The sequence below is a fragment of the Aulonocara stuartgranti genome, assembly GCF_965226115.1.
Source record: "Aulonocara stuartgranti genome assembly, chromosome: 12".
Lineage (NCBI taxonomy): Eukaryota > Metazoa > Chordata > Actinopteri > Cichliformes > Cichlidae > Aulonocara > Aulonocara stuartgranti.
Window position 1 is genome coordinate 24250976 of NC_138948.1, and position 576716 is coordinate 24827691.

At 41.1% G+C, this 576716-nt stretch overlaps 25 protein-coding genes and 5 long non-coding RNA genes across 69 annotated transcripts in view; 17 read left to right on the plus strand and 13 right to left on the minus strand.

Annotated features, from left to right (window-relative positions):
* The window catches only part of stc1 (stanniocalcin 1), a 7189-nt gene extending 3313 nt beyond the window's left edge, over positions 1-3876 (minus strand). The window contains exons 1-4 of one of the 2 annotated variants that reach the window (XM_082555436.1): positions 3550-3876; positions 1706-1845; positions 1382-1593; positions 1-869 (exon numbers count right to left, since the gene is read on the minus strand). The exon at positions 1-869 is cut by the window's left edge and continues 3313 nt beyond it. In XM_082555436.1, the coding sequence (XP_082411562.1) occupies positions 569-869; positions 1382-1593; positions 1706-1845; positions 3550-3730 (834 nt within the window). In that variant the 5' untranslated portion in view covers positions 3731-3876 and the 3' untranslated portion in view covers positions 1-568. Of the gene's footprint in view, positions 870-1381; positions 1594-1705; positions 1849-3549 lie in introns of both variants that reach the window. The other variant, XM_082555435.1, reaches the window with a different exon arrangement.
* An 18568-nt stretch (positions 3877-22444) lies between these two features.
* On the plus strand, positions 22445-25560 carry LOC309718191 (E3 SUMO-protein ligase ZBED1-like; the record flags this gene model as incomplete). Its single annotated transcript, XM_082553217.1, has 2 exons — positions 22445-23288; positions 23840-25560. The coding sequence occupies 2 exons, from the start codon at positions 22445-22447 to the stop codon at positions 24868-24870; spliced, it is 1875 nt and encodes a 624-aa protein (XP_082409343.1). The 3' UTR covers positions 24871-25560.
* A 25141-nt stretch (positions 25561-50701) lies between these two features.
* On the minus strand, positions 50702-55554 carry ido1 (indoleamine 2,3-dioxygenase 1). The gene is made up of 10 exons (XM_082554050.1): positions 55056-55554; positions 54361-54456; positions 54171-54290; positions 53937-54055; positions 53823-53837; positions 53628-53727; positions 53390-53507; positions 52136-52187; positions 51886-52034; positions 50702-51798 (listed from the first exon to the last, which is right to left on the minus strand). Exons 1-10 carry the CDS (start codon positions 55149-55151, stop codon positions 51401-51403), a joined length of 1263 nt encoding a protein of 420 aa, XP_082410176.1. The 5' UTR covers positions 55152-55554; the 3' UTR covers positions 50702-51400.
* On the plus strand, positions 53426-54303 carry LOC309718621. Its single transcript, XR_014280037.1, has 3 exons — positions 53426-53549; positions 53639-53740; positions 54202-54303. It is a non-coding gene; the product is annotated as an uncharacterized lncRNA (long non-coding RNA).
* rhobtb2a (Rho related BTB domain containing 2a) lies at positions 55165-69811 on the plus strand. Of its 7 annotated transcripts, none has more exons than XM_082554046.1 (11): positions 55165-55244; positions 56498-56642; positions 62073-62274; positions 62371-62474; positions 62566-62751; positions 62854-63794; positions 63897-64015; positions 64627-64777; positions 64889-64977; positions 65852-65957; positions 66072-69811. In XM_082554046.1, the coding sequence occupies exons 2-11, from the start codon at positions 56623-56625 to the stop codon at positions 66275-66277; spliced, it is 2124 nt and encodes a 707-aa protein (XP_082410172.1). In that variant the 5' UTR covers positions 55165-55244; positions 56498-56622; the 3' UTR covers positions 66278-69811. The 7 variants fall into 7 exon arrangements, with proteins under 7 accessions (XP_082410172.1, XP_082410169.1, XP_082410170.1 ...); XM_082554043.1 differs by lacking the exon at positions 55165-55244 and adding an exon at positions 56188-56388; XM_082554044.1 differs by lacking the exon at positions 55165-55244 and adding an exon at positions 56188-56378.
* A 55-nt stretch (positions 69812-69866) lies between these two features.
* pebp4 (phosphatidylethanolamine binding protein 4) lies at positions 69867-123377 on the plus strand. Of its 2 annotated transcripts, XM_082554051.1 has the most exons (8): positions 69879-69975; positions 70884-70937; positions 71083-71180; positions 72837-72963; positions 93324-93422; positions 114838-114883; positions 115588-115704; positions 121923-123377. In XM_082554051.1, the coding sequence occupies exons 1-8, from the start codon at positions 69973-69975 to the stop codon at positions 122012-122014; spliced, it is 636 nt and encodes a 211-aa protein (XP_082410177.1). In that variant the 5' UTR covers positions 69879-69972; the 3' UTR covers positions 122015-123377. The 2 variants fall into 2 exon arrangements, with proteins under 2 accessions (XP_082410178.1, XP_082410177.1); XM_082554052.1 differs by lacking the exon at positions 70884-70937 and having other exon boundaries at positions 69867-69975; positions 121923-123352.
* A 4761-nt stretch (positions 123378-128138) lies between these two features.
* Positions 128139-137058, plus strand: egr3 (early growth response 3). 2 transcript variants are annotated; one of them, XM_082554658.1, is made up of 2 exons: positions 128139-128631; positions 131338-137058. In XM_082554658.1, the coding sequence occupies exons 1-2, from the start codon at positions 128478-128480 to the stop codon at positions 132414-132416; spliced, it is 1233 nt and encodes a 410-aa protein (XP_082410784.1). In that variant the 5' UTR covers positions 128139-128477; the 3' UTR covers positions 132417-137058. The 2 variants fall into 2 exon arrangements, with proteins under 2 accessions (XP_082410784.1, XP_082410785.1); XM_082554659.1 differs by lacking the exon at positions 128139-128631 and adding an exon at positions 128913-129185.
* A 124-nt stretch (positions 137059-137182) lies between these two features.
* On the plus strand, positions 137183-177637 carry bin3 (bridging integrator 3). The gene is made up of 9 exons (XM_082554660.1): positions 137183-137315; positions 154235-154283; positions 158025-158065; positions 162175-162236; positions 163812-163948; positions 168145-168185; positions 172626-172767; positions 173861-173995; positions 176100-177637. Exons 1-9 carry the CDS (start codon positions 137308-137310, stop codon positions 176244-176246), a joined length of 762 nt encoding a protein of 253 aa, XP_082410786.1. The 5' UTR covers positions 137183-137307; the 3' UTR covers positions 176247-177637.
* Positions 177638-177718: 81 nt separating this feature from the next.
* On the minus strand, positions 177719-197658 carry acsl2 (acyl-CoA synthetase long chain family member 2). 2 transcript variants are annotated; one of them, XM_082554657.1, is made up of 21 exons: positions 197546-197658; positions 185941-186004; positions 185078-185316; positions 184870-184984; positions 184649-184713; positions 184442-184543; positions 183809-183908; positions 182267-182445; positions 182126-182158; positions 181883-181934; positions 181652-181725; positions 181273-181350; positions 181047-181181; positions 180233-180367; positions 179512-179680; positions 179337-179425; positions 179138-179254; positions 178924-179067; positions 178734-178835; positions 178578-178649; positions 177719-178492 (listed from the first exon to the last, which is right to left on the minus strand). In XM_082554657.1, the coding sequence occupies exons 3-21, from the start codon at positions 185312-185314 to the stop codon at positions 178352-178354; spliced, it is 2139 nt and encodes a 712-aa protein (XP_082410783.1). In that variant the 5' UTR covers positions 185315-185316; positions 185941-186004; positions 197546-197658; the 3' UTR covers positions 177719-178351. The 2 variants fall into 2 exon arrangements, with proteins under 2 accessions (XP_082410783.1, XP_082410782.1); XM_082554656.1 differs by lacking the exon at positions 185941-186004 and having other exon boundaries at positions 197546-197657.
* A 1088-nt stretch (positions 197659-198746) lies between these two features.
* On the minus strand, positions 198747-205920 carry prkg1l (protein kinase cGMP-dependent 1, like). Of its 3 annotated transcripts, XM_082555704.1 has the most exons (20): positions 205582-205833; positions 204710-204902; positions 204484-204598; positions 204110-204276; positions 203624-203737; positions 202197-202302; positions 201973-202036; positions 201716-201793; positions 201443-201537; positions 201100-201165; positions 200910-200987; positions 200731-200830; positions 200514-200653; positions 200340-200429; positions 200077-200218; positions 199831-199994; positions 199607-199729; positions 199346-199408; positions 199186-199252; positions 198747-199107 (listed from the first exon to the last, which is right to left on the minus strand). In XM_082555704.1, the coding sequence occupies exons 1-20, from the start codon at positions 205819-205821 to the stop codon at positions 199024-199026; spliced, it is 2289 nt and encodes a 762-aa protein (XP_082411830.1). In that variant the 5' UTR covers positions 205822-205833; the 3' UTR covers positions 198747-199023. The 3 variants fall into 3 exon arrangements, with proteins under 3 accessions (XP_082411830.1, XP_082411831.1, XP_082411829.1); XM_082555705.1 differs by having other exon boundaries at positions 198747-199252; positions 200731-200827; positions 205582-205920; XM_082555703.1 differs by having other exon boundaries at positions 198747-199252; positions 200731-200827; positions 204710-204857.
* A 643-nt stretch (positions 205921-206563) lies between these two features.
* ubl4a (ubiquitin like 4A) lies at positions 206564-210672 on the plus strand. Its single transcript, XM_082554341.1, has 4 exons — positions 206564-206780; positions 208039-208144; positions 208252-208490; positions 210058-210672. Exons 1-4 carry the CDS (start codon positions 206733-206735, stop codon positions 210163-210165), a joined length of 501 nt encoding a protein of 166 aa, XP_082410467.1. The 5' UTR covers positions 206564-206732; the 3' UTR covers positions 210166-210672.
* A 167-nt stretch (positions 210673-210839) lies between these two features.
* LOC309719464 (dynamin-1-like protein) lies at positions 210840-224031 on the plus strand. Of its 5 annotated transcripts, XM_082555609.1 has the most exons (18): positions 210847-211000; positions 211423-211542; positions 212903-213044; positions 213283-213321; positions 213518-213564; positions 213664-213735; positions 213830-213916; positions 214024-214186; positions 214503-214623; positions 214717-215055; positions 216931-217051; positions 217163-217318; positions 217429-217518; positions 217614-217712; positions 217891-218007; positions 218097-218206; positions 220531-220690; positions 220865-224031. In XM_082555609.1, exons 2-18 carry the CDS (start codon positions 211441-211443, stop codon positions 220919-220921), a joined length of 2022 nt encoding a protein of 673 aa, XP_082411735.1. In that variant the 5' UTR covers positions 210847-211000; positions 211423-211440; the 3' UTR covers positions 220922-224031. The 5 variants fall into 5 exon arrangements, with proteins under 5 accessions (XP_082411734.1, XP_082411735.1, XP_082411732.1 ...); XM_082555608.1 differs by having other exon boundaries at positions 210840-210870; positions 214503-215055; XM_082555606.1 differs by having other exon boundaries at positions 214503-215055.
* A 956-nt stretch (positions 224032-224987) lies between these two features.
* Positions 224988-238472, plus strand: disp3 (dispatched RND transporter family member 3). 5 transcript variants are annotated; one of them, XM_082553671.1, is made up of 22 exons: positions 224988-225155; positions 225394-225483; positions 229464-230459; positions 230540-230759; positions 230842-230978; positions 231075-231209; positions 232720-232880; positions 233070-233209; positions 233315-233406; positions 233515-233679; positions 234021-234182; positions 234270-234416; positions 234516-234649; positions 234744-234913; positions 235016-235146; positions 235424-235608; positions 235724-235850; positions 236001-236146; positions 236250-236409; positions 236521-236634; positions 236724-236896; positions 236981-238472. In XM_082553671.1, the coding sequence occupies exons 3-22, from the start codon at positions 229472-229474 to the stop codon at positions 237335-237337; spliced, it is 4044 nt and encodes a 1347-aa protein (XP_082409797.1). In that variant the 5' UTR covers positions 224988-225155; positions 225394-225483; positions 229464-229471; the 3' UTR covers positions 237338-238472. The 5 variants fall into 5 exon arrangements, with proteins under 5 accessions (XP_082409797.1, XP_082409796.1, XP_082409799.1 ...); XM_082553670.1 differs by having other exon boundaries at positions 224988-225483; XM_082553673.1 differs by lacking the exons at positions 224988-225155; positions 225394-225483 and adding an exon at positions 227407-227475.
* Positions 238473-240041: 1569 nt separating this feature from the next.
* Positions 240042-269509, minus strand: bmp1a (bone morphogenetic protein 1a). 3 transcript variants are annotated; one of them, XM_082554655.1, is made up of 20 exons: positions 269132-269509; positions 259347-259460; positions 256399-256515; positions 255807-255924; positions 254284-254462; positions 253956-254061; positions 249452-249576; positions 247682-247797; positions 247408-247510; positions 247028-247144; positions 246526-246671; positions 246217-246412; positions 245845-245970; positions 244579-244772; positions 244275-244455; positions 244032-244157; positions 243712-243839; positions 243174-243387; positions 242625-242875; positions 240042-241321 (listed from the first exon to the last, which is right to left on the minus strand). In XM_082554655.1, exons 1-20 carry the CDS (start codon positions 269274-269276, stop codon positions 241187-241189), a joined length of 2937 nt encoding a protein of 978 aa, XP_082410781.1. In that variant the 5' UTR covers positions 269277-269509; the 3' UTR covers positions 240042-241186. The 3 variants fall into 3 exon arrangements, with proteins under 3 accessions (XP_082410781.1, XP_082410779.1, XP_082410780.1); XM_082554653.1 differs by having other exon boundaries at positions 244612-244772; positions 269132-269386; XM_082554654.1 differs by having other exon boundaries at positions 244032-244455; positions 244612-244772.
* A 2313-nt stretch (positions 269510-271822) lies between these two features.
* LOC309718253 lies at positions 271823-274575 on the minus strand. The gene is made up of 2 exons (XR_014279930.1): positions 274461-274575; positions 271823-272624 (listed from the first exon to the last, which is right to left on the minus strand). It is a non-coding gene; the product is annotated as an uncharacterized lncRNA (long non-coding RNA).
* Positions 274576-274848: 273 nt separating this feature from the next.
* On the minus strand, positions 274849-287041 carry kansl3 (KAT8 regulatory NSL complex subunit 3). Of its 5 annotated transcripts, none has more exons than XM_082553319.1 (20): positions 286800-287041; positions 285642-285916; positions 285356-285526; positions 285181-285271; positions 284049-284234; positions 283036-283164; positions 282810-282926; positions 282612-282710; positions 282293-282364; positions 282102-282176; positions 281770-281927; positions 281064-281127; positions 280785-280973; positions 280402-280558; positions 279954-280031; positions 279523-279702; positions 276942-277029; positions 276582-276709; positions 276106-276212; positions 274849-275644 (listed from the first exon to the last, which is right to left on the minus strand). In XM_082553319.1, the coding sequence occupies exons 2-20, from the start codon at positions 285851-285853 to the stop codon at positions 275429-275431; spliced, it is 2517 nt and encodes an 838-aa protein (XP_082409445.1). In that variant the 5' UTR covers positions 285854-285916; positions 286800-287041; the 3' UTR covers positions 274849-275428. The 5 variants fall into 5 exon arrangements, with proteins under 5 accessions (XP_082409445.1, XP_082409444.1, XP_082409446.1 ...); XM_082553318.1 differs by having other exon boundaries at positions 286793-287040; XM_082553321.1 differs by having other exon boundaries at positions 275533-275644; positions 276582-276668; positions 286793-287039.
* A 14841-nt stretch (positions 287042-301882) lies between these two features.
* Positions 301883-332355, plus strand: antxr1a (ANTXR cell adhesion molecule 1a). Its single transcript, XM_082556153.1, has 17 exons — positions 301883-302411; positions 304886-304957; positions 305051-305122; positions 305659-305740; positions 305908-305941; positions 306762-306841; positions 307471-307539; positions 308043-308123; positions 314412-314472; positions 315642-315740; positions 319602-319671; positions 319779-319857; positions 320009-320104; positions 321797-321841; positions 323864-324127; positions 325731-325811; positions 330848-332355. The coding sequence occupies exons 1-17, from the start codon at positions 302254-302256 to the stop codon at positions 331220-331222; spliced, it is 1818 nt and encodes a 605-aa protein (XP_082412279.1). The 5' UTR covers positions 301883-302253; the 3' UTR covers positions 331223-332355.
* A 2603-nt stretch (positions 332356-334958) lies between these two features.
* gfpt1 (glutamine--fructose-6-phosphate transaminase 1) lies at positions 334959-349382 on the minus strand. Its single transcript, XM_082556152.1, has 19 exons — positions 349288-349382; positions 347198-347305; positions 346383-346490; positions 346124-346249; positions 345982-346040; positions 345762-345896; positions 345613-345674; positions 345349-345428; positions 345155-345263; positions 344887-345050; positions 343079-343174; positions 342722-342819; positions 342400-342520; positions 341968-342125; positions 339075-339189; positions 338483-338610; positions 338215-338382; positions 337662-337823; positions 334959-336905 (listed from the first exon to the last, which is right to left on the minus strand). Exons 1-19 carry the CDS (start codon positions 349292-349294, stop codon positions 336861-336863), a joined length of 2049 nt encoding a protein of 682 aa, XP_082412278.1. The 5' UTR covers positions 349295-349382; the 3' UTR covers positions 334959-336860.
* Positions 349383-350092: 710 nt separating this feature from the next.
* On the minus strand, positions 350093-356209 carry nfu1 (NFU1 iron-sulfur cluster scaffold homolog). The gene is made up of 8 exons (XM_082556160.1): positions 356098-356209; positions 352734-352834; positions 352372-352507; positions 351227-351293; positions 351016-351133; positions 350842-350905; positions 350568-350742; positions 350093-350441 (listed from the first exon to the last, which is right to left on the minus strand). The coding sequence occupies exons 1-8, from the start codon at positions 356154-356156 to the stop codon at positions 350409-350411; spliced, it is 753 nt and encodes a 250-aa protein (XP_082412286.1). The 5' UTR covers positions 356157-356209; the 3' UTR covers positions 350093-350408.
* Positions 356210-356234: 25 nt separating this feature from the next.
* cUnh9orf78 (chromosome Un C9orf78 homolog) lies at positions 356235-359972 on the plus strand. The gene is made up of 9 exons (XM_082556159.1): positions 356235-356397; positions 356560-356619; positions 356738-356789; positions 356910-356980; positions 357062-357139; positions 357320-357517; positions 357682-357818; positions 357899-358003; positions 359567-359972. The coding sequence occupies exons 1-9, from the start codon at positions 356321-356323 to the stop codon at positions 359662-359664; spliced, it is 876 nt and encodes a 291-aa protein (XP_082412285.1). The 5' UTR covers positions 356235-356320; the 3' UTR covers positions 359665-359972.
* Positions 359973-360036: 64 nt separating this feature from the next.
* On the minus strand, positions 360037-365615 carry med22 (mediator complex subunit 22). 3 transcript variants are annotated; one of them, XM_082556161.1, is made up of 5 exons: positions 365507-365615; positions 365135-365288; positions 364391-364471; positions 363754-363962; positions 360037-360721 (listed from the first exon to the last, which is right to left on the minus strand). In XM_082556161.1, the coding sequence occupies exons 2-5, from the start codon at positions 365255-365257 to the stop codon at positions 360529-360531; spliced, it is 606 nt and encodes a 201-aa protein (XP_082412287.1). In that variant the 5' UTR covers positions 365258-365288; positions 365507-365615; the 3' UTR covers positions 360037-360528. The 3 variants fall into 3 exon arrangements, with proteins under 3 accessions (XP_082412287.1, XP_082412288.1, XP_082412289.1); XM_082556162.1 differs by having other exon boundaries at positions 365517-365602; XM_082556163.1 differs by lacking the exon at positions 360037-360721 and having other exon boundaries at positions 361092-363962.
* A 1050-nt stretch (positions 365616-366665) lies between these two features.
* Positions 366666-392044, minus strand: aak1a (AP2 associated kinase 1a). Of its 8 annotated transcripts, none has more exons than XM_082555437.1 (20): positions 391181-392044; positions 386282-386400; positions 385643-385751; positions 384971-385113; positions 384683-384804; positions 384503-384584; positions 384282-384414; positions 384066-384169; positions 383668-383747; positions 383408-383571; positions 382636-382808; positions 379861-380082; positions 378586-378773; positions 378105-378298; positions 377946-378014; positions 375340-375444; positions 375036-375137; positions 373742-373900; positions 373267-373356; positions 366666-369215 (listed from the first exon to the last, which is right to left on the minus strand). In XM_082555437.1, the coding sequence occupies exons 1-20, from the start codon at positions 391338-391340 to the stop codon at positions 368362-368364; spliced, it is 3372 nt and encodes a 1123-aa protein (XP_082411563.1). In that variant the 5' UTR covers positions 391341-392044; the 3' UTR covers positions 366666-368361. The 8 variants fall into 8 exon arrangements, with proteins under 8 accessions (XP_082411563.1, XP_082411566.1, XP_082411565.1 ...); XM_082555444.1 differs by lacking the exon at positions 366666-369215 and adding an exon at positions 370433-372741; XM_082555440.1 differs by lacking the exon at positions 375340-375444.
* Positions 392045-454220: 62176 nt separating this feature from the next.
* Positions 454221-464615, plus strand: adrb3a (adrenoceptor beta 3a). Its single transcript, XM_082554432.1, has 2 exons — positions 454221-456055; positions 463559-464615. Exons 1-2 carry the CDS (start codon positions 454761-454763, stop codon positions 463584-463586), a joined length of 1323 nt encoding a protein of 440 aa, XP_082410558.1. The 5' UTR covers positions 454221-454760; the 3' UTR covers positions 463587-464615.
* Positions 464616-467373: 2758 nt separating this feature from the next.
* Positions 467374-479650, plus strand: got1l1 (glutamic-oxaloacetic transaminase 1 like 1). Its single transcript, XM_082556154.1, has 8 exons — positions 467374-467555; positions 468937-469118; positions 469341-469464; positions 476220-476437; positions 476553-476703; positions 477861-478026; positions 478208-478350; positions 478861-479650. Exons 1-8 carry the CDS (start codon positions 467381-467383, stop codon positions 478998-479000), a joined length of 1299 nt encoding a protein of 432 aa, XP_082412280.1. The 5' UTR covers positions 467374-467380; the 3' UTR covers positions 479001-479650.
* LOC309719789 lies at positions 470285-474615 on the plus strand. Of its 3 annotated transcripts, none has more exons than XR_014280318.1 (4): positions 470285-470376; positions 472723-472878; positions 473076-473161; positions 474120-474615. It is a non-coding gene; the product is annotated as an uncharacterized lncRNA (long non-coding RNA). The 3 variants fall into 3 exon arrangements; XR_014280319.1 differs by lacking the exon at positions 470285-470376 and adding an exon at positions 471437-471486; XR_014280320.1 differs by lacking the exon at positions 470285-470376 and adding an exon at positions 471437-471482.
* A 5149-nt stretch (positions 479651-484799) lies between the features above and the next one.
* On the plus strand, positions 484800-487781 carry LOC309718641. The gene is made up of 3 exons (XR_014280044.1): positions 484800-485150; positions 485243-486450; positions 486878-487781. It is a non-coding gene; the product is annotated as an uncharacterized lncRNA (long non-coding RNA).
* A 7102-nt stretch (positions 487782-494883) lies between these two features.
* LOC309719434 lies at positions 494884-498294 on the plus strand. Of its 2 annotated transcripts, XR_014280240.1 has the most exons (4): positions 494884-495009; positions 496571-496687; positions 496804-496907; positions 497010-498294. It is a non-coding gene; the product is annotated as an uncharacterized lncRNA (long non-coding RNA). The 2 variants fall into 2 exon arrangements; XR_014280241.1 differs by lacking the exon at positions 494884-495009 and having other exon boundaries at positions 496484-496687.
* Positions 498295-513917: 15623 nt separating this feature from the next.
* prlhr2a (prolactin releasing hormone receptor 2a) lies at positions 513918-520508 on the plus strand. Its single transcript, XM_082556156.1, has 3 exons — positions 513918-514117; positions 515651-516131; positions 517896-520508. The coding sequence occupies exons 2-3, from the start codon at positions 515671-515673 to the stop codon at positions 518530-518532; spliced, it is 1098 nt and encodes a 365-aa protein (XP_082412282.1). The 5' UTR covers positions 513918-514117; positions 515651-515670; the 3' UTR covers positions 518533-520508.
* Positions 520509-520571: 63 nt separating this feature from the next.
* Positions 520572-534614, minus strand: rab11fip1a (RAB11 family interacting protein 1 (class I) a). 2 transcript variants are annotated; one of them, XM_082556150.1, is made up of 6 exons: positions 533845-534614; positions 526276-526712; positions 525265-526165; positions 522682-524334; positions 522203-522299; positions 520572-521791 (listed from the first exon to the last, which is right to left on the minus strand). In XM_082556150.1, exons 1-6 carry the CDS (start codon positions 534192-534194, stop codon positions 521588-521590), a joined length of 3642 nt encoding a protein of 1213 aa, XP_082412276.1. In that variant the 5' UTR covers positions 534195-534614; the 3' UTR covers positions 520572-521587. The 2 variants fall into 2 exon arrangements, with proteins under 2 accessions (XP_082412276.1, XP_082412277.1); XM_082556151.1 differs by lacking the exon at positions 522682-524334 and having other exon boundaries at positions 533845-534609.
* A 601-nt stretch (positions 534615-535215) lies between these two features.
* adgra2 (adhesion G protein-coupled receptor A2) lies at positions 535216-574920 on the minus strand. The gene is made up of 19 exons (XM_082554434.1): positions 573829-574920; positions 555857-555928; positions 544997-545068; positions 543982-544053; positions 543811-543882; positions 543002-543165; positions 542385-542598; positions 542048-542212; positions 541747-541945; positions 541493-541642; positions 541249-541410; positions 540793-540993; positions 540442-540631; positions 539574-539782; positions 539372-539496; positions 539165-539288; positions 538937-539085; positions 538344-538433; positions 535216-538207 (listed from the first exon to the last, which is right to left on the minus strand). The coding sequence occupies exons 1-19, from the start codon at positions 574116-574118 to the stop codon at positions 536794-536796; spliced, it is 4134 nt and encodes a 1377-aa protein (XP_082410560.1). The 5' UTR covers positions 574119-574920; the 3' UTR covers positions 535216-536793.
* Between the last annotated feature and the right edge of the window lie 1796 nt (positions 574921-576716).

Consider the following 576716-nt stretch of genomic DNA (forward strand, 5'->3'; position numbering starts at 1 on the left):
CAATTCGACTAATCTCAATGCAGAAATATTAGATAAGTCTACTAGTAATTACCCATTCCTACAAATAAACCAATAATAACCAAACTACTGATTTCCTATTCATGAACAAATATCAGGATTATGAAATTGTATTTTTTTTCTTTTTACTTTTAAAGTACTGGCTTGTGCTCTAGATTCATGAAACACTTTTTTTCTCTTTTTTTCTCTCCTTTTTTTTCCTTTTTAGCTTGTCGTCAAAAGACTTACGAATTAATCTCTGTTAAAGGACGATAAGAGGAGCGAACAGGAACACGTCGCACAATTGTAGCAGCCTCCTGTTCAACACTAACTGTGAGCGGGCACATTTGAAAACAGTCTATGGAAGATGGGGTTCTTTCGAGTCTAAAGTGTAGGATATATAATATAACAACAATCAAACTGATATCGACTCTATGGACTCTACGGGTGGTCCGGCATTCCCTAGAGGTGGGATTTCTGTAACTTCCAGTCTAGCAGAGGAAAAGATTGGTATCACCTCTAGGGAATAGAGGAGCTTTTGTGGTGTTTTGAGGGTGAGTGGAAGTGGAAGTTAGGAGCTGTCGCTGGCGGAGCGCTTTTTGCCAAAATGACTGGCAGAGTCTCTGTTTCGCAGATTAGGCTGGATCTTGTACACATGGGGACCCATGGACAGCCGCCAGCTCCCACGGCTCTCTGCTCCAGTTGGGATGACGGCAGCTGCAGCCACAGCGGTGGATGGGCAGGGCTTGTTCTGCAGCAGCTGAATAAGCATGGTCATCTCTGGGCCGAGCCGCGACACCATGCTGGTCCTAACGCGATCCACCGTGTCCTCATCACAGTCCATCAGGCTCTGTAACAGCTTACCATAAAACCTTGGACCACAAAGGCATCACAGAATGAATTTTTACATTTTTTTCAGGGGCTTAAAAGGGAAAAAGGACAAAATGTGCAGCACAGCAAGAAAGCATGTCGTCGTAATCTGTAATGGTTCAAAATTAGCATTTCTATGCACGCATTCTAGATGGCCTGATGTCATCTCTATGGGCGTAACCATCCCGGCTCCAGTCGCTGGCCTACTAAGCTTCATGCTCCACCCTTCTATCCTTTTGTATCCACTCCCAAACTGCAATTCTATATGTATTAGAACAACAATAGGAATGAAACCATCCAAAGTTGACATTCCTGTTTGATTTTCTTTTGTTGCATGAAAGAATGCAAAACGCTGATGCTAATCAAAACATGCAAATCAAGACAAGTGTAGTCATTGCTTATGCTGCTCATAAACAAGCTGCACTCTCTTATTTGCCTGAAATTCACAGAGGTTTTTTCCTCAACTTGGTTTTGGGAAAACTTGTAAAGCACATACAGCAGAGGACGATCTCACCTGTTGGGAAAGTGACTTGGCAGCTGTGCCACTTCACCAATAGCATCTGGATTTGATCGGGCAACCGTGCAGATATCCAGCTTGCTGTAACACTCCTCTTGGACTTCGGATATCATTCTTTGAAAGGCGGAGCAGCGGCGGATGGTGAGGAATGCCTTCGAGGTGATGCCATTGGCAATGCACTTAAGGCTCTCCTTCACAAACGCTTTACCCTGTAAGAAAAAACAAAACAGCAGTGCTTTACACACTCTTGTCCTGACACATACGCCCATATAATCCTCCACAGCTCATGTGCACATAGCAACAGAGAATGAAAGCATATACCTGAGTGTCAAATTTAGCAGCACTGTATAGGAAGGACTTGCAGATGTCATGCATGCCATCTGTGTCGCAAGTTGAGTTTTCCAGGCAGGCGAAGGCTCCGCACCCAACTTGGAGGGCACTGCTGAGACAGCGTGCCACATCTGCTGTGGGCACAGAGAATGAACCATCAGCAGGGGAGTCAACAGTGGGTTCACTGGGAAACATTGCACACTCACTAAGCTCATTACTGAAGGGTTGCCAGGGTTTCAGCTAAAAGAGAAAATGCAGCGAACAAAAGAGAATTTTCATACTTTGGTGCTTCACAAAACACAGACAGTCACTCGGGGCAAACAGTGACTTGACTGAAGATTGGACACCTTACAACTCAAAGAGTCTCAGACATTATTTGGCACCACTTCACTTTTCTTTTGGCAGGAACTTATATTCCAGTGTTTGGTTCTTTTCAGCAGCGCTTGGATGAACAGCGCCAGAAATACCAAAGAGTTTCCTGAAAATTGTTGGCATGCCTGTAGACACACATAAACATACAGTTGCACCCCTCAAACACACACACACACACACACACACACACACACACACACACACACACACACACACACACACACACTCTGTCACCAATCTTTGTCTTCAATTATTTTACACAAAATAGCTGTCAAGTTGATCTTGAGGACTCTGCCTCCAGAACCGATCCCGTGTACACCTACATAATGAATTAAATGTTCACAAAATGCTGCCATGCTCACATCATGATTAACCCACTAGCAACCCCCATCTCTATGACAGAGCTGTGACACAGCCATGCTGCACCAGCATTCGATTCACACAGCTGGCTTAAATCTTGACACTTCTAGACAGAGGTCTAAAACAATCCGTTTCTTTATCCTTGATCTCAGAGTCCGCTAAGATGGCAAAAAGCCTGGCTGAAGACCTTTGTAATAACCATTAAGACATGTCACAGAGGAGCCCAGAGCCTTCTTGGGCTTTGAATCTGGGCCCTTTTGTTGACCTGCACAGTCAGATTAAGTCTATCTGCCACCAGGGACTAGAGATTGCTCTGGAAACACAGAGAGTGAGCTGCAAATCTTATGATGATGATGAAGCAATTCCTGCAGATGGGGAAGAGCATCCCTGTTACCCACTGCCTTTTATCACTGAGCTGTGCCTTTGTAGTCAAAGAATATTAATATTTTTTAACACTCACCATTTGAATGAAGCCAAACAGATTTATGCTGTACAGCGGCGGATCTTTTTTTTCTTAGTGGTTATTAGAAAGATTTGGGCTTTTTCCCTTTACACATAAGGAAACGGAAAAAAAAGAGGTTGCATTTATTAATCCCAACGACACAACCCAGTGACAAGCAGTTTTGCTTTTTTCTGCTTCGTGCAACGGTGCACAATGCTGTGATCTACTTCTTCTAACTTCAAGGCTCCAGAATGCTCCGCGATATCCAGAAAACGCCGTGTTTAAAGCCTCTCAATCCGCTTTAGTGCTAAATAGTGGAACCGATGCAGCAGAAGGAGGAAGCCAAGAGAAAGACACTAACAGCATGACACAGCCTGCACTCTCAGGTGTCAGCACCAAGCTCCATGCTCATCTGTTGCCGGCAGGACACCGGCAAAAACCACAGCGTTAATCCCGCAGCCTTCTCCGCGAATCAACGCGCTCGTTAAGACAGAAACGGCTGCATAGGCCAACACATTTATGAGAAGGAAAGATCTCTATATAGATTAGGCTGAGCATTTGAAAAAATAAATAAATAAATAGATAGATAGAAGTAAATAAAAAAATAAGAAAGCAAGCAGTGCACTCTGAGATGTGCAGATGGAAGCAGCGTGTTACTTACTAGGGCTATTGGCAGAAAAGCGTGCTCTCCTGGGCGAATAGGACTCGTTTTGATCCACTTCATAGGCTGATGCATTCAGCACCAGCAGGAGAAAAAGTCCGGTTCTCAAAGGCATCATCCTGTCAACACAGATAACACAACTAAACGCAAAGAGACGCCTCCTGCTTTGTGTGTAATTCATAAGAAGAGCGCCCCGAAAAAAAAAAAGAAAAAAAAAACCTTCTGCAGCGCAAAAACAGAACAAATGAAGGCTACTGCGAGTAGGCTGTCAGCTGTGGCTCTACACTGGACTCCTCGCTATCCTTTTAACTTGCATGACAGATTGCACGTCAAGTCTGCACGGGTTTATATGGGAGCGCTGAATATTACGAGCTCTGCGGTTGGACCAATCAGATCGTATTCAAGACCTTGGGCTTAGTCCGTCCACTATTAATTGATGAAATGATTTAACAGCCGCCAGTTTTGTACATCATACAGCTCCATATTCAGGTTAGGAAATTTATTTGAGTACCGTAAGTGTTTTTGGTCATGTTTTTCAAATGAGATTCAGTTTTGGGGCTAATTAAGATTATCTATCACATGCTACAGGCATGTGGTCTTTTTCCGTCACCATTTTCATCAGTTTTCAGCTCTATGATCCGCTAATAGTCCCTAATTGCAGAAGATCAATGTATTCCTCATATGTAAGACACAGTTGATCTGCCATTAGATCAGCCATGTCTCGTATATGTGGAATAAATTGATTAAAGTGATTTGTATCCAATGGTAACTGAAAATGTCTTTTTCTGATTGGCTGTATAATCAAAGTGAAGGTAAGACGCTGTTGCAAAACGATTATTATTATTATATAAGAAGGAGGTAGCAGTTTATTCCTTCCCTTTTGTAATTTATTTTCCAAATGATATTTATTGGAAAATCCAGATAAATAGCTATGCATTTGTCATCTAGGTCAGCTTTAACATGTTCACAAATCTTGACTTGGTATCATGACTTTATTTTTTCCGTCACAATCAACAATTACATAGACAAATGTGTCAGCTAGCGGCGTCACATGATGCTAAATTTTATATTTTACTATGAATTCAACATTGTCTTAACATTTTTCCACTTTTATAATGTATTTCACCTTTCCAGTGAAATTTGAGGCAAAGCAAAAATATGGAAGCAGAAGATTGGATTGTAGTTCACATAGCCACACAACTATCACACATTTTCATCAGTACGGCCACGGACAATTGGCTCTAATCACGGGGTTGGAGGGGTTCGAGCCCTGGTCCCTAAACATGCTGAGGTGTTATTGAGCAGGAAACTGAACCAGACACTGCTCCTGTTGCCAGAACAATGCCTCGCATGGTGACTCACTGCCATTGGTGAGTGTTTGTGAATGGATGGCTTAGAAACACATTGTAAAACATTTTGTAGAGCTACTATACATCTGCCTGCATTTACCAAACTGATACTGGCAGACTTTGCAACTCTGCTTTATGCTGACTATCTGGTGCCTTGAGCTACTGTTAATGCCACAAATTTGCTCATAACCCCATTGCTTATTGGTGGTTCTTGTTATTTCTCTTGCTCTGACATTATGGAGATATTATTACATTTTATTACAATACCACTTCTTCTTTAAAATGCTTAAAATGCTTTTTGATCATTTTGGCTATAGGGTACTCTGAGATGCCAGGGTTTGGGCTACATTACAAGGAAACACTAATACCGCCGGGGCAAGTCTTGCTTGCCTTAAAAGGAAAACACGAGAATTAGCCCTCTTCTTAACCCTAAATTATTTTTCTAAAGCCCCTAAGCTCAACAAATGCAAATCCTTTTAACCGCTAATATAAGTGTATTTAACCACCTTCTTTTTTTTTCTTTAGTCAAATGTTCTGGGTACTTTGCCGGATTTAAACAGCTTTGTCCAAATATCAACCCAGAGCATTCAAATGACATGTCTTCTTTATCAGTCTGGCATTTTCCTGAACTGTGCTTAATGATGGCACCATTGTTGCTTTAGCCTGGGGAATTCATGTAACAGCGAGATAAACTACCTGTAGTGTTGATGTGAAGTGCGGATGATTGCTCTTAACTATTTTCCTCTTCCTAAAACTGGAAAATGTTCAGTCTTGCAGTGCACTTACTTGCAGTTGCACGTGCCGGCACACAGAGGATGATGTGTGGGACTCTAAGCTATCATTTATCATGGAAGCCTCACGCCTCTTCACCCACTGCAACGCTCAGCCAATTCAGGCCGAATCAGACATTGAGGAAGCTGAAATGTCCTGATAATCAGAGTGTGGAACATTTTAGACTTACACCAGAACCATGCTTTTCTTTCTCTCTCCTCCAATGTGGTTTTCTTCTCATCTGTCTTGTCACACGTGTAGTTCATTTACTAGGTTGCCTCTCTGTGCCAAGTGTAAGTGTTCACATTAGTGAGGGGATTTTAAATATTTTCCATGAAACTAGCGTAACTTTTCAGAGAGTACAGCTTCCCCTCGTCAAGCCCCTCTGCTGCATTCTGGTTATCTTTGGCAATAATTGCACTATAACCCTAATTTAGGGTTATAGTGGGGCAGGGATAGCTCAGTAGGTAAAGTGGTCGCCCCATGATCGGAAGGTCGGCGGTTCGAATCCACTTAACGGCTACCCTGAGGTACCCCTGAGCAAGGTACCGTCCCTACACACTGCTCCCCGGGCGCCTGCTTAGTGGGCTGCCCACTGCTTCACTGAGTGAATGGGTCAAATGCAGAGAAAAACAAGTAATTTCCCCATGGGGATCAATAAAGTATCCATTATTATTTTTCCCACAGTGCTGTAAGGAGACAGGCATGATGTAAAGCTGCTGGCACCTTATCTCTCGCTGGGGAATCCAAATATGGCCACATGCCGACTACACCAATAGCCTTTGTAATGAAAAGATAACATGAACTTAGCAGGCTAATGAATGAATCACAATAAATCATCTGCGAAGGGGCCTAAGTTGCATGTTGTACCTAGAAGGTCTATCATCTAATTCATTTTAATCCCCTTGCGGCTTCCCCTCTAGTAAAGAAAAAGACACATTTTTTATTTCGAGGTTAAAGTTTTGGTGTTTGATGCACATTTTTACTTTTGTATTTACAGTAAAGTGATTTTTTTTTTACTGCCTTTTCTCGATACAAAGTAAGTTTGGAAAACAGCGTGTCAAAGCTCATCCTGCATGCTTACTGGTTTTGTCAGCGCTCCCTGGAAAAAATATGTAACAAAGCAACAATGTGAACAATGTAAGATTTGAGTCAGATGTTGAGCTGATATCCATGCTTTCTGAATTTGTTGCTGCTCTTGCAACAAATTCAGAAAGCAAGCTTTGGTGTGCCTCAACTGAAACTGAAGACATGAAGTCTCATCCTTGTTAGCACATCACTGCACTCTCTTGCTTTTTTGGAACGTAGCCATGCCACAAACACATTTGAGAAGACCAATCCTGCGTCCTCTGGGAGGGGGAAAGGATAATGAATTCCTTTGTCAGGTAGAAGAAGGTGATTCATCTTGTTTTCAGAAAAATAACAGGCAACATCAGCATGGTGCTGGAGACAGAGGGCAGAGTTCACTGAAAGGGCAAATCTGTTACAGAGAATAAATGTACAGTAAAAACAGCCTACTGAAGCGTGAGGGTTTTGCATTCATTTCCATTCACGTGGACGGACTGATTCTCTGATTGGAGGTCACTTTGCATCTAAGTTGAATTTTGCCTGAAGCTTATTGCAGTTTGCCTGATTGAAACTTCCTCTATAGTTCTAAGATTGGTAATTGTGAGCAAGAAATTTGAAACTTGGGCAATGGACGGGAGTTTGATACTACTAATGCCTGTGCATAAAGCATTTTAGCAAGTTCTTGTAATCATTTTTAGCAAAGCAAAAGCAAGCTGAAAATCCTAGTCTGCCTGCATCCAAAAGAGGGACTTTGGTCAGATGCAATCAATTTTTGTAAACAGCAGCTGTGGTGCAGCATCTTCAAACTCCTGTAGATTTAGTTTGGGGTATATTGGAGGTGTAAAGAGAAAACACGATCCCCTTGTCAACACTGAGAACAGTGGAAACCGGGTCGGAAGCTACACGCACCAGTCAGCAATGATGTGTTTGCACCGACCGTTAGAAATGTGTGTGTGTTTTGATGTGTGATGTTTTGCCAAGGGGGGTAATGTGTTTTTCTTTCTAGCAGCTGATGCTATTGCTGTTCACATGAGAATAACACTTAATTTTTGGGGAAATATTTTGAGCAGGAGGTAAGCTGTGGGCAGCCTTCCATTAGACTCAGCACCCAGTGGTGGCCATCAGACGAGATCACCGACGGTAAAAGAAAATGTCGTTTTATATGTCGAGAAACACACTCAGCCCCCTGTTGATGAAAACACTGTGTTTTATTCATTATAACTGTTGCTACAGATCCACTGATCCCAGCCACTGCCTGCTAAAGCCACAGTCATAAGCATCTATTGTTAGAGGGACATCTACTGAAACAGCAGAAGTAGAGTAGCCAAACTGAGATTTGGTTTCTGTGGGTGCAGTGAACAGCTAAGCCCATTTACTATTGTGAGTGACATTCACCACTCAGAAAATCAAAAACACTGCTGTGTTCAGATCCCTCATTCTGTTCTGGGCTTGTGGAATTTATAATTGTTAGAAGAAATAAGATTTAATGGGATAAAACACTCATTTCTGCATCACCAGAATCGACGGTGTAACGTTTCTTGTCTTTATTAAGAGTCTTAAATTCTTTTTCTTCGCCTGCAGAACCTGAATGGGTTTTAGCATTCCTTGGGCAGATGCATGCATGACTACGTAATGCAAAAGCTCAGAGGATCTGCATTCCTGTATAATGCGAGTAGCATAGCGGAGCTGTGCATCTCGAAGCTGGAATGAAAACACGCTGCAGCTCGTGTACATGAAACGTTAGGCCCAGAACAATGCATAGCACAAAATAAATAAAAATGAATATTTTCAGGGGGATTTTCAGGTTTTTCAAGCACTACACAATTCACTCAAATCACAGGAAAGGCAACAAGAGCCATGAAAATGTGGAAACATACAATGGTCATATGGCGTAAACATATATCATATTTATATTATGAAAATGCATAAAGCGAGGGCAGTGTTCAAGAGCCTGGAAACCGACTATTGCTATCAAATCCAGGGGCTAAAGATTCAGCGAATAAAAGTACAACCTTGTAGTCAATCACATGAGCCGCATGCTCGTTGTGCTTGGAGTGAAAGCACTGCATTCTTCTGCAGATTGGTCTACCTTTTTATTGCTGCTCTCACCATCCCTTTGATAAAGGATTTCTGCTCAATATTTCATTAACACAAAAAACTCAATAGAAGTAACTAATTAACTTTGCTTTATATATGACACCAGGCAACAATGCTGTAATTCATAAAATACTCCTTAATTGAGTTAGACAGATTATTTATTTATTTATTCCCCCATTGAATTTTCATTGCTAGAGCTCGTTCACTGCTTCAGAGTTTCCACTTCGTCATTGTTAAGATGTGGAGTCACACATTGAAGCACCTGCGATGAGAAAGTGTCCTCGAGCAGTTTGCTGAGAATCTTACCTCCCCTACTGCTGGTGCTGTTCTGCAGCTGATCACAGTCGTTACCTCCTGAAGTGAAGAATTTAAAAAGGACACTGCTGTGCAGATTCGGGCCACACAACGATTTCAACAAAATATATTTATATATATACTGGATATATATTTTTTCCTTTGGATCGATGCCTGTGTGTCTGTTTCTCTTTTTGATGCAAGAAGCAGAATCTAAATTGGAAATATTTTAATGGGACTGCTTTTGGTGGTGGAAATAAGTACTGTCTACTTACAGTATGTGAGGAGTGCTTGGTGTTAAAAATACACTTGAGATGCATTGATTTATCAGTCCCACACTGTTTCCCAAAAGCCAAAGCCACTCACAGAGTTCTGTACAAATCTGTACAATATTATTCCCCGAGCTTCAACTCTCCCTTTGCTTTTTCAGCTCGAAACACCTGCTGTCTGCTAGAAGGTGTTTTTTGTTTTCTTGATGTCCTCTGGTGCACAGGTGTGTTTGCTGCAGCATAGGCTGTGATTTCAGTGCAGCAAACAGATCATCTGCATGGCTTCATCAAGTTTAACATCCGCTGCAAATTATATCCAAGGAGAGAATCACAGTATTGGAAAAGAAACGTGACCTCGAAAATGTGCACTTCAAGAAACACAGACTTGCATCTTTTTCTGTGTTGTTTTATTTGTGTCAGATTCCAGCGCCATGCCTGCTTACTCGAACATCTAATGACTTCAGTAAGTCCTGTTTTAATGTCATGGACTGTTGTGTTCCAGTAAAAAAAAAAAAAAAAAGAATACTTTAGTATATTCTTATATTCAGCTATGTTTACGAGGTCATTTAAAGAATAATTCTTCCTTTTTTTCTGTTCAAAAAGATCCTTTTATGGACTTTACATAATTAGTGAAAAGGCTTTTCACATTCCACTGCCCACGTGTGCTTTTGCGCATTAACACTTCAAACGCGTGCACACTCACGCAGGCCGATCAACCAAAAAACCAGGGTACCTGTACCATAAAAGGAGCCCGTCTATATGCAGCACGCAGTGGTTCTCTTCACCCAGCCATCTGGTTTCAGTTCAGACCCATCTGGATCTGACTCCAGCCCAGGCATCTCAGGAATACATTTTGGAGGGGTGCCCACATCCGTTCACACAGACAAGTGTTTTCACTTACTCAATTTTAAATGTCTCCAAAACCCAAGTGATTGAGCTCTTTTTTAAGGCAGCAGTGAGGTAAACACTGCTTTAAAAGTCTGCTTCAAAGGGAGATGGGTAAACAGTACGCAGCGTGTTGACTGAGTTATACCTTGGTGACTGGAAGGAGCATGTGACTGCTCAGCTCTTGCGAGCACAATTACAGCTTACACAGACTGCGGGGGACTGCAACACCACAAACTTTCCCAGAGTCTACGCGAAGAAACCAAAGATCCGCAAATTGATGTGAAGCATTGAAAGCATTATCTCATACTAAAACTGACATGATGATTACACCAGCTCACTCACCAAAGGGAACGAGTTATGTCTAGCTGAGGGTTGTATGATGAAGAGCAGAAGACAGTTTAGGTTTATAGCAGTATATCAAATTTATATTGGCTGTAGGATCATGTTATTTGATGCATTTGTGGAGGAGCAACATCAGTTTTTGATTTCAAATTTATTATGGGCTTGAATTTATTATCATCGGTCATCCCAACATGCTGCATCAACACTAGTCAGAAACCGGATAAAGAAAGCTTTTGCATCGCTTGAACTTTTGAGTGTTTTGCACAGTTTTGTCTGACACCAATCAATTTTCTGATTTTGTCTTTTGTTTTAAGTGGTGGTGTACGTGCACATTTGTACAGATGTGCATGTGTGTCACACATTAATCCATGCCAACGGTGTTGGATGGAGTGATGCTTGCACTCCTGTATACTCTAAATGGTTACCAGTAGGGACTCCTTTACTGAATTATTTAAGACCTTGCTAGAAAGCCCAGGGGCATTCACTCCTACGTAATAAGGTCTTAACAGTTAATAACAAGGAAAAACCACCATTGCTGATTTAAATTTCATATTAAAGCTTTTGATCCTTGGAAACAAAGAGAGTGTTAGCGTCCACCGTTCAAAGGTAAAGAAAAAAAAGAGAAATTTGAACTGTCATTGAGCTACCACAGATCTATGAGTAAATACTGTCTGTGAGATACTGGTGAGTAAAAAAAAAAAAGGGGGGGTGGGGGGGGGGAGCATGTAAATGGAACCAAGGGGCAATTCCTATGTTTGAAAAGAAAAGTCTGATTGTGTGGAAGTTTATGGAAAATGTCACTACTTCTCACTTAATTTATGACCTCAGTAAACAATTTCTTATATTGTTTACGGCCACAGTCACTATTTTCAACTGTTATTTACAACCATTTCAAAATAGTTGGGGTTCTGTGTAAAAATAAAAACAAAATTCAATCATCGGCAAATCTCATGTACCCGTATTTTATTCACAGAACACAGAAAACATGGAATAGCATAAAATCTACCATTTTAAGAAAATACAATCTCATTTTGAATTGATGGCAACAACAGTGCCATGTTTACTACTGTGTAGTGTCCCCTCTTCTTTTAACAACAGTCTGTAAACATCTGGGAACTGATGAGAGCAGCTTCTGGACTTCTGAGACAGGAATGTTGTCTGATATAGGATCGTAGCTGTGCAGCAGTCCTGGATCTTCACATGGTTCATGATGCTTCAAATGTTTTCATTCGGTGAAAGTTCAGCACCAGGACTCTTCTGCTATGAAGTTGTAATACACTGTTGTAATAGATGCAGATTGCTGTTTGGCATTGTTTTGCTGAAATATGCAAGGCCTTCCCTGAAAAAGACATCATCTGGATGTGAGTGTATGTTGCACACTGATGTGCCTTTTTAGATGGGAAAGTTCTCAAATCCACCGGTGCCACAAACTGGATGGTCCGTCTCCTCTTTTTGTAGAGGACAACATCCATATTTTCCACAAAGTATGTCTAATTTTGATTTGTCTGACCTCAGGATGTAATTATGTATCAGTCCATTCTGAATGAACTTTGACCCAGAGATTGTGCTCTGGATTCTGTTTCTGTATCGTGCTCACATGTCACTTCTTCTTTGCTTAAAGGAGCTTTCACTAGCTGGGCCCACGTCCTCATTTTAGGTTTGACAGAGTTTTAGTAGGTAAAGGTGAATGCTTGGACATGAACTGAGCATGAACTGGGTTTGGAGAAGGCCTCGAAGGGGACTCCCGGGCCTGGCAGATCCAAAAGTACTAAATAGAAGTGAAGAAGTTAAAGGAGGGTGGGACACGTAAACAAGAATGAACAGCTTGCAGAACTGCGGGAACCTAGATGAGAACCCGAAGGAGCGTTTTTGGAGGCATGGGCCTGCTCCTGAAATTCCGATCTCCAATTAACCCAACTTTATAGATGGTACAGTGAACTGTGTCTTTCTGGGAGTGTTCCCGAGTCTATGCAGTGTTTTTAATGCAGCGTTGCCTGACGACCCAAAGATCCCAGGTATCCAGTATTTATTTTCAGCCTTGTCCCTTGCACACAGAGATTTCTCCAGGTTGTCTGAATCCTTTGATGATATTATGTGCTCAAGCTGATGAGGTATAAAAAGTTAACATTGAACATCATTATTCTGAAATTCCTTTACAGTTTGTAGATGCAGATTGGTGAATCTCTGCACACCTATACTTCTGAGAAACTCTCGCTAACACGCTCTTTTTACATCCAATCAGCTGTCAGCTAACCTTATTGTTTCCAAAATGTTTTTCCAGCTGTTTGTTTTTAGTGCCACTTACTTTTCCAGCCTTTTGTTGCTCCTATGGGACATTTTGCTGCCATCCAATTTAAAACAAGTTTTACATGAAATAATAAAAAGTCTCAGTTCGAACATTTGATATGTTTTCTATGATCTATTGGGAATAAAATATGGGCTTCTGAGATCTGCAAATTCATTGCATTCTGTTTTTATTACGTTTTACCCAACATCCCAATTTGGGGGAGAATTATGGTTATAATAGCACGATGTTTACTTTGTAAACCGTAGTCTCATTTAGAGTGAAACAGATGATAAAGTTGGGTGTGACTGAATTAATCGAAACTTTCTTTTATAAGATATGTTTGTCTGTATCGTTGTTAATTGCTAGTATATTGTATTTCAGTAAAAACAGAACATGTTTTGCCCTGTTGTGGCATGTGTCTTGTTCTGTAATGGAAAAATATTTTTGTCTGTGTATATACACCAGATTTATTGTTGCACTGTGTACCCTGTGGTTAAATGGACACTATTAAGAACCAATAGTTTAGTGAAAAATAGTCAGTGAAAGTCATATAAAATTCTCTTGTCTGCTAATGTTTCTGTGTCTCTTTCTGAAAAAGTAAAGTCTCAAAGTAAATAAAGTCTTAAAAATCCACACAATCACTAACAATCTATAATTCTCGCCATCACACTAATTCCCATGTTGTTAAATGTGTTTTATATACAGCCTTTTTTGTAATGAAAGAACTGGAAAGAGGTTGAAATGCAGAGGATCGTTGCGCTTTTGATTTATGCTGGAGTGTTTCTCAATGGTTTTGCGGTATTCATTACATCTATGCATAATCCCTAATCAGGGTTATGTACATAGCACTCCATCAAGAGCTCTTCAGCATCACTTAGAGAATGTTGATTTTTTAATTGAATTTGAGAAAAGCTTATGATGGGAACATAAGCCAGATGCCAGAATGTTTATGGCGTTGTTGGTTTGTGGGCAACGAAGTACACAGCCTCTGTCTCTTGCTGCAGCCAAATTTTTCCATGCCATGCGCATCTTCATGGTCAAAAGCATCTCAAGTAATTTAAAGTAATAAAACTGGTGTTTGCACTGATATGCACATTGGATATAAATCACAGGAGTCAGTCAGATTCTGCTGAGGAAAATACAAGTGGATGCCACGTTTGTGTTCAAATGAGGGTCGCTGAACGGTTCGATGAGGATTAAAATGATATAGATTATATACTATGGTGTTAAAAGTCAGCAGGTTTTTATCTAAAATTCAGACAGGCTGTCCATAACCCAGCGAGGGCTGTTCTCCCTGCAGACTTGTGATAACATCAGCAATTCATGCCGTGGAAAACTGAAGCTTTTCAAGATATTCCTGGCTCCCTGGCAGCTTCCACAGATACTTAATTTGTGTCTCGGTGCTGTGTGAAGCTCTTTATTTCTTCTTTTCCTTTTTTTTATTTCCTTTTTTGTTTATACAAAATAGAACAAAAAACAACAACAAGAAACCCCAAAGAAAAACAAAACAAACAAAAAAAACCCAGACACAATAAGCAGTCTGAGACATGAAAACAGAGAACTAATACAGTATATATAAATCGGTCTACCACTCATTTACACATTTGTCCTGACAAACTCAACCCGCCATTGGAGTGGGGCTGTCCCTGTCACTATGGTTTTCTTCAGATCATCAGGTAAGTAATCAAATAGCGGGCGTCATATATCCAAAAAAATATCATCATTGCCACTTATTTTTGCACTCAGTCTTTCCATTTGTAAAACTCTAAAGATTTCTTTATACCACTTAGTTATTGTTGGTGGTTTTTCATTAATCAAAATGAAAAGAATGCATTTTCTTGCCAAAAACAATAATTTACATAGTAGAATATATTTGTTTTTATCTGGAAATTTGTTCAGAATTGGCAGCTCCAATAAATACTGAGCAGGAACTTTTTGTATTCTGCTTTTAAATATACCTTTTAATTCTTTTGTTACACAGAGCCAAAATTTTGAGATTTTTGAGCAAGTCCAAAGACAGTGCAAGTAGGACCCCGCCACAGATTTACATTTAATACATTGTGCAGACCTGCTCGGATCAATTTTATTCAGAAAAATAGTATACTGTCTATGGAAAATTTTATATTGTATTTCTTTAAATCTGTTACTAAGAAATAAAGAATGCACAAATTGTATGCACTCACTCCAGGCATGATCATCATAATGACACTGGAGGTCACCCTCCCAACTCCTAATCAGTTTTCCAATATTATATTTGTTATAACCTTGTAGTGTATTGTAAAACTGTCTTATAGTACTATTATCTGCATTTAAGTGTAAAAAATGTTTTTTCCATGGGTCCTAGTTGCATTGTATTATGCAAAGTATCAAAACGTGAAGTAATTAGGTGACGAGCCTGTAAAAATGCAAAAAAATGCATTTGATGTATTCCATATTTCTTTTGGACCTGCTCAAAAGACATACAAACATTCCCATTAAACAATTAAACGTATTCCTCCACCAAACCATCTCTGAAATATTACAATTTTCATTCCCGGTTAAAAGTGCCGATTATTTATAAAAGGTGTTAGATAACTCAGTATAGGATTACTTTCAGTGTATTTATTCATATCACGCCATGTTTTTAAGTAAGTATCAATCATTACTTTTTATGTTTTTTAATATATTTACTCACTAGTTCGCTTAGGAGATTAAAGGGCGAACATGTCCAGGCTTCAAGGGGATTCTCTGTCTCTTTTAGATATGCGTGGAGCCATTCATGTATAACTCTACTATGACATGACCAGTTATACAGCAAAATGTTAGGAAAGGCAAGACCCCCTTTATCTTTGGGCAGCTGTAATGTTTTCATACTTAATCTTTTTCGATTTCTTTTACAATTTTTTTGGTAAGAGTTATTGGGAGCATTTGTAAGGGATATAAAAGCCGTGGCATCACATTCATTTTAATTAAATTTATTCTTCCCATCCAGGGGTCCGGGAGATCCATCTATCTAGAAAGATCTTTTTTGACGCTTTTGTGAACTATGTCTATGTTCTGTTTCAATATACTCCTTATATTAGGTGAAATGTGTATCCCCAAGTACTCAAATCCCAAACCCGACCAGGTAAATGGGATATTGCATGTCATAGGCAGATATACCAGTGGCATAGCAATAGTTTTGTTCATATTAACCTAATACCCGGACAAATATCCAAAAGTTTCTATAATAGATAACACAGAGGGTATAGAATCCTGAGGATTGGTGACATAGCTGGACTGGCCATCGGTGGGCCGCTGGCGATTTTTTGTTTTTATGGGCCGATCAATTTTTTTTTTTTTTTTTGGAAGGGTATAAATAATGAAAGGTGTTGGATTGGCCAATTGGTCATGATCGACTCTGGGCTGGACCAATTACAGCCGAGGACGTCGGATGCACCCTCCCCCTTGTTTAGCAATCTTATAGACGAACTAAAGAAAATGGAGAACAAAAAAAGGAAAGGAGGTGCAGAAAAAATTAGGGCCAAAAAGAAACAAGCCCTTCAGGCAGACGCTGCCAAATGTGTAAAAATAACTGAATTGTTTGGCGGTAGCTATGGCATAGCTTCCACAGATTTAGCAACATCAGCAAGTGGTGGAGGCCAGCAGGTGGATAAGGGAAAGCGGAGGCAAGAGGAGGAGAGACCCGAGGCGGCCGCCGGTCATAGTGGCAGAGAAACTGAACTTCAGGTAAGAAGTTATGACCTGCTGTCTATCTGTGTCAGATATAAACCAAGTTTAGTTGTAGTTTGTTTAAGTTGTGCTGACTTTTTACAGTCGCTTAGAATAACTGGTACTGCGTACTAGCTAGCATGACGGAGTTTATATACTGCTGGGCGGGTGCTATGAAGTTACTGATAGTAAATTTTATTTTATGCTTAAGGTTAGTTTCTCAAACTCCTCAAAATCTTAACAAATTGTGCCAATCCTTACATGTTGCACCAGGCTGATTTATCATCAAAAGTGGAGAAGTCTGTGACAGAGGAGACAGAAGAGCAGCAGAGAGAGATGGAGCAAGAGAGAGAAATAAAAGAGCAGGAGAGAGAGATGGAGATGGAGAGATGGCTTTATGTCATCCATGAGGGATGCATTTGACATATGTTTCACATATTATAGCCCAACAAGTTACTTATAGCTAGGGCTGAACGATTATGGAAAATAATCTAATTGCAATTTTTTGCCCCAATATTGCGATTGCGATGCGATTATTTTTTAAGGTCTTTGTCTTCTGTATTATTAAACAAAGACAAGCAATACATCATATAGTATGGCCAATACTATATTACATTAATTTTAAACTGTTCTTTCCTGGAAGACAGACCTCTGTTATGATGACATGAGGTGATGCATGAATTGATGACTGACATTTTTATTTAACTTCTTCAATCACAACAGTATATTTGAACATACACAATAGTTTATTTTTAGCTTACAAACATCTGAGCATAAAGTGCTGACAAGGAACCCTGGTGTAAACATTAAAATGAAAGTCAGTACAATGTGCATATTGCAGAAATATACATAAAAAAAATCAGTGGCTTTACCACACTCAGTTTTTCGACATCTGTGAACTACTAGACAGTCATTCAATTAAAAAATAATATTAAATAAATAAAACTAATAAATAAAAAATACACACATCTTACTGATCTCTGCAGTCAGTAACATTACACATAAAGTGCAAACATAATAGCAATTGTATAAACACACACACAAACACGCCTTTAAAGTTTAAAGGCGTGAAATTGGACGGTCTAGCCTTCTGATTAGCTAATCAGAAGGCTAGTTCTGATTAGCGTCACCGCTGTCTCGGTGGAGTTTAATAAACTCGGCCGTCTGCTTCTTGCTATCTAAAATATAACCAGACACTGGTGTAAATTCTCGACTGTCTCATACTTCTGTTTAATAAGTTTTCTGTTTGACGTTTAGTCAGCTGTGTGAAAACCAAGGAGGAACCCACCCGGGGGATTAATAAAGTTTTATTTTATCTAATCTAATAACTTTAATCTCAGCCAAACCGATTTACTCACGAACAAACAAAACACTGAAAAAAGCCCAACAATAACATTTTTAGGTTGTCTAAGTGACTTATATATTACGTTTAACCCGAGCAGCGAAACTCCGCGGTGATCTGAAAATGATGTGCCGGGAGTTGTGCCGTTCTCGGCCGCATCAGTAACCCTCGAGCTCCCGGCTAGCTGTCGAGCTGGTGGGTAGCAGACGCCTCTGAAAACGTCGAAGCACTTTTGCAAATATGGGATATCTTGATAAACCGAGCAGGTATTTGATGTTTACACAACTACTTTCTCGCCGAAAATATGTTAAAAGTTTATTTTGTGACCCAGAAAGATTAGTATGAGTAATTTTAAAACTTAGTAGCGGCCGCCATTGCTGGAAACTGGAGTTTGGCTGGGTCGCGCTATGAATTCTGGGATATGGTAGTAATTTGGACAGCCTTCGGCGCGTCGCTGTGACGTAATCGGTCTACAAATGCGGCCTCAGGAGGATGCAGCCCATGAATTTGGACATGTCCAGAGTATAATCGCAGCCTTTGCGGTTAGAAAATTGCACTTGATCATGTCGCGATATTATCGCAAATGCGATATATCGTTCAGCCCTACTTATAGCAATTTAAATTTTTTGGGAAGTCTGACCACAACGGCATCTTTCTCATTCCCCAGTATAAACAAAACATACGGAGGGAAGACGTGACCACGAGGGAGGTAAAACGGTGGACTGCCCAATTAGAAGCTACGCTACAGGACGCACTCAACGACGTCGACTGGGACATGTTCAGAGCATGCGCAGTCAACATCAACGAGTTTACGGAAGTAGCAGTATGCTTCGTCAATATGCCAGTGGAGGAGATTATCCCCACTGTGAGAGTCACCACATTCCCAAACCAGAAACCATGGATGGACAGATCGATCCGCACTGCAGTAAATGCCAGGACCGCCTCCTACAACGCGGGTCTCGCCACTGGCGATATGAGCGCCTACAAAGCGGCCTCATACGGCGTGCGGCGTGCGGTGAGAGATGCCAAACGCAGGTACTGGGAACGTGTGGAGTCCCGCTTCCACCAGGGCGACACACGGAGTATGTGGCACGGACTACGCACCATTACGGACTACAAAGCCAGGGACACTTCGCCGATCAACGCCGACTCTGCATTCACCAACGAACTGAATCAGTTCTACGCCCATTTCGAGGTTAGCCAGGCGGCTAATGCTATCTACCGCCTGACTACCGAGGACAGTGACGTCATCAGCGAGAGACCGGTGACCAGCATCGCGGAGCATGATGTCCGAGCGGCATTGAGGAGAGTGAACACAAGGAAAGCGGCGGGGCCAGACGGCATCACCGGCCGTCTGCTGCGCTGCTGTGCTGACCAGCTAGCAGGTGTGTTCACTTACATCTTCAACGAGTCCCTGGCGAAGTCTGTGGTCCCCACATGCTTCAAAAGATCCACCATCATCCCTGTGCCCAAGAACAGCAAACCCTCATCCCTGAACGATTACCGGCCAGTTGCACTGACCTCGGTAGTAATGAAGGTGTTTGAGAGGCTGCTGAAGAACATCATCTCCTCCTCCATCACAGACACCACAGATCCGCTGCAGTTCGCCTACAGATCCAACAGATCCACAGAGGATGCCATCGCCCACGTCCTACACACCACTCTCAGCCACGTGGACAAGAAACAGGGTAACTATGTGCGAATGCTGTTTGTTGATAACAGTTCAGCGTTTAACACAATAGTGCCCTGCAGACTGTTCACAAAGCTCAGGGATCTGGGACTTAACAGCCGTCTGTGTGCATGGGTGTTGGACTTCCTCACTGGCAGAACTCAGGTGGTGAGGGTGGGCAGGTGCTTCTCCAACAGCATCACCATCAACACAGGAGCCCCTCAGGGATGTGTCCTCTCGCCACTGCTCTACTCCCTCTACACTTCAGACTGTGTGGCCACCCATGGCTCCAACACCATTGTGGAGTTTGCTGACGACACAGTGGTGTTGGGTGCCATCTCCAACAACGATGAGGCGGCCTACATGGATGAAGTGAAGAATCTGGCATCGTGGTGCCAGGACAACCACCTCCAGCTGAACGTCGGCAAGACCAAGGAGCTGGTGGTGGACTTCAGAAGGGGTCAGCACAGAGACTACAAGCCCATTATCATCAATGGAGCTCCAGTGGAGAGGGTGCAGTCCTTCAAGTATCTTGGTGTCCACATCTCCTCAGACCTGACATGGGCTGCCCACATTCAGGTCCAGACCAAAAAGGCTAGGCAGCGCCTGTATCACCTACGACAACTGAGGAAGTTCAGGGTCTCTCCAAAGATCCTCAGGATTTTCTATACAGGCGCTGTGGAGAGCATCTTCACACAGAACATGACATCGTGGTTTGGGAACAGCTGTGTGAAGGACCAAAAAGCTCTCCAGAGAGTGATCCGTACAGCAGAACGCTGCTGCAGGATTGCTCTCCCCCCGCTTCAGGACATCTACACCAGGAGATGCCGGACTAGAGCAGCGCAGATACTGAAGGACCCGTCCCATCCTGGTGTAACCCAGATCATTGTTTGAGTATGGGATTTCTGATTATTTGTGGTCACTGAACGCACCACTGTGCCGTGCGCATAGCCACTCTCTAGTCCAGCTACAGAGTTTTTCCTTCCGTTCGTCCGATGAGGCGCATGCTGCTCTCGTGCCCTCTACGAGCTGGAAATTCGGGTACAGTAGACATTTGAGTCGCTGTAAATAGTTTTAAAAACCTTTATATGTGAAGCTAATGATTTAATATGTTGTTAGGAAAAAGTCTTGTAGCAGTTACAAACGTGAAGCGGAGCTGAGTCCGACAGCATTCGCCATTACACGAACTCCTCTGGTGAGTTAGCGTGCAGCTCATGTTCGTATGAAATGTTTTGTGCCTTATTATACTGCAGCGAGGTATCAAATCTACCGCTGTCATGTTGTTAAGAAAGAGGCTAAATATTGTATAACGTGTGTTATTGGCTGACTGTTAGCAAGCTAGCCGTTAAGTGAGCCTAGCTAATGTCCTAAAATGGCGGCCGACACGAGGTCAGTTACAGTGTTATTATGTTATGCCTAAGAGAACAGCATTAATGAGCATTGTTAACAGCATTTATGTTCTGTTATATTTTTATTTTGACAAACCTGTATTATTATAATGGTAAGTCTGTTAAATAAGCCGTTAGTGACATGGACACTGAGTCAGTGGTACTGAGACTTATGAACATTTCAGTTAATTCTTCTGCACACTTGTGTGTAGGCTGGTTTGTTTGCCCTTTTGGTGCCCTGGATCCTACTGGATGAACTGCCTTGTGGAAGTCCTCATCTGATGACTCTGCCGAACCGTCCTGGCAAATAGATGGTCGTTGCTGCTTGCTGGATGCTATTATTGGATGCTACACCGTTCCAACAGAGCGGTAGGAACAATTCAAAGGGCCCCAACGATGCGCTTTATTTTTCCCTGAGCTCAGGTGATTTTCTTTTGGCCAAAGGACCTTAAAGGATACATATTTGTTTTTATTTATTTATTTTATTTTTCTTATGACACTGAGTGGAAAGACACTACAAAAAAAAAGGGGTTTATTATTTAAAATTGTGTCTAATAAATGTGTTTATGTTAAGTAAGTGTGGTGTCCATTGTGTGCTGGAAGCCTTATTGTTCCTGTGGTGGAGCAGCTACTACCAATCTCCTTTACGAAACTAGCTTCTGACAGGATATAGATATTTGGGATACATTTGATTTCTTGTAACCTATTTTTAGAGAAACTGTGATTCTGGGTTAAACATCGGGGTGAAATTGATGACACCGACACCTAGTGAACTGCCCAAGGTCAACAGTCCTGATTTCCACGCATTAAAGGTTTGGCGTAAGTACAGATTGCGTTACACTGGCAACAAACTGTTCCAACTTCTGCAATCTGGTAGAAGGTTCCGCATCTTCCGGGCAAGGACAGAGAGACTCAAGAGGAGCTTCTATCCCCAAGCCATCCGTGCCCTAAACACACACACCCGCCCTCTCACATCATCTATAATTGACTGAGACAGGACTCTTCCAGACACTAAACCAAGGCACAATGTACATTTCAATTCCTTTAATTTTGAATATGTTTACATTGTCTATCCTGTAAAATAGTCAGATGTCTATTCATATTAATGTACAGAATTCACCTGCTTGCTGCTACTACTGCACATTCACCCAATGTACACACTATATATATATATATATATATATATATATATATATATATATATATATATATATATTAGTGCTGGGCGATATATCGATTTTTTAAAAAATATCGATATATTTTTATACAAGACATAAGCTGTGACAATATCGTTTATATCGATATAGTCTATGTTGCGTTATAATTACACTTGTGGAGCCGCTATTTTGCCTCTCTCTCGTCTGGGTTTGTTTGCCCCGCCTCTCACCCTCACTGAACACAAACCCCCTCCCCCATCGCTAAACCTCCAGTTGGCAACAAGATGGACACAGGAGCTAGCGAAGAGGAGCTCGTCGGAAAAAAGAAAACCAATGGCTCAATTATTTGGAGATGGTTCGGGTTCAAAGTGTCAGATGAGCAGCAGAATAATGTATTCTGTAGAGAATGTCGAAAAAGCGTCGCAACGAAAGGTTCGAGCACCACTAATCTTTACCACCATTTACAACTGCGCCATAAAGTGCAGTATGAAGAGTGTGTGAAATTGCGTGCTGTAGCCCAGACCGCAAAGTCTTCCGAGGTTCCTGCCGTGAAACAGACCACCTTACAACACTCATATACTCGTGCTGTGCCATATGATACAAAAAGTGAGAAGTGGGGGGAAATTACTAAAGCAGTGGCCTATCATATTGCTAAAGACATGGTCCCCATCTCAACTGTGGAACAAGAGGGCTTTATACAGCTGCTAAAAACTCTTGACCGAAGATACCAGTTACCTAGCCGGAAATACTTCACCAGAGAAGCACTGCCAAAAATGTATACTGATGTTAGACAGAGTCTCGCTGCCCAGCTCACCAAAGTGTCTCACTTCGCACTGACAACCGACATGTGGTCCAGCAGGACATGCGAGCCATATATGAGTGTGACTATACATTTCATGGAAGACTGGGAACTGAAAACTGCCTGTCTCCAGACCAGCTACTTTCCTCAAGACCACACCGGAGAGCATATAGCTGAAGCCCTGCAGGATGTGCTCAAAACCTGGAAGCTCAACCCGACGGGACTGGTTGCTATAACAACTGACAACGGGGCTAATATTGTCAAGGCGGTTCAACTGAACAAGTGGTCGAGGATCCAGTGTTTTGGTCACAGGCTTCATCTGGCCATTGGTAAGTGCAATACTGAATTTTTTGATTTGGAAAAAAAAACGCTAATAAATGAAAAGTGTATAGAGTCTCTTGTAGAGCTAAACATGCCTATGGACCACAAGACAAATATTTTTATAAGTCATAGCCAGCATATACATCTATCACTTAGAAATCGAAAGTTAGTTGAACAAATAAATAAACTATCCCTATTAAATCCAATAAACGTATTGGGGTGTATTTGTCTTTGTATTAGATTGAGTTGTGACACTAAATGAGGACCACAGCTGAGACAAGACAGGGATACATTTTTAAATACATAGTGAGATTAAAAGGTGTAAAAAAAACGAAAAAAAAACATGTTCTAATCATTTGGTGATCTGGTGATTTTACCAAGATAGTTTAACTAGAACCATTTCTAGGTTATACAATACACGACACATTTTGCAAATATTGTTAAGTCTTATGCATCACATTCTATACAACTGAGATGGATGTTAATTTGCCTTTGAGTGATTTGCATCTTAACATAACAATTAAAGTGATTTTAAAAGTTTGTATTTTGTGTGTCACAGGACATGCTATGGATGATGCCCGCATTACCCGGGCTATTTCTCTGTGTAAGAAAGTCGTCAGCAGCTTCTCCTACAGCTGGAGGAAGAGAAGAGAGCTGGCTGAAGTGCAAATACAGCTGGGTCTTCCAAGTCACCAGCTACTCACAGAGGCAACAACTCGCTGGGGATCAAGGCTTCTCATGATAGAGAGAGTTCTGGAGCAGGAAAGAGCACTTTCTAAAGTCCTCTCTGTCGACATGAAAACCAGACCTCTAGTCCCTACTTGGCAGGACATAGAGGTCCTGGAAGCAGTTCAGAAAGCTCTCAAACCCTGTCAGGACTTCACTGATGCACTTTCAGGAGAGAAGTATGTGACCCTGTCCTATGTCAGACCTGTGCTACACCTGTTTAACACTAGTCTCCTGGCACCTGGAGAGGAGGATAGTGAGCTGTGTAAATCCATCAAGACCCGCATTGTGGATTACCTCAACAATAAATATGCAGATCCATCCACCAGTGACCTGTTGGACATGGCTTCTTTTGTGGATCCACGGTTCAGGGCGAAATACATCCCTAGTGAGAAGATTAATGCACTAAAACATAAACTCATCTTGGAGGCAGAGTCTCTGCTCAGCTATCAGGGTACGTGTTTGTCTGAGCTGACTGATCCAGCCGTGCCTGAGTCTGCAGACCAAGAAGAAGCAGCAGTAGGACACACAGCTAAAAAAAAGAGATCACTGGCAAGCTTCTTCCAGCACAGCACAGCCACCAACACTGGTTTCACAAAAAGGGAAGCAATCGAAAATGAATTTTCTAGCTACCTGTTGTCAGTTTGTGTAGAGAGTGATGCTGACCCTCTCAAATGGTGGAAGGAACATGAAGTTGCCTTTCCAGCACTGAGCCTCCTGGCCAAGAAATATCTTTGTGCGCCAGCTACCAGCTCCCCTTCTGAAAGGATTTTTAGTTGCAGTGGAAACATTGTAACCTGCCACAGGGCATCGTTGAAGCCTGATAATGTTGACAGATTAGTTTTCCTGGCACAAAATCTGTAAGCTGTACAGTTGTTGGCCTTGCTTGTTTGTGTTCTTTCTATATTGTTATTGTCATTGGAGATTTGCACAAAGACCCACTGACCAAAGAATGTAATTTTGTTAATTTCATTCAATCTGTTTACATGTTTGGTTTTTTGCACAAAGTACCAGATGATTGTTCAGCAATACACACAAAGAAGCACTTTAGAAAACTTTAATTCAGTGTAAGCACTTTTTAAAGAGCAAGATGCCTTTGTTATTTTAGATCTGCATCTTTTTAGTTTACATTTTACATTTAGTTTACAATTTTTAGCTTTTTGTTATGTATGAAAAGAAAAAAAATGGAGCATTATTATTTAATAAATGCTGACAATTTATTTTTGACAATTTTTTCGTGTACATCTACAGTTGTATCTTAATAAAAGTTACATGTGTGACATCTGGGACAAGTACCTTTGACCAAGAACTCTCTTTTTGTTCTTACTTTATGGGATTAAAAAAATATCGAGATATATATCTTATATCGCCATCCAGCTAAAAAATATCGAGATATGAATTTTGGTCCATATCGCCCAGCTCTAATATATATATATAATGTTCTTCCTCTACCCCCCCCCCATTTTTGCACATGTCGAGGAGCGTGTCAGGCTACATTTCACTGTGTGTTATACTTGTATAACTATGCATGTGACAAATAAAGAACCTTGAACTTGAACTTGAAATACGAGCAATCACTTTTTGGCAGACAATCACTTTTTGGCACAACACCGGCTATTGCAGTTAATAATACAACAGCTTCTTGCCATTTTTTGTGGGTTTTTTTATCGCTGTGTAACTGAGTTCAATTCAAAGCCTGCATGCGCTAGTACCTCTTGCCACAAGTTCCCAGAATCCCTTGCGGTTTTACCCCTGAATGACGTCACATTTTTGGTGGGCCGGTCTCTAGTCAAAATGCCCGGGCCGATTTTTTGTCCCAGTCCAGCCCTGATTGGTGACAAACAGCAGAACATTATCTGCGTATAGCAAAATTTTAAATTCAAATCCTTGAATTTGGTATCCAGATATACTTTGATTATTTCTAATGGCCTCTACCAGTGGTTCAATTACTAAAGCGAAAATTAATGGGGAAGTCGGGTCCCCCTGTCTTGTTGATCTCTGTAAACAGAATTCTGATGATTTAATACCATTTACTAAAACACTTGCTCTTGGTGTGACATATAACAGTCTGATCATGTCTATAAAGCCCAAGCCAAATTTCTCCATCACAGCAAACATATAAGTCCACTCAACGCAGTCAAAAGCCTTTTCCGCATCAAGTGATACAACAAGTCCTTGTGTTTTGGTTACATTGGAGTGTTCTATAATATTCAGTAATTTTCTCATGTTTGTAAATGATTCTCTATTCTTGATAAAGCTCGTCTGATCTGCCTTAATAAGTTTAGGTATATAGTTCTCTAGTCTACTAGACAGTATTTTGGACCAAATTTTGCTGTCAACATTTATTAAGCTAATTGGGCGATAGGAAGCACATTGATCAGCTGGTTTGTCCTTCTTATGGAATAGCGATATGTTCGCAGAGTACAATGTATTGGGAAGACTTCCCCTTTTAATAGAGTGCAGATACATATTTAAGAGGGGTATAACTATATACTGTAATACTGTAGCTGTAATCGGTAACAAGAAAACAAGGAGAAAACCCGTGCAAGCACAGAGAGAACATGACCAGCAGAACAGGAACCTTCCCACTGTGAGCGGACAGCACTAACCATTATACGCCAGCTTGCTACCTCTATAATCTTCTCCATTTTAGTGAAAAACATCTAGCAAAGCAAAATCCCCTGCACTCCTGTTGCTTGCAGTGACATTACTCTTTCACACAGTGAATGAATAAACATGCACAGCAGCTGTATGGTACTTGTCTTATACTCAGTAATGAGTCAAGACAAATGTGCTGACGAATTTCAGTCCCAAGCTTTGAAAAAATAATTCTTACACTTCTTAATGTGAGCTGTCCAGATTTATTTCTGACTCGTACATACAAAAAAACAATGTCACGGTCAAAAAACTGTTTGCTGCTACAGCACACAAAAATTTCCATTGCCATCCTGGCTCATTCTAACCTGCTACCACACATGCGCTGTGATGTTTTCTTACCTGACACAAATTAAACACGCAGCATATATTCTCTAACAACATATTATACAAAATCAAGCATGTAACATAATAACTGAAACAGTATCAAAAATATTTCTCTGTAGATTGGCTCTAACAACAAAATAGATGCTAACTTTATGTAATTCTAGTTGTACAAAGATACTGAACTTCAAAACTTCATTTGAATGCAAAATAACACATAGAGCCCGTTTTCCTAAATTTCCTAAATTTGATGAGGTTTAAGTGAAGATTATGTCTCACAGGTCGTTACTAAGACACAGTATTACCAGTTAGTAGCATTGTGGTATTAAATTAGTTTAGATCTTGTTTTATTAGACTGTAATAAGTGAAGTTGTGGTTATCAATATGCAAACAGTAGCAAAACCATTGGAGACTCACAAATACTGGAAGGTGCAATTGAGCTGGACACACAACACAAGACGCAGACATCTCTAATTCTGGATCAGCCAGTCTTGCATCCGCTGCAGCTAGCTTTGCACGCACCTCTGCATGCAGTTGGTAGTCTTTAACTTTTTCCTCCATCAACTATTTTTCATCATTCTGTTCCTATATCTCTGGTGCGCGAGCTACATGTGTGGGTTTCACTTTCCCAATGCTCAATTAAGACTGGTTACATAACTTACTTTGGATTATGCAAAGTGCCTCTGCAACAATGCAGGTAATTACAAAAGAATGACTGTTCTCTCATTGCCAACATAAGCCACTCTTCTATAAAGCCCTGTGATGTAGATCTGTGCGACACAGACGCAGTCTTTTTTCTACCTTTGCAACTGGATCCTTAGAAAACAGGGCCATGCATCCCTACTGAAACACAGCTTCCATGTCCTCCAGAGCCTCACCAGCTTGGCCAATTGCTATGAGTGAATGCAGATGGGAGAGATGCCCAGCAGTGGAAAACAGGGAATAAACTAGTTTAATGAAAGCATCATGGCACAGCGAAAAGCCAGTCTAAGCCATCAGTGAGAAAGCCCTGGGGGTAGGAAGATGGGCTGGTATGCGTGCTGGGGGCTGGAAGCTTGCCTAGATCCAGGAGCTGTGCTGGCCCTCTGTGGGCTCACAGCAGTCCACTCCCTCACCACTCGGGTCCTCCTGGGAGCAGCCAGAAGGCTGATTTACCATATTACTAGTTAGGCCTTGGTACTAAGTACCAGATCAGGCAAATTAGATGCTTAGTTGAAAAATGGCAATGGCCCAAGCTTGCCATCACCAACAGGCTGAAAAAATGTGGTAACTATTTTAGGAGCCAAGATCAGAGTTAAAGTTTAAAAGTTAAAGTTGGTAAAAGTCTCCATCTGTGTGATGTGTTAATAGACATCTCTAGACCAAGTTCACTATTTGTCTGTGTTGTTTAAAGGTTTTTTCAATTCAGTTCACAACAGCAGTCGTCTCAAGGTGCTTTATACTGTAAGGTAAAGACTATAGCTTTTATTTCTTTTGCCTCTAGTGACAAATGAATAAATAAAATGATCGTCCTGCAGGAATGACAGGCAGTTCTGCGGTGCTAGATGCTAACGGACATCCAGAGATGAGATTCAGTGTCGATGCCAAAACAGGTCATAACAATAAATTATTTTACAAGAACACACATAAAGTACTACAGGACGTACACAAGATTACAGTTTGCTCAAATACGCAGTATATACTAAAACAAGACACCGTCCAACGTAATCCACTGTTGTCTCCACAGTTCCCTCATGCGTATTTTATAAGAGTTATGTAATTTTCATTTACACTCCAAGATAAAGATGTTATTCATCAACCAGCTAGCTGTTTTAATTTAAATGCTAAAGGTTATTTTTTTTAAATTATTCCGTTCTCATGGACCTTCTTTTCTGCAACTGTGAATAAAGTCTGTTAATAAAAGCCATTTTTCTTCCTCTGCACTGTGAGAGCAACCTTCACGATGAAGTTATCTTCACCAAGGCTCTAGCTGTACAATACCACCTATTCACTGCTCGCTGCCGCTGTCTCACTTTGACAGATGTCAAAGCACAAGACTCTGTGGTGAAACTTAATTTTAAACTGGGATGCCTAGACAACACTGACAGCACTTATGAAATTGTGTTGCAAGTATTTTTATTACTTTATGTCAAAGCCTTGCGCGCTATTTAAATATCTGTTTGACATCGCGCTTTTTTCTGCAGCACCAGAGCACGAGTACTCGTGTCATGGAGACGGGCAGATTCTTATTCGGTGAAAGCAATGATCAACAACACATCTGTTCATTGTTAGCTTAATGGAAAGAAGACATCCACATATAGAGTAAAACAGGTGATGCTGAGTGACTTTTAAGACCGTCCAAAAATGTGCAGGCTGAATTCTGCAAAAGGCCAGCTATGTGTCTGCCACGTGTCCTGTCAAACTGTTCTTTAGAGCCAGACGGTACTGTTTCTATATAAACTAAGCCTAATAGCTGATGTATTTGAACAGTATGGGCAGCTTTCTCTCTCAGTCTATTCAGTGCAAAGTCTACTGACAGAAAGGCCATTCACAGCTTCCAAATATATCCTCCCGCATTGCTGTGCAACAGACTGAGATGGTGAAATTGCCATACATTTTCCACTGATCCATCAAGAAGCGAATCAAATTGGGAGTGCTGGGGAAGTGCAAACAAGGCAAGGCTGGGCCTCTTTGTGGCTGTTTGCAGAAGGATGGATATTAATACAGAAATAGAAGATGCGGCAGATAAATTAAAAGGTGACACGAAGAGAAAGGAAGACGCACCAAGGTATTTTTTTTCCTGTCACTCACTTCTAACAAAACAATTACGCTTAAAAAAGATTAATTACCATTAAGCCCTGCCATATTTTCCTGGGTGACAAAAGAAAACATCATCCCAAAAGTCATTATCATTGTCAGCAAGTGCAGTTCAAAGGGAATTGTTGGACGTCTTCCAAAAATACTATAAGGTCTTTACCTCACAGTGGAAAAGGTGCTGAGATGACTGCTGTGGTGATGTGGCACTGTAACAATGAAAACGGAACGTGGAAGAACATATCGCTGCTGCATTTGGTTTCAGCTTAGTCGGAGCTAAATAAGCCACACAAGCTGTGCACACTTTATTTAAAGCTGAGGTAGCAAAGAACATTAGAAAAAGTTGTCCACTGAAACACTCAGCAGGCACAGATAAACCTGGAAAAATATCTGCCTTTAAGTGTTCCTTGTCTATTGCCTGTGCGGTATTGTAACAGAAGCATACAGTGGGTTGATCACAGCTTAGACAGCTATATGCAAACCATAATAATGGTCTGAAAGATGCTAAAAACACTACGAGGGAGCCGCAGAGATAGGGTGTTTATTTATGGATCACTGCAAGCGACACTTGTCACTGTGCAGAAGTAACTTACTGGAGACTATACCTCAGACCAATGACCATACACTACAAATTAAAATTCTGCCCTTGTGATGGGTTACGCTCTTATTTCATCTTGCCTGGACTACCTGCCTCAGGCATCCTCCCTGGATCATCTGCAAGTTGTACAATATGAGGAAAGCTCTTGATCAGATCAGCCAAGTGTTGCTTATGATCTCACTGCACTGGCTCCACGTTAAATTCAATTTCTGGTTTTCACCTTCACTTTCCTGCATCACTGAACTTCTGCAGCCATCCGTCTCCAGCAGGATCTCTGATCAGAGCTGGTCATCCATTCCAAAAACATACATAACTAAAGGTGACAAAGGCTTTGCAGACTTTGACCTCTCTGCCCTCCAATCTATGATCTGTGAGCTCAGTGAACTCGTTCAAAGAGCAGATGAAGACTATTATTTTAATTGCGGCAGTGTACTATTTAGTGTTGTTTCTTTTTGTGGTTTTACTTATTGTGAAGCACCACATGTTTTGTATATTGAAAGGCGCTACATACATAAATCTTTTTTTATTTGCTAACTTACTCAATAACCTACTTATTTACTGTAATACAAATATTTCTGCCAAGTGCTGAGTCCATCCAAACTTTAAGTTAATGACAAGGACCAAGTGACTGATGCTGCCATCCTTAGAGAAGAATTATACCATTTTATATCTTGAAATGTGATGTGTAATATTTTATTTGCTTGTGTACTTACTGTAGTATGAATGCTTCTGACACATGTTCAGTCCACAGGAGCTTTCAAGTCCAAGAGTTAGCATTTAGACATTAAGCAACTTTCAGCGAAGATTACTCCAGGAAACAGCTTAACACACACGCAGGTACAGTGTCATGTCATGTTACAGCTGTAGCACATTGATTGAATATGGTTGATCAGTGACTTAAAACTTAAGTCTGCCGGCTCTTGGCACATATTCCCACCATCTCTCAGACTTTTCATTAAACCTGTTTTGGAAAGTTTGAGACCGGTTTACTCCTAGATGTCCGCAATCATTAGATGTAGAAGAAAGGGCACAAGAAAGTCTCGCTCAAGGTATTTTCTTGCACGGTTGGTGTATCTGTGTGAGTCAAAGGGAAAGTAAATGAGTGCTTTATGATTTCTTTTCTGCAGCACTTTGGTCCCGTGGGTTTATATAAGTTTGCAGAATAAACCACATCGAACACTCACAGTGAGTGGGACGAATAACGAAAACAAAAGGGATCTTTGCAACCTTTCATGTGAGCATTCTTGGCAAATCTATGTTGACTTCCCTGAGACATTTTAAATTTCAATTGCCCGGTTGGAGAGCTCATTAAAGGGCTGCAGTTATGGTGTATTAATTGGCACAGACATTATTACAGTTTTGGTAAGGTTATGTGTTTCTGAACTAGGAATAACGAACTGTCTCATTCCGTGGCCTCTGCATAGCAAAATAAGTTTCATCTACCTAACTTTGACCCAGCTCTCAGTGATTTCACTGACCACACCACCAATAAAGTCAGTGATGTACTCTCTGGTATTTGTTAGCGCATGTGTTTGGATTCTTATCCAGGATGACAAATGAACCAATCTCGCTTGCATGAACAGAACTGAAGATTGACTATGTGCACAGTGGGGAATGTGTAAACCACAGCATCTGCAAATGTCCTCACTGGACCCCAGTGAGTTCTGTTGGGGTCCCTGAAGTTTTAAGATGTAATAGTTTACATGCACAGCTGCCAGCGCAGCAGAACATCAGTCATAGTTATATTTGATTTGAAGCAAGTGGATTTTCTTCACATTATTTATGTATGGCTCTGCGGGGCTGAAAGGTTTGGTTTTTACGTCGTAATCTCCAATATTTTCCCACATTTTTTGACAGACCGCAGGAGTTTCACAGTGATCCCCTGCAGTATGTCAAGAAGACAAGACCAGAAATACATGTAAAACATTCATAAACATTCAAAAGCCTCAATATGTTGCAAAAATAGAGATGGATGTCTCCACCCATTGGTTTGTGCACATGTTAAAATTCAGCATTTTGGCCCTTTTACTTTTCTGGAGATAAATTTATCTAGAAAAATTAAAAGGAACAAAGACCCACCAAAAAAACATAATACCCAATATAGTAATAAATAAATAATAACATAGAATAAAATTGAATAAAGTCACTTGAGGCATCTGCAGTGTTTTATAAGAATATTCAACCATTTGGTGATTTTCTTTATTATGAAAGGCCACGGTAGTCATGGTGAAAGTCTTTAATATATATCTTTAAAAGAGTGTGATTTTTTTGTGTGTATTTAAAATGATTTTTCCTGTTTTCTCTCCACCTTTGCATGCAAACTGACTTCGAAGACGCGTGATCACTCTGAAAAAGCCTTAACTGAGCACGACACAATTTAAGAGTCAGCAGGTTTATGTGGAAAACGGGAGGCATGCACCTAGTAACACATCTAACAGTACTGGCGGTCACTTTGTTGGGGGCAAATACTTTCCATTAAGAAATTCATGAGCTTGTAAACAGCTCAGGTCCTGGGAAGCACAGTTACATCTGTGATGATAACCAGCCTGTTTGCAGAAATCGCGATCGCTTTGTTTTCGTGGATGCACGAGAAGAACTCAATCTGCGAGGCGGTGCGGGGCTAATCCTGTGACGTTAATCTGCTCAAACAATTTGCACATTTTTAATTTCCTTTTTTTTTTAGCATGTTAAACATTAAATGCTGTCTTTCTTTCAGCGCTTGGCAACCTTGGCCTGCATGCGAGCACGCAGGTGCACGCGGAGCGGTGTGCTGGTGAAGATGAGTCAGTACAAAGTCACTTGGCAGCTTTATAGAGGATGTTTGTAAACTTTAAAGGGCCACCTGTGAGCAGTCATAAAGCTGCCATTGTGCCAACCGTGTGTGAGCAGAGTAACATCGTTTTGCTCTGCTCTGTTCGCATTTCTCGTTTTTCTATTCTTAGGCTTGGGCTCTTTAAGGTGACTGTGCTCACTGTGACTGATGCTAAGGACACAGCATGGAATCCCTTCATCTGTGGATGATGTATCCCCAACTTGCGTGCAAAAAATAGAAAGAAAGAGACTAATTTCCAAAGTCAGTCATCATAAAACGGTACTCTATTAAAAAGCCTTTGCATTGCCTCTAGAATATTGCTCTATAAAAACACAAGGCCTTCCTCTGTATCCCAAACGAGTCTGCACTGCAGAGCAATCACTTGTTCTGGTGAATTCATTTTTTATGCTATATTTTTTTTTTCTAACTTTAACTATGTGCAAAAGTCTGGTATTCATTTGCGTTTCTCTGTCTCCCCGTGCTGCCAGAGTTTTCTAAATTAACCTTACTGGAAATAATAATGACTAGTCGGTTAAATATGAAGCCTGCTATTGCTCACTTTAGTGCATCTCGTATACTTTATTTGTGTTCTGTGTAACGTCAGGCTTTTATGATTGATAGTAAAGACTACTGCAAAAAAAACAAAAAACAAAAACCAATCCTGTGGCAGTAGAAGGAGCGCATTTGGGAAAATAAAAAAGTGGCAGTAACACAGCCTTTCTCATGTCAATAACATGACAAAGTATCACATTGTTATATCTGAGAGCACTACTGATAAATGTTGGCAAATACCAAGAAGCTGTGAATAACTGCCCTCGGAGCACTCACAATCATTAACACCAATTATGTGCATCTTGAACGGGAAGTCCGGCAGCTTCCTGTTCACTTGACTTCATTTCCTTCTGTTGCTGTTACTGTATTGTTTATCCTGTGTTTTTTTCCTCTGCACATTCTTTTCACACGTAGATTCATACAAGCGTCTGAGATGCACTGCCAGGATTGAGACTATCCATCACGAAATACTTCAAACGGCTTGCCCTTCAGTTCACACTAAATCGCCGTTCTCTTTCACACTTATGTTGGTTCCCATGTGTTTGGGGAGCAGTTCAATCCTCACTTCCTCATACTGGGACCCATCATCGTCACAGAGACTTTCCAGTCTTCACATAATGCGCAGCTGCTTTTTTTTTTTTTTTTTTTTGGTGCTCCACTTGCTGGAAAGTCTATCTTTGTGCACACAATATTAGCTGCATCTCCTGTTTACTCAGTGCTGAAAACCAAACCATTGTAGCCAGGGTCCCTGGTGGCTCAGTGTTACAGCTATTGACAGTGCAAAGGGCATAGGAATTATAGGGCATTTAAAGATGAGGGATAACACTTTCCTACGTACGCAGTGAGCAGACTATAGAGAATTGGAGGAAACTGAAAGGAGGTTTCTGTTAAAACCACAACTACTTCCAAGGTGCATGGAGAAGGAAAAGGATCTAAAGAGGCTGACAGTCCAGAAACGCTTGTGATATGACAAAACGATTTATTACTTGATTAGTGCTTGCAGAATTAATGACACCTTGGTTTTGAGGTTTTAAAATGACTATAGCATAAATATGGACCTTGGGAAAAGAAAAATTTCTTAATCATCAAGGTCATATCCATTTCAAAGGCAAGGTGAGGCTGGAGCATCATAAGGTTTCTTCCTGTTAAAAGGGACTTCTTCTTCTCTACTTTTTCCAAGTGCTTGTTCAAATGTAGGTCTCTTGATTGTTGCTGTATTCTTTTTATCATTGTAGAGTCTTTGCTTTTCAATATAAAGCACCTTGGGGTGACTGTTGTGGTTTGGGGCTATATAATAAAATTTAATTAAAAATTAAAAATCCACACCTACAGCCAACTAACGCTTAAATTTAGCCTAACATGTGTGCCTTTGGCTTGAGGGAGGACACTGGAGTACTAACCCACACAGGCACACGGACAACAATTCCACACTGAAAGGACCCAGCCAGACTTTTGCTGTGAGGAGCCATCGCTAGCTGTCACATCCCCAAGCCCACCGTGTGAAGGGGACACCTTTAAATTAAATACTGAATGCCAAAATGAAAAAAGTATGCTGCTTTTTTACCCCAATATTGGACCTAAGTTCATAGTAAAGTACAAACGTTTACCTTTGGCTGTTTACGCCATGAATTTACTGTTATCATCCACTCTTTCCTCCAATTTAACAATGAACAATTATTGTTCAAAAGTGGTGGTCCAGTGACTAAGTGGCTGCAGGCATCATTCCAGACCTACAGCAGCACAGAGCTTCAGTATATAAACATTGCATTGATGTGTTAGTGATACAGTGGGGCAAAAAAGTATTTAGTCAGCCACCGATTGTGCAAGTTCCCCCACTTAAAATGATGACAGAGGTCAGTAATTTGCACCAGAGGTACACTTCAACTGTGAGAGACAGAATGTGAAAAAAAAATCCATGAATCCACATGGTAGGATTTGTAAAGAATTTATTCGTAAATCAGGGTGGAAAATAAGTATTTGGTCAATAACAAAAATACAACTCAATACTTTGTAACATAACCTTTGTTGGCAATAACAGAGGTCAAACGTTTACTATAGGTCTTTACCAGGTTTGCACACACAGTAGCTGGTATTTTGGCCCATTCCTCCATGCAGATCTTCTCGAGAGCAGTGATGTTTTGGGGCTGTCGCCAAGCAACACGGACTTTCAACTCCCGCCACAGATTTTCTATGGGGTTGAGGTCTGGAGACTGGCTAGGCCACTCCAGGACTTTCAAATGCTTCTTACGGAGCCACTCCTTTGTTGCCCGGGCGGTGTGTTTTGGATCATTGTCATGTTGGAAGACCCAGCCTCGTTTCATCTTCAAAGTTCTCACTGATGGAAGGAGGTTTTGGCTCAAAATCTCACGATACATGGCCCCATTCATTCTGTCCTTAACACGGATCAGTCGTCCTGTCCCCTTGGCAGAAAAACAGCCCCATAGCATGATGTTTCCACCCCCATGCTTCACAGTAGGTATGGTGTTCTTGGGATGCAACTCAGTATTCTTCTTCCTCCAAACACGACGAGTTGAGTTTATACCAAAAAGTTCTACTTTGGTTTCATCTGACCACATGACATTCTCCCAATCCTCTGCTGTATCATCCATGTGCTCTCTGGCAAACTTCAGACGGGCCTGGACATGCACTGGCTTCAGCAGCGGAACACGTCTGGCACTGCGGGATTTGATTCCCTGCCGTTGTAGTGTGTTACTGATGGTGACCTTTGTTACTTTGGTCCCAGCTCTCTGCAGGTCATTCACCAGGTCCCCCTGTGTGGTTCTGGGATCTTTGCTCACCGTTCTCATGATCATTTTGACCCCACGGGATGAGATCTTGCGTGGAGCCCCAGATCGAGGGAGATTATCAGTGGTCTTGTATGTCTTCCATTTTCTGATGATTGCTCCCACAGTTGATTTTTTTCACACCAAGCTGCTTGCCTATTGTAGATTCACTCTTCGCAGTCTGGTGCAGGTCTACAATACTTTTCCTGGTGTCCTTCGAAAGCTCTTTGGTCTTGGCCATGGCGGAGTTTGGAGTCTGACTGTTTGAGGCTGTGGACAGGTGTCTTTTATACAGATGATGAGTTCAAACAGGTGCCATTCATACAGGTAACGAGTGGGGGACAGAAAAGCTTCTTACAGAAGACGTTACAGGTCTGTGAGAGCCAGAGATTTTCCTTGTTTGAGGTGACCGAATACTTATTTTCCACCCTAATTTACGAATAAATTCTTTACAAATCCTACCATGTGAATTCATGGATTTTTTTTCACATTCTGTCTCTCACAGTTGAAGTGTACCTCTGGTGCAAATTACTGACCTCTGTCATCATTTTAGGTGGGGGAACTTGCACAATCGGTGGCTGACTAAATACTTTTTTGCCCCACTGTATATGTTTCCACAGTGAGTCGATATCAGCAGAAATTCTGACCTGCTACACGTTCTTGTTTTTAACATTTGTGTGAAGTGCCTCTGTGGAGCCATTACATTAATCACTCACAAAGCTTGGCACCTGATATAGACAAAATATGGAAGTGATAAGTGTAAGTTTAAAGCTGATCTCATCTTGGTCTTTGCTGCTTCCAAGAAAACCTGAATGACTTATTTGTGAAGTGGGGGAAAAAATCCTTCCCTGTTTCTGCTTTGTGACTCAACATGAGTAAGGTGGAAATGTTACAAAGCAACAGGGAACGGTGCTTTCCTTTGGGTTATGAGTGCAAAAGTTTGATGTGTGTTTTTGTTGAGTCACAGATCGCTTTCCAAACCAAGCAGGATTGTGGCCACATCACAGCTTAAAACTTGCTATACAAGTGAGATTTAAAGCCCCGCTCTGGCCAAGGTTGCAGGTCTGTATCCCATTTAAATAATACAGATTCGGCACCAGTCTGAAATTAACTGGATACTGTTCCTTTACCACCTTCAGCGTACACAACATCCTCAACAACATCCTTTGTGATAGCTGAGGAACTGACTCCTTTCCTCGGCATCATATCAAACACAGTCAGGGAGATATTTTTAGACCGTCCTGTATGAATTAGGCTGTGTTCAGAGTTCTCTCTGTGGGGCAGTTCAGATCTACCTGACTCTAGGGTTGCTATTAGCCCTTGTAATAAAGGCCAGATTGTGGGAAAACTGGTAGTTAATGTGACCCGGCTGTGGCTTGCTGACAGACGTTCCCACCAGCGGTGTAGGACAGAGCCTGCTCCATTTTCCGATCCACAGGAAAAATGCTATCAGCTCCCTCGGTGCTGCAGACCCTTTATTTGCATTATTTTCCCTTGAGAGATTTAATAGCCCTCTATCTTACTCTCGTCATCAGCTGTGAGAGTCAATGACTCCATTTTCCATATGACTCTATTCAGCGCTTCAGTGGCAGGATGGCAAAAGCCAGCTAAACTTTTCAAACATGGATACAAAAACCCAGTCATACACCTGGACGCTACTGAAAGTAACTGTGACAAATGAGAAAGGTGTTTATATCCAGCGGATTATCTCCGAGGTCTCCAGGGCAGAGACATGTGCACACTCCTGCAGTTTTTCGGCATCCATTTATTTTTCTGTTTAATCTTTTAAAATAAATTGACAGAGTACAGTTACATGAAAAGTTAACAATCTCGAAGAAATTTATCACCACCACACACTCGCTCGGCTCTGCATGTTGGCACTCGTTTGACTTGTATATACCTGAACTGGCTCCTTGGGGTCTGGGTTTTATCTCGAACATCTATTATCTGATGTTCTCATAATTCACATTAGGTAGAAAAATAGTAATGTTGGAAATTATCCACAGAGAAGAAGGGGATAACCGCAGTTCTCGGCGGGATCGCTGCTTTTCTAACACAGTTGAGTACAAACTGTGAAACGCATTTTGTGGGATCTGATTATTGAGATTAATGGAGAAAATCAGGATTGGAATAGAAACATTTGTTGTCATTTGAATTAACAAAGGACTGTATCAAAAACTCCAATTCAGAGATTCAATGAAACAACTTTACAAGACATGCTAAAGAGTAAGCCAAAGTTTTAGCTTACTCTGTTAACTGTGTCTGTGTATTGTACCTGCACTCTTGTGAATGGTGTTCTTTTTGAAAATGAATCTAACCTCTCAATATTATCATTTTCATGTACTGTTTTAGAAATTAGCTCAGATTTTGAGGTACAATACTGTAAAAAACTAGGTGACACTTCATAATATGGCCCACGACTAATTCTCCTGTGATTAAATAGAATTTCAATGAATTTTGAAATTATGAAATTACATGTAATTATATTTACCTGCACGTACTTAACGGTAGGTACACTTGAATAAGTAATGAGTCAGGTTTTTGCAGGAAACAAAAAAGTAATTATACTGTAAGTAATTTCCTTTTGTGAGTAATTTTAAGTATTGCAAAACTTCATGTATTTTACAGGAAAGAAGAAATAATTACAGTGTAAGTAAATGTAAGTAGTGTATAAGTAATACTAAGTGGTGCATACATTCTGGGTATTTTACAGGACAGAAGACACACCTGGTTTTTAGTACTGCAGCATTTCTTGGTCATTTTGCAAAACTTCGACATTGCCCATCATCTTGTGAACTTCCATTTTGGAGACATCAAGCGTTTTGGCCATTGAAGTAATGGGTTATTGTAAGAGCAGATCCATGCATCTATTTATTTTCTTCCACTTCTCCAGGTCATGGTCATGGTGGGGCCTCTGGACGGTGGGAGGAAACCAGAGGGACAACAGGGAGAACATGCAACCTCTGCACAGAAGGGCACCAGCCAGTTTCAAACCAAGGACCTCCTTGCTGTAACAGTGCTAACCACCACACCACCGTGCTGCGATTGGATGGAAATCAAGGACACTACATGATCATTTGGTGGCGCCACTCCCTAAACCAAAGCATGGTTAATCATTCGTTTTACTCTAAATGGGCAATTCTGAGTTCAATGAGACTGGAAACTAGTGACTGAAACACTAAACCCTTTTGAGCTGTTTATTGAGATGATAAATAAAATCAGTAATTGTCTCATTCTTTCATAGATTTCTATACAACTCGAGGAGCTGCCTCCTGCTGGTCATTAGATAGAATGCAGGTTTAAGGCTGTACCTTGAGCATCTTTGACATAACCCTTTGTGCTTATATGCATCGTATATCTGCATTGTCTTTCTTAAGCTATGACTCACATTATTCTCCTGATGAACACATCATGTTCCAAGAGTTTTCCTTTTAAAGAAAGGTGTAATTGATGGTATAATAACGAAAAGAAACCAGTAAAAACATCTTTCTCCATCTTTTGCACTTTCACGCTGCTCTATAGAGCCCCACTCTCTCCATCACACACGCAGATCCTTTCCACCTAAATCATGCTACAAAACCTCTAATTGGCATCCAGCTTTGTAGCCTTAAACTTCAGACACAACAGGAGCACAGTGGAACATGCATGTCTACAAGGTACTGTTAATGAAACGAGCCTGTCTGCATTTTTCAGACTGGTGCATGATAATTTCTTCTGGGTCTGCTTGGTGCCAGGCCAGCAGGTGAGGACTACATAACCAGAGCATGCTACCTAATTATCCTACATTTTTGTGACGATAATTTGACGCGGTTCTCATAACCCTCCTCACACTCTCTCTCACACACACACTCTCGCACACATAGGGGTGGTAACATAAAGAGACATTTATCTTTTTTTTATGGAAATCTGGATTTTTTTTGGGCTGTGTGAATAGCACTTTAAAAAGAGCTGGTGACCTTGAAACATGAGGTCAAACCGTCCCTTGCGCTTTTGTTTTCACCTATGAAATCTATTCATCACGTTGCAGGAAAACCCACAGATTTTTAAACGAATAAACCCATGTCATGAGCTGATATTACCAATAACCAATTCGCCAGCAAAAAGAACAAAATGTACTGAGCTAAGATGAAGACACTAAGTCACTAAACCTCATAAAAGTCGCTGGGTGCACTGCAACACTGCCGATGGTTTTTAGCAGAGATGAGGCATTCTTCACAGCAGGACGAAGTGCTGAAGGATAATCAGCTCACTTAAAGTACATCTGTTTTTCGCACTGTTGTGCTGTATATTGGGTCTAATAAGGACTCAATGTTCTATTGCTTTTCAACCCTCGTGGCATGATGAACTTTTTGTAAGTGGTGATTTTTCCACTTTTAAAACAATTGAAGGGAAAACGCTGTCCAAGACTGAAATAGAAAAGCAGCTGTTTTCACGTTGCATCATGAAAACTTAATTTTACCTTGAATACTATGTGTACTGTCACTGAGTCCATGTTAGAATCATAATTTTTTATACAATTTAAGTGTTTCTCATAAGTCAGAGTATAGCACGGTGTTACTGCAGCGTTTTCAGGGTAATTACACTTTATAGACCTCTCTTGCTCAGAGACTGGTGTTGAAAAGTGAAATTTCGGCCCCTGCTGCCGCTGCTGAGGATTTGTTTCCTGCGTGTGTGTGTCTGTATGTGTGTGTGTGCATGTGTTTACATATGACCTTTTGCCAAAAAACACTTTTCTGTTTCATGTCTATTGGTGATTGCATGACCGATTTCAACACCGCACTTTGAAAAGGAAAAGATGAAAATGTCAAGCGCGGTAATTTCACTACTAATTTTTATGATCAAACGTGCTTAAAGTTATTGAATTAGCTTTGGCCAGACACACTGTCTTGACACAGGAGAGAATCATTGTGCGAGGGGTTATTCTTGGATAGGTGTTTCATTTAGTGAGGAGGATTAACTATCTGCATGCAGCGATGCACACAAGTGCTGGAAAGCCAGAAAATGGTGGAAAAAATGAAACCCCTGCACTCAAATCTCACAAGAATAAACTTTACTCAAAAAAATATATAAAAATCCCACAGTGGGTGCCACTTGGTGTTTTTAAAACTTTTTTTTTCTAACATTTACTGCGAGAAACTGAATTTGAAATGGTTTGGTCTCTTTATGCCATTCAATGGTCTGTGAGGTTAATACAAATATCTGAGTACAAAGGCTCTCTAAGTATATTTAAAACATCCTCAGTTTGCTTACCTAATGTGTATTTGAACTCCACATATATAATCCAGATGACACCACACACACGAGACTCCCAACTGCAGCAGCAGTCTCCAGATTTCTGTTATGAAAAGACATTTTAGCTCTCAAAAATTAATTTTATCCATGAAAATATTGAACAAGGCTGTAAAATAACAAGCAGGCTCCCCTCAGTTTGGTAAAATTACATGGTGTAACTGCAGTATCCTAAATCTAAATTTGGTTGTTTCTGGCTAAGGTGAACTTGTTTGGCAGAACAAATTGTAATAGTTCATTTTATGAGTTTTCAGGACAGTCCCTTGGGAACACAGACGAGCAAAATGTGTGGGAAGCAAGAGATGGAAAGGATAAAAGGTCAAAATGTACTCTTATTTGGATGCTTTTTGGTCCATATGAACAGCTAGGCTTGTGGAGTAATTGAACCAGTATTTCTGGTTAATTTGTGGTAATAGGTTTTCCTCAAAACAACCAAAATTGAAAACATTACGGGATCACACTCCACGTTATCAGACCAAAACCCTCTTCGAACTCATTGTGATGTCAGCTCCACACCTGCAAGGCTTCGTGACTGAATTCAAAACAGATGTGAAGCTATCGTGAATATACAAAAAAAAAAAAATCAGTGTTTATAGAAGGACGACCGGACAAAAAGACAGATAAACATATAACACCTGCTTTACCTGCTGCCGTGGGTGTAAGGGTAGCTCATGATAGTTCCAAGACTGCATTTTGTCTCTGTTGTTGATAATACACCAACGCACGCACAAACACACAAACACCAACAAATGCACCCAAGGTAAACTCAAAAGGCACAAACCACAAAAAGCACCCTGTTGTGGTCAGTAATTACTCTATATCTTTGCAAACAATGATGATATCAAGTGTTAGTTTCCACTGTAATATAATATAGACTAAATATAGTCACATAGTGTGGGCATGTTGGCTGACGTCAGCTTCATTCAGTAGAACCACTCAATGTTTTAAGCTTGAATAACCTTGAACAGTACAGTGTGTTAAAGCCTTCCTGAAACATGAATGAAGGAAACAGAAGCGGTTATGATGTAAACAGCACAGCCCAAAACAACTTTGAAATCCATTTATTAAAAAAGAGCATATCGCAACTTGATCTTTTTTGGTCTTGTCAAACTGCAAAAATCTTCTAAAGCCCGTATGATGCTTAAAAATATGCAAATAGTTATAACGGTTTGCTTCAGTCATAAAATCTAGTCCCAAATCTTATTTGGATTTTCATGTAGCCTGCATGTTTAATCAGTGAAAATGCTGATATGCCACGGTCAGGAGGAGCACAAAGAGGTGTTGGATCTGCTAAAATGCAGACTTTTTTTTTAATTGTTTTGAGTCACAAAAAAAGAGAAAGAAAAGGCTTTGTTTCAGTGCTGAAACAGTTCTGCATCTAAGCCCTGTGACGAGCACCTGACCATTCTTCCCACCTGCATGACCTTGTCCGTCTCCACCTTGTCCCCCGATTGGAGCTACCCACCCTCTCCCTGCCATGTATGCAAACAAGTCGGGATCTCGTTTGGAAGGAAGTGGAATGTTTTTCCAGGGAAGTTTGGAATTAGTCGACCATTGCGAGATTTTCATTCCATTTCTCAGCAGCTGCTTTCCAAAGGAAGTCCCAATTCTTTCTTGCGTAAGTAAGCCAGCACCAGTGTGGATTAATGAGCTTTAGCTCATGCAGAAAAAGCAAACCGGGATCTGTTTCCAACAACTGCAGTACAGAATGTCCATGACTGAATGGCAGGAGGGTTTGGGAGGAAAGACTTTCTTCTCCCGCTGCACAAACAGTTTTGTGGTGAATTATAGTATTTATCTTTTCACTGCTTGGAAGCCTTTACTGAGCAGTGAAATCTGATCTTCCAGTGTTTGTCTATTTTTGTCTATATAGCCATGTCACAGATTTGGCTTGTCACTCAACCTGTTGCAAAGCTCCTGTGGATGCCAGTGTTAAATGTGGAGGTGCGAACATCATTAGTGCAGATATCATCTTCATCTCCTGAGGTGACCAGTAGCTATGGTGTAGGTGTACCCTTGAGCCAGTTCATGGCCCCTTATCGCACATTGTGTCTTTTATCATGAAGTACACGAGTGTGCGACAGGGAGAGATGGACATTTCTTTTCCATGCAGGAGATCCCCAGGAAACTTCCTGTATTTTCATAACCCGGATGAGAAGCCGTTGATAAAAAGAGTGTGTGGGCGCCAGCAGGGAAGGTGACATTAGCGACAACTCAGAGGAAGAGGAAGTCAATCAGCAGAGCGAGAGAGAGAGGACAATAGTGTGGCATGAGAGGAAAGCCAAGCAGGGAAAGCAGGAGTAAAAACACACACACGCACGTTGTTTCTGTCAGCAGGTCATGACGGAGTGCAGGACTGCACAAGCATGCATCTGTCCTCACTTAGGGATGGCATGTGCCTGCTCATTAAAGTGCATTTGCATGTGTGTGTGCACTCACGTGTAGGAGTGTGTGTGTGGGATCAAAGGGCTGTCTTATTTGCACCTGGTAGGACCATGCAGCAGTGACTCAGCAATGACGAGTGGTTGTGGCTGTTCCCTGTCACACAGCTCAAAGTTGTGTTAACCTTTAAGACAAAAGGCTGTGACGCGTGTGGGCCTCTGCTAATCCGGTGAGGAAAACCATCTGAATGTCATGTATTCTTCCAGCAGCTATTGAAATCAGATTTAACACGTGCGGTTTAGGTCTCTCGGGAAACCATTCAGCAAGTCTAATCGAATTGTAGGGGAAATTTTGGTCACCGGGAGTTATCCAGCAATCAATTGCTAGAACAAAAGTAAGAAAACTCAAATTATAAATGCTGTAATTTTAACTGGCAATTTTCATGCAGACTGCAATTTAATTGGATAATGAAATCATCCACCTATCCAACTATTTTTCTTCATCCATCCAGCTGCTTATCCAGTTCACGGTCATGGGGTTCGGGGGGAGGAGGACTTGGGCATGTCACCAGTTTATGGTAGGGCTTTATATAATTATATTATTGAAAATTATTCACAGCTTAATGTGATTCTGACTTTAACTTCTCTTTAACTTCTTTGTTCATCACTTTCCTAAAGTCCCAGTGTGCCTGACATGTCCTCACTTTTTTTGAAAATATCCAATGGCCATGAATTCAATGTTCAGCCACTACAAAGCAAAGAGGAATGAATGCATCGCTCGGGTACCCGTTGTCCTAGAATTTTTTATTTCAGTTTACTGACCTTGTCAGAGCATATTTCTCTGAAATAGCTTTGTTTTTCTTGTTGCTGCATCGGTGCATTTATTTAAAGGAGGCCATCTTTCACACAAACATGGATGAAATGAGAGATAGGTCAATAAGCTAGCTGTGCTGAAGGTCACTACAATGGGAGTGTGTCGTAGTTCAGTATTTAAACCCTGCAAAACAAGATGGATTGCCATGAAATTTTCTTTTGACATTTATGATCCCCTGACAAATTATTTGAATGTCTTTAGTAATCCTCTCAATTTACCTCTAGCTCCAGCATTTGCCAAGAGAAACCACTCCGGTGGGAATGTTGTCAGAGATTCATCGATCATTTAGTTAAAATTTAAGTTCATCCATTACTTTGGTTTCTGACACATTATTTATTTGTTATTTATTTGTAACTTTATTTGCAAATAAAATGCTTTCTCATGTGATTCAGCTGTATTTTATGTTTAGCGGTATAGGCTAAATGTTAGCATGCTAACATGCTAAGTTAAAACTGATATGTTCACATGACATCTGCAAATCACAGTAAGCATGTAAACGTCTACGGGAAATCTACGTCCAAACGTAAAACGTAACCAGAAACTCCTCTTAACTCTACACCGCAACCTTCCACGCCATTCGGTTGCTGTAGGCTACATCAACCCGACATGCAGTTTTATTTCTCTAGAAGGGAATGTCAAGTTACGTAGAAGGTTACGGCAAAGGGTTAAAAGGAGTTGTAAGTTATGGATTAACTTACAACTTACGGATGTGGATTTCCCAATGAAGCATAATTCAGGCATAAAACAGATGATCTAACACTTAACTGCAATCTACATTCTGTATAGCTACATTCTTGTCCAGATTACACTTCCCAACTCCCACGCCTGGCAGGATGGAGCATAAAGGTGAGACAGTCCTCCTTCCAAGAAAATACTGCAGGAAGCAGTGTATCCATCACTTGTGGAGAAAATTTACAGGTTTTTCAGTGGAAGAGTTCAGGTTGCAAATGTGATGAGTGCTTTCCTTTTAAGTCAATGATGTCATCTGGATTGGATCATCAAATTGGGCAACAACTGTAATTTTACACCTGAAAAGCAGCCTTTCAAGATGACTGTGAACACGACAGCTCCTCTCTCTTTTTTAAAATCTTTTTTCATGTGGGCATGCTGCTCTAGTCTAGTCTGTGGGGAGGAAGAGATAAAGTTGTTGTTCAGTGACTACATCAAAAGCCTTTAACCTGCTCTTACAGACCGCACAAGTAGTTTTACAAATTATGTGAAAGACAGGCGAGGTGAAACATGAGTTTGATGTTTTATTTAACTGTGACTGGTAAGCATGAAAGTGCATTGGAAACCCACAACAGAGTGACTGTGACCTGCGTTTGGTTTACGAAAAACCTTCACAGGTACTGTAGGAAAGATGATTCACCAGTCAGAGAGCTGTTAGGACCACGGTATTTGAAGAACCCCGTACCCCTGGGGTAAACTGCATCATCTTTTTTCACATGTTTACTCAGACCACCCAAATGCTATCCAACTAGACTGCAAATTAGGATTCCTGATTCCCACCCTCAAACTAAAAGTGTTGCCTAACTTTCTTTAGAAAGAGGACACAGGGATAAACAAAAGTACATTTCAAACTGGCGGTGATGACAGCCTGTTATTAGGGTACTCAGAGCCATGGTTGGATTAACCACCTTGGAGGCCTTGGGATAAAGATTTCTTGTTGGGCCCTTGTTGACCTCTGCTGTACACTGTAACAAACTGTTACAAAGCTGCACTATACAAGAAGCAATTTACAGCACCGTCTCAACCAGAGACCATAGAACTGTGGGGGAGAGATATTTGAATGAAGTAACTTCCACCTGCACGGCATTGTTACTTCTGTAAATAGTTAACTTAGCTAACAGAGCAGCAGAGCGTGTCTGTTACGTGACCAAGTGCATCCATGCTTGGAGGGCTGATTAGAGCAGAGCATTAAATGAACTGACTGGGTTGGGGGACAACCAGGCTTTGGTTACCTAGGCAACCACAGCCTTGAACATTGGCTTAGTAACCAACTAGCTTCAAAGCAATGTGCAACAAGCAAATCGCTCCTTGTGCATTAGCTTAAGAAAACTGAAAGTCTGACAGAAAACCTTTCCCCATTAGGAACACTAATTGCTGTTTCCCATTAATTGTTCAATATAATGTGAATAGCGTTGCATGCTGGAGGTTAGTTACATTGGTAATGTTAAACACATTCTAAACCTATAACTTTTAACCAAACGGTGACTAATTAGTAACTTTGCATGTATTTTTGGGATGATGATTTAGCATTGGAAACACACAACAGATTGGCAGTTGATGTTTTCATGAAGTTTTGTAATGCTTTAATGTGCGCCGTGTTATGTGTGACAGAGAAACCGATGATAAGGACAGTTGTAACATTGCAACATGAGTCTAATGCGACTAAATTTAACAATAGCTTGCTGGAAACCCTGCTGAAAGTATATTACTATTAAGATCTGTATGTACAGATTTACAGCTGTCAGCATTTACTTTCTATACAACTCCTATGAAGTTGATTACTAACAGCGAGTCCTTTGTGCAAAAATGATTGCATTGCAGAGTGCTTGTGACTGTACCTTCTTTCACCAATCAAAATCAGGTTGGGACTGCCTTTAAGATGTCCACACTGTCAACAATGGTGAAGGAGAAAACTTTAAAGAAGACAGTTTCTGTAACCTAGCAACAATAAGCATTTGAGAGAGGTGCTTAAAGCCTTGTGTGATTCCAGCACACACAAAAAAGCTACGTGTGGACAAAAAAAACCTTCTAGAAGCAAGTCTTGTCAGTCATCTTCTGTAGCTCATAATCTGTGCTTATAACACTTTTTTCATATGCGATTTTTGTACAGTGTTCCTAGTCCATCTAAAGGTTCAATCTATGTTATGGTGAGAAATGGAAGACACCCTATTTATTCTGTCATTTATTTTCATAATTGACACATATATTTCATCAGACTTTAATTTCAATTCAGTTTTTCAATTCAACTTTACTTAAATAGTGCCAAACAACAACAGCAGTTGTCTTAAGGTGCTTTATTTTGTAAGGTAGATACCCTAGAATAAAACAGAGTAACCCCAACTGTCAAACAAGGAGGCAAGCAAGCACTTGGGGCCAGCAGAAAGGAAAAATTCCCTATTAACACCTGCCGTGACTGGTTGGGGTGTGAAGGGAGGAAAACGGGACAAAAAGCATAAACTGTGGAAGAAAGATTAAATATTAATGATAAGTAATGATTAAATGCAAAGTGAAGACAAAACACTCAGCATTCAGTGTCAGCCAATCTAGTCTAACTATAAGTTCTATCAAAAAAGGAAAGTTTTAAACTTAGTCTTAAAAGTAGAGACAGTGTCTGTCTCCCAAATCCAAACTGGGAGCTGGTTTCACAGAAGAGCAGCCTGAAAGCCTCCCATTCTACTTTTTAATACTCTAGGAACCACAAGTAAGGCAGCAGTATGAGAGCAAAGTGCTCTCTTGGGGTGATACGGTACTAGGAAATCTTTAAAATAAGATGAGGCCTGAATATTTAAGACCTTGTATGAGAGGAGTAATTTCAGTGGGAACCAGCATATAGAAGCTAATATGGGAGAAAATATGCTTTCAGACAGTCAATCTCAGTACAAATGAAAAATGAAATTAAAAAAAGAGTCTTATATTGTGGCTATGGCTTGTTGGACAGCCATGTGGCATTAGCCTTTCCCAGTGTGTCCCAAGTTAAAGTAGGTAATAAAAGTAGCACTGGGTCACCTTTCCTTGAGAGAATTTGGCCTGTTCTCATTATTGATCTTACTTATGTGACACTTTACTCTGTTTGTAATTTCCATAAGCAGTTTACCAAAACCAGAAATAACCAAACATGTAAGTACTTAAAATTATTTTCTTCACTTAGACCTCTTAGCCCGAGGAGGATGGTATTTAGACGTGAAAATTGGTTACAAATTTTCAATTATTCTACACAGACCAACATGATATGTAGTTGACCTTGCTTCGGGTGCCCCTGGGGGTCTCAGACTCTCTTTGCCCAGTTCATAAAATAGCTTTGAAAAGAGTTCAAATTCAGGGTGTTTCCCATCAGTAAATGATGAAGATGTCTCTGAACTCTGGGTGTGTGTAAATAGATGTTTGACAAAGATAATGAAGTCAAGATGAGTGGAAAGTTGAAACCCAACACCAAGTCACCTACTGTGCTGTATGTGTAGCCCATAATTCCAGACTACACCCGTCATGTGCACGCCAAAGACAATCAGTCCCTCCCTGCTGCCATCGAGGCTGCTCCCTCACAGGGTGAGAAAAGGTCCTGGCTTTGCTTGGCTTGAGGTAAGCAGCAGCATCATAAATTCAATTTTGAAATAACAGAATCCAGGATATCCCGTGGTTAACCACCAAGGCACAGATATCCGATTCTCTAACCAAAAGGACAACCCTTGTCTGTTATCCTGTCAGATAGCTGGAATATGGATGTCTTAGGAGATTTCTCAAAAAACAGAGACTCCTGATGCATGCGGCAGTGAAGAAATGTCACATATTTAACAATCACGACTAAACTTTTGCAGCCGATATGAACCTTTAAGGCAAAACTTGACACCTTTCACCCTATTATTTACATAATACATGTCACAACCTTGTTAGTACAGGTGTGTTCATGCACATGTGTCATTCCTATACTGAAACCAGCTGTGTGATGCAAGGTGAAACTATAGCGGCCATAGAGGCCCAGCCCCGACTACACAATGAAGACATCCTTAGAGATGGCCTGTGTTTACTGTAGGGTTGTCAGGGAGTCCTCCACCTACATGGCAATAAGGAAAGACATTATTTACTTTGGCTGGACAATGATGGCTCTAATCAGATCCCCATGATGTGAATACACTGTTCGGCCTATCACCACCCATTTCCAGTTTCTGTTCACCTTTCACCTCCTTGCCTAAGACCTCCCTGTCATCTTATAGAAACATTCTCTATGGCTGCCTGAGTGCCTCGGTTTAAGTACAAAACCCACAAATGACACCCAGCTTAATTTGAAATTTGTAGGTATTTGCTCTGAATTTGTCAGAGTAAACTGAAATTAAAATTGCTGTCTCCATATGCACAGACACATATCTCTCACGCTAAAACCTTTCACAGGCCGCGTGTGTAATTGTGTTCTCTCCATTTGCCTCTTCTATTGTCATTCCCGCTCACCAGCATGTGAAAAGAGTTCAAGATAAAGTAGGTCACTCAGGTTGGGGAAACTGTCATGTCTAATTGCCACACCATCTCTCTTATCTGATCTGGCGAGGCTGTTATTGTAATGAAATACCAGTGGAGATGAGCCAGGAAAGGAGAAGATTACACAGCATGAGCCATTCATGGCACAATCCATCCCTTCATTGCCCTGGGTTTTCCACACAGTGGGTTCAGGAAGTATGGTGGGGCATGTGAGGGCTGGATGTGGGCTGGAGGAAGAAGGCAGGATAGCTGAGGTAACCACTCTGATAAGTCGATGCGTCTCTGCTCTGCTTTGTGTTCTGACATGACAACCCTGTTTTGAATCAGTGCCACGAAGTTAAGACACAACAAAGGACGATTATTTTCTGAGATGGAAGAGTCAGGTTCCATCCTGGTACTTTAATGAGTGGATGTCAATTTCAATACATCATCACAAGACTGCAATTAATGAATAACACATTATCATCATGGGGTCAGTTTTGCTTGTCAAGGCCAAATCAGGCTTGCTTCTCTCATAGGCTGCCCACTCTGGTAGCTCATCGTAATGCTGCCCTTTAGTGCCCTACCATGGTTTCACACGGTACTGCAGTACTTTATTTTCCCTGATTATTTTACTTAAAAGCAGAAAGTCAGTTGTTTTTACTTCCATACCAGCGGTGGATGATTTAAGATAATCTTCAGGCTGGAGAAACCAAGAAATCTTTGTGATTTGAAAAATACACTTGATCTTGGTTTCTCAGTCTCATTTACCAAAATTACAGGAGTGTTAGTACTGATTTCAACTGTTTAATGTTTAAATGTCATCAAAATATTTGGATCTTGAAATGATGCTCTTTTTTTCACATTCCAGTTCAGATTAAAGACGCAATTAGTGGTTGCGTGTAATGGAAAGCAACAGTAGTGGTTTAAATCATGGTTTGGATCGATTGACGGGTATCACTCGTGTCTATTAGGCTGAGGTTTGTTTACAGACCCGCCAAAGCTACATGGAAGACAATCAAAAGAGGCCCCTCGCTTTCATTCTGCCAAAAGCTATCCTTTTAAAGACAAGTGAAATAGTGCGGAAAGTCATCAGAGTTGATTTTTCTGGTGGTTTTATTTGATTTGCATGACTCGCGGTTCCTCTGTGATGACAGTTCAGCTGTGATGTTTTATTTCTCTGCTCGCCTCGGGCAGCAACGTATCTTTTGTTTGATCCCTCACAGTTTTTAGGAAAGACATTATGCTTGAGCCTCCGGTGCCCCTCTCCTCAAGTGCTGTGGGTGCTCTGCTGATCATCTCGCCATCTGAGTTGTGGTTTTGGTCACGCAGTTGTCGAGCACGGGCAGCAGGTACTGTGATAAAGCGGCTGACGACATTGATGTGGTAGCTGCGCAAAGCCAGCAGCTTTTTAACACAGAGATCGAAGACATTGTTGAGGTCCTTGCGATCTTGCTGCTGGACAAAACTCCTCAGGGACGGCTGCAAGGAAATGTCGTTGATCAGTTTCTTGTGAAGGGGTGGCATGTAGTCCCTCATGTAGATTAGAAAGGAAGCTGGGGAAAAACAAAAGCAGTGAATTCTTTACATTCATCTCTGGCACAGTTGGGATCATGTTATTGACAATTCGTCAGCCTTTTTACCACTTTTTGGTTCATGTTTGACTCCCAGAAGCTCGTCAAAACAGTGCAGCAGACTGCTTTGTGCAGCACTCCCTCCTGAATACCTCATCGGCGCTGTCTGGACCCCTTCATAAACCAGCCCCTTTGGCATACACGGGTTGTCTTTCCATCTAAGTATGATTATGTGACATGGGCACGCACATAGGTCTCAAAAACATGTTTCACTTTGCAACTATGTGAATCGAGAGAAAACAGCAATAGATTTCTATACCCAGACAGGTAGATCCTCATAATGCCATAGAAGACTGAAGGGTCCACATGCACTTAGGGAAGAAAAGAAAACAGTTGTTAATGGGATTCATTTTACAATAATCACGAAAAAAAAGAAAAGAAAAAGGCAAGAATTGAATCATTTGCAATCATTAAAAAACGTTTTTCTTTCTTTATCAATGAACCTATCCCAGCTGGCTTTGGGCAAGAGGCAGGGTCATACATTTCAAGACAGCACAGGTAAACGTTTCAGTCATTTACAAATAACTCCCAATTTAAATTTAAAAAGATTCAGGGAAGGGAGTTTTCTACCCGTGTTAAACATCATTTAAAGCTCTGAGAAGTCTTTGTATGCTGAAAGCAAACAACAAACAGCTGTGATCTTTGGACCCTCGGCTGCCACTGCATTGCAAACTATGCTAAATTATTTAACTGCATAGGGATAAAAACACTTTTTGAAACACAGTTAACAACTCAACCAAAAAAAAACATACATACTGTTTAAACAAGATAGAGAACATCATTTCAGCAATCATACCGCATCATATTCCATACATATTAGAAAAGCAAGACCAAAGTTAAACAAGTCCATGTCCTGAACTAACCCTAACCCTGTCTACAGCATAATGTTTTGGGAGACCTGGGTCGTTGACCCAGAGTTTTGAGTTTTCATTATTATTGAACTTTGATTTTGCCATTATTTATCATTTCTAGTCTTTTGGTGTCTTTGTTAGAGTTCTCTGTCTTATGGTTTATGTTTCTGTGTTCTATAGTTGCGCTGTCTCCCCTGTCAGCTGTATCCCCTTGTCAAGTCCGTGTCTCTGTGTTATGTTTCCTGTTTTACTTTGAAAGTCCGTGTCTCATATTAATGTATCTGGTTTTGCTTCCCTTGTCTCGTTAGCCCTGATTTGTCCCAGCTGTGTTTCTCTCCTGTCTCTCATTCACTGATTGCTCCCTCTGTGTATTTAAGCCCTGTGTTTTCCTCTGTGTTGTGATCTACTGTCTACCATGCTGTGTGGTTTGCCTGTCAACTGGTTTGGTGCTTAGTTTATGTTCTTAGTTCAGTTAGGTTTCTGTTTTCTACCATCCAGCAATAAAGCTGAGTTTTTTGAATTAACGTTTGCCTCCAAGTGTCTGCACATTGGGTCCTCCTTACCACCACTCCTGCCTGCACATCAGCCTTCACATAACATAACGTGCAAACATTTTTGGAAAAAGGCTGTAACACATTTAGGTTTTACATCTGAATAAGTACCTTGCATCAGTTTGAGTGCGTCAGTCATGTCCTCAATAGACCGGCTGATGATCTCCAAGCCTCTGGCCACAGCCTCGGTGTCGCCACACCTCACACCATTGATCACCGTGGGAATATTCTACAAAGCAGTGGTTCGGTTAGAAATGTCCTCGCTTTAAGGGTGCCCTTATATTTGTCAGTTAACAACAATTATCAAGTGCACATTTTAGGATGTTTCCTGTTTTTAATGTATCTTCACCTTCACCGCAGGAACTCCAGCTAGCTCCACCAGCAGAGTGACCAAGAAGAAACCTCGGGCACTTTCTCCACCCGGGAGGCTGACCAACAACTCCAGGTTCCTGTTTGACAAATGTAAGCCATGAAACTTTGTGCATATTATAGTATGATAGCACATATTGTATTATACTGTGTGCAGAAACAGAATTTTACTCACTCCATGTTGAAAGGCCTGGCACAGCAGATATACAGATGGACATGAAAAACAGGACATATTTATACACATTTGCTGGGTTTACTCAAACTGCTGGCAGGAGATTAGCGGCCTTACCCGTCAGGATCTTTCCTCTTCCAGTTAGCCAATACTGCATCTGCATGTGTGATAATTGGGGGAAGCCCTAAGCGTTGTGACACCTCCCAGTATGGAACAGCCAGACTGCGTGGCAGTATCTTAAAAGAATATGAAAGAGAAATCAGTCATAATAACTGAATCACTTAAGGTAACATGTAGCATTCAGAAAACAGGAGGCAAAAGAAAAAGAAAAACTAACAGACAGTTAGTTACCTCAACTGTATCTTTCTCTCCCTCCTCCCAGACGTAGCCCATGGTCATCATGCTGAGAGCCAGGTGTGCCAGTCGTAACTCTTTGTGTTTCTGCAGAAAGTTGCTGCTCAGCAGTGGCATCTGGTCATAGACAACTGTACTGAGCAACTGCTTCACAGTCATCGTGAATGGTGCTTGTCATTATAAATACCTTGTTAATACGGGAGCGCAACTCGTGGGACTGCGCAAGCTCTGGGATTCTCAGGGCGATATCCATCCATGGCTGGTAATAAGGTGGAAGCTCTTCCTTTAAATGCACATCATGAGAAAATGTTAATGTTGGTCAGTACCATTTAACACAACTGTAGTTGGTGTAAAATGCAAACAAATCCAAGTTCATGTTGTCCTCAAATGGCAAAGCAACAAATTCACTAAAATCCAAATGGCTCAAGGGGCTCAAAATGAAATGTTCACAACTTGTGACCATCATGTGTGTTGTGTGCTTGTGTCCAAGCAGGACCTTAACTTACTAAGCTTCTTTTTTAGGAACCAGTTCTCCCATCCATCACTGTGCTTCATGTTTTATTTCTGACTACAGAAGTTATGAACATTATTGTTCTCTCCATTTTTGCTCTCTTCTATATGCAAAAATGTGATTTTGTAAACGTCTTCTAGGAATAATGCTCACTTCCTTCATCTTTGTTGGTCTCAATCAATACTAAAGTTAATATTTTTATAACAGCTTTTTTGGCGCTATAAGGATTAATGTAATTGGCAAATTCTTATTAAAGGTTTGGTTTTTAAGTAATACAATGTGAATAAAATGTAATAATGTTACATCACAAACTTGAAACAAGCAAAGCTAAAATAACACACACAGAACTTCAAAAGAGCTTTTCAACGTACCAAAGGATCTGGAAGGATGAAGCCGAGTTCTTCTGAGACATGGTAGGACTTCAGAGAGAAGAGAGCTTCGGTCTGGTCTGTTTCAGCAGAAGCCATAGAGAAAACAAAGCAAGCACCAAAAACTGCAATGATCCTCTGACAAGCTGAATGATCCCGGACACCCCAGTCTGGCTGGACTTGAGCACAAAGGTATTGCTTACACAACCTTTATACCTGAGTTCTGCTGTTGCACAATTCCAACTGTAGAAAATCAATACTTCACTTTGTGAATCATATAGTATGAAACAAATAATCGGTGTCACGCTTGGTTGATCTATAACCGTCCAAACTGTTAAAGTTATGCAAAGAAGAAACTAAAGCCAGTTGGGATGCTTTGCATGTTGTAAAAAAAAAAAACGCCTTGTTGTTTTCCCACATTTCCTACGGGTTATCAGGAACGTAACTGATAACAAATAAGGAACAGATATGTTACTTTTACAAAAGCACAATCATTTGTTTATCAGCCTTTTGTTTAAGAACTCTTTGACAGCAGATTCATCTGAAACAATAAATAAATACGCTAATAATGAGTTAATAACGTGCGTAGGCGTGTCTTTTTCAATTTGTATTCATATCCTGAAGATAACACGCTCTTTATGTTTTGACTGAGAGCTATAAAAGACTGCTACTTAAACAAAAGTGCTCCATATATCTGGAACAAACTCCCAGAAAGCCTCAGATCAGCTGAAACACTCAGTTTATTTAAATCCAGGTTGAAGACTCACCTATTCTCAGCTGCATTTGAATAAAGCACCAAATCCACACTTTTAAGCTTAAATTTCAAAACTTATATTTTAACTACTGATTTTATTTACTGTTTTTTTAATCAATTTTAAATCATGCTTTTTATTATTTTTGTTTTTTAATGTCTCTGTAAAGCACTTTGAATCACCTTGTTGAATTGTGCTATATAAATAAACTTGCCTTGCCTATAACATTTTATGCCGCGTGGCTTTTATTTTGAAGGGACTTTCTCTACCCTCTATATAAAAGAGGATTAAGTCAAATTTAGACTGTCAGCCTCACCTGCTGGAGGAGACTGAACACTGCAGTTTCCTTAAACCAAACCATGCACCGCACAGTGTATGTGCGTAAACAGTAAATGAATCAGGCCAGTAATACTCAGTGCTCCAGAGCGCCAACAAACCGGCATTTCACTTTGCGATTTGTCACGTGTTTTGGAAATACTGAATGAAATGAACCCGCACTAGGACATGAATCTGTTGGAGAAGTTTCTTTGTTAAAATCAGCTCAGCGGTCTGATTTCTTTTTGAGCAACTCCACGTAAGCTTCGGTATTGTAACATTTGCAAGTCGGTGTAAAGGTCAGCTGTAATTTGATCCTCTTGCTTCTGAAACATAGATAACAAACACCAGACTGCATTGTTGTGCTTTCTAACACAGATGACAAAATAACTGGAACACTGAGGCTGAGGACAACAGCGGTCTGCCAGGGAGCTGGACTTTAAGGAAGTGCTACTTCACTGACAGTGCAAACTCACTTTTAGTAGGCCTTAACTTTGGAAACCATGGCTGTCAGTACCCATGAGTGAGTTATTTTTTTTCTTTTGTGCGTGTGTGTTAAATCACTGAAGTTAAACAATAGCTAAACTTCCTGCCAATTAGATCCATTGATATGTTTTTGCAGTTAAATAGCTGACATTAGCTAGCTGCTGACACTGAAGGATGATGTATGGTGATTATGATAAATGTCAAGTAAATCCAGGAGAATCTGATTCACTGAACACAGTTGTTTTAATGCTGAAAATAAAAGCTTTAACACAAACTGATGAACGGCGGTGACCATAGCTGGACTGGCCATCGGGCATACCGGGCATTTGCCCGGTGGGCCGCTGGCGATTTTTTGTTTTTATGGGCCGATGGATTTTTTTTTTTTTTTTTTTTTTTTTTTTTAGGAAGGGTATATATAATGAAAGGTGTTGGATTGGCCAATTGGTCATGATCGACTCTGGGCTGGACCAATTACAGCCGAGGAGGCTGGATGCACCCTCCCCCTTGTTTAGCAATCACGTGATTTTCGCACATTGCATGCCGGGAACTCGTGGCAAAACAATCCAAATACCGCATCAAATGCAAACATTTGCAGCACCGCAAAACGTTCATTCTCCGGTTCCAATACCTTCTTTTTTTTCTTTGCCGCACAAAAAAGGAATGTACAAAACAAAAGGAGAACAATGCCGGTCCGTACAAAGACAGACTCGACGAAAAGACAAAGAAAAGATACAAGAAAAAAATCAAAGGAGTGAAAGAGTGGACAAAAGACGTCAGCGTGCTGCCCAACTTTCACCACGCTCAGATTTATAATTATACGCTTCTTGGAGTGAGTGCATACACTCATGAAGTTTAGTAACTTCAGGTCACTGCAACAAGCCCAGGTACAGTTTACCGACGGACAGGACCTTGAAACGCACCGTGTAGAACGAAAGACTATTGTACATATCATAAGTTTACCAGTCTCACAAATCGTCTTCATAAATACACATTCATTAACAGTTTATTAATAGGACCTTTGAGCTCAACGGTAATTAATTAGTAGTGGAAATAATTTCTGGTAGTGTAACAGTGTTTATGTGGTATTATTCCACTTGCCACAAATATCAGTGTAATGGGGAAACAGCGCCCCCCCCCCTCTCGGTGTGGCTGGCTGCAGTAATCGCTGCCAGTCTGCCGTAGCCATACGAGAGGTGAGTTGTATTGTTCCGCACACAATATAGCCAAGTAGTACAGACACATAAAACATGTTTGATTAGCTGACGAGCACCGAGTGTAATAAGTGCTTAGTGGACACATGTCCAACACCAGTTTTATGTACTTTTCATTTGTTTATTAATGTGTGAAACTGCATGCTAAAGCGGAATGCTAATGAGATGTTCTGCCGTAGTGTGCTGTGCGGAGTGGTGTGTGGCGAGCCTGTGCACTGATAATACACCGTTGTTTCCATTCAGGAAATAAAGTGGCAACGATCGATCAGAGACTCCTTGTCTTTTTAAAAACACAACACAACGCAGAGTCGAGGAGTCTGGGCCGAACTGTTGCAGCGGGATGAAGCAGAAACCGGTTACAGTAGCATTACAGAAATGTAGCAGTGACAATAATATTGTATGTTGTAATCGCAATGGACAATTAGTGATACAAAACAACTGTTTTATCTTGTGAATAAAAGTATATGGTTTTGTCAGTGTACCATGGTTATAACAGAAGCGAAACGCAATATTGTGTCAGGACAATTCACTATTTATGCACAATAAACAAAGGAGCATAGCGCGACAATTTCTGTTCAGCGCCAGACTTGCTTGTAACCTATATCACCAATTATGTTAAGAAAAATGACGCATTAACTACTACAAAACTCTGACCTTTGTGTAAATGCTTGGAGCAGACTAACCTGTGAGCTGGAGTGTTCTGAGATGTTATATTTGGTACATCCAGACCATCCGTCGGCTCTTACTTCGGAAACATGGCTTAAAAATTTTCACTTCAACGACGTAATCCGATAAAAAAAAAACACTCTCTTTACCCGTCGGCTTCCCGTGGCTGTCATGCGACCGGCTGTTGCAGTTAATAATACAACAGCTTCTTGCCATTTTTTGGGTTTCTTTTTATCGCTGTGTGACTGAGTTCAATTGAAAGCCTGCGTGCGCTAGTACCTCTTGCCACAAGTTCCCAGAATCCTTTGCGGTTTTATCCCTGAATGACGTCACATTTCAATCTTTATCCTGGTGGGCCGGTCTCTAGTCAAAATGCCCGGGCCGATTTTTTGTCCCAGTCCAGCCTTGGCGGTGACTTACAGATCTACGACTCTCGTAGGTCTCTTGGGTCTTTATTGCTAAGTAAGAAGCTCCAAACAGAATCATTTTGGTAATATGAAAGAAAAATAATTCAAATTTGGGAATTTAAAAGTCAAAGTACGTGCTTGCGACCAATGTTCCCTCTAATTTTTCATGTGTCTGAGCGAACACACAAACTCCCTGAGCGGTCCCTTGGACCACTGTGAGCAACATCAGTAGACGTGTCCACTGTGGTCACGCCAGCATCGAATCCATCCAAGTTACATGGTTTATTAATTAATTGGCTAATTATTAATTACAACATTTACATTTATGTTAGACTACTTTTAATTAACTGCTTTAGCCCACTGGCGCAGCCAGTCACTTACTGACTAACACTGCAAAACAGAATTGTTAAAGTTTCAATTTTAATTTCAAATCAGGTTAGATTTTTTTGTGCGCAACGCAGATTTTTTGTGCGCAGAGACCGTGCCAGCATTGCGCAATTGCGCACGCGCGCAGCTTAGAGGGAACATTGCGTGACACTGTAATGACGAGGCAAATGTTAACAGTTAACGTATTTGTAGTGATATTGTGAGTCATATCAAAATATAAAATGTGCACTTCATAACAACTTGTAAAAAAGGGACAGAGTCTCAAAAGTCTGCTAAAGTCTGTGTATTTCCTTTAATATATTTGTATTATTTCTTAATTTCTATTAGTGTTTAAGCGTTTTTTAGTTAGATTGTTATTATTTTTTTCTTATTGTTGTGGGTTTTTTTTATTAATTTATTTATTTACTTACTAATTGTATTGAGTACAATCTAACTTCGTTTTCATGGTGTGGTAGTGTCACAATTACAGTGAAGTCTCTTATGTCTTAAACAAACAGGAATTTATTCCGTTTTTGTCGTGTATCCGACATGCCTGCAAGTTGCTGCACGTGTAGGGTGTGTGAGTGTGTGTGTGTTTTAGTGTATACATGCATTCAAAAGTTAATCCCTGGTCTTTCTCCGCTGTAAATCCACCTGACACACCCCTTCTTACACCACTATGATTAGAAGGGAGCTGATCATTCATGCTTAAAGTGTCCGAGGTCTCGCGGGTTGCATGAATTAATCATAACCTGGGCTAAATAAAGTATAAAGTATGAGCGGATCAGTGTTTTGTAATAAATAGGTTTGGGGGTTTTCTTTTTTCTTTTTTTCCCGTCTGTGCGCCTGCCTATTATTAGCTACGCAGGCCATCCAGTAAGTGGAGGTGGGTCTATGACGGCCAGGGCTGCAGCTCTGCATCGCACCGTTAGACTTCACCTCAGCGTCCGCGTTTCTGCCAGTGCCATCGGGCTCGTCACACCGATCCAGAGCACCTTTCCTGAAACATCGGCTATTTCCAAGCCTCGTTCACCTCGCCTTGAAGATGAAGTTAAATACGAGCTGCCGTCAGGTGCAAGACGCATCCGATGGAGCCCTGCTTTTTATCTCGTTCATCGACCAACCCGATGCAGCACTTCCTTATGTTGCGGTAAGGATGGTCGGCAACCGTTATGACCACAGCGTCAGAGTGGTTTTAATTCGCTTATTTTATGGGGGGAGGCTGGTTTTTGCGATGAACTCGGAGCCGGATAAACAGGCTCAAGAGTCAGTGACGGGGCGTTACATAACGTGTAATGCAGCAGAGCCTCATGACTAGTGTCTCGGTGGTGGAGGGAGGCACTGTTCGGTCCTTCTGGTAGGGTATGCACGTTTTTATCATCCTTGTTATGGCAGATAACCGAGGCTCCTTAAAAAATGTGTTTTTAAGATGATCGACTTAAGGCACTGTGCGTTATATAGTATATCTCACCACATTTTAAAAAATCATTAATTAATTCGTGAGTTGCGCATTGTAGTCTGTAACAGGAAAGGGCATTTGAATGAGCAATTGTAGGGGCGGGGTATCTCTATAGTATCAGACAGGCCCAGCCTAAGGTCAGACTGCGAGTTGTTTTGAAAGGTGAGAGAAGCCTATGGTGATGCGGACTATGCAGTGAATGAAGAGCCCGATTTTTTTATGAATGGCTACAAAGTGACCATGAGGCAAAGAAATCATAGTAACCCTTGATAGTAATATTTAGAGCACTGTGTGAACCAAAGTAAGCAAATGATGCTGCAAAAGTGTTTTGGATAGAAAGTCCTTTTAGTATAAGAACAGCAGAAGTTATGCTTTAGAAAGGGAGCTGCTTTTTTGTTTTTTCCTGATAGTGGGCACTTGACTTCCAGGTAGGGGTAGCTGGCTTCATTCATAAGAAGGCAGCACTATCTGAGAATATAAATATGAATGGAGGCTATATTCCAGTCCGCTTACGCTTTCAAGAGGGGGGGGGGCTCGGATGGAGATTTCTTGTTTATTCGTGTAAGCTCTGGATGTGTAAATTAAACATGGCGTGACTTGGGTTTCAGATGGTTCAAAATCACGTTACGACACGTAACAGTGGTGTTGTCTCTATACATCAAATCAAAAAAGAGCATAATCACAGAGGCTTGTCTGATATAGGGTCTAACACACTGACACCAACCACAGTTCCCTTGGAAACTGGAACAGCGACCTAAATCGTCAGCAACCATTTTCAAGACACAGAAATAGTCTGTTTACCTATTCCTATTGTTTCATTTAGGTACATGCCGCATGCATGAGGGCTGTGATGACTTAAGTTATAAGCTCTGAGGTATAAGGTTGGGGTGCTATGCTTGAGATGTAATGACATGGGGAAAAAAGAAAGGGAATTTTAGGTTTGCTGATGGTTGGAAGAATTGCAGGGATGTGTCACACATGTAGCATTGCAGCAGCCTTTATTAAAAGAGGAGCAGTAGCATTTAAACTTATTTAACTCTTTTGAAACTAAGAGTGCCTTTTCTCTACCTTTTAATTAAGGTTGAATAAAACCAACCTATCGCCTAGCTCTGATTTGCTGTATATTTCCCGTTGTTGTTTGCTCAGTACTTTCATTCTTTTCTACATCAGGAACAATAAAAGGGAACCTGTGAGTAGACACAAGGAAGTCACGAGACCATCCCCTGATAGCTCTGCAGGCAGAATTAGCAGTGCAGATGAAGCCTTGTCAGTGTCTGTCCCTGTAGCGTTCATGGCAGGGTAGTATAGGACTGAAAGTGCTAATACACGACTTTCTGCACACCTTTATATTCTGACAGGCCCCAGCTGACGGATTCTGATATGGACTATGAGAGACCAAACGTTGAAACTATCAAGTGTGTGGTGGTAGGAGACAATGCAGTTGGGAAGACCCGCCTCATCTGCGCCCGGGCCTGCAATGCCACCCTGACTCAGTACCAGTTACTCGCCACACATGTACCCACGGTCTGGGCAATTGACCAATACAGAGTATGCCAGGAGGTGAGTAAGAAAGCTCAAATAGTTTGGGTTTTTTGTCCCTTGATATAGAGAAGCTGGTGGTTGTAGAAATACAAATATTTTTTTGGCATCTATCAGGTTTTGGAGCGCTCAAGAGATGTTGTGGATGATGTCAGTGTGTCACTCCGCCTTTGGGATACTTTTGGAGACCATCATAAGGACCGGCGTTTTGCATACGGCAGGTGGGAAAATGTGAAATTCTATGGTCTTTTTACCATCAGTTGCTTTCATCTTACCTGAAATAAGCAAGTTTGCCCTCTGGCTTCCCTTCAGGTCTGATGTTGTGGTCTTGTGCTTCTCAATCGCCAATCCCAACTCTCTGTACCATGTAAAGACTATGTGGTACCCTGAGATCAAACACTTCTGTCCCCGTGCTCCTGTCATCTTGGTAGGCTGTCAGCTGGACCTGCGCTATGCTGACCTGGAGGCAGTGAACAGGGCACGGAGGCCTTTAGCTAGGTACTCAGTTTTGCATTTATCTCTCTATATGCAAGAACCTTCAAGTTTCATGGACGAAAGGTTGATTTACTTCCGATTAACTTCTGATATGTTATTTTTCAGACCAATAAAATCCAGTGAGATTCTTCCCCCAGAAAGAGGCCGGGAGGTGGCCAAAGAGCTGGGAGTACCATACTATGAAACCAGTGTTGTTGCTCAGTTTGGAGTCAAGGACGTCTTTGATAACGCCATCCGAGCTGCGCTCATTTCACGCCGCCACCTGCAGTTTTGGAAATCTCACCTCAGAAATGTCCAGCGACCTCTCCTTCAGGCACCCTTCTTGCCACCAAAACCTCCCCCACCTATAATCACTGTGCCACCTCCCCCTACCACCACAGAGGAGCATCCAGCCGGTCTTCTCGAGGACCCACACTGTGCCGATGTCATCCTGGTCCTGCAGGAGCGACAAAAGATTTTCGCACACAAGATATACCTGGCGACATCCTCTTCAAAGTTCTACGACCTCTTTATTATGGACATGCAAAATGAGGAGACCGAAAAGCCCCCTCGGGGTCCGATCTCTGGGCGAGAGCTGCTGATGCGTGCCGCAAGCTTTGATGTTTGTGAGAGCAGCGATGATGGAGACAAGGCCAACCTGAGGGCCTGCACTAGTGATGGGACCTTGAAAGACTCCGAGGTCGCCCGGCGGGGCAGACTGCTCTCCTCGTGGAGCCGAGCCTTTGTCAGCATCCAGGAAGAGCTTGTGGACGACCCCATAACATACAGCCCCAGGCCTATGACTGTAGTCCACATGGACCAGTCCATGCAGCTCGGTCCTTTTCGAGCAGTTCTTCGCTACTTGTACACTGGCCAGCTAGACGAGAATGAAAAAGAGCTAATGCACATTGCTCACATCGCTGAGCTGCTGGAGGTCTTTGACCTGCGGATGATGGTGGCAAACATACTCAACAATGAAGCCTTCATGAACCAAGAAATCACCAAAGCCTTCCATGTGCGGCGGACAAACAGAGTCAAAGAGTGCTTGGCCAAAGGCACTTTTTCTGGTGAGAGCAAATCATTACATGTATTTGTTTGTCTGCCCAGCTTGAAGTAGAGTGGATGCCGGTGTAAGTGAGGTTTTACTAGCTCTCACTTCTGCGTTGCAGATGTAGTTTTCAAGCTAGATGATGGGACGATCATGGCCCACAAGCCTTTACTCATCTCTAGTTGTGACTGGATGGCAGCTATGTTTGGCGGGCCTTTTGTTGAGAGCTGCACCAAAGAGGTGAGTCGAGGACAGGCTAAAATCAGCCCTGTTTGAAACATGTAGTTCAGCATTTATAGTTACATACTCATTACCAGTCAAATAAAAGTGCATTTAATTAGCTTATAATTAAAGAAAGCACACTTGTGTAGCACATCTCAAATACACAAAGTGGCTCGTGTAGCACACCAATGGACTACGTGAAGTGTGTAAAAAGTATAATTAGAGGACTGCAAATCTGCTCTAATACAATTACACTGGCTTTGTGATCCAAGTGTACTGCAGTTCTCTGAGGCCTGCTAATTGTGCCTGATTCTACTATGAATTAAAAGTACTACAGATTCATAAAACGCCTGATAGGAGAAAAGGTTTTTAGATCGTTTGGAATTGAGATTGTGTCTTTTCAAATGATCCATAGTGTATCAGATAGCTCTGTAAAGCTATATTTAGATCACCTATGAAACTCACGATGTGTCCCTCTCTTGCTGCACAAAAAGTAAATATTTTTTGTAGTCTGATCGTGTAAAATGTTGTACAGGAGATTCCTTCTCGCTCTTCCTCTCTCTGTGCACACCTGCTGAATCCTTCAGGACCTGAATCATGTTATATTTTGTATGTTTTCTGCTCCTAAGGTGCTGTTCCCCAACACAACTCGCAGCTGTATGAGGGCTGTGCTAGAATATCTGTACACGGGCCGCTTTTGTTCTCGCTCGGATCTGGATGCAATGGAGCTCATTGTTCTTGCCAATCGACTTTGCCTCCCCCACCTGGTTGCACTTACAGGTATTACATTTGGTATCATTTTCCTGTAAAGTACAGGATTGTATGACATGCAGCCGCAGTGTGCCCTTCCAAGCTGTTGCCTACAGAGAGCAACTTTTATGTTTCTTTCAGAACTCTACACAGTAACAGTGCTGACGGAGGCGGCGATGATGGGGGCTGACATCGATGGAGATGTGCTGGTGTACTTGGATATGGCCCAGGTAGTGTGACCTGCCAATCATTCCGAGCAGGGATTGTTCTTAACGCACTTACACAACGCTGTGACAAAATAGATTTTCTTTTTATTATTAATGAGGGCATTTCTCAGAGGGGACTTCTCTTGAGGCTAAAATAGTTTTCACAGGCAGTAGGTGGGGCAAAAGACACATTAAATTAAACTGCCCTTACCTAGCTGAAGGATTTTTGGTGTAGTGAGCAACTGGGAGACAGGAATCATGCTCAGCACTGTACATCATCCTGTCATTAAGTTTCAAATGGGTATATTTTCCATTTACCCGGCAAGCTCATTTTGCTCATTTTTAATTTATTTGGTGCAATTCACCACTGAAACACAAACATTAAAATGAATTTTCATGTTTTTTTTTAAATTACTACACTGCCGCCTGCTTTGCCAGACCAGAATATAGCAAACAAATCAAACTGGCTAATGGCTGTTAGATTTTTTTTGTTTGTTTTCTGTGTGTTTGTGTTTTCGCTTGTTAGCAAGGAAAAGAAAAGGGGTAGATTTGTGGGAAATATATTGGAGAAAGACTGTTGATATATATTGGAATCCTTAGAATTTGTTACTTTCTGCTGTACTTTGTTAGTTGCCATGCTAACTGCAGCATGCTAAAATTAGCACAGTAATGCTACCATGACTAAGCTTCTAAGTGCAGTACAAATTTACTTAATGGCTCTGACAAAGAAGTGTAAACAAGATAGTCTAAATGTAAGGTCAACTCAAATGGCCTCTGTACTCCAAATATAGATTGTTTTTTTTAATATGTGCACTTCATGTCAGCAAACCCCAGCACTGCTTTTTATCTCCAAAACAAAACACACAGAGTGATGATATATGACTTTGTGTGCTGACAGTTCCACGGTGCCCAGCAGCTCACTGGCTGGTGTCTTCACCACATCTGTACCAACTACAACAGCATCTGCCGCAAGTTTCCCCGAGATATGAAGGCCAAGTCTGCAGGTAACAAACATCTGATTAATCTTTAATGCTCTCCTCTCATTAGTAGCGAACACCAGTGTGAGACAGAGAGTAACTAAAGAAAAGATTGTCTTGAAAATATTTATTGTGATTCAGAGAACCAAGAATACTTTGAGAAACATCGCTGGCCGCCGGTGTGGTACCTGAAAGAAGACGACCACTACCAAAGGGCACGCAAAGAGCGCGACAAGGAGGACTACCTGTACCAGAGGAGGCAGTGTAAACGCAAGTGGCTCTTCTGGAACCTTCCTTCTTCCCCTAACTCGAACTCTCCATCTTCTGGCTCATCTGCAGTCATCTGACGGAGTGGTAAGGAGAGGCCCACTCTGCAGCGCGTCAGTGTGGATGCAAGCTGTAAAAGCTCCAGTCAAACATAAGCGCTGCTGGCTAGATATGCCCCAATTATTCAGGCACACAGTTACATTTACTGTTTGCTTACCTCTGCAGTCAAACAGCACTCCAGGTTTCCAAGCTCAGCTCAGTCTAGCGGTCAAAGTAATGAGTTTTGTTTCTTAGATTTTTAGCTTGTTATACGCGAGACTCAAATCTCAGTGATATGAACCTTACTGACAAACGGTACAGTATATCTGGCGCAAATATCACCTCACGTGGATTGTTGTGCGTTCTGCCACCTGAGTTTTAAGTTTAAAAAACAGGACTCTGCTGGCACAGAACCTTTCACCCGTGGTGTCATCAGTTACATTGAACTGATAACCAAGTGCTGCTAATCAGCTGCAACAACCAGCAATTCAACACAGAATTTAAGTCTCAGAGATATAACACACAGGATGTAACAATAGCATGGCCTACCTGGAAACAGTTACTCCGATCATGCCTATTATTATCGTGGATGCATAAGTTATAAAATACTGGCAACTTCTACTCATGTATATTTTTGTACAGTCGTTCTATTTTTGAATGTGTACAGCTTGCATCACTGAAGGCGATGCAAGCCTGGACACAATCAACTTGTGATTTGTGTCCTCTTGTCACAAAAGGGCTGTCGTTTACATGAATTGATTCAGTGTCCGGAGACACAAGAGATCCCAAATCAGAGAAAGAATCAGTCTTTTCAGTAAAATGCCAGCAAAAACAAACCAGATCAATAATATTTACTACGTGTCATTCAATGAGGATTTTTATCAGTTCTTCACTGAAGGTTTCCGCTAGTTTCCCACAAAGCTGCATTTCTGGAGTTGAAGAGACCACGTGGACTCTGTGACAGCGATGTGTATCTCTCTCTCTCTCTGGTGATGATTTAGGCTTTAGCGATTGATCTTAGTTGATTAGAGGTTGCATTTGGATATGTAAGACTCGCGCATGCATGAGGCCTCCTCACGGCCCTTCATGTGAATTCATCAGTACATCTTCTACACACCCAGCACTTTCTGGACTCTTCTCTGCAGAGACAAACACACACACGAACTTCCAGTATTGGCATCCTTTTGAACAGCGTTAAGGACAGTTTGGCATCATGACACACTCAAACAGATCTTTATTATTTCTTTTAAAGGAACTGGGAACTGGCTGCATTGCTAAGATGTTCAAAATGTTTCCAAAACAGTTGTGAAAAGGTTTCAATCAAATCATTTTTCTTGATTTGTTTTGCACGCCTCACAGTATACGTTCAGAGCTGTCATCTACGGTTGTACTTGACTGTCAGAAGGGCTGCAGCATTTCGATCAGCAGTCACGGCGCTCAGTGAAGATGGGTGGTATTGTAAATTGTAAAAAAAATATATCAACTGCAAGTAACTTGCATCACTCTAATGTGCTGTTACCTAAAAATGTGCACTGCAGGCAGTGAGCAGAATTATACAGTATTACCGAGTAATACACACACACTGAATACAGACTTGACTCATCTGACTTGCATTTAGTTACTGTGCAGCTACAAACTTGTTTAATACTCATTGTGCTTACCTCCATTATATATCTTACTATACATACAATTTACAGGCAGTTCAAATATACAGTTGACTACTAGTAAAATAGGATAGTAAAGTAGACACATTGCATTATAAAGATCTACATTCATAAAACATGCTAATGCTATGTAAAAGAATCAGTTCCAGCATTTGCTTTTCAGGCTTGCTTTAATCCATTATGATAATTCTTTTCAACTGCATTTTAAGTAGACATAATTAGAGCCAAGAAAAGAGTTTAAAATAATTAAGTGGTATGAATTAATTCAGTGAAAAAGGCTAAATGTATTGCTTGTATTAATTCCTTGAGTAATAACTACACTGCATGAACAGAGCCCCGCCAAAATAGAAGACATTAATTTGCAGTCGTTTAAAAATGTAACGCATATCAGAGTGGTGGTCCTGGTGTTCGAAGCGGTATCTTTAAATTGCTGTCTTTTATATTAAATCATCTGTTGTTAAGCAAAGAAAAAATTGAGAACTTTCATTTTTAGGTATTTTAATCAGCAGCATAGATGACAGCAAACACCAGAAGGCTGATGACCCTCTGATTTTATTCTAATTCTGAATGTTTTTAAGTGCTCAATTATTTGAGTAATAGATAGTGTTTAGATAACTCAAAATACAGTTTGGTGTACTTTAGCAGCAGGAGGGTCTATATTGCTATAGCTTGCCTTGATGGTAGGACTGATGAAGTTCATCGTTCGTTAAGACATGGTTTCCATTCCTCAGTGCATCGCATTTCTCAGCGAATCTTCTGCTGTTTTGCATCAAGAACACCTCATGCCTTAATGTACAGTGTACTGTAGTGTGTGCTATTGAATGTAAAGTAGTGTTACTGTGGTCACTAGTTTGTTTGCTATATCGTAAGCTATAATGGTGCTCTCTAGGCTGTGTGTGTATCTATAAATGTACATAATCCATAATTTGGATATAAAGCAATCAGTCAGTGTGTGATTCGAAGAGTCCAGTGAGTGTGTGTCAGTTTGAACACTGCTAAAGGTTTATGATTTTGTTTGTTTGTTTAAAGCTGAACGACAAGATTAAAGACTCTGGCTATTAAGGCCACACTAGACTAATGAGAAACCATCAAATTTGTGACATTAACCATGAAATTAATGCAGGGATTTCAAAATTTTGTTTCATTATTTTAAAGTTTCTTTATGTACTCCACTGAGCTCCAATTTCTGAGACTGCATAGTAGCAAAATGCTAAGATAGTGTGGACACTGGAAGCTAGATGGTAACTCTAAATGTAAATACATATATATTTGACTTCTGCAAGTCGAACTCGACATAGCAATCGATACAAGCTATTGCATAGGTTAACATACATACTGTTTTGTACTATGCATAATGAAATGTCTGACTTTGAAAGTATAAACTTGCACTGCTTTGTAGCACCGGGTTCTCTTCAAATTGCATTAAAGGGTACTGCAACATCATTAGATGAAGAAGTAGACAACATCAGGTTAAAATAAAGAAGAAGAAAAATAAGATCATGAATTATAAATTAGTTACTACTGGGGCCCTTTTCCATTTGTTTGGGTGCTAATATCACAGCTGCAGAGAAGCACAAACCAAAGGGAGCTTTAGCAGCACCAGGAATATATATTATATGCTGCACAATCATTACTGCATAGTTTAAGAGGCCTTGATCAGAAATGGTTGAATATTAAATAAAATTAAAAAACAAAACAAAACAATAACAGAAAAGAAAAAAAACTTGAATGTTTTCTCAGTGTTCAAAACCTGGATGACACTTTGTTTAGTCACCAGGTTTTTATTTTCTTTGTCTTCGTTCTCAAGAGCTGTTTTTATTGTTTGGGAGCTATAAATATGAAATTCTGTAGCATGTGTTCTTGAAAACGTGTAAATAATATTTACTAAATAAACAAAGAGCAACACGTGGAGTCCGGTATGGTGGAGTCTGTTTATTTGGTCGTGTTACGTGAAATTTGTGCAGCCTCATCACACGTCAGAAGGACCGAGCCCTGCGCAGAGGCGGCAGCAGCAGCTGAAGCAGAAGGAGGAACCTGCAGCCAAACAAGCCCCAGCCGACAACTTTTGAGACATGGTAATGTTTATGACACATGCATGCTACTATTCTTAATGCTAGTTTAGATTCCTATTGCCTGTGTGTAGTTTTATTTCAGGTTAGCTGTGGACTTGCGCAGACACTCCGACGCTCAGTAATACACTGCATAAATATAAACAAGCTAAAATAAGTAAAGGCTAAACTTGCTAGTGTTAGTAACACATTAAAAGACATGGGGACTCGCTTTTAGTACAGCCTTGAGTTTACCAGTAGAAAACAAAATATAACGGAAAGCAATGACGTGAAACGGAGATGGGAGCCATTAAAAGTTAAATATAGCATCTAATGCATTAGCAATTCTTGCGGTGTAGCGCGCGACCGGCTCGGTTTAAGGACACACGTGACATAAATTAAAAATTTGTGATTGGACAATGACGTTGCCTACAGCCGTGAGGACCCAATTCCGCCTGTGCTTTTTATGCAAACTACGTTATTTTTCTCTTGGTGTGCAAACATGCGTAGTGATATGCTGCTGACGTGTCATCTAGTCGAACAGGTGTAGGTGAGTTTAGATTAAGCTCTGATTGGCTGAGTGTAGCAGTAGGCGACCTAATTGTAACCAAACCTGATCAAGCACAAAGGACCGGGGAGGGCGGAGGCATACTAGCTTTGCTAATCAGCTGACTTTTAAGTAAGTGAAGGGGAAAAAGTTCAACTGTCCAGGCTAACTGCAGGTGATTGATTTGTGCTTTTGTGTGTCTTTTATGAAGATACTTCTTTATGATTGGAGTTTCTGTTCACACTTAAGCATCAATGTATCAATATGTGTCTACATAACATTAAAAACTACAAAATCACTTACAGCTGTGGCTTTCCAAAGACATTTATCTCCATCAATGTCTGGCAAACATGACGCTCATCATTGATTTTCTTTTGCTTTTGTGGAGCCACACTGCATTGATGAACAAGCAGAGCAAATAGAGACTCTTCTACATCTGCCGGTATGCACAATCGTTTGTTGACCTGGACCTGGACTGCCACTCTGTAATTCAATGTTTCTGAGAGCCTGTTGCTGCAGAATAACACTGTTTGACTCAGAATATTTCCTAAATGATAGATGGCTGGCTAATCGCTGTTGTTCTGCAGGCCATACTGGCTCCTATTTTTGGGCTCATCCTTTTGGGGCTGTTCCACACGGAAGCAAAACAACACACCCTCAGCTCTCAGGATGCTTCTTTCTGTCAGTAAGTCACCAATGAGAGCTGTGATCATAGTGTGTTTGCAATGATACAGTTGTGTTCATATATTTAAAATTTCTTTGAACTGTTCTTTTTCCAGGGTGGAACAGTTGCGCAGCTTAGAGTTATAATATGACAAGAATTAGGTGCACTAGTGTGAGTTTATTTTGGATTTTCTCCAATCCACACAGGGTCAAAAGTATGCATGCACAGTCTTTTCATAAGTGGTGCTGAAGATGCTGCAGTGTCTTTTAACTTGACAAGTCCAAGGCCTATTAAGTTCTTGGTAGTGATCATGGTTGACTACAAGTGGTAGTTTGTCTGTCACTGTGAAAAGGATTTGTTTGACAGCATTGGATCGACCAGTACTCAGAAAAATGGGAAAGTCTGAGGAGCTCTGAGAAGGGGAATTGTAGATTTGCACAAGCTGGGAAGGGCTACTTTGGAGCAATTTCTAAACAACTGCATATTCCAAATTCAAAGAACTGTACTTAAGTACAAGTTATTCAGATGTGTCACCACTTTGCCGTGGTCTGAAACAGGCGCCTTGAGGCGACTATTGCTGTGATATGGCGCCATATAAATAAAATCTAACTTTGAATTGAATTTTAACTGGAAGAAGACCCAACCTGTCACTCTCACATGAGAAGTAATTGAACAACCCAGGAACCGCCAAGGCTCAAGCCTGCCATAAACTGGAAACTGATTGAAGCAAGTTTTACATGAGGGGGTGCCAAACAAGTAAAAGGCCCCTTTTTCAAAGTCACATAAACAAGCCAAATGACTGCTAGAGAAAAGGTTTATGGTCAAACAAGGATTGAGCTGTTTCGCCAGAATGACAGGAGGCGTGTTTGGTGGACTGAAAGTGAGGCTTTCAAGCCTAAGACCCATGTACCAGCTGTCAGACATGGTGGTAGCATCATGCTCTGGGGCTGTTTGGCTACCAGTGGTACATTGCACAAAGTAGATGAAATAATGAAGAAGGTGGATTACCTCTAAAATCTTCCAACAGCGAGACAGTTGAAATCTGGACACAATTGGGTTTTCCAATAGGACAATCATCCCAAATATACATCAAACTGAATATGGAGTGGCTAAAGCAGGCTAACCTTAACCCAAAGACATCACCTCAACCTGATTGAAAATTGGTTAACTATGCTTAAAAGCCCAGCCTATGCCCGAACACCAATCAGTTTAAATGAATTCTACCTATTCTGCTAAGAAAAGTGTTAAAATATCCAGGCAGAGTTATTCCAAAGTGTCTGCTACAGGTGCATCTTGCAAAGTGACATTGAAACGAATATTAGTGGGGTAGCATGTATATACTTTTGACCCTTTGTGGATTTGAGAAAATCCAAAATAAATTCAAACTTGTGCACCGATTCTTGTTTTTTAAAGTCATTAAAGATGAAAGCTGTGCAATCATTCTTACCTGGAAAAAGAACCGTTTAAAAAAAATCATTAAACCCCCCAAATTACCATGACATCTATGCCCACAATGAGTGGAGGTAAACATGTCACCACAGCTGTATGCAGGCTATATACACTTTGTTAAACTACCTGTGTTTATCTTACGATGTGCATCTGTTCACTTCATCCTTAATACAACATAATACAAACTATATAGAATTAGTTTAATTTTAATATGTCTCTTCAATAAAGTGGTGAACTAGAGGTGATCTACCCAGAGCTGGACATTTATGAATGCCTCATAATCCCAAAGAGCCTCAGAGAGCAAGTCAGCCAAGTTTGGAAAGCCCCACAGGTGTACTTCTCTACTGCGCAGAAGGTAAGACCTCATTTAAGGAATGTCAGAGCAATGAAATACCCCCTTCTAATCCTGTATTTGTGTCCACAGAATAATTATTCCACTGCTGAGGGTTGTTAAATATGAGCATTTTGTCTTATTAGTTAAAGTATTCTGCAGGGAAAATGGTCAGAATTATTCTAGCAGTTATAGTTTGGGGGCAAAGTTAAACATTATATTTTGTCTCTGTGAAGACAGCGTTAAGTGGGGAAATATGCACATGCTTGTTTCCAACACTAGGGGGCAGGAATGAATAAAAAAAGGTTTCATGTGTACCTAAGTGGGACAGCTCTAGCGTTACATTTCTGAGAGGCATAATTTAAATAACAGCTTTCTAAATCATAAGTTAAAATAAAGTGTTTTTTATATATGTATCACAGAACACTTTAACTTTTGAGTATCCCTGTCCTCTTCTGTTACCACAGCTGCACTCGTCATTGTTTCATTGCAGCAGCCTCTGTCACCAGAGGGGGGTGCAATTACCCCACACTTGTAAGTCTCTCAAGGAACAATTGTCTCAAACAAAGGTTATGTTGTATCTGCACTTATAGTTTGTACTATCAAATTGTAAAGTTGGTAATATTGCTTGGTGTCCTCATTTCTGGTCTTTGAATGACTAAATGTAAAAAAGAAAAAAAATACATAACTCATAAGCAACACACAATAAATCACCACCCTCAGTTAGGTGTTAGTGGCAGTTATTAAAATGAGCTGCAACAGACAGCAAACAAAGATGTGAATGCTTCTCAGTAATGAATCTCTGACATGATATCTTTCACGAGTTAATAAAGTTTAAGATGAAAACAGTTTTAACTCAAGTTTAAAACACACTAAACACAAGATGAGAAAGATTTTTATCAGTACAGCTGAGAAGGATCCAGCCTAAATCACAAGTATTTAATTGAAGCTACAGCTTTAAATTTCTTGTTAGCCTTAATATTTTGGATAAGTTTAATTTGAATATGAATCAGATGATGTTTACTGCTTGTAAGAAGAAAATGACATTAACAATCCATGCCTAAATACAATTTATATATAATAGACTGAAGCAAGAATGGAAAATGAGGTGACAGTGCACCTAGCTGAGGATGCTTTATTGTTCTCTCCAAATCCTTACATTCAGATGATCTGTGTAGTGAAATTCTCTATGCGATTACTTATCAGTGGATCATTTTCTGTGTAGTTGTGAGCAGCAGATTGAAAGAGACATGCGACCCATTCCACAGAAAGAGCGCTGAAAAATCCTACATCTGTAAATTGAAAACTTAAATTGAAAGCCACCTCGATTTAGGAGCTAGTTTATGAATTTCAGAGCTAAGCAGTCTAGCTTGAACATGATCTATTGCCCTTCTCTTGCCCAAACTCCATTTGATCTATGGTCGTATTATCTGTAATGCTGTCTTACATGATTCTCTTTTATTGCTTGAATCAGTGTCAGACAGCAAAACAGATTACATGTTAGATTAAATCAATACAAACTTTATTTGCTCAGCTTTGAAATTCTCAATTCTCCATTTCTCCTGACACTTATGTAAACACACGCTATTGAAGGCTGAGATTGTCGCCCGTGGTTCTGCGGTTGGTCTGCTGGTCCACCACGCTTTCTGTCACCGTGCCATGCTGCCAGCGCTGCTGCTATTCTCTGCCACACAGCCCTTGTACCCGGTAGCAAGAATACAGAATAGTGGCCGCTGAAATCCACCCACTGTAACACCCACTTCATTACTGGGACGGGATGCATGCCTGCTGAGTAATTGTAATAGAACACAATGGGCAGTAGTCCCATAAACCTCAATCTAAATATGTGCTCATGACCAAAAACAAAAGCAAAGGATCACAAAAACTGCGGATTTCTGTGTCCAAACTTCAGCGCTACTGTTCGCCACTTTGAACTTATGTGTTATGAAAACCTGGCGTGTGTGCTAATGGAGTGTTTTTAGAAATGCTGCTTACTCTCTGCATCTTCAGAAGCATCTACCGTGTGAAGTGAGTGGGATACGCATTGGTTCATGTGACTGAACTGAAAACACGGCTGAATTACGCACAGTCTCTTGAGTAAAGGTAAAATGCTAATCGGTGTAGGACAAATGGAGACATTTTAGAAAGAGCTCGGAGTACAGATTGCTGAAGGCCCCATGTTTGACATGAACGTAGTTTCATAAATATTTTAACCTCTGAACCTGTTGGTGGTCTAAAACACTCCTCTGTGACTGTAAATTCTTTGGAACACATATTTAGATTGCTTATTGCTACAATGAGTAGTAATAAGCAATTGGTCATTATAGTTTGGCTTTTCTCGACTGTACTCCAGTTGTAATATACAAAATACACAGTGCAGTCACCTTATGATTGGGATCAATTAGGAAAGAAGGTCATTACTTTACACTTATAACCTAATTCATTCCTCAAATTTAGCACATATTCCACATACGTGATTATATTGATATCTTTATTATCTTCACCCTTGAAAGTTGCCTGTATAAAGAGCATTTGAAGAAATAATTGGAACCTGTTACTTTTAGTATCAAGATAAACATGATGAGTTGGAATCAGTCAATTATATTTATGTACTGTGAGTCAGCTCTCTGTATGCACTGTATAACACGTTTTAAAGTAACATTTTGCTACCGTTGCTAAATATCAATGTGTATGCACTTTACCAGGTGGTCATTATGAAGAATTCAAGTTTATGCTTTAAAAAGTTTCCTAACCAAATTTCAGAAAAAGAAAATTCAAGTCGTCCTATTTCAAATCTAAACTGTTGTTGTTTCAGTCGATATTAATATCTGCTGCAAATGCCAAAATGCTTTTAGGAAGTTTTGATTCGCAGAAAGCAATAGTGAGTTCATCATGTAGATAAATGCTCTTTGGAGAACCAGCAAACTTGCCTGAGGACAGAAAACCTTTGAAATAGAGCTGTGCTTACAGGAAAGAGTAAAGCAAGAGTGAAAATGAAAGCATTTATTATATGAAAAGGATTTAAAACTGTGCATATTTTGCTGTGTTGCAGGTCACCCAGGCGTGCATTTTGGCACAACAAGAGAGCCTTTAAGTGAATTCTGTCCTGGTTTATTTCAGGCTTTATTGACCATTTGTAACAAGGCAGATTGGATTTATTGTAGTCGTTTTGTTTTTAATTATGGAAAGTTAAAAAAAAAAAGGTTTTTACATTTATACATGTCCTTACACGTGTTTTTAAAAAGCAGGTAAGAAGCCTTTCCCATGGGTCTTAATTCAGCCCTCGGATAAACTTCTGGTCTTCTGTTTTTACTTCCAGTGAAGTACCAAAGATTTATATGTGCACATGTCTACACCTATATCACTGGCTGCTATTAATTCAACTAACTAATGTAAGATCTAAAGGCACTAAGGAATAAGTGACATACAAAGCCTGCTCGCACTAATGTTACACAGTTTGACTATTTTGTTTTAATCTGAAGGACATGTTTGTCTTGTGTTTTTTTTTTTAATGAACCAATTAATTCAATTATTTATTTTAGATGCTCTTTTGTGCATCCGTAAGCCTTGTCATGCTTGTTATTACTGACGCTAATGTGTGGTACGTTTTATTTAAACGATTTTTTTTTTACTCTTATTTCGATGGTCATTTTTCATTGATGTAGTTTGTGTAAACAACACAGGCCACAGGACTGCTATCTTTACCACATAGTTACTCCAAAATTGGAGACAGTTTTAGAGTTGTTTTTCTTTTCTTTTTTTTTTTTTAGTAAGGACCATAGCCACAGGGCACATTCTTAGACATGGGGGATTTCAAAGCCTTGTTTTTGGGTAGACATTTCTTGCATCTGGTGGATGGAATGAGGGTTTAAACCATTACTGCGATTAGAGCTGCCTCACTATGATCTCTTGAGCTTGCTTACTGCTGCTAATAGCTGTTTCCTCTCTATTTCCCTCTATCTTTTTTCTTTTTCGCTTTCTCTCTTTCCGTGAATGATTTTTATGCTTTGCTAAAACATGTGGGGGCGTTGAGAGAGGATTTAAATGCAACGATCCCCCTCCTCTTTTTTTGGTGAATCTCAGTGTTCTTTTCTGCAAGCCTCTGATGACGACAGGGCAGCTTTAAGCCTGGCAGTGCCCACGGCAGGCTGCCGTCTCAGCGCTGCCCACTCTCCTCTGTGTTGGCATGCTGGAGAAAGCGAGGGTGGGGTTCCTCTCTAACAGACCCTGTCATTCCTAGGAAAGCCTACATGTCCACCCATGCAGGATTCCTGATAGGTCTTCATGTTGGGGATGTGATAGCGGCGAGATAAGGGTTTTTATTTTCCGTAGGTGATGGCCTTGATTCAGCAGAGAATCTAGAAGATGCACATCTAGCTGAACCAACATGGCACTTCCTGCACTTTTTATATGAAGTTGAGGGTCAGTTAGTGAAACATGTACCATCTAATTGCATATTCATTGTCATCGGGTGGGTGTTTTTGGCTCTGCTGGATTAAAATCAGCCTGTTTGGCTGGGATTCAGGGAGTTTATTTCCTTAACTAATGTTCCCCTTTGTCATCATAACACCCCGTTAAGCTGACCCGTATCCCGCTCCATTCAGACACAGCCCATTACTACACAACATGTATGATTCACACAAGCTTCTAAAGAGGGGAAGAATTCCAACCTTGTGCTACTAGGAGTACTGGATTGATGATGCATATTTATTGCGATGAAGCGAGGCAATAAACCTCCTCCTCGCACAGAAGAAAAATAATTTGCACCTCACGGAGCATGTGTGTGGCATGTGGACCGCTACAGGTGAAAACAGAGGTAGTTATACAGGAAGCCGCGAGGTTTAAGGTTTGCCCTCATTTGGCAAGTCTGAAGAACAAAGAACAGTTTATTTGAAATTATATGTAGACTGTACCTGACACCTGTATATCTCATTTTTACTTATTTTTATTTTTCATTTCTACCACCTTTTCCTTTGTTTTTCCATCCACTGTAATGATAGTATATTCGTTTTTTAACTACTCTTTGTACCCTGTTGTTGCAGTAGCGTGGCATTCCTTCACCTTACGTTTGCTCTAAGAGCGTAGGCAGCAGTACTTGTATATAGTGGCTGTGAGTAAAATATGATTTCAATTACCATGAAAATGTATTGTGTTATCAATGGGAGGATAAGAACAGATTAAAGAAGCTCTGGTATGCTCTTACCACTGACAATGGTCAGGCTTATAAGCAGGCAAGCTGAATTTGAGAAAATGATTCACGGTTTGACCAAAGCCCTAAAATCTAAAGCCAGCTCAACCTACCAACATACATTTAAGAGGAACTTTTCTTTTATATTGATTGGACTTTTTTTTTATTTGTTTGTTTTTAAAGGTCAATTTTTTTCTTGGCAGGAGAAATAAAGGCTGTCGTTCATTTTTAAAAACGTAACAACTGAAGACAATGGGCGACAGTTGTGAAATTCGTTAATTAGATTCAAACTTGCCTCAGCGCAAAGGTAATAGCGACGACTTAGCGAAGCAGCAGGTCTTTAATAAAAATACCACCTGAACCTGTGCTGCCTCATTATTATTCAATATTCACACAGAAACTCTCTCTCTCGCTCTCTTGTCGGTTCATATACATTGACTGCAAGATCTGTTCAGAGATTCATAATCCGCATGGGAAGTGTGTCTGCTGTGGATACTTAGACAAACATACAAGATTAAATTTCTATTTATATGAGCCACAGAAACCTAACATTTGCCAGAGAATCACTGTAAGATCTGCAGACGACTCGATTGTGCTTTGACACAGTGAGAAACTTGCACATTTTCCTTAATGTGTTCTGTCCAGCTGGGGGGGGGGAGCGGAGGTAGAATAAACTAGAAACTTTCCTTTGGATACTTAGTCGTAGAATATTGCGTCTTAAATATAAAAAGGGTGACTAGAGACTTGAAACTTTCCAGACAGATTTACTGAGGTGCCTATGTGTGAAACTGAGGTAATTGACTCCCCCCCCCTTTTCTTGGACAGCTTCTTTTGTTTTACGACTAAGTAATCGCAAAGTTATAAGTGATCAAGTGAAGTTTACTTAAGACCCAGAAGCTTGGCTTAGTGGCATTTTGCCCAAAATGTTTTGTGCTTCTCATTTGTGGTCCGGCACAGGGGTTTAGTTACAGTTGTGTCCCAATCCTCTGATTCACCTTCTTTAAGAACAGCTTCGGGGCTGCTCATAATGCTTAACTCTCCATAATGCCATCCCCTTCATCTCCCCAGTGGTCTTATTGTCTTAAACTCGAGATGGGGAGAAAGAGTGTAAGAAGAAAAAAAAACAGGTTAATACATGTTTGGCTCAGGCAAAGTATCTTTTCAAAGACAGACTCTATTTAAGTTTTTTGGAGAATGTTCTTCTAGTGTTTCTCGTTTCTCCCAACTTGTTTAGTTACACTTTCCTTTTTTTTCACTGCTTTTTGAGGTAAGTTAGGTTGCATTTGACATTAGAAGGCTGCTCGCTGTCGTTGCAGTCAGGTCCATTGGCGCGTCGATTGATCTGAGGGAATGATAAAACTGTCTTCCATGTCAATTTCCTTACCCTGTAGTTTGGAAGCAGAGAAAATGTTATGCAAATGATTTGTTAATCCCTTTACATTATTTGTTCCATTTCTCCCTTTCATTTTCACACTCAGTGTTTCTAACACAGCGAGCTGACAGGCGGACACCCTCAGACTGCTAATTCTTAAGATAGCAAAGAAAGTCAGTCATCCGTCCCACATTTAGTATGCACTCGCTTCAAATTAATCAATGTGACTTTAATGATTTACCTGAAAACCGATCCTGAAAAGGCCTTCAGCTGCCTACATTTTAAAGAACTTGAACTTTAACCTTTGTTTTTTCGGTTTTGTTGTGCATTTCTTTTTTTACATGCTATCAGCAGATTAACAGTCTCAAGGAAAACATTGACCTGCGCAATTAAAGCTATAAAATCAGCATAAGCAAGATAAGACGGCTGAGCCTAAGCCGAGAGAGCACATGAAACTGTGACCAGTGTTTTTTTTTGGTTTTTTTTTCCTCTCCCCCCTTTCCTAGTTTTGTTGTCCCAAAGGTTGGTGTTAAAAATAATAAGAAAGAGGTGGGATGGTCTTAGATTCAAGAAGCTTAAAATGCAAAATCTCAAATAAGCCCAATTTTTTCCACCCAATAGCGTTGCGTTTTGGTGGGTTTGTGTTGATCGTCTCAACTGACTCACATGCCGCCCCTCCCCAAATAAAAACACTAGAGATTTACGTGGCTTTTCAAAAAATGTATCTAGACATTTATCCAGCTTAATCTTCTTAACATATTAAAGTGATTTGCTTTACCCTGAAGTGGCTGAAGCTGCAAGCTCACCGCCCCTCATGGCACTAAGACCTCAGAAGCATTGTGGACACCTTCCGCTCCTCATAAAGAGGGAGGTGGGCAGAAGTCGACCTGCTTCTCATCTGTGGAGCTGTGGCTGTCCCCGCTGTGCGTCCATTTTACTTTTATTTTTTTGTTCTGTTATTAGTCCAACTGTTGCACTCAGTCAGTGTTCTTAGGCACATGGCTCTGCCAGCACTGCCCACACTGTGGTGTGGAGGTTTGGAGCTCTCAGCTTTTGAGCTGAACTGAAAGAGCTCTCTCACAGAGTAGGTGTTGGCAGGATGCTTTGTTTCTTTCTGTGAATGTCATAAGAGGTATGGATAATGAGAAAACCGAAGCGTAGTGATGGCATGATATATCTGGGTGCCAAGTTTATGCCTGACTGCAGATTTGGGCATTTTCAGATAGATGATGTGCTTAACCTTTTCTTCAGACGCGACACAAATCTGAGAATCAGTTGTGACAGTTAAAATGTGTTTTTTCCTTAAAACACCACTTAACAAGCCGGCCAACTAAAAGGTCCTGGTCAAACTTGAGTATTGCTAATGTCCTTACTTGGCATAATGCTCTATGGATGTGCCTGAGGGCATTAGTGTTGCCAGATCTCATCAGGAGAGCTAAGAGTTTACACTTGGAGATATTCATTGTAACTGAAGTCTTTGACCATCCATTGTCATCGTGGTATTTAGCTTAATGTGTGTCAAAGTTAAACGTGACATTGTGGTCAACATTTTTTTTAAAGATGTGGTTAAATTCAGACAGGACCGGATGGGTTTGAATAGGTTTTTTCCTTTAATGAATGAAATCATCATTTAAAAATGGCATTTTGTATTCACACGGGTTATCTTTGACCAATATTAAAATTTGTTTGATGATCTGAAACATTAAGTATGACTAATATGCAAAAACCAAGAAATCAGGAAGGGGCTTATATTTTCTCACGGTACTTGTACTATTTTTGAAGTGGGGCATTAGGAATGCAATTCAGTTGAATTTTATTTATATAGCACCAAATCACAACAACAGTCACCTCAAGGTGCTTTATATATAAGGCAAAAACCATACAATAATACAGAAAGAAAACCCAATAATAGGATGAGCCCTTATGAGCAAGCACTTGGTGACAGTGGGAAGGAAAAACTCCCTTTTAATGGGAAGAAACCTCCAGCAGAGGGAGAGCCCTCTGCCGCAACTGGGTGAGGGGAAGGGAAAAAATGAACGAATAAATGCGAAGCTTTGACCACAAAACCTTTAAGTGTTACTGCTGAGGGAATATTAAAGTTCTCCTTTATGGTGCAGTGTAGCTGACCTGATACCACATATCTGCATACGGGGTAAAAAAACAGGTCACTCATGGCCTGTGTGTGTGTGTGTGTGTGTGTCGTTTTAGAGTGATGACACATAAAAAAAAAAAAGGTGTTGTTTGTCACACATACATGGCACGAAATATTTTGTAACAAGAGCACTCAGAGAGCACAACTCCCTCCAAAGGGCGTGACCTTAACCATGACCCGATTGTCACCTAAATTAAATCAGCTCAAGCTGTTATTGGTGTCTACCATCTCACAAAATGTAAACATGGCATCTTGAAAACTGGACTGCTTGACTGCTGACAAACAGACAGACAAACTGTGTTATTTGGGTTATTTGGACATCACATAAATCAATGCGGCAAATACTTTCTCCTGAGAAACAGAATCTTGACTAGTTTGGGTAGATTAGCTTGAAAAATGACTCAAAGAACTAGGGCTGTGCGATATGACCAAAATTTCATATCCCGATATAAGAATTCTATTGTCTGATAACGATATAAATCACAAAAATGTAACATTTTTGTAAATTCTGTGACTCTCGGGCAGCTTGACTTGCGGGAAGTGTTTCCAGCTGCGCGTCATGTACCTGGAGTCGAGTGTTTTAACCGATGTATGAAACTATACATTTTTAGACATAAGTTGTAACAGCCGCCGTTTTCTTTGTGAGTATTTATTACACGGTGTGCTGCGGGGAAAAGCCTGTTCTAACGTTTGAGTCTAAGGTTTATTTTTTAGCACCTGGCGGCTCTCTTTTACTTCTCATCCGTAAATAATCTGCTCTTTCACGTGATTCAGTTTATTTTGAAAAGTCTCAACAGGATCCTGAGCTTTATTGTGAAAGGTTTATGTGGAACATAAACAAGCGGACACGCGATGGTTTTACCGTCGTTGTTGCTAACACAACGCATAAAAACAGGCGCTTGTCCGTCCTAAGAGAAAGAGAGAACTTTAAGAAATTAATATAGCCACTACAGTGACCATCAAAACAATGAAAAAATATTGCTGTAAAGAGTTTATTTTGCAACACCACGAAACAAACGATAGCGTAAAATGAAACGATAGACGTTTTTATATCGTCATCCGATACATATCGTTATATCAAACAGCCCTACAAATAACTTATTTATGAGACCAGTTGCCGACTTATTTGCGATAATGACACATCAGTTATGAGTATAGTAACTGTTATAACTCTAATCTCTTAAATTGTATGCATTTATGTAGAGATTTGATTGCAGAGCACAATTCCAGATCATATACAACACGGCATGAAAAGAGCGTAATAGTGTTGTTATGTCGCTGAACAATGGATCATTTACAATGAAACTAATGATCTAGATCAGCGGTCTCCAACCTTTTTTGTGCCACGGACCGGCCTTTAATGTGTCGCGGATAAATACAACAAAATAAAACTAGTACCGGTACCGAAAAAAAGAAGATTTATTCATAACGCACATGAAAAGACCCAGGAAAACAGAGTTAACGATCAAAACGATAACAAAATAACGCTGAAAACTTATAAAAACCCTGAAAACTGTACATTTCACACCTGAGCCTCAACTTTCGCGGCCTGGTACCAAACGACACACGGACCGGTACCGGTCCGAGGCCCGGGGGTTGGGGACCGCTGATCTAGATTGTAATAAAACACTGATGACTCATTATAAATGTTTTCTTTTCCCAAAAGAAGAAGAACTCTGAACTGTGTTGTTACATTTAACATGCAGATATAGGTTTCAGGAAATGCATTTGCTGCTTACGAAACAATATAATTTTTATGTAGGTTCCTGACAGATATTACTGGACAGGAAAGACACAACAGACAGTGATCATTGAGACTCTCACAGAGAACATGCTGTATGTTCCTGTCCTAATGACTTGACTGTGTTCCCGTGAATCTGTGCAGTAATTAGGATTGTGGCTTGTGGAATGGAATGTATTGTTTTGGTTTATCTCTTTTCATATTCAAACAGCTACTTGACCTCTTGTACTTGGACTAAATGTCTGACAGGTGTTAAAATCATGCGCTGAGGGTATCCAGATAAATGTTGTTGAATGTAGCAAAGCTCCACTTCAAACAAACTATGAGTGGTAGCTTCTTTTCATAGCACGCAGAATAGAAGAAATTGATTGGAACTGGGAGGCTTAGGACTGGATTTTCCGCAACCATAATATTTTTTTTTTAACAACTGCAGCTTAAATTTAGATATTTTTTTTTCCTGGCTTTGTTTTTTTTTATATTTCTTTGTCCAAATCCTATCGAGTGGTGCTTCAGGTTTTTCCTTGAGTAAAAAGTTGATATTGTTGTGAGGAGGGAGAAAGGACTTTTTTCATGTGTGCAGGAATGTAGATTTCTTCCCCCCGTGAAATCCTAATTGTGCCTTGGAGGGCTGGTAGGGTATCTCTGCTCAGCTCAGCTCAACAGGATTTGTGTCTGTGTATGTTAGAGTATGTCTCTTAGCTTGAATACGGATATAACCCTTTCATTGCACAAGCTGCTGATTTTTCATATTTGCCGATAGGCTGATCCTGTGTATCCGTAGCTTTTTTTGTGGAAGACATTGAAAGTTTTTGTTTGGGAAGCTTCCATATTTAATTTTTCTTTCCACTTTAAATATTTGATATTTGTTAAGAATTAATGCAGATAACGTGCGGACCTCTTTTTCTGGCCCAGCGGTTTCTTTCGAAACTCCCGAGAGCAGGTTCGGTCAATAGTGCATGGTCAGATGGATGACACATCGCAGGTCAAAACCATATCTGTCCCTGCACGAGTTATTGCTGTGCATTTATCTATGCAAATCCAGGATAAGATCCTATCTGCCTGCAGCGACATATCCCCCTGGATTTCGTCTATGTGAGCTAGGCAGGTTATGGTTGACAGTTAAAAAGGAATTGCAGGAACATATATGCGGAGATTATTGCTGCAGTCATTAATTGCTGCTTGAAAGGGGATTAGGATTACCAGTCCTATAGAACACTCTAACACCTGTCCTTCCTCACATCTAACAATGTTACTTCAGTTTTCCTTATTTCACTATCAGTTCAAGTTGGCAAAATAAAAAAGGCTGATTTATTCAAATGAATCATCAACGCTGGAAATGATTCAATATGTGCCACATTCAGATGGGTGATATATTATTCCCTTGGGGAGAGGCAAAGATGGAGCTGTGGAGCTGTTTTATTTGTGCTGTCTTTATCAGTGTGTCAGGCAGAGAGGCTGAGCTTGTTCTCTATGAATGGACGAGCCCTTGAACCATAAACCTGTACCTCCTCTGATAACAGTTTTTGCATTGTGATGTAAGTGCCATTCTCTGTGATGTCCTCTCTGACAGCACTAAATATATCAGCACGCACAAAATGATCTGTCAGACGAATTATTTTATTTCAACCAGTTCTCCAAAACTAGGATTTTCTGTGCTGGGTACGCAGGATATGTGTGTGTGTGTGTGTGTGTTTTTGAAGACTACATTGTGCATTTTCTTAAGGATTCAAAGCAAAGCACAGCATTGTGGTTGCATTTCACCAAGCTTTTGCTGTTCTGTGGTTTTAACGCTTTTGCCTGTAGGTGAACATTTTTACTGTACTTTACTGTCTTCCATACTTCGTGCTGAATATCATTCGGTGCTATTTCTGCCGCTGACTGCTCTGACGTCTGAAATCACCATATCTTCTAAGGTGATATGAGTGCTCCCTGAATTACTCAGAGCCCATGATGACATGGACCTGATTGTCAGACGGGTGGGCTGGTGACACTGGAACACAGACGGTGCTTGTCTGTTTGAAATATTCAGTTTCAAGCTTCCAAGCCCTGGGCAGTCCTCTCTCCCAGTCTCCCAACACCCAGCTTCGCCCACTGAAACAAGACTCTTCCATACTGGAAAATCCGGCCCTGTCAACTGGCAGTCTGGACTAGGTTCAGCCCACACGCCAAGCACCCCACCACCACCACTTCCACCCCTTAATAGGCACAAGAGTTTGCCACCCCATGTAGATGCCTTTTGGTCGCCATCCATGAATGGCGTCAATAGCATCTTCCTACACAACAGTGACTGAACGGAGGGCACAAGAAAATGTGGGAATAATTTACACTTTCTCACTGTACTACCATCAGAAACCATAATTAATCATGATAGAAAAAATGTGGAAGCCATCTTGGCTGGTGAAACATGCAGTGCCTGTGAACAGCCCTGACACCTTTAACAGCTCCGATGGCCAAATAGGAATGGGGTGTCAGAGTGCTTACAACTAGTCTCCCTTCAAGGCAGCATGTTTCCCAACATCTTCAGACTCTTGTCTGCTGCATGATGGTTCATCATGAAGTGTAACCGTTGTAATCTTACAATTTATTTTACCACCACGATGCGCAATTAATCGCCTGTCTTGAGAACTTGAACATGTGGCGTTAGATGACGGGAGACCAAAACAATTGTTCTGTTAAAACAAAAACAGTAATGTTAATTTTTTTTTCCTCATCTCCTCCCAAACATTAAAATAAATAAAATGTGCCTACCAGGATAAACTTGATTGTTAAAATAAAGATTAAATAAGAGCTTCAATTGTTTATAGAATTGAAATCTCACATCATGTGTGCAAACCTGCTGTTTTTGGGTTGCGTTTACACTATTAGCAAATCCAAAATAGATCTGCATTGTTTTACTTTTCATCCACCAATTACCTTAAAGTGCTTGATTTAGATTTCCAAATCCAGGAGAAATAATTACAGTGATCTCCCCTTTAACTTTCTCAGGCAGCACTTGCTGGTAAAATAGATCTGACTCTCAGCGTGCGACATGCTTGACAGATTAATTACGGATATGAGTCCAGTGAGGTAATTTGCCCCGTTTGACTGCGTGTTCTTGGCAGCCAAACTACATGACAGAAATATTTGCCTCATTTAGCACTAGTTGGATCTCATGCTCGCATCCAAGCACCTGGCCCCATGTTTCTTCAGAATACCTGTTAGTGGTTGTTGCTGTGTCTGAGCATGTGCATTTGCAGAAATGCTTTCATGACAGTGAGTAGGTGTATGTGTGTAAAACCACCAGTAGAAAGTGTTGAAAGCCTCAGCTAGCAAGATCGCATCCAGGGTGACTAATAAGCTTAACATGAGCACGGCTGTGTTCGCAAGCATGGTGCGGTGAAAGAAGTCTTCAGTGTTGAGAGAAATGCAGAAATGGTTCCCTAGGCTGCTACTAATTCCTTCACCCCCTCAAGCTTCAATCAGACTGTGAACTATCTTACTGTTAGCTATGGCTTCATAGTAGTTACAAAGTTCACACCAGAAGTGCAAGGCTTTATAAACAAAGTTCAGGCTAGGCTGAATTTAAAAATTTCCAGAGTTTATCCAAGAGCTGCTCATTTGTGGTTTTGGAGGCTGAAATAATGCACATTGTTCAGGACTCTTGAATAACACACACTGTAGTAACATTTATTAGGTGGACTATAGGCTATGAATGTAATTGCATTGTCTCGTATTGCCTTGCGCCATGTGCTAATTAGATTCAAATATACCATATTAGCATATTTTTATGCTCAAGCAGAAAACGTGATTATGCAATTATGTAAACTTGTGTTTCATATTCCACTCAGTCCCCTTGAACTGCAACCTCCTCATAGCTTGCTCACTCATCTGTTTAGCTACTTAGCGGCCATCTAGTAGCTATGTTGTCTTTAGGCCTAGAATCTGCGTTTGTAGCCACATGTGACTTTGCTTTGACCATGTGGCTCCTCGAAGTGTGGATTTATAAGCCACTTCACACTCCATTCCTGTGTGGGAGGAGGCTGAGTTAAAAATAGGAAGGTTTGGAGGTAGTGAGCAGCCCGCACTGTGTGAGGCGTTTAAGAACACACAGAGAACTATTGGTGTTCTCTTTGCATTCTTTATTTGTGCCAATAAACCATGTGAGTTTTAAACTATTACCAGTATCAGAGTTTATAATAGTGTCAGGACTCAGGTTACTTCTAAAAGCATTGACTTTATGTGTTGCTGACTTTGTCTACCTAAGATATCTGGTAGTTAAAGTTACTAACTTAAGACTTATTTAAACCCCACGTTCATGTGTGGGTTCATAATGTGAGCATTTACAGTGAGGCAAAAAAGAAACATTAAATTAAAGTGCAGCATGCTGAGACAATATTTTAGTTCTGTTCATACCCCTGTAAGGTATTTAGTCACAACCTTAAAATTTGCCTAACCTTAAACCAAGAACTTTCTGTGTCTAAACATGCAAAGGTCTTGTTTTTTTTAGGTTATGTTTAGATGTAATCTAAAAAGAACCTTGTGGGTTTTATGACCTCATGTAGAGATATAAAGCTGTATTTTAGGAAGTGGTTTTCTGTCTGTCTAGTTTCATCATGCTCTGGATTCTACGATCGAGACATTAGTGGAGGAGCCAAGGATTTTTTTAAATATCTTAAAGTGTAAATAATATCTTATAGTGCAAATGTTTTATAAAAAAAAACATGACCTGCGTCATGTTTCCATATAGTAAATATGTACTAAAGGTTATTAGAGCAAAATGACCAAATGTTTTTTAAATAGAAACTCTGACTTTAAAGGTCAGTTTCAAGTGTGAGTCAGAGAATTTATACTATTTATAACTGTTTGTAATAGTTTAAGGAGAAGATTCAAAGCACATGCAAAAAGCTAAGTGATGAACTTTGTTTGTGTTATAGTTATGTTTTTGTTTTTTTAACAACACTGTTTCTGTTATAATGTCAACACGTGTGATGTTGGTCACCTTAAAACCAGACCCAGTTCTGATTCTGAAAGTGGCATTTCACAACTTCTTCTCTGCTTTAATAAATCAGAAAAAGAGGTGAAGTGTTGATTTGACATGCTCATTATAGATAGGGCTGGATCAAGTGACCCTAAACCTTCCCTTAGTTACGCTGCAGACTTGCAATAGGGCTGGTGCACTGAGTATTTCTTCTTCACTCACCGTGTGTTTACACAACACTATGTATTTAATCATTAGTTCTTATTAAGCTCTGGCTCTCTTCTAAAGTGTGTCTTTTGTCCTGTCTTCCTCCCTCGGCCACCACCAGTCTGGGCAGATGGCTTCCCCTCATTGAGCCTATTTCTGGTGAAGGTTTCTTCCTGGTAAAAAGGAGTTTTTCTTTCCCGCTGTCGCCAAGTGCTTGCTCATAGGGGGTCATCTGATTATTGGGGTTTTTATTGGAGGTTTGTTCCTTTATAATATAAAGTACCTTAAGGGGACTGTTGTGATTTGGATTTAATTGGATGGATGAATGAAGAATCTTTTAAAGACTCAGACAGCTACAAACAGTTGCTGCAGTGGACACTTTTCATTTTTCTAACTTCGCTCCTCTCCGTGTCTGGCTGAAGTACCAAACCACGTATCACACACTTTGGACACTGCCTGGCAACAGGTACTCTTTGCAGGTAGACGGGCACATAGCTTCCTATGGTCTGGTACGGAGCTGCCATTGGAGAACCATGTTCAGTCCAGAGCTGGCAGACAGATATTTTAGGCCACATAAGGAAATATGTTGTCTGTATTTTAAAAAACAAACAAAAAAACACCCATTGGGATACTACATTACCCATAATTCAGCTCAACAACCTCATTCCCTTAAGTGAACTGTAAAAGTGGTCCTAGAGTCTTTGTAGACATGACAAGACCGTTTAATCGCTGCAAAAAAAGATATCGTTTGATGTTCTTTGTCTTTCACCCAATTCCTGTGGTGCAGATTACCAGCGTGCTCTCTATGGCTGACTATGAAGAGGGTTTTAAAACGCTGCTAGCAGTGAGGAAAATGAGGTTCCCAAGCTTCTGCCGATGAACATTGGGGGATGGGCTGCTATTAATGACGATGAGGGGCCTCCTTACCTGTAAGGTCAGCGACCTCTAGGTGAATGCTGCAGCGCTCCTTTTCCATCTAATCTTTGGCTGTATGTCCCACATATTTCTGGTAAGGATCCAATTACTTCTGCCTGGCTGACCTCTGACCTCTTCGTCACCAGTATGAACCTCATCTTCTGACCCCAACAGTCTTACCACTGTTAACCTTCCCCATCATTCACCCGTCTGTCCCTCTCCCTGCTATCATGATTCTATAAGGAGACCTTATCTCAGTGTCCCTAATGTAAAAGTCCACTCAACTTTTCTCTGTGACTTCACTTGATATGGTTTTATACACAGTAAGTAAAATGCCATTAATCTTGTTTGGTTGTACAAAGAACAGAACAGCTGATTAGGTGGAGACTCATTTTCTCTGCCCTCTGATAAATTTACTTCTGCAGTCGTGTTCTACAGTTCCTGTTTTTCTGTATTTACAGAATGATCTTTGAACCTCGTTATAAGCTGCAGTCGATGGTTGTTAAGCCATCGCCGTCTCTTAATCACAACACAGATACCTGTTAATTACCAAATGAGTTCAAGTGTTTTTGCTGCTTAAACAAGGATTTGGGATCGATGCATTGCTTTGCTCGGGGTCGAGCAGTGAGCACTGTTGACCATTTAATGAAACGTTACAGGTTCTGTGCGCAGAGGCTGACGGAAGTGAAGAGCTGGGAGGATAAAGCGAAGGATGTATTAATAGGCAGCTGCACGGACGACACAGTTTGGGATTGGGTCAGGGATAAAGCATGAACTTGTAAACTCACAGAGGGGCCTCTCCTTCCTCCCTCCCTCTCGCTAACTTACTCTCGCCCTCCGTGGTGTCATCAGTTAGCAGAAGTGGGCTCGATAGCCCAGGCAGGCTCTACGAGAGCAGCGATTACCCATCCTTTCTGATTCTCATCCCCAGCAGAGTTCACTCAAAGGTAATACAGTATGCATCCAGAGAGACACCAGATTTCCTCTGCCTTTGTTCTTTGACGTCTCCTGCTTTGCAAATACTATATCCATTCGATGCAATTGGCATACATGTAATTTAACAAATATCACCTTTACACTCCTATTACATAAAATCACAAAGAGGTATAGAATTTGTATATTATTCAGCCCCCCCCCCCCCCCCCCCCCCCTTTTTCCTTTCTGCAACTGACCAGTAGCCATTAACGAGGTGCCCAGTTGACTTCAGGGTCCGTTGCACCCCCCTGGCATCCAAGGTGTGGTCTCAATGGGCCGTTTTGCTGTGATCACAGCAGGCAGTGGGAGGTTAATCCCAAGAGAATGCAAGCTCAATCTTTTCCCGCCTCCAGCTTGCACCCGGGGCCCTCACATCTCCACTTGTATAATGGCCTGACGGAGCTCTGTGGTCTGTGGTCAACACCTCTTCAGATTTCACTTCTGCTTTCTTTAGCTCTGAGAATATTGTGACATTTTTCAAGGCCTGCACCCATTACAAAGAATAACCGAGTGGGTTGCTGACCTCTCACCTTTGTGCAAAGTCTAATTATAAGTATAAGCTAAGTATATGGAAGAAACTGAATACTTAAACACTATGTAAATTTTTGTGTTGTCCAAAATATAGAAAATGAACCGTCACCAGTCATAGATATCATAAGCAGCAGAAGTGAATTTTAAATTATCAGCATGGCTCAGATATTACTAATAATTAATACTAATGAGAAACTCTAGCATGTTTTTAAAAATGTGTGCCTCCCAGTGTACAGCTATGACAATTAGCCCCCCGTTAAAACATGTTTTGATATACGTTTAGTTTGTTCGAGCACCGCTAAATAATTTCAGATGGCAGAATATGCATCTGTTTTTCCCCGGAGTCTTTTGCACATATCTGCGCGTAATTAATGTGGATTTTGACAGATGGAGAAAAAAAAATGTCCTCGTAATAGAGAAGGGTACATGCCACAATGTGTGAAGTGCAAGCATGGAGGGAGCTTCTTGTATTATTTGCTGCCCATGCCAGCTGGACCCGACAGATTCTTACAGGTAGAAATTCGAGCAAGAAATATATGCAGGAATCATTTAAATTCAGTGCCCACCATAAATAGGCGGTGTTTTTGTTGTTACGGTTGGAAATTAATGTGAAATGTTCTCAGTGTTGTTCTAAATTTGGCATTCAGAAGACTAAACCTGTCCCGTTCGGTGTCTTTCCATCCATGGTAACCTTCGTGAAATATCCAATGAAGTGCAATTTCTTTCAATGGTAATTGTGACTGGAGGTCATTTTTAATTTAAATGCTTAAAATCCCCCCCCCCCCCCCCCTTTTAGTCATTGTGTGCACGCGTGTGTGTCTACGTGCACACGTGTGTGTGGTGTGTGCATCTGTTGTTAGAAACCATGTTATTTCTGAATGCATCAGGGTCTGACTTAAATATTAGTGTAACTACATTATCACAGTTTCTTTGCCTGGTAGCAAATATGTACAAATGAGGATTACAACTCTTGAGAAGGCAACAGGTCATGGTTGGTAAGCTGCCCGGGGGGGTCACTGATATAGAGTCACTTTTGACAGGCTGTGGAGGAGGCTCTATTGTTGCTGGTGTGTCTGGATGTTACCTGCAGGCACTATCACTGAGACTACAGTATTATCCTATTATTAGGCTTAGTTGTTTACGCTTATTACTGCTTGTCAGGTAGGCAGAGAATCCTTCTGAAAATGAGCATCTGCGGAAAAAATACACGACTACTTCTTTATCTCATTCAAGTACATCGGCTTAGGATAATTTTCACAGGCCTGCACGAATGTATTGATAGGACACAACAAACAGAAATGTAAGATTTATGTTTACATGGAAAATGTTTTCCTGCACCGACTTTCCCAACAGTGTTATTTGGCAGCCGACGTGAGAATGTAAGAAACGATGCATCTGTTCTCTGTGTATTAAAGCTGATAGCATTATGGTATTGCCTCTGTAGGAAGCACGATATACAGTAAGGGGGACAGCGAGGATTGAAACAGCCTTGATTAATGTCTCTGTTTGTAGAGGAAGTGAACAAAATAAAAAAAGCCCATCATATGGTCTGGCAGATTTTGGGCACTAGACCAGGGATGACAAATGTGCTCTCGCAATAATTCAATCTGCTCTCATAATTCTCTAACTTTTAGGGACAGACAGAATGAAGATTTTCCGGCAATTAAGCCGCCAAGTCAACGTCCAATAACTGTGATCAAGTGTTAGTTAAGATGCTTTTTCTCTCACTTTATCCATTGACAGATTGAGGGGTATAAAGATACTTGGTAAGTGGCAGAAAGTTACTGTGAATATGTTAACGAGAGGATTTGGTATCGGATCCAAAACGTTGTCATTTTGTTGATGTCACATTAATGATATGAAGTTTTAAGAATAACTGTGAAGGAACAGAGCTCACTTGTTGGAAGAATAAGTTTGTGATTAGCACAGCTACTGTATTCCAATGTGTATCATTGCCTTTTTAGGACAGCTTTCTTCATACTTTGAGCACTTTAACCTTGGCAGCTGAATTAAGACTGTTAACACAGAAGAAAACCCACCCTTCTGGCTTTGTTTGCTGTCTGCATACATTTTATAAATAGAATAAGAATTCACACAGCATTAAATAGGGTAACGTAAAGCTTAGAAAGTAAAGTGTGTGTTTTTGAGTATCTAAACCAACTCCAGTTGTCAAGCCTTGGGCGACGTAATGTGCAAACGGCACATGGCTGTTTAGAAAGCAGAAGGGATCAGGTACTGCTGTTGCTCAAAGTGCCTCTGGGCCAATCACAGTGTGCATGGCACTGCGGTAAACACTTTGTCTGTGTTAAATAAATCAATAACATATGAATCTCCTTCTGTTTGCAGAAAAAGACGTACGTCTTGGTGATGGTCGATCCTGATGCTCCAAACCGCAGCAAGCCAACATCTGCTTACTGGAGGCACTGGTTGGTCGTGGACATACAGGTACGCTAAGACTGAAAAACTGCGCCGCTTTAAGGAAAAACAAGACTTGTGTTTTGGTGATGGTGACACAGGCCGTGTTTGTTATTGGATTAGAAACTCATGGGGTACAAATTTATGATGTAGCGCGTGGCTGTTTAAAAAAAAAATTTCTTGAAAATTGTGCATTTTCATAATCTCGGGGTCTCACTTGGCATGTGTAGTGTTTACATCTGCACTGGGGCCGATCGTAAGGCTGAAAAATTATGAATGGTTTTTAAGCCTAACTTGGTTCAAAAAAAGGATGCCAAGTTTGAAAAATGTTAATTTTTCATATCATGTATCTTGTGCAATAAATGCCTGTGACAAAAGTGTGGGAGTAAGTCTTTCTAAATGGCTGTGAAAGTTTGCAAGGCCCTGTCAGCAGCAATTTCCCTCTGCTGCAGAGAGCCTGGGATGTGTCAATGCAGGCGTGTGAGACCAAGATTGAGGAGAGCAGCATGCGAGGCGCACACTCTTTTCTCCCATAGAGCTCCAGTCCCTCAGCTCCCCCTTCAGTGGAGAGATCTTGGCAGAATGTCCTCCCTTCATCTGTTCCCCCAGGCAGAGCAGCTCCCCCAATGATCCACACTTCTCCATATTTTACACCCCCGAAATGGGCACAGCTCCGATCCCCTTATTTCTCTTCATATTTCACTCCTTTTTATCCGTTCGTTTGTGTGTTTTCACATTCTTGCATTCTAACGCCAAATGCATGTTGAGTTGTTGATTGCCTCAAATATTTAGAGGTTTGCCGACATTTTATAATCCCCCGGTAACCGGGAGATCAACTCGGTAGATTAAGACTAGTGGTTTAAGAAACAAGCACACAAAGACACTTCAGCGATGTATCACTGCTGCCATTTCGTTTTTATAAGGCGTGGTCATACACGAAGTAAACGGCACATTGATTTAAAGAACCAAATGTGATGTATTTGGGATGTATATTCTGGAAAACCTGCAGTAGATGTAGACTGTGCGTTCTGTGATTGAGCTCATTGGTGAGAGTTGGTTTATTTAACCACACTTTGGCTTACTGTAAGGAATCTATGAATATTTACCTCACATTTCTCACATACATCAATGATATAAAAAAAGGGAGTGATTTGCACTTTGTAAAATTGTATTAGGCATCACCTTTGCTTCTTATTTTTAAGCCAATAAAGTCTGCCTGGCTGCACGACTAGCTGTGAATAAACAAATGTCTTTCAAGTGCTCAGACAGAGCACATTTTCTCTAGCAATTCAATTTCCTGTCACTTGTGTGGGTGTTGACCTGCGTTGCCCATGTAGGGATTGGCCAATGTGATGGGATGTTTTTCTGATTGTGACTGGTGGTTGGTCAGAAGGGTTAATGAGCCTTTTGAGTGATGCCAACTGTAGTGGGAGGTGTTTAATTGACCAGGGTGCCTAGGTGACATCATAAAATCTCAGTTTTGTTTGAAGTGCCGATGTGAATGTATTGGATTTTGATTTGGTTCAGCGGTTTTGACAGCAATGTCGGTCAATTTTTGAATGAATGCATAAGTATATGTAATTCAGAAAGAAAAGACTAGAGTCACAGTCAAATATGATTGAGGATTTTTTTTTTAAATTTATTCTTTGCATTATTGTTTCATGTGAATTTAAAATAAAAAGTTCTGTGTGCTAATATTTGACATTCACTAGTTATTTGTAACAATGTGTTTGATGGTAGATTACTCTGAAAGGAAAGTTTCTTTAGCTGAAGTCAGGGGTCATGCTTTCAAATGTCAAAGGGATCAGTGTTTTGATCCTCACTCGTCAGATGGTGTGAGCTGCAGCAGCCATAGTCTTTTCATATATATTCATTAGCACAAGGTCATGCAATCTTGCCCTAGATGAGGATGTTTCCATAATTAGTGTGGATTTTTTTTTTTTTTGTTGTTTTTGTTTTTTATCCATATCCGGAGTTATGAAGAAAAACATTTCTTTAATTTAACTGAGAATAAAGTGAGGTCAGGCTGGACTGAGCAGCACGGCGCTACAGATTTACACCGATATCTCCACCAAAGTCTCATTAGAGAATCAATGATAAGCACAGCAAAGACCTGCTAGAGTACCTTGTGTTTAGATAGGTTCCTCACCTTACCTTGCTCTGCATGTTCAGCTGTTCACCTATCAAAACATGCTGCTGAGGGTTTTTTTAATTACGTGACTGCTGTGTAAGACGCACTTGAGAAGGATACTTGTGAATCAGAGTGTGAACATTATCAGGCCGACCGGACCAACCAAGTAGCAGATGTCTTTCTTTTGGAATGATTATCAATAGTAATCTTAAGATAATGACATTGTGTTGTTGCGATTAACATATTTGCCTTGTGCATAAAAGGTCTCTGGTTTCAGACACAAAACCAGCTTCAGGGGTCACAAGCTGGTGTCGGTCCAAAGCCCTGCTGTAAAATCTGTGGCACATCCAAGTGTGGTTTACTCAAACCAGAAAATACAGCTCAGTCCTGATGTTGCTAAAGCTCAGTTCAATTCAAATTTATTTATATAGCACCAAATCACAACATCAGTTGCTTCAACAATCAGACAACTTCCTGTGAGCAAGCACTTGGAGACAGTGGGAAGGAAAAACTTCCTTTTAACAGGAAGAAACCTCCAGCAGACCAGACTCAGGGAGGGGCGGCCATCTGCTGCGACCAGTTGGGGGTGAGGGGGAGGGACAAAAGACACACTGTGGAAGAGAGCCAGAGATTAATAACAACTGTGGGCCAAGCTAGTTAAGTTAAATGGGGGGAAAAAATCCTGACAGCAGTTTTGATACGTTGATAAATGAGAGAACACATCCGTATAATTATGAGTCTGCCTGCTATCAAAGAACCAAGTGTGGGATAATAAACCAAATTACTAAAGTGTGGGTTTAGCTAAACTGAGATTTAGGAAAAGACTTGCTTCAACTATTTGGCTTGGATTGTAGCTGTGCTTTAAAGTCTGTGTTAAACAAACAGCATTAAGTCAGATTCTGGTTTTAACTACGCGTTAAGTAGTCCCTCCGTTTTAGCTCCTTTGTCATTTTTCAAAATAAACCCAACTGGGTCGAGCTGTTATTTGTGCCTGACACAGTAGGAAAAAATCCCAAAAATAAATGTAACTATATCCAACAGCATCAGCAAACATTTATAAACATGCCGAACAACTGTACAAATACAATTTGAAGACAATCATATTTTAATGTTTGTCAGGTGTTAAATCTTTTATTTAACTGTGTATCACATATCACATCTTTACTTTTGGCTGCCAAGAACAATTCACTCCAGCAATTAAGTGCAAACTGTGTGGCTGGGTGTCTTGTCTTCTCTCACCAGCTGTCCACTTTTCTGTGAGAGCTCGCATTATTAGATGCTCTATATGCATTTTTCATTGCGACTGCCCATTTTCCCTGACCCCCTGAACAACAGTAACAATCATTTAGAATCTTCTGCAGCACACGCTGGTTTTTTTTTTTTGTTTTGTTTTGTTTTTTGGGGTTTTTTTCATCAATTGTGGACAATTACCAAAATAACCATCAACAGATTGTTGTCTCGCTCTCGAAGTCGAATTCCAGATTGTGAGCCTCTCCCTCCCTCTCTTTGCTCTCCCAGAGACTAAATCAATACAGATGTTCGGGTACGGACTCGCAGCAATAATTACTATAACAAGCAAATCATTAGTACCTGAATAGAGTTAGCATATATATAAACTGCACTGGGTGTTACTTTAACTTTCTAATACTCTCATTATTTTGGTGCATGTTGAGTCAACATGATGCAATATGAAGTTGCAAAGCAGTGCTATAGTTAATGCACTTTTGCACTCACTGGTTAGAAAGAGATAAAAAAGCCTTAGGTTTTTATAGATAATTATAGCCAGACCAATATCATCAGCTGATATTCAGGGAGCAGATTGTCCGATATGGAATGATATTTAAAAAAATATTCTTATAAAACACGGTGCAGGAAAGATGATTTAAAATGTTCTCATCTAGTTCATTGTGCAGCAGAATGCCTGCAACTTTGTTTACAATGCTCCATACATGAAGACTGATGTCCAGGATGTCCCCTGCCCCTTGCACTTTGAGCTGGGATACACTCAGTATATTAAGTCAGTGTCAGTGACTTTGCAGTATTTTTAGCATGCAAAAGCAATACAGAGATGATTATTGGATTTTTCAGAGCTCCAACTTTTTTCTGCAGTTATTCTACAGTCTGTTTATAGCCACCAGAAGCAGAAACACTAAGGCTACCATGCAGCAGCCATCATCCGAGCTCAGATACATTTCTTTAAACAAGACATGAGATTTACGACCCCTCGTAGCCTGTTTGGACTCCGATCACTCTGTCCTGTTTTGAGGATTGGAAGCCATCACATATCAGCTTCCTCTTCATGACTAATCGAAGGCCAGTTGCATGCACATCCTTCGTGCATTCGCGATTATGGTGCATGAGGGACTTGCATGCTTTAACATCCATCTCTGTTGTAGCGGCTCCCAAAGCAGGACACTGCCTGCGTTCTGCTGCTGCTCAGGCAAATACAAACAGTGAAGTATTGTGACTGTGTCAGACCAGCTGGCTTTGTGTTTGTGAGTTCTGAGGCCTGCAGAGATCATCTGCTCCACACCTCAAGATGTCCTTTATCTGCAAACTATTAGACGTGCAATGCCTCGCAGCATTTCATTCACCATTTAGCTCTTGAAAGCATTAAAATTTTAGCATTTTCTTTCTTTCTTTTCTTTTTTTTTTTAAACTCTAAACACCTCATCTTAAAGGACCACAAAAACACAGAAAAGAGGACAAGAGTTGCATGTTGGCACAGACTGTTTTGAAACAACAACAACAGATTCTCGTTGTACTTATTTACCATTATTGTGAATATGTTTAGTGTGTGTCTTTTCAGGAGATATTGTGTGTTTTACATGCACTGAGACATTTCTGCCTGTGCACTCAGTGATGAGCCTTTATCCAAAGTTTATAGTTGATGTGAAGTTTTGCAAAAACTGTCAGTTTTGCAGATCATTACTCTCTAAGAAGCATTCAACAATAGCGTTGCAATTTTAACCTCTGCAATAGCCTCAGAGTTTGTTTTAGCAAAATACCTGTCCAATATTGCAAATAAACATACATAATTGTATTGTTCTTTATCCCGTAATTATCCCTACTGTGGCATGTTATGATTTAAGCGTTTATTTTTGACAGACAGCTGCCCCCATATGGAAGCCAAAAACAGTTTCCCAAAGGCCAGGCGAACCATAGCTAGCTTCATTGTGAGAACAAAGAACCATTGGTATTATTCATAATTAAACTCTTATTGTGTACTCTGCTGAATATTTCCATTCTTCTGCCTCTCTCCTGCTCACTCTCATTTCCCCTCTCGATACTTTGCACCTCGTGCTGGGAACATCTGTCTGGCGTCAGAGCGGAGCCTGGCTGTGCAGATTGGAGCAGGTAGAGGAGCACATTGTAGCCCAGCTAATGATGAGAGTGTCTGCCCTCTCTCTTGGAGGAGACGCAAGCTGCTGCTTCACGCTCGCTCATTCCACTCATACGCCCAGGGAAACAGATTTCCAAACATATGCAGTATGTTTTTAATCCAGTTGAGCACTTCATTTCCCAGCAAACACAAATAACCTTACGGGACATCCATATCTTATGACAAGGGGGTGGGCGCAAAGGAAGTGAACAATTTTCCTTTTTAATGTGATTTTTTTTTCTCCCTCCAAAGTTGCTAAACATGCTCATAACCCAGGTTAACAGTTTGCTTGTTTGTGGTTTCGCAAACTTTTACGCAGAAGTGCCTACTGACTCCGAGTCCTGTGAAGCAACTTTATCCAGTCTAAACTCCACTCGGTGCACCTGTTGTCATCCTTTGTTTAAACTTAAACTGACAGGATAAACACATGTTCTTTGTGGTAAGTGTCTTAAAGAATACGAACAGATTGTTGTCAGTAACATAAATATGTGAAGTAAAGCGGAGCACCTGTTTAAGTGATTGATGACGAGAGTTGTGCCAGAATTTAAAGAATATTTTCAAAAGTTTCAAGATATCGACATAAAATTGTGTATTAGATATCATATTTTGTATTTTAGCTCGAATTAGTTTAACCCTGATAAAGTTTTGCACGCAGGTCATTCATCCCCCCCCTTTTTTTTTTTTTCCCGTAACAAGCCAAAAGCCTCCCCTGGTTCAAGTCAACAATAGTCCTTAACAGTGAAGCACAGCTGGAGGTGCTTAAGCATTTAGAACATATGCTCATCCTGTCAACTAGAGCCAGGCTGAATGTCAGAGGTGGTATTACATGGAGTTCATCTTTTGGACTCTCTCCCTGCAAAAAAATATCAACTCCAGCAGCCTTTCCTCTTCGTCTCTGCCGTTTTAGGACGCTAGTCTTTGTTAGTTCTTGCTTTATTTTTCTTGCATTACTTTTTTCTTTCGCGCAGCCGTCATGTATGTCTCTGATGTCTGCATCCAGGGACGTGTGTGTATGTTTGAAAGAAGTTGGAGGAGTGCTAGCAGGACAAAAATCAATGCTTTGTGAAGCGACATGCCAACTTGCCTGGCGCTTTTTTGCATCTCGACAGCCCTTGTCTTGAGTACAAACACCATGTAATAATACATCAATGTTATCTTACTTGCAGTTTATTAACAAACAGGTTCTTCTTCAGTGTGGGCTGCTGCTCTCACTGTTCTCTGCCACCTAAAGGGAGAATTACATAAGAATCCTCCGCTCAGTTGTCAGCTCCATCCCCCGTCCACATACAATAAACACACACTCAAGTGCACGCACGCTTATACGCACACACAATACTGTAGCTGATAACAGACCAAGCCTCTTGCCATCTCTATAACAACTGACCTCCCCGCCACGGTTGCTGTGGTGAGATGATTGAGGAGGTTTCACTGCATGAAGAACGTGAGCTGCGATGGTTTCCTGTGAGCAATTGGAAAGGTTGTTTGGGCGCAGAGGGAATAATCAGCATTTACGCGTGGCCTAATAACAACCCAAATTCCTGTTTGTATTGTCATGTGAATTAAATTTCTCGGGGGGTGGGGGGGAGTTGAAGCATCCAAAATCGCATCTCTTGCACATTTATTTTTATTTAAGCAGATAGGTCTACTGTGTCAGCGTGCTGGATTAATTTCCAGCCTGAGCCCTGTCCTGGATATATCACGAATGCTCTCCAAGAAAACAAGGACAACCTGGAAAGCCCTCTTTGATCCAGTCTGTCACACTAGAGCCTTGTAGGGGGAAAAAAGAGCAGATTGGACCTTGTCCATGAGAATGCAGTTTAAGAAACCAGTAGCTATGCACACATTAAGGCACTTCTTTTAATATGTGCCCCCTTTCTTCACACCCACGACCATTGTGTATAAAATCCTGTTTTTCCTGAAAAGATTTCTCGTCGCAGCCGCAGACAATGTTCCCCCACACAAGCTGTCGTCTTTGTCATCCCCCCACCCTCCACACACCCCCCACCTTCCACTTCAGTCAGTAAAGCAGGATCTTTGGCAGTCGGCCCCGCGTGCGAATTTGTGCGTTTCAGGGTACAGGTGGGGGGGGGGGGGGGATTGACGGAGTCTGCCTACCTGTTCCCCCTGTAAAGTGGTCAATTTTTGACAGACGTGGAGAGGGGAGGAAAAAGCGGGCGCGGAAACCACAAAGAGAGGGGCGGGCAAATGAACAAATGTCAGGGTTAGCGGGGGGTTGCTCGGGCCGCAGCCGTGGAAAATGCTTCCTCTTAGGGGTGTCTCCTGGAGAAGGGGAGTGAGGCATGCTGATAAAAACAACTCACTAACAATTATGCTCACCTAAAATAGCCCTTACTTAAGTATATGGCATGCTTGCCAGTTAATTGTACACAAAAACAAAGACTTCACAAAGGACCTCCTGCAGCCAATGTATTTTCTTGTATTTTGGCATGATAATTAAGTGTGACAGCTATGAATGCAAAGTTGACAGATATTATAGGGGCCTGTCTAAATGTACGTACTGATTGTTTGGATTCCAAAAGTTATCCTAACTGTAAAAGTCGGAAAGTGGAGCAAAGATCTACAGTGTATTGTGTAATGGATAAATAATTACAACTGGTAAGAAAGCGCAGCACACGTGCCCAGAAAGCAGTGTGCACGGTATGTCAGAGTTACCGACGCTTGGTGGTGGAGTTTTGACAGTTATCTGTAGAGACGGATAGAAAAATAGAACCGAGTCTGGCTCGGTTTTACTGATATTAAATAAATATTGTGCCCGTTTCTGTGAATGTAACAATGCTTGACAATTACTAACATTGGATAATAAAGGAGCCCTTTCTCCGCAGATTACAGCCCATATCTGGTCTCAACCAAGCAGCTGACTGCAAGGGATTTTAATGACAGTGCTCCTAATATTCCCAGGAGATAATGCTTTTTGTAATGGCAACTGAAAATCGGCCGTCAATAGAAAGCATTCACTAGAATCCGGTATTTTATGCTTATTACACTTGAGTAATTTCAGTATGAATGCTGCATTTCTTCTGAGTTGCTCTCTGGATTTGTTCAAGTTGTTCTTATTGATATGCTGTAGGACTAACAAACATAAAATCTACTAAGACCTCTGATCTGTACCATTGACCATTATCATAGCCAAGAGGTTTGTTGCAATGTGGTATTTTTATGCTACACTTGGTGAGAAACCTGTTTACATTCCAGGGTGCTGTATAGTTCACTTCTCTCTGCAGCTCAGTCGGATTCCAAAGCACTGTATAGATTTGTTTCAGCTGATGAAATTAAAAAGACAGCAGTGTGTGTGTGGTGTGCCTTCCAGCAACGCGATTTGCCTGCGAGTTCACGATACGGGTTGAGAGGGGAGTTCCTTTGGGGGGGATTAAATAGCTCCCTCTCTTCCTTCCCTCCTCCCCTGCCCTCCATACTTGCAGAACACAAACAGCTTGCAGGGCTGTACAGTACTTGTACAACATGTTTGCCACAGTGCTGCTCACAGGTAACAATAAGCCAAGGTCAGAGGTTAAGAGGGATTGTGGAGCTCGGATTCTTGTGCGTTCCTCTGGCAAACATTGTGCACGCACAGGCACATGAATCAGTGCCCATAGTATAGCTGGGAGAAAGTGAGAGTGAGAGACAGAGAGGGTGAGCTGGCTCAGTAGAGAAGGGGGTATCAAGAAGAACGAGACCAGGGCTGGCTGCATGAAGACATGTGAGGCAGGTCTATAAGGTTAGGACGGTGATAGTTTGCAGTCTTTTAAGCTGCTCTGACGCCAGTTAGGCATCTGCGCAAAAATAAAACCTGATGTTAAAAAGAGAGAGCTTAAAAAGGAGCTGTGCTGATCATAGAAATTGCACCTGCTGAGAATGGGCACTGTCCTCTCCAAAAAGCTGACAGCCCTAGATGTTTGTTCAATCCGCTTAAAAGGACCCATGTTTGTGTAATCTTCTTATACGAAGAACAAAAAGGAAGTGTTCGAAAATGCTTGAATTTGTCTGCTCTTAATGTCCTCCTACAAACAGTCAACGTAGATTTCTTTTAACCTTAAAAACACTCTTCAGCTCCACCTGAATGAAAATGATAGGGGGCTTTTTAATCAGTGGCACAGAAAGTACTCAAACATTTTACTTGAGTAAAAGTAGCCATGCCACAGTGTTAGTTGTGCATTTAAACTGAAATAAATTCAGTACAATTTGGAAAATACAGGAAAGGAAAGAGATATGTTGCCATATTTTGATTATTATGTTCACATAAGAAAAACTCTAATGTAGATCGCTGGATTGCACTTGATTTAGAGTACTTGATTTCTTGACGTCTTTAACCGAAGGGGTAGAAGATCAGAGAACATTTATTGACACATTTTGTTATGAGGATTTCATGGTATCAGTGTCACCTGCTGGGGGGAAAACATGAGTTGTTGTATCTTCTTCGAATTAAATTGTTCCAGAAGGCTTTCTGTCCTTTTCTCTATTGATTTAAGCTCACCCCTTTTCTATAGGTTTGTTTTATGGGAGATCATAGAGGTGAGCAGCTGATGAACATGGATTTTGAATCTCTTGGGTTAGATTTAAAAACCAGAATGAAAGTCTGTGAAACCAGCTCTCTGCCTCCATCAATGTCTTTGAATGGGAAGGAGATTATCCATTTAATCTCTTAATCGTGCGTACTGTATACATAGCTGGTCCTGTGCCTAAAACCCCATCCTGATCAGATCACAGCCGCCGTTTGCGATGTTTCCATCTAGCCCACAGACTATTTCAGGTGAACACCAACTCTGTTTCACATGATCCTCTCCAACTGTCAGCATATTACACCCTTGGTGCCCTGTTAAAATGAAACCCAGACCAATGGTGCATAAAATGGAATGTGGAAATATGTAGATTTTAAAGTACAGCTTTTTAAAAATCCCTCATTCCCACAAATGTATTCAGAATAAAGGCAGCTGTTTCATAACATGAATTAGGTTACTGTACATTTTGCGCAGTATATTTTCCCCAAAAGTAGGAATTAATAATGAAGATGCTTTTTGGCCTGAAATTGCTATTCAAACAATTATGTACTTAGTTTCTTCCAACAAATGCATTCCACATTATTGTTTTGCCTCATAGCAAAGCACCTAAAAGACTAAAACCTTTCATTCCAGCAAAGGCCGCTATTGGTCACCGTCAATAAAAGCATAAAAGCATTTATTTCCCACGTTTGTCAAATTAACAGCATACTCCATCTCCCATAGGACTTGTAAGGTTCATTAACCTTTCTGTGAAGTGGGACAGGTTTCCAGCAGTTACCATAACCTCTGTCTCGCTCCTGCCTCAATTATAATAGAAGAATTAAACATCCAGCGATTCAAAACAGTAATGCTGCCTCTTAAATCCCTTTGTACCAGCTCTCAGTTGTTAATGACTAAAGACACTGAATGAACTGTGGAGTTATCAACAGATGTAACTGTGGACAGAAGCAAATCAAATGGCTACTCTGCACAGCGAGATTACTGAATATACATGTACAGTTTCTGTTTTGTGGCCAGAATGTACTTTTTCCAAAAACATTTATTGTGTTTTCTAATAGTATGTCGACTTTATGACTTTGGCTTTTTGTGAATAACGCATATTTGGCTTAATTTAATCGAAAGACTGTGTTACCACTGTGCGGAAACAATACGTGACGATTTAATTGTTGTAAATTGTAAGCTGCTTGCCCAAAGTTTTCCTACGAATCTAGACCTCGGCCAACCGCCCCTCCAAAGTCAAAAGAACAACCTGACCTTGAGCTAATTAAATGGTCAATTACACGCCTGTTGATCTCTTTTAATTTCTTAATAATTCCATTAACTGTGTGGGAAAGAGTTAGTTCTCTTGTCCACCTACTCCTCCTTCATCCTCCTCTCCCTCTGACTCCCTTCCTCCTACTTCATGTGCCAGCCCACAAGGTTTTTGATTCTCATTTATTTTGTGTCACTGTTCACAGCTAAAAAAAAAAAGATGATTTAATTCAGTGCCATGGACTCGTCAGTAAGCTCCAACCTCCTCCTCTGCCCCCCTTACATCTCCCCCGTGCTTTTATGTACTAATCAAATCCAGCACGTGTCTCGACGTATTTGTAGGCCTACCGCTCTATTGTAATTTCTTCATCTACAATCTCCATGGATTTCCAGTCTTGCCGGCAGAAACCAGCGAAGCCATGAAGCGCGGAGGCCTCGTGCTTGTGCGTGCATGTCCTCTGATGCTACTTGTAGGCAAGCTCAGGCTGGGATTTTCCAGTGCCACCCCCGTCAGTGGGAAGCCCTACATGGGGACATGTCAGCGCCTTGTTTGCTTGTTGTGCTGATGAAGCTGGGGGTGGGGCGAGTGGGCAGCCTTGTTCTGGTTCCAGGATTCCCTTCAAATGAGTCAGCCAGCCCCCACTCAAACCGACTGTTACCTTGGGAACTCAAGCTTGGGCTTCCCTCAACAGTACTAAAGTACAGACTCATCAGCACCCATACTTGCTAACACACACGCAGTAGGTGTAAGGGAAGCAGCACCCAGGTTGGATAAAATTAGCTTATTAAAGCTCTCTTTGGCCTGTACTCTGTCCTGTTAGGCCCAATCTGCTCACTGAGTTTGAGATGACCAGCCCAGCACAGCCACTTTGTAATGTGTGCAAATTAGACTGAATAGATGAGTGCGATAATGAGTTTGGGCGGCTAGTTTCTTAAGTCAGTGATTTGAGTAATAGCATCCCACCCTGCTAATGAGCATTACCAAAGGAGTGTAGGTTTAGCATGTCACAGTGTGTCAGGTGATTTCAGCGGTGGCTGGAGTTCACTTAATAACTGGACTGTTTATGTTTCCATCTCAGGTTCATTACCGAAGCCCAATGCGTTTCTTTACTGAAGCTATTAGTCCAGCAGGCTATTGTTAAGTGGCTTAATTTGTTCATGCACTGAAGCAGATCAAGGATGACGCCCCCAGTTCCTTTTACCCTCTCCTCCAAATTATATTTTTCTACTAACCATACACCCCAGATTCCATCCCATTCGGTTCAAAAGACACAGCCACAAATACCACTAAAAATGCTTTGACTTAGTACATGTTTTAAAGACATTGTAGCTGTGTGTGACTACTTGGATAACTCTTGATAATTCCATCACTGTAGTATATTTGAATGTATAAGATGAAGTTTACCACTTGTGCATTTTCCTGCATTTTGATGGTGTACAGCTGCCTCACTAACTGTACAAAAATGAGCATAACCCGTATGTTAAAAGTGTCAGCCTTTCAGTACCAGCTCAGCCAATAAGCAAAAGCTGTGCTTATTGGCTGAACATATTGGCAACTCCCAGGTCATGCAGTACTGTGCTTTGTCAAGGCCTGTTAGTGAGCCATCAGCAATATCAATGTATCCAGTCCTAGTTAATAGTGTAGTGTGCTGTTAGCTATGAAGCTACTCTTCAGCATTAGTTAATTTTTGTTATAATAGAAATCATGAAGCAAAAAGAAACTCTATATACCTGCTGTCTTGCAGCTAGCTCCACAAAGACACAAGCCACGCCAGAGAATATAGTAACCTTTTTTGTGTGCCCACTTTCCACCAGCAAGCTAAAGTTGTTTACCTGAGCTGCTAATGAAGCAATGCTATCCATGTGACAAACACTCTGCACTCACTAGGGCTTATTAAAATAATAGTATCTTGCTGGTTTGCCAGTGGAAAACCTTCAATGTGCAGAACTAGGAAAAGTTCACTGTGCATTATTAGTAACATAACACGTACATCCAGTGTAGCTAAAAACGAGTAGGTTCTGTTGGTTGGTAGAAAGGTGGCTCCTCGTGACGGCTGCGGGGGGAATTGCATGTAAAACACCAGAACACTACCACATGGTAATTAACAAATAATGCACCACACACAAGTGCAAATGCTGAAAACAGCATTAGTCACTCACGTAGTTTGCGTTGTAGGCTCTACAAAGATTCACCATAGAAGTCTAAATCAGACGTTAGGCGGCTTTCCTCCTAACCCTGAATAATCTTTAATGTGCAGTCGTGTTGAGGGATCCTTAAAGAGCAGTAATGAAATCTTAAGCTGTTATCTTAAGTTGCAGTTACTCTACTGGAAATACTCTGTGTATACAGAGCATGCAGGCAACGGAAAACATGAAGCCCACTCACTAGTGGGGAATGCACTAGACTGTCCATTAAGTCCAGGAAAATTTTAGGCATGCTTTGCTTATGTGATAACAGCTTAGTGATAGGTGCCTCAGGTGGGCTAAATAGTAGCAGGAGTTCACAGTTGAATCTGTAAATTCTTCTGGCCAATACCTGTTGTCTTTTAGGCCACCAGATTTACAGCAATATGTGAAATTGCTCAATTATATCAGCCTCCGACTTCTTCGGAGGCTCAGCAGTCACTGTTGTGCTGATTAGGAGGATTGGCACAGTCACAACACATGGGTGAGATGACAAACCAGTTACACGTCAGCCCGATTAAATCCTGAGTGGTACCCCAGACTGTAACACATAGTGGCTTTTAGTTTTCTCCGTTGTTAGCCAAAGTTTATGAAGCCAGATCAACCATAATCCCAAATGTGTGGCTGTAGAATACTTGCTTGGTGCCATCGTCCTAAAACTGAAGTAAAGACGAGGAAAAGCAAGAGTGTACCGCAAGTGTTCCTTCTTCTAGTTTAAAGTTTGGCATGGGGCCTGGACAGGTTTGGCAAGGATGAAGTAACCCATCTGAGATGAAGTAACAACCTTTAGAAAACTGGCAACTTTTTCCACAGTGCTCACAAACTGTTGGCTGGCTGTCAGTTTTTGCTAAGCTTTTGGTGCCCAGTATTGATCATATCTGAGCTTTTATGCAGGAGAATGACACTTACATGGCCATAAACATGGCGTCACAGTTGGTGGCCAAAGTTGGCGGCTGAAAGATTGTTTCCACATCCTATCTGAGGATCAGGTCATTAAAAGGTGTCATGCATGCAGCTGTTTATGTGTTGTAATCATCCAGTATCGCTGCTCAGGGCAAAAACTAAAACGGGGATTTCGAGGAAACCTTTTCAGCATGAGTAGAGATACCGGAGAAACCCCTGTGGTGTAAAAGAAGTGGCACACGCCACAAGTTTGAACTCGACTGATGGGAATGTCTGCTATGCTGATAAAGACAACAGCGTGCATAGGAGAGCCTGCCTTTGACTGGGTCACTGCTCCTATAGTTCCTGTGCATTTTGGGACATAAAAGAAAGGGGGTGGGGGCTGAATCCAGACTCACAAAATATTCTAATTTACTGCATAATTTTTTACTGTTTTGTAAGCAAAATGTTGTATACTTTGCCTAAACTCTGAATAATTTTGAACATAAATTTGGTGCTTTTTCCATTTATATCTGGATTACACGTTCTGTAGTTGAGCAATGATGCGATTTTTCTGTGTTTAACCTGTAAACCGTGAGGTTCCTTGTGAGGCAAGGACTTTTAATTCACAATAACCCTGCAAATGAATGGGCTGATTACTGAGGCGAAGATGAGGAGGTAGTCATAAGCACTTGGCTTGAGTGGAATCGGCAAGGGAGGGTGGAGGGGAGGGGTGGCGGTGGCAGTACAAGTCCAGCCTCAGAAATAGAGCTGTGAACACCATCTGTCATGCTCTCTCTCCCCGTCTGTTAGCCTGACTGCAAGTAAAAGGGAGAATGATGCTCTCAGAACTGCATTAGAAGGACGTGGGTGCTGATTGTCGTAGGTGTGGGTTTACAGGGTGTGCAAGGGAGGGGGAAGTGGTGGATATACAAGGAGGTGCATGAGTAACTCTTGCTGACAAAGGGAAGCACTCACCCACATAGAGAAGGAGAAGGGTTGTTGGGCAAGCGGGTATTCCTGCTGAAACCGCACCCCTGCACCCACCCACCGCCTCTTTGTGGACTCCTACCTATCGGCTCGTGTCGGAGGATTCCTAGCGGAAGTTATGTAGACACATTATACAAACACACTGCTCATCTACTGCCCTAAGATCAAGAGAAGTTAGAAATTCATGTATAGCATTAAGCTCACTTTCATAAAGTGACACATCTCACCTTGTTTCACCATTTTCAGACAAAGCGGAGATGCGCCTGGGGTCCCATCTACTATCTTTTTTAAGAATTTCATGATGGTAATAATACCGCTATCAAGTCTGAACTAATTCTGATTCATTTTATGGATTGAGATAAATTTGCTGGTTGGTGGTTAGCGTGTCAGGCTTTTACGTGACCCACAGAAAAAGCTCTGCCGCATGCCTTTTTCTAGATTATCAGAAATTATTCATTGCTCATAATGTGTAGGTTGTTTGGGATCCTTTCTGCCTTTGTTTGAGTCAGAGTGTGAAATAGTCAGTAAAACATGAAGGCAAGCAACGCCACGATGAATGTAACACCACAGCTGGGCGCACATAAGTTAGACGTGACTGGCTCCTACATTTAACGAGCCGAGACGAGTGACAAAACAAATATTTAGTAAATGCTGTTTCTTTAAGATCTGGAAACGAACTCTGGATTATAACTTAATGATATTTCATATGTGTTTAAACTGTGTAATGAATATAGATGTTGATATTTGTATGATTGGCCGTGATTGGCCTTCGCGGGTGGCTCAGAGGTCGGGGTCAGCTTTACAACAGCTTGCAGGGACACTGTCTTTTTAAGGGCAACCTCCAAGGGCGTGCGTTTCCTGCTCTAGTGTCTTGAACTCAGGCCTTCCATTTCAAAGGGGGTTCCCCCTGTTCACTGCGTGGCCTCGCTCTCACAAACATATCAAGAAACAAAAATACTTAGCTTAAATTAAGACAAGTGGTAAATTTCTTTTTTACCAGTGCACGTGCCACCAGCAGAATATTATGTTGTTTGGATTCACCTTTATGATAAGAGTGGCACAAAAGAGATCCACCTTGAACAACACAAAAACCAAATCTGCCCCATTTAGGCGTCAAATCTCCAATCCCACTGCTGCTCCTTGTTCACTGTTTTTAGTGCATACCAGGAGATATTTAGTTAGTCTCCCCTCGATAGACTTAAACACCCTCGTGCATCGGCATAAATCACATTGACACTTTCAGTTTTTATCTCTGTTAGTAGCTGGTGTTCCCACATTGCTCAGTGTGTGATTCACTATCACAGCTTAAATGGGTATTCCCCTCAAATGAGGATACGAGACATATGCATTGCTTATAATATCTCCCAAATAACTCGAGTCTTTTTACTGGTGAGTTAACTTAGTCTGGGTAATCCATGAAATGCTTTGTTTGTTTCATTATAGTTTCTAAAGAGAAGAACTTAAATTGTTTCTTGGTGAAAGAGTTTGGAGCATTAAAATTCAGGAATTCGTAATATTTGACTTTACAGTGATTATTTAAAAAATTCATAGCATAGATTAAACAAGAAACAAGAAATAATTGTTATTCTGCTGAGTACAGTTATCAGAAGTGGACTGTGGTCTTACATGGTCACCAACTATACTCAAGTCGACATTTTAAACACTCAAAGTGTGCCAATAACAATGTCCCTCACACCATTACACCATTACACCATTACACCACCAGCCCAAACCATTGATACATGCAGGATGGATCCATGCTTTCATGTTTACGCCAAATTCAAACCTTACTGAGTATGTCGCAGCAGAATCTAATCTTAGACCAGACAGTGGACAATTTTGGAAACAGAAGATTTAGGCAGTACCGTAGCTGCAGTTTCCTGCTCTTAACTGGCAGGAGATGCATTCATTGTGGTCATCTACCACTGTAGCCCATCTACTTCAAGGTTTGACGTGTTGTGTATTCAAAGATGCTCTTCTGCATACTTTGGTTGTAACCAGCGGGCATTTGAGTTACTATTACCTTCCAATCAGCTCAAAGCAGTCTGGCCATTCTCCTCTGACCTCCTGTACGAGCAACGCATTTTCACTCAGACAACTGCCGGCAGATATTCTCTGTAAACCCTAGAGATGGCTGTGTGGGAAAATCCCAGTATATCAGCAGTTTCTGAAATACTCAAACCATCCGGTCTGCCGCCAACAACTGTGACACATTTAAAGTCACTTAAGTCACCTTTCATCCCTTCTGTGATGCTCACTTTGAACTTCAGCAAGTCGTCTATTTCCTGACTTGATTGACTGATTAGATATTTACTTCAATGAGCATACAGTACTATGAATATATGTGTTGGTATGAAACTTTAATACCCATCACCATGTTTTTTATGCATGGTGAGCAGTGCATTACTGCATTATGAACAGAAAGCTTGGTGGTATCTGTGTTTTAAGTGCAGTGAATGAGCATAGAAGAATCTCACGAACACAGACATTTAAAATGTAAATGAGAAAATACTTACAGGGAAACAGTGGTAATGTTTGTCTTGCATAGAGAATGAAGCTGTTTCTAGTGTCTTTCAACTTTCAGCTGCTGAAATAGCACAACAGTTAAAACACTGACATATTAGCCGTGAGTACTCCATTAGGCTTTTTTTCTTTATTTTGTAAAGATCCTGATTTTAATGTTCTGCTGGTTTTCTACACAGCGCTTCAATCTGAGCTCATTTCTTACATGAACAGCTAATGATAGAAGATCTATGTTTGAATGTTTTCAATGAATAAGCTGCGTTTTTCACATTGGCTTTATGGTCGAGCATATAGAAAATAGCTGAAAACAACTGTTTTCTCTGACATCTGCATTATGCAATGTGTCTTTTATCTTCAGCTTGAGGTAAAAAAAAAAACAAGCCAAAAATACAACTGCTGGTGAACATAGATTTTGTACAGCAAAAGCGTTGCACTGTTTATTCCCTGGGCATGTTTTTGAGGAAACTGTATTTTTTAAGAGAAAGGAAGAAGTTTATAGTGTTAATATACAATTTATGTGTATATGTTAGAGTGGAAAATATATCATCAAGCCCTTTATTACACAGTCATTAAACCATTTCTTCTAATATCTATGTTTTACTTATAGATCTGTGTTATAGATCAAGTCACCTAGAGTCATTTACTCCATTTACCTTTCTAGAAATTACCTGACAAATTTAACCTGCTAGATCCCCGTAGTGCAAAGTCAGTGTGAAGTCCATGTGTTAATAGTGCAGGTAACAGCCTGGGGATCATGTGTCCTTGCAGTTAAATGCAGACAGCTCCCTCTTCTAAACGAACCGGAGCATTTCAAGTTGTGAGACTGCAGCTGAGGCAGACTATCTCCTGCTGCGTGCTACTGTTAGAAAGGGCAACTTCAAACGATGTCCCGACCTGACTCCTCTGACTTATTTCAGAGTTTAGGTGTGAAAACAGCTTCAGTGTATAAAGTCTTGGATATCGTGCCTCAGAGTATCTTGATGTCTTAGGTTATCTCGGTTAGTAAAGTAATATTATGCTTATTTTCACTACAGAAGGTTTTTTTTTCTATAAATGTTACAGATTTATAAGCAGCATTCAAATTCTCTTGGCATACTAGTGAATCTCAGTCTTGGATTCTTTCTTCATCAACAATCAGATGAATCACTCACAGATTTTTCATGGGTGGGGTTAATACGAAAATCATTTTATGCTTAAAGTTTTTAGTCTGATTAAACTGTTCCACGGTCCAGCCTGATGATTGTCTTTTGAATTTTCAGTATTTTTTTCCACAACTTCAAAAGATCCAAATGTTTTTTTGTTTTTATTATCATAAATACTGCAAGGATAACATGCTACACATACCCATACCTTAAAATGGGCATTTCTTCATAAAGGTTATTAACACAGATCGTGGCTGTCATTCAGCGATGCCAACTTGTCATGTTTGGCGTCACACCCCACAACCAAGTCCCTGAGGGAGGCCGCCCCCCATGTGAGATTGCCCTGTGGGTCACAGTGAGTAAGTGCGTCACTCCCCAGTGAACATTAGGATCAGCAACCCCAGCACGGCCCTGTTCGGTCACAGCGACTGTGATAGCAGCTCTGCTCCGTACAGATTAATCACTCCAACCCTTAAACTACTTTTGTGATTTTTTTTATTTTTTTTTTGATTTCTTGTGAATAATAATATATGTGATTGTGTGTTAGATCGGCATATTATTGACTCCGCATATTATTGACTTCTTTTATTATTTGGCTAAATTTCAATATTTTATTCATTTGCTGTTGTTTATACACTATGTATTATAATGAAATTAAAAGGGCACAGGGTGCCTGGGAGGATGAGCGAGAACTGAGCATTAAGATGTGGGAAAATGTTGCACGTTCAAATGTTGACTACCTGTTGCTATGGCAATGGGTTTGGATTCTGCAGGCTGCAGGACACTTGCTATTTCTAAATAAAGCTTTTTTTTTTCTCACCGATCGGTGGATGAAGATACTCACATTTGAAACTAATCTTCTGAATTTGATCAGTCTGTGTAAACACTCCAATGCTTGCTGTTATTTTTAAAGAGAGGTTACAGGATTATAGATAAGAGCATATGCACGATACAGAATGCATGCTTTAAATCTGCTGAAAGAGTGAATTACTATTTGAAACTGATAGTAATATGCTAAGGTCGTTTGTGCATCTCAGTCATTCTGACATAGACCTGCACACTCTGTGTGCTTATAACTGTAGTTTTAGCATTTTAATTGGCATTATGAACCGTTATCATCCTCAAAGTACATTTCATCTGCTGCGAGGTGACAGCTGCAGTCTTCAAGAAGCAAAGAGAGAAGTCAAACTATGGTTGGTCTGCTTTAAATAGTCCCCTGTCCCACGTATGAGTAAATAGCAAAATAAAGCTTTTAATTTACTTGTCAAGAAACCTGGATAGGCATTGAAAGTGTTTATTAGTGTCCTCGAAAAGATGTCGTTCCAACAGTTGGATGCATTTATCCTCTTCAAAACATATATCATAATCATAATCTGGATGCACCATTCCCAAGATGAAAATTAAAACATTATTTCTGTTTTTATCCTTCTGCTTTACCTTCTTCTGCTCTGGGCTGCTGTCCTACTACAGTTTTTATTCTCTGTGGATATGTGTTCTTATTAAACTGGAACTTGAATTTCAAGCTGAGATTGGGGGGGAAAAGCAGCTTGGTCCTGCCTGTCTTTTGTCCTTGGTGCTGCTTGTTAACGCAGTACCCCCGTCAGCCTGTAGGGGGAGCCTGTGCGTGGCAAAAAGAGGACAGAAATAGGTGCTGAGACCACATACTCCAGTCTGTGATGGGGACTTCCACGCTTACCTCAAGTGGGTTTTGGGCCATTTCACAGACAGCATATTTAGTCCTTTTCCACCCACTCAAGGATGCAGCCGTCTTGCAGTAAATAGCCAAGTATATTAAACAAACATGCCTGTGTGCAATTTGCAGTGTGAAGTGCCTGACTGTGTGCTTCCTGGGGCTGAGGGAGTTTAACCTGACAAATATACAGCAGAAAATGCTTATGAAAATATCTGCACTTCACATTGGGTTACATGATATCTGTTTCTAGGCAACAAGAAGTTAATATACAATTAATAATATGGGAAATTGGAAATCTTCTCAGTAGTTTAATTTGCTTGGGAACTGTCTTTTGTCTGAAAATTGTCTCTTGTATTCTGATATTAAAATACCTGGTCTTTTATATATTTAATTTTGACATACTTTAACCTGCAGTGTGGATGCAAGCTTGTACTGGAGCTTTTTTTCCCCCAATAATCGCCAAATATTTCACTGTTTATTGGATCTCGAGCTTGCTGTTACTTCAGCAGGATACAGTCTACTAGCATTGGCTTGAAATAAATTAAATGGCCAGCCTTTGTGGTTATAAAGACTGGACTAATTGAATGTAGAACATTTGCCTATGGGAGCATAAATCTGAAAGAAGAGCAGCCTGTGCTTGCTGTCTGTTTTGTCTTTCTTATCAAATCTTTGCTATCGCTGGGTTTGTCACAAAACAAACAGGCTGTGCTTCATAATTTGCCCGGCTAACTTTTGTGTTTTAAATTCCAGGGCAGTGCACTCAAGGAAGGACAAATAGAAGGAACATCCCTCACTGGTAAGTAAGATCTTCTATTGACTATTCGTTGTGTAACCTTGGCTTCATTACTCCCAGGTTTAGTTTAATTCCAGAAAGTTGATCTGACTCATTGATTGTGTGTAGGCTGTGCAATTTGCTCTGGTATATATTATATATAATTAGTTGGAATAATTCCATATTATTGTTTGGACTTGTAGATTTAAGTCTTACTATAATTTATGCTAAAGTATTTCAGTATTTTTGTATCACTTGGAGGAATTTAACATTTTTCCTGTATAACCTTTAAGTCACTCTTTCGTGACCCCTCTCCTCAGAGTAATTTTAATTCCTTCCCACTATTGTGAATTTAAAGGGCTTAAAAAGTGCACCAGTACTCGCATACACACACAGAGATGCACACGCCGCCATCATCCTCCCCCGTGGAGCTGGTTATGTTTACTGTCTTGCAGTGTTGGTGATGATTAAAGAGGATTTATCCAAAGAAAATCTGTAGCCAGTTTATTACCCACAACCCAGACTGACTAAAGAATTCTCAGAATTCAGAGTTAACGATTTTTATGGCCGTACAGCTCCCTTTGGTTTAAATAATCCACGTGGATTTTGCTGCACAACAAAAAGAATTGGGATGTCAAAGATTTAGCACACACTTACAGTCAATTGTTATAAAATGCCAGTCCCCACTCTCAGCTCTCCTGATTCTGATTCTTTGGTTTTTCGTACAGATTATAAGCCGCCAACCCCGCCATCGAACTCTGGTTTTCACCGCTACCAGTTCATGTTGTTCGAGCAGCCTCCAGACGCGTCTGTGTCACTCACGGAGCAGGAGGAGGCATCCCGGGGTAATAACTCCACTCACCAGCTTCTTCAGTCTGCTACATTGTTTTCCCACTGCAGTATCATCTATCATATACCAACAGTGGCTGGTTGCCAGCATCTATCTGTTGAATCAGCAATGAAAGTTTACAGCAAGGAATTGAAACCTAACAGTTCCTCTCACATTATAGGTTTTTGTGGTTTTTGGGAAAGTATTTTTGGAACAGACAATAAGAAGCCACGTCATTTTACAATATTCATTTCCTTTAGAGGGAGTACTCCTTAATTTAGGGTGTAATATTTCCACATTAGGCTCTGCAACTCCTGAAATATCTGTGTTGATTGAGTACGTTTTACTATAAACTTGATCTTTGTTAGTGTTGCGATTCACTGTGCTGCCTTTGTTTCATAAAGACCCATGTCATTCTGCATAATTCACAATTAAGATGCTTTAATCAAAGCATTCGGAGTTGCTTTAGGAAGATAATTTTCTCCAAATGCTTGAACTTAACAAGGGAAATGTTAATGAGGTTAGTGAGTAAGTCTGCTGCAGCGTTAATGCCTGCGGGATCAAGACAAGTATTATTGGCTCCCACGCACACCTGCACGAGTCTGCCTGACCACGTCTTGTTAACCTCCGCCAAACCTAAAAGGCCCATCAACTACGTCACATGCTTCCACGTGAAAGGTCGTTTTAGTTTGATGATATTATATCCATACATCCTTTGATTCAACCTTGTTTGTCTTGCAGAGGTATTGTTTTGTTTACGCTTTTGGATTTATTTCTTTTTTTTCGTACTTTTCCATCCCCCTGAAGTCTGTGTGGGAAGGTGGGCTGTAGCACTTGGATGCACAGTACAGCACCTCACAGGAGGCGTGTCTATCTGTCTATTCGAGTCAGGTCACAGCCGGTGATTTGAGGGGAGATCAGGGTGGTTTGAGACTTCAAGCGCTGCGGCCGTGAATAAGTGGAGCTGCCAGTCTCGGCTGTTTGAAGTTTTGACAGCTTTGTCAGCAAACAATCCGGGCACATTAGGCTGAGGTCTGTTTGATGTTGAAACCTTTGGAAAAAGAAGTGTCAAAAGAGATATAGTTTGTAGTATGTTACTTATTCGGCGCACTTTGGGGAGGTTGCGATGAACTCTTGCCGCATCGTTGGGGCATTCGCGATGTCACAGCTGGTTAAGCTGAAGTAATACTAGCATGAATAATAGTTTACTATTTAGAATATTTTTAATGTATTCTTGTGCAAAATAAACTGCTCTCACACAGAAGTTGCCCACTCGTTATGAAGCATTTGAACTGAGTGGATCCACCCATCCTTAATCGAGTGGATGAGCGTAACTCCCGCTGTAAGACTTCCTCTCTCCTGCTAGCTGCTCTGTCGATACAAGGGAAATGAAATTAAAAAAATTCTCCCGGATAATCACGCGCTTCATTTGATGGGTCAGTTCTGGACACAATAATATGTCAAGAGAATAGATAATTGACAATAGTGTTTTACACATTAAGAATGAAAGCCTAGTCGTGGTGTATGAGCAGAAACAAAACATGTGGGATATTTCAGGCCCTATTCTCTGGTTTACCTGCTTCCTTATTTTTGCCCAATTGTCCCGGAGCTCGTTAATCCCGCACGGAGAAGAGGAACGGAGGGAATCCCATGCCTCCCCACCTCCTCCGTTAAGTATGTTCACTTATTAGCGTCTGTCCTCCCTCCATGTGGTATGACACAGAGAGAATTTTTCATAGCCCATGACATTAATTGATGTGATTTGCGAAGGGAGAGCATTTAGCCGTGGGTGGAAGACTCCTAATGATCGTTTTCCACTTCCAGTAGTGCAGTCATTGACTCAATTTCATCTCAGATTTTTTCTCTGTTTTCTTTTCATCTCTGGCCATCACTTTACTAATAAAGGGGGTGAACAATTAGAGGTGGAGCAGGGCTGTTGCGAGGAGCCGTGGGAGTCGGCAGTGCCTCCTGCGTTAAGGTTATGAATGTGGGTCATTGAACTGATGGGGACAGCTGGTTTGTTACACAAGGAACTACAGGGGGGCTGCGCTCTTGGCATGGGGCACAGGGGCGTCATCGTAGGGAATCCCCATTGCTCTGGCTGTCCCTGACTGGAGGCTGCCCCCGTGCCAGGGTTGGGGAGGGGGGCAGCCGTGGGCACTCAGACCCTTGTGATACTTGTCAGCCACTTGGCAAGCCCTTAATATGTCCTGCTACTGTTTGGTGCCGACGAGTCAGTTTGTCAAGGGAAACAGTGTTACAATGCCGGGAGGGAAACCCCAAGGCCTCGAGAGAAGCCTTGGGGTGATGTTTCAGCCTACACGTTAGTTTGCACATACGCTGTTCGCGCGTCGAGCATTCCACGTCCTGACTTGAAGCTCAGCAGCTGGTATCGACTGATCAGAAGCAAAAACTATGATGAGTAAAAAAGAGAAGATAAGAATGAAAAAAAAAATTGGCCATGTGTTCTGTATTATTTTTTTTTTTGTCCCTGATAAATTGTTGGGAAGGCGACAGTCACGTCATGCGAATGAATGGCTCACAGTGGCGTTAGCTGCTGGATCGTACACATTGCCTATCTTGCTTCCTAGAGCCCCTACTGCCAGCTCAGCACACTCCACAGTAATTGAAGCCATTTGCAATGTTGCAGTGTGATAATGGGCAGATCCATGTCTACCACCCACCCACAGCCTCTACCATTAATCAGAGCTGCGTGGAGTCAAGAGAGCCAGGATTTGGTTGCTACAGCAGGCCTGAGTTTCAGCCAGGAGTCGGCTGCCTTAAAGGAACACTTTAACGTGTTGAATTTTGGCTGGTTGTGTTTTTTCTATGTGTCTTTTTTTTTTTTTTTACAGAGTCTTGACAGGCTCGGAGTAAAAGTTAAAGTGTCTTGACTTTTCCTCAACTTCCCTTATCCACAAATATCTTTATAGTATTTCTAAAATGGGTTACTTCCAGCTGACACAATATAAGTATAAGTGAAGTAATTTGTTAATGAGTCACTTAGTTGATAATTAAGAAACTCATGAAAATCAGAAAGATATCTGCTGCTTCCAGCTTCTCATAATTTCCTTTGGGATGAGTGAAGAAAACACAGCAATTGATAATGAAAATGAGAGTTGCACACTTTTTTTAAAAAAGTAATGAGGATTTTGGAGTAATTGAATAAAATCCAATAATGAAATGTAACAATAAAATACAATTTAACAATAAATCTGTGTTGACAGTGTTTCATATATGGACGTTGCCTCAAAGAAGCAGCGGCGTTTAAAGGTGGGAAGCAAAGATTAGTGTCACCAATTCTGCATCTGACCAAATATGAGATATGCTAAGAATCCCTGCTTATCTTCATGAGTTACGGTGTTGATGGACAGCCAGGAAAATGTTGCAGATCAATATGATGTGTCAGCGAAGTTGATCTTTCATTTAGTGGTTTGTATGGGAGTTTTTCAAAATGATCCTATGAATTCTTCAGTTGTGGCCAAAACATGTTTTGGTTGTTTTTTTTGCCAGGTCAAAAAGACCAAATTGTAATTATGAGTCAACATTTGTGCCAAATTTGAAGAAGCACCCTGAAGGTGTTCCAGAGATGATATATTCACGAGAATAGTTGATTATTCCGATAAACTGTTATGAAAAATAATTCTTTGAGTCATTTCTCGATGCTAGTCATTATCCGGTCCTGCCTCTCCAGTGTGATGAGCTCTCTCCTCTCCGTTTTATATAATTGGAAACTCAGTATTTCCAGCATAGAGAGAAACAGAGTGGCCAACTATAATTCAACAATTCCCCTCAAGATTGAAGCGCTTTAGCTACTGCTGTGTTTACGGTAAGCTCCGACACACTCACACTGACCCTGTTTAAGCATCCCCGAAGAACTGTTCTGTGTCCGACCCCTGACCTCTGACAGATACAAAGAAATTAAGGTTGCGTTTTGCTTTAGTTATAACTATGAATCCTGCGTGAAGAGCTCTTAGCCTGATATGATTCCTTCGACACTACCACAAAGCAGCATCACTTGGGTTTTTTTAGTATTTCTGAGACACTGTAAGAGGTTTAACAGGGACACCGCCCACACCACTAAATGTAGCAGTTCTGTGTCACCTCACAGCAGTCCTGATCTTTCTGCCATGCCCAGACGTGGAAGCAAGGTGGAAACAAAAGGAGAGGCAGGAAGACTTTAAGATCGCCCTCAGGTCCCACACTATCTGTCCTTTCCATGAACACGCAGATGGGAGAGGCGGAAACGCGTCTCGGCACTACAAACAGGCACCAGCCTATTTTAAGGTCACTTACGAGTCTAGGCGTTTGCGGGGTACCAGCCAGTGTGATAGCACTAGATATTCTGAATTTGCCTCATTTTGGATTTTGCCCAATGATTGCACAGCTTTAGATGGGATTATGTGGGTAAAGCCTTACAAGCAGCGCCTGGTTTCTACTCTCTGTTTGATCATCATGCTACAATAAAACAATCGCCAGTGTGACATGCTCTATTAGAGGAAATGTTTCCTTGTATTATGGTAGGTTTTTCCCTATGAGTAAGGGTAAGTGAAAGTTTGAATATTAAAGCATGACTGTCATGAGGTTCAACTCTGCCACATGACTCATCAACTATATCCCTATATTGAGGCAAAATAGGGATATAGCTGCCGTCTGTCCCCTCACCCCTTTTTTTTAATTTTTTTTTTTTAAGTGGTGTCTCTAAGGGTGTGAGGGACCTTATTGTGGACATGCAGGGGATCTGCAGAGGCGGTGCATTATCTGTGACTGAAGCACAGACCAGAAGGGGCACTGGAAGCATGCCCTATCATACAGATAGGTCACTTGACTCCATTGCCCTCACTTGATTATCAGAGACCTTTCTCCAGGCAGCTCTCATTCAAGGAGAGGACCTGGCAAGATTCGGGTACTCATCTGCTCATCTCCCAGTTATTATTCATCATTTTCCCCCCACCCGCCCCAGCTGAGCTCAGAACTTGACCCGAAGTTGCGAACACTCTGAGGTGTCAGTCTTAAAAGCTAAATCAAATTGGTGAGAATCGGGGGAAACGGTTGTGTAATTATTAAAACGTATATCAAATATATATACTCGACTTTAAAATTTGATAGGAGCTAGGTGCAGTAATGTCTGCTGGAAAAAGCGTGAAAATTATAACCATGTACAAGACATTTTGTGCTACATGTAAATGAACCCTTCTGATTTGTTTCTGCATTGATGGGGTAGGGGGTGGGTGAGTGCACTTGATGTCTGTGGCACTGGCAAAGCGTATTTCTTCTCCCATATCTCATTCAAAAATGCCGGAGGATACAAATGTGGCTCTCTGATGGTGAAAACAGCTACAGTGAGGGCCTGTAAAGCAGCTGCAGCGAGAGGTCAAAAGCAGTAATTTTTTTTTTTTTTTCTATCCAGGCATAGTCAGATTTGACCCCAAACTGTGAGGCCACTCTCTCTACAGATTTGGACTATTTCAATAGTTGGCTTTCTATTCAAAAGATGACTTTCCGACGCTATTCTTGAGCAGCTGTTAATGTAATTACTGCGCATACGGAAATACCAGGATGTCAGTGATTCCCTGGATTACAGAGCAAAGCAGCAAAGCATTGTCTTACGCGCACCCAAACATATGAAGACACAGATAGACAGACATTCGTTCTGCTGTTGAAGTTTGCAAGTTGAAAGCATGCAGGGTTTTCTTTCCCTGGAATGATAATTGTGATTTTTTTTTTTTCGTCCTTTTTTTGTGTGTTAAGGGAGAGGAAGCTGCAGGGAATCAGCGGTTGTCAAAATCTAAGAAGTGATATTGTCATACCAGCCGGATGGCCGTCTGGTGTTTGTTTAAAAGGGGAGGGAAGAAAAAAAACAGTCCAGGCGATTGAATCATATCTTCTTGCCAATACGTCCTTGCGTTCCCACCTCCATCATTACAGCAACATGTTTTATTTTCAGCAGTGCTGTTCTCAGTGACTCACATCCCAGAGCCATGTGCTGCTCAGTTAGGCCTCAGATGCCCTAAACACAGACCAAGTGGTCATAAGAAATGCTCTTGTAATCCACCGGAGACTAAAATGTACTTTATTTATATACAATATTGCTTATTATCTAACAGATAATAATAATTTATTGAAATCAATCTGAAAACGGTTTCAGATCAGAGTGAAAAGTGAGTACATTTCCCCTCCAAGTGTCTGTAAATACTTATAAATATCTTTGTGTTTGTCTCCCCGCTCCCACAGGTAAATGGGATTTTCAAGCCTTCATCACAAGTTTTGATCTGGGAGAGCCCGTGGCTACTCTTCAGTTTCTCACCCAGAACTACAAAGACTAGAGGATGCTCAGATGCCTGAAATGGAAGAAGAAGAATCTGTCAGTAGACAAATATGAAAGATTTCTCCTCACTTTTACTCTATCAGCAATTACTAAACAGCATACATTCTTCAAGCTTGCACAAGCGAGCCCTCTTTGCCTTTATCTTATCATTACGTTAGAGAGCGAGATTTCCTCTTTGTGTTACACCAGCTGCTTAGGGTTTTGATCTCGGCCCGTATCTCTTGTCACGTGGTACGGAGCAAAGGATTTGGGAGGTAGAATTTAGCTTTACCAGGGGGTTTCTTATTAGTTTCCGAACACTGTCGACAAGAGAAGGAAGACGGCCTGATATCACAACTCTGTGTGGAAAGAGTTGATTCTAATTCAGGGGCGGAAACACGTCAGGGCCAAAAAAAGGAAGTGGGAGGTGAAACCGAGACCGCAACACAGCCGGATGCCGCAGTGGAACTTGAACCAAAATACTCTAGTGACAGGGCAGGGGAGGAGCCACAGGGCCTGTCATGCTCCAAGTGAAAGGAACTTACTGTTTGTGTAATTGTTTATCATATTTCCATTGACCACTGGAAACAATGAGCTGCTTTCATGCGCTTGATTGATTTATCTGAAGTAAAGGCTGCTGTGATCTAAACGTGTCCTTGAGTGTAACTTTGGGACAGCAAAGCCAGTTTGAACTTTGCACAGTTGCGTAAGAGCCTCACCTGGCAAGTCTGTAGAGGATGATGCGGATAAACTTTTCAACCCTTTCGCGATGAGATACTTTTCAGACCTCGCAGGTCTTTGTAGAAGGTGGGTCAGAGGACCCCCCACGCCATGAGGAATATCGGTTTCTAACCAGCAACTCTCCTCTGGGAGAGGCTTGTATCAATACCCCAGATGTCTGAAAAAGGCTGGATTTACATCAGTGACTTTGATGTCCTGATGATCAATCTCTAGTTGGTGGTTTCATTGACCTTAATTTGGTGTCTCATCGGTGGGCTAGGCGGGAGTAGGTAATGGAGGTTTTTGTTCCTTTGGTGGTTAAGCCAGCCTTGGTTAAAACCCTTACGCGGCCCCTCCGTGAACTCTGGGAGATCATTGATCAACTTGTCCTGCGTTTGCTTTGTTTGCCTCCCCGACTTAGCATTCAAAGCAGCCAAGTCAACAAACAAAAACAACCATAAGCACACAGTTTGTCAGTGAATCCATTGCTTTTGAATAAATGTTAAGTATCTGTCGGTTTGAAAATTACTCTTGACCTTGATTTACCCATCTTATTTGACTTATGAAATCACATTTTTAACAATTGGCAAGTCGAGTATAATTCCACACTCATTGTGAAGCATGCCAAGTGGGAGAGCATTCTTCCAAAAAACCACCTACTTGAATCCATCAGTACACCACTGAAATGCCAAGATTTGTACTTCCAAATACACTGTGCATTTTTTTCCCTGCTTTATATCTTGGAGATATCCTGCCAAAACAGCTGGGTTTTGCCACTCAGCTTCCTTGAATGTGTTTATTTTTACTCCGAATGTCAGGAGAGTTGAAATATTATGATTAAGAAAAACTGACAGCTGTAGTTCATCGCTGCACAGTATATTGCACTTCTCTGAAAAAGCTTCTCACATCCCCTGATGATATGGGAAAGGCATTTAATATTTTTTTAATTTATTCAAACTTAGATTAATTAAAAGGAATTTGTATAATCAATTCAATTGCCTAACCACCGCTGAGTGATCTAATATGCATGTTTACTTGGAGTCTCCATTCTTCTTTTCTCTTCGCTGCAGAAGTAGATTTATTTCACTGAACTTCATCACTTACTGTGAGCAGTGGCAAAGTGAACTCGACGGCATGATCCGCTCACCATTTTGCACACGTGTTTCTGTGCGTTTAACCTCGACAGAGTGGCATTGTCTTTATATGAATCTCAGTGTGTGTTTTAGCCCACCTGGAAATTTGAGTCCCAATTCTAAAAACAAAAGTTCACGTGATTATCCAGGTTTTTAGGCACTATTGAACACTTGTTTACATTCAACAACAAGGAATCCAGAATTTTAAAATACACCTCTTGACCTCTAAAGATTTTTTGCTGAGGTATCTGTGCTGGCCCTGCTTTCTAAATGCACATTGGTATCCATATTAGTGAAGCTCTACTACAAATGGCAGACTCAATAGGGAGATAACTTAAATACCTTTATGGTTGCATGTCTTAAAAATAAAGCTAAAAGCTTATGTATTATATTTTACATTCTCCCCTCAAACTGTACAGAGTGTAACCATTAGACCATTAACCTTAGTGGTTTTACAAAGCCATTTACGATGTGTTTCTCATTCACACACAAGTCCCGAGTTACTGGCATACCATACGAAACAGCCTCAGGTTCAATTCAAGTACACTGGCTTGTGGATCACGCCGGCAACTCTATAATTACTGGAAAATCTTCTCTACAACTGGATCTACAGTACAAGAGAAGTTATGAGGTTAAAAGCAGGTGATTCCTTAATGTACTTTAATTTTACAGGTATGTGTGCAGGATAAAGTTAGCATCAATAAAAGGACTGTTTTAAAAGGACCCTTCGGAATATCAGGTAGTAATTGGACAATGATAGTATCAGGGGGGAAGGTAGAGTTTGTTCTTACTGGGCTATCCTCATCTGCTGCCTGGAAAACAATAATAAGGCACACTAAGGAGACGAGCCTTAAATCTGCATAGGAAGAATATTTCTCTCTAACTTGATTACACTTCTTCCACTGTCCTTTGTGCCAAATTTAAAATTTTACATAGATAGGGGATAATATCTTGATCCTTTTTACCATGTTAAATGTCTGAAACTTGGTATACACTGTTATCTCCAATAGTTTGAAGTTGGAGGCACCTTTATACTACAGACTGTATCTGAAGGATATTCAGATACAGATATGTTTCAGAAAAGCAAAACCACTTCAGCTGGCGGCTAAAATGAGCCCAGCTGCATAGTCAAGGTAACGTTATTTTACCCATAGGCAAGGTAAATTTGCTTTACAGAAAAACTGATAGCATTTGGCATCCCTTCAAAAACACGCATAGATGTCTCGGGTAAAAACAATCCTTTTGGCTTGATTGTGATCCCAGTAAAAAATGGCCTGATGAGTTTATGGACTCAAGCACTAGTTCAACATATTGTTGAATATAACACCATCTTTATTTTGTACTTCATTCAATTTGAAAAGAGGAGAGGTTTTAGGCATATAATGTCAGCTGCATGTCCCTTATTTTCTGTCAGGTCTCTGGGTTGTTTGTTGCAAATTCTTCTCAATTGGATGATGTACTAGTGTGACTATGATGTAAATTAATAAACCATATGCCCAATTTTAAAAAGTTAAGAAATTGGTGGATGAAGTTAACTTTAAAGTAATCAATAACCTGTCAGAATTGGCACTGAAACTTACAAACAGGAAGTGAGATCATATCTTACCAGTTGTTTCACGCAGCAAACATGGGACACTCTTTTTATTTCTTTGCAAAAGCATGATCATGATTGTGTTTAGCTGGTTGCAAAAGCTTAAAAAATGGAGGACTGAATAATCTGGCGTGTTAACTAAAGTTTCAACCGAGAGGAGTGGTTAATAATAGGGCGGCACTTCTGTTCTATTATTACATTATGGAGTGAAAAGGGACTTATTAGCACTGTTCCTCAGTATTACAAATCATCACAGAAAAATGTCACTCTGCCGGAAACCCATAGTAAAATGCCGTACGCTGTTTTCAGGTTTGGACATGCCCCAACTCAAGCCACCATGATGATTGTGCCCCCTCATCGATGCTTGCAGTAACCACAGGTTACACAAGAACAGCACAGGAAATAATAAAGAATGTAAATTTGCAGGCAGTGTAACTTTCCAACTCCTTTAATAGTAAGGAAAAAACACTTTAGCTATCCCCATGAAGCTTGGAAAAACAAAACTTATTTGCCTGCACATCCACACTGACTGGGAAGTTTCCTGCTTTATAGTAAGCATGTGCTTCCATGGAATCCCTGTATGCAAAAGAGCCCGGACACTGCAGTCAAAGAGATCTAACGCCGCAGGGCCATGGACAAACAACGCAGGCCTGCCTCATGTGCCCCGGCTCACAGTCGAGGAAATAAAACAGCAACAGGTACGGTAGGTGTTCCAGCTCGACTGTTCAACTTTCCAACCACAGAGCCACCACCCGGCACTTCCCTTTGGCGAGATACACTGCAGTACAGAAGGTCCTCAGTCATGCCGATGGGATTCTGATTGATTTGCATCTATAGACATAACAGTTGAGGAAGCCTTTTTCCATGGATCACTGCATTGATGAACTCATGCATTTTTGCAAGATGACAGTAATATAAGATGATAAATAGTGATTTTAGAAACATTATTATGAATAATCTCATCCTATCAGGTTTTCCTGCTACTAAAATACAAAACTTAATTGAAAACCTTCTGATAATGTTTAAAAGGCAAATTGATGTTCTGCAACTTTTACTTTCACCCCTGGCAAACAGAATCAAGACAAATTTAACTCGCGATGCCCTTTGACCTGGGCCAGTGTAAAAAAAGTTGATACAGTGAGCAAGCCGAGGGAATGAATCAGTATGACGTGATGAAGCCAAAACAGAAAATCTATATTCAGCCTGTTATAAGAATGTTGCAATTCGAATCAAGTTTACCGGGATAACTGCTGTCTGCTTAACCGATTTAAGGTATCCTACAAGAGCGGAGTGAAGACACCCTGAGGGGGACAGCCCACTGGTATGACTGACACTCATAAAACGCAGACACGAGCACATGGAGGACTCAGTAATGAGACATACGAGATCACTGGCTGATCTGTTTGTATAAGCCCCCTAAACACTGAGCATGATTCAGACTAATTCTCCCACACTGTTTACACTTCTGGTTCATTGAGGTACTATTAATTTCTCAGGTCTGAAATATTCAAGCTCTGACATTTCATTCAGTATTTTCTGAGAATGTTGCACAGGCCTGCGTGGCTTACATTGACACAGCAGCAGCAATGGAAAATCGATTTAAAGAAACCTTTCTTAAAATCATTAATTAGGAGTGAAACCATTCAAAGATCGTGAGTGGATGGTGACTCCAAAGCTTTTTATTTTTTATTATCTTTTCTCTCTTTGTTTTTAACTTTTAGTGTAATAAACCAAATTACATGGGTGTATTTAAAAATAAAAAAGAAGTTGGGGTTTTTTTCTGTTTTTTTCACAAGTTGGTGAAAAGCGAGCCATGACGCTTTGTCCACTGTCATCTCTTTAAACGTCTGTGGCTTCCGATCACTTTTCCACTACTACCACCCGGAACTCACATGTCCAAATACAGACATTTAGGGGCGGGGCCGGACACTGCCTTATTTGGAGTTTCCACTTAAGCGGTCACTGGGGCTCCAAGTCTAAGCAAGCCTGTGGATTTGCAAAGCCCTTGCAATATTTACAAACGATTAACTTCGCCATTTACTGCATTTCTGCGACAATGATGCTGCATGAAAAGGAGTCAGTGTTCTGCAACGAGCATGTAGGAAGGTACAAAGTGTGTTTGTGTGTGTGACAATGAAGAGCACTTACACTTTCAATATTCAAGTTTGTGGCTTTAGCTTTGAAAGGGAAAAAAACAGGCCTGGGAGTAAAGTCAACAAAAAAAAAATTCACTATTTGGTTAGTTTGGGCAGAATGTTAAGAAACAACTTGTGATAGTAAGCAGTGTACTGTCTCAGCAACAATCCCCAACGCCACAACACACTCTGTTACTGTCTCACACACACACACACACATGCATAACTAGCCGGCTGTGTGCCTGATAAATGCACATGAGGACTGACAATAAAGATAAGTGCTGCTGAATCATTGCAATGTTTCCACAAGGACGGGAACACATGAGAGCCGCGGGTCTTCCTGAAGAAGGACGCAGCTGGATGTGGCATGTGGATTTTGTAAACTTTGCAGCTATCTGTCTGTCGGAGCCTTTTTGCCTCCACTGTAGTTTCCACCGACTGACGCGTGGAGAGCCTGGCGCTAGGCGCCCATGTCCATATATGGTCATCTACGTCACACAAATGTTCCATCCCCCTATTTAATACGGGCAGACTGGAGTCCCCTATCCAGCTCCAATAGAGCAAGTAGAGCTGCTCTTGTGCAACCAACACCACCACCTCCTCCATTGATTCACAGACTTCAAATTCCCCCACAAGCAGCCCATCAGCTTCCACAGTGATCAGATTAATAACAACAATAGCCTGTGATCACACAGGGGGAGATAACCGGCGCTGCTCATCCTCCGCGGGATACTTGGATAGCTACAGCAACAGGATTCATTCCTGCTCCTCTCTCTTTTTTTCACGCCCGATCCACACCTGTGTTTTCCACTTTGAGAACACCCGGTGTTTTTTTCTTTTTCTGTAACTGTCTGGGATACCTGCGCGTTGCCCTTTATAAATGTCGGACTGAATATAACTGCTATGACAGGGAAACTAGCGGACAAGATCCCTCTTACCATGAGCAGTTTAATAAACACGATCCCTGACAGTCTCTACCCAGAAGAGGACATCCCGACGTCTATGAATATTTTCACCAGTACGGAATCCATTAATCACTATTCACAGATGAACACAGGTAAGACCTTGATCTACTTTTGAGAGAGTGTGTGTGTGTTTTAAGAAAAGTGGCTCAAACTGCGATGCGCGCGGACGGCAACAGTTGTCTCGGGGCTTTGGAGCACCTGTTTGCGCTTAGGCTGTTGCGCACAAAGGCACAATTCTAACCTGGACTTTTTTCTTTTCTTGTTTTTTTTGAGAGGGTTCAGGTGAACATCGCCCTCTTTACATTAGACAGACTACGCAAAAAATGCCACTCAGTTGATCGTGTGTGTTTTTACTGCTGTCGTTATCATAATTCCATTGTCCGTACAGCCGAGATGCCAGGATTTCAGCCCGAAAAAGCCAACTGCTGCCTACTCACGCGTAGAAAAAACTTTTAAAACATCGGCTCACGTGTTTCATTTAAGTAGCGATGCGTAGCTTAAAGTGGCTTTAATTCAACAAAGCTGAAGCGCGTTTGAGTAAATGTCTGGATGTGAAAGGTTGTGTGAGTGGAAAACGGCTAATTTGCGCAAAGTCCATTAAAAAAAAACCGCGCAGGGCTCCGTGGCTGAATCTGAGATCTTTACGGTGAGGGAAAATGTGTTTAATTAGGCCTATGTGGTCAAACTCCACTGTCACCGATTTGTTCATCTAATATCCCGCAAAGATGGGTCAACTACTTTAGACAATGACTCTCATTCACAACTCTATTAGCATGTCAGATTTTAGTAGGCGTGTGTGGCCGCTTTCCCCCCTATATGAAACACGTTTAGACGTCAGGGCCCTGAACCTGCTTATATTCAGTGAGTGGCAAGGCCGGATATATTAACTGATTTATCGCGTAGTCCAAATCGGGCTAACATATTTATATTTAATTCAGACGCCTACCTAAAGTCGACTTGTTGTTCGGCTCAGTGTCGTGGATTGGCATTAAATCAATCCCTCGCTGTACAGCTTTAACCCTCTGAGATGATGGGTCAGTGATCCACGAAAATATATCAAATATTTAACTTCACGTTTCCTTTAATTTAGTAACTGTGATTTACCTGCTCCGTGCACAACTTCATGCACGACCCTCTTTTCTTTTTATTTCCTCTTCAGGTGTTTTGTTCACAGATTAAAGCAGATCTTTAGATTCATTTTAAACTGAAATATTTCCCCCTCAATTATCTCAGAGGTGTGCCTTTGAATTATCCAAGCGCCAGGTGTTACACGTGACATTTTTGGGTTTTTTTTTTAAAATTTGGAATAAATACAAGTTTATGACATACGTGTGCCATATTATTATTATTATTATTATTATTATCATTTTGTTTTGACTCGGCAGTAGAATATATTTTGAGACCTTGGTTGGGACGTTTAAAAAAATGAATGAAACTTAATAAGGAAAAAAAAGATGTTGCGGGTTACAGGAGTGTGTGTTGCTACTTTAAACCTCTCCCCTTGCTGAAATTCTCTCAGTAAACTGTAAGCCATATATTTACAATAGGTCCGTCTGTTTTTGTCCTCCTGTTTCTTTATTATTTGGGGTAAAATACAAAATTTTTAAAAAGTACAATTTGAACGTATTATGCTGTGATTTTACAGGTGGAGCAGGTGTGTGCTATGCTCTTCAAATCTGACCCATAATAAAAGAGTGGTGATTTTAATTAATGTCCCTCATTCCATTAAAATATCATATTACACAAAATACCTCCAAAAGATTTAGATTATTAGATAATAATAATAACAATAACAATAATAATAATAATAATAATAATAATAATAATAATAAACATAAACTGAGACTTGTTTTATAAATGTCATAGAAAAATATAGCTTGCTCCAAGTCTCCATGTGTTAAATGGTATGGTGCACAATGCACAGAATTTTTTCTTTTCAGCCAAATTCCAGCAGGCTGTAATTACTGGGAAGGAAAATATAAATGAAAAGAGACGTCTTTTTTAACTGCTGGCGAAGAGAGCATTCCAATTTACAAAAAAAAAAAAAAAAAAAGAAAGTCTCATATTTAATTTTTTGAGTATATAACCAGCACATGTATATGTCACCCATTAAGTACATCTGTATTTGGTGGGTTTTAAGGCATCTTATGACAAAGTCAAATGTGCACGAGAGACTGTTCGTTCTTGGTTGAAGTGTGAGCGATAGAAAATATCAAGGAAATTTTGTGAAATGGGGTAGGAAACACGTAAAATTCCTCCCAGATGTTCTTTGTTGCGTATGTGTTTTGAATCCTTGAGCATGATGGATGTGGCGTCTGCCTTTATAATCCTCCCTGCTGTAAAGAAATCAAATCTTGCCATTCAGTTTGGCTGTCCTCCTGAGGGACACAATGACTGGATCAAAGGGGGTGTTTAGGTCTTGATTTATGAGAGCTTGTGGGATCTGAGAGAGAGAGGAGCGAGAGAGAGACACCCTTCTCTCAGATGCAGCAGTCAGTCACTTAACTTACAGGTCCGACAGCGTTCACATTTCTTTATGAACTCTATGGGACTTCTTTCCTTTTTCATCATTTGTTGTCTGTTGCACAGGTATGCATAACATCTGAATTCCGGACAAACCTTGAGGACTGCCGCTTAAAGTTCATGTAGCCAAGTTTTGTTTTTGTTTTTTTCTCCAGAGAGTACGCCATGTTATTACTTTCTTGGGCTTTTCTTATGAAATGATTACATTTCAAATTCACATATGAGCCATCACGTTGATGATTTATTCATGTGTGTTTTTATTTGCTTTCATCTAGATAATATCATGGATCTGGGCATGGGAAGCGAGAAAGCAACCTCGGAGATTCAGTATGGATCCAGCTTCCAGTCCAACCGCAGCGGGCAGACTGTCACCTACTTGGGGAAGTTTGCCTTTGACACTCCTCCTTCAGGTGGCATTGGTGGCTCTGGCTGGTGCTCTGATAACAATATCATCAGTCTTGTGAGCGCGGGGATCCTCGGTGTTTCTCCATCACCCAGCACAGTAACGACACAAACATCATCCTCCGCAGCAAGCATGGGCGGACAGACGTCAGACATGGAGCAGGTATATGGTCCACCACTGCCTGCTTATTCCACCTGTGGTGACCTGTACCAGGATCAGGTCTCCTTTCACCACAGCCCTGCCACCAGCACCCCTCTAGCCTACCCTGGCAATGACTATCACTCCACATCAAAAGCCTCCATGGATGGCAGTCTTTTCTCCATGATCCCCGACTACAACCTTTTCCACCATCAAGGGGAGGTCGGCGTGATGGAGCACAAGCCCTTTCAGACCATGGACCCCATCCGAGTCAACCCTCCACCCATCACGCCTCTGGAGACCATCAGAGCATTCAAAGACAAGCAGCAAATTCACCCAGGTTTCATCGGCGGGCAGCAGCACCCACCTCAGCACCACCCCCCACCACAGACACTCACCCTAAAACCCATCCGACCACGGAAGTACCCCAACCGTCCCAGCAAAACCCCGGTCCACGAGCGGCCGCACGCCTGTCCGGCAGAGAACTGTGACAGACGCTTCTCGCGCTCAGACGAGCTCACGCGTCACCTCCGCATCCACACGGGTCACAAACCCTTCCAGTGCCGAATATGCATGCGCTCCTTCAGCAGGAGCGACCATCTGACCACACACATTCGCACGCACACGGGTGAGAAACCCTTCTCCTGTGAGTTCTGTGGACGCAAGTTTGCCAGAAGCGACGAGCGAAAGAGACACGCAAAGGTGCACCTGAAACAGAAGGACAAGAAGCCAGCTGACAAGAGCAGTGGGGCAGCTGGGAGCCACAGCTCGCCGCCCAGCTCCTGCGGGGGGCCAACTGTGGGAACGTCATGACCATCACTACGTGCACTTGGACTGGACCCTCACCACACACAATAAAGAGACGTAGGAAGAAGGGATCACGTCTGCTATGAGATAAATAGGTGACTCTTTTCCTCTCTTTTACACCCCTGCTCTTTTCAGTTCCTTCTATTTTTGAGATGGATGCCTTTAGATTAAGTAAGAGGGGAAAGGCTGCTACGCCCTTCTCTTTCAAGCAACTCAGAGCCTCAGCTACTGTAACACAGTGCCAACACAAAGAAAGGGCACCGTGTGTATCTATAGGTTTTGGAGTGGATACACTTTTGTAAATTTGAATGAAATTTTCTAAATTGGAAGGAAGCCAGAATCCAGGATAAGGGTCGAAACAGACAGAATTATGAGGGAGATGAGGAACGAGTGGTCTGGGGATGTATGCATTAATTTTAGTAGGCTGTTTAAAAGTGCAATTGGTTACATTTGTGTACCGTCATGGAAACCTTATTAGTGGCACTTGACTGTCTTTTTGTTGTGTTCTGGGGTTGTTTTTTTTCCACCTCTTTTTGAATGTTGTTTTCTCAAAGGAATGTGCCAAATGTATTGTGATGATGCAGCCAACCTTGTTCTTTTTACTGTGCCTGACATTTGCCAAAACATAGCAGTGGTATCAGCTTAGCACAAACGTTGAGTTAAAGCAAAGCTCAGATTCATTAACCACACACCAGATTTAGATTTACCTGCACAAATGAGTCAGATCTAGAGAACGACTTGACTGGGTCACACAAAGCAAAACCGATGTCTTGTCCTGTTACATGTACACACACGCCTGCAGCAATCGATGCCTTTGCCAATACTTATTTATTTGTAGTCACTGTGATACACTGGTTTGGTTTTTTTTTTGGGTTGCCTTTTTATATGGTAGCTTCATGTGGCGTTACCAGATATAATTTCTGTTGCTTTCTTTTTCCTTTTTTTTTTTTTTTTTTTAGAAAAAGCTCACCAATACTGTTCATTTCTCAGTTTTCTTGAGTTCTGCAATTATATGCAATATAGTCATGACAAATGCCACCAACCCATAAATCAAATTAACTAAGAGCACAGTTAGACGAATTGAACTGTTTAAATAAGCACTGGGTTGCAAACCAGCAGTATATGAAAGTAAAGCTAAATAAGGGTAAAAAATGACAGGGGCCACTTCTGTGTGATTCTTGGAGTAAAAGGACTAAACTGCTTGGTTTTAAGTCATCGAATGAGGAGCAGTATCCCATAAGAGGAAAAGAGAAACATCCAAATCCATGTTTACATCTTTTTTTAATACAGAGAGACTGAGCTGTAAACTAACATGTTGGATTTTTTTTTTGTTGTGTTTTTTTTGTTGTTGTTGTTGTTGTACAGAATACAAATATGTATGCAGGTAGCTACAGTAGAAGTTTCACTTTTTGTACTCAAATGTCAAATGCACCATAATTCAGTATTAAATCGTGCATAAAATTTATGTGCATGCCTTCATGCACACTATGTAAATACAAATGTCTGCATAAACAAGAATTTTCAGTTGACTGAATGCTTGTGCAGAATGTGTCTTAAAGCTTTTAGTAATGTAGTTATAATACAGAATATTTTGTTGTCATAGGTGATTGCAAAAAAAAAAAACAACAACTTTTTTTGGAGCACTACAGTAGTGCCAAATATGGTGTGCTATCTCCCATTAAAAAAAAGAATAATAGCATCTGCACCATGTGTATGCTTTAAAGTGGAAACTGGTTTAAGGAAGCACTAATGTGTTCTCTGAATAAATGACAAGATTTCTTTTCTTTTTTTTACATATTGTGTATCTCCATTATAGCAATATCGGTTATTTTAATTAGCACATCTTCCCCACTGTATTTAAAATAAAAAAAGGCACTGGTTGCTCTAAGATAGATGTTCGCCCGAATGATTGGATCTTTTTTTTAATTTTTGAAGTTTATTACAGTGCAATGCTGATCATTTTCACAAATGACTCTTTAGTTAAATTGCTTAGATTTGTGCTTACAGAAGGAAACACCTTTTATGGTTTAAGGAAATATTTTGTAATATTTTCTGTGTTATAGTGATATTGACTGATATCATAACAATAACCACATTTGATAATAGTGCTTTGCTTTACTCATGGAAAGCAAGAAGGGTTTTCCCCCCTCCAAGGCTGTGTTATGGTTATGTGGTGCAAATGCAAAACATCCTAACTGACATACCAATATGACGTTTTTATCCAGTACGATAAATGTATTGTACTTTGGGGCAAAGCCAATGAAACATGTTAAAAAGAAAAATAAGACTAAGGAATAAATAAATTATTGTTGAGGCTAGCAAAAAAGACCAGATATCAAACATATCAGTAATGGATTCAGCAAACAAAACAAGAGTTAAAGAAATATTTGTGCAGTAATAACCTTGTCCATGTGATAGCATAATTCAGATTTTATATCATTTCTCAAACACCGGTCCTCTTTTTAAAAGAAACATGCTTCCTGTTATTCACCTTGACAACATTTCGAATTATTAGCTGTGCACTCTGGCTGATAATGAGTACGCTTTATGTGAGGCAAAGAATTTATATGAACAACGTTAGCAGCTGGGAAAAAAAAGAAATAAACATTTAAATGGTCAGCAAACACAGCAATCAGGCTGAAAGAGAATATGAAGAGACAAATGTAAAGGCCAACAGTAAAGTTCAGAAAAGCAATGCCACAGAGAGCACAGTGCACACAGAAATGAGCTTCCAAAGTCCATACTTTCCCTTTCCTGTTACAGTTTTCATTGCAGAGCTTCCTGGCAAGTGTCCACTTATTTTCCAATTAATTTGGCCTCAGAGAGCCTTTTCTCAGCTCATCGACGTGGTTACATGAACAGACCTCCTTGCACTTTTTGAGATAGTCTAAAAGTTAACACAGCCCTGTGCCATCTAACTGCAATTCAATGGTTTTGTATCACAGAGAGATAAATGATTCTACCGCATGGATGGACATCATCTAAAGATTTCTTTTGTGATCTAATATAATGTCACAAACAAACAAAGTCCTGAATACATTTTACTTTTGCAGACTGACACATTATGTAACCCCCTCCTTATCTGTATTGCCACATTATTGGCTTTGTAACAACGACTCATTTTCACACATTGCATTGGAGTTTGAGCGACTGCGTCTAACGTAGGTTGTATTGTCACATACATCCTCGTGGAGTCAGCACATAAGAATATATATACGGCACATGAACCAAAATGTTTTATCACTGATGCTCATCTAGATTCATTTGATGTTAGACTGTGGATTATTTTGAATTGATTTGACCCAAAGTTATGCTCTCCTCCAAGAGACAAACTGTGTTATGTTGCTTTCTGTTAAAGATTGATGTAGACTAAGGCATCTCCATGAAGCCATTTAATTACAGCTACAAACGTAATATTTATCAGTCTCACTGTTTCTGTCATTTATTGTTTTGTGGCTAAAAAAATGAGTAACCCCCCACCACCACTATCATCCCACTCCCTTAATGTAATATAGCGGCTGAACAATAGAGCCTGCTCCATGTTCTTCTGAACAACCATCTGAGTAAGGTGTGAATGGTACAGACATACATCAATCGACTGTTAAACTCAGAAACAAACCCACCACCTTTAATAATGCTTTTCCAATCATTTTTTCTTTCTTTCTTTCTTTTTTTTACGGGCTATTGTCCAATAGTGGGCAGCTGAAAGCTCTGAAATTGGAATTTGCTTCATCCCATGCTCCGTATTGGACTTGAGCCAATATCAGCGGCCATCTTTGTGCCAAACTGGGTTGCAGGGTTGGCTGATCAAAAACAATACATGATGAGAACTCCGCAGGAGCAACAAATCATAAATGTGACCTCCCTCTGCTTGCAACTGAAGGCAGCCTTGTGCTAATGTTTGTGTGCAACTGTTTGATTTGGTCTCCGTAAAGTTGGCCTAGGGCAAATCCCTAGGTTTGGGCTCATTCATGACATTTAATAACTGTAGGATTTTTTTTTAAAGAAAAGAAAAAAAAACAAACAAAAAAAAAAGATGTTTGAAGAGATCTCAATAATGTGTAGATATTATAGGTAACTCACGTCATCTTATGGACTACAGGGTGGCTTCAGGGATTTTGTGGTCTTCGGCAGTGACACTGGTGTTCAGATGGAGTCAATACTCCCTGTTTTCTGTTGTGTTGTGTTTCCTTTCATTACAAGTATCCTCATGTTTGCATGTGCACGGAAATGTTCCAAAGTGCTACCCTCAGACGCTGTAGTGGGTGGCGCTCATTTCTTTATTATGCATGAAAATAAAAAGTCTCATTGGGTGAAATGGGATAAACCTTACAACAATGCAAGACAGACAATTGGAAACACACACTGGGATAACTGTTCTGTTGGCTTTTTCTTTTTTTCTTTTTTTTTGTTCAAGAAAAACAAGGGGTCTTGTTTAAAATGTTGTGGATGTCTTTAGCCTATTTCATGTTTTTATTACCTTATAATAAGGTCCTTTTATGATGAGCTGAATATTGAAATGAATTTTACTATATCCTTGTGATGGGGAGGTGTGCTCCCCTGTTTACCTGGCACTTCAGTTTGTTGTAATGCAATTGTTTTGTTATTTCTATGTATAAGTACTTGAATAAAGAAAAATATAACTTGCCTTCAGTTTACTCGGGTGTCAAAAGAACAAAAAGGCGACGTTTCAGTCTGATATTACATTACATGTGCTTCCAAGTGACTTTTTTCCTGTCGCTGCTGTGTTCGTGTCCCACAAAACTTCCTTAGAGGAAGCAGACGCGGCTAAGCTCCGGACTTCCTGTTTTGAGCTCGACTGCTGACTGGTAGAAAGGAGTAATACTCGGAAGATAGTAAAACTACCCAATGAAACCGGAGTAAAAGTTCACTCAAAATGAGCTGGTATGTACCCTGACTACATTGTTATGAATAAAATATAACTGTAAACGATCCATTCAAGTTAATTTAGGACTGACTTGTTGACCGGGCTCGGGCTATAATCTGGAAGCGCTCACAGGCACCTATAGTGTAACTAGAGTTAGCTTTAGCGTGTCAAACCAAGTGTTTCACGAATAAAAACGTCTTCTAGTAACCTTTCCGTAAGACTAGGTTGCCCCAAAACTCTTTCTGTAAAACGTGGTCGCAAGGCTGTAGTTGTTACACACAGTTGGCACAGGATCGACAAAGTCGTTTACGAGCTACTTGTACAGTATATGTTAGCTAGCTGTTAGTTCGCCTAGTTGCTCTAAAATTAGGGAGGGAAAAATGACCTAACTGCTCTTTTAAGTTTAGGCTTCTTGTTTCTACTGTTTAATAAAATCTAGGGTTGTGGCTTTTGCTAAACGTGGAAACTTCGTGTCGTCAGTTGTCAGGTCGGACGGGTTTACGGTGAAGCAATTTAAAGGGATATAAACGTCGGTCGACAGTAATCAGCTGTGACTAGCTGGTATGTTGACACATGCTTTTGGGCTCTTTGTGAACTTTGATTTTCTAAGCAATGATAGCTGTGTGTCGTCTTCATTTGTGTGTCTCGCAGGAATCGTGCCAAAAAGTGATTTCCAATGTTTCTGTGTTTTGTTTTATATGTCTACCATATATGTCTACCATTATATGCCTGTGCTTATAATGGTAAATAGACTGCAGTCAAGCTGATTTAAAGGGGAGTTGTACATAAATTTAAAAAAGGGAGTTGTACATAAAATAAATAATCTGTTTTGCAACTGTCTTTATGACTGCATTATTGTACCTACTTAGTTCATACTCTACATTATACTCAATTCGGTTCTTTTTTGGCCATTTAAAATATCTTCATAGACCTGTTATGTTATATTTGTTCCCATTTCTTTTGGCCTCCGGGCCAGCTCTCTCTTGAAAAAGACATTTTTAATGTCAATGAGACTTTTTACATAGATAAATAAAGAATATAGAAAAATGACTTGATGTCATTCATGAGAGATATTGTTTGAGGAATTATTGGCCACCAAGTCATTTACAACAGTTCAGGTACTGGCAGTGATTTTTTGAGCGAACACCAGAAGTCATTTTTTGGTAGACAATCATTCTTTGGCACTGTATAAGAAGGGCGATTGTCAGTCTCAGTTTGAATTCTTTAAGCAGATGTGGATGCCAGGCCTTTTAGGTGATTTTTTTTTTTTTTTTTTACATTTTAGCATTCAATTAGCATTAGCCAAGAGGTAAGATAATGCTACAATCATCAGTAAATCAACATGAGTAACCTTACTTAAAAATATGTTTATTATCTTGTATAAAGTAATAAAGAGAACACTTAAAATGCTAACATTTGCTCCAGAAGCGAGCTTTATATAAACAAACTTTTTTTCCCCCACATTGGACAGCTGTGACATTACAACAGTGTAATTAGTCAATTGCTTTGTTGGTACTGGACAGGCATTAGTTTGATGACGCAGGAACACGCACCAACATGGGGATATCTATCCGGTCTTTAAGTGATGACTTGATGAATCCTGCTTCCAGGTCCAAACTACTCTGCGTTTAATAAGGCTTTTGTGTTTTTTACATGTTTTAATGCTTTGTATCTTGTTCTATTTAATCTCAACAAGCCCCTAAAAACATTCAGTAATCACTGTCGGCCTCTCTCGGTTTTTATTACCGCTAATCATTTTAAAGCTCAGTTTTTAAAACCTTAAGATGTAACTACAGCTCAGCCCATGCAGCAGTATATTAATAACTGACCTCGTATTGTGGATGGATTATCTCAGTTGTTCTCACGACTGAATTTCGGTCCGTTTACACCATCCTGCCATGCGATTGCATTTGTACCGAACCTTCGGGAACGCTCACATTAACTTTTATTGAGTGCGAGCTAACTTCCTGCTAACTTCAAACTCCGTTAAATTTCATAAATTCGGTTTTCATGGATGCCTGGATGTTGAACTTAATTGTTACACCTGGTAGAGCAGCAACGCTGATCATTTTATTACGGATGAAAGGATTTGGACAGTTTTTAACTCTCAGTCATGCCATAGTGATCGTTGGACTTAGGGACCTGCAGCGGAGTTTGGGCCCAGGCACGCCTAATGACGTCAGGCTTAAAGACCGGATTACACCATACACCTTTATCCTTCAGCTCTAAAAGGCTAATGGGGTATTGTCATCACCCTCCAGGTGCAGCTACTAAAAATCAGATGAGTTCAAATCTCAGCGACCTTGACCTCAAGGTCAGAGGCCAGGTTTTCTGAAAATTATGTGAATGCAATACAGGGTGGTGTAGGATTTTGCAATTAATAGCATAGGTTCAACTCCCAAAAATCTTGGATTAGTTCAAATCTCAGTGACCTTGACCTGAAGGTCAGAGGTCAGGTTTTCTCAAAATCTTGTGAACATGATAACAAGATCAAGGTGACTTGGGATTTTCAAATTCATACCATGGGTACATCTACTAAAATCTCAGAGAAGTTTGAATCCCAGTGTCCTCTGGGTCAAGGTCAGAGGTCAACTTTTCTGAAAATCACCTAGGATTTTCATATTCATGCCACACATGCTTCTAGTAGGAGGCTAAGGGGTTAGCATTGGCAGCTACCAGTGCTTTTTTTATATTGTGGTTTGTAAATCGATCATCACCCTGCCCCCATCACCCCACTCCATTTGTAGGTTTTCCTGTAGTTTAGGACTTCTTCCTTCTTCTTCTTCAGCATATATAGACTGATTAGAACAGGTGGAAATGCATGCTCCCCCTTTACTTCAGAAAGAATTACCCATGTGATACATATGCTACCAAAGAAAAACAAAACCTTTTGATATTGAATGGTACCAAGAGTATTGGTTCTGGTAATATCCCTACTGATTATATAGTTATGAAATCTCACATGAGAAGAGCTCCAAAGTGAGTCTCCTTCACACTGGAGTGATCTCAAGACTCCAGTTACTCTGCTTTCTTGGGTCTCCAGCAGCATGCGGTGTGTAAAAGTCGACTGGATGAATGTTCAGAAGAACTGTTGAAAGGCTGTTGCATTGCCCTTTACAATGACTGTAATCAGAGCCCATCTATGGAGAGCCCGTTCACTTATTGTTGGCTGTCTACCAAGTGGGTGCTCCTAAACAGTGAGTGTAGTTAATTGGCTAAAACCATTGTTTGAATTTGTTTACAGAAAACCCCCCACCAAAGTTTAGTTTCTTGTTGTGAATGTAGTGTCAATTATGTATATTCCAGAAATACTCGTATCTTTTAGTTATTTTCTTACAGGGATGGAAATAAATCACTAGCATTCTGCTTATATAAGCTTTTTTGTTGGTTAAGGGTTTTGCCAGGAACTTTAGACACACATGGTAAGAAGCTGTTTTATTTTCCACAGGTTATTTATTTGTATTGGGTGGAGTGGCTAAATTAAACTCCCTTAAAGCCTTAGATGCAAGCAGTTGATCATTGTGAATGTTACAGGTACCGGGTGGCAGCACCTGTAGACAGCTATATATGTGTCCTGTAAACAGGAAAGAAATGATCAGACAGGGAGACGTGGCTTGCCGTTTCCTGAATACGCCGCCATTATGAGAAAACAGCCCGGAGCATGCGCTTCAGGCTGCTAACAACAGGCCAAACCATGGTCTCACACTGCCACCTATTGGTATAAAAATGAAGCGTCCACTACAAATATCCCAGGGTAGTTACCAAGTTTCCTGTTACAATTACTGTAGTTATTTAGGGCATTTCCAAATGGAAATATCACTTACATTGAAAGTGAAATTACTTAAATTAATTCACATAAATGTGATCACACATTAGTGAGTATCACACACTCCCTGACAAAAATAAAATGGCTCCCAACATTCACAAAATCATGACATTTTGAACTTTTGCTTCTCAAATTCTTATTAACTCTTATCAGTCCAAGAACTAGTTATGAAACAAGCAGTGGGGGTGGTGTGTATGCAGATGGGGTCAGTGATGCGTGATACTGGTATGGTGAGTATGGTATTGGGGTGCAGTACATTGGTGACTGTGACATACACATGGGCGGCACAATTGCCAATGGTGGGTATGGAAATACAGTGTATGATGGTATGGTTGTGGCAGGTAACTGTGGTGCTGTGCGTTCCCCAACTAGATTAACTGCCGCATGTGACTGCACTGAGGGTTTACCCAGTGATTCATAAGTCAGAAACTGTCGTGGTTTCCTGTGACGGGTAGATCTTCTAATGTCCGTACAAGTATGTCCCGGTGGTTGAACCTGTACGTTAGACTGCGAATGAGTTTCACACTCCTCACCAGACCCTCTGGGTTCAGATAGGTTGTCACTACCCACTTCCATTTCTTCCATCTCCTCTCTCAGAGAACATGGCAGGTGTGAGCATTCTCTCCCAGTTTCCTCTTCGAATTGTTCAATGCTGACGGATGGTGAATGCTCAGGCATAGTCAGTATGTCTTCCATCGTCTGCACAGGTGAATGTCCATTTTTTGTGTTTGTTGTCACTCTAATAGGTTCTTTGGTCTGGTATGACTGAGATGCAGGGTGTTGCTCATGGTCCAGGTTCCTTCTCACGGTCCTTTCAACAGGTGCTCTTAGCCAGTACCCCGAGCAATCACTCTCAGAACCGCTGTCAGAGTTATCCCACATGTCTGTTTGTCTTTGTGCATCTGCAGATCTTTCCATCCTTCGTCTGTTGCGTGTTGTCTTTCCAATCGCAGGCTTTGCCAGGGGGGGAGTGACTTGAACAGGTAAGTCATTTACAAGTAACAGCAGATTGCGATGCAATGTTCGGGTTCTTTTTGGGTCTCCAGCTTCAGGATGGACTACGTAAACTGGGCTATCTGCTAGCTGCTCTTTTACTATATAAATAGTCCTCTCCCAATATGATCTCAACTTGCCAGGTCCTCCCCGCTCACTGAGGTTTCTGACCAGAACTCTGTCTCCTGGCTTAAGCATGACTCCTTTTGCCTTTTTATCATATGTTATTTTGCCTCTTGCACTAGACTTCTTGCTATTTTCACTAGCAATCCGATAAGCTTCCGACATTCGTTCGGCCCATTTCTTGGCATATCCTGTAGGTGAGTATGTTTCATTCTCCCCCTTCAATCCAAACAGCAGATCAACTGGTAGATGCGGGTGTCGTCCATAGAGGAGATAGAATGGTGAGTAGCCGGTGGACTCATGTCGAGTACAGTTGTACGCATGTACAAGATGTGGGAGGTGGTCTTTCCACTGTACTTTTTCCTTTTCGGTTAATGTTCTCAACATCTGGAGTATTGTCCTGTTGAGACGTTCTGAAGGGTTACTTTGAGGATGGTAAGGTGATGTTCTAGAATGTCCGACACCAGATAATTTCTGTAGTGTCCTGAACAGTTCATTCTCAAATTCACGACCCTGGTCGTGATGTAGTTTGGATGGGTATCCAAATCTGGGTATGAAATCCTGGAAAATCCGTTCAGCAGCTGTTTTCCCACTCTTGTTCCTTGTGGGGTATGCTTGAGCAAATCTAGTGAAATGGTCAATTACCACGAGAATATACTCATACCCTCCACGGCTGGCTTCCAAATGCAAAAAGTCAATACACACCAGTTCTAAAGGGTAGTCCGATCTTATACTACCCATGGGAGCCCTGACGTGTGTTACTGGTTTCTTGGACATGATACAGGGACACTTCTGGGTCACATAGGCTTCAATGTCCTTAGCCATAAAGGGCCAATAGAATCTGTCCCTTGCGAGATGTAGCACTCGGTCTGTCCCAACATGACCCATCGTGTCATGTAAATGTCTTAATGCTAAAGTCCTGTACTTGGCAGGAAGCACTAATTGTCTTCTGTCACTGGTACATCTATACAAGAGGTCATTTTCAAGATGTAATTTACCCCACTCGTGGAGGAGTTTATGGGCAGTTCCTCTTACCATCTTGCGTATTTCATCTGTCAGTTTTGCTCCATCTAGTTTCAGCTTGAGGATTTGGCCAATGGCTGGATCCTCTCTTTGAGCTTTAACTAGATCATCATGGCTGATGCTCAGCGAGTTGATATGAGGCTGCTGATGGGGGTCCAGAGAAGAGATATTGAGCATGGCTACCCAAGCAACATCTTTCTGTCTGGCCACCTGGCTTCCATCCCAGACTGCCTTCACTGCCTCATCTGGAAATCCCTCTGTACAAGCAGTTTCATATTTCTCTATATCCAAGGGGAGACGAGAAAGAGTGTCTGCGTCTACATTTGACTTTCCTGGCCTGTATCTGATGTCGAACCGGAAATCTGAGAGCTCTCCAACCCACCTATGTCCCACTGCGTTTAACTTTGCGGTACTCATTACATAGGTTAGGGGGTTGTTATCTGTATAAACTGTGAAGTGTGGGGCATAGTACAGGTAGTCACGGAATTTTTCACATACAGCCCATTTCAACGCAAGGAACTCTAATTTTCCACTATGCAGGTGGTAATTGCGTTCTGCTTGTGTCAGAGTCCTAGATCCATAGCCAATTACTCTCAATTTCCCATGTTGACGCTGATACAGGACAGCTCCTAAGCCCTGGTCAGATGCATCTGTATGCAATGTGAAAGGCAGGCTAAAATCAGGATATGTCAGAACAGGGGGGTTGGTGAGGAGGGTTACCAACTGTTCTAACGCTCTCTGGTGTTTTAGAGTCCACTCAACGTGCTCTCGAGAGGACAGCTGTGAGTGTTTGCTGTTTCTCACAGATTTTGGACACTGAGTTTTGCCTGGCTTGGTCTGAAGGAGTTCATAGATTGGTTTAGCTATCCGGGAAAAATCCTGGATATACGAGCGGTAGTAGCTTAGAAAGCCTGCCAGCTTCCTCACATCACCAACTGTTTGAGGTGTCTTAGATGTCAGGGTTTTGACAGCCTCCAGGTCTGCTGGGTCTATTCTGACTCCTTCAGCGGACACAAGCCGACCCACATATCTGACTTCTTGTTTGAAGAGGTCACATTTCTCCGGCCTCAATTTTACTCCATGTTCTTGGAGTGCCTGGAGAACCTTGCGGAGGGTCTCAACATGGTCGTCGAATGTTTTTGCATAGCAAAGTACATCGTCGAGGTATGGGATGCAACATTCATCTCTAAGAGAGCCAAGCATCTCTTCCATGCTCCGCTGAAAAGCAGCTGGGGCATTTGTGAGACCAAATGGGATGCGAACCCATTCATAAAGACCCCATGGTGTTATGAAGGCAGTGAGGTGGCGAGAGCCCTCAGCTACAAAACCCTGGTGGTAAGCTTTTCCTTGGTCTAAGATGCTAAACCACGAGTACCCACCCAGAGTATCAATCAGATCCTGTATCCTGGGCAGTGGGTGTCGATCAGGAACAGTCTTTTTGTTCAGAAGGCGATAGTCTATGCATAAGCGTAAACTGCCATCTTTCTTTCTGACACAGACGACTGGGGCGGCGTACGGGGACTGAGACTTTACTATCCAGCCTTTTACCAAAAGTTCTTGTATGTACTCCTTAACCTCTTTAAAAAGTGGCTTAGGGATGGATGAGTAGGTTTTCTGAACAGGGATATCATCTTTCAAGTTGATTGCCATTTGCAAACTGGGTATGCATCCTATATCACTACTGTCACGAGCAAAAGCCCCAGCTTCCTCGCAAAGCATTTTGTTAACTTTTGCCTGTTGTTCCTCATTAAGATGGCTGATGTCGACAGGAGGCTGCCATAGGGGTAAGTTGGTATGAGTAGATGTAGAGGTGGCACTATTGGCTGTCACTGTGGGCTTAGATTCTCCTAGTGAGTCCATTGTAATCACCTTCTCAACAGAATGAATACTGCCAAGGGCTGTTTTCCTTGGTAGTGTGATGTTATGTTTTGTGTTGTTGCCCACAGGTACCTCTACAAAGGGCCTCTTGGTGCTTTGCACTTCAAGCAGTCCTTCACAGACATCTAGCTCAGCAAACTGTGTGTTGTTATCATCAGGCTCAAAGAGGAAAACAGATTCGGACAGGTTCATGGCAGGTGAGACTGGACACTTAACCCAAATCACCTGACCCGCTGGAATAAGGGTGTCATACCTGCCAGTCCGCAGGCGTCCACATTGTGCAGGGGCTTCATCAGCCTTGATGAGGTTTACCAGGAGCTCTGCCTTTTCTGTTGGTATTGACATGGCATTGCAAAGCAGGGTGACGAGAGTTGGCATGAACCGTCCTGGTTGTTCCTGCACAAGTTCCTCCATCACATTGAAACCCAGCAGCGGTCTCTCCAAAACAAAACTGCTTACAAGAAAAGGCACAGTTATTGACAAATTAGGGTCTTCATTCCCTCTCAAATTAACTGTGATTGGCACCCAGCCATCAAATGGGAGAGTGTCACCATTCACAGCACGGACTTTTAACTCTTCTTCATTATCAATGACTTCATCAAGTGACCTTACAGGTGTATCTGGTAGATACTTATTTTTCCACTCTCTGTCAATCATGCTCACTTGAGCTCCCGTGTCCAACAAAGCACTAACTGCTAAACCATTTAGATGGCACTGGGTGAGTGCTTTTTTTCCAATTAGTTTGGCTAATTTTTCACTTTTACTGTTGGGTGAACTGCCAAGAAGTATAGCAGATTTATTTTCTTGGTTATTCTGTCTCTGGGTTGGCACTACATTATGTTTGGTGTCAGCGTCACACTTTGCCAAACTTACAGCAACAGTCTCACTAGTACTACATAGGTCAGATTGGGACGGAGAGTGGGACACGGTCACTGTTTGTCCCATGACAGGGACCGGCTCCCGTTTCCCTGACGTATTGTTTTCTTCATGCAGCCAACTGCGCGGTGGCCTTCCTCACCACAGTGAAAACAGTGGGGACAGTCGGGGCGGTCTTGTTCTATGCACTTTTCACAGCCATACTTTCTTTCTCTGTGGTGATCGGTTTTGATTTTCTTGTACTGGCTGCTCTGTTCAGCTGTTATTTGTAGTGACTGTGTCATTTGTTCAACAATGCTTGCAAGTTTTTCGACTTTCTCTGACAGCTGCTGGATCATATCCACCTTAGGTCTTTTTCCTGCATTTTCCTCTTTCAATACAGGACACTGCATACCGTTAATCTCAACTTGTGTGCTGTGCACATTGGTGTTTCTCTGACGGGTGACTGATCCTAGACGACGCTGTCTTTCACTTTCATCACTCATTACTTTCTTCATTTGTTTAAGGATAGTCTCATCTGTGACATTGGCATCTGCAAGGAGTGGCTTTAACTCTCTACGAATGTCACTATGTTTGTGGCCCAGTCCTTGATACACAGTATGAAGAAATACATCCTGAACTGTACTGGCTGAGTACTTTACATCTGAGTTGGTATGCTTCGAGGTGAGCAAGATCTTTTGTTTGAGACCTATGACTCGATACAGAAACTGTTGTGGTGTCTCACTGTCACTTTGTTTGGTGCACATGAGTTCCTGAAAGAGTTCTGTGTTGTTTTGCTCACCAAGGTGAGAATGGAGGAAGTCTTTAAGCTCCTCTACTGTCAGTTCATCCTTGTTCATTAGCATGTCTTTGAAATTACCAGGTTTGATAACTCTCATGACAGCCCTCACAATTTCGGCATCATTAAACTGTTCTTTGAGACCCTCTTCAATCTGGCGGCAGATGCTGTTATAACTGATGTCTGATCCCTGGTCTCCAATCTGGCCCCCGTGAATCTTAAACTCCCTGCGATGGAGGTAAGACAAGTCTCTTAGGGACACCACCTTGTCATGTCTCATGGGTGCTTGAGTTTCAACTAAGCTGTCATTGTGTGGTGTGCTTCTACAATGAGCCTGTGATGGTGTCTGAGAGGTGAGTTGAGAACCTGATGTGGGCATGTACTGCTTAATTTTCTTAGAGAGCTCTTCGTAACTGAAGAGTATTTTTTGTAGTTCTATATCACGTTGGGAAACAGCAGTAGAGCTGGTATTCTGGGTCACACTGTCAGTTACTTCTGTACCACTATTATGACCATCTTCTAAAAACATTGCATTAGTTGGACTCATTTCAACACTGACATCATGAGGCTGAGCATTTGGACATAGATCACATGAATCATTACCAGTGGCAGCCTGTATCTGCAAATCAGAAACATGACCCTGGGTAACAGCATCAACAACATCTTTCAGTGACAATAAGTGTGACATGCCCTGATCTTCTGACTCTAATAAAGCCTTACTGCACATGAAACCACTGATGTACTCGAAGCAGCTGTCTTCATCCCCTGACTTAAGGCAAGACTGATCCACTCCTGGCACTGGACCCAGAGACTTGGCAATCTGGAACAGTTCATCAGCAGAGAGGGTGAGAAGGTCTTTCTTGATGGCCCACACCAAGCTCCTCCTCTCACCTTCCGCCATGGTTGCTTCCCTATCCCTTGCAGTGGGTCACACAATGTCAGCTGTCGTACAGTTTTTGCCTTGATGGGCGATGGTCCGAGCACCAAGCAGCACCAAGCAGTCCTTATTTATCTTTTTTTCCTTACTACTTGTCCATTGCGCTAGTTGTGACACATGGCCAATGCATTTCCTGCACAATCAGTAGCATCTATTCTCCATCAGACAGCAGCAGGTGTAGGTAACAACCAGCAGACTGGACTTGTCGGTGTTTTCTTGCCACTCTTGGCCCAAAGTACCGGTATTACTGGATCAGCTCCCAGCCTCAAAGGCAGGACTGATCCCGGACGAGCCCCCAGAAAACTGTTACAGGTACCGGGTGGCAGCACCTGTAGACAGCTATATATGTGTCCTGTAAACAGGAAAGAAATGATCAGACAGGGAGACGTGGCTTGCCGTTTCCTGAATACGCCGCCATTATGAGAAAACAGCCCGGAGCATGCGCTTCAGGCTGCTAACAACAGGCCAAACCATGGTCTCACACTGCCACCTATTGGTATAAAAATGAAGCGTCCACTACAAATATCCCAGGGTAGTTACCAAGTTTCCTGTTACAATTACTGTAGTTATTTAGGGCATTTCCAAATGGAAATATCACTTACATTGAAAGTGAAATTACTTAAATTAATTCACATAAATGTGATCACACATTAGTGAGTATCACACGAAGGTATAACAGTAAACAGTTTGTAGGCAAGAAAAAAGAGAGAAATTTTGCATTATTTTAATGTTGTGGGTTTTTCCCCTAACACTCAACCATTATCTCATGATTTTTTTAAAGAAAGATGACAGCACTTATAGATGGTTAAAACTGGAGTTTTTTGACTAAGACATTTGAGCTTGATTTCCAAAATTCAAACCAAAATTCTAATCCGCAAAGCATATAAACCCTTTTTGAACCTACCACACGGTCACACTTAACACTCCGGTGCTCCCTTTTAAAACCATTTTCTCCATCCACTTAGAAAGTGCCAAGGCCCTAGTTACACAAGGCACTAGTTGGGAACCACCGGTCGCACGAGAAAAATGCGTATTCCCCAGCCAGTCGATGATTGGTTGTTGGAGGTTGCTGGGAGTCACTGTAAAATCAGCAGGCCTAGAGAGTGGTCAGTGACACCCTGCCAACCACAAGTTGCTAGGGACAAATGTGTTTTACCCAGTTGGTTGGTGAATAGTTGCTGGCAGGGAAATCAATTGCAAAGAGTTATATGGTGCTTCAGGCCATGTCCACACTAATACGTTTTTATTTGAAAACGCATCTTTTTCTCTTTCCGTTTTGACCTTCTGTCTACACTGAGACAGCTTTTTCGTTCAAGGAAACCGCAGCGTTTTGAAAACACTCTCCAAAGCAAATACATTTGAAAACGCCGTTTTCGCATCGCAGTGTGTACAGTGAACCCAGAGCCTTTTTGAAAATGCTGACACATTTTAGTCATGTGATGCAGTCATGTGACCAATTAAACTAAGATAGCGTTACACAGGAGTTGTTTTGTTTGCGCTCAATTTTGACAGCCCTATTAAAGATTAATAGCAGCTTCTACATGCTCCAGATAGCTTTTCTTCAAATTCTTTAACTCTCACTTGCTTTGTACTTTTTTGTACTTTAGTGGTACTCGCAGCAACAACTCCACCTCATTGTTAGTCCATTTAAAAAACTCTGCATTTCCTCGACATTTTGCTGTGACGTTTCAAAGAGCCAGAAAGTAAATAAATAACAGACAGAAATGAGGTGTGGACGTAGCCTTACTGAACCTCCTTGCAATTGCTTTGGCCAAAAGTAGGTTGCCAGTGTAGCATTGTAGTTTGCATTGATGACACCTGCTTGTCTGTAAACACTCACCAGCTATTGTCCAGGCTGAAGCTAGTGGCTACCCAGTATGCTTAGCTAGTGTTGCTCTCTTTTGACAATGGAAGTGGAAGATTACTACTGAAGCAAGGCACTCAGGAGCAAGCATAAACATCCCATACACTGGATTTTTGTACAGTATTTGCCCTGAGTTCTTTGTGTCAAAGTTACTCCAGAGACTGACAGGGAAAGACTACTGTTTATAAGTTACATTATAATCCAAACAGACATTAGTAATTAAGAACGTTAATATAAAGGCTTGATAATCCAGTCTGTGCAATATTGTGAGCAATACTTTGTGGCAAGAAGGATAGTTTCCCTTCATCCTCTAACCAGAGTGATAAACACTGACAAGAGATGTGGCATAAGGAAGAGGCAGGACTTTGTCTTCGTTTTAACATTTATTGTGAGATCCTTGTCTAAATGACATACATTTACCAGCACTCCACTAAAACACACATTTGATTGGTTTTTTGATTGTCATATTTGAAACATATTTATGTTCACAACTGTTGCATTCTCTCTTGTTTAGCATATTTTACATTTAGTTGAACTTATGACTAAATTATGACTATACAGTTTTTTATGTTGTTTTTTTTTTTTAAACAAATAACAGGGGTTGATCATAGCAGCCCCTAATTGCATGTGGCATTTTACACATTTAAAAGGAAATTTGCATAATTCATGTTTTGTCTCTCACAATTCATGACTGTAATTCTAGAGAAAATGCAAAGAAGATAACTTTTCAGTGCACTTATGACGCATATGTATATGAACTCACTTGTAATATATTTCAGGTTCTTAGTGTCATTCAGGCAAGACTGTAAGTAGTAACTATGATAGCGTCATTCAGTTCAGTCATTTGGTCAATAGCTGGCAAACGACACATCTACCAGTACGCACCGCCAACCGCAAGGTCAAGAGTGGGGTGCTCACCCAGTGAAAAGAGTCCTTCATGGGCTCTGCTGACTGATGCATTCCAGCAGGGCCTGCACACTTGGTTCTATGACGTGAGCGGTTTGACTTCAGGGTCATCATCAGAACAATTCCACTTCCCAGCATCTTCAACTAGCCTTCTGTGCTCCACGGAATATCTGAGGTCAAATGATGCACTATCTTCCTAATGGTGTACACATTTGCAGTTTTATTGAAAAGCCAATGGTTACTCCAGTTGGTGCATTATGTGTCCAGAATCAAGAAGACTGTTATGTCTTTGTTCTTGCCTACGTGCTTTGTTGATAGCAGTGACGTGTATTCTATTACAGCAAAGATTAGATAGCTCATTAAATGTGAGATGACCAACTTTTTGATAATGACTGCATGTGTAAAGAGCCAGTTTAAATGCGTCTTGGTCAAGGAACGGGCAGAATCATGATCCACTGCAGTTCTCCCCAGTTATTTGGTTAAATCCATGTTATTACATAGTTATATGTCTATATCTTTTGCATAGTTATAAAAGCTGTCACTTCAGACTGAGGCTAAAGACCGAGCTGACAAATCTCTGCATCTAATTTTATGTTCTTACCAGTAGTGGGATTTTTCATTTTTTATTGCTTTGATACTTCTTTAAAAACGACTTCTTGCTATGCTGGGTCTCTGGCTAAGTGAGAGAGAGAGTTATTGTAGGGTTTCAACCTAGCCAACAGGTTGGGTTCTGAAAAGCCAATCATACATGGTAATCTACTCTTAAGTCTAATGGTGATCGATTAAAACGTTGGATTAAATAGGAAAGACAGCAACAGTAGCTATTACCGACCGATAAGCATATTTTTAGTACTGCTGCTTTGTGAGAGTACACAGTTACAAGATGAAGATGTACGTCTGGAAGACTCATAGAAACTATGGACCTTTTAGATTTTAGTTCATATGTATTTTTGGGAAGTTTTGGCACTGTTATTTGTGACCTTAATCATGTGTCTTCATAGTTGTTTGAAAAATCCTTATTTATGCGTCTACTCATGCGTGTCATCACTTGGCTTAAATTTGGTTTCAGAAAATTGTGGATTTGAGTTGGTGTAATGCACATTTTCTCTTTGTTTTTAGCAGTCGTCTGACCAGTCCTCTGCCATGTCAGATTCTAGTTCTGAGTTCACAGGACTGGGCTTACCAATGTTTCTAAATGTGACAGCCCCTACAGAAATATTGCTGTGTGAAGAAACAGTAGCAATGATTCTCACAGTGACTACCATCCTCCCTCTTTCTCATTCTCTCCCTCTACTTGCAGTTGCCCTCCCCAAAGCACACTTCACCCGGTGTGTTTGCCAGTTCTCATGAGCAGCTGAAGAGAGTGACCACTTTTTTTTGGCTCTTTGCTGAAGTGCACATATTCTGAATCTATAATGTTACAAGCTTCCTTCATTTTTTTCCCCCCAAAGCAAGTGTGTCATTTGATACATTAAAGGGAAAATTCACACTAATATAGTGACAGTTTAACAGATCCTCTTGATGTAAGCACATTTGGATCCAAACTGCAGAGAAACTGAAAAACCCAAGAGCATTTAAAGCAAACATTTAAATATACGTACCTCTTTTCCTTTATAAAGCACTCTTGCATAATACCCTTCTGTTGTCTTTTTGCTGTGGATGTCATGATTTATAGCTTGACACACCCATTAAATAAGAACAAACTCAAAACCTGCTTCCAAATGTTGGGCAATCTTGGCAAAAAGTTTCCAATCAGTTCCCTGAACTTTTGGTTTAAGGACAACTATATTGATCTTGTAAGATCAGTCAGTCATTTCATGCACCGTACAAAAAACGTATAAACATAATTAAAAATGGCAACTCTCTCTGTTTAATTAATTAATTTCTTATTATTTCTATTACTTTTTCCTCTTCATTTTATACCAGTAGTTGGGCTTAATTGTTAAAACTGATTAGTATCTTTCATTTCTGTAGTGACTTACTTTTTTTAAATTGTAAGTTGTGCCTAAACTGTAGCTTAATTCTACACATAGACTTCAAAATAAAAGTGTTGCAGATCACCGGTTGTAAATGCATGTGCAGAACAAAAGATTGCGTTAACAAATAGAACCATCATCACAAAATGTATGTTCAGCTATATTAATAGATGGGATATGTAGTCAATGCTTAATGTGTGGTTTAAGTCATAAACTTTCTGCTGATTTCTTCTTATACTGTCTGACTGGGCTGAAGTGCTTCTTTTATGGTTGTTTTGTCTTAAATCTTAACTGATCTTACAAGAGGTAGTGTGGCAGTGTGGAGGCTGTTTCTTCTTGTTTTAACTTTGGGAGAACACCAATCTAAAACTCTCCGTGTTTAAATCTCCAGCTGTTGTGCTTTGGGTAAACAATCCCAAACAGTTTCAAAGACAGGTACGTGGGTATGTAATGCACGTAGTTTGACATTACAGTGTACCTATCACCTCATCGGAGAAAGGTGAGTCAGATGAAGCTGAGTAATTTCTGTGGGTTTTTTTCCATGTTGGCTCACCCAAGTAGTGACATAGTGGGTGAAACTAATCCCCGAGCGAAAGCAGCAAAATGTTTTCAGGGATTTGTAACTGGTTTTTATTCTTTTTATTATTATTATTTACCAAAAAAAGGTTGTCACCAGGTCAAAGTCCTTGTTATAATATCAAGTACCAGAAAGTCAAAATCAATGTAATTCCTAAGCCACCAGTGAAACTTGTTTTTTTTTATGTATTTTCCCCCCAGGCTTAATCATACTGTTTTTGTTTTTTTTGACCATGTTGAGTTTTGTGATTGAGCTGTAGTCAAAAGGATCTTCCTGACACATCTGTAGCTTTCCCTGGTTGCACAATAAGGTCCTACATCACACCCTCACTTTTCCATCTCATTAGTCTACACACCTTTCTTTTGACACAGCTGCTGCCTCACCCTGGCTGTCAGTAGCAACTGTCCATCATGTAGCTTAGATTTCAGACCATTAGTGCAACATCAATGACAACGTACAACATAGAGCAAATCACAATGATAAGGCAGTGTTTTCTGTCTCATGGATATCCAAGGCACTCTGATGCGCTGCAGCAACTTATTAAGGCATAGGCAAGGGTTTGAAATGGGGATAAAAGATTGTGTTTTAACTAAGACGAAACAAGTTTTTTTCTTTTTACTGAAAGTAGAATCTCTGTGTCTTTTGCTTCCCGAGTGAAGAAAAGTTGTACTTCATCCTGAAAATTATGTGAAACTATTGCAGATACAGTGAGCCTCGTAACATGTTTTGGTGTTGATTGTTGTCATGGCTTTGTCTTTTTGAGTCCTGGTATATGAAGGTGGTTTGGGGGGGGGGGAGGGTTGCTATTTTTTTGATGTTATAACATCTGCATTTGATTGCCAGTTGGGGTCATGTAAAATCACACAGATGAGGGGACAACCACTTCTGTTAAGTGACATCTGCTTGCAGTGGCAGCCAGATGTGATCAGTGATGACACAAAGTTAATGTACATGTCACTGACAACATGTGTGAGAGGAACAGGGATTGACAGCCTCAGATTGTCTGTGTCAGTGATCTAAAAGAGGCACTAATACACCGGTAGACCTGAGCTGTCCTTTAGTTCGTCATCATGCAACTGTTGACAATTTAAGCATTCATTAATCTCACCTTTTTGGTAATCATTTCCTGTTGCTTGTATCTGTCAGCACTCATTGCATGTTTTTTCGTGTTCATTTCAGGATCCCGTTCAAGATTGGACAACCAAAAAAACAGATTGTCTCTAAAACTGTAAGTCACAAGAACAAACTTTTACTCTATCCAGACATTCAGGTAAAACAGCAGTTTAAAAGCTGTAGTTGTTGAGCTTCACGAATGGCACAGACCACACGAATAGTAGTCTAAATACTGTCGTCCACAAAGATTTATTAGATGTCAATTTGTCTAAGTCTTTCAAGGGGGCTGAGGTGGTTACCTTGAAGTGACAGTGAGAGGGTGTTCTTCTTGCTGGAGAAAACCACTTCCACCATAATAGGTTTGTGGCCTGGCATTTAGACTGTGAGACAGGGATTCCAGCTTCCTGTGCCATCCTAGGCAAAAACCATGGAGTGGGAGAGATGGTGACAGCTGTGAGTAGGTCCAAACTCAGATTAACTCTGAGATTAAAGCAAAGTTTTACTGTGGGAGTCACAGACTAACAAACAGCTCAGTTTTATCACAATACCTACAAAGGCAATTGTATCATGATATAATTCTGCGGTACATGATGCATTATAGTACACCGCAATATCTATGTTTAAAAAAGACCTTAAAAAGTGAAAAACATTGTATACATTCAGTACAAGCGGTGTCACTGTTGTATGGATTATTAAGATTATTCTATAGTTTACGTTCCCTTGAGTGAGTGTGGAAGGGTCCTGATTTATTTATTACAATGGCTACCACACAACCAGAACAACCTGACACCAATCACTTTATCAGATCCAGTTTTCCTACCCAAGGAACACATTAAGGAGTGGTGGTGAATACGAGTGCATGGTTAGCACGTACAGTAATGCATGGTCAAACTGGTTTTTATCACCAAAAGTTGCTAGTAATATAACTGGTATACAGAAGAGTGCAATAAGTATCTGCCTCAGAATAGCAAATCTAGTCTTGTAGATAAATTCAATGGGAAAATCAGTTAATCTCAGAAGAATGAGTAAAAAAACTAAATGAACACCAGATCTCAACACAAGTGCCCAACACCACATAGCCTGCAGTTACACATGCACACCCCCACACAACAGTGCTCTGAAAAATTCCAGCCAAACAAACAACCAAAGCTGGAATTAAAGTATGAGCGTCAACCACAGTAGCACACCAAAATGTTACTCCAAACAGAAACGTCCACACTAACCAAAATGTCCAAGATGCCAACAAAGAGATAACCAAGCTACTGCAAAGCTCACAGCAATTCAAAATAGTTAATAGAGTCAAAGCTACCAGACAAAACTAACAAGTTAAATATTGTACGCCAGGTACAAATTAAGGAGTAGTGACACATAAGTGTTCTTGGTTAGCACATACAGTAATGCATGGCCAAACTGTTTTTTATCACTGGAAATTGCTACTAATATAATTCCCAAACAACACTCCTCTGAAAAACTTCTAGCATCAAACAACCAAAGCTGTAATTAAAGTATGAGCATCAACCACAGCAGCACACCAAAATGTTACCAAGTTACATATTTTACAACACTATTCAAGTTTAAGTCTACAAATAAACCACTTAAACCTACTTAACTGAGAGACTCATTTGGCTATATTCGCCAAAAAGGATATCTGAAACCCTAAATTCATGGACTTAACAGCTGAGCAAAATACTAGTGCTGCTCTCTTCCAACCGCAAAAACTCTAAATTGATGTACCCGATCCAAACTAATGTTATTTAGAACTGCAATACTAATGATCTGAACTTCTAGAACTTCCTAAGATGTTAGTCACAGTCTAAAATACCATAACAACTTTCGGCTGTACTCAAAAAGCAATTCAATTTAGATGACCATTTAGCAAACTGCAAACTAAGTTGATTAACAAGGGCCCAAACTTTAATCTTACCAGTAGGTCTAAAGATCCTGGACAAGGAAGGAAGGAGTCCACGCAAGAGGTTTAGTTAAATATAAAATAATTTATTAAACATAACCTAGTCATTTTACCTGCATTTCAGCTGCTCAAACCACTGTCCGTCAATCCTGGTGCATAATCCTACAGGTAAAGACCGTGAATACAGTGGGGCAAAAAAGTATTTAGTCAGCCACCGATTGTGCAAGTTCCCCCACTTAAAATGATGACAGAGGTCAGTAATTTGCACCAGAGGTACACTTCAACTGTGAGAGACAGAATGTGAAAAAAAAAAATCCATGAATTCACATGGTAGGATTTGTAAAGAATTTATTCGTAAATTAGGGTGGAAAATAAGTATTTGGTCACCTCAAACAAGGAAAATCTCTGGCTCTCACAGACCTGTAACGTCTTCTGTAAGAAGCTTTTCTGTCCCCCACTCGTTACCTGTATGAATGGCACCTGTTTGAACTCATCATCTGTATAAAAGACACCTGTCCACAGCCTCAAACAGTCAGACTCCAAACTCCGCCATGGCCAAGACCAAAGAGCTTTCGAAGGACACCAGGAAAAGTATTGTAGACCTGCACCAGACTGGGAAGAGTGAATCTACAATAGGCAAGCAGCTTGGTGTGAAAAAATCAACTGTGGGAGCAATCATCAGAAAATGGAAGACATACAAGACCACTGATAATCTCCCTCGATCTGGGGCTCCACGCAAGATCTCATCCCGTGGGGTCAAAATGATCATGAGAACGGTGAGCAAAGATCCCAGAACCACACGGGGGGACCTGGTGAATGACCTGCAGAGAGCTGGGACCAAAGTAACAAAGGTCGCCATCAGTAACACACTACAACGGCAGGGAATCAAATCCCGCAGTGCCAGACGTGTTCCGCTGCTGAAGCCAGTGCGTGTCCAGGCCCGTCTGAAGTTTGCCAGAGAGCACATGGATGATACAGCAGAGGATTGGGAGAATGTCATGTGGTCAAATGAAACCAAAGTAGAACTTTTTGGTATAAACTCAACTCGTCGTGTTTGGAGGAAGAAGAATACTGAGTTGCATCCCAAGAACACCATACCTACTGTGAAGCATGGGGGTGGAAACATCATGCTATGGGGCTGTTTTTCTGCCAAGGGGACAGGACGACTGATCCGTGTTAAGGACAGAATGAATGGGGCCATGTATCGTGAGATTTTGAGCCAAAACCTCCTTCCATCAGTGAGAACTTTGAAGACGAAACGAGGCTGTGTCTTCCAACATGACACTGATCCAAAACACACCGCCCGGGCAACAAAGGAGTGGCTCCGTAAGAAGCATTTGAAAGTCCTGGAGTGGCCTAGCCAGTCTCCAGACCTCAACCCCATAGAAAATCTGTGGCGGGAGTTGAAAGTCCGTGTTGCTCGGCGACAGCCCCAAAACATCACTGCTCTCGAGAAGATCTGCATGGAGGAATGGGCCAAAATACCAGCTACTGTGTGTGCAAACCTGGTAAAGACCTATAGTAAACGTTTGACCTCTGTTATTGCCAACAAAGGTTATGTTACAAAGTATTGAGTTGTATTTTTGTTATTGACCAAATACTTATTTTCCACCCTGATTTACGAATAAATTCTTTACAAATCCTACCATGTGGATTCATGGATTTTTTTTTCACATTCTGTCTCTCACAGTTGAAGTGTACCTCTGGTGCAAATTACTGACCTCTGTCATCATTTTAGGTGGGAGAACTTGCACAATCGGTGGCTGACTAAATACTTTTTTGCCCCACTGTATGTCCAAGTGGGAAAACAAATGCCTTCTGAAGTAATCATTGTTGCTGGAAACAATTATATTTCGCACATGTATTTATTGTCCGTTACAATTTTTGGAGTCATTATTTGTACTATGCCAAAATGCTAATATACCTGCAATGCATTCTTTATTTTAGGTTGAAAGAGACTTTGAGCGAGAATATGACAAACTCCAAAAGTAAGTTTCCATTATGCTTTATAAGACTAATGAGGTAGACAGTGACTAAAGTTTCTCTGTGTTATTCAGAGTTACATTGGTATTAAAATAAACATTTTATATTTTACAAAAATATGCATGTGTTACCAAGTGTTTTCATGTTCATGTATTGTTTGTTTTAGCTTGGTGCTTTGTATATATTCAATATCTTAATGTCTGTCATTAGTCCTTCTGCCAACAAAAAAAAATGTGTAATGTTTTTGTATTATTTATTTTATTCTCATGAAATGACTTAATTTACAATTACTAGTCAGGATTATAAAGTAAATAAGAAATCTGAAATAACTAACAGTTATTTTGACTGCATATTTACATTTTAAGTATTCCTTTTTGCACATGTAGTTTTTCTTTTTTCTTTTCCAGCTTTTGGTAGTTTTGGACACTGTTTTTTCTTGACATGAAATATTAAGACATTTCAAACTTGGCCACAGCTGAAATATCAAATTTTTACAATTTAATGTCATCATGGATATAGAAATTCTGTTAATGGTCTTTATTTCAGTTTCTCTGTGAAACAAAGGCAAGTAGGGATCACATAATTTAAAATTCAAAACTTGTAAGCTCAGTACATCAGGCCCAGTCTTACTGGGAGGCTGAGGTTACAAAAACTCCCTGAGGGCCCAGCAAAATGAGTGGGAGCATCATTTTCCTCTCAGGTTTTGTTGAGTAGGAGGGCCCTTTATCAGGAAGGTGTGGTGCCAATAGACCTTATAGATGAGTCAGAGCAGCAGGCATGTAGAGACATTTAGGTTCTCCACCCTAGAGATCCATATCAACACTTCATGGTGCTCCTGTGGTCTAAATGCAGTATACTTAGTAGTAACTGATACCTGTGTTTGCAGTTTGTCCATCTGACTGAAGACATTTAAATTCTTCTAGTACAAAAATAATCTGTACTTTAACACTCTCCCATATTGAAGTATAGACCAATTTCAACATCATTTTAATTTTAGTGTTTGAATAATCTCTATGATCTATAACATAGAAAGCTCTATTTTCTATTATCTGTAGTACCAGCAGTGTAAAACAGATTTCAATCTCATAGAACTAGCCTTGACGAGAAGAACAGGCAAAACCCAAATGAGATCTGAAAGGTTACATGCAGATGTATATAGTCTCTCTGTATGTGCACACTTTTCCTCTATAACCTGTTGCATCCTCCAAATTGATGATGGTCATATCTTGCCCTCATATCCTGTGTACATCCTGCTGGAAACATACCTGATAATTTCCTCTGAGCCTGAAATATCATTGCTTTGTTATCTGCATGTAGTGTAAAAGTGGCTTTAAAGTGCTAGCTGATAAAGCATTTAACACAAGATCATCTTATTCCTTCCGCTATATACGAAGCATATTTGTACTTCATATGTGTTAAGTATAAGTAGGTATTGACTTGTGGGTTCAGACAAAATTTAAACACTATTGTGGAACAGTAAGTGAAATTCCACAACTTAACCAATATGGATCACAGTGTTTTACTTTTTCTTTGTCGATGTTATTTGATCACTTTTTAAGATCAATATTTTGTAATAGCAGTATAGGAAATCCAAATGTCCTAATATACGGCTGTGCAAGTCTATGTGAAAAAAGTTAAACTATTTCAGTGACAAACTTAAATTAGTCATGTCTAGAGGTATTAAAATTTGATTTAGTCTGGTACAATTCTTGGTTTTAGAGTGATTTACATGGAATTGCAGTTTCTAACCTCAGTCTTGTGTGAAAAGCAATGAGCCGGAAAGCAAATCAGAGTAAAATGGTCATGTTGCAATGTATAAGTGATATATTCAGCAATTTTCTTTAAAAGTCTTGAATGCCTTTCGTTTTCACCACCCTGTGTGGCATGGTGGCTGTGGCTGCATGGGTAGAAGGTTTGGGGCATAGGTACAAGGAGCAGCAGCTGTTCCAGTAGGTTACTCTATTAGCACCTTTTGGGAAGAGACTCCACGCTGGCATGGCACTCATCCAGGATGGCTCTCTCTCACCATCAGTTCTGACAGAGAAGGGAAAATGCAGCAGTATTTTTAAGTAGGTGGTAGTGTCTGGAACATGACTTTCACATGCACAAATAACCATCACAAGAATATATTCTGAGTGTACTGGGCTCAGAGCGCACTGGTTTGTTTACATAGTAAGATACTTTCACCCACTATCTTACAAACTAATATGCATGACTGGCAGGATTATGTTTTTTTTTTTAAATTTTCCTGATATTATATTTTTGCTTGGTATTGCTTAGTCTAGTATTGCAGTCTAAACATTTAGTTTGAGTTGTCAAATATCTCTACTTTATGTAATCTCAGACAGAAATGCTAAGATTGACAACATATTACAATTTCAAAATGTTTATGACAATGTCAGAATCAGTTATCAAGTTGCGGCTCTAACAACAAAATGTTATCATATGAAGATTTTATGTCACCTCAGAGTTTAATTGATGCAAAAATGTTCTCAACAACAGAGGAAAACTGTGATGACCTGAACTTGTCACACTGACTCTCCTCGTCCAAATATGTGCTAAAAATTGACTTAATGTAGTGAGACGAACACAGGAAGAATCTCTCTTGATTACTAGATACTCTCCAAATCTTGCCTGAAGCATTGATGATAAATTTACTACAATTTGAAATGCCTGTTTCTGGATATTTGAAACATAAGCGTGCATTTTCATTAATTTAGAGAAAGCCTAATATAGCTTGTGAGACCTAGTTCTATCTAATTGGTGAGAGGGACACAAGAAGTTACTGTGGAGATTGTTCTGACAGACTGTTTTTTTCTTTCCCGTGGTGTGAACAGTATGGGATGAAATTACATCATTTACTGCAAATGACATTTTAGGAACAACCTCCATCTGGTCTGTGGTGATTTAGTATAAAATCCTTTAACGTCAAAAGAAACAAAAGCTTAAAGAGAACATGTTCTGTTTAAAAATATATATATATAAAAAAAGAATTTTACTATTTGTCCTTTCTTGGATAAACAAACAAAAGAATAAAAGAAAATCCATTTGCAGATGAAAATCTAAAACCAAAGTTGTCTGTATGTTGCATTTTGGGAGACTTGAACTTTTCTTTACGGTCCTGTAAATGCTGCTTTTTAAATCAGCAGTCATTTTCAAACCCTTCAGTTTAACAGTTTAGATTTGGTTAGTGTACCTGTGAGTATCCTCAATCGTTCTTTGTTTCCCAGCTGCTAAACCGAAAAAAAATCTAAAACGTTTAATTGGAGCCGCTTGACTTCCAGTTTTGGTTTGCAGCTCTGAAAGAGCTCTACTTGTTCTGCTAGTGTCTTTATATCTTGTGGACATGCACAAAAATGGGATTACCGTTACTGACTTCCTATTTAATATTGTTCTTGAAAAACAAGGATGGAAGCAAAACCTGACTGCACCACATTTTTCATCAAATAGGAGTAGTGTTATGAAGGTAGTCTCAGGGGAGATTCTAAACCCCTTGTTTGCCTTAATTGATATAATGAATGGCATGTGTTTTCAGCCTCCATAGTCTGGTAATTGCCATTTTTAACACACATCAATGGAATATGTGCAGTGGAATGATTGAAGACGTTAATGCTTTTGAGCGGAAATGTAGTTGACTGAAGGATTCACACTGTTGTTAATTAGCTAACAGATTTTATGTGGAATCAGTCGAATGTGTAATTCCTTCTTAATCCATATTGTTTTATGTCTTTTTTCGAGGTTTGTGTTTTCTTTATCCTTGTCAATGTTTTTGTCCAACTGAACGGGTTCAGAGGGATTCAGGGATGAATCGATTTGAAAGTATGCATTCCTACTTTTGTAACAGTGGAAAATTTTTAAAAGTTCAGGCCTTGATTTCAATTTTTTAGCATTTAAACAGCATATATCAATTGATAAACCTGAAGGTATCAGTAAAACCAGGCTCACATTAGCAGATACCAACGTTTGACTGATGTATTAATGCATGCCTACAGCTCATAAAGTAAATCTTGACTTCAGTATAGGTTATTAATTAATCCAAGTTAGGATAACTGATTCTTTACTGTACTACGAGACAAGAAGCGCTCTGATAATCAGTCTTCTGCTTGTCCCACAGGCTGGAGGATCAGACGAAAAAGCTTCACAAAGACATGAAGAAAAGCACAGAGGCAGATTTAGGTATGTTCTGTCACTTACTTGGCGTTGCCGCCTGGTGAGCCATTGATCAGCACTTGTTCACCAACATACTTGATGTTACTTGGCATGTTTTTCAGGGCCAGAAAGATGTTTGGGTGCCTGTGTTTTTCTTTTTTTTTTCCTGTGCTGTGTTCGATCTCCAAATGATATGACATGAAACAATTGTGTGTGAGTCTCTACCTTAATCATTTCCTTTTTTAGGCTTTTGTAGCTGTCATAGCAGGTGTGTTTTTTGTTTTTTGACCATGTGATCTATATTCAGTTGGGGATCCTGGTTTACCATCTCTGCCATCATTTATCCATGTATTTGTCTGCCACAAAACTCTTGTTTACTAAAGATTTATTTGCCGATTTGCTGGTTTTGTGTTTTTGTATTTGGGAAGTGGTAGTAGATATGGCCTGTGGTAAGTAGTCACTTGTGGGGGTGGAAGAGCGGGGACGGATGGAGCAGTGAGAGACTTCTTCATTTCCTCTCCTTTGTGCTCTGCAATATGAATGTCTGCATCATCAAAGTGTCATAGCTGTCAGGGCCTCATTATCGTTAATGGATTCCATCTGTTGCACAGGTCCCATCTCCACTAACTGCTACCAAACAAAGAACTGGACCTACTCTGCATGTCAGCACTGCATTTAATACACTTCTCTCTGTATCAAGCCAAATGTGTTTATATGCAGCACTCTAGCGAACGTGCTGACAGTCATCTGGTGAGGGCCAGTAATGTCTTTTTAAGGGATGCTCCTGTACACATGCCAAATTAGGCTAAATAACAGAAGGCAAATAAAATATGTTAACTTCTCTTGCCTCAGGAAATTGTAAAGGACATGAATTTCACCTTCTCCCTCACTGCTAATAACGAGCCCTCAGGTCACCTTTTGATTTTCACGACCCTGTAATTAAAATGTTTGTCAGATCAAGCAATGTATTACTTGTGCAAACTGAGAGAGATGCAGAAACGCTACACCGTGATAATTGATTGGTTGAAAATTGGTCCCAGGGGAGTGTGAAATGACCAATGACTGTTCCAAATCTCTGTAAAGCCCATATTCAGTGCAGCTCCTGTCGTCAGCTTGTGTCTCCTCAGTGCAGCTCATTTGTTTTGACAGTGAAGCCATATACTGATACATGCTCTGTGTCTAAACAAAGTGGCACGAGTGCAGATTAACGGTAATTGATGCTGTCAGTGTAGAAAAATGGCATAAATTCTCGTTGCACTGGTGAATATTCAGCGCGGCAGGCAGCCCCACCACCCCCTCAGATTTTTACAATGGGGGCAGCACTGTGCCATTCGAGTTGTGCACTTCCCGACAGGCTCACTTTTGAATACCCTACTTCATATAAAGTGATGAAACGCTTAAAGCTTCAGTTTAATCCACAAAAATTGCGTCCACAATTTCAGAACAATGTAAGAGTCTTACATGGAATTAGATTAAAATGTGTAGATGCAGACATCTTCAGTAACCATTTACAAAATCGGTATTTCTGTTTTCACGAAGTTAACTGTGTTTTAATAGTATTTTCTGCTTTGTGTGTTGCATGCATATTTGCATGGCTGACAGCCATGTCTAAGGCAGCAGTGAAGATTTCCGCAGACCTCTTGAGTAACCCGCTGTGTGAGCAGGATCAGGCCTTCCTGGACTCTATGACTGCTTTAGATACAGCCATGAGAAGGATGGATGCCTTCAACCAAGAAAAGGTAAGACTCTTTCCCACACTTGGCATCTTTATTATATTGCTCTTTTTCTGTTTTGGCTTTTTGACACAGTGATTTTCTTCAAATCGTTTGAAAAAATTCCGTTTCTAACAAGCAAAGTAGGACACTAAACAAGGGTTAGTTTTTTTGTTTTTGTTTTTTTGAAAATGCATGTTTTCATATTTGTCAATATTGTGCTGCCTGTGGACTAAAAACTATCCGTATGTCTTTCCTTCTGCTGTTTTTGAAAAGCATCTGTGGTATGATCCTCTATAAGCTCAAGCTACTGGTTATCAGCTGTGAAAATTGATGCATTTGTGACTCACTGGTGTCTAAAATAACTCATACAATGGATGGGCCTTCTCTGAAGAGGAAAACATGCCTTGCCACAAAATTCACAAGAGTAACTCACAGCTTATGTGCTGAGGTCTGTTGTATTTCTTGCATTACTTCCTAATACATTTGGCTTCAGGTAAAAACATTTTTTTTTTTTTTGCATTGGTAGGTCACCCAATATGTTCTTGATGGATTACAGGAACTTTATTCCTCCCTCGGGGTGGAGTACCTATGATCAGCTTGAACACTGTAAACCTCTCAGAGCCGTACTTCTGGCAAACCCAACCTGAAATCCTTCCAACACTTGTCCCGTCCTTCATGTACATTTCATATCATATTTTACATATTTTTCTTTCTGCTTAGATATTTGCAGCGCTTGCATTTGGGAAACCATTTCTTTTTTCTTATTATTCTTGTATGTTTTGTCCTAAGGGCCAGCAGCAGACAGACCGGCATGTCTGTCTTTCCAGAACTGTAAGCGGTACAGCGTATTCTTGCTCGCTCTTCCACAGCTGTACTCTGTGAAGATCTCTCTGGCTGTCAGGGCTCTTCATATTATTTGCTGGGCGCCCTTCACTTTTTGATTAGAATCATCGCCACAGGTAGTTATAATGTGAATCATAGTGGCACTGCATGTGTGGATCCTCAAGGCACTACGCTGTGGAGGGTTTGAAAAGAGGAAAAAAATACAGGAGAGAACATAGGAGATCACACTAAGGCATATACCGATTGACTTTTTTCCATCTGTGTTTTCTTGACTCATTGCCCCGCTAGTAGGTGTTCTAGGCTTTTCACATTTGCTGCCTTAAAAATATTCCCCTTTCTTTTCATATTTTGCTGTGAACCAAAATGATTTCATAACCTTTCCCACAACAATGATCCAACAAGGGGGAGAAAATGAATTCCTTTGCAAACGGTGGGTAATGTTGTTATTCCATGGTAAAGCTGTAGTATAAGTATTTCAGGCATAACAGGCCATCTGTCACCTGGAAATATACATATTGAGCATTGAAGAGTTGATTTCATATTTTCTGGGAAACCTCAGGGGCTGGACTCGGTTTCCATAGATAATCAAGCTGTAACCTTCCTCAGTGTATATAAGTGAAGCAATGTCCATGTTCCAGAAATTAAAGTGACGACTGACAAAAGTCCTCACTTTAAATGAGCATACTGTCTTGAGCTGGTAAATAAATGTCATCCTAATGTTCAGTGTTTGTATATGAGATTAAGTGTCGCTGGTCTTGTCTCCTGGCTTTACTTGTTAGGATATACTTCCGTGCTACTCAGGCAAACTCAGTATTATTGTTTTGAGAATAAAACATACTAAAAGCACAAGACAGCATCCAAGCAGATATTCTGCAGCTGTCATTTATTTTCCTTTCCTTTCCTTGATTCTTCAGCTTTTAAGTCTTTCAGACTTGCTTTGCTCACGGCTCATCAAATTTTACAGGAGCCATTTTGAGTGACTAGACAAAGTAAAATGTAGGTTGGACTGAGCGTGTGGGTTTGTGACCCAGGGTGCATATGTTCCAGGACTTGGCTTGGTTGAGTGTTCAGGAGAGCACTCCTGCTGTCAGGGTGAAGTACTTTTGCATTCTTTAGATTTTTTTTCAATATCAAATTTGAAAATTTTTTTCCCATTTTCACTCAGTTTATTTTTTCATTCTGAAGGGGAAAAAACCCTACGACACACACTTGAGTGTGAATGAATAAGAAACAGCCATTCTTCCTTTTAATCTGTTTTTTTTTAAAGAAGTCACTTGTAGTTAATGCCTTTATAATGTATAGTATTGTTCACTGTCTGTGTAGCCTTCCTATTTGTCTCTGTGACTGTCACTTGTTTGAAAAAGATTGATCCACTCACTTAGATCCAGACATTTTTTCGCTTGTAAAGGACAACAGTCACCAGCTGGATAGATTTTTCTTTGTGCTTGTTTGGTTGTTTTTTTTAAACACACTTTTATTCAGAGTGGCTTTTGACAGCTAGGTCACACCTGATAGTCTCTCCACTGCTCTCAGTCCTTCTAAATAAAATCTTTGCCTTAACACAATGTTCACTTCCAGCTTTGGGCTGAGCTGTGTGGCTTCCTTTGTAGAGTGGCTACAAGTGAGCTAGAGGCAAAATAGTGATTGTGAGTACTTTCTGGTCAGTCTGTTGTGTGCATCACCTCTAGGTTTTGCTAGGTGTTTAAAAATCCAGCACAGCACTAGAACACCACTCTTAACTTCTTCCTTTAAGCTGGCTGTTGATTCTGACGGCAACAGCAGCAAAACCTTATTGCTCCAGCAAAACAGACACAAAAGCATCCACCCTTTGCTCTTCTCCGTGTTGAGACGAGATGTTCTGCCGCAGGGCCCACAAGTGAGAGAGCCAGCAGATAAAACGTGCAGCGATAATGAAGGCAGCAGTGGCCCAGGTCTGTGTGTTTATTTCTGGGGCTGAGGAGGGCGCACAGCCCCGCCGGCACACTGCTGCCGAAGCTGAGCCCCAGTGTAGATGGCGGCAGCACAGTAGAGGATGCTCCGTTTGGAGGGATATTGATTTCCTCTGCGATCTGTGTGTATTTTTGGGAGGCCTGTGTGCCGGGATGGCCTCTGCTCCGTGACTCACTGATGGAGACTGCTGCTAGAGCGCCGGCCTCAGGCTCTGCGGGGCCTCCAAGGAATAGCTCTGCCCCCCCTCTCTGTGGGAAGGGGCAGAGGGTAGAGGGCACCAGCATGCTTAAGCAAATCTGCCGCTGTTCTTCTCCCTCCTCGCTGCATGCTCTCACCTTAGAAGCAGCGGCACCGCTCGAGCTGGGGAGGGGGAGATGGTGTGAATATGTAAAACAAAGACAATGTGAATTCCCATGTACTTATTTGTTATTGGTTCTGTGTTTTCCCTCAAACCACAATCAACCATTTTGTACTTGGAAATCTGCCTGTGTGAAGCAGCGAGTGTTGCTGTATGTTCTCGTAGATGGTCAGGGCATTTTTACAAAGCACAGCTGCGATCTTGCTTCCTTGTTGTTGTGTGATTGACTGTCCTTCCAATAGCAAGTGAGCATATGATTAGTGGAGCTGCTCACTGTTCTCATGCAGCTGTCACTTCACATCTCCCTGCTTTAAATTCTCCTTCTCTGTTCCAAGCGTGTTCTCTCCACTTGACTCGATTGCCTGGTTAACTTAGCCGTGTTACGCTTGCAGATCTAGTAGCAGCAGTCATTTTGAATCTGCAATGTAAATGACTCTAGAAACTTTATTAATTGTGCTCCAACTTCTCTCGACGAGACTTGGTTCTGAGGCTGGAGGCCTCGAGATGAGATGTTCGTTTACTTCCATTTAACACCCCCCCCCCCCCCCCCCCCCTTCCCCTCCTTCCTTCCCCTGTCGGTTCTGCCAAACAGAAGGAGAATGCAGGAAAATATAAACTGTTATTGTTAAAATGTTTGTTTGTAAAGAACTTTCATCTTGTATGGCAGCCCACCCTCCACAGGAAATCATTTGGGCTTTGCTTTCATGTCCGTCCCCTGACAGTTCCATCCTTTTGTATCGCAAGCTCAATGAATATTCAGGGGTTTCTCCTCGGGGCTTGTGTACAATAAAAGAGTCAACGTCATGAAAGTTTCTTTGCAAGCCCCCCCCCCCCTTCCCCTTCCCCTTTTTTCATATGTGCTCTGTTTGAAATATACACAATTGTTGGTGTTTGTGCTGCGACTTTACATTGCAGCTAATGAGCAAGAGATGTAGAAGCTATTTGGTTCCGACTTCACTTCTGATGTAACTCAATTTGACAGTGAATAACAATTTGTAATGTCTCTTCATTTGTTAGAAAGGTGAGCAGTGCTTGTGTTAACAGCTTTTTATTTTATTTACTTTTACAGGTGAACCAGATCCAGAAGACTGTTGTCGACCCTCTGAAAAAGTAAGTGTCAGTTTCTTGTGCTGCTTCTGTGTTAAATGTCCAGCTTTAAATCTGAATCTGCAACAGGCCGCGGTCAAATAGTTTTAGTCTGCAATATTTGCATTTTTAGGAGAGCCAGATCGTGAACTTTTCGTGTGAAGTATGGTAAAAGCGATTTAGCTCAGTTGTGTCTTAAATTCCATATGTGACTGTGGAGCGATAAAAGCCCAGTGCCCCGTGTCGTTTTTACTATTTAACCTTGCTCTGCATATCTCACTAACTGAGTGGAAAGAATAGCTGCAGTGCAGGACCTTAGCAAGGCCTCCAGTGTAGTAATACGCATTATAAAAATGAACTGGGAGTTAACAGGGCTGCTGTGCTGGTAGTGTCTGGAAGAAAGTTTATTTGGTCTTCGTTCCTAATACTCGCCCCCATTTGAGGAGGCAGTGAATGCTATTCCATTCCTTAAGCCTCACTTTGCACACACACGCACACACGCGCAAAGCAGAGGTACTGAAGGGAGTGGCTGGACAATCCCACCCGTCTTCCGGAGCGCTTGTTAAGGTTTTCTTCCTCCTCCTGGCTCCTCCCAGGAGATTAAATACTGTGAAAGAGAGCATGTGCATACTGCTTGTATAGATTTCTATAAATTTGTGTTCAACTTTCTCCCCTCGTGAGACACTCGTTTTGTAAAGTAACTAATGTGAAGAGAATACTCCATCAAAATATGGATAGGTCAGGTCAGCGTGCGTGTGTGTGTGTGTGTGTGTGTGTGTGTGTGTGTGTGTGTCAACCCCTCTCTTCCTCGTGCGCTCTGGTGGCGGAGCAATGACAGGATGGAATGGTTCTAATTTCCTCTTCCTGGTGGGCGGCAGGCGGACGTGTGGGCAGGCTCAGAATATGGCAAAGGGCCCAGCTTCCTGGGCCCAGAGCTGCGGATTGGTTCAGGAGGAGAAATGTCTCAGGACACTGCACGCTCTCACACAAACATACCGACGTACACAAACACCAGCTCCGATTTTAGAGGGGGCGCTGTCTCACAAAGATGGTATTTAAGATCATAAAGTTAGGCATTTACATGAGTCTAAAACAGAACAGAGGAAGTGAGTTCATAAACAAATTTTAATGCCAAACTAAACTGACCTTTCTGTTTACTTTTTCCTTCTTAAAAACGCAACGCTATTACTTATTAGTTTATCAAAGTGTTGTCTATAGAAAACCAAGACGCACAAGCTGCTATACTTTAAAGCTTCCATTAAGATTCCATTAGTCCTCTCACTAATGAATATTTGTAACTGTTTTTCTTGTCTCAAAATACTCTTCTGGTGAACTTGTGTCATTGTAAAGACAATTAGAGAAGAGTTGAAAAGGAGAACGTTATGTTAATGGAAGACTTTCAATGGAGTGTGTGTGTGTGTGTGTGTGTGTGTGTGTGTGTGTGTGTGTGTGTGTGTCAGCTACATGATTGTGTCCATGTGATTGCTATTTCAAATTTTGGCATCCATTCTTAATGCTTAGTGTGGTAAAACGCACAATAAACAAACGAAAAAGCAGCCCCCCTCTACTCTGCCCCCATCCTGCGTTCAGTGTCTCCTCTCTCTCAGGCCCAGACGTGCGTTTCATCCACTCTGCGGGGTCACTGAATGACATCACTATGTTTATGCGAGGGGAGGGGAGTGCGTGGGCATTGAGGCATGTGTGTTATCTGGGCCTTGTAACCTAGCCCTTTTTGCTCCGTTGCTCTTTTGGGTGAAATAGAAGTCAAGCCTGTTTTGAGACCTCTGCCCTGGGTTGAGCCAGGACTGGACAAACCACCTTCATCCCTCTCAATCAGAGGAACACGCTGCCCTCAGAGCAGGTTGTGGGGTTTGGAGCCAATGGGAGTTGTTGACCTTAGCTCTGGGGCTGATGCAGGCTTTTTATTTTTATTTTTTGAGGGGGGGATTGTTTTTTTGTAAAAAGGATGTTTGTTTTTTTACCATCTTATCTGGTGTATCGCGCACTGAGGCTGCGTGAGTTATGTGGGCTTTAAAGCACTAGGCAAGTCACAGCAGATCACACTCTTTCTTTGCACGCTTTTTGTTTTTTTTTGTTGGAGACTAAGGAGATGTTGCTAGCATTTACGTCACAGACATTCTCATGGTCTACTGCTTTTAAACCATTTATACAACAGGTGGTAGTTATTTCACTTTCACACCAAGCATATTTTAAATGAAGGTGCCACGTGATGTGACCCTAATTTTTCTTCTGAGACCACGACGAACAAAGGTGGTAATTTACACATAAACAGGTCCCTTTCCCATATTTTTAGTGGTGTGTTTTAAACTGATTTTTTTTTTCAGTAGTGAGTTATGTGATGGTCATAGTCAAAAGTGACAGCCAGCCTGCTAGACTGAGGGTGTCTAGACCAGACTTGGGCTTGGCTGCTGGGTCAGGCTGGCCTGTATGTGGATTGGCCTCGGCTCATAAACACACTCTCTGCTCCAGATGCTATTTCCATCCAGCCCTTTTTTTTTTTTTAACCACACCCTGACCTGTCACGTGGACAGTGGTGTATCCTTGGCCCCTTTGCAGCCCTCAACCATCTTAAGAAATCACCCAGACTAGGCTCACCGCAGGTACAGACCTCGCAGGCTGACCGGTAGTTATCCAACCAAGGCCAGGATATCGAGGGAAACATCCAGGGCCTGGACATTTCTTTTCTTTAAAAAAACCAAAAACTGTTATTACAGTGTATGCATAAGCACATTCAGGTTCTCATGTGGGGGAGGGTAGTGTACCGTTGAGTCACAGTAACCGAATGTAACACTGAAACTTCAGCGTTCAGTGTGGAAGTGACACTAATGGGTTAACAAGTAGTTGGCTTTGTGTCTAGCTCTTTTTCTCCTCCTCCAGCACAAGGATAGCATTGGCCCTGAAGTCTCCCTGTGCTCAAACATAGTAGTTGCAGACAGCGTTGTCCCCTTTTAGCGCGCAAACAGCAGGCCACCGTGGTGTGTCATGAGGAAATTGCACCATGCTGTCAGGTGAACTAGAATCCAGCCTTTGTGTTGTCTGAAAGCTGGTTTGCTGCTGTGTTGTCATCAGCCCGTAGGACTGCATTGGAAAGCAGTCATGCCTGGAGGGCAGTTGCATAATCCCTTGGCACTTCAAATATGCGTACACTGGAGCAGATAGTAGATTTGAGGATCGGCATCCACCCCTGCCGTAAACTGGGCCAGAGTGGTATTTTATAAATAGCGGTGGAGTGTGGGCTGCTGGGTTGGGCTGAGCTCGTTGATGTCACTGAAACACTACAAGACCACTCCTTGCTTAACTTCCTGTCGGAAACAATCTCTGCTTGTCTGACATGGAGTTCGCACCACTCCCCCATCTGGCCTGTAGTAAGGTGCACGTCGGGCAAACGCAGTTGTAATCCAGGATTTCATAACAAACTCTCGGGTTCTCTCATCCGCCACACAGAACAGGGCAAGGGTTGGCATGGAGAGGAACGTAAATCATGAAGCCCACACATTTTGTGGCTAATAACACTATGGGCCGAGGCACACACAATAAAGTATTGTGTGCCTACACACTTGATAAATTGCTTTAAATGAGTCATTCAGAAAAGGCTATATCTAATTCTTTATTACGATTGTTTTTATTGCTGACTCACATCTGGTATGCACCTGCGTGACTAATCTTGTGGCCTGTTTTTGAAAAACAAAGTCAGTGCTTTGTGTTTACATTTTAGAAAGTTGAAAAATGTTCCTTTTCTTATTCAGGCGTTCAATATTTTGGTTAAAGCTATACCATTTGTTATAAATCATTAGCCAGATCTAACCTGAGTTTAAAGAAATAATGTTAATGTTACAGTCTAACTTTCAGACATGTTAACTTGAAAATTTCTATAGTTTTATTATTAGGTTAGACATGTTCTGTATACAGTTTTCCCGTTCCCTATTAAAAACAGACACAAAAGCAGTGCAACAAGTCCCAGGATGAAGCTCCGATTCCTGTTGCTAAGTTACAGATGAATGTTTTCCTATTTTTAGTGCTGAAGACTTGGATTCTTGTTGCAAGAATATATTTTCATTTGGAATATGATAATTGTCACAAAATGAATTGTTTCATGCCATTCTGAACTACAGTAATTAGATAATAGATTAGAGGAAGCTTAATGCAGAGCTGTCCTCTGGGGTTTGAGAGTACCGCTACAATAAGATGTTGAGGAGCGGGATTTTATTAAATCATAATGACTTTTATTAAGATACGATGCAATGCACAGTGCATGTCTACAAATTACATGGAGACGGGAAAGTTGTTTCAGTATTTTTAGTAACTTCACTTTCTCTCAGGGAAAAAAGAGGAAAGTTTGATATGTATGTCTGGGATCTTTTTTTCTTTCGTTGCATGGATTCACACGGTGCGCATGCATGTTGTGTTCAGTAACCTGGTTTTCTGTGTGCTGGTGTTTTTCAGGTACAGTAGTGTCTTCCCCAGCCTTAACATGGCAGTGAAACGTAGGGAACAGACGCTGCAGGACTACAAGCGGTTGCAAGCCAAAGTGGAGAAATACGAAGAGAAAGAAAAAACGGGGCCCGTGATGGTCAAACTGCATCAGGTAGCGTCAGTTTTAAAGCTCGCGTCGGCGCACGTGTCGATCCACTCGAGCTCTCCCTCCAACTGCACAGGAGCAGAGTTCACTTGCTCTTACATGCTGTCCGTATTGTGAATAGAGCACAATAGGTGGAAAAAGACACAAATGCTGACTGGATATGAACAAAAATAGTTGAGCACATGCATACTGTACATGTGCGCTCCTTCACCCACGCAAGCTACCAGGCTCTCAAGTAGTGCCTTTTCAAAAAGGCACTGCTGCACATCTACAGGCACGTAATTGAGAATTGTAGACACACACATACACATATACACACACACGCACACACCATGAGGCCACTACAGAAGCACACATTCACAGATAGTGCTGCAGTGTTGCCTATGCTATTGCTTCTAACACATCCTCACATGGTGAGCCACCCACACACATTGAGAAAAGCACTGTCAGGGGAACAAAGCCTTGAAGAGGCCCCTACATCCATGCCCTCTGAGTCCCTGTGCACTTAAAGAAATGATCCTGACAAAACACTTGCACGCCATTTCAGTTACAGCTGGCATGTGTAAATAAAACTAAAGTGAAGAGAGCATATCATAATGCAGCTGAAAGACAATATGTTTCAGTTTGAATATAGCAACTCCCCCTTCCCCTTAATAAAAATTCTCACCCTCTCACACTTATTCATTGTGCATTCCATAACTCCATGCCTACAGTAGACTACCCACTAATACATTCACACACAGATCAGTGGTGCTGGAGTCCACTCACAGCCAAGTCTGCCCACATTACCCACTCCTCCTCACTTTGGTCGTGATTACAGCCTTTTTTTTGCACTGCTTCTCCGTGGGAATTAAGCAAATATCTTTCAGAACAATAAGAGAAGAAGACAAATGATGGCTCAAGAAGTGAATTCACTTCAGACTAACTTGTTTCGCTTTGTAGGTATTAATCTGTAGCTCCTTAAGCTTATTTTAGCGAACGAATCCTTAATGTGTAGTGTGTATTGCATCGCAGTGAAATGAAAGAATGTAACTCAAAGTCAGAACTGAACCCTCAGTGACCAGTTCTTTTGTTTTGCTCTCTCTCTCCGACATCACAGGCAAAAGAGGAACTCCGACCGGTCAAAGATGACTTCGAGGCCAAGAACAAGCAGCTCCTGGACGAGATGCCCAAGTTCTACCAAAGCCGCATCGACTACTTCCAGCCCAGCTTCGAGGCTCTCATCCGGGCACAGGTTGGTGACCTCCATCACCTTTAAGTGCACACCCAACGAACCTCTCACAGCTGCAGACAACCACCCTCCCTCCCACCCACCCACTGCTCCACTCTCTGAGCGTCGGTTAAACAGTGCATAAAATATCTGATGAAGGGTGTGTATAACCTAGGCAGTCTGTCTCCCTCAACGTTGCTCTAATGTGATTAACCCTCAGCGACGGCCCACGCTGCTGTGTTTAGCTGAGGAAGGCCTCATCTGTCTGGCTCCACTGCAGCCCTGCAAGCCTTCCTCTAACCTGAAGCTTCTCTTAAAGCAGCTGGGTGTCTCAAGTTAGCGCCACTATGTCCCCCTCACTAACCCCAGACCTGCCTGGCCATGTCATTTCCTCCTTGGGACAGCCACTGGCACAATCCTAATAAGTAAACTAGATTATCCCAGACCTAATGACAATTATGGAGTTCTGTGATGCACTTTGAACTTAGCAAATTAGCAGACATATAATATTTCCCCACATCTTTTATCTTGAAGCATTAAATAAATCTTACCTGTTTTTGTCTGGTGCAAGAGGTCCCATTAGGCACGCTAGCCATGTCATTCTTGCAGCTTTATATTTATTCATATAATTCACACACATGAATGAACGTTTTCACATTTGCACAGCCATGTGTGGGTGGTCAGCGGACCTCGTCCCCAGTGCTTGTTGCATGTGCTTGATTTGGTCCTCCACACCCTTTTCTCCCAGCCGCTTGTTGCTGCTCAGCGTCCAGCAGCAGAAAGAAAAAGAATAAAGGGAGTCTTTGTTGTGAGGCTTCAGTTTCACTATAACAAGTCCTGTCCAGCAACTGTCAGAGGGAGACACCACCTGACCTGTCAGTTTCTACAGATGATGATGAAGTGAGGCATTGTCTTCATTTATTCATCTTTTTTTTTTTTAGTTGCTTCTCTTACAGTGGATGCTGTGTTTACTGAATCGAATCCAACTTAAATTATTCATTTTGTTGTCAAAGGTCAAAGTGTGACCTCTCCATGTAAATATTAAGCAGCTGGGAGTATGGTATGTTAAAATGGCTCTGTTTTACCCCAAGCTGCTTCTTTTTTTTTGGGTAGGTGGTCAGCTGCGTGAGCCGGCGTTTACTCCTCGTGGTGACTTGACTAATTGTAATGGTAGTCTTTGCTACAGAGGGCGCCTAGACACTGATCTGGTGTACATTATCATCACAGTTCATATGGACATTTCCGATGGCCCTTTCAACAAGCCACTTTTGGGAAAAAAACATATCCGCTTTACCCCCACAAGCAGCAGTAACCCAATACTTATAGCCCACTCATGTGGTTTAGGTGGCACATATTGGTATAAACATGCAAAGGTCTTTCAGGCGGAGCACTTAAAAAGGCTTGTATAAGGTGGTTTAGAAGCAGTGTCTGGTCTGCTTATGGCAAAATTCTCGTTCTGTTGTGACCCTTTTAGTGAAACAGTAAACTTTTCCCACGGGTCTCTCAGTTGGTTTTGTTGCAAGGGAACACGTGCAATTTTAGAGAAGTCTGTGTCGTCCCCCCCTTAAAGAGCATGGCATCGTATGCATCGCTGCATGAATAAATATTGAGATGTGTGTGTGGGTTTCTAGGGGTTGTATTTCCCAGTACTTTCATTCTCTGCCCACTCTTCTGGAGTCTTGTAATGTGATTAAAGTCTATTAATCATCAAAGCAACTCTCTAGGGAGCCTGACTCATGAACTAAGGGGAAGAAGCAGGGGTGGGAAGTGTCAAGAAAGCTTTCAGTGAACACTCTCTATCTCTTGTTCAGATTGGGAGAGAAAAGCAGGGTCACTACCCACTGAAGTGCTGGGTTTTGGGGCTTTGTCAGAGTTGTTTGATATCTGTGGGCTCCCCATTCTCCTCTCAAGTCACTTCTCATTAGCAGGGTTGAAGTAGTATGAGAACAGCAGCTTCAGACTTGTAAGTAGAAACACGATTAGACTGTATTTGGTGTTCAGATTTTGGATTCTGGTGTTTCCTGAGAGGTCTGTGGATCGACCTGTTCCCATTTTCATCAGAGGACAGATATTCTTTTCCCCTGCCATCACAGACTTACGTTTTTATTTTTCCTTCTCTACCCACCAGGTGGTCTATTTCACCGAAATGTACAAGATTTTCAGCGAGTTAACAGACCAGATCGACCAGGCAGGGTTGACTGACGAGCAGAGGGAGAGGGAGACAGAGGCCAAGCTCACCGAGTTGCGTGCTCTGTCCATTGTCGCCGACGACTGAGTGAGGAAAATACAAAAACGGGCTCTTTTCATGCCTCTCTGAATGGATTGCGCTCTCTTCAAGCTCCTCCAGAGTTCAAACGGACAGCAGTGACCTAAACCTGATTATCCATTTGTTTCCTTGCGGCCTCATCCCCACCGCCAATTGCTCTTGCACTACACCCTAATCTTTCATCATCTCAGCAACTCAAAGCAGCTGAATGCCACATTAACTAAGCCATCAGCCAAGTGCAACATTATAAGCCAATATGTTGTCGTTTATTTTTCTTTTCTTTTAGTAAAGGAATCAGACAGATCTTGTCAGAACTAATTAACAAGGTTACGCTTCATGGTTTCAGAGGTATCTATAACCATTTGTTTCTAATGTGTAAAGTGAGCAAGGAAATGTTTCTATTAGTCACATCTGCCTTGTTGGCAGCAGCGTGTGAAATATAGTTTTATTATCCAACTTTGAAATTACACTGGAAGGTGTTATGTAATGTAGTGTAGGTTTAAAAAAAAAAATCTCTCAATTTTGGTCTTTTCTGGTAATCTGTGAGTTTAGCTCTGTGCCATTCTCTGTGAGGGCTTTTTATTGGGGTTCATCAGAACACATTAGCTCACCTGTGATAACATGTCTGACTTTGGATATAACATAAAAAAAACAAAAAACGGTGTAACACGGAGTGGTGTTGAAAGGTCGACTACTCAGGCTTCAGACATATCCAGGTTTGTTTTCTTTTTAAACCCCACAAGTAAGAAAGAAAAAAAAAATCAAAGGCTGGTGCGCCCTCTAGTGGAAATAAAGTGACCCATATTTTCCTTTTGTTCACACCATCCATCCTTTGTTCTATTGTTGGTTAGAGTGTGTGTTAGCAAAGAATCTCACACATTGTTGGCAGCCTTAAAAAAGTATTTTTCTCTGTATCATCTACATCAGGGTTGGAAGACAAATGTTTTATAGTCTTATTTTTGGACCAAATCATGCTCTCATCACATGCCTTTGTTTCCACTTTCCATCAGGTAGAGCCTTGGCATGATAACTACACTACATAGTAATGTAAACACACACTGAATGTTACTCATTAGTGAATTTGAAGTTACAAGTATGTTGACTATTTATTTTTTTTGTGGCTTTTTATTGTGTAATTACTGAAGGAAATGCTTAGCCGGTTGCTCGTCTTTGTGTTCTGCAATGCAGACTGTCTGATTACACGCCAATAACTGGATGAATGAAGGTGCTTTTCTAAGTTTAAGTTATAGTCATGGTTGATTTTTTTTAAATATACCAAAATGAATACTTTGTGATCAGATTGGGTTTTATGTAAGTTTTTAAATAACGTCGGATGATATTTTTGCTTCATTATTATCATCATGCAATAAACTAAATGCAAGAAAAGCAACCAGTGACTATTTTGCTGTTGTCTTCATGAGTTTGTGTGCGTGTGCTTCTGCACATGCCTGAGTTTTTATGAACTGAATGATGCAAACACGTCAATTACTAATCTTTATTTACTGGCATTAGTAAATTCCTGTTTACAAATCATTTTTCCTCCCCATTCACCGCTCATTCATATTAATTGTTTAACTTGAGGTGAAGTCAGTGGTTTGAAGTAGTCACTAAGATGAAACATATTCATCAGAAGCTTATGTGACAGTGATGCAAAGACCCAACAACCATAAAATACAAACCTACAGTTAATGCAACGTCTAGGAGGACCAATGCCATAAGTGCACATAAAGAGTCCCTTTCAAAATCTTTGCTTGGGAAAGCAACAGTGCAGTGTAAATAAAAGGATCAGCGTTAATATCAGTTCTTCCTAATATCGTCCGTGCTTCTCCTCTATGCAACTAAACAATGATAATGTCCATGTAAAATCTCATTAGTGACAATGACTGGAAGGCAAATATGGATCCACTCACTTAATTTCCTTGTTTGGAATTAAGAGTGAGATGTGGTCACAGGTGGATGACAAATTTCTGGAAAACAAAATAATATTCCAGATATAACGAAATGTAGGGTTTGAGATGAGGCACTGCAGGATATTCACTCCCAGGTCCCGTTTTTGTTCTTTTGTTGGACACCCCTGACCCACAGGTGTCGCGTCTGCGAGTTACTGAGTCGAGTTAGTATGCCGCCTTGCTGTACATGCTTGAAATCTGTTCCTGAAAGTGTCTGCGGATGTCTGCGCGCCTGCTTTTCAGGGTGGGCGTGAGAAGGCCGTTGGCGACACTAAACATCTCTGGATGCAGGTAAAGGTCCTTCACCTGAGACAGAAAGGTGAAGCATCGAAATCAGTTAAGTTCAGCCACTTTGTAACTTGTGCGTTTGAACCTCGATGAGTTTGCTCACTTGTTCAAACGAATTCAGCCGTGCTTCCCTCCCCACGGCGTTCATGTCCTCTAAAACTGCCTTCTTAACATCCTGTTGAAGACAGAACCAGTTTCCATTTAATCCTGCTGTGAGGACTTTAATCAGATGAAAGTTATATTCCAGAATTAGGCCTACAGGATTTTGGCACAGCTCCTCGTAGGACCCCACAAATCCCCGATCCTTGGCCCAGTCAACAAACACCTCTGGGTCAGGGACAACTATCCCTATTAAATAAGACTGATAAGAAATGCAAGACAAAATGAAACATCGAACCGTGCCTCTGAGAACACTTCGCTTTGGATAAGAAAGCTAAAATGTGCCGTACCTGTAAACTGTCTCCATGCACAAACACCTGGAGTACAGGGACACAACGCATGTAGACGTTTTCTATCTTCTCCGGAGCGATGTATTCTCCTTGTGCCAGCTTGAAGATGTGCTTTTTTCTATCAATGATGCGCAGGGTCCCATTCTGACAAAAACAAGTGTGGTAACACAAACTCACTTGACTCATACAGGCTAGTTAGTGTGTCTAATCTTACTGGAAGCCACTGGCCCACGTCCCCGCTGTGCAGCCAGCCGTCTCTGTCCAGGGCTTCAGCCGTCTTCTCTGGATCCCTCAGGTAGCCTCTGAACACGCTGGGGCCGCGAATACAAATCTTAACGGGACAAAGCATTGAGAAGTCACCACACAGCATCCGCTGATAGGTAAAAGTGTGTTCATATCTTTGCGTGGCTGACCTCTCCCGCTCCGTTCTTGGCATAGTAATTCATCTCTGGGATGTCCACCACCTTCACCATGGCGCAGGGCAAAGGAGCACCAACATGACCTGACACAAACATACCCCTGCTGTTAACAGGAGAAACCACAACAGCATCCATCCTGAACACCTGACAGTAGAAGAGCGTTTCCTACCTGTGCTACAGTCCCCTGGCATAGAGAATGTGCAGCCCGCTGTGCACTCAGTCTGTCCGTAACCCTCAAATATCAGACACCCCAGAGTGGCTCTGAGGAAGGACAGCACTGCTGGGGAGATCGGTGCCGAAGCGGTCAATGCAAACCTCAGATTACCCCCTAAACTCTCCTGAAAAAAATAAATAAATAAAAAATAAGAGTTCCTACGGTGAAGCATTTATGCAAAGCAGTTCAAACACAATCATATTGTGGATGCGAGCTCATTCCCATTTTAAATCATATTCAACCTTGGTCATATTTTCCCATCTGTATTGATCACACCAAGCCAAAATCTTTCAGTCCTTGTTTGCCTGCACGCGTGCTTCTCCAATACACTCCCACAGGGCCAATATGCTCCGGGTGATTTTGGCACCGATTGCTGGAATAGTTGTGCCTCTCTTGTAAAGTTTGGATACAAATTTGTTGATTATTTGCAGGGCTTCTTGTCTACATGTACCACCGTGTTAAGTGCTACAAAACACAGACGAGGACAACTGCAAAGTCAGGGATTTTCAGAAAATATGGCACTTAATAGTGAAGTTTAGAGAATAAAAGATGTTCTGTGGGCTGATTTCAGAGGAGGCCACTGCAGAGCCAAGCATATGGATGAGTAACCTACATATGAATGTAAACAGCAGCAACAGGCTGAGACAGTATATGATCCACACTGTCAGCCACTGACCTGGATCTTGTTGAACACCAGTTTGTCCCACAGGCTGTTGTTACGTACAACCCCGCTGCTGAGCTCCGCCTGCTTTCTTTTCACAGCGTAGTTGAGCAGAGCTCTTCGAAACGGTGAGGTCACCGAACCCAGGATCTATGTAAAAAATTGGCAAGAATGTACAAAAAACAGAAACACACCCAGGATTATGGCCGCCTTCTTAATACAAGGTAAAAAATATTGGATTGGCTATTTTTAGATAAGTCAGCAGAAGTCCTGTTTGGAGCGTTTTCCCCTTGTTACATATGCAAAGTGCTCAGTCTTAGTATTTCTGTCGTAGGGCCTTTGCCTTAAACTAAAAAGGGCTTTGACGTGACATCTATTGTGCTATATAAATAAAACAGAACTGAGGTGAATTCTCTGCGCAAATTTGAGGTATGTGCTGACATCACTGAGCACGCAAGTGTTGTGGGTTTAACGGGACTTCTAACCACACCAAGGCGTGATCTAAAAAAAGAACAAGTCACACTGGAGGACGTGCACGAGAACGTTACCTTAAAAGGAAGATCAATCTAGATTTAAATCAGTCTATTTTATGGGGTTTTTTGCTTTTCAGTTTTATTGCAATACAACAGTGGAGAGAGGACAGTGGGAAGGCAGGCAGAAAATAGCCTCATGACGGATTAAACCCAGGCCCATGCAATGGCCTTACGGCACCCGGGCTGCCTGCTGATGCCAGTGAGCTATACTGGTGCATGATTTTTACTAACGGGTGGATCTGCTGCACTTTGCACCTTGTAAAAGAAAATGAGGAGCGGGTAATGCGTTTGCTGACCTTGTCATAGATGCGATTGAGTAAACGAGGCACGACGGGAAAGAAGGTAGGCTTCAGAGTTTTAATGTCATCCATAAGAAGAGAAATGTCCCCCTGGTAAAATCCTACTCGGGCCCCGTAGCAGAACATAGAGACCTGCAATAGAAACGGATTTAATTTAGGGTTCATACACAAAAAAAAAGTAGGAAAGAAAGACAGAAAAGCATGTGAGAAGAGGATCAACTACCTGAATCATTCTCTCAAACATGTGGGCAAGCGGCAGGTAAGAGATCGACACGTCGTCTTGCTGGATCTCAAACGAGCCCTGAGAGAAAAACGAGAAATGAAATGAGCAAAAAAAGCACAGGGGACAGATTAGGTTGAGGCAGCGGCATACGGCGAAGCCTCGCAGGCAATCAAACATGTTGTATGGCAGAATCTTTATACAGGGGCAATTAGTTAAAGTACCTCGCAGCGACAGGAGCAATCAAACACCCAATTAATCATACCATTAGACACAGCGGGGAGGGGGACAGTTTGGAGACATGCAGACACAAGCAAATGGGAAGCGACGGTAGCTGTGAGGCTGTTCTCAATTAGACAACGAGGTGGAAGTGTAGACAGACCTCCAGGATCTTAATGACAGAGGAAGTGTTGGAGGCGATGTTGCCGTGGGTGATCATGGCTCCCTTGGGCTTCCCTGGGTAAATAAACAAAACATTATTGCAGTGCCCCTGCGCAGCAAAGGAAACTGCAGCGGTGCCATAAAGAGTGGTTGTTAGTGGGCACTGAAGGGCATTTCTCTAATGACGTGAGTGAAGGATAATTACGGAGAGGCTTATGAGATCAGACGGTACCTGTGGTTCCACTGGTGAAGCAAACCACGGCCAGATCCTGAGGCTGGGGCGGCTACAGAGGGCAGCAATAAAATATGAGAACATGACAACGGACTTCCTCCGCTCTTAATTTAAGCCCCTGCTTATGAGTGAGTGTTAATGATATCCTATTGGACAGGAGCGACGACAGAGCTGTCATGCCAGTGTTTAGGAAGGGGGAGATCAGCCTTTTACGTGAGCAGCTCTGAGAGATGACAAACTCACCACAGGATCTTTGAGGTTCCTCCTACCGATGTCCTAAGATGTGGACAAAGAGGAGTTGCTCGTATCAATTTGCACATCAGCAACGATGAGTCGATTAAAAGGGGCTACATTTAAATGGCTACGCCCCCCACCCCAACTCACCATGAGCTGCTCCAGCTTTAAAACCTCCACCTCACAGCTCTTCGCCCTCTCCACAAAGGCCTGGCTGAAGTCGTTAAAGAGAACGAGGCAGGACAGCTTCGGAGTCGTGCCGTTCTCCTTGTTCTCTAGCAGAGATGCCGCCTTCTCCTCCCGGTCACAGATCACCACAGAGATCTCCGCTAAAAAAGCACCGAGCACACACTTACACAGAAAGTTTGTGAAGAAATGTTCTCATCAAAGTGTGAAATCTGTGGGGTTTTTCCACTCGGCTCTTCTGCCCGTCTCAAAAGGACTACCGAACACAGTCTCACTTTGAACTAATGAAGCCAGGATGATCGCATTTTTCACATTCAAATATTTCTCCTGTCAGAACAAATCAAACCTCTTTGAACTCGCACGCATATACTGCTGCTCAGGAACAGCTAAAACTGAGCAGGCGGGTTTACTTTTACTTCAAGTGATCAGGTGTAGCCTAGCTTTGTTTAATCTTTATACACACTCAGCCACTTTATAAGGTACACCTGCTCATTTACACAAGCATCTATGGCAGCAGCTCAGTGTTTGTAGCCACGTAGACATTAAGGACTTTGCAGCATGGATGCTGGTGCCAGATGGGCTGGTCTGAGTGTTGATCTGCTGGAGTTTTCCCACACAAACATCTCTAAGGTTTACAGAAAATGGTCTGGAAAAGTGGAAAATATCCAGCGAGCAGCGGTTCTCTGGGTGAAAATGTTGATGTGAGAGGCAAGACTGCTTTGAGCCGACAGGAAACCAGGAGCAACTCCGATAACCACCTATTTCAACCGACGTATGTAGAAGAGATGCTCTGAACACGCTGTGCTGCACGTTCACACAGCCCACTTTAAAACAGGCCACACTGCATTTTACTCCTGTCAGCCAATAGCAGGAAAACTAGGGCTGCAGTTTCCATGAGCTCACCAAACTTTGATAAATAAGATCAGAAAAAAAACACTGCCTAATCTGAAGAGTCTCAGTTTCTGCTGCTACATTTAGGTTGTAGGTTCAGAATTTTACGATCCACCCACAGACTAACTTAGTATTGTAGTGACCACAGTGTACCAGTCTTCTGCTGGAAGAAATATTTTCTATGCATTTAGATAGAAATGCTTAATTTAGTTATTAGTTGGTTATTAGTTATTTACATAGGGGGGGGGGGGGGGGGGGAAGCGAAACAACAGGATCTACTGTGTCAGCATTTTGTAAATGTTCGGGAAGTTCTTCTTTGAGAGTTCAAATCTAGTTAAAAGCCTATAAGAGGTAGAATTATGCAGTTTTTCAGTAATAACAGTGACAATGATTAATGCAGGACTTTTATTAGTAAAGGGTATTTTTATGCCTGTAGTACTTCTGATATTTATAGCATATTCTGTACACGATGATCTTCTTCCTTCTCCAATATTTTCTTTATTCAAAGGGCAAAATATCCATATGCAGTTTGTATGTCTGATGTGATGAAGGCTTCACCTTTGACACCATGTGAAACGTTTTCATTTTCGTATTTTAATGTGAAGCTTTTCTCACCAAGGTTGAGGATATGCACCATCGCCTCCAGTCCCAGTGTGTCATAGAGAGGCACCACTGCCATGGAGTAGGTGTAGCAGGCCAGCTCTGAGATGATCCACTTTAACCAGCAGAGGGAGACAAAGCAGCACTGTTACACTGAAGTCATTACCTGGGAATGACTTGGGGACTGGTGCGTTTCATATTTATAAACCCATATACAACATAAACAACACTCAAGGTGTAGATCGGTCAAATGAGAGGGTTAGGGGCTCTAATAGAGCAGAAAATTGTCTTTTACAACGGCAATAATTGCCCAGTCCGACAAGTGTATTAAAATAAAATGAGACACTCTTCAATATTAGCTGCCCTGGAGACGCACATTCACCACTAGCACTGTGCTGGCAATATAAATAAAGCCAAACACAATTTCACAATAGATGGATTAAAAAAGAAAAAAAAGAAGAAAAAGGAAATCATAAATTCAATTTTCAAAATGTGTTTAAAAGGGCATGCTGAGCTCCGAGGGTAGAATCATCATCATCCACAAAACCTCCGCTGAGATGAGAGTTATTTAATAAATTTTTAAGATCAAAGGCAGCCAAACTAGAGTGGGATGAGCTGTCACACCACAGAGCAGTGGGAGGTCCATACCTCTGGCCTGTTTTGTGCATAGATCCCAACAAACTGCTCCGGATTCGGCTGGCAACCTTTAGCCAACAGGCCAGAGCCGAGCACCTGCGCCTGCTCAGCCACCTGAAGGATTAGAGGCTCTCAGTGAACAAACAGTAAAGATCAAACACATTACATGGAAGTGCTGAGATAACTGGGAGGAATCACAGAAGTAACGATATGCCAGACCTCAGCGTAGGAGATCCACTCGTAGGGCTGACCCGGCTTCCTGAAGCCAAGACACGGGCCACTTCCTGAAGGACACAACACCGCTCTGTCAGCTCAGAAAGTCTGCTGATAGTTCTGCTATCAATCCACTTTCCAGTTTTCCTCTACTCTGTCCGGTTCCATACCGACTTCTCCATCAAGAGGAGAGTGTTTAATGAAGTGTGTGTGAATGTGCGCATCACCTGAGATCATCAGGCCCCTCTGGAACATGTCATAGGCTGTCCTGGTGTCGTCATAGTAAAACTCCAGCAGAGTGTCATCTTTAAGGATCGCCGATCGCCTGCAGCTGGGATCTCCCTGCAATAAACACCACCCTGTCACCGACAGCCCTGCAGCAATGCAGAGCACGCTAACACACGCCTAAGCCAGCAACAGCCGTCCCTCACTCACGTTAACGGCCACAGACTGGGCTTTAAGATCGCAGGGAGGGCGCATGGGTCGAGGACGGGTCACCAGCCAGTACGCTGTGATGGAGGCCAAGGCTCCTAAACCGAGCACAGAGGAGGGCAACAGGGAGAAGGAGGAGGAGAGAGGCAGAGACGGCAGAAGACTCCACAAGTCCTCCGATTCGGAGCCTTTAAGTCCTGTGCTGGAGCGAAGCGACCGCAGCCACTCCTGGAAATGCATAGCTGAGGAGACAGGATGTAGAAAAGGGAAAATAAGCAGTCAAAAGGAAGAAAATTACATGGTGCATAGGGACAGATGTTAACTCTGCTGCTACTTTAAAACAACAACAAGCATATAGAGTAGCAGACTAACACTGAAGGGTTTTTTTATTGTTTTCTGTGTGCATTCTGCTTCTTTTTTTCTCTTTTTAAACTTGATGTGTATCTGATAAATTTGATGCAGAGCTTTGTTGTCTTTGCACGACTTTTATTTATATATTTATTTATTTATTAATCTGTGTTGCGGTGAAGTTTAGCACTAAAAGAAATGTCTACCTTGTTTGGGAGCTGGGGATTTTTTTTTTTACTAATGATTAATCTGTTTACATAAAGCTGCAAAAACAATTAAAAAAAAAAAAAAAAAAAAAAGAATTTAAAAATCCCAAGGCCAAAGTTAGCACCTCATTTTCTTCCTCACAGACCAGATTTTTTCCCAATTTGTTTGATTTATGGCTCCAAAGATTACCTGGCTTCCAGTGTCTGCTCAGAGTGTGCTCTTTTTTACAGTGCAGTATGAGACTGAATTCACCTCTAAAAAAAGAAAACGAAAAAAAGATAATAGTCATGATCGCCGCCATGTTCACTGACCTTTTGGCCTCTTCCAGAACGAGAGCTGCTCTCTCCCTCACCCTCTGCTCCAGGTCTTCCACACCTGAACAACACGCTGATCATCCACGATTTCGTTTTACATGTGAAATGACAATAAAAGGCTATTCTATTCTGCTCATTTGTGAAACTACACATGTCGCTCCAGCAGCAAGACCTCCATGCTGTTTGGCTGGTGAGCCCTGAGATGTGTGGTTGCTGGATTAAGCACAAAAAAAAAACACCAAAAAACACAGCACTACAGTGATCTTGGGAGCTGAAAGAGGCAAACTCGTGGGGCCTTTGTGTCTTTGCATATTAGTGGAAGCTTTTTAAGGGCTTTCTGCAATTTATGCACATTTTCTCCTGTTTTGTGGCCAGCCAGGGAGCTTAGGTGTTGTACTTTCATTCCAACTTAGAGCTTAGTGGGGTATTTCTTGCTTTCTATCAAGAGTGGGGGGGGGTTTGTTTTATTGTTTTTGTCCTTGAACACCCTGAGGTCAGTTTGCTTCCTTCCTTATTATTCCCTTTTATTTACTTTAATGCTTTAATTCTAAATACATTCTTATGATTGTAAAACCAACGTGGTTGGAGGCTCAGTTCATGGTCGGGTGGCACTTTGTGCTAAACTCCATGTGTCCCCGTAGACTTTTCAGGGCTTTCAAAATCACTTTAACCAAGAAAGAGGCAAACATTTTCCCTTCACTCCATTTGGCAAACAGCGTGCTGGATTTAATAAGAGATTTGGGTCACATCATCAAGAATGATCAGTGTGATGATGGCGATGTGCAGCAGCACTGCAGATGAATTCAAAAATGGCCCTCTTTAAAAGCCTGCTGCACTCTGAATTTATACAGCTCATTTGTGGTGCAATTACAGCCCAGCAAAAGTGGAAAAATCTTCAGGTGGTGCACTGACAAGACGTGCCAGTTGCATGTGAGACTAGTCATGCTTCTGAAGCTCTTGGTGTGATGGAGAACTGTAAGCACATCTTTATCTATGCTGACTAATTTTTGCGAATGTAGATGCAATAACAGGACTTTTCTGTATTGACCTGGACTTTGAACTTTATCCGTTTATCTGTTCAAACTAGAGGTAGAAAAATACCCCATCAATATTGCATAGTATTGCAATATTTTGCGAGGCAATATTGTATCGATATTTTATAAAATACTCAGACTACTACAAGTCTGTGGGCCAATCTGATGCACACTGGACGCACTTAGCTCGAGAACACCATCTCGTAATTCAGAGCAAACTAATAGCTGAGTGACAAGTAAAAAATAGGACAGCAGCCTCCAACATCTACAAAAACCTCAGTGGCTACCTGGGGACTGTACTGAAATTCATCACATTTGTGATTGATTGCAACTCGTGGTGGATAAATAGTTGTCTAGAGCTTGAAGTTGTTGTACGCTCACGACCAGTTTTGGGGCCAGATTCACTAAACGGGAAATAGCACATGAGTCCAATCCCTAAATAGTGCTCATATGTGTGGTTAGTTTTATGGGGGATTTATAAAAGTTACAATGTTTTCTAAACACAGTTCCTTTTTATATCTTAAACTGCATTATTTGGCGTGAGCCCTAGCACCATCTCCAAATTGAAGGCCAAGTTCCATATAAGGGATGTCAGATTCAGGCTAGGAAGTGGGCGTCCTAAGAGAAGATGACACAACAAGAGCGTTTCCTCACCCTGTCAGCACTTAGGAACTGAGGGCAGTCTTCTACAGATTTGCAGTCGAGGTTTGCAGGACAATATGGCCGACGGCTCACTACCCACACAATCTGGAACAAACTGCACACAGACAATCTCTGGTCTCATAGGGCTGCCAGAAGGCCTGCCATGACAGCCCCTCACCATCAGGCCAGTTTGCGCTGGTGACGGCAACATGTGGAGGAACGTTCTGTTCAGTGATGAGTCCAGATTCTGCCTATGCCATACGGATCATAGGTCCAAAGTGCGGATATGACACAGAGAACACTATTCCGATTGCTGCACCGATACCGTAACAGCTTTTGGTGGAGGCAGTGTGATGGTGTGGGGTGGCATCTGCCTCACTTGGGAAAAAAAACTAAGCAAGGCTTATCATCATTGGAGGCAATCTCAATGCAGAGAAATGAGGATGAGATTCTGCAACTAGTGGCATTCCCATATCTCCACACTCTTTGTCCAACCTGACAAGATGATAACGACATCTTCTAAGATGGTTTATCAGAGACTACCTCCAGAATTTGGAAGGGCTGCCTGCAGTCCTGATCTCAACCCCACTGAACACATTTGGGATCAGCGTGGGTCCGCTGTTCGTGCCAGACTGACCAACACAATCACACTGGCTAACTTGTGACAAACACTGGTTTAAGAATAGGATGCTGTCCCACAGGAGTATGTGACCAAGCTGGTGACCAGCATGAGGTGGTGGTGCCAGGTTATTCTGAGTGTGTATGAGTCTTCTACATGCTCTTCAGACTTTCATCATCCATCAATACCATCAAATAAGAAGGCATCAAACAAGCCTGAATAGGACAATAAGCCGTTTGGCAAAGAAGATTTAGCAAATTTTCATGGGCGCAAACCACATAGTCAACTCTGCTGCTCAACCCCCAAACACATTTTCCTTACAAACGTGGCACCATTTCAGGGAAATAAACAGGCTTTCCAAGGGTATAGGATTTATTGTAAAGGAGCATGGTTACAACAAAGAAATTACGAAAACACAAATTTCCTTAATTTTTGTGCTAGGTTTATGTTATTGCAATGCATATAGCAAAATCTTTAAAATTTCAACAATATCTTATCGTCCATTTTGAGACAGTATCATATCATGGGGTGTTTAGGGATTCCCACCTCTAGTAAAAACAAAAGCCAGATCTAGCTCTGCGTCCCTATGCTTTATATGGGAAGAATGCAATACAAGGAATGAATACATTCATTTACCTACAAGTTATTTAACTGCAGATGCATCCTTCTCATTTGCAACAGTACCAATGTAAACAGTGCCGACTTTGCCCTCCGTGGCTAAAACAACTTCACAGCACATGTGCAGTCAGACCGAGAGACACAGCTCCTCTCACTAACCGCTGAAGCAGTTCAGGTTTGCAACACTGAACAACATTTTAGGAGGAATTTCAGAGGTCGGTAAAGCTACTGTTTCAACAATGTTAACATTAGCTGTTTCGCTATCAGAAATGACTAGAAATTACCATTAGCCACCTGTTATCATTAACGTAGCAGCTAGCAGTCTGCAGTTAGATAAATATGAATCATTGTTGCAGGCTGAACAAATTGCAGATTGAATACTGAGCAGAACAGATTACGGACAAATGGACAACCAGGTGGGTTTCTGGCTGTGCAGAGCAGCGGGGGAAGGGTAGCTGAACCAAACAGAGTCCAGTGTGGAGAACTAATCCGAGCAAATACAGAGCGAAATCCAGAGCAGAGCAGCCGAATCAGACAGAAGACATGGTAAAGGGATGCAGTGGGAACGCTGTACAAGAGAGGCTGCCAGTGTTGGTCAAGTTACTTGAAAAAAGTAATCAGTAACTAATTACTTCCCCCCCCAACAGTAATCCCGTTACTTTACTGATTACTTATTTTCAAAAGTAATTAATTACTTACTTTTTAAAAACAATTTACAACCTGAATAGGTGATAAAGCGATAGATCTTTCAGCCCAATTCTACTTTTTCTGCATAATCCATCATACAAAATGTAATCAAATGGAAAAGTCTTTTTTTTAAACTTGTTTTATCAGTTTTAATCTTTTAACTTTATGCATCAAGTAAAAATTAATTTATATGAACCATTCTCTGACTTCAAGAAATTAGCTTAACATTTAAACCTATTTTCTGCACATTCCAGCACATAAAATAAAATATTTTTTGTGTTTACATTCAGTCTTTCAAATAGATGCAAGTTAAAATACAGCAGAAAATAAATAAAGTCAAAGACTAGCGGTCCTGTTGCTCTATTTTCACCTGTAAAGCAGGAGTACGGTAGGTGGAGGTTTGCCCTGGTGCAGGTGTGCCGCAGCGGTCAGTGGAAGAATCCGTGAGTTTCTCTGTGAATTTCCCATTACCTCTTTGCGCACTCGGTGCTTGTTTGGGGGGGGGGGGGGTTCCCACTGTAAAAAGAAGGTTTCTTCCCACGCACAACGGACACTAATGTTTTTGTCACTTTTTATGGAATCAAACTCAAAGTAAGGTCAGTACTTCCACGCTTTAAATGCTGCACGGTCATTCTCTCTCCCCACTCGATATATAATCCATTGTTGATCTGCACACACACACACACACACACACACACACACACCTTTTGTCACGAATGTCGCACTCGCTTACGTCACTGTCATGAGACATTCTCACAAAAAAATAAAAAAAATAAAAAAATAAAATCACGATTTTAGTAACGCAGCGTTCCTACAGGAAAGTAACAGTAATCTAATTACCGTTTTTGCGATAGTAATCCCTTACTTTACTCATTACTTTAAAAGAGTAATCAGATTACAGTAACACGTTACTGCCCATCTCTGGAGGCTGCAGGCAAATGTGGACAAGATGATAAATTTTAACTTTAAACTACCTTTACAATAATTTAGTAAAATGTGTTTCATATTTTGTGGTAGCTGTGACGTCATTTTAAAACGCAGGCAGTGATCGGTTCAGTCCGCTTCACAATATCTTTGTTTTAGCATAACTAATATTACACTTTATCCAAAGATCATTTATACTCCTCATATTAGTTTTCCGTAATGCTCTTCTTCTACAATAATTCAGTTACTTAGGTGTGTGTGTGTAGGTGTGTGTGTATGTATTTATTACCTTCACAATTTGTAATGAAATTATCTAAGTAATTTTAAAAATGGATAAAATCTCTACACTTAACCTTTATACTTAATATTGAATATTTATTTAGGGAAAAATTAATTGAATAAATCGAGTTTTTTTCCTGGGTGTGAGTATCAAGTCTAGTATCCTGACAACTCTAGTGGATGTTTACATATCTGTCCCCCTACACCCTGTTTATCCACATACTAAAGAAAAAAGAAAATACGAAAGAAAGAAAAAAATATATCATTCCACTTCTGAAACACAATAATCCAGCCTGAAGAGCCCGGTTTAAAAGGCCCAGCCACAGCGGACCACAGGTTTGGCACAGCTGAGAGAGAGAAGAGAAGAAAAGACTCTGGGTCTATACAGGAGAGAGAGTGGTGGGGGGGGGGGGGGGGGGGGGGGGGGTAGAGAGACACCAGGAAGTAATAACGATTGGCTTAAAAGAAACAGGCACCGAGGTTACTCTCAGTCATGTTCTGCCACCCTTTCATTCGCCAGAGAGAAAGAGAGACTCAGGGTGTGTACAGTAGCAACGGGGGCTGGTGGCGAGATGGGGTGAGGAGGGAGGACCGGCTGGGTCCACCCCTAATGGTTCTCTGCCAAAGACTTCATTGTTCATATCAGAACTGAATGAATCAGGGAGACACGGGGAGGGGAAAATGACACACACACACACACACACACACACACACACACACACACACACACACACACACCAAAGTGCAAGACCAGACTTCTCCCTGAAACTGCTAATTTCATCCCCTCAAGCAAACCACTTCATCTTCTACCGCACAAGGAATTCACCTCTCTGAATAAACCTCCCCTTTCCCACATTTGCTCCCCCCCTCCCTGAACGCTCCTCAACCTCTCACCCATTTTCTCCCCCAGTGCCCAATTGGAGAGGGTAGCTTCCCCTTCCCTCCTGTTTAACCGGAGCTGATGCTGCGCCGCTTCCCTAGCCTGCACGGGCAAAGCAATGCCACACTCGTCCTCAGGAGGATTTCTAATCTGCTTTAAGCATCAATTTATGTGAACTAAAGCTGTTCACTTCCCTCTTTACACCTGCTGAAGTCACAGAGCAGCTGGTGAGCCCCTCGAGTCCTTTCACTAGGTAAATAAATTGAAAACAAAGGGCTTTATGAAACGTGACATCAAAAAAAAGAAAAAAATGACAGTGTGGTGTGAAAAGAGCTTCCTGTGGCCCCTTTCTGTCTTTCTCTCTCCCTGGCCCTCCCTTCTCTCTCACTCCCATTCATTATGGCTATTGTCAAGTCCCAGACAAGAACCATTGTGCTTCCAGCTCTTACTCCCAAGAAGACAGGAGACAAAAGGAATGGCAAACACATGTGAAAATATACTGAAGGAAAACAAACGCACCTTCATTCTGTGCCAGTTCCTGCAGGGAGAGTGCGCTTTTGGCTACATTGTCATTCGGAGAGCTGCTATCGCAGCAGGGCACTCGTGACAGACGTGCACACAGTTCATACAGTAAGTGCTGTGATGTTTGAACAGTAACAGCGGATCGAAACTATATTTGGTGTAAGTAAAGGCATCCGTATGTGGAGTATATGCCAAAATGCAACACACACAAAAAAAAAAAAGGTTCAAGTGGAGACGACAGGCATGTCGCCATGTCCGTGCATGTTTACTCTCGCTCACAAGTGGAGACATAACCAAGAGCTATTCACTAACAGAAGTATGACAAACACATGAGTGGAACGCAGCATGTTGAAATTACAGACATAACCCCCCCAAAAAAACAACCAAAAACCGGTTTTGAGTCAAATCTGGCATGTAGTCAATAATTACAACCTCGTCAATGTTCCTTTATAACCGTCAAACATTTCAACTGCCATCAAACTAATGGGGTGTCATGGGAAAATGTTCCCGGGCAGGTGGTAAAAAAAAAAAAAAATTTAAAACGGCATGGTGGGGTTATGAATTATTGTAAGCTTGAAAGATCTAGGAGCCACAGCAGACACTGCTAAAGATTCATGTCACTGCTGAGATCAGAGGATAAGAAGAGAAGAAGAATAGACCCTGTACTGACTTGTAACATTTTCAGAGGCTGAACACTGCAATAGGACCCAAGTCTGCATGAGCCGTGGGACAGCGCAGCGTGCCCTGCACAGTCTGAAAACATTTCATTGTTGCTGCTATCACCTAATATAGCTCAGCCCTCCAACATCCTACAGCACCTGACTGCGGAGCTGGGCCAGACAAACATCTGGACTATGCAGCCACGACTGCAGGTCTAGAATGAGCACCAGCACTCTCCGGGGCAGTGTGTTTTATGCTGCACTGCAGCTGTAACATTAGGTTTCCAGATGACACCCTACTGGAGTCTCTAAATCAGCAGCAACAAAGAAACAACTTGCAGAGAGGCGATCGGGCTTGAAGCAACGTGATGTAAGACCAAAAGCTTTTCCCTGAACACAGTGAAACTGGAAGAGCTTCCCACTGACTTCAGCAAGATGCTCTCAAACACAACTGAGCCTCAATTAAACTTCTGTGATGAAAATTGTGTCGTTTTTCCTCCAGGAGTTTTTTTGTAGATGCATTTCCTGGTGTGCTTTCTTTGCAAGTCAAATTTGTGCATAAATTTTGACTCCAGTAACACATGTGGGTCCTGGGATGAAATAAAAGTAATAAAGAGGATCACAAGTTTAAAAAAAAATAAAATAAAAATTGAATAATCAAAGTCCATGTTTTACCAAGAAAACCAAATAACATGCATCTATTTTCTTCTGTTTATCCAATTCAATGTTGCGCAGGAGAGCCTGGACAGGTTGCTCACACCACTAACACACATTGACACCCAGATTCACACCTACAGCCAGTTTATAATCACCAGTTAACCTAACGCCATACATTGTGGGCTGTGGGAAAAAACTAAGTAATCATCCATCATTAAAGCTGACACAGGAAGAACACAGAAAGTCCGCAGAGAAAGGTGACAGACTAATTTCAGACCCAGGATCTTCTTGCTGTGCCGTCCCTCCACTGCACCATCCCCACAAAATCCCAGCAAAACTTTTATCTGTACAATTTATTTGTTAACAACAGTAAAAGTCTTACTCTTGGCAAAAGGGCGGAAATGTAAGCGTATGGAAGAGTGGTTTTTAGAGTTCAGGTGAACTACTGCAAAACCTGGCTTTATCACAAGCTTTTAATATGCTTTCAGTGTTGTAGGAAGCAGCCGTAAGCTGTCGGGATTCATGAATGTATTTTGGCAACATCACCGGCACAGTTAAGTAAAGCTCGCAAGTATAAACAAAGAGCTTGAAAGAGTGGAATTGAATTTGCTGCTGTTCAGATCGGTTGTGGTGGCTGTAAATGATTTTATAGAGCAGCCAAAGACTTATTTAACACACATGCACAGTTTCCTCTGCATTAGACAAGCAGGCAGAAATGCTTGAGATGCTTAAGCTGCCGTCTCCTTTCCTCGTTCGTGTTGTCACATGAAACATCGGATAACGATTTGGCTCTGTGCATCACACAGAATATAAAAAGAGCTCTGTATAGTAGCTTTAAGAACTTTTCTGTGGTGACGGGAGCAATGCTGGGGAATGCTCCCCCCTGACCCAGAAAACTACAGGAGGTGGCACAAAGCAAGAGGGGGAAGGTTTTTATAGCTGGGAGACAGGCCACAGCATTTTGTGCCAGCACCAGAAGACCGGTGTAGTCTGCACACGCTCCATGTGCCCAGGGAGGAGAGAGTTCTGGTTGGAGGGGACCCGAAGAGAGAGGACTGCAAGATGGACACGTGAGGCAAGCGTGGGGTGGGGGGGGGGGGGGGGGGTGGGGGGGGTGGGGGGGGAGAAAGAATGAAACGCACGGGTGTTTTCTGGCTGTGATTCCTAAACAAAGCGTGAAGAACACAGACACATGCACGCTCGATCCCAATGACGTTTCTCTTGTAGCAGGAAGCGAGAAAGACCACACATCCGGGATGCAGAAAACACCACTTTCCTCAAGGCGGTCAGGAGTCTCCCAGGGTCTCGAATTCACTTAAACCCAAGCGGAGATTCTCGAAAACAAAGCTACAGTTGTGCATTCTTTTGCAGACGTTTCTGGTTTCAGGTAACTAAGCAGCGCCAGGTTCAAACGTCAACATGCTGTCAAAGCTCACGTCTGACTGAGCCGGTGTATTTGTTCATTCTTAATGGTTGACTACAAACGTCAGGTGACACATTCAACACTGTAACTGTCAAATACACACAAAACAGATGGCAGGAGGCCATATGGACAACTCCAAACACGTTGCCTCCGAATATCTCAACACGCAAGTATTAGAAGTATGATTTAAAACAAAAGCAGATGTAACGTGTGGAAATGAACAGCGGCTGTGATTTTACACAACAAAAATGGCAGAAAACCTACAATTAGGGCTGAAACTCACTCCAACTGTAATTATCCTCAACTTGGACCACAGACAAAATTCACAGCAGCCCCCTTTTCTCTGTACCTCACTTACATTTTCCACATATAGCCTGTAAAGTTTGGGCAAGTTTAGCAGCAAAACAAACCCTCTACATATATACACGTTATCCCCAACACTGGCCTTTTAATACAGATCATGTAGATAAAATAAAGCAAAAAGGTTCATGTAAAGTGGCATGCAGAATGCAAGGACGAAGAAACTACTTAAAAAATAAAAGTGTCTGTACTAAATTGATTTATGCAAATGTAAGCAGCGTCTTTATTGAGTGCTCTTGTTCTAAAGAATATGGCACTTCCTGCTGACTCATTCAGGCTTCCTCATCTCTGACAGGTGACCTGTGCTTGATTACAGCAGTGTCTTCAACGACAATTGACTTTTCCTTCTGCGAGTTCCACTTCAATCTAGACTCTAAAGTTAGCAAGCGCGTCTTTTTTTTTTTCATGCGATTGCATTTGAGAGGTTTCTCTGACAGGCAGATGACCTTTCCTGCCTCTTACCCAGTGGGTGCTGCTGGGATAGGCTTCTGATAGTAAACAGATGTAAAATGTGATATAATGTTTGCTTTGTGGAAATCACAGCACTCTTAATATACCAGGACGTCGCTTTCAGGTTGTGCTGATCATTGAGTCCATTGATGAAAAATTATAAAAACTATTTTTATATTCCTTAGAGGAGCTTCACATTTTTCAGTGTGAGGGGGGGAAAAATAAAAATAAATAAAAAAATAAAAAAATAAATAAAAAAATAAAAAAAATCAGTTGTGGCAGTAAGACTGGATTTGGGGAATACAATGTTGAAAACATCTGGAATCATTAACTGATGGTACAGGAAAAAAAGAACATGCACGTCTTTAGAACATTATCCTACCACCACTGAAACGCACAGATAAACAGTGCCATGTTTCCCCCAATAAATGAGAAAGGGTTCCACGTGTGCGACTTTAAAATCTTATGTTAATGACTGAATGATGTGTTGATTTAGTTTCAGTTTTTGTTTTACCATCATGCTGGAAATATGTTAATTAATTTAAACACAAAACATAACATGCCAACATCTTCCACTTATCCAATTCTGGGCTGCAGATGGGACTGGAGTCTTTCCTGGCTGTCACAGGGCAGGGGGCAGGACACACCCTGGAGAGACTGTCAATCTACTGCAAGGCTAATTCAGAGACAGAAAACCGTTCACGCATACAGGTGACTTAGTAACCAAGTAAGCTGACATACACCTGTCTGGACTGTTTGGAGCAAGACTGAGGGTTGACTTGAAACCAAGACCTTGTTAGTGCTAACCGCCGCACCAACCCCAAAAACTGTCAAGTGAGTATCAATAATATATTTGGTGCTTTAAGTAAGCTATAAAGTGAAAATTAAAGAAGAAAAACAGCATAAAGCATCTTATTAAGGAGTTGGACCTCCATGCTCCTCGGCACTGATTCTCTAAGTATTTGAAAGTGTACTTGAGGGACACTTTCCTTCAACTGGTGTTTTGATAATAGTGGTGGTGAACACCAACACCTGGGTCCAACGGGTGTTGACTTCAGTTGCGATCTAGTGATTTGCAAAGGTCAGAGCATGTGACTGTAATCACATGCGTACTCAAAAGCATTCAGTGACCCCCTTATGAATGAAAAAGAAACCACGCCGATTGGGAGAAGCTTTTCATTACTGGGTGGAAGGAATCACTCAGAACAGCCCTGGTTTCATTTTCAGTCGACAAAAGGCCATGCCAATCGATTATTATTATTTTTCTGGTTTGTCACCATTTCATTTCACATAACCTGTGTATCTGAACTATGTTGGGAATGCATTAAGAGTAAACTGCTGGTGAATTTTTATGGGAGAAGATTATCTTGTTCTCACATCCACAATACATTCAAACAAACTCCCAATCAGCTCACAGCTTATATGCTATATTCAGTTATTAATATTTAACCCATGCAAAAAAAAACACAGGTGTTCAGTATTTAAATGCAACTTGATTTACGTACATAAATGTTTCATTTTTGCTTGTTTTTAACGGAGTACACAAAAGTTTAAGAAAAATGTTTTTACCAGATGCACATTTTTCCTGCTGCCTCGAATCACTTTCAAAGAAATCTTTCTTTGCTTGCGTAAAACTTTTCACAAGTTAACAGGTTGATTCCTGTTCACATTCCTCCAAAATCTGCAACTATCAGCTCGGCAGCATGGGAACTCGGCGTGCTGCAGCCAAACTTTGTTTCTTTCCTTTTTTCACAGTCTAAGCCTGCTCAGTTTAGCTTTGTGCTTCTTTATCGAGCTGAGACGTCTGAATACAAACTACCGAAGAAAGAGACTCTGACAGAGACTTACCAGAGTGAACGCAGGTTTCCAAACGGTCGTTGACTGAGAGCCTCACTTAATCCTGCCTCAGGTCCACAGAAATTTGCCCACCAGTCCAGCTAAACGCAATTAACCTGTGTTTCCGGTCCAAATCTTCAAAATAAAGGACTGCGCTCAAACACTGTATACAAACACACTGACTTTAAAGGAAAACAGTTGTACATGTACAATGATAATAAGGGCTAGTCTATTCTATTCTATTCTATTCTAAGAGAGGATGAGAAACACTGGGGGAAAAGACGTTATAATATGAAAAACACATTATATGTATAATTAAATAAATAACAAATAATTGTTATTTCAATAAAAAAAAAACACCCAGCGCGCCCCTGCGGGCGGTTTATCCTTCAAGCTCGGGTCCTCTACCAGAGGCCTGGGAGCTTGAGGGTCCTGCGCAGTATCTTAGCTGTTCCCAGGACTGCGCTCTTCTGGACAGAGATCTCCGATGTTATTCCCGGGATCTGCTGGAGCCACTCGCCTAGCTTGGGAGTCACCGCACCTAGTGCTCCGATTACCACGGGGACCACCGTTACCTTCACCCTCCACATCCTCTCGAGCTCTTCTCTGAGCCCTTGGTATTTCTCCAGCTTCTCGTGTTCCTTCTTCCTGATCAGGAAGAAGGAACAATATATATATATATATATATATATATATATATATATATATATATATATATATATATATATATATATATATATCAATTAGTTGATTCACTTTATTTTTAACCAAAGCAGGGTATATATAGATAGTTATTTCATCATCTTTGCACACTGCACCATTACACATATACATATGATATATGTTGCTATTGCCTGTGTCATGTTGCCACTGAGAACAAAAAACAAACCAAACAAATAGAGCCGGATTCCTTGTGTGCGAGCACTTATTAGGCCAATAAAGCCCATTCTGAATTTAAAGTTGTATTAAAGTTATACAACTTCCTGTGTGTTTGCCTTTCCTTCCGGACCTTGACGTTTTTCTGCAAGACTGGGCCCACACTGACGTAACTTCTTAATTGCATTCATGCATTTGAGGGAGGGATCAAAAGTGATTGTGCAGTCCCCCAGCCCCCCAGCCTACCATTGACAAAGTGAATCTCATGAATCAAAGTTTAAAAGGAAAGAATAGAAAGACACAGCTCATTTGATTAATGAATCTGTTTATTTATTGTTTATTGGATTCGATTTGACTCCAGTTATAGGCTATGTTTGGAAATGTGTAAAGGTTTTATGCAGATACACAGAAAAAACAGTCTTGGCTTAGCGCAGCAGGCAGTATGGATCACTTATCAAACAAAAGCTGCATCAAGTGTTACAGCGGAAAATATTTTTTGTCTTAAACTGTAATGAATTCGTAATGGCAGTAAGTCTGTGGGTAGTCAATTATTCATGGAGACAAAACCTGAAGTAGTGTCTGACAGGATTTTGTTTCCAGTTCACAGAAATCCCTCAGAAATCATCCCAGTCTGTGCACGGCTCCACCGAGTCCTCGGTATAAAGGCCAAATGAACCGCTTCCCAAAAAATGCTTGACCTGAAAAAGACAGAAATAAAAAAAATGACTAACATGAAAAGCTGTAAAGACCAACAGCCAGTATTGAATTTGCCTTACTTTGGGAATAACCGGGGCTGTTAATGTCCTTTCACAAAGTCCGTCCCAGTTGAATCCTTCAAACCATCTGAATAAAAACAGAACATCATAACAACATGTTTCCAAGCAGAGCCTCAATGTTTCTCTCCAGAGTACCCAAAACAAAAATCCATCATCTTACTTGTGTTTCTGAATGTCCCTGGCCCCATTTCTCTGACTGCCCAGTCTCTCTGAGGGATTGCTCCTTGAACAGACCAGCAAATAAGCTGAATTTATAATCAGTTTCTCATCTTTAGGAGGTGGTATTACAGCACACTTGCACTGTTTCTGTCTGGTTTTGTGTGTTGAGGGTGGAAAAAGTGTGAAAAAGCACTAAATAACAATAATTTTAAAAAAAATCTGTCCAAGCTTTCACACTGTGCTTAGTGGCTCATATTCACACCTGCACAGTTTCTTTATGAGACTGGAGGCACTTCTGCTGATGGTTTTTGGAAAGTCGACCTGATCGATGCCACGAATTGTTGCAGTGAGAATTTTCAGGGGGTCAGAGTGGCTGAATGGGAGCCTGGAGAGGAGAACAGGTGGCCGTCAAGATAACTTCAATCTGCAATTCGGAAAAATATGCTGGAAAAAAAGGAGGGTTGTCCAAAAATTTGAAAAGCTTACCTACCACTCAGAAGTTCAAACACAAAAACACCCAGCGACCACAAGTCTGCACACATGTTGTGGCCTTTGCTCGAGATGATTTCAGGTGCCATGTAGCCCAGCGTACCACAAAACGTCCACGTTTTCTTACCCACCTCAACCTTCTTTAGACACCTGGAGCCAACCTGCAAGAGACAGATATGAGTACATTTGCTCTCACCTCTGCTACATTTCATTTAACAAGACGTGACGTTAAGATTGTAGTACCAGCTTGGCATAACCATGCTCATCCAGAAGAACATGTTCAGGCTTGAGGTCCCTATAGATGACACCTTGACAGTGCAGAAAGGACAAGGCCTTTACAACACAAGCTGTGTAGAACCTGGTGCTCCATTCATCCAAATATCCTCTGAAACAGTTTGGAGAAGTGGCTGACATGAGGTGCAGGCCATTTAATATTTTACTGTGAGGAAACACAGTGGGACTACAAATACAGGCCTCAAATATTCCGTTTATTCTTAAGTACTTACTTGTCTTTGAGTAGATTAGATAAATCTCCACCAAGACAAGCTTCTGTCAAAACATACAGACGCTCTGCATCTTTAAAGGTGTTGTGCAGCCTGTGATCAATGAAAATAAAAATTACTTTAGATCTTTCTACTCAGCATCAACAATATTTTACTAGACCTAAGTATGGGACACACCTGACTATAAATGAACAGCAGGTCTCCATTAGGATGTGGCTTTCTCTCTGGATGTGCTCTCGTTGGCCACTGCTGACAATCAGCTTCTTCTTGAGGACCCTCATGGCAAAAGGACACTTTGTCTTGCTCTTCAGTTGCACCTTACAGAGAACAGAAGTAAATGCATTACATTATAGACACATCGCCGAGGGCGAGCTGCTTGCAGATTGACCCTCACCAGGTCTACGTGACCAAACTCTCCGACCCCCAAAGGGCAAATAATCTGGAAATCACTTAAGGTGGAAGTAGACAGGAGGGTAGGATCCGCATCTGAGCTGCTTACAAGGAAAACAGGGGTGAGCTTTTATTCTGGGTCTTCTGTATATAGAAATGAAACAGTGTTTTAACGCTCCTCACTAGACTTCAGGTTCATTGTTTTGTTGCTCCTCTTGACTGCAATCAGGTGTCAAGCCTTCAATGATGCCCTTAAAGGTGCTGTAGTACAGACAATTACGAATATTCACGTTAGATAAAGCACATTTTCAAATCAGAGAGTAATGTGACAGCTGAATCACTTACAGTTTGTGAACAAAAAATATCCACTTACTCTCTGTCTATTACCAGGCACGTAACTCCTCCAGCAGCTATCACACTCACAGTCCGAATGTCCTCTCTGAAGACAAGCAAGTATCACAAAAGTATCACAAAATAAAACACAAGACTATCAATGTATATATATATATATATATATATATATATATATATATATATATATATATATATATATACATATATATATATATATATATATATATATATATGTGTGTGTGTGTGTGTGTGTGTGTGTGTGTGTGTGTGTGTGTGTGTGTGTGTGTGTGTGTGTGCTTTTTCATTATATGTGCAGAAATTTCTTTATAGCATCATCTGAAGGAGCTTTTTTTCCTTCTTACCCCCACAGAGCCTTTTCTCCAAACCACTGTCTCTCAGAGAGCTTAGAAAGAACTACCTGTTCTTCCTGCTCTTGCCCCTTTTCTGTCACTTTCACCTGTCAAATGTAATGAAAAAAGAGGTAATGGTGATGAGCGCAACGCACCAAAGTAAATTATCACCATCATAAAGTCATTTCCGCCACTGCTTTGACATTTCTGTCATCCAGGCTGTAAATCTTTTCCTCAGAAAGCCCCCCTTGATCTGCGCAGCAGGATGAGAGCAGAACACTTTACCTGGCCTTTGCTGATGATATAAAAGGTGTCTCCTGTGGCCCCTTGTCGAATGATGTACTCGCCATCGGCGTAATGTGTCTGTGGAAGGCAAATGAAAACCGACAGCAGTGTGACCAGTGGAAAAATATCAATAAAACAAAGAAGGGTTCATCCAGAGAGCTTTCTTTGCACTTATAGAGGCACTGCATGTAAACATTCACCTCATCTATTAGCTGGATACACTAGTGTGCTTCACAGTTAAATAACTTCAAGTGTACCTCTTCCATGAGATCCGACATTTTCATGAGGACATCTGCTGGCAGCGACTGGAGGAAGGGAATGCTGCACACAGATACAAACAAAAAGCACTGGATATCATCCGCAATAGCTCATGTAGGTGCATGAGGACAATGAGCAGATACCGTGCTCAGAGGTAAAAGCCTACACGGCCCATCAAAGCAGCTTTTTGGAGCTGCTCCATGTGCATCAGTCTGATTTTCACCTGCTAAGAAGCTCCACTGAATGGGAAAGGCGCTTGAGACCACTCTGCATGATTATGGTCTGGTAGCTCTTGCGATCCACAACCCACAGCCTGCTGTCCGTTCGTGCTGCAGATCAAAACACAGAGGAAAACGCTGTGTCAGTGACAGATGAGTGAAAGCACTATCGAGACTCACGCTGCCTGTGATGGATGTGGACGTGCAGCCAGTAAGTAGGCCAGGATTTCATTAGAAATGCTTACCGTGTATCGTAAAAACTAAAAATACTTGTTTTCCTTGCAGAGGTCAGTTGATATCAATCAAATCTAATTTCCTTCAGCCATCATCACCATCTTTCTTTCTAATAGAGCTTGAAAGAGAGTGTCGTTAATTAATAATGACCAGTATTGATTGATTCACTGAACCTTCCTGCAAACGGAAGACGACGTCCCCACCAGACAGTCTAATAAGATCGAGCATCTGATTATTGTGGTGCAGTCCTTGTCTCAGTTCCCTGTTTTTGGATACAAACCAAACTTTGTCGCTTTACCTTTGTATGGCACACGGCGTGCAGCCATTAGTTTTTAATTTAATCTCTTGTACCAGATATGATGGGAAAAAAGGTAATTTCAGGTCAGGAAGGAGATAAATGCAACAGGCCTTAAATGGATTGAAAAAAAGAGGGTACATGGAACAAGGGGGAGCAGCGAGCAGACATCAAATGAGTTTTGTTACCAGAGAGCAGACAAATGTAGAACAGTGAATTGGAAAGGCTGCCTGGTTGCAGGACAAAGAAAGGAGTTTTTAAAAAAGGGGAGGAATGGGATGCTTTTGGGACCAAACAAGACAAAACAGACAGATTTTTCAATTTAAACTAATCCGGCCATTTTCACAGCCTATTTATTTGTGAAACCAGGTCAGACACACGCAGCCACGGCTGAAAAGGTTTTCCCACAGGACTCTGCGATCGGATCCTCAAAGGAAATGATAGCACAGTTTCTGCTTGTAAGAGGGGGAAAAAATCACCACAAAAGCACAGATGAGAGGTTGCAACGCAGCGGTCATTAAATCAAGATCGTTTACAAGAAGATTATTTTTAAATGTTTGCAAGATGCTGAGATGCTGGATTGCAGGGAGGAGATGTGGCGGTCCAGGCAGCCTTGTTAAGCGGCAAAAACCAAGGATGCTTTAAATTCCTCACATCTGATAGAAGGCCATGCAAAGCTGTTGTAAAATCTCAGAGGGTCTTTTGATTTCGAATTCAACAGGCGTCTTTTGTCCGAGGCCACAGCCAGAAATCTTACCGCTTGTGAAATTCGCTTAAACTAGAATTATTTATATTCTCGCCGAATCAGAGATAATCACAGAGAAATTCTTCAGGTTGACAGCTCTCCTGTGACATCTGCGCGCAATTATAAAATAAAGAAGCCGATGCAAAGCTTTGATATACCTGACACAGAGTAGGTGTGGGTGCAGTTGTAAAGGAGCGCTAGCTCTCCAAACATGTCTTCTGGTTCAACTGTGAGCAGCTTCAGTCCATCTTTCATCATTTCCAGCCTCCCTTCTGCGAATAAACAAACACTGGGTGAAGGACGACGCAGAGAAGTGGGTTTTATGTCAGATAATGTACAGACTGAGAGAGATATACAGCACAAACAACAGAAAGGCAAGGCAACCGGAGATAAACAGCCTCTCCGTCTCCTCAGGCTCAAGCTGATATTTCAACCCAAACTAGAAATGTGTTGCTCCACACGCTGTCACTTTGTTGCGTTTCTATTTGCTTCTGCTGATCAGTACAAGAATTTAAATATAAAGATATGATCAAGCTCATCATTTAATCAGTCTGTCCTTAAGCATCTGACATCTCAAGGAAGCCTTAATAAATATCCTCGTGTGTGATTAATGGCGGCCATTGTGAGAGGAAAAAAGGATTTACCTTCCAAAACGTAAGCCTGAGCCCCAGCGGTCCCCTCCTGAATAACATAGCAGCCTTGATTGATGGTGGTGGAATGCATGCAGGCGATGATGGCTCTGATTTCTCCTTCATCAAGGTGCTTCAGCAAGTCGTTTCTCAGAAATGATGCCCGAATCAGCCTCTGGGACCTGAGGACATGAGGAAACGATATCAAATTTGCAGGTGAGGATGAGTTATTAAACAGTGTCAATTGCTTGAGCGTCTGACAATGAATAAAAAAAGCATTGGTTCATCATGAGTCATGCAGTCAGCAGTCAGTGAGCCTTGAACATGCATGAATGTAATTTTTCAATCTGAGCAGGTGTAGCTCTGAAGGGAACACTGTGTCCTCTTACTCGTGGCTTTTGTCACAGCTTCTCTGTGAAACCAAGGCAAGAGTCACTGGGTCCAGAGTGAGGGGCTCACAAATCACCGTCTGCCTTCTGGGTCTCTTGTTGTCATCAGTTTGAGCTGAGGTAGAAGCAAAAAAATAAAGAATAAAAAAAGTCAGGGAAATTTAACAGAACTCTATATCAGTCCTAATAAGCCTTGCAATTATTAGAACAGCACAAAACTGCCTACATGCACTGACTGCAGAGGATCCTGGGAGGGAGACAGTGGTTCTGTAGCGGTCTAGTTCTTCCTGCAGCCGCCGGATGAGTTCATCCTTTGTGTCCAGCTCAAGCTCCAGCTCATCTATCAGCGTGTCCCTCTGGCGAAGCTCCTCAATCTTTAGTTGCAAAGCAAACTGAAGGTCCCGAAGTGTCCCCATCACCTGCAAACACTAGCAGACTTCATCTATGCTTTTTACAAAGAGCCATCCATAGAGTATATACATTCCTACAGCTCCTATGCAGTATGGATCTATCTATAACAAACTTGATCTCTGTCTGATTTTGATCTACACACCTCTTTATTATTTAGCTAATCCATTCAGGTGTAATGGCTTCTACCTGGATAAGAGCATAGATCCACCTGTTTTGGGCTTCTTCTACATTTCCACACCTATACGTGTGTTCATATGTTTATGAGCACATTAATGTTCACTGCAAATGAGTCACAGGTAAGGTATAGCTCCACATTGCAAGCATTAGCTCTAGTCTATTGTTCTGCATCTCTATACATAATTCAAGCCACATTAAGACAAAATAGAAAGAAAGTAGAAATGAAATGCTTGCACAGTAAATGTTAGTGCAAACTTCCTGCTGGGTCCCACACAAAAGTCTTAACAGGAATGAAAACATAAAAATAAGATTGGATTTTCCATGTGACTGTTAGGCGTGGCTGATGCTTTCACGATGATTTTTTCTTTTTTTTAAATCTTTGCTGCTTTTACGCTGTTATGTTTCTAATTGACTATCTGTTAGCACAGATGAGGCTGTGTCCGCAAACTGTATTAATGCTGTGCGATATTTCACACCATAAACAAACAAATGAACACAAACATCACTTACCACACGCAGCCTGTATGGCGTTATGGGGGTCTCTTTCACCGGCGTGTTTTGGCCTGGTTTGGTTGCAGACTGTTCACTCGACAGGTGCACATCCCGTCTGTAAGTGCCCAGCTGAAGGATGCTCTCCTCTCTTGCTCGCGGCTGGCCGGGGCTGGGCACAGACAGCAGGCAATCACATGACCCACACGGTGGAAACCATGCGGGGAGGGTGAGATGAGAAACGTGTGGACCGGATCCCATCTGGGTCACGGGGTCCTCAGGGTGTTCCTGAGCCTTGGGAGTAGGTGGGGATCCGGCAAAATGTGCAATGCATGTTAATGATTGTATGCCCAACCGATCATAAAGCAGGTTAAAGGCTGGCCGTGTGCACCGATCAAAGATTTATTCGTTTTCTCTCCATAGCAGATGTGCAGCCATCCTAATATAATTTTACCTTATATCATGTTTTTTATTTTCTCAGTAAAGGCTTGATATGTATTTGATGTAGGTGCATAAAGTAACAAAATAAATGTTACTCTGCAATTGGACGGCAAGTAGTTTTCCGATAACTACAGTTTCAAACTACATGTGATGATGAGTTATGGTAACAACGCTATAATGTTGCAATAATGTGAGGCATTAATAGGAAAATCAGTTATAAGTTACTGTGTTCACCACGATACTAGTAAAAACACGCTAGAGTCATGCAGCCTTAGTCCACTTTATTTAAACACAATTTCCCTGTGTGTTATTTAAACACACAAAAAGGAAAAAAATGTTTTAAAAACGTAATAAATTAGCCCTGGTGTAGCATTGTTGATAATATTACTAATAGCCGCGTTATAAGTCAAAGTTGTAAGCCTTTTTGAGTTTTCCCATCCTCTTTTTTTCTTTTTAATATTCAACTGCGGCATAATTAGGAGAAAATAAATGGATTATTGTTTGTTTTTGTTGTTATGACACTTTCCTCCGAAGGCTGGTGTAGCTGCCATGCCACACTCCGGCCAGCGCGCGGCGGTAGTGGGATGCGGGAGAAGAAAATGGGCCGTTGGCAAGCAAAGAATCGCGAGCTGATAAAGTAGCTGTACTCTGAAGCAGCACACTTCGGGAGGCTTTGTTACTTTATCTTTATTGTTGTGTAATTTTTTTGTTTTTTGAAAGCATATTCAAAAATGATCCTCACGGTGAAACCGCTTCAAGGAAAAGAGTGCAGCGTACAGGTGAGTGAAGTACCGCTGCGCTAGCTCACCGCCTCTTGCTAACTGCGATCGCAGCTAGCAGTTTAGCCGAGCCAGCATTGGCATGTCACATGCCGAGCTGCCTTTAGAAAAACGGCTACGCATATGTTTTTTGAAGTAATAAAATAGCCTGTCAGAAATACTGGGATTCAGTGCTACACACTGTAGCCTACACTAGCCGGTTGTATGGGCATTTCTCCTCAGAGTCATTGATGTTATAGTGGCTGGCGTGCTAGCCAAATCCTGGATAAGATGTTGCATACAATCTCGCCTGACAACAGCTGACTAGTAGCATTTGAAGCCGGTCTTTGTGATTTCGGGTAAAGAAAAAAAAGGGGAAGTCCTATCTTAGGAAAACACTTTTTCGTGCAGTAAGACCAATATAGCTGTCAGTTAGCTTTAGCCTCAGTCTGTCTCTCACAAAGCTAATTTTTAAAACATTATGAAGCACAAACTGGATTTTTTTTTCTAAAATTGTTTAAAAATTCTGTGTTCAGCAGAGAAGTGGTTCCATGCACAACATCTACGCTATTACAGTGATTACAGCCATTTCGTTTAAAATGTTAGCCAGAGTGCACTTTATTTATTTATTTTTTAGAGAAAGGGGCCTCTACAAAGGTCAGTACAAAGCGGGGATGTCACTTATTTATATCCCCTTTCTGTTTTTTGCTGCTGTGTTTTTGGTCACTATCCTGTTGCATAACCCAAAGGCGTTTGAGTGTTAGAGGACAAACTAATGACCGGACATTCTACCAGAAAATCCTGAAGGATAGAGCAGAATTCATGGTTCCATCAATTACACGAAGTCTTCCAGGTCTCGAAACAGCAAAGCAGCCCCACCATCACACTACCTCCACTGTGTTTTACACCAGATGTAACACAGAACTCAAACTCTTCAAAAAGTTCAGTTCTTTTCTCGTCAGTCTAAAGAATATTTCCCAAAAAGTTTTGGGGATCATCAAGATGCTTTTTGGCAAATGTGAGATAGGTGTGTGTGTGTGTGTGTGTGTGCGTGCGTGTGTGTGTGTGTGTGCGTGCGTGCGTGCGTGCGTGTGTGTTGTTTTGTTTTGTTTTGTTCGAAATATGCCAAAAAACAAGAAATCAAGAATGGGACAAATACTCTTTTACAGCACTGTGTGCTGTGTAATTTAAACGCTGTTCAGCTGCACAGAAAGAAAACAGCTAGCGTCATGCTCTTAAATTACACATGTACTACATGATTGGGTTGTTTATCTTCCAGGTGACTGAAGACGAAAAGGTCTCCACAGTGAAGGAGCTTGTATCTGAACGTCTCAACATACCAGCAAACCAACAACGGTTACTCTACAAAGGGAAAGCTCTAGCAGGTAGATGTGGCAACAGTGCCACATTTGATGGCAGCATTTGTTAATACTTTTCTGCATGCATCATATGTAAATTTTTAATGGCAATACATTATATCACTCTCCCTCAGATGAACACAGACTGAGTGATTACTCTATTGGTCCTGAAGCTAAATTGAATCTGGTAATCCGTCCCGTGGGAGAGAGGACTGCAGCTTCAGGGACAGCAGCACCAGGCGGCGGTGGTAGCTGTAGCAGCACCAGCAGCGGAAGCAGCACACAGGGAGGAGTATGGCAGACCATCTCCACTATACTTGCTAGACACTTTAGTCCGGCAGATGCAGCAAAGGTTCATGAACAGCTTATTAAGGTATATAAATGCAGCATCATCTATTTTTTTTCGTCACACAAGTTGACAGCTGTGCATATTTAATAAATGTAAAATATTAAAGTTGAAAGGGCCAGTTATGGATGATTTATGAACATGTAGTGGTAACAATGAGAAACTAATTTAATTTCTGGAAATCTATTATTAATAATTACTACAATATTTGTATAATGCTTTTATCTTTTAATGAGAACGGATTTTACTGTAGAAAGTCGGTGTACTGACAACTCTTGAGTAGGGCTGTGCGATATGACCAAAATCTCATATCCCGATATAAGACATTTATCGTCCGATAACGATATAAATCACAAAAATTTTACATTTTCTGTACATTCTGAGAATCGCGGGCAGCTCGACTTGCGTAAAGTGTTTCCAGCTGGGCGTCGTGTACCTGGAGTCGAGTGTTTTAACCGATGCATGAAACTACACATTTTTAGACATAAGTTGTAACGGCCGCTGTTTTCTTTGTGAGTATTTATTACACGGCGTGCTGCAGGGAAAAGCCTGTTCTAACGTTTGAGTCTAAGGTTTTGTTTTTTTTTTAGCACCTGTCAGCACTTTTTTGCTTCTCATCCTTAAGTACTCTGCATACTCTTTTACGTGATTAAGTTTATTTTGAAAAGTCTCAACAGGATCTTGAGCTTTATTGTGAAAGGTTTATGTGGAAGATAAACAAGCGGACACGAGATGGTTTTACTGTCGTTGTTGCTAACGACAACGCATAAAAACAGGCGCTTGTCTGTCCATAGTGTGGTTATATTAAATATAAGAGAAAGAGATAACTTTAAGAAATTAATATAGTGACCATCAAAACGATGAAAAAATATTGCCGTAAACAGTTTATTTTGCGACACCACGAAACAAATGATAGCGTAAAATGAAACGATAGATGTTTTTATATTGTCATCCGATATATATCCTTATATCGAACAGCCCTACTCTTGAGTTTGTTAGTTGATCAGCTCCTATCCATTCAACTGTGCTCACTAATTAGAAGCTACATTCAGCTGCTCCCTCATTCACGAGGCGTTGCCACAGCAGGTAGCTCTGCATGCCTTCCCAACGAAACCCCAAAGGGATTCATGTCTCCTCCTTTCGCTTGTTAGGCAAATATGTAAACCACTAAACTATGGAGCCACTAATTATGCTGGGCTAAATAATTAATTGAACAACTCAGACCAGTAGCAGCCAGACATGCGTGTGTGTTTGAAGGGGGGGGGGGATGAAGCAAAATCTAGTTTGGCCTTTTGCTGCCAAATTCTGTTGTTATCCTGAAATTGTTTAATTATTTGCGTGCAAATAATTTTAACATCATTACAAAACAAACAGTCAAAATTGCAAATTAGCTTACCTCCACTTGCGTCTACACTTTTTGGACTTAACAAACTCCTTTTAAGAGCAACAAAAATGTTTCTGAAGGTCATGCTTCCAGTCCTTCATGCATTATTTCTAAGCCAGAACATGTTGTAAATAAATGCACTGAAATGTTTTTAACCTGCTACTTTTCAATATGTTTTTATTTCTTTTTTACTTTCTTTCTTTTCTCAAGGACTATGAACGTTCCCTTCGACAGCTTAGCCTCGATGACATTGAGCGCTTAGCGGGGAGGTTGCTTCATCCGGAGGGCGAGGGCATGGACACCTCATACATGGACTAAGAATGCATAGCTTGAAGCTGTTTTTTTCCAATTGTTGTTTGAGAGACGCTCAGTGCTTTGACATGCATACGGTGTTCAGAGTGTTAGACTGTGAAAAATACAATGTCATTTTTCTTACAGAGAGCCCCAGGGTGAGCATGGATAACACTGATTGTTTATCTCAGCAATAGGGCTTTCTTATCTTGGATGAGAAAACTTGGCCTCTTGAAATTGGCCCTTGTCATTGGTGGCACAGTAACCTCGACCTGATCACATAATATCTGAATACAAAGGAGTCCATTTATGAAGCTGTCTTCACATGATCTCTGGCTGCTACAAATTCCAGGGGACACTAACTTCTAATGGAGGGTATTTATTAGTAATATTTGGGTTGCGTGATGACTGGGTGTTTCCTGTTATAACCATCTGTGCAAAGTTCATACATGTTTTATTCTGTAACTTACTGATGGCCATTGTATGTAAATAACATGTTTATATATACAGATATTAAAACACAGGGGGAAAAAAAGCCTATCTTTCCGCTTTTCTTGTGTGCTTTTTAAGTGTCAGAATATATAAATGTATAAGCAGTGTGGTTTGATTTGAGGTTTCACAAGGCGGGACTTTACATATCAGCCAATCAGATGCTAGGAAACCTCGTGACTCAAATTTTTGACCAATTGGATTGACTGAGTAATACGGTTCCGCCTATGTGATCAACTGACGGTCTGTATCTTTATGCTGCTAATTTTGGATGACATTTCGGGTAGAATGAAGGGTTAACGCGTTGTTTTAATACAAACTATGAAGAACAGGAAACTTGGATAGGAAGGAATATATCTTGAACATTGGTGAGGTCAGCATCGGGTACCGTTTCTTTAGCAGCTAAGCGAGTGTAAGCAGTTAGCTAGCTTATCCATTTCACTTCCTCCCTTTACCCAATAGATTTAGCAAGCTATAGTTGGCACATAACATCGAGTGTCTCGGTTTGTGCTGTCACCACCATTTGTTGCACTGTTAGTCAGACCTGGTTTCATCCCAGTAGTTGACAACTCGTAACCAGTGTTTATCTTAAAATGCCACTTCAAACTGGTGCTTAACCTGGGAGGATTGAGCGTGGTGTTACACCCCTCTCATCAGGACCACTTCTCCCTCTGACGAAGCTATACTGCTTTTGTTTTTTTTAACAATTTTGAAGTTTGTTTTATCTTTGCTCTGTGTGTGTGTGTTTGTGTTTTTAATTTATTCATTTAAAAAAAAAAACAAACCCCAATGTAGCAACCGTCTGTTGGAAGGATGGAAACTCTCATTCCCACCATCAACCGGTTGCAGGAGGTCTTTCTAACACTGGGGGCGGAGATCATACAGTTACCTCAGATAGTCGTGGTTGGATCTCAGGTAGGCTAGGACGCATCTAAAGTACTGTGCAAAAGTCTGAGCTACCCATGATTTCGTTATATTTTGTTTCCAAGCAGCCAGGCTGTCTTCTAATTAAAGTAGTCTTGAACAATAGTTCTTCAGGTTTTCTGAAGGTCTATCAAAGTTCTTCTTTGGAGACTGCCTACTTTTTTCACTCCTTTTCAGTCAAGTCCTTGTACCTGAGCATTTTTACAGAAATGTTTTGTTCATTAAGTTAATTTGTTTATTCCCTAACTCAAAGCCTGAGCAATATAGCAGACAACTAACTTACAGAACATGCTTTGAGTTGTATCTTTGGGCATCTTGTTAGTGAAAATATTTTATTCCCATTTCTTTATCTGTGAAAAAGATCCCAAAAGAGCTGAAAACTTTGTATACATAAAAAAAATATCTACAGCAGATGAACTGCATCTGAAAGTCATGTCCTTAAGAAATAGGGGAAAAAATCCATCAAAGACCTGACACAGAACCTGAGAGATGCATCTGGTCCTTCAGTTGACTATTCACTAAAGTCTCATCAGGGTTGTCAGTGGAAGAGTGGCTGTCAGGTAACCATTCCTAAGGAAAGGAAACCAGGAGAAAACACTGAGGTATCCCAGATTACAAACTGGACTGAAAATCAATGGCAGCAGGTTTTATCGTGTGATGAATCCGTATTTGAAATGTTTGGTTCAAATCATCTACAGAGATGTCAGGAGGGAGGCACTACAGTGAGTGTCTACTGTAAAACCGTGGAAGTTCTATCATGGTTTAGAACTGCATTTTCAGCCAGTGGTCTTATCAAAATTGATTAAATTATGAACACAGAAAAATGCAGTCAGATTTTGATCCTCTATGTAGTGCCATCTGAAAAGCATCTGATTTGCGGTGGCTTCATTTTTCAGGATGATAATGATCCCAGATACACTGCCAATGCAATAAAAGTTTACCTGGATATACAACACACACACAATGGAACACTATCAGGTATGGAGAGGCCAACCCTCAACATAATTGAAGCAGTGTGGTATCATCTTGACAAAACAAAAGGCAGACAACATCCGAAGAAGAGGTTTGAATGTCCTTCATGAAGCCTGGAGAACTAATTCTGAAGGCTGCTTAAAGAATTGACAAAAAAGTTTGCCCAAGAGAGCTTGAAGTAAAAAGCTCAATGGTGATGCAGTTTTCTCAAATTTTTATCTATAACATTCCATCATCTGTCATGTATGCTGTAGCTGAAGCTGTAAACTGGGTTCATGTTATTTTTTTTATTATATTCACAATGGCGTATCCACACTGCATGAAAACTTTGCAGATGACTGTATCAGGGTTAAACTGGTCTTATCATGTGTCATAACAGAGCAGTGGAAAGAGCTCTGTGTTGGAGAGCCTGGTTGGACGGGATTTCTTGCCTCGAGGATCAGGAATAGTCACAAGACGACCCCTGGTGTTGCAGCTTGTTAATGTCCCCCCATTGCAGGAGAGGCTGAAGATCGAGAACGGTAAACAAACACAAATCTGTCACTGTTATATTCCTTTAAAAAAAACAAAGTCAAGTTTAGGAAGTTAGGGTATGCAGAAGAATGAGGAGAATAGAGTAACAGAAGGTTGTTATTAAAGTGTATACTGCATGCAGTAGTTAACGTGCACCTTTTCTCACTGTTTTTAACTGCTATTCCTTTTATGGTCTTGCTTTGCTAACACTCTCTTTCTTCCTCTTCTCCTTCACTGGCTTTTCAGGAAATGGGATTAAGCAAAATGCCCAAAACAGCTACCCAGGTCTCTCTACACTTGATCTGCATGCACTTGTCTTTGTTTAACTTCTTCATTTCTTTTCTGACATTTTCTTCAGCCTGATCTTTCTGCGTCTAGTATGAACACAAGTGGCTTTGTCTTATATTCAAATTAGCATAATGTCTCTTCAAAGTCTTAGTTTTATCTGTGTTAAAATTCACACTTACTCCTATTTGTTCAGGTCTCAAAGCTGAAGAATGGGGTACATTTCTGCACTGCAAGAATCAGGTTTGTTTATCTTAGGCATTCAAATAATATGTACACTGCTTTGGTTCTGTATTGTGTGCTAGGATTATGTGATGTGTAATTTTCTCACTCTTTTAATAGATCTTCACAGATTTTCAGGAAATTCGTCGGGAAATTGAAGCAGAGACTGAACGAGGTTCAGGCGACAATAAAGTGAGAAGAACACTTTGATGTGCGCTCAGTAATGCTGCAGGTTCAGCTGTTTCCACTGGATTCATTATTTTCTTTCTCTGTTTTTCATATCCAGGGGATCAGTCCTGAGCCCATATATCTGAAGATTTTCTCTCCAAAAGTTCTTAATCTCACTCTGGTTGATTTACCTGGAATTACTAAGGTAGATTCAGCCTCTTGACGGGGATGCTGACTGGATATGATTTATGCAAACACAGTGACGTTAGATAATCATTAATAATGATCGAATGTGTGCTGTGGTTGTCTTAGGTTCCTGTTGGGGACCAGCCAAAGGACATCGAGGCTCAAGTGCAAGAGATGATCTTGTCCTTTATCTCCAATCCAAACTGCCTTATCCTCGCAGTGTCCCCTGCCAACTCTGACTTGGCCACATCTGATGCACTAAAATTGGCTCGTGAGGTTGATACAGATGGTAAGACATTATTTATACAGGGTTTTTTTTTTTCCTCAGAATTTATCTTAATTTTCTCTCTCTCTCTCTGTGTTTACTGCATGACGTGCTTCATTTTTAAATTGTTACATAACATGCTTTCATTTTTAAATTATCAAATGCGTCGAAAGAAGTAATTTCATGCTACTGATATAGCCTGTCTTTACAGTTTAAAAACCTTGCTGACAGGAAAATGAATGTTCATGTGCTCCCTTTGGCTGTGGTGATAAAGAGAATGATTAAATGGGGGAACAGTTCACCCTGAATGATCTGTGAATGTTGTGTTGGTGTCTGTCAGGCCGTCGAACACTGCTGGTGGTCAGTAAGCTGGACCTGATGGATGCAGGAACCGATGCGCTGGAGGTCCTTCTGGGTCGAGTCATTCCAGTCAGGCTTGGGATTATCGGGGTGGTTAACAGGTTTGGAAGAAACAAACTTGCTTGTTGGTCTATAATTAAAAGTATTAATATTCTGATTATCTTACTGAACTCGCTGTTTTCTTCTTGTTGTAGGAGCCAGCATGACATAAATACTCAGAAAAGCCTGGAGGACTCAATGAAGGATGAGCAGGCTTTCTTGCAGCGCCACTATCCCTCGCTAGTGTCTCGTGCTGGCTCTCGCTATCTGGCCAAAACTCTCAGCAGGCTGCTCATGCACCACATCCGGGACTGCTTGCCAGACCTCAAAACCCGAGTGACTGTCCTGAGTGCCCAGTACCAGGCAAGACTCAACAGCTACGGACAGCCCGTAGAGGATCACAGTGCCACCCTGCTACAGATAGTCACCAAGTTTGCCAGCGATTATTGCAACACCATAGAGGGAACAGCCAGGCACATACAAACCTCAGAGCTGTGAGTCTGACCACACTCTAGTGGCACCTGGTGGAGCTTTTGTTTTCTGATTTAGTGAAATGCCTTAACTCTTCTGCTCAACACAGCAGTTGTTGCACAAATCTGCATTTTAACTTACTTTGATGAGCGTCCCAAAAGGTTGATTCTGTTCATCTGGACGTTTTCAGTGAGAGAAACGTTTCGTCGCTCACTGAAGTGACTTCTTCAGTCTCAGCTGATTGCTGCAGGTTTCCCCAACCTTTTAAACAGGACATTTGCATAATGACTGAAGCTAGCCCACTAACGAACAATGGGTCTATGAGGTCAGTTTCTTGATCATTAATATGAAATTGTTATGAACATTGATCAACAGCCACTGATCAAAGACCATTGGTCAATGACAGCTGATCAATGGCCTTGAGTACTATTCACAGAGAGGTGGGGAATGGCTTCAATCACAGCACTGTAAGCTGGTGAAACGTGAAAAATATACCATTACGCCCCCTCCTCAGCCTTCTTGATATGATGTTCTTCTGCTTCCCTGGCCACTGCATCTGTGGCGATGCTGTTCGCTCTTTGTCGTAGCGTCCTTATGACACACAGTTTGTGCTCCAGTGGGTGATGAGGGTCAAACCTTAAATACTTTACGTTACCCATCAACTTTTAAATGTTCCCCCTTAATAATGGAAATCTCAAAGTCTAAGAAGGCGGTCTTTCTTCATAACCTCCATGGTGATCTTGATGTGTTTCTCCACCGAGTTATTGTGATCAGTGAATTGTGGTACGTCCTGAGATTTGATTTTCAACCAGGTGTCATCCACATACCTGTACCAACGACTTGGGGGTGTTCCAGGGTAGGATAACAGAGCCCCGTTTTCCACTTCTTCCATGTACAAGTTGCCCACAGTGGGTGAAACTGGGGAACCTACGGCACACCCATGTTTCTGCTTGTAGTACTGACACTTGTATTTGAAATAGGTGGAATGAAGACACAGTTCCACAAACAAACACACTTGGTCGGTGCTGAGAGTGGTCCTGCTGCTGAGGTTGGGGTCATCCTGTAATCTCTTATGAACTACCTTCACTGCTTCAGTGACTGGAACACAAGTGAAGAGAAACGTAACATCATATGAGACCATTGTTTCATCTGCCTCCATTATGACATCTCTAAGCTTCTCAACAAAATTCAAAGTGTTCTGGATATAGTGTTTAGAGCTGCCTATCAACGGGTTGAGGATCAAAGCCAGAAACTTTGAGATGTTATACGTGACTGAGCAGACAATTGGTCTTAAAGGTACACCCTGTTTTTGTATCTTAGGTAAACCATACAGACTTGGTGTAGTTTCCCCTGGGTGTAGCCTGTGGTATGAGGTCTGGTCAGCAGCATTGTCTTAATCTAAGTGCTTCAGACAATCTATCACCCTCTTCCTGTAACCACTACCTGGGTCTTGTTGTAGGGGTTCATAAGTATTTTTGTCAGTGAGCAGTGACAAAATTTTTCACGACAGTCCTTCTGGTTAAGTGAAACCGTGCACCTACCCTTGTCGACAGAAGGGTCGACAAGGGTAGGTGCACTACCCAGATGAACAGAATCCACTTTTTGGGATTTGCAAACCTGGATGATTGAGACTGCATCGAGACATTTGACGAGCGTCATGAGAGTAATGTCCTCGTGCTAATGTAGGTGTAAACTAAAGTGGTATCAGCATCTTCCGTTGGCACATTCCACTCTGCAGCTTTTACCATTTGATGATTAATTCATTAAAATACATGGGGAGCAAATATTGACCCTTTTTGGTTGACTGCATTTAAGCTTGGCACAGCTAGCATTGCTGACACGCAGGACTGAGACACAGCACTGATATCACAACTTTCACCTGTCTCTTCTTTCTGCAGCTGTGGAGGTGCTCGGATCTGTTACATATTCCACGAGACCTTTGGCCGGACCTTGCAGTCTATCGACCCCCTGGCGGGCCTGACTGATCTCGATATCCTCACTGCTATCCGTAATGCTACTGTAAGCTTCTTCTCGCTTCTGTTTGTGTAGCTCTACTAAATCCTAATTCTAGTCAAGTCTGGAGCTGGTGTGTATTTGTGTTTGTATGTATGTATGATATTTGCCCTGCAGGGCCCACGGCCAGCACTTTTTGTGCCCGAGGTGTCCTTTGAGCTGCTGGTGAAGCGGCAAATTAAGCGTCTAGAGGAGCCCAGTCTGCGCTGCGTGGAGCTGGTTCATGAAGAGCTGCAGCGGATCATCCAGCACTGTTCCTCCTTCAGTACACAGGTGGGACCACAGATCATATTGCACTTTACACATGGTTGAATAAAGAAAATAGTGCCGCAGTAATTATTACAGAACCGTGTTAAAAAACAGCGTGTCTTTGCATTTTTAAGGAGCTTCTTCGATTTCCCAAGCTGCACGATTCCATTGTGGAAGTAGTGACTGGATTATTGCGGAAACGCTTGCCGATTACTAATGAAATGGTAATCCACAGCTTAAGCAAGATCATCATTTTTATATTAATTATATTAGTCATCCCACTGGATGCTTTTTTTTTTGCTTTTTTTTTTACTTTCAGGTCCATCATTTAGTAGCAATAGAGCTTGCCTACATCAACACAAAGCATCCAGACTTCACGGATGCGGCGCAGGTCTCCGCATCTGTCAACAGTCAGCAGGTAGTAGTTTGTTTCTCACTGCAGGGACTTTTTTTCTGCTTGGCTAAACAGCAGACACTGTGCTCTTTAAAAGCTGAAGTGTAATTCATAATTAAATATTAAAACCACTTTCAGAGTTTTTAGTGGAATCCCAGCTTAAAAAAACCCGTCTTTTACCCTCTGAGTTGCTTGTTTTCAGGCAGAGGCTCTTGACGGAGGGAAGCGCTGGAAGAACGAGAAGGTCACGGAAGAAAAGGCTGCAGCTGCAGGCTTTGGGAGCCCCAGCAAAGGCCAGGCCATTAACCTCCTTGACACAGTGAGTAGCGGGATTAGCAGTATGACAAAGCACTGAAGTCATTGCAGATGGTCAGTATTAATATTTTGCTTGGCCCTTCTCTCTGTCAGGCTGTGCCAGTGTCCCGAAAGCTGAGCTCGAGGGAGCAGAGGGACTGTGAGGTCATCCAGCGTCTCATCAAGAGCTACTTCCTCATTGTCCGCAAGAGCATCCAAGACAGGTTTGACTGGCACAAATCCAGAGCACCTCAGGGGACCCTACTTCCCCTTTACATCACGTTCAAAGCTCAGTTGTTGCTATTGATTAGTTCAAATTTGGCACAAACATTCAGTTAGAATAAAGTTGGTCAAAAGTGACATGACCTTACTGAACTCGCAATAATTCATGTGGTAATTATGTTGTCTCTTATAGGACAAAATGATTAATTGAGATCAAAGTTCAGCTTTGCTGTGACAGCATTCTGTAAAACCACTTCTCTGGTTGTTATTCAGGAGCTTAAAGGCTTTTATAAACTGGACATGTATTTGTTCAAATGTTTTGAGCGTTAAAAATATTTTTTGGGCCGGCAGCATAACTTCGCTTACCAATCAGACCACTGCATTTTCCAGCAAGTGCGCTGTAGGTCCGTGAGTCGTTTGGTACCGGGCCGCGAGAGTTGAGGCTCGGGTGTAAAATTTATGGTTTTTATCGTTAACTCGGTTTCCCTGGGTCTTATGTTACTCTCAGTGTTGTTGGCGCATTTCAGAAGGACGCTGCTAATAAATTTACACAGCTACACAGTGGATTCGTGTTTATTATTATATTTGCAAAATACCACAGTTTTTGTCTTGGTCATTTTATTTTGTTGTATTTATCTGCAACACCTTAAAGGCTGGTCCGTGAAGATATTGTCTGAAATTAAATTGGTCTGTGGCGCAAAAATTGTTGGGGACCGCTGTGTTAGACGACAAGTTTGGATCCAAAAACTTTGGGAAATTCTTTGTGTTTTCCGAAAGCGCTCCGTGTGGCCTTAACTCTTAGATAAAAGAGTAGATCATATATCTTGGCCATTTCTGAATTGATGATACTGATCAGTGGTTAACCAAATATCATTAGAGACTTTTACATCAGTAACACAAAAATCTGAAGGCTGTCTGTCTATCTGACCCATTAAAACACTGAGCCTGAACTTTAAATAGTTAACACGCAGCCATGTCACTGTCCATTTCATACCATCAAACATGACATTGCTAAATCCTCCCTCAAGGTCTGAGAGTACTACTGTGACCACTGTGGTTCCCGCGGAGCTGTATTTTGGTGCAGAAGGAGCTCATGCTGATGGATTTTTGCCTGATGATGCTTAATGCGAGTGCTTGTACGATCTGTGTTCAGAGAGCAGTTTCTGATTTATTCCTTAGGGGAAATGTTCCCTGACTGAAAGTCTGGGTGAAGTGTTCGCTCGTATATAAAATGTTGTCTGCTCCGGTTATATTAAAGTAATGATGCAGTTTAAGTCCATTTACTTGCATTTGCCTGCATGGACTGGTTTTATCTATGGACAGGGGTGGGCTTGGCTCCAACAGGCAGCTTAGCCACTCAGTCAAAAGTTCAGAAAAGTGTGTTCAGGCTTCCTGAACGACAGGCGTACAAGTCTAAATGTCAGCTCAGGTGTAACATTTGTAGCTGTGTTTGTTCAGGTGAGACGTATCGTGATGCTCTTCTTCTCCCAACACTTTTAATGTTAGATCAGTGCTGATATGTATTGGTCAGATGAAAATGTTGTTTTTTAATGAAATCCATCAGATTTTTCCCTCATTTGCATCTTTTCTGCCTGGCCGCAGGGCAGCGAGAACAAGCGTGCCACTGCGTGCGTGTATTAACTTCACAATTAGATGTGCCTGATGGTGCTGTCAGTGTGGCTCAGGGTTAGCAGCTGTTAACCTTTTATCTTATCAGTTGTTACTTAGATAAAAGAGCTGCATTGAAAGAGCAGTCTAACTACATGAACAAAGGCTTCTTATATAATGAGAGCTTTTATTTTTCCTCTAAAAAAGATGCAGAGGTTATATTTACATGTAAACTAGAGGGTGACACATTTAGTGAGGATATTAGATTTAGTCTCTGTGGATATTAACTCATGCACTGTTTTCCCTACTTTTACTTCAATTACTGTAAGGGGATTAAATATATCAGCATTAGCAATAAGAGTTTTTGTTCTGGGTGTTTTTTTTTGTTTATTTTGTATGTGTCTGTCTTAACTGTGGTGCTCTGTTAGAGAATAAGTGTGCAGATGTTGATTCCTGCAGTGATGTCTGTTCTCATACAGCTGCTACATACATACAAATCAGTGTTTCTTAATATTAGTTTAGTGAAGTTGTTTCTTTTTTTAAATATGAGATTAAGCACAAAATAAATCAGCAGTAATGATCTGAACAGGGACTCAGCTCTAACTCTGGAGTCCCTCGCCCTAGTTTCTAGTCAGACTACAGCTTTCTTGGTTGGTGGAAGCATGCAAATTCAGAATAGTAGCCCTAGTGTAAATATCATCGATCTGTGTGTCTACAGTGTGCCCAAGACAGTGATGCATTTCCTGGTGAACTACGTGAAAGAACATCTGCAGAGTGAGCTGGTGGGTCAGCTTTACAAACAGCCACTGCTCCAGGAGCTGCTCATTGAGTCACAGGACACAGCACAGCAGCGGACTGAGGTTGCTCAAATGCTTGAGGTAAAATTGGATGATGCAATTTGTTCTCTGAATGGGTTCTGAACATCGTGGAACAGCTAGTTGTTTTTCTTTTTCTTTTTTTTCTTTTCTCTGCGGTCTTAATGCCAGCAATTTAACCAGCCTTTCTTTCTTTCTTTCTGTCTTTCTTTCTTTTTTTCTTTCTTTCTTTCTCAGGCGCTTAAAAAAGCCAATAACATCATCTCTGAGATCCGGGAGACTCATCTTTGGTAGCCAGAGGAATGCAACAACTTCTTTTGTGTCAAAGGAGAGCTCTGAGAGTTTGAGAGTGTATGTGAGTTTTCGGCAGTCTGTGTTAATGTGTGGCAGTACCACTGTTTTCTCACGGACCAGTGACCATAGCACATTCAGATCTACTTTTTTTCCTCTCTGGCGGTTGCACTGAACAGCATACCGGAGCTGTTGCTTTTCACTGTGAATGCTGAGAGAGAGAGAGATCAATCACACTCAGGCTGAAAGTGTTATTTAACAGGTAGAATGTGACAAGCATAGCCGCGAACAAAAATTTCCTGCAATACTTTGTGTGAAAACCTTTGATGGGTCATAAGTTTGTTTTCTTTTTTTGTAATGTATGTTGTGTATGGAGTATTTATTTTCTCTGTGTTTGTTTTTTTTTTATAAATTTGAAATGTGTTCACACTGCACAGCTCCATGCTTTCCAGGCACGGGCTTCCTCTGAGCCCACTTTAGCAGGTGCTAAAACTATGTTAGATTAGATTTCCTGACTTTAATCTCCTTTGTTGGAGTGCTCAGCAGATATAGAAATAAAGTGAAAATCAAATCAATGCAGACTGCAATGCAACACTAAAGACAGGCTGCAGTCATTTAAAGAAATCACAGGATGACTGCGGATTGTTTTTCCAGCTCCGATGCTAATCAATATCAGGTTTATTTTCCAGTCTCGTTTGCATATGAGCCTATTTTTACTGCCTGCTGTAAACATTCCAGTTTTAGGTGAGCAAACCAAACATGCCCAACATATCCTTCCCTCTGTTTGTGTACGATTTTAGAAGACTGCCACATTGAGCTGGACAGCTTAAGTATAAAGTGTGTATGCACCATAGTGTTAGTCAATTCTTACACTTGAAGTGTGTTTTTATTTTTATTTTATTAACCATTAAAAGAGTACGCTTATTATATTTCAGATCCACATGATAGCACTGAAATTTCCTGTAGCTTCGTTTCCTTCCCCACAAAACCAATTATCCACTTGTTTCCACTGTTAATGCTACAGAGATATAAGCTTGTTCGTATTACTGACCCTTTCCTGCCGCTCAGATAAACTGCCTCCAGGAAAGCGAGACAATTAGAAATGTAGATGAATCCTGCCTGCAGTTGTTTTTTTGTTACATTCCCAACCAGAAACCTCAGTCTTAATTTAACCTGACTCATTTGCCCCTGTGCCAGTCACTGTTTCATTATGTAATATTCATTAATATGTAAAATAATGCATCTCTTCCCGGCTTTCCTCCCCCATTCTCAGGCTCAGATAATAGCCAAAACTAATGTTATCCTAAGAATTAGACTTTTTCAGGAAGACCTGCTTTAAACAGAAAGTTCGCCCCTGATCAAATATACATGTTCTCCTCCTCGGCCTGCAGTGCTGTTTATCTACTGGATTGTTTTGGTATGAAAGAAGACGGCTCCTACATGACACAGGGCAACCAGAGGTAACTCGAGTCAGAGTTTTCAGGGTCCCCGAAGGTGCCTCTCTTCTTTACCTGGCTAAATTGCTACGGTAACTGATGCTGAACACATGACCCGGTCAGGAGCATGATCTGATCAGTTTCCTTTTAGGATCAGGTGGAAGCACAGTGTTTACACTATTTTATTTTCAGTTTGCTTTCAGTGAAAAAAGTTGTTCCTTGCTGAAGGAATATGTTTTGTATATGCAACTTTTTGAAGCCATACTTTACTAACGCACTGAAGCCCAGCTATAAAGCTGCAGCAGCACAAAGTGTATGTGGCATTGTGACAGGAATTTGCATACATTCGGTTGGTGATGCAGAACGTCTGTGGTCCTAATCTGCTGCTAAGTCTCTTTACACTGCTGGAAATACAGCTAATAGAGTACAAATTAGAAAATGAATTGGTTACATTTGTAGACTATATAATTAATAATTTCACTTTAAGCTGGCGACAAGTGATATCCACAGCTCTTTTATGTACACACCTGTGATGTTTAAGCATATCAGGTTTAAAGTTTATGAGCTCTAACATACAGCTGTCACATTAGAAATAAACAGCAGCACCGAGACCCACCAAATGATAAAATAAGTATATTGGAAGGTACTTCAGGCTGCTCCCTTATTTCCCGAGAGGTCGTCAGAGTGGATGAAACTGTGTGTTTGATTTGGCACCGGATGCCTTTCCTGACATGACCCTCACATTTTATCCAGGCTTGTGACCCTCGCAGGCTGGGTTCCCAGAATTGAACCGAGGATCTATAGGCGAGTGTGTTTACCACTCAGTGTGATTTTGATGATAATGAGTTCATATGATATATATATATCGTCATTACTTTCTCCTCTTATTTGCAACATCGTTACCATTATATTTTACTGCTGTATCTGTCTGTCTGTGTTAGGCATGTGACAGACTAGCTAGGGTGTACTCTCCCTCTCATTATATCACAGCTGAGATTGGCTCCAGTGCCCCTGCAAACCTGAACTGGATAAGTAGAAGAAGATGGATGGATGGATATATGTACTAGCACCACGTCAGATAATGTCACTGTCTGGAATATGAGGTGCTGAGTTTATGTATTTTAAGGAAAAAGAGTCAAATGATGCAGTCACTAACTGACACTGTGATACCCGTTATCACCAGCTGTTTTTAGGGTTTCTTTTTGTTTGCTTTTTAACCAGTTAATGCAAAGAAAGCTTGGCTGAGTTGAACTTGCTTGATTTTTAGGTACCTTCAGCACCGCAAAGTGAGAGCCATCTAGCCCACTTCTGTTCAAGAGATGGCATCAAATTTCTCCAAAACTGTGCAATTCACTCCAAAATAATCCAAACAGATACACTGTACTTGAGGCCAGAGGGAAACGTGTACACTTTGGGTGGGAAATTTCTCATTAAGGGTACTATTAAACAGTAATTCTGTCTTCACTGTGTTTTTCTGAAAGCCCTGTATACGGTTGCATGTATGGTTCAGTATGCATGTGTCAAGATATGAATGAATGTATATTTTGTATTATTTAAATGTATATTAAGATCATGTGTCAACTGCCTCATGAGTTCTTGCCTGCCAATATTTGTGATAAATGTTGACTAAATGTCATTTGGAGGGTCTCATTAAACCCTATCAAAGGATCCCATGCAGTGAAGTGTGTGTGTCTGGTGTCATAGACAACATGCAGCTCCAACAGTTTTCGTAAAATGTGTTTGTTTGTTTTTTGGTTGTTTGTCCCCCACAGAGCTCTAGCAGTAGATGTGATTGGACTCACTCTTCTTCACTATATTGATCTCGAGCGACTGAAAAAGTCTTTCTTACAGATGTCTCTGTTACAGTTACACCAGCATGATGAAAACAGTGCGCAGCTATGAAGTGTCCTCCAGGATTTCAGCACTCGCGCACTCTTTCCCATTTTTCAAACCTCTCTTCTCTGTTTGACTCCACGATGCCACAGAAAGAGTGAAATTTCACTACAGTTATCTGCTCTCATTTAGATGATGGATTGTCACCTTTTGATGTCAAGGCAATCCAAGTTAAACACGAACAGGGGTTGAGGAGCGAGGTGATGGATGAGTTGAACGTAGCGGTGTGAGGAGAGTGCTGGTCATTAATGTTGGATGAGAGCGAGCGAGGGCACTACAGTCCGGGAGAGTGCAGTACTGGCACAGCAAGGCAAACATGACAGTTGAGATCGGTGCTGAATTTACAGCCTCCACCAAATATTAGAGATGCTGTATAACACAGCAGTCAAACCATTTACAACAGAGGACAGCAGGCTGAGCAGCTTCATTCACTCGGTCGGCGCTGAAGAATGAAAATGAAGCAATAACTAATAAACCCTTTTTCTCAGGTGATTATTTTAAATTGCCTGCACTTTGTCTCCCACTGTAACCAGTTATTCTTATTGCCCTCTTATAGCACACCCCACCTCCCCACCAACTGAGACTAGACTAGACCATACCAACTCTGATGTGATGGGAGGGGGCTTGGCTGCGGTACCGTGACAACTGCATCCTTTGGGTCACCCGTAACTAGCTGACTGATGCTTGAATTTTTTTCCGGTGACATTTTTGTAGTGGTATAAAAATCCCCGCGGGCTCGCCAGCCTGTCGCGGGAGGTGCGGAGAGGTTTTCGAGCTGCGTTTCCCTCCTTGTGTCTCATACACTATTGAGCCAGTCAGCAGAGCAGGCTGAACAAAGCCATGGGAGAGAGAGAGAGGAGCTTCTGGGAAGAAATGTCTCTCACTGACTCTGTCGCCTCGACAACCGGGTAAGAAAGGAGGGGAGGGAGAGAAAGGACTGGGGAGCATAAAAGGAGAGGAAAACAACACATTATGAACTGCCGGGGTTAGAGGATTCTTGCAGAGTGAGGGGAGAATAGTGGATTTGTTTTTGTGTGGGTTTCTCTGCTGAGGGCTCCCTCAGTGTGCCTCTTGATGAGTTATTAACTATGACATTAAAACACTAACTGATCATTTCTCTCCCCCCCACATGAGTGCGTGGAGCAGATGAAATTACAGAGCACAAGTTCAGCACATTACAAGTGGACCAAACAGGCCTGATCGCCCCACCTGTAATTTTTGTTTCATCAGCCTCAGGTAAGTCTCTCCCCTGTGTTGCAGATTTCTTTTGCTTTGATGGGATCGCTTATTGTTTTTGTCTGATCTTTTCTTTTTTCTTTAAATTAAATGTGAATATGAGATGCTGATTGCTGAAGAAAAGCAGACCATTTAAGCTGTTCATCTAGAAAATAAAAGATAAAGTGCACTAATTGTTTTAGAAAGTTGTACGAAATTGGTTTCATACTGTTATCTATGTCCTCTTATGCTGCCAAGATAGAGGGAAAAAACTACCTCCAGTGTAGTATGAGGCTTTGGTGTTCAGTTTCATTCAGGGGAGGGAGAGAAACTGAATTTTAGATCCCCTGGATGCCTCACACTGTATGCACAGAGCTTTGCGCTTTGCCTTCAGTTTGAGCAGGAATTCAAAGACAATAAGAAAACGAACATCTCTGCTGGGTGCAGATGGACCTTGAGAGTTTGATTTGAAGCACAGATTGAGAGCGTGTATAGAATTGGAGGCACGTCTGCCATAAACACACTGCTGAATGCTCATGCATAAGGAATACATTCATAAAGCACTAGTGGTGAAATCAATGCCCCTTTAAATGAGGTGCTATGCTGGCTGAGCCTACACCAAGCTCAATGTGTGTGGGTCAGCAGGCAGCATGCGATATCCATATTGGATGAGATGAAGAGGAGATAAACTGAGGAAGGTGGAGGGATGTGTGTGTGTGCGTGTGCATGTGTGTGTGTGTGTGTGTGTGTGCGTGTGCGTGTGTGTGTGTGTGTGCTATCAGTATTGAAGGTTACAAATCTCTCACCTTTGTGGACAGGATAGGGACGTGAGGGTAAAAAAAAAAGGCAGCGAGACTGATGGGAAGAAAAGGGCAAGAGATTGAGGGCAAACAGAGTGCTGAGAGAGATGTTGAGAGTAATGATGATATGTGAAGGGTTCAGGCTCACAGCAAGCTGGGGATTGCTCGGAGCGTACACCTCGCCGGCTTCACATCACCCAGAGAGGTAAAGGAGGGTAATAACACCGACACTGAGCTTATCTGTGTTTTCACGGGAGAGGCCGTGCGTACATTAGGTTTCCAGTTCATCATCCTGGATGCCCTCATCTCGCTGAACACGACATACGAGACAGCTCTGTCCATCACCTACACCTGCTGTGCTTCCAACGAGCTGGCAGGTACAGCACAAACATCACTTGTTGGGAAAAAAAAATGTAAAAGCTACAAAGTTCCCACGTGAGCCTGAACGCAAGCGGGATGTCAAAGGCATCAAAAATTCATTTTCAGACAATTAACACAATTTTACACCTGAAAACCCAGCACGTGCAACTTCACTCCAGGCCTCCTGGTGCATTCACCTGTCTCATTTGTCACAATGTAACTGCATTACAGAAAACCACATCCTTTCCTTTAAGAGCGACGCAGCTTTAATATACACTCAGCCATATGGCAGACTGCTTTTACACCAACATACACTTAAAGCACGATGCCAGTTTATTCTTATTTTTTAATCCACACCTGCGCCGGTGTGGATTAAATCGGGTGCTCTCTCCTATTGATTTTTTTTTTAGAAGCGACGTTGAACAGTTCTGGCAGCTTGTAAACACATTAGTTATACCAGGCTGCGTACCGCTCGCAGTGCTTTGCAGATGTACTCCACTCATAATTATTGTACACGAGGCGCAATGTTCCTGGATGCGAAGGAGTGCCAGACTCATCACGAAGAGACGAAAGGATGCGTCCCCGAGGCCGTGGGTAGTTATCTCTCCCTCACTGTACCTGCACGCCGCTGCGAGGCACGTGTAGACAGTAGAGGGATCATAAAAAGCAGGCAGAGCTTGCACTGAGCCTGCCTCACTCTCCTAATTCATTCATACATCCTTAGTTTGAAATCTGCTCGGCTTGTGAGGCTTTTTTACGAAGCGGGCCCTAAGATGCACCTGTAGTGCTGCTTCCCCCCCATAATTATTAACCAGCAGAAATTTCTTTTTGACAGATTTTCAAGGAGCCCACGGTTTGTTTGATGTCTGATGGCTGCGCCGTCTCTTCACCCACTTCCCCGTTTTTCTCTTCTCTCTTCTCTCCCTTTCCCACTCTTCGCATGATATTTCTGCACTTCTCTGTGTGCCTCCTCTCATCTGCTGCTGAGAGCATCACGACCAAAACATGCTTGAGAGGAGAGGGCAGGGGGGCAGAGAGGATTACCAAAATCTAATTGCCAAAATTAGTAGCTGTATTCAATTTCATTTACCCCCCAAGTACAGAATCATATCGAGTTTAATTCTTCGTGTTTTTCAATGCAAAATAGTGACGCTTGGACCGAAAACGCATTTGACGAGGAAAAGTCAGCATTCGAGGAAAACAACATAATAGGACTCATTATGGAATAATAGCCCACGATGGCTGCAGATAACGAGTCATAATAAGTTGAAATTACACCAGCAATTTGGAACAAATTATTTTTCCTTGTTATATTAAAAATATATGTCTGTGTTGTTTAAGTCTATCCTGAAGCAGCTGGCGAGAAAGGCCGTCCACTGGTTGCTCGCATGGAGAAAATTGAGCGAGGGGGACCTTTTTCCCCCTTCTTGTTCTTCCCCTCAAGGGCTCGTAATAGAAAATGGCTGGCCGAGTCCTGCTTTAAGATGCTGATCACAAGAGCTTGGGGTGAGACGGGCTAAAAAGCTGTGATTTAATTCTTTTCTCTGCCAGCCCATGCAAGCCATTATCACCCGGAGAGCGTATACTAGTGGGGTTCTACATATGACCAGTCGATGCAGTTGTTTCCACCCTGCACCAAATTAAATCATCTCACTTGTCTAATTAGTGACAAGAAGAGTGAGCGGGGTATAAAGAGTTTATCTCCAGCGATGGGCAGCCTTCGACTAATCGTGTCAATAGGTGTCACTTTCCCCCCCACCCCACCCCTACGCTTCTTTTCTCTCAGGCAAGACATTACAGACAGTTTGCATTCAAGTGGCAGTGAGTCTGCTAACTGCAGCAATTTATCTATTCTCTTTAGAACGATGCTTTAAGGTCAGCCAGGTAAGACATTGAATCATAATTATGTGTAAAAGATAGCTGTAGTCAGCTTTCTAGCTAGAGTGAAAAATCCATCATAAAAGAGAGTAATTTACAAATGACACGGATTAATCAATATTTGCAAAAAAAGATTCCTCCCGTTGGAGAGCAGGGAAGAAAGACTGTTGAAAGGCAAACCCTTAAGATGCCAAATGAACTGTAGGCGTGCTGATTTATGGGACAGTTTGTGCTCTTACATCTAAACGTAGTTGATTTCACGGTGGCAATAAAGGGAGTGCTCCACTCGGAACAGCCAGCCTCCTTGTGCGGCCACCGTGCAACAGTCAGACTCCGGCTCACAGACTGGGGGATGTATTTAACGGGCACATCATTAAAATCCTTTACCCTCCAGTTCCTCGCCCTTTGAGAGAAACACTTTTGATGTTCTCAAACATCCACCATGGTTTCACGCTGGATTTTACATTCAATAGATCTTAAAACCTGCGGAGTTGAAAGCAAGAGCTCCGCCCTGCATTTCACGTTCTTAGAAAAAAAAGGCCAAATTTGGGACTTCTTTTAAAAATGGACAACACTTTGTTTTATTAAGCACCATGTCATCCAAGTGCACGAACAAGGGCACCGCTGCCCCTTTTAATGGGAGTGCAGATGGGGCGCGCGGTGTGAATGTGAGCTTCCCGCATTTTTAGAGGATAAACGCATTAATGGTGTTTGTTTGGTAGCTTTTTGTTTTTTAAGACAAAAGCTCAGGATGCATGACTAAACAAAAAGAAAACCATCTAATCATTCTTTTCAGTGACCTTTTTCTCTTAATTCGCTCGTGTCCTTGCTCTCTGAGCACAACTTTCAAAGTTGCCTTGTCCCCCATTCTGTCGCAGCTGTGCTCATGTTCACCTGACCAAGTGGACAACAGCCATAACGTTAAGTGAGTGATGATCAAGTGGTCTTATGTGTCCCTGACAGGTGCCGCAATGGATGTGGATGATGAGCCGTTGCTGTTTCACACCAGCTGGGGTGGTGGAGAAGAGGAGGAGGAGCTGGAGGAAGAGGATGGAGCAGCACACGCCGCGGAGCAGAGCTGGTCCTCGGGGGATGCTTGGGTTTGTGGACTGTGGAAGGCAGTGGGGTGGGTTTACACGCAACCCTGGGCCAGTGGGGCGGTTTTAGGGGCAGCTGTCCTGCTGCCATGTGCCCTCTTTGCCTACATGCTGCTCTACTGCCCTCCTCTGGACATAGACCTCTCCTACAGTGCCTTTGAGGTTCACAGCCACTTCTCAGCTGAACGTTTTGACGCCCTCGCCATCGCCGTAAAGACTCAGCTGGGGTCGTGGGACAGACGCAGACGAGACATAGATATCATGGAGTCTGAGGCGCTGCGAGAGCTTCTGCTTGAGAAGCTGGGCAGGAAGGAAGTGTTCAATAAGATGGATAATGAGGACACGGGGTCCTCCGCTCCTCAAGGGGACCCTTTACAAGCCAGCGATCATCAGAAGAGAGGAGCAGCAGCAAGCAGAGATGAAAGGACAGCGCCTCATCTGGGTCAGGGGGAAACGGGGACGCATGAAAGCATAAATCCAGGAAAAGGGGAAGAAGAGGCGAGATTAGGGGATGGAAATTCAACTTTTTCCCTCATTAGGAAGCGCAGATTTGTTCCCAATTACTACTTACAGAGCCAGGCTCTGTGGAGGATTGAGCTGGTGTTTGTGGCTCAAGGCAAAGGCGAGCGCAACATCTTCACTCCAGAGCGCCTGCAGACGATACACCAAGTTGAGCGGCTGCTCATGCAGCACCCACAGTTTCATCAGTTCTGCTGGAAGCCTCTGGAGTTACTGAGGGATCTGCCACTGGGGCCGTCCTACTGCTCCCCACCCAGCTCCCTCCTGTCATACCTCTACCCCAGTGAGAGAGGAGGCAAGATCTACTATGATGGCATGGGCCCAGACTTGGCTGATATTAAAGGCAGGTTGAAATTCCAGTTCAAGCTTGAATGACTCCTTGGGGTAGCCCAACTTAACTTTGCTGATTCTCCTCATGTGCAGGTTCTCTGGGCCTGGCCATTACCCACCCGCAGTTTTACTGGTACGTGGATGAGAGTCTGTCCCCGGAGCATCTGTTCTCATCCCTGTTACGCAGTGAAATCCACTTCGGAGCTCCTCTGCCGTCCTACTACTCCCTGCAGGACCGAGCGGATGAGCAGAGAGCACGCTTCAAAAACTTTGTGGTCCAATATGCAGACATCCTGGCCAACCAGTCTACCAGGTCAGTAAAAACTCTCGTATTCACAGGTACTGAATGCTATTGCAAACACTCAAAGTTGTTTTGTCTGTGTGACCTGTTCCAGTCAGGTAAAGGTGCTATATGGGGGAACAGAGCTGTTTGATGACGAGGTGAGACACACCTTCCACAATGACATGATGCTGGCTGTGGTCAGCGGAGCCTGTATTACTGTGCTTGTCTACGTCCTTACCTCCTTTTCTGGTACAGTATCCCCGTATTTCACTTACATCGATGTGTGTACATGTTTCTGTTTGAAGGCGCAGAAATATTTACAAGCTTCTTCTTGTCTCTGCGCAGTCTTTTTGACTTTCTTTGGACTTGCTAGCATCGGACTGAGCTGCCTGATGGCTCTTTTCTTATACCACGTCGTGTTTGGCGTGAGGTACCTGGGCATTCTCAACGGAGTTGCAGCGTTTGTTATTATCGGTATCGGTAAGTCGTTTAAGCAATAGTTTGACATTTTGTAAAACACTTTGTGTTTATGAAGATTGATGCCACTTTGGGGTTTGTAAAATACACTGAACAGCCTTATGACCACCTACCTAATAATGTGTTGGTCCCCCTTTTGATGCCAAAAAAGCCCTGACCCAGCGAGGCATGGATTCCTCTAGACCATGATGTTAGCAGCAAACTCTGTAAGTTGTGCTGTATAGCCTCCATGGATCGGACGTGTTTCACCAGCACATTGGACAGATGCTTGATTGGATTGAAATCTGGGGGCCTTGGAAGCCAGGTCAACACCACAAAATCATGTTTTTGTTCCTCAAACCATTCCTGATCTGTTTTTGCTTTGTGGCATGATGCATTATCCTGCTGAAAGAGGCCACGGCCATTAGGGAATACCGTTTCCATGAAAAGGATGTACATGGTCTGCAAGAGTCAGCATGGGCACCCTGACTGGTCTGTTGCTACGCAGCCCCATTTGCAACAAACTGCAATGCACCGTGTATTTTGACACCTTTCTATCAGAGCCACCATTAAGCTTTTAGAGCAATTTGAGCTGCAGTAGCTTCTCTGTTGGATCAGACCACACGGGCCAGTGTTCGCTTCTCATGTTCATCACTGAACCATGGCTGTCCATGACCCTGTTGCTGGTTCGCCACTGTTTCTTGGACCATTTTTGATAGATACTGAGCACTGCAGACCGGGAGCACCCCACGATAGCTGCTGTTTTGGAGATGCTCTGGCCAGTCATCTAGCCAGCACACTTTGAAACTCACTCAAATCCTTATGTTTCTTACACATCTACTTAAAGGACCAATGTTCACTTGCTCCCTAATATAACTCGTCCACTAACAGGTGCCATGATGAAGAGATGATCAGTGTTACCACCTGTCAGTGGTTATAATGTTATACGTAATCGTATGTGAAGCTCAAGGCAAGCTTGGCTTAGCTACACCTAAATACAGAATTGAAGAAGAAGCCACAAGCCTGGCTGGGTCTAAAGTTAAAAAAAAAACTGCCTCTCAGAACCACTAAATCTCATTAAAATGTAAAAGTGCCACCTTGTACTTTTACAGGGGATTTAATTACTACTGGTGACAAGTGGAGTCTTGTCACCAGTTAAGCAAATGGCACAATCCCCCATAAAACCATAATCCCCTCCATATAACATGCTGTAGTAAAGCTGTGTTGTGTGCAGAGTAATTATACAATGTATAAGTGTTAATGACTGACTTCACTGTGAAAATTCACTGTATTTCTCTGCGTCTCGTAGGTCCCCATCTAGCTCCCATTTCCAGGCTTTTCACGCTAAACTAACAAGCTGCAGGCTTTAGCTGATTTCGCGCACAAGATGCAAACATAATGACCTTTTTATTTTCTGACTCTCAGCTGTATGTGAATGCTACGTGGAGCTATTGCTCTGAAATGAGGAAAACTACAACTCTTTGTCATGAGTTGTGCTAAGAAGTCCTCCTTTTGTCTACCCTTCATCTCTCAGGGGTGGATGATGTGTTTGTGTTCATCAGCACTTTCAGACAGGCTTCTCATTTGCATCAGCCGCAGCAGCGAATGATCTACACAATTAAAACAGCTGGCCGAGCGACATTTCTGACCTCCTTCACGACTGCGGCCGCTTATGCCGCTAACACCTTCTCTCAGGTAATTATGAAACTGAGAAAGAAAAGAAAATAACAGCGCTTAATAGGACATGTACAGGGTGTATAAATGACTCTCCTACAGTGGGTGAATAGAAGTGCCTCTCTCAGCAGACAACCATTTTTCCCACGATAAGCACAAATTGAATGTTTCAAGGTCCTTTACACTGCGCTTTGTTCACCTGACACTCAGATCCCAGCCGTGCATGACTTCGGCCTATTCATGGCTCTCATCGTCAGCTGCTGCTGGCTTTGGGTGTCTGTCTTGATGCCTGCTGCCCTTTGTATCTGGACACAGTTTGTGGAGCCTCGTGAACATGCCTGGTTGAGCTGGTAAGCTTTTGCTTCCTTACTTTTTGTGCTGCGTGACACCCACCCAGATCTAATCCCCCTCAGCTGTCTCTCTCTCTCTCCCCCTAAACTCTCCACCCCGCGAAGCTGGAAGCTGTTTTCGGGCCTGTCGGCGAACCACAGCCCTTTGTCGGACGAGGATGATGATGTGGCTCTTCTGTCAGTGGAAATGGAGCCAGGTGAGATTATTATCTGCCTAGCATCGGAATGAAGGCTGGCAGGGGGATTGGTTGTAAGAATGTGTCTCGCGGGGCACCTCTGAGGATCTTTTCCTTCGTCTCTGCCAGGCTTCTGCGACACAGACGGCGATGCGGCCATCCTGTCCCTGTCGGTCGAGACACCTCTGTCCCCTCCGGGGCAGCGGCACGTGGGTGTGGTGAGCACCAATCTTCAGTGGGCCTTGAAGCACTTAGTGGCTAAGCCGGTTGTGGAGCGACGGAAAACTGTTCTAGGTGAGATTTAATCTTAACTCAGAACTTGCAAAGACAACATCAATTTATATCCCAAAACTCAGCGGTTGGGGCTTCTAAGATATTGTGTGCAGAGCTCTTAATGTTTGGTTTAGATGTGAGAGTCACCTCAGGCTTAAGTAAGAATTATTGTAGAAATTCTGTAATCTCTGTTTGCCCCGAGGGGATTCTGCCTGTCAGAGTGAGTGCAAAGCATTCTCATGAAGGATTCAACCACACTCTTTGGGAGTGACTGTAATTGATCCTCACTGCTGATCTGTCCCACAACTGTTCTATCAAACCCTCTTTTCTGTCGTTGTTTGTTCATCTCCCTTCTGGCCCAGGTGTCTTTCTCCTGGTTCTGGTCTTCTCAGCTGCCTTCTGTTGTCTCCTGAGGCCGGCCACTCACGCTCCCCTTCTTTTCCGCCAAGATACAAACCTCCAGAGTCTGCTGGCTCTGCGGAGCAACCTCAGCGGCCAAGGCATCTCCTGTCCCATGTGCTCAGGTAAGAGTGGAAGCACAACTCGGTTAACTTCTTAGATCTGGAACGAATATCAAAAGAAAAAAAAACAAAACATGTCGTGTCCTGCAGGTGTGTTCATGGAAAAACCCCACCCACTTCCCACCCATGCTCCCTCGTCTGCATTTTTGTATCCTACACATCAGCAGAGGCCGAGCAGGACAACTCCCACTGCTGCTCCGAGTGGAGTGAAACAGGACTCACTCACTAACCAAACAGGTAAAAACCCAGCACATAAAAAAAACCCAAACCCAGCCCTTTTCTCATTTAAGCCCTGTTTCCTGTCTTTAAAATCCTGACCTTTGTACCTTTTTCAAGGCCCTCTTGTGACAGTGTACGTATCAAAGTTAGACCACGGAGCCTCTACAACCATTTACCGCTTCTCCCTTAACGCCAGCATCCCGTCCCCGTGGAAGATGTGCAGCACAGAGCGTGAGGTGTCATCATTCCAGGTGTGAGAGCAGGAAAAAAGCCAACCTGATTATATTGGTAATAATTCGAGTCCCACTAAAGCAGCTTACAACTAATCTTGCTTTATTTGAATAGGCTTTTAATCAGCCCCATGGCAATTACACCGCCAGAATGACAGTGTGTGTTTCCCACGTATACCTCCCGTACGACAGCTGGATGATCACGTCCGGCTCGTGTGATCCTCGTCATGGCTGGACGCCAGATTTTTCCTTTTATGTAGCATCATCCCCACAGCAGCACAGCAGGTGAAGGCACAAAGGAAGAATGTAAAACAGAGACTGAGACAGGCTGTCAGGTTGTTTTAGTGGGGAAATCTGTCATTTTTCAGCTCTGCTTTTTCCCTTTAGGAAGTTGTACTTTGCTCAGTGCCGCCTGAGACCTCATCCCAGCCGCGTGTGTGTCAACCCGCCAGGCTGTGGCATTAGCTCTGGGCCTGATGGACCTTCACGGGGAAGCTTTTATACGTTTTTTCCCAGCGGTGAGCGAGCAAGCATCTCGTGATAAGCATAAAGACTGTTTGTTAGCATCAGGAAAACAGTTCTCACTCCGCATGAGTCACGCTGCACAAATGTCTTTTTCCTGTCATTTAGCTGAGTCTTAACTACAGAGAAAACGCACTGATGTGACTTCTCCTCTTAAAGTGAATCCTCTGGAGAGTTTTTTTTTTCTTTTCACAGTGCACCAGTTATGCAGATATTTTTGCCCCGTATAAATAAACGTGGTTGAAAGGGTTTTCTTTGCTTCTATTTTCAAAGATCCCTCATCTGCTGCCAAAACGAAACCATCCAAAACGTTTGGCTTCAATCCGTGCAGCGGCGGTGTGTGCGGCCAACCGGCGGTGCGTCCTCTGGTCGACACCGGAGCCATGGTTTTCCTTGTGTTTGGGATCCTGGGAGTGAACCGAACCGAACGCAGGGACAACCACGTGATTGGAGATATGGTGATGGTCACACCTGCGCCACATGCATCTTAAACTGTCGACTGGAGGAACGCTGCACCGGATTTTAAAAGGACTTTCTCACCGTTGTAAATTTGTTGTTTGATTCTCTCCAAAGGGCAGCATTATACTGGATCCAGACTTTGATATTTTCCAGGAGATGGGGCATCTTTGCAAAATCTGCAAAGCTGTTAGTGCAAACACACAGCTCGTAAAGCCGGGAGGAGCACAGTGCTTGCCGTCAGGTAACATTTGCTTATCTGATGGGAAGGGAAAGTAACTTTTCAAATGTGGGGTTTTTTTGTGGCACAAAAAAGTAGTATAAAGTCAAATCAGCAAGGTTAGGCCTTCTGATTTGACAGCACGCAGGCTAAAAAGTCTGCTGTTCCTCACAGGCAACAAGCTATCTTCCATTCTGCCTCTTCTTCATCCCGAGTGCCACTCTCTCCCTGAACCCAACCTGCTCCCAGGGCAGCTGTCCCATGGAGCGGTGGGAATGCATGGAGGGAAGGTCCGCTGGCTGTCCATGGCCTTCGAATCTGTAAGTCTCTTCATCTCCATGCGACAAACCGCCGTCGGTTTCAGAGTTGCCGCAACGCCTTAATTCTCTCTCTCTCTCTCTCTTCCTCCTCCTCCCTTGTAAGACCACATACAAGGGAAAATCCTCATTTCAGACGTATTCCGATTTCCTGCAGTGGGAGAACTTCATCCAGGAGCAGCTCGCAACTCTCCCGCAGACCTCTTCTCTGCAAAGAGGCTTCCAGACGTGTGAGCACTGGAAGCAGATCTTCATGGAAATCATAGGCAAGTGAGAGGTGGAGCAGATGTCAAAGAGATGCAGTGTTTGTTTTTTCCTTTTCTAAAACTGGAGACAGATAAAAATGCCGAAAGTGCTGCCCTCTGGTCCTGTTGTAGGTGTGGAGAGTGCCCTCTGGAGTCTGCTGCTGTCTCTGGCCATCTGCGTGGCAGCTGTTTCTGTGTTTACCGCACATCCTCTGCTGCTGCTGCCCGTGCTCGTGACCATTCTCGGTAAGAGCCGCACTAACATATTTACATTTGAAAGTGATGTTTTCAAATAACCAAGAGTGCATTTCCCTCATGTTTTTGGTCTTGAATAGGGGTGATCTGTCTGGTAGTGGCGCTCATGTATTGGCTGGGATGGGAGATGGGAGCAGTGGAGGCAATTTCTCTGTCAATACTTGTTGGATCCTCGGTGGATTACTGTCTACACCTGGTGGAGGGATACCTTCTGGCTGGGGAGACCACACCTTCTATGCCTTCTCATAACTTGGTACGCGACTATTCTAATTTCAAATTGACCACAGCGTGTTTTTTTTAAGAGTCTGCACTTTTTAAATCTCTGTTTTATTCGCAGGAGCCTCAGGCCGAGAGGCAGAGGCGGACTCTGGAGGCAGTGAACCATGTGGGTGTTGCCATAGTGTCCAGCGCTGTCACCACAGCGATCTCCACAGTCCCTCTCTTCTTTTGTGTCATTGTGCCTTTCGCCAAGTTCGGCCAGATTGTGGCCATTAACACGGCCGTCTCCATTTTGTACACCCTGACCGTGACTGTGGCCACGTTGGCCTGCGTGGCCCCGGCCCGCTTCAGCAGACACCCAGGCGCTGTACTCAAGGCCAGCCTGGCTGTGATGGCAGCCGCCTCTTTGGGAGCAGCTCTGTGGTGGGTCGGGGGACAGCTGGGTGCCATGGCCTGGCAGTCACTCACCACATAAACACTACTGATGTCACACAGAGGCGTTCCTCTGTATGCAACCTGTGAGAACTATTTTCTTTCTTCCATGTTTGTGGAACAACGGCTCAGTACACGGTTACATACTTTACAGCACAAAGATGTCAGAGTTATCACAGTTTTTTTTCTTTGTTCTCACTTGTATTGATCAGTGGATTGTTAAGTATAGAGGGGGGAAAAATCCCCACTCTGGGTGTCTCTTTTTAAAATCTAGTGTAACTGAATATGTGACTCATAATAGTAGGTTGATTTCTGATTCACACGAGCTGTTTTTGGTTTGTTTCCCCCCCTTCATCTTCAGCCCTAGATGATGGAGTAATTGTTGGGAAACACTGACTGAGTCACAATTTTCATCTGTGTTACTTATTGAGTTGTGAAGAGTTGCTGACTGTTCTGTGACCTGCTTTTGTGAACACTGACACAGCGCAGCGCTGCGATGTCCGTGAAGACCAGTGTTAATGGTTCACTTTGATACGTGGCCATGTTGTGAAGCATCAGAATGTTTCTTTGGGTTTTTTTTTTTTTTTTTATTCGTCGTTTTGTTTTCTTTGTCTCGATTTTGCACTGAATGTGATTTTTCAGCCACATTTGTATCAGAGCTTATGATGTCCCACTGTGGCTGGATTAAAAGTTCTATAAACCAAATTTATACTCTGTTTTTATGTTAAATGTAATGTAAGATGATGTAAATGTCTGCGTATGCTGCTCTTACTCATTCTGAACTGAGCTTTGGATGCTGCCAACACACACACGTTTAGAAGAACTCTCAAAGCCAATATTTAGCACAAGTCACTTTCCTCTTTTGTGACTTCGTTTTATCTCAGATCTTACAAAATGCTTCAAGGTGTCTATTTTTGTCATTGGGTTAAAAGAGACCTTTTATCAGCTCCTCAGGTGTACCCTCCACAAGCCCTCCGCCACACTCACAGCCTCTCACTGTAACCTGCTCGGTTCTCCCACAATTCAGAGCACCACTCAATAGCGTCTCCACTCTGCCCCACAGTGAAGGTGACGGCCATTTGTCAAACCGCACAACGTAACGGTCGGGGGAGAGGGGCCGACTGCAGCAGGAGCAGTAAATTCTGGTTTATGTGCGTGTTGTTACTCGTGGATGTCAAATAAAACAGGTGCAGAAAAGCTCGGGGTCTTTTCTTTTTGTTTTCCTTCCTCCTGCACGGTTATGTAACGGAGCGGCGGGATGACGGCCTGTCGCTGTTGGCTTATAATCACATAATTACCGGGAGAGCTACTGTAGATGCGTCGCGTCTCTGGGCGGCTGTTAATAACTCATATGAAAGAGGTCAGATGAAACAATGAATTGCATTAATGTTTCATGCTGGTTATTAAATAAAGGGACGCTGTTCTACACAAAGAGGTATTTTCTACTCAGCGTGATGGAAATGGATGTAGGAAGATGAGAACAAATAGGAGTAAAATTAGAAGGGAAAAAAACCCGTTGACTTTTGTTCTGGAGAGACTTTAATTTCCACTGTGAATGAAGGGGAGTGTTTGAATGTCTGCGTACCTTTCACATTCATTTCCTTCTTTTTTTTATTATCGCAGTGCTTCTTGTAGGGTACCTAGATGTATCGAGCTTGATATCGACATCTGTTATTTCTGTCTACCATCTATTGATATCTCTCTCGCTACCCCTTCATTTGTCGATAGCTCTTTCTCTCTCCAACCCATCTTTATAGAGATCTCTCTCAATACCCATCTAGCTATCTATCTAATGCTATTCTCAATCTCTTTCTACTTATTTCAATAACTCTTGAGATATAAAATAATGAGAAATATTGAGATGTATCTCTACTTATGTTTATTTATACCCACCTATAGCCATGTCTATTAATTTACATGGTACTTTTTTGTTTTGTTTGTAAAAAGATCTCTCCAAGCCTGCAGTCTTGTTACACATTTATGTATGTGCAGTACTTTTGTTAAGTAAAGGGCCTACTGTCAGGCACTCGAGCAGTTTTTTTTTTGTTCAGCAACATCGCTCTGCTCCTCATATTTTCATGGAAAGAAAAAAAAAACAATAGGAGAGTAATGGAATAATCAGAGGGAGAGTGATGTTACATGTAGAGGAATGAATATTTAGCAAAGTGGAAAAGCAAATGCTTTGCTACTGTCGTCTGGAATGAAAAAGCTCCCGTCTATAAATACTGAATAACAGATAATATGAATAAGAGATAGTCTGTTTATATTTGACTGTTCTTTTCCTGTGTTTGCAAAGGTTCTTCAACAAACTTACTTCAAACAGGGAGCATTCAAGTCCTCTGGTCTGTTACTCCGTCTTGCACGTCCTGGGTAATCTCTGCCAGAACACAATTTAACTACAGTGGCCTAAAAAACAGGTTTACAGAGCTGAGCTCAATTAGCAGTATGGATAAAAGGTCAGTCATCAAACAAGTGTGTCAGGCCACACAAGGCTCATGCAACATGGTGCTGAATAATAAATAAAGAGAAGGAAGGAAGTGAGCAACAAAGTATATTCAACACTGACCATTGGCTATACATTGGAAGGCAATTATAAGGCTAACTTCAGAAATACCTCCCCCCCATTACATTATATATGTAATCACTATGACAATAAATACCCAGGCTCATTTGGTTCTTGAGAAATACTTCATTGTAGCAAGAAAAAGGCATTTTCTCTGGAGAGAAATTATTTTACATCAGACGTGTAAATCAACACGGAAACATAAGTCATATCTTTATTACCCCATGTTACAGGGCACACACAATGTTCAAGTATGCCTGAGGAACTAAATGGAGCAATTACAAAAAAAAAATATATATAATAACAGAATAAGAGATAAAATGCATTTAAAAACAAGTGAACTGGCATTGCATTTCACAAAATTCCATAAGCTCATGATTTTGGAACAATTCACTGTAAAGTGCTAACTGGTTCGAGCTGAGAAAAGCACACGTTCCCTTTGAAAGATCAAACATTACTTTATACACGGAGGTACAGTAATAGCCAATCATCAGGCAAGCAATTACCAACCAGAAGATATGGACCACATTTCATTTATTAGTCCTTTGATAAGATAACAGATTCCTACATTTTCTTGTTAATGGTAACAACGAGAATCTTGCCGCTGGTTGTCAGGACAAAGCCAATTACAAATGCTGGTGTTGTCACGGTACCGTTTTCCTCCTTGCCTTGGAATTACATGCACTTGACTGACATACAGTATCGATATCTCAAGTCAAGTCCTTTTAATCCTCTTATGGATAGGAATCCTTGAATCAAAGGGATGAGAGGAGAGTGAGGTGAAGAGAGCCTTTACTGAGGAGTGCAGGAGATGTTCCCCATATGCCTCCTCCTCTTCTTCTCCTCCCCTTGCATGTGGCAGGCTGGCCTGACAAAAGCAGGGATCTGTCCAGCTGATGCCCGCCTTCCTACAGGTCCTGAGAATCCACTGTTTTCCTTTGTGCCTTTCTCGGCATGTATTTAAAAAAAGAAGAAAAAAAAAAAGAACAATAAAAAAAAACAAACAAACAAAAAAAAACATATCTGGTGGTATTGGGTCAATACATTTTCCCCTACTGTCCACCTAAAGCAGACATCCACCCTCCCACCCCAATCCTAACCATAGAAAGGTAAAAACAAGGTGTACTGCAGAATGGCTTTTACTCCTCACAGTCTGTGGGGGGAGCTAGAGCCCCTAGGAGCTGAGGTGCGGTTGGTGGTCTTGCGGCTGTTCTGTCGTGTCTGATTCATTTTGTTGGCCGAAGGGATCCGAGCGTCTGGCTGGCGCCTCCCTTGGGGGCCCCTCCGTTTGCCCCTTTGCCCTGCACGGCCCCTTCTGGCCTCCGCTGGTCACTTGCGTGAGTGCAGTGTGTCCTGGAACTTGGTGCTGGTGTAGCGGACGTGAAATCCCTTTTTGTTGATTGTGTCGTCGGAGTGGAACTTGATCACAATGGAGTCACCGGCCGAGTAGATCTCCTCTGGAGGCTGTCAGGAGGGACAAAACAACAGATTCGTTTGTGGCTTTCTGCTTCCCTGAACTTCAATTCAAACTAAAAGGACTTCACACATGCTGAAGTCCAATCAGTGAGTCTGACAGAGAGCTTCTTGACTGCTACTGCTGTAAAAGCCAGGGGCCATGTGAGGGTCTGGGTCCAAGACTAGCCTTCTGCAGCTTTCTCCTCTTCTTTTTTTTTTTTCCCCTTTTGTTTGTTTTTTGCTTGAGCTTCATATTGAAGTGCACCGCTGCAGAAAGCTTATTTCTTCCTTGAATAGAGCCATATAATGTGTTGCTACACACATGCTTCAAAAAGAGGTAATTGCATTACGTGAGCACAAAAATATGAAACATTTGACCTAAGTGTTTTTCAGAACACCATTATCATGTGAAAATTGATTTTAAAAAATTAATTCGAGCAATCATTAGTTAAGGCGCCGAATCAGCTGCCCTGTGGTTGTCACAAAGACGAGCGTTGCAGTGTCAGAGCAGTCAAAGCCCGCGCAACCAACTGTAAACACACCGGACTGCCGATTAAAGCCGCCGGTGAAAATTCGCCACAACATAACACCCTGTAAGTCTTGGTTTATTGGGAAAGGGATTTTAAACAAGAAGAAAGCGGCCCATTCTATTTTATTGTAGACCCAGAAACAATCTACTGTGTAACTGAGAAAAGCCTCGGGGCTGAAAGTAAACCTCCCCCACAACGTAATGAGTTTTTACTCTACTTTGGACTGAACTGTGTCAGTTTATTTCAACCTGTTTTATAAAAGGAAACTTGATTGAGGAGCTGCTCCCCGAGGAACCCGGGGTGTTACGTCCCCTACAGCGAATGACTCATAAGAATGTGCGTGAATAAGAGGCCAAAGCTTATTAGAAAATCTTGTAAATGAAATCAAGCTGTTCTCTAACCTGATGAAACTCGAGTTACTATTCCCCACAGGACTCATTGTTTCATAGACCAGCTGCAGCCTCCATCGGCTGATTATTTCACCGCTGGAAGTAAGTGCCAGAGAGTCCAGCGACACCCAGGGAGTGACCAGCTATGTTGACCTGTAGCCACCTCCCAAGCAGCACTCCTAAACTCAGGAGGAGCCCGCTGGCTTAAAGCCAGAATCAAAATCCCCAGGCCGGGTCAGAAAAGTCACCCCATTACAGGCGACAGGATCAGTTTTGACAGGATTAATAATTCCAACAACTCCCTGATAATTACATCCGGGCAGTCACGGTGCTTCTCTGCAGAAGGAGTTACCCAAAAAAGAATCTCAGAGAATTATTGGATAATGTTCTTACCCCTGAGCCACAGTAACGTCCCAGCCGTGGAGACTTTGTGTCAGGGCCATCGAAGAGCTCCATGTAATCGTAGCCGCAGTCCGCCTCTTCTTCGATCTCAAAGGTCTGGAAGATGAGCTCCACGCCGTAGCCTTTCTCCGCCGAAATCACCCACTCGCAGTCAGAGGCTCCGGGGTAGTTATTGTCTCCAAACTGGGCATGGGAGAACAGGTCCTTGGTTTTGACTTCCGCCTTTAGTTGACCTCCACACTCTGAACAGAAAAGTTGAGTTAAGCATTTTTGCAGAGAAAAAGAAGTGGGCTGATGGGAATCAGGGCCAGCTGTGCTTTTGTGTCTAGAGCCATCCTGTTACAAAAGGAGAACATGGTCTGAATCATCCCATTTTGAGACAGGGTGGTGAACATTGACCTACAAATCCTGGAAGAACATCTAAAGCCCTTCATGAGGTTTGATATGACTAATTGACTTAAAAATAACAAAAACCGATGAGAAACTGTACACTGTTTTTTTTAGGAGAAAAACCCCTGAATGCTGTAATATAACTCTCACCCGCAGTATGGGAAGCCTCAAAGCCTTTTTTCTGCACAGAGTTATCAGAGAAGAAGCGAATGAACAACTTGTTGCCGCTGGATGTGATGGGTGGAGGCTTCTTAGTCCCACAGAAACGACCCAGTTTCTGCGCTTTTCCATCGCGCCCGTCATAAATGTCAATGTGGTCATAGGCACACTCCAGGTGGGCCTCCATGTCAATCTCATTGAAGGCCTGTTAGAAATGAAGAGGAAGATCAACTCGAATGATAAGGCTTAGACATTAAAGCCCTTTGTCTTTTAGCGAGATAGTAAGGGAATATCAACGCACGACATTGTTTCAGCAAATAACAGACTCTATATCTGTGGCACAGTGGGCAAAAATGCAAAAATAATAACAGAAGGGGGAGCCACACATCATCATTAGGAAGGCCATAACAGTTTCTGACATGAGCACAGTAAACACAGATGTCCTCAGCGGATTTAGCAATTCAATTATGCAGATAAAGCTGCTAACAAATAAATAAATGACTGACAAGCAGGAGGTTGTGGCACGTACGATTTTGATGCGGTGACCTGGAGTGGTGGTGAGCACCCAGGTGCATGCCTTTTTGCTGGGGTATTTATCTGGCCAGTTGGGGCTGGTAATAATGCCGCTCACACTATTCACAGTGTGATCACAACCAGCTGCAAAAAAAAAAAAAAGAAAGAAAGAAAGAAAGAGATAAAATGTCGACACGGTGCTCTGCGTCAGGCTAATCTACAATGGGCTCAAGCACTGCACTCAGACTGTTTATCGCTCTCACCAAAATCTAAGAAGAAGACGAGTAGATAGATCTATTCAAAAAGACAAAAGACAAAAAATGTTATGTGCAATACCTTCTTTGCAGTCGTGTCTGTTCTCATGCAGCACAAAACCACTCCTACACTGACAGCTGTAGCTCCCAAAGGTGTTGACGCACTCATGCTGACAGCCACCGTTCTCCTTGGAGCACTCGTCCTTATCTGCAGGACCACAGAGGACACAACAACGCTGACGACTGCTCGCTTTGAAGACTTGACAGGTTGCAGATCTGAGTGAGTGAAAGCAGAGACCGTGCAGAACCCTGCCAGAAGACTTACCTGAGAAGAACTGCGCTTTAAATCCCTTTTTGGACACCGTGTTGTCGGATTTGAACTCGATGCGCATGTTGTTGTACTGCGAAGTGATAGCTTCTGGTTTCTCTGCCCCACAGAACTTCCCGTGTAGCTTCGAGTCGGCCGACAGCCCGCTGCGTACCTCCACGTAGTCGTACTTACAAACCTGCACAGGACGTGTTATTTGGTTTAAATTACAAAACTCAAGGAGGAGAGAAATGCTTCATTTGCTATGATTAAGGAGAGATGCGTCGCAGTGACAAGGAGCAAAAGTATAGAACAAACCCACCCATTGTTCATTTAACATAACCCCAAATCTCACATCATTGCCCTCAGTCTCGAAGACGTCAAAGAGCAGAGTGATACGGTACTGCGTGGGGGCAACCAGCTGCCAGATGCAGTTCTTGTTTGGGGGGTACTCTCGGGGCCAGCCTGGACTGGTTATCGAACCGTTCAGCTTGGTGATGAAACCTCCACAAGCAGCTGGACACAAAAGACAGAAAAATAAGCAGCTTGATATGCGTGCAGGTGTCCACACACAAAAATAAATAAATACATGATATCACTGTATATTTCTCAAGGATTGGTTCCAAATGTTACGCTGCCATCTGAGATTTCCTTTGAACATAACAACCCTCGGAAAAATGTGATTACTGCCTGACCTTTCTGCCAAAGCTTTGTAGTAGCAACGCAGGATATAACACAACAGCAGCAGCTGGTGATACTCATTAGATCACTTGGCTATTCTTAGTTAATTCCGTCAGTCATTAACTAAGTAAAATAAAAAGCTGTGCTGACACATGGACTGTGTCGAAATCCAGAAATAATAATAGTGCACAATATCTAACAGATATCTATATAAGCACAGGTTTTAGGGATCATTTTAACTCAATTTAAACGCAGGTTTAAAATATAAAAAATGTATTTTAACCATGTAAAGCCTGAACCCTGAAGTTTACTGAAGCAAGAAATTGAATATTTGCGTATACGAGTGCATCAGTCATCTAAAACATAACAGGGGGTTAGTGCTAAAAAAACAAAACAAAACAAAAAAAAACTGTCTGCAAGCTTCATGTGGAAATATTGCACGTACACCATGAATGTATATCCTTTCTAATATGCATTATTTTAATATTAACACATTAATAAGAGAACTACATTCAGTTATGTGCATTTTTAATTCATTTTAATGTGTCCGTCTTTAATTTCAGGCCCCGTTAATTCAACATCAGCGAAATATTTGTACACACAGCAAAGAGATGGGTAGCTGGCTGACTTCCTGTAGAGGCAGAAAGGGATTAAATGGTAATGTTGTGCAGCTGTGTGTGCTAGCAGTTGGGTCTTAAACAACAACATATAATTTGAGGTAAAATAAAGCTTTCATTGTTGTAACACAAATCAGAAAAGGCCGTGGCTGGCCAGCACCACTATTAATGCTGGCTGTTAGGAGCAGGACTGACTGTACTTATTGTATTTGGGTGGCTAACTGTGTAAAGTGCTTTAGCATGTAAATGACATGGTGAGCAGGGCTGGTGACTTTTCTCCCTGTACTTACCCTCACAGCTGCGCTTGTCAGCAGCCAGCTCATAGCCTGGGTCACAGGCACACTTGTAGCTGCCTAGTGTGTTGACACAGCGTTGCTCACAGCGACCGTTGTCCGGCTTGGAGCACTCATCCATCTCTGAACACACAAAGATATGGCCCTTTTAGCTGGCCCCCCTGGCTCAGTGGCTTACGAGAGAAAACCCTCCAAAACAACAGCAGAGTCGGGCAAAGAGGGTCGCACAGAACGCAAAGGTGCAAGAAGAACAAGGATATATGAAAGAAAATTTAAAAAGGTCATGACCTACAGAGTGAATGTTGGAACATGCTTTAATTCAGATGCTGACATTCTCTCCTAGATGTTGTCAGCACTTAAAAAGTTCACCTTTGAAGAAGTTTGCAGCAAAGCCGGCCTTGTTGACAGAGCCATCTGAGACAAATTTCATCCACAGATGGTTTGAGCTCGTTTTTATGTCATCTGGCTTGTCATAGCCGCAGAAGCGGCCCAGCAGAGGGCTGTTTTCAGAAATCCCATCGCGCACTTCTAGATAGTCATATGCACAGCTGTCGTGTCTCTCAATCTAAAGAAAAGCAGAAGATTTGGTGTCAAAAAGGGGAAAAATTAGTCATGAAATCCAGAAGAAAGCATGAACACTATTCTGTTAAAAACATTAAAAATGCATTGGTGTCTTACCTCAAAAGACTGGAAGGTGAGGCCTACGTGGAAGCCCTGAGCGACAGAAATCTTCCACACGCACACTTTGTTTGGCCTGTAGTCATCGGGGTAGTTGGGAGACTGGATCTGGCCATTGTCCTTCTTCACCTCCCCGCCACAGATGGCTGCATGTGACAGTAAAAACAACACTGAGCTATTTCATTGCTATATCATCAGTATTTTCATTTGGAAAAAAAATAAGGTGCTCACTGCTGATTCACTGATTTATGCATTGGGGATTAACTGAATGCCTTCACACTCACACACATACATCATCCCTTTGCACGGTCTGCAAACAATAGAGCTGAATGTGAAACCTGGCCAAGATCTGATTAATGCAGCATAAAATGCCTGACACATCAGCAGTAGGAGAGCCAAAAAGGGTTGTTTTGGGGGTTTTTTTGCTACAGCCTCTACACATATTGTTGGATGTGTGATCCGACCCTGCGTTCAGCATGCATGGAAGAAAATGAGTGCTCACCTTCATAAACAGCAGAGAAACCTTTTCCCACCCAGTTACTGCTGCTGCGGAACTCAATCCACAGGCGGCTGTCAATGGAGATGATCGGCTCGGGCAGCTTATCGCCACAGAAACGACCTGGGTCACAGGTGAAAACATAAAATCAAACATTTGAACCTCACAACATCCGCAGTACTGGCAGAAATCTGTCTCCAGAGCTCTACAGAACTTCACACGAAGCACACTGCATCCACCAAAGACTGCACCCAGCTTTCACTTGCAGCAGTTGTTTTCTGAAACTGAATGTCTTTAAATTTTTTTTCCCTTACACAAAAGTTGACCAGGAGACATCTGGAGGTTTGTTGTTCGTTAGCTGCTCTCTGAATTCATTTAAAACTGACCTTTAAGTGGTGCCTTCCTCCAGTATCCATCTCTGATCTCCACGTGGTCATACCAACACAAGTGACTCCTGTACAAATCCATGGAGGTGAAGTTCAAAATGATCTTAATAAAAAAATAAAAACCCATTATTGGGACAGCAGGGGGCAAAGGTCACATATTGCTAAATCTCAGATAAATATGATGAAACCAATAAACTGCATCAACATGAAGGAGCCAGAGATTTGATTTGAGGTGCCTTTAAGCAAAGATCAGACACTTTCCGTAAGCTCGTACCTTTTCCCCCGGTGTGACTGATATTCTCCAGATGCAGTGCATGTAGGCCGAGTATCCATTTGGGAATCCAGGAGAGGAAAAATTCCCGCTGCTGTCCTGCAGGCTGTCTCCACATCCTGTGCACAGAGACAAACGCACAACTGCACATCAGACCCGATGCTCTGCCAGTCAGTCTCTGTCTGAAATCACCTAAGCTACTAAAAAAAACACAACAGCTCTGAAGTAGATCCTCTGAAACTTGCGGCTGCGGAGACAGATGCTTGATGCTGGAATTATAACACTCAATGTGAAGAAAAGGGCAGTGCTTTCATGTTCAAAGGCACATCTGCTGATAATATTCAGCCACAACCCCTCATCTCACCCATCCCCTCCCCCACCTACTCCAGATGATGATCACACAAAGGAAACAAGAGAGTGTGAGACACTTTCTCTGAGCATCTTCTGAAAATAAACCTGGCCCACTATAAATAACCCGGCCCTCTGGAGGATGTGATGCATTATGTACGTGTTGCCAGTGAAAAAAAACAAAAAACAAAACAGAAACAACCTTTAGTTTGATTGGCAAAACTAAGTGTGCGATGACTGAGTCCAAAACAATATGCAGCCTAGAAGAATGAGTGCGTGAGGCTCCAGCCAACTGGGGGAAAGATGCCTTTGATTAAGGCACGAGGAAATAATAGAAGGCTAGATTGGCATCTTCAGCTGTCCGTCTTGGGTGGCGTGTAAGCATTTACAATCACCCTTGGGTTTTTGTTCTTTTACCTTGAACTTCATTTAGTAAGAGTTAAGAAAACACTCTCCTTGCCTGTTTGCGTTCAAAGCGAGAAACCGACGAGCCCCGAGCTTCAAGCTGTGTGAAATAACGCTTTGTGCGGAGCTCTGCCAATCCTGAGCCATTAACCAACACACATTTGGGATGACAAACACTCCTAGGAATGCTGCATGAATGGGAGATCCATGGCTCTTTAAGAATTTTTTGTTTTTTCCAAGAACACATGGAGAGACTCACTACCTCATCCCCCCACAGCACGTGCCACATCATCCAGTCTTCCTCAGGAGACAGCGATTGCCATGATGAAAGAGACAGAGCACTTGCAGTGATGCACGTAGATATATTTAAAACTTCCACCTCTGCCCTGAAACCACACTGGATGATCCACTGTGGTGACCAAGCACTATGTTTACTCATTGAAACTGACTGCTCAGCTGTCCCAGCTTTACCTGCAATTAACTGTCTGACACCAAATGCATTCAGCAGAAGGCTGCTCTTCAACGTACATCTGCTAATGCTATAAATTGTGTTTACTTCAACAGCATCAGATTCTCTCTCCTCTGGAAGCATAAACACACAGAGAGCTTCAGAAAAGTACCAGGATTACATAACTCTCCTTAGTGTATAGCCACGTGGTTTACATTGTTGGGAGTAAACACGCGTGTCTGCACATCACAGCTTGTACAGTCATTTCGGTTATTGTCTTTAGAAGAACAGCTGTTCTTTTGCATCTATCTGGGAAAACAGACTGACTAACTTCCTGTCCCTGGGTAGTGTTTACACTCCTCCCTGCTTGGGAGTCTGGTACGCTATAGCTAAGGAACCGCACCACATCAATCGCCGATGTGCACAGCGTAAGCTGCATCTGCGGAGGCCAGGAGAAGTTACAGACCTCTCTCTTCCTCTCTTTCCTTCTTTCTCAGGGTTGTGCTATGCATACGTTCAAAAATAGACAAGAAAAACCCCATAGCAGACAAGAGCTGTCATTTTGGCCTTACTGGAGCACTTGTAGAGTTTGCGTGCCTGTGCAATATCCCCTTTGCTAAGTCTGGTTCTTTGGCCAATGGGTGGTCGCACGCCGTTCACATCGTAGCGTGGCAGGATGGTGTCCAGGAAGATGCCTCTGTAATTCAGAGAGAGAAAGAGAGAGACTGATGTTAATGTTGCATAAAACCCCAACTGCATGCGCACCCTCCTGCAGTCTGCAGGATATCAGAAAAAAGTAAAAGGCTTGTAATGAGATGCCATCAGAATTTATTTGTCTTTAACCAGCTGTTGCTCACCCACACCCATGTGGACACAAGAGGGTTTTCATTAAGATAAAGACCCAGCTGCTTGTACAGTAAGAAACGACCTAATTAAGATGAACATCAAACCTCTTATCTATGAATATCCCCACTTTTGATAGCGTAACCAGTCAGTATATGCTTTGACATACTTTACTGTTTGACCCTTGCTCACTCTCTAATGAGGTTCATTAAAATTACGATACCATCTGAAAATGTTTCCTGCACTTTTACTCAGCATACTGAACGTTCAGTGTCCACATGTGTGCGCCTGGGCTTTGAATCTCCCTGCATCTGGTGCTACTCTGCAGTTCTTTCAGATCTACTCATCTCTTTGATATGGGACTGCTGTTGAATTTCAGTCTTTCTTTAAGGTTGAGGTCACACAGTCCATTTCAGAGGTTAATGCTCAGATATCATCCTTTGCACACACACACACACACACACACACACACACACACACACACACACACACACACACACACACACACACACACACACACACACACACACACACACACACACACACACACACACACACACACACACACACACAATAAACCCAAAACTAAGAGCTTAAGCCCTTCTCCAGAGTTACTGGGAGTTCAAAATAAATTCCATAAGCCGCGGAGGCAGGGAAATGAACATCAGCCACATTCTTGATAAACATCCAAAATGAAAACTATAAAGATAAATAAAATTAGATAAAACATCTGCAAATGTTAAAAATGAGACAGGACAGAACAGTTAGTCCAGAAAGACTCCTTTTTACAAAGCTGCCTCACTTGACACTTTGCTAGTTTATCATCTTCATTTTTCTGTAAGTATTGGCAAGAAATGGTCTGGCTCCCTGGCTGTTCCCATGGTGACATGCCTATCAACGCCAGGCATGTGCAAACAGAGCAGCCTGAGCTAACAGTTTAGGCTCTGCCTGTCTGCGAGCTTCCAGGAGCCCGTATGCTGGCTGCTGAAGAAAAAAAAAAAAATTAAAACAAAACAATGCCACTCCAGTCGGTGTCAGAAAAGACAAAAGGGGACACTGGCAGATCTCTATTTGAGCTGGCACTGCTCCACACACTCGTCCTAAAAAAAAAAAAAAAAAAAAAAATCTCTCGAGCAAAAGGAGGGGGAAGGCAGAGCCATGGGTCGGGTAACACACCCGAGACAAAAAGCAAGGGATCAGCCCTGCTTGTCCCCAGGAGACACGGCAAAACATCAAGACAGGCCATGAAATCTTCCGAACAACACCCGCGGCAAAGGCCCTGGCTTCCCACGGTGATTTACTGTAAAACACAGAGCAAACACACCGGCCAACAATGGACCGACAAAGAATGACACTGGCACAGGTAAATCAGCCAATCAGCGCTGAAGAGAAAGTGCTTGGAATGACTTGTGAAAAGCCAACAGGAGCCCCTCGTCTGCTAATACAGCTCTGTGAAACATTCCCCGGCAGTGACAGCCACCGCTTCTCATTTCTAAGCAGCCTTTTTGGATCAGAGGAGTTTGTATAGGAACAGAGTCAGAGTTGGACTGAAAACAGATCAGGGTGGATTACCTCACATAAATATACCCCATTGTGCAGCCAGCTGTAGAACATACTGCAAATTTATAAGATTAAGAGCCTAAGTCCAAATGATGACCTGGGAGTGACCACAGCTAAATGGACATGTGCTGACCTGACTGAAATCCAATACAAGATAAAAACCATTCCCTCTTTAAAACCTCAATTCCATGGAAGTAGTGGGCTTTGTTTCCTGTAAACCTGGAAGCTAAGACAAGACAAAAGTTTGTTGTTTGCATGGAGAAGGAGTACAAATGTCTCTCTTCCCCTTTGTCTCTGTTCTGCAGTCTTTTTCTGTACACTAACAAACACTGGAAAAGCAGCAGTAATTCATCTCCGCTCGGCGTGAAGTGCATTAACAACCTACAGTTTGGATGCACGGGGCCAGGCAGGAATTTCTGCATACTGGCCTACATCCAGCCTCAGCCTCTGTTTAGACAAAGATTTACTCCCCACTGTCTGTTTGTTGCGAGAGCATGGCAGCTATCTGGGAAGAGGCCACAACTCTTAGACTGTAACCTCGGGCATGGGAGAGCCAGTGGTGGGAAATATAAAAATATATGCATGTGCAAAGCTGAGGGAAGGGCTAACAGCTGGTTCTTATATCAGGCGGAGGTAGTAATGATTATAGTCTGCGCTTACTTGTTTTTTTTGCTTTAACTTTAGGTGCCCAGAGATCAATTTACACCCATACTGAGTGACTGAAGGCTGTCTGGTAGATGGAGGGACAGTTCTACACACTAAACTAGTATCATATCCCGCACATGACATTAGGAGATGGCCATGATATTCACATGCCTGCAAACCTGGGTTGTAACAGCTTTCAAAAATAATTTAACATATACTGCCAAGTTGTCTTGAAGCCACTTGCAGTGAGTGTAGTGCTGCTTTTGTAATTACAATAATGAATCAGCAGCTGAAAGAGTCAAATACTCCTAGTTCCTCTATTCTGGCTTTGTAGTCATCCAGATGGTAAAAATACTTGAAATTAACCACAGTCCCTGATGACTAGGTCAAGAAACCAGGCTGCCTTGTGTTAGTCATGTACCTTTTTTTCCCCCCACCCGCCTTAGATGGATCCTTCATCCAACACTGTAGCTAACCAGTGATGTGCTAAGCAACAGCACAACATCTGGCAGGCCTTCCCATAGAATACAACAGGGAGTGAAGAATGAGGTCAGCCGATGACAAATTTAAGTATCACTAAGAATACAAACAGTTCCTCTTTTACAAGCGCATGTTTTTCTAAGCAACAAGTTTCTGGAAGATTTAATGCCAAAATTTCAGCTGGTCCTCTGCAGTTCTTTGTACTGACGTTACTGTCCCAAGTCTATGACGCACAAATTTCAAATCATGTGACTATTTAGTTTGTAAAGCATTAAAAAGGAAAACATTTGCATTTTTTATCCTATGTAGATTATTTAGGGATTAAAAAAATGCTGCTAGGTGTGTGAAGACATTCAGTTTGGAGGTAGTCATAACACCAAAGTGCTGTGAAGATGCCAAAATGTTCCACTCCAGAATATAGGTCTCTGCAGTAACCTTGGGTGACATCATTTGTCCCACCATGAAAATCTTTTCAAAGAACTCTTAGGACCATAATGAGGTGGTTTATGGATGAAACCCTTTACGAGAAGCTTCACACAACCTTGAAGGTGGTGTCCATAAATGCTGTTGTGATGAGGCAGGGCTACTGTTGCTGAGCTAGCTGCTTTATTGGGGCTGCTACTGCAGGAAAAAACAGCAGGAACCAAACAAAGGAGCCTTAATTTAAAACAGGCAGTGTGAAAGAGCGAGTATATCCCAGACAAACACTTTTACTACGCCTGCAAAAATTCACATCTCACTTTTCTTATTTAGAGTTACAATGTGTCTATTGTCATACTGCTAATCCGGCAAATGCCAAAATTAAAGCGAGAAGTGTAAATGATACCGTTTACAGGTAAACCCTATAAACAAAGACCACAGACCAGTCCAAAGAGACCCAGTCACGGTCTGAAATGGAACCTGGCATCCAAGTTCTTCTTAGTTTCCTCCATTTACCTGATATATGACTCCCAGTACACCAGCAGGTAACCTAACCTTGTCCAAATATCACTTAAAAATCATAGTACTACTTCTCCAGTTGACTTTAGGCTCAATGCAATGTGAGGATTTATTAATTTATTTCTTTTAAAATGTCATGCCAAAAGATATCGGGTAGAAATCGGTTTATTTTTGCACTTAGTGACAAAAGACACTAAATCAACAGCAAGCTTTGAAATTTTTTAGCAATTTCTTGTTAAGAACAAATATGCCACTGCTGTAGATTTCTGTAGATCAGGTTGCATGTGCTGGTCTGGTGTGTACATTTAATATAGAGTTTAATATGATGAGCTTGTACAGCTGCACTGATCTCTACTGGACTTTCTAGTAAAGAAGTAAATACGTGTTTTTTTTTAATTTATTTCTTCCTACAAGAATTGGGATTTGTGCCACATTACTGAGCGGCTGCTCGCAGACACAAACCTGGAGCATTACACACCAGTGCAGTCATGAAACATGGAAATGGAAAACGAGATGAGACCAAAGTTGGAAATGGTTCAGTCTGACTCGCTCTTAGACTAGTTCTCATGTCTGGGGCTTATGGAGTTGAACTTTGGGTTTGGCTCCTACCTGGAGAATGTATTCCTGGCGTAATGCATGATACTGTCAAAGTCATAGACTTCTCCTAAAGAGTCCACCTCTCCTGGCTCCATCTTCAAAAAGTTATATTCCTGTCCTGTAAAAGAGAAAAATTCAGACCGAACCCTTACGTCAGGCGTAAATATAGACTCTCAGGATTAGGTTCATGAAAACACTTCTGCAAGTTTGTGGCGTTTTATTCTTAGCTCAGAGTGTGTGAATAAATGTGTGACTCTTAATATTTTATCTAACTCTCTGTCTCCGTCTTTCACTTACACACATTATTGCTGGGGGATCTCGGAGAAACCTGAGGTCTTACCTGGTTGAATGTTGTCCCTGATAATGCTGACGTGATCATCTCGGTCGGGTCGTGTGTGTTCGTGCCAGAACCCAATAACATGACCTAATTCGTGCACCACAATGCCAAACTTGTCACAGTTTTTCCCTATGGATATGGCCTGGGGGCCCCCTCCGCGGCGACCCACATAGGAGCAACACCTATGAATCAGCAGGCAGACACACATGGAAACACAGGCAGGCAGTGTGTAAGTCAAAACACAGAGACTAGACTTTATGCTTCACTTCATTTAAAAAAAAGAAAGAAAAAAAGTAGTGAGTGGAAAAAAACGAGGTTAGCAAAGAGAGAAAAAGGAATGCATCTCTGACTCTATCTATCTCAACATGCTGCTTATGTATATAATAAAACTAGAAAAGAAATCACCTCAGAATCTCTGCTCTGTTTTATAGTCGACACATACAGGAGTGACATTCATTCAGCTGTCTGCTAGTGGAAACGCTGAGAGTAACTGAGGAAGCTGGCTGCAGCGCTCCATCTCGATGTGACATGAAAGGTTGAGTGTGGGAGCCTGCAGGATGGGCACACACATAATGGCCCTGTGGGCCAGACAGCCGCTCTCTAATTACAGCGAGCCAAGTCAGGCTCTCCTGAGACACGCCTTGAACTTTGCACAGGACAGATGGGGGCCTGCTGAATATGCAGCAGAGTCAAGCGTTCCCACTGCTAACCGCTGCTGCCTGTGCGGATAATGTCATCGTTGTTGCTCCAGAGGCCAGCAACTGGGCTAAAAATGGCTTTTAACAGTTGGCTAGAAAAAGTTTCATGAGTTGCATCCTTTTTCCTGTTGGTACTGAATGATATAAATCAGCAGGAGGGGTACATTTGAGTAATGACATGATGGTATCCGGCTTGTGGACTAAATCTGAGAGGTTGATGTGTTCCCTGGAAACCTCTTTAACAACTCTGACTTCCTTTTCTCAAAATCCTAAATGGATTTGCATTCTTCAACACCAAATGTTTTAATGAAAAACTGTTTCACGACGGCTTACAAAGAAAGAGCCCTGCACATCCAAACAGGTTGTCAATAGTCGCTTAGCAACGAGAGCCACCACCAGCACTTCCCCTGCGTATCTGTTTAAAGAGAAATGCTGAGTGGACACCGAGCCCGACTTTCAGCAGAGTGCAGCAAACAGGCAAAGGAAGTCTCTCCCTCGTGCCCTGTCCTGCACACCGGGTATGATTTAAGCACTCAGTGACTGATGCAGTGTGATGATCAGGCACAGGAAATTCCTGCCCACCGAATGGTTTGCGCTTTAAGGGCTGGCAGGGGGGCAGAAAAACAAAACAAAACACCCAAACCCAAAACAATTCCTACTGACTGCAGAGAGACTGCAAGGAGAGGATGAACAATGGAGAAACTCTGCTGAGCAAGAAGCAAGGAAAAGCATTAGGGCGCTAAATAATTAGCTGCAGACACTGAACAGAAACAGGCCATTGTTCAGCTCCTACTGTACACGTGGGAGCTTAAAACCCCACTGACTCACCCACATGGTCGGTAGGTGAAAACAATATAGCTTTCCTCAGTCGTCTTCTCAATAAAGGTCACACAGGTGTGCTTCTCCCAGTGCCGCATGGCTTGGCGGAATATAGCCCGCTGGCTGCCTGAAAGGGAAGTCGGAGAGGGTGAGAAAACACACTCCAACAGCATTTCATGGAAGAATGGAGATGAATAGAAACACAGTGAACAGACGAGGCTTAAAAGTAAAGTCATACCAAGTTCAAAATGTGCCTTTCTCATCGTTAACCACCATCACACACACGCAATTTAAAGAGTCCCAAAATGTTATATTTATCATGTCAAGAATTCAATATTTGGTTTGCTTTTTAATAAATTGCACAACTACAAGCATACAATTTTTTAGGCGATGTAACAAGATCGCACAAGACCTCAGAAGTAAATACGGTTATTTCTAGAAGCAAAACACTATGAAGGGTACCACGTACTTTACTTTGCAGACATCTAGTATTGTTTTACAGATTATAGTTTACCGTGATTTGTGACTTTAAATGGGAATGAATGATGCTAATTATGTTTACCACATCTGGTCACACGTGAGCACATTACATGTTACTTACCACTAAAGTTTCCACTGATGACATAAGGGATGACGCCGTCGGGCCAAATGCGCTCCGGTCTGGATGTGGCAGCTCTTTTCCTGCGCCGTGCACCTTGCCTGCTTTGACTGTTTGAGCCTGAGGATTTGAACCAACCACGAGACAAAATAAAGATCACTCAGAGCATTCCTGGGTGAAAAAAACCCCCAGCCGTTCCTCCAACATTGGCACAAAGAGATAACAAGCTATGCTTCTACTTAATAGATTCCATTTTTTTATTTGCAAAAACCAAAGGGCTTTCTTCAAGGCTTGAAGCCGGTTATATTAATGTTGGCTGGTTATTAAAAAACTAATTTAAGTAATTACATTAATTCCATCAAAGAGACAGTTCAAATAACACTGTACTTCTCGTTGTGCGCTGAATGGATTTTTATTAAAGCCGAGTCTTTTCTTCTTTCAAATTAATTTTAATGTCACTCATCCTCACATAAATGCCACCATACAGACTAAGCCCCCACCTAAACCTGGTTATTATTATTATTATTAAAGAAACATCCTTATGCGAACCTCAACTTTGATAAACTTGCAGAACAAGCATGAGCTCAAAGTGCATGTGATGAATAAGCCACAAGTGGATGTAGGCTTAGTCAGTCGATCTATTAAATGATGCATATTTGCAGAAATACAGATGGAAATGATTTATCTGATGAAGCAGTTACTGCTGTGGTTTTAATTGGGATCTTGCATTCTACGTTAGGACACCAATTTAACTTGTAGAAACAACAAACAAAAGGTGCCAATGATTTATACGTAATTGAGCAAAAAAACAATTAAATTCCTGCGGCAAACACCATCAGGGGGTTTTTCTTGTATTTGTAACATCATCCAGAATTATTATTAATAATTCTGGATGATGTGACTCTCGATAATGTGGTGTGTTGCAACTTCACACAAAATCCCCTATAAAAAAAAGAAAAAAAAAAAAAAAAAAGGAGAAGTGACTCCAAACATGAGGAAATCTGTAGGAGTGAAAACTTCAGCAGTCTGATGACCTTAAACTTCTGAGAAAGCCCATTAAACATATGCACCAAGTGAATTTAGTGCGTGCGCTGGGATGAAGTCATTTTTCTTACACAATCATATGTTTGTAAAGCTTAACAAAGAACTGTTGTACTGTCACATTATTCTTTTATTTGGCCAAATCATTTAATGTATTACAGAGAGCTGGGACAACGTCTACAGTTCCCAGATAAAGGCTCCAAAGCTGATTTCACTTAGTTTTTCATTTTGCAGCAAAGATGTGTAAAATAAATGTGTCATCACTGTGAGTTCTATTAACAAAAACCAGCAGAATCCATTTGATATAAGGGTGCTTGTCTAAACTTTATTTTAAAAAAAATTGTGTAACACTTCTATTAGAAAACACCTATTAACACACTGACCTATGCGCTTTGTGGTTGAGGTACAAACAGACATCACCTTCTTCCAAGGTGTACAATTATTAGAAACTTTATTGGGAAACGTCACCTGGGTGACCCCGATGAAGGCCTGAAGCTGCAAAAACAAGCGCTGGTTGTTGTTTCATAGCTATACTTGAAACGGTGCGGCTCGGCTCATCTTCTCTTAGTATATTTGATTAACACGCATGACGTAGATTGCAGCACGCTTTTTAAATTTGCTGGAACAATGTGTTCTGTTGAATTTCAGTCCGCAGGACTAAATCTTAGCAGCCTGGCGAGATCAATTAGCACGTACACTTGTGCATGTGTTGTGGAAAAGGCTGATAACAGGCAAATCTGCTCAGCTAACTGATAAGAAGTCCTGGGGAGGCAAAAACTTGTGCGTGATGTGTTAATTAAAATAAAACGATTAAATCTTCCATGTTCGTCCGTATTTAGACGGGGAATGTTCTGGGTGGTGTTTTTTTTAGGTCAAGGCTTTAATCTGAAGATAAAGTACCCAAGACTTTTAACTTGACCTCTAAAGTGACATGATAATTGAGAAAAATGACATATCAAAGTTATCTTCACTGCCAATTAGGATCCACACCTGTGCAGGGTGAGCAGGTATTGATATGCGTGCAGCCCGAGGCGCCAAGCGTTTCTATGAATGAATGTTGATCAGGGTGGAAAACAGCCACCTTGTGCAATGCACAGTTATACCGGCTGTGTTTTCCTATTTTGAGCTATACCTTTCCACTGCTTAACACTCGAATTTGCTGTAACTAAACTGCTCAAGCACACAGATAATTATTCAAAAGGTGAGGATGAACTTGCAACCTGCTTCTGATTCACGAGTCTCATCTTAATTCCCCACCTTGGGTCAAAATTTATACTAAAACTACTAAATACTAAAAATCAAACCAACACGGTGAATACTTTAAGCTGCTGGAAATGTATTCATAATCCCCTCCCCCCCCGCAAAAAAAAAGTTTGCTTTTCTTGGCGCGCTTATTAACTCGAACAAACAGCACTGCTCAAGCACAGACAGATGTGGATATGCTTGTTGGTTCATGTTCGCTCAGAATTTACAGGATTGCGAAGTCCACTGGTCCCGGCTGACTCACAGCGGTTGATTAAATAGCACTTTTCACTGGAGAACATAAAACTGACAAAGCCCAGCAATCATTCTTAAACATGATGCTACAGGTGTAGCAACGTAATGATATCATCACAGTTGTAGGCATAAACATTTTGAAGAGGGCTCATTAAAAACACAAAGCTGCCTTCCGGCAGGTGCTGCTGGAGCCGACTCTCAGTTCGAGAGGTTGGAGCGGTTTTACGGCTGTAGTGTTGGGAGCACAACGTCTTTGTCTGCAATAATCACCCAACAATGTGGGAACCTTGTTCATTTCAGCTCTTTTGTTGCAAATTTAGACTAACAATATAATCTGCTTTGCCTTGGTGCTACAATAACTACATTTTACATCATACTGTAACCTCAGAGGTCTTTCTGTCTGTTGTTGTTACCTGTATTTGTGCGATTAACAACCTGGACGGTTCTCGCTGCCAGATCTATTATTCTGTCCACTTTAAAGAATCGCAGGTCTTCCTCATCCAGAGCAATGTCTCCCAGAAAGGCAGCTGAAAGAGACACACAGAGACAGCACATGTCAGACTATGTGTAAGGCGATCGCACAATATGAAGCATCCGTTTGCACAGTCCTGTAGCCTCAAGCTTTTCCTGCTGCTCAGACTGGGAAGTCCAGCAAAAACTCTTGAGCAAGTTTCTTAAGAAGACACACACACACTTCACTCCTTTCTGGACTCTGGCTCTGTTTACTCTCTTTATTGTGGAACCCAAGTAAAGTTGTGAAACAGAAGTGTGTCAGTTCAGATAACAGGAAGGCTGCCTTGTATTAACCCAGTTACAGGACAGAAAACAAAAACAACACACTGACTTGTGTAATGCATAGAGCATGAACTTGATAACCTACTGACATGATTTATGAAAACGAATCGAGTCCGGAAGGTAACATAACGTACTGTGCCGTGGCACACTTGGATAGTTAATGGAAGCTATCAAATATGCTACAATGAGACACCGACACTGCCTTGACCGAGTAATATGGGGCACCTTGAACACGTAATAGCTCTTTAATGGGGCCAAGGAGAGAGAGAAATAACTAAACAGTCCCACTTAATGAAGAATGTCCTTTATTAGATTTTTTTTTTTTTTAAACTAAAAATCTCCCGTTGCTAGAAGTCCACTCTGCAGAAACTGGGTGCTTGGTTTTACGGGCTTTTAACACCAGCACGTTTCCGGAATTTATAGCCAGGCCTGCATGCAGGACTTGGGAGGGGATGGGGAGTGGAGTGGGGCCATTTCTAGAGAAGGCAAAGAGGCTGCACTGTAATCCATCGCTAACCAGGACATGACAACTTGAGAAGGAAGAGAGGAAGGCGGCACAAGAACAGGGAAGGCAGCTGTGGAGCAGAAAGAAAATGACAGCCTTCTGCATGCTTGTTTGGTGGGTTAGTGTGATGGAGGTAGAGACTAAACCCTCAGGGGGCAAGAAACCCAGAGGACCTTTAAAATGCAGAGTACATGGGAGTGATTTATAGCGCGCGTGTTTGTCAGAAGTTTTAGTCTGTGATCTTAAATCTGACACCCCAATGCAAGGTGTCCTTACCGCAGAACACACAAGAAATTAATTTTGTTTCATTCTGAGCTCAGGATATTTTTGGTTTCTTTAAATGCAACACGTACATTTGGCCAGATATGACAGTTTTTTCCCAGTATGTGTATAAAAGTTTTACTGAGGTCTGAGACAAGAGAGAAAGGGATGGAAAGCACAATAGAGACACAAAAGAAAACCCCTACTTGGCTCTGGCATTCAAAGGAGTATTATTGAAACAATCTGGAGCTGGCTCTGGTAGATGCAGGCTGTTTTGTTTTTTGTTTTTTTCTTTCTTACCCTGAAGGTCCTACAAGGATGCACAGCTGAATGACTTAATTAGAGGCTAATGGCACAATAGGAAAAGGCGTTTGTGACAGCTGGCATGGCAGGACACGCAAAAAAAAAAATTCCAGAGGTCCTCTAATTTCTGCAAGTCAAAAAAAAAAACCCAAAAAAAAACCACAACAAAAAAAAGAAACTGTCCAAATCTGAGACAAAACAGACCTCTCACAATCAGCACTCACGCTGACAGCCACTGCCAAAAACACTACTGTTAAGGGACAGCAACCAGATGTTGAGCAGTGGAACAAAAGGACTTTTTTTCCCACTTTTATCTTCGGATTATTCGATTCCCTGAACTAACCGAGTGCTGAAAAGAACAGACAATACTTCCAAGTTACATAAGACAACACAGACAATGTATAAAACACTACTGAAGCAGAAAAACTGGACAACACGTCCTTTCACGTGTAACGTTTCGGTATCTAACGTGAAAAGCAGCGATTTAAAAAAAACAAACAAAAAATAAAAACGGGGTGCGGGCTTTCTCCCACCCCCTGCGCTCTCCGAGTCCCAATCATCCACAACTGTTCTGGAGACAGGCCGGTTAATCCGCAGTGTCATTGTTCTCAGACAACAGTGGAGAATGAAGTGAGCAAATGCACAGCCCGGTGGCATTATGAACTCATTTCCCCCAGGCGCAGCAGTCGTCCTGGAGACGCTGTTGCAGGTTTATGGAAAGACTCTCAGGGATTGTGAATTAATCCCCTTGTCTCCTGGCTTTAATTATCCACAGACACAGGGTTTTAGGATTCTTTTGTGTACAACTCTGGGCTGGGAATGAGGACAGGCTATGGAGAAAGGTGATAAACTTGCACGGAAACAGAGCGCTGACATGATGCAAAGTACAAACACAGTGAGATGGCAGGTTACAGCCAAATGAGTGCGGCAGATGGCAAGTGATCACCATGGAGTACAGTGCTGCATCTCTTTCCAAACATTTTTCATTACCTAATTGACAACAGCTGCAACTAGAATAATAATATTAATATCCATGCAGAATAGCTGGGTGAAGGCAGTGTGCTTTCTCTTCTCTTTTTGTGCAATAATCCATGCACCTTTTGCATAAGAATGCAACTTAAACACACATAAATACAGGACCGATCTTTAAATCAATGGACTGAAAAAAATAAATTGACATCTGATTAAGTCCAACCTCCCCCATCACTGTTTTTTTTTTTTTTTTAAGTTAATCTAAACCATCCTAATCCTTCTCATCTTGGACTGCCCATCAATCAGCATATCCAGTCAGATTACACATGAGACCTCAATCAAATTAATCCCATTGATTCGTGTAATGCCCTAGCCTCGACCTCTATGGTGTCAAATACTCCTGGACTATTCCCATAAATCTCCTTCCGTGAATACCAGACCACGACATCTGCCACTGAAACCTGCACAAACATCAATACTAAGCCTAAACAGACACTGAAATCAGCCTATATTTAGAAGGCCAGTTCCACTCGGGAGAACACGGTTTACAGCATCCCCCCAGTATGTGACCCAGTGATTACAGATGGGAAAAACTTGGCTAATATGCAAGCACGGAATGCATCACAATACCCGGCACCGCCTTTCACCACTGTGTTTGCTGACAAATGCTGCAATTTGAATTCCAATAGAGGTCAGTGGTATATTGAGGTAAGGCAATTACCATCTGATGAGTGTATCACTAAGTTTTCCCAGGTAGAAACCCCCCAACCCTCTCAAGAGGAGCTTTTGTTTCTTTAGCAGCTGTTTGAAACTGAAATACACACAAAAAAATAGTCAGGTAAAAAAAGTCTGTGCAACAAGAATAAGGAAACAAACTAAGGAATGAAGAGTGTGATGCCAGTTAGCTGTTCTTTGTGAAAACACCAGCTGTTATTTATGCTTACCTTGACATTTTCTAACACTGCAATTTGAGCACAGGGCAGGAGAAAGAAAGAAACTGCATATTTGCACTGCGCTCGCTTAAAACAAAAAAATGTAACAAATGTGTAATTAGAAGAAAGCTTCTGACAAAAGTAACAAACTACTGCTCGAGATTCAGGCAATTATTTTCCAATAAAAGCCTGACGTCTCGTCGCCCACAGCTGCGATCAAGCCCGAGCTGCTGTCATCGCCCTGCAGCGTCTATCGTATTGACAGAGGGGCTTCAGTTGCAAAGGGCACACAGCGAGAGACTGCCGCCCCTTTAACATTTCACACTCCATCAAGCCCATTAGCAGATTGGATTTCCCAGCTCATCCTCGCCACTGATTACTGATATACCCCGCTACCAGTCAAACTACCTCTAATGATTCACCAGCTCTCCAACCATTTGTCTCCCCCCCCCCCCCAATGCCAGCACTACACACTACTTGAGCTCCTTACACAGATGAATAATTCAGTGCCAGACCGTAAGGATTCTCACCTTTGACAAAACGTATTTTCACCATCCAGGCTTAATATTTCAGTTTAGACCACTCTTTGCATAACACATCGTTTCGTGTGAGTTTTTCTCAGAACAGATGTGCAAACAAAAGTTTAAATGAGCTTGTGGGTGAACTTAATCTGGGAGTAATCCTTAACTCATAGCTTTCCAATAAACAATAACCATCTGCAGTTAAAGAAAACACCTTTAGTATTCATTACAGGTGGGGGAAAGAGAGAAAACAATAACAATTCAACACAGCACAGATGAATCGTTCCGGGAAAACTAAACAATGAAGGAAAAACTGTTAGGTTGCTCATCATTCCAGACCAATTAGGCATCATTTGAGCCACTTGAGTGAGCATTGGCAAAGCATTCAGGCTCTGCACTCACCCTTGGCTTTTCTGTAATGCAAGATTAGTTATTACTTAGCTCTGACGACAAACATATTGTTCAAACTAAAGCCCTGAGATCACGCCTATAGATTGGCTCCCTAATCACTTGAACCCTGCGGAGAGAGAAGTGGCAGGGGCTCTTTAATGTAAAAACAAACACTCAGTGTGGGCTCGGCTATACGGCCTGCATTCCATGATAAAAGAAAAGCATCTGCTTAAGTGTTGCTTGAGGGCCTCATCTTGAAGTTCAACAAGGCAGCCCCATCACCCCAAAGCAGGAGCCGGAGATAGAGCTGGATAATGAGCGGCATCTGTTTTGAACTGCTGTTTTCCAGCCACTTGGATTTTTTAAAAGACACAATGTCCTTACACATGGGATGCCAGCATGTAGCTGATTTTACATCTACAGGATTGTTAATCTTTACAAAAATGCAAAAGCATCACAAACATACAGCTTAAGTCATTTCAAATGAATCACAGTCGGATACCAAAAGGTGAGGGGTGACACAACTCTCTGTTGATAGCGACAAATGCTTCATGAGCAGAAAGCAGACCGGGGTGAACGTACCAGGCCCCTTCATGAATGGGTCGCACTAACCTCACCTGGGATAGTGTGGCACGGTAAGACCGGCCTGCCCTAAATCTTGTTGCCGTGCTTTCTCTTGGCAAATGGTGAATGACCCCGTCTGTCTTGTTTTGGCCAGTCTGAGTGAAATGGAAGAAAACTACTTGCATAGGTGAGTGGATGAGAAGAGGTGCAGAGGTTGACCTGTCTGCAGATGAGGCCACAGCAGCAAAGAAGCCTTCTGAGGTAACCTATTTTCAGATCTTTGGGGAAATTATCCATAATAACTGGTGGTCTGAGAGGGAAACTGGACTCCTGCACTTCCTTCAAGTTGTAAAAAAACCCAGCTGGGGCAGCAGACTTTTGCCAATCACAGGTCGTTTAACACCTAAAGTCCAATTAATGTCCAAAGCAAAGGAGTCGAACAATCTAATCTCCTTAGAAAAAATAAATGTCTGCAGTGCACGTGTGAAAGCGGCTTTCATTTTAGACCCGTGCCATATGACGCGTGAGCATGTGCCAACGCTCTGAGCATAGCGGAGAGAGCTGCAGGAGAACTGTTGTCTGTTTTCAAAATTGCATTGTACATTTCTCCCTGCTGCAGTTTTAATGTGCACGACGGTCAGCCCACTCAGACTACGCTGTCACAGAGTATTTAATAGATTAAGATGTCTGCTTCATGAATGAATGCATGCATTCAGACAGTGACTACTTTTCCGATTATCATTTAAGCAGAGAAGACAACAAAAGCATGACTGATTCTCATCCATTTTTCATTTTGAAAACGAGTGGCGCTAATCTCAGTGGGTTGTTAGAGTCTTAAATGTTTTCCTGGGATGCTGCCAAGTTAGGAGTTCTGCAAACTAAGGAATTTTCCACTGGTTAACTCCTAAATAGAAGGCCTGATTTCAGTGTTATTGCACTGCTAGATTAAATCGGTATACTTTTTTTTTTTTTGCCTGGACTAAAGATGAATCATTTAAACCTTTGTTAGTGTAAAACTTAAAAAATAAAATAAAATGTTGACTTATTCAGGGAAGATAGTTAAATAGTCTCAGCTAACTAGCACTGCAAATAAGCAGAGCACAACAGCTAGAGAGTCCTCCTGCAATGATACACTGGTGCCAAATAACTTTTTAATTAAAACCCATTAAATTCATTTCCCAGACTTGACCAGGCTAACCACAGTCACTACTTTATGACTTCTCATGGTGGTACTTGGGTGTAAAGTGGGAGGGCCAAGTGAAAGGAAGAAAACTTGCTTTAAAGAGGAAACTCCCGGGGGGGACAAAAATGGCAGGCAGCATGGGAAAGCAGAGATAATTGAATTGACTAATTATAAAATTGAATGATAACACCCAGACACCACAGTGCAGTGAGCAGGTAAATCCCTGCCTCTGGCCTTTGAGCGCATTTCCTCTTCTTTGATGTTGTGAGCCATCGTAGAAGAACGCATCAAGCAGCTGTAGCGCGACACTATCATCAGGAGTCAAAGTACTGAGATGGCATCATATTGAGATGTGATTTCCAACCCCCGCTTACAAAAATCTGAATGGGAGTCATTCAATTTCATGTATCCGGCAGTAATTTGTGAAAATCCTTTCACTGTGTGGAAGCAAGGACAGCCCTACAGAGGACGAGCACACACACTCCTCACAGTAAGCGTTTTCCTGGGTGGAAGCAGCATAACATGAAAATGCTGACCTCCAGCCACAGAAAGAGATCAGATTGACTCATAGTGATGGGCTCAGGAAAAATAAGAGAAAAATCAATAATCCACAAAATCATTGCTGGTGCCTAAAGACAAGTCTGGTTTTATTTGTTTGGGGTTTTTTGCTAGAATGAATGTCTCCGTCTCTGATGTATTAAACTGAGTGAGGAGGAGTGAGGAGGAGATCTTGGACATTTTGCTGCTTAGTAGGAAGAAGAAAAGCAGGTGGGTGTTGAAAGAGCTGGAGACTGGGAGGGTTCGAAAGAGTGGGAGTTCATGCTTGTGACCATCTCCAAAGCGCATGTCTTCAGAGAGGACCGTAAACAAAACCGTGCTCACGACACCTTGGACAAACCACAGAACAAATAACGATAACATCCTGACCCAGATAAACATCAGTCAGGACTGAGGATTATTAAGCAATGAGACCTTTCTTTTCTGTATCAATATTTAACTAAAAAACAAAAAACTGCTTCTTCCTAGAACTGACATTGTCATTGTTTTGTCAGTTTACCGCTCAGCAACAAGAATCAACATTTACCAGTTAATCCATACTAGAGGTCCGGTACGAGCACTTGAATGACTCAGATAAGAGGACAGCGAAAACAGGAAGGAACATCTTCATCATTTGGACTTCACTCGCCTGTTTTTGTCATGTTTATGTACAACAACAACAACAACACTCTCAAAGCGCAGTCTTTAGATTATCCTTACTCCTCTTCTTTGGGTAGTTGGGTAACTAAAAGTAGGAGGACTGGACTCTGTTGTATAACTGTCTGACACATCAGAGACAGTCAAATGCTAAAAATCAGTAAGCACTTCCAGGACTTTAGAGGTCATTGTGACTGAAGCCAACTCTCTGTATCTGTAACCTGAATACTTTTACCAGATGGAAAAGGCAATCTGTTCAAACTTCCCCAAAGGGATTTGGCAAGACAGTGAGCTCACAGTACAAAGAAAGAAAAAAAGAAAAGACTACAATGACAACTCGGATAATCTTTGGCAAATATAGAGGGAAATTATGCAGGTCTCACCACAGGCAGAAGAAGCACATATATAAAGGATGAACCAGAAGTATGTACACCGCTGTGGAACATGACCAGTAAAGTATTTGCTTCATGATAAATTAAGAAATAGATAAATACTTAAATGTACTATTTTAAAAACAGGTCTCATTCTGCCTTTCTTTAGATATATTTCCAGCTCCGCTTTGATTGAGGTGTTTTTGTTGCTTCTCTTTAAAATTCCCCCGAAAAGGTGCTGCACTGGATTCAAGTCAAGTGACATACTTGGACAGGCCATCGTTTTTACTGTTTTTTCCCCCTTTCTTCTTTTTCTTCTCTAGAGACTTTCATTTTGGCAGAGGGTTTTGGATCATCATTTACTGGAATATTGGTCCGTTCCCAGGCTTCTGGAGAATGGGAGCATCCTCACGAGGCGGCTTTTTAGTCATTTTAGTGCCACCTTCCCCACTGTACGGCAGTCCATATTGGATGCACCCACTCTGAGCTGGACTAACAGATCTTGGTCTGACCAAAGAATAGGGTCCTAACATTAATCAGGCTTCTCTTTATCTCCTTAGCTAAGCTTAATCTTGTGATTTTTATCGTTGTTGTTGTCAGAGAGCAATTGAGAGTTAGAAATTACCATTGTGGAATACCCTTAGAGAGCTGTCACACAAACTGATCTCCGTGCCAACTCTGATGCACCCGTCCTTTTGTTTTTTCAGAGCCAAACTGTGCAAGCAGAGCACTGTGTGTTTACATGTGTGTGTGTGTGTGTGTGTGTGTGTCCGTGGGGTCATTTCAGGAGGACAGCCACTGCACCTCTGATTAGTGGCACCACGGCTAGTACCTCCTGATTTCTGCTGCGCCTGCGTTTCACTTGGTAACTGATCTTCCTGTAGGCTTTTCCATCTGTGCCAAGTCTCACAGTCACATTGTTCAAATTCACTGAGGACATGGGTCCAAAACAGGCACTTTTTCACAGCAGCCATTTTGACATGTAACCCAAAGTAAACACAGGTCTAATTGATAAAAAAAAAAGAAGTAAGTAATAATTAAGCTCAAATTTAGTGTGTCACAGCGATCCCAGTTCGCCCGTGCGAGCCAAAGCCAGGGGTTTTTTGCCCCCATCTGAATGGAACTGGTCTACATGGGCTTATATTAATTACACCTATGTTAACCCTGCAAGGACATGTCAAAATGGCTGCTGTGGAAAGTTATGCCACTCAGGTCATTTCATGAAATATTTGCAAGGAAATAAGGCCAACTTGAAATCACAGTCGTCCTGAATTTGCTCCAGCAATCCAAAGCTTTTTTAACTTTTGTGTCAGTGTTCCCAGATCTGAGATAGTCTGTTGAATTATTCAGCTTCCCCTTTGGAGCCTGTGTCTTCTTTACAGTTTAAATACTCACACTTAATGCAGTTACTGTACAGTACTGTAAATTTATGATTTGGGGTTTTTTTTTAGCTCTTACTGTGGAGGAGTGGAGGCTTACTTCTTCCCTGTACTGCAACAAATAAAGACAACCGCCAGCAGAAAAATATGTGCATAAATATCTAAACTCGACTGTACTCTACTTTCTCCCCTCCTCCACTTTGTTTTAAGTGGCCGTGCAAACAACCGGTAGGGAAAGAAAAAAAAACCGAGAGGAGATCTGTGCACTGACAAAAGCGGCCAGCAAAGGGAGAAGAAGTCTGCAAATCAAAGTGTAAAAATCCTTTGTTTCCCCAACAGCGCAGACTTTTATTTTATTTTTAAGTATATAACAGAGGAGACAGCCTGCAGGAGGGATTTGATCACATTTTTAAGCACGAGTGCAAACAGCAGGCTCCAACTTTTTCAACCGAAAACTAAACCCCCCCAGAAAACTTTTCATGTGTCGCGAAATGCACACAGAAAGCCTTCAATCGATGCGTTTTCATCCCTACGATCCGTGGAGCCGCTCTTTGAGCTGGGTTATACTGTGTACGCCTCGGATGGCTCAAACTGCAGAAACTATGTCACTTACTACAAAACAATTGCACACAATGTTCCCTCAAGCCTTTTAAAAACTACATCCACTACTGTCATCTCTCCAAAAGCGTTGCTCTGGCCGCTCTGTGCGAGCTCCACGTTGAGTCGTGGCATTTTTTTTTTACCTCCACATAAATATGTTTTTTTTTTTTTAAAGAAAATCATACACAGTACAAGAAAAAGAAAAAACGATGACAAATCAAATCTCACCAGCTTTGCAGGGATCCTTGTAGTCGATCGTCTCTGATGTGGCAGTGGGCTCCACATAGTAGCCTGGATCAATCGCGTCCAAATCGATCGCCAATATCACGCCAAGACATGATAGAAGAACCAAACACCTCGCCGAGAGATCCATGTTTGTGGAGGGGAAACGGCGAAAGGCGAGGGATAAAGGTAGAGGAGAAGAGAGGGACAGAGGGAAAGAGAGACAGAAGTGGGAAAGAGAAATAGAGTGAGAGAAAATGGGAGGTTTTTCTCTTTTCTTTTCTTTTTTCTTTTTTGGTCGGGGGGGACGAGATCCCTCTGGAGGGCGGGTTTTAAATCCAGCCTCTCTCCGGTGTTTTCTTGGCTCTGGGGGCAGTGATTTCTCTCATCCAGCCGGAGCTTAGGGATAGTGCGGAGGACTGCCCGAGAAACTTTGATGATATGGCAGCCCAGCAGGGGCGGAGAAAATCCCCAATTACCACAGATGCACGTGTGAATTTTTATTGTTACCTTGTCTGCGCGTGAACAGCGTGTGAGTGACGAGAAACCGGCCGACCGGGAATGTCTCTTTGTGGATAATTATTATAGTGACGGTAGTTTCCCCTCTGCTCTGCTATACACACGGTCAGAGACCCGAATGATCTCCCCGGAACCACCGCTTTGTAAACACCCCCCGGTTTATAAAAGTTCAGCCACACTCTGCGCGTAAATTCGTGATTTTTTCTTTGTTTTTACACTCCACGTTGTTTCCCCCTCTCCCTTTACTTCCACGAGCGCAATTATTCACACGCGCACACTACCGAACGGCCGCCCACTCGCATTATGACATGCACGCGCAAACAAACAAACAGACCCTTCTGAAGTAAAGGAGTCACGAGCGAAACAGAAGCGGTTAGTGCGCCACCTGTCGGTAATGTACGGAACACATTTAGACAGATTCACAAAGAGTTAAAATAAAAAAAGTAAAAATAAAAACAACAACAAAGAAGAGAAAACCACGGAGGATAGTCTGAGATGTGGGACGCTTGTTTCCGCTAGTGAGGGGGAAAAAAGACAATCATAAGTCAAAAATTTCGATGTTATCAAACTTCTGAGAAAATAACTTGAAATTTCAAGTTATTATTATTCTTATTTCCAGCAGAAGGTTTGTTAATCTTAGTAAAACGTGTGGCCCTGAACCCTGAAGGGTAGGCTGTACCTGACAGGTGCTCTAGGGTGGCTGTAAGTCAAAATGTGGAGCAGGTGATCTACTAACCCGCTGGTTGTTCGAGCCCTGGCTGCTCCTGTCTACATGCCAAAACATCCCTGGGGAAGATACTGAAGCTCAAGTTGATGCATCCATTGGAGTGTGAATGTCAGACAAAAAGCATGGACAGAAGTGTATGAATAGGTGAGGAAGGCATGTTTTCTGTAGTGCTTTGAGTGCTCGGATAGAGTAGAAAAGCACTATATAAGAACCAGCCCATTTATTTTATCCTACCAATGGAAATTTCATCCACTCTATAAGTCTGTTTATTCCTTGTGACTTCATACCTGTACAGGGTTTGGTTTATGGAAACTTGTTTGGGGTTTTTTTTGCCATAGAAAAAAAAATACAAAAATGTGTATTATTGCAATGTATTATTATGTTGTTTATTGTAGAATAATAGCCCAAAATTTTAAATGGTAATTTATTTATTTCAGTGGCAGAAAGAAGCTTCCACATGCAGTTTGTTATAATTATTATTATTATTTAATTACAAGCTACTAAAATGAAAAATGTATAAGCTTTCTTAATCCTAGAAAAAAGGGAGCCCTGAGACAGTGCATGGTAAGATGCCATGTGTCACAGCTTGCTTTATTCTATCTGTGTAAGTTGGATCAGTTTCTTCCTCATGAGATCATATCTCATTTGTGCTTCAAGCAGTGATAAAAAAACCCCAACAGATTCCAACTGAAGTCCTCCGATGAACCACTTTTCCACCTATCCAGTTTGTGTGGAGCATTTCTTGAGTTCGTGTTGGATATTAATAGTTTGTTCATTCTTTTATGTTATTTATGCTTGTAGCATGAGGGACCTAAAGCTTACACATATTAACCATTAAATTCATTCTGTTACCGCTTTTCATTCACATTCCATCTTTCCAATACTGCTGATTTCCCCCTGCGCTGTTCGGGCCTTGTACAAAAAATATGTTACATATTTGTACCTGTGAATATACACACATCCTGCTTCATTGTTTTGCCTGCTTTACTAACATGAAGTGTAAAGTGTAAGTAAAACACTTCTATTCTCACTGTACTTCACCTTCAATGTCTGCAGGACAGTAAAGCTGGCCTGCAGACGTGATTGGATGACTAAATCTCAGATGGATTGCTTCAAGAGGGGCTGGTGGCAATGATGTGAGGAAATACCAGCAGCTGCTGTTGTCTAAATGGGATCCTTCATGCTATCTAATGTATACAAAGGTTTACATACAGAGGAAGAGAGACACTCCTATCTATATCTTATCTGACTGCTGACAGGATGCCGTCTACAATAAGTGGGCTGTATTTATGCTGCGGCTGTAAACACAGCAGTGCGACTATCACGCATTGGAGCGAGCTCCTCCATAACATTTTGAACAAGAGCGGAGTTTCTCAGCTCGCTCAGTGCTACAAGTGTTTAGCACACAAGACTAAATGTTTACATTAGCCAAGTAAAGCAAAAGCATTGCATTCAGGTAAATATGTTTATTTCAAACATAAGCTCTGCGTGCAGTGAAGTCATGAGACGGTGCAGATGGGAAGCAGTACCCTGGTCCAGTGTTTGAGGCTATAGAAAAACAGGTTCAGGTGGAAACGAGTGCAACAAAAGCTTGGAGTTTTACAAGTGCAAATACCTCAAACTAAGCATCGCAATACGCGTCTCCCTTTCAGAAGCACATTACATCAAATTATATTATTATTAAAATTGCTACATAAAAAGAAACAATTATGACAGACACTTATTATATGGATTACTGTTATTGGATCTATATGGTCATATATGGATACAGCAATGATAGAACTCAATATATTCTGAGTACGCTAAGGACTTCAAACATTATCTTTGTTGAGATGCACAGCTGTCCTTTTGTAGGCTTTACCTGGGCTGCACCACCACACTCCAGGTAGTTTACAGTTTACCTTCAGCATATAATTTTCTCCCAAGAACATGTGATTATGCTGTCAGTTTAAAGTCAAAGGTGTAATAAAGGAGTGCAGGCTGTAGCACGACGACATCCCCTGAAGTTAGCAGTGCCTGTTCTATCCAGCACAGACTCGGACTTGTCCACAACTGAAAGCAACTGCCTGGCCTTTTCCCACCATCTCCACAGGGGAGCCCTCTGTGAGGCGTGGTCTTCTGCACACTGTGCGGCGGTGTGTTCGTCACTATGGGGAGGGAGCAGTCTCATCAGCAGGCTGTGGCTCCTAAGGTACTTTTGCACATCACCATCTTGCATCAGGGATTTGCCCACAGTGAGCCGAGATTTCAGTGCTGCAAAAGGGCACAGTGCAATTAATTAACTCTCAGTCCATTCTTGGTTTATATTAAATTCTTCGGGGCAATAACATGTTTGACATTTACTTTAAAGTCTGCTCGGAATCCTCAGATATAATATTGAGATATTTTCAGCTGCATCCAGTTTCAGAAGTGGAGCACACTGTGATCCACACTCTAATACTTATCTGAAAAAGACAAGGCATGGGAGGATTTTGTGTTTATTTCTACAGTGCTGTGCAAAGGTCTCGAGCCACCTCTCAGTGCTTTATGTTTTGCTATGGAAAATGGGGATTTAATGGATATGGTGATTTACTAAAACATGCAAACATATATGGAAATAAGGCAAAAAAGAAAAGAAAAGATTTTTGCACTGTTTTAACAAGCTTCAAAGTCAATATTTGGTGTGGCCACCTTTATTCTTGAGCAGTCTGAACTTCCTTAGGAAAGCATCCCTCTTATTTCTTTAACTAGTCTTCAGGAATAGTTATCCAGCTTTCTGTAAGCACATTCAAAGCTGCCTTTTGTTTTGGTCTCTGTCAAACTGATCCCACACCGCTTCAATAATGTTTAAGTGTGGGCTCTGGGGAAGCCAATCCATGATTAATAGTGATCAATTGTTTTTCTTTTACTTTATTAGAAGTGTGTATGAGATCATTGTCATGCTGAAAAATTCCCATGACAATCTAAACCAGAAATAAAAACAAACAAACATTTGTGTTCATTACTCCATGAGACCAGTTCTTGTGCACTTTGCCATATCTCAACCTTTCCTTTCCTTAAGAATGGCTTCTTGACAGCCACTGAGACCATTTCTGACGAGCTCATCCATCTGCTGTTCACTAAAGTCTCAAGGGCCAGATGTATCTCTCAGATCCTGTGTCAGTTCTTTGCTGAATTTTTTCCTATATCTAAAGAACATGACGTCCATAGGCTGCACATCATGATGAGTGATATATACATGTACATAATTACCCTGGTGGTGCAAAATAGTGTGCCTGTTAAACTATATTATTTTTGACATTTTTCATTGATTCAAACAAAGAAATGGGAACAAATGTGTTTTAACGACAAACTGCTAGTAACAGATTGCCTAAAGATATGATTTAGGAATAGATCTTTGCTAAGTTGTCTCTCATGCGTACACACAATGTTGGTTGAGCCCTTCATGTAGGTGCCTTTTTTGCCTGCATGCTTCGTATGTCAGTGTTAAGTGGCTTAACAAACGAACAACTTTCTCAGAAAATGGTCAGGTATAAGGACTGGACTCAAAATGAGTAAAAAGAAAGTCTGGCTATGTGAAGGCAAAATATTAAGAAAGTGAAAGAAATTCACTTGCTTTTTTTAACTTTTGCCCGTTTTCTCAAACGCTGTCATCTCTTCATGAAAAAGAAAAGCTGTAACTGACACTTTCACCTCAGTGTGTCATTTCTAACAAACACTTCAGTGTTTTTCTGTTAATGCACCTTCAGTCCTCAGTTTATGCCCCAGTGGCTGTATGTGACCTAAAATACACAAGGCTACAAGATACTGTGAACAACTGGGTCAAAGGCTATACAGTAAAGCCGGTAATTATTTTCTAGACTGCCTCCACAACAAATTATAGACTAGTGACAACAAAATCATTTTAAAAGTAGGCACTGGGGTGCCATGTCAGTGAGAACCATTACAAGCTATCAAACTGAAAATTTTAATGGGCTGCATGAACATTTGCAGTGATAACAGAAATCTGTCAAACTTTGTGTTAGTCAGAAAAACATGTAACCAAGAATAAGGGGGAGAAAAAAAGCTCCAAGTTAAGTGTGTCTGTTTAGGTGCTGAACTGAGGCGCACCTTGGGCTCATGGGTACGAGCTGAAGTCACAGCTTCACCACCAGCTTGGCTGACAGATCCCACTCTACTCGGATGTGCTCCTCGAAGGGTCACCGTTATAGAAGTGGGGGCTTTCTGCCCTCCTGACAACAAACACCAACATACACAGAAATAACAAGCTATAAATGATTTACGTCCAAATACACCAGATTAGACTAAATAATAATTTGCTGCAAACATGCTGTGATGCAAGTCATCTAAAGGATAGCTGTTGTTGTTGTTTTTTAAAGCACGTTCATGATATTAGATGACCATGAAAGGTAAAAGCAAATTTGGAGGTTCAGGTAAGTGAAAGGGGTGAGAAAGCCAACTGATTTACACTCAAAATAAAATGACAACAAGACGACAATGAAAACACAAGTTTGATTCCAGTCTTTATTACAACAGGAACAGCTTGGGTAATGCCATGTGCCAACGTTATTGCTTCTCAACACAACTCTCTAGGAGGTCAGCGTTAATATAAATGAATAATTGAAAGCAGGTGATTTAATGGGTTTACAAAATAGGCAAACAAAAAGAAACAAACATGAAATGATCGCTTGAACAAACAAAGCTGACGCAGAAAGCAGTTTTGACTGAAAAACAGGAGTCTTATTAAAATTTGGTCAACCCTCTTAACATTGATCTTAACTTAATTCACAATTATTCAGGATCAAACTGTTTCATGCCTTTGTGTGTCCGACATCAGATGGAAACTCTAAATTGTGACTTTCCATTCCGTGAACATGAAAACATGTACGCCACTAATCTGCCATTGGCTGCTGTACGTGTAAGCTGCACATTCCTCTGCAAACCTTACAACAGTTAGGCTCATTCCAGGCAAACCATCTCTGCAAGTATCAGAGATGTTCTCTACATTCCTCTACGTCCGGCCTACAGACCTCCTGCACTACTGTTTCCAAAACAAAGGATGAACAAACTCTGGGCATTCAACGTGGCCGTCGTGTCTTGGCAGCTCGAGACATACCGGTGGTCTGGTTGGTGATGTGCGCCAAGCCAGGCAAGCTGCTAGCAAGTTTGGCCAGCCCACCATTAGTGAGCAGCTGATGGATGGCGGTGGTTTTAGCCACTCCTCCTGTGGTGACCACAGGCACTGCCCGGAGCAGAGCACTGCTGCTGGTACCGGCGGAGCTCAGGACCGGACCCTGTGGAATGGCACAAACAGCATGAGGGAAGATGAGTGGACAGGAAAGATGATTTTATCATCTTTTATTCCATTAGGTCACTTAAAAGGAAAAAAAGCAAGAAAAAAAAAGCAGTTTGGTAGTATTGAAGCCGATTAGACGCGATGACGACGTCTATTAACAAAAAAAAAAAAAAAAAAGTTTTTCCTTGGCAATAAAACATATGCTCCAGTTTCTCTTTTATGTACCTAAACCATGGAAGTTCCACTAGATCTGTGTGTTTTCAGTTCTTTTAATCATTTGGGTAACCAATTACAAATGTGGCATATTCAAAAAAATAGATTAACACATAACTACACACTTTAAAAAAATAAAAATAAATAAAACCCTCTTTGAGTGTTATAAATAGTCTACATAATTTATCGCAAATGGATGGTTCAAAATCTGGTTTAGGAATCGAATACAACCACTCCAAGTGTTACCTGGGTGCCACCTGTGTTGGCTGCTGTTGAGGGAACGTTAGGAGCTTTGGTGACGATCTCCTGAAGACTGAAACTTAGGCCTTGTAGAAGACTGCTGGCGGAAGGTGCTGCACACACACAGATCAATCATTGATTGGGTTAAATCAATCCCAACGAAACATCACAGAAATTATTAAGGGAAAAAAACAAAACATTCCAAGGCCTAAACTAACAACACACACACACACACACACACACACACACACACGATAGCCAGGGCAAGGTTTGGGTCAGTGACTGACAGCGATGGTGCAAGAGGTGATCAATGATGATGTTTGCTAAAACATGTTGTCCAAATTCTCAGCTCAGCGATCAAACTGGATCCCACACAATAAAACCAAGCAGAACTGCACTTGTGTTTTGATGTCACTATGTTGAGATCAGCTGCACAATTAAGAGTGCAAACAAGCGTGCAAGGCAGGACAAGACGAAGATACCTTGGGCAGTGGCTGGAGCTTGCGCCTGGGCTGGTGTGGAAGGCCCCGACACCATGCAAGGCTGCACGCTGCTGAATGAGCTGGAGCCTGGGGACAGGGCACCAGACACCTCTGAGAGACTACCAGACCTGCAGTGACACACATAACCACCAGTCTACTCAGGAGCTACCCCAGCAAGTGCTGCTTTGGCCATCACTCAGCTCCCAAACTCCAAGTACACCTCTAACCAATCCCTCTGCACCAGACACCCCACCAAATGGGAGTGGATGTGGGTGTAGGGATAGTTAGGGTTTCAAGTGCTCCAACCTCAATGTGTCAGTGTGTGTGTGTGTGTGTGTGTTATGGCGCTGGCTTGCTTACCGTTGGCCTGTAAGAAGTCCAGACAGCTCCTTGGCACCAGCTACAGTTTGTCCCATTGTCACAGTTAAGGGCTTTCCTGAGACACCCACTGCAAGAAAAAAAAAAAAAAAAAGAAAATATGAAGGACAGTCAGTTATCTCGCTTTGGTAAAAACAAAAAAGGAACACAAAAACAAAAAACAACAAATAAATTATGATCATTTCTAGAAAAAGGGTGAATCTCAAAACAACCACCTGGTCATTAATGACAGGCAGAATGTTTGTTTTTTCAAAATAAAAGGCTTAGCAAAGCCCTAGTTTAAATTTAATAATGCATAATCAACAAAAAACACATTTTTCATCTGCACAGTTGAATGAACTCAACCTGCTCAAAGCATCTGTCTGCCCACAAGTGATTTTAATCAACGCATGAAAGAATGAACTATATCTTTTTATTCTGACAAAAACAAACAAAAAAGCCCAGACAAGTTCTCTCAGTGTTTAAAGATTCAAGTTTGTATGAAGCTATGTATGACATGAGAGGCAAATTACCCAACACCTTATAGTGGGTGACTGCAGGAATGTATTGCTGATTGGCTGAATCAGTCACTGCCTTCTTTTTGTGTGTGTCTGTGTGTTTTTTTGTTTTTTTTAAGGCTGTTTATTGGAATTTTATTTCACAAACTAAGTGGTTTGCCTCACTGACAATTCAACCAAGTAAATAATTAATCCATCTAGTGCAATTCAAAGCAGTTGGCATTTTTTGGCCATTTTGGGAATGTCCATGTTGCACTGATTTAAGCAGCAGATAAATAATTATTTTAGAGAAAAATAACAGTTTTTTACCATCTATAGAAACTTCACTTAAATTTATTTTTAACAAAAATGATGTTTTATAACTACAGACTGCTTTGGGCTATAAACTATCAGAACCTTTTCTGTAATTTTACATATTTATTGCACAGAAAAACTTAGATACACTGTTGAAGCTATACGTTTTTAAAAAATCTTATATTAACCCTCTGCGGTCCAGGGTATAATTGGCCGTTTTTGATTACTTTTGATTTCACCTCTACATTTCACATTTAAAAAACTGTTTATCTTGCCTTGTTTGGTATCATTATTTTCAGCACAACCTCGAATATCTGGCATTGGAGTCGTTTTTTCATTTTGACATACTATATTAGCACAATTGATCTAAACTCAGACAAAAATGTTTCATTTTAAATATTTAACGTGTTTAACGAATCATTTTCATAACTTGAAATCCAAATAGAAATTATACATTTCTAAAAATTGTGCACGTTTGGCAAACAAGAAAGGTATGGTACCATTTACCTAAATCTGGCCACAACCCTGGCCTAAACCCTGCAGGTCTGACAACAGGAGGTGTATCGGTCCAGTTTTCTATGTGGACACAGCGTTTACACTGGAATCTGCCCTTGGTGGCTTTTTTTGGAGGAAATGTGACATTCGCTAGTATACCTGACACACAAAACAAAAAGTACACAATACAGTAACTATAGCCTCCAAACACGCTAAATGTCACTAATGTCTCACATGTGAAAACTCGCCCTCTCTCTTTCTTTCAGTCGCCCGATTTCTCTCGCGGGCGTCACTCCTAAAACTTCCCCTTCTCCCTAAACAACCAAGTGCCACATGCTGCCATATCATTTTTTGATTGGCTCACATGGTACACTTTAACACCAATAGGGAACGGGTGTTTTTTATTTTTTCACTCGCAAGCGGAGAGTGTTTGCTAGCACTGTCCTTAGAAAACACCATTTTTACCGTTTCTTTCTGCCGTGCACACCGCTGTTTTGTTCAGAAAGAAACATCGCGTGTATTTTTTAATCATAACTCTGGTGTTACGTGGCCCATCGACACAATTTAAAAACTGGTATATAGTTTGAAGTCCAAATTGAATTGGAGACTCTGGGTCGCTGCATCTTGTAGCCGTGTTGTCTTAAATTGGTCATGTGATTTTGACGCGCCGGTGCGTCCGTCGACCCCAGAGGGTTAAGACATCTCAGAAATTAAATATGTAGCTAATCTTCTTTAAACTGACAGTAAGATGATTTACTGGTCAAGCCCACTTCAGATCAAAGTAACTTGATAGAAAGTGAGCTTGACCTCCCTCACTTAGACCAGAGGTTTTATATGCAGCTGTGGTCATTTAACAGTGAACGCTATTGCCAGCTGTTTGTTTACTTAGATGCTGCCAGTGGAGTAGTCCATCTGGTTGCTACATTTAGGCCTTCCTACTTGCTGGTTTCATCTGGTTTAAACTGCAATTATCCAAAGTTGGTCTATTGGACTGTGGATTTTTTTCCCCCGACAGTGAGTTTTTTCATGACTGCATATGCTAAAAGTGTTGTGTGGAGAGCAGGGCTGGGCTACGGGTGACATTCAGAAGTCGACCCTTGTGGTTGTTTAGTCTAGATACAACGCCGAGCAAGTGTCAGCTTGTTGTGTGTGAACCAGTTTAGTTTATCATCATCTTTAATATCAAGAATATCAAAATTTCATGATTTCATTTACACAATTTCTGATTACCAATACTCCTAAATCAAACCACTGTTAAAGGATCCCAGGTTTTGTACCTTCATGTGCAGCAGGACTGAGGCTGCCCCCTGCTGAATCGCTTTGGGAAACAATAGTAACCTTGATCTTTGCTCTCTTGGAGGCTTTGCTTGGAGTGGGACTAGGTGTCTGCCTCCTCTTGCCATGGGACCGCAGTTCATCTCTGTCCAGGCCCTCCATCTGATCAGAGGTCACCGGCACTGCACGGCACAGACAAACACACAGACGAACACACAACTATCAGTGAAGTACTGAAGTGACACGAACCTGTGGTATTTTATCCTTAACTAACCCCAAGCTTTGAAGTTAATATTTGCTCTCAAAAGCTTTATAAAGTTTTAATGCAGTAAAGTAGTCACATTAGTCTACAATTAAAGCAGCGGAAACAAAGGAAGGAGAGTGAAAGGGAAAGAGGAAAGAAAAAAAGGAAAGAAGAGGGATAGACACTTACCAAAAATACAAGGAGGAGTGCCAGGAGGAAGATTTTTCCTCACAAGCATGTTTTGTTTCATAAAAGCAGCAAACTGAGCTGGAATGAATTGGAAAAAAGAGCCGGAAAGGAAAGTTGTAGGAAGAGAAGAGACAAGAGGATGAGAGGAAAGTATTTCAGTCACGTTCCATCTTCCCCCATCAGATGTCGTGACTTGATAATCTCTTCAAAATCTTTGTTTTCTACCATCATTTTCACATCTTGCATTCTACCCTGTCTGGTTACCTTGTAACACCTCTGCAAAAATTCCACTGGAGTTAAGATCAATGGCTCGTTTTAACAAGTTCAAATAAACAAGTGGGGTGAACGGGACAACTGTGTACACACAGGTACCAAGGATCACAGTGCACAAGCGTATTTACAGAGCCCTTTTCAATGAATTCAGAGTTGAGTGAGTTGGTGCACTGACCTTGAGCCTGCTTGTGAGTGAGCACTGTGCCGGAGCGCTGCATGTGTGTCTTGAGCAACTGTGTAGCAGTGATAAGGCTGGACTTCTGTGCCGGAGAAAGACCAGATGTCTTGGGTTTGGGACTGGATGTGGGACTGCTGCAGACACTAGACAGATCCTGAGGATCGAGCGAACATGAGCACCTGGTGACTCATATGCAGACAGTGTAGCTTCTTACAATCATAAGACACGATGCTATGACTGCAATTCCACCATACAAGGTCTTATTATTAAAACTCAACAGCTACTGTTGAATGATAACAGTTATGATACACACCATTGTATAATTTACCATCATTTCATAAAACATTTTTTATTTCATAAAAATACAGAAGACTTCTTACCTCAGATCCTGACGGCGAGATAGGAACTCTCAGTGCAGGGGAGGATGGTCGTCCTCTCTCCATGTCAAAGGGAAGCTCCCGTCGAGGCCTTTTCTTCTTTTCTGTGTCCATGTCTCTCAGCTCACCTGAGCCATGACCGTGGCCCTCCGCCCGTGTAAGCACACCTGAAAGGAAGTCAGCGATCTCATCCTAAAGACCAGTGAGAGAAGAACAAAATATAAATATTCAAAATATAAAACTGCAGCAGATGAAAAATGCTTTCTAGCTATGAGGGCCCACCTGAATGCAGCGGTCCACCATGGTCTGCGTCAGTCCTTCTGATTTCATCTTTGCTGAATTGATTCTGTGGAGTGGTTTAGAGTCAGAAGTGGAAAAATATTAAGTGTCATACTTGACCATGTAGCCAATATATTGTTCAAACTATTAAAATGCGTTTTTGCATCACATATATGTGGTCTCAGAACATTTCATCAAGAAGTTCAGTGTCATATACGCTGCAAACAAAGTAGTTACACTTGAGCAAAGAAATGCCATATAACCCCCCATAAAAACTGTATTATTGCCCAGCAAACTTATCTCATTTATGTGCCATCTCTTGAGTTAAGTGCCTTCTTATCTTTGAACCATTCATAGATTTGTTTTGAAAGTGGTCAGGTACAAGCATCGGTCTGAAAATTTCAGTCAATTTGTTCTGAAAAAACTATGTGAGACCTTCAGAAAGCCTGGAGAACGATTGCTCATGAGCACTTTAAAAGCTAAATATATAGAAAAGAAGGACTTGTGCACAAAACTGTACATTAAGCTTTTGAGTAAATCTTTCTCATCCCAGTGATAAGTTCGATACAGGCATTTACTTGCTGTGACGCGAATATCTTCCAAGCTTCACTGACATAATGAGGAATCTACTTGCATTTGACTCGTTGAACATCATCTCTGGTCCCTGCTAAAATATTATGTTTTTCAGATCTTTAAGGCTGTGACTGACCTCAGATTGTCATCCGCGCCTCCAACCACCACCATGCTGTTGTCTGCCCTGAGCTTCTCTCTGAACTCCTCCATTCCTTCTGTGCTACACTGGAGCGCGTTCTGGCCGACCACAAACAACACTGGTGTCTTCATGTCCAGGAGCGGGTCATCCACATCCTGTAAACCACCAATATGTGAAAAACTGGCACAAGCAAAGTTTTGTTTTTCAGTTATATTTTAAAAAAAAAAAAAAAGAAAGAAGAAGAAGAAGACAGTATTTTTTTCTAACAGTTGAGTAAAACATCAAAGATAAAAACCAGTGCTGAAGCTAGATAATGCTTTAGGTCATACCCCACGTGGCCCATTGACTGTTAGCAGGGGGAAGCCAAGACAGACCACAGCCGTCAAATACTCCATCAGGGACACCTGGAGTCAAAGTTTATTATTAAAATGTATTCTATTGCACACTTTTGACAATAGTGCACTTTTATTAGTGCCATCACATTAAATCACTATGATAAATACATGGTAAAAAGTCTTACATGGCAAGCCATAAGAGCCCCAGCGTTCCAGCCGACCAGGATAATGGGTTTGTGAGGAAAGTGACTGTGAACCTGGTGGTTACATTTATAAAAAACATGCAATCAGTGCAGGTACAGACGCACAAACAAAAAAAATAAATAACCATTATATAGCATCTCTAGTTTGGACAGTGATCTGAGTCATTACCTAATAAATACAATTAGAAATGTGCATAATTAAAAATCTGCCACATTCATCTACATGAATTTAACAAAATAAAGATCACAATCACATCGCAGCTATAGTCACTAATGCATCAAATAAAAACCAACATCCTACCTCCATGACCTTGGCCCTGACAGTACCCAACATGTGCTCTAGGCACTGGGTGATGCCAATATTGGCCCCGCTGTTCACATGAGTGTGTATTGGGATGACCTAACACAAAAACAGCTGTTTTAGGCAGTTTTCTGTGACAAAACAGGGAAGAAAAATATTTCTGTAAACACAAAGATTTGATCTGATGGGACATCTGACCTTTCCAAAAAAGGAGAGCTGTGACTGCCAGAATCTCATTCTCCGTGAAGTGGAGAGGGCGGGATTGGTTGGGCTTGATGGTGCAATAAGGATGAGCGGGGATCCTGGAAGCTTGCTCTGCAAGGAGAAAAAAAAAAAAAAAAAAAAGGATTCAGGGGTCACATGTGCAAAAAGTTAAATGAAAACGTTTTCTGTTGAAAACTGAAAGCGACTGATTTAATTTTACCGGCTTGTTTTGAGACAGAACTCCAACAGCTGGGTCCCATGGCCGTTTCAGTAGCAGTGACAGCGCCTCTGCGCTTGGAGCGCCGGTCTTTGCCGATGACAGCAACATTCTGTCGATCAGCGAGGGCAACTAAGCAGACAGAGGAACGTAACAATGAATCAACAGTCTCATTAATTAATGGCGACCTGTGTTGAGCTTAAAGTCAGTTTTCTGTGTCATGAATGAGGCCCTCTGTTAACCCAAATCACCATAGTAATTTATGCTGAACACATAAAATGGAGCAGGTTATACGCCAAGTTTGGGTTGAAAAATGAAAATAAATGAATAAATAAATAAAAAAATAAAAATAAATCACTGCAGATTATCTTTTATACTGCTGGAACTGCAGCTATAAGAATTAACACCAGCAATAGCTCTTCATTCAATAAAATTTATTTCACTTCAATCTGCCTGCAAACGAAAGCAATTTCCAAACTTCCTTTATTAGTCTGTGGGACGGTAATACTTAACGTTTAAATGGATCCTGTTTAAAGTGTCAGCGCTCTAATGTGCAGCCGTCACCGTAGGGAAAAACTAAAAAACACAGCAGCACTGAGAGCTAAAACAATTACCTTGAATTAAAATCTTTATTGTACTGCTTTGAGCACTAAATCACCAAATTAAAAATTTTCTGCAGCATTAATCTTTTGTCTTATTTGCAATAGTGTAGCACTGAACTTTCTAATGTTCTTTATAGATTGTTAAATCACCATTTCACCATCATTATCATTTGAGAACATCTCAGAAGCAGGCTGGAATCATAGAAATTTTGTGCGAAAGAAGAGTAACATGATGCGTGAAACACCCCTTTTATGTGAGCATGTGCAGATCCTGAAGCAAGAAACCTGGCTGATACCCATTGAGCTAGCTAAGGCAAAGAAACCCTGGCTGGGTTGAACTTTGTAGCCTATCCCTCTGGCACAGGCCTAACAGAAAAATGTACATCAGTTCATACTCTTTATTCAATTACGTACCTTGCTTTTGAGAGTCTGCAGCACATCCAGGTATGCAGCAAGCATGGCTAGGCTTAAAGACTCAATTAGAGTGGTGTGTAACCACTGTGTCAGTTTGGTGTCCCAGTTCACACTGGCCAGCGCATGCCGCACCTTCCTCGCACACTTGTCCACAGCTATCCTTCGCAAAATTGGCTCATTGGAAGTCTGTGAGAAACAAGATCACAGAACAATTCAGTCATTTTTACGTCTGAAATATAACCTACAGAACCAGGGATCCCCACTATCACTCAGCCGGCGAGTTCAGATGGTAAGCCCTAAAATTAGTTGTCATATGGTAAAAAAACTTTTGTAAATTTCTCCTCTCATGCTTTCAGTTGCTTCTGTGTGAACAGATTATCCATCAGTGCATCACCCGGTAGCTTTCTTCATTTTTGTTTATTAAATTTATTAACCAAAGGAGCAATAGGGCATGAATTTCTCTGGGCAGAACTAGGGACTCAAAACCTAAATCACACACGGGCAAAACATGACCCGAGGGCCAGAGCGAGGCTGCACAACACTTTTAGACACCTGAAGCCCTGAAAGAAAAACTAAAATGAACCCCGCCAAAAAATAAGAATGAAAGGGAGGATTATGTTAACGAAGCTTGGGGAGAATAACTGCAGCAAGTCTGTCCTGCTATTTAGTAAGTCAAACAGGGGGTGCTTCACTACAAACTTTTTGTGATGAACTACAATGTATTACAGATCTTAGCATCCAACCCCCATTGGGCTTGAATGCATCTTTTGCAAATCTCAAACAGCAGTAACTTATCCTCATAACTTAGCTGCAGCCACATATGTAAAACTGAACAGATAATTAAATCAGACATTCATATACAAGTGTGTTTGTTTATGGGCTTCACAAACAGAACAGACTGCATTTAAAAATGTTCTTAATTTATTGATGCAGGAACATATTCTATTATTGCATCAGCTGTGTATATCCATATTTAGATATTAGGCAACAACATATTGGCACAAAGTGCCATTATTATATATAATATATCATTTCAACTGTTAAATCTTTTCCCACAGTCAAACAAAGAAGTTGTGAATAATTCTTAGTACCCTTTAGTACCCAAAACAAACAAACAACAAAAAAGACTTACATTTTCATTGGCCAGACGGGCTAGTCTTTCCGCTTGCAGAGCTTTAATGACCTTGTTGAACAATTTGTTCTGGGCCACTGTCCATCCAGTCCTGAAGCAGAATTATTTCAAAGAGATTTACTGCAAGTGGATAACGTTACATGATAAAAGGTGGAGCATTGAGGTGGTTGCTTACTTGTTTACATGTTCCTCCCAGTCATCAGGGGGCGGCGGACTCTCAGCAACTGTACGAGCAAACAGGACATGCCGCTCGCACTCCTTCATCACACTAAGGGCTTTGTGGTTATCATATAGAAGAACAGGTGTTGGCGTTACAGTTTCCACATCTATTAAAGAATCTGAATCTCTGCAGACAAAGAAAAAAAATACCACATCACTACAAGTGATTAAAAATGTGCATCAGATTACTAATTTTACCATGGCTAAAGAGAAGCAGCCTAATAGGAGCATTTTTAACTCACAAAACGGGTTCAGGCTGGCGACGTGGGGTAACAAACAGCGTCCTCGTGGGTCGAGCACTGCTGGCATCTGGGTGGGCATTCCATGGTTTGGCATAGCTGTGGTCCAGAAATACTAAATCTAACTCTCTTTCATGGGCTGAGAGCTGGAACAACAAGGATGTGCCCATCTTTCGAGCTGAGGTCTGGAAGTCTTTATCTCCACCACGATGCATCCTCTTCCTGGGCCCCAAAGGGCCCCGGGAAGACCTTAACAACTGGTGCTGATTCAGGACAAACTTGGGAAAGAAGGGAAGAATTGTTTTTGTATTTTATGCAAAATAATCGAAGAATATTATCAAATTTGTCTGCCAAAAAAATGACTTTATCTTAAAGTGGTATTGCTAATTTTACAGAAATATTAGTTGTGAAACATAGAAATCACACACACGCCCACGCACACATATGTGGGAGGAAAACTGTGTGTGTGTGTGTGTGTGTGTGTGTGTGAGAGAAGATTTGTATCAATTTTAATATTGAAACTCTTACATCATAAATCCATAAAGTTTGTGGTAGGGCAATAGCTCCAGACAAAGCCTTTAAAGCCCTCTAAGTGTTGACATATCAGAAAGACAACGGAATAACTGAACTACAGTCAGCTCTGTGGAAGCGAGCACATTCAAGGGTCTGCACTTACACAATTTCTAGTTTTTTTATGCATAGTGACAATGCGTTGAGCTCCAGGGCTTTACGCTATTTTCCAAATATAACTTATTTATAAGTTATTGATTTAAAAAAACCCAACAACAACAGCCTAAAAAGCCACAAAGCAACAATAAAAGCACTAACAACAACAGCACTACGAGCGATAGCGAAACAGTTTCAGTCCTGGTACTGAGTCAGACTGACGCTTAACACGTTTATACTCTTTAAGCACCACCTATTAGCTTCTACCATGTACTGGATATTATTTTGCCATTATAAACCACATATTGAGTCGCGTGTGGCAAATAACCAAAACATTCCACTTAATACGTGGGTTAAGTGTAATAGGTTCAATATTTATCACAAATACATTCGCAAATTCACCCGCGACTGAAAGCTGCGTAATGACCTAGCATGCTAGCATAATCATAGCGAGCTACAAGCTAAGCAAATGGTGTACCGCTCATTACCTCTTACTTTGATCACTCCATGTTGTCCGCGACGGCTTCAGCTCCTGCTTCGAGCAAAGCAAATATAAGAACGGCGTATTTACCGGGCAATGAAAGAGGTTATATTAAACATAAACATTTAGCTCGTAAAAGCCACTTCCTTTTGTTCGCTTCGTTGCCTTGTTAGGCTCCGCGCCCTCCCTTTCTAGGCCCTAAATTCAAGCGGCTCAGTCAGGCCTGCTGTTTCTACCAAACTGGCAACCCTGATCGTGGCGCGTCAGACAGAGAATGACGCAAAATATGGACTGGATTAATAAAAGTCTGGATTATTATCGGTCCCCCAGAAATAAAATACACGATTTAATGACATGAAATGTGCGTAACTGTAACTTGTTAAAAATGAATCCTACCATTTCCAAGATATATATATATATATATATATATATATATATATATATATATATATATATATATATATATATATATATATATATATATATATATATATATATATATATTTATTTATTTCATGACTTTCATTCTTCAAAGGTTGATTCTGTTCATCTGGACATAGCGTATTGAGTGGGAGAAACGTTTCGTCACTCATCCAAATGACTTCTTCAGTCTCAGCTGACTGCAGGTTTCTCCAATCTTATCGTACATTTGCATATTGACTGAAATCAGCACCACTGAATGAACAATGTGCTGGGAGGTCAGTTCCTTCATCATGATTATGCAAATTCTCATGACCATTGATCAACAACCACTGATCAATGGCCATGAGTACTATTCTCAGGGAGTTGGGGAATGGCTGCAATCACAGCATTGCAAGATGGTGAAAGATGTACCCGTAGGCCCCCTCCTCGATTCAGAGATGGTCTTTCCCTTTTCACGTAAACAGCCTCCTTGACTCCGCTCAAACCGGCGATCCCCCCTGTCCAGGATGTGTACATCCTCATCATTGAAAGAGGTAATGTAATGATGCGATTTGCTCTAAGGAATTTCCCTGCCACCCGTCTGCACACCCCCTATCCCTTGCTAAATTCTTTTTTTAAAAACTGTAAATAACAAGAAAAATACAATTAGTAACCGACTTTCACTTTCAGAACTCCAGATCGGTGAATGATGACAGTGACAGTAACACCGGATCCTGTTCCGTTTCAGCTTTTCATTAAACCAATAATAAAGCCACTGTTTCAGTGTAAAAACTACAATTAATTAAATACAAGAGAAATGAACCGGTTTCAGGGGAAGGAAAAAATCTATAAATGTTCCTATTGTGTGTTAAACAACTGACATGCTCCATGACCTCACAATTCCCTACAAAAGTGAGTTCTTCTTTTTACGTGTACACACGTCAGGTTTCAAATTGCAGCCATGCAGGCGGTTGTTGTCTTATAATGCTTTAATGCTCCTATAACACTGGGGCCACTTTGGACTTTACACATCTGCTCCAGACACATCCGCCACCAGACACAGCCTTGCAAGGCTGTCCTATGTTGGTAATAATTAATTAATAATTCTAATAAAAGTGAGCACAAAAGAGAGGAAAACACCCTGCAATGAGCTGAAACATTAACTTATTTGTTCCTGCTTAAAACAGATTATTATTATTATTATTATTTGGTTTTCATATGTACCTGTTTTCAGAGATATTAACTTTAATAAAAGGAAATTAACTAGACAGGGCAACACGGTGGCAAGGTGGTTAGCCTTGTTGAAGCAAGAAGGTCCTGAGTTCAGTTCCACCATCAGGGGTCTTTCTGTGTGGACTTCCCATAGTCCAAAGACCTGCAGTTAGTGGTTAATTGGAAACTCTAAATTGTCCATAGGTGTGAATGTGAGTGCGAATGGCTGTCTGTGTCCCTGCGACAGACTAGTGACCTGGCTAAGGTGTACCCTGCCTTTTGCCCTAAAACAGCTGGGATAGTGCGACCCTGAAAAAGGATAAGTGGAAGTGAATATATGGATATAATTCTTTTCTGTCTCTCTTTTTTGTCATATTTTTCAAGGAACCTATTTTTGAGAACAGCATAATAAAAATGAAAATTCTGTTTTTGGTGTGCCACTCCAATATTTTTAGTGTCCCCTATATGGCCACCGTGAAGCCAGTGTGAATGTGCATTAAACCTACATTCTTTTTAAAAGCCAAAATGGAGCAATAAGTTGCAAAAATACTAATAAGCCTACAAAAGTTTACAGAAAACGACCCTTGCTTTTTACCTCATTATAAATGTTCTCGATATGGTCTCAGTCACTAATTTTGAGTAACAAGTCTGTTTTATGACTTGTATTCAGTCTAAGTTACAGAAAGGACGGTTTGAGGCATAGATTATACAATAAAGGCATAGATCATATCACTAATAAAGGTATTCTCAAGGGTTGGATAACTGCCAAAAACAAGAGGCTCCTGGTGATTTTTAAAAAAAAAAATTTTGGGTTCAGATTAAGATTTGGGAAAACCAACAAATCAGAAAGGAAGGAAATCAATGAGGAAAATATGTTTTGGTAGCAGGCTGACTAGGGATGACAGCTTTCAATTAAAATCATGTGTAACATTTTACAAGACTGAAGTCACATGTCGTTAAATTTTCTGTTCTTTTCTAACAATAACCTGTCATAGCTTGGTTGTATTTGGAGCTGAAAGTGTGCTGCAGTGACATGCCTTTATAAAAACTGCCACAGCAATATTTATTTGTGTTGCAACTATAACGTTCATAATTGTAATTTGATTACTTAATCTATCCTCCTGTCCAGGTGAGATCGCGTTTAAAATATAAAAAGCTCAAAAGTATTTCATATAATATCAGTGTGCAGTGTCCAAAACCAATGGCTGACACCACTATGTCCATCTACTTGCTCTCTGACCATCACAACCAGCTTTACATAGTTTCTGTTGTAATTTAACTATTCTTCTAATAATGTTTTAATATTAAAACTTCACCACACACGCGCACAAGTTACGAGAACTACTGCTCCAAGCAACTTCATCCCCTCGATGCTGGAATTTCTTTTGCATCCGTAAAACACCCACCAAGTGTGAAGCAGCTTAGTCTACTATTATCTGATCCCTGCTGGGTTAGAGTTGGCAAAGGTACAGACATTCTTTTTTAAGTAGAAGTACAGCTACATAATTAAAAAATGCTCAAAAAGCTCAAATACTGATTCAACTTCTTACTCAAGTAAAACTGAAAAAGTACAGGCTCTGAAATCTCAAAATAATACATTAAAAGCAGCTCTTTGTTGGGCATTTCCATCTGTGCAAAGGACTTCATGCTATTCAATATAACACAATATTAGAATTGTATTAGAACTCTAGTTCAATTGAATTTCTAATTCTAATGCATTAAATCACCTTGAACACAAACAAAGAAAACTAAAAACTTAAAAAAAAAACCCCTCTATTTTAAGTTGCCTAAATTTTAGAAGGTGACTTTGCCTCCACACGTAAACAGAAAAGTGAGTATAGTCAGGGGTTAAAGTGGGATTCGGCAGATGGGGGTTTTAGTGATCATGCGTGGGGAAAAGAATCACAACTCACAATAATTTCCATGAACTCTAGTAGATTTTCTTTGTGAAAATCTACACTGATACACTGCTGAGGTTTACTCCTCTTTATGAATTTGCAGAGCTGAATTAAACAACATATTGCCAGGTGTGCTGTTTATACTTTTAAAAAAATCTTTAAACCAGAAAAAAACCCATAACTTCACATCATATACAGATACATATACAGCAATAGAAAGTAGAGATATTTGTGTAAAAATGTAGGGAATATAAGTGAAAAGTTTTCAGAATAAATAATAATACTATTAATACTCAGAAATATTAACTAATAAATACTCAAGTAAAGCAAAGGTACTTGAAAAGTCTCCCAAAGTATAATAATTATGTGTTTTTCCTTTAATAATTCCCACGTCTGTTATTTGGTGAGTGACAGATTGCCAGATCTCTGCCTGTGGAACTGAAGGTTGAGATGCCTGAGCTGAAAAAGTGACTGAGAGTTGGTTTCATATGAATTCTTGTTCAAGAATCTAAAACGACTAACAGGCATTTTGAAAAATGGCACGAAAGTGATATGAAAGGCATCATTTATATGAAACACCCATCTTCAGACTTCCAGAACGCCATAAAAAACAAATCACTTCAATACTGCACTAAAAACTGGACACCGTATTGTTGGTTCGTCTTTCTTATGCACTACATATTCACATGCCTCTGGGTCAAACACTGACACACAGTCATCAGGGAACCGTTGTGGGGTGGCACACCTGTGATAACGCAAAAGACACACAGTTAACAGTGCATCATGTAAAGTCAAATATAATTGATTTTTCCATCTATTTAAATACCAGTAATTTAATGTGAACACTCAGGCACGGCAACATGCAAGTACAGTCCCAACAATTAGCTCTCCATCTAGATCCCACTGCATGCCAATTGTTATTGTCATCCTTACAATGGGTTGATAGATAGATAGATATTATTCTGGCACAGTTCCTATTGAACTAAAAAAATGTGAGTGTATGTTTATCTCTGTCTGTTATTTCTGTTTTTTTCTTACCAGGTTCTAATTTTTTTGTTGATGCACTCACTATTTGTCAGTGACAGCAGAGCGCACAGCGGCAGAGCCAAATATTTCTTCAGAGGAAAGCAAACATTGCAGTTTGATTAGGCACCATCTAAGTAATTACTTCTGTACATTTAATTACCAGTAAACATTAAGTTTTATAAAATTGCTGCTTATTGCCATAATTTATATAATTTTAGCCTGTCAGAAATGTACAAAACAACTGTTAACTATAACAAAAATGAAACTCACCATCCTGGAAGTCAGATTTGATAGAGCTGAAAAGCAACAGTCTGAGCAACAATTGACTGTTCCTTTTAAACACCTTTGGATGTAGATGTAGATGGGAAGATTCGTTACATACATGTGGAAGAGGTCAAAATGTCTCAAAAAGCAAACAACCAAAATTGGTGCTCGAGAAAGTCGTTTTTCTATTAGTTTGTACTCATTTTAAGAATTAGTTAAACAGTCAAATCAACAAATATTCAGATCTTCTTTATTTCTTTTAAATCTGAGAAATAACTTGATATGCCAAGTTTAAACAAACACAGTTTGCATGCAAGCGTACAAGCTTACTGGAAGTTACGGGCAGTAGGATAGACCACCCCTCCCTTGTGTTTAATTTCAAAGGTCAGGCAGCATTGATTTAGTTCTTTCTTCAAGGTAAATAGATATTCAGTTCTGATATCACATGATGAGTTGTCACTGTGCTTTACTATTACAGGTATGTTTTGTTTCCAGTGAGGGACTATCAAAATAAGACAGGAAGTAATTAAAACATGAAAACACTGAACACTTAGACAGAGACTTCACCACGCAACACGGAGGAGGCAAGAAAAGTGATAATTGAAGAGACGCACAGACATCTGCATGAACACAATTACAATACATTAGCCTAGACAAGAAAGGATAAACACTGAGGGAGGAATAAACTAAAGGAAGAGAACTAAATACACTAAATGTAAAACCCCAACCAAACCACAAAACAAAGAGATAATACAAATAAATAAAGCCTCGAAGTCCAACAACCTCTCCACACAGGGTCAGAGACCCAGAACCATGACACTGAGTACTCAGATTGGGTGAAAATGTCTTAATCCCATTTTCCGCATTATAGCAAGCTGACAGTGTAGCTTAATATGTGTTTGAATAAACTAACTGGGACTGAAGATAAACACCAAGAACAAATAAATCAGAGCTTCATGAGACATCTCATCTCATAGCTGAAGGGATGGTGTATTTGGTGACAGAGTGAGAGATCTCTGTCTTGGACTTTGGAGCTGGGGTGGAAATGGAAGTTGGGATAGCTGAGTCAAAAAAAGTGTCAGAGAGTTGTTGAAGAAGTGGGTATAAGACAAACTCAGACAGGCGATAGCAGTCATGACTAAATAAAAAGAATCACCACCAACATTTTTCTTTTAATAATTTCATTTAGTTGTTTTTGCATTCAGTGGTACTCACCAAAGACATATTTATGGATTTTTATTCAAGACTCTAAATATTGATTGAATCACTTTCCCGTTGCAGCAAAAATTGGGCATAGTTCTGTTGGGTTATCTCTCTTGTGCACTACATATTCACATCTCTTTGAGTCAAACACTGACACACAGTCGTCGGGGAACTGTCGTGGGGTGGCATACCTGTGACAATAAAGTAAAGTTAACACAGTTAACAGTGTATTATGTAAAGTCGAGATGACTAATGTTTTCCTCCACTTAAATAACAGTAATAAATGTACTTACGCAGCACAGCATCCTTGGCAAGTACAGTCCCAGCATTTACTGTTTCTCCATTTAGATCCCACTGCATGCCATGTCTCATCCATATCATCCTTACAATGGGTCATACCTATGAGTGAAAAAAAGATCATGAACATTTTTCAATGTTTATGTGTGTGCACAAAGAATATACTTTATGTCTTTCAGTATGTATTATTCCTTTTTTCTCACCATATGTCTGAAGCTTAACAAAGCACTGACTATTTGTCAGTGACAGCAGAGCGCACAGCAGCAGAGCCAGAGCCAAGTATTTCTTTGGGGGGAAAATTGCAGTTTGATTAGGCACCATCAAAGTACTTATGTATATTTAATTACCAGTAAACATCACACTTGATAATAATGTTGTCATTACTTTAGCCTGTCAAAATCAGCCGTTAACTGAGTTTCTTCTGAACTGGCAAAAATAAAACTCACCATTGTGGAAGTCTGATTTGTCAGATCTGAAGAGTTTTGAAGAGTGAATATTGTGTTTCTAATGCAGGGCGCTTTCCTTTTAACAACTGCATGTACAATGACCTTTGGAAGTAAACAACTGGTGGTTTTGCCATATAAATGTGACGTAAAGACAGCTTCAACTCAAATGTCAGTATTCTCTAATGATAAGTGGCTGTAAGCCGGTTGAATTTAGAGATAAAAGTAAGTCATACCTGTTGCAGTGGAACAATGAGATGTAGTCTGCAACTGAATATGGTAGTATAGCAAAATACAACACAAACAAAACAATTGAGATTCAGGGGGAAAAATATGTAATTCACGGTCTGTGAAGCAAAGGTTTATATCTAGGCTGCATTGGATATAGTTTGTCAATATTTCTAATCAGATGAAAAAAAATGTTAAATGAGCTGAAATACACCAAATCATTGTCCTGAAAGCCAAAGTGGAGAACTGTTGAAAGCTGAAAAGAAGAAGTTTTAAAGTTGGAAATAGCTGAACATCTTTAAATGTACATAAGAAAAAGCTGATTAATGACAAAAGAAAATTTAAAGTAACAAAAAAAATTCTGGATGAATACTGAAAGCTCATATTCTTTAGATCACTTGAGTGGAATTATGGATTTCAAATGTCTAAACTCAAGAATCTCTGCCTGTGGAACTGAAGGTTGAGATGCCTGAGCTGAAAAAGTGACTGAGAGTTGGTTTCATATGAATTCTTGTTCAAGAATCTAAAACGACTAACAGGCATTTTGAAAAATGGCACGAAAGTGATATGAAAGGCATCATTTATATGAAACACCCATCTTCAGACTTCCAGAACGCCATAAAAAACAAATCACTTCAATACTGCACTAAAAACTGGACACCGTATTGTTGGTTCGTCTTTCTTATGCACTACATATTCACATGCCTCTGGGTCAAACACTGACACACAGTCATCAGGGAACCGTTGTGGGGTGGCACACCTGTGATAACGCAAAAGACACACAGTTAACAGTGCATCATGTAAAGTCAAATATAATTGATTTTTCCATCTATTTAAATACCAGTAATTTAATGTGAACACTCAGGCACGGCAACATGCAAGTACAGTCCCAACAATTAGCTCTCCATCTAGATCCCACTGCATGCCAATTGTTATTGTCATCCTTACAATGGGTTGATAGATAGATAGATATTATTCTGGCACAGTTCCTATTGAACTAAAAAAATGTGAGTGTATGTTTATCTCTGTCTGTTATTTCTGTTTTTTTCTTACCAGGTTCTAATTTTTTTGTTGATGCACTCACTATTTGTCAGTGACAGCAGAGCGCACAGCGGCAGAGCCAAATATTTCTTCAGAGGAAAGCAAACATTGCAGTTTGATTAGGCACCATCTAAGTAATTACTTCTGTACATTTAATTACCAGTAAACATTAAGTTTTATAAAATTGCTGCTTATTGCCATAATTTATATAATTTTAGCCTGTCAGAAATGTACAAAACAACTGTTAACTATAACAAAAATGAAACTCACCATCCTGGAAGTCAGATTTGATAGAGCTGAAAAGCAACAGTCTGAGCAACAATTGACTGTTCCTTTTAAACACCTTTGGATGTAGATGTAGATGGGAAGATTCGCTACATACATGTGGAAGAGGTCAAAATGTCTCAAAAAGCAAACAACCAAAATTGGTGCTCGAGAAAGTCGTTTTTCTATTAGTTTGTACTCATTTTAAGAATTAGTTAAACAGTCAAATCAACAAATATTCAGATCTTCTTTATTTCTTTTAAATCTGAGAAATAACTTGATATGCCAAGTTTAAACAAACACAGTTTGCATGCAAGCGTACAAGCTTACTGGAAGTTACGGGCAGTAGGATAGACCACCCCTCCCTTGTGTTTAATTTCAAAGGTCAGGCAGCATTTTTTGGAAAATGATTTAGTTCTTTCTTCAAGGTAAATAGATATTCAGTTCTGATATCACATGATGAGTTGTCACTGTGCTTTACTATTACAGGTATGTTTTGTTTCCAGTGAGGGACTATCAAAATAAGACAGGAAGTAATTAAAACATGAAAACACTGAACACTTAGACAGAGACTTCACCACGCAACACGGAGGAGGCAAGAAAAGTGATAATTGAAGAGACGCACAGACATCTGCATGAACACAATTACAATACATTAGCCTAGACAAGAAAGGATAAACACTGAGGGAGGAATAAACTAAAGGAAGAGAACTAAATACACTAAATGTAAAACCCCAACCAAACCACAAAACAAAGAGATAATACAAATAAATAAAGCCTCGAAGTCCAACAACCTCTCCACACAGGGTCAGAGACCCAGAACCATGACACCGAGTACTCAGATTGGGTGAAAATGTCTTAATCCCATTTTCCGCATTATAGCAAGCTGACAGTGTAGCTTAATATGTGTTTGAATAAACTAACTGGGACTGAAGATAAACACCAAGAACAAATAAATCAGAGCTTCATGAGACATCTCATCTCATAGCTGAAGGGATGGTGTATTTGGTGACAGAGTGAGAGATCTCTGTCTTGGACTTTGGAGCTGGGGTGGAAATGGAAGTTGGGATAGCTGAGTCAAAAAAAGTGTCAGAGAGTTGTTGAAGAAGTGGGTATAAGACAAACTCAGACAGGCGATAGCAGTCATGACTAAATAAAAAGAATCACCACCAACATTTTTCTTTTAATAATTTCATTTAGTTGTTTTTGCATTCAGTGGTACTCACCAAAGACATATTTATGGATTTTTATTCAAGAGTCTAAATATTGATTGAATCACTTTCCCGTTGCAGCAAAAATTGGGCATAGTTCTGTTGGGTTATCTCTCTTGTGCACTACATATTCACATCTCTTTGAGTCAAACACTGACACACAGTCGTCGGGGAACTGTCGTGGGGTGGCATACCTGTGACAATAAAGTAAAGTTAACACAGTTAACAGTGTATTATGTAAAGTCGAGATGACTAATGTTTTCCTCCACTTAAATAACAGTAATAAATGTACTTACGCAGCACAGCATCCTTGGCAAGTACAGTCCCAGCATTTACTGTTTCTCCATTTAGATCCCACTGCATGCCATGTCTCATCCATATCATCCTTACAATGGGTCATACCTATGAGTGAAAAAAAGATCATGAACATTTTTCAATGTTTATGTGTGTGCACAAAGAATATACTTTATGTCTTTCAGTATGTATTATTCCTTTTTTCTCACCATATGTCTGAAGCTTAACAAAGCACTGGCTATTTGTCAGTGACAGCAGAGCGCACAGCAGCAGAGCCAGAGCCAAGTATTTCTTTGGGGGGAAAATTGCAGTTTGATTAGGCACCATCAAAGTACTTATGTATATTTAATTACCAGTAAACATCACACTTGATAATAATGTTGTCATTACTTTAGCCTGTCAAAATCAGCCGTTAACTGAGTTTCTTCTGAACTGGCAAAAATAAAACTCACCATTGTGGAAGTCTGATTTGTCAGTTCTGAAGAGTTTTGAAGAGTGAATATTGTGTTTCTAATGCAGGGCGCTTTCCTTTTAACAACTGCATGTACAATGACCTTTGGAAGTAAACAACTGGTGGTTTTGCCATATAAATGTGACGTAAAGACAGCTTCAACTCAAATGTCAGTATTCTCTAATGATAAGTGGCTGTAAGCCGGTTGAATTTAGAGATAAAAGTAAGTCATACCTGTTGCAGTGGAACAATGAGATGTAGTCTGCAACTGAATATGGTAGTATAGCAAAATACAACACAAACAAAACAATTGAGATTCAGGGGGAAAAATATGTAATTCACGGTCTGTGAAGCAAAGGTTTATATCTAGGCTGCATTGGATATAGTTTGTCAATATTTCTAATCAGATGAAAAAAAATGTTAAATGAGCTGAAATACACCAAATCATTGTCCTGAAAGCCAAAGTGGAGAACTGTTGAAAGCTGAAAAGAAGAAGTTTTAAAGTTGGAAATAGCTGAACATCTTTAAATGTACATAAGAAAAAGCTGATTAATGACAAAAGAAAATTTAAAGTAACAAAAAAAATTCTGGATGAATACTGAAAGCTCATATTCTTTAGATCACTTGAGTGGAATTATGGATTTCAAATGTCTAAACTCAAGAATCTCTGCCTGTGGAACTGAAGGTTGAGATGCCTGAGCTGAAAAAGTGACTGAGAGTTGGTTTCATATGAATTCTTGTTCAAGAATCTAAAACGACTAACAGGCATTTTGAAAAATGGCACGAAAGTGATATGAAAGGCATCATTTATATGAAACACCCATCTTCAGACTTCCAGAACGCCATAAAAAACAAATCACTTCAATACTGCACTAAAAACTGGACACCGTATTGTTGGTTCGTCTTTCTTATGCACTACATATTCACATGCCTCTGGGTCAAACACTGACACACAGTCATCAGGGAACCGTTGTGGGGTGGCACACCTGTGATAACGCAAAAGACACACAGTTAACAGTGCATCATGTAAAGTCAAATATAATTGATTTTTCCATCTATTTAAATACCAGTAATTTAATGTGAACACTCAGGCACGGCAACATGCAAGTACAGTCCCAACAATTAGCTCTCCATCTAGATCCCACTGCATGCCAATTGTTATTGTCATCCTTACAATGGGTTGATAGATAGATAGATATTATTCTGGCACAGTTCCTATTGAACTAAAAAAATGTGAGTGTATGTTTATCTCTGTCTGTTATTTCTGTTTTTTTCTTACCAGGTTCTAATTTTTTTGTTGATGCACTCACTATTTGTCAGTGACAGCAGAGCGCACAGCGGCAGAGCCAAATATTTCTTCAGAGGAAAGCAAACATTGCAGTTTGATTAGGCACCATCTAAGTAATTACTTCTGTACATTTAATTACCAGTAAACATTAAGTTTTATAAAATTGCTGCTTATTGCCATAATTTATATAATTTTAGCCTGTCAGAAATGTACAAAACAACTGTTAACTATAACAAAAATGAAACTCACCATCCTGGAAGTCAGATTTGATAGAGCTGAAAAGCAACAGTCTGAGCAACAATTGACTGTTCCTTTTAAACACCTTTGGATGTAGATGTAGATGGGAAGATTCGCTACATACATGTGGAAGAGGTCAAAATGTCTCAAAAAGCAAACAACCAAAATTGGTGCTCGAGAAAGTCGTTTTTCTATTAGTTTGTACTCATTTTAAGAATTAGTTAAACAGTCAAATCAACAAATATTCAGATCTTCTTTATTTCTTTTAAATCTGAGAAATAACTTGATATGCCAAGTTTAAACAAACACAGTTTGCATGCAAGCGTACAAGCTTACTGGAAGTTACGGGCAGTAGGATAGACCACCCCTCCCTTGTGTTTAATTTCAAAGGTCAGGCAGCATTTTTTGGAAAATGATTTAGTTCTTTCTTCAAGGTAAATAGATATTCAGTTCTGATATCACATGATGAGTTGTCACTGTGCTTTACTATTACAGGTATGTTTTGTTTCCAGTGAGGGACTATCAAAATAAGACAGGAAGTAATTAAAACATGAAAACACTGAACACTTAGACAGAGACTTCACCACACAACACGGAGGAGGCAAGAAAAGTGATAATTGAAGAGACGCACAGACATCTGCATGAACACAATTACAATACATTAGCCTAGACAAGAAAGGATAAACACTGAGGGAGGAATAAACTAAAGGAAGAGAACTAAATACACTAAATGTAAAACCCCAACCAAACCACAAAACAAAGAGATAATACAAATAAATAAAGCCTCGAAGTCCAACAACCTCTCCACACAGGGTCAGAGACCCAGAACCATGACACCGAGTACTCAGATTGGGTGAAAATGTCTTAATCCCATTTTCCGCATTATAGCAAGCTGACAGTGTAGCTTAATATGTGTTTGAATAAACTAACTGGGACTGAAGATAAACACCAAGAACAAATAAATCAGAGCTTCATGAGACATCTCATCTCATAGCTGAAGGGATGGTGTATTTGGTGACAGAGTGAGAGATCTCTGTCTTGGACTTTGGAGCTGGGGTGGAAATGGAAGTTGGGATAGCTGAGTCAAAAAAAGTGTCAGAGAGTTGTTGAAGAAGTGGGTATAAGACAAACTCAGACAGGCGATAGCAGTCATGACTAAATAAAAAGAATCACCACCAACATTTTTCTTTTAATAATTTCATTTAGTTGTTTTTGCATTCAGTGGTACTCACCAAAGACATATTTATGGATTTTTATTCAAGAGTCTAAATATTGATTGAATCACTTTCCCGTTGCAGCAAAAATTGGGCATAGTTCTGTTGGGTTATCTCTCTTGTGCACTACATATTCACATCTCTTTGAGTCAAACACTGACACACAGTCGTCGGGGAACTGTCGTGGGGTGGCATACCTGTGACAATAAAGTAAAGTTAACACAGTTAACAGTGTATTATGTAAAGTCGAGATGACTAATGTTTTCCTCCACTTAAATAACAGTAATAAATGTACTTACGCAGCACAGCATCCTTGGCAAGTACAGTCCCAGCATTTACTGTTTCTCCATTTAGATCCCACTGCATGCCATGTCTCATCCATATCATCCTTACAATGGGTCATACCTATGAGTGAAAAAAAGATCATGAACATTTTTCAATGTTTATGTGTGTGCACAAAGAATATACTTTATGTCTTTCAGTATGTATTATTCCTTTTTTCTCACCATATGTCTGAGGCTTAACAAAGCACTGACTATTTGTCAGTGACAGCAGAGCGCACAGCAGCAGAGCCAGAGCCAAGTATTTCTTTGGGGGGAAAATTGCAGTTTGATTAGGCACCATCAAAGTACTTATGTATATTTAATTACCAGTAAACATCACACTTGATAATAATGTTGTCATTACTTTAGCCTGTCAAAATCAGCCGTTAACTGAGTTTCTTCTGAACTGGCAAAAATAAAACTCACCATTGTGGAAGTCTGATTTGTCAGATCTGAAGAGTTTTGAAGAGTGAATATTGTGTTTCTAATGCAGGGCGCTTTCCTTTTAACAACTGCATGTACAATGACCTTTGGAAGTAAACAACTGGTGGTTTTGCCATATAAATGTGACGTAAAGACAGCTTCAACTCAAATGTCAGTATTCTCTAATGATAAGTGGCTGTAAGCCGGTTGAATTTAGAGATAAAAGTAAGTCATACCTGTTGCAGTGGAACAATGAGATGTAGTCTGCAACTGAATATGGTAGTATAGCAAAATACAACACAAACAAAACAATTGAGATTCAGGGGGAAAAATATGTAATTCACGGTCTGTGAAGCAAAGGTTTATATCTAGGCTGCATTGGATATAGTTTGTCAATATTTCTAATCAGATGAAAAAAAATGTTAAATGAGCTGAAATACACCAAATCATTGTCCTGAAAGCCAAAGTGCAGAACTGTTGAAAGCTGAAAAGAAGAAGTTTTAAAGTTGGAAATAGCTGAACATCTTTAAATGTACATAAGAAAAAGCTGATTAATGACAAAAGAAAATTTAAAGTAACAAAAAAAATTCTGGATGAATACTGAAAGCTCATATTCTTTAGATCACTTGAGTGGAATTATGGATTTCAAATGTCTAAACTCAAGAATCTCAAGTGAAGTTAAAGCTAACTGTTACCATCAATGTTGGTCCTTTGGTGTATTTGTAATGGCTTCCAATGTGACACAGACATCCAAAAGGTTGTGATTCAGTTGGGGTAAGTAAAAGTTAGTAGTGTGTAGGTAACATCTGTGCAGCTCACTGATGTTTTGGAGCCCACAAGGGGTCAGCATTCAGCAACAACGGCAACAGTCTTCGTGTCTTCATGCATAAGCCATTAGCAACATCTAATCTACTGTCACGGTAACTATCGCTTCAAGTTTGATGAATGAACTTTGTTTATGGAAATCAGAAATTGGTCTACACGGTCTTCACAGTTATGCAGATGTCACCTAAATGTGTTGCTAGTTTTACTTCTTCTCCTTAATGTTATCTTTCTTTCTTGTTGTTCACATGATCACATGTGACAGTAACTTTCTCTTTGCATCATGAAACCAAGATAAATTCTTTGCATGTGTCTTCAGCATTATTGGGTTTCTGCAGCTCCTGGTTTTCGTGTGTAATACGTTCCAGCACACAAGGAATCAGACACCATGAACTGATTCCACAATATTTGTGGTCTCTTTATAAAGGGTGAATTATATAAAGGCAGTCACTGATCACCACTAGATGGTGTGATAGGGCAGCAGACTCCAGTATTTGCTCTGCATTGTGTTCTTCGCATCATATTCTAGAAAGGAAGAGAGAGAGAGAGAGAGAGAGATGAAAAGAGTTAGACTTCTAGGGTTTGTGGATCTTTCTGCTGGATGGCCTTGCCCTTTACAAAAACAGCAAATATCAGTGGGAGGGTGCATGGGGCTCTTCTCATCTCTACATAATACTGTGTTGGAACCACTGATGAGAGGGTCCCAACAACAGTGAGCTCCATAGCACTCGTGCTTTGTCTCTCTCCTCTTCTTCACCCTCTGAGTTAAGCTCGCTGCTCTCTATTGGATCATTGCTTTTTACACTTCAAGGATCCGTGCAGAACTGAAAGAAGTTTCTGCAGGAGGATTAAAACTTTGAAAATAACCGATGCTGGTTTCCTTCATCATCTGATGTTTATGAGACTTTTGGTTTTTTTTCTGGAATAATGCCTTTGTGCTGGAAGAGAAGCTCCTGGTTGCCAGTGGTGTTTGGGACTGCGCTGGTCGTTCTTACTGCTGGTAATGCTGGACCGAATCAGGACAGGAGGCAACCTCAGTCATCCTCGTGCTTTGGAGGCTTTGATCTCTACTTTGTTTTGGATAAGTGAGTGAACTGACAGACATTACCTGATTTTCTATCGATAACTGAGTTCATAATTTTTTTTAAAAATCTAGGAAGAAGCGTTTGTTGACGAAACAATTTGGTGTCTGTCTTTGTTTCTACCTCCACTAAAGTTTCTTCCTACCCTGAAAACTTAAGACAGTTCTCTAGCTAAACATTTTATGCATTGTTATGAAATCATACTTATGCACGAAGTTTAAAATGCATATTTACTTTATGCATAAAAGAATTGTGCTTTTTGTGTCCCCTGCAGCAATAAAATCATGGTTTTGCCAAGTGTTTTTATGATGTCATCATCCCATTTGGTATCATTATGAGTCTGGCGTCATGCAATGCAGGAAAATGGGTTAATGATGCAATGTTTTCATTATTGTGATTGTTGCTCCATTTAACTGTCAGCTGCAGTCACAGTGCTGTGTTTGGTGTACATACGTACCTCATTAGCCAGTGAAAAGCTTGTCTTGATAATTATGTTTCTTCATATTCTCAGATTTTCAAATTCTGTGTATCTTAGGGAGTCATTGTGATAAAGTTATTTGGACACAGGTCATGATTTAGAATCCATTTCCCTGTTTATCTAAGCTCAGTTTGAGTTATCTTTGTTTTTCATTCAGCAGTGCAGCAAAGACAGCTGTACAAATCTGCAAAGTGGCACGAACCTCCCACAATAATCTATCACAATTACAGTTGACAGTCTTTTGGAGGGGGCATGTCGTGGACTCTTTTCATTTTGCAGGTTTCTGCAGGCAGCACATGATACATTGATAAGTTAAACCTGAATTTTGATGCTCTGCAAATTTAGAATTTTCCCAACTAATCCTTTTAGGGTAATAACTAATAATATTTAAGGTAAATCAGCACATAGCCTCTCTAGAACCGATGCTTAAATTGCTCAGGGAGTTGCCTTTGGACTATAGCAGAGTACTTACCTTCTGACATTTGTATTTTTAAATCCTGGTTTCAAACGACTTGTTTTTATTATAATATCACCACATGCCAAACTTCTTGGCCAACTAGGCCAAGAAAAAAAAGATCCAACTCATTAAACCACTCTTTTTTTATTTGGAGTTTTTAATTGGTGGATTTTTCTGTAGCTCCATTGTTTAGAGAGTCTCTACATGCAGAGGCAGAGAGAGATTTTCCAGTTGTCCTACAGTACTTCTCAGTGCCAAGTCCAGGCACATGCTGCTATTTCTTAGAGGAAAAATCAGGCACTTATGCAGGAGTGAGCAACTGTTTGCATTAGCCATGTTTCAAAGACACAGGTTTACAGGTGCACCCTGGCAGTATTTGTTGTCGGGCATTAGCTGTTCCTTTAAATTTCTGTCTCCTCTCCAGGTGGGACTTCACTTTGCCTCTTAGCTGCGATGTCCTCCACCTGCCCTCACTGTCTTCTCACAGTATCTGCCTGATCTCTCTTCTCCTCTTCTCTCTGCGCTGCCTTTCTCCACTTGGTCCAGATGTTCCAGTGTTTCAGCCTGTTGGCTCAGATGTTTGTGCTGGGACTTGTGTCATGGTGACAATGGAAAAATACGTGTGTTATGAAAACACAATTTCACTGAAAGCCGTGATAAAAATCAGCAGTGACACATTCAAAAGACATCTAGGCTCACAAAATGTCGGCGTTATCAGCCAAAAAAACTGTAGCTGTGTACTGATATTGATACAGATAACTGAATAATGAGATAACTATACAAAACAGCTTCTCTGCTAAATCATTTAATCCCTCCCTGATCTCCTGATTTTTATTTCCTGACAAGTAAGTAAAAACTGTGACAGTAAAGAGAGAACAAAGTTCAAGATGATTAAACAGAAACACTGATCAGCTGTTATTATGCAGCAGGGTTAACGAAGCCTTATTGTGAGTGTATTTTGATGACTGTAAGACTAAAGTAACTACAGGTGCACAAAGAGGATTTTAGAAATTTGAAGATCATTACTACTTCGTAGAGTAAGTTCACCAGGCTCTCCAAAGCATTTATTCTGCAGGCTCTTTCAAGTCAGCTGTTTTCTTTGTAAGCACTCCTTCCCCCCTGGGCACAGACACAAGGGCCCCCAATGTCAGGGGCGGTGGCTACAGAAAGAGACACAAATACAAACAGATGCACAGCTTCAAAAACATGACCGCAGTTACCCGAAAGAGACACAAACAACAGAAGAGAGACCACGAACCATAATTCACAGTGACATACAAAGATTAAAACAGACATAAAGTTAATTTTTTATGGAGACAAAACAACATACAAAAGACTCAAAAGACATGGTGGTATAATTTCAGGTGCTTTGGGGTCTTTTTAAGACTTGGTCTTGCACCTGTCTGAAAGTGCTAGGGTTTTTTTTTTTTGTTTTAAATTATTGCCTTGGGCTACTGCCAGAGGAGAGGTCATGTAGTTTAGATGCACAGCTGCGATTTTAAATAACACATCATCATATTAATTTGATCTTTTTCTTGTCAGATCTGGGAGCGTGCAGCATCACTGGACTGAAATCTATCACTTTGTTGAAAATTTAGCTCAGAAGTTCATAAGGTAAAGAAATAAAAGTGTTGTAACAAGAATCTGTGGGAAAGTTTGTAACAAGAAATGATGACAGATGAATGTTTTCTCCTGTCTTTTCTCCAGCCCACAGTTGCGGATGTCCTTCATTGTGTTCTCCACTGAGGGACAGATCTTAATGAGGCTCACAGAAGACAGGTGGGTGCAGCTCCTCCTCCACAAAAACAAAAACCAAAAACTGGTCCTAATCCTTTAATTTTCTGCCATCCAGCTGAAAGGAATGAGCGTAATACCAGATCTGGACTGAGGTCACATACAGTTATGCGCTTATGATTTTTATGACCAAGAAGAGATTCCAGACAGATACTTTCCTTTGCTCTGCAGAGTCTGCATAAATACTTAATCATGTGGTGTTTGACACGATGCGGACAGTTTATGTATCCAATCTTTTAATGTTTCAGTGTTTCCTGTAGATCTTACTCTACAAAAGGCTCATTTCCTGTCTGTCTGTGCAAAAGTGTCTCAGGCCAACACACACCAATACCATTCCAGTTTATTCATCTGTTACACATTGCTTGCATTTTCTCAAAATGCTGCCCTTATGGAAGCTATTATCCTGTCGCCACGCCCTAAAGTATCTGGTTTTTATGCAAAACCATGTTCAGAAATGAATCTGACAAAATAAATATTTCAGTTAGATTAGATATTCCCTTGTCTTCTGCGTGTCCGCTCAGGGAACGCATTCGCAAAGGACTGGAGGAGCTTGAGTTGGTTCGACCAGGAGGAGACACTTTCATGCATCTGGGCATCATGAGGGTGAGTGGACCTTCAAGCTGGCACCTCCTGCTTCAGCTGCAGCACAGTCACCGCGCAGTTCAGAGCACTAGATGACTGAAATGTTAGAGACACAAGGAGTTCCCTCATTCCTTGCATTCTACTGGGCTTACGCGTGTTTAATTGATCTTTTCTTTTATTGTTCGCAGGCCAGTGAGCAGATATACCACGGAAACATAGAAGGTGTGTTTTATTCCTCCTTATAGTGCGCTGCAGATTTTTCAAGTGTAATTTTTACCAAAACCTGTGAATGGATGAAAGTTTTGTCTGTTTCTGTGCTTTACTGAACTCAAATGGATGTTGCCGACTTTAGGGACAGGAGGTCAAAGGGGTCACAAGATAATTAGAGTCTGAGCAAAAAAACACTGTTATGTGATGCTCCCACATGAAATTGCCGTTTTTGTCCTTGTGTGTGTGTGTGCTTTAATGATGCTGTTACTGGTCCAGGCCTATAAACTAGTCACAATAAACAACTTGACAAAGAAGAACACAATTATTGCTGAGAGCTCAGGGGAAGAGGTAACCTTCAGTGTAAGCCTCGGAAAGAGCCAACAGTCGTGGCTTTAGTTATGGTTTACATTTGCTCGTTGACTTGAGGTCACCTTTAGGAGGCCTTTAGATGCATGTGATTTGATTTAGACTGAATGAGATATGCAATTACAACAATTAAGGTTTAGATCATGTAACTACAAACAGTGTTCTGTTAGCTCAGTCAAGGTGGGCGACGTTTTGGTAGCGCGTGCATGCGTTTGTGTCATTATGCCTGTAAACACGATAGCTTGGAAATTTTTGGATGAATTCTGATCAAACTTTGTGGGGATGTAGAGTGGGGTCATGTTAACGATACAACATACAGGCATATAGGGAATTATATATGGAGGATGCCAAATATCATGTTAGTTTGTATATCTGACTTTGTATATCTGAAGTATGTAGCTAGAGTATTTCATTTGCTAGGCCAGTAAAACTGCAGCAGGGGTGATTGTATTCTTTTTGCTCACAGGTTATCGCACTGCCAGTGTTATCATAGCTCTGACGGACGGAGAGTTACACGAAGATCTTTTCTTCTACGCTGAGAGGGAGGTGAGAGGAAAAAAATAGGTCACACGTGTTTCACAACCAGGTGAAATATGTAAACGATTAAACATATGTGGGACCAGATCAAACACTGCCATTCTGTACATCACCACTTTGATCCTCATCTTTTAGTCAGACAGCGGGGCCAGAGCATTCATACATCAGAGCTCGCATTCGCATCTGCTCTGGCCTCTAATAATTCAGCTGCTCCTCTGATCATTCAGACTTTGCAGGCGAAGGCGTGTGAAAGCCACAGGCTTTAATCAGCTTTTAGTTGCTTCAGACACATGTTGACATTGGGGATGGTGTTCCTGGAAATGTTCCTCCTGGAAGCTGTGGGAGGTCTTAGGTTGTTTCTCGATGTCAACACCAAAAACATATTAACTGGAAATTTGACTTATGTGTTCTGTCTGGTTTTGTGGCATCTGAGGGACGTTTCGAATGTTACATCATGCGTGATTAATATTATTAAGTGGAACTATGATGGTGCCTGGCTTCTTTTAAAGAGTTTTTCCAAGTGCCAGATAAAAACAAGCCTTTTTTGGGTTTGTTGTGGATGGTGTTGTGAAATGCAGAGGTGTAATTGAAGCCAGGTCTTCCTGTTTTTGCTGTAAATCTGTGTGTGTACTTGACAGGCCAACCGCTCCCGAAGTCTGGGTGCCTCAGTTTACTGCGTGGGGGTGAAGGACTTCAATGAGACACAGGTGTGTGTATGCTTTTAAGTTTTAGTCTGAACCTTACTGGCTTATGGCACCTGAACTTGAGAGAGAAATGGATAGCACTGCTGTAAAAATTTAAGCTCTGGAAATCCAAACCTTATTTTGAAAATCCTGAAACTAGCGTTTTTAAAGAGTTAAGTGCTTGACATCACATAAAGTCATAACTGTAAGTAATTTAAACCCCGTGTCACTGTCTCTGTTCATGGACAGCTGAAGCAAACATATTCAAGTGAGTTAAGTACTCCAGCAAAGACATGAAATATGTTTTAACTTATGCAGCTTTATCCAAAGGCTTGGTTTCCTAATCACTGCAACATGCCAAGTGAAGAGGACTTTCCCCCTGCCTCCTTTGTTTGTCGTTGAAGCTGTTTTATTTTAAGGAAGTTGTGTAATTATGTTATGCCACGGGACAATGTCTGAATGGAAATCTTGGATGAATAAGTGTGCCACTTGTCTCTTTTGATTACAGTAATTTGTTTTCTCTCTAGCTGGCAAACATTGCTGATAGTAAAGACCACGTCTTCCCTGTAAATGATGGATTTGAGGCTCTGCAAGGAGTCATCGATTCAGTAAGCATTTCAGTTCTACATGTTTACATCAGACAGACGCTCGGCATCCGTGTGACGTGTTATGATCAGGACTTTCAGACACAGGAAAAGTCAACGGAGATCTTCTTGCTTTAATAGGCTTTATATAATCTCTCCCTTGACCTCCCCTTTAATCCATAAACATGTTGATCAAATATCAGGAAACGAGTCCTTCTGGACAGAGACAGAATTCCAGGAAAACCTGCTGTGACTTTCCTTCTTTTGATTAGTGTGACTGATAAACACAAAGTATGTCCTGTATCTCTTAAGATTGACCTCAGTGTTTTCCATTTGAATGCTAGGATGAAAAATTTGAATTAGTTTGCTGTGAATGTGCTGATGTCACTGGGATATGGGATTTGTTGAGCAGAAATAAGGGCCAGACAGCTGAATTACATCTGGAGCAGATTAATGGCAAGTTGAAAGCAGCTACTTCTCACTCATGTGAAAGGGGCAGTTGATCATGAATCGTCCTCTTGATGTTCACGGTTAAAGAGAGTATGTTCCTGGAGAGTAGAGCTGGGCGATAGAACGATAACGATATGTATCGCGATATAACTTTTACTCGATAGAGAAATTAAGCTATCGCGATAGACCTCGCCGCTCTTGTCCTCAAAAAAAAAAAAAAAAAAGGTCAGCCAATCCAAATTAAGTAGCGCAGAGCCGCAGCGTCACGGCCGCAGCGTCACGTCGCGTGACTTGTTACGTACAGCACAAGTGCCAAGCCGCACGTGTGTTTGTTTGGGAAGCAGCCAGCGGGTAATGGAGCCAGCGCGTAATGGAGGAAATGAGTGTGCCGACTAGAAAAATCAACCGAGCGTGACCGAAGAGAAAACAGATGATGGTTCCAATGCCGGAGAGATTGTCAAACGGAAGAGCCATAGAAGTTCCGTAGTGTGAAGGTATTTCGGCTATTTCAAGTCTGACAAAAATAGAGTAGCGTGCACTGTAAATTGTGCCGAAAGCAAGTCTGGAAATACAATAAACTGGTGCATGCGTCACACTGTGCGCCACGTTATTGTTTCGGTGAAATGAATTTCTACAAGACTGTTACTGTTAATTCTACTCTCTGCAGTGTTTAAATGCTTACATACACACACAGTTACTGTCCGTCCACACTTACGACTCGGTTCTGCTTCTATGCCCCAGCTTTGTTTACTTTTTCCCACCGAGGCTTCTAGACTTCTGATTGGCCAACATTTCTGCACGGTTAGGAATCTAGCGCCACCTGCTGCTTTGGCATGTTCATAGCAGCGTTTTCCTTCATTTCTGCCTTTATGTGTGGACGGGATTATTTTTTAAAATGAAAATGGAAAATCTCCGTTTTCAAAAATACCCGTGTACGTGTGGACGTAGCCTCGGTCTCTGACTGGAAGCGCTAATTCGTCATTCGGCTTTTGTCAGACTAAAGTAACTGTTAAAACTGTTTGAAAAGCTCAGCTATACAACAAGGAGAGATTGAGAATTTCCTTTTAGTTCTCAGTTTATTTGATATTGACAAAAGTTAGTCAGTTTTGTCTGTTCTTCTGTAAAACAAACTAAGATTTATTTTTAGAATTAATATTTTGTTTCTAAGTGGAATTGACAATTTAGTCTGTTTCGTTTGTCCTATTTTGAAACTTAAACGCTTTAGCGGCTGCCTTTTGTGTAGTTTGCAATATTTGCCTTTATTTATCTGAAAAAGTCTCATGTTCCTTAAGTACATCTACCCTGTTGAACTTATTATGGGAAATAAATATTTAAATAAAAACAAGCTGCTGATTATTTAAGATAAGATAAGATAAGATAGAACTTTATTAATCCCTCGGGTGGGTTCCTCTGGGAAATTCGATTTCCAAAAAAGCACAGCACCGACAGAAGTTACAGAGTTATACACACACACATATATATAAATACAGAGACAATATAAATAAAATATACGAAGGGGATAAATAGAATAAATAGGAATAAAAATAAAAATACAAGTGAATTGCACATTTCAAGTATTGAGTCTATTGCACCGTTGACTATTTACAAAAGTATTGCACAAAAGGTATTGTACAGTGAGGTGAAGAGGCACTACAGCTTAGTTGTTCCCTCCTTTGTCCTCCTGTTTCCCCTCCCTCTCCCCTCCAGAGAGGAGTTAAACAGTCTGATGGCGTGTGGGACAAAGGAGTTTTTAAGTCTGTTAGTTCTTGTCTTTGGGAGAAGCAACCTGTCACTGAACAGACTCTTCTGATTGTTTATGGCCGTGTACAGAGGATGCCTGGCATTGTCCATAATGTCCATCAGTTTCTTTAATGTCCTTTTCTCTGCCACTGTCACCAGAGTGTCCAGCTTCATGCCGACCACAGAGCTAGCCCTCCTGATCAGTTTCTCCAGCCTGGATGAGTCCTTCTTTGCTGTGCTGCTCCCCCAGCACACCACAGCATAGAAATAGAAATATTTCACATTTTACTTGTGAGCAACGGCACATTTAAATCTTACAAATATAGTTATTTGGCTTATATCGTGATAGATATCGTTATCGCCTGAAATGAAAAAAACATATCGTGATATGAAAAAATCTCATATCGCCCAGCTCTAGTATTCTGTAATCTGTAGTGGAATACATTTTAAAAGTAACCTTCCCAACACTGAGTATTATATATATATATATATATTTGTTGCTCTCCAGTAGAGCTGGGCGATATGAGATTTTTTCATATCACGATATGTTTTTTTCATTTCAGGCGATAACGATATCTATCACGATATAAGCCAAATAACTATATTTGTAAGATTTAAATGTGCCGTTGCTCACAAGTAAAATGTGAAATATTTCTATTTCTATGCTGTGGTGTGCTGGGGGAGCAGCACAGCAAAGAAGGACTCATCCAGGCTGGAGAAACTGATCAGGAGGGCTAGCTCTGTGGTCGGCATGAAGCTGGACACTCTGGTGACAGTGGCAGAGAAAAGGACATTAAAGAAACTGATGGACATTATGGACAATGCCAGGCATCCTCTGTACACGGCCATAAACAATCAGAAGAGTCTGTTCAGTGACAGGTTGCTTCTCCCAAAGACAAGAACTAACAGACTTAAAAACTCCTTTGTCCCACACGCCATCAGACTGTTTAACTCCTCTCTGGAGGGGAGAGGGAGGGGAAACAGGAGGACAAAGGAGGGAACAACTAAGCTGTAGTGCCTCTTCACCTCACTGTACAATACCTTTTGTGCAATACTTTTGTAAATAGTCAACGGTGCAATAGACTCAATACTTGAAATGTGCAATTCACTTGTATTTTTATTTTTATTCCTATTTATTCTATTTATCCCCTTCGTATATTTTATTTATATTGTCTCTGTATTTATATATATGTGTGTGTGTATAACTCTGTAACTTCTGTCGGTGCTGTGCTTTTTTGGAAATCGAATTTCCCAGAGGAACCCACCCGAGGGATTAATAAAGTTCTATCTTATCTTATCTTATCTTAAATAATCAGCAGCTTGTTTTTATTTAAATATTTATTTCCCATAATAAGTTCAACAGGGTAGATGTACTTAAGGAACATGAGACTTTTTCAGATAAATAAAGGCAAATATTGCAAACTACACAAAAGGCAGCCGCTAAAGCGTTTAAGTTTCAAAATAGGACAAACGAAACAGACTAAATTGTCAATTCCACTTAGAAACAAAATATTAATTCTAAAAATAAATCTTAGTTTGTTTTACAGAAGAACAGACAAAACTGACTAACTTTTGTCAATATCAAATAAACTGAGAACTAAAAGGAAATTCTCAATCTCTCCTTGTTGTATAGCTGAGCTTTTCAAACAGTTTTAACAGTTACTTTAGTCTGACAAAAGCCGAATGACGAATTAGCGCTTCCAGTCAGAGACCGAGGCTACGTCCACACGTACACGGGTATTTTTGAAAACGGAGATTTTCCATTTTCGTTTTAAAAAATAATCCCGTCCACACATAAAGGCAGAAATGAAGGAAAACGCTGCTATGAACATGCCAAAGCAGCAGGTGGCGCTAGATTCCTAACCGTGCCTAAATGTTGGCCAATCAGAAGTCTAGAAGCCTCGGTGGGAAAAAGTAAACAAAGCTGGGGCATAGAAGCAGAACCGAGTCGTAAGTGTGGACGGACAGTAACTGTGTGTGTATGTAAGCATTTAAACACTGCAGAGAGTAGAATTAACAGTAACAGTCTTGTAGAAATTCATTTCACCGAAACAATAACGTGGCGCACAGTGTGACGCATGCACCAGTTTATTGTATTTCCAGACTTGCTTTCGGCACAATTTACAGTGCACGCTACTCTATTTTTGTCAGACTTGAAATAGCCGAAATACCTTCACACTACGGAACTTCTATGGCTCTTCCGTTTGACAATCTCTCCGGCATTGGAACCATCATCTGTTTTCTCTTCGGTCACGCTCGGTTGATTTTTCTAGTCGGCACACTCATTTCCTCCATTACGCGCTGGCTCCATTACCCGCTGGCTGCTTCCCAAACAAACACACGTGCGGCTTGGCACTTGTGCTGTACGTAACAAGTCACGCGACGTGACGCTGCGGCCGTGACGCTGCGGCTCTGCGCTACTTAATTTGGATTGGCTGACCTTTTTTTTTTTTTTTTTGAGGACAAGAGCGGCGAGGTCTATCGCGATAGCTTAATTTCTCTATCGAGTAAAAGTTATATCGCGATACATATCGTTATCGTTCTATCGCCCAGCTCTACAGAATACATGCCCCAAAATGTATTTTGTAACGTATTCCGTTATGTTACTCAATGACAGTAACGTATTCTGAATACTTTGCATTACTTAATATAGTATCATGCTTTTTACAACTACATGAATGTACTATTGCTGTGTGATTTATTACTATTGCTGGAGGTCCACGGCTCCGAACCGTAGTAAAGGGACCTCTGGCTAATACGTCGGGTTCCGTGTCGGGCTCATAGCTGAAACCTAGCTTTACTTTGTTGTCTGGGTCAAGTTTGAGACAGAGAGGCGTTGAAAGGCTGCTCCAACGGAACTTATTGTTTTGGAGGAAAACACCAACATGGTGTACAGTCGAGTCTTAATAGCTTACTTACAACTGGGCTCGTCAGGCACTCTGTTTGGCTGCAGTGGTTATTATTATATTTACATGCTTCCAGCTCCTGTTTCTGCTCTATGACAACTCGTACTTTTCCACTCTCCTTTTTCTCCCTCCTTGCGCTCACAGACATATAACTGGAATGGCAGTCCATTCTCCCTGCAGCACGGACTACACTGCCCATGAGGCTACTTTCTTTAGGGCTATGACTGTAGCATTCTGCCTATTAGCTTAGCACAACAACAACAACAACAACAACAAAAAGGGGCTCTCTCACCCAGGAAACACATAGTCGCAGAGAGAGCGCGCGTCACCCTTTAACCATGGCAACCATAATGCTGCGCCTGGAACATAGCTGTCAAACAAAACCCAAACAGTCCTGACCAATGTTCCCTCTAATTTTTCACGTGTCTGAGCGAACACACAAACTCCCTGAGCGGTCCCTTGGACCACTGTGAGCAACATTAGACGTGTCCACTGTGGTCACGCCAGAGTTTACATTTATGTTAGACTACTTTTAATTAACTGCTCTAGCCCATTTACAATGAAAATGTAAAAAAAAAATCTAGTCATTGACCTGTGTAGTATGTTAGCCTGTCAACGACGTTGATTAGCTGCGTATGTGTGAATGTGAATCGCATTATTGGCTGGACTATGGGATAAGGTGGCATCGTTCTAATCCCATATGGGAGCAGCCAGTCACTTACTGACTAACACTGCAAAACAGAATTGTTAAAGTATTCATTTTAATTTCAATTCAGGTTAGATTTTTTGTGCGCAACGCAGATTTTCTGTGCGCAGAGACCGTGTCAGCAGTGCGCAATTGCGCACGTGTGCAGCTTAGAGGGAACATTGGTCCTGACCCGCGATATGAAACAGGAAAATACCGCTGTGTAATCCATTTATTTCAACAAAGTAACTGTATTCTAAATACCACCTTTTTAAACGGTAACTGTAACGGAATACAGTTACTCATATTTTGTATTTTAATTGCGTAACGGCAGTACATGTATTCCGTTACTCCCCAACACTGATAATACTGTACATCTGCAGGATGTAAATGGGAGCAAAAGTTTATTTAATAAGGACATAAAAGTGGACTTGGCTCAAAGTGGCCATTCAAAATGGAAAGAAATAGATGACCACGAGAGAAAGATGGACAGCAGGAAAACCACAGTGCTTATCTCAATGTGTCCCTCAGATCCTCAAGAAGTCCTGTATCGAGATCCTGGCAGCAGAACCATCCAGTATCTGTGCAGGAGGTAAAACTTTATTCTAGTTCACCTTCCTCAGGCCACTCATTATAATATTAGGATTTTCTTAAGATGGTGAATGAATTTGAGTATGCCGAAAAGTCGTTTCCTAGAGTGCATTTACCTTCTAGGATGGTATAGTTGTATCAGAAGCTTTCAAGCAGTCATCATGGGCATGGATATCATGAATCGAAATCTATCAGTTGAGAGCTTTTAATGAAGTCTTCTTTTTCCAGAGTGTAATAATTGTACGGCTTACGTCTTTAATGAATTTCAAAACAAAACAAGAATTGGGTGTTTGATTTTTTTCAGGGTCACAAATATGCATAAAGCCTCATTTACATACGCCAACACTAATATTTGATTAAATGTCCCAAAGTGTATCTGGCAAGACACTTTTGATAGCCATCAATGAGTTTCTGGAATAATTCTGGCTGGATATTTTACCACTCTTCTTGGCAGACTTGGTAGATTTCATTTAAATCTGTTGGTTTCCCGGCACAGACCTGGTTCATAATTTTTCAATCGGGTTGACATCAGAACTTGGGGAAGGACATTCAAGAAGCTTAATGTTAGGGATATTTGTTTGGGATCATTGTCCTATTGGGGGAAAAAATGTGTCAAAGAATTTTGGAGGTAATCCTCCTTCATTTTACCATCTATTTTGTTCATCAGTACCACTGGCAGCAAACAGCCCCAGAGCATGATGCTACCACTACCATGCTTGACAGCTGGTTTAGTTGTCTTGAAAGTCTCACGTTTACAACTCCAAACATTTCTTGGTCAGCACCCTCTAAATCTATTGGCGATGTGAAACTCCCTTTACTGGGATAGTGAAAAAGGTTTTTGTCGTGTAGTTTCCAGTTCATTGAATTCTTGGATCTTCCTGAACGCCATTTTCCTCTCATCTGAGGGGAATCCACACTTGACCCTGTGTGGATTAGAGAAAATCCAACTTGCACACCCAGTTCTTGTTTTAAACTAATTTCCCCTGGAAAAAGAACTGTTGAAAGAAATTATTAAAAGCTCCAAATTTCCACGACATTCATGCTCAACACGAGTGTATGTAAACTGCTGCTTGGGATTACTTTGGACCAAAGAAGATGAAATAACTTCATTTATTTTCAATAATATTTTATAGATGAGGTGACATAATGTGTTTCTCTTCGCCTTGTCAGAGTCCTTCCAAGTGGTGGTGAGAGGAAGTGGATTCCTTCACGCCCGAAATGTTGACAAAGTGCTGTGCAGCTTTCGAATCAACGACACCCTAACTAAGAGTAAGTGAAGCATTGCTTATCAGGGTGTTACCCCTTATTCACTGCATGAGCTATTTTATTACCATATAACATCATATCTGATTATGCTGTTAAACTATGACAAAGACGGCTGGAAAACACAGATGAGTGTGTGAGACGTTGTGAAAGTCACCTAAATTACACCGGCCTGATTTTCCCAAAAGATAAACACTACGTGAGCCACACCGCTGGAGTCCTCGATGATCAAATGAGCAGCCAGGTTTTATTTATGCATTTTTTTAAACACATGGTGTAATTTTACAGTCTGGAATCAAGGTAAAAATTAAAACAGGAGATTAAGGAGAACCTGTACCACACACAAAGGAAATATCTTTAAAGTGGCTTACAGTAACGCTTCCTACTTCACATGCCGCTGCAGCTGCATGAGGTGACGGTCTAATTACAAAGCATGACAATAACCAGCATTTACATAGAATGAAATGTGTGCTCCGCGGAAGTAAGACCACTGTGACCGTTTCTACTTTCATTGTTTTTACTGTTTAAATCTACAAATTCAATGAGATGATTTTCTGGAGCTTGGATTTGAATTCTAATTGTTTTTGCATGATATTATCTAACGTCCTGTAAAACTGATGACATGGAAGCAATTTGAGCAAAATTATCTCCTCATGTCAATCCCATTACGTGGAGGTTCCTCCTCCACATTCATTCACTCCTCTAGAACCTTTGCACACAGACTTCTGGACTTTGTTTACTTTACATCAGCAGTAAGCTTTAAATGAAAAATAATATTGTCACAGTTAGCTTTCAGAGAGACAAATGTATCATTTCTTGAGAAATAATTGCTCCTTCTGATTCCTGCTCTCAGCCCTCTGCTTACTTTGCAAGTCTGGAAAAGTGTATAAAAGGAAAGCAACAACATGCAACTACATGTGTGAAGCAGATGAATCCATGTTTGGGATTTTATCCCCAGGAAAAAGTAGCAGCAAGTATAGCCAGGCGTGCAGGGACTTGGCAGTTCCTGTCCTGAGCTATTCATTGTTTTTGTGACAGATGTTGTACTGGACAACTGTGGGAAGGGTGAAAGAAGAGACAAGAAGAAATTAACACGGTTAGATGAAACGATCCACACAAGTCCTGTGTCTGTTTGATAAACTTGAAGCTACGGCTAACCTGGACCTGTCGACATGTGACCAAATCCACTCAACAGCACTTTTAAAGCTGACAGTTTGAGCCATAGCATGACACTGAATAAATGTGGTTTATGTCACACCGTTGATATAATATAAGACATTAAGGTTCAAGGTTACTTTATTTATACCCGTAGGTAAATTTGCTGTACAGAAAAAATTATTGCATTTGGCATCCCCTCACAAAACACACATTAAACCCGACAAACACATACTTGATAATTTGACAAGTGATAAAAAAAACCCCAATATAAATAAGATCAAGATTAATTCAATAAAACAGTTTTTATTGAGTTCAGTGACAGCAGCAGGGACAGCTGTTTTATCTTTGACCCACACTTTGGGACTAGAAACCTCCATCCAGAGGAGAGAAGCTGAAATTCACCCCATAAATGATGGGAGCCATTATTAAAGATTTATAAAGCCATTCCTCTGTAGCTGTTTAGAGTACAGGGAAGCCAGACAGGGCCATGACTCACATATAAGACGACTGGAGTGTCTCACTATCTGATTCAGTGAGCTTTTCTCTGTGACAGAGGTCTAACCGAACCATGCCACCAAACAAAAAGATACAACAAACTCAATAAAAGAACGATTGTTCGGGCAATGTGGAAATGAGCAAATTTCCTAAGGCACTAAATGCGCTGGTGACCCTTTAATTAAAGTGACTCCATGCCCATTTTGTTGCTTCCTAAAATCAAGAACCATATCTTCTGTTTCAGATATGTTCAGTTGAAGTTAAGACTCCTCACGCCACTGAACAAAGTCATCAATAACTAGACTGTGTGTAGTTTCACCCTCTTTAAGTAAGCTGGCAATAACATCTGCGTATTTAATGATGGCCCTGTTTTCATATCTGCTCTGACACATGTTTGTATAGAGAATGAATAATAAGCATGATAACAAACGCTCTTGGGGAGAACCTGTAGAGGAGAACAGTGGGTCAGACAGAACCCATTTATTCTCACTCTTTGTGACCTGTCAGCTAAATAGTCTAAAATCTAATCCACCAGGTTTTCCCCAACTTCAAACTGTTCTTAAAGTCTTTAGATTAAAACATTGGGGTGTAGTTTATTAAAAGCAGAGGAGAAATCAGTAAACAGAAGTCATACAAAAGTCCCTTTACTCTCTACATGTTTAGAAATCAGATTAAGTAGAGTCAATGGTGCATCCTGATAAGTTTTTTAAAGACTTTCATCACGACTGAGGTGAAGGCCTGAAGTCGGTCAGTCAGAACTTTCAGGCGACCAGCTTTAAGGACAGGAACAACGACAGCTTCTTTCCAAAGAGAGGGCACATGTTGCATTTGCAAGGATTTATTAAAAATAACCTGAAATAAAAGACTGAGTTCTCTAGCACAAGATTTAAATAGGCGGCCACTAATATTATCAGGACCGTGGCTTTTGTTAATAAGAGGTAGGAAGATTTTTGTTACCTGTGAGCAGTGTCAGTTTACTTGTTTCCTCTGGTTTACTATCTTTAAGCTAAGCCAATCTAGCCACCTCCTGGTTTAGAAGTATGAGCATCTTATTCCTGGCAAGAAGGGGATTTCCCCCCCAAGCTGAACAGAACCCTGTGAACTCTCACAGTGCAGGCTGGGAAAAAAGCACAAGTAACCATCTGCGCTTTTTTGCTTTTGCAACTGTAAGATTCTTCAGAACTCAGCTGTATTTAACCAGTGTCACCGAGTTTATAGTATTGTACAGAGGATGACTAACCTCTCAAAAATCAGCCATAATCTTAAGCAATAACTCCAAATAATTAAGTGGTTGAAGATGAACTTCAGTCATCTGTCTTCACCTCCCAGTTAAACATGACCTCTCTCTGAGCTTGGGGAGTAAACAGTCTTATAAACCTTTATGACACTGACTTCGAATGCCTGCCAGAATCCTTTTATCCACCACGGATTTAAATTGTGGAAAAATGTAAGTGCAGCAAATCGTGTTTCATCAGCTCTGAGCTGGACAAAGTTTGCACTTTGCTTTCACGCTGTAAGGCCACTCTGAGTGCAAGGTGGGTGCAGAGTTGAACTCTGACATCTGTCCCAGTTCGTGGCAGCGTGGAGCTGTTTTGGCCTTGCTGCCTCCCTCTCTCGCCTCTCTTCCTCTCCCTCCTCCATTGTGTTTTTTTAGAGAAGAGCAGCCGCTTGTGTTGATTTCCTCAGTTCTGGGGTATGCGCTCGCCTTGCCAGGATAAGCAGACAGGCTTGCGCGATGATGTTTGTTGGATCCGCTTTCCTGGACAGCCAGCTGGATGAGGAGAAGACCTACATTTTGCCAGAAAAACAAAAAGTGTGGTGAAATTGTTTGTATTGGCATTCGTGAGCAGGGTGCAGATGCCTTCAGATGGGAAAACAACAAAGTGCTTGTTTTGCAGATGCAGTCCTCTCTGATTGTTTGTCAATCAACTTACAGTGAAAGATGTGACATCATTCGACTTCTGTTAACAAATGCATAGTTTCCGCTCTTGTTGTCAAATATTTGTTGAATTAAATTTAAGTCTTGTCTAATCAGTCAATAAATTCATTTTACTGCAATCTGGCAAAGAGATGTCATAAGAAACGGTGATTTGAAGGTGAAAACATGTTTCAGGAGCTGCATGTGTCCTTGAACACTGCTCACAATTCCAGTCAGGAAAGTTTGGCTCATGCTTTTGCTGTTTTTCATGACCCTTTCCCCCTCCGCTTCTCTAGTGGTGAAGCCATTGGTTGTGGAAGATACATATCTACTCTGCCCTGCCCCAGTGCTTGAAGAGGAGGGGATGTAAGTCGTATAATTTACTTAAATAAATGTGAGGTTTCAAATGAAACCCTCTGCTCTGCTTTTCAAGGTTAAAACGGGGCTGAGATATTTTTCTTTTTCTTTGCCAGGGCAGCAAATCTTTATGTCAGCATGAACGAGGGTCTCAGTTTCATCTCTAGCTCGGTCACAATTACCACCGTGAGCTGTGTGAGTACAATAAGATATAGGGGCATTTGGCCTTTAGCGGGGGCTTGGAGCAGCACAGAGTGTGGAGCTACAGACGGAACACAAAAGTGGTTTACATCCAGCGCTCTTTGTGTTCAGACAGCCTATGCTGACGTGTCTGTCTCTTTTACAGTCTGATGGGACCATCCTGGCCGTAGCTCTGCTCATCCTGATGCTGCTCCTGGTCTTGGCTCTCCTCTGGTGGTTCTGGCCTCTGTGCTGCACTGTGGTCAGTTCCCTGCAACGAAGACATGAACTCGTGCTGCTTTACAGATTGCTCTCAGCCTGCTCCTTACATTTTACATGGCTACAAAGAGTATGGGGGCTGTAGCCGAGCCATTTACGTCCTAATTGATACCACAGACAATATAGTGAAGCCTGGAGTCTGTGTATCAGTATTCCTCCTTTGGATCCTTGCATCTTGCAAAAAAAGAAAAAAAAGAAAAAAAGTGATACAAATTAAAACTAATATTTGATTCATTTCTTTTTAATTAATCCAAAGGTTCAAAAAACACTCAATTTTCCCAAAAAATTTAATTTTTTATGATTTAGGCTGTAAAGAGTTAATTTTTACTGGACTTTAAAAAACACTCTGTTCCTGAGGGATCTTTGTTGCTGAAGTTAGTCCACAACCAGTAAATAGTCTCGGCCATCAGGTGAACATGCGTTTAAGCAATTATACCTCTCCTAAAATTATTTGCGTTTCCAGAGGTTACTGCAGGTAACCTCCAAGTCAGTATATTCACTTAAAGAGATCTAACTTGTAGCAGATTTTTCTACCATTTATGGCTTTACTTGATTTGTTGCCAGTGGTGTGGAAACAAAAGCGTCTATAGCCTGAATGTTTTGGTTGATATCTTTGTCACTATGAAGTTTTTAAGTAGCGGGATAACTGATTCCAAGTAAAGAGTTTCTTTTTCTTTTCTTTTTTTTATGTACTTATGCAAAAGCCATCTGCTCAGGACTCGGTGAAAACATGTTTGTGGGATTATTTAGCATCAAGGTATTTCAGCAAACTCACTTGCTACCACATGCCCTCTGTACAAATCCGTACATCTCCTTTCAAAATCGTCACGGGCATGGTGTCTCTTCAAAATGCACTGCAGTGTTTCCACTGGAGCTGGAAACAGGAAAGCTGAGCCCTGCCAGAGAGAGATGTCAGCTTTTACAACACAGCTTTCTCTCCCTTCACTCTTTTTCTGTCCATGTCAATTCGCTTGCAAGTTGAAGTTCGTGCAGCAAGTGTGTTTGGGAAAAAACGACACTAGGTTACCAAGGGGAGTCTTTTTTTTCTTCTTCTTTTTGTTCCAGGATTTGGAAAAGAGTGCAGGAAAAAAAAATCACAAATAAGAATCAGAGTGACTTAATTTGCCAAATGCATTTAGTGGAGATGAATCTGTCTTTATTACACCTGTGAAAAAACCCTGACGGCTCATGCAGTGAGGAAAAAGTTTATATGGGGATAGCAGCGGTGTACATTGTTGTGCATTCATCCAAGTTGCATAACATCGAAGTAGATGGATAAATTGTTTTTCTTTCCCTATTTATGTGATACTAACTAACGTATAAATACTATAAAAGTTATCCATAAAACTAAAAAGGCATAATGTGGCATTTATGAGGTTGTTACTCTTCTCTTGCTTTAACCAGCAACCTCAAGGCAAAAAAATCTGGATAGCAGGTTTCTAGGTCAGCGCCTTGCTCTTGTAAGTCGTAGAGACTAAGAGGGAAAACATTTCTCAGTCATTTGCTGTTGTGTAGCCACGTCACTGTGCATAAAGCGCGCATTGTTCTGACACGCAAAAAGCATTTTCAAACATGTCTCTGCGACTTCTGTCATCTCCTGATGTTAAACAATGCTCTCCATCTTTTTCTTCCCATTCACTCTGCTTTTTCTTCCCCTCTTTTATTTCGCCCACAGATCATCCACGAACCACCACCACCGCCAGCTGTGGAGGATAGTTCGGTAGGAGCTTCACAATCTCCGCCTCCTATCTGTTTTGTCAAGACTGAAAAAGAGTGCTTGTGATTTAAGACTTCGACAGCTGCCAGCGTTTAGCTTATGTAATTGTTAGAGTGACAGCGTAAACCTCAATGACCACACGGCGTCACTGACTTTCCAGCTTTAAACTTTCAACACTCGTTTTCTGATTCATTTGACGAGAGTTAACGCCCTCTCAGAACAACGGCATCGTGACTTTTACAGCACCCCACCACACACACACACCATTTCTGCTGTTTGTAAGAGCACTGCTGTTGTGTCCAAGACTTTAATTTATGCCTTTAAAAAATTATAACCATTTGGACCTGCAGTAAGAAGTTTAAAAACTCAATAATAATAACTCAATAACTCAAAAACATAATTTCAATTTAGTTTTAAGATCAAACCGCAAGTCCAAATGACTCGATTCAATACAGTTTAACGGTCCTCAAACACGCTGCTGCAGCTGTGGGACGTATCAGGCTGCATCTGTTTGCACAAAATTAAACAGAAAATTAGGTTTAACTGCTGAATTTAAATGCCAGTGACATCCACGGCCTCAAAGACTGCTTTTATTACGGTCTCCTCTGTGCGACATCCTGGTAGGATACGAGACAGACAGGGTGTATTAAAGAGCTGAAACATCACAAGTTTGGCTAGTGGGCTTTTTCATTTCCTTTGATCAGACAAACTAGAGCAATGGGGACATAATGACAGCTCAGGGATAGGAAGGACAGAGAGAGAGGGGCATTCATTCCAGTTTGCCTGGTAACAAATAAGAGAGCAGTTGTGTGCAAAAGTCTTGTGCAACTCCTCTTTCTTTATATTTTGCTTCCAAGAGGGGCTATTTTGTCATAGTTTTCTTGAGCAATAGTTCTCCAGGCTTTCTTTGGAAATTGGCAGGGAACCATTTTTTAAACTGTATCTTTCGGCACTTTGTTACAACAGCCTGTGGCAAAAACACAGAAATATTCCTGTTTCATAAAACATGCCAAAGATAATACAGTGTTACAGGCATAAAATAGTATTTTTCATGAACAAGAGGATTCAAAAAGAGTTACACTTGGTATATCTCTGCATGTTGTGCAGTGTGTCCTTGAAAAATTTGAGGAAACTGGACACGAAAGGGACATCTGTAGCAGATGGGCAGTATCTGGAAATGTCCTCAAGAAATAGGGAAAAAGACCTGACACAGGATCCGAGAGATGCATCTGGCACATCAGTCGATCCGTCTACTGTTCACTGAAGCGCCATCAGAATTCATCTCAGTGAAAGGGTGGCAGTCGAGAGTGAGGAATCCAAATTTGTTCAAATTATCGTCAGTGCTTATGAAGTGAGTGAGTGCCTACAGCATCTGTAAAACACGTGGAACCTCTGTCATGGTTTGGTGATGCATTTCAGCCAGTGGCGCTGGGCAGCTTGTCAAAACTGATGGAAATACAAACACAAAAAAAAAAAAACCATCAGATTTTGATCCACTGTGCCATATCATCTAGAAAGCATCAAATTGGCAGCAGCTTCATTTTTCATCATGACAATGACCCCAAACACACTGCCAATGCAGTAAAAGTGTACCTGGATAGAAAAAACACACAATGGAACACGATCAGTCATCGGTTCCACATTATTGAAGCAGAGTGGGATCTTCTTGACAGAGAATGGAACAAAAGGCAGGAAAGCTTATTTAAGACACTTCAGGCTGTGTTGAAGAATAAAGGCGATCATACCAAATATTGACTTTTAAGCTTGTTAGAACTGTCAAAACTCTTTTTTTGCCTTATATACTGGATTTCCATGCATGTGAGTTAGCAGATGTTTAAATAAATTGCTCCTCCTATTTCGCTTTTTCCTAGAAATGTGTGAAGAAATAAGGGGCGGGCCAGGACCTTTTGCACAGTACTGAATGTTTACTGCCTCTTAGTTCAAGCTAAGGGGTGATAAACATTGGTGAAATGGTTAAACAACAAATACATTTAAAAAAAAACATTTCCTGTTGCTCTCCCACAGGATGATGAGGACTTTGAAGCCCCCAAGAAGAAATGGCCGACTGTTGATGCCTCCTACTATGGAGGAAGAGGCGTAGGGGGGATCAAAAGGATGGAGGTTCGCTGGGGTGAGAAAGGCTCCACTGAAGAAGGAGCAAAGCTGGAGAAGGCCAAAAATGCCAAAGTGAAGATGCCTGACCAGGAGTATGTGTCACCACCCCCTCGGGTTCTTAACAATGGCATGCAGAAACCGCCGGCGCCACGCAACTGGTACTCACCCATTAAGGTAGGGGAGGGGGGGGGGGGTATATATATATGATTACTCATTAGGAACTACTGAGAAACTCAGTATGATGCTTCACTAAGGGAACACAAACAGTAGGCAATGGTGAAGATTATTTCACCATTGCTTACTGATTACTGAAAACCATTGCCCCAGATGGTTTTCAGTAATCAATATCTAAGACTACATTTGTAAATTAAAGCTTTGATGCTGTGTAAAATGTAAATATGAAACAAAATCTCATCTAACAGTATTTTATTCACGACAGAACATAGTTGAATTTTTCGTTTCATGATGCTCCAAATGTTTTTAAATTGGTGGAAAGATCTGGTCTGCAGGCGGACTAATTCAGAACCCAGACTCTTCATCTATGATGCCACGCTTTTCTAATAGACGTATGGAGTTTGGGATTATAGTGATATATGGAAGATCTTCTCTGAAAAACACTTTATCTGGATGGGAGTGTATGTAAAACATGTACAGGCCTTTCTGCATTGTTGGTGCCTTTCCAAATGTATGTTCCTAATACCACAGGCACCAGTGCAACTCTATATCATCAGAGATGCAGGCTTTTGAACTCAACGCTGATAACAAACTGGACCCCTCTCCTCTTTAGTTCGAAGGACACGGAGTGCATGTTTTCCAAAAATAATTTGACCACAGAACAGTTTTCCGCTTTCACTTTTTTTTTTTTTTAAAGATGTGTTTCTGCCATCAAATTCAAAACGAGCTAATATTAAAAAAAAAATAAAAAATAGTAAAATGTCTCACTTTAAACATCTAATACGTTTTCAGCACCCGAACATTTTTGGAACGGAGTTTTACAATAATGTCCTGAGTCAGACGTGATCATGGAAGTACTGAGGAACAGCTTATCACTGTTGTCCTGAATCATTCCTCACAAGTGTTACCTAAACAACTTAAAGCAAACAGGATATGAGTTTTAACTGAGCCACATAAAAATGAGTAAATACTGGAGAATTTGAGAGTTATTAGTTTAAAAAGTATTTGAAGTGTGGGAATCATGGTTTTTAACAGCTCTGCTGGGGCGCATACTACATATAACACAGCATCTGTCACAGATTACTTCATGCTAATCTGGCTGAGGATATGTTAGTACGAGTATGGTGTTTTGGTGAAAATAGCCCGAGATGTGTTCGGGTATTAAAGCTTAGGTGACAATTGGCACACGGCTCCATTCCTCCAGGACCAGCGTGGGGTTAAAGGAGTCTTTCTGAAGTCTTCCCAGTCAGCAGGGGATTGCTAATAGAAACCAGACTTCTGTTGGACTGACCTCCAGAGAGAAAGGCTCCACAGCCAGGAGTTTTTGTGAGCAAAAACAGCTGCATTTTTTCTGCTCTTATCCTCAAAGTATTTGCTGTGTCTGAAAAGTATGAAGAGCCAACTTACAGTGGACTGAAACCATTTCACTGTGTCGCTTTGAGATAAATGGATGAATTAAACGATACATTAAACTGCAGCTGAAGTCACTTGTGTGAAAAAGAAGACAAAAAACAAAAACAAAACAAGGGTTGGAAGCAGAAATCAATGTTTTGTAGGATTTTACATTCTCTTAAACATTTTGGTCTCTTCTCTGTTTCCACAGAGCAAACTGGATGCATTGTGGGTGCTTTTAAGAAAAGGCTACGACCGTGTGTCTGTAATGAGACCTCATCCAGGTGACAAGGTAAGAGCAACACCAACCCTGCACTGGCATGCACTGAGCGTGCATTGTAAATCGTTCTGCATTTCACAGGCTGACGTCAGGCTTGGCTGTGCATTAACTTCTGGCAAATGAAAATTAGCGATTGAAACGATTGTATGTGAAAATGTTGAGAAAATGGACCAGCTGTAAGCAATGAAGTGTGCACAGCGAGACTCATGGGAAAAGTTGCAGTGGGATTGGATTTAGACTGCTACAGTACGCAGCAATGTAAAAGCGTCTGGTGAAGTCATTATGAAAAAACAAAATGAAATTCCTCAAAGACCAGCTGCAGTGGGGGTGACAGTGCAGTGACCGCTGCAGCTGGAAGCTAACATGAAGTCAGAGACAGTAGAGTCTGTATGCGGTGAAAAACGGGAATTATGTGTCTAAAAATGTCACCGCAAGCGTTTATGTAATGATTCACATTTCTCTGGGTCAGAGTGTTGATCTAAAACCATTACCCTCACAGGGTGAAAAGACATTTCTGGCACATTTAAACAATCATTTTTTACATTTTCTAGAATTTTCTCTGTAACTACTGTAACTCCTAAGTGTTTTGAGTAAATCTAAAGTACACTGAGCTAGTTTCAGATTTGACTCAATAACAACCCAGACAGGATTTGCTGCTAGAAGACAGGCCTTTAAATGCCATTCCAGGGAGGAGCTGCTCCTATTGTTTGCACAGAGCTGTATAAGGTGACACACAGCCGTGTTGAAACATAAAGGAGAATTTTGAAGATGAGAGTAGGAAGCAATATTAGTAGCCCACCTTTCTTTTATTTTAAACTTCTAGTGAGAATACCAGTTACTCCCAGTTACTACAGTTAATACCAGTTATGCATGCTTTTAAACCCATGTTTTTGTAATGTTATGCATATGCATATTATAAACTCAACAGCCATTTTGTTAAGTACAGCTGCTCAGCTGTTTATTAATTCACATATCTAATCAGTCAGTCATGCAGCAACTGATTTAGGCATGCAGACATGGTGATCTACTCAAAACCATCAGAATTGCCCAAAAAAAAGAATAAAATACCCAGTGAGCAGCAGTTCTCTGCGGAAAATGAAAACGCCTTGTTGATGTCAGAGGAGAACTCCCAGACTGATAGGAAGGCAACAATAACTCAGCTAACCATTTGTTATAACAAAGGTATGCAGAAGAGCATCTCTGGAAGCACAGCACACATATCTTAAAACAGATTTAGTTTATAGCAGCTGAAGACCACAGCAGCAGCAGCCGGTGCCATCCCTGTAAGCTGAGAATAAGAATCTAAGGCCACAATTCACATGTTGTCTCAGTTTTTGCAGGGACATTTAAATCGCATGTACTGAATTCTGCATAAACATCATGAAAGCCTCGATCCATCCAGTCCTGTATGAATGATTCTGGTGGAACTCTGGTGATGTAATAGTACCGGGGATATTTTCTTGGAGCATTTTCGGACCAGAGCGTACCCATCATCTGACAGCAGGATAACACGACACATCACAAACCTCAAATGATCTCAAAATGACTTCTTAAACATAATGAGTTCATGAAACTCCAGTGGCCTTAACAATTAGCAGATCTCAATCAAATAGAGCATCTTTGGAATGTGGTGAAACAGGAGATTCACATTAATCTGCAGCAAATGTGTGATATTGTCATGGTAATGTGGACTAAAATCTCTGAGGAGTGCTTCCAGCACCTTGCTGAATCTATGCCATGTAGAATTAAAGCAGTTCTAAAGGCAAACAGCAGACCAACCAGTTACTAACAAGTTCAGCAAAGCTCACCAGTATAGTCCATAGTTCATTTTTTGGCAGCTATAATGTAATTTTTTACTTTGATGCAAAAATCCTAATGTTGATACTTTATGCAGTTACAATAGAAATATAATTGTTTGGCATGAATAAGCCTCTGGAATTTTCAGACTGATGTGTTATTATACGGTCAGGTTTCTTCATCTTCATCAGTGCAGTTATGCAGCATTTCCTTAAAGAGATACACTGACAGTCCAGCAAGACCCTCATTTCATGCTGAGGAGGATGGGAAATTACATCTCAAGGCAAACTTATCAGGATTCATACTTTAAACTATTTCTTAGCCTCCTTTGCTGTATTTTTTGTCTTGAAGTGAGCCAGATGTTTTTAGAGGGTAAAAGGTCTGGTATGTAGGTGAGCCACTTTAGCAGTCAGGCTTGTTTTCTACAGTCATGGTGTTGTAATACATGCAAAATGCAGTTTGGCACTGTTCTGATAAAATAATCTTTAGTATTTAGTATTTATTTATTTATTGTCATTGTCAAGAACAATGAAATTGCGTTTGGGGCTTCCATACAACCCAAAAAAAAGAAGAAAATAATAAATACCCCTTAAAACCCAAGTGTACATATTTAACCCAGTGTGACTCCACACTGGGTTAAATATGTACACTTGGGCGTTTCCTGATTTAAAAACAAACAAACAAGAAATAAGTGTTCTTTTTTCTTTGCATGATAGAGTTTTAACTTGTAATTGTGGATGCAACGAGCCTGAGCAGCCGATCTCACCCTGTTTTACTTCAGCCTCAGCCTGTCTGCGATGCTCTTTTGTGCCCGAGAGGCATTTTATAATAAGCTTTCAAGCTTATTCTAAAATATTATACAGGATATTTAGAACTAACTAGGCAGCTCATTCTCTTGACAGTACTTTTTGCATTATGCAGTTTATGGACGTTTTAACCAGCACTCAGCTCACTGAGAAACAAAGTGTCGAAGTGTGTCTTCCTCACTATAAAAGCTTTTCATTAGCTTACTGGAAAAGAAAAATACTTGTTTGTACTTTCTGAGCAGTGAACACTTTCTGAGCAGTGAACACTTTCTGAGCAGAAAGCTTGTTCTGATTGCAATTGCAGCAGCGGGGAGGAGGAAGCCAGCCGATCCAGTTGTTGCTGGAGAAAAACCCTGTTACGTGTCGCTTTTGTGAGCCTTAAAGACTGGGGTCTTTTCAGTAATTAAAAATAAAATCAGAGGACGTAACACAGCAGGTTACTGGGCTACTGAACCATCACATATTTCAGTAGTGACTGACTGTGAATGTAGATACAAGTATGATACAGTCCAGGAGCCCAAGAGACATAAGGATCTATGATATTCAGTATAAGATGAACTGTACAACATGCAGCATTTGGCCTATTTCTTTTCCCCCAACAGTCATTTCTCCTCAGTGTTAAATAAGAGACACATTCCTTATCAGCCTATTGCAACTCCTGGGTCGACTGAGTGCAGCTGCTCCAGGGGTGTAACTTGTTTCTGGAGTATGATGATGATGTATATCTCCCTTTAATGACCTCACTTCATTTTGAATGGGCGTAAATGATGGCAGGTCAAGTTGTCCAATGAAATAGGTGCATAGCTTCTCAAAATTTAAGCTGGGACTGAGAATTACAGCACATTTTTTAAGGTCTGCTGACATTAAAATACACATTATGTAGCTGTGTACTGACAACAGGAAAAGGCTTTTGTGAGAGTGAGTTCATTCAGTTGTCAAAGCAGGAAAGTGTGTGTTTTGTCAAAGAAAGTTCAGAAAAGTGGAGACATTGGTTCTTCACCCTTCAAATTCTGAAGTTATTGTTTGATCAAATGAAAAAAAGAGCAGCAGATAAATTTAAAAAATGTCATAGATCCTATGTTTTTAGTTAGTACTAACGTTCTCAAACTTAGAATTAATTAATTGAAAATATAGGAGCTGGCACCACTTTGTGGAAGCTACTGTGTTGCCCCACTTTCTTGAATGCAATGGCTGAGATGGATATAAGACTATTTTCCCAAAATATGTTGCACCCGAAATGTGAATTCTTACCTATGTTTTATCATCTAAGAAGGGGTACTCCTCAACAAACAAGCCAGAATGCAAAAGAAAAGAGAAAACTCTTCCTCTAACTCTTCCAGGGTAATCTCCTGAACTGAAGATGTGGCTCTAACACATAAAAATGTGCATAAACATCCTTATTTATTCCAGATATTGTCACAATTACTTATTTTCAGCAGATTTGAAATGTGACTCTCCTGTGTCCAGATACTGAGCTAGCTAAACAAAAACAGCAGCTGGTTATAAATGTGGTTACCACCAACAAGCCTATGAGTGTCCTTGAAGCAAACATGAATCTTACTTTCTCTGTGACAAGAAGTTTGATTCTCACATCATATGAGAGTTTATTTGCTACGTGCCAGAGTCACACAATGTTAGATCTACTTCAAAGATAGTTTCACTAATGCCAGCTAACAGAGGCTAACAGTAGCATTTACCAACAGACAAGGTAAGGATATCCTCAACAACTCAGTATCAGTGTCACTGGTCAAAAGTGAGCTTCAACAACAGACCGACTCATATCTGACTACTTTCAGAAAGTTTTACAGCCTCATCCAGAGTAAATAGATGTAGATATTTTTCACTCTGCATATTGAAAGCCGAGATAAACAGTAGACTGACAGATTGCAAAATATGTTCATGCAGATCTGATCTGCTTTTTAGCCACGATTTATTGCACAAAGTTGATATTATTCAAATAGTATGTTAAAATATAGTACTTGCACTTTATGGCAGTAGTTTATGAATGTATGAAATTTTGCTTTGGCTCTTAGAAAATGCAAATATCATCTTATTGTTCTGAAATGTCGTATTAGACTTCAAGCTAGCTGCTGAGACAATAAAATCATTAATAAAGTTTTTATAGTGAATATACGCTAAGTAAGCAGTAGGGTCAACACAGTGAGATTTTTTTTTTTATGCAACCTTAGAGGTCACACCTTGTTGGATCATCAAAAGAAAGCAGGTTTAGGCAAATGTTTTATGAGCCTCACTTTTCAAACCCATAGGCTAAATCCATCTTCTATATACAGGCTGTGATGTGAGCCAGACCTTTTCCTTTCTGTCATTTAGACTCAATGTCTGAATTTTCATTGTGAATTTTTGCCTTGGATTGAACAATTAATGGAAAAAAATTTAACGTTTGCCACTTTGCTAACAAAATCTGAACTCTGTTTAATTTTATAGGGCAGATGCATGAACTTCACCCGTGTAAAATCCCCCCCTAGCTACCCACACTTCAACAATCACCCATCTCCCATCTACAACCCGCCTGGCAGGAATCCACCTCCACCGCAGGGCACCCTACCACCGACTCCCAGCGCGCCACCCTTCTCCTCGCTGCCTCCAACCCCTCCACCCATTTCCACCCCTCCCCCTTACACACCACCTCCCAACCGGGCTCTTCCTCCAACCACCTTGCACATACCCGCCCCACCGGCGCTCTCACCCACGCCTCCGCCCTGCGCTAGCCCAACCGGCTTGCTGCCACCTCTTCCCCAGGGACCCCCTCCTGGACGAGCCCCTCCACCTGCCCGCCCTCCGCCTCGCCCTGGCCTGTAGAAGTCTGGTGGGAGACAGGAGGTGGTCACACAAGACTGAAAAACATAATCCAGAGTTCCACCAGCACATAGCCATCTTTGATTGTAACTACGAGTGAGGTGCAACAAGGTGCCAACCTCAGCAGGCTGTAGCCTTTCAGACTTGTGACGAGGAGGAGCGAGAACTTGTTTTCAGCTATTTGTCTACTTTTGTACACATCTAGCCCAACAGTGCAATTGCTTGGATGCTTGAATTACATAGACATTCCCTATAAATGAGATCACGCAGGCCGGCTCAAAAACATTTGACTGAAGACTGTATGAATTCTGACCGAGCAGAGGATCAACAGCTTGTACTAACAGCTTTATACACAGGCCCTAGAGAAGGAGTACAGTTGTCTTCTGAATGGCCATGTCACTAAAATAAATGCCACTGTAAAGTTCCTGTTTTATATAAGAGAAAAGAAAAACACTCATCCTGCAAATGTTCCACATACAGCAGAGTAAGGATGATGCAGAGGCATCTGAAAACAATCCTTTTTTTAAAATCCTTGAATGTTTGCATGCAAAAGTGCTCGAATCATCGTTTGTAGTTTTTTAACATTTGTACTTGTTTTTATACATTTGTAAATACTTTCATTTTTTACTTTGTACTTGTGTAGACCACACTCTTCATTTTGGGGAAAGAAAGACAATCATCGGTGATGACGGCATGGACAGTAAGTGTACTGAAACAGCAATGCAATGTATCTGAACTTCCAGTGTTCAACTCCTGACTCGCAAACTATTTTCATCCAACCTAATGTGAGCCATGTCTGGCCCGTTTTCTGTGCTCATTGGTGTAAACAGTAAATTTGGCTTTACCAGATGTATGGCTGGAACTGACCTGACCAAGATGACTGTAATTACAGCTGTAGGTAAGCGCTGCATAGGATCTGTCTGTTAAGATGAGGGTAACTCTGGGAATCAGGGAAAAGCTTTGCACATCGTCTTACTCGTCCACCTACGGCTTCAAAAAAAGTTGTACATTATTAATGCAAATAAGCGTGCTCAGTTATATGTGTGCTGTACATTGATGAGTCAGTAAACAATCTTGTTTTACTTTTTTTGCAGAAAGTCTTTAATTCCTCTGAGAATAAAATACGATGGAAGCCATTTCGTGGATGTTGATATGAAGCTTTTACTCTCATCACGTCACGGTTAGCAATCCCGTCAGTACTGTACAGTAAACACAGACTGGTGTGTGATTCATTTAAAAAGCAAGGAAGCAGTTTAGCTACATAAAATCTGACTCCGTCTTCTTATTCTTTTCTTCAGATGCTAATTTGAAAAACATTCTGTTTTACTTCCGGGCAGCAAAAGCAGCAACTGATCCACATGTTTACTGTGTATGCTTTCATCAAGAGTCTGTAAAGCCTTTAATGCATTTAGCTGGATATTCCCTCAAGTCACTTTTTATCCACAGGGCTCCTTTAAACAATATTCTGTACCTCCCAAACTAAATGTACAGCTGTTCTGTTCTCATTTACCTACTGACATTACCACTGCGTGAATGTCTGCAGGCCCTTACTCATTCCTTGTGACAGAAAAACAGAGAAGAGAATACTTCATGTGCAGCAAACTCATTCAAGATGTTAATATATTGCATTATGTTACAACACGAATAGGGGAGCCATCTTGGAAAATATTTGAAACAATCTAATCCTCAGGAAATATGCATGGGCTGCAGAAATGAAAAAGCCTGTCGAGGGTGATGACATCATGATGATCTGGGAATAACAAAGAGGACAGAATCAAATCAAAGGGCAGATTTTATAGTAGAATTTCGGGCAAATTTTAAACTTTGTTGCTGTTGCTAACCTCTGTTTCTAAAGTAAATCACATAAACTCATTGGCCACTTTGTTAGGTACACCTGTTCAACTGCTCGTTAACACAAATATCTAATCAGGCGTTCACATAGCAGCAACTCTGTGCATTTAGGCATTTAGACATGGTTAAGACGACCTGGTGTAGCCCAAACAGAGCACCAGAATGAAGAAGAGAGGTGGTTTCAGTGATTTTGTATGTGGAAGGGTTGTTGGTGTCAGATGGGCTCGACTGAATAACTCAGAAACAATTGATCTACTGAGACCTTTCTGCACAGCCACGTCTAAAGTTTACAAGGACTACAATCTGGAAAAAAATAAAATAAAAATCAGTCTAATGTCTTCAAATACAAGCATCTCATTAGAATACAAACAGCAGAATGTAAAATGGGTTCTTGTAAATCATTTGGTAGAAAATGTTTGATGGTTATCAAAAGCAGCCATGAAATGCCAGACAGTAAACATGTAAATGTAACTGAATATTCATTAGATTTTCAAAATAAAATTACCAGCATTTTAACTGACGCTTCAGGTTTAATGTTCACTGCTGCTGGCTCAAACTGACTAACCCTAATGAAGCAGATTTGAACAATTACATCATTAGGTTTGTTCATTTGGTGATCAAACATGATGTTTCTGGTAGTCCACAGTAGTTGGATTTTAAATAGCAACTTAAAAAGATCCAACTGCTGATAAACAAGGAGACCTAACCTAAAAGAAGATAAAGAGGACACAGCTGTTTATTGCACTTTGACTTGGCGCCGTCAGGAAACATCTAGATACCGGGTGAACCTGCTGATTGCTCCCCTGCCCTTATTATGCAGAAGATGCTAAACTTTTAAGAAAAGATAAACACAATATCAAGTCTTGACAAGATCGTATAAACGACTACAGTTACAGAAACTCAGGTTTCTGCTTTTGGTTTTTCAGGACGTTTAGGCATAGAGGAATCATGGTTAATGTTCATGGTTAGAGATGCGCATTTCCTGTGATAACACCTAATTCCTGCCCCTCTAACAAGAGGCCTGCAGCAGAGAAAATCCGTTCTCCTTACGACACCAAGCTGTCTGCAATTAAAGTCACAACAGCTGCTAACACTTATTCAGCCCCACTGATAAAAGCTGCAGTGACGCTTTGATTTATAAGAACTAGCAAAGTCTGGCTCCTACACAGAGGATGTTACCTGCTTCACACGATGCTCTTTATAGATGAGAAACTGCCCAGGACGCTCCCCATGCTCGGACAATGGAGGCTGTTACTGCTGAAAGCCGTGGTTACTTTCCATAATTACTCCACAGCTGCGTGTGAGGCCGCCGTTGTGGTTAGTTTCTGCAATGAAATCCTTCTGAGAGCTGCACTTGCTTTCACCAGGAGCTTGACTCTTTACCTCTCAGTCTTGCTGAAACTGAACACGTTCATCAGGCAGAAGCTAGCAGGTGTGCTCCTGGCACGTGAAGACTTGGACCAACATGCATGCTCAAGCTGCTGCTCCACCTGGCCTCCATCGCACACCTTGAGAAATTACAGCTGCCCTCCGAGTGGCTGTGGAGGAAGGAGATCTGCAGAGCCCTTAAAGCCAATCAAGGCAGTGCTGCTTGTGCTGCCCGCGCTCTGCCGCTTCTCACTATCTCTGTGTTTGATGTCCTTTGCTCTCGTTCAAGTGGCAGTTTCACTCCTGCCTTGTCTGTGGAGCAACCTCAGACGCTGCGTCTCCACTGTGACAGCTCTACGTGAGAGCATCAGACCGATAGTGTCCGTCTTCCTGGAGTTTGGCACCAGCGGCGGCGTATCGTTACTTTGAGCTACCCCTAAATACCTCCAGTACCTCAACTCTTTGTGCAATCTATCACCTGAACTAAACACGTTATTTTAATGACAAGTCCAAATGTGCCTGAATTTCTACAGCGTATTTATTGGAATAAAAATCGTACAGACACCTTTTGTTATCACTGTCAGTATTTTAGGTCATGTAAATCCACAAGCGCACACATCCTCAATCCAATAACTCCCAGACACTTTTAAAAGATACGTATGTGACACTTTATTGCATCAGTTCCACTAATAAATAGTACTCCCACTCCCTCTGTAACCCAACAGATGGTGCTAGGATCCACTGCAGCATCCTTGATCAATACATCCAGTCAGTAAATCAAAAAGTGTTTCGAGTGTGGGTTACAAAAGTACCTGTAACAACATTTCACTGGCTCAGAAAATGCTCAAGGGGGGAAAATGAAGTCCAAGTTAAGGCTTGATTGTAAATGCAAGATAAATATCTTTAAACTTAAAGAATGCAGGCTTAAAAAAAGCTGCTCCTATTCTTTCTCTACTGCATAACTGTGTGTGTGTGTGTGTGTGTGTGTGTGTGTGCATGCAATGTCACTTTTTTTCTTGGCTTCTGAATTTAAAAGACACCTGGGATCACAGACACACAGCTTGGCATTTGGCTTCTGACCAAAGTCAACGTCTACAGTATGACATGCTGCCAAGCGACTTCAGGGCCTCAGAATAACTTCATAGCATACGATCTGCAAAATCAGTTCATGTTTGGCTACAAAAGCAACAGTGAAACCGAAAAAAAGAGATTTGGTTTATGATTGCCAAAGCCACCAGAGACAGATTTTTGGTTTGACATTTCAGATGACAGTAACATTAACATTTTAAATGAAAGAGTAACTTCAATAATATAAAATTCCTCCCAAAAAACCAATTAACAAACAAATGTAACAAGAGGACGAAAAAAAAAAGAAAGAAGAAAAGCTACAAATGGTCCCAAGATTGCAAAATGACGGTGGCAAGGTGTGGGCTGGCGACTGCCTCTACTTCAGGTTTGCAACTTTATCTCAATTGCATTACTTCAGTTTATTGATAAAAAGAAACCTTTATGCGAAAAGTCCCACACGAGAATGAAACGCTAAACTGCACCCAGAGAGCGTTTACAGTAACAGGATCGTGTCGAGAAAAATAGGAAAGAGTGAACGAGCGACGTCTCAGACTCTGGTGTAGGTGGTTCCTCTCATTAACTGAGTGGACCAAAACCAGAGTTTAAAAAACCGAATTCCTGGGCTTACACACAGCAACATTAGAAGATTTATGATAGTATTCACAAACTTTTTCTGATCGGACATTTGATGCTGCTCTTTGCTGCGTGTCCTCAGAAGAAAATCCAAGAGGGGAAAGTGTATCAAAACCACACTGCAATTATGAAGAAGCGATGACCTGTGGCTTGGAATGATTCAAGACTGTGGTTTACTTCAACAGTGGAGTAAAGACACTTTGAATGATTAGCTGCCAAGGAAAAAAAATCCCAACTAAACTACAAATCATTGCACTAAAAGAGAAAATGAGCCAGTGAGGTCTTTAAAGCGTAAACTACTGTCAGCTTTAACATCAGCTTCCAGAGAACCCAATCAGCAACAGATAAACATGGAAGGCATGCCCATAAATGGCCAGCGAAGGTTGATACAGGTTCACCCCCGAAAAAGTGATATGCACGTTATATGTCATTCCCAACCCATTCCTTGCCACCGGCAACAACAAAGAAAAAACAAATGTTGTCAAAGCTTTCTGATAAAAGAAACAATGCAACACTGTGATAATACACAACAGTGAGATACAAGAGCGATTACTGAAAGACTGCATAAAAAAAAGAAGAAAAAAAAAAGAGCCACGACACACAAGACACAGGACAGGACGTCATCTTCTGATGGTTTACTTCACACAGACGCTTTCTTTGGGGTCTGTGCTTGAATGTGTGTCTATGCCAAGCTTTTGTTGTTAGTGATGAATGGTGCGGCTCACTCTACTGTCACGGACTTGGCCAGGTTTCTTGGACAGTCCACCTGCGTTTAAACAGAGGAGCAGACAATCAATAGCCTTGCAGATGAAAAGGACACTGTTGCTGCTGTTGACTAAATGCTGCTGTCAAAACACCCGAGTATGATTTATACAAATCTTAACAAAAACATACTTTAATCTGCGAGCCAGAGATATGGCGGTTTGGAAGAACTGCTCTTGTAATTATCACACATGTCCTGTCCAGAGCGCTTCTCCTCCCCTCGGACAAAATTACATAAAACACAGGGCATGCGTGTGGTGGAGCTGTTTGTTCTACAGAGCTGCACGGCCAGGACGTTTCTCTGAAATGCTCTGAAAAACTGACTAGATGCTGACTTTGAGTTAAGCTGCTCACTTTGACCTTTAAAATTCCTCAAAAACAGGAAATCAAGGGGACAACACATCTAAGTCAGTTCTGCAGCACCAGCACAAACATCAGTAACAGCTTGTGGGCTTTGCCAATAAATGAAACAATCGCAGGTCGGAATTCGCGCACAGATGGAGGTTATTTACATTTCACTATAATTCTTTCAGTGTGGCAGCTAACCACATCGTCATCACCTTCACCACCAAGTTTGCCAGTTTACATCGTTCACAAAGTAGGTTACATTTTCAAGCGAGTGGGGGACATGCTGATTTACAGATATAAACACTGCACGTTTATTCTGGCAGTGTTTCTGCTTACAAAGCAGTCCTGCTGTTTGAATTAAGAAGCATGCTGGATTGAGAGTTGTTGCTGATCCTGAAGGGAAAGCACTTACATCGTAGCCTCTGAGGACAGCCAGGTGGAAGGACAGCAGCTGCAGAGGGATGACGCTCAGGATGCCCTGCAGGCAGTCCAAACAGTGAGGCACTTTGATGGTGCGGCTGGAGTTTTTGATGGTTTCGTGATCGTCCTTGTCGCAGATCACAATAGGACGACCCTGTAAATGAAACAAAGAGATGAATATAGTGTGTTTACTGCACAATGATGGAGATGCGCTGAATCAACCTCTCCCCTTTCACCGACTGAGTTGAAGGGCCAGAGGTGACGCAGTGGTCAACATACTTTCGGGGTTTGAACTTAATGAGTTATGATGCAAACAGTTTTCAGAAAGGAAAAAACTTAAATGGATTCAAATAAACTCACATTTTCCACGATATAATAAACACTGTAAAGTGTCACATTTAGTTTTTATTTGTCAGAGTTTGTTTGAGCATTTCAGGCAACTAAACAATCTGGGCTGATCACTTGTGACTGGATTATAAAATAAACCAACACACCGACATTACAATAAGGCTGATCACAAAACATGCGCCATGTGCGATTCTTACCTGGCGAGCAACAACTTGCTGCAGGGCATTCTGACACTTGACATAAGTGTGGTCTCTCATTATGATCATGATCACCGGCATGAGTTTATCCACCAGGGCCAGCGGGCCGTGTTTCAGCTCTCCTGCCAGGATACCCTCTGAATGCATGTACGTGATTTCCTTGATTTTCTGCAGGGGAATGAAAAAAAACATCCAGACTTTAGATAAATACAAGCCTACGCTGAAATTAACAATCAAGCTGTCAGATGATAAACTCGCATGTGCTCACCAGTGCTCCCTCCAAGCAGGTAGCGTAATGGTAGCCTCTGCCCATGATGAGCACACTCTTCTGCTGGTACAGCTCCGTTGCCAGCTTCTGGATTTCATCATCCAAACTGAGGACCTCCTTAATCAGATCTAACACACACACACACACACATTTTTTTTCTTGTTTCAAGAGGCTGACTGGCAGAGACAAAATATGAAAAAAATATTGCAGCAACATGAACCTAGACTCAGCTTCTAATGTTGGGCAGGGAGTGGCAGACAAGCCAGACATTCCTTATTAGGTTACTATTGGGGACATGCTATCATGTGCTTTAGATTCACAGAGTCATGCAAGAGCCCAACGCCAAAATCTAAAGCTATTCATCCGTCTGCCCCCCTTCCCGCTCTCTCTCGTCTTCTGATCCTTTTGTTGCCGTTTAAGTTTGTCCTCTAAGAGGATTTAAAAAAAAAAAAAAACACCAACAAAAACAAAACTAAAACAGGCTGTGGATGTGCTTGATCTTGGGTCTGAGAGCTAGTTTTTCCAGTCTTTTTGTGTTTAAACTTCACATATGAATCTCTGGCTGAATTACAACACATGTGGTGTGACTTACCTGGAAGCACTCTTAGGCCCTGGATTATCTCACGGCGCCTGGGCTGCACTGAAATCCTGTCATCGCACATCAGGAGGGCAAACATGATCAAGGCCACAAACTGACTGGTGTAGGCCTGAAGACGAAAAACACAACAGAGAAAGTAGAATATTTATTAACTGTAACACAATTGCTAAGATGCGGTTTCTTTGTCTGTCTCTACTCTGACTAATAAAGAAAACAACTGCTCCCTAACTATTTGTATGAAGGTCACAAAGTGGACCGCCACCACTGCACAGTCAAAGCTTGCTTGCTTGTGACCTCATTTCTAGAGGGAATGGTAGATTTCCTATTTTGCAGCTCAATATCGAACCAACGAAGCAGCGACCAGATCACGACTTGAGCCTTTCGGTACAGATTATGAAGCCATGTCCTTCTTTTTCGCTTTGTTTTGATTGCAAATTTGGTCTCCAGTTTATAATCTGCACCAGATGAAATATGGAGAGGTGGGTTTTCATACACATCAAGCAGCATTATAAAAAAAAAAAAAACACACGCAGTTAAGTTAGTGCTGCTCATCCTAAAAACCTTTGTAGCCACATATACCACAGATGATGTCTGATCCTTCTGGAAATGTCGCTTCTTATAACCTCAACACATCTGAGACTGTGCCTGCCGTCATCGCCGCCCGCACCCTCTCCTTCCTTCATCTCCAAGCACGTTTGGAGGTCTTCCATGCTCATTTAGGAGATTCAATCAGAGTCTGAGAGAAGCCAAGTCAATTCACAAGACTCTCTGGACTCAGAAATGCCAATGTGCAGGGCCAAGAAAATAGCTGTAAAACCTTTACACACCGTTTCTTTTTTCTTCACAACAACACACAAATCGTAGTCCTTCAGAGCTGTGGCAACATATTTAACCCACATATTCAACCGTTGATCTCTTCCATATTCATACTTTCAAACTTGTCAGTGCTTTCCTGATGCACAATGTGCCAACTTTGACCCTGCAAATGTGAGCATGCATGCATACACAGCTGAAACATAAAGAAAACACAACAGCTGTGATCTAGAAAACAAACTTTGTAATCCTGTAAATTCCCAGTGGAAAGAGTTATGTAATTCAAAAGCAGTCTTCTCTCATTTACTGTCGGCTGACCTGCCAGAAGGATCTGCCTCATGATAGCATCAAAGTGTTTTGTCTTTTAGTGCTAATTTATGCCATGAATCTTGAATATGAACAAAGGAATTGGAAATTCCCTCATTTAAAGTTTAAAAAAAATCCTACGAGCATGAAAAAGCAGAAAATTGAGACCAAATATATGAATTTGGGATGATTCAGCATGTGATTAGTTGCAAACCAAGTCAGTGTTTTGATAAGCTTGGTTGTTAATGTGCAACATTCGGTTGAGGTGGGTGTGGGTGTGTGGTCCTGCTAGCCGAGCAGTAAATGATGGCGTCTCTGAGGCGTGCTCTGGGACTTTGGAGCAACACAAGAGTCACTGAGCCAAGAGCTGGGGCAGGGAAGGACCTGCTCCACTTTTCCTAACTCTCTCTCTCTATGCTCCCTAGAAAGAGCAGGGGCTTCAACTCCTCTGCTCAAATCCCAGCTGGCAAATGCTTTCGGTGAGGGGGTGGGAGGGGCATGAAACCAAGTGTCCAAGGTTTACATGAGCTGAGATGAGAAAATCAGGCTTCTTTAACTCCCTCTGGGATAACGGTGGAGGACCACGTCAACTTCCAAAAGGCGGGACCAGAATTGCAATGGAGTTTTCATCTGGGTTTCATTCAGAGTCAGCGAGCATCGAGTTCATTTATGAGATGTTGCAATTAACTGGTGTACAGTACTTTAGCTGAGCATCAAAGGCTCAGTTACAACAAATCAAAGAAATCATGCGCTATATTTCTAACTTGAACGTAACAAATTCATTTGGTGTGTTGCCTCTGAAAATATTGTCATAGACAAAAGCAGAAAAATTAGTAGATTGCTTTTTTAAATGGAGCAATAAGCATTCACTTCAACTCCAAGGGAATGTGCTGTTTTCAATCATCCACATCCAAGCCTGCCACAACAAGGTGAAAACACACCCAGCAGTACATTCATCTTCATCACTAATGACTCAGTCTCACTGGAGTTTAAATAGAATGAGTAGGAAAACTCTTCTATGGCTGGAAACTTGGTTGCTGCCCAGTGAACTGATTTAAAAAAAATAAATAAATAAAAATTTGGAGCCTGCAACTGGTTGCAAGTTGTTTGGCAACCTGTCTCCAGCTCCAACTGACTGCAATCACCGTCAGACACATTGGTGAACATTTGAAAGGCGGAGTCCACTCAACTGGTTATATCGCTATATAAGATTCCTGAGCCCCTGTCTCATTATGCAGTGAAATCGTCATCCAACAGCAACTATGCCGATATTTGTGGAGCAACTTCTGACTTTCTCTTCAAAATCTATGAGGTTCTGGCTAAATGCATGCAGTTAATGTGAATTTATTTGTATGTAAAAGGCAACAGATTTTCTATTTTGGTTGATTTATCACACACAGATTGCATGTAATTGGCAACTTGGCCCCATTCACCCCTCAAAATGATTACAGACTGACTCTGTCTTATCACCATTTTATCACTCTTTATATAAGTTGCTATGAAGGAGGCAACTGACAGCGGGTAGTCACAGACCTGGTCCCTGTGTTTAAAGTAGCCATTTCAAAGATAGCAAGATAATAATAACAGTAATTTTGGTAATGCTGTGTAGCATAATATAACCTAACCTCAAGAGGTTAATGTAAGAAGTATCCTTTCAATCTCCAGTGACACAATAAATGCATGTTGTGGTTTTCCACTTCCACGGCGCATAAAAGCTGCACTCATAAAAACCGCAGAGTTAATTAGAGCCACGGTTGCCATGGTATACCTTGGTGCTCGCTACTCCGATCTCTGGCCCGGCGTTGATGTGGACGCCACAGTCAGTCTCCCTCGAGATGGAGCTGCCCACTGTGTTAGTGACGCCCACAGTCAGAGCCCCCCTCTCCTTACAGTAGCGCAGGGCCATGAGGCTGTCAGCGGTCTCCCCTGCGGGGTCGGCAGAAATGGAAAACACAACCCGTTTATGGAACGTAACAATTCACACAATAAAACTGATTTACTGACTTTTGCACCATAAACTAGTCTGATTTAAGACAGCTTTACAGAAAAAAATAATCCACAGGTTTCAAAAACTTTGACTCAGCATTTTGAAAAAGTTGAGCACATAGAAAGATAAATCAAGAAGAGCCCCCAAATAGAAAGTGGAATACAAATGGGGAATGTGCCACAGATCAAGTCCAGATGGCACTGGTCTCCACACCTGACTGGCTGATAAAGAAGCAGACATCGTCTCGGAAAACAGGCGTGTTCCTGTCCAGGAAGTCGCTGGCCAGCTCCACCATGACAGGCAGCTCGGTCAGCTCCTCCAGCACCTGGCGGGTCTGGGAAAAAAAACAACAGCATCGATTTGTGAAAACGTGCCAGCTGTGCACAGAGCATAGAGTGTGGCAGGACACGAAGCTCATACCACAACACAGGTGTCATATTTCCTGTCATATTTTCCTCTTGGATTCAGTTTGATTATTTTTCTGACGGGACTTTGCACCAAAGAACAAAAGGTGGTTAAACAAAAGACTACTCACTGCTACTCCTGCATGATAGCTGGTGCCACAAGCAATGAGGATAAGTCGGCGACACCTCTGAATCTCTTTGATGTGATCCTTAAGTCCACCCAGTGTCACTGAAAAGCACAACAAACTGCTCAAAGACCACAAACACCCCACAGGAGAGATGGGACATTTTACACTTAAAAAATGTACTTATAGCTGTAAAACTTTTATAGGGCGTCCTTGATCCTTATTATAATGAACTAAAGGTAGTTGCACATGCAAAACTAAATTACTTGACGCTAAAGACTACAGTGAAAGCCAAAGATTGACATTTTTGAGGAATTGTCATTTCTTGTCTTGGTAAATATAATAATAAGGCAGTGCTCCAACCTGTGTTGTTGTCAAAGTTGACTCTCCCTCTCATGGTGTTAACAACAGACTCTGGCTGCTCAAAGATCTCCTTCTGCATGAAGGAGCTGTAGTTGCCTGTAAAATGAGGATCAGATATCACGGGAACATTTCCAGAATTAGTCAAAAAAAAAGAAAGAAGAAAAGGTAAATACCAGTTAAGCACTCAGTGATAGACTTTTTATAAGCCCCATAAAACCCACATGAACTCAACCGAACGAGAGAGGTTTTGTTTACATGTATTAAGCGTCCGAGAATGCAAACCACAGCCTCCTGAAGGAGCAAAAACAAACGTCCTCACTGTGTTTTATTGACAATCAGGCCTTCCTGGAAATGAGAGTACTTATTGGGTAAACTTTCTTTCTCTATTAAGATATTTGGAGCCATAGCATGAGTCATGCCTCAAATGAAATAAAACGTACAAAAAACATTAGGGAGATAATGTTTTCCTATCAATTAAAAACCGTGACGGTAAAGAAAATATATATGTCTATATGCAAGTGCGTTTCAGCCTCCCTTTGAGAGCAATTTGGGTCATTCGAATTAGGTTATTCAGCAGAAGAAGAAAAAACTAGGAAATGAGAGGAGAGAGGCTGAGTAATGACAGGACCACAAAGGAATGTCGAGTGCAGCCAACACCGGCTCACCTCTGCCCCCTGCTGGACTGCTGAGGAAAAGTCAGTGAAAATGAAGAAAAAAGAAAATATAGACAGTAACCATGAGATTTAATCTCCTTTTTTTTAGCTGTGTTCATACTGAGCAAACTTCTTAGACTCATGTTCCTCATTTAAGGACACAGCAGCAGGATAGATGAAATACTTCAATTCCAAAAGTCCAATAACTGATTAAGTGCATGTAACAAGTTGATTCTTGGTGCAATTTTGCATGCAAAACAGACCTTATGCACATCGACTCCAAGTCCTAATCAGGGTCTGACAAATATAAAGTCAGTAAGGATTACCTAACAGCCCTGGGAAGCAATTTAATCCTGACTGATTATAGATTTGTCAGATTCTTACAGACCTGGAGTCGATATGCGTAAAGGTCTGTTTTGCATGAAAAACTGTCCCAAGAATAAACTTACATGATTGTGGGGTTTTTATTATGATTTTGTACACGAAAAAAGGGAAAATAATGCAATAATAAAAATGTGTCCTAATTCCCATAAGTGAACGCTTTAACTTTGGTGACTTGGGAAAATAATTGTTTTTCTTTAACAACAATTAAACACTGAGAAATGCTTTTTATTGGGTGCATTTGTCTAAGCATTAGTAAGGGGAACTGTACTTTTTTTTAAAAAAGCCACAAATTGCACATTGTTCTATACATAGGATATTAATGGCTTCACATTAAAGCTAAAATTTAAATTTAGCTTTAACAAATCCAGCCCCAGGATTTGTTTGAGTTCAAATCCTGGGGCTGGAGTAAAATGTTGAAAAAGAAGGAAACAGCTGTCTTACTACAAACCTAGCATAATATTTCAACTCGGGTCAAGAAGGGAAGATGGGAGTAATAACATCTTAAAGCAAAGTGGTTTGTTTTACCAACAGTGGTTTCTCTGGTGGCGCTGCTAATCTAGCAAGAGTGTAACGACTTGGATGATAACAAGAACAACCTCAGGGCAAACCGTTAAAAGCAAGCCAAACTATGTAAGCAGCTGGTCATCGATTATGACTTGCAGGATAATAACAGGATTTGAGACTAAATTAATGGCACAGTATAAATGATTTATTGACCATTAGTGTGGGAAAGGAATGCATGTTGTGAAGAGAATTCGTCCCTCCACTCACCCATCATGATCTGCTGTAGTTCCATCTGCAGGGTCTGGATGGCACGGGCTGGGTAGTCTCCAGCTGTGCGCTTTATCCTGTGAATCGACAGCCGGCCATCCGTCACGGCGGCTACGTCGTCGTCCTCGAGGAAGATCACCTGGTTTGTGTGCTCGATCACCGCGCTGTCGTGGCAGATCAGAAACCACATCAAACGTTTGATTTTTGATACACGCATAAAGCAGGCATATAAAGAACATCGTTGTGCACTCTAACAGTATCTGCTTACCTCGCATCAGATGCAAAATAGTACTCCACCGCTTTTTCATCTACTGGAAACAGGCAGGTGTCCTGGTCTGTCCTGGGTAGGGTGCTGCAGCTCTTCTTGTCTTTAGTAGCTGGGATGTAAAAGAAAACAGGCCTCAGGCAATTTCATCCAGCCACATTTGGATACATTTGACTAGAAAGAGAAACTATAACTACATGAGCGGTAGAGCACAGGAATATGATCGCTGGACAGCTTGTGATCACTGCGCACTCCAATCAGCAGAGGACCTCCCCTCCTGTATAAACCACAAGAAAATATTCATTTTAAACCACATCCTGATATTTTACCAGTATATGGTCTAAATGCATCGCAGAAAGGTTTCTTATACTGTCAGACTTCAAAATGTATTGTATACATTTTGACCCGTCTTAGACGTCACTTTAGGAGATTTAAGATCAGCCATCAGTGTGTGAGTTTACCTTGTACCAACCACCTCGCCGGGATAGTGGACACTCTTGAAGACCAGTGCAAAAGCTCCTTCCTGCAAGGCAGCAGGTCAAACAGGAAGTCAGATCTTTTTACTGTCTGATTGCTTTTGCATCTTTGGTGTACATTAGCAAGTCCTTACCAGCTGCTGAGTCACACGTTCAACCAGCGTGGCGAAACTGATGTCGTCGCTCTCCCGGTTGTCATACATGTACTTCACCAACTTGGCGATGCTCTCTGTGTCAGTCTCTGACTCGAACTCATAACCTTTGCTCTCCTACAGAAACGAGAAAATGATTTCGCTTTACAAATCGGAACAATGAAAACACATCAAGAAATATTAATGAAAAACATCTGCTCACCAGGAATTTCTTCAGGTCTTTGTAGTTGGTGATAATGCCATTGTGAATGACTATGAATTCTGCAAACCAAAGAGGACTGTCAGAAACTTAACACAGAATCAAACATTTAGCTGTTTCTGTACCAACTTGAAACATCACTCACCATTGTTTTTGTCAGATCTGTGTGGATGACTGTTGACTGGGCTGGGCTCACCGTGAGTGGCCCAGCGAGTGTGGGCAATGCCACTGTGGACATCAAACTCCACATCCAGGTCAATATCCTGCTGTTCTATAAATCAAACAAACACACCCCCAAGACAGACGACATTAAATATGCGAATTGCACCACAGCGTGCAGGAAGGAAAATTGAGGATTCGGTCAACTATTAGTTCTCTCTAAACGAGCAACAATCTCAGCTTACTGTGGATCTCCTCATCCAGGGCCTTCACTTTTCCACGCTGCTTGATCAGCTGGATAGATCTGGCGTTGACCTCCCAATCTTTGGTGTTGCCCCCATCAATTCCAACACCTAATGAAATTTTTAAAAAAGTTAGAAATAGCTGAATCATAAAGATGGCAAGGCCGTAGGTATTAGGTATAACGGTGGTATTACTATTATGTAAGTAAAGTCTTCTTTTTGGTCCAATGTCTGAGAAGAACTGAAAGAAAAAAAAACTATTATTTACTCAGTATAAGGAAAAATAATCATAGTGTAAATACAAGGTCAGACAGCAGATTCCTTGAAGAAGATTGCTGAAACTACCAAAATGGATGTGAGGGAAAGTACAAAGAAGTGGAAAACCAGAGGGATAAATATAACTGCCTCCACAGAAAACAAAAAAACAAAACAAAAAAACAAAATAATAATAATAATGTAACATAAAACTGAGCAGAACAAAGAGCGAGGAACCAGGAGAAAAACAAAAATCCCAGCATCTGTTGGCACCGTATATAAAACACCGGGACACAACCACACATTAATCAACACGTAACCACACGCAAGCATAAATCAGGCACAAGTCATTAGTGTTGGCATGTATTACTGAAAAACAAAAAATCAAGTGTGACTTTCAGGACAGTTGCTGCATTAATGTTACATTGGAGACCAACAAACTATTACAACATTTTGGCATTTCTTGAGTAACCTCTGAGGAGGTCTGAACACAAGAAAAACAAAACAAAACACAATTTAAAAAAAGGCAGAACTTGTTGGTGATGAGTCTCTCTTTTTCTTACCAGCTGAATCATAGCCTCTGTACTCCAGACGACGTAGACCTTTAAGGAGGATCTCAAGGATTTCACGGCGAGTCCTTGGCACGTGGTAGTTGAGATAGGCAAAGATTCCTTGGGGAAGGAGGGAATAATGTTTTAGAAAGCTTTTCTTTATAAAGAATTTGTGCTACCAAAAGGAGATTTTTTTATTTATTTATTTGCAGTTGGAAGGGCAGATCACTTGAAATGCCTGTCAGACTAATACCCCTGTAACATTTGGGAGTGATGTTTAATTCATGTGGGTTTGGTAAAGGTTGGCTGAAGTCACTATTACAGTATTTAAAAGGTTTTTTCCGATGCCAAAGGACATCTCACAATCTGTATGCTGCATGGATTTATCCCATCAGCTGGTTTTTATTTTAAACAAGCTTTGGATTCATTTTGAGTTAGAAATTGTTTTTAAAACAATTTTAAATCTTAAAACGAAACTATTTATGATGACAATGATTACGTAAAGGTGGCTGGTGAAACCACAGAGAACGTAATTGGACTCCTTCCTGGTGTAGCAGGCCAAGAATTACTGGGAGTTGTCGATCTGCTGCTATTCACAGTTCAGTGCCAGACAAACTACTGTAACACACGAGAAACAAGTCATACAGGCACTGGAAAACCTGATATAGTTATCTCTTGGAAGATAGACCTGTTTAAAGACAATTAAGTATACATATATAGACCTGCCGTTTCCCTAAGATAACCTCTTGCCTACGTAAAGCAGAGGTAGGGGAATTGTCAAAGGAATGACAAAAATCAGACGTGAGATGTTTCTGTTTCCCATCTGTAAATCATTTTAAGATATTTACCTTGTCACTAAGACTTGAGATTTATTTGTGTGTGATTACTAACCCAAGTGAGAGACCATTACGATACAGAAACAGGCCAGTGTAAATCAAGATTTCAGCATTTTATTGGCAACCTCCATAAATAATGAGAATTTCCTCCCTAAAACATCTGTCATCCAGTCTAATAACAAATACACAAAGGAAAGGAGTGACACCATGAATGGCAAAAGGAGTGGGCATAAAGTGCAGCCCTGTTACAGGGCTAAACACTAACCAGTGGACATCCTGGCTCAACAGAGCATTCATTCAGAAAAGCAAGTGATGGGGGTGGACACTGAGGGGTAAAGAGAGACAAAAGGGACCCTTCTGCAAATAATCAGTGCTTAATGGTTAACCTAAGCAAAGTGGCACCTTACTGTGACAAGAGATATTGATAGCAAGGTGGCTTGGTTATGGAAGTGCTCTGATTGTGATAACAGTGAGAGAAAACAGATGTCAGGTATCAGTCATAGGACTGAGATAGATGGAGACGGCGGCGACAGGACAGGATTAGAAAGCATCAAACTGATTATGACCACTGGCGTCATATAGACAGTGAAAGACTGATGTTAATTCACAGCGATACACCAGTATTATATAGTACAATATTTGCTAAAGCCTTTGGCACTCTTTTAAGGGGTTGACTCAATTTGACTTAAAAAAACATTTGATTTTATGTTTTGTTTATCCTATTTGTATGTGTACAGCATTTTGTGGACACTGGTTTATATGTTAAAGTGCTTTATAAATAAAGGTGGTATGGTATGGTATGGTATTATCCCAAAGAACACAGATCATCTAGTTACACTTTCATTTTTTATAATAACAACGAGCCTAACTCGTTTTCCAAGGTCTCTGTCACAGTCATCTAGATCCACAGTAACAGACAGAGATTTAGCTACTGGAAACTTACTCGGCTGGTAATAACGTCGTAAAGCAGGTTACCATTTTAATGTCGCACTCAAATATCGACTCTGCTGCTCGATCGTGTTATCCCACATCAAGCAGCTTTCAGAGTAAAACGGAAAAACACAGACCGGTTTATATTTAGCTGGCTAGCAACATCATGTTGGCCATACAAAACTCACTTTAGCCTCCCCTAGCTCATTTCCAGCATTTATCCTCAAACTAACATGGCAATAGCTGAATAACTATTCAGCTAGCTATTCTGGTGAAACGTGAACCACACACATTCAGCGCCTATTAGTATAAATATAGAATAAATGCACTACTCACCACACATGGCTACAGTTCTGCTGCCAGTTACAGCTACTCTGAAGTCGGTAGCTGGGAACGCCTGTCAATAAGCTCCGCCCCCGATGGTTCCTATGAATCATAGCCAACCGCGTTCTTCCATGGCGCCTTCTGATTGGTCGGGAGATCTGTCGATTCAGGTTGCGCCTACAGACGTACGCATTTCTGACGTGGCATCAGGATGCGATTCGCAGCCGGAACATCCTGCAGATCCTGCTGCTGCTAGAGTCAACATCGGCCCACAATGGAAGGCCTGTGCTTTCTACTGGCCGTGGAAGGAAAATATTGCTAAAAAGGCCCAAAAGCCTGTGTATGCTCTGGCGATTTTAGAATTACTGAGGTACAACGTCCCTCAGTAGAAATCCACCAGTGCTTTTTAAAATTTTTATATGCAAAATTGCCTTTTATGGTTTTTTGGTCTTACATAGTTTAAATGGTCTATATAATTTTTGTGGAAAATACCCACTTTCTATTTTACCTTCTTTTGGTCGCTCTGTTCATGTGTCACCACCCTGGATCATCTGACCTTATTGGTAGTATCCTTTTATGCCGCACCAACCCTCTGCATGTCCTCCTCTTGCCTGGCAGCTACATCTTCAACAACCTTTGTCCAGTATATCAACCATCCGTCCTCTTGTGTTTCAACTGCTCAACTCGAGCTGTCCCCCTGACGTACTCATTTGTAGTCCTGTCCATATTGGTCATTGTCAATGGGAATCTGAGCATCTTCAACTAGGCCACTAGTTGGAACACTTATGTACAACAAAGCAGACAAATGGTCACAAAATATTATAACAAACTTTATTTATACACATATAATATACTGATTTTAAAACTAAAAGGCTGCTTTTCTTGCTTGACAGATGTGGAGTAATAAATTATTCCAGTCAGCTGTTCCTGTGACTGGGCTATTCTTGTTAAATACTGTCACTGTACAAAAAAACCCAAACAGCTGGGAAACAACACATACGAGATTACATCTGAATTGATAATGGTGACCGTTTCTTTCACACAGCTGTGCTATCAAACACATTTTATTGCAACTATTGCTTGCATTAAAGTCGGTAGCTGGTAGAGACAGGAATGTGTATGATTTCAGTGGTTCAGACTTGAGCAGCCTCCTCCTCCTCCTTCACCTGGAAGACACGCATAAAAGCTCTTTACAGCTCAAGTGCTGAACATGAAATATAAATCAAGATGTCAGGATTAACATCTTAAAAATTAACAGTGTCCTAAAATCAAATGAGAGAAAGACAACAAACCTGTTCCACCGATTCAACCTCAGGTACATAAAACTGTAGCATGTTTTGGATGCCACTCTTCAAAGTCACAATTGAACTGGGGCAACTGGTGCAAGAGCCCTGCAGCTTCAGTTTAACAATGCCATCTTCAAATCCGCGGTATAGAACATCTCCCCCGTCCTCTTGCACAGTTGGCCTGACAGAGTGAGAACATTGACTTGTATTAGGCAAAAAACCCAAAAAGCATAGGAAGCAACAGGCCCTGAGGTCATAGTGCACCTTCATGAGTAGTTACCTTATTCGAGTCTCTAGTAGTTCTTTAATCATAGCAACTACCTCGTCGTCGTCGTCTGACGGTGCTGAAAGGAGAGGCAGAGATTGTTGTTCCTCAGCATTCAAAGCAGCTTGTTATTTCTGTCTAAGTTGATGTTTTAATAATGGGTAGACCACAGCTGTTTGAAAACCATACCTGTATCTGGGCTTGGCTGGCTGTCCTCGTTTACAACAGGAAGCCCGGAGGTAAAAAAGTCCATAATGGTAGCAAACACATCAGGCTTAATTACCTTCCATTCCAAATTTGGGTCAGCCTAAACGAAGAAGGATGAGAAACCAACCTATTCTTAGTTGTGGTATGCCAAGCTGTGCCAGTGCCAATTCTTACAAACTGGGCATGGCTTTACCTTTGTGATGGTAATAAAGTCAGGGCCCAGGAACACACTCTTGACTGCATCGATCCTAAAAAGCTGCCTGAAGACAATCACTGAGGTTTTATTACGCCACACTTAAAGATTCATCTTACACTTAATACAGAAGGTTGTGCAATGATTGTAACAAATAAATACACACATATAGACGTGCAAATTGTGTGCAGGTATCAGTCACATTTATTAACATAATATTTTAATGGGAATAGAATTAGAAAATAATATTTCTGTTCAAAATTGTTGCACCGCAGTGTCATAAAGATCAAGTAGAGGTAAAAGTGTTACACTGAGGACGTGAATCAGCAGCGTGCTGGGCTGTGAGAAGAGAGGTCTACTGTTTCTGTGCGTATCAGAGGTTATACCTTTTTTATATTTGGTAATAATAAATGTTGCCTTGGTTACTGCCCTACCAACAAGGCATGTACTGGTAAATCAATCTTGTCATGTGACTAGCAGAAGTCAAACTATTAATCCATTCTTCTTCTGGCTGCTCCACAGTGGATCATCTGCCTCCATCTCCATCGTTCTCCACTGTCACACTAATGTCCTCCTACATGACATCCACCAACCTTCTCTGGAGGTCCACCTATTTTCCTCCTGCCTGGAAGCTGTATATTCAACACCCTTTGTGCAGCATATCCACTATCACTTCTCTGCACATCTCACTTCCCTAACCCTTCTCTGCACAGACCATCTCAGCCTTGCCTGGCTCTCCAACTTTGTGTTTAAACTGCTCAACCTGAGCTGTCCCTCTGACATGCTCATTCTGATCCTGTCCATCCTGATCACTCTAAATAAAATATTTAGCATCTTCAACTCTGTCATCTCTATTTTTTTTTTGTTTGTTTGTTTTTTGTCAGGGTCACTGTCTCCAAATTATACATCATAGCAGGTCTCACTACTATCTTGTAAAATGTCTCATTCACTCTTGCTGCTTTTCCTCTGTCACAAATCACCCCTGACACTCATCTCCATCCACTCCACCCAGTCAGTTATTTCACCTGTCGTGTGCACTGTCCACCGCACTGACCGCATGTATTAAAACTCATCTACCTACATCTGTTATGCTAAGATGACTGTTTGACATCAGGCATTTCTCTCAGACCAGTAATCTCACATACCTGGCTAGAGGTGAGCAGTGTGCCTCACGAGGGCCCGCAAAATTCATAGTTCCTGTTTCAAGAACTGTCCGGCCAGGCAGGAACTTCATGCTGTTTGGATTTGGTGTATCCTGCGTCTGCACAAACATGGTCCTTCCTGGGAAGAGAAAAAACAAAGAAGAAGAATGCAACATAAATCACCTTTTTTCATTAGACGGTGTCCTTATTTTGTGCAGCAACTCTTTACTTTATTGAACTGCAAGGCTAATGTCACGTGTCCTACAGGCACCTGCTCAAACAGCAGCTGCATCTATTGGGTTCAAGACAATCACTCCAGTATTAACACATTCAATGTTACACATGTGATTATTCTGAATACAAACCAGGAACAATCCAGATGGGGTTTGAGGGCCATCTGTTTGAAACTCCCGTGGTATGTGAAGGCAAGTGTAATCCAGTGCTCTGAAACCCACTGACAGCAAGACTGAAAAATGCAGCAGATGAAGACATTTAATACAGCCCAGCTCACACTGATAAATGAATGGTGTTAGAAATCAAAATGTCAAGCACCCGTGCCAGCTCACTTCATCTAATGCCTTCCTCTCTGGAGCGGTGAAATAATGATTTCAAAACATGAAGGTGTGGTGAGACTAATCCACTAAAATGATTTGGTGCACAGTGTTTGTACAAAACTGTATTACAAACTGTTGCATAAGGCAACACGTAAAACAACCAAAGGGGTCATGCAGAGCTTAAAACGATACACTGTGCAATCAGTATTTGTCTTACTTTAGCCAAGGAGAAAGAACTGTCTGTATCATTTCACTGATAACTAAAAATTTATTTATTTTTATAAGACATTTGAATTACAAAATAGAAAACACAGACATACACTATACAATTACAGGCAAAAATGGCACTGTATATGATATGCAAGGAAAGTGGACAACAGCAGAAATCTGTCTGTTACTTTTATTTGGTGTTAGATTTGCCTGAACCTGCTGATCTGCTGGGATTTTCCCAAACAACCATCTTCAGTGTTTAAAGAGAATTGTCATAAAGAGAAAATATCTGGTGAACAATGGTTCTCTGGGCTAAAGCACATTGTTAAGGTCAGAGGTCAAATGAGAATGAACCTGATACAAATTCAAATGCAAATAACAACTTATTACAACAGAAGACCTTATCCAAATGCAAGACACATTGAAGCTTGAAACAGATGGGCTACAGCAGCAGAAGAGCACACTGTGTGGCACTCCTGTCTGCTAAGAACAATAAACAGGATTAACCAAAAATTGGAAAATGGAGCACTGCAAAATCGTTGCCTGGTCTCATGAATTTTAATTTCTTTTTTTAAACAATATTTTTTTATTAAGAATTTTTCTTTTATACATATAAACAAAAAAAAAGAAAAAGATTACAGTTGATCTGTACATTCGGGATTAGGGATGGGTACCGGTGTCCGGTGCCATGATGGCACCGGTTCTGACATAAACGGTAGTAACCAGACCGAAAAGCAGCGCACATTTCGGTGCTTTATTTCGGTGCTTTTTTTTCCTGAGCTGTGATACACTTTTAGCCAATCATTTTACGTTTCCGAGGATAGTAGGCGGGGCCAGGTACGTACGTTCTGTTAGAGCAGAGCCACAGATTAAAAATGTCCAAGGCGAAGCGGTCAAAAGTCTGGCTGTACTTCATAGCAAAATATGCAAACTCAGCAGCCTGCAACAAGTGCTTTAAGCTGATACTGTGATACTGTCAAAGGAGGTAACACCAAGAATCCGATTAAACAGCTGGCGACGCATAGCGTTTTTTTTTTAAACCCAGAAATGCGCCGTATTTGATAGCTTGCTGCGAGACCTCACACCGTGCACGTCGGGTGGGTTGCCAGTTATCGGACCCGGAGCAACATCCCCCAAAAACCCGAAGAATAGAGTCCTGGCCCCTAGCTCTGCCAGTGTAGCAGAAATGATGAGGATGATGATGGCAGCAGCAGCCGTTCTTCTCTGCATGAGTAGCTTCATGTTGTTCGTGTGTAATTTACGTTGAGTAGGCTAACCACGTTATTACATTAATGCATGTAAGGTGAACTAGCAAACATCATCATAGCTACATGCGGCTGTCCTCTTGTTTGATGGCAGATGCTCCCTTCACCCTGGCCAAAAAGGCTAAAATGACCAAAGAAAAAGTGGGAAACAGCTAAACATGAGAGGTTTTGGACAAAGTTTGTGTTTTTTCCATTGTTTAAGCACTGCTTCCAGCCAAGAGTGACACCATATATGCCCCATAGCTGCAGAAAAGGCACACATTGTTATCTTTTTACAAAAAAAAAAAAAAAAAAACAGCTGAACACGAGAGGTTTTTGGACCAATTTTGTGTTCTCTGTTCTTTAAGCACCGGTTCGAGCACCGTTTAAGCACCGGCACCGTTTCAAAAGTACCGATTTGGCACCGGTATCGGATAAAACCTAAACGATACCCATCCCTATTCGGGATGAATTTCAATTTCTGCAGCGATGTTTGGATAGTACGGTCAGATTTGTCATGGCTCCATCATGCCTTGTATCAATGGTTTAGGCTTCAGGTAGTGTAGCAATCATGCAGATTTTTTTCTTAGTATACTTTGAGCCCCTTATTTCCATCTGAGGATAAATTGGGAATACGTGGAATGACATGCTGCTCACCATGTACATCCCTTTGTGAAAGTGGTTATAATGGCTTGCTTCTTTAACCCTTTATTTACAAGTGCTCTTTAAATGACAGTAACTGTTTCCGTTTTTGTTAAAGACATAATTCAAATGGTTCCAGAAGAAGGAGAAAACAGGCTTCATGGGATACTTAATTTATCATGGTAGCACAGGAAATTCACAAGGTAAAAAACAAACAAGGGCCTAAATTTTACCAAGTGAACTTCACATTGCCTTAACTCCTCAACCATTTTGGTCATGTCATGAAGAATTGAGGCAGTTCTTAAGGCAAAGGGGGTCCAACCCAGTACTAGAAAGACGTTTGTAATGACGTGTCTGAGTGTATAAGACCGTAGAAACACCAGCAGAAAGTTATTTTAGTTTTGCCTTTTGTAATTAATTGTTATTTATATTTTGTTTTGATGTTTTAATCCAGTTTAGTTTGAGTTAGTTTACAGAGTGAGTGCAGATTGGGTTTTTTTTTTAATCACTTATTGAATTAAGGGCATATGTCAGAGGCAAGATTTAGTAAAATCAGTGCAGTTATAAACTTCTTAGGTGTAAATAAATATATCTACGAAAGCCTGATAAGGCAGTTTAATTTTTTTTAAACCAAGTTAAGCGATACTAAAACCTGTAATAGTTTTGTTAACTATAATAACTGCAATAACTTATGGATATGAACTGTCGAGAGTAACGGTGTCCCTGTGTACAACTCGGGATAATCCAGAAAAAGCAGATTAGAATCGGGCTAAAGTTTTAGCACTTGTGCAACACAAACAAAAAAAACCCCATTTTTTTAAGTTTGCAAAGGTTTGTTGTGGTTGATACTGACGACTTTAAAGTGTTAATAAGCGGCTGTACGGTGGAGACGTTTAAAGCAGTAAAACATCCCCACACCTCCCTGCTCTGTAGCTGACTGCGTCACTCCGCCTTTTAGCCAGCGTGCTACCGTTAGCCTGCCTGACCCTGATGCTTAACATGCCGACACATTCATGCACACATGAAATAAAGCAAAAACAGAAAACAATGCAGATATAGATAAATACAAAACAACTTACAGACGAGAAAGTCTTGCTGAAATACCCAACAATCTGCCGACCTGCCTGTAAGTCGCCATGTTTGTTATGGTTATCTAAACACGACGGAAGTGGCGCGGTAAATAAGGGGACGTGACGCACTATTATTGTACATTTGTTCGTCCCCCCTCTTATTCCAGCAGCAGCTACACTCAAGTCCAGCTTCTAGAAAACTCTGAAATAATTTTGTGTTGTATCTAAAAATATGCCGTGTGGCAAAAACTTTAGAAGGAGAAGGGACTCGTCCGATGTGGAAGAGGATGAGACCACCGAAGAAGTCAGGTAGAGCCATCCGTTTAACCACAGGAATAAAAAAAAAAAGCCCTTTAGAGTAATGCTATGCATGCTAATGCTAATCGCTAAACGCAGATAGTTTGTGGTCGCATTTCATACAAGCTGCCCAGGTAATGTGTTTGCAATCGTTTGTGTTTCATGGATGTTTAGACATAAGTTGGAAGAGGCTAAAGAGCTACAGAGTTTGCGCAAACGACAGACCGGAATCAGGTAACGTAAATAAATCAAACCACGAACACGTTTCATCCTGTTACTTTACATGAAGTTTTACAGTCTGTGGTTTGAGCAGTTACAATCACAGTTTTTTTTAAATATTTCTTTTATTTAGTGTGACCGCCTTGTTGGTTGGAGAAAAACTTCCACCAGAGGCTGAAATTGAGGTAGGTAGTCAGTTTTGTAAAATATATATATATATTTTAAATTGTAATATAGCTTCATTAACCAAGGTGTTTTGTTTTTTGAACTTACGTTTATTAACATTATTTGATTATTCTGCACAGAATGACCCATTTAAACTGAAGACTGGGGGAATTGTTGACATGAAGAAAGTGAAAGACCGGAATAGAGACATGTAAGTGAGTTTTTAACTATTTTTAGCATAATTGCTCTAAGCTGTGCATTGATATGTCATCATTTCATGTTATGTATTCAGGACAGAAGATGAGACAGACCTCAACCTGGGGACGTCTTTTTCAGCCGAGACAAACAGAAGAGACGAGGATGCAGATATGTATGTGTGCTTTTTTTTCTTTTTTGTTGTCCCAATGTCTGATTCTTTTCCCTCCACTTTAGTTAGATATAGCACAAATTACTTAGAAGAGACATTTCAAATCCCCAACATTTAGGACACAATTCAAGATACCCTCACACTTGTTTACAACATGGTTTTATCATAAATTTATCCTCACAGGATGAAATATATTGAGACGGAACTAAAAAAGAAGAAGGGCCTGGTGGAGGCTGAGGAGCATAAAGTTAAAGTGAAGAATCCAGAGGACCACCTGTACGAGCTGCCCGAGAACATCCGAGTCAATTCTGCCAAGAAGACAGAGGAGATGTTGTCTAATCAGATGCTGAGTGGCATCCCTGAAGTTGATCTCGGCATTGAGTATGTACCGAGAATATTCTAGTAATCATCTACACTTATTTTAGACTCAGCAAGAGGAGTCTTTTGACTAAAACTGCATTTTTGCATGAGATATGGCATGAACGAATGCTGCTTTTTACTTGTAGCTTTACTAATGCAACTTGTGTATGTAATTTCTTTTCTAGTGCAAAGATAAAGAACATTATCCAGACAGAGGAGGCAAAAGCAAAGCTTTTGGCAGAACAAAGAAACAAGAAAAAAGACCACGGCACATCATTTGTACCCACGAACATCGCTGTTAACTACGTCCAACACAATCGATGTAAGTAATCTGAAGAGAGCGAGATATTCCACACCTAAATTAAAGCGGATTATACTGATCAAGCTGACTTTTTCTTTCAGTCTATCATGAGGATGCAAATGCACCGCAGAGACACCACAGACACAAAGAAGAACCCAAAGCAAGACCGCTGCGTGTGGGCGACACAGAGAAACCAGGTCCAGAGGGTAAGAGACTACAGATACGCTCACTGCTCAGTACACAGAAATAGTTCTATAACAGTTGGATAAACAAAAGAAAATGGGTGGGTGGAATCACCCCGGCGAGCAGGCAGTATGGACACTCGGCTTTGTGACTTTGAGATCAAGGTCAGAGGTCAAGTTTTCTGAAAATTATCTTAGCAATTTGGAGATTTTATCATCTCATAATTAGAGATGGACCGATCCGATATTACGTATCGGTCCGATACTGACCTAAATTACTGGATCAGATATCGGACAGAAATAAAAAATGTAATCCGATCCGAAGTATCACAAAATCACCTCACAAAACGCGCTACTTGGCGTAACCCAGCTCGGTGCGTCGGAGCAGTATATGTCACGTGATAGAGCGGCTATTGTCTGCGAGACCTGTCGGGGGCCATGTTGGGCATTAACAAGGAAAGGGGGGGCGCAAATAAATATTTTTCTTTATGTCATTTAAAAACTTTGAATAAATAATTATCTGAATCTTACAACAAAAGTGGTCACCTGATTAAATGTATAGAAATCCATTATTGTATATAGCAACTAATAAGTCTAATATACACCCTAGTAAGCTATAGTACTTTTTCCTTTGGGAAGGTACCATCTGTGCAGTCTGCAATTCTGTTGAAGAAAGATGTTGAATCTATTTAAATATTGTAGAAAAATAATTGATTATTGTGCATTTGTTTTACACTTGCATTAAATTAAAGTTGATTACATCGATTAAGGGAGGGGGGGGTGGTTCCCTAATATTTTTGCTGGGAGTTGGCAACCCTAGTAATTAGGTAGGTAAGTACTCTTTAAAATACCAGAATAGGGAGGATGGTGTTGGTTTAAATTTATTAGATTGATCAGTGTTGCTGAACTATAAAATGTTTTGGGTGGAGTGTATTTTTTGCATACAGGTATAACAGAATAGCTTCAGTGTCTTTTTTTCAAACTTGAGTATGAACTTATACAAAATACAGCAAGATATTTATAAAAAACAGTTTTATTGATTACAAAATACACTGTATCGCATTCATATCGGTATCGGCAGATATCCAAATTTATGATATCGAATCGGACATTAAAAAGTGGTATCGTGCCATCTCTACTCATAATGACAATAATTTCACAGAATCAAGAAAAATCTCTGCACACGAAGTTAGAAGGCTGTGACCTTGAGACCCTCATGAAGCAGTAAATTAAAAACAGGCATGAATCTGTAGTAGGAATGACTGCATAGACTCAAACACTTCAAAAACATTGCCAACTCAAAATTGAATAAAGTCTAAGTTGAAGTGGAAAACTGTCCTGTGGGCCAGACCTTTCAGAATGTGAAACTCTTGTTTTAAGTCACTGTCACTTGTGCATTTCCAAAAATATTTCTCAGTTTCAGGATTTTCTTCTTTTTATCCAAGCTAGATACAAACTGTATTACAATCATTGCATTTAATTTACTTTCAATGGTATCCCCCATTTGCTTGTGTGTCTGTGTGGGGATTTATTGAAAATCTTTTTGAAACCTTTAATCTGATTTCTAACTTATTTGTTCATCCACAGCTCCGTCACCACCAAACTACCGCAAACGTCCAAACAATGAGAAGGCTACAGATGACTACCACTATGAGAAGTTCAAGAAGATGAATCGACGATATTGATGTGGATATATATAAAACCATTTTAAACTCAAGATTGGACCATAAATCATTTGAGCATCCCAAACGGCTTTTGATGGCATAGCTCTAACATCAGGGCCACACCGTGTAATTATTGTATATAGCTCCTGCTGTTTGTCTGTATACAGTACAGTTGTTAATGTCTCAGATGATTTCTTTTGCTCAGGATTGTCTTAAGTTTAAAAGACAGGAATATGTTAAGGATGCAGATTCTGGTCTTAAACTGGTCAGGATTTATTTTTATTTTTTTTTAAATCGGTGACTTTTCCCTTTTTAAGTGTCCACTGTTACATGTTTAGCTGTAGATTTGTGTTTAAAGATTTCAGAAAAATAAATAAAAAAAAGAACCAAAAATATTGTAATATTTGATTTAATCTGATGTGCAGTTAAATTAAACAGACAAAAGTAAACCAATGCCATTCTTAAAAAAAATAAAATACATTTAATGCAAAGTCTAACACAGGAATATAAAAAAGTACTTGAGTTTCAAAGGTGAGTTTAAAGTTGTCTTCATTTTCTTTTACTGAACGTGATTCAAGTCTAGACTTTTTACAGTGGAGTTCTTTATCAAATATATCTTCTAGTTTGTAACTAGGCTTGATGCAGATCTTGGAAAGCAGCAGTTGCACTTAAGAGCCTACCACTCAACACAAGCATTTTAGGTGGTTTAATACAACAGTCTCTTATTTTTGTGATGTGTTAATCCAAAAGAAACCATTCATTGCAAAGTTTAAGTCCAGTTTTAAAGTCCTCGATACAAAAAAGTAGCAAGTCAAACAACGGTTCACAAGCTATAACTGATCCAAACTGGGCAAAAGCAAACCGACAGGTGTCCCCCTTTCCTCCTCACGGTTTCTCTACGGAGGCGGTCCCGTGTCCGTTAAGGTGGTGCTGGGGGTTCGTCTCCTGAGATGGAGGCCCGTCCACGTCCTCGCGCTCCCCGTGCGTAGAACTGTTGCTGCTGTTCGCGGAGGCCCAACTGTCTCGACGGCGGTAGGCCTCGCACAGAGGCAGGTCAGTGCTGTCCCACTGACTGTAGCTGTGCAGAGCAGAAACCAGCAGGAGGCAAAGAATCAGTGCAGCACAGAAAGAGAGGAGCAGACGAGAGCAGCAGGTCAGAAACAAGCACAACCAACTCAGAGAGGAGCACGTGAAAGCACATTTGATAGAAGCACAGAGGTTATGCAGAAGCACCAGAAACAACTTAAACATAAAACAGCAATTTATTCATGTGTTACTATTTAGAGGGATGACTGTTGATTAAGCTCAGCAGAAGGGTGAGAACAAGTGCTGATGGATCAGAAAAGCAGAGCAAGTGCACCGAGCATGGCAGACCCCAATTTGGCATGATGCAAACAGAGCTCAGAGACACCTCTTAACACTTGATCACAGAAAACAAGACAAACTACTTCAACATTTTGTCTCTACTTTATTTCTTAATCATCCTGGGTCTCTAGGAACAGCGGGCAAAACCTGGTAAACATGTACAACTGCACCGTGCGACTGTGGCTGACACTGATGTTAAGGTTACACCTTTTAGATTTTAGGGACGGAATGAAAAACATTATTGTGGAAACTCTAAATAAATACCAGCAAACGTGTGTGTTTAACTGCACAGACCATCCTTAAAATATAACACAAAAGGCCATCACAACTTTATTTGACTTAAATACTACATATAAATAATCTTAAATTGATTAAAATGATACTTTTACACACAGAAAAAAAATATCTATAAATCCATATAGCTTTAGGACTTTAGATGTATATACGTGTTCTTTGTAGCACCCAGCAAATTTCAACAATTCATCGATGGATACATAGAGCTGGGCGATATGAGATTTTTTCATATCACGATATGTTTTTTTCATTTCAGGCGATAACGATATCTATCACGATATAAGCCAAATAACTATATTTGTAAGATTTAAATGTGCCGTTGCTCACAAGTAAAATGTGAAATAATCAGCAGCTTGTTTTTATTTAAATATTTATTTCCCATAATAAGTTCAACAGGGTAGATGTACTTAAGGAACATGAGACTTTTTCAGATAAATAAAGGCAAATATTGCAAACTACACAAAAGGCAGCCGCTAAAGCGTTTAAGTTTCAAAATAAGACAAACGAAACAGACTAAATTGTCAATTCCACTTAGAAACAAAATATTAATTCTAAAAATAAATCTTAGTTTGTTTTACAGAAGAACAGACAAAACTGACTAACTTTTGTCAATATCAAATAAACTGAGAACTAAAAGGAAATTCTCAATCTCTCCTTGTTGTATAGCTGAGCTTTTCAAACAGTTTTAACAGTTACTTTAGTCTGACAAAAGCCGAATGACGAATTAGCGCTTCCAGTCAGAGACTGAGGCTACGTCCACACGTACACGGGTATTTTTGAAAACGGAGATTTTCCATTTTCGTTTTAAAAAATAATCCCGTCCACACATAAAGGCAGAAATGAAGGAAAACGCTGCTATGAACATGCCAAAGCAGCAGGTGGCGCTAGATTCCTAACCGTGCAGAAATGTTGGCCAATCAGAAGTCTAGAAGCCTCGGTGGGAAAAAGTAAACAAAGCTGGGGCATAGAAGCAGAACCGAGTCGTATGTGTGGAGGGACAGTAACTGTGTGTATATGTAAGCATTTAAACACTGCAGAGAGTAGAATTAACAGTAACAGTCTTGTAGAAATTCATTTCACTGAAACAATAACGTGGCGCAGTGTGACGCATGCACCAGTTTATTGTATTTCCAGACTTGCTTTCGGCACAATTTACAGTGCACGCTACTCTGTTTTTGTCAGACTTGAAATAGCCGAAATACCTTCACACTACGGAACTTCTATGGCTCTTCCGTTTGACAATCTCTCCGGCATTGGAACCATCATCTGTTTTCTCTTCGGTCACGCTCGGTTGATTTTTCTAGTCGGCACACTCATTTCCTCCATTATGCGCTGGCTCCATTACCCGCTGGCTGCTTCCCAAACAAACACACGTGCGGCTTGGCACTTGTGCTGTACGTAACAAGTCACGCGACGTGACGCTGCGGCCGTGACGCTGCGGCCGTGACGCTGCGGCTCTGCGCTACTTAATTTGGATTGGCTGACCTTTTTTTTTTTTTTTTTTGAGGACAAGAGCGGCGAGGTCTATCGCGATAGCTTAATTTCTCTATCGAGTAAAAGTTATATCGCGATACATATCGTTATCGTTCTATCGCCCAGCTCTATGGATACAACAGCAAATCAAGTGCTTTAAATGATAGATTTTTAATAAACTTTGTTCATTCTTTTCATTTTTTTCTATTACTATAAATGAACAAGGAGTTCTCAATACTAAGATTTATAAATGCTGAATCTCTCCTGTCTACCAGATAATGTTGGGTAAACATCTCTCTAGGCCAGGCGAGGGGAACTCCAGGCCTCAAGGGCTATATCAGCTCTGTTTGGATCAAGGGCACATCTAAAACCTGCAGGACACCAGCCCTTGAGGCGTGGAGTTCCCCCACCCCTGCTCTAGGCCATCAGACGCTGCAGACTAGTTCCTAGGCAGTGACTAGTTGCTCTGCTGTGATTGGGTAGTTTTTAAATCAGACTGCCTACTAATCACAAGGGACAATGAAAATATGAACAAGATCTTTTCCAAGAGCTTCATCAGTCACCTATCCATGAAACAACTAATCACAGCAGACTATAGTGTCTCTTCTAGTTGATTTGATCTAGCACTAACCATTAGAAGTAAAATCAGTAAATCTACTGTTTTTGGTTCCAAAGTGCTGATATTTAAGGGCATGCCACTTTAAGACTGAAGACCTCCCTCTAATCATCTCTTATAATGATTTCTTTTAAAAAGGTCAAGGCACGCACTAAATAGTAACAATGTAAAGGCGCTTGTGGTGAGATGAGGTTCATTACAAAGACCTATAACAATTTTGATGAAAGGCTCAGTTTAGACACTGTCACAAGCCCTTCCCAGGGCTCAGTGTAAATGGTGAAATGTGAAACAGCGGTGCTGGGAATGGGACGACAGAGGCGCAATGGGATGAGGGATGGGGGCAAGTATGAGCCTATTTATACCTGGAGGAGTAATATTCTTCCTCTAGCTCATACAGGTCGATGGCAATCTCGTCACGGAGTGACATGAGCTTCTTGTCGCACTCTTCCTGTAGCGAGCGGAGCTGCTGGTTCTGCAGGCTGATGGCGTCATTCACGGAGGGGAAGTCGTTCAGAATTAGGAACTGCTTCAGGTCAGAGACCAGCTTCATGAGGGACTCGCCGGCACGTACCTGGCACAGAAACATAGAAGAGGGGAAGCAGGTTTGAAAATGATCATAGTGATGACTTGTTAAAATGTCAATTTCTGCACAGAAAAGATTTTTCGCTAAGTGTAGAAACCGATTCATTCACAGGGCTGTAATGCGTCTGTCAGTTACATACAAACTACAACATTTCAATACAAAGGATACTGCAACAGTAAAGTGCAGCCCCAGATGTGACTCTTCGACTAGTGCTAGTGCACACATCAACATGTTTACAGTAATATGATAAATTACATGGATAATATGTTAACCTTTCATTCAAAGGAGTCTTTCTTGGAAACAGATGTAACCAGCTTTGGATTTTTTCTTCCCCACAGGTAACAGAAATAAAAAACAATAAAGCCCTGAATATGTTGCATACGAGTGTGTTGTCAGGCGTTTTCTGCAGTACTTACAATGTTGGCTGCTCTGACATGCATCTCATAATGGTCCTGCTCTGCCTGAGTAGGTCGGGATACCTGTGTCTCATCCTCAATCTGGACAAAGAGATAAGTGGTAGAATATTATACTCGTCATAATGGTGTGTTGTATTTGGTCCACTTAATCAATGTAAACCAATTTGAAACCAATAAGTGACATTTAAACAACACTAAGCTGGTACTAAGGGACGTAAAGTGTGGAAAGAAAAAATATTCTCCACACCATTACACCACCAGCACCAGGATGGATCCATGCTTTCATGTTGTTTACACCAACTTCTGACCGTACCATCCAAATGTCATGGCAGAAATCGAGAGTCCGACCAGGCAATGTTTGTACAATCGTCTGTTGTCCAGTTTTGGTGAATCTGTACAAACTGTAGCCTCAGTTTCTTGCTCTTAGCTGACAGCAGTTCCGTCCAGTGCGACTTTCTGCTGCTGTAGCTCTTCTGCATACCTCGACTGTAGGGACTGGTTATTTTAATTACCAGTGCCTTCCTATTAGCCTAAAATATTCTGGCCATTCTTCAGGCATTAACACTGCACCTTCACACAGAGAACTGGCGCTCGTTGGTGCTCGCTTTGAACTTCAGCAGGTCGCCTTTGCCACATTATGATGTTCAAATGCGAGTAACAAGGCACGAAATGAGTTGTGAGCAGCTCTGATTGTAGTAAAAACACGAAAATACACAAAGAGGGAGGTGACAGTATGTCTGTTACCTTTGCTGTCTTGACTATTTCTGTAAAGTTGTCCATAATGGAGCGGATGTCATCTTTGAGCCTCTTGTTGTAGTTTTGCAGTAGAGTCTCTTTGCTCTGAGGAAGCACTCTCTGAGTAGTCATCGTGCCCGGGTAAACACACACCTCACGTCACCTGTGTACACCGAAATAACACACGCGGGCGCCTTTAGGCGATAAAGTTTACAATAAAACAAAAAAGGCTAAACACATCATCAACGAGCACGCAAGTAGCTAGCACCGAAAGGCGCGTGCTTTCAAAACAAAAGCGAAGTCTCGCTCTCAAACAGTTTTCACATCTGTACCTGTATACGAATACACTTTAGTACGGATTATTGAATTACTGTTACATACCGTTTCTTACCACATATTCTACAATCACTTTTGTTTTCATGTAAAACAAACTCCTACGTTAGCGCCTCCTCCTTCTCTTGAAATTTGTGTGCTCACATCCGGTATCTCCCTGTAACACCGCACTCTACCGGTGCCTCCGGTAATTGCTCTCATGAATATATATATATATATATATATGAATATGACCCTCAAGCTCCCAGGCCTCTGGTAGAGGACCCGAGCTTGAAGGATAAACCGCCCGCAGGGGCGTGCTGGGTGGTTTTTTTTATTTTTATATATACACAATTTAAAATTAGTTTATTAGTTTAAAATTAGTTTAAAATTCCCAATGACATAAGGTAGCAGCAATGTATTTGAGTAAAATATATAAATAACCAAAACAAAAAGTACTTTTAAAAATTCATCTAAGATGCCATTTTTGTGATTGCATAAAGTCAACATGTTGTGTAAGAATGTGATCGGAGTTTAAATAGAAATTAAATTAAATTTAAGACAGCGTGCAATCCCAAATTGGACATTTCTGTAGATGACCAAAGTATGTCTTAGATATAATAATGTATTTATTTCTTTTACCAACAATCAGTCCACTAACCGATGAAAATAAATCTTTTTTGCACACTAAGCATTGGAGGACCTACATTTAAGAAGAATGTACTTCAACCATAGTCTAACCATATGACCACAACTAGTTCATTTGGTAAAATAAATAAACCAATAGATACATAAATAAACAAACAGTTCTCCCTTCTTATGAACTACATCCAGAAGAGCAAAAAATGTAGGCAAATATAAAAACACCCAGGGGACCATTGTTAAAGACAGCATAACTAATTCAATAGAGAGAAAAAAAAAACAGTTGATCTTTATGAGGCAAGATGTGATCATTATTATTTATGTAAAAAAAAATTTTTTTTTTTGTATGGAATGAGTCATCATTGTAAAGCCCTCATTGTATAGCAAAACCCAACCCATTAGCCTCCCTTATTATGTTGGTCAAGGTAATGTTTCATTATGCCCGAGGTATATTATTAATAACCTAGAATTATATATATCAAATTTAAGAGGTACAAAAGATAACACTTAACTCGTGGTGGACCAACTTCATCATGAACTGAATGTTTTGACGATCATTTAAAAAACAAAAACCACATGCACACAATTTTGATTTACATTCATTTAATAGTATCTCATGACAGTTTTCAAAGGCAGGCTGTGCAGCATAAGAAGTATTTTGAGTGCTTTCCTGTCCAACAGTGTTATCAACTGTTACTCCAAATGTTTCTTACACAACACCGGTCACCCCCCCCCCTCCTCAAACAAACAAAATAAACAAAAACAAACTTACAGCTGTGTTACAAACAAAACACATTCTTCAAGAACCGTGACACTCTGTCAGTGATTATGTGCAATCGTCTTGTTTAAAACTGGGATGAGAAAAGTAAACATTTATATCAAAATACCGAACACTTCGAAATAAAAGATTTTACATTGCAAAGGAGAAAAACATAATTTAAGCTTTGGGTTGAGAAAGGCTGGATCCCTTTTGGGAACCAAATAGGTCTTCCATGATTCTATAAAGAACAAAGACAATTAAATACGTCTGAATGGCAACGGAAACAAATCCAACAGGAATGTCATCAATCAGACACCATATAAGATTTCACTTGGACAACACTACATTTACCCTGACTGGAACTGCGAAGCATGAGTGCCGTAGACAGTTGTAATATTTATTTATTTAATTTGAAGCTGCAGTCAAAAGTTTTCACTTCAGTTGTTCATAAATGTGTCACAGTTAGGATACAGAAGTCGACAACAAAGACGCATTCCTGTGCTCGATGACAATCTTGTGCGTGCGTGTACAGCAGACAGCAAGAGGAAGTTGTACATGATTGTACACAGGTATTTGGTGCTGAACACGAGTACAGTAAGATATGTGAATGCAGCAGTGTCTTTATTTTCATTTAAGGAGGGCACGAAGGCAAACGTGATGAATGCTGCTGATGTTCTCATGTGGTTCTGAGGTGCAGCAAGGGTGTTAAGGCTTTGGAGATGTCATATTGTACAGTGAGGACAAACAACGGGAATGGTCTTCATTTATACAACATAAGAATTACCATAATAAATGTTATATGACTAACATTTACTTATAGTTCGTACATGATGTGGAACAAACTGTTTTTGTATGACATGATTGTGACGGCAAACGTAACGCACACGTTTAATTTACACTTTGCATCAACATCCAGCATCTCCTTTATGAACTTCGAAGCATAAAAGACAAAAAGTAACTGTAAATGTTTAACTGTAAGGCATTTGCACATTTCTAGTTTAATGAAATATTCCTAGGCTGTGTCTTCCCATCTTTCAAGCTTCTATGAAGTTACTGTCACGTCATTCAAGCTGACTACTAAAATAAAGGAATGAGGCATTTTCAGATCAATGAAGTTCAAACTGTCCAGGAAATTTAACCGCCACGGCTGCAGACAGTCTATGACCTCCCTCACTGTGTGTGATATTTCAGCGCCGACGCACACCAAAAGGAAAAAACAAACAAAAAAAAACTGAGGTAGGCGAGAAAACAATCAAATGCTTGACCATAATGTAGTCATTGTGTAAATAAGAACAAGAAGGAAAACGTGAAAGGCAGAGGGAAACAAAATAGTGTGAATGTGGGACTGATGTCAGTTTACTCAAAGTAAAGATGACCTTGCACTATTTGAGTTGGTTAAGAATGAGATCCATGCAGGCCTGCAGTCCCGCTGCAGCGCTGGTGACAGCATGCGTTACGCCTGTTACACTTTGCATATTTCGGTAGGCGCGGATTCCCACTGCCCTGACCTGTGAGTGTGCGTTCAGGGCTTTTCTTGCGGTGCCTTGAGGTGAAAGGGTGCAGAGACAAATGGGTCTACAGCGCTCACGTCTGAGGTCCACGAGTGCAGAGGTCCAGCGGGGACAGATGCTACAGCAGCCTGCTTGCTCGCGTTAGACGCCGCTCTGTGAGCTGCTGCTGGCTGCTGGGGCACAGGTCCTTCAAAGTGTCGGGAGTATTTGGCCAGAGCTTGAGGACGGAAAGGTTGCTGGGCAACCTGTTCTAAGACTCCTTGATCAGAGGTTACAGCGTGAGCTCCAGCTGCGTGGGGGTACGAGGTCTTTGGCTGCGCTCCTTTGGGCTCCTTTCTTTTTCCGAATGGAGCCTGAGAGAAAACGTCGAGCTGCTGCTGCTGCTGAGCCGCGAGGGGACCGCGTGGAAATGGAGCGTTGGCGAATACGTCACTTGTGTCTTCTTGCGCAATCAGAAAGGGGGCTTTGGAGAAGATATCTGCAGCGCCCTCCATCTCCTTTGCTGCCTCGTGTACATGCTGGAAGTGATTCTGGGCAAAGGTATTTGGAGCAGGTTGATCGAAGGTTGTAGCTGATTGTGCTGCTGCTGTGCTGGAGTGCAGAGATGGATGGAGAGCTAACTGAGGCCCTTGGTCTTCTTCATCCTCAGAGTCCTGCAGCAGAGGTCTAGAACCGCTGCAGTCATGGGGGGCTATGTGACTCTCAATGCCTTCACCGTCCTCTTGCTCGTCCTTGTGCGCTTCTTTTTCTTCGTCTTCATCGCTGGAGTGCACACAGCCCTCATTCTGTGGAGAATCTGCTCCTACAGCTTCAGTCTCTTGTCCCTCCTCAAGCACAGAGTAGCCATTACTCTCCCCTTGGAGATCTGTTCAAGCAAGCAAAGATAGAGGGGGAAAACAAATTGGAGGTAAACAAAAATGTTAGAATACAAATGAGAAGGAACTGCCATCTGTGGTCCAGCTGCCCATTTATCTACCAGATCCGTCTCGCATAACAGATGGACTCTAAAATCTGTAAGTCACTGATTTTCGAGGATGACTAAACAATGAGAACCCATCACAAGACTACAATTCTACTCTGAACAGGTCACAGTCACAACACTACCAGTTCTACTAGTACATCACCACATTAACCTTGTTTCCACGATTCTCAACTCAACCTTCACAAGTAACGCCCGGTGTTACAGGAAAACAGTGGCAGCAGTTTTGCTTTAGGTTAAAACTGAGTCAGTTGAGGAGGAGGGAGCATGAGAAAGATCTGTGGAAACAAGGGGAAAGAGCCTTCACAGCAAAAGTGAAAAATAGTTAGCGACAGACAGACTGCACAGAAGACAGATCAGTCTTACCTCAGCAGTGTTGACAGCAGTTGTTAACGTGCAGCTCAGGGGGAAAGGTTAGTTGAAGCAATTAAAGGAAAAGACCAGCTCTTTCGGCTCTTGTTTTGTTTTACTTCTTGGGCGAGCTTTTCCTCCTCACTTGTGTTTTAAATCGTCCACGCCCTTTCCGTATGACTTAAGTGTGAATATGACACAGTTTGGAGCTGACAAAAATATCCCACAGTGTGACAGCTCACGTAAGTGTGTAGAAAAACAGCTTCTCATCTCTCACAATACAGCTCATAGTCTGTACAGTCAACTTGAGATATTACCTGATTAACAGACACACAATTTAGGAAGGCAAATTAGAAAAGTGTGAGGAGGAATAAAGTTTTTAGGTTTCTGAAAACTGGTCTGATCACAACAACCACTCTATTTATGAACATTACACCGGGTGATATGAATAGGATTCATGACAATACCCCATTAGCCTTTTATGGCTAAGAGAACACCAAGGGAACGACGAGTCTGATGATCTCCATCAGTGATACTTCATTAACACTTTGATGATTATAGATAGTCTGTTTGCATTTCAACCCAAAGAGCACAGCAACACACGTAAAAGTCTGCAACCAGTGGCAGAGTGCTGCAGGATGCAGAATTATAGTGGACTGCAAAAATATGAACCGCAATATTAAATGGAAAGAAAATGGGATGTAGACATTTAAAATGGTTAAGATCAGATGTAATACAACTCACACACAAGCCTTTCTTATGATTATTTAATGAACTATAGGAGACAGAGGTGAAAGGTATCCCAGTGTTATCAGGAAGTTAGTTCCGTCATTAGCTCTGTTAAATAAAATCTATTCAGGCATATACAGTAACTTACATGTACCAGTACTAGTGTATAACCTAACAGCTGCAATGGAGAGCAACACATACTATCCAGTCAAGCGATTCAAAAGCACTTAGTCTCATGTTTGTTTGGTAACTAAACCGTGAGCACTAGATAAATGTTTGACAAGAACTAAGAGAGAAGACAGAAGGACAGAGTCGACAGTTTTGCACTCTTAAATAAAGCCTCATACACAAATATGTTTTATCTATACATCCTTATACAATTTTTACATATTTTATAATGGTCCTCAGTTAATACATTCTTTCTAAAGCACTATCAATAATAGTCACTTTTAATCATAACATGATAAAATGTTACACACTAAAATCTACCTTTACCAATGCTGACAAGTGCAAAAAAAAGAAAAAAGAAAAAAGTGTTACTTTATGTATATTTACATTTCTCTTTCATCTGGACAGACTGTCACAACTGACTTTATGGTATATGGTAACAAAGGATTGGCCAGAGAAGATTGAGAGGATGTCAGTGGGAGAGGGAGGAAGGATATTTTCATGTAAAGTTCCTTCATTAACATAATACCTACACAAAATAATGACATTTACGTCACACTTCCCTCTCTGTGACGGTGGTATTCTGCTAAAAATCTGCTCATTTATACGACCCTGAGAGCGGACCAACACAGAGGAAAAACAGCATGATAATAGAGTCTTGTTTAGCTTTGGCATCGGAACAGGTCAAATACCTTCATTCCCTTTTACTTCTGCTGTGCTTACCTCAACGATGGGTCACAGGTATGAGAATGAGCTGGCATTAGTGGTGTTGTAGATAATGCTGACAATGGTGGGAAGCTGTGCTGTGGCAATGGAGCCGAACTCACCAGCTGTATTAACACTGACCTCAGCAGTTTCAGGAAATGATTACAACTGACAGATTTACAGGTGTAGCATTAGAATACGCTAGACACGCTGCTTAACATCCAGAAAGAGGGGACAGTATACAGGTATGCTCAAGCCTGTGAAGCCACTTGGTCGGTTTACACCAGTGATTCCCAAAGTGTGGGCCACAAAGGTACTACAGGTGCCTGCAGTAATAACAGAAATTACGCTCAAGTATGTACAAGTATGTACATATTTAAATGTATTTATTTATATAAAAGTGAATTAACACTGGTGATCGGAGGTGGTGAGTTTGTGAAGTTTTTCATCACTCTGATCTAAATTTACGCTCTTGTTTTGAAGTCTGAGTCCCAGTGGCAGGTGGCCATGACACTTTGCATGTGATTGGGCAGCATTAGCAATTTATAGCAAACAGCCTGGGCTGTTTATGCTTTTTTAAAATAGAAATGTCAAGAAAAAACACACCACCCTCTCGTGTTTTGATTAGAGCGAAGATTTAACACTGGGTGGGGCCCGTGGGATTTTCTGGTTTTTAAGTGGGCTGCAGCACTCTTGACTTTGGGAATAGCTGGTTTAGACAAATAGATCTATAAAGGAATCATGGCACATGATGGCTTGAACAGATTTGACTTTCCATGACTATGCGCACTCCAACAGTGTGAGAAATCTTTAAAACCTATCCAAAACTGACACTTCTTCTTTTATATGTAAACTGGTTCAATCCGAACAAAAGCGCAGCTCCAGGTTGCATCTTTGTTTGGTCAGTAGTTCAAAGCTCTCATAGGAAAGTGCATCAAATTATCTACAGCATTCTACAGTCTTTAGTCAGACCCCTGACACATATAACCATGCTTAACATGTGCATACGATGATGGTCGACTATGGCCGTGCACTCTGTGAAGGATGTTAATGGGAGTAAGAAGAAAGCATGAGGAAGACCATGGTGTAGCCAAGACAGAAGCGGACGATATGCTCAGGCATTAATGAAAAGATTTTTACCAGTGTGGGAATGTCAGCGGCTAGCAGAGACATATGAAACCAGCTATCAGGCAACTAGAGATGGAGTTGAGGCCAAGGAGGCACATAAAGAGAATACTGGCTCCTCTTGGTCCTCATAAGGTGCTACATTAAGTGTCTCTGCGTGCCCATCTTTACCCCCCAACCCTCCCCCCATATCCCTTTGTTAGGATTGCACACTGCCCCTTCGACCTCTCCCACCCCCTCTAGAGGTCGATGAGCTGATCCACCAGCAGAAGGGAGCGAGCCAAGTTGGGGATGCTGGACTCTGAACTGCCACTGTTGGTGCGCGAGTGACCACCTGGAACGTGCCAGAAAGAAAGAGAGATAGAGACAGAGATGGGCATGGAGGAGCCGAGGGAGAGTGTGAAAGACAAGCAAAAGAATAAGTCATTTTAACAGGGATTGCATGAAGAAATTAAAGAGTGGGAAGATGACCAGGATGAGGGAAGAGAGATGCATGAATAGGGGGTAGAAAGAGAAACAAGCAGAGAGTGAGCTGGGATAACTTTTATACAGCTGCATCATTACAGGGGGAGGGGGGAGTTAGGGAAAGCCATACTAACATGGGGAGACTTTCAAGATAAACTAAAAAGAGTCAAAACACCTGCAAGATGGCGAAGCACTGGGAGTTAAAAGATGACTAATGTGAGAGCTCGATGAGATAAGAAAAAAGCCACCCATACAAGACTTCTCACATCAGAAATCCCAGGAACAAGCTAATGGTGACTAAACTGGGAGGGGGGGCTAGCTCATTCATCTTCGTGGCTCACAGTCTGGGTTTCAGCAGGTGTGAGTGCTCATCTCAGAATTAGGTTAGCCTTACCTTGATTTGAGTTTTTGGAGATGAGCACTGGAATAGGATCAAACTCGTCGTCATTGCCCTTCTCCCCACACGACATGAGGAAAGCAGAGTCTGTGGTGAAGGAAGAGGAAGTGAAGTAACGATGGAAGCGGGAAGAGGTTAACTCGGCCAACGAAAAGAGCAGGAAATAAAAAAAAGAAGGAGAAGAAAAGAAAGGAGGATGCGAGTAGATTATAAACGGAAGCAGCCAGGGCAGTCAAAGTTTTTAAAAGCCATTCAGTTTTACATGGCTTTTAGCATCTTCTACAAATGAGTCAAGGGTCTGGCGAGGCTGTCATTTAGTGTCCAATTCAATTTCCACTTTTGCTTTTTACTGTTTCAACAGGCCTTTCTATTGTGTGGTTGATCAGGGGTCTGCAATTGTGTTGCCACAAACACTGAAACCCCGAAACCCCGCCCCCCCACACACACGCACGCGGAAAATAAAAGGTCTTACCAGAAGCAGTCTGACCAGCTGGCAGCTCCTCCAGGCAGGATCCAGCGCCAGGAGGAGCAGAGGAGCAAGAAGAAGGGAGAACAGAAACAGATGGGTTTCCATGACAGGTATGAGATAACAGATCACAACCCAGCAGAGAATCCTCCCCAGTGAGAGAATCTGAGACAGCGGCCAGAGAAAGAAAGGGTATGAGAAAGTAAGACTGTTAGTGCAAGGAGCAGAAAAAGATGCATTGTATTACTATAATAGCTTATATGTGCAAGCATAAAGAGTTTAAAAGCTATGTTAGCTTCATTTAATAACAAACAATAAAAAGAGGCGTCTCTTTTTCAATGATTGAGCACAATTTTTATTTCTATAGCACTTTTCAAGATAAACGTGGCAAAGTGGGTCACAGAAAAATGCAAGCAGATCTCACTGAATAGACCACTTAACACCCTAAAGCTTAAGCAGGTTATGGTCCATATAACTGAACTATCCTAAAGCAACTGTTCTAGTTATAGACCAAAATGATTGTGATCTGGAACTAAGGCTGTGCGATATGCCCAAAATCTCATATCCTGATATAAGAATTCTATCGTCCTGATAACGATATAAATCACAAAAATGTAACATTTTCTGTAAAATCTGTGAATCTCGGGCAGCTCGTCTTGCGGGAAGTGTTTCCAGCTGCGCGTCATGTAGCTGGAGTCGAGTGTTTTAACCGATGCATGAAACTACACATTTTTAGACATAAGTTGTAACAGCCGCCGTTTTCTTTGTGAGTATTTATTACACGGCGTGCTGCGGGGAAAAGCCTGTTCTAACGTTTGATGCTAAGGTTTATTTTTTAGCACCTGGCGGCTCTTTTTTAAATTCTCATCCGTAAATAATCTGCTCTTTCACGTGATTCAGTTTATTTTGAAAAGTCTCAACAGGATCTTGAGCTTTATTGTGAAAGGTTTATGTGGAACATAAACAAGCGGACACACGATGCTGTTACCGTCGTTGTTGCTAACCAACGCATAAAAACAGGCGCTTGTCCATCTTTAGTGTGGTTATATAAAATATAAGAGAAAGAGAGAACTTTAAGAAATTAATATAGCCACTACAAGGACCATCAAAATGGTGAAAAATATTGCCGTAAACAGTTTATTTTGCGACACGAACAACCCTATCTGGAACGCCAGCAAATGTTTGAGTTAATATAAATCAATAAAACTACATCTTAGGATTGTCGCAGAACCTGAACTTAGTTAACCTTGGGTAAAACAGTGATCGGAAAAAGTGCTATTCTGAGGTCCAGGATGCTAACCTGGCACACTGGCAGGAATGAGCTCTGGCTGGCCCAAATGTCTCTGGGGCTGGGGAGCCTCCAAACCAGGAATCAGTGAGTCCACACACACCTCTGCCTTTACTACATAAACACAACGTAAAACAGTAATACAAAGACGTTGTTATTAGTACAGAAAAGAAAGAAGAACATCTTCTTTGTTCCTTTCCCAGATGATATGCCTGACTTTGTAAGGATGTTAGAGAAAAGAAAGGGAAGGAAGACATATGCAGAGCAAATGAGGAATTTTTGGGGGCAAAGCATGGGACAAGAACATAGCTGGTACCATTTGTGGTGCTCTCTGCAGCAGTGTTGAAGGAGTCAGTCAGGGTTAAGAGGTCAGGGAGCAGAAGAGAAGTATCAGGGGACTTCTGTCCCTCAATCAGCTTCTCTGTGAGTGAGCCAGAGAAAGAAGAGGGAGAAGAGAAAGGGACAGATGGCAACAGAGAAAAAGGCAATGAGAGAGGATTTTCCATAGAAATGACAAAGAAGCAGAGAAACTACACTTTGCGATGGTGCATGATGGCAAAAATCAACAAGGACAAATGCATCCATCTGCCTTCATGGTCAGCATTTTTAGAAGCAAGATTCATCCAGCAAGAAAAAAAAATTAAGGATATCATGTAAATTTCGAGGTACTTTCACGTCAATATAATAAAATTACTGAATCATTTGTTAGTTTATATCAGGGTTGTCAAACATAAGGCCCTGGGGCCAAAAAAAGCCAAGCAAAGACTCCAATCAACTGCCTCTGGAAGATATAAGGAACAGCATAAATGTTTTGACTTTTAAATGTGTTTTAATGAGTTTTGCAGCTTTTCCTACAGATATGACTAGTCATACTATACAAAAGAAATACATTTTACTAATTGATTGCAGATTTTAAACATTTTTTATTTATTTGGTCAAAGTGAGCTGTACGTGGCACACAACGTGAAATGAGTTTGACATCCCTGGGTTATAAGTTCCTTCCTCAATAGCATTCAGTTGCCAAAAAAAGTTAAATTATGGCAGCAGATCTTTAATGCAGAAAACATTTCTCATGCTCTTTCACACCTTCAAAAACTTCAAGTTAAAGCAACCAATGAAGACCTTTCTTTTTATTTTCCACAACATTTTCAGCTCATTTTTGGAGCAGTGCACAAAAAAAGAAAATAAAACCCACAGTTGATGTTGTTAAGTTGTCGTTACCAAAACAAATAAGATCTGATTTTACTAAGTACTAAGTGTGCTGCATGCATGAAGTGTATTTCTATTTATTATAGTATAAGTGTATTTCATGCAGTTACTAATTTTTCACTGCAGCCTTATACTCACAGGAAACTGCTAGGGGCAAAGAAAGGGTTGGGGGGGGCATCTAGGACAAGGAATGTGTTGGCTCAGAAAATGGCACAGCAGATGTGACCTTCTGACCCCTTCGCTATAGGAAAGACGCCAACGCTGGTGAAAAGCTTTTCACAAATCCTAAATGTCAAACATTTGATTTTCACAGGGAACAGTGAAAATATGCAGTTTTAAAATGCTACATACAGTATGTTTTACATGCTGTTGCACTCTTGCCACAAGGCTGTTTTCACGTTATCTCAGATGGGATGTTGTGCTTCTTTAGCAGAAGTCAGAGTGTGTTTGCTTGTGTGCATTCTATCTCAGTAAGGGATCCAAAGAGTCAAAGAGATAGCTTAGGCTGGACAGAGAAGATTACCCACACCCTTATTACGTAACGTTTTTATCCTCTCAGTTCAGGCCTTAAACAGTATGTAAACAAAAAAAAAAGAAAATAAAAAAAAAGGTAAAGAGGCATGAAGCATACACTTCCAGAAGAACTCAAGACTAAACAGAGAAGAAAATAAAAAGCTGGACCGTCATTTCAACAGGAGAGTGCGCTTAGCTTTCTCTTGTTCCTAGCAGCACTGGTAAGCAGGCTCCACTAGTAGTAAAGCAATCCAATTAACAAAGGAGAATTTGTCCTTCGCGTTACCAGGCAACAGAGAAGGAGAAAGCACAGACCTGCAAATGAGATGCGATCTAGCTGTAGCAACACTGTCTATTCATGAACGCTGACAAGAAGCCACTGTGAGGCTGCTCGCTAAGTCAACAAGGTAGAACTGTGTACTAATCCAAACCACAAAAACTGGCACTTGGAAGCTAACCTGTGGATGGTGTGAAAGCCAAGAAACTACCTGAGCAAATACAAAGTCACTCATGAGGTATATTTGCTAAGAGTCCAGGAGAATCAAAGGGATGGCTCGTTGTGCGTCCTGGTGTGACCACAATATTATAGAGTGAGAGGCAGTTAAAAGGGTCTGAGAGACAATAGTGCTGACGCTACACTTGGTGATGGCTATAGATCAATACTGCACAGTGGACTCTAAAAATTGAGACAGCAACATATAGAGCAGCTATAACCTACACAACAGAAATTTTCTAATAATATGCAAGAAAATAGGGATGCTTACTCAAAGTCAGTGCTTGGAATCATCAGTTGAAGATCTGCAGTTTAAAGCTGATACTCTGACTTGACTATTTGCCTGCTTACAACAAGCGCAAGCCTCTAGGGCTGTCCTGGACACTGGCTTTAGTAGTATCAACAGCTAATACTTGAATATTTCAATATTAATTGCGGACGCTTTTCCTACAATGGATGCATATAGATGTAACAATAAAAAAAAAACAATCACCATGCAAATAAGATTAAGATGATGGCTGCGCTGTGATTTCTGATGGTTATAAACTGTTTTCTTTTAATAGAAGTACACAAGCCCACAGACAAATCCTTATGATAGATTAACATTATACGCATATACTCAATCACTGAGACAAATCCAGCTGGTTCAGAAGCATCCTTTACAAAGCTGTCAGAGGCATACTGAGAAAAGCTAAACAAAGACTTACCTGGAAAGGCATTGAGGCTGGGAATGAGATTTTCATTGGATCCCGCAGCTTTCTCTCCAGCTGCAGCAGCTGTGCACAAGCCAAAGGAGGAGAAAAAACAAACAGGTTTTAGATCATGGAATGATTCACTAATGCTGTGTGTGAACAAACTGAACTTACTCTCAGCTAGCTTTGCAAAGTCTTTGTTAAGAAGCTCCTCTGCTGTTAGCTTAGAGAAGTTATCGTCGCCAAAAGGATTCCAGGCGGGCTGAGTGTGGGGGACAGTGAGTGCTGAGGAGGTGTCCCCGTCACCTGGATGGTATACACTCTGTTGGGACGAGCAGGGGGACCCAGAAGGAGTAGTGCTTGCTGATCTGCAGTACAAAGATAAATATAAAAGACAGTAGGAGCACACAGTGAAACTACACAAAGGCTGTTAAGTCAATGCACACTGGCCTCCTGATGTATGCGGTAGTAAGGAGAGAGAATGAACAGTTATTTAAAGACTGAAGTGAGATATTCTCGGGGATCTAAAAGAGTTATTTGTCCTCTTTCTGGGTGCTGTGATATGAATGTACTGTCTATTGCACGTCGATCTTCACTCAGTGTCATGAAAGAACAGTTCATCCTCAGATCACTGAGGGGAGTTCATTCTGCTCACTTGGACTTGTTGAGGCTGGCTTCAGCTGCGGCTGCCTGAAGTAGCTGGGTCGACTTGCTAACGGGGACCCCAAACACGGCACTGTGGGTGACATCACTAAGGATACGTCTGTGGCCACTCTTGGTGGCCGTCTTTGGCGAGGAGGGGGGTGTCAGGGAGCCAACTTTGTGGATCCCTCTGCCAGTCGTCTGCAATGAGAAAAAAAAATGATGCAGAGGGGTGAAAATGTGTTAGTAACTAAAACCTTTTCTCTATGGTACTGTTCAAAAGTCTAGAGTCTTTTCTTTATATTTTTCTAGAAAAATAGTAGAAGTTCCTGTGGTCTATAGAAACACGTGCAAACATACACGGAAAAAAATTATATAGAAGCACAAACAGAGTTTGTACAATTCTAAACAGATTGAAAGTCAATATTTGGTATGACCACCGTTATTCTTCAACACAGCCTGAACTCTGCTAGATAAGCTTTCTTGTAATTTCTGGTCTTTAGAAGTACTTCTCCAGTTTCTTGAAGGACAATTAAAGCTCTTCATTTTTCAAAGAGTCAGCTCAAAAACAAATGGTATGTTTTTGCAATAGGCTACTGTAACAAAGTGCCTAAAGATACAATTTAAAATTGGTTCTGCTCATAAAAGCCAAGCTGTCTCTTAAGTGTAGATACAACACTGGTTCATCTATTGAGTTAGCTGTCTTTTCTATGTTTGAACAATTCAAAGGTCAGTATTCCTCTGAAATGGTCAGATACAAGTACTGGACTAAAAATGAGTGAAAAAGGCCAAAGTCCAAAGAAAAACTTTAAAAGTCCTTCATAAAGCCTGGAGAACTATTGCTCAGGACCACTTAAAAATTACATGCAAGTCTGGCTGCTTGGAAGCAAAACATAAAGAAAAAACTGAAGACTTTTGCACAGTTCAGTATTATAAAAAAAAAAAAGAAAAAAAAAAAGAAATAAATAAATGAACCAGATACAAACATTAGAACAAGTAAGAGCAACTGGAAAAGAAAATTGATCAAAGAGATTGAAGATTGCTCCAAACTACAACTCTATGAAAACAGGAAACATTTACAGGAGAGGAAAACATGAAACAGTCTGACAGAAACTCATGAAAATTCTATACATTATACATTCAGTAAAAATGGAATGAGATTTTTCGAATATTTTGCCACCGAGAAGAGGAAAAAGTGAGCAAAAGTCTGGATGTGATTCGTTAGAGACGAGCCAATAATCAGCCCCGACCCAAAGAGTAGCAGACAGCAGCAGGAGTAGGACGTTACCACAAACTCTGGACCACGAGCTGCAGGACCAACAACTGTGGACTCGGGGATGGGTGTGAGATGGGCAGCTGCAGTTTCAAGGACTAAATGCTGCTGCTGTTGGTGTTGATGCTGCAGGGTAACAACTTGAGGAACAGGTTTATATTGCAGCAGACTGGATGCTTGTGATGATGTTTGTTGTTGCTGAAGTTGGTGGTGGTAGAGGTTCTGTACCAGGTGATGCTACACAGGAACACCACACAGCTGACCGTGAGCAAGGTAAACTGTGGCCCAACTGAAATATTTTCTGTTATGTATTGCAAAACTAAACCAGATTAATTTTTTCTGTTCTGCTTCACCAGCAAACAACATGAATGCACGGAAGAAAACCTACAACAAACCTATAAAAATATGGAAATATTTGTTGCAGCTCATAATAAAGTGGGAATCTCAAAGGGTTTGTTTGAACAAATGTCTGTTAAATTGACATTTATTGATAAATGAGGTAACAGAATGGGAATTTAACAGTTTTCTGAGGAATGATTCCTAATAAGTAAATATGTAATTTTGCAGTACAAATGCAACGAGTTTGTCTGTAAGCTTAGTAGTTCACACTATCATTCCTCAAGAACGTGTCAACGAAACACGTCAACAGGCGTGTACTAAGAAAGAAAGTTCAGCATAGCCAAGATTTTCTTTTCCTGTTAGCTGGCTTGATGAAACCTAACAATCCAGTCTGAGACAACAGGTATGATGGTAGTGGTTATTAACTTTCTTTGTTAACCTAGGCTTGCTTCTGGTGCCAAGAGGGCAGCTGACATGTCATTTGATACTTCCTCCACACAAAACAAATGACTTAGCTCCACCTACTCTGATCAGAAACATTATCAGAGGAACAGGTAGTAGAGATCTAGAAAAAGAATTTAAAATACACCTCCTATTGCTGCAAATAAGACAAGCGAGCAGTGATGGCAGAAAATCATCAATCGCAAGCTCTCCTAGCACTAAAATAAAGTGAGGTGTATCAAAAAGAATCATCTTATTATAAAAAGCTATCATTTTAAAGTGACAGTAATCGAAATAATGGACATAGAAGCTTGTGGTAAATTTTTAAAGTACATGGCTGAATAATAAGTTTTACAAACAAGACAATGTTAACAAGTTCTCAATGTGTCCCCCTCCAGACACACAACATGTCTCCACAATACTCAAACTTGCCACTGCTGCTGTTATGCTACAGACCAGCAACCACGTGACACTCACGAATCTCCTATTTCTAATAATAGGCATTTCCACTTTTGCTGGAGAATGGGGAATAAAACCACTTTAAAATCAGACGATTCTTTTTGACACACTCTGTATAAATGCTGTTTATTTCCAACTGCACATTAGGGTTTCGAAACTTGAAGTTTTACCAAAATTCAGACCAAAATTAAACCAAAACTCTGAAGATAACCTGCGCAGGAATAGGTTGTGTGTTCAGCATCAGTTACTATGGTGATCTAGTCAGGCAAAAGGAGAGACACTGTCATAACACTGAAAATTTGTTGACAGCAGATCTAGTTAAAATCTTACAAGAATGAATGGAAAAGGAAGCTACAGTAAGTTGGTTAAATAAAGAGCTGCAAACAGCACATTTCCTGCCTCTCAGCCAGGTAACTTCCTCCAACCCTTTCACTGAGGTGTGGTGCTAGCAGTCTCATGCTATGTGCAGCATGAGAATCAAATCACAATATCTCACAGAATGAATGAAAATTACACTTACTGCCTGTCAACTAATTCTTTATTTTCTCATTGTTATTTCTTTATTCATCTGGGGAAAAGACGGCATCCATAAGTGTTTTATTTGGGAAGTACAGTTGCTGTTGGCCCTGGTTCTTCCTATCTGTAACATAAGACACACTATTGCAGGATTCCTTAATATCATTCAGCTCCTTCTCAAGATCGGATCTTGACTGATGCCAGCTTCTATATATTACAGATTTCTACATATTACAGGACTACAGATTGTGACAACAGTCCTCCTCCAGCTGTGGAGATCCATTGCAACATAAAAGCCTGAATGTGGAGCAGGTGGAGAAGTGTTTCATGTTGCACTACGACAAGTTCACAAATCCTAGAGAGCAGAACAAGGACCACCATTGCCAGCTGTAGTGTAAGAAACTAGAAGTGGAGTTCATCTACAGGATGAGGCATTAGATTATATTTATAAAGTATTTGTATAGGACAAACCTATAGGAAGTATGTGACTGTACGCATAAACACCATGAACACAATCTAATTGGTAAGAAACCAAATCAAACCAGGCCTGAAACCTTTGAGATTACCACCTTAAGACTGGGAGCAGTGTAAATGTGTAGCTTTGGCTTGAAACACACACACACCAGTGATGAACATAATCATGTTGAATTTAAGCTTCACTGAAACTAAACAGAGCTCTTAAAACTGATTTTGAACAACAAACAGGGCAGCTCAGCCAAAAAACAATATCACTAAAATCCACAGAAATCAAAATAGTTCATCATGCAAAACACAGACAGCCCACACCTGAAGTTTGTATTTTCAAGTGTGTCTCATTATCAAGCCCAAACCCTTTGCGTGGTATCACACTCTTCTTGTTATTGCTTGCACAGTGAATATGCATTTTATGAAAAATCCCTGATGCTGTTAATTCTTTGAAAACAAAGGCATTAAAATGTCTCACCACGCGTGCACAGCATTATTCAATGTCATCCATGAAACAGCACACATTGCAGCTAATCACCATTTCCATTCTTGCTCTAACAGTCTTCCTACCTGCTGAGTGCTCTGTGGGCTTAAGAAGGCAGAGGCTTGCTGCTGCTGCTGCTGCTGCTTCATAAGCAGCTGCTGATGCTGAGATGTAGCCTGCGGCTGCATGTTAGCAGACGGAGCCTGTTGAGCAGGTTGGACAGCAGCTGAAGCTGGAGGAGGGACACTGATACCGACACCTGTAAGGGAAGTTAATACGATATATGAGAAAATTATAAAAGTATTCTTGATCATCAAATACGACACAGATTCTTTTTGTGCAGATTCTTACATGAACCAGCTGTCATCCACACAAACATTGTTGTGCAAGTGAGTGAGAAAATCTTAAATCACCTCACTCTCGAGTTATTGGATTCACAAACTTGGGTATATACGCCACCCGCCCCCACAGTGGGGTGACACAACACCCCATCAGCCTTTTTATGGCTGAGGGGCAAAAACTAATTGGACCGATACCAATCAAAAGAATGACTTTGAACAACACATAAATAAATGTGAGGGTGAATCATGCCACCATCTATTCTGTCTCTGCAAGTTGACCAGAAGGGACTTTAAATAAAAACTAAAAGCCTTTAAAGAGCAGACTAAACCAATAGGAACACAGCATATAAATATATAGTGAATTATAGTGAAATTCTTGAGGGATTCATGAACCAAAAGTAATTCAACATAAATAGTGTTATTAGCAGGGTAACAGTCATCATAAATCCAGGCTTTGATCACAATGGTTTTAACCCTGACATATAGAGAAAATCATAGTTTAAACAGCTCCTTGTACCTATAGCCTGGGGTGCCCCAGTAGCCACACCAGGCCTCTTGCGTGGGGTGAGTGCTGGCTGGATGGGAAGAATGCCTGATATGGGCTGGGGCTGAGCCTGGCCAGCTTTGGGCCGCTGTCGAGGTGCAATTGAGGTTTCCGTTGTAGGAACTGGGTCTGTGAGCCTGATGGAAGAAGAAGAAAACTCTGCAGAGTAACGCAAAGTTTCTTATGACAATAATATTAATAAAAATAACACACACGCTTTGCTTGTCACTCACCTGGCTTTGTTTTGACTCTTTTTGGCCACTGCTTCACTCGCTTTGATAGGCTCAGGAAGTTTTGCAGGAATAGGAGAATTCTGCAGAGGAGAAAAGATTTATCAAAAATGATCAAATCTTTTCACATTTTTGATTAGTATTTTCCATAAATGTATAATTGTTTTGTGCTTTGTTATTACTAAGGGCCTGGTGACAAAATCTGTACTGTCATTAATATCACTGTGTTCTAGATAGCTGTTTCTAGCTAGCTAGGAAAGTTTCAAACTCAAACTCAAACTCCAGCACACGAGATGTAAAATCAAAGACATGTAGTAACAAAAAGAAAATCTAAGTTACTGCTGAGCACACACATATTTTCATCTAATACTCCCACTATTGCTCTCGCCGTGATGACTCACATGTAGATTTGGGACGGGACACTCTCGTCGAGCCAGTTTAAAGGCAAAGTAGGATACTTGGTAAATGTCTGGCCTCTTTTCAGGATCAGGTTCCAGCATGTATCCTGAAACACAAAAAATGTTCTGAGTTAATTTGCATTTAAATTTAACTGCACCTAGACTACACATATTCAGAAAGCAGAACGGTCGCATGATCTAAGCAAATAGAGTACTTACTAATAAGACAGTGCATTTCATGTGAGTAGCGAGAGTTGTCTGGGATGGTGAAACTGCCATCACAGATAGCCACTTGGCTCTCGCCGAATGGAAGGGTGAAGTAGCACAGCTTATAGAGAAGACAACCCAAGGCCTGCGCAGACAAGGAAATGAACACATATAAAAACATATACTCTGTATGACGTCATAGTAGTTAGATAATATTTTTAAGTTAGCCTCACCCAAATGTCTGCTTTTGTTGTGATGACATTTCCCCCATAGAGGTTGACCATCTCTGGAGCACGGTATGACAGCGTAGTATACCTGCAGTAGCAGTAATGTATGAGAACAGACCAATGAGCTTCTGAAATATAGGGAGAAAATAGGGTAGATGGTACATCAAGAGGAAAAAAACAACTAACTTTTTGATTTCATCCTCTAAAACTGCCACCCCTTCTGTCTGTGGATTTTGGAAGTGGTTGGTGGCACTTCCAAAGTCACAGAGCACATAGTGTCCCCGGTCATGAAGAAGAATATTTTCCACCTATGTGTGGAAGACAAGATAAGACTTGTGAGATGTGATGTACAGTGAAACAAACGCAAAAAACAAACAAACAAACAAAAAATATTCCAAATTACTAGTGTGATAATTCATTAGATAGATCTGTGCTGTCAGTAGTATTCGCATACAGAAAATGTATTAGGCTTGCCTTGAGATCTCGATGGATGATTGGAGTCTTGCACTGATGTAGACGAGTGACCGCCTCGCACGTGTCACAAAAGATCTGTAACACCTCAGCTTCAGTGAAGCCCGTCTGTAGCCGCTGGTTCATTAGGTTCACCACCTGGCCACCTAAATGAAAAAAAATTTAGTCAATAAAAAGACATAAATTCCTTTTTTTTTATGTAATTATTTAAAGTTTCTAGGTAATATTTAAGGCTCAAATATAAGTTTACTCTGATCCCAACACATCTAAAATAAATGACAAAAACATACATTAATCTTTATCATTCACATGACACTTCAAAGCGGTCAGCTTTTACATAAGAGAAAAAAGTAAAGAGGGCATCATGAATGTATTGCTTTAACACATTAACATTGCTGTTTATAGCATAACAAAATTAATACATTTTCGACACTACACAATTTAAAAACCCTAACGATGCTCACAACTGCACAGGCATGTTAACATTTTATCTTTCTACAAATGACACAGCTAAGTTAAGCACCGAGTAAAACACAAGTTCTATTGACCACGACAGCTATCAGCTGAACATTTGCCTTTGGAAAAAAAGAAAAGAAAGGATGCTGTAAGAGCCGAGGGTAATGGAGCTTTGATTTCAGAGATAGAAAGGCATGGGGAGGGGGTTGGGCGATTTACCTCGACAGAAGTCCATTAAGATCAGGACTTCCCACACATCACCAGCTCCGACTGCAGTTATGCTGGAGTCCAGGAAGCCGACTATATTTTTGTTACCCACCAGGTCCCTCTGTGTAAACAAACAGAGAGAGAAACAGGAATGATGAACAACAAGAGAGGCAATTTTCAAATATCATGCAGTCCTAAGAAACTTTATTTGATAGATCAAAAAATACATCAATGTTTGTAAATTCTCAGTTTAATTTTAACTGCCAAAGGACTTAAGGTAATGATGATAAAATCATCTGATAAGCATGTCACCAGGGAGTGGCTACAGGAACTGGTCTGTTTCACTTACAGTTAGGAAACGGACATGCAACTGAGCTTACAAGGCAACATTTTAAACAGAACTTCATGTTCTAAAATGGAACTAATTACAATCCTGAGTGCTGCTTTGTTATCACCACTTGACACAAGTCAAATAGTGTTTTTGCATAACTTTTTTTTTTTTAATTTCGGGCATTCTGGGTTGTTCATATTTGCATTTTCTGTATCAAATTACTTAACACTAGATAGATTTTTGTGTTTGTTGCTGAGCAGGCTAACAGTAATGCAAATTGCTGAGTTTTCTCCAGTCAGCTTTGGGGCAATCACACTCACCATAATTTGTATTTCAAGTTTGCAGATCTTCAAATCGTGTTCGTTGTTGACATACATTCTTTTTAGTGCACATCGTGCACCTTGATGAGTCCTCACCAAAAAGACTATGGCAAAACCTCCTGCAAAGAGAAGAACAGGAAGAATGGACAAATTGAAATGCAGAAATAGAAAAACCACCATAGTTATGTCTCTTGCATTTTTTGCCACCATATACAGTGCAATTATAAGTGGCACTGCATTGGTGCTAAAACCCAGGGCGTTCTTTCTATGAGACAACACTGTCTTGCTCAGTCTGGTTTGAGTTTATTTCTCAGGACAGTGACCATCTGTTGACAGTGACTTGATTTTTACTGAGGAAAAAAAGACAACCTTGGCAGATCAAATAATCATAACCTAAACTACAAGGAGCCTGATAAAGTCACAATAAAAATAAAATCTATCAAACATGTGCAACGAATCGCTTTATCCAGTTTAAACCACTGGTGTCAAACAGCCCTGCAGCAGGGTATAATTCAACCCTGTTGGATGGCCTGGGTTTAGCATACAGGGAGTGCAGAATTATTAGGCAAATGAGTATTTTGTCCACATCATCCTCTTCATGCATGTTGTCCTACTCCAAGCTGTATAGGCTCGAAAGCCTACTACCAATTAAGCATATTAGGTGATGTGCATCTCTGTAATGAGAAGGGGTGTGGTCTAATGACATCAACACCCTATATCAGGTGTGCATAATTATTAGGCAACGTCCTTTCCTTTGGCAAAATGGGTCAAAAGAAGGACTTGACAGGCTCAGAAAAGTCAGAAATAGTGAGATATCTTGCAGAGGGATGCAGCAGTCTCAAAATTGCAAAGCTTCTGAAGCGTGATCATCGAACAATCAAGCGTTTCATTCAAAATAGTCAACAGGGTCGCAAGAAGCGTGTGGAAAAACCAAGGCGCAAAATAACTGCCCATGAACTGAGAAAAGTCAAGCATGCAGCTGCCAAGATGTCACTTGCCACCAGTTTGGCCATATTTCAGAGCTGCAACATCACTGGAGTGCCCAAAAGCACAAGGTGTGCAATACTCAGAGACATGGCCAAGGTAAGAAAGGCTGAAAGACGACCACCACTGAACAAGACACACAAGCTGAAACGTCAAGACTGGGCCAAGAAATATCTCAAGACTGATTTTTCTAAGGTTTTATGGACTGATGAAATGAGAGTGAGTCTTGATGGGCCAGATGGATGGGCCCGTGGCTGGATTGGTAAAGGGCAGAGAGCTCCAGTCCGACTCAGACGCCAGCAAGGTGGAGGTGGAGTACTGGTTTGGGCTGGTATCATCAAAGATGAGCTTGTGGGGCCTTTTCGGGTTGAGGATGGAGTCAAGTTCAACTCCCAGTCCTACTGCCAGTTTCTGGAAGACACCTTCTTCAAGCAGTGGTACAGGAAGAAGTCTGCATCCTTCAAGAAAAACATGATTTTCATGCAGGACAATGCTCCATCACACGCGTCCAAGTACTCCACAGCGTGGCTGGCAAGAAAGGGTATAAAAGAAGAAAAACTAATGACATGGCCACCTTGTTCACCTGATCTGAACCCCATTGAGAACCTGTGGTCCATCATCAAATGTGAGATTTACAAGGAGGGAAAACAGTACACCTCTCTGAACAGTGTCTGGGAGGCTGTGGTTGCTGCTGCACGCAATATTGATGGTGAACAGATCAAAACACTGACAGAATCCATGGATGGCAGGCTTTTGAGTGTCCTTGCAAAGAAAGGTGGCTATATTGGTCGCTGATTTGTTTTTGTTTTGTTTTTGAATGTCAGAAATGTATATTTGTGAATGTGGAGATGTTATATTGGTTTCACTGGTAAAAATAAATAATTGAAATGGGTATATATTTGTTTTTTGTTAAGTTGCCTAATAATTATGCACAGTAATAGTCACCTGCACACACAGATATCCCCCTAAAATAGCTAAAACTAAAAACAAACTAAAAACTACTTCCAAAAACATTCAGCTTTGATATTAATGAGTTTTTTGGGTTCATTGAGAACATGGTTGTTGTTCAATAATAAAATTATTCCTCAAAAATACAACTTGCCTAATAATTCTGCATTCCCTGTAAACACTGTGTGGTGAGTTAGCTGGCTGGCACAATAGTCACAAGACCTTGAAACAAAACTGTGTGAGTAAGCAGCTGTGCCAAAAAGATGCAAGAAGACAAAACTGACAAGACAGGAAGTGAGAGAATATATCATCCCACGTTTAGTCACAATGATGACAGTGACAACCATAGCAACTAAAACCACCAGGAATCATACCACACTAATAAATAAAGCACAAACTGAGTATCTCTCAGCAGATATCTGGATATTTTAGATTCAATTATCATTGTTATTATTATTATTCTACTACTATCAGCATTACTCAATACGAGCTGCATTGTTAAAGACGTTCATAGAGTACAGCAATTTTTTTTTTAACAGGAAACCACACTAAATATGAAATCATGTGGGCTTCAGTCCTCCATCCTGTGTGGGTCAGCATGAATGAGGAAACTTAGTCATTTTACTGTTGTCAACATGAATTAAATGACTTGAAGTTTCACAATGAAGTGCTAAATTCTCTGCATATAAGAAAAAGGAGCTGGCAGAGCACATTGCTCAGTAATTAGTGTTATGACATGAAAAGCAATTGCTTGGATGAGATATGAAGTTTAATTAAGAGCTGAGGCCTGTATTGAATCAGAATAAAGAGCAGAGACTAGGCGGGCACGTGTGTGTATAGCCCAGCAGAGCAGAGGCATCTGATCCACTGCTGTCTTGCACAGTCTAATCTGAGATGCCTGTTAGAAATTAGAGGGATTAGCGGCTGTCTTAAGTAACATTTAGCAGTGGTCTACTGTCTCAGGAGACGGGGTGACTAAATAAGTCCAGCTAAAAATAGCCACTACTCCTTGACGTAAAATGATTATAACACAGTTGTAAATGCACACAAAAATAAACCTTTGGGCTCTGCAATGAAAAGTGTCACCAATGCTTGTAATGTTCAGTTACAATCTGTCAGTGTAATGGAACTTGCATAATAAGCATCTAGGCTTTAGACTAAGACACAGCACATGCCCTCACCACTACGATGCTGTTTACAAACATATGCACAACACTGCAGTGACAGGGAGAAAAACCAGAGATCGTCTAAAGAGAAGGTGGCATAAACTATCTAATCTGACTTAGAAAAGTTTTTTTCCCACTCTGTTAGAAAATGTGATAATTATGGAATACAAAAAGGGAATGACTCGCACATTAATGACAGCAGGATCTGGGGGCACTAATGTTACCAGCAGTAACTCTATACATCAATACAAAACAACACTTCCTGCTGACCGTAAAGGGAGAGAGCTGTGTGTCAGGAAATCCAGAGGTAAGTCAGTAATAAATCACAGATTTACCCAAGACCTAAAGCTAAAAAAAGATAACACTGTTCAAAGCGTGCACCTCCAAACCAAAGTTACAAAAGAAAAAAAAGTTACAAAAGCAGCACAGTGCGCCACCCTCACTGCTTTAGTCAGCACAGGGTAAAGTGTGTTGCCACAAAGTTCAAGAGTGACAACAAAGGGAGTTGGAGTAAGAGGAGGAAAAAATAATTAACTACATGACGCAGCCAGATAACAGTGACTGCAGGCCCAGACTTCAATGAAAAGCATCTGAATAAACAGGTGTATTGCCAGTAGCTGTACTCGAATTACAAAGAGCAGCTCTACTACCAGATCAAAATGCAGTGAAAGGAAAAAATAAATAAATAAATAAAACCTTGCATCTTGGGGAAGCTGTATATATAATTATGGTGATGATGCCATTTAGTAGGCCTAAGAATTACACACCTGAATTGTGCTTTTCTAAAGTTATTATCTGCAGCAAGGCCAAACTGAGCTCACAGAAACAAAGAAATTCCCTAACATCCCAGTACAGGGCGGGTCTGAAGTTTGCTGTGGAACTCATTCATAAAGCCAGTGTGCGGCCAAACACATGGTTCCCATCTATAGTACTGATAAATTAATCAGACTTTTTTCATCTATTATTTAGTAACAGGCCCTCTTAGCTAACAGAGGACATCAGACTCTCATTGCAAAGACAAATGACCACAGGGAAAAGGTTTACCTCTTTCACAATATCCGTTTAGCCTGTTCTAATAGAAATGACCTAAAAAAGGTGCAATCAGTCCTCACCACACTAAGTTAAGTATTTGGATTAACAAATGACCATGCAAGAATATTTTCACCTGGAAAAGTTTGTGTGAAGTTATGTTTGAGTTTCAGCTTACTGTAAGGTCACATTCTATGTGCCAACACATCCTAACCAACAACTTCCAGTTAATTTTAACTTGTGCAGTCTACATCTGCCAGTCCCTCTGTAAATATCCATACAGGTGACTCAGCATGGCGTTGGCCCCTTACAGCACAGCAGGAAATCCAGTTTTGCTATGTTCCTCCCAGCCTTCAAGTAAAGAGTGTAGTAATGCAAGGATAATACACACTGAGAGATGTAGAGCCCATCATCTTTACATCTTAAAATTTCAGCCTAGTCTGTCTTCCTCCTAATCTGCCTGTTGTTATTATAATTGTTATTATTAAAAATAAACAGATAAGACAGGTTTGGGCAACCTGGCAGCAAACAGGCATGCAGAGGACTGCCTAAATGTGTAACCTCTAAACCCTGACCAGTAAATATTCATTAACCAATGCCATTTCCACTTAGTAATGTATAGCAAACATGATAGCTTATCATTGTGTTAGTAACATTACTCTGACTGGGCCAAAAACAAAACAAAAACAGGCCCAATCGTTTAAATGAAGCAGTCCAAATCACAATTAAAGTGTTTGTAGTAATCCACACAAGGGAACGCCACGTAGTTCACCTTCAGCGATTGTTTCCTCCACGGTTACTTGATATCTTCCAATGCTGAAGACTCGTCCGATGAAGCTGCCACCGCCGCCGGAACCAGCGCCTCCTCCACCGGCTCCAGGACTAGGCCCGGAGCCCCCAAACTCCCGACGGGAATCAAAAAATTTCTTCATTTTCCCTTGACACTGCCCAAAGCAGGACCGAGTCCAAAAATGTATAAATGTCGCGACAACGACAGTAGTTGGACAGAGTCAGTCGCTGAGGTGCTGGCGTTAACGCTTCAACAGCTGAATGAATGCTGCTAGCTGGCTTCAAGCTAAAAGCTAGAGAAACTAGCTGGACCTTAAAATATCCCGAACACTGCTGCCTGATGCTGTTCAGCTAACTCATGGTTTGAACAGCAGGCGGAGTCAAATAATGCAGAGAAGCCGCTTTCCACTCTATACCAAAATCAGTACTAGCTACACAATGAGCCGGACTATGAGCCCGAAAAACCCAGTCAGCTCACCTAGCTAGCTAGTCAGCTAGCTAAGCAGCCAGGTGCCAGCTGTCAGTCAACAGACTAGCAGCCAGGTAGATTCCTGATATCAAGTCCAGGTCGTTACACATCTCGGTCGATATTCTCCCGAGGGAAATGTTAGTCCACTTGCTGCCTTATACCTCTGTATCGTTGAGAAAATTTCAGCTCTTTACTGTTTGTATTCGTGCTGCAGGTTAGAATAAGCCTAGTCAACTAGGTTAACTTAATGACAGCGCTAACACAGTCACCAGTACACGCTAATGGCAGAAGTCCTCCCCATCTCCCCTGAATCCTGCTGGACTGCTCCTCGTGTGATTGGTCAAATCAACAGCGACTTCCTGTTAGTGCACCCTGCTTGTCCCGGAGCTGTGGATTGTCAACATAAATAAAGGGCGTTTTGTTTTTTCATCAGTCTAATTTACTAATAACAGTAAAATAAAAGGAAACCAATTTAATCTTTAATCTCAAATTTGTGAACAAAGACGAGGAAATATCTACAGAAGGGGATTTTTTGTGTGTGTGATTTTCTTGGTCTTTGGAGCTAAAAGAGGCCACCCAAACACACGAGATATCAATGGAAAGCCCATGAGGCACTCTATTTAGTACCACAGGACTAGGTAAGGTAGCTCAAATAAGTAAAAAGATATACACCAAAAGCAAATGTCCATTCCAGATAACATAAATGAATAGGATAGTTCTCAATATTTAAATACAAAAACCAAAGTGAAACAAGCAAACCCACAGTAACTAAACTAAAATAAACTGAGAACAAAACATCAAGTCAGTAAAACAAACAATAAAGTTGGCCAGTTCAAACATCCATGATAATCTTACATTTTTAAACACAGATATTATGTTAGAGTTTTATAATAAAGATTCATAATTACAAACACATAAAGTCACTTAAATTCAATTCACTTTGGTTTTATTTATTATATAGCACCAAATCACAGAAACTGTTGCCTCAACTGTTGCCTCAACCTTACATTCCTTATAATGTAAGGAAAATTACAATAACATAGAGAAACACCCAATAATCAGATGACCCCCCTATGAGCACTTGGAGACAGTGGGAGGGAAAACAGCAACTTGTTGGGATGAGGGGAGGGAGAGAGGACAAAAGACACACTAAAGAGAGCCAGATATTAATATGAATTTCATTAATGATCAAATGTAGAGAGGTGTGTAAACACATAGAGAATGAAGAAAAAAGTCCCACGACATGGTAAGGAAAGGATAAAACACACCAACTGTGCTGAAAACTGTAATAGTTATGCATCTGTTTAAATGCTGCTGTGACATGCCATATTTACCATCCATTTGTTACCACAGCACCAGACGTAATTATAACAAAGAGTTGACGCCAGTCCACTTCAGCACTTCTCCACGAGTGAATTGTCTTTACTGATATTTGTTGACATTTTAAGTTATGGCCAACTATTCTAAACTTTGTGTTTTTAATCTGTGTTTTTCACTGCCATAGGAAATTGTTAAATAAATCCTATTCTTGCCTGCTTGAAGTTAAACACATTCATATTCTTAGTTGCATTCTTGTTTCAGGCCAATGCAATATCGAAATGGTCAGTTTTAATACTGTCATCTGAAATTCAAAAGGTGAGATTATATTTTATTTATAGCTCAAGTTTCGAAGACTGATCTGAGGTCTTGGCTGCTCGTGTGAGTGAAATACTTTTTCCCGCAGGGGGCGCTGTTTCATCACAAAATAAATATGGACTTGTAGACTTCTTCCCCCTATCTCAAGGACCATATTTCCCTTACCTTGATGGAAGGTTTGTGTGTGTGTGTGTGTGTGTGTGTGTGTGTGTGTGTGTGTGTGTGTGAAATAAATTGGAGCAAAACTTTTAAACAGGAGCCACTTTTCTTATTTATACGTAAATTCCTGAAAGACAGTCAAACTCAAAGTGTTTGCAGCATAGATCCAAAATCCCCTCTTGTGTTTGTCATTCACACTGTAAATAATTTAAATATATAATGCATTATGGAAAAGTTCAACATGTATTTCCATTCATATCATTTTCTCACAGCTCCCTACTTATGTACTGTATTTGGACATGCATGATAACTTGTTTACAGAATATAGGACATTCATTTGAGTGCAGCTATTATCTTGGAATAAATGTAGCTACACATTTAAACATGTGGTGGCATTTTGCTAAAATAATTGAGCCATTAAGCTGTTTCAGCTGCAGAGTTGTTAGTGCTCCAGTGATAAATGACAAAGCTCTGATGCATTCTTTCCTCTGTGATCATCTACAATATGTTGGATCTCAGCTGACCGAATAGCTAAAGGTAAACAGACTTTGTTCTCATTTTGTGTGGTCCCCCGAGAACCAAAACATCCTTACAATTTGGCGTCTGGACTCAGATAATGTGAAAAGGCGAGGTCAGAAAAGCAAACATAATTTATGTGTACCAACAAGTATTAGAATAGAGCTGAATGGTGCCTGTGACCGGAGCGGAGCTGCAGTTACATCATTAGAGGAGTTGTATCTGCCACGTTGAGAGAAAAAAAAAATCTGAGCTCTCACAGGCTAGAAGACATGCCAACCATATCTTTCTTCTCCATGTGTGAAATTGCCAAAACAAAATACCAGGTTTGAATTCTTGGAGATCAAAGGGATATAAATATAAACCTTTTATTAATAGTTTTTCCTGTGGATCACCTTTTTCTAGAGTAATTTTAAAATAAGCAGAATGGAAGCAAAGATTAATTCTGCGCTTTTACCTCCGCCTTATCTCACTGCCTTCCCCCAATCCTCTCAGATGAAATTTATTAAAAGATCAATCCCAGCATATTACTTTTTTTTTTTTTTTTTTGCTTGAAAGTATCTCCTACACACATACACACACACAAACACACACGTGTTGTGTACAAATTGCTATACTAATTAGAGCTGGACGATTCGATATTGTGTATTGGTCTGATACTGACATAAATTACTGGATCAGATATCGGAGAGAAATAAAAAATGTCATCCGATCCATTAAATATCAAAAAAGCACCTCACAAAACTTGCAACATGGCGTAACTCGGCTCATAGCCGCTCTATCACGTTGCAGCAGTATGCATCACGTGATAGAGCGGCTGTGTGTATTTGTAGCCTTGCTACCAATCTGGCATTTCATCTCCCAGGAAGTTATCCCAGAGAGAAGTAAAGCAAGTGTGTAAGTTAATCTCTGAATGTTTGTAAAGCATTCCCGCGTTAAGCTTAACAACCAATACATGGAGCGACTGCCTCTCTCCCTCCCTCTCCTGCTGCTACTTCAATCCTGGAACTGATCAATGATCAGCTGATCGGCTTTTGTGTTACGAGTCCATCTCTCTTGTTTGTTTATTGCCCACTTCGCGCCAGAAAGAGGAAACCAGCGGCTGAACAACAGCAGCACGTTTAAGCTTGATAAGCTGTTGTTAGAATTTATTTAATATTACTTTGTACACCAGGATCTTTTTCTACGTAGCTGACGGCTGGTAACTGTGCAGGGGCGGATCTAGCAAAGTTTAGCCAGGGGGGCCGATAGGGCATGAACAGGGAAAAGGGGGCGCAAAGACATACTTTTCTTTCTTATTCTCATTTAAAATGTCTAGCTTTTAATAAATAATTATCCAAATCTTACACCCAAAGTTTTAATCTGATGTAAAATGTATAGAAGTCCATTACTGTATATAGTAACTGTTAAGTCTAATATACCCTAGTAAGCTATAGTACCTTTTCCTTTGGGAAGGTACCATCTGTGCAGTCTGCAATTTTGTTGAAGAAAGATGTTGAATCTATTTAATTATTCTTGAAAAATAATTGATTTCTGTGCATTTCTTTCACACTGCATCAAAGTTGATTATGTTAATTAAGCATCATGAGGTGGAGGGTGGGTGGTTCCCTATCTTTATTTTTATTTTTATTAATTTTTTTTGCTGGGAGTTTGCAACCCTATTAGTTAGGTTGCTTACTCTTTAAAATACCAGAATAGGGAGGATGGAGTAGGTTTAAGTTCATTAGATTGATCAGTATTGCTGAACTATGAAATATTTTAGGTGCAGTGTATTTTTTGCATACAGGGATAACAGAATAGCTTTAGTGTTTTTTGGGTTTTTTTTAACTTGAGTATGAACTTATACAAAAAGCAGCAAGATATTAAAAAAACAGTTTTATTGATTAAAAAACACACTATATCGGATTCATATCGGTATCGGCAGATATCCAAATTTATGATATCGGTATTGGTATTGGACAAAAAAGTGGTATCGTGCCATCTCTAATAATAATAATGACATGGTTTGACCTTCAAGGTTCTTTATTTGTCACATGCATAGTTATACAAGTATAACACACAGTGAAATGTAGCCTGACACGCTCCTCGACATGTGCAAAAATTGGGGGGGGGGGGGGGGGGGTGTAGAGGAAGAACATTATATATATATATATACAGACATATAGTATATACACTGGGTGAATGTGCAGTAGTAGCAGCAAGCAGGTGAATTCTGTACATTAATATGAATAGACATCTGACTATTTTACAGGATAGACAATATAAACATATTTAAAATTAAAGGAATTGAAATGTACATTGTGCCTTGGTTTAGAGTGTCTGGAAGAGAGTCCTGTCTCAGTCAATTATAGATGATGTGAGAGGGCGGGTGTGTGTGTTTAGGGCACGGATGGCTTGGGGATAGAAGCTCCTCTTGAGTCTCTCTGTCCTTGCCCGGAAGATGCGGAACCTTCTACCAGATTGCAGAAGTTGGAACAGTTTGTTGCCAGGATGGGACGGGTCCTTCAGTATCTGCGCTGCTCTAGTCCGGCATCTCCTGGTGTAGGTGTCCTGAAGCGGGGGGAGAGCAATCCTGCAGCAGCGTTCTGCTGTACGGATCACTCTCTGGAGAGCTTTTTGGTCCTTCACACAGCTGTTCCCAAACCACGATGTCATGTTCTGTGTGAGGATGCTCTCCACAGCGCCTGTATAGAAAATCCTGAGGATCTTTGGAGAGACCCTGAACTTCCTCAGTTGTCGTAGGTGATACAGGCGCTGCCTAGCCTTTTTGGTCTGGACCTGAATGTGGGCAGCCCATGTCAGGTCTGAGGAGATGTGGACACCAAGATACTTGAAGGACTGCACCCTCTCCACTGGCGCTCCATTGATGATAATGGGCTTGTAGTCTCTGTGCTGACCCCTTCTGAAGTCCACCACCAGCTCCTTGGTCTTGCTGACGTTCAGCTGGAGGTGGTTGTCCTGGCACCACGATGCCAGATTCTTCACTTCATCCATGTAGGCCGCCTCATCGTTGTTGGAGATGGCACCCAACACCACTGTGTCGTCAGCAAACTTCACAATGGTGTTGGAGCCATGGGTGGCCACACAGTCTGAAGTGTAGAGGGAGTAGAGCAGTGGCGAGAGGACACATCCCTGAGGGGCTCCTGTGTTGATGGTGATGCTGTTGGAGAAGCACCTGCCCACCCTCACCACCTGAGTTCTGCCAGTGAGGAAGTCCAACACCCATGCACACAGACGGCTGTTAAGTCCCAGATCCCTCAGCTTTGTGAACAGTCTGCAGGGCACTATTGTGTTAAACGCTGAACTGTAATCAACAAACAGCATTCTCACATAGTTACCCTGTTTCTTGTCCACGTGGCTGAGAGTGGTGTGTAGGACGTGGGCGATGGCATCCTCTGTGGATCTGTTGGATCTGTAGGCGAACTGCAGCGGATCTGTGGTGTCTGGGATGGAGGAGGAGATGATGTTCTTCAGCAGCCTCTCAAACACCTTCATTACTACCGAGGTCAGTGCAACTGGCCGGTAATCGTTCAGGGATGAGGGTTTGCTGTTCTTGGGCACAGGGATAATGGTGGATCTTTTGAAGCATGTGGGGACCACAGACTTCGCCAGGGACTCGTTGAAGATGTAAGTGAACACACCTGCTAGCTGGTCAGCACAGCAGCGCAGCAGACGGCCGGTGATGCCGTCTGTCCCCGCCGCTTTCCTTGTGTTCACTCTCCTCAATGCCGCTCGGACATCATGCTCCGCGATGCTGGTCACCGGTCTCTCGCTGATGACGTCACTGTCCTCGGTAGTCAGGCGGTAGATAGCATTAGCCGCCTGGCTAACCTCGAAACGGGCGTAGAACCGATTCAGCTCGTTGGTGAATGCAGAGTTGGCGTTGATCGGCGCAGTGTCCCTGGCTTTGTAGTCCGTAATGGTGCGTAGTCCGTGCCACATACTCCGTGTGTCGCCCTGGTGGAAGCGGGACTCCACACGTTCCCGGTACCTGCGTTTGGCATCTCTCACCACGCGCCGCACGCCGTATGAGGCCGCTTTGTAGGCGCTCATATCGCCAGTGGCGAGACCCGCGTTGTAGGAGGCGGTCCTGGCGTTTACTGCAGTGCGGATCGATCTGTCCATCCACGGTTTCTGGTTTGGGAATGTGGTGACTCTCGCAGTGGGGATAATCTCCTCCGCTAGCATATTGACGAAGCATACTGCTACTTCCGTAAACTCGTTGATGTCGACTGCGCATGCTCTGAACATGTCCCAGTCTACGTCGTTGAGTGCGTCCTGTAGCGTAGCTTCTGATTGGGCAGTCCACCGTTTTACCTCCCTCTTGGTCACGTCTTCCCTCCGTATGCTTTGTTTATACTGGGGAATGAGGAAGATAGCGTTGTGGTCAGACTTCCCAAAAGCCGGGTGTGAGACAGCTTTGTAGCCCTGCTTGTATGGCGTGTAGCAGTGATCCAAAATCCGATCCCCTCTCGTTGGACACGAGACATGCTGGTAAAAGTTTGGCATGACTTGTCTGAGGTTCGCTTTGTTAAAGTCTCCTGCTACAATGAGGGCTGCTCCCGGGTCCTTGTTTTGAAGCGAGCTCAGCACATCATGTAATTCGGACAAAGCCATACCTGTGTCCGCTTGGGGTGGGATGTAGACCGCCGTGGCGATGACTGAGGTGAACTCACGGGGCAGATAGAAAGGGCGGCACTTAATGCTCAGGAACTCCAGATGTGGCGAGCAGCCGCTGGAGAGAGTAGAAATGCTCCTGGCATCACACCACTTTCTGTTTATCATGAAACACACTCCCCCACCTTTGGTTTTATTCGACTCTGCCGTTCTGTCCGCGCGGAGCACAAAGAATGAATCCGACGGAGTTACGGCCTGGTCCGGCACGGTGGGGGTCAGCCATGTCTCCGTGAAGCACAGAATGTTGCAGTCCCTCATGTCACGTTGGAAGGTGACCCTTGCTCTTAGGTCATCGAGCTTGTTCTCCATGGATTGTACATTGGCCAGTAGGATACTGGGCAGTGGTGCGCGATGCGCCTGCTGTCTCAGTCTGTTCCTAATACCAGCGCGTTTTCCCCGGCGCTTCTTTGTTCTGTGGATAGTCGGAGCGGAGCGGTCAGGAAGGCGTCTGGCGTCTGGACGTGGCCGCGCCATCTTGTTCACCTTTATCTTGCCTTCACTCCAGATGGCTGCTCTCAACAAGATGGCCTTTTTCAGTTCCAAATGACCTTTCAGTATCTTTGCATCGTTGTTATAGTAATATCATGAAGCATATAGTTCATTGTCGATTGTCTAACCATAACAACTACACACCACAGCTATCTGTTCAGTTTGTCAGTCAGTCTGAATCTTGAATGGTAACTTTAGTAGACACAAGCAACTAAGGCAATACATCTGCCGGCTTGTTTTGGCAATCAAGCCTGTTTTAAAAGTAGCCGATTATTAGACTTTTTGGAGCGAGTGAGTCGTACCTACATGTGAGAGGGAGCTGGAGTGCCCTCCTTCACTCAAGCAGCAGACACAATGAACATCTGGATCTCATCCCCCTGTAAGGGAAAGCTAATAATCACATACCTGAGCAATCACTCTTGACTTTTTTTTGGGTTCAGCAATGGCGAGCTCGGAGCTTTAATTATTGCCTCCATTTGTCAGCAGCGTAAAGCTTTCCATAGGTACGGTCCAAACTCTGACATTATATAATATATAATATCCTGGACTCTGGAAGCCAAGCAGGTACATTTCTGAAAGAAGTCTGGCTCTCTTTAAAAATTCTGACACTGTGCAGTTGAGTATCAAATGGAAATTTTTAGGGGAACATGTTGATCACTTCCTTTCTACTGTAGCTTGGTCCGGGTCATGGTTAATATCATAGCCCATTGCTTTTAAAAAAGCAAAACAAAAACCCCCACAGTCCCAACACTCTCTGCATTGCCCTCTAATCTTCACCAGAGCTGCACATTCACTTTAAATCCTTGCTGGTAGTGCAGGCACAGGAAGGAGAACTCTGTTTCCCTTTAAAATATTCCAGCCTCATGATTCATGGATCAGGCCTGTGTGCTTTTTTTTTCCTAACAGAATTTTCACAACTTCTCCTTCACTTGATTTGCCACCCATTTTCACCTGTACTGTTTAGGGAAAGGGAAACACACACAGTAAGTAATAGTGCAGAAAATTAAGGACAGACTTCCTTTTTGGATTTTAAGTTTGGCTGCTATGTGTAACGCCTCATCGCCAGCCAACACAAACTAATTTCATTTTCATTCCCCTTGAAGTGCTAATTAAATAGAAAGCATATTTTAAAGCCTCAAAGGATAGAGACATCTTTTCAGCTGTCAGTACCAAAATTTACAAAGTGCATGATCATAAAAAAAGGACCACTACGTTGGTTGTATTCAGAGTCTGAATGAGATGCTACCCTCAGAAATCCTGCAGCTGAATCTTTGCATTACAGATATACTGGGGCGAGGAGGCTATTATAAGTTGCCATAATGGTCTGATAAATTCACAATAATCACAGGCAAGTCTGCGGTATTAACTCCAGTATTTTTTTTAAATCCTGGCTACAGCCCTGCTTGAGCCACGGCAGTCAACAGGCAGAAAAACAGTATGTTAAGACCAACACAGACAGATAATCACACTTTGTTTAACATCCACAACGACACGCGTGGATTTAGATTCAGAGGGCCAGGCGATGCACACACCTTGTCGTGAGGAAAACAGCACATACCCCTGAGCCACTGTGATGATGGCCGTGTTCTCCTGAATTACGGCACGTTTGTGTATCACCTGCTCTATCACAAACTGCTGAATGCACGTTTTATGTCTGTGGCACAGGGACGTGCGTCTCCTGACTGGACGCGATGACAGGCAGGTAATCTGTCACGCTCACACCGTGCAGCAGCAGCGGCTTTTGGATTAGTCTTCTGTTTGCAAAGGCGGCAGGTGCGCCGACGGAGAGTGGATGGTGCTGATGGCCGTGGTGACAAACAGCCAGTCTACCTGGAGCAGCCGTGCTATCTGATGGAACTCGTGGCAGCTGGTGCAACAGTGCAAGGGAAAGAGAGGCGAAAAAATCAAATCACATCTCTGACCCTTGGATAGAATTTGGATGTGTATTATGTGTGTGTGTGTTAGGTTTGAATTGGTCTGGTGACTTATTGTTCTGTTCTCAGTATAGTTGGTAATGTAACTGTAGTGTTTTGAGTGATTATCTTGCAAGTTATGTGTGTGTGAAAAAAGTTTTGCACCATTAAATGGCTCAGGGACTCCTCTCTACTCATTAGCATCTCTTATCAGCCCACCCAGCCAACAGCAATCAGTACCGATCAGTTGAGGCAGGAAGAATCAGGGATGAAAGGAAGAGGCCACGGGTAAACTTCCTGTGGAATGCAGTCTTTTCTATAGCGAAGGGTGGAGTGCTTCTTACAGACAGGAGAGGGGAGCATTAACCCTTTTATTTAAAAAAAAAAATTGTGGTCACAGAACACTAAGCAAGAATACTTCCCTGTGTTAGTAAACAGAGACAGTCGTTTCAAAAGATAAGGCTTTTTTTCAGGGCTGAGGAAATGGTCGTGGTATGTCAAAGCCCTGAGTGAAACAGATAGCATTTAAGTCATTTGTAGCAGTCACGAGTTGGCTGTCAGGCCAGGTGATTTGTTTCAAATGACGTATTTCATCAAGTATTTAAAATAGTCTTCAGTCAGAGTGGGCTGAAGCAGCAGATCTGGGCATAGCTTAAGCTAAGCTTTAAATCCCAATTCTTCCACAAATGCTCACATTAAGATCCACGGCACTATACGTAGGAGTACGCTATTAATTTTGTGATACTTATAGAAGGGCTTCTTGTTTTCTTACTTCCTCTTCAAGATTTCCTGCTCTTTTGTGTGTGTTACTTTATCCAGTTATTACTGATACGTGACATGACCAGAGGCAGAAACACCCAAAAATCTATAAACTTCATATTATTGATTTAAGCAGGAAAAAAGATTGTGAATGTTTATTGTATGTCTTTAGCTGTTTCTCTGCTCAAAATACAATCAGGGACATTCTCTAGTCTTATATCAATTTTATATAATTGTTTTTTTTTATTATTTCCATTTATATTGTCTTATCATTGGGAATTACTGAAAACAGATACTCAGATTTAGAAGCTGCTGACCATCTCAGTGATAACAGATTCAGAGTATAAGGAGATGACCCTGAGATCAGCATCCCTGTGGGGGAAACAAAGTCTCTTCAATCTTAGCTGAGGCAACTTTCTCATATATTAATGTGTGCCTCTGTGTGTTTGTTAATGTTCATCCCAGAAGAATTCGTCTTTAAAAAAAGAAAAAGAGTCTGAAACTCATCACTGCTTAAAATCCAACAAGTCTTCTTTTTCTTTTTTTTATGATTGTAATTTAAAAAAAATATATTTTCAGGTCTAATATTATATATATTATATATATAGGTTTGAGGAAGTGTTTTTTTTAACCCTTCTTATTCTTTCTCTTCATCACTTTATCCTTTATGTTGCCTTTGTCCCAGGCCCTGTTTTATGCACAGCACTGTAGTAGCATGGTATGTGATGTCATACGTCACCTTTCAGTCTTTCCTCACTACTCATAAGTTTGTCTTAATTCACCTTTATTGATATTATCATTGTTATTATTATAAGCTCAGCAACACTGAGTCATCAGTGGCTTTGGGGGAAAAAATGCATTTTTATTACCACTTTATCAATATTTGAAATGCTCCTGATTGAATTTCTTTGGCTTTATCATCAAAATATGCGAGCTATCTGCTTAAGTGAATTCCAGCTGCTGTTTAAATGCAAGCGTTGCTATTGTTTTTTATTCGATGACCAAAATAAGGAAAAACAAAAGCACCGAAACAAACCTTTAACGTCAGCAGTGCTGCTTATAACTGAAACCTTTGGCAGTGTGGAGCTCCGATGTAATTATTTTTTGTGTGGAAAGTTCACACTGGATTTAGACTCCACTTTCTGTAGTAGAAAATAAAGTTGCTCGTTCCCTAGAGGGAATGAATATGATATCCTCCCCACTTTTAAACTAACTCTGGCACAGCGGGCTGCATTCGTCAGATGTACTACAAACCTCTGGTGGTTTGTAGTTTCACACTAATGAGGAGGTCAGCAGAGTCCTTGTGCCTGACCTCGGAGCCCCATGGGGGACACCGAGCGGGACTAACAACAGCGAAATGGATATGAAAGCACTGATACATGAGACAGCGGGGGTTTGGTTTGTGTCATTTCAAGCTGTGCATAAAAATACTGCTACATTTCTAAGTGCTGTTTAAGTTTTAGGTGATTTTTTTATATTGTTGCCTTACAACTGTACGCAATGCTTTCATGGTCCGATTTATCAACTGACAAAAAAGCTACTGCAAAATAGAGATCGTCAAGGCAATCAAAAAAGAATTCTGTTGAAAAAGTTACAAAATCTCCGCCTCTTTGGCTCTAATTTAATGTCTTATCTCGCCCAGTTTCCATACATGTATACGCTTGCACAAACTTGCTCATTTACTGAATCCCGTGGTAGGATCGTCTGATAAGCTAAATGGAAAAGTGTCCTAAAACAGCTCATGAGAACACGAGAGCCGCCTAAGTGGACTTCTAGTTGGGCTATGATGGCACTCGGTGATTAAAGTAATCTTAACACCAATCAGTTTGCTACTCAGGTTATCTATAACTGCAAGTTTCTAATACATGAAATTCACTGCAGGAGGAAGATTACATGTTTTTTGGTTTTTAGGGATTTTTTTCTGTAGTTTCAAATCTCCTTTTGTGTAAACTTTTTTGCTGCTTGTAAAGAGTGGACAAAACCATTTGCAAAAGTAATGAAAAACAATCAAATGGAAATGAATAACCCGCAGGAGCAAGAGTAACAAAATGCGTCATCTCCAGGACTGAAACTGCCGTGAGGTCAGGAGGAACTGGCAAGTGTGTTGTTGTTTGTTGGTTTTGAGCTGAGAGGCAGCAATAGCCCACTTTCTTCTGACCAACTGACATGGACTTGCTATAATTACCTTATATTAATCTTTATATGCATCAATTATAACTGATGTGTACTACTCTATAAGCAATTATCACACTTCACTGCAAAACAAATAAATGTCTGACGGAGCCTATTTTTAATTTTTACTTTAACAATTGTTCATAAACCACCCGCACTAATGAAAAGCAATAATTATACCATCCAATTAGCAACCCGCTGCAATATCAGAGGAGTATATCATTAAATTAAGTAAAACACCTAAACCCATCAGAGAGCAGTATGTAACTGAATGTAACTGAATTGAGATTTACTCAGAGAAAATGTAAATCACTTCTACTTAACATTAAAGTTTCTCAAGCTGCCTGCTGATTGATTTACTAACCATCATTAGAGAGATAAATGCTATCATGAGGTAATCCGGGAGTTTATGCAGTAAATCTTTAAACAGCAAAGCTACAAGTACACAGTGTACAGATATGCTAATTTTACTTTGAGTCAGATTTCTTCTCTTCTGTTAAATGCTAGTAACTTCCCCAAAATCAAGTCATTTATTGTGTTGACTTGTACCTTCAGTCACAGGACCAACAAAATCCTGTTAAGACAGCAAACCAATTACCCTAACCTCTAACTAATTGCATAATAAATAACCAAATAAAGCATGATTGGGATTAATAAGTGCTTTCATAGCTTGTTAATGTTAAAAACTATATTAATGAAAGCCACCTGGTCCAACCATTTAATCCCATTAATTGCAAACACATTTTCCTCATTCAGTCTGTATTTGTTTAAGTGATCAAAATACACATGTGAAAGTTTCTCATCTTTGAAACGGCGCTGAGTCATGAACCGGGTTCAAGTCATCTCTCACCGGACACTCTTAGCGTACGTGCAGATCATAGTTCTCTCAAAAGGAGGCTCAGTCGAAGCCCACTTTATGCCTGGATGAAGGGAAAGGTTGACAAACATAAGACAAATGACCAGTCACTGTAAAATGAGATGGATGGTGTGAAATGAAGCAGGTATTGAGCGGGTTGTCATACGCATCAGCAATGTTTCCTGAGCCTGCCATCTCATCTCTGGCCTCCAAAATAACACACAGCTTTCTGGCAGGCGAAGCCGTCCAGACTGAAATAACAACTGAGAGCGAGTAGGAGGATAATGCTTTCTCCTGCTTAAAGTCTAGTTTTTTTTTTATCTGCGCTCCTGGACATTTTTCAAGGGAACCCAGAAATTGTAGATTAAAAAAAAGTAAAGATATATGATATATTTTTAGATTTTCCAAATCAAATAAAACCATACCAATACCACCATTAAAGTGAATACATTTATAATCAGACTTTTACTCACCAACGTCTTTGTGGCAGTTTTAGAAATGCTCCTGTTGCTTACCCAGCTGGACTCCGTTCTACTTCTGCAATTCCAGACATCAAAAAATTAGTCAAAGTTGGAAGGTAAAGTATTTTCATAACCAACACGAGTGTTGGGCTTTAACTATTAAAATAGAACCGAGAGTTCTGCTGAATAAATTAATTATTACAGCTGTTACTTTGGGAAAACTGACAAAATAATATGAAAAAAACTGCTGCAATGATATATTACCTCATATGCCAATGAGATGATGATGATGTTTAATGTTATTCAAGACTGGCACTGTCAGTGCTGTTTAGATTACAGCATTAAGTCCTGAGTTTAGCCTGACGTTTCAGAGTTGCCTTGTTTTGTTACATTGCAGAAAGAAAATGAGAGCAGGAGAGCAATGCAAGGTTTCCTTTTGATTAGCCACGTCAGTAGTTCTGGGTCTTTACAATATACAGCAAAAGTTTTGAGCCACTTCTTGTTTCTTTATATTTTGTTAGGAAAATGACAAGTAGTTGTGCAAATACATACAAACATACATTCAAATACAGTATATAAGGCAAAAATGAGCTTGACAATCAATATTTGATATGGCCACCTTTCCATTTCAGCACAGCCTGCACTCTCATAGACAGCAGTAGTCTTCAGGAATAGTTCTCCAGGCTTCTTAATGACATTTAAAGCTCTTCTTCTTTGGATGTTGGTTGCCTTTTGTTTTGTTCTCTATAAAGATGATCTTGCACTGCTTCAGTAATGTTGAGGTCTGGGGAGGTCAGTTAAATGTGATGCTTTCCATATGGTATTGTAGGGTGGATTATAATTGGACAGTACTTTACTGTATTCGTTAAATGAATTCATTTTGACAAGATCTCCAAAACGATTGAATGAATGGCAGCATCAGCTGGTGAAGCTCGCTGTCGTACCTCTCTCCTGACCTCCTTTGTAAAAATTGATGCCAATTTGAACCAAAAATTTAAAATTCGTCACACCATTAAATCTATTTAAACTGATTTTCAATTCAGTTTGGTAATTTGGCATACTTCAATCCACCATCCACTCTCCGTTTAAGTCATTCAGCCCTGCAAACATACAGTTAGCCAAAACAGGACTTCCAAAGGAGCGATGCACACATAGCATGAGCACTCTTCAAAAGGAGATGACCTTATTGGGGAGATCTGTTGAATGTAAATTAGGCAGGTGTTCACTTTTTCTGGGTGGAATCAAGCAACTTTCTTACTGCACCTCATAGATTTTATTTGGACATCTTTTAGTAAGATTGATGACATTACTCTTAAACTGAACACATTAATAAAAGGAGGTCAGACAGAGCAGTCACAGGGTCACAGTAATATCATAAAACAACTTTAAGTGCGTGTCTACTGTCACTGGCATGGTAGTGCCAGCAAATGGAGGAAGTCCTAGGCAAGGAAGGATTATTTATAAACAATTTCCCCCCTGAATTGGTGACATTATGAGATCACCGAGGAGTACAATCATATCTGTCAGGTCACAAATCTAGCATATGTGCCTATAATACCGTCGGAACCATAATATCGTTATATGACATCATATTTTTGCCAAGCAATAGGGATGATGAGTGAACAGGGAGCAAGGCCCCAAAAAGGGACCAACTCTCATCCAAACAACCTTAAACTAAGTACTGCACTCAGTTTCCCATGAGTACAAGTGCCAAGTTTGACGTGAATAAGATTAACAGTTCCCAAGATAGGGAGGACAGACAGACAGACAGACAGACAGACAGACAGAGATTCCCTGATTTAACAGTGAAATCCATCCAGCTTGGACCTTCATTACTCAGCATAGAGATTGCGGCATTTTAAGAGAAATTTTTGTGCCTTCAGACAAAGTGGTTTAGATTATCTACCGAAACTGTCTAACAAACTGATTGTGTTTTTTTCTTCTAATTAAACCCCATTTTCAGATCTCCGCAACTGCTTTGCTGATGCGACCGATAGAAATGTTGGCCAACACAACCAAACAGGGCTAAAGTTTTAATAAACTGCTATTATACTTTGAGTTTCATCCACGAGGAACAAGTACCCATTAGTAAAGTTGTCATAATGTCTTGCAAGTGTCAAAGTTGATTAAATGCCGCCTTGTTCACTAAAGGCAGCACAGGGAGGTGGTGACCTGTGGTATTTACTGAGGTTGTATATCCAGTATAATCACTTACTAAACATAGGTAATCGACTATGTTTGAATAACAATAACTTGGCGTATGTTATTGTGGGTATTGTGGGAACCCGATTACCTCAACCCCTGGCACTGCTGTGTGAACCTGAGTCTCTGGAAGCCAGTGTTTGTCTCCATGTTTTAAACTCATTTTCATCAAGAGGACAGATAAGATTGATCCAGAGGAAATATGGAGGAATACTCTCTGGCTTTAAATAAAAGGATTCTGGAAACTTAAAGGATTTTGTTTCTCTCAGCTGACCCAGTTCAATAAATCATTGACTCCAGCTATTAACTACTGTATGAAAGAGGGATGTGTTTGTCTCCTTTAGAAGTCAACAGACGTTGTCAAAGTAAACCACATAGAAGCAATTTTCTCGTGTTTTTCCTGGGCTGTGGTGGATTATAAATCATAGTGCCAGAAGGCCGGGTAAAGTGGTGACAATTTGAAATAACCTCTGTTCCAATAGATCGCTGGTAGTAGCCAGCATCGGGCTGGGAAAGGATTAATGAAGTATGAGATTGGGCTCAGTGCCCTGCACGAAGTCGAGTCACCGCAAAAGTGGAAGCAAAAGAAAGTTCACTTCACCTCAAAGACATAATTTAGCCCACTGTATGTGCTGGCCTCTGACCTAAGGGAGAAAAGAACACCATCACTTCATTAATGTTATTTGCCAGCATAAAACCAAAAATGGTCAGCCTTTGGTTGCTGACAGCATTAAGTACACAGTCAGCATTACTTCTTCCAAAGCTTCTCTGCTATGACAATAGCTCCTATATAGGTCAATTAAATATCCTCAAAACACCATTTACAAATCTAATCAGGAACATCTAATATGTCCTGTAATCCTTCCAATTATCATGACTGAGGAGACTCGGAGTGAGCTGCACTGTGGCTGTGTGCCACTATGTCACTGTCAATGTCATCACAGCCATTAGCGTGATGTAATCCCGAGGAGCTATCAGCTTCTCTCCAGAGATGTGATCATACTTAAATAAATAACCATAACAGACCCAAAGGTGCAAGGCACACTGTCTAAGGTATAATTTATTACTTTCGCACATGTTATACACACCTTTAACAGTAGATAGAAAGATAGAGAGATAGTTGAGACCCGTAACTGTCAGATGGAAGCGTTTGACTTAGCTGTAGTTTTAATCACAAACACAGCAGTCTTCAAATGTGTGTTATGGTTTGAGAGTCATAACCGATCTGGGGAAAGTGAAACACTGATTATCTGTGACAACACAGCTGCTTGCAGAGCTACACTTGTGCAAGAGTGTCATTAGTTCTCATAATATGACTCAGGCTGAAAGTACTTTTTTTAATGTTTGCTTTTCTTGAGCAAATTCTTTCAAATTAGGTAAGAGTATCATGATCTAAATGCATTTCTAGTAGGAATGGTTATATTTTTACATATTTACAAAACAAAATATACATATATACATTTGTTTTCAATTGCAATTTAAACATGCAGAAACCATACTACAATTACAGTCAGCTGAATGCATCAACTGACTGTAAAAGGTGAAGCTGGCAGGATAATTCCCTTGTTTAAAACAGTTGTCTGTTCAGTTCTTTCAAAGTTTGAGCTAAAATGTCAGCTGCAGACAGATCATTTGGCTTAAAGTCACTTCTGCTCAGTGCCGTTGTCCAATTCCAGCTTTCGTTTTGTGTGTAGACTCCCAAAAGAGGAGTCTACAAACAAAATGTGCATCTGATTAACTGTAATATTCGTTTTGCCTCATATACAATTCAGGCAAAATCACTGTCAGAGGTGGCGAAAGTTCAGACATTCTGTAATTAAGTAGAGGTAAAGATACTAGTGTTAAAAAAAATACTCCAGTAAAAGCTTAAGTACTGATTCAACTTCTTTACTCAAGTAAAAGTGAAAAGGTACAGGCTCTGAAATGTACTCAAAGTAAGAAAGTCGCTCTTTGGAGGTCTAAGAAGCTTGGAAAGAAAAGCCCCTGGATTTCTTTAAGTTCTTCTTTGGAGGTCGTTTCTACCAGCTAGTTTTATGCAAAGCTAACTGAAACTTGTTATGTTAATGTAATCATAAAATCATATTAGTTGATGGAAATAAAAACTTTATTTTAGTCTAAATTTGGGGAGAAAGTTAACAGAAGGAGAGAAAAATAGAAGAAAAGGGGGAGAGAGAGAGAGAGAAGGGGAGAGAGAGTACAAACAATGTGAATCTGCTTCAACACCTGCTGAGAGGAAAAAAACCAGCAGACAGACCACAGCAACAACTATCATATACATTAATAACAATGACAATACTACTGAACAGCGCACAGTACTAATAATACAAGATATTTTTAGAGGCAGCAGCTGCCCAAGATAGTGTGTGTCTGCGAGTACCTGTGTGCACACCTGTGTGTGCGTGAGCACGCTTGTGTAGGTTTCTCCATGTAAGTGTCTAATAGTGGGTGTGGGAGGCTACAGCCCCACAAGACCTGAAGCAGGCATGGAGGAGACCTGGGCCCCAGATTTTCCTAGGCCCCCCAGAGCATGAGAGCCCCAGGATTATCACTACAGGGACAACTGCAGCCTCCAGATAGAGAAGAGAAGAAGAGAGTCTTGGGGGAGGTCATCCAGCAGCCAGAGTGCAGAAGCCCCAGGGGGCTGTGGCGACCAGCCTGGAGGCTCTGCCAGCAGCTGGCTACACCAGAGCAGACTGAGGTCTGGGGCTAGAAACCCGAGACCCAGAAGCACCCCACCCCCAAGCAGGGGCCCGACAGAGGGTGGGGCATCAGTACCTGGGAGGGAGTGTGGCAATGGGAAATAGGCCCCCACACCTGGGGGAGCCTGAGATGTTCTAACAGAGAGGTGGAGTCTAAGACCTGACCTTACACACTAACATATACAAACACTCACACAAATACCCAAAAAGGAGACACACAGTAATGAATGTCGTCTAATAAATATTCTCAGCTTGAATCAGATAACCAGAACATGAGCAGAGAAAAAGAAGGAGAGTAAACAAAAAAGAGCTCAGTTTCCAGTTGCCTACATTGTAGAGGGTGACTTTGTCTCTTAACAGAAAACGAGTAGGGAAGAGGTTAAAGTGGGATTCAGCACGTGGGGGATGCCTAAATGAAATGGCTCAGCATGGGGAGAAGAATCATAATGCACAATAATTTCCATTGCGAGCTTCAGTAGATTTTCTTAATGTACAGGCTGTGATCAGCTGATCTAAATCCATCATGGTACAGCATACTAACCCGTTTATTCTGCACTAACCTGTAGAGTATTTTCATGCAATCTTTAAATAACTCAGTTACTCTACCTCAGTCTGTCTTTTGCAGAAGGTTTTGCAATATGAAAAAACATAATGTTACGTGGTAAATGGACTGATTCAGCGCTTTTCTACTCTCCCAGAGTACTCAAAGCACTGTATACAACATGTCACATTCACCCAATCACACCCATTCTCTCAAGCACTGACTCTAAACTGAAGGCTTTTCTAACAACATTCAAACACATTCATACTCCGATGGATGCATCGGAGAGCAACTTGGGGTTAGTATCTTGCCATGCAGACTGGAGGAGCCAGAGATCGAACCACCAACCTTCCGATCAGTATGCTCTACCTCCTGAGCTACAGCCACCCAGACATGTAGTCTGGGGGTGGCTATCTGAATTAAAAACACGAGGACTTACATGTAAACTTCAAATGTCCAGTTTATCAAATACCACTGAGAGTCCTTATATTTAAATCTGACTCCAGCTTGTTGGTCTGGTGAACAACTCGTCACCTGACTCAACTAGGCTCTCCTCCACACTGTTCTTATTTAGTGCTTTACAAACCTGAACATTACGACTAACAGGTGGATTTTCCCGTTTGAGTGCAGCTAGTGAAACAGTGAACAGAGACAGAGAAAGTGGACAGTATATCTTTGGTTCCTTAACATCAAACCCATTGTTGCCGCCAGGGACAGCCACAAGTGCTCCCCTTAAACGTATTTTTTGTTTTAGTGTCCTTATTTTCCTTTGAGTTCTCGATTCTGTCGCTAGTTAGCTAACTTCAACTAATCTAAGTCCATTACCCGCCACTCGCCAATCAAGCAGATGATGTCACCTTGTGTATTGACAGAAGATGGTACTTAATATGTTTTTAAAACTTTCCAAATCCAGCTTCACAAACAATGTTACAGCTATGTCAGTTTTTGAGAGCAGGGCTTCATGATTTAAATGAGCATTTATATATAACACATGTTCATGTTCCCTTTAAAGGCTTGCATTGATGTAAAATAATACCTCCCCTCTTAACCGTTAAGCCTAAAGTAGCGATCCTGTTTTGAAAATGTAAGGAGTAGAAATTACAGATATTTGTTTAAAAATCTAGGGAGCAAAATTTAAAAACTGTCAGAAAAAAAACTACTCAAGTAAATTACAGATACCTAAAAATGTATTCTTAAGTACAAAAACAAAGTATTTGTACTTTGTTTCTTCCCAGCTCTGGTCACTTTTACTATATGAATATCATAATAGCACTATTATTGAACTCACACAGATAATTTATACTTCTATGTTAAATCTAAACCACAGTACGGTATATCATAACTACAAATCCCTCTGAAACCCCATGAGATAATCTGCACTGTAACCCGCCATGCACCTGCCTGGAAATGTAGCTAAATTTTGATGTAGCCCACAGCTATTGTGATTAGCTTTTTCAGTGCCAGTTTCAGTAACATTTCTGGCTACATTTTCACAGTGTTTTTGTGAGTTATAAGTGTGAGAGTAATAATAGTTACCTCAATATAAGTAAGGAGTCATATATGTCAGCAAATTTCTGGCAGGAGATGGTTGAAACTACTGGAATGGATGTATGAATGAATGTGCAAAGAATTGGAAAAGTTAAAAAATATGCTTTCCTCAACAAAACCAAGGACCAATATTTTTGGATCAGCTGTTTTAGAATTGCAGAGTGCTAATCCTTGCACTGAAAATTGCAGTAAGTACACCCTTTTTCTTTTTTTCTTGGCTAAAGTTTAACGCGAACTGTCGTTTAGCATTGCTAACATGGCAGCTAGCTTATTAAAATACCCCCTATACTCTGTTGTGTCTGTGTGAAAAATAAACACATGCAGCCAGCTATTGTCATGGTATTTGCCAAAAAATGTGGACTAACATGGTCAGGCCAAAGATAAAAGAACCTAATGACAGTCTGGCCAATAAACAAACCCAGAGTGGAAACCAAGCAATTAACTTGAATCTCTGTGACAAATGCTCAGACTTACTGGCAACTTTGGTATTTTCCACATTTATGCATGCTGTTGCTTGCAATAACAATGTAGGACAATGTTGAAATAAGACCACCCCAACTGGTCACCACTGACCATCCCCGAGCCTGCTTCTTCTTTCCTCTTAGAAGGGGGTTTTTCCTTCCCACAGACCCCAAGTGCTTTCTCACTTTGCAAGCTCCTTTGACTTTCTCACAGAGGGTTTCTCTGTATTATTGTAGGGTCTTTACCTTACAGTTTAAAGTACCTTGAAGTGGCTGCTGTTGGCGCTATATAAATACATTTTTAATTTAATTTAATGACTTGGTCCACAACAGCTAATTAGCCATAATGCTTTCTTCCATGAAGGGCTATTTCCACAGTTATTTAAAGATATATTTCCACTGCAGATGTTTTGACCAAGATGAAAATATGTTGGTGTTATTATAGTTTTCCTCAATTGCTTCGTCACACACCTCACAATATTTCCAAAAGATCTCAACTCAATTTTTCATGCGTCAAAATTAATTACATTTTAAAATAAATAATTGACACTAAAAGTACAAAGTCTTTTGGCATTGTCTAAACGCAGCTGTTCAAAATGTTTATCTATTTAGTCAGTATGACAGTGAAAATTATTGTGTTCCTCATCTTCCAATCACCTAAAAGTCTTGCTACACTTTTTCTTTCCACAGACACATATGATATGATTTTAAGAGCATGAGGTTTTCGATTCTAATTTGGATGATACGATAATATTTGTCCTCCGGTAAAGAAAATACAGCAAACTACACCAGCAGTAACAGAAAAACAGCCTTAAATTTCGCATCAGTACACCATGGAACAAAGAATGCATGCACAATATATTGTGTGCATCAATGCTGGAAATCACTGGACAACCTGTTGCTCCTGGTCCCTGTGACCATATATTCTCATCGATCTGAGCCTAATGCCTTGCCTTGCCTGTAACAGGAATAAACCGTTGCTACACTGCGTCCATCCTCTGCACTATCTTCTGTTGTCTTGCTGCACTGCCACGCATCCTTCCTTTCCTCCTCTTCCATTGGTAGCAGTAAAATGTCTATATCAGCAGGCTTGTCTGCATTCACAGACTACTGTAATTCTTTGGCTCTCTGGGTCTAAAATATATTTTTTAATACTCACACTCATGACTCACATACGGGCTCCAGAGATTTTGATAATTAGATAGGCAGTTCTATCATATTTTGGACAGTAAAACAATTCAGCTGGTACAGACATAATCTATTTTGATCACAAAGACATTGTTGTTCAACTGCAGATGGCTGTTCTGAGTCATTTGCCATAATGCCCTAAAACAGTTGCAAATGATAAGAAAGAATGAGAGATGTTCTGTCTGATATACAAAGTGAAACAAAAGATTTATATGTTAAATGTTCTTCTGAAAACTTTGAGAGACCATTCAAGAAATAAGCAAAGGCAGCTGAGAAAAACGATAAAAGAAACCAAACAAATATTATTTATAAATGTAATTTAGTGTAAAACAAAAAAATAACCCAGTGACTCTCTCTGTTTTGGTAACTGCATTGTAATAATTTAACTTAAATCAGTGAAAGCAAACGCCCACCAGCCCCACCCCAAACCATTCTCACCAGATTTTGAACTCAAACCTAAAGTAATATTTTGTGATTTTATGTATAGATCTCCTCAGTTCCAAATAAGATTACAAGTTTAGGACGTTTCAGTCCTCTCTCAGCCCTCGAGTAAAAAAAACTTGAACTGGATTCAATTATGGCTGCGCTGTGGCAGGGGGCTGACCCAGGGGATGGCCATGTGGAGACCAGCGTGAGGGCCTGAGAACAAGAACTGGAATGTCAATGTACCAATTCACAAGCAACTGTAAACTGCATTACTGGGTCTGGAACAAACCCCGGGGGTATATTAAATAAAGATATAGGTTTATGCAGCTATCTCTTTTTTTGCTATTAAGAACATATACCTTGTGTCTCAAGGGAGCAAGCCTTTGAAGAATGTAATTGAACTGAAGGTTCCTATTGGTCTCAGAAATGTTCCCACACACTCCCATTGGCCATGTGTGTGTGTGCATGTGTGTGTGTGCATGTGTGTGTGCGAGATTAATCATACTGGTGTAAAGAAACCCAGACATTTCCAAGTTCAAAATGGTCTCATATAGGCACACCCTTCAGTCCTCGGTTCTCTATCCGAGCCCTCCTTTCCCATTGTCTCCTCCAGTAAAAACACCCCGCGTTATCTCCTGGATAGCTGATAATGCTAGTCTTGTAAATGCAACACTGTTTGTTCAGCCATTATGGACTAAATGCACTAGAAAAAAAAGTGTCTGTACTTTGCAGCCACAATCGGAGTTAAACTTATTACACAAGTCTAAAAACAGACCTGTTCTCCAAGACATCCATCTGGGCCAGCTAGGGTGAGGCTGCTCCTTGCGTGCTCAAACTAGACCTTCTTAATCATTAACATCAAAGTTTCATCATGTATTCCGTGTTGCATAATTTATGTACTGATAAGCAGTCAACGTGGTATGCTGTGATGTCTAAATGAGTTCACAACATCACTAGTTCTAATGTTTTTTTCCTCTTTTAAACAAACACATTGCAGACGGACGTCAGGTTCAGGGCACCAGGTAAAAGGTGAAATGCAGGTTTATCTGATCTGGAGTGGAAACTACAAGAGATCTGATCATCAGATGTAATATGTCTGGACTTACAAGTGGCGCCTATCTGAAGTGACATGCCATTCTGTGGCTCGTGGTCAGACCATATACTTAAACTTAGCTGTTTTTTTTTAAAGCAGGTACTGTGTCGCCTGATCAAAGACATGCTATTACAGGTCATTCAGATCTGAAGTTAAACTTAGCATTAATATCCCATCAGTGAGTCTGTAACCATCTAAGAAGCATTATCTAATCATCTAATCTAAAATGGATGTAAGGCTTTGAGTCACTCTTGTAAAAGCAATCCTCGTATAATGATGTACTGTTAGATTTGATAGTTGGAGGGAAGCTGCTGAACAGCTCGCCAACCTAATCACTCATCTGCCTCCTTATCTGCATGGCCAAGAAAAGCGCAACACAAAACAAATCAGTCTCTGCCCATTAATTTGGCTTTCATAGACAATGAAATGCTTTCTTATTTCCTGGATTTATGATGCTATGTGTGTGTGTTTCTTTGTTTTATTTTTTTAATCTTCAGGGTCAAAACACGGTCAGATGCAATACTGCCATCTGCGCTCTACCTGTTTTAGGAACCACAGATGGAGGTCGAGTTTACACAGCACACACAGCAAAGCCATTCATTCAACACACCGACATGCAGCACTGGAAATTTCCTTTGTACTGTGATCACATCAAGTGTTAAAAAAAGCTCAGTGAGGAAACTTGATTCACCGTGGTTATGGAAATTGTCAATGACATGCCAAAGAGTACACACCTGTTGTGAATTAACACATAGGTTTTACCCACTGTGTTTTCATGTATTAGTGTTACATTGATGTACTATAGTTACAATTCTGAAACTAGTTAATGGTGGTCAGACGTTTACAATCATTCCAGTGCAGTTTACTAGTTTACAATGTTTACAATCATTTTTTTTTATTCCACATATGATCACCACAATATACACACAGGCTCAGATACATACAAACACTCTTAAACTTGGTAACAAGTGGTGCTGGAAGTTCTACAATGTCATTTAACTTGACAAGACCAAGGCCAATTAACTTCTTGTTAGTAATCATAATTGACTACAACTGTTTGTCTTTGCCAGCATAAAAAAGATTTGTTTGACAGCACTCATTGTATTGACCAATACTCAAGACAATGGGACAGCCCAAGCAGTTCAGTGAAGGTCTAAGAAGCAGAATTTACACAAGTTGGAACGGTTGCTTTGATCCATTTCTAAACAACAGTATGTACAGTTCTTTGAACTGCATATATATAGTCAGTTCAAAGAACTGAACTACATGCAAGTTGTATCATCACTTTGCTGGGGTCTGGAAGAAGAACCAAACTGTCACACTCAGATGAGAGGAAATTCTTTAAGATGTTTGAGAACAAACCAGGAACCCCCAAGACTCAAGTCTGCCATGAAGTGGAAACTGCTAGAACAAAGTGTCACTGTCCAGTGAAGTGAGTTTTACATCCACGTGGACTGAAAGGCTCCGACCAAGTAAGAAAGCCTCTCCAAAACCGACACTTTCAAACTCAATTGAAATTTGCAGCTGCTCACATGGACAAGCTAAGTTTTATGATCAGAAGAGACAAAGGGGAGGCTTTCAAACCTAGGAACACTACACAAGTGCATGCATGGTGGTGGTGGTAGCATTGTGCTCTGCTTTGCTGCCAGTGGTACCAGTACATTTGACAAAGTGGATGGAATAATGATCAAGAAGGACTATGTCCAGAGTTTTCATCCTCACCTCAAATCAACAGCTGGGCGGTTGAAACTCTGAAAACAACTGGGTGTTCCAGCAGAACAATGGTGGTTTTGAAATGGATAAAACAGGCTAAAAAGTTAAAAAGCTCAGTCCGTGCCAGGAAATTATCTAATTTAAACAAACTCTATTGATTGTCTTGAGAAAATCCCGTCATAATTGTGCCAGAAGCTTGTTGATGGCTACCAAAACGACATTTGCGCCAATGATGAGTGGATGTAAAGTTCTGACCACAACTCTAATGTCATTTGACTCCCTTACAGACAACATTTAGGAAAGTTCATTGACTCGGTTTTTGTGCATTACGATATGCGATTAAAGGTCGAGGGAGTGAGTCATTGAGAGAAAGATAAAATTTGTCGCAAACTTGCTGAAGAATGTGAAAAATGTAGGTGTCATTAAGTAGTGAACTCCCCCATCATCGTCATCAGCTTAGGAAAGTATGAGGTCACCTGATTCCTGACACTCAGTAAATATAAGAGCTCAGCCTCAACCTGCACTACAGATAGACATCATATTGTTGCACAACTGATACACAAGCAGTCAAAATTATTAATTTTTAGCAGTGATATTAAGAAAACTGGAACGTGCTGGCATTGTTGTACAAGGTGACAGTAGGGATGGGTACTGGTATCCGGTGCCATTATGGCACCGGTTCTGACATAAACGGTAGTAACCAGACCGAAAAGCAGCGCACATTTCAGTGCTTTATTTCCCTGAGATGTCATACACTTTGGATTCCAGCCAATCATTTTACCTTTGCAAGCGTAGCAGGCGGGCCCAGGTGCGTACGTTTTTTTTAGAGCAGAGCTACAGATTAAAATGCCCAAGGCGAAGCGGTCAAAAGTCTGGCTGTACTTCACAGCAAAAGATGCAAACTCAGCAGCCTGCAACAAGTGCTTTAAGCTGATACTGTGATACTGTCAAAGGAGGTAACACCTCAAATCTGATGAAACACCTGGCGACGCATAGCGGAGAAATGCACCGTATTTGATAGCTTGCTGCAGGACCTCACACCGAGCACATCTACTGCGGGTGTGGTGCCTGTTATCGGTCCTGGAGTTAGCAACATCCCCCAAGAACCCGAAGAGTAGAGTCTTGGCCCCTAGCCCTGCCAGTGTAGCAGAAATGATGACGGATGATGATGGCAGCAGCAGCCGTTCTTCTCTGCATGAGTAGCTTCATGTTGTTCGTGTGTAATTTACGCTGAGTAGGCTAACCACATTATTACATTAACGCATGTAAGGTGAACTAGCAAACACCGTCGTAGTTACATGTGGCTGTCTTCTTGTTTGATGGCAGATACTCCCTTCACCTTGGCCAAAAAGGCTAAAATGACCAAAGAAAAAGTGGGAAACAGCTAAACATGAGAGGTTTTTGGACAAGGTTGGTGGGTTTTTTTCCCCTCATTGATTAAGCACTGCTTCCAGCCAAGAGTGATGCCATAAATCCCCTATAGCTGCAGAAAAGGCTAACATTGTTATCTTTTTACAAAAAAGCAGCTAAACATGAGAGGTTTTTGGACAAAGTTTGTGTTATTCATTCTTTAAGCACCGGTTTGAGCACCGTTTAAGCACCGGCACCGTTTCAAAAGTACCGGTTTGGTACTGGTATCGGATAAAACCTAAACGATACCCATCCCTAGGTGACAGTCAGCCTACCTCTCAAGGAGCAAATAGTCTTTGGCCTAAGCTTGGTCCTGTCCCCGTGGCATCAGGGATCCATCACAGTGGAGGAGGACAGGGGAATGCTGGAGTCAACCAACCAGGCAGCAACCCAGGAAGCTCTAACTCAAGAAGGAAGCATGATTTTACTGTCAGATAAATGAGGAATTCAATTAGAAGACATCTGTGAGGCATCAGAAAATAGTAAGGAAGAAAAAGACAGTAGAGAGAGAGACAGATGAAGAAAGACATGAAATACTGGAGATTTGCTATGTCAGCTCTACCTTTATATACAGTATAAAACTGTCAACACACACAAACTACTCTGACTACAATATGGCTATAAACTAACAGTTAAACTGCTGATTCAACAGTCGAAAATAGACCAACACTAATCCAATCCACTCCAATCCAGACACTGTGCTGCATCAAAGACCAACTGTCTTGGTTTCCCATGGCTCGCTGTAGGTAACAGCATTAACTCTTTCCATGCTACAGGAAAAGTAGGCGTTCGAAAAAACGCATGAGAAATCACTGAAGCATATTTAATTGACTTTTTATTTGTGGCGTTAACTCCAACTGAACTCATCTTTTCCAGTGCAGTCCTGTGAAAACAGTGCGCACAGACTTCATCATTCCTTCTATTAAGGCTAAGTGGGTCATGACAATAGACAGGATAATCAGATCACTTTATTTGATTTTAACCACTACATACTCTTGGCAGTATAGCACATCTCTCTCTTGGTGGGAAGGGCCTCTGTTTAAAATCACACACAATCTCAAGATTAGTCAGTGAGCTTAACCTCCTGTGTGTCCACATTTCTGGTTCCTCACTTGGAAAACTGGCCATCATTTCAACATAGCATGGAAAAATAGTCTATGAACAAATATTTGTTTTCACTTTAGCGGCTTGCATCCTTCATTTTGCTGCCCCCGCAGACATGTCTCACTTGGCACACTGTTGGGGTGGTGGTGGTGCGTGTGCGTTGGGATGTGGGGAGAGGCCAATCATTACAAAATGGTTTATGCAGTTGGCTTTTTGAACATTAGACACGTACACACACTTAGAGTTTGAGGCACACACACACACACACACACACACACACACACACACACACACACACACACAGAGCGCATGAAGTAATGGACAAAACTTCTGTGCATGGATGCGGATGGAATCATGGTCCGCTGTTCAGCTTAATATTTGACCAGAAAGTGCCTGCTCAAGACTTAGAGTGAGGAAAAAAAAGAGCAAGAACAACAGTAAAACTGCCCATGTTAATTCATTATTATCACACCGAGTGTAACGCGTTACTGTAATCACATTACATAAAGCAATAATGCATAGCATTAATGTACTAAATTCAGTAGCACAATCACAGTTACAATTTTGTCATTACTTGTAAGGTTTAGTTATTTGCACAATGGGCAGATAGACGAGTTTTTGAAGTGCAGAGACTTTCTGTGCACTTGAGCAACAATCAGCTGATTTAAGTTCATGTGCAAAGAGGAGGAAAATGATGGAGCAGTCTATAACTTGTGAGGACTGGCTGTACAGATATTATTTTTATTTTTATTACACAAAAGAACAACAGTGCAATGGTGAAGCTCCAATACATCTTTGAAAGATTCTTCAGAGATGATTCAAATATGATACCACTAACAGACATCATACATGGGGTGGCTGTAGCTTATGTGCTGGGTCACCTACTCACCAGAAGTTGGTGGTTTGATCCTTCTCTGCTTCAGGCTACAAGCCAAATATCCTTCGACAAGATACTAACCCCATGTTGCTTTCTTGTGATTCTCGTGAATCACAAGAAAGCAAGAACATCTTTATTTACAAAACTGACACTCGGTTTTCCTCTCTTGCTTGAAAGTGCTTCAGCAGTGTGGACCAGTGCTGCATCTCCTCCAAGCTTACAACAGTAGAGTGGGCCAGGCCACAGAAGGGGGAGTAATTGCATTCATAACACATTTATAGATCTGTGCATACTAACAAAGGAAAAGTCATAACTAAAATGTATGTCACGAACGCAAAAGCTTAGAAAATGTGATTTTGCTGAACAGAATTTAATTTTCAAGTTGAAGTAAAGTTTATAAGAACACAGTTCTTCTAGAAAATCATGCTTTAATCTACCAGCCTGCTTTAGAAAGCAGAGTTACAGTCAGAGAAACACAACCACGAAGCCACTGAAGGCTGTGTTCACTATCACAACACAAACCTCAAAATTCAAATTTCACCATCACTGTTTCAACATCTAACTTGAATATCAGATTTTGGCAACCTCGCACACTCATTGCTTTTAAGTCAGCTGGAAAAAATAATAAAACAGCCATAAGTTATAAGTCATCGTATCTTTAAAATGAATATATTTAAAATATACATGAAATGACTATGTGTGTATGTAAACCAACATAAACTGACTTGGTTCTATGTTTCTGTCTATGCTAATTTTATCTTTTTGGTCCAAAACTGCCCCGCCTATCATAAAAGCACAGCTCATGAGACGAGAAAGGGACATTTTGTAGTGGTATTTATTTTTATTTAAAGTGACTGTAGGATAAGTTATTTGGTGCCAACTGAATCAGGGATGCAATAAAGAGTGAATCTGTGATTTAAATCCATTAGGCAGGAGGAAAATATGCTCCAGTGAAAGCTGATGTTGATATCTGACAATTCAGAGGGATCATATTTCTCTCTCTGGCCCGCCCAGTCTCATCAATTAATATCTGATCGGTTGAGGAGAGGGTAAGTGACGGAAGGAGAGGTAAGTGACGGAAGTGATGTTGTAGGTGACGTCAGACGCCGGAGATTTTGGCGGAGAAAAAGCAAATGGTAGCATAGAGTTTAACAAAGGTTTTCCAAGCTTCAGTATTTCCAAATATTTTCCAAATATACTAATCAATTGTCATATAACTAACAACATCTGTTTTATCATCTCTAACACCCTGGAGGACAACGGGGAGAGTTTAGACGCTCTCCAAGATTACATCGACCGCTGTTTTCAAGATTTAGTAATGCATAAGGCCCAGAGTGCATCTTCCCCGGCCAAAATCGAGACGCCGTCATCGAAGAGAAGTCGCCAGGCAGACTCCCCCGGTACAACATCGCCTGCCGGCAAAGACATCGCAGAAATCCTGGAGTCCATCGACAAGCGATTGTCCAGTTTCGATGCGAGGCTGTCCCTGGTGGAGATCTTACACCGGGAATTTAAATCTCTGAGAGAATCCCTGGAATTCAGCCAGCGGCAGGTGGAAACGCTTGCCGCTGAAAATGCCACGCTACGGGAGTCGGTTAAATCTCTCACCGATAACGTGACCCAGCTAAACATTGAAAATAAAAAAATAAAAGAGTCCGTTATCGATTTACAAGCCCGTAGCATGAGAGATAATCTTGTGTTTTCTGGTATTCCAGAAACTGCCGGAGAGGACGCAGAGGCAACGGTGAAAAGCTTCATTAAAATCCACCTGAAGCTGCCGGAGGACACCGTAAAGAACATCGACTTCGATAGAGTACATCGCTTGGGGGGCGTGAGGTCGCGGACCGGGAGACCACGGCCTATTGTGGCCAAATTCAGCCAATTCAAACAAAAGGAACAGGTGAAGAGTCGCGGCAGAGAGCTGAAAGGAACGGACTTCAGCGTGAACGACCAGTTCCCCAAAGAGATCCTGGAACGACGCAAGGTCCTGTTCCCAGTTCGACGTAGCTTTATCCAGAAAGGCTCCCGTGCTGTCATCGCTGTGGACCGGCTCTACGTGGACGGACAGCTGTACCGCGACCCCGGCACCACACCGTGGTTATACTGACTGCACTCCAGATAAGAACCCGCTACACTCTTTTCTTATTCATTCACACTTTCTCCTTTAAAATGTGTTTAACCTAGTAATATCAGTAGGATGTCATAGCAGATATAATACCGTCACCCTCCGTCATTGCTTTAATTGGAATGTTTCCGTTTCGTTTCCTTTTTTTTGTTGTCGCTCACAGTTCATGTGGTTTCTTTCTTTCTCTTGTCTTTCACTGCTGTGATCACCTACTTCCCCACTCACCTACAAACAACACCCTCTATTTCTCCATATTTTCACAACACGATCACGCAAACACATCAGCTCAACGGCAGCACATTCACAACAGCCTCACAGCACGCACAGACTTGCAGGACACATAAGCAAGCCACGCTTGTTCATATTAGTGAATATTCACACACATAGTCAGACTTATGGAGTCTCTCACCACACTTCTTTTTCTCTTTCTATTTACAAACAAGGGATGTTTCCATATTCTCTCCACCTGTCTAAACGAAACACCCAGCATACATCATTAAACATACACGCACAATTAAGGGCATGCTGAGGTTTGTCACATGGAATGTAAATGGAGCTGGCACCAGAGGAAAGAGGTTAAAAATATTTAACCAGCTTAAAAAACTACAGGCAGATGTTGTTTTATTACAAGAAACTCACAAACCTGTCACAGGTTTAAACGAACTTAAAACACCTGAGTTTCCTAACGCGTTTGCAGCCGGTTATAATTCTAGACAACGGGGAGTAGCAATTTTAATACATAAAAATGTTAATTTTACAGTACTCGATACAGTTATAGATCCAGAGGGTAGATTTCTAATTATTAAACTATCAATATTGAACAAAAAACTATGTATTGTTAGTATATATGGTCCAAATGTTGATGAACCCTCATTCTTCCACGGTTTTTTTAGTGCACTCTCTGAACACCTTGATTGCACACTCATTCTTGGCGGTGACCTCAACCTTGGACTAAATGAAGAAATGGATAGGCTCAACACAACAGGAACTCAGCGTAATTGGCAGTCCACAAATATAATCAAACAGTATATGAACGACTTTGGTCTTTGCGATGCATGGCGCTCTCTTCACCCCACCAGTAAGGAATATACTTTTTTCTCGCATGTTCATCACTCTTACTCTCGTCTGGATTATTTTTTGGTCAGCAGCTCACTGCTGTGTGACATTTCAGACACTGAGATTCATCCTATAGCTGTCAGCGATCATGCTCCTGTATCTTTAACACTAATGCACAAGAATAATACTACGCCAAGTAAAAACTGGAGATTTAATATATCACTACTTAAAGATGAAGACTTTATTAAATACTTTAAAAAGGAATGGACTTCATATTTAGACTTTAATGACACTCCCGGAATATCTGCTTCTGTTCTATGGGAAGCAGGGAAAGCTGTGATGAGAGGTAAAATAATTTCTTTCTCATCACACAAAAAGAAAGAAGAAAACAAAAATATTCAGGAATTAGAAAAAAACATCAAATCACTAGAAGAAGCCTACGCGTGCGACCAAGATCAGGAAACATTGAACAAAATATGCAAAACAAAACTAGAATTAAATGAAATTATTAATAAAAAAACACAATTCCTTATACAAAGACTTCGCTTGCAGAATTTTGAACACAGTAACAAATCAGGTCGATTTCTAGCTAACCAGCTAAAAATAAATAAAGAAAAAACAACTATATGTGCTGCTAAAGATTTATCGGGGAACACAATATATGATCCTGGAAGAATAAACAACATTTTTAGGGATTTCTATGAAACTTTATACTCACCACAAATAAACCCATCTAAAAATGAAATTGATCTGTTTCTTGACAACGTAACTCTTCCAAAATTACTAGACAGTCAAGCAATGGAATTGGATTCGCCACTGACGCCAAGTGAACTCCAGGAAGCCCTGATAAGTATGCCCAATAATAAGGCTCCAGGTCCAGACGGCTTCCCTGCAGAATTCTACAAAGAATTCTGGACAATTTTGGCACCAGTATTCCACAGCATGTTGCAGGAAATCGAGGAAAATGGCAGACTACCACCAAATATGAATTCTGCCAACATTAGTCTCCTGCTAAAACCAGGCAAAGACCCTTTATTTCCCTCAAGCTATCGTCCAATTTCTCTTTTAAATGTAGACCTTAAAATAATCTGCAAAGCTCTCTCAAAGAGATTAGAGAAAATGACCCCCCTCTTAATTCATCCTGACCAAACTGGTTTCATAAAGGGTCGGCACTCCTCAACAAACACTCGTAGATTACTTAATTTAATAGACTACTCATACGATAAAAACATCGAAGCCATAATATTATCTCTAGATGCAGAAAAAGCATTTGACAGAGTTAATTGGAAATTTTTATTCGCAACTTTACACAAATTTGGTTTTGGAAACTCTTTCATAAACTGGATAAGAATATTATACAATTCCCCAACGGCTCGTATCAGAACAAATGACCAGACATCCTCCAGCTTCTATCTCCTGAGGGGCACCAGACAGGGATGCCCACTCTCCCCCTCACTTTTTGCAATTTTTATCGAACCTCTAGCAGCAGCATTTAGACAGGCTACAACAATTAAGGGCATAAAATGTAAGAACATAGAACATAAAATCAGTCTCTATGCGGATGATGTGTTGCTTTTTCTGCAAAACACACAAACCAACCTCTCTGAGGTAATTACTTTAATAAACTGGTTTTCAAGAGTTTCAGATTATTCAATTAACTGGCCAAAATCTACAGTTCTCCCCATTAACTGCTCCTTCCATAATTCTTCCTCTGCCCCACTGCAATCCGGAAATATTAAATATTTAGGTATTAATGTCTCTCCTAAGCTTTCAGACTTAACTAAACTAAACCACATCCCACTTCTAAAGAAAGTAGAAGGCGATCTGACTAGATGGAAATCTTTACCCATATCACTCATGGGAAGGGTCGCCACTATAAAAATGATGATCTTGCCAAAAATAAATTACTTATTTTTGATGATCCCTAACAAACCATCACAAGATTGGTTCAGATCTCTGGATTCATATATTTCCAAATTCCTTTGGAAAGATAAACCCCCGCGTATTAGCTTAAAAACGCTACAAAGAACCAAGGATAGAGGAGGATTAGATCTGCCTAATTTTCACCAATACTTCTTAGCCAACAGGCTTCAGTTCATCTCAGAATGGTTAAAACATACCTTCTTAGTTGAGCCCTGGCTAGATGTTGAACAGGCACTATGCAAGGATCTAGAGATTTCAGACCTACCATTTATTAGCTCAAACATCAAAAGACATGAATGCTTTAAAAGTATCAACATCAGCTTTTCTCTAACAGCATGGTGGGAGTTCCTAAAAATAACGGAGTCTTCATTAATCCCATGCAAACGTACACCTATCTGGAATAACCCTGACATATTACAAAACAATAATATGATTAATTTCCCAGAATGGAGTTGTAAAGGAATTAAATACTTAGAACATATATTAGAGGGAACAGAATTTATTCCATTTGACAGACTAGTTGAACAATATGGGATCAACAAGACAAGGTTTTTAGAATATCAACAAATTAAATCCATAGTAAAAAAGAAATTTAACCTCAGTCAAGTTGAATTACAAACACCACTAAGTGCGGCACATTTTCTTACTCTTAAATCCCCCAAATTATTATCTAAAATATACAGAACACTTTCTAAATTAGATGAATCAATATCCCTTCCTACTGCAAAGTGGGAAGCAGATTTATCAGTCAACCTAGACCAAAACTTCTGGTCTCAGATTTGCTTAAAAACTTTTAAATTAATTAAAAATCCCAGTCTGCAATTAATACAATACAAAATACTTCATAGAGTGCACTATACAGGTCATCGGATGTTTAAGATGGGCTTTACATCTTCCAACAACTGCTCACACTGTCAAGGCAATACACCAGACAATTACATCCACGCTCTTTGGTTCTGTCCACCAGTGCAAAAGTTTTGGCGCGAGATATGTGAAGACTTATCAAAATGTCTGAAATGTAACATTCCAACTTCCCCCTTAGTGTGTTTGTTGGGCAGCTTAGATAATGTCACTTCAGAAAAGAATATAGCCCATATGATCTTCACTGCCCTATGCATAGCCAAGAAAACAGTCCTCATGAACTGGAAAAATAAAAATAATCTTAATTCTAACCAATATAGAAATTATCTATTAGATTACATTAGTCTTGACACAGCCTCTGCCACCACATCAGATCAATTGCTCTGGGCCCCTTTTATCAGCTCCATCACCTAGTGGGGGTGGGGGGTCATAGTTTGGTCCCGCCTTCACTGTTGTGATTGGTGAGGGGGTAGGGACAGGCTTAGGGCGTCGGGGGGTTCCCCGGAGGCATCTTCCTTGGGGGGCTCAACCCGGGGTAGCGGTCACGTCCGGTTGAGGGCTCTGTTGGCTCTCAGGTGACTGTTTCCTCGCGGCTGCGTGCAGCGGGGCTAGGGGAGGGTCTGTGCTGACGGACGTGGGTTACTGACCTGGCAACCTGGCTGCCCCTGGGTGGGTCCGGGATGGGCGTGAGGTTCTGGGGGTGCTCCGTCTCTGGGCGGGGGCCCGGGCCGGGCCTCGGGGGCTCGGGTCCTGGTTGGTGTGTTGCCGGGGTTGTGGGCGGGTGGGTGCATGGGGGCCCGGCCCTGGAGCAGGGTGCCGCCGGTGCATCGAGCCGCCTGGGGGGCTCTTCAACTGGTGGGGGGGATGGTCACATCTGGCAGGAGCTTTCTTCTCTCAGGAACTCTCTGCAGGAGGGGGAGATACAGGAGAGGTGGAGGAAGATCTCAGCCTGGGCGTTTACCGTCTTATGTAGTCTGGAAGATGTGTGGTTGGTGGGGTGGGTGCAGTTTTCTCTGTGGTGGGGTTGGGTGGACTGTCCAGGGCTCTGTGGAGTCGGGGGGCGCTACTGCACTGGGCCCCGGTCTGATGGGCCTGGGCCCCCCTTCCCTGGCGGGTCGCGGAGGGTGGGAGTGCCTACTGGGGTCAGCGGGGGAGCTGGCCCCAGGGAGGGGTTACCTGCCCCTCCCTTCCTTCCCTCCCCATCTCCAGCTGCCTCCCTCTTCCCGCTCCTCCACAACCACCCACACATGCAGGGCCTTGGAGTGGGGGTATGTCACCAGGGTGCAGAGGAGGCTACCCCCCCCCCTGTCCCCTTCTGGCTGCCTCTGCCTCAATTTTATCCCACAACTTAGACATTCACATTATTCACACTCTCATTACACATACATATAGGATCTTGGGGGTGGGCACAATCACGGAGTCCAAATCACCATCAGGGTGTATACCTCACCCCTGACGTCGTTGCCCACCTCTCAATTTTAAATACACTTAGTCATTGAGGGCTAGCAGGAGGGACCATGCGCTTACCTGCTGCTCCTTGGCAGGTAGCTCCATGCCCTCCTGGGTTTTAATTGCACCTTAGAACACATATGCATCAACACTACAATGAGCGGGTGGAGGGAGGTTTGGAGTCTTCTCCCACCCCCATTCTCTGCGGCCTGCTGGAGCGGGGGGGCTAGTAGGAGGAGTTGGCCGTCCGACTGCGGTCTGGGGTGTGGGGCCTCCCTGCTGCTGCGGAGTCGGGGTGGTCTGCCTCTCCCCACCGCAGGGAAAAGGGTAACACCACCTGGGTCTGGGTGCAATTCCCCCCTCCAGGGGCAAGGGTACCTAGACCCGGTTTGTAGAGTACGCTTGGGGAGTGTGATTGTGTGTACAGCGTCTCTTTATGTCTGTCTCCACGTTGGTTGAGTGTGGAGTGAGTGCATATGAGAGCATGAGGGTGGGAATGGATGTTTGTGTCTGTGTGTGCCTGTATGTCTGTGTCTATATGTCAGGTTGGGTATCAGACGCCACCTCTCTGGGGACACCTCAGGCCCTCCAAGGTTTGGAGGCCTATCTCCACCCACCACCACTTCCCCTGCCGGTGGCGGACTCCCTCAGGTGTCGGTGTGTTGGTGGTTCTTTGTGTCTGGGGGTGGGCGTCCGGGTACACACCGGCTCACTCCTTGGCGGCCGCTTGTCGGGGCCTGGGGCCTGGGGCTCGCTCGGGCCCCTTTGGAGGTGGGGTGCCCCCGGCCTCTCGGCCTAGGGCTCGGTCACTCAGGCGCAGCTGGGGGCCGGCGGAGCTCACGGGCGCGTCACTGCAACCCCCCCTGGCTTCTGCTCCGCGGCTGCTGAGTGAGCCCTCATCTGGGACTCTCCTCAGCTCTTACTGGAACAGTGGCGCGGCTGCCCCTCTGTTGGTCTTCCATGGTCTCTTGTGTTCTGGGGGCCTCTGGATGTCTGGAGTTTTGATCTCCTCCATACCCGCTTCACACCCTGGAGGATGGGGCTGTGGCCCCCCCACACTCCCTAGCAGATCATTACATGGAGAAACCTTTGGAATGCAAGCATGCTGATCCACACAGGTATGCACACATGGGTATTCACAGACGCGGACTAAAGCTTTCTTGGCTGCTGCCTCAAAGCACACTGTGCGCTGTCTATCTTGCGTGCTGCACAATATCGTTTATTACTTAGTAAATACTGATATCTATGACTAGCTAGTTTATTGTGATGGTGCTTTGTTTTCTCTATTATTATGTTGCTCTTTGTTGTTTGCTGTCTCCTCTGTTTGTTTGTTTGTTTGTTTGTTTGTTTGTTTTTTCTCCATACAGGTGACCCAGGAGTTTTTTTTTTTTTTTTTGTCTCTCTTCCCCCCCCTTCTCACCGTCTCTTCTCCCCTTGGGTTTTCTTTCTTTCTCTCCCCTCTCTCTCTCATTCATTCCCCCTGTCCTATTTATTAAAAAAAAAAAAAAAAAAAAAATGACAAAGGATGAACTGAAGCTCTGCCATCACGTAATGTCGCATACTGCTGTTTCTGATGTCATTTAAAAAAAAAAAAAAAAAAAAAAAAAAAAATATCTGATCGGTTCCTAATGACCTACGTAGAAACACTGTGGGCAGAGTGGTAGTCCTTCCCACCTGATTGCATTCTCATTTATCTGTGGCTGACAAGCTGTAATTATAGGAGCAATAAAAGTCTCAGTATCATGTAATTCCATTAGAAATCTGTCTTGCTGCCGTAAACTGTTATCAGCACCGTGTAATTTTGGTTTTCTTTCCCACTTCTCTACCCTTTGGCTGACCTCACTGACACTGCTTGAAACCCATCTTGACAAACTGGAAATAAGATAAGAAAATGAGCTCCACAAACACTTATAAATCTTTGCAAGAGATTTATAAGAGAAGGTGGACAACAATATAGCCTGCCTGACATTCAATTCATGGTTTTATTGTGGTGTCTAATGCATCGTCTGCTGGTCCGTGTAGTTTAGAAAGCAAAGGTTGAGCATTTTATGCCTGTTTGTCTGTAAAAGGCAGCATTTGCTGCCTATTATTCTGGTTCGGCAGTAAGGAACTACCTCTAATGACTTCGGGATAACAAGGAATGTTTCTCAAACTATGTTGGTTTTTTTCCCCCACATAATGAGGATAAGTTTCCCCTGAGCAATGAGATGTCCTGTTTGCATTTTTGGGCTGGTACTAAGCTGCCCTTGCCGCAAAGGAAGAACCAAACACAGGGGCTGGCTGTTCTATTTAAAAGTCAGAGGAACAGGTTTAAGCTTGTCGAGTGCCTACATATACCATTAGCTATTTGAGTAATGTTCCAAAGCAAAAGGAAGCTGGCTGAAGAGATGCTATCGCTGGGCACACAGTCATGTTTTCATGCCATTCATGTCTCTCAGCTGTCTCAATCTGAAGCCTTAAACCTCTCCTACCTATCTTCTACTTCATGCTTATCCCTCCTCCACCCACACATTCTGACATTCACATCTATCATTTTGCTCGCTCTCTGTCACTCTGTCTCCCCGATACAATTCAAGCGTAAACTGGCTGGTCGAGATTCTTGCAAATGTATGGGTAAACTGGCACTGTTGTTGCACCAGAAAGCAATGTTGAGGTGTGCCTTTCAAAATCTTAATCTAACTGGCAGTGAGGAGGTGAGCATGTCAAGGGATTTGCGTGCAGCACAGGAATTTCAGAACAAAGGAAGGCAGATGCCGCCTTCCCCTCCTGCTCGCTTGTCAGTTCATCTCTAAAGTCCCTTGGGATCACCACCAGAGCAATCAGAGAATGAAGCTTAGGTAATATCACAGTCTACTAGTTTATTTCGTGAAGCATAATTCAAAAAATAGACTTATAATGCTCTAGCACGTTGTACTTTTCAATGAGGGATCACTCAGTAGTAGATTACACAACCCAGTTCCCCTTCCTCTACATTTCCTTTTCTCAGCTTTATCTTCAATCAGCACGTTAAGCCTTATTACAATATGCTTTACATGGCGCCAGGGGCTGAGCCCTCTGACAAAGTCTCAAAGGTGCACTTATGCTGGGAACTAATGAATATTCACTTCACTTCTCATTACCTTAACATTTAAATGAAATATGCTGCAAAACCTGCAAAGTATTTTTCTTCCACTCTGTTCTGGCAGAGCTCATGTGAGTACCTTTAAATTTACAAAGCCAGTCACTGACGACGGTGACACAACGATACAACAGCCTCCTAAGAAAAAATGAAATGGCATAAGCATGATTGTTTTGCTCGCATCAGCAAACTATGAGAGGCTATATGCCAGATAGATACACAGAAATGGCTGTTACACATTATTTAACTTACAGGAATTTTTGTTTTTGGCCTCTTGTTGGAAGCTGAGACGTTCTGTAAACACAACAGTGACAAATAATCGGCTTAATGGAGAAATATCCCGTATTTATCATACAAGCACATTATTAAGTGAGCTTATGGTGATTGTAATTACAGCATTAATCTTTTCTAACAACTTGTTAGAATATGATTCAGCAGCATCTACTGTACTTGTCAGACATGAGCTGAAGTGCTGAGTGCAGAAGCACTAATGATGCATGCTAGAAAAAACAAATAATGAACTTAAAGACATTTCTCTGTTCTCTCTGGGTACATTACTACAACTTGTCCGGTTCACTGCCTCGTACAAAATGGGTTTGTTGTTTTCAGTGATATTTAAAAATAGCAAAGTGGACATAACCTGCTGTGGCCACCCTTTGAGTTACAGCATTAAAGGAGAAACAAGGCAAGGCAAGGCAAGGCAAGGCAAGGCAAGGCAAGTTTATTTGTATAGCACAATTCAACAACAAGGTGATTCAAAGTGCTTTACAGAGACATTAGAAACAAGAACAAATAAAAAGCATGATTTAAAATTGAATAAAACAAGCAAATAAACTAACTAACTAATTAACAAACAAACAAACAAACAAACAAACAAACAACAGTATATAAAGTCAAAACAGATGAAATCAGAACAGTAGATAAAATCAGTAGTTAGTGTAAGTTTTGAAATTTAAGCTTAAAGTGTGGATTTGGTGCTTTATTCAAATGCAGCTGAGAACAGGTGAGTCTTCAACCTGGATTTAAATAAACTGAGTGTTTCAGCTGATCTGAGGCTTTCTGGGAGTTTGTTCCAGATATAAGGAGCATAAAAGCTGAATGCAGCTTCTCCGTGTCTGGTTCTGACTCTGGGAACTGATAAAAGACCGGATCCAGATGACCTGAGGGATCTGGATGGTTCATACTGGGTCAGGAGGTCATTGATGTATTTTGGTCCTAAACCATTCAGAGCTTTATAGGCCAGCAAGGGACCCTAATGCAAAGGGCAAGTCTCATCTAGGGCTTTTAAAACAGGTCAACTGTAATGGGCTAAGTTTCCATTCAGCTTAAACACTCCCAAGAAAATCTCCAGGACTCAGACGATTGGATTCCAGAAGTTTTTACTGGGCACTTTTGTGAAACTGTAAACACAATACAATGAAATATACTGTAAACACAATACAATGAAATATACTGTAAACACAATACAATGAAATATATGAAATGTATTATAGATGCAATAAGCTCAAAGCATCTGGCTAATTATCACAGCTTGACAGCCTAGCCGCATAGCTTATATGAGACACAATAAAGTTAACCGAATAACAGACAACGGTTCAAAACGCTTCACCGCTTAATTGTACAAAATGAATTATACTCACAGACTATGCCTTAGCGAAGAGAAAAGGATTAATCCTGTAACGGCGGAGCTGGCGGTTGAATGAGCCCACACGCTAATATCCCGAGTCACACAGTAGATTCACTTTCTGACTCTCAGCGTAAACTGCTCTCGTGTTGTCATGGTTACGAAAATACACACACCGCTCTAAGCTACGATAGCGAGATAAAGAGAACACAAAGAACACATTTCTGGGGGCATAACACTCCCCGCTTGGGGTCTTTAAGAGCCCACATCAATTGGCAGAGTCAGACTTTGGAGAAAGAAGCAGAACTACTTCTGTAATGGGACGAGAGAATCCTCTTCTATTTCCATCTTTAACGACCTCCACTTCGACTCTCCGGACCAGACCGTCCTTCCCTGGAAAGGCTTTCGTGATGATGCCCATGGGCCACTCATTTCTCTCTGCCCGATCATCCTTTAAGAGAACTACGTCCCCTTCTTGAAGATTCGGCTGTTTCCCTTGCCACTTGTGTCGAAGTTGCAGTGTTTTGAGGTATTCACGCCTCCATCTGTTCCAAAACATGTCTGCCAGGCCCTGAACTTGTTTCCACTCCTCCCTGAAGAGATCTGCTTCCTCGAACTTGCCTGACGGCAAAGGAGGCGCGGAGCCTGTTTTGAGAGTCAGGAGCATGGCTGGTGTGAGGATGCAGGGCGACTCGGGGTCGGATGACACTGGAATGATCGGCCTTGCGTTCATAATTGCTGCTACCTCGGCCATAAGCGTGGTCAGAACCTCGTGCGTCAGGCGAGACTTTCTCTGTTCAAGCAGCATGCAGTCCAAGATACGGCGGGCAATGCCGATCATCCTCTCCCATGCGCCACCCATATGGGATGCATGGGGTGGGTTAAACACCCAGGTGCAGCTCTGTTTACTGAGGTACTTCTCCACCCTGTCGAACCCTGAGTTTTCCTTGTCCATCCCTAGCTCACGGGAAGCGCCGACGAAGTTAGTTCCGCAGTCCGAGCGTATCTGCTTCGCGGGGCCCCTGACCGCAAAGAATCTCCTCAAGGCGTTAATAAAGCTGCTGGCACTCATGGCTTCGATCACCTCAATGTGCACTGCCCTGGAACACATACACGAGAACATCACCGCCCATCGCTTGGAGTTCGAAACTCCTCCTCTTGTGCGGCGTGAAACGATGCCCCACGGTCCAAAGACATCGACACCTATGTAGGTGAAGGGAGGTGCTACTTGTAACCGTTCTGCCGGCAGGGCTGCCATCCGTTGATGTTCGGCCTTCCCTCGCAGCTTCTTACAAGTGATGCATCCGTAGAGCAGACTGCTGATACAGCGTTTGGCTCCCACGAGCCAAAAACCTGTGGCCCGAACGGCACCTTCAGTAAGATGTCTCCCCTGGTGTTTTACTGCTTCGTGATAGAGGGGCACAAGCAGAGTTGCGAGGTGATGCCGGCCAGGAATGATGATGGGATGAGTCTCGTTCATGCCTAAGCCTGACTGCTCGATCCGACCTCCTACCCTGAGTAGTCGATCCTGGTCCATAATGGGATGCAATCTCCACAAGCTGCTGGAAGATGGTATGTCGACTCCAGAACCGATACACTTGAGCTCTTCCGCGTAGCACTCACCCTGGACACTCTTTACGATGCACACTTTGGCTTTCAGCAGCTCCTCTTCTGTAGGACGACAGATGTGCCAGCCTCGACATTCGCCCTGCGTCGAGCGAGCGAAGGAGCTAGCTACGTGGATCAAATGTGCGATGGCTGCATGGAGTGTGCTGAACTTGGAGAAGCGTTCAAAGCGTTGAGGGCGTACCACGCCTTTAGCAACATGGGTGAGTTTCGTTGTCACCTGTGGACGCACTTCGGCATCGATGTCGGGGTCGACAAGATTGTACGTCTCTTGAAGCTCGGATGGATGCCCTGATGCGTCGCAAAGAAAGGCTGGTCCTTTGAGCCATGGTGTACTGCTGAGCAGGGCTGATGCTACAGCTCTTGACCCAACGTCAGCTGGGTTAAGATGCGTTGGAACGTACTTCCACTGGCCGGGACAGGGTGACTGAAGGATACGTTGGACCCTATTGTGTACGTAGACATAAAATCTCCTTGACTGGTTATGGATGTATCCCAGTACGACCTTACTGTCTGTGTAGTAGGTGATGTTGTCATACGTTGTGTCCATCTCTGCGACTATCATCTCGGCGATCTCGACGGCGAGCACAGCAGCACAAAGTTCAAGTCTAGGGACAGTTAGGCTAGGTTGGGGAGCCAACTTCGATTTCCCAAAGACAAACCCAATCTCAGTTTGTCCCTGCTTGCCAGTTACCCTGATGTAGGCTACGGCCGCTATTGCTCTGACGGATGCGTCGGCAAAGACGCAGAGTTCTCTCCTTAGGGCTCCTGTGGTGGAGAGGGACGTATAAGGCCGTGGTATTTGGAGCCCCTCCAGGTCTTGAAGAGACTGTTTCCATCTAGTCCACTCGGTCTCCATGTCTTTGGGAAGGGGTGCGTCCCAATCTTCCGCTTGCAAGGTGAGTTCTCTTAGGATCCGTCTTCCATCAACTGTGATGGGTGCTAGAAACCCTAGGGGGTCGTATAGACTGTTCACGGTCGAGAGTACCCCTCTGCGGGTGAACGGCTTCTGATCGATCTCGATCTGGAACGTGAAAGTGTCCGTGCGCATGTTCCAGAACAGTCCCAGGCTACGCTGGATAGGCAGATCATCGATGGAGAGATCCAGGCCATTGAAATCCTGAGAGCGATCCTGGGAGGGGAATGCTCTGATGACCGCGGAACAATTTGATGCAACCTTGTGCAGCCTGAGGTTGGAAGCCGCGAGCATCTTCTGCGCTCGCTGGAGAACTGCGATGCCTTCTTCCTCTGTACTGAAAGACTTTAAGGCATCGTCGACGTAGAAATCGCGGTCGACGAATCTCCTAGCATCGCTGCCGTAGTCGGCCTCTGCTGCCTTAGCCGCCCGCCGCAGGCAATACACTGCGACGGCAGGCGAGGGGCTGTTACCAAAGAGATGCACCCGCATCCTGTAATCCACGACGTCAGAGGTAGGGTCATTGTCTCTATACCACAGGAAGCGGAGAAAATCCCGGTGGTCTTCTTTCACGATGAAGCAGTGGAACATGTGCTCGATGTCGGCGGTGATCGCAACCTGTTCCTTCCTAAACCTCATAAGAACACCTAGTAGGCTGTTATTAAGATCGGGACCACTGAGTAAGACATCGTTGAGCGATACTCCCTCATAGGATGCACTGCTGTCGAAGACCACGCGGATCTTGTCCGGCTTCCGGGGGTGGTACACGCCGAACAGGGGCAAGTACCAACGCTCCTGACTGGGTTGCAAGGGAGGGGCAGCTTCTGCGTGCGCCTTCTTGAGCGTCTTCTCCATAAACTCTAGGAAGTCGGCTTTCATCCGTGGTCGTTTTTCCAGTGAGCGCCGAAGTGAGACGAGGCGTTCGAGAGCCTGTTTCCTGTTGTTAGGGAGTCGCTGCCTCGGTGACCTAAACGGCAAAGGTGCGACCCAACTGTTGGAGCTGTCTTGGCAACACTCGGCTTCCATTATCCTTAGAAACTCCAAATCTTCCCTGGATGGAGCAAGTTTGTGGTCGTTGGGAGTGCGAGCGAAGACGGTTTGCCCCAAATTGTCTCCGATTAGCGTCGTCGGGGTTCGCGCTGGATGTTGTTGATAGTCACGTGCTTGTTCAAACACCTCTGTTACTTTCATCTGGTTGTTACATGGCTGGAGATGGCTTGTACGACCGTTCCCTAGAACGGCTGTTTTGTAGCTTCTCACCTCCGGTGGTCTGTGAGCACCTCCGAGGCACACGTCTCCGACGATGACCCATCCCAGGTCAAGCCTTTGGGCGAAGGGAGCATCTCCTGGGCCGCTTATTTGCTCTCGGACCTTGTGGACCCGTAAGATATCTCTGCCCAGTAAGAGAAGAATGCTGGCGTCTGGGTCCGGAGGTGGTATCTTGTCAGCGATGCGTTTTAGGTGGGTATGATGATAGGCCACACCGGGGGTGGGAATCTCCGCGCGGATGTTGGGAATTTGGTTACACTCGAGGAGTGTAGGCAGAGAGATACTCAGTTTCTCGTCCAACGGCTCTACGGTGTAGCCGCTGGCTCTCCTTCCTGATGTCTCCGTACGTCCCGCGCAGGTCTTTAGTGTGTATGAGTACGAGCGCCCGGAGATCTTGAAGGCTTCGAAGAACTCTGACCGCGCGAGGGAGCGATTACTCTGCTCATCCAATATAGCGTACATTCTCTTGGCTTCCTCTCTTCGTCCGTTTGGGAACACCCTGACGAGACAGATCTTAGCACACGCTCTAGCACTCAGACCTTCCCCACATACCTGTGTGCACGTTGCGTTGACCTCCTGGTTATCAGCTTTGTCCTCCTCCCCGCTATCCTCTGAGATGGAGGGGAACGATTTAGATTTCCAGGTAGGTGGGTGAGGGTGGAGGGCTGTCACGTGGGCAGCGCTACCACACTCGGTGCATGTTATCTTGGCTGTGCAGTTCTTTGCAAAGTGTTCTGTTGACGAGCAACAGCGAAAGCAGACGTAGTGTTCTTTCAGAAGCTGTTTGCGATCATCTAAGCTCTTCTTGCGGAAACCTCTGCATTTCCTCAGAGGATGGGGTTTTTTGTGCAGGGGGCAATGTTTATTCGGGTCAATACGTTCCCTGCTTTCCTTAGACTCGAACTTGGCAGTGCCTGAGACTTGTGTTTTGTGGGTGTGAACGGACGTCTTCGTGGGCCTCTCCCATTTATTCATTCTCTCGTTTGGGGGGCTTGGCGTGAAGAGGTTGAAACTTGGGTCCGTACGTGCTTTCGCCTCGGTGCGGATGAAGTTCACCAACACGGAGAAAGGTGGGAAGCTGACGAAATGTTCTTGTTTGTATCTCGTCCCGTGGTATAGCCACTTTTCTTGTATGCTGTATGGAAGTTTCTCGATGATGGGCTTAATTCCTCTGGAGGTATCCAAGTACGACATGCCCGCGAGGTAGCCATCTTCTTTAGCGGCTTGTAGCTCTGACAACAGGTCGGCTAGATCCCGGAGTCTCCGTGGATCTTTTGTTGTGAGCTTTGGGAAGCTTTCTAGTTTGCTGAACAGAGCTTGTTCGACGGCTTCTGGGGAGCCATATAGTTCGTCGAGGCGCCCCCATGCTGAGCACAGTCCAATAGTTGGATTCCTGATGTTGACCGTTTTTATTCTTCTTACCTGCTCTGTTGACTCCTTTCCCAGGTGTCTGGTTAGGAGGTCGAGTTCTTCTGCAGCAGACAGGTCTAGATTGGCAATGGCGTTCTGGAATGATGTTTTCCAGGCCCAATAGTTTATTGGCTGGTCGTCATATGCGGTGAGACCTGAAGTCACCAAGTGGTTACGAGCGAGATATTTGATGAGGTCAGTGGTTGTAGAATGGTCGTAATCACCTCCGTAGAGTGTCCCGTGGATGGGCTGATGCGTGGGAAACGTAGAATCTCGTTTGGGGTTCTGCTGTAGGAGTGGAGTTGGAGGGGGGTAGAAGGGTGATTTGGAGCTCTGTCGTGTTGGTGCGTCGCTTCTCCAGGGGCCCTGAAGAGCTTGGTGTGGCGTAATAGCAGCAGGAGCGGCAGCTTGGGTCTGAGCCGCGTTATGCGGGTGAGTGACTGGCTGAGAAGGGGGAAGGTTATTTTCTGTAGCCGATAGACCCTTGGCGCTCAGGCTGGCCTGTTCGGAGACAAAGGCGGCTACGCGCTGGTCTTTGACAGACTGGTGGACCAGGCTGTTAACTTCGCTGCGTACTTCGAGACCCATATCCTGCAGACCAGCTACTAGGGAGTTCGCCTCAGCAACGGCGGCATCCCTTTCTTTTTCATCGATTAGTGCGTCGAGGCTGGCTTGAATACGTGCTTGCTCCACTTTAAGCTCGATTTCTCTTTTTGAATGTGCCGCTCTAGCTTGCGCGGCTTCAGCCTTTGCTTTTGCCATGGCAATGGCTATGCTGATTTTTGAGCCAGACGATGTACCAGATGAGCGACTGCTCCTTGAGCGCACACACTCTGACTGGTTGTCTCCATTTCCTTTGTCAGCATTGCTACGTTGTGACATTGCGTGTCGTTGGGTCTCCAGTATCGGGAGATGTCGGCTGCGGCGAAGTTTTCCGAGGCTATATTGGAGGCTGCTTATCTCTCGATAATGAGTAGCTCCGTACAGGGGCGATCCTCGTATCCCTATTAGCTGCGTTGCAGTCTTTTCACTGTAATGGGCTAAGTTTCCATTCAGCTTAAACACTCCCAAGAAAATCTCCAGGACTCAGACGATTGGATTCCAGAAGTTTTTACTGGGCACTTTTGTGAAACTGTAAACACAATACAATGAAATATACTGTAAACACAATACAATGAAATATACTGTAAACACAATACAATGAAATATATGAAATGTATTATAGATGCAATAAGCTCAAAGCATCTGGCTAATTATCACAGCTTGACAGCCTAGCCGCATAGCTTATATGAGACACAATAAAGTTAACCGAATAACAGACAACGGTTCAAAACGCTTCACCGCTTAATTGTACAAAATGAATTATACTCACAGACTATGCCTTAGCGAAGAGAAAAGGATTAATCCTGTAACGGCGGAGCTGGCGGTTGAATGAGCCCACACGCTAATATCCCGAGTCACACAGTAGATTCACTTTCTGACTCTCAGCGTAAACTGCTCTCGTGTTGTCATGGTTACGAAAATACACACACCGCTCTAAGCTACGATAGCGAGATAAAGAGAACACAAAGAACACATTTCTGGGGGCATAACATCAACCATTAATTATGTTTTTTTTCTATTTTGTGTTTTATAGAAGAACTTTGTGGTGGGAAAAGGCAAAATCTTATTTTAAAAAAATGAAGAATTTTACAATAAACAGGAAAGCGCAGCGTTCCCACTTTCAGCTTCCTTTGTCTCCTGCACAAAATACTCTTGGACCTGATTGTGCAAACATGCCAGTGGGTTCTCAGCGTTGCTGATAAATATCACGCTTTTGCAGTATTCTTATGTTGTTTGATGGGGTGGTGATAGGCATAGGGTAAGAGAGGTTAAGAGTTCAGTTAAGAGTTAAAGAAAAAAAAATGCCTTAAAAGGAAATGTAGTTCTTTGTAATTATATTTAAAAAAAGTGAAAGGCTAAACAAATTTATCGTATTGATTCATTTCTGTGAGAATACCAAAAGAAAAAAATAGAAAAGAAAAACAAATCCTGAATCTACATGTTATTACACTCTCCGTTTGCCACGAGTCAAATGACTGTAACTACTCTGTTGCCTGTGTATAATGTATAACTACTGTTTTCAAGGCTATCCACACTTTAGGTGGCACTGAATTGTGACCAGAACAGAAATTTTCAATGCTGATAAAATTGGAGTCCAACAGTCCTGAAAAATTAGCCGTTACATGATATGAGATAAGAGCCCTGAGAGCCACAGTCATTCCTGCAGGGACTCACAAAAATATGCTCACCAGCTTGGGCACAGTTGCACTCTGGGGCATTTTGGAGAGCTCGTACTTCATCACACCCTGTGTCGAGTGATACAGGACCAAAATGTAATAGGTTCTTCCTTTGCCAATGTTTCACAACTCCAGGAAGTTTCATGAAATTGGACTTTTCTTGCTCTATAATCCTGCTTACAAAATTGAATCCTCAAATTACAGTCTGAATAATAATGACAAATAGAGATAGACCAAAGGAGCAGGCCACTTACAAAATCTTCACTTCAACTCTTCCTGTGGTGTTGCAGTAAAAGTAAAACAGAAGCTGAGAGATAAGTGTTCAAAAGTGGAAATATGAGATTTACACTCTTAAAGTATCATCATACAGTGTAGTAATACACATGTGTGACATTTCTATTCAAACATATACATAACTACTGACAACTATGTAATAAGATGCTGTGTAAGTGATGCTGTGCATGCAACCTCTGCCTGAATATTAATTAAAATAAAACAATGCTATAATTGTAGAATTATAAAAAAGAAAAAAAGTCACATGTAAAAAAACTGTGTGCACGAAAAAGTGCAGGAATGTCAGCTTTGGTTTTATCCATGCTGTTGATGTGTGAACACTGAGTAAAACGCTTCCATCTCCACGCTGAGTGGTGGTGACTGCCTGATGAGTACACCGAATATGCCTTCACAGCGGCGAGGATGATGGCAGAAAAAGGAGAGTTTGTCAAAAGAAGGTTCTATTATTGTAGAGAAGCAACAGCAAAATAAAAATGATTAAATGATGTCCCAAAATATCCTCTCTTTGGACTTTTAGTAGTCAATGTCGTGACAAATGTCATTTAGCTACAAAAACGCAAACCAATGACTGGCTCACAGACACGTAACGGGTATGGCAGTCCATTCTCCCTGCAGCACGGACTACACTACCCATGAGGCTACATTCTTTAGGGCGATGCCTGTAACACTCTGCCTATTGCCTTCATATTAAATCATTTAAAAAAAATATTTCTTCACATCATTATGAGATGCGAGATCGAGACACAGGCATTTGAGGTCTTAATGCGTGTTTTGTTTGGGTTTCCACCGGCGTGGAATTACCAAAAATAGAGAGGGCATAGCCGAACATATGAAACAGGAAAATACAGCTGACCAATTCACTGAGTAACGTAATGGAATACGTTACAAAATACATTTTGGGGCATGTAATCTGTAATCTGTAGTTGAATACATTTTAAAAGTAACCTTCCCAACACTGAATGTGAATTAGCAGAGTCCTACTGCAAACTGTAGTTAAAGTACTCCCAAACAGCTCCCAAGCAGGTTTCATTTAGGAGAAGAATAAAAAATGTTTTCATGTGCTGGATTACATGAAGGACGCTCAGCTGTCTTGTGCAGAAACAGTTATTACAGCGAGCGCTGAGGAGAACAGAGAGCAGCAGCAGTACAGGTTAACACATGTAAATCCTACATCCACTCTGATAACAGTGTGTCCTGTGAATTCCTCCCCATACGTCACTCACCGCAAGCAAGACATTACGTACGGTATGTAGCAGGCCTTAAAAGAGGAAAAGGCATGTTAACTATGTAAGGTCTTTCTCTTGAAGGAGCAAAGAGAAACTCTGTAGGCCCTTCTTGTGTCTCAGGAAGACGCTGAGTCTTTACATTCTTAGACGATGCTACGATACGAAGCTAACAGTGAGCAGCTCTAGTAAGTGACCTCTAAGTGACCGCAGCTAAGGAAACACTTCACTGCATTGGACATGTATACCAGGCATTGGTATTACTGAATATTTTTTGGTATGCAAACACTTTTACTTTGATTTCTGTGCAGGTTTATGTTACCTAGCTATCAAAATAGTGACAACAATGTCTGACACTGCTTTTTGTAGGACCCACCAAGCAATTGCAGTGTGAATTTAAGCCCAGAACAGAGACTGGACTTTTTCCTACCACAAAAAAAAATCCATATTTGTTTATTCTTTTCTTACATTCATTCATCGTGAAACAGAAGGTGGAGAAAAAAATCCAAAATGAGAATAAAATCATAAAAGCTCAAAAGTCTCTCCTTTTAACCAAAAGAGAAAGCATGAAGTATTCCCCCCAAACTCCCATAATCCTTTTCTCACAGCCCCTTACAAAACACAAATGAGCCATTCATCTACTATTCAATTTTTTTTTTTTTTACTACTTTCCAGCTTTTATTCTGCATGATAGCTCAGCTGGATCTATATAAGCAACACAATGTACCGAACATTTCAAAATGTTTTACAGAGACAGAGCAGGAGTGGAGAACATTTGTAAGCTTTTTCCATCTGTGTGCAGCATTGGAGCTGAATTTAACCTCACCCTGTTTGGACTGGACTCCAGCCTACTTATTCCCAAAGATCAAAGAGTTCTTTGGGGTTTATATTCTTTAAAGAGATTTCATATATGTTTTGGGCAGAAATTGTTGAGCCGTGCTTCGAAATTGATTCTGTACCAAGGAGCCAGTGAAGATGCTGGAAGACAGAACTAATTGAGTGTTCAGAAATAAAACACTGTTTTAAATTGTTTAAACAGACAAGAAGCATCAAGAAGCATCATCTTACAGGAACATTTTATTATTATGTTAATCATAACCAGGAGAAAGGTTGCACTTTAGTTTTTCCAGTAGTCAATGTTAAAATGATTCAAACCAGACTGACTGCAGAAACTTTCCCTGGAAAAATGTAATAACAATAAACACAAACAACACAGAAACATTTCCTAACAGTATGCACATTCACAGTTTGAAAGCTAGAAAAAAATGCTTAAACAATAAATACCTTCTTTCAAACAAAATGCCTGGTAGTTGATTTTTTTTTCTCTGAACAGAATTTGTTTGAAAATTACTCTAGATCTGAAATTGCAACATTTCAAGCTAAAAAGAATAATAAATTTTGATGATCTTCTAGTACCTGCACTGTGAATGATGCAATTAAAAGTGACTGTAATGTATTTTTATAGTTATTGCCTCAGACATCTGCATATAAACTTAAGGTAATAAGGTAAATAAATAAGGTAAAAGTAGAGAATGATTAAAGTAAATAACTTCTTTGGTAATCTTAATTCACATATGATGACAGCCTACAGTGAGAACGTTTGGGGCATCCTTGCCTTGGTTTCTAATTCATAAAAAAAAATCATATATGATAATCATTTCACAACAGAGGTTACATTTGCCAATAAAACCTTGTGCTAAGAGCAATTAGTTTTAATTTGAATTGATTGACATGTCTTGCATGTCTACAATATTTGGGACACAGGCGGCAGAAAATGTTCGTCAAAGTTTGCCGTGTTCTTCTTAGTTTTTCTGCTTGGGTTAAAAAAAAAGCCTTTGGCACAACTCTTATGACTTTATCTAGTAGCTATATTTGCAAAACAATCAGCATGGCACAGTGTTGTATGACTGCCAAAACCACTTCTGTTGGCTTGTTTTCTCAATCGCTATCTTGATTTTAAATATATATAAATATAATTTTTTTTTCTTATGTCAACGTAACTGATCACATTGTTGGTGAGTATGAAGACAAGGCTGGTAGTGTAGTTCAAACTGAACTCGGCACATTTACACTGGCATCAAGGCGAGTTGGCAGTAGCGTGCATACACTGCTCAGCTGAACCTGTCAAAATCTTTGCACAGCGTTGTTTGTTATACCCCAGTACGCTGTCATCTGTAAGCTGTTAAAAATGTGATGTGACGGCTCGCAGACTTCATATTTTTGGTTTACTCAGTTTTAATTATCCATTAACCTCCCAAGACCCGAACTCTTCCACGGCATGCATTTTTAATTTCTCTTTGATATTTGGTCACATTGGGGCCTGATGAAAGTAAAAACAAAGAATTACCTGATTTTTTTTAACCTTATTTTTGTTTTTAAGAAAAATGAGAGCCACATATGAGGATATTCGTTTAAAATTTTGATAGAACAGTAGCAGTATAATGTCCTCGTAAGTGGATATCAGGCCAAAACTGAGTATTTTGGTCTAAATAACCCAAAATGTGATGTCCACATATGTGGATGCCAGGTCCTAGGAGGTTAAAAGAGCACATCTAGGACTCTATTTACAAAACACCCTTTGACTGGAAGGAATATGATTTGCTCGAGCTTAGTGTTTTGGTCCTGAAAATGAAAGGACACTTTCTAAAATAGAGTCTCGATAAACCTTCAGGAACTGGGGCTGAATGAGCTGACCAACAACTCTCCTTTACTTGGACACTTTGCATTGTGAAATATCGTTTCACCTCCGCTCCCTTATCGCTGCTATTTGACTTTAGATTTATTGTTCCTATAGGCATAATGGAGTTAGATAAGACGTCGAGTTTCTCATTTGAACATTAGGAAGCTTGTCTCTAAAGCACTTGGCTTATAGCAAGTATGTTAGTGTATGTGTATGTATATGTTAGTGTTCATAATTATCAAAAAAATGACAACATGATTATTTTTCATTATGAACTTATGTGTAAGGTGTGGTGGTCATTTACGTATGTCTCTAAAAAACATGTGTTTAAGTGCTATTTTCATTCATTTGTTTAAACAGGAAAACGCACTTAGGACAAACTGTACTCACAATGACATGTAGACTGTATGTTAAAAAGAAAAATCTGATTGCTGAGATTTGAAACAGTAAATGGACTTCACTCTTCTTTTCAAAGTGCTTTCTTACTACAAGCCTCCTCCACACAAGTGCTTTGTTCTGTGCCTGGACACTTTGCCTAACATTGACACTCCAGTGGATGCATCAAGGGCAACTCGAGGTTCAGTATCTCGCACGAGGATGCTTTAATAAGTACTGGATGATTAATTTGTAATGATAGCAGGGTAATTATGATAAAAGACATTTTTAAATGTGACCTTATAAAAATAAAGTATTCATTAAAAGCATCACATATCTTCTGTTCAGTGGCAGTAAAACCGTAATTTAGCGACAGTATGTGATAATAATTTAGCTGTTTTCCACAGTCTTGCATCCATACACAGTTTTGCATTTACACCCAGATAAACAGAGACGCAGAAAGCCAGCAAATAATATGAAGACGAGTAATTTCCTGGATGTATTTAAATAAACAAGTAACTGCGATCAACAAATAAATGCCGACTGAGTGCACAGAGTAGGCTATTACTAATTTGCATTGGGTAAGTTCAACAGTAAAAGCTGGATTGTTCCTTCCTCCAGTGGCAGAAATTAATTCAGGTAGTAAAAAAAAAAGCACCATTTTATTGAGTTAAATCTGGAAAAGTCTTTCATTATGTCAGACTTATTCTCGTTCTGCATCATTTACATCCAAATGAATACATTTGTATTGTTGCACAGTGCATGACCTACATGTTTTCTGTAATCACGCGTCAGCTAGTGTCCACCTTTGAACCAAGCCTTTGTTTTGATGTCAAATACACACACGGACAGTTTTCTGACTGCATCCTCCATGGCTGTGATGCAGGCAGGCAGAAAGACACCTATCAGCTGGCTCTGACCTGACCCTTTGTTGTGGAGTAGGTGTCTACAGGTTTGAGTCACACAATGACAGCAAATACCTGGCAGTGATGAATTCATGTTTTATTTTTGTGCAAACTGTAGCTTGTTTCAGTCAGACACGTTTCACAGTGTGATGAGCTATCACAGTAAAACGCTGGATACATTTAAAGACCAAAATATTTCTGCAGGTTTGTCCTTAGTACCTGCTCTCTGCCCACACGCCGGACATTATCTTCTGCCATCTTTGTGTCGAGGTTTCTAAGATTCTCAGTCGCCCAGCACGCATGCTGGGAATGATGTTTACTCGATACATATAGCTTTTGTGTGGATGTACTAAAGTGCATGTTTGTGGGATTTTAAAAAATGGAGGAATGCAGCACATAGGGGTTTGTTCTGGAGCAAGTATTAAGTGCAGTCGGTTCATACTAAGGTTTCATAGACCGAGATTATAGGATGAATAGGAGTCAGTGTAATGTCCCCACAATTTTACCAGAACAAGGAAGTATGTGTAATATGGCAGCATGGGTGTGTTTGTTTCATCTTTTTTATCGGGTGACTCTATGTACAAACTGTAAACGAGAATGATCTGATTACAGCGCAAATGATTTGCGGTCTCACCAAGTGCACCACAGCAAGACTGCAAACAGCAGAAGAAGTGATGAGGGAGCTTTTTTTGACTCTCACAGTACAATAAACGACTTGGTCTGTATTAAGAACATTGCATGTGGGCGGTGTAGTGTAATTCAGCATACAATGACTCGCCTTGATCTGCTGCGGCTAGAGCACTTTTCTCGCATGTGTACATGACAAGTTGGTGGAAACATTTACTTTATTTGTATGTATTTACTGAAGTACCACTCCAGAGGATGCAGGCTGGTGAAAAAGGGGTTCTGTGGGCCCAAATAAGGACTGTTTATTTCTCTATTACCCCCCCCAAAAAGGCTGATTGACGGGATCCTCATATCTTAAGCATTACACACTGGGCTTCATGCAGCCACAGAAAATGGGTGGTGCACCTTGTTTATAAGTAAGGCCCAAAGTGCTCACTCAGACTGGGCAGGGCTTTGACATTAGCTGTGGCTGTACCTATTGCACACTGGAGCAGGTCAAAACATCAGTGGAGTTGACATCTGCGATGTCTAATTTTTCATTAACGTGTAGAGAACTGGAGCCAGGCAGAGAGACACAAAAGCTTCGGCTGTAACTAAACACTAGACACGAATGTGCCATAAATAGAAGAAACGCAACTGAGCAAATCTAGGTTTACGAGGGGTGCAGCAACATGAAGTCTCTCGCCTCTCAAGATGATTTGGTGGATAAGGACGACTGACTGACAAGTCGATTCCAAGAACCACTCGTATCTTACAATCTTGAACACATTCATGAACTGCAATCTGTTGAAACCTGTCTCGTTTTTGTTGTTGTTTTTTGCAAACACGTCCCAAGTGATAAATAACAAAAAGAAGAGTTCTGTCGTCAAATCTCAAAGGTCACACACACACACACACACACTGTGATCGTGCCAATGTAGGACTTAAGTGAAGAAAATGAAGGCTCAATTCTATGTCTATGTTCTCATCTTATTATCTGTGTTGCTCAGCTTGCTCAGTTTACCTCGAATAAAGGTTTTGCTCAAATCTTCAAATCATCTTACTTAAATGAACGCATATCAAATTTACAAAAAATCGCTACACAATTACATGTAAGTCACATAATGCAGCCTGACATAATGCACTTTGTGTGTCCTCTGTATTCCTCATGTATGCTCCCACATATATCTGCACTTCTATTCTTGTGCCCCTATTTCACTTTTTTATGCTCAATTACCTGTCTGTTGTTTTGGCTCACATTCTTCTTTTGTACTGACAAGACTGTCATCGCACAAGACATCAAATTTCCAAAGTGGATAATCTGCATCTGACATATTTACCTAAAAGATTTCACCCAGCGGAGGATCTCACCTGGACCTCCATCACTAATCCAGTGAGATCACAGGCATGAATGGGATTTTATGGTGATTAATGTCAACTAAACTGAATCTCGGTGCACGGGGTTAACATGCTGCTGACACCGGCTGCAGTCGCTGATCCCCACAGGCCCAGATGATAGCTGAAACAGAGCTCTTCCCTTTCTGTGTCTGCGTGTCTTTATCTGTGGCGCCAGCACCCTGCACTCCTGCCTTCCCCACTCTGACACTGATTCAGATGATGATCAGAAGCAAACCACTCCTTTTATTAAGATGCAGAGCTGCTGTCAACCTTGGCCTCTAATTTATTGTTTGCCTTTCAGCAGTAATGGCAGACCTTGTAGCTGTATTTTTTTACAGCATGTTGTAATGGCCATCGTCAACAGTCTTTGCAGATTTACAACCTCGTATTGACCCGCTCCTGCTGACAAAGGTTTTGGCGGTTTGATCACAAGCAGCAGAACAAAGGAGGTCACATTTATTTTTGCTTCAGTGTTTACTAAATGGAAACACCGGCATGGTTTTTACTCATAATGTGTCGTGACAGTGCCTTGCTTTCAAAACTAGCCAAACAAGACACTCAATTATGCAGCCTGTTGTGTGCAGCCTGTATCCTGTTTTGTATTTCGAAGCGGTGTCCTGTATGGGTACTTTCAAAGAAAACAAGCAAAGCTTCCTCCATGTTAACGAACAAATGATAAAGTAGTGACAGGCTGCTTACAGGAGGATTTCTGTTGGTGGACGAGTGAGCGACAGCGAGTAATTAAGCTCCGCACACACGCAAGACAAAACCTATAAAACACAACAGAAAAACCAAAGGGTAAATTAACTAAGCAACCGCTGTGGCCAAGTAAAGTAAATAAACCACACATCAGCAAGATCACTTCTCTGGGATCCCCTACAGCCCTCAGCAGGAAGAGTGGTTTAAAAAACAAACAGATGGACATGCTTCATGGAGCCTGGATTGTGCCACTGGAAAAAAAAAACATACTCCACTTAAAAATAATTCTGGATTACAGACGCTTATGTGGGTTATGTTTCTTCTCACATTTCATGCTTGGAAGGCATTAACAATTGCAATCTAGATTTTGTGGTGTCTTTAAAATAAACAAGCAGGTTTCTTTTATTATGTTAATATATGTAAGCAGTGAGTCATAGCCAATCAGGGCTTTAATTAAACACAGGAAGCATTTAGAGTTAACCCAGTCGCTATGCAGGTTTGTAGTACAGGATCTAAAGAGTGAAAGAAACTGATAGGGCAATCGTACAAGCCTAAGACAGATACTGGGAGGTAGATCGTGCAATCATGTTTTTTTTGTTGTTGTATGAACATAAGCTTGAGATTGAAAGCATCTGTCTGCATCCGGGGGGGTGACCAGAACAAAAAAGCTGCACACTCAAAAAATAGCCTGACATTGTTCTTGGACATCCCAATGCTTTGTATGAGAGGACAGAGGTCTCAAGCCCTCAGTATTCCCTGTATGAATCCCCCAGAAAACCTCAGCATGTGGTTCCGCTCAGAATTTAATGAGCGTGATTTAAACATACCATGATAGTTACGGAAGGCTGTACAAGGCGGTCTCCAAACCGCTCTCCCTTCACCTCAACACATGGTTTCACACTATATATCTGCTGGCAGAGGAACTGCTCTGGGGCTTTGTACCCCACAGGATGCAAACACAAGGAACAAATGTTCCTGGTTACATATCTGTCATTCACTTGCCTGTAATTCCTGGTGTATGATATGTTTTATGGTCATTAATATAAACTACAGCACATCAGATTCTTTTTTGCTTTTTTTTTTTTTTTTTAAAATCAAGATACAGCCGACCCATCATTAGTTCCCCGAGTTGTGTTTTGCTCTCGGAGCCACTCCTTCTAGCCTTGATTAGCTTCTCAAGCTAATGGAGAGTTTCCTGTGCTTCCACACACACATGCATGGACGCACACACACAGACACAAACCAAACAAACTCGCAGGAAGCCTTCAGCAATCTAAATATCTGATTTAAAGAAAAGTCACAACAATCCAAAGCACTGTGGAGCTGTGGTGTGAAAATAAAAAACTGAAACCATTATCCGATGCAAAACTCCTCATCGCAGTCCATGAATTTGTAGGATGACAAGTATGACAGGGATTAAAAATCAAATGAAAAGTGGAGGTAAATGTACCCTTTTGTGAACTCCCTCGTACTGCTGGCTCCTCTTCCCCTTTTGTTTGACAAGATGTAGCCATTACACTTCTCTCTTGTCTACTTATGGAAAAGCAATGGGCGACACTTCCAGCACATCCAAACAACTTGAAGAGTCACATCTCGTATTGAGCAAATGATCAACAAATGAGCCCTACTGAACGTGAGCGAGCTCTGACGTCGATAACTTTATATTTCCTGGGGATTGTGCTATTAAAAGTGAGCAGGAGAGCAACTGCACGGATGTTTCCAAGAATGGCAGCGTTGGCAAAGAGAAGATGGATGGTACCGCGGATTGAAATGTGAGTTTGTAAAGTCCAGGCGGCTGCCACAGATCAGGCCTGCTGTGCTACATGCTGCAAGCTTTAACAAAGCAGTGTTTTGAATGTAAGAGGACTGAAGCATATCGCTTTTGAGGTTTCCATGGTGAGGAGAGAAACATTCCCAGGATATAGTATATATGGGGTGTGAGTGTGTTATAAACAGGCTTCCTAAAGCTTTATGAGAGTTCTGATGATTTACACACTGCCACTGTGAGCTGAGCAAATCCTTGACTGCTACGCTCACTGTAAATTATTTTCTCTCTAGGAAGTGTGTTAGATTTAACTCCAGAGCAGACAACAGGTGAAAGTGTTACATTTTAGTGGCATATTTTTCCATGCTGTACAATGTCAAACCACTGCATGCATATCGCTGTCATCTCAGAATCCTCAACAAACTGTATTAACCTTGTCAGTTGTGTGACGTGAATGAAAATGCAATTTTTTTTGCTTGCAAGCGATTAATTATGCAGTATAAGTGACTGTGTGCAGAGCACCCTAATGCTTCAGCTACAGGCCTGTCTGTATACATGGTGAGAAAGCTGTCACGGCTGAATCCACTATCAACAACTGAGCTCGTGCCAGCCGCTGTGCTTGACTACACTAGGACCAGCTCCAGATCGACCAATGGCATCTTCTCACGCAAAGACAAATGAGCAGCTGTCAAGCTGTCAGCTCCACAGTGATGACCTTCATCTGCAGAAATGCTGTCAGATGGGGCCTCTTGGTCATCAAGTTTAGAAAGGCACCAGTGTTTTGCTTTTGCCCGCTGTTTCCTTTTGTGAATGCACTTGCAACTCCTTAGCTTCCTGTCAGATGAGTGACAAAGTGACCCAGCCTATCTAAACCTAAATTGGGCAGCAAAGCAGGCGTGTATATGACCGAATAACAAAGCACGCCCCTCTTATATCCCTCTTATAACAACTTGTTTTAAATGACACTGCTATATTTATAATAAACCCTTAAAGGAACAGTCTGACAATTTGGAAAATGTGTGGGGTTTTTTTTTTCTTTGTTTGCATTTTGCCAAAAGTGCTGCTGCAGAGACTTTATTATCACTGGCCATTTCCTTAGGTGCACTGCTTATTTAATACAATAGCACTAATCCAGTGCATTTAGGCATGTAGAAAAGGTCAAGATGACCTGCTGAAGTTCAAACCGAGCATCAAAATGGGGAAAAGAGGTGATTTAATTGATTTTGAAAGAGGCATGGTTGTTGGTGCCAGACAGGCTGGTCTGAGTACTACAGAAACTGCTGATCTACTGGGACTTTCCCACACAACCATCTCTAGAGTCTACAGAGAACAGCCCAAACAAAGAGAAAACATCCAGCGAGTGGCAGTCTTCTGTGAGAAAATGCATCGGAGGAGATTGGCCAGACTGCTTTGAACTAACACGAAGGCAACATAAACTCAAATAACCATTTGTTGCAATTAAGGTATGCAGAACAGCATCTCTGAACACGTTAAACCTTAAAGGATGGGGTACAGCAGCAGAAGATCACATTGGATGTCATTTCCTTTATTCTATTTATCTATTCAAACTTTTTTTAAGCAGGAAGTCTCTTGATATCTCTTTCTAAAATGCCCAAGAAGGTACAACAATACAGTGTTACGAGTCAAAAAATTAATAAAACATCAAAACACAAGGTCCATCTTATGAATAGCAGTTACATTCTTCAGTTGCGTAAGTCTCCATGTGAGTGCTGAGTTCTCCCAGAAGCATTTAACTTGCTCTGAAGAGTAGTCCATGACCAAGTTGCAAAATAAGAAAAAATCCTGAGGTCGCCAGTCATAGTAACTGTTTGCAGGTATTAAGAGTTTACGCAGCTAAAGATGGCTTTGCACATAAAAATATATCTGTGCGGTTGTCACCTTAAACTTATTGAAGGCCAAGAAATCACATTATGAAGTACACTCGGATCCGTGCTGGACAACAGATTTGATATGAAATGTAATGAGCTGTAATACACAGATTCTACACAAAAGTGTACACAGGACTCACCATATATAAAAATAATATTCTTGTCATGCCTTGGACTCCTTATTAGCAAATGAGCATTGTTTAAATGCCACACCCTAGCTGAGTACTGTTGCTGACTATTTCAAGTGTCTGAGGAATGTTTCCAGCACCTCACTGAATCTATGCCAAAAAAAATGTAAGTAGTTCAACCAGTAAACAGTGCCTAATAGTGGATAAAAAGTGTATGATGGTAACAAAAAAAGTAGCCAGGTAAGGTGATCTGGCAAGCTTAAGTTTAAAATGTAGACTGGAAAGATGGGAACCAGCTTGCTTGGCTCTGTCATTAAGAAATAAAATTCAGTTTTAATATTATGCTCCATTTCTTTAATGTGCAGAAAATACAAAGTCAAACAAGCTTACAGCAATGAGAATAAACTAAAACAGGGAACTGTCGTGAGCTAGCTAAAAAACGAGCTTTTCAGTGTGCATTCAGTTTAATACAGCTGTTGTTAGAAAAATAATAATTATTAACATCTTCGGAGAAGGAACTGCAAAATATGAATGAATCAAAACTCTCTGGAATTACCAAAGTGCTAAAAAGTGTCAGTTTGAATGTGAGTACTTTCCTGTTTATCCTCATTAAGCAGAAGTAAAACACAAGGCGGGAATAATCAGAGAACAATCACAGTTGCACCCGAAGCGTCACTCAGACCAAAGAAGGAGCTGCTCGGCGACAAGACACTGCAGTAGAGCGCTGGATATCTGAAGTGAATCGCATGAAAGGCATTCGCCCGATTGTTCTTCTTCAGTGCACCGGCTTGAGCAACAGCGAGATAGCAATCTATTATTTTCTTTACTGCTCCGAGTCAAAGAGAGGGCACTTGTTTCCTGTTCTCTGCAGCTGGTAATGTCTCGTGCCTTGTGGTCTGAGAAGCTGACCACAAACTGCATTACAAATAAATCTTTGGAGCCCATTAGAGCCGTACTGTTAAAACTGAGATAATGAGGGGACGATCGTAATTAGAAAGCGGCTAAACTTGTGAGCTACATATATTTTGATGTTTAGTGCAAAGCTGGTGTTCGACTGCCCGGAGGTGTGTGTTTGACATTACCCAGCATGTGACAATCAGAACAGGAGCCAGCGGCAGCTGTTACGTTGTTGACACAGTCAGGTGACAGATATTAATGTGTTAACAAGCTTAGCATAGCTGTTACATTCAACACAACAAAAGTGGCATTAAAGAGCCATTCGTCATCGTTCACCTTTAACCCTACAATTTTGTAGTATTAACCTGATGTGTTGTTACACATTTTATCTGCTGTCACACAGGAGTACTTTGTTGCTCCGGCTTATACAGATGCATGACACATAAAAGGAAAACCTGAACCTTTGACTGCCTAAGTGAGAGGATCTGGTGGCTCTCTGAGTAGTTTGGTCCTACTCTCGTCTAGGTTACATTGACAAACCAAAAAAGTTGTTCAGAGTTGTTCTTTATGCTGTGATGAAACACTTCTATCCTCAAGTTAGTTATGTCATCTCTTTTAGCATGATGATCCCTCAATTCACAGGGCACCAAGGCTCACTGAGTAGCATAAACTAAAACTAAGTGAAAATTTGACAAGTTAGAAAGCTCTTTCCAAAACCTACCATCAAAATACCAAATGAGGGGAAATATCTTTATGTGAATGGAGTGCATCTCTCCAGCAGAGCTTCAGATATTTGGAAAATCGGTTCCAAGAAGTATTTAAGCTGCATGAGGTTCGCCTCAACACCTTAAGATGCTCTATGCTGGTTTTTCCTTTAATTTGTCACTCCCGTTTTTATGTCTGCGTGTGTGATTGTTCACATGTGTGTGGCTGTATCAGGGTACAGATCCCTGTATGGCTTTGACACACAGGCACACTTTTTAACTCCTCCCCTCTGCCTTCAGCCAGGGTGTGATTACAGCCAATACAATCTTGGGCAACCTGCACTGAGAGAGAGAGAGAGAGAGAGAGCGAGAGAGAGAGAGAGAGAGCAAAAGAAAGATCGGCCAGCTGCTCTGGTGCACTCTGGTGGTTCTTGTAACAGCGTCACTGTTTGCTTGATCTCCAAACAGTCCAAGTGTGGCACTGAGGCTCATGCATGATCCTGCGACAAAACTAATTCCAGTGGACGTATTTAAATGGAAAAGGCTGGCTTTTCTTCTCCCAAACTTTTTATTTTTTTACTTGATATTTTGATATTTTCCTTGGATTTATGAAAGGGCTGAAACTGTGTGAACCAGTATTGTTTTGGCTTCGCGGACAGTTTGGATTCATCTTTTCTCTGGAGAACGTGTTTTTGTTGCCTGCACAAACTTCCAGAAACAACAACATCTTCGGAGGTGATGACGAGCCACTGCTACTCCCTTCTGAGCACTGCCAAACAAGACTCGCAAGGTGTGAAATGTGATCACTAACTGCACAGAAAAGACACTGTCCAGTGAGACAAACTACCTCAGATTTTTGTAAAATCGTTTGTATGATGCTTGCATGAGGCTCCTACAGTCCCTCAGTTGTGCTGACTTTGATGTGAAAATCTAACACTTTCCACCTCTTGTGACTAAGTTCCCTGACTAAGCAAAGATGAACAATTTGAACACATCATCCTCACTGAACACGACAGGCGCCATATACGCACCCATGGGAAAAGAGATCATCGTTATTCTTGTCTTCATCATACTCATCATAGTGGTGGGAAACCTGCTGGTCATCATTGCAATAGCACGAACTCCGCAGCTTCAAACGACGACAAACATCTTCATTATGTCCCTAGCATGTGCGGACCTCATCATGGGGGTCCTCGTCGTGCCTCCTGGGGCCACTGTTGTGGTGACAGATAAGTGGCAACTTACTGAAACATTATGTGACCTTTGGACTTCTATCGATGTCCTCTGTGTGACGGCGAGCTGTGAGACACTTTGTGTCATAGCAGTGGATCGGTATATAGCCATTACCAGACCGCTACGGCATAAAGTTCTGCTCAGTAAGTGGCGTGCCAGAATAATAGTTTGTATAGTGTGGGTTGTGTCAGCCCTGATTTCCTTTGTACCAATAATGACTTTGTTATGGAGAGACGAAAATGATGTTTTGGCGAGGGAGTGCTATGAAGATCCCGCATGCTGTGACTTCGTGACCAACAAGACCTATGCTATAATATCCTCTATAATCTCTTTTTACATTCCACTGCTCATAATGATATTTGTTTACGCAAAAGTCTATTTAATAGCATCCCGGCAGGTCCAGCAAATAGATAAGAGTCGGATGCGCTTCCAAAATGAATATCCAACATCACAGACACAAGTTGGCCCCCAGCTCAACAATACGCCGTCATCGTCCAGCAACTGCAACAGTGCAGCGAGGAGCAAGAGTACCAAACGCAGGCCGTCACGGCTAATACTTGTCAAAGAGCACAAGGCCCTCAAGACTTTGGGCATTATCATGGGGATCTTCACTGTTTGCTGGCTTCCTTTCTTTGTCGCCAATATCATTAATTCTTTTAACAAAGAAGTTCCTGATAAAAAACTCTTTCGACTATTAAACTGGCTTGGTTATATCAACTCTGGCCTCAATCCCATCATCTACTGCAGGACTCCAGAGTTTCGCACTGCGTTCAAGAACCTGATGGGCTGCCCATGGATGTCCACTCTGTGGATCAATTCTTTTTATAAAGAACTGCGGACTCGCTGCCCCTGCTTTCTATGGGAAGCTGAGTCAGGCACGGCAAGCCCTTTTCAGAAGACTTCAACCAGTAGGACTGAGGGTAGTGACAGCCTGGCCAGTACACAGGCAAGCAGCAGAAGTGAAGAGACTTCCCCTGGTCCTCCACAGTCCAACGGCTGCACACAGTACAGTGACTATTCGGAGCCAGAAACCACGTTGTAAGTTCATTTATCTTGTTATGACTTCACAAAGCAGTCATTTCTTAAAACAATGGTAAAAGCTCACATATGTGAACTTAAAGGCATATAGTTTACTACTAATACTTATATTATAATACTTAAATATAATACTAAGTAATAAGTATATACTAATACTTATAGAATTCCACCTCCTCAAGTCAGGGTTAAAGAACAATAACACCTAGCAATATTTAATGCTGTCATGTAGAGGGGCAATCACCTCAATATAGAATTAGGTTCTCTTATTCATAAAACTCCAGTTTAGTTTATGCGAGGACACTTATGGTTCTCTGTTTTTCTGCATTTAAAGGACAGTGAGGTAAACCAGAGATTCAATATATATTAATATATATATAAATTAATATATATTTGAAAATAAAAATCATACTAATTTGAATGAAAAGGCAAAATTTATCTCTAGCAATTGGGAACTGTGACAGTTACTTACATTAAAAACAGTGTTATAATTAATGAAATATGACATTTTAAAAATATACCTTAATGTTTGAAACACTCATCACTTGCTACCAAACTCCCCTTTAGGCTGTGTTTCATGACATTAATTACAATATTGTAATTAAAAATCATTTCTCGCTTTTTTTCTTTTTGTATTATGGTTGATACGCCCAGTTTAAAGCCATTTAAAATAATCCCAGGACCACAAACAAAATGCTTTTTGATTTTTTTTCTTTGCAGTTTGACAATGAAAGAAATGTAATAAAAGCAGAAATCCATATTTAGACATGTTCTACTACACCGTTGTGCTATAGTCCAGAAGTAAAATATACTGAGAATAACAGTGCAGAATAATAAACAATTTCAGAAGTATTGGCAGCTGTTAGGCTCTTAAAGTGTTACTGTAAGAGTTCAAACATTCAAGTGAAACTTTATATTTGTTTTTCATGCATGATTAAATAAACCTTTGAGGACTGTACCTGTATTGCTTATTGCGCCACGCTACCTATAATCAATCTTTCAACTCAGCTGATGTCAGTGTGGCAAAAATAACAAACAGATGTGCACAGCACAGTTCCTGGTAGTATGCGCATGTGGCTACTAGGTTTGTAGGTCATAGAGATTAAAAAACAATGCAATTATTGAATTAATTAAAATAGTATTTTCTAGAAAGTGTCATAATTGTAAATTTTTATTTGTAAAAAATGTCAACCCAAAATACTTTGGTTACGCCAAAAATGTGTGTAAAGAGGCTTTGGAAACTCAGTGGGCGTTGTGCAAAGGTCTGATTCGGAGAACTGCATGGTACATTTGAGAACATTTTAGTGTGTGTGCCTGTCAGTGGGCCTCAGTGTGCCCAGCCCAACAACCCCTGCAGCAGATAAATCTTTATCACTTATGCACAAGACTTCCCTCAAAACTCGAGAGACTGTTTACAAGAGTGACAGCCAATGAGAACGCTCTCCTTAACACACTCTGACTGTAGGCGGACAGCCCAATATTCAATTCATTACTACCCTAATGCACAACCCCGAGATGAAACCAGGTCTTTCACAGATAAAAATAGTAGGCGAAATTATAAGTTATGGCATCATCTATGTAGTGTTTATGTAAGAATTATACCTCTCACATAATTTAATTACATTTTTTAATGAATTTGAATTATGAAATAACTGATCAATTATCATTTTAACAAAAGAATTTAAAAAAACCCACTTGAATATTCAGAATATTTCTTAGTGAATTTACAGCTGAAATAAAGTTATTTTCAGAGCCGTACCATCTTAAAGGCAGACAAGACAAAGGCCGTAACTCACTTACAATTACACCTGCACTACAATGATCGTTAAATATCTCATCGCTGTGTTTAGTTTCTGTCGCCAATATTTATGATTACTAAATTTTATTGCGAGCTCTTGCATGAATGGAATTAACTTTTGCATGTACATTTATTTTTTTATAAATGCAGTGTTTCAGGTTACAGTGCATTTATATGACTTCAAATTGGATCAAACAGTGAAAAAAAAAGTCTTTATGTTGATACATTTTATTTAATAAGTTGCACAACTCTATGCCGCATATGAATTCCCATGACTGATCCACTTTTATGGAAGGGCCGTGCTTCTGATTTTAAATATTTACCCTGAACACTATAAATTATTTTTCTCTTCCCCTTTAATGGCATCCCCTCAGTGGAATTTTACAGACATAATCAATGGGGCTACAAAACAGGAGACATTTAGCAGCATATAAAAGCCATCCATAAAAGGAGCCTGGTGTGTTCTGTAGTAAATCACCCCAAGGGGAAGGCTCAGCAGACTCACTGCACGCTTTCAGCAGGATTACAAATGTAAGTGAGACCAGCCGTTCAAGAATGACTTCGACAGGTCCAAGGCTCAAAGACCGCCTTAATGAAGGAATATGACAAACCGTTTCAGATACAGTCTGTTCACTGCCGAATTTGTTGCTTCAGTCGCCATCATAAGCGACTGTGGACCTCCACACAGTAATCCCTGTCAGTTTCTCCACCTCTTTCAAAGAATACAAAAGAGCAGTAGAGCAGCATGTTTCCTTTTCACCCTGGGACAACCAAGTTAGTTAAGTCAGGAGCTGATGTAACCCAGAGTGGAAAAAAAGCAAAGCCCAACCACTGATACGAATGGTTACTAGGCTGTACTTCACAGAACAGAGATTATCAATAGTTACTTTGTTTTCATAGAAATACATGCTGGCATATCAGTGATGCCCTCATCAACATCCAGACCAACCATCAGCTTCTGTCACGTAATGCTGTGGCGTATGACGAGACCACTTCTGCAAGGATTCTCTTCAAAACATCTCTCCTTTAGTCATGTTTGCTACATGACTAAGGGTTAAGGGTTTAGTTTTTCCGTGTCTCCCTTTGTTTTTATCTGCCTTGTTTCTCTTAACATTAGCCCTAATATGCATACGAGAGGTGAGTCTTCGTGTATCTGAAAGGCAATGCTGTGTATTACAAGCAGAGCGAGTTTGTTAGCACAGTTTATCCATCACTGAGAACATTAAAATTAAGTTAACAGAGAGTGGAACATTTGATTTCAAAGAGCAGCAGCCAACTAGGTTGTGGACTAAAATACTTTACGTATGTGGAGCAGAAATTACGGCGTCTGTTAGATGACTGATAGACTGATTCAGAAACATAGAGCTCTGCTGTGCAGGTCTAATATACCTGAGGTTTACAAAAGCCACACAACCATGTGCTGCCATCTAAAAAAGTCCACGCTGCTCGGGCAACACAGATGAAGTTTCAAGAGATGTACAAAAGGAGGGATGTGGAACTCATTTTACACTGTGGGGTACTTTGACCTTAACTGGGCGGAACGAGTAAAAAAGTTTAACTACACATTGCATCATTAAGATGTCTTGGCATAAGAAAAAACCAGAACATAAATAGTCATTTCTGTTGTAGATGGTAAAAAAAAACCCTGAAACTTTGTGTTATTTAAACGTTTATAAACACACCCTTTACTTTTTTTTTTTAAAAGTGTCCTGTGGGCTAGATTGGAGCATTTGGTGGGCCGATTCTGCCCCCCCAGGCCATATATTTGACACCACTTTATTAAAGTCTCAAATGTATTGGATTTAATAAAACTGCATCAGGTTAAATATGAAATAAAGTGATGCAAGAAAAGTAAAATTAATACACAAATTTCATAACATTAAAAATATAGTACACTTAAAATGTAGGAAACTGAAAGTGTTCAAACTCATTTCTGTAGGAACTTAATCACAAGTGTACAACACTTAAATCAAGTAGTACACCTGATGTAACACCTGATCTTATGTAAACAGATATGCCACATGAACTTTTTTAGTATAGCAGAGAAAGCTGATTGTATATAATTTCATTTTTTATCACATTTCAAAATCCATATTCTCCGCAGAGGTAGTGGAGTGTTGCTTTGATAGTAACTGCCCCTCAACATGAACGCCGAGCAGAAGTCATTAATCACTAAGAGTCTAGGTCACGACGGCCCATCTCCTAGCTAAAGCTTAACAATGTTCTGAGTGGGTATGCAAACATCAGAAACCACATCAAACATACACAGCAATCAAAGTCCTAACAGTCATAACACAGCTGAGTGATGTGAAATTAAAGATTAACAGTCCCACAAGCCTTAGCACTAAGCTGAGAGGAACTATCCGCAATCAGCAAACTCAAGTGCATATTAAACGAAACAAGCATGCAGGCAACATGGGGAGTAGAGCAAGTCAACTAAAAAGATGACTGCACTCAGTTTAATGGCAGTATTTAAGTACCGGCAGTGCTTACACCTATGCAGTGCATATTTGAATATATGCTCATATTTTTAACTTGTGAACCTTCAAAAGAACAACAATGACGAACATAGATGACGAATTCCATTTCCAGTACTAACGCCAGCTTACTGAAGTCCATACAAGAAGCTCCACAGGATCTTGTAAATATCTCTGACATATAAAAGTTAACAACTTAGAGTTTAGCAAATCTAAAAGGACATTTTGTATATACGCCTGACATTTCAGGTTCCTACTATAAGTGACTGAGTGTGTCTTACTAGAACAAACTGTATCGTTATGCCAGCTAAAAATGTACATATAATTACCCACACATGTATGCTGTATTCTCCAAGAGCGCCCGATTTTTATTAATGGACGTGTTGTTAGTGTAAAATATAGTACACGGTAATTGTAGACAATTTAAAAACTGTGTAAACACATATTTCGGCTGTGTTGTGTTTACTAGTTAAGCGTGTCGAAGCGTGAGGCTTAATGCAACATACTCTGCAGCCTGTTAGAAACAAGCTTTTTACCTCTCTGGGCAGCCAATGTGTGGTGACTCAAGTGTCATGTGACATTACAATGGCCTAAAAATGGTGTTGCACATTGACAGACTGCAGTGGAACGTGTTGAAGCCACTTAGAGTTTTGAAGGTGCTTCGGGAGCAACATGCACAAATGCTTGGTTTTGTTTTCAGTGCCGTGAACCCTGTAATGCAAAGGCCTCCCTGCGCTTTGCTAATTGGGTCTGTTCCATAATATGCACTTAGATAGCTTAGAGTAAGCTCAGGCCTAAGAGAGCATGAAGCATGGAGTAGGGAAACACAAAACATGGTGGTACTGACCTGTGGGAAACCTCCAATACCCTGGCTGATATCACAAACAATAACACTGCAATATGATCTTTAAATGGAGGCATCTGGGATACTTGACAACATATATACACACACAAACATATGCATACATATATATATATATATATATATATATATATATATATATATATATGTATATATATGTGTGTGTGTGTGTATATATATGTATGTGTGTATATATATATATATATATATATATATATATATATGGAGAGAGAGAGAGAGAGAGAGAGAGAGAGAGAGAGAGAGAGAGATACTCTCCACTGTATATTTATTTCTGCTTATTGTGCCCAAGGTTAGTGAAACTGCTTGGCTGACATGTACTATAATGGCTGCACAGATAGATCTATATTTTAAATACATTATTGCGTCTTTAATGCGTGCTTGTGTATCTCTTTGTCAGAATGAATCCCAATGTGACCAGTTGAAACTTGCGTTAGCTGTATTTAATTTTACTACATGATTCAGTCTTTGTATTTATCCATTTAAAACAAACAAACAAAAACCCAGGATAGATACATATATGATTTAAAAAAAAAAAAAAGATAGTTACTGTAAATGTGATTTCTTGTGGGCAGCATGGTGGTTTGAATCCACCATCTGGCTGGGGCCTTTCTGTGTGGAGTTTGCATGTTCTCCCTGTGTTTGTGTGCCTCTCTCTGAGAACTCTGGTTTCCCCCCCACAGTCCGATGACGTGGAATTAGTGAGGTTAACTGGTGATTGCAAATCGCCCATAGGTGTGAATAGTTGTCTGTCTCTGTGTGTTTGCCCTGTGAAAGGCTGCCGACCTGTCCAGACTGTACCCCACCTCTTGCCCTATGATAGCTGGGATAGGCTCTGGTCCCCTGTGATCCTAAAAGTGGATAAGCAGGAGAGAATGGATGGAGGGATTTTCTTTTCTTTGCTTTGGCTGCTTTGAAAACTATTTTAACAAGACAAAATAGTCCGTAACAAAACTGTCATTGTTACATTTAGTAGAAACTGAAAGTCATAAACTGCACAACTAACTAAGGACTTTCTATTTGCATTTAACAGTGAATCGCATCCTGCTATATAAAGACAGCTTCAGATTCGGCAAACACACACGTCAGATATGATGAATGGATTTTTCCTAACTAATGATGAGCAGAGGCTACTTTAGCTTTAATGGAGGCTACACAATATCTGCACACATATCTGTGGTTTTGTAATTCAAAATAACTGACTTAAGTATAGCTCTTTGGCTCTATTATTCTTGAAGTTTCTTCCCATTAACTCCTTTTGACCCCAGAGTCCTGTGTACCAGGTTCCAGGTGGAAAGATGCATAAAGACGAAAAAAAAAGCTTAAAAACCATGAAGGTTTCTCAAGTTCAATCTGGACTGGTGATAAGGAAAAAGGAGACCTATTGCATTCAAAATTCTTCTAAGCGTCTCTTATCCATAAAGCGCAAGACTGCTTATCTTGGCTTTACGGTTTTGCAGCTGATGCCGACTACAGTGCAGATGTTTTTTAAATGTAGAAGTGTCAAATAATCAACTGAGGCTCAAGGGGTTAAACCATCCAAATACCGCACACTGAAGCCACAAGACACAAAGTAGACAACAGTGATGTCACTTTCCAGCAGTACATAATGTAAGAAAGGAGTTCTGATGAAACCACATTGTAAACTGTATGGTAGCTGTTTTCTTCCCTATAAGCATTCGTATTTCTGTGCAGCTTCCAGTGGAAGGTAGATTATGTCTTCCTGTGGAGACATGTACAGCTGAAGTGATAGCATCAGAATTCCTGTCTTGTTTAAGGGAAAAGAAGTTTCACAAAGGACAGAATGATGAGGGCAACTATGCAGTAACTTTCTGTAATTAGGAAGAAAAAATAAATAAAAGGGAAGAGGTGCAGCGATGATATCAATGAACACGAAAACACCGAGATACTTACAAATAACCTGTAAGACAACAAACAGCGGCTGCTGTCTCCAAGTCCTTCTTTATCTGATCAAAACTAAAATGGTGTGCAGGGCGAGACCAACACAAACCAACAAGTCATACAGAAACACACAGAGAAAAGCTCAGTTTGCACGGTCACATAACACATGGCTGCACAAGTCAAAAATATGAGGCGATTCACGACACGATAGTAATCTGGTCTCGAATATCAGGTACTTTTCAATACAGATAAGGCTTCTATTTAAAGCAAACAAAATGAAAATCGAAAATATGCAAGTGACATAATCCCAGGTGCGGCATATTTAGACATTTTATTCTCATTACTAAGAGACAGCCTAAAACAACAAAATGCCATGCGATGCTATTTTACCAATAGGTATGGATTTTGTCATGGAAACGCTGGATGCTAATATATCCATCTGTTTTCAGATTCACGTTGCAGGAACAGGACAGATGAAGAGTGAAATGTCAACCTACTGAAGCGAACTGCGTTTCCAGCTGTTACTGTGATTTCTGCAAAGTCTGAGACCAAACAGCAAAGAAAAGCTACAGAAAAGTTCAATCCCAAACCCTGAAAAGCACAGCAGAATGAAGCTAGCCCCAAAGACATGACTGGATTGACTGTGGAGAAACAGATGATTCGGTCTGAATGGGAACACTGTGACTGTTTTTGTTGTTGTTGTTGTTGTTGTTGTTGTTTGTTTGTTGGCGTACAGCCGAGATTAGGTGGCATCACGGATGAACCTCCCAGAGTCCTCTACGTGTTGTTTGGAAAAAGGCTCTCTGCTCCAGACTGACAGTGTTTGACATCAACACTGAAATGCATTCCAGTACATGGACACAGTGTCACGTGGCTTGTGGTTTCAAAAATGTCAGTATAAACTAATTTTTGTACAGTATATTATCTGGTAAGTTATGTAATGACGATACACTGAATCTGTAGCAAACTCGACTAAGCGATCATTCTGGCAAGCCTGTCTCCACTGTAGGAACATTTTCTTTACAAAAACCTTTCAGTTTAATATCAGCTTAACCAAAGAACTATGAATAGAAATACTCCATTTTTGTCTCGGTTTAAAGTCTTAATGTTTCTATTTTGAGTCTGTATGCACACAACAGTGAAACTGGGATTTAAAAGCCCATGTCTATGTTAAGTTGTGCCATGGCTACGAATAATGGATGACAGAACCTTACGTCTGGATGCCTCAAACATCACGCTGTCTAGAATCTTTTTGTGGGTATGTCCTTGTACAAGGTACAGTATTACGAACTGCAGGTAAACACAGCAGCATATGCAACATGCCGTGCTGCTAGTTTATTTTCTTTGGCTTGTGGCCACAGTATAAGCCCAACACCGTCCCCTGAAATGTCCACACGCACAGAAAACCTTCTGCCCACATTATGTATTACTTCATTGTCATAAGGCACCTTGTGGTGTGATTTTACATAACATCATCTGTTGCATTGAAAAATAAAGTATTTTAAAACTGTGTAACATTGGTCATGCGTGCTGTGTGTGCAAACTCACCATTCTGGAAGCAAACAACAAATGACTGTAACAATATAATAATTATTATTATTAACTTTTGCTGTATGTAACCGTCACAGACAATGACTTAAGAGGGATTTAATTATTTTTGTCCTTCATAGGTGGCTTCATTTGAAGTGGGGTTTTTTCGGATGCTGTAGATGTGAAAGTGTAGTACTTTAAGTACTTTCACAAGAAAAAAAAGGAAAAAAAGTCAGAAAAAATAAACAGCTTTGTGAACAGGAATATTTGTTCCCCTTTTCCTAACCCTTTGATCTACTTATGGCCCCTCGGATTTATCTTGGGAGGCCCTGAGGGTCCCGACCTTCACTCCATGTTCCACAACACTGAGCAAGTAAAACTACCGTTGATGTGAGCTCAAGACACAAATCTAAACAATGCATTATTGAAATGTTATTTTAAGTAATCCTCCCACTATCTAAACCACTGTCATCTCTGGCTTTGGCTACTGTTTGAGCAGGCAATATCTCCGTGTTATGAGAGGAATTTACAAGATTTGGGACTTTAAAAATAAACCAAGAGCAGAATGTAAGACATTTGAAAATAAGCCAAAACTGACATTAGCCCTGCCAGACGGGCAGTGTGACTACCAAAAATATCATTCGGAGAGAGAAAAAAAAAGCCACACAACAACTCAGAATGGAAATAATGGCCCTGTCTGAAGCCACATTCCTATCAGCTGATTCCTGTTCCAATGTTTTCCATGAGTGGTATCAGACCGAAATCAATCCTAAAGTTTTCAAGGAAAAGCCACCACTTAAAGTACGACTGGGAGGGTTTGATAAGATACAAGTACAGGAAACAAAAAGACTATAAAAACAGAGGCGGAACATCTGATTAGGAAAATATTCTACATAAGAAAATGAATTCAATAAAATCCTCTTTTTTCTTCTGCTTTTACTATTAAATGTGACTGAGGCAGTCTTGGATCTGCTTGGAAGTTTAAATGACTTTCACTCTCAATTACACATGTAAGTCCACAGCCAGTGTCTGAGACGTGTAGCTCAGTTTTCTTCAGGATATTTTTAGAACCTGCTTCAGATAAATGAAAAAACAAAACAAAATAAAAACCTTTGACACTAAGCTTGGACATCAATAGTCACCAGATAAGGTTTCTTAAATCTAATTGTGTCTGCTGCATCTTTAATTTAATAAACTATCGTGAACTCTTCCTGACAACGTGGGAGTGTGATCAAGGCACAAGCCGAGCTTCTTCTAACGTGTCGTTTCCTTTCTCACTAACAGCCTCTTGACGGGAGTAGATTTAAGAATCCAGATATTTTTCCCAGAGTTGGAGTCAACAGTGTTGTCGGGTTTTCTTTCTTTCTAAATGTCTTTCTCTGTCACATTTTCTTTCTTTTATCTGTGTGTTCGTTTTTGCTTCAGAGGCCAACTCGGCATTCAGAAACAATTTGACTTCACAGAAATATTCCAACTTCAACAATAACACCCGGAGGCTCAAATATCCAGCAAATGACAAAGTCAAAGGTGTAATTTTTGTTGTCATTCCCTGGGATAAAATGACTGTACCGATGTGTTTTGTGTGAGAACCACACAAAGATAAATGAGTTTTTTAAAAAACGGGGCAAGGATAAAAATATTTAACAGCCGTGTGAAAAGACCAGAATCCAATTCCCCACCTAAAGCTTACATTTTTGGAATCTTTTTCTATTTCTTTCCTGGAAAAAAAAGAAAGTTGTTGTCATGTAATCTATAAAAACCAGGACTGGACAGGCTGGACAAGAGCATCTTTAACTCCAAGTCAACCAGTTGACAAGAGTTGATGGCTGATTTGGCCATCTACTGCCATCTAGTGCAGTTATCTGTGATTTCCAGCTTCATAAAGTGAACTACAAAGCCAGGCTCACTTATCACCTCCATCAGATGTTTACTTTGATTCTGCAATTTCATTTAATGCAATATTCACTGCTACCTCTTTATCCCCTGGAAATGGCTTTCTTTCCTTAGTTCGCTGCCTGGAAGGAAACCACTATTTCCCAGCAGTATTATGCAGGAGCACAGTAATAGCCTGAAGAGATTTACACTGCACGCTGGATTTCAGTTGGTTTCCAAGGAGGAAAATTGCACATGGAACTTTAATTTCTCATGAATTCACATTACACATGAACTCCACCATTAAGACTAGTCTGATCTGTGAAAATGATAGTGGGATAAATGTCATCAAATGAATGCATTTGAGTAAACATATAAGAAATGGATGAGTGGAAGCCATGGATGCAGGAAATAGCCTCATCTGCAGATATATATGACCGACACAGAACACTCTTGTACAATTAATGAGCAAGCCTCTTGCTTACTTCTTCGTTTTTGTTTTTTTTTTTGTTTTTTTTTTTTGTGTATTGTAATAGGGCTAATTTATGGCGGCTACGGGCCAAGCTCCCAAACAAGCCTTAATAAGGACACAAAGCTGAGCTTTAGACTAGCGTGTTGTCGGTGTTAGAAGCTAAAGATGCATCTGGGTCTTCACTGATAATAGCTCATCCTTTCTTTTTCCAGTGGCTTTGATGGCTTACCGTCAGGGCAAAAGTAAACTCACGGGAGCCACACATTAGGGAGCGACAAAACTCATCCATCCCCGTTGCCTGGGCCACAGAATCCAAATATGTGCTGTAGCTTGGCAACAGTGCCCAAACAAAAGGTTCGCAGCTCCCGCCGGTCTGAGTTGTCTGACCGCCTCCGAGATGAGCCGACCCGGCAGCAGCCCTGATGAAAAAGGGGTCAGCCAAAATGGAGACCCAGGAGGTCAATGCCCACTGTTTACCAATACGCTCAACGCACCAGTGAGTCCCGAAACAAGGTTGTTATCCGCCTTCGCCAGAGATACCCAGGCCAGGAAAGTTGAGCTGGCAGGCAGAGGTGAGTCTTATCACGTTATATAGATAGATAGATAGATAGATAGATAGATAGATAGATAGATAGATAGATAGATAGATAGATAGATAGATAGATAGATAATATAACTCAAACAGAAACAATGTTGTGCAACTTCAAATTTAATTTTAATGTAATTTTAAAAAATGCTTATGTCATCTCTGTGTAGTTAGTAATCTCTCCTCCCCCCCCCCCCCCCCCCCCTAAAAAAAATACCGCAGGTTTTTTTAAACCACTATTCTAGTGGTAACTACATTAACTACAAACGTACACTTTACTCAAATGCACTGATGATCTCATGAGTCAGATCCAAACTTAGCAAACTTACATTAATATAGACAACAGCTATCGACAGATGTGAAGATCAAAGATGCAGACATTGTATGACATATTTACTTACTTATACTTACTTTTTAAATAAATAAACTTAGATATATAACTTTTATCCACAAAGTGCAGTTTGATTTTTAAATGTGAATTTAGTGAAGTACATCTGTTATAATTTAACACAGACAACATATGCTAATATAGGTGCTTTTATTATTATTATTTTTGTTGTTTTTGTTTTGTTTTTTGTTACAGGCTTGCTTTATTGCACATATAATGTAATGTGCCTCCACAGTTCTGCAATGTAGCTGGAAATACGTGAGCCGCATTATGGCAGGCAATATGTGAGCAGAAAGAAAAATACTGCTATATACACCGTGTAGCCTCCTCAGATTCTAATCTGAGCAGAGGACTGGTTCGCCGGTCACCAGTCAGTATCTTATTCAATGTAATAAGATACACCGAAGAAGATATTCAGTGCATCAGACACTGTATACTCATATCTTTATAGAAAGCCCGGTGAGCAGTACATTAAGATTTTCAGTAAAATCATTAATTGCCAGTCATGGCCTTTAACATTTATATTTTGTGTCAATGCTAAAAACAGGAAGCATTCATGAGATTGTACCAGTGGGTGTTTGAAGGGGCTTTTTAAAGCCTGGAGGTTGCATTTGCTCCCACTTTAATCAGCTACTTTGAGCCTAATAGAGAGCAGCTGAAGCTCTGCGTGAGCCTTCTTGAAATAGCTGCTAGAAACTCAGTTCTTGCCTCGCTTTGTACCTCATTTTCTCAGCCTTTGCTGACGCATACAGTGCAATAGCTGCTAAGGCCACAATTACGTGAGCATGTTGCAAGTAAATGATCTGTACCTTAAGATACTACTGCACTTGTTTAAACATTTTAACTCTTTGTTGCCACTTGTTAGAAGGCAACACAATTATTAAAGGGATTTTAATTTCAGTTTTTCGGCTCTGAGGGTGCGTTGTATTTTTGTGTCAGATTAAATATATTCTGTTCTTTGCAATACATGTTTTTGCAGAGTATTACAGCGAGGAGGGAAAACCCTTTGAATTGCGTCTGGTTGGAAAAATAAAGCAACAGTTGAGCACTGATCCCACTCTTCATCCTGAGTATCCCTCTTCTCTTGGACTGAGAGAATTCACCAGGAAAGCCACAGAAGTTGCCCTTGGGAAGCATTCTAGGGCTATAGTGGAGAACCAGGTAATGTCAGCTACACACAGACAGCTCAACTCATTTGAACCTCGTTTTGCACAAAACAAAAACTAGGACTGATCATGCAGTCAGTCAGCACCGTCATTACTCGGAAAGACGTTATTTGCAGTTACTATAAGTAACTGCAGAATAAATCAATAGAAGATCAGCAAGCAAACATCATTTATATCAAAAAACTCTGCTGCTGGTATTTCCTGGCTTTCGCTGCAGGTGTTAGGTGTCCAAACTCCTGGTTTTACTGCTGCTGTTCGTCTTGGAGCTGAACTCTTGAGGTGCTGGTACGATCTCAGTGCTGACTGGTGTGGCCCGGTTTACCTCTCTTCCCCCTGTGATGGTAAATAAAAAACCGCTTCTACTGAACAACATTTAAAGTGGAACAATTATGCCCATTTCCAGTTACATAATTGTATTTTTGGACTCTTCTAAAGTTGCCTTGCATAATACACAGTTCAAAACAAATCTTATGTATCTTCTTCTGGGCCGGGGTGTAGGGCTTTATTTTATATATATATATATATATATATATATATATATATATATATATATATATATATATATATATATATATATATATATATACACACACACACCAATAATTACAAAAGAGTATGTCTTGTAAACAATCAGCGCTGTTTCCATAGCAACACAAGATTTTGAAAATGAATACATAAAGGAGACAAAATGTCAAGGATTCCACATCATTAGATAAATATCTGTCATAGAAAAATGCCCGCATGGAGCTCTGTGACTTATATCTTTATTTAATTGTGAAAAATAAGAAAAATAGTGAATAATAACGGTGGTAACATAAAACCACAGTCATCTAAGATGATCCACAACACTTGCGACAATGTTCAATGGACAGATGAGCCAAAATATGCTGTCTTTGGAGGAACACTCCAACACCAAAACCTCATCCCAGCCGTTAAGCATACACTCAAAAAAGTCAACTAAGGCAGTTGTTTGATTAATTCAATAGACATTTGTCTATTTAACATGAACATATTGAGTTTAGGTTTTTAAATCATTATCAGTTGTTGGTTTAACATAAAATAACAAAAAGTTTAATGAACTAGATTTGCATTCTTCAGTTCAATTAAATATAATTATTTTAAATCAACAACTCTAAAACTGATGCCTAGTGCGCATGCTCAAACTTCCCAGAAGTGAAGAGGCGGGAAAGCGGAGAAAGTTATATGTGTTCAGTGGACTGCCATTTCCCTCTGCGGAATCTTCCACAATACAGGTAAGTAATAAATAACTCAAAATATCTTAGTCAAACGAAGTTGTTCTGTCCGTTAATTGTTTAACAATGTTTTTAATTCCAAATGTGTAAGTTGTCATTAGACAGCGGGAGTGGAGCAAATACAGTGAAAATCTGGTATTAGACGGTGCCAATCGGTACTGTCTAATACCTGATTTCTAATCCGCTCTGGGTATATTTATACTATTATTAGCATTTCCACTTCATTGTTTTTCTTTTTTTTTTTACCCGTTTTTGCAGTTAGTCTTATAGTGTTTTTAGCGGTTATTGATATGTTTAATTCAATATTTAACACGTTTCTAATTCACTTTCAAAGTAAATGAAGTTAGCTAAAGCTAGTATGGTTGTCTCATTGAACTTCTACCTAGCTCTGTTAGCATTCACTTTGGTTTTAAATGACGGTTATTGCAAGACATGGTCTTTGTTCACTTCTTTTATTATCATTTGCATTTTTTCTTTCTTTCTTTCTCTCTCCTTTTATTTTAAGCATTCGGCCTCTGGCAGTAATGCAAGTTAAACTAGCATGCGCGAGTTGCTAAATATTAGCTGTGTTCAAATTCAGGGGCTGCATCCTTCGAATTGACTTGAATGCTAGTGCATGGGAAAAAGAGCATAAACACGAGGTCAGAGGAAAAGGCAATGGCGGATAGTTATGAAAATTGCCTGTCGGACCTTTACCGCAACTACCAGCATCTTTATTGCATAGTGTGAAACACTGCTATTACATATGGCAACAGATTGGATATTTATCTGTGAATTTTATATTGCAAGAGGTATTTATATGTATTTGTATTTTTTTTATACATTTGCAACAAAGTAAAAAAAAAAATCCACTGTGGAATTTTTATAAAATAATTTTGTCTGTTTTCTTTACCATAGTAACACCACAAAGAAAGCTGACCCCTTTTTCTGATTGTTTGTGCCTCCTCATGGTAAGCCTTTTACCATCATATATTTTTTATGATAGTTTTATGATTTAATCAAAGTGAAAAAAAGGTGCCAATAAAACCATCCTTAAAACTGCTTTTCTTTTTTTCTTTCAGTGACTTGTATGTGGCAGTGCAAGCGTTGTTCCATCAGGGAGAGTAGTAGGTACAAATTATTATTTTTTATTTTTTTTGTGTGTGTGTCCCGTTTGGATCTTTAGCCATCAGAATTGTTGTCTTAAGGCCAAGAAAGATGCCAAGCGGATTTATTTTACCAAGTGGATCATCATGGCCTTGCCATATTGGTCCATTTGATTGACCTTTATTATAATTATGAATTTATTTTATTTTCAGTTGCTACAAACGGGACAGACATGACTGGGGGATAGGACAGGGAGAAAGAATGAAAGAAAGAGAGGGAGAGAAAGAAAACCAAAGCAATATGACGAGCTAAATAACCAGGGCTGCACATAAGTGGTCCGCAGGTGCGCATTCGCTGTCAAAATAAAAAACGCACACAAGATAAGAAGTTGCAACGCGTGTTTGCGTACATAAGATTTTCTGGAGGAGGACAGACATTTGTTTAGAACTCTTAAAGATGTCGAAGAAGCTCCTTTAAGCAATTACTGTGATGTTCCTCCACCTCCAAAGAAATGTCAGAAGGAGTCCAAACCACAAAAGAAGCGCGTATTCTCGGAAAAGTGGTTGCAGGAGGTGAGCTGGCTTCAAACAAATGATGAACGCACAGAGATGTGGTGCGGAATGTGCCGTGAAAATCCCACTCTAGGACAAAAACACTGCGTTTTATATGGACGCAAACGCGCGCTGCAACTTCTTATCTGGTGCGCGACTTTTATTTTGACAGCGAATGCGCACATGCGGACCACTTATGTGCACCCGTGTAAATAACATAATGTTCTGCCGGGTGTGTTGTTGGTTTTCTCTCGATTTCTGAGTCGACAAGCGCCTTTGTTACTGGGACCAGTCATTTTAAGAAAGGCCCCCATTAGAAGCCATGAGAAATGCAAGAAACGTATTATTGGTCAGTCTGCAATATCTTTCCCAGAACAAACACCACTTGCAAATAATATACTAAAAATAAACCTGAAAAATCTGTTTAGAACAGCGTACTGTGTTGCAAAGAGTGAACTACCACTGGTGCAATTTAGCAGTCTTTGCAAACTTCAAAAAGCAAATGGCCTAGATCTTGGTTCCACTTGCCTCTTACTTGTGACTTTAGTGGAAATTTCAAATTCAGGATCTGACACAGACTGATTCATGTTCTACACAGACAGCACTGATGTCCGCATGGTCTTCTAAAAGCAGCTTTAGTCAGCTTAGATGTGAAGTGAGTGAAATATACAGTTGAGTTTTTAATCAATGTATTTGTTCTCTATTGCAGATTGACAAGGAGTTTCTGCGAATCACCACAAAGCCTCTGCTATCTACTTTCTTTGCCGAGCTTGACCAATACGCGCCACGCTTAATGGAAATCTTTCTGACCAAAGGAGGGACATGTGGAAAGAAAATAAGAGGTCTCATGCTTGCCATCTCCAAGGTTTGTATTAGGATTGAGTAGACTTTGTCATAGGCAGCAAAAATAACTTTTATTTGGAGATGAAGTTGTCAATTTTGTTTCGGCTTAACAACATGCCAGGTTCTAACCTAAAGAATAATTATGCAAGTTAACTGATTACCCTAGCTTTAAGAAAAACAGACTGGTTTTGGCTCATATTATCTCCTCCTCCTCTCCAGCATGACAACATCCATACCAGACGAGCATGCATCTTGAAGTCTTTGTGCATCCACCTAAACGAAGACTATGAGAAGTTAATAAAGGAGTACTTGGTGAGCCATTGTGACAGCATGTTGTCTGTAACATTCTCATACAAATTGTGACGTTGCCTCAAATGCAAATCATTAAAATTAAAATTTTGAGATTAGCAACAAGACACCTGGTATTGGGGAAAGGATGTCTTGAATACCAAACAGTATTAAGCGTTGCAATAAAGAATTTCTGGAATTTGGTATTGGAAGGAAAGAAATTTATGCCTACTTAAACTTGATACACAAACATACAATGCATTTAACATGCATCAAGACAATATTGCTTTTGAATCTGTACTTGGATTAAAACAAGTCCTGTTGTTTTTTCATTGCTATGGTCATCAGTATTTGTAAATAGAAATGTCTATGAACTTTGAGCTGTTTAGTACTAACACTTCTATACCTGTTTTATTTTAGCAGCTGAGTTAGCCTTTTCTCGAGTCCTGTCCCCCTAAGTTACTCTTGCTATGTCCGACAAACAAATGGTTTCCTCTGCGCACCAATGGGTACCCAAATGTGCAAGCAGACATGCTTCATATTCATATCGGTACATTTACCTGGGAGTGGGGCCATACACACTGTTTAATCCATTCATGTTGTTTTTGACTTTGTGAATGGAAAGAACACAACTCCTCCAGACACAATCTCTCGGCGTATCGGTGGGCACACTGCTTCACCATCTTGCTTGAGGTTAATGTTTGTCAGACACAGTAACGGTTGCTATAATGTGTAATTGGACAATGGCCCTTTCGGGGGAGGGGCCGGTGAGAGGTCAATTATGCCACCTCTTTTGACATGAGAGGTGTATTTTATAATTTATGTATTGGAGTAATTACTAACAACTACTTTAGTGGTGTAATTTTCTGTTTATTACTTTGACTACTTGGATTTTATGAACAGCATAGAAACAGTTGTTTAAACAATCTCTTAAATTTTACTTTGTTGTCTTATACTTTTTCATGTAGGATACAGACAGCGAGGGAAAAAGCTGCATGGAGCAAACTGTGATGGGGGTGTACGTCATCCAGAAGGAGGGTGCTGAACCTGAAGATGACCCAGAGGACGTTGGTGTCCTGATTGAGGGTGTGGAGGCTAACACTGATTTGGGTAACATTGCACAAGCATGTGCTCTGTTGTTTGGACTCATATACTGTTTGAACCTGAGCTACCCACCAGAACTTAAATGCACCTTTGAAGTCCTCCAGAAGATACTTTTAAATCTTGATGGACAAAAGCTGTCTTCAAAGGTACAGTTTCTGAAAAACAAGCTTATGGGGTGAGAGCACTTGAAAATGACTGATAGGTCTTGAATGGTTCATTGGTGCAATGGTGATTTCCAATATATAATGTTAATATTTGAGTTGTTTATATTTTTTTCTTTCATTTAAATTTTTTTTTAAGTTTTTGGATTCTCTCTGTTGGGCAATTCACCTTTTATACAGCACTGCAGATGATTTTTGTTTGTCCTTATATACAGTAGATGGCTCAAAATGGATCAGAAGTACTGACAGAAGTACTATGTTGTGTTTATGTATCAAGGGCCTGTAAAGTTTAAGACCACTGCCACCTGTTAAGTTTACTGTATTATTGTGTCCATTTTGCTTGCTAGCATGTTTTAAAACACAGCAAAACTATATTGCTAGCTGTGGAGGACTGCAACCAAAATTTAAAAAAAATAAATACAGAAATATAAAAATTGGTCAAACTAATAATTATTTCAATGAGATACACCAAACAAATATAGATTTTCATCACCTATGGAATTTTTTGTTGTTGTTGTATTGCCCCCAAATTATTTCTAATTATTTTATTTTATTTTTCCAAATTCACACATTTCTATTTTGTCACATGTTTTAACTTGCCAAGTGGGAGATGTATTTTTATCTTTTAGTTTAATTTTTTAAAATGCAGTCGATATATTGAGCAAATTTTGCATCTGTTTTTAGTTGTGGAAGCTTTGGTTCCAACATATTACCTATGTAAATAAGTATTCTAACGTTTTACCTTTTGAAGTGGCATAATGCTTGCAGGTGTACAAAAATGGTAAGCTTTTATATTGTCCACTAAATCCAGTTAATAAAGATAATGTTATCATAATCTGATTGTGACTTTTTTTGTAAAGTAGTGGGTTTCTAAATGTGTAACAAATGTAAACAAATCTAATTGAAATAATTTGGTTGAAATGAGTGAAATCATTGCCTTGATTAACAAAGTAGTTGTTGAAACAACAATTTAATTCTGTTTTCCTAAACTTTTTAAATTGTGTAGAATGAATTAAAACAAATTTCACTCTACATACTTAAATAAATCACTTCAAATCAATGTAAGTATAGTATGTTGATCCAACGTAATCTGATTACATTAAACCACCAAATGCTAAATGTGTTGGTTTGACATGATCGAAAAGGGTTTATTGTACTTGGTTAAATTGTGTGCAAAAAGGGTGCCATGATTAAATTGTGTTCATCCAACAACAGATTTTTTTGAGTGTAGACTCATAAAACACTTCTTCCCAAAATGCTGACTTTTAAGTTATTTGATTATTTTCCGTGTAATTTTGTCACAGAAGTAGAATTGAAAATGTAAGCTTTAATGGAAACTGGTCAAATTTTACAGGAGAATGATTGAAAGCAGATGCATAAATAAAGGACATAAAATTCATTCAACTTAATGGCTGTGTCATGGCCTGAAACCTTTTTGTAAGGATAATTGGTTCCAAATTCCTCTACAGCAATCCCCCGACTTTTGCTGCCATAAGTGAGTCCACGAGTTACTGAACCGAGCCTTACTTTTTTCAGTCTGAGCTGTGAGTGATTACTCATTGTGTTTAATAAAGATATGAAACTGCTTGCCTTGTATTACACTGATTAAGTTAGGCTCCATCGGTCACTAGTTATTACTTAGATGAAGATCAGACCACATTTTTTGAGTAATTAATTCATAAATCCTGGTTCACATACTTTTCTTGTGAGTGTACATGCTGCGGACAAAAGTGTCATTGATCTTTAGGGGTTGGTACTGCTTTTATATCTAATAAGCCAGTATAATGTTTTGTCTTGATCCTCCCTGCAGACTCATTGGCTGGTATCTTCCAGGCAGCAGGGATCCAAGAGATCCGTGAGTATTATTACTGGGATGACAAGCAGCGGGGCATTTGTTTGGAGAGGCTTCTGGAGGATTTGGAGAGTGCTCCTGAGCACAGTGTTGTTGTTCTGTCAGCGTCTGCCCACTACCCGACCGGAGCAGACCTCTCTCAGAGTCAATGGGCTGTGATTACACGGCTCATTACGGTAACTAACTTGTGCATTTATGCTCTCCGACAGAAGCTGAAATTATTTTTATCAGACAAGCAGCTTTTCACTCATACTTAATTTAATTTGCTCTCCTGGCACTGTTTTTCAACAGAGCCGTAGACTTTTCCCCTTCCTCTTGCTGCCTACACAGGCACTCTGCTGTGGAGACATGGAGCGTGATGCTTGGCCTGTGCAGCACTGTGCATCGCTGGGAATGGAGCTTCTCTGCGCTCAGTCATTTTCCCATTGCTTTGGACTATATGGTGAGAACGTATGTGCACTGAAGGGGCCACACCTATCAAAATGTGCTTATTGCACAAACGAACACTGCACTCTGCGGTGAGAAAACAACTGCGCTGCCTGGAGCTGATACAAGTCAGTTTGAACTCTTTCTTTTCTGAATGAACCGACTCAAGGTAATTGACAAGAGCACCTCTTTACTTATCTTTGAACCATAATCGTCATCAGAAAAAGGCAGACTTCAGTAGCCATAGAGAGGAAAAATATTTAAAGGCCAAGCTTTACTATGCTGAGTGCATGAGATCAAATTTATCCAGTGTGCTCCAGGGACTGTGGATTGTTGCTGCATTCCCTGACTTTTTCTTCACCTAACCTGTCAGAAGAGCACCCTCTCCGTGTTGTGTGAGTTGAAGAAGTGAGTAAGAATATAAATAAATAAGAAACAAAAAAGGGAAAAAATTGCTGTTGTTGGACTTGCAGCCTTCACACTTGGAGAGAGTTGGCGCTTGTTTGCAACATTAAACTTTATTTCTGGTTTTAATATAATTTGACTAAAACATAAAAATGCAGAGGTTAACACATTTGCTTACATGTGAAGGAGGGAGGAGAAAAACAAAACAGCCGCAGGGGGTCACAAGCTAGTGTACTCCTTGTGCCGGTCCCACGCTCAGATAAATGGGAGGGTTGCATCTGGTTTCAAATCTGTGCTAAATCAAACTTGCAGATCCATCTGCTGCGGCGACCCCTTGGGAAATAAGGGAGCAGCTGAAAGTACCTGTGAAAAATAAAAATGCATATATCCTCATTAGAGTCTTTTGCAAATCATGTTTCCAGGGGAGTTCATGTTTTTAGAAAGGGCTCCTCTGATCTTCGTAATTGGCTCTGGGATGAAATGTCGAAAATGAAATGTGCTGTTTTTCTGCGCTCATCTTTTAAACACAAGTTAGAAAGAATCAAAAAAGTGGCAACTAAACCTGCTTCATGTGCATCCAAAAGCATCTTTGCAATCTTTCATTTGTGACCCAGTGAATATTTACCAGAAAAAATGGAAAAACCTGACAGGCTTGCGGTGTATACTGATGCAAAGCATTTCTTTTCAGCAGAGCATAACGTTACTTCACTGCTGCTGGGACATTCTGTAGATTTCTTCACGTTGAGCTCATATTGTTTCCTTCACCAGGTGAAGCTGTTGGACACCTCCTGTGCGTCTTAAAGCAGAACTCCGTCCTGCTGCCCGTGCGGTCTCAGGCTGACAAAATAGTGAGATCACTGTGGGCCAGGCCATCCGTAGGAGGAGCACATGTTGTCACCACAGTGCTCAGTAACTCAGCCCATCTTGTTGAGTGGTGAGACATGCTGCAAATGATCTGGCATTTGAAGAATTTGGCCCGGACATTAGCTGTTGCTGTTTCATCAGTACATGTGTTGTATGTCTCTTGATGTTATGCATACACGCCCCTTTCCACCCTCATTTTTCATAGTGCAGATATTGAATTATATATATATTTTTCTCACTGTGTTCCCCAGGCAGGGAGAGGTTAAGCACATTGTTGAAAGGTGTATGCTGATCAGAGCCATTTTAAGAGAGAAGCTGAGGCTTTTGGGAACTCCTGGTCGCTGGGACCATCTGACTCAACAAGGTGGACTCTTTTGCTGCACAGGGTTAAATGGTAAAAACTGAAAAGCACTGTTTCAGCCCTCCTCTCAATTTTTTTTTAGAATTATGTTTCTCACAATCTAGAAGGACAAATGATTCACTGCATCAGCCTCGAACAAGGACAACATAAATGCTGTCTGATGTTCATAATTAGTTTTCTCAGCTCTTGCTTTGCCGCGATTCTCTGGAAGATCCTTTGAAACAGCTAATTGGCATTTGCAACACAATTTTTTAATGTATTCATAAAGTTTATCAGTGTCTGATGCACTTATTCAATCGCACACATTATGCACACATATGGCTTATACGAAGGCCATAACCCTGATCAGTCTACATTGAATTGCTGTTTGTGATTTTAGTTTGGTTCAAAAAATATAACTTGAAAACTTAACTGCTGAAGATATATTTTATGTAGCATTCATGTTTTAAACAGAGCTTTTCTTCACATGACAATAACATAGGTTGATACACTGATGAGCTTTCATGATTTTGCTTTTTTGTGACTGTTTTTTGGCCTTTTTAGGTGAGCAAGTAGAATTTCTGTCAAACAGGAGACGGGTGTACCTGCTTCCCGGCGGATGTCTAAACGTGAGCGCAATCAACTGCCGCAACCTGGACTATATAGCCGAGTCCATCCATTTGGCTCTGACCTCTTCACTCTGACCACGCAGCTTTTATCAGCATCCAAATTCTGTGGGCTTCACAATGAGTTTGGACCTTTCAAGTGTTTCATTAAAATGTTCCTTTTTAAGTTAAGTGTAATTATGATGTTACTTAAAAAAGGGATGTTTATGTTTCCAGTGCTCTGTTGGGTCAGCCATATCAGGAGATCTGCTGGAAGCTGTGGAGTGATTTTCCTGTTCAGTCTGTTTACATTAAGAGTTGATTGAGGTGTATATTTATATATTCTCACTTTACATATACGGAATGTGAACAGAAGGTAGTGTAGAAAACAAATTACTTTTTTTCCTTTTTATGGAAGATGTTTGCAGAAATTGTTTCTACACCTCAGTAAAAAATAGATTCATAAACAAATAAAAAAGAGTTAGTCACCGAGAGCTGCTAGACAGACTTTGTGTGTTTTGGACTTCTAGGGTAGCTTTTTGCCTTTAGTTCAATCATAATTACTAGCTGACAGCTGGCAGCAGTTCATCTTTAATGAAAAAATATTAGATTTATAGCCTTCTCAACTGAACATGATTATGAAAGTGTCTGGATATGAAGTGTTTACCTAATGTTATTGATAAATAAAATTTTTGTTAACCCTCAAAGTCAATGTACTGCTAACCTTGGACCCTAATGGTGCCCCATCATAATTTGTGATTTTTGGCTTTAAAAAATTGTTCTCACACATATTAGGAGCTCAAGCTCATACAATTTGGCTAATATTGCCTTACTTACTTACTTACTTACTTAACAGTTGCATGACAAAGGTAAATGTGAATACACTGGTGCACAGAACCAACATAGTTTTACAATTATCATAAGTCAGGTAATATGAAATATATCGATTTACTTTTGATAAAATGCACTCTTTGATAAATTAAGTCACTCAGAAACTCATCATCACCATTTGAGGCGTACATATCACATGTGGCCAAGAGGTAAAATTTACACAACCCCATTATACAGTGTAGGTATCGTTAGTTTGAGCAGGTTTTGTATGTTTCTGTGCTTGAATGGGTGAATCCACAGAATAGATCACACAAAATCTGGTGATCATTTTTGCCATCATTATGTTTTTTTTTTGTTTAGTAGTGGCTCCATAGTGTAGCGTCAATGTCAGTGTCACTTTTATTTATGTACGTTTAAAAGGTTTTTACATGTACACTTAAAAACCTGCGTAGGTCTACAGTGACGTAAAGGCAATAATAATAAAATGTTACAGAGAAATACAAATCAATGCTGACACACAGACCTGTGAGACGGTTGTCATTGACCTCAGATCAGCAGACAGCTCGTTCCAAAGAACAGGAACACAGCAACTTTAAGCATCCTCAGCACACTGAGATCTAATTCTGGGATAGTTAAAAGATGTGCATCTGATGACCTGAGAGGTCTAATTAGTGTGAATGCTTGAAAAGCATTCACAGTATTGTTCTTCTAATTAGTGTGAATGCTTGAAAAGCATTCACAGTATTGTTCTTCTAATCTTTATTATTAGTGTGAATGCTTGAAAAGCATTCACAGTATTGTTCTTCTAATCTTTATTATTATTAGTGTGAATGCTTGAAAAGCATTCACAGTATTGTTCTTCTAATCTTTATTAGTGTGAATGCTTGAAAAGCATTCACAGTATTGTTCTTCTAATCTTTATTCTATTTTATTCTTCCGTACGTTTTTTGAAAGCCTACTCCTTCAAAACCGTTCAACTTAGAAAAACCATTCAAACATCGTTAGATTCCTATTATTTTGGACATGACTGCTTCTATTTTTCTCATTTTTAACATTTATATTTTTAATTTTATTCAACTTTATTCAACAAAAATTTCCCATGTATTTCAATGGGGAGACCCTTCAAATTCTCATTCAACTTACTCATTTTTAAACTCTTACTACTTCCACATACATTGACATAGAGCCACCATTCAAACTTTAAAACGAAGACAAGACATTCAACTATTCAACTTGTATTTATCTTTTCAATATCTATTATACTTTTTCTTCAGTTCCAGTTTAAGTTTCATGATGTTTTTTCACCCGTTTCAAAATTTATAATGGGTGTGTATGGGACGGAATGTTGGGGCTAGAGTGAGAGAGCTCAACTGCTAGAGTGAGAGGAGCAAAAAAATTAATCTTAAAATCTTTTTTAAAACTGCTGCTGTGTCCACAGCGTTTGCTCTACAGCCGCCATTTTACCCTCAAAACGTAGCCATGGCTGTCCTCTTTCATCCAATGTGTTTACTATTGTCCTAGGTGTTATGGTTCTTTCATAAATGTCACCAATGCACAGCCTCCTCCCTCCAACTCTTCCATAGACTCTAATGTTAAAATGGCTCAGAAGGTTCGTTTGAAAATCAGAAGAGCATGGTGTCTTTCCACTGTCACCACGTCCATATAATAAGCTCCACAGGCATGAAAACTGAGAATTAGGTAGACTAGACATTGCTGTCGCTCACGGTGAAAGAATTTTGTCAATACGACTTTTACTTTTCATTTGGGAACGATTTGTTTCGGCCTGACTTTTCTGTTCATTTTAAGCAGCAAAAGTGAGGCGCATGTCTGTGTACGTGTGTATGGAGCCATTGGGTGCGGTCACTATAGCAACCAGGCTCACACCTGCCTGCTTAACGAGCTCTGCCTGCCACTGTACCAAGATTCATCTTAAGCACTTCTCTTTCAACTGCTGCTGTGTCCACAGTGTCACAGCCATCATTTTACCCTCAAATTGTCGCCATTATTGTTCTCTTTCCAACACCGTATCTTTCAAAGCTCAGGCATTTAAACTTTTTAAACTGTGTGGATCAAAGTGGAGGGATCACATTTGAGTCATTCAGTGATTCAAAGAATATGACCTTTTAATATTCATTCAGATGTTTTCTGACTCTAAATGTTCTTTTCTCATTTCTTAGGGTTTTCTAATTTACATTTAAAACATTTTCAGTTTTCTGTGTAACCTTCAGCTTTTAGCAGTTCAGCACCTTTGTTTTCAGGTTAAATTCGTTTTTTTTTTTTTTTTTTTAATCTCATTCAATATTTTTAACTCAAAATTCAGCAATTAATTCATTTCAGTGCATACATTCAGATTCAAGCATTCACACTGCAGTTTCTTCAGAAAATGCACTTTCTAGTTCTATTTTATTCTTCCGTACGTTTTTTGAAAGCCTACTCCTTCAAAACCGTTCAACTTAGAAAAACCATTCAAACATCGTTAGATTCCTATTATTTTGGACATGACTGCTTCTATTTTTCTCATTTTTAACATTTATATTTTTAATTTTATTCAACTTTATTCAACAAAAATTTCCCATGTATTTCAATGGGGAGACCCTTCAAATTCTCATTCAACTTACTCATTTTTAAACTCTTACTACTTCCACATACGTTGACATAGAGCCACCATTCAAACTTTAAAACGAAGACAAGACATTCAACTATTCAACTTGTATTTATCTTTTCAATATCTATTATACTTTTTCTTCAGTTCCAGTTTAAGTTTCATGATGTTTTTTCACCCGTTTCAGAGTTTATAATGGGTGTGTATGGGACGGAATGTTGGGGCTAGAGTGAGGCAGCTCAACTGCTAGAGTGAGAGGAGCAAAAAAATTAATCTTAAAATCTTTTTTAAAACTGCTGCTGTGTCCGCAGCGTTTGCTCTACAGCCACCATTTTACCCTCAAAACGTAGCCATCGCTGTCCTCTTTCATCCAATGTGTTTACTATTGTCCTAGGTGTTATGGTTCTTTCATAAATGTCACCAATGCACAGCCTCCTCCCTCCAACTCTTCCATAGACTCTAATGTTAAAATGGCTCAGAAGGTTCTTTTGAAAATCAGAAGAGCATGGTGTCTTTCCACTGTCACCACGTCCATATAATAAACTCCACAGGCATGAAAACTGAGAATTCAGTAGACTAGACATTGCTGTCGCTCACGGTGAAAGAATTTCGTCAATACGACTTGTACTTTTCATATGGGAACGATTTGTTTGGGCCTGACTTTTCTGTTCATTTTAAGCAGCAAAAGTGAGGTGCATGTCTGTGTCCGTGTGTATGGAGCCATTGGGTGCGGTCACTATAGCAACCAGGCTCACACCTGCCTGCTTAACGAGCTCTCTCTCTCACTCTGCCAAGATTCATCTGAAACACTTCTCTTTCAACTGCTGCTGTGTCCACAGTGTTACAGCCATCATTTTACCCTCAAATTGTCGCCATTATTGTTCTCTTTCCAACACTGTATCTTTCAAAGCTCAGGCATTTAAACTTTTTAAACTGTGTGGATCAAAGTGGAGGGATCACATTTGAGTCATTCAGTGATTCAAAGAATATGACCTTTTAATATTCATTCAGATGTTTTCTGACTCTAAATGTTCTTTTCTCATTTCTTAGGGTTTTCTAATTTACATTTAAAACATTTTCAGTTTTTTTCCATCTTCTTCTTCTGTGTAACCTTCAGCTTTTAGCAGTTCAGCACCTTTGTTTTCAGGTTAAATTCGTTTTTTTTTTTTGTTTTTTTTTAATCTCATTCAATATTTTTAACTCAAAATTCAGCAATTAATTCATTTCAGTGCATACATTCAGATTCAAGCATTCACACTGCAGTTTCTTCAGAAAATGCACTTTCTAGTTATATTTTATTATTTTTCCGTACGTTTTTTGAAAGCCTACTCCTTCAAAACCGTTCAACTTAGAAAAACCATTCAAACATCGTTAGATTCCTATTATTTTGGACAACATTGCTTCTATTTTTCTCATTTTTAACATTTATATTTTTAATTTTATTCAACTTTATTCAACAAAAATTTCCCATGTATTTCAATGGGGAGACCCTTCAAATTCTCATTCAACTTACTCATTTTTAAACTCTTACTACTTCCACATACATTGACATAGAGCCACCATTCAAACTTTAAAACGAAGACAAGACATTCAACTATTCAACTTGTATTTATCTTTTCAATATCTATTATACTTTTTCTTCAGTTCCAGTTTAAGTTTCATGATGTTTTTTCACCCGTTTCAAAATTTATAATGGGTGTGTATGGGACGGAATGTTGGGGCTAGAGTGAGACAGCTCAACTGCTAGAGTGAGAGGAGCAAAAAAATTAATCTTAAAATCTTTTTTAAAACTGCTGCTGTGTCCACAGCGTTTGCTCTACAGGTATGATTTTACCCTCAAAACGTAGCCATCGCTGTCCTCTTTCATCCAATGTGTTTACTATTGTACTAGGTGTTATGGTTCTTTCATAAATGTCACCAATGCACAGCCTCCTCCCTCCAACTCTTCCATAGACTCTAATGTTAAAATGGCTCAGAAGGTTCGTTTGAAAATCAGAAGAGCATGGTGTCTTTCCACTGTCACCACGTCCATATAATAAACTCCACAGGCATGAAAACTGAGAATTCAGTAGACTAGACATTGCTGTCACTCACGGTGAAAGAATTTTGTCAATACGACTTTTACTTTTCATTTGGGAGCGATTTGTTTCGGCCTGACTTTTCTGTTCATTTTAAGCAGCAAAAGTGAGGTGCATGTCTGTGTACGTGTGTATGGAGCCCTTGGGTGCAGTCACTATAGCAACCAGGCTCACACCTGCCTGCTTAACGAGCTCTGTCTCTCACTCTGCCAAGATTAAATCAAAAATGTGTGTTACATCTAAGCAGTTGTAGTAAGATTAACTTTTTCAATAGGTACAATAAGACAGGTTTGACAGGCTTTTGCCACAGATTAACAGTATGTCAGTAGTTAATATAGGCTAACTGAATAGAGACCTGAATTATTGCCCTGTTAAATTCAAGTTGATTGTGTATTGGTGGACTTGTCTTCTCCACACAGGTTTTTCATACCTCGGCAGTTTTAGTCAGTTGATGACTTTAAAATAATCTTTTCTGACTGGATAATTAAAGCTCACAGCATCTACCTGTCTGTAGTGTATTTTCCCACATTTTAAATAATCGAATCTCATTTAATGTCTCTGTTTTTAGTCTGTATAGTTTATCTCCCCACGAATACGCTCAAAGTAGTCTTAAAATAAAATCCATAAAACAGTTCAAGATGACATACTTTTTATTTGCTAATTTAATGCCAGTTGCCCTCTTTCCTGAGTATAAGCGAATGAGTGACATAAAGAGAAAAAGTACCAATTTGTATGCTGGTGAGTCTTGTGTATTTTTTTCTCTGTCTCTCTATGACAGAGAAATATATATGCTCATTATTGATGTTCAAACTGATGCTCAAATTTCCAAGCACCACCTGAACGCCTCATCAGTCTTTAACTAATCACTGCACCAACTGCCGTCATTCCGCTTTGCTCTCTGCTGTGGTAAGTACAATACACTCAGTACAGCACTGTTTTAATTTTATGATGGTAAAAATACATGTTTGACATTTAAACTCACATATCAAGTCTTTTTAAAGTTCAACAGAGTTCAAAGAATAAAGAAAGCAAAAAAAGAACCTTTGCTACCATTTATATAGGTTTATGACTTTTGCTGTTAGCAGCAGTGCTAACGCTAGCTTCAATGCTAATGCTAGCTATAGTGCTAACACTAGCCTTAGCAGTTGTTAACTGACAAAAAGAATATTCTTGTGATATTCCTGTGATATTTATTGGCGGTCAGTGAGACAAAAGTAACAAATGAGATTTATTATTGCCATTGTGGCTCAGTTTTAACAGTAAGAGTACTTCATGACTTTTGCTGTTAGTAGCAGGAATGCTAACGCTAGCTTCAATGCTAACGCTAGCTTCAATGCTAATGCTAGCTATAGTGCTAACACTAGCCTTAGCAGTTGTTAACTGACAAAAAGAATATTCCTGTGATATTCCTGTGATATTTATTGGCGGTCAGTGAGACAAAAGTAACAAATGAGATTTATTATTGCCATTGTGCCTCAGTTTTAACAGTAAGAGTACTTCATGACTTTTGCTGTTAGTAGCAGTGCTAATGCTAGCTTCGATGCTAATGCTAGCATCAATGCTAACGCTAGCTATAGTGCCAACACTAGCCTTAGCAGTTTTTAACTGACAAAAAGAATATTCCTGTGATATTCCTGTGATATTTATTGGCGGTCAGTGAGACAAAAGTAACAAATGAGCTTTATTATTGCCATTGTGCCTCAGTTTTAACAGTAAGAGTGCTAGTTCTACCAGCAGTGCTAACACTAACTGAAGTTAGTGTTAGCACTTAGCGATGCTAAGGGTAGTAACAGTCTAACAGTAGCCTTATATAAGTACTTAAATAAATACTTCAGTTAATTAGTTTGAATTATAAAATGGCTGCTGTATCAGCTGGTGTGCTATATTACTCTATAATTACCCTGCTGACTATAAGTTCAGTGTATCATGTCGTGTGGGCTTTGTTTTTTTGTTAGTCTGATAAAACTGTACAGACAACTAACATGTTATTTCTTGTCTTACACTTTCAGGAACTTGACTCACATCTGTGCTTTGCCTGGTAGGTGTGCACATACTGTTAGAGAAGTACACCAAAATTTTAAAAAAATAATCTGACTAATATAAGCTTTAAAGTGATGGGTTCAAACTTTGTGCTAGACCTTTTAAACACATTTTTATAATAAAGACACATAAGTTCAGCTTAACAATTGGGCTAAAATATTTTTTTCGTACATTTTTGCACATTACATGTGATTAGTTAACAATTCACTCAGTCATATTTGTATTTAAAAATATTATTGCTGAATTTAATTAAATATTTATTCTTTTAAAAAGTGCCAAATTGTGCAACTTTTTGCACATGGCAGCCGACAACAGTTTAGCTTGAATATTTGTTTTGTCCTTTTTCAGTAGTCACAATTAGTTCATACAATTACCATGTGATATAATTTTATTAAAAATTTTTTTTTCTTGTTTTTTGTTCACAGTGTGCAGAAGAAGAACAAGGACCAGATCTCCAGTCTTCTATCTCACATCCCAACCCCCCAACCCCTCTATCTTCTGTCCTACTCCACCTGTTGTCTCTGCCTTCTTTCCATCTGTATTTCACCCTGTGGTTTGTGAGAAATTTTGCCAAACCAAGAATCTTATTGCGGTTTGATTTAAAGCCGTGTCTCTCCTGCTCTGTCTGTTCTCTCTGCTAAATTTTCTCTCTACCTGTTTTTCACTCTTTGGCTTGCTGCTGAAAAATGCACAAGCCAATAAAACAATAAAGAGTGCATATTTTGCCTCAACCTGAGAACAAACTGAACAAACAAAGAAAACTCTGCGGTTTGATTTAAAGCCGTGTCTCTCCTGCTCTGTCTGTTCTCTCTGCTAAATTTTCTCTCTACCTGTTTTTCACTCTTGGCTTGCTGCTGAAAAATGCCAAGCCATTAAAGCAATAAAGAGTGCATATTTTGCCTCAACCTGAGAACAAACTGAACAAACAAAGAAAACTCTGCGGTTTGATTTAAAGCCGTGTCTCTCCTGCTCTGTCTGTTCTCTCTGCTAAATTTTCTCTCTACCTGTTTTTCACTCTTGGCTTGCTGCTGAAAAACGCCAAGCCATTAAAGCAATAAAGAGTGCATATTGCCTCTACCTGAGAACAAACTGAACAAATAAAGAAAACTCTAATTCACGGTTTGATTGTGATTTCCCAGCCGTGTTTCTCCTGCTCTGTCTGTTCTCTCTTCTAAATTTTCTCTCTAGCTGTTTTTCACTTTGCGCTTGCTGCTAAGTTGTGCCAAGCCAATAAAGAGAGTGCATATTATTCTCTTGACTGACAAACTGTCAAACAAACAAAGACATCTGTTTCTGAGAAATAAAAACTGAAATATAAAGACAAAGAAAACATCTCCTGCTCTGTGCCACTCTTATTTTATAAACATATTTTCTAAAGACTAAGAGAAACACTTGTGTAAAAATGCCAAGGAAGCAGAAAAAGTCACAAGCTGCAAAACAACGCTGGAAGAAGTTCCATGAGTTTTATGAAGTACCAACATGTGAACAAGCTGAGTGTGATTTTCCTCAGAGCTCTGCAGAAGACTTTGTGTCTGCAAAGACCAATGCTGATGGTGTCAAACAGGCAGGTCAACATGTTCCTGCACATGTACAACAGGTATCCTATGCAGATGCTGTAAAGATTGGATTGCAGCATGAATTTAATGATCATCAGGTAAACCATAGAGACCAACCTGAGGTGTCAAGTGCCCCACAGGTGGGTTATGCTGATATTGTAAAAAGAGGCCGTCACAGTGATGTGGCAGGACCATCTCATGCAGAAAGAGTGAACTTTGAAAACCAGCCCTCTGTTACACATATCTGTGCATCTCACAGCCAGGCTCATCCCAAATATGGAGACTCCAGAAACAAGCAGTGCACATGTAACTCACTCACATTTCTTGCTTTCCTTCATGAGAATGATAACATGACTACAGCTGACCTTAATCTGGTCTTGGATAAAGGTGATGTGATGTACAAAGAGGCCAAGAAAAGATTTCCTAAAAATATTCATTTGGCAACCGATGAGCTGCCAGACAAAGTTGATGCTCGCTGGTCTATGTATGATGTCGACATGACACAGCCTTCCCGGTATGGGACATTTGAAGAACCTCCAGAGGAGGCAGTAGATACCTTTCTCAGCTTAGAAGCAGGACTGAGCTGCCTGTTGTCAGATGTGCAGTATGCCTTATTGATTATGAGTGGATTGTGTATCGCAGTGTTCCGATCCACATCAGGCAAATATGGTTTCTTTGATCCACACTCCAGAACACCCAGTGGTCTTCCTCTACTACTACAGTCACGTAATCGTGGTACAGCAGTGATGCTGAAATTCACTCTCCTCAGTGACATGATTAAGAGGATCCAAGATTCTTATGAAATGATGGAGATATCACCCTCTTGTAACTATGAACTGAAGCCTGTGCAGTTCTACAGTATGAGCACAGTCAACCTGAGTGATACTATCACAGACACAGTCTGCAGACCAACAGCTGCCACTGCTGTGGCATCTACTCACTCTGATACAACTGTTGATGAAGCAAACTCCTCTACTCCAAGGAGAAACACAACGACTGATCTGACTGAGAACATCTTTTGTCAAATGTCCATTTGTACGCCACCGGTGAAACAAAAAGAAGTCCACGTGACTCAGTTCACATCATATGAAGATCAGAATGAACCTCCTAATATACCAACTGAAGAACTATGCAGTGAATTAAGTTTCCTTCCATCAAGGGATGCTTTTTTATGTCAATCAAATGCTGCAATAACAAATGTTGCTTCCTGTGATCTTTCTGATATAGTTTTACAAAAACTGAAAAAAGTTAATAAACAACAAAGGCAAAAAATGAGAAGAAGATTAATGGCATCAGAGAAACCCAGAAATCAGAGAAAAGAAAACCAAAAAAGGAAAGAACGACAAAAGTATGCTTCAAACAAAGAGTACAAAGAAAAGAAAAAGTCTTGCACAAGCGAGGCATATAAAAACAATCCTGAAGTCAGACAGAAAAAACAACAGTATATTAGAAGACGTTACTGTGAAAATGATGAATTCAGACAGAAACAACAGCAATATATTAGAAGACGTTACTGTGAAAATGATGAATTCAGAAAGAAACAAAAACAATATGTTAAAAAACGTTTTTCTGAGAATGCTACAGTTAGAAAGAAACAACAACAATATATTAAAAGACGTTACTGTGAGAACGATGAATTTAGAAAGAAACAACAACAATATATTAAAAGACGCTACTGTGACAATGCTGAATTTAGACAAAAACAAAAAAACTATATCACTAAAAGGTATCAAGAAAACCCTGAATTCAGAGAGAGACAGAGATCTCGAGTGACTCAGCGTTATGCACGTGATAACGCATTCAGAGTAAGACACAGACAACTAATGAAACAACTAATGCGAGACAGGTATCAAAGTAATCTTGCATTCAGGATTATGCACAACATGAGATGTGCAATGAAAATAAAAAGGAAATACAGATGGGTGAACAGACAAACCCAAGAGAGTGACAACAGTGTGATCAACGAGGCCATATCTGTGTTCAAATCACAAATCAAAGCTGGACCATCATGCCCATGTACTGTATGCTTCAAGGCTTCATTTCCAAACCAAGTGCGACCCTGCACAAGGTCAAAGTATGTCAAAAACCCACATGTGGTTGCAACATGTTTGACTGGAAGATTTGTTCATGTTTGTGATGAAAACTGCAGAAATGAGCAGTGCAATGTTCCCGATGAGAGAAAAAGAGAGTGGATTTGTCACACCTGCCACGATCATCTTAAAAATGGATCCATGCCAGCGCTTGCTGTTGCCAATAAACTGGATCTTGCTGATACTCCACCTGAACTGTCTGATCTCAACATACTGGAGAGACATCTCATAGCCAAGTGCATACCATTTGCAAAGATTATTCCTCTTCCCAAAGGCAGACAAAGAGCAATTAGAGGAAATGTGGTCTGTGTCCCATCCGAGGTACAGGAAACTGTTGAAGCATTGCCTCGATTGAGAATTAATTCTCAGGTCTTGAGAGTAAAATTGAAGAGACGCTTGTCTTACAAAGGTCATCAGCTGTTTCAGACTGTAAGCTGGTCTAAACTTGTGCAAGCACTGCATAAACTCAAGCAGATTCACCCACAGTATAAGGATGTGAGCATCAGAGATGATGCTGAGCTGTGTGATCCAACACTTCCTGATGAAGATGATGATGATGATGATGATGATGATGATGAAAACATGAATGAGGACGATTATGATGAGGCTGATTTAATGGAAATTGACAGCTGTGAGAAAAATGCACTGAGTGAAGCACAAAATATAAATGAACAGGACATTGACATGTTACCCTGTGATGGTGAACAATCGCATGAACAGATGAGAGATGATTCAGAGCAAGCAGATGGACTGACTAATGGTGGGTTTGCACTCGAGTCCTGTTTGCAGCCCCCTGATGTGGCTGAGGAGATATTATGTTTCAGTGAAGGAATCTACTCTGTTGCTCCTGCAGAGAGAAACAATCCAATAAGTTTTTTCAAAACACCTAAACTGGAGGCCATGGCCTTCCCTGTGCAGTTTCCTACAGGCCAAAACACACTTGATGAAAGAAGGCTGATCAAAGTATCCCCCAGTGGGTATTTCAAATCAAGACTTTTCTGCATTGATGATCGTTTTGCCAAAGACACAAACTATTTATTCTTTGCACAGTTTGTGACTGAAATACACTTGGCTACATCCAGCATGACAGTACAGTTAAGGAAGGCAAAGCCTCTGACCAGAGATGGTAGAAAAATAACCTCAGGCATGTTACAAGATAAACATGAGGTGGAGAAACTGGTGCGAAATAAAGATGCAGTGAGATTCATGCAGCCTCTGAGAGGAACCCCAGCCTATTGGGAGAAAACAACAAGAGATCTTTTTGCCATGATCAGACAGTTGGGAACTCCCACGTTCTTTTGCACATTTTCAGCTGCTGAAATGCGCTGGCCTGAAGTGATCGAGGCAATAACAAGGCAGCAAGGTGAACAAGTGAATTTTGAAGGACTCGACTGGTCAGCAAAGTGTGACATCCTGAGAAGCAATCCTGTCACAACAATGCGCATGTTTGACAAGAGAGTTGAAGCATTATTCAGAGATTTACTCTTATCTCCTGCAGAGCCACTTGGCAAAGTCATTGACTACTTTTACAGAGTTGAGTTTCAGCACAGAGGAAGCCCACACATACACTGCCTCCTGTGGGTAGAAGGTGCTCCTGTTTTTGAGGAGGATGATGAGCAAACTGTTCTTGATTTTATAAACAAATACATCACAGCTCAGCTGCCTGATCCACATAAACAACCTGAACTGTACAAAAAAGTAACAGAAGTGCAAAAACACAGTAAGAACCACACAAAGACGTGCTTTAGGAGTTTAAGCTCCGGGTGCCGTTTTGGTTTTCCCAAACCACCCTGCAATGAGACAATGATCACAAGACCCAGTGAGGATGATGCACTGGAAGTAGAAACGGCAAAGAACAAGCTCAGACCACTGAACCAGCTGCTGAATGAACCTGAAACTGCTTCCATGAGTTTAGAGCAGCTCTTGGAAAGATGCAAGTTGACACATGCAGAATATGAGAGATACCTGAATAAAATGAACATGAGGAGTACGATCATACTAAAGCGTGATCCAAAAGACTCTTGGATAAACGGCTATAATCCACATCTGCTTGAAGCCTGGAACAGTAATATCGACATAAGCTTTGTTTTAGATGCTTTTGGTGCTGCAAATTATTTAATGAAATATATATCAAAAAAAGAGGGCGGGCTATCTGAGTACCTGAAAACTGTCATTGAGAACTCCCATAAGGACAGTGTAAATGAGTGCGATGAAATGAGAGCCGTCATGCAGGCATATTCAAAGAAGCGAGAGATCAGTGCACAGGAGTGTGTTGCTCGTGCATGTGGTCTTCACATGAAGCAATGCTCACGTGCTGTAATATTCATTCCAACTGATGATAATCCTGTGAAAATGAGTCGTCCCCTGTCAGTTCTGGACAACACAACACCTGAGTCTTCCAATGTTTGGATGACATCTTTGAATGACAAATACAAAGCCAGACCTGAAACACCAGAGTATGAGGAGATGTGCATGGCAGACTTTGCTGCTACTTGCAGGATTGTCTATGGCCAACAGAAAAAAGGTAAAGATGTTTTGCCCCTTCTCAATGAGATGGGGTTTGTGCAAAGGCGCAAAAACAATAAGCCTGCTATCATCAGATTTCACCGCTGCTCACAAGAAAAACATCCAGAGCAATATTACGGAAGACTGCTTAAACTGTACCTTCCTCATCGTTCAGACCACGAACTGAAAACACCATCGTTGCCAACCTATCAGGCTTTCTATGGTGCTGGCTGTGTACAGCTACCAGGTACTGACCATCTTGAGTACGTGCAACACATTGTCAAAAGAAACAGAGAAAAATATGAGAAAAACAGTGAGGAGATCGAGAGCGCTGTTGAGGAATATGAGCAGAACAGAGGTGTGACTGACGAATGGTGTAATCTGGCACCTGAATCAGATCTCGTAAGGTTGCCACTTGTCGAACAAGAAAGAGAGCGAGACAATGAAAATGAACAGGAAGATGTGCCCGACTACAGCCGTCAGGCTGATGCTTCAACAGAAGTCAGAGCCATCAGGGAACCCCCTGCTATTGATCCCACATTGTTACGTCAGATGTTTCAAAATCTGAATAAGAAGCAAGCCTGCATATTTTATGCAGTTAGAGACTGGTGCATTAAAAGAGTCTGTGCTCTAAATCCAGAGCAGTTTTTCTTTTATATTAATGGTGGTGCTGGAACAGGAAAATCACATCTTATCAAATGCATCTACTCAGAAGCATCTAAGATACTGAGCAAAGTGCCCAGATATGCAGACGACGTTGACATATCAAAACCCACCGTCCTGTTAACTGCTTTCACTGGGACTGCAGCTTTTAACATTTCTGGAACAACACTGCATTCTCTTCTCAAGCTGCCTAGAAGCTTAAAACCTCCCATTCAGGGACTTGGCAATCAGCTGGATGAAGTCAGATCAGAACTTTTGAATGCTGAAATAATCGTCATTGACGAAGTGTCTATGGTGTCAAGACATCTGTTTGCATATGTAGATGCAAGACTCAAACAGATCAAAGGGACTCGGAGACCCTTTGGAGGCATGTCAGTCATTGCTGTCGGAGACTTCTATCAGCTACCCCCAGTGCGACAGTCTAAACCTCTCTGTGTGCACGACCCGTCTGAGATCGACCTGTGGCGGGAGCATTTTCAGATGATCACTCTGACTGAGATTATGCGTCAGAAAGATGATGTTGTCTTTGCTGAGATGCTGAACAGAATTCGTGTAAAAGGAAAGTTGGATGAGCTTTGCGAAGCAGATAGAAATTTGTTGTTACAGGCCATAACTGAACCAGCCCATTGTCCGACTGATGCATTGCACATTTTTGCAACTAATAAAGAAGTGGATGCACACAACTCTTCAACACTGGCTCTGCTCCACACTCATATCATTGACATCCATGCAGATGATTATAGAAAAGATCCTAGAACTGGCAGAATGGCACTTCAAGACAGACCATTGAAAGGAGGTAAAAACGAGTTACCAGACACACTGAAAGTTGCAGAAGGAGCTCGTGTCATGCTCACCAGAAACATTGACATACAAAATGGTTTGGTTAATGGAGCTTTTGGAATACTACTTAGAGTAGTTCACTCTGAAAACGACCAACACATCATCAAGCTTGGACTTAAAATGGATAATGAGACATCTGGAAAGAATAACCGCACACCAGCAGACGATATGGTGTACATTGAGAGAGCAGAGGAGAATCTGAAGCAGAAAGGAGTGGTACGAAGACAGTTCCCAGTGAAGCTGGCCTTTGCATGTACAATACATAAGGTACAGGGTATGACAACTACATCAGCTGTTGTCTCTCTTAAGAGCATTTTTGAGCCCGGCATGGCCTACGTAGCTGTCAGTAGAGTGACGTCTCTCAGTGGACTGTATCTTCTTGATATGGAGGAGAAAAAAATATTCACCAACCCAGAAATCACTGCAGCGCTTGAGAACATGAGACAAGCCAACCTTGATGACATGATGCCTCTTCTACACGTGAGGCAAACACTGAGCAGGTCAGAGGTTTTCACCATTGTTCATCATAATACAGAGGGACTGCCAGCTCACATTAATGACATCAAAAGTCACCATGAATTGTGTCTAGCAGATGTTTTGTGCCTAACAGAAACACACCTGCGGGGCTCTTTTGTCGCAGAGAGTCTCCACTTGGAAAATTACAATTTGTTCAAACGCAACAGACACCTGTCCTACACAAACTTTCCCCAGATGGCAAACAGAAGTGGTGGTGGAGTTGCTGTTTATGTGAAAAGTGACATTCAAGTGCATGAAAAACAGTACATCCATAATGTAACTGACCTTGAATTTCTGGCTTTAAAGGTTGAAGCACCAGTCAGTGCTCTGATTGCAGTTGTATACAGACCTCCAGACTACACTCTGAGGCCATTCCTGAAAAACCTGGTAAGCCTATTAGACTCATTGGAGATCATGGACTGTCATCCCATCATAGTTTGTGGTGATTTTAATGAGAATGTTTTATCCAGTGCAAACAAACTAATCCTGGAGCTGTTTGAGTCTAGGGGATACGCACAGGTCATCACTGCCCCTACCACAGAGAAGAACACACTGCTTGACCTAATTTTCATTTCTCAGTCAGATCGATGTCTCCATTCTGGAGTCATGAAGACATACCATAGTTACCATGACCCAGTATACTGTGTATTGTCCTGTGATGATTCATGATCTAGATCTTTGAATACAGTAAGTAATATCTATATTTTTGAATGACTTAAGAAAGTAGAGCGATATTTAAAAGTTGACGCTCTGCATTGCAGTATAATGGTTGAATTGTTTACATAAAATACAATTACATGAATTAAGTAATGATATCAGTAAAAGATGACAATTTTATTTATTACAGAAAATCTAAAATTCACTAACAGTAACCTATAAATGTCAGAAAAATCAAATATAGCAGTTTGAAACGAACAGTGTAGGCATATCCTCTCTGCAGCCAGGCTTCAACATCCTGCCAGGCTGCCCCAGTCTCACTGTGGCTGGGAGGGAGGGAGGGTGGACCAGAGGATTGCCTACACAACACATAAATGTTCAACAGCTTCTTCATTGTTTCTGAGAGAACAATAATGACTAAAGGTTGCTTTTTAAAAAAACAAACAAACAAACAAACAAACAAACAAACAAACCTAATTACAGCAATAATGACAGTTAAGCCACTTTATGTGTGCCTCTATTTTGAAATAATATTTACAAAAATATTATTATTTTGGTTTGTTATAAACTTTAAACTTTTTCAAAAGTACACAATTATATTTTTGGACAAATTTTTCTATGAAACATAAATTTTTATGAGCTTTTATCATGTTTCTGGCCAGTGCAATCATCAGGGTGGGTCTGGGTTGATAACTGCACATTTCTGGCCAGAAATGTTTCAGCAGTGTTACATATGTAGTGCATATGTTACACTTGCTTTCTGTTACCAGCTGATACCCTACATTTGTATAGACATTTGATGGTGTGAGGTTGGGGAGTTGAGTGGGAGGGGGGGGGGTACGGTGGGAGTCGAGGGGGGGGGTTTCCTTTCCTGTTAGGTTTCCTTTGTTTTTCTTTTTTTTTCTTTTTAAGAGAGACACAGTCCTCCTGTGTCTTCTCCAAGCTTCACATGTAAAATCCAACAATGTGAAGCACATAGCAGCCAGAAACTGTAATGCCACAGATCAGAGAAACTTCATCATCACCATCTTCATCGCCATACGATCAGAGCGTGAGACTTCACATCTGGAGCACAGGAGAGATTCTGTGATAAGTCTTCCTTCTAGCTTGTCCCACAAGCAGTCGGTGAGATTTACTAACAACAAAAAGGGTTAATGACATTATTTCCATGAAAACATGTATTCATTCCTTGTGAAGTGTTTAAATTGTGTTTTCACTTGACCTTAGGAGTGTTAGAGTGTATTGTAATGTCTGTACTCAGGTGTTTCCCTCTGTGATCCATCCCCTTCAGAGCCGAGACACTCAGGACTGAACAGACTGCACAGTTTCTGTGACTGAGCCTCCAAAACACCTTCTTTGAAACCACTCATGATAGAAGGGCTTCATATTTGCAGCAGCACTACTACAGGTATTCAGTTTATTACAGGATGTGTTTGTTTCCTAGGACCAGCTCTGAGTGCACACTACCTAACATATACACCTTTCTGTTTATTACAAACCAACTACTCTGGATCATACGGCCAGTTGGCAGGAATGTTGCTGCAGGAAAACATCCCTGGAGATCACCATCATTGTCAGACTGACTGTGCCTCCTCTGTGCAGTGTCAAGATCCTCCCTAAATGAGTGTGTAAGTTAACATTTTCATTATTTTATTCCCTTTGACAAGACAAGTATCACTGATATTTACATTTACAACTACATTTTCCTGTTTTCTGCTCTTCTTTTAAAGTCCTCAGCTATCCTGCTTCTGTGCTGCTTGCCACACATCAAACACTGGCCGGATGACAGGGAGGATCCACTCTGAAGTCACTGGACATGATGAGGATCATATGGGACTTCATAGTTTCACAGAAACATTGTGCTCTGTGATTACAGGTTTTAAATGGACATAATGACTGCCTCTCTCTGATCAACAGGCTAAAGGATTGTTGTCATTGTTAGTGCTCTGTACAATGTATGCTTATTTAGTATTTCATCACAGAGCAAACCTTTTTTTCTTTAACATATTTTTATTTTTTTATTTGTGGGGATAGGTTAATTGATTAATCCAAATTGTCACTAGGTGTGAATGTGCGAGTGAATGTGAGTGTGAATGGTTGTCTGTCCCTGTGTGTTGGCCCTGTGACAGACTGGCGACCTGTCCAGGGTGTACCCCGCCTTTCGCCCTATGACAGCTGGGATAGGCTCCAGCGCCCCCCGCGACCCTGGAAAGGATAAGCGGAAGCGAATGGATGGATGGATGGATATTTTTATTTTGTTCTAATGTTGAATTAACTGTGGGGATTTTTTTTAAGTGGGCACTCGGGATGTCATATGACCAGAAATGTGGTAACTGGAATTCAACAGTATGGAAGAAAAAATCTGCTAAGAACAAAACACACACAAAACCCCCCAAGAAAATTCAAATTCATTCCATGTAATCCAATCTAAAACATTTTAAACTGCTGAACAGCAACACAAACAGCGTTAAAAAACAGTGTTAACAGAATGATTATGATGATTTTGTACCAAAGTTTCAGGTCACATGGCACACCTAGTGTGTAGTGTGGGGTATCAGCTGGTAAGTATAGGTTTTTTTTTTCATATTTGTGTCCTTAGAGTTCAGATAGATAAAGCCTTGTGTATAATAATTAGTCATAACCACAACTCAAAGTCAGGGACTAACTAATTTTGGGACTTTGTGTCTGAGCCCAGGTTAAAACAATGTGTAAAAAAGCATTTAGTGGCATGGCTGAACAATGCTGTATTGATACTTATTTATCCATGTTCACAAAAAGGACTAATGTGTTTATTTGATTATTTGCATGTGTTAAACTGTGTCACCACCTTACGCTTTCATTTGACTTTACTCAAAAATCTCTATACAGTTCTCTTTTACCACTGTGTGGACTCTGTTTACATTAAAACATAAAGAAGAATGAGTAATAAAAAGATGTGTAGACAGATTAAGTAGACCGATAGAAACAGCTGTTCAGCCATGTTCTAAGAAACCAACACAATTTAAAGGTTCAGGATTGTGGTTTTAAAAGTTGAATTTTCATTTATTTCATATCTTGCTTATTATTTTTTATTTAGTTATTTAATTTAGTTATTTTTATTTATTCTACTAGTCCTTTTCAGAAAGAAGCTGTAAAATATGACTTAAGATTTTTATGTTATTTTCTATGACATACAAAACAAATTGATGTATGTAATACTATTAAACATGATATACACATGTGTATATGTCTGAAAAACATTATGCTGTATATTAAAGTTTGTATTTTCTCCAGAATTTTTGTTCATCTTTTAAGTTCATTTCAATTAGAAGAATTTGAACTTTTAATATTCATTCAGAGGTTTTCTGACTCTAGATTTTCTTTTGTCATTACTCATCTTTTTATTATTTACATTTTAAACATGTTTAGCTTTTTTCCAACTTCTTCTGTGTGAACATCAGCTTTCAAAAGTTCTGCACTTTTGTTTTCAGGTGAAAATTTCTGTATTTTCCAGCTCATTCGGAATTTTTAACTTAACATTCAGCAATTAATTCATTTCAGTGCATACATTCAGATTCAAGCATTCACACTGCAGTTTCTTCAGAAAATGCACTTTCTAGTTATTAGTGTGAATGCTTGAAAAGCATTCACAGTATTGTTATTCGAATCTTTATTATTATTATTATTATATTTTATCTATTCCGTACGTTTTTTGTAATCCTACTCCTTCAAAACCGTTCAACTTAGAAAAACCATTCAAACACCGTTAGATTCCTATTCTTTTGGACAACACTGCTTCTATTTTTCATATTTTTAACATTTATATTTTTAATTTTATTCAACTTTATTCAACAAAAATTTATAATGTATTTCAATGGGGAGACCCTTCAAATCCTCATTCAACTTACTCATTTTTAAACTCTTACTACTTCCACATACATTGACATAGAGCCACCATTCAAACTTTAAAACGAAGACAAGACATTCAACTATTCAACTTGTATTTATCTTTTCAATATCTATTATACTTTTTCTTCAGTTCCAGTTTAAGTTTCATGATGTTTTTTCACCCGTTTCAGAGTTTATAATGGGTGTGTATGGGACGGAATGTTGGGGCTAGAGTGAGAGAGCTCAACTGCTAGAGTGAGAGGAGCAAAAAAATTAATCTTAAAATATTTTTTAAAACTGCTGCTGTGTCCACAGCGTTTGCTCTACAGCCACCATTTTACCCTCAAAACGTAGCCATCGCTGTCCTCTTTCATCCAATGTGTTTACTATTGTCCTAGGTGTTATGGTTCTTTCATAAATGTCACCAATGCACAGCCTCCTCCCTCCAACTCTTCCATAGACTCTAATGTTAAAATGGCTCAGAAGGTTCTTTTGAAAATCAGAAGAGCATGGTGTCTTTCCACTGTCACCACGTCCATATAATAAACTCCACAGGCATGAAAACTGAGAATTCAGTAGACTAGACATTGCTGTCGCTCACGGTGAAAGAATTTCGTCAATACGACATGTACTTTTCATATGGGAACGATTTGTTTCGGCCTGACTTTTCTGTTCATTTTAAGCAGCAAAAGTGAGGTGCATGTCTGTGTCCGTGTGTATGGAGCCATTGGGTGCGGTCACTATAGCAACCAGGCTCACACCTGCCTGCTTAACGAGCTCTCTCTCTCACTCTGCCAAGATTCATCTGAAACACTTCTCTTTCAACTGCTGCTGTCTCCACAGTGTTACAGCCATCATTTTACCCTCAAAACGTCGCCATCGTTGTTCTCTTTCCAACATCTTGTCTTTCAAAGCTCAGAGATGTAAACTTTTTAAACTGTGTGGATCCAAGTGGAGGGATCACATTTTAGTCATTCAGTGATTCAAAGAATATGACCTTTTAATATTCTTTCAGATGTTTTCTGACTCTAAATGTTCTTTTCTCATTTCTTAGGTTTTTCTAATTTACAATTAAAACATTTTCAGCTTTTTTCCAACTTCTTCTTCTGTGTAACCTTCAGCTTTTAGCAGTTCAGCACCTTTGTTTTCAGGTTAAATTCGGTTTTTTGTTGTTGTTTTTTTTAAATCTCATTCAATATTTTTAACTCAAAATTCAGCAATTAATTCATTTCAGTGCATACATTCAGATTCAAGCATTCACACTGCAGTTTCTTCAGAAAATGCACTTTCTAGTTAGTGTGAATGCTTGAAAAGCATTCACAGTATTGTTATTCTAATCTTTATTATTATTATATTTTATTTTTCCGTACGTTTTTTGAAAGCCTACTCCTTCAAAACCGTTCAACTTAGAAAAACCATTCAAACATCGTTAGATTCCTATTATTTTGGACAACATTGCTTCTATTTTTCTCATTTTTAACATTTATATTTTTAATTTTATTCAACTTTATTCAACAAAAATTTCCCATGTATTTCAATGGGGAGACCCTTCAAATTCTCATTCAACTTACTCATTTTTAAACTCTTACTACTTCCACATACATTGACATAGAGCCACCATTCAAACTTTAAAACGAAGACAAGACATTCAACTATTCAACTTGTATTTATCTTTTCAATATCTATTATACTTTTTCTTCAGTTCCAGTTTAAGTTTCATGATGTTTTTTCACCCGTTTCAGAGTTTATAATGGGTGTGTATGGGACGGAATGTTGGGGCTAGAGTGAGACAGCTCAACTGCTAGAGTGAGAGGAGCAAAAAAATTAATCTTAAAATCTTTTTTAAAACTGCTGCTGTGTCCACAGCGTTTGCTCTACAGGTATGATTTTACCCTCAAAACGTAGCCATGGCTGTCCTCTTTCATCCAATGTGTTTACTATTGTACTAGGTGTTATGGTTCTTTCATAAATGTCACCAATGCACAGCCTCCTCCCTCCAACTCTTCCATAGACTCTAATGTTAAAATGGCTCAGAAGGTTCGTTTGAAAATCAGAAGAGCATGGTGTCTTTACACTGTCACCACGTCCATATAATAAACTCCACAGGCATGAAAACTGAGAATTAGGTAGACTAGACATGGCTGTCGCTCACGGTGAAAGAATTTTGTCAATACGACATGTACTTTTCATTTGGGAAGAATTTGTTTGGGCCTGACTTTTCTGTTCATTTTAAGCAGCAAAAGTGAGGTGCATGTCTGTGTACGTGTGTATGGAGCCATTGGGTGCAGTCACTATAGCAACCAGGCTCACACCTGCCTGCTTAACGAGCTCTGCCTGCCACTGTGCCAAGATTCATCTTAAGCACTTCTCTTTCAACTGCTGCTGTGTCCACAGTGTTAAAGCCATCATTTTACCCTCAAAACGTCGCCATCGTTGTTCTTTTTCCAACATCTTGTCTTTCAAAGCTCAGAGATGTAAACTTTTTAAACTGTGTGGGTCCAAGTGGAGGGATCACATTTTAGTCATTCAGTGATTCAAAGAATATGACCTTTTAATATTCTTTCAGATGTTTTCTGACTCTAAATGTTCTTTTCTCATTTCTTAGGTTTTTCTAATTTACAATTAAAACATTTTCAGCTTTTTTCCAACTTCTTCTTCTGTGTAACCTTCAGCTTTTAGCAGTTCAGCACTTTTGTTTTCAGGTTAAATTCGGGTTGTTTTTTTTTTATCTCATTCAAGATTTTTAACTTAAATTCAGTAATTAATTCATTTCAGTGCATACATTCAGATTCAAGCATTCACACTGCAGTTTCTTCAGAAAATGCACTTTCTAGTTATATTTTATTATTTTTCCGTACGTTTTTTGAAAGCCTACTCCTTCAAAACCGTTCAACTTAGAAAAACCATTCAAACATCGTTAGATTCCTATTCTTTTGGACAACATTGCTTCTATTTTTCTCATTTTTAACATTTATATTTTTAATTTTATTCAACTTTATTCAACAAAAATTTATAATGTATTTCAATGGGGAGACCCTTCAAATTCTCATTCAACTTACTCATTTTTAAACTCTTACTACTTCCACATACATTGACATAGAGCCACCATTCAAACTTTAAAACGAAGACAAGACATTCAACTATTCAACTTGTATTTATCTTTTCAATATCTATTATACTTTTTCTTCAGTTCCAGTTTAAGTTTCATGATGTTTTTTCACCCGTTTCAGAGTTTATAATGGGTGTGTATGGGACGGAATGTTGGGGCTAGAGTGAGGCAGCTCAACTGCTAGAGTGAGAGGAGCAAAAAAATTAATCTTAAAATATTTTTTAAAACTGCTGCTGTGTCCGCAGCGTTTGCTCTACATGTATGATTTTACCCTCAAAACGTAGCCATGGCTGTCCTCTTTCATCCAATGTGTTTACTATTGTCCTAGGTGTTATGGTTCTTTCATAAATGTCACCAATGCACAGCCTCCTCCCTCCAACTCTTCCATAGACTCTAATGTTAAAATGGCTCAGAAGGTTCGTTTGAAAATCAGAAGAGCATGGTGTCTTTCCACTGTCACCACGTCCATATAATAAACTCCACAGACATGAAAAGTGAGAATTTGGTAGACTAGACATTGCTGTCGCTCACAGTGAAAGAATTTTGTCAATACGACTTTTACTTTTCATTTGGGAACGATTTGTTTCGGCCTGACTTTTCTGTTCATTTTAAGCAGCAAAAGTGAGGTGCATGTCTGTGTCCGTGTGTATGGAGCCATTGGGTGCGGTCACTATAGCAACCAGGCTCACACCTGCCTGCTTAATGAGCTCTCTCTGCCACTCTGCCAAAATTCATCTTAAACACTTCTCTTTCAACTGCTGCTGTGTCCACAGTGTTAAAGCCATCATTTTACCCTCAAAACGTCGCCATCGTTGTTCTTTTTCCAACATCTTGTCTTTCAAAGCTCAGAGATGTAAATTTTTTAAACTGTGTGGGTCCAAGTGGAGGGATCACATTTTAGTCATTCAGTGATTCAAAGAATATGACCTTTTAATATTCTTTCAGATGTTTTCTGACTCTAAATGTTCTTTTCTCATTTCTTAGGTTTTTCTAATTTACAATTAAAACATTTTCAGCTTTTTTCCAACTTCTTCTTCTGTGTAACCTTCAGCTTTTAGCAGTTCAGCACTTTTGTTTTCAGGTTAAATTCGGGTTTTTTTTTTTTATCTCATTCAAAATTTTTAACTTAAATTCAGTAATTATTTCATTTCAATGCATACATTCAGATTCAAGCATTCACACTGCAGTTTCTTCAGAAAATGCACTTTCTAGTCTTTATTCTTATATTTTATTATCTATTCCGTACGTTTTTTGAAAGCCTACTCCTTCAAAACCATTCAACTTAGAAAAACCATTCAAACACCATTAGATTCCTATTCTTTTGGACATGATTGCTTGTATTTTTCTCATTTTTAACATTTATATTTTTAATTTTATTCAACTTTATTCAACAAAAATTTCCCATGTATTTCAATGGGGAGACCCTTCAAATTCTCATTCAACTTACTCATTTTTAAACTCTTACTACTTCAACATACGTTCACATAGAGCCACCATTCAAACTTTAAAACGAAGACAAGACATTCAACTATTCAACTTGTATTTATCTTTTCAATATCTATTATACTTTTTCTTCAGTTCCAGTTTAAGTTTCATGATGTTTTTTCACCCGTTTCAGAGTTTATAATGGGTGTGTATGGGACGGAATGTTGGGGCTAGAGTGAGGCAGCTCAACTGCTAGAGTGAGAGGAGCAAAAAAAATAATCTTAAAATCTTTTTTAAAACTGCTGCTGTGTCCGCAGCGTTTGCTCTACAGGTATGATTTTACCCTCAAAACGTAGCCATGGCTGTCCTCTTTCATCCAATGTGTTTACTATTGTCCTAGGTGTTATGGTTCTTTCGTAAATGTCACCAATGCACAGCCTCCTCCCTCCAACTCTTCCATAGACTCTAATGTTAAAATGGCTCAGAAGGTTCGTTTGAAAATCAGAAGAGCATGGTGTCTTTCCACTGTCACCACGTCCATATAATAAACTCCACAGACATGAAAACTGAGAATTTGGTAGACTAGACATTGCTGTCGCTCACAGTGAAAGAATTTTGTCAATACGACTTTTACTTTTCATTTGGGAACGATTTGTTTCGGCCTGACTTTTCTGTTCATTTTAAGCAGCAAAAGTGAGGCGCATGTCTGTGTACGTGTGTATGGAGCCATTGGGTGCAGTCACTATAGCAACCAGGCTCACACCTGCCTGCTTAACGAGCTCTCTCTGCCACTCTGCCAAGATTCATCTTAAGCACTTCTCTTTCAACTGCTGCTGTGTCCACAGTGTTAAAGCCATCATTTTACCCTCAAAACGTCGCCATCGTTGTTCTTTTTCCAACATCTTGTCTTTCAAAGCTCAGAGATGTAAACTTTTTAAACTGTGTGGGTCCAAGTGGAGGGATCACATTTTAGTCATTCAGTGATTCAAAGAATATGACCTTTTAATATTCTTTCAGATGTTTTCTGACTCTAAATGTTCTTTTCTCATTTCTTAGGTTTTTCTAATTTACAATTAAAACATTTTCAGCTTTTTTCCAACTTCTTCTTCTGTGTAACCTTCAGCTTTTAGCAGTTCAGCACTTTTGTTTTCAGGTTAAATTCGGTTTTTTTTTTTTTATCTCATTCAAAATTTTTAACTTAAATTCAGTAATTATTTCATTTCAATGCATACATTCAGATTCAAGCATTCACACTGCAGTTTCTTCAGAAAATGCACTTTCTAGTTGGATTATAGACACTGAGCAAATTACAGATGTACTGTTTTAATCAGTTTTATTAGACCGAAAAGGATCCGAGCTGTTCTCCCCATCATGGTTTCCGTGCTAATGTACTAAAGAAATTGTTAGTTGTTGTTGGCCAAGGTGGTTAGCAAGAGCTAACGATGCTGAATCACTGAAGATGTTTTACTTGCTAATGCTAGCTGTGTTTCTGTATGAAGCGTAGATTGTAACTGATCCCAGAGCAGTCAAAGCAGACTGGCAGCAGCTTGCCTCACATGCTGATCTCCCATTAGTTTACATTCATATACCTGCAGTTTAGGCACACTCCCCCCCCCCCCCCCCCCCCCCCCGTGTTTAGATGTTATGCCGTCACCTGACGTGATTTAGACACTTTGGGGGTTGTTAAGTTGTTTACATATCAATTATATTTTCACCAGTTGTTTTTGCTGTTGAGAATTTTAATTATAACTTTTGTATTATGGTTTCTCAACAGTACTTGTTTGTTTTAATTAGTTTACTGGGGTTTTTTTTAAAAAGATTTTTCTAAAAAATAAATAAATAAAAAATTGATAACTGTAAACCACCACGGCAGACCCGATGGCATTTTCATGCATCGCAGCATCATTTATTCTTACAATAGTCACACAGTTGCTGTAACACCACATTCAACGGCTGCAGCTCTCCCGCTGCCAGCCATAGTAATAATAATGCTAATATTGAAAAAGGAAACATCACAAAAACACTTAAGGTCATGAAAATTAATTGAGATTTAGCAGTTCAATGACGCATCCAGCTTGTTTATTGAAAAGTATCGGTATCAGCGACACTGACTCGTATTTACTTGGTATCGGATCGATACCAAAATATGCAGTATCCCACACCACTAGTTAACAGCACATGGCCACGCCCTCAAAATAGCTGCAGTTTTCTGTGAGATTGAAACAAGCACAGCTTTCAGCGACAGCATGGCCACAAGATGGCAATAATGTGAAGGATGGATACATATATTCATTGCAGATGAGAAGCTGTGCTGTCTAAGGACAGGATTACTTTGCTTGTTGACTTTATTAATTTGTCAAACAAAATGCCAGGTTTCCTGCCTTATCCACTGTTTTCAGATGAAGGAATAGTAAGTATGAACAAATTTACTTTTGCAGACTTTTTGGACTATGTCCTTGTCTCTGTCCAGTTCTAAAAGGCTTCTAGATATCCAGCAGTCAATCAATGCTGCTTATTAATTTGTGAACAGGGGTTTTGATCATCAGAGGAAAATATTACTGCGTATCATCTGCATAAAAAGGTAGGATATTTTACAAATATTTATCATACTGCAACATGGGAGCTGGAGCTAGGGTTTAAAAATCAAAAATCATAAAGTGAAAGATCTCCAGTTGAAGCCTTGGGTGACACATAATTCCCTTCAGGTCTGTGTCAGGAAGATCATCTGATATAAAGTAAATCTGCCAAATCAAACACGCAGCAACATACAACAACCTGCAGGCTTGACCCCTTGTGAATAATTAAGTCAGCTTGAAACTTTCCTGACACCCCCCTCCCTGTTTTACCAACTTTGTTTTCTCCTTCTTCCTTTTTTCTTCTCCCCCAGGGCATTTTTTTATTTACAAATAACTGGAGATTGTACTTTTATCTGTCCAGGATCCCAAATTCCAATGTAGACTTAGTCCCTAGACAATAAATTCTAGATGGTCTGGCAACATTCGCTACATTATAGTTGTCAGTATCAACAGTGGTACTAAACATAATGGTAATTATGAATATTTATCTATTTATGAACTTCAAGCATGTGTAGTGGTGCGAGTCTATATCCCACTAAATCCCCGAACTGTCATAATGTCACATCCTTAGACCTAATTTTTCAAGATGGGCATTCATTATGTTATCATATCCTTAAAAATGAAATTATTATTGTGTTAGCACAGAAGTGTTTTCCCCATAACATTAAAGTGCCTCTATAATTCTAATCAATTAAGTAATTCTTATGCTGTAAGACCATCATTTTGGTATCATATGTGACTTACAGTTGAATTGTTGTAGCACTTTTTTTCACCCAAACATACATTTTTGGTTACTTTTTTTTTAAATAAAGGACAATTAAGATCTCTTTTAAGGTCTTTTAACTTATCTATAAACTCTAGTTTTTATAACATACATGGTACAATGTTTTACTGTGGCTTAATTTATGCTGTAAGTAACAACACTATGTTCTATAATATGATCACCAGTCACTCAGCAGGGCTTAATTGAGAGCTTGTGGATTAACGGTTAACCTTTCATATTTACTGAAAGCACTCCTGCTTCGTGAATTCACTGCAGCTACTGTGAACATCATTCAGACAAAATACTCTGAATTGTGCTGATAAACATGCTGTAGACTCAGCAGATTTCAGCTGCCTTTATTATTCACCAAGGCTGAACAACCCTGACTGCTGTGACAAGCATCTGCACTTCACTCAATAGGTTCTGATGTACCATTGTGCACCACAAACAACCTTGAAGGTTGTTTGGCCAATGCTCTCAGGACACGACTGCGCGATTAAGAACTGAATTGATATCCGACTGCTAACAAGAAAGATAAGATTAGACAAATGAGGAGCTTTTATCCAACTAACATCGTGTTCTGAGAAGCGCTGTTGTCATTTGTGAAATTGAAATGTAAAATATCAACTACTTTTCTCAATGCTACAGGTAAGAGAATTTTTCTGTATTGTGTCTGTGTTTATGTTGGATCATTCGGGTCCTCTACCTGGCATGGTTCGATTTTTTTTTAAGCATCTCCTTTTTCTTCAATTAAGAAACATTTCCACTTAGAAATGAGTGGTATTTTCTTCTTTGGTTATGAAAAACATGTCTTTTTTTTCTTTCTTTCTTTTCTCTTTTTTTAGGAAAACACATGGCTTTTATCCAACTAACTTTATATCCTCAGGGGCCCTATTTTCATTTGTGAGATATGCCATTATTGTGCGTGTTGTTCAGTTCTGAGTAACAGGTTACAACAAGGTATTTAATGGAGGCAGTGTGCTAGCCCTTTTCATTTCGGTGACCCTGAGAGAACAGCGAGGATAATCAACATGCACCACCATCACAGAGTCTGAGCCATTAAATCCTATCTAGACCTCTTTGAGTTGTATCTGACCATTTTTGCATGTACACAGTGTTGCAGATATTTACTCCTATCAGGGGTTTCAGGTTTTTGTTAGTAATAGGTTACAGGCATCGTTATAGTATGCTTGCAGTTATCCAGACAATCCTGAATAAAGAGCATTACTGTAAATCTGACAGTTGCACAGAGTAAACAGAAGAAGGTATTTTTTCCTTCCATCTAATTTTTAATAGAAATCACTCAGGTTTTTAACAGGTGGAACTTCAGGATTTATTAATTGTTTGTTCTGGACAGCCCTGCCTTTTGTCTAAGAGAGTAAAAAACATTAATTGGTGCTTCTTTATAGAAAGACAACCTTTATGAAAGGTTTGCAAAGTGATTTATGAATGCAGATTCATCCAACCATCCATCTTTTCCTTATCCAATTCAGAGTCACAGTGGAGATTTATATATAAAAATTCATCTGTAAATCCCTCTTACACTGTTTGTGCTTTGTTTTATAGACACGTGCAGTTCATTTGTATTACAAAAGGAACTCATTATGGGCCTGATATGTATTATCAAACAATATTGTTGCACCAGGATAAGCCTGATTACTGAGCTGGCACATTACACTGATTATTAACCTTGTGGGTTTCTCTGGGTGAGACATAAAACAGAGAAAATTGCCATTATCTAGTGAAGATAATCATGTCAAATAGAAAAGTCTTGGACTTTTGTATTAGTAGTAACTTTAAGTCATCACTGAGCAGACCCAGGAGAGTCTTTCATGACCTCCAGGTTAAATAATTTCAGCTGACCTGGTCTTCAGGTCCACTTGAATGTGTACGTATGGATGATCACTGATCAGTTATGACCCATGAACACTGAACAAATATGAACAAAATCAAACAAAACCAGAGCAAAACACAATTGAAACATAAATGCCTGACAGTTACTGTCAAACTGTCAAGCAGTAATAATAATAATTTCAAGTGGAGAATGAATCACACAGAAATTATCTGAAATGTGTGATTGTCCCTGACAGTAAAAATTGTGAATACAGCCATGAACTGCAGATTGTGAGCATTTAAAATCTTGGCATTAGTTGACATCATTTTTTAAAGGTAACGATGGGAGTATGGCCTGTTTAAAGACAGGTGACTCCAAAGAGTCAAAAAAGTTGGTGATAAAAACAAAGATCAGTCTCCTGATTTTGCAGAGGAGTTGTTTGAAACTCAATTGCTGTGCATACTAATGCATATCAGTGCGTAACTACTAATACAGCCTCATTGTTTATCTGAAAAAGCATTTGTTAACACCTCCAGTGTCCAAATTATAGAATTTAACCGAGGACTTTGGTCATGGTCCTGTTGTTTTGCTCGTTTTGTTGTGTTCTTAGTGCTTTCAGCATCTTGATTTTCTTGTGCCTTCTGTGCTCGTGTTCCTCTGTCTCTGCTTTCATGTACGGTAGTTTGCTACTTTGTTGTTGTGCTTTTTAAAGTTTAGTTTTGTCATGCATCTTGTTCTAGTTTTCCTTCCTGCTCTTTTTGCTTCTTTTCAATTTTGGTATTCTTCAGTTCATTATATATTTATTATTATCTAATTTGGGTGCTTTTTAAAATCAGGAAATGTCAGACGATGATATTTGTAAAGGTGAACTGGAGGTTTTTAGCATGTTATCAGAAATATTTTAACAGTGTCGCTCTAAAACATTCAATGGGCTGCAGTAAATTAAAAAACATCATCACTGAGCACCGACTCATGTGTTACTGTTTAGTTGTGACCTGATCTGTAAAAGCCTCATTGTGTCTGCATCAGTGAGTCTATCAGTAAAAAACACTCATCATGCAGCCTGCTTGCATAAGACAACTGAAACTCATTGAGGTCAGATCACCTTAATTCACAGACAAAAACCACTGCCTATGAACTAGATTCATCTAAGATGAAAGCTGCCAGGTGCCAGATGCTATCATTTTCTTTCAAAGTTTATTATTAATTAAGTTTCAAGCTGGTATTTGTGAAATTGTATTGTTTAATATAAGCCTTTAAGCATAGTCCACAAATTCTCAAAAGGGTTGAGCTATTCCAGAAACGTTATTTTTGTGCGTGCTTTATCTCACTTCACTGTGGACAGTGACATCGGTGTTCCAGCAGTTTCCGGTTAGTGGCTGGCTTGCGCCTTGGTGGTTCCCGGGTGTTCCTGAACATCCTAACCAATTTCTTCTTATTTCAGGGTGACAATTTGTTTTGTGTTTTCCAAACTTTGGCCAAATGATGTCAAATCTGAATAAACTGCAGTTAAGTGCAATTGTTTAAACCGAGGATCTGGGAAGCTGTTTATAAAACCCATTAAGACAATTTAGTGTCTGGAATTGCCTCTCCAAAGCCCCAACCTCGACTCTACTGAAGATTTGTGGACTATACTTAAAAGCCAGGTGTGTGCCAGGAAACCAGCCAGTTTACATGGACTCTATTAATTCTGCCAACAAGCCAGAATTATACTAGAATTTTGTTGACTTCCAAAAATGCCTGGGCGAGGTGCAACTTGCCAAAAGACATTTAACTACGTTAGTGGTGATGTCTGTATAAATTTGAGCCTGTATGTAAACTTTTGACCCGCACAGGGTCAAAAGTAAAAATCCAAAATAAATTCATTAAAGATGTCTACTGAACAATCATTCCAACCTGGAAAATGAACAGAAATCCGTAAAAGCCCCAAATTACCATCACATTCGTGCCCATGATGAGTGCATGCAAACTGCAATTGCATTTCAAATGTCCTAGCAATAGTTCAAAGAACTTGAAGGTTGAAGTATTTGATAATTCTGCAGGTAGGTGAAACACCACAGTGACTCATCATACCTTCTTCTTATTCATTGCTCAGGGTCTGAAGTTTTGATTTCTTCACACCGGCAGTGGCCGTGGAGACAAGTAGTCTAAAAATTACACAGTCCCCATGAAGCTCAGAACACAGTGACAGATTCTAATGCTGTTCATTCCTGCTAGTGCAAAAAAGGTCACATGGTTGTCACTCATCAGCAAGTTTTAGTATATGACAGAAAAAAAATTAAAGAAAGAAAAGAAATTCATGCATGTTAAGTTGTTCTTCTCTCACAAGAAACAATCTTCTGGGATGGTGCACTCTATAGCGCTTGACTAAACAGCATCTGTTCATTATTGATTCAATGAAAAGACACAGTAAAGCCTTTTAATAAATCCAGGCAAGTGTTAGAATCTGACATGATCAAACTAAAGCAGTGTTCAGTCTGAACAGCTCTGAAAGTCTCCGTTATTGTTAAACGATGGCAAAGATGGCTGCAATATTCTCCTTTAGCTTATAGTATTTTCCTATCCCGAACCAAAAAAAAGGCTGCCCTATAGTTTACTAAAGAGGTAGGAGAGACCGGGGATAGTTGTAACGTGGGTCAGTTGTAACACTTCCAATTTCTCCAATCAGGGCTAAGTTTCAAATGATGTGATTCATCCTGTACATGCCCAATTCAGTTCTGCTATCACATGTGAAAAATTAGCACATTTTGTCAAACACAGACAATTTAACATGAAAAAAAAGTAATTTGTATGCCAAAAAGTAAGTATTTCTACTTTATTTCAATTTCTAATAGCATTATCTGCTTTGCAGTTAAACTCATCAAACTTAAATTATGTTGGGGATATATTCTGTGTAGGTCTTTAGTGCTAATGTTTTAGCCGTTGGCTGTAATGTTGGCTAGTTCATGGATAGGAGTCTGGGTCAGTTGTAACAGCAGCAGTCTGGGTTAGTTGTAACAATAACGCAGATGTTACAACTAACCACACTATTACTTTAACTTATATTAAACAAGTTGGGGCAACGACATCAGCAGAGAGAGGTTCACTGGTCGCATTTGTATATGCGGTTAATGCCATTGGCAACACAATTCCTCCACTGTTTGTGTTCCAACACATACATTATGCAGACCACTGTGTCAGAGATGGACCAGTAGGAAGTACTGGTAGTGGAAATAAATCAGGATGGGTGCACGAAACAGATTTCCTCATCTTTCTGAAGCACTTTGCAAACCACACCAAGGTAAGCCATGATAAAAAGTAATGGAATTGCGGTGCTGGTGCACAACTACATTTTTTCAGCTTCATTGTTATGTTCAAAGGTTGGTGCAAGAGTTGTAGGTTATAATGCCCACTGAGCCAATGAGGCCAAACTCAAGGAAGACCAACCAAAATTAATGAAATATTCAGTTGCAGAAAATTCCATAATTTGTCTTTTTTGGGGGGGTTGGAATATGTTCAAAACCTTGATTTCTGCATTCTGTCACTCACACACACACACACACACACACACACACACACACACACACACACACACACACACAGCTTTCATTGTGTTACATTTTACCCCAGGATATGTTACAACTAACCCAGACTGTGGGGTTAATTGTAACATTTCACTCTTTGTGTTTGAGACCATACCATGCAAAGGGTAATTGTGCTGCAGAGAAAATAGCTGCACTATTTAATAGCGACGACATGTAAATACTTTGCATTACATTTTGAATCCACTACCTTAAAAGAGCTCTAATTTACAGACAGAAATGTCAAAAATGTTACAACTATCCCCTGTCCCCCCTATTTAGTTTTAAAGGCCAAAAAACAACTTGTTATTTTCCTGCAGTGGTACTTTGCCAGTTAATGACTTCAACAACAGTTCAGGCTGCTGCTTTCTTGGCACACTTTGGGCCCCTTTTGTAGCAAATGAGGATTGTTTAAATGTCACAGCCTGTCTGAGTGCTGATGCTGACTATTTCAAATCTGTGAAGAATGTTTCCAGCATCTTGTTAAATCCATGCCACCAAGAATTGAAGATGATTCCACTTTAGTTCCACAATTCCTCTGATACCGGTGCTCAGTGCTGTGTTTTGACTACTTTGAGGACCCTCAAGGATAAATCCTAGCTTAACGCTGACTTTGCAGATACTACTCACTGGTGGCTGAGTGGGAACTGCATGGTGATTTTTCCATGCAGAATGAAAAGTGAGGAGAGTTAACCTGAATTGATCGCACTCACTCGAAACTCTCTAGCTTTAAATGGACGGTTTGAAACCCCAGACACACTGAGCACAGCATCTGCCGTGGACGTCACACCAGGATCCCCCTGATCAGCTGGCTTCAGGTTGTTGATTCTCAATCAATTTGCTAATGACAACAAAAAAGCTCGGATCGTTTCGCCTCTGCCCCCGAGAGTTAGTTTGCACAAATCAAACATCGTGCTTGCAGAACCTCCACCTCTGACTGTTCTCCACACAAGGGCCACGAAAAACTGAGACATCACATTACGCCACCTCTTTATCAGTCTGCCCCTCTGTTCCTTTTACAAATATTTATAACAAAGGAGGATAGTTCAAGCACAAGCGCCATAATAGCAGTAACCTTCTCTTATTCCACAGAATATTGAGCCGTCTTGGCGTGGGCATAAATCATTCTTGACTTAATGCAACAGATTGTATGGAAATAAAACCGTTATTCATTTTTTTAATTATCCATTAATAGAAATGATCAACAAATACCGTGGAGAATGTTTGCTATAGAATCTGCCACAGCAACTTGAAACTACAGGAGCAGGAGAACATGCAGGAATGGAGCTGCAAAGTCTCTTTAACCACCTGCTCTGTCCTTGCTTTTGAAATCAGGTGTACAGTCTGCAGGGTTTTATTCGGGCTTTTCAGGCCACACCATCTTCCAAGGAGACGCGTCGGAAACGCCGTCCAGTCATCACAGCTGTCACTCAAGTTTGGGGCAGATATATAAGCGAGACTTCCTCCCCCAGTCAGCCGGACTGCACCTGCTGATCACCACACACACACACACACACTTGATTAATTAAAACAACTGAAGTTGTTACAGTGCACGTTAATGAAGGATTCGGAATGCATGGCTGTGCTTGGTGTCCGTAAACCTATAAGCGTGGATTTGTGTGAGAAGCGCGCATCTCTCCACAGACGCACAGAAGCTCCGAGCTGGATATTCCGTGCGCTGGAACACTGAGACATCTGTAGACGGTAGGTGTGCTGCTTTGGCTTGTAATGTTGTGCAAATTTAAATTGACAAAGTCTAACTGCATCTAAAGTCAGCACGTCGAGTGTGAGAAGAGCGGAAATGATGCAGGCACGATGCAACGTGCTTTTTCTCCTTGGAGACATTTGAAAGTTATTTAGAGGATTTTTAATTACTTGCGTTTTGTCATCGGTATGTCCGACAGTTTTATAGCTGTCAGTCCACTCGCTTTATCTGCGTCGAGGTATTCCAGAGCTGACCCTGAAACTGTAAATATTTCCAATGCTTTTAAATGGTGATATGTTCTTTAAAATGTATGAGATCACGCTACTGGTACCAGCGTGCGTTATTATTATTTTCTCTCCTTTTTTTCTTGGCATAAGGAATACGGGAGTGTTAAAACAAACTAATAAAAAAGAAATATCGGGTCTTTTTGGCGCAGGAAACGAGCTTTGTGCCAAAAATCTCTGACCTATTTTTCCTGTAACATTTTTCCTGTGGACAAACGTGTTACATTCATTTACTCTCACTCTCGTCCATTGATGAACAGCGACTCATATGTGAGTTTTCTCTGTCCACTGTTCACAGTGTGGCGTAACTTCAGGACATAAATTGCTGCAATCTACGGTGTTCAGATATATAAACAATTAACTAAGGATCACAAAAGCAAGCACAGAGGCAAAAATATCGGGCAAATTCTCTAAAATCGAGAAAGACCAACCCAAATTTTTAATCTTTCTTAGAGACACAACAGTGTGGGGTTGTGTACTGGTTACTTGAGATATTGTGATTGACTGCCGTCCTTACACTGCACCTTCTGGCCATTTTTCCCCCTGTAATATTTCCTGGCAGTTCAAATATTCAGCCTCCACTGCTGGTTTTTTCTTCATCAACATAAATTTCTTACACAGTCTTGGCCAAATGTGTCCTTGCTGGGTGAGTTTATTATAGTGCTTATATTATCCTGCGGTTTTTTTTTTTGGCATGAATCATTTAAATTCCCTCACTTGAGTATATATGCTGAACTGATTTAACAGGGACCAACACCTCTTGTGCTGACCACATAAACACTGCACATACATGGTGCATGGGGAGATAATGGCGTGAGTCATCCAGCAGCATTTGCTTTGATATTGAGTGTTTGCATGGAAGTTTTGTGGAACTGACTGGGAAATGACTAGGCCCTACTCGTCTAAGTTACACTGAAGTAATAACCCCAGTTCATTTTGGTTTCTGCATGTAGTTAGTCAGTAAATTGTCACCGTAGTCTAATAAAAGGAATTTGCTTTCAGCATAGTGGGTTTTTTGTTTTTTGTAGCTACACAGGAGGAAAAAAATCATTTACTTCAAGGACAAGAAAAATAATTGGACAAAGGCTCATGAAGCTGCTCAGCCTGTCTGCAGGCCTGTAATAAAAGGAAAAGCGTTCTCAATCACTTTGCCTGTTCTTGTTTGCACATGTCTCCCTTGGCCAAATTTGACATTTCACTGTGCATGTTGAACTGTACTTGACTCTGTTTATGATGTCATCTCTGTAGGCTCACACCATCCTTTCAGGATGGAGGTTTCGGGCAGTGGGTGGGCAGCTGAGCTCACCCCTCCGTGTGTGACACAAGCTGCAAATGGAAACGACTCTGGTCAGGTGTTTGAGGTGGCGCTGCAGAACAGCTCCTCCAAGCGCAGCCCCCAGTTTGCGGGCGTGGAGCTGCTGCAGTCCTTCAAGCTGCTTATCATTCCCTGCTACACCCTCGTGGCTCTGGTGGGCGTCTTTGGCAACTACCTGCTCCTCTATGTCATCTGCCGCACTCGCAAGATGCACAACGTCACCAACTTTTTCATTGGAAACCTGGCTTTCTCTGACATGCTGATGTGTGCTACGTGTGTCCCCTTCACGCTGGCCTACGCCTTCAACCCACACGGTTGGGTGTTTGGTCGCTTCATGTGCTACCTGGTGTACCTCATACAGCCGGTGACGGTGTACGTGTCAGTGTTCACCCTCACTGCCATTGGTGTAGACAGGTAAGTCACAATGAGTCAGAATGCAGTGGGAAAAACTGTAAGTAAACCTCCAGCATCTCGCTGGCATGCAGCATGCTGTGTCTGTGAGAAACAATGTACAAACAAGGACAAAAAACTTTTCATCATGAAGCGTTTGTAAACCAGCTCTAGTTATCCCTCAAAAACAAAGCTAAATATAGCATTCATTTTGCACACAACACCTAACAATGACTGTTGTCTCAAAGAAAATAGACACTTTCAGCAGCCGCTGTTTTGACATGCAGTGGCAGGATAAACGGTAATTGTAATTACTATTTTGATGGTTCAGGACCCCCTGCTACTTGCTTGTAAATAATTTCCCCCAGGGATCAATAAAGTATTCTGATTCTGATTCTGATTGTTTGCTTGAATGACTGTGAAACACTAAATAGCATGGCACCCTAACTGATTGTTATCAATAACACCTGTGTCTACCTTGCCATGCTACACCACGCATCAGTCTAGCTGCTGTGTGAAGGACCTAGTGAACAAGTTTCCGGCTTCAGATGCAAATTCACCTTGATGTGGTGAGTTTTTATGTCATCTGTAAAACCAACAAAGATTGTTTTTTTTCTTAAGTGCAAACATGACATGAATGTGCATAATGGCTCAAAAGACAGAGGACCAGAAACACCAGAGAAGGGTGAAAGTCCAAAACCTGAGACTTTAAATCAAGCAGGTGGTCACTGCGACAAAAAAGGCAGACCCTCAAATCTAAAACAGGTGAAGGTCATTCATGACAAGAACTTACAAAGAACACAGTGGTATCTCCCTAAATGCAATACAGTATTAAATTATTTGGTTTTAGCTAAAGTGCGCATCACCTACTATTGATGTACAACTTCACTGCTTTGTAAAGTAGACCTATCATGCTCTTAAGCAGCTCTGCATGATTCACAGTTCAAAATAATCCTTAATTACCCTATACCACACCTTGTTTCAACCTGTATTCGTTTTGAGTCATCTGCCCTCAAAACTGGGTCGTATTCACAATCAAGGAGAAAAACAATCTTTATTGATTTTACAGCTAACACAAAAAACGACTACATTGAGGTGCAACTGTGGAACTTCTGATCTGGCTCTTAAACACCAGATTTGAAAGGCAGGTGGGCGGGGCTTCTGCGCTCACAGACAGAGCTGTCTGCCTACGATGACTGTACTTTCACTAATGTCTTACAGAGCAAGAGTAGAAAAACTGAATATAACTCTGTGTAAAACTGAGGGATCCAAGCTTGAGCTTTGAGCTTGTTTATTTATTGTCAACATCTGCTGTTGTTGCACATATGACAGAAAATAAGGAAAGACATTTGAAGCTATTCTACTAGTCTAAATATTCTGCACTAATTCAATCAGTTTAGTGCTACCTAAATGTAAGTCTGTCTGAATGAGGACATTATTGTTAAGTGAAGCTCTGTCGGACTCGTGTGTCTGTTTCAGTAACCCAGCACACATCTAGGCTTATCCATTCACCTTGGTTGCAGTGACAGAGCTGAATTAGATTTATTATTTGTGAAGCTTAAAACATGTTACTTTCCTGGTAACAGACAATTTAGTATTGATGTTGTGCTGCTGCCATTTTTCAGCCTGTATTATCCGTTGTCCTTAACAGCATATGGTAATTTGTGCGCTGATTACTGTCGCTCATATTGACTGGTAAATGTTGTTTGTCTTTGCCCCTGCCAATTACTGATTCCATCATTTTCTATCCACATTTCCTTTGCTCCTTTTTACTCATGGACTCCGCAGATACTATGCCACGGTGCACCCTTTGAAAAAGCGGATCTCGGTCTTGGCGTGCACCTACCTCCTGTCTGGGATCTGGCTGTTGTCCTGTTGTCTGGTGGCCCCGGCTGTGGCTCACACCTACCACGTGGAATTTAAAAATGAAGGCTTCACCATCTGTGAGGAGTTCTGGATGGGCCAGGAGAGGCAGCGGTTGGCCTACGCCTACAGCACTCTCTTCATCACCTATGTCCTGCCTCTGTCGGCCCTCTGCATCTCTTACCTGTGCATCTCCGTCAAACTGCGGAACTGCGTCATACCCGGCCACCACACAGAGAGCCAGGCAGAGGCTCAGCGCGTTCGCAAACGCAAGACCTTCCGTCTGGTGTCCCTGGTGGTGGCGGCATTTGGCATCTGCTGGATGCCCATCAGCGTGTTCAATGTCCTGCGTGACATTGACATCGATCTGATCGACAAGCAGTACTTTCTACTCATTCAGCTGCTTTGCCATCTGTGCGCAATGAGCTCATCCTGCTGTAACCCTTTCCTCTACGCCTGGCTGCACGACCGCTTTCGAGCTGAGCTTCGCAAAATGTTCACGTGCCGCCGTCGCATTGGCATCTCAGCCAACAACTGCGCCACAGCCAGTGTGGTATTGTGAAGCTTTTGTGTTTTAAGCTGAAACTGGGTACCCACACTCATCTCATTTTGGTAAAGCAGTGATAATATTTAAAACAGTCAGAATTAGAGCAGCCTAGGCATAGATGGGATAGGGTAGGAGTCTAATGTATGATGATCCAGCTCTTAGCCGGCATCCATATGATATACAAACTAAATTAGTAGGATACTGTCAAACATGTCCCTGTGTTGTTGATCAGACAGAGATATAGCATTACAATCCAGAGATATGCTCCATCACTCCTCTTTTCAAACTCTCCAGGATTGTTTAACACAATACGATGCTTTAGGAACAGGAAATAAGTTTACTGGTACTGATTTTCAAGAACAAGGGTGATGTGCAGAGCTGTAGAGGAATAAAACTCATGAGCCACACCATGAAGAGATGGGAAAGACTGGTTGAGGCTAGGCTGAGAAAAAAAGGTGATGATAAGTGAGCAGCAACATGACTTCATGTAGAGAAAGAGCACTACAGATGTGATGTTTGCTTTGTGTTGTCCCTGGTTCGTGACAGAAGGATAACAGCAAGAGTGAAAAGGAAAGTTTGCAAGATGGCAGTGAGACCTGCTATGATGTGTGGTTTGAAGACGTGCTGGTGACAAAAAGACAGGAGGCTGAGCTGGTGGTAGAATTGAAGATGCTAAGAAAAGAATTACCAGGAGGGACAGGATTAGAAATGAGCAGACAGAGTTAGAGAGAGACAAGCTCGAGAGGGCTTGAGAGGGTTTGACATGTGCAAAAAAGAGATGGTGGATATATTGGACAAAGGATATTAAAGATGGAGCTGTAAGACAGGAGGAAAGAGACAAGATCAGATCAACCGTGACAGAGGATGCTGGGGATGAGATGGAGGGAGATCTGCTGTGGCGACCCCTAAAGGGAGCATCCAAAAGAAGAAGAGTAAGATTTACTTTTGGCATCTTTTTAAAATCTAGGATTTTGTGAAAACATGTCCTCTTCACAAAAATACAGTAAAATGCAAATATTATAGATATGAATTTTAAGGAGCTCAGTCCCAACTCATTTATTTATCATTCATGCAAGAGAAGAGGCTGTAAACATAAGATTATTGTTGTTCAGCATCATATGTAAATAAAATGGAAAGTATGAAACGTAAAGTTACTAGACTTGGTACTGGGTGAGGAACATCTAAAGTCTTTAATGAAATAATGTCAAATAGATCACGTTTCCAATAAGTTATGAAGGATTTGAAACATATTTAAGAGCGCTTAATGCTTAATAAGAGTGCTTCACCTCTAGAGGGCGCCACGTATGTGAAAAGTTCAATTGGCTGCAGTTCGTGTGATCTAGGGTCATAACAGTCAGTTCCTTAAAAGTGAGTATGATTGCTTGCAATGGCGTGCAAATACATTTGAAGATATTTCATATATATATATATTCTCCAGTTTTGCGCGTGATGGCTTTGCCCTCAGCTTTCGTGGCATCCCAGCTTTCTCCACCGTCTGTTTTGAATCCCCACGTGCCCAACTCTTACTTGGCATATTCACAGCAATTCGTACGTGTTCAAGTGCTTATTATTTATCAACAGCTGCTGATTGTTTGAGTGCTACCATATGCCTGAACTCTGATCGCTACAGCTTGAGGTGATTTTCTGCCATTTAAACTGTAAAGGCTCGAAATATATGTACACTTCCTACCCATTTACATTTACAATGCTGTAACTGCCGAGAACAACGCAAAAGACTGAGAATATTGTGAAAAAGTAAACACGCTCAAATGCAATGTTATTGTTCTGGATAAAAGTCAGGCAGCGTGTACAATAAAACATGCTATGTATGTTACCATGGCTACATTGCTTTTTCATCCTCGTAGGTATGGAGATAAGAAGCATAAAAATAAACCTGCCAGAAATTGGAAGACACCGAACATCTGGAATTGTTAGTGCAATTAGAACCTTCGCTGAGAGCTAAATAATTATTATGTAAATATTTCATTTAGTTGTGTTGTATATTACTTGCAAACACACAATGGTGGTAAACAACCACATGCACAGTCCAGAGGCATAATTAGTGTCTTTATTTGAAAATAAACACAGCGTTTTCAGGCATTTACATCAGCTGTAATATTACAAACACTGGATAGATCAGACTGTACATGCAGTGAGCTCTCACTCCAGAAAAACAACAGATCATACATGAAAAGAAGGTCTGGAAGGCACAAGTCTGGACAGACATACTGATTAATATTGCTATCATTACTGCCATGCTATCATCAAACAGTTTTAGTTTGTAAAGGCATCATTAGTGAAGATCAAACAGAGACAAGGCGACTTACTAAAACAAGTCTTTTACTCTGATCTTGATTTTTAAATTACTTCACAAAAGACAACAAAACACATCATAGTGCTCAAAGTTTCTAATTAATTTAAGGAGAACAGGAAACTGTAGTATAACTTGCATAATATTTGAACTATGAGCACAATGGAGACAAAATTGCTTAACTCGGTATACGATTCAAAATCTGCTGAGAACATAGCAGCTGCTCTATTTTAGTCGATGCTGGTTTTCTATGTAAGACCTCTCTGAAGCAACAATAGGCACAGTGTCTTTAAGGACTGGATATCCAGGTGACATTCATATGTGGTGAGTACAATATAATGACTGCTGTTAAGTGGTTAAAAGAATACATGCTTTCAAAAAGATGAGGCAAAGAAAATAAAAATAAAGACTTTAGTGGAGGAAGACAACATACATGAATGATTTCAGTGATTATTCACTACACAGCAAAACTTAGAGACTGCCCAGTGTAGACTTAAAAAAACTACTTTATTAAATAAAAGTTGAATCCAGTTTTCATTATTTATAATGATTAGTATATTTTGCAATAAGTTGCAGTACCTTAGTGTCGGGACAACATTTTTTTTTTTCTTATTTTTAATATAAAGATTTTCTGCTTGCTTTTTACACTCCAGCATCTATTTGTTTGAAAGTTAAAAAAGTGCATATGCTCTAAGACACTGTCTTATAATACAGTACAAACACAAACAGGAAGCAGAATTAAGTCCTGTTTACATTCCTTTACACTGGCTTGGCAGCATTGAGGGCATACAGGATACTCGGCTTCTCCTCAATGACACGGACCAACAGGTTGTCTATGTATTCCTCAAGCTCAACGATCTTGGCGTCCTTCTTGGTAAGGTCAGCCTGCTGCTTCACCACCATTGTGATCAGCTCCTCCTGAGTCAGCTGAGTGTACGGTCCACTTTCCACAGAGTCCATCATCTGAATGAAAAAAAAGATAATTTGGTGAATGCTTTTTAAATTAGGACATATTGAGGAATTCATTTAAGCACACAAAGAAAAACAAATCAAAGAAATTGGAATATAAAAGTTCCATTACTTTTCTGACAAAATAATTAATATCATCACCATCTGCCAAGTTAAAGAAAAGAGAGACAAGAAGAACTTTTGAGAAAGTTTCTAAAAGCACTTTGAGAGCAGACTGCCAGACGATCTTAGATGTGTAAAATCCAATCGTCTCATGCTACTCCTTGTAAATAAGAGCACAGTGCAGACCATGTTGCACAGTGGAAAAGAGATTTTAGGTTATCCAGGCACGAATTGTTCCTGCAGCAAAAGCCGGTCAGGTTAACGGTGTTTACGTGCCAGTACATTATACCAGTATGACAGTACCTTTATCTTTGCTGGTGTGCTGTCCCGGACCTTTATCTCTTTCATAGCGTGGACGCTCTGGCTCTCTGATGTGCTCATAGGCTTCACGGGATGAGGCCTGTAAATAAAGGCATTATGTTACTGTAAGGCCTGATAGTTTACTAAGTAAATAGAAGAAGAGGTACAGAAACCCCACAGAAAATGATTAAGAAATATTTTGTGTAGGAGAAAAACAATTAAATGATGTGTTTTATCATCTTCCATAATCATTTCTATCGTATTCAAAGTGCATTTGAAGTGCAATATTCAACATTCAGATTGAAATCAAGTGTGAGGAAAGTTTCCAAGAAATCACAGCCTGGAAAACAGCCACACCACAAGATAAATCCCAGCGACTTATTCGCCTCCCAGTATAACAGCACCACGTGTGATCCACCATAACTGAATCAAGCTCAACCCTCATCAAAGGCTAACTCTGAAAATAGCCTGGTCAATCTCACCTGCGTGAATTTATCGCTAGCCCGCTTCCATTGCTATTCTGAGTACTGACAGGCTGAACCTCAGATGGTGACACCATCGCTCGCAAAGTTTCCTTCCCCCCAGACAAGATTTCTGGTTCCTCCATAACTACTTGAAGGGGCTCTGAAGCTTGAAAAAAAGATCGGTCTCCAAAAAGATCCTCTCCTTCACTGAAACTGCTCTGTGTTTTCCCATCATTGGGAAGCAGCAGTGGGATATCTCTGAAACCTTGAGTGGCAGTGGGTATTATCTGCTGTGTGGGAGTTGTGGATGGAAGGCTCTTCTTTCCTTTTTGTGAATTCTTTCTTTGGAAAGCAGGACTGTCTAGTTTTGACTCATCATCCGTTTTCCTGTATTCACTCTGTTTCTTCAGATCACTGCCATTAAAACTGGTGAAAGGATCTGGTGTTTTTTCTTGACCAAAAACTTTATCAAAGTCACTTGCTGTCATTCCCCAATCTCGAGGTGTCGCCTCCTTCCTACTAGCATCGCCAGTAAAAAGTGAATCACCGTTTTCCTTCTGCAGCGTCCATGGGTCTCTGGAAAGAAGCTGAGTACTGGGGAATGGGTCCTCCTCTGCAAAGCCGTCTTTTAACTTTTTGTCCGTGCTGCTCATACTTGAATTAGATACTTTTGGGATGTTACCGTTCACAGCAGATTGTGGTTCCTTTGTTAGCTCGTTGACACTGACCCTTTGTCTGGGTTTAGCTGTGGGTGCTTCTTTGTTCATGGTGGCCTGTTCTTTGCTTTGATCACTTGAAGGTGGTGTATTCAAGTCCATCTGGCTTGGTGTTCTGGGTGAAGGTGTGGGTGAAGGTTGCAGCACCTTTCTTGCACCATCTCCTGACGTAACTCTGCTTGAAGTGTCCGATATTACTGATGCTGGGGATGCAGGTTGACTACGTGTCACTGAAGACTGTTGAGAAACACTCGGGCTTTGTTTCTGACTGGAATCTGCTGCTGATCGTGGAAGTGGAGATGTCACTGGTTTAGGAGGAGTCGGGGCTGGTGCTTTTTTTGTTGACACAGGTTTGGTCTCCTGAGGTTTAGCTTGGGAAAGCCTCATGTTAGGAGTCTCCAGTGAAACAGAAGACCTAGGACTTGGTGTATGCTCCAATGGACCGTCCACACTCATCTCAGGACCCAAGAGTGCAGGTGCACTCTTGTGTTTCTGATTGACCTCAGCAATTATATTATCCCATCGAGGCTGCCCTTTCACCCAGTGTCTCCTCTGAGGGAAGAGGGTTTCATAATCTGGAAGTGGTACAGAGTTTTTGCCTGGTTGCAGTTCTTCTGGCTCTTCATAAGCCGGGTTTTGAATCTCTCTGACAGGAGTAAGATTTCCTCTGGTTTGGTTCCTGTAAGTGGGTGGTAGGAGGGCCCTTCTGTTCTGATCTGCCATGGTGGGTGAAGACCCCTCAGATCCAGATGACAAATTCTCTGTGTTGCCACGGGGAGAACTAGGTGGGCTTTGATTGCTATTTCTTGGAGCTAAAGATGAGTGGAGGCTGGAGAAAGTATCAGGGGACCCAGATGGGACTCTGGACAGGATGGACTCAGAGTTGGCTGGGGAAGGAGACAGCTGACTGGGGGTTTGGAAGTCAGCAGGTTCAGGCTCCAAAGATTGAGCCAATCTGCCAAGGAGTGAAAACAAAGGCCTACAGGTCATTACTGGCACCCACACTTTCACCAGTGTATAAACCGTCACCAATAACAAGCAGATAACATCTCAACAAGCAGGTAACTACATTCCCCATGTACTGGCTCATATAATGTAGCTGTTGTTTAACACTAATCAATAAACTCTTCACTTTGATTTATCGACTGTTCCACCTTTGTACTGAAACAAGCCGCTAGTATAACAAAATATTTTCCCATAAAATGGTCCACTATTCAATGAGAGGAAGCTGCTGATATTTACACATTTTACGGTCGCTCTTTTATCCTAATGACTGTACACAACAATAACATCATCCTACTTCGATCACTCCATGCAGGCCTAACACTGCAACATAATTTAAAGGCCATCTTTCATGGCCTAAATCTCTAAAACATTTTGGAAATCAAAGATTACTGCAACAACAGCAGCAATAAAAAGGTCATTCACCTACCATTATGATCCAGATCTAAGAATTCCAGTCCGATCCAGAACACAAACAATGATATTAAAAAAAGATCTTAAAAACAATATAAAAGAAAAGAAAATCGAACCAGCCACGACATTCACGCAGAAAGCAGCACTATGGCTCAGTCGCTCCTTATGAACTTTGTTCAGCCTACAACTTGTTCCACAACATCTTTACAGATTTAAACCCCACCTTCATTGTCATCGGTACAAACCAAACCGGTTTCACAGGTTCGTCAGCCATCGGAGGATGGAGTTAAGAGTAACTCATGACAAAAGCAAGATCAGATAAGAAGGTTGTGTAAATTCCAGGGTTCAGTGTTGAAAGGCATAATATACAGCAAAACTGACCAATCAGAAGCACGTGACATCATGACATATTTAGTGCAGACTGTATGGTTAAGTGTGCTTTGTGCAATGTAGTGAGAAAAAGGCCTACCTGGGTTTGACTGCAGACACTTTTGCGGTGCGGTTAAGGAAGACCATGGCAGAGGGGGTTTGTGCCTTGCTGCTGGATTTCTGATGATCGGTTGGGCTGACGTTGCTGCTTAGAGAAACATCTGAGCTGAGGGTGATGTCCTCAAATGGGTTGGTGGAATGACGGGAGACAGGCTGATTGGGATCTTGCGCATCCAAAGTACGGGCTGGGGTGGGCAGCTGTACCTCCTCCTTTTTCTCCTCCTTCTTCTTGATCATCCCAAACAAGGACGACAGTCTGTCACTCATGGACGCCTCCTCCTGACGTTTCTGCTCCTCTGCTCGACGACGCTCCTCCTCAAGCCGCTGATTTTCTGCTGCTTCCATCATCTTGCGTTGCTCTTCTTGCTTTCGCCTCTCGTCCTCCTCCATCTGTTTCTTCCTCCTGGCCTCATCCTCCAGGAAGCGTCTCTTCCTCTCCTGTTCCTCTTGCAGTCTACGCTCCTCTTCCTCCTGCAGCCTCTTGAGCTGTGCCCTGTGTTTCTCCTCTTCCTCAATCCTCTTTGCTTCTGCTATGCGCCTTTCTTCTGCTTGCCTTCTTTCCTCCTCCTCTTGATGGTGCTGTTGTTCTTGTGATGCTCTGTCTGTTGATGGGACAGATACACTCCTGAAAGCATCTGCAGAGAGATCAGAAGTGTGTTTGCGGACATCTTCCACAGAGCCTCGACCAGAGCTGTTTAGACTGAGAGTAGATCCACTCTTGGGTTCTGTCTCCTCTGTGTACACATGGCTGCCGTTAATGCACAGGTTGTTCAGGTCACTGTTGCTCTGCTTGGAGCGGCCCAGCAGGGAGAAAGGACCCAAAGACACCTTGCTGTCAGAGCTGCCGGTTCGTTTGTGTCCCAATTTGAATTTCTTCTTAACTGCGGGGAGAGAGACAGTGAGGCATGATGTCATTGTTGACATGCAAAACAACTTACGCAACTTGCGCTGGCAACAGCAAACAATAAACAGAGAACAGAGGTTAAATTACCATCAGGAGAGTTGACATTGAGACCAGATGAGCGGCTGCCACTCAGAGATGAATTCTTCTCAGGCAGCGTCCCCAGTGTGGACATGGACTGTGAGATGTTACGCTGCAAGTTTGATTTGGGGGCAAAGAGCTTTTTGAGCTTAGATTTCTTTTTCTCATCTGGAGATTGGTTAAGTGACTGCGCGTCAGCCTCGCCCTCACTGTCTGTGAGGACCTGGCTGACAGAGGGCACAATCGCTGAGGCCGAGTCGGAGAAACCATCCTTTTTCTTCCCTCGCACTTTGTCCTTTATCTTGGAAATGCGAGAGCGTGGTTTGTCCTGCATGGAAAGGTCAAACATGCTGGCTGACATATTGTTTCTCATAAACTGGATATCTAGCAGCACTTCTCCTCGTGCCTTGTCCTCTTTTCCCGTTTTGTCCACCAGCTTGAACCATCTGCAAATGTCAGAAATAATGAATCATGTGTTAAAACTGAGTTATCGGAAGATAACAGGATTTGACTTTTGTTTCAGAACTATTTATATGATTTATCTTTATATAGGATGCACAGATTCACACAAACACAAAAACCTGAACCTTAAAAAAAAATAAAAAATTGAGATAGGGCTGTGCGATATGACCAAAATCTCATATCCTGATATAAGAATTCTATCGTCCGATAACGATATAAATCACAAAAATGTAACATTTTCTGTAAATTCTGCGACTCTCGGGCAGCTCGTCTTGCGGGAAGTGTTTCCAGCTGCGCGTCATGTAGCTGGAGTCGAATGTTTTAACCGATGTATGAAACTACACATTTTTAGACATAAGTTGTAACAGCCGCTGTTTTCTTTGTGAGTATTTATTACACAGCGTGCTGTGGGGAAAAGCCTGTTCTAACGTTTGAGTCTAAGGTTTATTTTTTAGCACCTGGTGGCTCTTTTTTTAATTCTCATCCGTAAATAATCTGCTCTTTCACGTGATTCAGTTTACTTTGAAAAGTCTCAACAGGATCTTGAGCTTTATTGTGAAAGATTTATTTGGAATATAAACACGCGGACACGCGATGTTGTTATCGTCGTTGTTGCTAAACACAACGCATAAAAACAGGCGCTTGTCCTTCCGTAGTGTGGTTACATAAAATATAAGAGAAAGAGAGAACTTTAAGAAATTAATATAGCCACTACAGTCACCATCAAAACGATGAGAAAATATTGCCATAAACAGTTTATTTTGCGACACCACGAAACAAACGATAGCGTAAAATGAAACGATAGACGTTTTTATATCGTCATCCGATATATATCATTATGTCGAACAGCCCTAAATTGAGACATGTAAACAATAAATCTTAAATCCCCCAAACTCTGTAACACAGGTTGATTTACTATTGCAACTTTATTCTCAGGATTTCTACTTTAGATTTTTTAATGCTGCCTCCACAGTCACCACTCTTATTCTTAAACACTGCTACAAAGTGCAAATTGAGTTAACTATATTTGTTTTATGTAATTACTATCAATCTTTTTCTCACAATAAAAAAATGTGATGAAATTATACTGAAAATTATTATATACAAATAGATTTTTAAACATATAGAAAACACTCTAGTTGTTACAGGCCTCATTAATCCATCACGTCAAAATTCCCAGATACAATGCATTAGACATGAAAAATGTTAATGGTTTCAACAATTTGACAATTGTTATTGTGATTATAACGTGAGCTAAATCTGAAAATGTTTTTTGATTTTGGCTTATCAAATGTCCTGCAGTTTTTCAGTGTAATTTTGGAGTGTGCATTGCTTTTCAAAAACCTGCTTTTGGTCATGACATTACTCTTTTATACAATAATTTGAATGCAGGGCTTAAATGACGTTTTATGTATGAAAGACATTGAAGAATAAATATCTGACTGAAAAAAAAAAAAAACTGAACCAAAATGAGCAGATTCCTAACACTTGTGACGTCTAATACATCAGCCCTGCTGGCATTTGTCTGCCGATTGTTAACCTGAGACTGACAGGTGTCTATACTGTACAGCTTGTTGTAGTTCCTGTTAGGAGTACCATGCCAACAGCAGCTTTGTTCAGGCTCCCCCATCATGTCCTCTCTGTTGCACAGGATCAGCTTTTATTTTCTGTAAGGGAAAGGTAAGAGTGTTCTGGAGAGGCCCGTTTAAAAGCAAGCCAAAACACGCAGTTAGTGCCACTGCATACTGTTGCTCTCCATTTGTATAATTTAAAACAAAGACATTATAAGGGCTCTAAAGGTTTTTCTCAAAACCATGCTATTATTAGATGTACTAATAGTTCAGCAGTCGCGCCCATTTTGTCAAGCCTTTCCCCTTTTTAACCTTTTTGTTTCACAGTACATTCCTCTGACCGTTTCACATGAGGTAAAGGTCACAGTTTGATTTCATTCGTGCAACATGTTGTGAATCTTATTAAAGTTCCGTCTGTCCTTGCATGACTTAAACTGAGGTCTCTGAAGCTATCTATTTCCGCCCAAAACGTTGTGTAGTCCTAATCTGACACCAAACTGCAATTTAAAGGAAGTTCACAGCCAGCACATTTATTTGTCATGCAGCAGATATGCAGATAGTCTGCTGTAGGGAAAAACAGCTAGGAAACAAGCATGGGAGTGAAACAGCATTCCTCACGGCACCTCCCTGTGTGTGTGAAGTGTGTTATAATTAAATTTAAGCTGACTCTAATTCAAACATTCTTCATCTCCCACTCTAAACCAAGAATGCCAAAGCAAACAATCGCTAGCCGAGTCGAGGCACAAGGGTACGGAGATAACATTTTCACAAGTCAGTCAAGAAACAGCTTTGTCCTCTTGTCTTCAATAACAACAGGGCGTGCACCAAGAGGACTACGAAAACAATATGAATTAACACGAGTACTAACAAGCTGTCAGGCTGTTCCAACTTTTGTATTGTTTGCACATGCATATAAAGCCTCCTCCCTGACGCATGAGCTCACTGGTCTTGCTGGACAGGTTCCCTCTGTTAACTGTCAATAGCTTCCCTTTCATGTGTAATGATTAACAAACATCCTTATCTTGTGAACCAACACCAGCCAGTACGGATGATTCAGCCAATAAAAAACAAAGAAGTATAAAAACAATCTCATACAGATAGGCTACAATTGGCTGTTACTGTTCCACATACAGCCATGTTAAAAATGATCTTTAGGAAAGTTTAGTCTGATGTCAGCATTAGGTAAGTCTGATGTTACTGGGCGTCATATTTCACATGGATGGGAAATTCTCCTGTACGCTTTGTTTGCAAAATACTGTGACTCATATGTCTGAACACATGAGTCCTACTCTGGGAACTGCCTCTGCATTAGGGCTGCACAATACGAGGAAAATTGATAACGGCTGATAAAATTGTTCAATACTGCCACGATCACACGACATGCAAATAATACACAAATACTGAAGTATGCATATTAGTCATACAGTTCAGATCAGCACATCTGATATTTTGTGGGCGTACTCTCTTCTTCTTCCCTGTATAGTTAGCAAAAAATGATGGGTATGTATATAATAAAATGATTTTTTTTTTTCATTAATATCCTTACTGGTACTAAAACAGAAGTAGAAAAGTCACTGGTTTATTTCATGTCAAATCACTGTGAGCCTTCTGCTTGAGTATCTCAAAAACTATTAAAGATAAAAGCCTGAAATGTTCCACTTGGTTTTTCTTTACAAATTACAAATGGATCAGGATTCGTAACTTGGAACAGAGACTTAAAAAAAATAGACCATATTCTCTAGTTTAAATATGAATAAATATACAAATGGAAAATTAAAGCTGTCCTGTAAAGTCATAACTACAGTAGTGAAACAATCATTTTGTTACATTTCACAGTAAAGCAAAATGAAAAGTGTAAAATGCTTTTAAAAAAATGAGACCACTCTATTTTCACTCAACTTTCGTGCTGGACTTAGTGAATGCGACAAGCTGTACCACAAAAATTGCCTCCAAATAATGTACAAACACCGCAGCAGGACTCCTTACATGTCCCAGCAAGCAAGCTCACATTACCACTATATTATACTCTTTACACTGGCTCCCAGTTGATTGAAGAATTTGTTTTCAAATTCTCATGACTGCATACAGAGCACTACAGCGACTAGCTCCAGACCATTTATCTCAATTTCTTCTCAAGCATACTTTTTAGTGTCTGTTTTACCATGTTTTTATCAAGGTTATTGCTTTTACTTATATTTTTATTTTCTTTTTAGATTAAAATGTTAATTTTAGCACTTTGTTCATTTATGTATGTTCTAAACAACTCATATTAGCCCAATAAGTGTGCTGTGGTTCTGCATAGCAGTGGTAGATGGGAGCTCCTGAAAAGGTTAGAAGACTCTTATTATTTGTTTCTTTTTGTTTGCAACAGTTTTGATTGCAATCACACCAACAAGCACAGTTATCAAGAACTCTAAAAACAGAGTACCCACTTCAGCTGGGCACAGCGTGCACCACCTCCTCACTGCCCACTGAGTCTTTATAAGAGACGAGAGACTTCAGCTCCAGGCAACAAAACACAGAACAGTCGATACCACTTTTTAATGTCTCAGGCACCGGGAAGGTAGAAGACAAAAACAAAAGCGGTACCACCACAAATATGTTGTAGATCAGCGGTCCCCAACCTTTTTTGCGCCACGGACCGGTTTATGCCCGACAATATTTTCACGGACCGGCCTTTAAGGTGTCGCGGATAAATACAACAAAATAAAACTAGTACCGGTACTGAAAAAAGAAGATTTATTCATAACACACGTGAAAAGTCCCAGGAAAACAGAGTTAACGATAAAAACGATAACAAAATAACACTGAAAACCGATAAAAACCCTGAAAACCATACATTTCACAGGGGGTTGGGGACCGCTGTTGTAGATTACTCTAATGTATCCAGGACCCCAAGCTGAGAGGAGGCATTTGTAAATACAATGATTTTTCTGTTTGAGTTTGTGATTTGTTTATCTTGAGTGTTCGCCCTGTCATGCTCTCCATGTTGAAGTATATCTATCCAAGATCTTGTCCTTACTGCCTCTGCAGAGACAAATTAATGGACTGTTTGACATTTTTAAAATTTAAAACCTACATAAATAACATCTAAAGGCGAAACGGATTACCTGGAAACTGGACAATAAATTAAATGAATCATTTCAGTGAGTGTTTCAGCAGAACTTTCAACCACCTGCAAGTTTAAGCTTTCAAATGGCTGGAATTTCCTGCTTTGTCCTTTGAGACAATAAACACTGGGTTTAGGACAATACGGTGCAAAAATAACTATTACTTGTAGATCATTCATAATGCAGTATAGCTCAATATCCTACTTGTGAAAAACTGAGTTTAGAGGAATCTTTGAAAAAAACCCAAAACATTTAAAACAATCTGGTATATTAAGATAGTAAAACTTGCATTCATAGAAAAAAATGCACTCCAATGGAGCTGCAAAGATGAGTAAGTCCAAGTAAATTGTTAAACTGATATCTATCTATCTGATGTCTGGCCTTAAAACCTAATTTCATCTCGCTAAACTGTTTTGTATTAGAGGAAAAGTGTCAGGTTCCCTTTCAACTGGAAAACAAAGCCTTCGGTGTCACACCCTGTATCACCACAACAGGGGAGCAGCGCAGTAATCTAACACCAGATACTTCAAGGGAAAACCAGCAACATCCAATACCCCTGCACGCATACTGCATCTTACAGAACAGGAGGAGCAGGACAAGGCAGGAGAACGAAGGAGCTCAGTTATGAAATGGAAATAGCAGGGAATGAACTTTGGCATGAACATGGAAAAAGAACCTGAGCAAGCAAAAGATAACATTTCAAATATGGTGGTACAATAACAAAGAGCATGAGGTCATTCCAGCACCATAATCTAGGCTGCCCCCGGGGTGAGTGATTACTAAGAAGTAGCAAGCGCTACCTCACTCATTCATTACCAAAGGTCACTTCAAAGTTACTGGGAAAGTTTTACCAGTGTAGCCTAAAATAAACCACCTTTATTTTTAACATTTCTTTTACATAAGAGGGTGTCCAACCCAATTTGACAATTCTAAAGCAAAGCTCTGTTTGGATTCACGTTACACCCACGTTACACCCATGTCAGCGCCATTCATGTAATGCGTCTGGGTGTGAACAGACATATTTTAAGCTAGTCTTGAGGAATTCTCAGGATTAACAAAAGCTAAGTGATTTTAAGGCATGCCTCCACCATCAAGCATTAGTGATTGTCATTGTCTTAAAATAATTTGTGAAGTAAAAGTGAACCCACAAGCATGCAGGGTTGGACCAATGACGACAGACAAGCAAAGGAAAGAATGATCTCAGACCATTTTCCAAGCAAGTCAGTGGATAGTTTTAAAACCCAAACACAAAAGAAAAAAGGAAGAGGAAGAGGACAGAGGCTCCACCCACGTTCATGTTTATCTTTAACAGCAAACCAAAAGAAATATATGACATCAGAACACTGAATTATTCAAGTGGGTGTCTAGAAACTCAACTTGTCTAGATAAGCCCTGCAATTGCAAAGTCAGTAAACCAATAAACTCAATGACTATGACATTATTCACTGCTGTGTTTCACAGTGGACACATACAAAGTCAAAAGATGCTCCAGAGTATTTCACATAATGTAATTCTCAGTGACTATAAGCCGTGCTGCCGCTTTATAACAAACATTGACATAAATTCTTCTGGAATTCCTTTTAATTGAATAAAAAGCTAATCTGGTGGTAAATGGTAGGTAAATTGTTAGACTTACTTTGGGAAAAGCAAATGCTGGTAAACTAGATCATCAGACAGGCACTTATAAAGCCCAATAGGTATGCTAATACCTCCTCAGAATAGCTGAAGCAAAGTTCAAGTCTGCAGCTGAGAGGTAAAAATCTAATCCAACTACCCAGTGATTCTGAAAGTTAATATACAGCCCTGGAATTACACTGTGACACATGATAAGCCAGTCACAGTAAAACTGGTGGCACTTTGGCTGTAACATTTATTAAGATTACTGCTTCTTCAAAGTCTGTTCCCTTCAGTGGGAAACGTTTTTTTTAGCAGAATATAGATACCAGCTAGAGAACTGTGTGGAAACAAACTCGATATCAGCTTACTTACCTCTTCCTAGAAACAATGCATTTAACCTAGCCTTATGGTCTAGACTACATTACATTTGCAACTAGTTTGCTCTCCACTGTGTGCCTTTCTCTTATTTTTGTATACTTCTCTCTTGTTTTGTATATACATTTCTCCTGTGTCCCATTTATTCCTACTGTCGACTATTTATAGTTTATTCCGGCACGGTTTGTGTGGAGCACCTAGAATTTCATTGTACATGTACAATGACAATAAAGGGCCCTATTCTCTTCTCTTCTATATGAAGCTCTGAAACGAAAGTTATTTGGATAGTCATTTTTCATTGTGCAGTGCTCTAAGGCTGCTGCTGCACTAAAACCCAGACTCATTATAAATGTAAAAGAAGACTTAAACATACTTAGTCAGAACTAATGGGGGGAATCTGTGAGACCCCAAACCCCTCCCAAAACTGCTTAGCTGACACTTACTCTGTCTTTTTGCGAGCCTTGTTGTCATAAAGCTGCAGCAGGTTTATCACAGTTTGGCCCAAGAACTTGTCCAGCCCTACTTGGGCACGGTGCATTACTATGATATATAGCATACAGCGCTCAGCGTTTCCCGGGTGGAAGAGCGGCAGGTCGAACGAAGCCTCTTCTTTCCACACCGGATCGACAGACTTCTCAGCCACGGAGGTAGAAAACTTGTCTTTGGCCACTTGGATGATGGCGTAGGAGTCGTTGGTGCCATTCTTTCCCTTGGTACGCAGGTTCCGAGCCTGGTGCACCGTTACCTGGACACTCGTAGGATACGACTGCTGGCTCTGGTCGGCCAGAGACATCGCTAAAGTCCGTCAAGCCTTCCTAAAAGTTATTCAGAACTGTCTCGAAAAATACCTCAATAAAACGGAAGACTGGTTAACCTTTTCTTGAACTCTGTTGTTCACCTTCGGCGTCCTCTGCGGTTCTAGGTGTGGGTTACCTAGCTTGACGTCAGTTCGGGAAGCTCAGTATGATGTCGTAATACTTCTCCCTCCTCTTTGGAAGGCTGTGCCTCAGCCTCTGATAACATTTGAGTTCAGTTCACACTTACTTTACATTTACATTACATTTGCATGGTAATATTAGCCTAGGTAACCCAACCAGGGCACTGTAGCGCAACTAAATCCTTCAAGAGGCTTTTATAAACACAGTTCTTTCCGCCAAGTTGAATAGTTTACTTCCCTGATGTAAGGAGTTCCCGCCCATACTCTACATATCGCTCTCTGATTGGCCAATTCTTCAGTCGTTTGTAAAAAGTGAGTTAGCGATTGGATCGCAGAGGAGGAGGGCTTTAATAACTCACAGACCGTTAACCGTGGCTGAAAAGCACTGACCAGGAATCAGTTTAGCCTGGGAAACGCAATGCAAGACTGAAAGAGGTCAGCAGTTACCACCGAACTGAGTCCAGTGCTGGTAATTACGTGCTTGTAAGGGACAGAAAATGGCCATTTTTAAAAACGTAAAAACATTTTTACAACACATTTTTACAAATGTTTTTTTTATTTGTTAAGTCTAAAACGAATGTTTTTTAATAATTTAATTAAATTACTATTATTATTAAGCAAAAAATAATTACAAAAAATATTGTGTTTTTACGTCATTAATTTAAAAACTACCAGTAATGTAATGTACTTTTGTCTTACTTTGTTTTTTACATTGTTCTTTGCCTGCGGGAGCACAGGGAACAGTGTGTTACAGGTAAGACTTATGAAATTACGTCACAGCAACATAAATCTAAGGGCATCTAAAATCCTATCATACAGTAACTATGAATTCATTTATCTACCAGGCCCTTTTCAACAAAGTTTAAGCCATTGCAAATTATTTTCAGGCAATGTCCCTTTAATGAAATGAACATCATATTAAGAACACAATATTTCATATGACCACAATAATACTGGGTTTTTGTAGGCTTGTGTAATTGCAAAATAGAGTACACTCCACTGGATATTTCAGTAAATGAAGACGATTGGGTTATTTACAAAATGCAACATTCAGTTATAAATAATTAAAGATCTGAATTATTGAAATCAAGCAACAAGCAGCTGTGGCTCCATTCTTCAGCAACATAAAGGTTTTTCTTTGGCACAAAGAAAAATACATCAGAAATTAAACAGAATATTTTAGTGCCCTGATTATTTTTCCTTTTAAATAAAGACATTGTCTTGCATGCAACTTGCAAATTGGAAATTGTTAACAAAAGCATAGTTACTGATAGAGAGGCAACATTAAGATTATATGTATACCTATCGCCCATGATATTAAATGAACCAGACAAGTCTATCTTTCAATCAACAAAATCATACCACTCCTATATAATAAAATATGACAAAGAAAGAGCATATTATGACACAGCAACAAGTGTAACAACACAGGGTGTGGTGCCCAGAGAACAATGGAGAAACGTGGCAATGAGGTGCGTAGCAGAAATACTATTTCCTGTTAATGTAATTTCCTGAATTGCAAGTGCATTAAAAAGCTCATAAAACAGAAGTATGGCTTTGGATTTGTGAGTCAACTCAAGGCAATACTACGGTGGCCCCTAAATTACAAACAGCTCGACCTCCACAATCAAAAACCTGCTAAATACAGCTTAAAGGAAATCTCAATCCAGGTTCCTCTGCTATCCAGGAGGGGGCAGTCATTCAGGTATTAGATCAGACAAGGTCTGAGTGGGTATATTGTGAATTTATCACACAAGAGAAGCTCCAGCAGTGCTGATAGGAGTACATAGAAATGAAAAGGAAACATTTTTTTATATTTAAAAGTTTCGCATAGCCTTTTTATTTCACTCTGAGATTCTGTACAGCCACACTCACGCAAATCCTCTTCTGTTGAGTGAGCGCGCACACACACAACCACACACACACACACACACACGCACACACACACTGAAGCATAAACTTGCAGACAACATAGAAGTGCATACATGAGTAACACAACCAGTTATTCGAAGCGCACATAAGGGTGAAAGTTTTTCCACGGATTAAATGCATATAGCTTGACTTTGGAAATGGCCCATCTCATAAACCATTTCATGCTATAGTTGATATGCATAGAAAAATCACAATTAAAATATTAAAGCTTTCATTAGACATCTAAAATCAACATCATATGCCAATTTTAGAAATGACTTGTACATTTTTTTTATAAGATAAATGTGTATCTTATTTTTGAAAATGACAATAAAAACACCTGCCTTAGTATTTTTTTATTTTTTAAATCATTTCACAGCAAACTCTCTCAACGCTACTGAGGCAAAAGTACCAGTTTAGGGTCCTGGATGCCTTCATGATATTATATCTTAAATTAGATAATTATTAAGAGACCTTTGAAACATAACCCAGTCATTCAAGAGTTCATTAAGGACATGCATAGTTGTTCACATGTAAGCATAATTTACACCGTGGTTTCACTTTTCCACAAACCACTCTTCATTCCAACAGAGCTCTGTGATTGGTCTGTGCCACTCATGTCCTGCTCTAGTTCCAGCACAGAGTTTTTCAGGTTGCCATTTTGGCCAGCGGCCCCCGGCACAGTGGCGGTGTCGCCGTTCAGAGGGTAGGAGCAGCGCTTTGTTTCCGCAGAAGCTGCGACTTTTAAATTGTCTCTGCTGGCACATCGCCTCTGAGCGTTTTGCATGGCCACTCGGCTGGCCATCGATGGCAGCAGGGGGAATGGTTTGCGACTCCCGCTGCTGCCTCCATCGCTTCCCTCCGAGGGGCTCGTAGCTACTGATTCTCCCACTCGCTTCCCGTTTGTCAGCACGCTGGCCTGGTTCTCTGACAGACTGTGGTGAATGCTGCCATTCTCACTTGTGGCTTGTTTGTAAACAGCATGCGATGAACTGAGGTGGTCTAAACCTATGGGCCCTAAAGCTCCAAGACTGCCCCCACCTCCAGCAGCCCTTAGAGCTTTGAGACGATAGTGACCTCTGCCCTCGCCCCGATGATAGTATTGACTACTGCCTTGTTTAGTTCTGCTGCTCGCTTTCCTTCTCTGGGGCTGTCCTGGGGCTGCAGAGTTAATGGTGGGCAGAACATTGTTTGTAGGCTTGGTGATGTTGTCAGTACTGGTGCTAGTGTTGTTGCCCGTAGGAGCACGTGAAGTGCCGTTTGAATTGTCTTGTGTCGCCTGCAGCAGGTTGGTGAGCTTGCAAGGCCCTGGGCCCACGCTGCTGATCCCACTTGGTGTGGATGACGACCTAGCTGATGAGGAATTATGAGAGTCACCAGGTGGATGGCAGTTGATAAAAAGCTGGGATCCCTGTTCAGAGGTCTGGACCCCACTCCCAGTAGTGCAGGTATGGGTGTAGGTAGACATGGGATGAGGGCGTTGATAGCCTGGGCAACAAGCCAGCCAAGAGGTCTGGACATCTTGTCGCCGGAAGCAGTGGTGCACCACCAGAAAACCCCCCAAAACTGTTGCGACTATCCCATAGAGACAGCTAAACAACAAGCTAGTGTGACCTGTAAGCCACACTGCCATGGCTGCACAACACCACAGAGCCACAAACAGGAAGTGGGTGGCCACCAGCACAGAGAACTGTGTCTTGAGCGAATACTGATCCTCTGGAGACATAACAGGGTGTACAGGTCCAGTCACTGAGTCTGTGGAGAGCAGGCTGGTACTTCCTGCGAGCGCAGGATGGCTCTCGGTCACAGGAGAAGACAGAGTGGTTCCTGTGCATTCTTTGGCCCCACGGCGCCTCAAGCGAAAAACAGTGCACAGGAAATAGATCCAGGTCACCAACACCACCAGGCCAGCGGGGACAAAGAAAGACCCCAGGCTGGAGCGCCGGACCAGCCAGCAGCTGCAAGAGGCAGAAAAGATTGCAGGAGAGTCAGCACAAAACAAGGACATCTTTGTGTGTCATTCGCTTCAGCAGCAATCCAAACAACACAAAGTCAAGGGCCAAATGGCTCAAGGATAAAAAGAGAGGCACTTACTAAGGGCTGTTGTCTCCATAGTCGTTAACATTGACAGCTGCTGTGATCCCACAAATGATGAGAGGAACACCATCAGCTATCAAATAGAACCTTGAATAACAGAGAGACACATATCAAACTCATGCGATAAAAAGCGATTCTTGTGCATGTTTGACCTTCGGCTGCCATGATCTTTTTTCTTTTCCTTTTGGTGTTTTAATGTATTCCTGGCTCTCTATCATGTGCAGGGCTTTATGATCTGAATAGGCAACAAATGGTGGCTGGAGGTCAGAGGCACAGTGTAGTATGAGCACAACCTCTAGATCACAGGAACAGAAAAGCAGGAAGAGAAGAAAATCGGGAATACTGGATATGATAGATATGCTCAGATTCATGACAACTCCCACTCATTCTCTTATGGTGGTCTCATGCCCCTTTCCCCCCTCCCCCTCCCCTTAGTCATTGGGCACAATAACCACCTTTGATCGTGCACACTTTGGGTGGTCACACACAAGAATTACAGCATCTGCCCAAAATATAAACCTTATTGACAACAAACAATAATCTCACAGTAAAGGAAGTGGGCGAAGGTGAGTTGAATCTTGTTCACTGACCTGAGCATAGGTCGTTGCGTAGGCGGAACAGGAGATTCTCCATCTGGTTGCCGGGGCATTCTCCACACAGCCTCTTTGTAAATCACCCTGGCGCTGACTCCAATCCACAGCAGGGTTGACAGCGAGGAGTAATGCAAGGCAATGCCAACCTGTCATGTAATGTTGTCAGATCAGACATCAATCTTAAATTCCTCTAAAAAAATGCAATACTTGAAATTCAAAACTTACTGCTTGGCAAACGACTGGATAGCTTGTTAAGCTTATGCCGCCTGCGTATATCGCTGTTGTCATTGCAATGTGGAAGCAGGTATTCAGCAATGTGTGCCAACTTTTTCTTGATATGCATATTGAACTATGGGAGAAGAGTAAGCTAATTAGATAATGAAGCAAAAAATAAATAAATAGTAGCGAGAAATTGCAAATACACTACAGTACCTGTGGTGCAGTATGTGTGTAATGATGATAGTAAAGAGGCAAAGGAGCAGAACTGCAGTGCAGGCATAGACCACTGGATGGAGCACCCTCACAGTCAGTGGGGAGCTAGGGAAGTCAGGTACCTCCTAGAAACCACAGAAGTCAAGTTAACTCTCATTTAGCCACGGTGATCTTGGATGAATCATTACATTTTTGAGCCTACCTGCAGAACGGCATAGTTGCTAAGCAGAGAGCAGCGCATGGTGGAGGTGTTGCTGTCACTGCGGACCAACTGGCAGCCCTCCTGACTCCAGCTTCCCTGCTTCTCCGGTCCCTTAAGGCTCCAATGGGCTGCCACGGCATCGGTACCAGGAGACAAGTGGCGGAGTGACACCCAGATGGGGTCTGAATTGTTCTGCATGCTGCAACCATCTGTCACAGAATGAAATTAATAAATAACTAAAAACCTACTGTTTACTGAATAGAATACCCAATGCATTCTACTTTCCACCTGGTTGTTTTTGTAAAAACAATTACATAAACTGGGGTATAAGTGCAAAAAAATGGATTGAAGGCTTTGTTTATATTTCATGATTGGTCGCTACAATTTGCAAAATGACTCTTGGCAAAGAGAGAGAAAAACCTGCCAAGGCAAAAACAAGCAACGAACAAAGAACAGTCCCAAGGTTTTTCTGGTGCAGTGGTTCAGACAAAGAAGCCTTTCATTATACTGAGTTTCACACAGTATCGGATCTGTAAAAATTATACCCGGGTTACGTTTGGTGAAGAAAGCAACTGTCCCATTTGACTGCAAGGGATTTTTCATATTTAATTAATTCAAATAAGCGCAAAGTGGTTCGTTCTTTGTTCATCCTGAAGCATAATTACGATGTTTGTAGCTGTCACAGAGCAGAAGAATTACACTAATGTGTTTTATTATGATGCCTAAGCATACAGAGCATCCAAACACCCATGATTTTAACTTTAAAACATTAACTTTAAATATGCATAAATAAATAAATAAATAAATAAATAAATAAATAAATAAATAAATAAAAGGAGTCTCTTTAATATACTAAAGGTTTCCTTACCTAGGCCTACAAAGACTACAGGGCTGTTGACAGTGCGTCTGCGGGAGTGTTCAGTAGTGGTGCTCGAGTTCCCAGTCAAAGGAAAAAAGCTGCCTGTTCGAAAGGCTACAAACTGCAGTTTACAGTCTGCTGCAGCATCCGAAGCAAACAGATTAGCTGGAAGAGTCACCGAGGCCAAGGCTACAGAATTCTGGAGAATTAAAAAAGGTGTAAGTCACACAAGAAGCCAAACTGCAAATGTTGATTGTATCAAAATCCTTCATTAAACCTAAACTGTCCGTGTCTATATGATGTGGTTATTAATGAAGTAGACAGAACAGGCGGATGCAAGAAGGCATACATAAGCCTCACCTTTAGGAAAAAATTGTTGAGAGAGGTGTTATGGGCACCAGTGCTACAGTGGACGCGAAGCTGCTGTTCATGGCCAGACTCTGACGTTTCCATTCCCAGGTTGCCCACTGACACCTCACGCTGCTGATGCGCAGTACAAGTTATCCCAGTGAAGTGGGCAGGTTGAATTAGATGGGCTTCCATCACAATGTTCTTAGACATCTGTAAACATGAAGTCACCCAGGCAAGGTAAACACCCTGACACTTTCATTTAAACATTACTATGGGTTTTGTTGCATTACACAGACAATTTCACACAGAAATATGATTAAAGACATGCACCGCTCTTCTAAATCACACACACATGCATTTCCTACTGCATGAATGAACTATAGAAAGATTTCACAGGTTTCACAGCAAGCATGCTCTGTTGAAAATCACATGATAAATATATAAAAAACAGTTAATAGTTCCCACCATGGAAAATTCTTTAGCATTACTGTGTAGCTGAGACCAAGCCAATGTCTCAAGGGAGTTGACTATAGAACTACAGGCTCTCTTCTCTCTCTGGGCCAGAGCGAGAATCTGTTCATCCACCTGCATCAGGTTACTGCCCATCTCCACCATCACCGCCAACAACTGGAGCACAGGGAAATTTAAAAGGAGATTTAATAAGGAACTCTAGAGAATATATTACTACATTTACTTAAAGTGCCCTCACCTCTTTTATCTGTGTCACATATTCCATAAACTTCTCCATAATTTGCGCCATGTACAGTACATCGACCGAGTCAGTAAAACCAGCAGCCTCCAGGGTGTATGTGCGAACTTGATGTGCCACTGTGACAACATTGGATGCATTGATGGGCCTCTGAAAAGCAAGAGCGGAAATATGGTGAGGACATAAGGAGTCACGTCATGCTGCGAATGTTTATTGAACCAACATACTACGGCGGTGACAGCGCTGCGACTGACCAGGATGAAGGTATGCAAGACACGTGTGATGCCGTTGGTGTAGTGACAGTTTGAGTAGTCGCCATCCTCCCATTTTCCAGTACGGTCACAATAGCGAGAGGCTTTTTTCTGCTCCATGCCCCCCTCAACAGAAAGGGAAGGGTAACGCAGCTGCAGGCAGTACTGGTGGGAGGTAATTCCTGCCAGAGTTCTTGGCCACCTGTGGATAAATGCCAGAGAATAATGGCAACGCTGAATCTTTTTTTTAATATCGTATGTTCCATATTATAATATACAGGATATATTTAAAGCTTTAACTGACCTGAACTCCCCGCGGTTGTTGACAACTTTATCTTCTGGACAGAAGGAGGCACTGTTCTCCAGTACCACTATCTCAACGGTGAGAGACTTGTTGCCCCTCCCAGTAGAAACCACACACTCCCACTCTCCACTGGCCTCCACATGCACATCGTATAGAATAAGCTCACTGGATAAAGATGATAGCGACAGCTCATTATAACACATCGTTAACACATAATATTGTAACTAATAAAGCCTCTCCCTTTTTCTTTTTTTTACACAGGACTGTCTTTGCACTAAAACGAAAACAACTCATCTGATCTACTACTACTCTGTCTGCGTTGCTCTATTTACCACACCTGGTGATAAAGGTGCAGTCATGCACGACACTGCTCTCCAGCTGGACACCCATTTCTGGATCAGTGGTCACCGGCTGACCATTGTGACGCCAGTGTAAAGTGGTCATCTTGTCCACCAAGGCAGCAGCGCAGTGGAAGGGCAGCCGATCGCCTTTGAAGACCACCTGACGCTGAGACGGCAGCAGTGACATGGTGTGCAGCTCCAGAGGACCATCTGAGCAACACGGTGGGAAAAGATGCAGATGTGAAGGTTACACATCGCTCGGAACTGCTTGTGCTGCTCTCTCATTACCAAGCCTCAGCTACATTTTTCCACAGAAGCTATTATGAGTCTGCCGTTCTAGAGCAGACTGGATGCAGACTGCAGCAATTGGTAAATTCAACCCACAGGATTAGCCGTCAACACAACTCACTGAGCCTTTTGGAAATATGTCCCCCGCAGAGCAGCGGGGATTGATTTTGTTCAACCCTTTTTTGGTCGGTTAATCCTTGAAATAGCTGAGATGAGCTTGAACTTCATAATGAGTGAACTGTTGCTATCATTCACAGTGCAACATTCTCTGAAATAAAGTGGTGAACCGCCTCATTCATATGCCTCACTGCTGCCAGGCTCTTACCACAGCTCAGATGGCCTTCCCTTAGTCCACGCAGGGGCTTTCCCCTCAGGCTCATGGGGTAGGCACACAGGGTTTCTTCCCCTAGCCGTGCTGGACTGCCGCGAAAGAAGTTCGGGACCCATTGCAGCTCGCAGTCACATGTTAGGTAGTCTGAGTTGAAGTTCCTGAAGAGAGAACCAATGTATTGTAAATAGTACTAACAGACCATCAAAGAACTTTGTGCTCCAATTTTGATGAGTTAAATTCTAACATTATTCTAATACTATTTAATTTGAATGTTAGCACTAATTAGCACGTATCCATATCTGTGTTTTGCACTTTGCTTGCTAAGCTAGCAAGTTCACTCTCTTCTCCTAATATGGTCCATTTTGACTCCACAAATACAAGATGACAAAATAACAAACACACGGGTTAAAAACAGCCACTTCACAAATATCTCATGCCCATGTCCATCTTTTATATACAGTCTGTGGTTCAGTTTTGAAATGTTTGTAGATAAACTTCAATGTTTCTTTACGGTAGCATAAATGATATGCTTTCAGTTTTTTTTTAAAAAAAGCATGCACAGTATAGACAAAAATATCCAAATTAAAATAAATACATGTCAAATAAATCCTCTTTGATTATTTGAGCTTTGACACAGGCTTCACTGTGAAACACGGTTGGCATACACACGGGAAAATAAATATTAATTGAAAATAAATGTTATCTTTGTCTAGGATGTCCAAAAATATTTTGTTAAACTATGGACTGGTATGCCGTGAGGGTAACCTCGGGGGAACGAAAGGCCGACAGAGTTTAATACTCACACTAGCTTGAGGGACGGCAACTCTTCAAACACCCCTGGATTCATGGTTGATATGATGTTGCCAGAGAGGTTCCTAACAGAACACAAATTAGATATGAACAGTGTAACTTCATAGCTTTGCTGTAACTCATAGAGGACTTTTTTTAATCGAATCAATTCATCTGCCTCTTACAGTTTAGTAAGATTGGTCAGCCCCTGGAACATGTCTGCAGTCAGGCAGCCAATGCGGTTGTTGGAAAGGTCACTAAAAGTGTAAAAGACAAAAGAATGTGGTCAGTTATTTTCAAATTAAGAGGCCTTTTCTCAATCACTCAGCACCAGATTGTGGTGTCTTGACTCTTTCAGTGGCCGCATTGCTTTACTGATGTGAAATGTCATTTGTCTAAGAAACATATGCAATAACTTGTATAGGATCTCCTTTCATGTCTTTAAAAATTAAGTAGCTGTATTCAACTGTAGTCAGAACATTATATATTTTAATATTTGGGAAGTTAAAGAAGGGTTCCAACAGTTCTGGCTACTTCTCCTTATCAGGACACAAAGGGACCCAAGTACGAGTTTATCATCATTGGGGTGAAAGCAGGGCCCCAGTTCTGCTGTCCACCTCTGAGTGTGATGTATATCTGCAGTCAGAGAGGGATCTGCTCTGTTGTACCTCTGACACTACCCAGCAGAGAGCTGTCCAGAGCATGTGTTTATCTCTATCTGTTTGTTTTGAGAAGCCCCAGACCTTGCAGGGAAAACACAAGAAGGGGGAGGAGGGAAAGGGAGTCATGCGGCGCTGCGCCGAGGAGCCTCTTTGGACCCACGCTGCAACCAGACCTCGGTGTCCAAAAACACAATGAGTGAGCAGCAAGCGGCCTCAAACAGCCGCCTTGTCACATTCAATTGCGTGTGAGGAGCCCTGAGGTTTGAAGCGGGGCTCACAGATGACATCCCAGTGTCCCCTCTGCAGAAACATTTAGGAAAGGAAGCTTTTATGGTGACAATAACACCATGAACCTGATATGACATATGACATCTGTGAGCTTCCAAAAAAATATATATGTGGGTTTTCTCCTGACTACTGCCAATCTGGGCAACAAACTAACCTCCGTCCATCTTATGCTAAACCTTAGGATTAAACTCTCTGCGTTTATTGAGTTGTGAACCCGAGTGAAATGTGGGTCATCTTAATATCTACTTACAGTTTCCGAAGCTCAGAGAGGCTTTGGAAGGCTCCAGGCATGATGGTGCTGATTAAGTTGTGCTTGAGGTCCCTGGGGGAAAGAGAAAATGTTAGGTGCACGCAAGGACTATACTGACACATTAACAAGAGGACTGCAAACTTTCATTTTTGTATTCTCACTGAGAGTTGCAATGTTTAGATTGGTACTGCAATCATATATTTGTAATCAATATGTAGCTGGAGCGAATTCACTGAGCTTAGCATAAACTTGGATCAAGGGAAGCAGCTAACCCGGTATGTCATTGTAATAAAATGAGTCCTCAAGGGGCACAAAGTTGTAAGGCTCTAGCTTGATTAATTAACCCTTTCAGAGAAGAAAGTTTAAAAATAACAGCAGCATTTTAAGGGATTTTGTGTAGTAATAGTCACAAGCATGGTATCACCATTTACCATTGAAAGAAGACGCTGTTAGGTTTAAATGAATGGGAGCAGGGACACACATCCTAAACCTGGCTCGTCCAGCGAGCCACAGCAGGATATTTGTGCAAACAAATAGGAAATATTATCCGAACTGCCTCCTGGGCTTGAGACTAGCGAGATATTCAACCACATAAAACACTTGTGGAATCTGAAACTATTAACACTAAGTTCTGTTATTTATTTATTTATTTATTCTTTTTTTTCCAAAACTGTCCTTCCCGCAATAAGCTTTACCCAATTCAAACCATAAATAATAATTTTCTTTGAAGATTTAATTTCATACTATCCGCTGCACTTCTCCACCCTGTTCCACTTCTACACCCACACTCCAGTCTTAAAGATTTTAGCTAGATACTCCCATCTACATCAGCTGCTGTAGATTAGATTTTGAACCTTTTTTTTGGCCAGGTGAGAATAGCAAGGCTAAATGAGGTCGGGAGACGGATGGTTATGAACAGCACATGTTATCCACGTTCCTATAGCATGAAATAGTTCTGCTCTCATCAGAGCAGTCGCAGAGTCAGATTTCCTTACAGGAGCATCAGTGCAGCAGCTGCGTTTTTCTCGATTTCTCTTTTTAACAAAGACTTCGATGTTATGTTAGACCTCAGAGGACCTTTTGGTCCTTTTTGTTTTCCACAAAACATTATCTTCCACGGCGGTTGTCAACCACGCTGCTTCACATCACCTCAGGCGTCTCTTAACCACTGTTTTGTCTGCTTTCCAAGAGATGAACTTTTCTGGGTAAGCTACGGCGGGAAAATTGTTGTAGAAAATGCTTCGAGCAAAGAAATTACACTGCGGTGTGGCTGAGACATGCTCAAAAAGATCAGGGGGTTTTGCTATTGGTCCTTCTAAGCCATCACTCATATTTAGATTCGAAACAGGAGACTGGTTGAAACGATGGAGCAAAAAAAAAAAAAACTGGCCCCAGACCAACAGGCTAAAGTTTGCTCGGTTCAGATCTTTGAGTTTGTGCCAGCTTGTCAGTCAGAACATTTGCAACAATTTCACAGCTTTTTAAAAATCGGAGATATTTCCACCTCTGTGATTCTAAATAAGCAGTAAAAAAAAGCATATCACCAATCAAATCAAAGAGCAATCTGGGTGTTTGACAGAGAACAGCTACACTTTTCAGTATCTGTGTGTGTGTTTGTGTGTGTCTCCGGACTATATTGTGAGTCTGTCACAATATAAAATAGCAATCTTTGTGGTACTGCGTCTCCCTCTGAATATACATGTGTTTCTGGGGGACATTAGCTTTATAGAATTTGTTGACCCAGGCAGGGGAAGAACAATACTGCTGTTTCCAGTCTGTGTGTCACGGGGCTCATTAGTGCAGCGATGAAAGACGCGGCACTGCCCACTACTTCCTCTCCCTGAGATCTGTCTCGCTCCCTCCCTGTCTGTCCCTTTGACACACACATGCTCCACGTGCGCACAGCCACACACTTTGCTGTGTTACCAAACGTGCTCTTACAGCTGGATTAAAATGCTAACACAAAAGTGCCACAGAGTCGCTGTAAGCTGGGATTCAGTTGCTAGATAGAAGTGTCAGTTTCAAGGCTTGTCTTTAAATGCTTGTTTTTGTCACCTCCTTCTTGCAGATGGAGGTAATGTTTACTATAACACTGCTCATATGATCTACACAACACATTTATTATTAAGACAGTGCATTATTTCTTTTCCTTTATATTGTAAAAATCTCCTGCTTAAATCTCCTCAGATCAGCAAACTAAAGATCTCGAGAAAAATATAATGGCTAATTTTAATTAGCTTCTTAATAAATGTAATGTACTGCACAGAACAACTAAATTAACTCATTTCTTCTGGTGTGTTATCTTCTGTTATATTGTCTGGTGGAAAAAAACACCTAAAAAAAATCAAAAATCAACAGATGATACTAGAATGACACAAACATGACATAAATCCAAATAGACTTACACAAGTACACAAACATGTTAGCCGTGCTGTTCTCACAGGACATTAGACTGAGTTCAAATTTGTGCCTGGATACCAAACCAAACCAAAGAAGCGTTTGTTGATTTTTGGAGGAGGCCACTTCCTTCTGTCCCTGCAACATGTGCTATTAAAGGTGAGCCGGTCGCTGCAGTGCACTGATATGTAAATATTTGGGTGCTGTTTTTGATAGGTAGTTAAATTTCGATTCGAACACAGATGCTATATGTGGGAAAGTTATGAAATTGACCCTTGTGAAAATAATTTAGTTCTCCTTTATCAAGTCAGTACTTTTATTTTCTCTGATTTGCTGGTTTGGAAGTCTTAAATCTTAAACACAGGAGCAAAATGTATCATTCAAGCGAATGAATGAAGCCAGAACTATATAGTGACTGTGCCAATGTGGATTTCATGTTTCTCAAGAGGAATCTTATCCCAACTGCATCAAGCCAATGTGCATTTCCTGTCTGGCTCAAGGCTCTGACCTGATTATTAACACACCGCTGCCTCTGATCCCTTCTCTTATCACCAGGCTGGTAAACGTGAAGGAAAACAGGAACTGAAGCACTGTCCAAGCACTTCGCCGGCACAATCCCAGCTGAATGTCTGGAGCCGCCTCTTACCACTGGCTCACAGTGTCCGATTTGTTTCCAGCGCTATTTAAAACCTTCAGTACAGTAGATTGAAAATAGAGTAGCAGGCTTCACACTCAGGCGATGACTTGTGTGCGTGCCCTCTGGAGTAGCCAGCGCCCCATCTTACAGCAGCTTCACAGCTCAGTGACCTCGACACTGATGAAAACAGCTGTCACCAAGGAAGAGGATAACAGCAGAGACAATGAATGCTTCAAAGCCTCATGCTTGCAGACCATGAAAATATCAACAATTTTAACGTCTAAAGTTTAAATTGTAGCTATTATTTTAGTTTTTCAACATCCTCCTCAGGAGCAGCATCTATTTCTTCCAAAAGCTCGATGAGCTGATTGATGGCGACACATTGTTACAGTCACTACGACCTTTCTTTTTGAGTTATGCTTTGTAACCTTCTGAGTGCAGTGCTTCATCCCCTACGCTACATGTGGCGCGTATGATTAGACGGTGACAAACTCAAGCTCGCTCCCAAATCCAAAAGGGGCCATTGTCTGCCGCCGCTGGGCCTAACACCAGAGGCAGCCATTAAGAATGCCCCCCCCCCAAAACTCCTCCTGATCAATGGGACTGGTCCTCTGCCATTCTGAAGAGTCATTGCTCTGTTGGATACAGGGGATGAGCGCCTGGGCCCCATGCAGACTGGAGAGGAGCGACGTGCTTGTAGGGCAGCGAGAGGGTAATAATGAAGACATGGTCTGTAAAGCGCTCCAGACATGGAGTGCTCCATTATCAGGAGCACAGCAGCAGCAACTGGAGTGCTGACATTGTTTAGGCTCCAGCCCTGGAGGGAGCTGGGAAAATGACGGAAGCCGGGGGAATGGCCACTCATTATCACCAGACTGGAATTAAGAATTTCCTGTTGCTGGAGTTTTTTTTTAAAGTTTTTTTTTAATGGAAAGTCAGTGGGTTGCGGCGTGATTTCTATACTTTAATTGCAGTTTTCTCTGTATACGACTCAATAAAGGAAAAAAGACAGAAACAAACATGTCTGAAGGTATGATGGAAAAAAAGCGAGGGGGTGTTAACTGCCACCTTGGTTCCTGAAAGAGGTCAGCGGAGACCATTTTTGTGCCGCGTGTCATTTCCTGTCTGGTTGGCGGGTCTAGCAGAGGCCTTTGCTCGTTTATTTTTACAGTTTCCTTTCTCTCTCTCTCTCTTTTTTTTTAACTAGGTAGTTTTCCTTTGTCGGGAGGGGCAGGTGGGTTAAAGGATTCAGTAATAAGAAGAAAAATACGGCCCTGCGTATGGTCCCTGTACACCCCACCCCCCTACTCCACAACACACTTGCTCACAATGGGGCTCTGTAACTACCGACCCCAACGTGCTCTTGCTTTCCCCCTAAAACAGGAAACCAGGATCTGCTGAGCTCTTGTTTTTCTACTAATTTCCTGCTTTGCTGCCCCGTCCCTAGATTATTTATTTAATTTTTTTCTGGTTCCTCTCAGATTGGATATACCTGATCAGCTATTTGCCATCTGGAAAGCATTTATTCTAGCACAGCCAAGAAACCTTACACACATAATACACATTTTCTATGATTTTCTGTCAGTAGCGCTGCTGCAGGACACATGTTTAAAATATTTCCTTGCAATTTCGGACAACAAGCATCAGGACCGTACTATGGTTCAAAAACACGAGGCCCGCAGCTCTGCCCATGACTGACCATAACATAAACCGTGGGTCCAACTGCACTGTTGTTAGTGGGATGTGCAGAAATAGCAACACACTTTTATTTGAAGTGTAAAATTTCCTAGCTTGGTTATATGTTCCTATAATCTGCAGCAAGAAGAGATGAAGATTATTCTGCCAAGGAAAACTCTGAAACCACGGATCGTGATTGACTCCAGGTCTGGCTTTAGGAGCGGCATAGAGAAGAGTGCCGTGCCCATTTTTGGCAGATTTTCACGAGACCTACCAGAATGCAAATAATCAAAAACAATAAAAGTCAGATCAGATCAGATAGATTTGAACATACAGTGAAAAAAAATGCTAAGAACATTTTATTTTCATTTCATCTGGGTCATTCAGTCTTTATTAGAAAGTTAAGTAAAAATATAGTTGTAACAATTTGCAGCTGAGAAATCAGCAGGGACAAGTGCCTTTTGTTCAGGTTGTCAATGAAAAGAGTGGCTCGTGTCCGCGAGTGAATTTTCAGCCAGTAGGTGGACTGCAGCATGCAGAGAGTGTAAAAGGTGAGGAACAGCAAGAGCCCGAGTGGGCTCGGAGAAGGGAGATGCAAAAATAAAGCAGAAAAGGAAGCTGGGGGGGGGGAAGAAGGTCTAGAGAAAGCTCAAGTTCCTCCTGAGGAAAATGCCCTTGAAACCATATCGAGTTTGCCGAAAGAGTGTGTGAGAGTGAGTTACTGGCATATAAAGCATATGATTTGGTAATGGGCTTATGAGGGGGTTTACTCGCTGTTTCAATAAACTCCCAGAGCCATGACTGGGCTAAGCTTGCAATACAAACACACCCGTTCCTCCAGTTTATCTGAAAGACACATCTGGAGTCTATCAACTCCTGCAGCACCCCCTTTGTGTTTCCACTCTCCACCACGCTTAACCCCTTCCTCACCCACTCCACCCCTTAATGGGTCATGCACTCTCATTAGGTGACTGTTGCCTAACCGGGAGCCACCCGGTGGCATGTGCGGGAAAAATGCACCAAAACAAATGTTCATTTTTCTGTGAAGGGGGAAACAAGACTCCCCTGTGCAATCACAGCAGCTGTCCTTAGCGCTCTCCAGAGTGGGCTGGTACAATCTGAGCCTTTCTTTTAGTCAGGCCAGTCTAGACAGAGGGGCTCCTTGCCATCTCGCCATGCCTACACGTTGGCCACTGTTTTTAAGTGTTACAGTGTGGCACACCTCTTCTTTGTTCCCACTCATCAAGGTAATTTGCTCAGCTTGTGTGGAAATCTCCTGCTAAGGAAAACGGCCTCAGATTTATACAAGACAAACTGCAGGAGTGTGCTTTCTTTCTCACCCTCGCTCCCTCCCTCTCCCTTCTTCATCTACCCTTTCCCTCTCTCTCACCACCATACCATCTTTAGCCATCTTGGCTCTGCGTCCCTCATGTCAGATGGTAAAGTTGTTTAAGTTGGACTCCGTCCTAACCCCTACCGCTCAGAATGGCAGAGGCGATTTCAAGGTTGGTTTCGGAGAGATTTCAGGCAAAGAGTGAATGAATGGTCTGCCTCTGCTTTTGCGGAACAGATACTATCAAGCCAAACATATATGAATTGGCCTAGGCCTGCACATAATCATAACACTATAACTGTGCATGTTTTCTCATGCAGACATTTTTAAGAAACAGTGTTCCAGCCCAAGGTTTAATTTCAGGCTTCCCTTAATTTTGTTGCATTATCAGCATAAATCTCAAGCACCTCCTTATTTTCTACACTTAAACTAAGTTGAGTCTACAAGAAGTGTTTGGTTGTCTTATGTGATGTTTTATGTGCTTACTCCAATGAGTCCAAAGAAGCGCAGTGTTTAAAAGATTCCCACTGTAGAGATCATCTCAGCCTCTCTTGTTGACAAAAACGGTCACGCTGCCAACACCTAGAGCCTCCTAACCACAAGCCTCACTCCTGCCTTTCAGACCTGTCCACTACAAACACCCTGCTGCTCCCTCATCCATCATCATCGTTGCCCTCTGCTCTCCCTCCCTGCTCCCTCTCTCGCTGTAGGGTAACAAGCCTTAGTAATGAGGGCCCCTTGTGCCCTGCCTGCCTGTCCTGTGTCCCATGGTGCAGTGGGGCCCATTTGGAAAGGAGCCAGACTGCCTCGGCCCTCGTTGCTCATTATTCTCATTACATTGCCTCAAATCAGTGCAGGACAGGCTGCTGGGATCTGTCCACAACTCATAAAGGTCCCGGCTCATTAGTGGGGTTGCCAGTGAAAACTTCCATCAGAAAGGGTGTGCATAGCGGTAGAGGTACTCAAAAGGTGCGCAAGTACACGAGCAGAGGTCTGACGGTGTGTATGAAAGTGACTTATTTTGCGCATAGCAACCACCGCCACAGAGGCGAGGCATGATTTAACCAGTGTGTTCATCCAAAGAGCTGGAAAGAAATGAAGTATTCCAAGATCCAAATGTAGCCATTGGATGGCAAGCCTGTTTAAAAGACCTACAAAAACACAGTAGTCTAGTAAGAGGGCAAAAAACAAACAATCCTAAATTGCTCCTCTGCACTTGGGTGGCTTGGCAGGTTATGAAGGCAATAGTGGCTTTGAGGAGGTTTGTCCCAATGAAAGGGCTAACTGTGTAGATTGCTGCACGGCCTTGTCCAGGCCTGGAGGAGGGTGTTCTACTCTGGAGCTGAATTCTCCGTTTAATAACAGCAGATCAGACTGCATTCAGCTCTGAATAGAAGTATGCTGTGAGCGTGTGGAAGTGAGTGTGTGTCTGCTGAGACCTGTTAGACTGGGCCAGAAGAGAGGGTGCCCATACTAGGAAGCACACTCAAGGGTTACTGTATACACTGAAGTCACAGCAGCGATGAGCCAAGAGTGAGAGTGTGTGCGCGAGTGTGTGTGTACCTGTTTAGACATCTTTGTGGGGACCAAAAATTGGAATGTTACTATACTTGTGGGGACCAACAGTCACTTATGAGGACAAAAGCGGCTGTCCTTGCGAGACTGAAGACTTTTTGAGACTTAAAATGTGGATTTAGTGTCAGGGTTACAATTAGATTATGGTTAGGTTTAGGCTATGGCTTAGGGTTAGGTATTCATTTTGATTAGTTAGGGTTAGGGTAAGCGGCTAGGGCAGAGGTTTCCAACTCTGGGCCTTAAGGGCCGGTGTCCTGCAAGTTTTAGATGTGTCCTTGATCCAACACAGCCGATTTAAATGTCTAAAGTACCTCCTCAACATGTCCTCCTCAACAGTTCTCAAGCTTGGTAATGAACTAATTATTTGATTCAGCTGTGTTGATCCAGGGTGATATCTAAAACCTCTGGGCTATTGAAAGCACTATCAATTTGATGTCCTCACTAAGATATCAAAACGAGAATGTGTGTATGTGTGTGTCCCTGTGTGTGTATGTTTCACAACAACATGTGTCCCAATGTGTGTGTGTGTGTGTGTGTGTGCGTGCAGTTAGGGGGCGCAGACTGTGTTTATCCTTGTCACGTAGGGGAAGAGATGCAGTGTAATTCCCTGATGTGTGTTTACTCAGCCCCAGTGGGCTGGCCTTTGATTACACCGCTGGTCACATAATATGAGTAACTGCTCACTACTGCTCCAAATGACAAGCACATGTTGACGCCATACTGGAAACAATGAGAAGACCCGAAGAGCCATGGTGGACCGAGGAGACAAAACAAAACCAAAATCTCACAAGCGCAGACAAAACTCACACTCTAAGCTCATATCTGAATTCATCCCTGCAAACCCTTCCATCAGTGTGGCATTTTTCACAACAGACAGCAAATTTCCCATGAGCTCAGATGTGATTATAAGCTGCCCGAGGCTCAATTAAAGGTTGAAGATGTCAGAGTGAGTGAGTGGACCTCCACCACTGTGTGTCAGCAAGCCAGCAGAGGTGGAGGCGGAGGAGTGAAATGAGGCCTGTGTGATTTACATTTCGTGCTCAGCCAGACGCCTGCATCTCCCACTGTGGAGCACAGCCAGGGGTTTATCTGCCTGTTTTTTGTCTTTCTCCCAACCTCTTTTAGTTAAACCTCCACTCTGCTGCCTCCTGCTAGTTTTTTATCACTGCTCCAGGTACATGGGAGAGCTCAGATTACCCGACCCACCGACCCTATGGCGCTACAGGAAGGCTTTTCCACACTAACAAAAATATGCAACATCAGCTCATTCTGAGCCACAGATCAGGCTTTAATTTACTATACATTACTGCCCAAGTAGCATTAGCCTCAGGATCTTCCTGTCAACAGCTTTATCAGCGTCCTCGGTGCAAGACTGCTGAGGTGAGAACTGACAACTTGGCCTTGAAACTATTCACCAATGGTGTTCTCGTGTCAGACTTTAGAAAAAAAAACATAAATTTGAGCAAATATAGCTTTTGTTCTCGACTGGCACATCTGCTCTGAACTTCAGTGGTAGGTACTAACAAGCTAACAACTGCAACAAATTACCATATTTTTCTTTCTTTCAACATTTTTGAGAAACTCGTTAGCTTCATGGGTGGCAGCTCGAAGTGCCATGTGGAACTAATATCTCTGCAACATACCCACCAGCCCCCTCGCCAACAATATAAGCCTGTCTGCCAGACTACAGCATTCAAGTTTGCGAAGTGAAGCTGCAACATATGTGTTGTTGCCATAAAGCTTTACTGGGATGCCCTGTGAAACAGCACACTGTAAAAAAAAACCCCAAAATGAATCTGTTGTGAAACGTACACTAGATTCAAGGACAGTGTGAGAATATCAGAGTATTCAGGGAGATTGGCATAGTAGAGTGTAGGTGCTAATTAATTTAACACCCATCCTGTTTGTATTTCATTCATTGGGCAACATGATTTATAAGATTTATTTTTTGTATAAGAACCAGAAACACTGTCAACGTCTGTAGACCCAAGCTCATTCAAACTCTGCCCTGTGGTATGAAAAGTCAAAATTTGGAAATTTGAAGAAGGAAAGCCAGCATGTGTGAAAGCATGGCTGTTGTGCATTAGTGTGCACAGCCTGGATAACTTGCTCTGAATGATGCATGCAGGTTTTGATCAATTTATATTCCCACCTAAATATGACAGAGAGTGTTACAACAACATGGCTGTGTAGGACAAGTCTCAGGGCTTTAACTGGCCCGCCTGCAGTCCAGGCCCGTCAACCTCTGGAAACATTTGGTACACTGTGAAATGAAACATACAGCTAAGGAGGCCCTGCATGTCAAGCAAGTATGGGAAAACATTTAGCTTCTTAATGTACAACAGTTGGCCTCCTCAGTTTCACGATAAAACACGATTAAAAGAAGATTCAAGCCAGCACAGCTGTAAACATACCGATGGCCAAACTTTTTCTTTCTTTTTGTTTTTCCAAATATGTTACTGGCAACAAGTTTGAAATGAATATATACATTTTTTCCAAAAAGCAAAAAACACATTATATGTTTGGCCTTTGTACTTTTATCAATTGAATATGTCATTTCAATTATTTGAAATGATTACAGTCTGTTTTTATTTACAATACACAAAGCAACCCAGCTCTTTTGAAAACAGGGTTGTATTTGTTTTCGTAATATCGTGGTCTGGACCAAGGTGGTGGATCGTCTTACAGGCCGTGCAATTATAGCCATGTGTCACCACTGGCAGTTCCAACTATAGTTCCTTTCCCGTTTGTCACCAGTGGCGCTGTGCATCGCCTCAAATTCGTAAGAAAATATTTCATCTCTCACTTGTCTCACACCCCATTCATAGAGAGATTACGATGCCGCTAAGGAGGGCCAGACTGTCTGCAAGCCACAGGCAAAGCTGCCAACATGCAGCTCCTGCCAGAGATCTCCCTTATCTTGTCATGTGGAGTGGGGCTTTACTGATAATGGAGGAGTGAAGTGTAATTATGTGAAGTTTTCAACATAAGTCTGTGATAGCCAGTCTGAGTGTATCATCCTCCCTTCTGGAATGAAGCCCGTGATCGGATAGATGGGCCATAGCTGCTCAGATCTGCTCAGATCTCTCTGATACCTTGTCTGTATGTCTCCACAAGGCCCGGGCCAGAGACAAGCCAGAAATCAGCTCACACATAAATCCAGTGGAAACAATACACATGACATTAGACCACCCGCAGAAGCACAGTATTTAATAAAGGACGATGAGAAAAGGATACTCACAATTTATCCAAGACATAAAGTCCAAGGAAGGATCCGTTTCTCAGAACTCGGATTTTGTTGTGGCTCAGTATCCTGTAAATAAAAAAAATGGAAACAAATCAAATCACACGGTTGTTAAAAATAGGTTGAAAAAAAAAAACATGAGGAATAGAAATAGAATAGAAACATAAATTAGGAGGAGGAAAAAAGCCAAAGAAAATGTCCATTCAGTGCTGCAGTCACATGAGAGATTAGCATTAGCATTACCTAAAGATGTTTCAAATAAATGATAAGACAGAAGGGCATCAAGACAGAGGTTGCAATCTTGATAATCATTTATAAGTTATTGTTTTTTAAGATCAAAGGGATGTCTTTCCATATCAAACAAATGGCGGCACATGCCACGGTAATTAGCTCTTTCCCCGCTGGCAAATCACTTGGCCTTTGGAGTTCTTATCAGTGCACAGAGCAAAATGCTAGAGGGCAGAGTGGAAGTGAGGCTGAGATCTCTCGGTTTGACAGGGAAATGCAAAAATATAAGGCAATAGGCCAAGGCTGCTTTAGAAGTTGCATAGACTTATACTCTGCCCCTAGTTTCAGTGACAATATACTTGTGAGAGTTAAGTAAATAGGACACTACATGCAGAAGCCTGTTGCTTAGCTTATTCACAACAGTAGAAGCATGATAGGGAAAATTTCTAGTCTGAGGCATGGATCATGGAAAGTGCAGCAAGTTAATTGTCTTCTTTATAGAGAAAAAAAAGCTACAACAAAATAGTTACTTTTTAATAAAAACAACTTTATTTGTATGACATTTGTCAAAACACAGAGTCCTTCACAGTTTGAATAAAAGCCACACATTAAAGATAATGTCTGAAGATACAGACACATAATCAACTATACGATCATTCATCACACACATACATGCAAATAGTTGCAAACTATGTCCAAAAATAAAGAGGACAATTAATAAAGAGGCGATTAAGGAAAAGCTAACCTGTATAAATGAGTGTTAGCCAGAGAAAGGAAGAGAAACGCATCATGAGAATTTATTAACTTAAAACACCATGAAAGTTTTGTAGCAGATAAGGGTTGAAACAAATCTGCTACTGTATTGAATTACAGTCACAGCGCCATTTTTTCCAATTCAGGAAGAATGACATTTTTATAGTGCACAAAAAGTTCAAGAGGAGGTCTGGGTGGAGAACTGGTGCACAAAAACACCAGTGGTCAAGATTGATAGCACTTTATTCTCCATACGCAGCACATTACTGTCACCATAATCACAATTATGATGGAGCTACACCATCCATCTATCCATCTATCCTCTTCTGCTTATCCTTATCAGGATCGCCGGGGGGGGGGGGGTCTATCCCGGCTAACCAAGGTTGTTATAGTTAACTAAAAATTAACTAAAAAGTAGAATTTTGAAAATAAAATTAAGACTAACTAAAATTAGAGAAATCTAGAGAACATATTGTTTGTTTAAGTATCTGTTAGTAAAAAATGTATTACAGCTAATGAGGCTTTAATGGACTACCTGTACTGATTTTCCTGAATACTGCCTCTGATATATGCCCTCCGTATAACAACTATAATTAAAAAGACGACAATAAACACTGAAACTAATGAAATCATAACACTTTCAAACAATAGAAACTAAACTTAAACAAGAAAATACACAACCATAATCACTCGGATTCAGACACCTGTCTATATCCTTCTCAGCGTGGGCTCAGGGTACAGCCAGGACCCTGCCCTGGAGACAGGCTGCCATCATTAACACACCCTTTAGTCTCACGTCATTATTGCCCCTGCCACACAGCTTTTAATGGGCTGTTTGTGACATTAAGTGTGTTCTTAATTGAGAGAGTGAAGTTGTGTGTGTGCGGCTTTAAGAGAGGGAGCTCACTGTGAAGCGTCCGTTAGATTTACAGCAGCAGTGCACAGCCCCCCGTTTCCTGCCACATCAATAAAAACACTGCCTTCAGCTCCGCGCCTTCCAGCCCGCTTAATGACCGGATTTAATCGTCCAATCTCAGTATACAAGCATGAGCTGGCCCGACTCACTTCTTCCCTCCTGTAACAGTTAAAAGTGTCGAAAGCCAGCATTGCAAAATGGAAACGTAGGGAGTAAATCATCTTTTGCTACAGCTACATCGTGGACTCTTCAGCCAATATCTTGCGACAATTATCAGCAAAATTTCAAAAGCAAAGAAAACACATTTTCAAGCTGTGCTGCAATCAAGACACTAAAAATGATAACGACTGGAATACTGAAAGTAAAGCCTCTCCCACCATTTTTGACGTCATCCCAAATCTGAGCTCCCCCCCCCCAACCCTTTCCAAGATTTGGAAAAAATACAAACATGTCATGTTCACAAATTCCCACTGAACTCCTCAAAATAAATCATTATTATTAAGGCAGAGAGAGGATGTTAGACGAGAGCAATCCTCTTGTGGTGTAGCCTGGATTTGAACCCGTGACTCCTGGGCCTTGAGGTCTCTTGCTCGACTTTTGGGCACAAAATCTCTCCTATAAATGGATGCAGGCCCAGGATGAAAGTTACAGAAGATCCGGAACTGCCTGAATAATTCAGTGCAGATAGGAGAGGAGAAAGTCACATCTGGCAAAGAAACAAGCCATTTAATTCAACACAGACAGCTGAGATACAGATAGTTCCTTTTGGACTTTGCTTATTAAGCAGAAAACTATTAGTCAGGGAATAATGCACATTTGTTTCTGGTGTGCTCCGAAGGCCCACATGTGCACATCGCTGCAAGCCTACAGGAACAAAACACCTCCTTTCATATAATCACACACTGAGTTAATATGCATTCTCCAAACCTGCACAGATTTATTTATTTGTGTGTTGCATTCAGGTCTAAACCCAGCACACATTCCACACACGGTATTTCAATTATCTCGCTAAAACTTGAAAGCTGACTTTCGCAAATAAACAGCGCACACAAAATGAGCTAACCGAATTCCTCCCATAAGCAACAAAAGGCGCAGATTTCCAGGAACGCAGGGGAGTTGTGTGGCCTAGACACTGCTGTATAATCCCTAAAGCCTGATGTTTGGAGCACAGTTGTAGTGGAGGGCATTGTTCTTTTATAAACAATACAAAGAGTACAACTCTGAGAAAGAGAGAGAAGCAGAACTCTGTAAACAGACAGAAATAGTCAGCGCTCCCATCAGGCTAAACAGGAAACCCAGCCAATTAGCTGTTTATTCAGAACCCGGTTTGAGAGGTCAGGGGTTGCAGAGAGAGCACTTCCTGGAAAGTCATCAGACAGATGGAGCAGGGTCCGGACACAGGTGACAGCTGAGGCAAACGAGGGTCCATCGCTTCATCACTGTAGGTTAACAGAGCTTTACAAACAAAGAAGATAAGCAGCTTCTACTAGGAGGCCTAATGTCTGCTCAGCACACAGTATTGCTACTGAGGCTTAACTGCACATTTCTGCCAGATCTGTCTGTAAGTGACAGATCAGATGGCAGATTGATTTAATCTTCTTCTGTTTTCAAGACCTATTTGCATGGCACGTCAGTGCGCTAACTCAGTCCAGACTACGGTATGGTATCTTTCATTCACTTAACCCTTTCAGAGCACAGAGGCCTAAATTAGATGGGCTAATTGAATCCATCTAATTCATGCAACCAAAGGAAAAAGAGAAAGAGAGGGAAAGCAGGGCCACATGTCAGGCCCCAGGGATCTTGTTTAACCATTTCGCATAATTCATTTACATTAGGATCAAAAAGAAAGAGGTCATATGAAAAGCACCAGGTCAAACCGAGTTACCAGCTTCTCTTCTAGCAGTTCTCACTCAGCAGAAGGGTTAAACACCACATGTATAGCAACAACTTGACGTCACGGTTTTCTTTAATATAAAACATAAAAACACATATGGATGTATTCTTGGTTTTTCACAAACTTATCCCCAAAGAGATCAAGTAAACTAATATTCTTAAGAAAAAAAACCTTTTAATAAGTGAGCTCGATTCTCAAGTAAATTTCTGTAAACATTACATCTTTAAAAATGCCAAATTATGTATTATTTAAATCTTTGACATCATGCAAAAACAAAAAATCCCCTACCTGCAAAAACCTTCTCTCCAGAAGTTCAGTGGCAAAAAATGTGTAAATTTACGCATCGAATCACACTTGACTTTTTAGCTTCCATTGCCACAGCTCCGTGTTAGATCAGGCTTCTTATGCTGCATGATGGTGTGTAAAAAAAGTAGAACTATACAAAGCATCTTGTCTAGCAGACCACAGCAGCTCCTCCCTGCATCATGCCACTCACTTTGTTGGTTTGCTCAATTTGCTTACTAAACCCACAAAGCCTTTGAGGGCCACACGGGAGCAATGACAGCACGTCACAAATCGTATTTGATTTACTTCCACTCCCCACCCCCCAACTCTTAACTACATAGCTGTCTCATTGGTAACACGCTGCCCTGAGCCTGGAGGATAAGGCCTGATCTGTGTGGGTGCTTACGCACCTTTGTCTTCTGTATTCTGTATACTTTCTAAAGCTGATTTTGGGCCGTCGTTTGGTTGAACACAGGCGATAAAAAAAAGATACATCCCTCTATTATCTGTCCTAACCACAGCAAGAATGCTGTAAACTCAAACACAACAGGATGTCCTGTTTGCTTTTTGGTGTCAGTATCATCCCACCTTCATCCTCTCATCCTGCTTCTTTGCCAAATGCACTTTAAACTTTTTCTTTATTTTTTTGGGTGGGGAAGGATACACAGGAAATGCTCTAGCCTGGTTTGGCATGTAGTCCCGAACATAAATGAGCAGTACTTAAGTAAAAAGCCCCGATTTCAATTGGCTCCTAAATATTTAGGCATGCTGGACTCAGACAGTGAGCTCTGTGTAGCTGCAGGCTTCTACAGCAAACCACAAGCAGAAAAAGAGTCTTAAGCAAGGATTTATATTTAATAAGAATTCATCTCCAGGCTAAGCTCCTAGAGCTCATTATGTATGTAGTACACTTCACGTTCTGTGAATAATAGTATGGTTTTCTTTCATACTGACTACAGATTCATTCTTCTTCAGCAGATCCAGTCTTTACAACACCTGAAGCTGCAGCAGTCTCACCAATGATGAAACAACGGGAGCGCTTGAAAGATGCGATCGATCTAGCACTCCGAGGCCAAAAGAGACGGAGGTGCTCAGGTTCAGCGTAATAAAGAGTAAAAACAACCCAAAGCACCACTGTGTAAACATCAATTAACTTTGGATTGGTCTCTTACGCTCGAGGACCACACGCGGGGTGAGAGACAAGAACCCTTGAAAGAGATTGGTAACGTGGCAAAACGCCGGTCGTAATTCAGAGACCAATGGGAGCCAGATAATGAGACTAACTGTAAATGAGAGTCTCAGAGCATCATTACTGAATTAAGTCTGGTTTAATTAGCCGATTTGATAATGCACATGCTGGTCTGTTTCACATAAATAAAATTTAATAAGAATTTAACCGTGAGGGAGCTGAACTCTGCTGAAAGTGGTGCAATTACCCACTTTTAGATTACAAGAGGCCAGCTTTGTGTGAGCTCTTTCATTTGTGTCTTATAGCTGAGCTGCAAAACCAGTGCTGATTTATTTTACTGCATTTTCCCCTTTAGCTTTCCATTTGAGCAGCTTTTTCTAGCCAAAGGTGCATTTCAAGAATATGTGCCATTCACAGAGGAGAACTAAGTGGACATGGCAGCACTTCTCTTCATATATACATCACACACATATCCCTCAGAGTAATGCAGACAGACGGGGTGGATCAACAAAATACTGTGGTTACACCAAAAGATGGATTAGAAAGTGCATTACCTAATTTAGCTTCCCAATCCCACTTACTCCATCCAAACACGGGCTCTAATGAATCAGACGCCATTACCCATCTACATTACACTGCTACTATGACGGGCTGGCAACTTGTGGAAGTTGTACCCCACCTCTCGCCCGCTGTCAGCTGGGATATGCTCCAGCACCCTCACAACCCTGAACCAAATAAGTGGTTTAAAAAAATGATGGAAGCATGCAGTGGATTACACTGCAATTTAAGCTCCCAAACCAGGAGAATCAAAATGATCCCTTCAGCTGCGGGCACGCCAGCGAGAAAGGATAACATCATCGGATGTGTCATAAGAGATGAGCTGTAAACTTTTAGAAAATGTTTCAGTGACAGACTGTGATGACTGTGATACTTTTACACCCACAGAAAAACATACACAACTTGCTAAGCTGAGATTCCTGTCTGGACAAACTTAGAGCCGTAATTAAAGCGGGCTGCCATTTATACATTCAGCGCTGTGATATGTGAGAAAGCCAATCTGGAAAACTTTTACTAACAGCAGCAATTAATCTTCCAGTCTTGCATGCAGAATGCAAGAGTGCGTCTATAAAAAAGCTATTTGCTAAATGAATGAATTGCCATGAAGTACTGCTGATGTTTGTTTAAGTGGAACACAATGTAGGCAATACAATTAAAAACAGCAGTCATTATTAATTATTTGAATTGATTTTTAAAATAAATAAACCTGCAGTGACAGACAATAATAAGCATTTATACACCTGTACATATACACATAAGCTGTGAAGACATTCATTAGCAGCTGAGAATTGTGGGTAATGACATTTCGTGAGGTGTGTTAACAGCGAGGAATTATATAAGTATTAAGTATTAAAGTAAATGTAGATTATTTGTTTAGTGTCAGTTTAAGGAGATGTAAATGTTAATTCAGGGGATATTGAAATGCATCAGTATGTGTGAACTGCATTATTTTTTTCTGAGGGAATTATTTATTCTATGCTGTGAAAATATTCACATTTTCATTTGTAGGACTGCTGACAGTATGTGTGGTTATGGTTCACAGCCTGCATCAGAACTCTAACTTTAAGAAAAATCCTGTAAATTTTACAGTAAAATACTGGCAGCAGGGTTGGCAGCACTTTATTGTAAAATTTAAAGTGACCATACTGTAATTCTTTTTACATTTTTTTTTACTGTATTTTTGAAATACAGCCTGCTTACTCTAAAATTGTGTATTTTTTTTTTACAGCAATCCATTGCAGTCCAGCTCTCTCCTCTAAGTCTCTTCCTTACTAACAGACACATTTTGTAGAAAGCAGAGGAGGAAAGTGGAGGGAGGAGGAATAAGAGCAGAGAGATCTCTCAGAGTGGGAGGCCAGTTGTGTCATCCTTGTTACAATAAGTGCTTTAAAAGAGGCTTCCAGATCGCACCGACTATTCAGCACATGGGTTATTCCTAATAGCTTAACCCTTTCAGACAGAGAGTCACCTAAGCCAGCAGTCCTGGGAGCCCCTTGCACCCTGAGCCTGTCCTAGGCAAGTCGCGGCACCAGATATAACAGAAAGACTAAATGCCCCTGAGCCCAACAGGCACTTAAACAGCAAATGCATGTCAAGATGTGAATGTGCCCATTGTGCCTGACCCACCAGTGGGCTCGCAGCAGCCACCAGGGAACGCTGCCAAGCTACAAGCCCCATTTACCGCCTGTCATGGAAAGGCACTTGCATGTAATTGCATGAAAAATATTTTTTATGAAATCATTTTGCAGACCCACATTGAGTAATTTAGTCATCAAACAGGGAGAAGAGGGTGAGAGCAGCCACATGAAGGAGTGGTACAGATTCCTGTCATTCGTGTATATGACAAAATAGATGAATTTAATGATTTATGCCAATAATTTTCTTGCATTACTCAGTTTTGTTATCATATTTATGTCCCTCAAGGCCTAGCGTGGGGAGTGTGCTCCTGCATCTGATATGCTGAACCGCTTATTATAGAGTGTACTGCATTGTGCTTGGGTTAACATGCAGGGCCAAGCAGTTAGGCTTTGTGGTTTGTGGTGTGTGTGTGTGTGTGTGTGTGTCTGTGTGCGTGCGCGCAGATTTATATGTACTAGTGTGTGACCTATAAGATTTATTTATATGGAAAGTGTGTATGTTTAACTCGATGGGTATGTGTGTGTGTGCGCGCGCATAAGTGGTCCAAAAACTACTAGTCTAAAATTAAAATCTGGGTTTTTTAAATGTCTCTAATTAGAGAGGGGAGGACTGGAGCCTATTTTGAGAGATGTGGCCATGCACGCCCTTCCCATATGTGTGCGCACAGGCTGACACACACACACACACACACACACACACACACACACACACACACACACACACACACACACACAATACACGATTTGGAGAGGAAGGTCTCCACTTCAAGTTGGTCTTATTAGACAATTCATCGAGTTCTGCTATCAGGAACTGTCTACCAAGAGCGCTTCAATATACAATTTATTAAAGCTGAGAAACCAGTGAACTCCAAAGACATAAACAAGTAGCTGCCACAAATATTAACAATCAGGGAACACAAGCTAAAATAAAACCGCCTTACTGTGAGGCTGCAATAAATTAGTGCAATATTTATAGTCAAAGACTCGTCAAGACAAACCAAACTGGAAAGTTTATGGCTGGAGTGCAGGAACACAATAGTCAGTTTAATCACTGTCTAAAGTGTTTTTACACTTTTAATGAGGCAATTTAGTGAATTTAGCCATTTGAGACAGTGAGTGGAATGTGGTGTATGCCTGTTAACATTGTCTCATTGTTCTGTTTCATAACCAGCCTCTGTTTTCTGATTCCCAGCAAAGACTGCTGGGAAATCAGGCCGCGTTTACAAAGGCTTGGCTAAAATCTTTTTGCCCCAGATACTGAGTGCCTTTAGAGGAATCTGTGAGAAGGTTGTTTTTCTTTTTTCATTTCTGTGCAGCAGTAATGCTTTCTCGAATGACAGTCAGGGCTCAATTCAGATTTACCAACGTTTCAACACCAGAGGATACCACAGTGTATTAAATAATCAAAAGGCATCTGTAATAAAAACTGGTAGACCACCATTCTTTCCGAAGGAACACACATTCATACTGTATCTTTAAACAGCGGTTAAGCCATCAAGAAGATTTTAATCAAGGGTTATTGCTTTATGTCACAACTTGTTCAGTCACTTTAAATGTAGCTCTAAACCAGATCATATTCATAGACAGTGTAAAGGATAAAACAATCCAAGCAACAGATGTTTAGTTTGTTGTGGCTCCGTGTAACAGCTTACTCAATAATACAATGGTTTTGAGTAACGATGAAGATGAGCTGCTGGTTGGTTTTATATACTTGAGTACCGTTGATAAAGATACAAAAACACACTATCAGTATCTCTTTTTTATTTAACAATTTGTTTCTTAGGAAAAAAAAATGTGGTCACATGACGTTACCTCGGGGACAAAGCTGGGGTTGTTATTTCCCACTACTTGCAGTATTTATCTTTCCATCTAAAGCCCCTTCCACATATAAAGCAATTTATTTGTTTTCCATCCCTGTGCTGCTGATAGGGGAGTGCAAGTGAACAATATAAGCTCTGGTTGTATCGGTAATCATAGTTTGTGCGTGCAACACCCTCAACTTCTGGGTGATCCACTTCTACCACATGGCGATTGCACAGGTCGCCCAGTGGAAGGCAAGCTGTCTCCCAACAATTGCCATACAACTCAGATCGACTGCAATCACTCTAGGACAGATTGGCAAAGGTTTACACCTATACTTGCCATGTAATTTATAAATTTACAATCTGTCATCTATCATCATACAGTCTGGTGAACTCCAACATCTGTCGACAGCAGTCTTTACTCTGCTATGGAGAGCTGCTGCAAGCTAATGAGAGCCTCCAACCTGATGAACTTTGAAATTCAGTTTAATTCAATTTCATTGTATTTATATGGCACCAAATCACAACAACAGGCGCTTATAAAAGACCCCTACAATTATCCAGAGGAAGGATTACCATATGCAGTTCATTCACAGTAAGAGAGCGGTGGATAAGCTGCTGATTGAACTGCTTATTTGTTTGTGACAATGTGGCATTTAAAAACATTTTCAGAGGAGCAACCTATCTGCATGTGTTTCCATTCAAGCACACTGACATGACTGACAAAAGGAAACCCAAAAGCTTTCCTTGACTTTAAATTCTGCCATATGTTCATTTAGTGTTAGTACACAGACTAATGCAGACTTTTAGCTCTTAATTGTTGTGCTTAAATCCAGATTGGTGATAAAATGGCACTAGCCATGTCCAAAGCCATGAAGCACTAAGTTCAGCCTCTTTGCTCGACACGTTACTGTTCTTGCACATTCGATACTTTCTGTAGTTGCTGTATAATTGTCCTGGTCAACCCACCCTCTAAAACTGAAAGTGTAAGCACATTATTCATACTGATGGATACAGTTACTTAGTATACTCTAAGTAATATAAAAGTATATGAAATTCAGAAGATGATTGCACTGCATTGCCATAGATTAGTTCAAAGACACACACATGCATGCACACACACACATACACTCACGCAAGCCACAGGCATTCCCACTACAGACACCCATTATCTCCGTCCCATGTGTTGTCGACCCGGAGCAGGAACTTTGGGGGCCGCTGTGGTCAGACACAGGGAGCGGGAAGTTAGCGCTGGCAAAGAAAAGCCAAAGTCAGGCATTTTTGGAGTAAGATAAGAAGAGAGCAGCGAGAAAGGAAAAACTAAAATAACAAAAAGCCACTTGGGGGTATGAGATTACTATGACAACACACCGCTGTTTTTGCCAAGTTTTGGAACACCGGGGCCATTTAATCAACAAACACAACAAGGTGATAAGTGAAATGCACATTCATCAAGCAAACGGGCGGGCAGCTGCAGTACACACAGTATGACGGCGAAGACTCCCTCTCTGCTTATGTTACCTTGAACTGCAAGGACTTAATAAAATACAAGGCTTGTGTGGCACTGGCAGGTGCTGCAGCTGCAGTAGAAAACTCGGAGTATCCAGTGTCAGGCCGTTGTTTGCTTTTTTGATTTATTGCTGACCACGGCCACACCTAACATGTGTGGAGGGGAGTCTGCTCCCCCTCGTCTCAACACCTTTCCCCACATAAATAAACTCTTCAGGAATGCCCAGCCAGCACGCTCTCTCTTTCCCTCTCTCTCTCTCTCTCCGTGAACTTTCCCTGATGATAAGATGTCATTCGGGATGTCTCGTAGTCACGCTCCTATCTGACAAACACTGACTCACAGAGCAATCATAAACCACCGACACATCTGCTGGCCCTTGGGTATCCAGCCTCCCATTTGCCACAAGTGAGAGGCTGATGATGTGACTCAGAAGATAGCACAGCGATTAAAGGCACACAGATTAATACTGTAGGCAGCCAATTATACTACTGAGGTGAGCTGGCTTTGAAAAAATAGACACTCAGAGGGCGTAGCAGATGTAGCAAATGATATCGGGCTTCATGATGGGCAGATAAACAGAGCCAAAAATGAAAAGACTCAAACCAGATGAATGTGGGGTTAACAAAAAGGCTTCTCCATCACTCCTTTTTAGAGGCAGACTGCTTAGATGCTGGTGTAGCATATTCTTGTAGGTGTAGATTATGCAGGATTAGTTCAGCCACTGCTCTGCTAACACTAGTAATATTATAGAAAGAATTTTAATATATAAATCCTGTAAAATTCTAATAATTATGCTGGTTCAAATGGAGAAGGAGCAACCACAACAGTGTAACAGGGCGTGTGCCGTACATTTTGCTAGCAGCTGTGAACAAACTAAGAGACTGCTCATGAGGACATTTGATAGAGAAACTATACGTAAGTTAGTTAAACAAACATGGTGAAAAGAACACACAGACAGCAGTGTTTTGTACTACAAGTGGATGTTTTTTTAATAATAATAATCAGCACACACTTGGAGCCAATTCAGTATTCAAACTGTAAATCTGAATAAACTGAATTAATAATCTCTTTGAGTCATTAAGCTTTAGAAAGCTGTAATCGGGTACTGTGTTTCTCAACATGACAGAGTCATGATCAGCATCAAATAGCTACCTTTTAGACATTTTCTCTTTTTTTCTCATGAATAATTTAAAAAACAAATGAATAAGCTGAGTTGGTCATGTCGATGGTGTGTTTGCTGGCAGTGCCACTCAAGCACACCATCTACATGAGATGAAGACAAAATGTGGTTGTAGGAGTAGCTCAAAAATCAAGCTTTTATCTGCTTTCTTGCTAAGAGTTGAACTGGTAAAAGTTGGAAGGGAGAGCCAACTGTTTTATGCTGATGTGTTGTCTGTTAGCTGTGCAAGAATGACCTAACGTAAGTTTGTGCAGGACACTGGACAAAAATAATGTCAAAGTGACCTAGGTCACACAAAAAAATGTGACACTAAAGAGCAAAAACTAGTTTATCTCTGTATATGTGAACATAAAGTTTGCATCTCAAGTGATGCTGGTTTTAATGCAAAAATCATGCAAAAACATACTGTCTGAAGGAAGTAAATGGGCAGACATTCACTTCCATGATCCTCACTGATAAAAAATATTGTTGCCGTGGCTGAAATACTTTCATCTGAAACCCTTGACTGCCATTTAGCCACACTGACATACTGGGCTCAAGTTCAAGCACGCAGAGAGAGCAACTGCAGCTGTCTTGGATGGGGAGGGAGGGGGGACGATCACGCCAAGGATGGGCATGCTGCTGACCCTCACTCTGAGTATCTGAGCCCACTCGCTCAGGCTGGCATCCACTGAGCCACAGCCATCAGTCACTGACAATGATGACAAGAAAATACGCCAAAGGAGGAGCACAGCTTTGACTTGGGTACAAACCACAAGTTATGAAGCACCAGCACATTTGCACATGAGCTGCCACTGTACGTTCTCTTCATTTGTCTGTTATTCATTAAAACGCTAAAACAAAGACAGCTGCCCCCACGCTGCACTCATTTTTCTTTGGGTGTTTCAGGGCTATAGCATGAATCTGTAGGATACGTATACCAGTTAGCTAATGATACATATATATTGCTTGCTTCAACACAGATACCCCAAACTGGCATATTTGCATATGTCTGCCAGCTGGTTGTCTGTGAAACATCCTTTTTCAGATGAAAGATTGAATGAACTCTTCCTTCTGCTAAGTTGTGCTTCACAGCCTCCCACATTTTCATTATTATTAAAGCCATTTTTGTCCTGTTCCCTAATGCAGTAGTAGAACCTACAGTATGAAATCTTCTGAAACAGCCTTCACTTCATACAACAAGAATTCTGTGATCAGTTTACGAAGAAAGTCTGAAGATGCTGAAAACACTGAAATAGCCGATACCGAAAGATTACAGCTTCTTTAGTCAGCAGAGCTAAACTTTCAACATAATAAACAACATTTGGCTTTGGGACACAGGGGTTGATGAAATTATGCGTATGTGGATATTCCATTAAAATTATAATAACTTGTTAGTAATGAGCCCATCAATCATTGTGATTAATGGGCTCATTTTGCAACAGTTGGCATCCACACTTTTCAGATCAAATTACATTATTATTGGAATAACAACCTGGATGGGTTTTTTTGGAGGGGGGGTTAACAAAAATGCCAGATTTGTTATTCCAATCGCATACATAAACAGTTAGCTAACTGGAATTTCGAACTCTACAGCTGGACCAATTTATCAACGGGCCAAAATTTTAGGCCACTATTAAATATTTTCTGATCTATTGATATTGCCATTTATAACAGCAAATGACAGAAAATGAAACAAGTAAAGAAGAGACAACAGAAACACCCTTCAGCCAGGAAGTTGCATAGTTTGCCCACCAGGGGGCACTCTGCAACATCCCTTTTGCCAACAAGTGTTTGGAACTACAAACAAAACAGAGTCAGGCAGAATCACTAAATACCTACACATAACAAATGGAAGTTTTTTTGCGTTTCAGGTGTCTGAAAGAAAAAAAATATCGGCCGATATATTGGATTTTTAAATCATCAAATATCGACATTAGTCTTAAAAAACATACTATAGCTGTCAGGCTGAAGTCTGACAGAAACAGTTCTGTTTAGTCCCTGGTATTGACAGGTATGTAAGAAAAGTGTGTTTACACTCCAAACCAGTTGAGAGAATGGAAACTATGAACTTTTGCTATAGAGGCATAAGAGACAGCTTCTGTTAGAGATGTAAGCCGTTTAGAGTAGGTACAGATGTTCCTCCCTCTGTCAATAGCCTCAGTATAGTCTTCTTAGCTTTACTGGGAGCGTCCTGTGTCACTGAGCCTTTCTCCTGCCAATTCACTCATTTTCTTTTAGGCTATTTGGGATGCATAAAACTGGGGATATACCAACATTGGTGCCCATGTTGTCCCTACGTCTTTCTATGAATTACTGTCGGGGTCGTTAGGCTGGAACAGACATGTGAACAATGTCACCTTGTTCAATGTGGCATCCCCAGCAGATGTTTGAATGACTCAGTCCTGCCCTATTAATTCAAACATGTCCAATAATGACTGATGACTGGTACTTGAATAGGTTTAGACCTGGCATTAACACTCTCACTGGGTCTAGCGCTACCCTAATGTATTCCACTCCTCACTTTTATGCATCACCTTTAAATCCATTTTCCAAACAGCTTTTCTGACTTTTACCAGTACTAGTAAGGCCTGTACCATTCTGACTGGCCAGGTGTGAAGCACAACTAAATAACCTAAGCTTGGGGCATGGAGAAGACTGTGTAGAGAAGCTGGTGCCTTCAGTGTCTAAGCTGTAGAGATCTGCAGTCTTTTTTGACACAGATGAGTTCTCTCAGTTCATCCAGCTGAATTATTATGACAGAAACATCCAATCTGCTCTTGATAAAAAACAATATGCCAGTTGCATTAGAAAATGTCTCAGATTTGAACCTCCCTTGGCATTATCACAGACGAGAATTATTTCTTTTAAGTAACCAAAAGCTATTCGATTTTGCAGCAAATGAAGAAAGACTGTTTGCACTTCGTCAAAACAAAGTCCCGCGTCCATGTATGTCCTTGAACGCGTTGCCAAGATATGACCTAACTTCCTTTTCAACAGCTTCATTGCCATGATGAATAAAAGCTTTTGAAAATGAGAAATCCATATAATATCTTGGTATGAAGATGATCTGGTCCAGTTCTGATGAAGATCGGAAACAACGGAGCCTGTGAAATTTTAGCAAACTTAAAACACAAACCAAAAAAATTGATATCATATGGATTTATCATAGATCTTATGAATATTGGGCATATTGTTTAAAAATTAACTCCAGCTCCAACCAGCTGCTTCAGCGGCAGTGGTGTTACCCAAAATTGTAGTTTTGCATAATTCCGCTAACAGGCAAAGACAAATGTAACATCCAAAATATTAGAGACACGAAGTAATGTATTAAAAGTGAAGCTATGTTGATGCATTTAGAAGCCCTGCCTCCTCCTCTTGTGTCTCAACTTGGAGCTAAAGATCTGTTAGTCAGGGGATGGGGAGTTTTCAGTCTCCAGGGGCACATCCCTCTGAACTGCCTGCCAAACTTCTCCTCTCTCCATCATTTTTCTTGCTCAGCTTTCTTTCTTTCCCCTTTGATTTCCTCGTCCCACTTCTTCTACTCCTCGTATTCGACCTTCTTCCCTCGCTCCGGCCTCTTTTTAACCTACACCGTCTTTTCCCACTTTCTCCTCAACAGAACTTTTCACTTTCACACCCTTATCTGTTTTACCCTCTCTTCCCTTTCCACTCCTCTTCCTCTCTCAGCGATCCACCTCCTCTGCAGCCGTGCATAATTAGGCCTAAACACAAGCCTGCTCAAGCTCACATCTGGAAGAAGTTTGGACATGGCAGTTTCCTACCAAGACGACTAAATATTTAGGTTGAGAGTTACTGCATGTGGATGAACTCATGATAGAGAGCGGGGGGAGGGGGGATGGAGATAAAGAGAAACGAATGAAAGTGGGACAAACGACTGGAGCTCGATGGAGAAGGCTGAGAATAAATTTATACACCATTAAACTACTGATAAGCATAAGTTTAAAGAAACGGCGATGTGTAAACGTGACACACACTGCAGTGTAAACAAACTCCAAACAGAGATACTGACGAGCCATAGGAGGAGGTGATAATATTGGGGGGGTCAGGGGGGTGGACTGTTTGCTGCTCCTTTATGGATGGCAGGAGCAACAAACAGCCAGCTAATAGTTTTAATAAACAAATCGCCGTCGGGTTTTCCCATGAGGCTCAGGGGCCTCAGCTGGAATGTTCACAGGGGCCAGCTGTTGTGAATTACACGTAGCAGCCAGCCCCGGAAGCCCAAGGCCTGGTGTCCTCCAGCCTTTGCCTGCTCAGCATGGAGGAGAGCATTCCTCCAGGCTGCCCCAGAGAGAGGGCAGCAGGGCCTGGCTCTCAAGCCCGCCGATTCTGGAGAGGAGGAAAAGTGATGTAGGGCATGGAAAAAGCTCCTATGCCGCACCTGGGATACTGTCTGCAGTTTCAGAGCGTCTGTGGAATGTCAGGAATAACACGAATACCCACACAACTTCTCGCATTCCACATCTGGAGCTAATGTCACGAGCAACAGTGGGAACGCAGGCGCTTGAAAAGACTCACCGAATCCTCAGGAAAACAAACTTTCTAGACACCGTCGTTCCCGGGATATAGAGAAAATGGTGGATTGCAAGCGGAATTGTTTTCGCCTGGCAGAGAGCTTAATCAAAAAAGTGTCACAGAATGCAAAGCGCATGCACAAAACATCTTAACCAAAGTTAGGTGTGGGTATAGGAGATTATCTTAAGTCACCTCAACCACTGCCACCCGAGCCATTTCACCTCCTCCAGCTTTTCAGCAATGTGTTCCCCAGATGTTTATCCTGCCTTTAATAAGCAAGAAACATAAAGCCCTATAAATGGACTGCTGGCTGGCTTTAGCTCTCCTGGGCATAAATCCCCTCACTTTACCTCATATGCTTTCTCCAGTGGGGCAGTTGAACATGTTTTTCCCCCTGTGACGATGTGCACTTAGCATTTCTCCCGCTGGGTCAGAGTACAGAGACACTAACACACTGTGGGAATGAGCAATGTCTTCAAAAGACTGAGCAGCTGTGAAGAAAGTGGTGTGTTACTGTCCAAAGAAATGTGTCACTAATAGATCGGTAGGCCATCAGTCATGGGCAATAGTGTACTTTGGCCAGTGATGGTAGTGCTTTCAAGTTTGGTCCAAAACAGACCACACAAATAACTGCTTTATAATTACAAATATGCAACTATTCTGGGTCAGGATTAGTGCTGTCCAGCTCTCGCCAGATGTTTTTTTTCTTCCTCCCTTTTCAACGGAAGGAGATAGTGAGGCAGGGTGTTGCGGCATTTAAGGAGCCGCCCACCAGTAAAGCAAAGACTCAGACATAAAATACTTATAATTTGTTTCTGTTTATTCTAGTTCTGCGAGGCCAAGTCAGCTGGGCCATGTGCACGAGCGGCGGCGGCGGTGGAAGAAGAAGGAGCGAGCTGAAGACAGGGCGTCTAGCTGAGTCTAATTTAAAGCGACAGAGTTGTGTCAGAGAGGCAGGGCCAGATGATGGCTACAGTCAGCCCTATGCCCTCTCAACGCTTGTTTTAATGGTTTGCAGCATGGCAGCGTTCAGCCCAGCAGTTAAAGTAAATCAAGATGTAAGCGCCTAACCTGACAAGTCTTATTAACTCAGAAAGCCATTAATGTAGGTAAAACTAAGGTCAAGGGGTCATCGGTGTGTGGCTCCCAGAATACTTAAGCCTTAGATGATAATCACATTGGGAGTACTTTTTAAGAATGAACAACTAAAGGTGACTTCCCTAATCCTATAACATGGACATCCTGTGACTTCAACTTAATTTAACTATGGAAACAAGTTGTTTAAAAAGATTGGATAATATTTCCCCTCCAAAATGTTTAGGGGACATTCAGAAATACTATTATGAAAGCTGAGTGACACCAGAGAACAGAAATGAGGCCTAATTGTACCAGTGACACCAGTATGTCAGGCCCAGCCTTCAAAAATCCAGCCTTATGATAATAATACACTGTTAATTCGTCAGTTTGAATGTTACAGTGATGCTCAAAGTGTTCCAACTCACAGAGTGACGGTTCTGTTGGGCAGCAAGCCGGGATCCGGAAGTTCAGTCAGCTCCCCCTTGCTGCAGCTGACCCTGATCCCCACAGCCTGGACGCTGTGCAGTTTGGGGCGCTCTTCCGCGCAGCTGCAGCCACTGGTGGAGGCGAGCAGCCCCGGGCAAGCCTGGTAGAGCCTCGGCAACAGGAGCAGCATCAGTACCAGACGCCCCGGCAGCAGAGGGATGCCAACGCCGGGCGCAAACATTGTCCTTCGGCTGGATCTCACCTCAGCTGCACCCCAGCCTCCAATCATCCCATATCTGCAGCATGGAGCTTTCAGTGGGTGTAATGTGGGCGAGAAGAAAGTTGTAATAACAACAACAATAATAAAATCAGCTTTCAGGCCTTGAATGAATGGCAAGGTTAAAGGATCCGCTCAACAATGGACACTCGTCATCCGGTCATTCCAGAAATATTCAGCGCCGTTGATTTTTTCCCCAAGTGTCCCGTTATGTCATGGCAGCCCGGGCGCACAACTCCCTCTGGTCCAAACGCTTTTAATAAATCCAAGAGATGTGTCACCCTCCAAACGTCCACAACAGTTAGAAAAAAAGCGATCCAATATGTCTCTAAAAAGTTGATGGCTGTGTTAATTACCTTTAGAGAAGTGGGAGTGTCCAGATTACCGTTATCTCGCCTTCTGCGAACTTAATCCAGGGGTTGGTGAGATTGACGGCTGAGCAGTCACATCCACAGCCACGCTGTCGTTTATATGAACAAAAATTAATTCTCTTTTTCACTTGCTCGCATCTCTTGAAAGTTTCCCTCAGTGTTTTCCTCCAATCCCTAAGCTCACCGTTGCTTACTCTCATGCGCAACTTGAATTCAGTTTGAACTTGTTGGAAAAAAGAAACAAACAAAAAACAGCAACTTTTAGTTCGTTTAGAAGTGAGCTCGGAGCTGCGGTGTAATTCCCAGAATCTAGCGGTTTTGCTTGCTTGCCTCTGTCACACTCAAAAATCACTTGGTTACTACCCCAAGTGCGCCCATTCCGTCTTCGTCTGCGCCCTGGTCCCCGCGGTCCTAGCGCATCCGGATCTGCACAGAGCGAGACAGAGAGGAGGTTCCACATGTGACCGGGGAGGGGGTCAGGGCAACGACGACTCACGTTACACGCCTTCACAAAAAAAAAAGAAAAGAAAAAAAAAACATACGGCCCATTAGGTTTAATATTATGGATATGAGTTTGCCTAAAACCCACAAATATTTCACCTATAAGCAAAACTGAAATAATTATCGAAATAATTAGGCCTAGTTATTAACTCAACTTTTGGCTTTTATCCCATTACAACAATAATACGTTCAATGATAAATTCATCAGAAAGGGAAACTGCTTTTGAAAATGTTGATCGGCCTGGGTGTAAAAGTCAGAAAGGTCTTGATTTCAGTGCCTGCCTGCACCGGGAGCCTAAAACTAAAATTATGAATGAATGTGGAAAGCCTTCATTGTATTGTGCCTTTGGAGCAGATCAAAGAGTTTTCATTCAATCGACGGGAAGCAGAGGAAGCAAAGACTTTTACAGATACGCTACGGCAAAAGTGATATTGTTGCTGCAGAAAGAGTTATGATTAGAGTTATTGATCTTTAAAATGTAGACGTAGAGAATGGGGTGTCATATTGTAGATGATAACTTCTAGATTAATGGCATGTTTTCTTTTGTTTCCGTGGCTTCTCATAAATGCTGAAACTGGAGTGGCTGGCACAAAGAAGCTGTCAGGGCTCCAATACAGATAAGCTTTTTTCAGTCCTATTCTATCAAATTTTCACTGAATGTTCTTCCTCAATTATTCTGAGATAATAAAAAACATTAAATATTTTGTTGAAAGAACTATATATATATATAGAAATATATATATATTTATTTATTTTACAGAAACATTACATTTCTCCCCTAAAAGTAAAAGAATCCTTCCTCTGGCTCTGCTGCTCTTTTTTTCTCCCTGCGTGTATGGAAACTTCCCAAAATACAATATTTCAGTTTTAAAAATACCTTTTGATATACGAGAAGCTCAGTAGGATGGAAACCGTGGCGATTCAAATCTGGAGAGCATTTCAAAATATGAGAAGGTGAAGCAGGAAAGCTTTTGAAACGGGATTTTATGCAATTGGGCTTGACAACTATTCACCGACATATCCAAACTGCAGGCACCTCAGTCATGCAAGCAGCCTGGTAGTATAAAAGCGCACTGTGCTCTGAACCACACAGTGGACCCCTGGTTTGTTATTCCTGTATATGATACTTTACGTCGGGAATGGGCTGAAAAAGCCGGTGCAATTATTGAAAGAAAGCACAAGGAGTAGATGGGCGCCTGTTCAGCAATGAAACAGAGGGCTGTTTATCCAAGCCGTTAAATAAGGCTTCAAGTACAACACCCCCGTCCAGCTCCACAAGGCCCAGATCGCTCTCATCTGGAGAGCACAGTTTCCATTTTAAAATGTCACGTCCCAAACTGCACATTACATCAAATTGTACTTAATGGCATCCAGACAAACTTTAATGTCGGTCCAACATTTTCTCTCTATGTACTCCACACGCTCTCCCCCTGCTCCTTATAGCTTAGCAAGCAAGTCTCTCCTTCTTCCCTGTTCCACATCTGGACTCCATTCCAGGTGGAGTTATTGAGAAAGGGGGAGAACATCACGAAGGTGGAAAACAGAGAAGGTTGGAGGCTAAAAAAGCCAAAAAACGTATAGGGTTGAGATTGTGCCTCAGTGTCGATTTTGGCTGATGTTATACAAGCTTTTTGGGGATGTGTGACGAAGGCTGAGAGATGGTTTTGTATGTCGGTCGTCTTCTACAAATCCCACACTGGTAGATAAACATGTAAAACAATGGGGTTTTCAGCACAA

Bases quoted from the DNA above. Each gene is read 5' to 3' on its own strand.
- acsl2 (XM_082554657.1), bottom strand. From the start codon at position 185,314: ATGCATTTCCAGGAGTGGCTGCGGTCGCTTCGCTCCAGCACAGGACTT. The intron at 182,159-182,266 runs GTGAGTTGGGGT...TCCACATCTTAG, and splicing joins TAAAGCTGGAGCAGCTCATG to GACATCGGTAGGAGGAACCT. The intron at 179,255-179,336 runs GTCAGCCACGCA...TGTCCCGTTAAG, and splicing joins CCAAGAACGGAGCGGGAGAG to ATTTGTATTCGCGGCCCCAG.
- cUnh9orf78 (XM_082556159.1), top strand. From the start codon at position 356,321: ATGCCGTGTGGCAAAAACTTTAGAAGGAGAAGGGACTCGTCCGATGTG. The intron at 356,981-357,061 runs GTAAGTGAGTTT...TTATGTATTCAG, and splicing joins AAAGACCGGAATAGAGACAT to GACAGAAGATGAGACAGACC. The intron at 357,819-357,898 runs GTAAGTAATCTG...TTTTTCTTTCAG, and splicing joins CTACGTCCAACACAATCGAT to TCTATCATGAGGATGCAAAT.
- rhobtb2a (XM_082554046.1), top strand. From the start codon at position 56,623: ATGGCTGTCAGTACCCATGA. The intron at 62,275-62,370 runs GTGAGTAAGAAA...GGCATCTATCAG, and splicing joins AATACAGAGTATGCCAGGAG to GTTTTGGAGCGCTCAAGAGA. The intron at 62,475-62,565 runs GTGGGAAAATGT...GCTTCCCTTCAG, and splicing joins CGGCGTTTTGCATACGGCAG to GTCTGATGTTGTGGTCTTGT.
- egr3 (XM_082554658.1), top strand. From the start codon at position 128,478: ATGACAGGGAAACTAGCGGACAAGATCCCTCTTACCATGAGCAGTTTA. The intron at 128,632-131,337 runs GTAAGACCTTGA...GCTTTCATCTAG, and splicing joins CTATTCACAGATGAACACAG to ATAATATCATGGATCTGGGC.
- gfpt1 (XM_082556152.1), bottom strand. The intron at 342,820-343,078 runs GTTGGAGCACTG...TGTGCTTTTCAG, and splicing joins CAACTTTGACAACAACACAG to TGACACTGGGTGGACTTAAG. The intron at 338,383-338,482 runs GTGAGCACATGC...ATTCCCCTGCAG, and splicing joins CCTGCTTGGAGGGAGCACTG to AAAATCAAGGAAATCACGTA.
- disp3 (XM_082553669.1), top strand. From the start codon at position 228,011: ATGGAGAAAATTGAGCGAGGGGGACCTTTTTCCCCCTTCTTGTTCTTC. The intron at 230,460-230,539 runs GCAGGTTGAAAT...CCTCATGTGCAG, and splicing joins AGACTTGGCTGATATTAAAG to GTTCTCTGGGCCTGGCCATT. The intron at 230,760-230,841 runs GTCAGTAAAAAC...GACCTGTTCCAG, and splicing joins CTGGCCAACCAGTCTACCAG to TCAGGTAAAGGTGCTATATG.
- adgra2 (XM_082554434.1), bottom strand. From the start codon at position 574,118: ATGATTGGAGGCTGGGGTGCAGCTGAGGTGAGATCCAGCCGAAGGACA. The intron at 540,994-541,248 runs GTGGGAACTATT...TCATGTTTACAG, and splicing joins ATGCTAAAGAATTTTCCATG to ATGTCTAAGAACATTGTGAT. The intron at 539,497-539,573 runs GTAGGCTCAAAA...TGTGGTTTCTAG, and splicing joins GCAACTATGCCGTTCTGCAG to GAGGTACCTGACTTCCCTAG.
- prlhr2a (XM_082556156.1), top strand. From the start codon at position 515,671: ATGGAGGTTTCGGGCAGTGGGTGGGCAGCTGAGCTCACCCCTCCGTGT. The intron at 516,132-517,895 runs GTAAGTCACAAT...TGGACTCCGCAG, and splicing joins ACTGCCATTGGTGTAGACAG to ATACTATGCCACGGTGCACC.
- bmp1a (XM_082554654.1), bottom strand. From the start codon at position 269,276: ATGGATCTCTCGGCGAGGTGTTTGGTTCTTCTATCATGTCTTGGCGTG. The intron at 256,516-259,346 runs GTAACAACAACA...TCAAATCCTCAG, and splicing joins TGTTAATCGCACAAATACAG to GCTCAAACAGTCAAAGCAGG. The intron at 242,876-243,173 runs GTGAGAGTTATA...TTTTCTGTTCAG, and splicing joins TGAGGCTTCCCATACTGCGG to AGTGTGGAGGTCAACTAAAG.
- antxr1a (XM_082556153.1), top strand. From the start codon at position 302,254: ATGCCTTTGTGCTGGAAGAGAAGCTCCTGGTTGCCAGTGGTGTTTGGG. The intron at 304,958-305,050 runs GTAAAGAAATAA...TCTTTTCTCCAG, and splicing joins TTAGCTCAGAAGTTCATAAG to CCCACAGTTGCGGATGTCCT. The intron at 325,812-330,847 runs GTAAGAGCAACA...TTAATTTTATAG, and splicing joins GACCTCATCCAGGTGACAAG to GGCAGATGCATGAACTTCAC.
- kansl3 (XM_082553319.1), bottom strand. From the start codon at position 285,853: ATGCATCGTGGTGGAGATAAAGACTTCCAGACCTCAGCTCGAAAGATG. The intron at 285,272-285,355 runs GTAAGCAACCAC...ATTCTGCTTCAG, and splicing joins TGGGAGGAACATGTAAACAA to GACTGGATGGACAGTGGCCC. The intron at 280,559-280,784 runs GTAAGAAGTCTT...CTCGATCCTCAG, and splicing joins TCTCGCCGTCAGGATCTGAG to GATCTGTCTAGTGTCTGCAG.
- aak1a (XM_082555437.1), bottom strand. From the start codon at position 391,340: ATGAAGAAATTTTTTGATTCCCGTCGGGAGTTTGGGGGCTCCGGGCCT. The intron at 385,114-385,642 runs GTAAATCGCCCA...TTTTTCATTTAG, and splicing joins CTTAATGGACTTCTGTCGAG to GTGGCCAGGTGGTGAACCTA. The intron at 384,805-384,970 runs GCAAGCCTAATA...TTCCACACATAG, and splicing joins TCATCCATCGAGATCTCAAG to GTGGAAAATATTCTTCTTCA.
- ubl4a (XM_082554341.1), top strand. From the start codon at position 206,733: ATGATCCTCACGGTGAAACCGCTTCAAGGAAAAGAGTGCAGCGTACAG. The intron at 206,781-208,038 runs GTGAGTGAAGTA...TTTATCTTCCAG, and splicing joins GAAAAGAGTGCAGCGTACAG to GTGACTGAAGACGAAAAGGT. The intron at 208,491-210,057 runs GTATATAAATGC...TCTTTTCTCAAG, and splicing joins TTCATGAACAGCTTATTAAG to GACTATGAACGTTCCCTTCG.
- nfu1 (XM_082556160.1), bottom strand. From the start codon at position 356,156: ATGGCGACTTACAGGCAGGTCGGCAGATTGTTGGGTATTTCAGCAAGA. The intron at 351,294-352,371 runs GTATGTGAGATT...GATTGTCTTCAG, and splicing joins CACTGCTCACCTCTAGCCAG to GCAGCTTTTTAGGATCGATG. The intron at 350,906-351,015 runs GTATGGTTTTCA...CTCTCCTTTCAG, and splicing joins CCAGCCAAGCCCAGATACAG to CACCGTCAGACGACGACGAC.
- pebp4 (XM_082554051.1), top strand. The intron at 93,423-114,837 runs GTACGCTAAGAC...TTTAAATTCCAG, and splicing joins GGTTGGTCGTGGACATACAG to GGCAGTGCACTCAAGGAAGG. The intron at 114,884-115,587 runs GTAAGTAAGATC...TTTTTCGTACAG, and splicing joins AGAAGGAACATCCCTCACTG to ATTATAAGCCGCCAACCCCG.
- prkg1l (XM_082555705.1), bottom strand. From the start codon at position 205,821: ATGGGATCCGGTCCACACGTTTCTCATCTCACCCTCCCCGCATGGTTT. The intron at 202,303-203,623 runs GTATATCAAAGC...TTTGATCTGCAG, and splicing joins CCACACCTACTCTGTGTCAG to CACGAACGGACAGCAGGCTG. The intron at 202,037-202,196 runs GTGAAAATCAGA...ATCTGTGTGCAG, and splicing joins TCAGTGGAGCTTCTTAGCAG to CATTCCCTTCCTCCAGTCGC.
- adrb3a (XM_082554432.1), top strand. From the start codon at position 454,761: ATGAACAATTTGAACACATCATCCTCACTGAACACGACAGGCGCCATA. The intron at 456,056-463,558 runs GTAAGTTCATTT...ATCTGTTTTCAG, and splicing joins TCGGAGCCAGAAACCACGTT to ATTCACGTTGCAGGAACAGG.
- LOC309719464 (XM_082555608.1), top strand. From the start codon at position 211,441: ATGGAAACTCTCATTCCCACCATCAACCGGTTGCAGGAGGTCTTTCTA. The intron at 215,056-216,930 runs GTGAGTCTGACC...TTCTTTCTGCAG, and splicing joins CACATACAAACCTCAGAGCT to CTGTGGAGGTGCTCGGATCT. The intron at 217,319-217,428 runs GTGGGACCACAG...TGCATTTTTAAG, and splicing joins GTTCCTCCTTCAGTACACAG to GAGCTTCTTCGATTTCCCAA.
- bin3 (XM_082554660.1), top strand. The intron at 163,949-168,144 runs GTAAGACTCTTT...TTACTTTTACAG, and splicing joins ATGCCTTCAACCAAGAAAAG to GTGAACCAGATCCAGAAGAC. The intron at 172,768-173,860 runs GTAGCGTCAGTT...CCGACATCACAG, and splicing joins TGATGGTCAAACTGCATCAG to GCAAAAGAGGAACTCCGACC.
- ido1 (XM_082554050.1), bottom strand. From the start codon at position 55,151: ATGGCTTCTGCTGAAACAGACCAGACCGAAGCTCTCTTCTCTCTGAAG. The intron at 54,291-54,360 runs GTATTTATAATG...GTCTATGACCAG, and splicing joins TGCGCTCCCGTATTAACAAG to ATGCCACTGCTGAGCAGCAA. The intron at 52,035-52,135 runs GTATAGAAATCT...AATCATACTTAG, and splicing joins ATGAGGATCTACCTGTCTGG to ATGGAAAGACAACCCGTGTA.
- med22 (XM_082556161.1), bottom strand. From the start codon at position 365,257: ATGACTACTCAGAGAGTGCTTCCTCAGAGCAAAGAGACTCTACTGCAA. The intron at 364,472-365,134 runs GTAACAGACATA...CTCTTTGTCCAG, and splicing joins AAATAGTCAAGACAGCAAAG to ATTGAGGATGAGACACAGGT. The intron at 360,722-363,753 runs GTATAAATAGGC...TGCTCTGCACAG, and splicing joins GAAGAATATTACTCCTCCAG to CTACAGTCAGTGGGACAGCA.
- got1l1 (XM_082556154.1), top strand. From the start codon at position 467,381: ATGAGCCGACCCGGCAGCAGCCCTGATGAAAAAGGGGTCAGCCAAAAT. The intron at 469,465-476,219 runs GTAAATAAAAAA...TCCTCCCTGCAG, and splicing joins CCTCTCTTCCCCCTGTGATG to ACTCATTGGCTGGTATCTTC. The intron at 476,704-477,860 runs GTGAGAACGTAT...TTCCTTCACCAG, and splicing joins CCATTGCTTTGGACTATATG to GTGAAGCTGTTGGACACCTC.
- rab11fip1a (XM_082556150.1), bottom strand. From the start codon at position 534,194: ATGTCTCTGGCCGACCAGAGCCAGCAGTCGTATCCTACGAGTGTCCAG. The intron at 526,713-533,844 runs GTAAGTGTCAGC...TGACATTTGCAG, and splicing joins AAGGCTCGCAAAAAGACAGA to ATGGTTCAAGCTGGTGGACA. The intron at 526,166-526,275 runs GTAATTTAACCT...CTCTCCCCGCAG, and splicing joins CAATGTCAACTCTCCTGATG to TTAAGAAGAAATTCAAATTG.